The 567082-nt window shown below is 38.3% G+C and overlaps 6 protein-coding genes across 17 annotated transcripts; 2 read left to right on the top strand and 4 right to left on the bottom strand.

Annotated features, from left to right (window-relative positions):
- Positions 1 to 724: 724 nt before the first annotated feature.
- FAM184B (family with sequence similarity 184 member B) lies at positions 725 to 124781 on the bottom strand. Its single transcript, XM_081244132.1, has 18 exons — positions 124557 to 124781; positions 78235 to 78987; positions 77338 to 77473; positions 76067 to 76206; positions 75299 to 75502; positions 66314 to 66424; positions 64396 to 64503; positions 48807 to 48913; positions 36008 to 36137; positions 35009 to 35200; positions 27938 to 28091; positions 24359 to 24522; positions 21365 to 21543; positions 11380 to 11526; positions 9157 to 9274; positions 7298 to 7402; positions 6265 to 6464; positions 725 to 4147 (listed from the first exon to the last, which is right to left on the bottom strand). Exons 1-18 carry the CDS (start codon positions 124701 to 124703, stop codon positions 4054 to 4056), a joined length of 3189 nt encoding a protein of 1062 aa, XP_081100258.1. The 5' UTR covers positions 124704 to 124781; the 3' UTR covers positions 725 to 4053.
- Positions 14362 to 19530, top strand: LOC308622593 (THO complex subunit 2-like). Its single transcript, XM_081244114.1, has one exon. It carries the CDS (start codon positions 14467 to 14469, stop codon positions 19306 to 19308), a length of 4842 nt encoding a protein of 1613 aa, XP_081100240.1. The 5' UTR covers positions 14362 to 14466; the 3' UTR covers positions 19309 to 19530.
- A 17142-nt stretch (positions 124782 to 141923) lies between the features above and the next one.
- Positions 141924 to 153792, bottom strand: DCAF16 (DDB1 and CUL4 associated factor 16). Of its 2 annotated transcripts, none has more exons than XM_081225424.1 (2): positions 153710 to 153792; positions 141924 to 145055 (listed from the first exon to the last, which is right to left on the bottom strand). In XM_081225424.1, the coding sequence occupies exon 2, from the start codon at positions 144412 to 144414 to the stop codon at positions 143764 to 143766; it is 651 nt and encodes a 216-aa protein (XP_081081550.1). In that variant the 5' UTR covers positions 144415 to 145055; positions 153710 to 153792; the 3' UTR covers positions 141924 to 143763. The 2 variants fall into 2 exon arrangements, with proteins under 2 accessions (XP_081081550.1, XP_081081549.1); XM_081225423.1 differs by having other exon boundaries at positions 141924 to 145040.
- A 250-nt stretch (positions 153793 to 154042) lies between these two features.
- Positions 154043 to 193045, top strand: NCAPG (non-SMC condensin I complex subunit G). The gene is made up of 21 exons (XM_081225412.1): positions 154043 to 154275; positions 155214 to 155417; positions 155933 to 156161; positions 157924 to 158069; positions 158352 to 158436; positions 159455 to 159644; positions 160096 to 160245; positions 163820 to 163960; positions 164568 to 164691; positions 165896 to 165985; positions 166313 to 166492; positions 168942 to 169052; positions 171688 to 171807; positions 177390 to 177617; positions 185676 to 185857; positions 186145 to 186319; positions 188573 to 188734; positions 188966 to 189104; positions 189493 to 189576; positions 191784 to 191859; positions 192824 to 193045. The coding sequence occupies exons 1-21, from the start codon at positions 154165 to 154167 to the stop codon at positions 192921 to 192923; spliced, it is 3027 nt and encodes a 1008-aa protein (XP_081081538.1). The 5' UTR covers positions 154043 to 154164; the 3' UTR covers positions 192924 to 193045.
- A 2189-nt stretch (positions 193046 to 195234) lies between these two features.
- Positions 195235 to 377665, bottom strand: LCORL (ligand dependent nuclear receptor corepressor like). 11 transcript variants are annotated; one of them, XM_081245498.1, is made up of 8 exons: positions 377367 to 377665; positions 319374 to 319439; positions 307547 to 307626; positions 306518 to 306647; positions 250560 to 250811; positions 226259 to 226352; positions 213478 to 218288; positions 195370 to 195504 (listed from the first exon to the last, which is right to left on the bottom strand). In XM_081245498.1, the coding sequence occupies exons 1-8, from the start codon at positions 377527 to 377529 to the stop codon at positions 195491 to 195493; spliced, it is 5610 nt and encodes a 1869-aa protein (XP_081101624.1). In that variant the 5' UTR covers positions 377530 to 377665; the 3' UTR covers positions 195370 to 195490. The 11 variants fall into 11 exon arrangements, with proteins under 11 accessions (XP_081101633.1, XP_081101624.1, XP_081101628.1 ...); XM_081245502.1 differs by having other exon boundaries at positions 377371 to 377449; XM_081245505.1 differs by having other exon boundaries at positions 195385 to 195504; positions 215267 to 218288.
- On the bottom strand, positions 269928 to 270752 carry LOC308624618 (GTP-binding nuclear protein Ran-like). The gene has a single exon (XM_081248035.1). It carries the CDS (start codon positions 270747 to 270749, stop codon positions 270108 to 270110), a length of 642 nt encoding a protein of 213 aa, XP_081104161.1. The 5' UTR covers positions 270750 to 270752; the 3' UTR covers positions 269928 to 270107.
- Positions 377666 to 567082: the final 189417 nt, after the last annotated feature.

The following is a 567082-nucleotide window of genomic DNA, read 5'->3' as shown; positions in this document are numbered from 1 at the left end:
CTGTGCTTGTGATGGCTCCCAGCTGCTTCACTGTGACACTTCATCATCATCTTTATTTGAACTCATTCTCTTATTCTCTAACACATCTCCCTTTTTCTCTTTACTCTTTTCCCCAACCTCTAAATGTTGACGTTCCTGAGGGTTTGGTCCTGGGCCACTGGAGGCCACGAAGGAGCCCTGCTTAGTTATCTCAAAGGCCATGCTCTTTCCTGGGTGTGACCAGGCACAGTGGGGATACTGGATCTGTGTCATTTCTGCCCAACACAGACCCCTCTAATGGGCAGTCCCTGCTCTGGAGATCTTCAGCCTGGCCGAGGCTTTTTCTCCGAACTCTGCTGCTGTCTAAGCCTCTTCCCCAAATCTTCCTTGGCTCTCTATACAGGTGTCAACTCTCCATCAAAATCTGAAGGCCCTTCCTGCCTCCCGCTGCTTCTCCTTTATTCAACACAGGTGTTTCCCCTGAGAAGGGCGGAAACCTGCCCCTGACATGGGACGCCGACCCAGCACTGCTTGGCCATGTTATTCTCCTACGGGACAGAAGCAGTCTCAGGATACCAGCCTCCTAGATAAAGCTGCTCTGAGACCATAGTAAAGCAAGACAAACCAAAACCACTTCACAACTTTGTCTAAGCACAGGAAAAAAAACCAAGGTCACTGTGCCACCCCCCAAATACCAAACATTCTCCTGGCTAAAAAATAAGTGACTGCTTTCTCTCTCTCTCTCTTTTTAACCATTTACAGCTTTATCTCTGGTCTGCCCTTCCTATAGATAAGATTTATTAAGACGCCCAGTCATAGAGTTGCCCCTGCTTTCTGACAGCATCCAATCTAGAATGAATCCCTGCTTCTTTAGACCCTCCTGGAAATCACCCAACCAATGCCAAAATCTTAGAGTAGGTTCTTTCTAACACCCTCTTTTCTGAGGCCCCACCATTCTTCATGATGGACATTCTCCCTGTGTCCAACAAGTAGTAAAGCCAACTCATCCAACTATAGGTGGGTTTCTGGTGTTCTGTTCCTCCAGCTGTGCCGGGGTATGCCTCCTGGAGGGCCCAACTGACACACTGCCACGGACGTGGCCTGAGAGAGCAGGCAAGAGGGTGGGGTTGGGGACTGGCTGGCTTACTGTCCAACTGGCAAGGAAGACCCATCCTGAGGGTATGTGAGGTACAGTCACTGGCTCAAGAGGGTGGCCCAGTTATTGAAGATCGCACCAGTGGTGCCCTGGGCAAGTGTCCCAGTGGAAGGGATCTTTGTCAGTGCACGGATTCGAACATTTGGAAGCTAAGGGGGAATACTGCATATAAGAACGGTGGAGTTGGCAGGTTATCAATACACTGTCTCGACTCTCAGCAAAGAGACAATGACAAAATAACTGTTTAATGCTCAGAGGCCACTGTGAGTGCCCAGAGCATGTTTGGTTATCTCCTGCAGGGGGAGAACAGACAGATGAGGAGCTAGTAGGAGGTAGCAGATCAAAACCAGTATTGCATCTGGGGGGTAATGGTGGAGATTAGTGCTATCCTGAGAAATCTAAAGGATGCTAAGAAGCTGGTCCCTATCATAACTCCATTTACTTCCCCAGCCTTGCCCTTGCAGAATCCAGAGAGAGGCTAGAGAATGAGTATATACCAAGTAGCCTCAGTTGCAACTGCTGTGTTGGATGTTGCACTGATGCAGAGCAGGAGTAAGGACTCAGGTATGTGGTGTGCAGCCGCTGATTGGGTGAATTCATTCTTTTCTCCCCCAATTAAGAAACAGTTCGCCACAATGTTCCTTTCCAGTTTTGCTCCAGGAATATGTTAATTCCTCTTCTCTGTCATAATATATATGCCTAAAGAGATTTATCGTCAAATCCTGTTGTTTCTCCCTCCTAAATCAGTTCTGAATCAGTTCATTTCTCTTCATGTCTGCTGTTACCTCCAAGCCATCCCCATTCATCTCTAGACCACTCTGCTCTTGAGAGATGGATGGAACCAGATTATGCAAGAGAAAACAATAATGTTTTATCGCTCAAATTTCCTTGTCAATATTATCTAGGGTACAGAGAGATAGAATTTCATTCACTGCTGGTGAAGGTGTAAATTGCTAGAAACTTTCTGGTAATTTGGTAGTATCACACAAAAAGCCTAGGCATATCCTTTGATGCTTTACTTCAATACTCAAGGAATATGTCCTAAAGAAAAAGCATGCCAAGCTTTACTTAACAGACACAATTGTTGGCATGTAACCTAGAAATTTAACATGATCTTTCACTTGCCTGCAGCAAGAAAGGAGTCAAGACAGATGTGGGGTCTCAGTCAAATTCTATCCCTGTAGCATGTGTTATGCTGAGTTAAAGGACAGTAGTATAAAGTGCAGTCTCCTGTTAGTCATCAGGAGTTGCACAGTAGTGGGAAAATATTTCAACAAACAAAAGTAGAACTACCTGTATGTAGTCTTTAAAACACAAACATTATCCTACAATGCTCACCCTAAGCAGGTAACAAAACTAAAAAATACTTGATACTGAAAAATAATATGGCATGTTACATGGATAGTAACAAATATTTGCATTTAAAAATTTATGTTATTGGGCCATGTGTTTTGATTAGGTAGTAAATTTACTTTTAAATTGTGAGTCTGAGTTTTAATTACATTTCTCTCAAAATGACATAAGTGCGTGAGCAGCTACATTTTATTTATTTTAATTAATTTTAACATCTGTATTGGAGTATAATTGCTTTACAATGGTGTGTTAGTTTCTGCTTTATAACAAAGTGAATCAGCTATACATATACATATATCCCCATATCCCCTCCCTCTTGTATCTCCCTCCCTCCCACCCTCCCTATCCCACTCCTCAAGGTGGTCACAGAGCACCGCAGCTACGTTTTATTGAAGATGATCTGACTGAGGTTAATGTGAGCTTCCTATATCCAAGTTCAGCCTTCATCTAATTTCACCTTTCTTTGGAAAATCAATACAAGTCACAACTCTTTTTATTGCCCAGTTGTTTTATAAAGTTTTATTCAAAGAGTAAAGGTTTGATGGTGCATAGGATAGACAACTGTTTATGGGCCACTTGCTGGGCCAGCACCAAAGGATTGAGAACATATTTTGACCACTAAAAGTTGTACTGACTTTTGTCAAATTGCACCACTCCATCAGAGGGTCAGGCAGCTCAGCGTGGGCTGACAGCGAGGTCAGCATTGTGAATGGCCATTCCCAGTTCCCTTTAATCTGCTGAGCATCCATGCAACGGGGAAGCAATGCACCATGAGGCAAGACTAGAGGTTCAGTAGATCTTTCAGTTCAAAGAATAATCTAGAAACCAGCACAAATGACCAAGTTGATGCTACAGTCATTGAAGTTGAGATGTATGACGGGGTGAGGCTCAGTTATTCACAGAAAAATCCTGGCAAGGCTTAATTCCAATTCATGATTAGTATCATTACCCATATTTTGCTTAAACTTAAAAAAGCCCCTTTGAGGTAGGTGTTATGCCCTCTATAATCTTCTTCATGTCCTGGACCTAGGAAGTCAAAATATTTGATCCAAGTATGCCAAGATGTAGTCCATTCCTAGTAGTTTTGTTTTCTTTGGTTTTTTAAAATTGACTTTCCTGGTTATTTTGAGCTTTGTTTTATTCCTCTACCTATTGAGGTTACGTGTGTATTTTGGAATTATATCATTTACATAGAAACACTTCTCAAGTGAAAATGACCAGCATCCTAGGAAAATGAGACCACTTTAAAAGTAGACCATGGAAATCACAAAGTCTGATATTCCACAATGCAAATTGCAATCTTATGGACACCAGAAATACCATGGGTAGGTCATCAGTAACATTATTTCCCTATGGGCACTTTCTGATAACACTGGCTTGTTTTATCTTAATGTCACAATGAAACAGTATGAAATGTTAATGCAAGAATTTGTTTTAGCTATGTATGTAAATCATATTACAAGCAAGTTATTTGGTTGGTCGGCTTTTTAGTTCATTCCTTCAATCAGATGCTTCAAAAGAAATGTGTTTCAAATATCCACTTTATGATCAGTTTCAGGATCAGTTTAGAAAGAAAAATATTTGGTAAACCATTCCTGGTGGGCTGAGCCCTGCTTCTGCTGGACTTCTTTGGGTTGGGCTGTTTCATCATCTTGTGTCCTAAAAACAAACAAAAGGTTTTCTTAGATGGTTTTGAAAATTATTCAATAAACAACTTAATACTCTACCATCTTTTCAGGGAAAGATAACTGCTTCTTTACTCTTAAAAAGATACTGGAACGTGATGGGCCAATATTAGGGAGCTAGAAACAAGTTGTGAAGGATGGGGATGGAGAGGGAGCATCTAATTCCAGTTTTGAAAACAGAAGGTTCTCCATTGTTTCACTTAACACTAACGAGGCATATTTTGCAACATGTACTCTTTATTTCAGGCACAAATTAAACAATAACCCCCCCCCAAAAAAAAACAGGTAAAAGAAGAAATGGTTAATCAATACAGTATTACACTTTATGGCTTCCTCAAAAGTTATCTGATGTGCTCTGGCATTTCAATGAGGTTGTAAAATTAGCCTAATAAATTGAAAAGGGGAGACGGTAGGTAAGAAAGTACAGTGTATACCTGTCTGAACGGTCTCTAACTGCATTTGTGAAGCTTCTTATAAAACAGTGGGGGGACTGTTTATCACGTCCAGTGATAAAGAACCTGCCTTACAGTGCGGGGGACGCGGGTTTGGTCCCTGGTCAGGGAACTAAGATCCCACATGCTGCGGGGCAACTAATCCTGCGCGCCATAGCTGCTGAGCTCGGCGCCTCAACGACAGCCCACATGCCGCACACTACAGAGCCCATGCGCCCTGGAGCCTGCGCACCAAAACTAGAGAGAGAGGGCTTCCTTGGTGGCGCAGTGGTTGAGAGTCCACCTGCCGATGCAGGGGACACGGGTTCGTGCCCTGGTCCAGGAAGATCCCACATGCTGAGGAACGGCTGGGCCGTGGGCCATGGCCACTGAACCTGCGTGTCCAGAGCCTGTGCTCTGCAATGGGAGAGGCCACAACAGTGAGAGTCCCATGTACTACAAATAAAAAAGAAAAAAAAAAAAAAACTAGAGAGAGAAAACCTGCATGCCACAACTAGAGAGAAGCCTGCGTGCTGCAACAAAAGATCCCGCACGCCTCAACAAGGGTCCAGCGTGCCGCAACTAAGACCTGACGCAGCCAAAAATAAATAAAATAAATCTTTAAAACAAACAGTGGGAACACAGCTTTAAACAGGTGTGTGATAATGAGATGAACTGTGGCCAATCAGGCTGGCTCTGGCAGTTAATAGACTGTGTGCTTGGGGCTCCAGGCCTCAGTGTCCTCAGTTGTGACACAAAGGGCTGGACTCGTTCAGTGACTGACAGGAAGTCCTTCCAGCTCCACACTCATATTTGTCCAAATAGCCTTGGGCGGGCAGGCCTTTGGAAAAGGAACATTTCAGAAGGGGCCCTTTCAGAAATGCAAACTTCAAAGCCCAGAATTAAAGATTTTGCTCTGAAGGGAAGGCTGGACAGGAAGGAATCAATAAACAAAGGGGAAATCAAACATTTCTGGAAGAGAAGCATGCTGCAAGGGCTTCTGGAAAAATAAGGCAATATCAGAGATCATCATGCATGATCAACCAAACCCACAGATTAAGAGGCCTTAAAATTACAAGATTATACAATGAATCTTGAGAAATAACCTTAATAATAATAGTGGAAAATTACTGAATGCTTTTGTGCCAGGTCTTGTGCTAAGCATGTCCTATGGATTAATTCCTTCAGTCTCACATGAGTCTAATGAGGTAGGTGCTGTATTATCTTCATTTTAGAGGTGAGGAAACAGACTCACAGAAGTCAAGTGAGCTACCCAAAGCCAAGCAAGCTAAGAACAAGGAGGACCAGAATTTGAATCCAGACTCAAGGCCAGATGATGAGTCCATCTTCCGTGTGACCCACTCTGAAGTGGTCAGCTAAGTGATACAATGTCCCCTGTCTAATCATCCATTGGACAAAAAAAAAAAAAAAAAAGGTTTTCTGGAATTTGGTATCAGGAATAGTGCCTCTCCTAAAGAATGACCTATTTCCCTTCTCTTACATATCTTCCTTTTTGGCTGGGTTGTAATTTGTCCAAGGCAGGGCTTGTTTCGTTACCCTTTGTATTGGCCGAAATGCTGGGTATTTAACAGGTACCAGAAAGGAATACTAATTTCCCTCCTGACTATGGGAAAATGGAATGATAGCTTTGGCCCCCTACCTTGTGGCAGTTTTTATATCTAGCGATGGGGTGGGTTTATAAGGCTGGCCACAGCTGGGGCCTGGGTCCAAGCTGGGTGACTTAGTTATCGGAGGAGTGTTGATCCTGGAGCTCAGGTCGCCACTCAGAAAGTTCTTAGCATAGGAAGCGAGGTTTGGCACACTGACCACTCGGCTGGGCACTTCCTCCATCTTCTTTTTCTGTTGGTATTAAAGGAAAGGCCTGTTAGTACCACCCAAAGAGGCATTGTTGTAAAAGTAGATAAGGCCTGCCCAACCGAAATTATATGAGCAAGGAGGCAATAACTTACATGTTATTTTTTAAAGCATTTTTTCTTCCAATCCACTTTGTGCTTTAAAAAAACACAGGCTCACAATCTCTTATCCAAAACTTCTGGTGACAAATGTGTTTTTTAATTTAAAATCTTGTTTTAGATTTTAAAAGGCTATATAACATCCCCAGCAGAAGCTGGGCCCACCTTGTCCTCAAACACATTAATATTTCTGGAGTGAAACTTACATTTTGTCACACCAAGAGCGATATATAAAAGTTATAAATGAGCTTACATGAATTCAGCTTGGGTTAGGTTTACTGTCCTATGAGTTACAAAAAAAATACAAATTTTTAAGCACTTTAGGATTTTGTGATAGCAGATGAGAGATTTGGATGTGAATATTCTCACTGTAATAAATTCCAAAAGTTTTATAAAAGGAAAAAAAGTTACAGTGAAGGATTCTTGCTCTTCTCTCTCTCCTTCCTATCACCCAGATATAGCCATTATTAAGAGTGACACGTTTATATACAAAAAGTTTAGAAAATTCAAAAAACTCATAAGAATAAAAAACACATAATCTGCCTAGCCAGATATAAATACTGTTTATTAATAATTTGGACTATTTCCTGGGGGTCTTATTTTCAATGAATATTCCTCTAAATGAATGCCGGACAGTTGATAAATAAGCTGCCATTACCTTTGGGAAAAACAAAGCCATCAGAATTATGTAATGCATTGAAACCAGTAGGACCAATTTACCTTCATGGAAGGGGTCAAATACCCTGGGCGAGGATTGAAAGAGAAGGACCGATTCCGATGGGACACTGCGCTGGGGAATGCTGCGTAGTGAAATCTTCTCTCCTCCTGGAAAAACAATACAACTGAGTCTAAATGAGCCTAACTACCCAGCATACGGAGTTTAATTTGAAGGAAGATGGCTGTGTGAGAGCAGACTACATAGAGGAGGAAAGACCAGGGAAGGGAGGGGAAGTCAGTGGGAATCAAGCTGCCACCCACTGAAGCTTTGAGGAAGCACCTTTATTTCTGGGGCCTTTGTGTCCCTAGCACCCCTTGTGAAGGAAAGGGAGAGCCTTTTTGCAATGCCGTAGGGAAGTCAGAGATCCAGGTACTTTTAGGATCTGAGCAGAATCTACTGCAGAAAGTTATTAGTTAAGACAAAGAAAAAAAACACCCAGGTACAATCACTATATGGCCAATCTTCTTTACCTGTGTCATTCTCCACTTTTTTCTTTCCTGCTGTATTGTTTCTAAAGCAAGTTCCAGTTGTTGCATAATTTCATCTGTAAAAACATTGAGGGCTTCCCTGGTGGCACACTGGTTAAGAATCCGCCTGCCAATGCAGGGGACATGGGTGCGAGCCCTGGTCCGGGAAGATCCCACATGCCGCGGAGCAACTAAGCCCATGCACCACAACTACTGAACCTGTGCTCTAGAGCCCGCGAGCCACAACTACGGAGCCCACGTGCGACAACTGCCGAAGCCCGCAGGCCTAGAGCCCATGCTCCGCAACAAGAGAAGCCACCGCAGTGAGAAGCCCGCGCACCACAACGAAGAGTAGCCCCCGCTCACCGCAACTAGAGAAAGCCCGCGCGCAGCAACGAAGACCCAAAGCAGCCAAACCGCCCCCCCAAAAAAAACATTGATAAGTGTTTCTAAGAGATAAGGACTCTTTTCTAAAAAAAAAACCATAACGACAATACCTTTGTCACACTTGGCAAACAAGCAATTCCTTATTAGTATCATCTAATTTTCAGTTGGTGGTTAAGTTTTCCTCTTCATCTCGACATGAAGCAATGTGACTGGGGAGCAGGAGGGTGCAAGGATGGGTGTGAGATACAAGTGTGCATGTGTACTGTAGGAGGATGTGTCGCTGTGTAAGCTACCATAAGACCATGGATTTTACTCTGAGAAGGACAGGGGGCCACAGGAGGTCCTGAACAGAGCCGTGTTGTGGTCCGAATTACATTTTTATAAGAGTACTCTGGTCGCTGTGAGGTCAACAGAGTGGGGTGAGGCTGGAGTGAGTGGGGAGACCAGTGGACTCTCCATCATGCATGAGAGGCAGCAGGGCCCGGACCTGGTGAAGGTGGTGAAGGTGGTGAAGACAGAGATGGTGGGAAGAGGCTGGACTTCTGATGTGGCTAATTAGCTGACCCACGTGGGCAACGCTGACAGGAGCGAGTGTATCACCCAAAGTCCCCAGAGCTGAATGTAAGCCACTGGGAGCGGGCTTACAGAGAACTTTCAACCAAAGCTTAGAGCACAGGAAGGCTGGGCAAAAGCCTAAAGCAAGGGTTAAAGTGTGAGGAAACATGAGTGTGAGGTGCAAACCATTCTAGATTTTCCCAAATGCTGTGGGTTAAAAAAACCAAACCAATACCAACATCAGGCAGATGGTGTGGGACTTGAGAGTGATTTTTTTTTTTGCCTTCTACTTTCCTGTGTTAATTTTTTTTTAGTGAGCATGTATTTTTTTTTATATGATAGGGGAAAAATAACCAAGGACCTTTTGTAAGGTGGTTTTCGGGTTAGCAGGATTACAGTTTTAGGCACCCATGGAAGTGCTAGGCTAAAGCGAATACCCCGGACAGCCTCACCGTGAGCTGCTTGATGATCTCCTCCCTCTCCTTCAAGCGGGTCTGCAGACGGCCTGTGAGCTGAACGTCCTCTGGCCTCAACTCCCCCTTTCCTGGCTTCTCTCCGGAATCTTTCAGTCTGTTTGGAGCAGGCATGCAGTTAGCCACCATGCTGCAATGACCCAACCACAAGGAGGGAGAAGAGGTGGACGTGATGGGGATGCTGTTATGTTGCTTGGCCTGGCTGGCCACTCTCTGTTCACCAAAGGGGAAACTGAGGCCCAGAGAGCCTGCCCAGGGCCACCCAGTGAGTTGGCTGCAGAACTCCAGGTGGAGCCCAGGACTGCAACTCCCAGTCTGACACTTGTCAGTTCCCCCAGGTTCTATAGGGCCCAGAAACCAAAGGCCTGTGTGTGCACACTGATGCCACATGCAGTGGGGCTTCAAGAACCAGTGAAGTTTGGGAGAAGAGGCCTCAGCCGGAAAACATCTCCACCCACGCCAAGGCCAGCAGGTTATGCCAATACAGATGTGGCTCCCACCCCACCTGCAAGCAGCCAGAGAGCATGGCATTAGCTAGTTCTGCAAAGCAGCGGGGCAGCTGGTACCACCACACTTTCAGTGTGAAGCTGGAGAGAAATAACCTCCGGATGGTGGGGGAGAGAGGGTGAGGGCTGCCGGTGATTTACTGACTGTAGTTGATAAGAGGCCAGGGCTTTGGGGTGAGATGACTTGGGCTCTTATCCCAGCTCTGCTTTTTTCTAGCTATGTAATCTTGGGCATTTTGCCCATGAGACTCGGTTCCTTCTTTAATATGGGCGTGAAACTGGGTGGTTGTGAGGATTCAGTGAGATAATGCATGCCCAGCACGTGCTAAGAACCCATTAGATGGTAGCGGGTAAAGCCTTCCACTCCAGATTTTGGATGATTTGCCTTGTATTGGAGCCAGTGGAGGACAGTTTTTAAGAGCACAAGTTAAGGGTCAGACAGGTGACGTTTAAATTTACTTAGTGCTGCCTGACCTGATCTCCCTGCCACTAACCCCGATCTCCCGTCTCTTCTCCTCTCAGCAGTCAGAAGTGACCCTGTTAAAAGGTATCTCAGACCATGTCAGTCATGCTCAAAGCCTTACAAGGGCTTCCCAGTGCACTCCATCCGAATACACCCAAACCCCTTCCTGCTCAGCGCAGCATCTCCTCCACCCCTCCCAGCTACCTTGCTAACCTCAGTTCCTATCATCACTCTCTCACTCATTCTACTTAAGCCTTCTGGCTGTTTGGTCTTGGGAGGCGGGCCCCAGGGCCCTTGCACTTGCTGTTCTGGCTGCTTGGAATGCTCTTCGTCCAGATGGCTCTCTCATTTTCTCTCCTCTTTATGCTTAAATGTCACCTCCTTGCCCACCCTTGGCACTCTAGACACTTATCCTGTTTTCCTTCTAGTACCTTCAGGTACTTTCATTACCTGATATGAAGTTAAATATTTATTTGCTTATTTCTTTGTCAGAATCCCCATCTAGAATTTGTGAGTGCTATGAGAGCACAGTCTTTGTTTTATTCCCACTGTAACTCCAGAGCCTAAAACAGTGCAAGGCACACAGTAGGCCCTTAACAAATATTTGCTGAATGAATAAATGAATGCTTGCATGAGGGGCCCTTGCTTTCTTAATCAATCCATGGGAACAATGGTTTCCACCCTGAAGAACTGCTGTGAAGATTAAATGAGATGATGCACATTAGAAGGCAGAAATGCTCATAAAAAAGTAGCCCTGATCTTCTTCTGTGTGTGAGGGTCAAACCATGCTCATTCCTCACAGATTCCCAGTACCCTGCACAAGACGGGAATGCGGTCTCATAAAAAGATGGGTGGCCAACCATCCCAGTTTGCCTGGAACTGAGGCGCTTCTGGAACTCGGGACTTCTAGTTTTAAAACTAGGAGAGGGGGCTTCCCTGGTGGCGCAGTGGTTGAGAGTCCGCCTGCCGATGCCGGGGACACGGGTTCGTGCCCCGGGAAGATCCCACATGCCGCGAAGCGGCTGGGCCCGTGAGCCATGGCTGCTGAGCCTGTGCGTCCGGAGCCTGTGCTCCGCAAAGGGAGAGGCCACAACAGTGAGACGCCTGCGTACTGCCAAAAAAAAAAAAAAAAAAAAAAAACTAGCAGAGTCCTGGGGACACTAGGATGAGGTCTCCCTAATAAAATGGTACATCTACTAGTCCCTCCCAACCTGGGGCCAAGTCCTCACTTACTCGGTTTCCAGGGCAGCCAGCCGGGCGTGGAGCTGCGCTTGAGCGCTGCTGAAATCGGCCACCATGGCCTGCATCTCCTTCCGGTGTTCCTGGCGTAGCATCTCCACCTCCCGGGCCCGCTGGGCTTGCTGATCCTTCTCCAGCAGCCTGTGGGGCGGGGTGGAAGCACAGCTAGGCTTGTCCAGGCTCTAGGGACTGAACCTCTAGGGCACTGGAGTTTCTCCCCACTCTGCTGGGTGGCCTGCAGAATCTAAGGTCAGGACACAGTGGGAAGGAGATCCAGGGTCTCTGAGTTGTGGGGTCCAGCTTGTGGAACCTCTTCTCAGTACCTTCCACCCCCAGCATTCCATGAAGGAGAAACCTGAGCACAAAGGGCAGCCTTCTGGGGGAAGGGGTGGAGGACAGCTCAGGAGAGGAGTCCCAGAAAACACTCCTTTCACTTGGGGGAGGTGGGTAGGCCTGGAGGCTGAGATTCTGTATCAGAATTACCGAACGCTGTGGACTCTGAGAGCTGGGAGACCAGCGGTCCAGGGTGAGAAGGCAGGATGGGAGAGGGATTAGGAGAACACTGGTTAGAGCCAGGCTGCCTGTGTCCCGCCGCGGCCTATCACTTCCTAGCTGCATGACTTTGGGCGAGCTGCACTCTGCTCAGTTTCTCCATCTGACAACAGTGGCTACCTTATAGGGTTACTGAAAGGATGAACCACGTTAATCCATGTCCAGAAGAGCCCGTGGCACAAAGCGTATGTTTGACCATCAGCTATCACTTTTCCTAACCTTGGGGTGGGGCACTAAGGGATCCTCAGACCAGCCTCAGGGGGTCTGACACCTTCTGAAAGTACATGCATATTTTTGTGTGATGATATCCTTCTCCAGGAGAGGGACATCGTTTTCCTCACCTGGAGGGGGCTGTAATCGGAAATGGTCAGGAGCCCCTACTCTGGTCCAGTCTCCTTATTCCAGTGTCACATGGTGAGTCTCTAACTGAATTTAAGGTGCTCCACCTTGGCCAGGTGGATTCATGGCTGTTTCTCAGATGAGCCTCAGGCCTACTTTCACTTGAACTTTATGCCGGGGACTGGAACATTCCAACTCTGGGATGAAATGGACAAATGCCTTCAAAGATACAAACTACCAAAGCTCACTCAGGAAGAAACAGATAACTTGAAAAGTCCTATATCTATTAATAAAATTAAAGTTGTAGTTATAAACTTTCCAGCCAGGGGAAAAAAAGGCCATGAATTCAGGACTTGATAAAGGGCTATCCAGCCTGGACAAGGAAATCAGAGTTGCCACCACAATTTACCAAGTGCCAGGGTCAGTACTAAGCATCTTCCTATACATTTCACTGCATTCTACAACAGCCCTGAGAGGGGGTGGTGTTTTCTACCTTTTACAGGTAAGGGCAGGGTCTTGGAGAGATTAGCAGACTCACCCAACGTCACGCAGCTAATTCTTTTTTTTTTTTTTCAGCTTAGAAAGAAATTTATGGGGCTTATTTAACATGATTAAGGTCCAGGAACATTAGTAAAAATATATAAATTAGGCTACATGTAGCCTTGGAGCTCTTCGTGAGAAAACTCCAGAGGAAAACCTAGCAGGGAAGAGCCAATGAAACAGAAAGGGCTCACAGGACACTTGACCCTTATTTCCTGAAGGCACAGCTTTCCCATTCGGATGGCCCGCATCTACGTTACTTCCAACAGAGGCAGTCTGTTCATTTCCAGACATAAATTCAGGTCCAAACGTTAAGAAAATTCTGCAACCAGCATATGCAGCCCGATGCACCTCTTTACAGCATTAGTTGCATATTCTCCAGGGAGTTAAAGGAAAAGTGAGGCTTGGCTGGTCACTCCCAGATGATCTCTGATAATCTCTGAAGTGAGTCCCCCTGGGGCTCAGATAGCCAACAGATTATAACAAGCATCCTCCCCTAATTTAAAGATGAAAACCAGAGTTGGCCAGGCCAAAGGTCTCGCGTCCCACGCATCTGGCTCGAGGTCTGGCCAGCGCCCACTCTGGGCTTGCGGCGCCCGGGGGAACAGGAACAGGCGACTGCATCATCCCTCTCCTGGTGTCCAGCTCACAGCTTGTGTCCTGCTTCCCAGAGATGAGCTTGAGCCAGATTTCCTCAGTAGATGGAAATGCATGCTGCTTCTCATCAGAGCAAAGCCCTGGCCAGTACTTGGTTAGCTGGCCCCGCTCCCAAGTAGCCAAGAAACAAATGGCAGGGCCACCATGCCCATTTCACAGCCACCTCCCCCGGGGGCTGTGGCACTCTGCAGAGAAGCCCGCCACCAGTGAAACACGCGAGGCCCACGACAGAGCCCTGGCCCCAGGGCCAGGCTGTGTGACCACTACCACGCCTCCACTTCTTGGCTCTCTTTGGCACTTACGGGAAATTGGGGTACTTCAATAGGATTTTTTTTCTTTCCAGCTGTCGGTAACAACTGAAAAGGAAGATGATGCTTTCTGACCATCTACCGTTATTTAAGCACTCACCGAGGCTATGACACAAGCAGAATGGAACACACAACATGCCCTACCGTAAGGGTATTTGGTATCCAGTATACTCTCCGCTGTCCTCCTCCAAGGCAAGAGGTCATCACTGCATCCATTTGGCATTCCATTGTACCCAATGCCCACAATCTTGTTTTCTGCATTCACGATGCAGGCTCCGACCTGGGAATTTGGATCTTTGCTCCTCTGTGCCGATAAGAAGGCCACTGCCATGAAATACTCAGGCCATTCCAAATAGTCATCACGTTTTTTACAGGTAAATTCACTCATGCTGGGTCCACGCCGCCCCGCCGCCCACGTGGCAGCTCCTCTCGGACGCCCCAGAGGCCGCCGCGCGCCCTGCGACGCTGACCAAGCGCCGCCGGCCCCGCGCTGCTTCCCCGGCAGCACGTTGGACCGGGAGGGGGCGTCCCCGCGGCCGCCCGCTGCCTCGGCCGCCCCTCCGCTCCCCACGCAGCTAACTCCGAGCACACAGAGGCGGCTCCCGGCATTCCCGTGGGCGGTGCTCCCCTTTGACCCCTCGCTCGCGTGCTACACATCCGGGTTTTTGCTACTAGTGAGGGGAAGATGGCGGACGCAGCTGTCGTGGTTCCCGTAGCGTGGATAAAGAACTGGGAGAAATCAGGGAGAGGTGAATTTTTGCATTTATGCCGGATCCTCAGTGAAAATAAAAGCCATCATAGTTCAACTTATAGAGATTTCCAGCAAGCTCTTTATGAGTTATCATACCATGTCATTAAAGGAAATCTAAAGCATGAACAGGCATCTAATGTTCTTAATGACATTAGTGAATTTTGTGAGGATATGCCCTCCATTCTTGCTGACATATTCTGCATATTAGATACTGAGACAAATTGTTTAGAAGAAAAAAGCAAGAGAGACTCTTTTACACAACTGGTATTAGCATGTTTGTACTTCGTTTCAGACACAGTTCTAAAGGAACGCTTGGATCCAGAAACGTTGGAATCATTAGGGCTTATCAAACAATTACAGCAATTCAATCAAAAGTCAGTTAAAATCAAGACAAAACTCTTTTATAAGCAGCAAAAATTTAATTTGTTAAGAGAAGAAAATGAAGGTTATGCCAAGCTGACTGCTGAACTGGGGCAAGATTTATCTGGAAATATTACTAGTGATTTGATCTTAGAAAGTATCAAATCTTTAATAGGATGCTTTAATCTGGATCCCAATAGAGTTCTGGATGTCATTTTAGAAGTGTTTGAATGCAGGCCAGAACACGATGACTTCTTTATATCTTTATTAGACTCTTACATGAGTATGTGTGAACCGCAAACACTGTGTCATATTCTTGGGTTCAAATTCAAGTTTTACCAGGAACCAAATGGAGAGACTCCTTCATCTTTGTACAGAGTTGCAGCAGTACTTCTACAATTTAATCTTATTGATTTAGATGATCTTTATGTACATCTTCTTCCAGCTGATAATTGCATTATGGATGAACACAAACGAGAAATTGTAGAAGCTAAGCAGATTGTTAGAAAACTGACAATGGTTGTACTGTCTCCTGATAAAATTGACAAAGGAGAGAAAGAAAAGGAAAAAGAAGAGGAGAAAGTGGAGAAGCCACCTGACAACCAAAAACTTGGTTTGTTGGAAGCCTTGTTAAAGATTGGTGATTGGCAGCATGCACAGGAAATTATGGATCAGATGCCTCCATACTATGCAGCTTCACATAAACTAATAGCCCTTGCTATTTGCAAGCTTATTCATATAACTATTGAGCCTCTCTACCGAAGAGTTGGCGTTCCTAAAGGTGCTAAAGGCTCACCTGTTGATGCTTTGCAAAATAAGAGAGCACCAAAACAAGCAGAGAGCTTTGAAGATTTGAGGAGAGACGTCTTCAATATGTTCTGTTACCTTGGTCCTCACCTTTCTCACGATCCCATTTTATTCGCAAAAGTGGTGCGGATAGGCAAGTCATTTATGAAGGAGTTTCAGTCTGATGGAAGCAAACAAGAAGATAAAGAGAAGACGGACGTTATCCTTAGCTGCTTGCTTAGCATTACTGACCAGGTATTACTTCCATCTCTTTCTTTGATGGGCTGCAATGCTTATATGTCTGAGGAACTGTGGGGAATGTTTAAAACATTTCCATATCAGCATAGATATCGTCTGTATGGCCAGTGGAAGAATGAAACTTACAACAGTCATCCACTTCTAGTAAAAGTTAAAGCTCAAACAATAGACAGAGCCAAATATATCATGAAGCGTCTAACCAAGGAAAATGTGAAGCCCTCTGGAAGACAAATTGGGAAGTTGAGCCACAGCAATCCAACCATTTTGTTTGATTATATCTTGTCACAAATACAGAAGTATGATAACTTAATAACACCTGTAGTAGATTCATTGAAATACCTCACTTCATTGAATTATGACGTCTTGGCCTATTGTATCATTGAAGCTTTAGCTAATCCAGAAAAGGAGAGAATGAAACATGATGACACAACCATCTCAAGCTGGCTTCAGAGTCTGGCTAGTTTCTGTGGTGCAGTTTTTCGTAAATATCCAATGGATCTTGCTGGTCTTCTTCAATATGTGGCTAATCAGCTAAAGGCAGGCAAAAGTTGTGACCTGCTTATATTGAAAGAAGTGGTAGAAAAAATGGCAGGAATACAAATTACAGAAGAAATGACAATGGAGCAACTAGAGGCCATGACTGGTGGAGAGCAACTAAAAGCTGAGGGTGGTTACTTTGGCCAGATAAGAAACACTAAAAAATCCTCCCAGAGATTAAAGGATGCACTATTAGACCATGATCTTGCTCTTCCTCTCTGTTTGCTTATGGCTCAGCAGAGGAATGGAGTAATCTTTCAGGAAGGTGGACAGAAACATTTGAAACTTGTGGGAAAGCTCTATGATCAGTGTCATGATACCCTGGTACAGTTTGGTGGGTTTTTAGCATCTAATCTAAGCACAGAGGATTATATAAAGCGAGTGCCTTCAATTGATGTGCTCTGTAATGAATTTCACACACCCCATGATGCAGCATTTTTCCTGTCTAGGCCAATGTATGCACACCATATTTCATCAAAGTATGATGAACTTAAAAAATCAGAGAAGGGAAATAAACAGCAACATAAAGTTCACAAGTACATTACATCATGTGAAATGGTGATGGCTCCTGTCCATGAAGCAGTGGTTTCCTTACATGTTTCCAAAGTCTGGGATGACATCAGCCCTCAATTCTATGCCACATTCTGGTCATTGACAATGTATGACCTTGCAGTTCCACATACCAGCTATGAACGGGAAGTCAATAAACTTAAAGTCCAGATGAAAGCAATTGATGACAATCAGGAAATGTCTCCAAACAAAAAGAAAAAAGAGAAGGAGCAATGTACTGCCCTTCAGGACAAGCTTCTTGAAGAAGAAAAGAAGCAGATGGAACATGTACAGCGAGTGCTACAGAGACTGAAACTGGAAAAGGACAATTGGCTTTTAGCAAAATCTACCAAAAATGAGACCATCACAAAATTTCTACAGCTGTGTATATTTCCTCGATGCATTTTTTCAGCAATTGATGCTGTTTACTGTGCTCGTTTTGTTGAATTGGTACATCAACAGAAAACTCCAAAGTTTTCCACACTTCTTTGCTCTGATCGAGTTTTCTCTGATATAATTTACACAGTTGCAAGCTGTACTGAAAATGAAGCTAGTCGATATGGAAGATTCCTTTGCTGCATGTTAGAGACTGTGACCAGGTGGCACAGTGATAGAGCCACATATGAAAAGGAATGTGGAAATTATCCAGGATTTCTTACTATATTACGGGCAACTGGTTTTGATGGTGGAAATAAAGCCGATCAATTAGACTATGAAAATTTTCGACACGTTGTACATAAATGGCATTACAAACTAACCAAGGCATCGGTACATTGCCTTGAAACAGGCGAATGTACTCACATCAGGAATATCTTGATTGTGCTAACAAAAATACTTCCTTGGTACCCAAAAGTTTTGAATCTGGGTCAGGCTTTGGAAAGAAGAGTGCATAAAATCTGCCAAGAGGAGAAAGAGAAGAGGCCAGATCTATATGCATTGGCTATGGGCTACTCTGGGCAGTTGAAAAGTAGAAAGTCATACATGATACCTGAAAATGAGTTTCATCACAAAGACCCCCCTCCGAGGAATGCAATTGCCAGTATACAAAATGGGCCTTGTAGTAGGCTTTCTTCATCGTCAACAGGAAGTGCACCTAAAAAGGATGAAAGCAGTAACGATGAGACTGATAAATCAAGGGAGAGATCTCAGTGTGGTGTGAAAGCAGTTAATAAAGCTTCTAATGCCACACCAAAAGGGAATTCAAGCAATGGAAATAGTGGCTCTAACAGCAAAGCTGTTAAAGAAAATGACAAAGAAAAAGGGAAAGAGAAAGAACAAGAGAAAAAAGAAAAGACTCCAGCTACTACTCTAGAGGCCCGAGTACTTGGTAAAGATGGTAAAGAAAAACCAAAGGAAGAACGGCCAAGTAAAGATGAAAAAGCAAGAGAGATGAAGGAAAGAACACCTAAGTCTGACAAAGAGAAAGAAAAATTCAAGAAGGAAGGAAAAGCTAAAGATGAGAAATTCAAGACCACTGTCCCCAATGCAGAATCAAAGTCGACTCAAGAAAAGGAAAGAGAGAAAGAGCCATCCAGAGAAAGAGATATAACAAAGGAAATGAAATTAAAGGAAAATGTTAAAGGAGGAGAAAAAACACCAGTTTCTGGGTCCTTGAAGTCACCTGTTCCCCGATCAGATATTGCAGAGGTTGAAAGGGAACTAAAACGTCACAAAATTGATACCTACCCTTCTCCATCACATTGCTCAACAGTACTTCCCAAAGTTCCTCTGGGTTCTGAGAACTATGCCAGCTCACCTGTCATCTCCATTCATTTTCTACAGGACAGTCTCATCGAACTCAAGGAATCTTCAGCAAAGCTCTACATTAGTCATACTCCTCCACCACTGTCCAAGAGTGAGGAGAGAGAAATGGACAAGAAAGATTTGGACAAGTCGAGGGAAAGATCCAGAGAAAGAGAAAAAAAAGATGAAAAGGACAGGAAAGAGCGGAAAAGGGATCCCTCAGACAATGACCGAGAAGTGCCACCGGACTTATTAACCAAGAGGCGGAGAGAGGAACATGGAACAATGGGGGTTTCAAAACACAAAAGTGAGAGTCCGTGTGAGTCTCCTTATCCAAATGAGAAAGACAAGGAAAAAAATAAGTCAAAATCGTCAGGCAAAGAAAAAGGCAGTGACTCATTTAAATCTGAAAAAATGGATAAAATCTCCTCTGGTGGCAAAAAGGAGTCCAGGCATGATAAAGGAAAGATAGAAAAGAAAGAGAAATGGGACAGTTCAGGAGTAAAGGAAGAGAAGAAACAGTCCTCGGACAAGCACAGATAATGAAGACTTTCAATCAAGGGTATGGACAGACCCCTAAGCTGAAGGTCTCCTAGAGGAGGATGCCAAAGCTCCATGCGTCACTCTCAGAATGATATCTCCTATAATTGAGAGCTTCTGGTGCTGTCCATTTAATGGGAATCTGCTTTAAATCAGAAGATGAATACACACCACCATCCTCTTTTTTAAAAAATAAATTTATTTATTTATTTATTTTTGGCTGCATTTGGTCTTCATTTGCTGCACGCAGGCTTTCTCTAATTGCGTGAGCAGGGGCTACTTTCCGTTGCGGTGTGTGGGCTTCTCATTGCAGTGGCTTCTCTTGTTGCAGAACTCAGGCTCTAGGCCCGCAGGCTTCAGTAGTTGTGGCACATGGGCTCAGTAGTTGTGGCTCACGGGCTCTAGAGCGCAGGCTCAGTAGTTGTGGTGCACGGGCTTAGTTGCTCCGCGGCATGTGGGATCTTCCCAGACCAGGGCTCAAACCCGTGTCCCCTGCATTGGCAGGCGGATTCTTAACCACTGTGCCACCAGGGAAGTCCCACACCACCATCCTCTTGATGAGACATTCCAAAGTCACTGATTTTCAGGACATTATTTTCACCTCCAGGCAGTTTCTTGCGGCAAGATTCCTGTGTATACAATGTTTACTCGAGATTTGCCATCCAGAAGCAGCATCTAATGAAAATTTCACTAATTGTTTTAGTTCATCCTTCTTTCTCAGAAAGGAGAGGAAATCGCCTCCTGGAACCAGTTCCTTAATCATGTAGATAGGCTGTATTTGTGTCCGAACTTTGATAAATTTGACAATACTGGGATGATTATATTGCTTGAGGATTTTGGCTTCTTGTAAAAATTTTAATTTCAGTTCCTGGGAAGGATCATCTTCACATGTTTTAACAGCAATAGCAGTTTTATCCTTTAATGTGCCCTTAAATGTGTCATCAGAATTTCCCTTGCCCAGTAATTGTGACATTTTCATGATATGCATTTTTATTCTAATTATGATCATGCTGATACCGTGATTCTCTTTATTGGAACATTGACTGTTTTGGTAGTTAAAAAATTGAGATGAAATTCTCATAAAATATGCCATTTAAAACTGGTTCTTAGTATATCCCTGTGTTGTAACCATCACCAGTAATTCCAGAACATCTCCATCACCCTCGGAAGAGACCCTGCATCTGTTAGCAGTCACCCCCAATTCTCTCCTTCCTGTAGCCTCTGGCAACAACTAATATATTTTCTGTCTCTATGGATTTGCCTCTTTTGGACATTCCATAAAAATGGAATCATGAAATATGTGGCCTTTTGTTATATGTGGCTTCTTTCACTTAGCATCATGTTTTCAAGGTTCATCCATGTTGTAGCATGTATCAGAACTTGTTTCTTTTTATAACTGAATACTATTCCATTGTATGGATGTGTACCACTTTTGTTTATCCATTCATCAGTGATGAACAGGAACAATGATTTTTAAGTATTAAAACTGTAAGTTCAACATTAATGTATCTATAATTATAATTGGTAATGTCAAGGTTATACATGGTGTGAAGAGAATACTGTACAGAAACGATATGTAAATTATTTGTCAGCATATCATGCAAGTGTAATTATTTTCTAAGGCCCTTCTAGCTCTGGTTTTATGAATTATGTGAATGTAGTATCTTCATCAATAAAGTGTAATGCGTTAAGCATTAGATTAAAATTTGAAAAAAAGAAAAAAAGAGCACACAGAACTGTCTTAACTATTCCACTGCACTGACTCCCTAAGGCTAGTTTTGAGGATACTTTTGGCATCGTTAAGTTTGATTCCATAAACTCCCTGATCTGTAGGGAAATAGGGTACCCCTCCCCCCATTTCAGGGCTAATCCTAGGCAGTTTTCAGATCTAGAATTCCTAGACCACTGATCCTTTCCATGGGTCAAAGGAGTAACATCAGTGAAGTGCTGGCGTACTAGGGAGTCCTTTCTTTGGGAAGATGCTGAGGGTGCAACCCAATCTTAGATCCCAGAGGCTCGCCAAGGGGCAGAGGAGAGAAGCCCCGACCCGCAGACCTACCTGCGCTGGTCGCGGAGCTGCAGCGCCTCCTGCCGGTGCTGTTCCACCTCGGCCTGCAGCCGCCGCACTGCTTCCTTGAGCTGCGAGTTCTCCTCCCAGAGGCCGCATCCCTCGCTCGGCTCCTGCTCGGCGGCGCCCTTGCCCGTCGGGGAGCCCGCCTGGCCCGGACCGGCCCCCTCCTAGGGAGAAAGCAGCCAGAAGAGACGTTTGCAGGAGGCACAATGGCAGACAAGGGCCAGAGATGTGCCGCGGCAAAGACCCAGCCTGGAACCCAAATCGGGCTCCTGATTCAGGAGCTCACGTCTAGTCTCTTAAAGTTTCCTGCTTTGAGAGTTGGCCAAATGCGGCCCTCAAAAAGTTTAATAATGCTGGTGAGCCAAGAATGTGGCTTAAATGAAAACAAGCCCAACACTGCACATGTGTGGGGTGGCGGGGCGGGGAAGGGGGGTAGGATGTCTCTGAGTCTCTTCTTGTTAGGACACTAATTCACTAATTACCCCCCAAAGATCTCATTCCCAAATTCCATCTTATTGGCGGTTAGGGCTTCAACATGTGAATTTGGGGCGAAACCACACAGGGCAGAGGAAGGGGAGAGTGAATATTTGCTGAACAATAACAATGTCACATCACCTCACAGGATTCTGATACAGCGGGTCTGGGTACATCCCAGCCCTGTGTCTCTTGAAAAAGCCTCCCAGGTGACTCTAAGGCCACCACAGGTGTAATCCACTGCCCCACTTGCCCTTGCCCGCCCCTTTACCTAGGGTGCCTTCCACACCCAACCATTCCTGCCTTGGTGATGCCTTCTCGACCCCTCAGGGGAGAGGCGACAAGCTATCTCTTCTCTGAGAGCTAGATCCTCTCCGTGGAGAGGTTATAATGAAGTGCACTGATTTGTTGAAATGCTGGTTTCCTCCACCAGACCAGCAGCTGTTCCGGGAAGGAGCCATCTCCTCTTCATCTTCCCAATCCTATAGCACCTAGCACAGTGGCTGGGATTCAGCAGGTGCCAAATGAATGCTTGCTGCGAAATGATGCTTGAATGTCAATGGTTCAGACAGAAATACAAAGACTGATATCCACCATTAAATGGGGTCAGGGTTCATCCCCGATTAGTGAATGTAGCAGTTTTCAAGTCCATGCAAACGGGCCTGAAGGTTTGTGCATCTGTTCCTTCCAAAGACTGAACAGCATTGCACAGGGAGCATGTGCGGCCCAGGCCCTGTACCTCTTGCTTCCAGCCCTGGGGTTTGCATAGTGTGGGATGCCCATGGGTACCACCCGGCACTCACACCTGCATGACCTGAAGAGCCTGGTTAAAGTCCTGTGGGGCCACCCTTGACTAGTGAGAGGGAGAAGCTGCTGGATAAGTGCATCCCCCTCTGTACTTGGCTACGACAGATTTGAGAATTATTTCATGGGGCTCCTCAGAAGATCCCAGTGGATGCAACATCACTTACCTGCAGTGGTGGCCACGCTGGGAATGCATCCTGACGTTGCACCCCCCTTTCACTCCTGCTGCCTGGGGCTGTTCCTTCTTGTAGATATACTTCTTCTCTGTGTGGGACATCACCCAGGGCCTTGCTGTTCCTCCCGGAGGGTTCAGGGCTTCCCTCCAGTGAGGTGTAGGTAGGATTGGATGTGGATGACCAGGTACCGTCTCATCAACCCAGCCCGGGTCTCTATCCATAGCCCTCAGGCAAGCCTGTCATTCATTGCAGAGGGCCCGATATTGGGCCCTCCAGCCACCAGCTGTCACCATCCCACACTTCCCCTATCTCCTTCCACAGGTCCAGGTGGCCCCCACCAGCCTAGAACATTTAATGGATCATATTCTGTTTTCCCTCTGCTAGACTTTACCAACTGAGCTGAACTCATCGTGATACATCATTTGTTAATAATTCTCATTAAACACAGAAATTGTCTTCAGGTTCTCAGTACCAGCAAAATCTGGAATGAACCATCCCCATGTTCCTGCGATCTTCAGCAGGGCTGGGACACCAACCAATCGTGGCCGTCTGCACACCCTGGTGGAGACTCTACTGTGTGCAGAACTGTGTGCTGAGCACTGGGGGTGGGGCTGGGGGATGAGATGAAGCAGACATGGCTTGTTCTCAAAGGATGCCTAGTCCAGGTGAGGAAACAAGGGCATCCATGAAGTGATGGTTCTCCAACAGGACAGGCAGTAGAGGTGGGTGCCAGCTGAGCTATACCAACAGGAAGTGCTCCAGGAGCTCAGAGGGTAGAGAGCTCACGGGTGTGGAGGGGAGGCCCGTAGCACGGCGGGATTGACTGGGCACTGAAGAGGGAGGAAGGGGTCCCAGGCAGGGGCCAGGGCATATGCAAAGGCAGTGAGGCAGGATGCAGAGCCTGCATTTAGAGCAGAGAGGGATATGCAGCCAGTGGGTAAAGACTTCAATGCCAGACTGACCACTGGGAGCTTATTCTCACAGCAGTAGGGAGCCACTGAAGGCTTTACACAGATGCACTTTAGATGAATACCTGAAGCTGTATGTGGTGGGCTGGGGAGAGATGCCTGGGTTGTTAGGAGGTCCCTGTGCTACCCAGCAAGGTAGGAATTGTGGAGGGCAAGGAGGGGGATGATGGGCCGAGTCTGACCAGAAAGTTCAAGGAGAGTCAGCACTGACCTCTGGTGACAAGCTCACCTGTCCTCACAGGAACAGGGAGGTCTAGACAGGGAGTCTGTCTGGGGAGGTGTTCTGAGAAACTCTCTGCAGGTCTACAGGACAGACCCTGTCTGGCACCAACACCCTGAGATCCCACCGCATCTGCCTTTAAAATAACACGCTGCACTTAAAGCTTGTTTTTGCTTTCCAAAGATGGGAGCCTGCAGGCTCATCAAGTGTTCCCCAGGCCTGTGGAAAGAGAGGTTCTTCCCCACTTCAGACAGGGGGTGACCGAGCACCCAGTGCCTCTCCCTGACACTGCTCCAAGAAGGGTGTGGCATGGGCAGGGCAGGGCAGGGGTGCTGACCTCTGCAGTGCTGGCACGGTCCTCGCTGTTCCCTGGACACTGGCTGATGGCCTGTCGCCTGCCCACACTGCCCGGGGCCCTCAGCTCAGCCTGCAGCGCTTCCAAGTCCTTCTGGTGCTCAGAGCAGGCAGCCCGCTGCTCCGCCAGCTCCTGCCTCAGGGCCTCTGCAAAAGGAAGAGCAGTGGAAGGTCAGGAGCACGGTGAGACCAAAGTGTCTTCTGCAGGGACCACAGTCTCTGGGGTGGGCTGGAGTGGGGAGCTGCTGCAGGCACTGGTTCGAGTTCCCCAAACTTACTGATGTATTTCAAGAGAACAGTAACCACAATACCATGTATACAGCACTAAATGTGCGAAACCCTTGAAAACCAGTTAAGCCCTACTACCATCCTATCCACTATTATCCCTCCCATTTTACGAGAGAACAGAGCCTCAGAGAAGCTGAGCAAGTAGCCCAGAGCCACTCTGCTAATAAGCGGTAGAGTCAGGATTCAACACTTCCCATGGTTCTTCTTCCCTTGGGGCCACCTGCTTCGCCATTGCTGGTTAGTTAGGACGGGTGGTGGGTTAGGGTAGGACAGACTGGGTCCAGAGCTGAACCCCGAGGCAACACCTGGCCTCAGCACCAAGTCAGAAAACTGAGAAGAACAGGGAATTAGCAAATGACCCAGTGGCCTCTTCTAGGGGTGCGGGTCTCAAATCGGAAATGTTGACATTTGTGCCAATACTTAAGGAGACAAAACATTCACAGGTCCTACTTCTCATGGATATAAGGTCCCAGCTGGATTGTGAAGGCGGGAGATGGCATATCATCCCAACAGGATCATGATTAAAATCAGAATCATTCAGGAGAAATGTACACACCCTCCTTAACTCAGGGACCAGTGCAGCCAGAAACTCGAATTTCTCCTCTGAGGATGGTAGGTGATTTCTGATAGTGTAACGCTTACCAGCATGATCAAAAGGCAAAGAAAACAATCATTTCAAAAAGAAAATTTTCTGATGGAGTAGACACTATTCAGTGAGCTATTAATAAATTTACTTATTTATTTATTTATTGGCTGCGTTGGGTCTTCGTTGCTGTGCGCGGGCTTTCTCTAGTTGCGGCGAGTGGGGGCTACCCTTTGTTGCCACGTGCGGGCTTCTCATTGCGGTGGCTTCTCATTGCAGAGCATGGGCTCTAGGCGCGCAGGCTGCAGTAGTTGTGGCTCACGGGCCCTAGAGCACAGGCTCAGTAGCTGTGGTGCATGGGCTTAGTTGCTCCGCAGCATGTGGGATCTTCCCGGACCAGGGCTCAAACCCGTGTCCCCTGCACTGGCAGGTGGTTTCTTAACCACTGCGCCACCATGGAAGTCCAAGCTATTAATTTTTAAAGAGAAGATGATTTTCAAGTGCTAGTAAACTTGATACTTTATTTTCTATTATGGACTCCTGAGACCATATTTTAGTTATTGCAAATTACTTTTGAAACATTGTTCCAATAATCCTAGAGGCCATAAGATACCCAGTACAGGCCGTAGTACAAAGCAAGTGCTCAACATATATTTGTAAAACAAATAAATGATGTTTAGTGTGAAAATTAATGATATTGTGAAAGCGTATCAGTTGTAAAAGATTTCCCATAAGCTTACTAAGGTTCTCTGAAAAGGACAGTATTTAAACACATATAAAAGTTTAATGTATTCTGATGCTATTATGTTGAAAACTTTACTTGATCATCTTCCTTCTCCTCTAGGATTTTATTATAGTGATCTCTATAGTTTAAACACAACCCAATTTCTGAAATCCTTTATCACAAAAACATGTGCAATAAAACCCTTTAGCAAAGCAGGAACTACAGACAGTTCATTCATTACCTGCCCCTCTTCTCTCATACTATCCCACCATCCATCCATCCATCCATCCACTCATCCATCCATCTATCCACCCATCCACCCAACCACCTGCCCATCCACCTATTCATCCAGCATGTCTGGGTCCCCACCCCAGTATGTCAGGTAATCTGGTGGACACTCAAACCCTTTGCCCCTCACACACTGACCTATACTGCAGGTCAGGTGTGTCTCTCCAGATGTTGGAATAGGAGTAACCAGGAATTTCTAATATCACCTGTGGTGGTCCGTGCTCCCACCCACCCAAGGCCACCCACAAAGCCTACAATTTGCTATCATCATTACAGAGTCCACAAAGCCCCTTCTTCCTGGGACTTGTGCTGAGCATCCCCGTCTGTCCCCAGGGTCCCTCCTGAATCTTTCATCCAGGTAAGGACCAGGCTGCTGTGGGCTCAGAGGGGCCAGGGAAGGGGCAGCAGGGATGGCTGCTGTGGGGTGTTGAAATCACCAGGGGTGTCCAGCCTGATCTCAATCTGGGGAGTCTCGTTTCTGAGACAGGTGGTACAACCCAGGTTTTATCTTGTATAATGCGTCTCTTTTAGATGCTGCTAACTTTAGCATTTCCCACGCAGTTGCCTCATTCCAGGGTAGCTGCTAACTAGGAAATCTGTGGGACTCTCCCTCTCTCTCTTCTTCCAGAAATGTGCAGAGCTGACGTGCTGACATGCAGTGAACAGGACATACTGTATAATGAAAACTCAGTCAAGCAGCAGGTAGAACTTATTCACTTATGGAGGTAAAGAAAATGCTCTTCCCAGAATTCTCTTAAGGAGAGCCCTGTCTGGGATTGAAGAAATATTTTAAAAGGTCAATATGGTCTTGAATGCTAGGCATGAAATAAGGAGGGCATTGGTCTTGCTCTGAAGAGTGAAAAAGAAGATGAGAGTACAAGAGAAAATGAGGGAGAGAGATGATCTACAAAAATGGAGAAAGGCCCTTAGAGTCAGCCATGCAAAGTTGGAATATTCAACAATAATGACAGTGCACATTTACATAGCATTTATCATGTATCAGGCTCTATTCTTCCCATGTATATACTCACATAATTCTAATAACAGCCCATTGAGGTGGATACTATTATTATTCCCATTTTACAGATGAGCAACTGCGTCACAGAGCAGTTAAGCAACTCGCCTAAGGTCACAGAGCTAGTGAGCACTGGAGTCAGACTTCAAGCCCAGGCAATTTAGCTTTGGAGATCTTTACTGCCTCTGGAAACTTCCAGAATGCTTTGTGTGACAGGTTTTTGCTGTGGAAACTGGTCAGTTTCATGCTGGGGATAACGCGGGGACAGGGAACAGCCAGGAGCCTGGGGGCCTAAGTCCCCAAATTTGCAGAAATCTTCAGAAATGAGCGTTTGAGGTTATCTCATGAAACTCTCACGAAGGCTCAGAGATCTGGCTTATGTTCAGTAATGACGATAATATTATCTGCACTCACTGGGCTCATGCTATATGCTAAGTATTTTATATTTAATATCTCATCAAATCCATACAATGCTTCTATGATGGAAGGACAGGTGTAACTCCACTTTATAGAAAAGGAAAATGAGGCTGAGGGCAACCTGTCCCACATCTCACATCTTGTTGGCGTCAGAGCCAGGAGAGTCACCCTGGCCCTTACCCCTGGGCCCCCTGCTGCCCCTGGTTTCTGCGTGTGAACCCTGCTGGGTGCACAGCTGGCTGTATACCTAGCAACAGCGCCTGCTGAGCCTGCATCCTCTCCAGCTCTCCCTGGAGCTCTTGCTGGGCCTTCTCCTCCAAGGCCTGTAGCTCTAGCCGGTGCGCCTGGTGCTGGATCTGGAGGCTGTGGCTGGATTCCTTCTTCAAGTGCTCCTCTGTGGCCTGTGGGCAAAAGTGGGAGGAAGGAGGCATGGAAGCGGGCACAGAGGGGAGACCTGTCCCTTTTGCCTAGATCCTTCTCTGTGCTGGGGCCCCCGCCCTGAGCACTCACCACTCCCTGATGGAGGGCTTATCAGGCTACAGCGAATGCTCCCCTGCCCATCTGGAATGACAGCGATGGCCTGGCCATAGCAGCCATTTTGTGCTGTGTGAACCTAACCCCTGTTCACAGCTGACTGGACCAAAGTGGACACCTGTTCCAAGCTGGGCCAATCGTTGGGAATTTGGTGTTAGGAGGAAGAGAGCAGGAAAGAGACAGACAGACACACTGGCTATAGGAAAAGCAAGAAAACACGTTCTCCCCTATAGGGCCCTTAGAAGGGACACAGTCCTGCCAACACCTTGATTTTAGGATTTCTGACTTCTGGCTTCCAGAACGGTCAGATAATAAATTTGTGCTGTGTTCAGCCACCAAGTTTGTGGTAATTTTGCTACAGCAGCAGTAAGAAACTAATAGTTTCTCCTTTTTTTTGCAACAGAGAGTTCCAGTATCACATACCACTTTTCAGGTGAGGAAACTGAGGCTGGGAGGGATGAATTAGCTTTCCCAAGGTCACACAGAAAAGATGCAGGATTAGGAGGAAAGAAGCTCAGAAAGGTGAAGTGCCATGACTGAAGACAGGTAATGGCGGGGGCAGGAGTGTGACCCATGGGCGGCGGTGTCCAGGGCCCAAGCCCTACCCGCTCCCTCATGCAGCCCCTGGGAACAATGAGAAATAGGACTGCAGCAAATGCATGAGGCTCCCATTAGGGGTGAGCAGACAAGGCAGCTACCTGAAGACCACAGCGTCTTTGCTTTGCTGCTCCCCAGCAAATGGGGAAAAACGGTCTTATTCCTCTCGTGGGAAACTCAGTCATCCCCTGGTGAGTTTATTTAATAAGACAGAAAAGTCTCGCACTTTTCAAACTCTCTGATACTCTCCTCCTCTTGCACTTGCTGCAAGGTTCAGAGAACTCCAACTGGTGACCTTTTTATCCCTCGGGGAATGTGAATGGAGAGATTGAAGCAAAGGTTTGTAAACGATGGAGACAAACTCTCTCACTCTGACCCGGCATCTTCAGGTCAGCCCTGCCTGCCTTCTGGCTCAGAAGCCCTTGGCAGTGAAGACCATGCAGGGTTTAGCCGCCAGATTTTATATCAAGTCAGACACTCATCCCTGGCAAATTGCTCTAGCCTCTTGTTTGCCTTGCTCTTGTTGTGGCTGGTTTGGGGCCTCCTAAGCGGCCTGACTTCACCCCCAACTCTCCATGTTCCATCCTATATAAAGTCTCCGTCCCCTGTGCTCCCAAAATACCATGCGCGGCCATCTCATGGCTCCAATTTACTGAATTACAGCAACCTGTTTGAGTGGCTGCCTTTCCCCTTAGAGGTGAGCTCCATAAAGGCAGACTGTGTTAATCATCTTCGCATTTCCTGAGCTCAGCACGATGGTAGCTCAAGGTAAATGCTCAATAAATACCTGCAGAATCAATGAGTAAGAAGAGTGGATCTTCTTAAAATTAAGCTCTTCTATGGACTGAATGTTTGTGTCCCCCCACCCCCAAAATTCATAGGTTGAAACCTATTCCCCAATGTGATGGAATTAGGAGGTGGAGCCTCTGGGAGGTGCTTAGGTCGTGACGGTGGAGCCCTCATGAATGGGATTAGTGCCCTTATACAAGAGAGCTCAGAGAGAGCTCCCTTCCTCTTCTGCCATGTAAGGTTATAGTGAGAAGATGGCCATCTATGAGCCAGGACGCAGGCTCTCAACACACCCCAAATCTGTCTGATCTGAGACTTGGACTTCCAGCCTCCAGAACTGTGGGAAATAAATTTCTGTTGTTTATAAGCCACTCAGCCTATGTTATTCTGCTAGAGCAGCCTGAACAGAATAAGACAAGCTCTTATTCAGTCATGTACTGTTCTAAGCACTTTATGTGGATTATCTCTTTTGACGCTCTCAGTGGTCCTGTATGGTACATACTATTAGCCATCATTTTATGAATGAGGAACCTGAGGCACAAGGAAGCCTAAGCTCCCTTTCCTCTTAAGTGGCAGACCCAGGATTTGAACCCAGGCATCCCACTCTTCATCACTATCTTGTGTTAGGAATGACCAGATGTCTGCCATCTCCAACGAGAACTGCAACCTGTCTCTTTTGTCTCATTCTGGAACCATCCCATGCAGACTGGAGCCAGCAATAAAGACCCCGTGAATCTGGTTCCAGGGTGACCAGGGACTGGGGCTTAGAACCGCAGGGTCCCCCCAGTGGGCAGAGCACCCTCCCCCTCTCCCACCACCAGATCCTCCTTCCTCCGATCAGTTGGAGGCCCTGGGACACCTCCCTTGCAGGTGGGCCAGCCCTCTGTGCTTGCTCTGCCTCCTGCAGGGGATTGAGGCCTAAAGCCTGGAGGGGTAAAGCTCAGGCCAACCCAAAGGCCAGCGTGACCCAGCAGCGAGTAACCTGGGAATCTCGGCAGCCTGAGCCCTTATAGATTGCAAGCCAACCTGGAAAAAGATTTAAGAGAATAAAGGAAGAAAAGGAACTCACAAATTTTATAAATTTATTTATTTATTTTTCACTGCATTGGGTCTCCGTTGCTGTGTGTGGGCTTTCTCTAGTTGCGGCGAGTGGGGGTTACTCTTTATTGCCGTGCGCGGACTTCTCATTGCGGAGGCTTCTCTTGTTGAGGAGCACGGGCTCTAGGCACGCGGGCTTCAGTAGTTGTGGCTCACAGGCTCAGAAGTTGTGGCTCGCGGGCTCTAGAGCACAGGCTCAGTAGTTGTGGCGGATGGGCTTAGTTGCTCCGCAGCATGTAGGAACTTCTTGGACCAGGGCTTGAACCCATGTCCCCTGCATTGGCAGGCAGATTAACCACTGCGCCTCCAGGGAAGTCCCAGAACTCACAAATTTTGAACACCTACTAAGTGCCAAGCAGTCCACATTGCATGATCTCATTTCTTTTTTCTTTTCTTTTTTAAAAAAGCCTATTTTATAATTTTATTGGGGCAATACGTGCACATAGTATAAAGAGCCAAATAATATTTTCAAAAAAGGAAAAACAGCACCTCCTAGCCTTCTTTCTTCCTCCTTCTGCATCCTGCCCACTGGAGGCAGCCACTGGCAACTCTTTTAGTTCTTTCTTCTGATATTTACCACCATTAACAAGATAGTACCTTCCTTCTGCTCTATCTTGATTATTTTAGAAATTATGAATTGTCTTCCCATTATGGTGGATAAGGATTTTGGTCTCATACATTCTTCCCCTTCCATTCCTTAGATACAGTTATCTTGCTTTTTTAAATACAGTAAAATATATTCAGTATTTATCCTTCTTGTGAGTAAATACCATTTACTGCTGAGCTAAATGAACTATAATTATTAAAATCTACCTTATACAAAGTTTTGTTTTTCCTTGCATTAATAACTACTGCATTTTTAATTTGCTTAGTTTTCTTTGGAGATTTGGCTAAGTCTTCCTACAACCTCTAAAAGCTTTGTAAAATACTTTCACAACAATCTTTCACATGGCCAAATCGGTCAGAGAAACCATCAGGTCTATTTTTCCTCGGAGGCATCTCTTCTAGAGCCCTCAGTCATCATGCTCCAGTCTAGACTGAGCTGTTCCCTCAGCCAGTGGCATAGCTGGGCTCCTAAAACCTTCCTTCTCCTGTGTTGGATTCTCTGTGGCCTGGATCCCTTTTATTTCCTCTTTCTTGACTTGCTCCCTTGTTTTGGTGGGATATTCTTCAAGGAACTTCCTAAGGAAAAGTGTATGGAAGATGTATAGGTCCAACAGGAGACAGAAACCACACAGTAATTTAAACAAGGGAAACTGAATCTAAAGAACTATTAAGCTCTGATAGGAGAGTAACTATAAAGATGCAAAGAGATCTCTGAAGGGTATCCTGAGGCTGAGGGAGAGCATTCAAGAAAGGGAAAGCTTGGAAGGGGGAGCCCTTCCCCAGCCTGGGATCCAGACCTTGTTGGAGAAGGTGTGGTGGCAGCTCACTGATGGAGGTCACCAGGTTGCCCAGGCCAGAGTCAAGCAGGAGTAACCCTCCACAGCGCTGGTGAGCCACAGATGGGCAGGTACCCAGAGGGGACGGGGGCACCAATGCAGGCATGAGGGCCAGAGGGAACAGTGTTTGCCTTGGGAGGGTTGCAAGAAACAAACTTCTGGGGTGCAGGCAACAGCAGCCAACAGGCAGGAGCCCAGAAAGAGTCAGGGTGTGCAGGTGTGAGGATGGAGTCTGTGGTGTCCACATCGGGAGACCACAGGATGGTAGTCACTGGGCCTGGACCAGGGCTACGAGATCACCGTGAAGTCACTGGGGGAGTATCACCGATGTCCTCACACACCCAGGGCTCTGTTCAACTGTGCAACAGAAGCCAGAAACAGAGCAAAAATGCAACTGCCAGAACCAGGAAGAGAAGCCTCCTTCTTCCTGCAAGGTGCCTCCAGTGCCTTCTACTGACAAAGCTTGACACTGTGCGCTCTGTAAAGGAGGAGAAATGCTTAAAGAATCCAGATCATTATCGCAAGCAGGCATCAAGAGCTGAGAGGCATAAACTGATAACAGAAGGTAAATTTCCTAATATTTCATTTGTCTGATATATTTTTATTCAATTTTCACTCTTGCTAATGGTTTTAATTGAATTTCTCAAAATTGCTTCATGATCTTCTTGCTTCCCTGTTGCTGTTGAGATGTCTGATGACATTTGGATTCAAGTACTTTGAGTCTGGTATCAATTTTCCTCTTTGGGAGCTTTCAGAATTTCTTCTGTTTCCTCGGTGTTCTGAAGTTTCAAGACAAGCCTGGGTCGGGTCTTTTTCATTTCCTTATAGGAATTTCATTCTGTTATTTCTTTGAAAATCTCCTCCCCTCCATGATCTCTTTCTGGAACTCCTATTTGCTAGATATCAGCCTCCTGGATTGTGTTTCTGCACTTCTGGTTCCTTCTCTCCCATCATCCTTTCCTTTGTCTTTCTACTTTGCTGTCTGGAAGGTTTCTTCATTTTCCATATTTCAACTCATTTACTGATTTTTAAGTTTTCTGCTATCCTGTTTTTTATTTTAAAAGAACTCTTTCTTGCTCTAATTGCCCCCTCCTTTGCAAATAACATGTTGTCCTTGTTTCATGGATGCAAATCTAATCTCTTAACTCTGAGGATATCAATCCTCATTGATTTTTTTTTCTGTTGCCTGCATTAGCCATTTCCTCTGAGTTCATTCTTTTCCTCTTGATAATCTTGGATTCCCACTCTCCCATTAGAGACTTCCTCGAAAGTTTAGTAATCTTCTGCTGTCTCTTCATACTTAAGAGTGGGCACTGGAGGATAATCAGAAGCTCCATCTGTACCTGCGGTGGTGCAGCAGGGGGGCATCTATTGGATGGTGAGTTCCTCTGGGGATCTCGGTTCTAGCTGCTTGTTTTCTGGAGCTGAGCAGAGAAAGCATTGCTGGGGGTGTGACAGAGGTGACTGTAGCCCACCTAATGGTTCAGTACACAGATTTTCACCTAAACTTAGTCTCAGATGCAAGCCTCATCCCAGCCTCTGTGACTGGTACTTCCTAATTCAGAGTCTCTCTGGCTTAGTTTACCCAGGGATCGCTGCCCCCCACCCCAATCTCTTGTCCTTAAATAAGACAGAGGTAATTGGCTGGCTGTGCCGGGTAAGCTGGGAACCTGGGCTTCTAGGTGAGTCACACTCTCCACTTCACTCTTGCCTTCTGTTTCCACTGGTGCCTCCAATTCCTGGCTTCTCTGAGTTCCACTGTCAGCTTGATTCTTGTCCTTCTCTGTCTTCAGGCACTTTGGTTTGAGCCTCTCTGCTCTGCAAGGTCATATACTATGTCTCCATTTGTTTCCTGTCCTCATGTATTGTGGTTCAAGGGTACAGATGTCTCCCAGCTTCATCTGAACAGAATATGCTTCTGCTGTGTGTCTTTATTGTTTTTTTAGAGCATTTCCAATAGGAAAGAATTCAGAAGTCTTTATGTTGCCACCTTAAAACCAGAACTCCGTTTTTTCATTTAATCATCTTGACATCTCAAAGAAGTGGGTCTCAATATCCCCAATTTATAGAAGGGGAAATTAAACTTGAGGCTTTAATTCAGTGAGACCCTTGAGTACCTAGCTACTATGAGCTAGGAGAGGATTCAGTAATGGACAGGTAGAGATGGTTCCTGGCTTCAAGGGGCTTCCAGTTTGGTGAATTTGATCATATAAAGAGGGAATTAGCGTGTGAAGCCAGCCCGCTGTGTGAAGCCCGTGGTGACAGTGTGCTATCTGTAGCAGTAAGAGTAAGCGCCCATTTCCTGAGAGAGCAGGGAGGGAAGGCCTTCTGAGAAAGCAGAAGGTAGAGGTGACAGGTGAAAGGTGCCCAAACCTCCCTGCTGATTACACATCGCTGAGGGCCTGACCACCTCCTCATTGCTTTCCAAGCCATTCGGAAGGTCTTTTTCTGCTGAGCTGGTCTTTCTCAATTCTGGGCTGCCCTCCTCTTTTTAGCTGCCAGCCTGAGCCTGACTCCTTAGCACACATCATGCATAACATTGCCCAAGTCATGAAAGAAAGTTGTTCTTACTATATCAAGATCATGAGCAGATGGGGAAAAGCAGTACCAGAAGCTCAAGGGACCTGAGTCTGAATCCTTGCTTTGCCACTTACTAGCTGTGTGACCCTGAGCAAGTTACTGAACCTCTCTGAGCCTCTTTCCTCATCCAGAAAAAGAGAATATGATAATAATGACCTCATAAAATGATTGTGGGGACTGGAGATAATGTACATAAGGCACCTCATAAATCGCCGAGCAGGTGCTTGCACAGCAAGTGCTCGGTAGTAGTCAGTGGACACCATCGTTAGCACCCTTACCTTGACTTCCTGATTTTTGGCCTTCTCAAGCATGCGGAGCGCTCGCTGGTGGGCGGCCTCGAGCTGAGCTTTCGCCACCTGATTCTGCTGGACAGTCTCCTGGAGCTCGCGGTCGGAGAGCTGCTTGAGCGCCCGCAGGTCCTCCCTGTAGTTGCTGGTGCACTGCTCCAGAGCCTGCTGCATCTGCGAGACCTGCCCGCCAGAGCATCCGACCTCAGGCTGTGCCCCTCACCCCGCCTGGGATTTTCTTTAAACATAAAAGCTTTCTGAACATCTCCACAGTCCAGCTGAGCCTCCTCTACCCAAGGGAACTCTGAGGTGGGTAGAAGCTGCAAGCGTAAAGAATCCGGGGACAGCCAGCCCTCCTGGGGGCTCCTCAGCTAGAGCCATGGATGCCAGGGAACAGGGAAGAAGGGCTGGAACGTATGCCACCCAAGAGAAATCAAGAGACCAGAAAACCCTCCAAAGGTCTACACAGCAGCCTCCCTTGCGTACCCCACCCCGCCGTGCCCAAATCTCGCTTTCTTACAGAAGCTTTCCCTGACAACCCTATTTGGCATTATACGCACCCTCTCATCACCAGACAGCCTCCCAATCTCCTTCATCCTGCTCTGCTTTTTCTTTTTCCTGAAGCCCGTAACATGTTCTAATATACTATGTGCTTTGCTTATTTCCTATGCCTAGTATTTTTTGTCTGTATCCACCTCCTCTGCTAAAATACAAGCCCTGTAATGCAGGACTTTTGTCTGGTTTGTTCACTGACGATATCCAAGCACCTAGAAGAGTTCCTGGCTCCTAGCAGGCGCTCATGAGCCATAGCAGGTGTTGAATGAATAAATAAACAGAACCCAGAATCCCACCTCGCCCTGGACCTGGAATACCCTCCCCAGCTTGAACAAGAATCAGGCTCTGCATGCATTTCCAAGGTTGTCTGCAAGACTAAGCAAGAGGTAGGGTCTCACTCAGCATGAGGGTGCATCCCCACCACGGCTGTCCTACCTGGGCTTGCAATCTGGCCTTCTGGCTCTGCCACTCATCCTGCAGTCGCTGGATTTCCGGCGCCTTCTCCTTCGGCAAAGAGCCCAGCGGAGGCTGCAGGTCACTTCCCTCCTTGAGGGGCACTTCGATCCTTTGAAGATATAGAGGCCAAAGTCACAAGAGATCCCAGGCTGGAAATGACTATCACCCTGATAGCATCTCAACCACTCGGGCTGGGAGGAGGGAGCTCCGATGGCGGCTAGTGGAATGAGAGACATCTCACTTGGACTTTAAAAAGCCACTTGACTACAAATTCTCAGTGCTATTGCACTTGGGAAACTGTCAAGATTCAGCTGGAATCATCCGGCATCTGTTTTAGTGGGTGCTTAATAAATGATGATTAATTGTCAGAATGACTGAGAGCTTAGAATTACTTATATGGGGTCCCTGGGGGCTTCAAAAGAAGAGGTCTTTGTGGTCTAATTTCACAGCTTTTCCTGCATATGGAAAAAAATAACAAAACAATGATGCTTTACTTAAATACAGTACTTTACACTTTTCAAAGCACACTCAAAACTTTTACTGGCTGTCCCCAGCTATAGGTAGGAGGATTATAAATAGGCCTTTTTGTGTGTGTAGCAAGAATAAGAAAACGCTGGTTTAAAGCTCCAGTAGTTTCTGCATTCTAGAAGAGATGCTGACAAATATTTTTGGAGGAGACTTTCCTGTACTCAGTTCTGTGCTTTTAAACCAGCTGAGAAATTCAAATGTGATTGGTTGAGATTGTAAAGTTAAGTATTTATCCTGTTTAACAGTGCAAAAGGATGCCACACAGTGGGCATCTCTGCCAAGATTGCTGGGACTCAATGACATTTTGCTTCCTCTGGCAAAGACATCAGGCCAGAGGACCAGAGGTTAGGGAGTTAGGGCCCTGGACTGTGAAGAAAGGCCATGATAAGAAGGACTCTGGCTTGGCAGAGGTGAAAAGGCCCAGCAACATGGACAGAGGGGACCCTTGAAAGGTAGGGCAGGATGCTAAGGGTAGCATAGCAAAGTGGTTAAGAGGATGGACACTAGAGCCAGATTGCCCAGGTTCAAATTCCAGCTCTACTACACTGGTTATGTGACCTTGGCTGAGCTCTTCAAATTGTCTGGGTTTCCTCTTCCATAACATGGGGTTAATAATAGTACCTTTCACACAGATTGTTATAAAGCTTAATAGAGTAAATATCTTAAAAAATGCTTAACACTATGTCTGGCACATAGTTAATAATCACATAAAAAATTAATCCAACATTTAATAAAGTGAGAAGTTTTCTTTCTCTGCATCCTAATTCTCTTAGGTTATCCTCAAACTTTTGGAAGCTATGCTAAACATAACCATATTTAAGGAACAAAAAAGGGGAAATACCTTGGTCTGAGCTCTGGATAGGAGAAGCCAGAGGTGACAGACAGTGAAGCAGTCTAGAGCAAGAATGATAAGTGACACTACCAGGCTGGATGTGTGGAACAGGTAAACCTTCCCTGGGGAGGGGACCAGACTTTCTCCCAGGGCTCAGTTCTTATCTTTAAAAATGTTTTATTGAGGTAAAGTTTACAGTATTGAAATTATGTGTACAATTCAATGAGTTTTGACAAATACACACAACCATAAAAGCAACACCCCAATCAAAATATAGAACATTTTCATTACCCAAAAACTTCCCTGCACCCTGTTCCGGTCAATCCACCATCCACAGGCAGCCAACGCTTTGATTTCCATCACCATAGATTAGTTTTGCCTCATCTTAAGCATCATACAAACAGAATCACGTGGTACTACATAATGTCTCTGGAATTCAACCACATTGTTGCAAATGTCAGTAGTTCACACTTTTGGCTGCTGAGAGGTATTTCATTACATGAATACACCATGATTTGTGTATCCATTTTCCTACTGATAAACAACATTTCAGCTGTTTTTATTTCTGGATTATTATGAATAAAGCTGTTAGAAATATTCTTGTACAAATATTTTTGTGGATATATGTTCCCATTTCTTTTGCTTAAATACCTAGAATTGGAATTGCTGGTAGGTATATGCTTAATTTTTTAGGAAACTATCAAATGGTTTTCCAAAGTGGTTGTACCATTTTACACTCCCAGGAGCAATGCATGAGAGTTCCAGTCACTCTACATCATTGCCAACATTTTGTGCTGTCAGTCTTTTAATTTTAGCCATTCTGATAGGTGGGAAATGGTATTTCCTTTTGGTTTTCAGTTGCACTTCACTGATGACTAATGATGTTGAGTACATATTCATGTGCTTATGGGCCATTCATATACCTTTTTTATGGAAGTGTCTGTTCAAACATTTTGTCCATTTAAAAAATACGCTTGTCGGGCCTCCCTGGTGGCGCAGTGGTTGAGAGTCCGCCTGCCGATGCAGGGGATACGGGTTCGTGCCCCGGTCTGGGAGGATCCCATATGCCGCGGAGCGGCTGGGCCCGTGAGCCATGGCCGCTGGGCCTGCGCATCCGGAGCCTGTGCTCCGCAACGGGAGAGGCCACAACAGTGAGAGGCCCGCATACCGCAAAAAAAAGGAAAAAAAAAAAAAAAAATACGCTTGTCTTTTTATTGTTGATTTATAGGTCTGTGGCTTGTCTATTCATTTTCTCACTGGCATTTTTTTAATGAGCATACATTTTAATTTTGATGAAGACCAATTTATCAATTGTGATGATTAATATTTTCATGTCCTAAGAAATCATGTCCTACCCCAAATTTTCAAAGATATTTTCCTATGTATTATAGTTTTAACTTTATGTTTAGATCTATGGAACATCTCAAATTAATTTTTATGCATGGGTTGAGATAGAGGTTGAGGTTTATTTCTTCTCATATGTTTATCCAGTTCCAACACCATTCGTTGAAAAACTTTTCCTCTCCCTATTAAATTGCCTCAGCACCTTTAAGAAAAACGAATCTACATCTTTGTGCAGGTCTATTTCCAGAACCTTCATTGTTTTTCATTGATCTATTTGTCTGTCTATATACTGATACCATATAGGCTTTATTACTCTAGCTTCATAATGTCTTAAAATCAGGAAAGCCTGAGTCCTCCAGCTATGTTCTTCAAGATTCTTTTATCTAGGTCCTTTGCTTTTCCATATCAGTATTCAGAACAGCTTATTTATTCCTACAAATAGGGCTATTGGGATTTTATATGGGATTGAACTGAGTCTATAGCTCAATTCAGAGTAAATTAAGATCTTAACAACACTGAATATTTCAATCATGATCATTCTGTCTGTAAATAAAGATACTTTTATTCTTCCTTTCTAATTTGTAGCTCTTTTTCTTGCTTTATAGGACTGGCTAGGACCTTCATGACAATGTTAAGTAGTGAAAGCAGAATTTTTGCCTTGTTTCAAATTTTAGGAGGAATGTGTTCAACATTTCACCATTATGCATGTTTACATAGTTTATCATAGATGATCTTTTTCAGGTTGAAGAAATTCTCTTCTAGTCATGGACTGAAGAGTTTTTATCACGAAAGGATGTTAAATTTTGTCGAATGCTTTTGTACATCTATTGATATGATTCTTTTTTTTAATAATAATTTTTTAAATTTTATTTATTTATTTTTATTTTTGGCTGCCTTGGGTCTTTGTTCCTGCACATGGGCTTTTCTCTAGTTGCGGCGAGCAGGGGCTACTCTTTGTTGCGGTTCGCGGGCTTCTCATTGGGTGGCTTCTCTTGTTGCAGAGCACAGGCTCTAGGCGCGTGGGCTTCAGTAGTTTTGGCACTCGGGCTTAGCAGTTGTGGCTCACGGGCTCCAGAGCAGAGGCTCAGTACTTGTGGCGCACGGACTTAGTTGCTCCGTAGCATGTGGGATCTTCCTGGACCAGGGCTCGAACCCGTGTCCCCTGCACTGGCAGGCGGATTCTTAACCACTGTGCCACCAGGGAAGTCCCGATTTGATTCTTTTTTCCCTTTATTTTTTAATGTGATGAATTACATGATTACCATTCACATGTTAAACCAACCACGCATTCCAGGGATAAATTCTACTTGGTCATGATGTATTATTCTTTTTATATATTGCTTGATTTTATTTTCAAACATTTTGTTGAGGATTTTGCATTCATGATGAATATTAGTTTATCTACATTGGTGAATGTTTTAGGTGCCTTGAAAAAAATTTATTCTGTAGTTGTTCAGCACATTGTCTATAGGTATCAATTAGATTAAGTTAGTTAAAAGTATAGTTCAAATCTTCTATGTCCTTACTGATATTAGTCTAATCATTCAATCAAATACTCAGAAAAGGGTGTCAAAATCTCCAAATGTGATTGAGAATTTCTCCCTTTAGTTCTCTCAGTATTTGTTTCATTAGGTAATACAGATTCAGGATTGTTATGTCCTCCAGATGAATTGACCCCTTTACCATTATGAAATATCCCATTTTAATCCCTGGTAATACTGTGATATGAATATAGCTACATTAGCTTCCTTATGTTTCATATTTGCATGGTATGTCTATTCCTACCCTTTTACCTTCAAACCTAACTGTGCCTGTATTAGGGCTGCCATGCAAAATACCACAGACTGGGTTGCTTAAAAAGCAGAAACTCATTTTCTCATACTTCTGAAGGCTTGAAGTCCACGATCAAGGTGTCAGCAGGTTTGGTTTCGCTAAGCCTTCTTCTAAGGCTTCTATTCTTCTGAAGCTTGCAGATAGCTATCTTCCTTCACCTTGTGTCCCCATGTGATTGTCCCTCTGTTGGCATTACCAGTGTGCTAATCTCCTCTTCTTATAAGGACATATTGGGTGAGGGCCAATCTAATGACCCCATTTAACTCAATCATCTATTTAAAGCCCTATCTCTAAATACATTCACATTCTAACATATTGGGGGTTAGGGCCTGAACATATGAATTTGGGGGGCGGGGCACAATTCAGCCAATAACAGTGTCTTTATGCTTAAATATCTCTCTTGAAGACAGCATAGAGTAATGTCTTATCTTTTTATCCTCTCTGGCAATGTCTTTCTTTTTACTGATGTCTTTGTTTCATTTACATAGTAATTATTGAAATGACTGGGTTTAAATCTATATCTTCCTATTTGTTTTCTATTTGCCCAATCCTTTTTCTTATTGTTCCTCTGTTCTTCTTTTTCTATCTTCTTACCTGACAAATATTTTTTAGGATTCCAGTTTAGTTCTTTTATTGGATTTTTTTTAGCTCTTCTTTGTATTCATGTTTAATGTTGCTCTATGGATTATAATTTCTATCCTTAACTTATCACAGCCTACTTAAGAGTTAATATTTCATCTCTTCATATAAAATATAAGTCCCTTACAACACAATAATTCCATTAATCCCTGTTCTTTGTGCTAGTGTGGTTATATATTATTCAACTACACGCATTATGAACTCCATAATACAATGTTTATTATTATTATTATTAAGCTGTTAGATGTCTTTTAAAGAAATTAAGAGAAGGAACAACAGTAGTTTTTTATATTTACCTATACATTTACCATTTCTGATGCTCTTTCTTTTCTCCTATAGATCCAAGTTTAAATTTGGTGTAATTTCCTTTCAGCTTTAATAAATTCCATTGCCGTTTATCATACTGCAGCTTAGCTGGTGAAAAATTCTCTTAGCTTTTATATACCTGAAAATGTTCTATTTCAGTCTCATTTTTGAAGGATATTTTCACTGGATTTAAAATTTGGACTTGACAAGTTTTTTTTTTTTTTCCTTTTGTACTTTAATGATATTGTTCCATAGTTTTCTGGCTTTCAGAAGAAAATAAGGCTAGAAGGCTGATGAGAAGTCAATTGTCATTAGTATTTATGAAATGTCAACTGTCCCCTATATGTAATTTGTCTTTTTAAAAAGGTAATTGCTTTAAGATTTGGGGGGGATATATTTTTTTCAGCAGATTTTCTATGGTGTACCCAGGCATTGTTATCTTTGGATTTACTCTGTGGGGAGTTCACTGAGCTTCTTGAGTATGTAAATTGATATCCCACACCAGTTTGGGGGAATTTTCAGTCATTATTTTTCCAAATATTTTTTCCTCCTCCATTTTCTTTCCCTTTTTTCTCTTGGGCTCCAAATACATGCATATTAGACCATTTCATATTGTCCCACAAGTCAGGAAGAATCTCTTCATTTTAAAAAAATCTTTTTTTCCCCTAATTCTCTGAACAAGACACTTTCTACTGATTTGTCTTCAAGCCACTAACTTTTCTTTCATGGTTTTAATTTGCTGTTAAGCCCATCCAATGAGGTTTTCATTATGGATATTGTACTTTACAGTTTTAGAATTTCCATTTGTTTCAAGATTTTCATTTCTCTGCTGAAATTCCCTATTTGTTCACTCATAATTATAACAATCTTTTCCTTTATGTCCCTGAACATAGCTCATACAACTGTTTTCAAGTCCTTGTCTGCTAATTCCAATATCTAGGTCATTTTAGGCTTTATTGGCTGTTTTTTTTCTTGATTACAGGTCGCACTGTTCTGCTTTCTTCCACGTCTCATAATGTTTTCATCAAATGCTCAATATTGTGGATAATAGAATGTAGGGAGTCTGTACTATGAATTCCTTTCAAAAGTGTTGAGTTTTGTTATGACAGCCAGTTAAATTACTGAAGGCTCTTTCTGATCCTTTTACGCTTGGATTTGTCTTTTGTTAGAGCAGGTATATTTCAACATTGTCCTTTGTTCTAGGGTGTGGCCCTTACCCTATAGGGTATGTTTCTTACTCCTAAAGTGTTACTTTTCTGAGGTCTCAACTAAATGCTCAGAGAGCTCAGAAAGGCTTTTTTATTCTGGCTGAGCTGAGACTCCAATGTCTGCTAGCATTTAATCTCTGGTATCTTCATTTTCCTCAGCACCATGGCAGCAGCACACTTCTAGGCCTCATGGAGTCTCATCTTGTACATGCTCACTCAAGCCCCTGGCAAGGGCCTACAGAAAACTCTCATAGATTTCTGCCCTCTATTCCCCCCACATAGGATCCTCTCTTCTGGTATCCTACCTTACAAAGTCCAGCTGCTTTAGCAGCCCTGAGCCCTGACATCTGCCTGCTCAGCTCAGCTTGCCTCCAATTCTCTGCACTGTGGTTGGCACTGTCCCCAGGGAGAGAGGCAGGAGCAAATGTGGGGTGATTATAGGATTCAACTTATGTTTCCCTTCTGAAGGACATGGTCCTTCTCTGCATATTGTCCTGTTACTCAAAAGAGCTGTCTCATATATTTTGCTCAGTTTATAGTTGTTTACAGAAAACGGGAAAGTCTAGTACCACTTACCCTGTCATGCCTGGAAGTGGAAGTTTCAGTCCTTATAACTGAGTATTAAAGGAGAGAGTGACCTTGGAAAAGTAGAAAAACTGTGGAACTTCATGTGGCACATAAGAACAGCTGCCCTAAGTTGAGATGTAGTTAAAAGCATGAGTTCTGGAGCCAGAGAAACTATCATCTGGATCCTACCATCTACCGGCAGTGTAAGTAGATGGGCAAGTTACTTAACTTCTCTGTTCTTCAGTTTCCCTCATCTTTAAAATGAAGTACTTCAGGGACTTCCCGGGTGGTGCAGTGGTTAAGAATCCGCCTGCCAATGCAGGGGACATGGGTTCGAGCCTTAGTCTGGGAAGATCCCACATGCCATGGAGCAACTAAGCCCGTGTGCCACAACTACTGAGCCTGCGCTCTAGAGCCCGTAAGCCACAACTACTGAGCCCGCATGCCACAACTACTGAAGCCCGCGAGCCTAGAGCCCGTGCTCTGCAATGAGAAGACACTGCAATGAGAAGCCCACGCATCGCAATGAAGAGTAGCCCCAGCTTGCCACAGCTAGAGAAAGCCCGCGCGCAGCAGCAAAGACCCAATGCAGCCATAAATAAATAAATAAATAAATACATTAAAAAAATTAAAATAAAATGAAGTACTTCAATAATGGTGTCTACCTAATGAAGATGAAATGGGTTAATCCAACATTCAGTAAATATTTATTTTCATCATCATCATTATTCTCTGGAACACCACTAATGGGAATTCCCCTCTCTTACTCTATTTTATTGCCCCAAATTCCCTCATACCCTAAAAACCTGATCTTATCCTACCATCTCTCACAAAGTAAGCTATAGCTAACTCTCCTGACTCCCCATGCTCCCTTTGAAGTTGATTGTGACCTGCTACCCACCCCCCACCTTAAATCAACAGCCAATGGAAAAGCCACCTCCCTCTTAGAGCCACCATGCCAAACGTTCCCTGACAAGCATCCTTCAAGGGGTTAACTACCGAATATGCAGCCTCACCCCTTAAAGGAGCCAATGAGTTTGTTCTGTCCTACAGCCTCTAACCTTGGATCTTTCTATTCCTTTCTCATCACTGCTTAGTCCTTACACCCCCACTTAAACCACTGTGGAAGAAGCTTACAGACCCCACACCCTCCTCATTTGGTTCTATAGTTGAGGAACCCCTTTATCAATATAGTTATGTGGGAGAAAAAGACAAGTCTGTTGTAACCACCACTGCTGTTGCTCTGCCCAGCGTCTTCTCCTTGGGGAAGCCTTTCCTCTTTCCATGGTGGCCCTGTTTAGTCCACGGGTTTGGGTGCAGCTAACTTTGCCCTCATCACTAGCTGGCCCCAGGGAAGGGCATGTGACACATACCTGGACAATCAGAGCCAGGCATCTCTTTGGCCAGAAAGACTGGCTCAGAGATGCACATGTGCCCCAAGCTGGGCCCCTTAGAAACCTCTCTGAAATTCCTGCCAGTATTTTCACAGTAAAGATTATTTCTTTCCCTTTGGAATTGTGAGTTTTAAACAGGCCAAGATTTGTGGCTGCCAGTGGTAAGTGACAGTACCAGGATTCAGTCTGGAGGCCTGACTCCAGAGTCTGTGCTTTTTAACTTCTATGGTTCTACACCTCATAGATCCTGAGACAGAATCTGGAGGGACCTGTGGAAGTATTATTAGCTGAAGAGTTCACTGGACTATAGGGTACCTGACACTGCCATTGATATGATATGATTAGGAGTGTAGGCTCTGTTTCCTCAGTGCTCTAAGTGTTTTTGCCCCCTCAAAATTCATATTTTGAAGCCTATTGCCCAATATAATAGTATTAAGAAATGAGGCCTTTGGATTCTTTACAGACCTAGAACAAAAAATCTTAAAATTTGTATGGAGACACAAAAGACCCTGAATAGCCAAAGCGGTCTTGAGGGAAAAGAACGGAGCTGGAGGAATCAGATTCCCTGACTTCAGACTATACTACAAAGCTACAGTAATCAAGACAATATGGTACTGGCACAAAAACAGAAATATAGATCAATGGAACAGGATAGAAAGCCCAGAGATAAACCCATGCACCTATGGTCAACTAATCTATGACAAAGGAGGCAAGGACATTCAATGGAGAAAAGACAGTCTCTTCAATAAGTGGTGCTGGGAAAACTGGACATCTACATGTAAAAGAATGAAATTACAACACTCCCTAACACCATACACACAAATAAACTCGAAATGGATTAGAGACCTAAATGTAAGTCCAGACACTATAAAACTCGTAGAGGAAAACATAGGAAGAACACTCTTTGACATAAATCACAGCAAGATCTTTTTTGATCCACCTCCTAGAGTAATGGAAATAAAAACAAAATAAACAAATGGGACCTAATGAAACTTAAAAGCCTTTGCAAAGCAAACTACAAACAAGACGAAAACACAATCCTCAGAATGGGAGAAAATATTTGCAAATGAATCAATGGACAAAGGATTAATCTCCAAAATATATAAACAGCTTATGCAGCTCAATATTAAAAAAACAAACAACTCAATCCAAAAATGGGCAGAAGACCTAAATAGACATTTCTCCAAAGAAGACATACAGATGGCCAAGAAGCACATGAAAAGCTGCTCAACATCACTAATTATTAGAGAAATGCAAATCAAAACTACCATGAGGTATCACCTCACACCAGTCAGAATGGGCATCATCAGAAAATCTACAAACAATAAATGCTGGAGAGGGTGTGGAGAAAAGGGAACCCTCTTGCACTGCTGGTGGGAATGTAAATTGATACAGCCACTATGGAGAACAGTGTGGAGGTTCCTTAAAAAACTAAAAATAGAATTACCATATGACCCAGCAATCCCACTACTGGGCATACACACACAAAAAGACATAATTCAAAAAGACACGTGCACCCCAGTGTTCATTGCAGCACTATTTACAATAGCCAGGACATGGAAGCAACCTAAGTGTCCATCGACAGATGAGTGGATAAAGAAGATATGGTACATATATACGATGGAATATTACTCAGCCACAAAAAGGAATGAAATTGAGTCATTTGTAGAGACGTGGATGGATCTAGAGACTGTCATACAGAGTGAAGTCAGAAAGAGAAAAACAAATATAGTATATTAATGCATATATGTGGAACCTAGAAAAATGGTACAATTTTTTCAGGGCAGAAATTGAGATACAGATGTACAGAACAAACGTATGGACACCAAGGCAGGAAAGTGGCAGTGGGGGGTGGTGGTGGGATGAATTGGGAGATTGGAATTTACACGTATACACTAATATGTATAAAATGGATAACTAATAAGAACCTGCTGTATAAAATAAATAAATAAAATAAAATTCAATAAATAAATAAATAAATGTGAATACCCATTTAAAAAAAAGAAAAAAAAAGAAATGAGGGCTTTGGAAAGTGATTAGGTCATGAGGGTGAAACCCTCATGAATGGGATTAGTGCCTTTATAAAAGAGACTCTAGACAACTCCCTTGCCCTTCCACCTTGTGAAAACACAGTGAAAAGATGCTTTCTATAAGCTAGAAAGTGAGCCCTCACAAGACACAGAATCTGCCATCACCTTGACCTTCGACTTTCCAGCCTCCAGAACCGTAGAAATAATTTTCTGTTGCTCATAAGCCACTGCTAATCACTCCAAATGGACTATGGCAACCAACTACTTGAGGAGCTGCCAGATGGTAGCATGGCTTCCATGTCATCTGTCAGGACCCCACACAGCCGTTGATTAGTGTGGGGCAGTGGATTATAACTGTGGTGGCCTCAGAATCACCTGGGAAGCTTTCTCAAAAGACATAGGGCTGGGATGTACCCAGACCCACTGTATCAGAATCTTGTGAGGTGGTGTGACAGATCATTATTGTTCAGCAAATATTCACTCTCCCCTTCCTCTGCCTTGTGTGATGCTATGGATTGAATTGTGTCTCCCCAAATTTACATGTTGAAGCTCCAATCACCAATGGTGGTATTGGAAATAAGGCCATGGGAGGTAATTAGGTCAGGCCAGTGGAGCCCTCATGGTGAGATTAGTGTCCTTATAAGAAGAGACACACGGGGCTTCCCTGGTGGCGCAGTGGTTGAGAGTCCGCCTGCCGATGCAGGGGACACGGGTTCGTGCCCCGATCCGGGAGGATCCCACATGCCGCGGAGCGGCTGGGCCCGAGAGCCATGGCCGCTGAGCCTGCGCGTCCGGAGCCTGTGCTCCGCAACGGGAGAGGCCACAACAGTGAGAGGCCCGTATACCGCAAAAAAAAAAAAAAAAAAAAAAAAGAAGAGACACAAGAGAGACCTCCTCCCACACTGTCTGCTGCCTTTCTCTTCACCATGTGAGGACACAAGAAGAAGATGGCCATGTGCAAACCAGGAAGAGAGTTCTCACCAGGAACTGAATGGACCAGCACCTTGATCTTGGACTCCCCAGCCTCCAGGTCTGTGGGAAATAAACTTCTATTGTATGGTATTTTGTTATAGCAGCCCAAGCTAACTAAGACATGTGGCAAGCATATGGTCCTCTGCCTAGGGATATTAGCTTTGGTCATGTGACTTGCTTTGGCCGATGGAATGTGGGTAAAAATGAGAGAATGCAGTTCTGAGTGTAGGCTTTAAGAGGGATTGCATGTTTCCATCAGCTTTTTTGTGTTTCTTCCCTTTACCATGACAACAACATGCCCTGGAGAGGCTAATCCATCAGTCTCAGTCCCAGCATGGGAAGGCATCTGAGCAGACTTAAAACTCTACCCATGGTTTGGGGCAAAGCAATAACAGCTGACTCTCAGTCAGGAGCCAAGCTCATATAAAAATATCAGAGCTTGGCAGAGCCAAGAATAAAGATAGCTGACCTATGAGCTAAAACCACCGATATTTTGGGAATGTTGGTTACAACAGCAAAAGCTGACTAATATAGGTGATAAAGGTGGGAGATTTCCACTCAGTGACTAGGCTCCCTCATCTCCCTTACTTAGTTAAGAACACTTGGAAGAATAGGGAGCAGAGGTTTGGGGACAGTCCAGGTCTGTCTGAATTTGGGGCAGTTTATTAACCGTTTTGAATTTCAGGTTCTTTTTTTTTTTTTTTTTTTTTGGTATGCAGGCCTCTCACTGCTGCGGCCCCTCCCGCTGTGGAGCACAGGCTCCAGACGCGCAGGCCCAGCGGCCACGGCTCACGGGCCCAGCCGATCCACGGTATGCGGGATTCCCCCGGACCAGGGCACGAACCCGCGTCCCCTGCATCGGCAGGAGGACCCCCAACCACTGTGCCACCAGGGAAGCCCCTGAATTTCAGGTTCTTAATATACAAAATGGTCCCTCTGGGTTGTTGTGACAATTAAATAAGATAATTCAGGTAAAGTCCATAGCTGTGCTGGCTGTTCCCTCCCTAAGCATCATGCAGGGGGCTGTGATAAACACATGAGGACAGAATGAATGAATGAATGAATCCTTCCAACTCTGAGTCCTCATTCACTGGAGCCCTCAGAAGCCTGCCTGTCCTCCTGTACCTTTCCTCTCCATCGCTGTTGGTTCCTTCTTCAGCTGCTAACTTATCTTGAAACTCTTCTCCTCTGGGCAGAGTCTGAGAAGGTTCATTCAGCCTCAAGCATGGATCCTAAGGCAAAAACAGTTGCAAGATGAGACGAAGTACAGTTCTCTGAGTCAACCTGGGGTTTATCAAACCAGAAAGTGGAGGAGAAAGAGTCCCCTGCAATCCAGTGGCAGTGCCCAGCTCGCAGGCCTGTGATGATTCAGTGCTGAGCCCCCTGCCTTGCTTAGGAGCAGTGTCAGCCCTTATCCCTGTGTCCTGTTTCCAGTCTACCAAGCATGTCACACAGCTGACGAAATTAAACTGCGGAGAGAGGAAGTAGCTTGTCCACGGTTCCCACCAGTGAGGAGTGGAAATGAAATGCCATCAGGGAATCTGACCCTGCTGTGGGGATCTGAGAATAGTGCCAGCAACAGCCACTGGTCTATAATTGGGAGCAACTGGTATTATTATACCCATTTTACAGGTGGCAGTCTGCTACATCCTATCACACAGGATCAGAAAACATGGAACTTGACCAGAAGCTCTGAGAAATGGGGTATAGTGGGAGGACAATATGGAAACCATGAGGTAATAATGAGGCTTCGGAATTTTCTATGAGGTTGAATTTGTCTGTTATCATTTCCCCTTTCTGCAGAGATAGAAAGGTGAAGACTTTCTTATTTTGATTCTTCTACTTGTTACAGTAACCACTGTCCATGGAAAACAGGGTAAGACAGGCTAGGACAGATTTCTTTGTTGAGAAATCTCATTAAATAATAATAAATTGCAACCTGGGCTTCCTGCTAACTATGTGCCTGGTCTTGAGCCAGTCTTGTCTTTTTTTCTGGACCTGAGCTTCATCAGCTGTAAAACAAAGGGGTTGGTTACATCTGTGGTTTTCAAACTGTGCTCCAGGGACCCTGGGAGATGCCCTCGGGGGTGAGAGGGGCAAAGCCGAGGCTGGAAGATGGGGCCTTCGGCTCCCCTCCCCATTTGACACAGAATGAAACTGCTTTGGTTGCCTTCCACGTACTCTAACGTCTATGAAAGGCCACCAGTGTCAAGGCCAATGATGACCTCCACGTTGCCAAATCCAATGGTCACTCCTCAGGCCTCAGCTAACGGGACCTCTCTGCAGAATTGGAAATATGTGATCACTCCCTCCTCCATGCAGCCCCCTTTCCTGGGTTTCTGCCTCTCTTGCAGCTGCTCCTTTTCGGTCTCCTCTGCTAAAATCTCCTCCTCCCCTGCCCTAGACCTCAGTCCTTGAACTTCTCTTTTCTCTCTCACTCCCTAGTGTCTCATCTAATTCCACGGATACTGATGACAAACAAATTTATCTCTATTTCCAAGTTTCCCCCTAAAGTCTGGACTTGTATGTCCAACTGCCCTCTGGATATCTCTTGGATGCTTAATAAGCTTCTCAAAACTGTCACACGTCCAGAACTGAACTCTTGGTCTCACTTCCTCCAAACGACAAGCTGCTTCCTCCAAACCTGCTACAGGGCCTTTGCACTGGTTGTTCCCGCTGCCTGCAATCATCTACTCTGTGATATTTATGTGCTTCCTCACTTCAGTCACCACCAACAAGAATCCTTCCCTTGTTTAAAGCTTGGGCTCTGGCAGCAGACTGCCTATGATTAAATCCCAGTTCTTCTTATTGATGATGTAACTTTGGGAAAATTACTTAGGTTGTCGTGAGGATTAAATGCATGTAAATGTAAACGAATGTAACATCCTTGGAATAATATTAGCTACACAGTAAGTACTCAAAATAACATTCCCCAGTATTATTCTCTGACTACCCTTCTCTAAAATAACACCCCCTCTCACTTTCTTTTTCCCACCTTGCTGTATGACCTCACTGTTTGTTTTCCGGTGACATTAATTGTCTACTTTTTTATTCTGGTTCCCTCACTGGAAGGTAAGCCCCATGAGGGCAGGGACTCTGCTCTGTTTTACCACTGTTTTCCTGGTTCCAAGGACAGAGTGTGGCACATGGTTACGCTCGGTAAACATGACATAAATAAACCCAAATAACTCACAGGCCACTCTAGGACAGCAGGAGAACCATTTTCTCCCACACTCACCCCGCACTCCCATCATGTCCCCTGGGGGCAACAGCTGGGACTAACTGCACTTCTCGTGAGAAATCTGCAGGGCACGTGGCTGGAAGGTATGGGTGTAGGGATGGCTGTGGCCCAAACTTTGGGTGTTTTCCAGCTCTGCTCAGGAGCCCTTAGTGTCTTCATAATTCTTAAGTTCCGAGAACTTTGTGGTGTCTCTAAATGGGACAAAATCTTGATCCCATGTGATGTTGGACCCCTCCGAAGAATCAGGGTGGAGGGGCATTCGGGAAGTGACTGTCCACCCCTGCCTGGAGGACCTGTCCGGAGTGCCCAGCAGCAGAGCTTGTTAGAAGCTAAGGGGCCATTCTGCCTCCACAGCCATTCTACCTAAGCCCTTGTCTTCCCTTTGTGGGTGATGTGTTCTGAGCCAACGTAGTTAAGTCAGAGCTACGTTTCCCAGGATTCCTTTCCCTGCATATTCTGGGTCAGCTGACTTTGTGCAAGGTCTGGAAGATGAGCACAAAGCAGCAGCCTTTATCTTTCTAAGCCTCTGGATAACTGATGCAGGGCGCCAGGGGTGGCTGGAGCTCACGCACACCGTCACCAATCTGCTGGCTCAGCTTGGTGGACTGGGCAGTTTGGGAGCTCTTAGCTCTTCTGCCTCCTGCTGGACCATCCCTAGGCTTCTCCGTGTCCTGGGCCAAGGGCACGTTTGGCTCTATGATGAAGGATGCCAGACTCTCCCACAGGTCACACGTATCACCAAAGCTGGAGCTTCATCAGCCTCAGAAACTGACACTGTTCCAGCTCAGTTTCAGGGTTGCATTCGCCCTTGGTCTTCCCCATTCTACATCTGTTCTTCTTTCCTTCTGGCTGCCTGCCCTGCTTTAGGCCTACTTTAAGCCCCACACCGGATTCCGGAGCAACAGTTGAACATAAAGTATTTGGCTCCCACAGTTATGTCAGGTTATTTCCCAAAAGGAACTCCATATTCTATATCATTTCTAGTAATTTGTTCCTCTGATCAAACCCTAACTGATGCACACTCTTTAATCTCCAGACCCCACTCATCCTTCAAAGCTCTACTCAACTGTCACTTCCTCCATGAAGCCTTCACAATCTCTTTTGTTGCAATTACACTCTTTCTTCTCAAAGTTCCCATAACAATTATTTTGGTACCATAATTTGTTCACAATATTTACTGGTCATTTACTATGTTCCAGGCACTGTTCCAGGACACAGCAATAAATGAAACAGACAAAAGTTTTTTCCTTTGTATTAGTTATAGAAGTGTTCTCTCTCTCCCATCCTGGAATATAAATGAGGGTAAAAGTAATCCCAGATATAGTTTTCAAATTGTTACAAGTCCTACAGCCAGTAACTAAGAACGTTCAGCATGGCCACTGTCCATTGCCTGAATCCTCTCTCTTCAGTGTTTGTAACTGGACACTGAAGTCTAACTGGTTGACATGTTCTAGGTGCAGGACCCAGTGAGTTTAGTTCATTGCTGTGCACTTTCAAAAATGATGTCACTGACCAGCTTACAACCTCCACATGGACCTGAGGCTGAAAGGACCACCTTTGCCTTGTACTTTCATGTATTTTGGGCATTGAAGTATCTTGGCGCTCTCCAATTCTTATAAAGCCCAGAAGCAAAGATCATAATCTAAGCAAAAGAGCTTTGTGAGACAACTGTTATAAACACATGTTCTGTATAATGTGGGGAAAATTGCACAGTAAATATGGAACAACAACAAAAAATCAGAATAGCATAATACTACACTATAAATACATACATGATGATCAAAGTTAATTAGGTCCAGGTTTCAAAAGGAAAATGGAAGGTTACAAGGAAATTTTAGTAAATAGAAAGCACAAAATATGTGGCCAAAACAATCCAAATGGTACCAGTAATCACAATAAATAAGAATTGGCTCAATTCAACATGAACATCTCTACCCTGGTAAAAGGAATCATTCACTAAAAAGCTCTAATAATGAAACTGTAGGCACCTAACAACAGAGACTGAAAACATAAGGCAAAATGTACAGAAATGTAGGGAGAAATAAGCAAATTTATAGCGGGAGATTTTAATGCATACCTCTCACAGACTCATATATCAGGTACACAAAATGAGCTAGGATATGAAAGGTTTGAACAAGATTAATAAGCTAATCCTAATAGCTAAAAAAGAATAGTAATCACTGCTAATGTTTATATGATGCTTAGCGTGCACCAGGCCCTCAAGTCTCTGAGGTGTGAATCATTCCATTTTAAAGGTGATGAAACTGAAGCAGGAGAGGATATGTACCTTGCCCTAGGTCATACAGTGAATATATCACAGAACTAGAATTCAAATATATAAACTTTAACAACCAAACTGAGACTACTTCTTTGCTATCACATAGGAAACATTAAAAAAAACTGACCCCACAGCAGGCTACAAAGCAAATCTCAATATAGTCCAGAGTGTTGACATTCTACAGACCATATTATCTAATGACAATGCAATAAAATTAGAAAACAATAAGAAAGTAGGTTTAAAAATGAGACAAACTTCAAAACTCTGGGATGCAGCTAAAGATATATACTTAGAGGGAAATTCATAGCCTTAAACGTATTTATTAGAGAACATTTAAGAAGTTAGAAAAAGGATAACATAATAAACCTAAAGTAACTAGAAGGAAAGAGGTATGAAAGACAAAATTAATGACATAGAAAAAGATAGATCTGACCAACATATCTGAAAGCTGGCTTTTTGAAAAGACACATCAAACTTGTAGTAAGACTGATCAAGGAAAAAGGGAGAAGGAACTTAAAGCAACATGAATAATGGACAAAGATCTCACAACAGTTATTATGGAGATGAAAAAGAAGTTCAAATGTACTCTGAGCCACTGTGAAGACCATGAAAGAGAATGTGCAGGATATAACTTCTGGGCTACCTTATCGACCACTGATATATTTAAAGGCATCCTGGGCAGGAGTCCAGAAACAGGAGAGGATGGAAAATGCTTAAAAAGGCTGATGATGCACTCGGATGCCTACACCAGCTCCCCACTTTATAGCATTCATCCATTTCCATACATTAACTCATGGATGTCTGCAACTCAGTGAGGTGGGCAGGAAAGACACCCCCATCCTTGTGTTATAGAGGGGGATCTAAAATCAGAGAAGTCTAGCGACTTGTCTCAGGTCACACAGCCACTGGAGAACAGCACAGGACTGGACTCCTGGGTCGTCCCACTACCATTCGTGTCATTCCATGTGACTGCACTGGCACTCGGCTATGCTGTTAGCATGATCGCCAGCTGCCAGTGTCAGGGCCTAACTGGGTGAGTTCAAACTGGGTGGTACAAAAATGCTGCTGAGAAGTATCTAAAAAGAGACACTCAAAATCAACCTGAGAGATGAAGGCTGTTTCCCAAATCAACAGGGAGGTAAACTCAGTAATCTTTTCTGTTTTTGCTCAGTTGTTTCCAGCCCCCGTGACACCAGAGACAAGAGCATCCTTCCTCCAAAAAGGGAGATGAATCCTCCCCCTCCCCGCCAGTAACTGAAGGGCCCCGGTGTTCTTCTAAATCATCCTCTGGCCAAGGTTAATTTTTGAAGGTGTTCCTAATCTAACTCAGAATGGCACCCTCAGTTCCATTCATTCAGTTGTCATGTCATGGATCAGTAATGTACAAGGAAGTGTAAACATCTGCTACATTCAGGTATGTTAAGTGCTGGAAGGATAAAGATTAATGAGATACAGTTCTTGATTTCAACAAACTAATGGTTCATCACAGGGGACCAACAGACCATATAAATGGCAAAAACATTCCCTTCCTTCACCAACTCCCTTTCTGTACTTGGTGTTTTGGGTCAAAGTGCATCATTCAAAAGGCGCTGGGATGCCATCTGAATATTTCTCAAATGGACTTGACCATGGAAATGAACAGCTGGCTGAAAGAGCACTTTCAAGCCCACCAATACTCATTTCTCTGAATTCCAAATGGAGCGGACTCTCCAACCTCCCTTTTCTGTTTGTCTGCTTGCGATCCCAGTGAGTTCCTCCCAGGACCAACCCTGAGCCACTCTCGGTGTATCCTGAGTTAATTGCCCCTAATTCACACTCTTGGGTTCCCCATCAGGCATTTCTCAGGCTCTGCCCAGGACTCTCTCCATTGTTAAAGTGTGCACAGAAAAATAAATAACTCTGCTTCTCCTCCAACCATCCACTGCAAAAGCCTCCTCCCAACTCCCCCCAAGCAAATGGCTGTTTATTTTAAACCCACGTTCACATTAGGTCTTCATCTTTCATCTTTTAGGCAATGAACCTCACCTAGATTGTTTCTATTTTAAAGGAATACCCATGCCCAGGAAATCACCTGGAAGGAAATATTGAAAGTCATTCTCAAGTTCATTTGACAATCTTTCAAAGGTAGCATTACGTATGTCTTAAAATAGAACACCTAATGCAATGGGGTTTTGCTGAAATGGTTACAGGGGACTGTAATAGATACTACAAAGTCATCTTACATTTATAGACTCTATAACAGTTTTGAAAAGTGCCTTCATGTGCTTTCTTCTGTTCATTACAAGTCTCTGGAGGGGTGGAGGGCAGGGATTATCACTGCCATGTTACTAATGAGAAGCGGTATTGAATCGTGGTTTGGGCCCTGGTGCTGCTCTTTGGGCCTCAGTCTCCCTATCTGTAAAGCAAGGATAATAATAACACTTGCCTTGGGACTTCCCTGGTGGACCAGTGGCTAAGACTCTGCACTCCCAATGCAGGGGACCCGGGTTTGATCCCTGATCAGGGAACTAGATCCCACTTGCCACAACTAAGAGTTCACATGCTGCAGCGAAGTTCCCGCATGCAAAGATCCCACGTGCCACAACTAAGACCCGGCTCGGCCAAATAAATAAATAAATAAATAAATAAATAAATAAATAACGCTTGCCTCATAGGGTTGTTGTGGGACTGTGTGCTGCGCTACATTATTGGTACTTGATCTATGTTTGCCACTAGGAGTAGTGAGGAAACTGATCTCAGATAATTACATAATATTTACTTCCTGCATTTGAAATGGAGCTCTCCAAGGAGCAGGACTGGGCCTCACTCACCCCGGCATCCAGCCCCGTGCCTTGCATAGTGATAGCACTCATAAATACTTGTTGAGGTGAAATGACTTGACTAATAATGACCACAAATGACTCTCCTTTTTCTTCTGGAGATGGTGCAGTCAGGGATCTATGAAAACTTTGCCCCTTCTCTGCCCCCGGTTCACTGTGACCCAGGCACCAGAAACTTCCAGAAAAAAAAGTTGTCTTTAGAATTACCAACACTGACATGGCTTTCTGGAAACCAGTGAAGAATACTGTGAACCTAAGAGAATCAAGGAGACTAGACATGAGAGACCAGGACAAAAGGCTCAGTGGAGTCTCAGCTGTCTATGATGGGGACAGAGCCATACCCAGGATTGGCAACCCTCCCTCTTCATATTCTGGGAGTGGAGTGAAAAGTCTGCTCTCAGTTGGCCTTATTATTTATATCTCTCTTGACTCACTGAAATGCTTTGGCAGAACAGCAAAGAACAACGTTTGTCGTGTCCCACGTGGGTGCAGGGTTCACCACACTGCAGTGTGCTGCTCACACACCATCTGCATGAGCCTGGACTTTGCACCTCCAGGGCCTCAGCAAAGGTTTGACTCACTTGGCTGGTACAGAGTTGGCTTGCCAAAAATATCTGAATTAAATTATAAATTTTCTCTGATTGACCAAGTTCAGAAAGTTGTGTGACCTGCTGTGTTGGCAAGGCTGTGGGGAAACAGACACTTGCATGTGCTGCCATGGGGGTACACTGACAACCTTGATGGAAGGCAATGCAGCAAATCTATCAAAGTTAAAGCCACTCATACTGCTGGACCCAGCAAATTCTACGATGGTAAGAGTTAGCACCTACTGAGCATTTACATGTGCTGGGTGCTGTTTTCATCACTGCTTATATATTCCTTTAGTCCTCACAAAACCCCTGGGAGGTAGGTACTATCATCAGACCCATTTTACAGGTGAAGAAGCTCAAGCAAAGAGACTTTAAATCAATTGTCCAAGATTCTTTAGCCAGTAAGAAACCAGGCGTCAGGTTCAGGGGACAGCTCGCTTAACCACTATGCTACACTGTATCCCTCTACAGTGTTATCCATTTAATTATTATCTATAGTGAAAAATTAGAAACAAACGAAAAAATTCATCATAAGGGAAAGGGTACATGTATTACAGTTTTTCTGTTCCAGGGAACACGAGACAGTTGCTCTTTTTTTAAAAAAATGAAGTTGATATGGAAATGTACGGCTGTGTTGCAATCACCAAGCTATAAAAATGTAAGTTTAGAAAAAAGCAGAGTGAAGGAGAGAATTCTATCATTTGCAGAAGAAAATAATATATTCATAATGATGCCTGCATATGCACCATATGAAAGGAGATACAAGAAGAGGTAAAACAAAATAAAACAGACAGGGAACTGGGGGAGGGGGCACGCTTTTCACTGTATATCTTTATGCACCTTATGAATTCTGTGCTTTGTAGGTAGGTTATCTTTTTGAAAAGAAAATTCAGTTTAAAAGAACAGACTAGGAGATTGGTTCAAGATGGTGGAGCAGAAGGACGTGTGCTCACTCCCTCTTGCAAGAGCACCAGAATCACAACTAACTGCTGAACAATCATCAACAGTAAGATACTGGAACTCACCAAAAAAGATACCCCACATCCAAAGACAAAGGAGAAGCTGCAATGAGACAGTAGGAAGGGCACCATCACAATAAAATCAAATTGCTTAACCGCTGGGTGGGTGACTCACAAACTGGAGAACAATTATACCACAGAAGTCTGCCCACTGGAGTGAAGGTTCTGAGCCCCATGTCAGGTTTCCCAACCTGGGGATCTGGCAACGGGAGGAGGAATTCCCAGAGAATCAGACTTTGACGGCTAATAGGATTTGATTGCAGGACTTCAACAGGACTGGGGGAAAGAGAGACTCCACTCTTGGAGGGTACACACAAAGTAGTGCGTGCATCAGGACCCAGGGGGAAGGAGCAGTGACCCCATAGGAGACTGAACCAGACCTACCTGCTAGTGTTGGAGAGTCTCCTGCAGAGGCGGGGGGTGGCTGTGGCTCACCGCAGGGACAAGGACACTGGCAGCAGAAGTTCTGGGAAGTACTGATTGGCGTGAGCCCTCCCAGAGTCTGCCATTAGCCCCACCAAAGAGCCCAGGTAGGCTCCAGTGCTGGGTCCCCTCAGGCCAAACAACCAACAGGGAGGGAACTCAGCTCCACTCATCAGCAAACAAGTGGATTAAAGTTTTACTGAGCTCTACCCACCAGAGCAACACCCAGTTCTACCCACCACCAGTCCCTCCCAGCAGGAAGCTTGCACAAGCCTCTTAGATAACCTCATCCACCAGAGGGCAGACAGCAGAAGCAAGAAGAACTACAGTCCTGCAGCCTATGGAACGAAAACCACATTCACAGAAAGATAGACAAAATGAAAAGGCAGAGGACTATGTACCAGATGAAGGAACAAGATAAAACCCCAGAAAAACAATTAAATGAAGCGGAGATAGGCAACCTTCCAGAAAAAGAATTGAGAATAATGATAGTGAAGATGGTCCAGGACCTCGGAAAAAGAATGGAGGCAAAGATCGAGAAGGTGCAAGAAATGTTTAACAAAGACCTAGAAGAATTAAAGAACAAACACCTAGAAGGGTTAAACAAACAGAGATGAACAATACAATAACTGAAATGAAAAATACACTAGAAGGAATCAATAGCAGAATAACTGAGGCAGAAGAATGGATAAGTGATCTGGAAGACAGAATGGTGAAATTCACTGCCACAGAACAGAATAAAGAAAAAAGACAGAAAAGAAATGAAGACAGCCTAAGAGACCTCTGGGACAACATTAAACCTACCAACATTCACATTATAGGGGTCCCAGAAGGAGAAGAGAGAGAGAAGGGACCTGAGAAAATATTTGAAGAGATTACAGTCGAAAACTTCCCTAACATGGGAGAGGAAATAGCCACCTAAGTCCAGGAAGCGCAGAGAGTCCCAGGCAGGATAAACCCAAGGAGAGACACACAGTAATCTAACTGACAAGAATTAAAGACAAAGAAAAATTATTAAAAGCAACAATGGAAAGATGACAAATAACATACAAGGGAACTCCCATAAGGTTAACAGCTGATTTCTTAGCAAAAACTCTACAAGCCAGAAGGAAGTGGCACAATATATTTAAAGTGATGAAAGGGAAGAAACTACAACCAAGATTACTCTACCTGGCAAGGATCTCATTCAGATTTGATGTAGAAATCAAAAGCTTTAGAGACAAGCAAAAGCTAAGAGAATTCAGCACCACCAAACCAGCTCTACAACAAATGCTAAAGGACCTTCTCTAGGCGGGAAACACAAGAGAAGCAAAGGACCTACAAAAACAAACTGAAAACAATTGAGAAAATAGTAATAGGAACATACATATTGATAATTACCTTAAATGTGAATGGATTAAATGCTCCAACCAAAAGACACAGGCTTGCTGAATGGATACAAAAACAAGACCCAAATATATGCTGTCTACAAGAGACCCACTTCAGACCTAGGGACACATACAGACTGAAAGTGAGGGGATGGAAAAAGATATTCCATGCAAATGGAAATCTAAAGAAAGCTGGAGTAGCAATACTCATATCAGATAAAATAGACCTTAAAATAAAGAATGTTACAAGAGACAAGCAAGGACACCACATAATGACCAAGGGATCAATCCAAGAAGAAGATATAACAATTCTAAATATATATGCACCCAACATAGGAGAACCTCAATACATAAGGCAAATGCCAACAGCTATAAAAGAGGAAACTGACAGTAACACAATAATAGTGGGGGACTTTAACACCTCACTTACACCAATGGACGGATCATCCAGACAGAAAATTAATAAGGAAACACAAACTTTAAATGACACAATAGACCAGATATATTTAACTCATATATATGGGACATTCCATCTGCAAACAGCAGATTACACTTACTTCTCAAGTGCACACCGAACATTCTCCACGATAGATCATATCTTGGGTCAACAAATCAAGCCTTGGTAAATTTAAGAAAACTGAAATCATATCAAGCATCTTTTCCGACCACAATGTCATGAGATTAGAAATCAATTACAGGGGAAAAAAACCATAAGAAACTCAAACACATGGAGGCTAAACAATACATTACTAAATAACCAAGAGATCACCAAAGAAATCAAAGAGGAAATCAGAAAATACCTAGAGACTAATGACAACAAAAACACGATGATCCAAAACCTATGGGATGCAGCAAAAGCAGTTTAAGAGGGAAATTTATAGCAACACAAGCCTACCTCAAGAAACAAGAAAAATCTCAAATAAACAATCTAACCTTACACCTAAAGGAACTAGAGAAAGAAGAACAAACAGAACCCAAAGTTAGCAGAAGGAAAGAAATCATAAAGATCAGAGCAGAAATAAATGAAATAGAAACAAAGAAAATAATAGCAAAGATCAATAAAACTAAAAGCTGGTTCTTTGAGAAGATAAACAAAATTGATAAAACTTTAGCCAGACTCATCAAGAAAAAGAGGGAGAGGACTCAAATCAATAAAATTAGAAATGAAAAAGGAGAAGTTACAATGGACACCACAGAAATACAAAGCATCATAAAAGACTACTACAAGCAACTCTATGCCAATAAAATGGACAACCTGGAAGAAATGGACAAATTCTTGGAAAGGTATAACCTTCCAAGATTGAACCAGGAAGAAACAGAAAATATGAACAGACCAATCACAGGTAATGAAATTGAAACTGTGATTAAAAATCTTACAACAAACAGAAGTCCAGGACCAGATGGCTTCACAGGTGAATTCTCTCAGACATTTAGAGAAGAGATAAGAGCCATCCTTCTCAAACTCTTACAAAAAATTGCAAAGGAAGGAACACTTCCAAACACATTCTATGAGGCCACCATCACCCTGATACGAAAAACCGGAAAAAGATACTACAAAAAAAGAAAATTACAGACCAATATTACTGATGAATATAGATGCAAAAATCTTCAACAAAATACTAGCAAACAGAATCCAACAATGCATTAAAAGGATCATACACCATGATCAAGTGGGATTTATCCGAGGGATGCAAGGATTCTTCAATATACGCAAATCAATCAATGTGATACACCATATTAACAAATTGAAGAATAAACACCATGTGATCATCTCAATAGATGCAGAAAAAGCCTTTGACCAAATTCAACACCCATTTATGATAAAAACTCTCCAGAGGGCCTCCCTGGTGGCGCAGTGGTTGGGAGTCCGCCTGCCGATGCAGGGGATACGGGTTCGTGCCCCGGTCTGGGAGGATCCCATATGCCGCGGAGCGGCTGGGCCCGTGAGCCATGGCCGCTGGGCCTGCGCATCCGGAGCCTGTGCTCCGCAACGGGAGAGGCCACGGCAGTGAGAGGCCCGCATACCGCAAAAAAAAAAAAAAAAAAAAAAAAAAAAAAAAAACTCTCCAGAAAGTGGACACAGAGGGAACCTACCTCAACATAATAAAGGCCATATACGGCAAACCCATAGCAAACATCATTCTCAATGGTGAAAAACTGAAACCATTTCCTCTAAGATCAGGAACAAAACAAGGATGTCCACTCTCACCACTATTATTCAACATAGTTTTGGAAGTCCTAGCCACAGCAATCAGAGAAGAAAAAGAAATAAAAGGAATCCAAATTGGAAAAGAAGAAGTAAAACTGTCACTGTTTGCAAATGACATGACATTATATAAAGATAATCCTAAAGATGCCACCAGAAAACTATGAGAGCTCATCAATGAATTTGGTAAAGTTTCAGGATACAAAATTAATACACAGAAATCTCTTGCATTCCTATACACTAACAATGAAAGATCAGAAAGAGAAATTAAGGAAACAATCCCATTCACCACTGCAACAAAAAGAATAAAATACTTAGGAATAAACCTACCTAAGGAGGTAAAAGACCTGTACTCAGAAAACTATAAGACACTGATGAAAGAAATCAAAGATGACACAAACAGATGGAGCGATATACGATGTTCTTGGACTGGAAGAATCAATATTGTGAAAATGACTGTACTACTCAAAAGCAATCTAAAGATTCAATGCAATCACTATCAAATTACCAATGGCATTTTACAGAACCAGAACAAAAAATCTTAAAATTTGTATGGAGACACAAAAGACCCTGAATAGCCAAAGCAATCTTGAGAGGGAAAAAATGGAGCTGGAGGAATCAGACTCCCTGACTTCAGAGTATACTACAAAGTTTCAGTAAACAAGACAATACGGTACTGGCACGAAAACAGAAATATAGATCAATGAAACAAGATAGAAAGCCCAGAGATAAACCCACACATCTATGGTCAACTAATCTATGACAGAGGAGGCAAGGATATACAATGGAGAAAAGACAGTCTCTTCAATAAGTGGTGCTGGAAAAGTGGACAGCTACATGTAAAAGAATGAAATTAGAACACTCCCTAACACCATACACAAAAATAAACTCAAAATAGATCAAAGACCTAAATGTAAGACCAGACACTATAAAACTCTTAGAGAAAAACATAGGAAGAACACTCTTTGACATAAATCACAGCAAGATCTTTTTTGACCCACCTCCCAGAGTAATGGAAATAAAAACAAAAATAAAGAAATGGGACCTAATGAAACTTCAAAGCTTTTGCACAGCAAAGGAAACTATAAACAAGGCGAAAAGATAACCCCCAGAATGGGAGAAAATATTTGCAAACAAATCAGCGGGCAAAGGATTAATCTCCAAAATATATAAACAGCTCACGTAGCTCAATATTAAAGAAACAAACAACCCAATCCAAAAATGGGCAGAAGACCTAAATAGACATTTCTCCAGAGAAGACATACAGATGGCCAAGAGGCACATGAAAAGCTGCTCATCATCACTAATTATTAGAGAACTGCAAGTGAAAACTACAGTGAGGTATCACCTCACACCAGTCAGAATGGGCATCATCAGAAAATCTGCAAACAACAAAAGCTGGAGAGGGTGTGGAGAAAAGGGAACCCTCTTGCACTGTTGGTGGGAATGTAAATTGATACAGCCACTATGGAGAACAGTATGGAGGTTCCTTAAAAAACTAAAAATAGAATTACCATACGACCCAGCAATCCCACTACTGGGCATATACCCAGAGAAAACCATAATTCAAAAAGACACATGCACCCCAATGTTCATTGCAGCTCTATTTACAATAGCCAGGTCATGGAAGCAACCTAAATGCCCATCAACAGAGGAATGGACAAAGAAGTTGTAGTACATATATATAATGGAATATTAGCCATAAAAAGTAACGAAATTGGGTCATTTGTAGAGACGTGGATGGACCTAGAGACTGTCATACAGAGTGAAGTAAGTCAGAAAGAGAAAAACAAATATTGTATATTAACGCATATATGTGGAACCTAGAAAAATGGTACAGGTGAACCGGTTTGCAGGGCAGAAATAGAGACACAGACGTAGAGAACAAACGTATGGACACCAAGGGGGGAAAGCAGAGGGGCAGGGGTGATGGTGGTGGGATGAATCAGGAGATTGGGATTGACGACATATATACACCAATGTGTACAAAATAAAAAACTAATAAGAACCTGCTATATAAAATAAATAAATTAAATTTTTTAAAAAAGAACTATACCTGTAAAGTACATAACAGTTGCCTAATAGAAAACACAGCACCAGATGTTTAATTCTATTACTAACTGTCCACATTGTGTTAAAGCTATTTGTTTATATATATTTCTCCTGTGTAGCATGTAGCTCAGAGGCTAGCACTTGTTATGTATTTCACAGATGACTGCAGAATGAAGGAATAACGTGCATGTTGAATTGAATCAAGTGGAATTGATACTCATCAAGGTTCCTCCTGCAACTCTATGTAGGAGTGGTCTGTACTTCTCTCTAGAACTAATAAGCTCATGGAGGGATCACGGTCTAGACCCAGGAGGGTCGGATGACAGCTGAGTTTCATGGTGAAACAACCCAAGCTTCTCAACATGCACTTGAGGGGGAGTTATGATTACTGTTATGCTTCTTGCTGGGCAGAATCAAAGACCCCACTCTAGTCCAGTGCCCCTTGATCTGCCAGCCAGGCTGCTCTCAGAGAGGGAAAGAAGAGTCACCTGACAAGCCCTGTTCTTTTTCAAACCATGTGGATAATTACTCAGAACTCTGTTTTCGTCGTGGTTTTTGCAGACTGATTTTATAATGATTTTTTATTTTAGGCATTTTGGCAGTTCTATGGGGGGAAATAAAAGAGTCCGTTAATGCCAGCATGTGTCACTGGGGACACCAAAGTGCTGAAAAGAAGAAGAAAAATATCCTTAATTAAAGCAGAAAAAGCTAGAGGTTACCTGGGTCTCTAAAATGTTGCAGTGCTGGCAGTCCAATTCTTGGGGCCGTTCATTGCCTCTTGGGGGACGTACATTATTCTGTTGGATAAATTCTTCCAGCCTTAAAACCTAAAACAGAAGAATAGAAACATTCAGCAATAAAACAAAGTCCTATCACCCAGCTGTGGTCATTAATCTGGGACCCATTCCCTTGGGTCAATCAGTTCTGGGGACTGTGCCCCACTAGACAAATCCCAGACATGCTTCTAGAGAGGCCATTTCTAATTAGCTAGTTGCTTCATCTCTCCAGAAGAAGATGAGCCTGGCAGGTTTACAATATTCCACACTTCTCTTTAAATTATTCACATCCACATAACTATATCAGAGCTGTAGCATGGTTTCCATTAGTTTTCATACCATTCCTGGAAGGCCACCCTATTTCTTTTTTACAAAGTTAGCTGGTAAAGAAAAGGAACAATATTTAAGAATTATACAGATAATATGAGAGAAGAGTGGCTAAATGCTGCTATTAAATTATAAAGGCTTAATTATGATTATTATTAACCAACTAATTGTAGAGTGTCAATTAAACGGTCTGGTTTCCCTGCTCTAGACTTTGAGAAGAACAAGGTCAATAACCACAAAGGAACCTCAGATGTTGCTAAAACTAATGCTCCTCAGGTAGCTCCTCAGGTGTAAAGTGGGGAGGAGAAGGGACAGAGAGCAAGATGGTAAGATCATAAAATATCGTCCCTGCCTTCAAGGAGCTGTCATCTTATGGAGCAGACAGATGCATGTTTACAATCACAACAACATTCAGTAGACACATGTACAATATATAAGAGCATCATTAATGGTGTGTTTGCTCTGTGCCAGGCACAGACCTAAGCATTTTACAGTATTAACTCTTTTAATTCTCCTAACAATTACTATGAGGTAGGTACTACTGCAGAGAACCTACGGCAATAAACTCTGCCCAGGGAATTCCAGCACAGTGTTAAGGGCACTGAAGATGAATAGGAGTCCGTCAGTGACAAGTTCTTCTCCCTAGTAACACTGTCCACAATGCCTTTAAACTTTGAACTTGGTCCCTGGGTGGTTTGGACAAGTGGGCCCAAGAAGAAAACTCCATTGTTCAGCTGGTTTACATCCATTCCTTACCCTGCTCTCCTTGCCTGCCTCCACCAGGGAGGAGGCTGGCCACGTGGCACAGATATTACCAATGGGAGTAGGAGTCAGCTGGGGTCTTCTGCGCATGCTTTTGTTTTCCTGATGAAGTGGGAAGGCCTGGTCATCCCTGCCCCTCCTTCTTTCCTGCTTTAACTTTGGGCATGACAACTGGAACAGTGACAGTCATTCTCACAGCCAAGGGGAATCTGAGCCAACTTCTCCTGCGTGCAGTGCTAGGAACCTACGATGCTTTTGGGGGCCATGAAAATATTTTCATTTCTTTCAGAATCAGAAGAAAAAACTGCAGCCTGAGCATATTCACCTTTATGACAGTGCAGTTACAAATTATAATTTTTAATTCTTTTTGATAAAGAAAAGAGCCCAGGAAGGCAGAAGTATCTAATGCCCAGGACACGGATAATAAAGCCGGGGGGGGGGGAGAGGGCAGGACCAAGATGTTTGCAGATTTTCCAGGCCTGATATCATTTAGCCACAGAATCAACACCAGCAGCCTCCTGCCTCCCTCTTTTATGTGTGACATTAAGTGCCTCTTTGTTAAGCCTCTATAAAGCAGGCTCTCTGTTATCTGCAGCTGAATTTATGCCCCTGAGACAGCCTTCCTGTCAGGATGAAGTCTTTTTCTTCCTTCCAAGGATGCTAAATGTAAGGAGGTCACGGCAGCTTCCCAAGGTTCCTAGCATCTCAGTTCATCAAAAACTCCTGGAGCCCAGAACCATCATTCCAAGAACAGCTTTTATTCGGGACTTACCTCAAGCAGTGAATTCTGGAGCTTCACACTTAGGGCCTCTTTCTCTTCTTGCAGATGCTTTATTTCATTTTCTGATTTCCTCTTCAATTCCTCCAACTGTGCTTCTACTTCCTAAATGATGAATATAAGAGTTAACCACACAAGCCACAAAAACATGGACAGGACACACCCTGCCTTATTCCCAAAGGGGTTCAAAGAAACTCACAGGGGTCATAAACTACTATAAGAAAACATAAAGTAGGGCTTCCCTGGTGGCGCAGTGGTTGAGAGTCCGCCTGCCGATGCAGGGGATGTGGGTTTGTGCCCTGGTCCGGGAAGATCCCACATGCCGCGGAGCGGCTGGGCCCGTGAGCCATGGCCACTGAACCTGCGTGTCCAGAGCCTGTGCTCCACAACGGGAGAGGCCACAACAGTGAGAGGCCCGCATACCGCAAAAAAAACAAACAAACAAACATAAATTAGAAATACATGAGAAAGTCCAAAGAAAACAGGTGCTAAATTCACACCACAAAGTTGAATATATACTGGGGGTGGGGAGGTGGGGGCAGAGTAAACCCCTGGCTTTAAACTTCGTAGTGTCAAATAAGAAAAGAGAATGCTCGTTACTGACAGAATTTCCACGGTTCTATAAATCAAAAAGCCAACTACATCCTCAGTTGCAGGGAAATATCAAAAGCAGAATGAAATTTCTTCTTTGGCCTTCTCAACAGCATCCTTACTTTAGTCAAAATGATGGGATTCATAGGGCTGCTTCCTCCATGGTCCCTCCCCACAGCCTCATAGTCTCAGCACAAAGCAGATCCAGATAAAAGAACATTCTGGAGCCCATGTGAGTGGCGCAGCTGCATTTTAGCTGCGTGATCTTGGGCACATTTCCTAACCTCTCTGTGATTCAATGCATTACTTACATGCTTAGCACAGTTCTAGGTACATAGTAAGGGACTGATAAATGCTAAGTAGTACTATTCTTACAGATGCTTATGCTTTCTGATTTAGCTTAATACCTGGGGAAATTTTTCAAGTGTCTAGAGCAGTGAATGAAATATTCTGTTCCTCGTAGCTGAATTTTAGGTAGATATTAAGTCATTTATTTGTTCAACAAGTATTTACTGAGACCTACAATGTGCTTGGCACTGTTCTTGAAGCTGGGGATAAAAACAGACAATATGCTTACTCACCAGGAGCTCACATTTGCGTGAAAGAGATAGGCAGCAAAGTCAACAGCTATAACGCAGTACATACCATGTTGGATGGTGATAATTGATTACAGACCTTTATGCTCTAACTGGAAGTAGATGGACATATTAGCAGATGACATTTACTGTGTGTACCATTTTCTGGGCGCTTTTCACAGATCATCTCGTTGATCCTTATGAAAACCCTTTGAGCTAGGTAGTATTGTTAAAGTTCGTTATACAGATGAAGAAATGAAGCTTGAAGAGGTTAAATAACTTGCCCAAGGTCATGCAGCCCATAAGCAGAAGAGTCAAGATCCAAACTCAGGAAAGGATGACTGCTTGGCTGTGCTTCTTCCCTGCCTGCATGGGTCCAGTTATACGTGGACATTTTTCAACAGTAAATACTACAGTACTACACAGTCTGTGGTTGGTTGAACCTGTGGATGTTGAGGAACTGCAGATACGAAGGGCCTACTATAAGTTATACTTGGATTAACTCCCACGTTGTTCAAGGGTCAACTGCAGAATGAATGGACTTTATGGCTGATTGAATGTGAGGGATAACAGAGAAATTATGGATTTCTGGATTTCTGACTCCTGGATTTCTAACCTGATCATCTAAAAAGATGCAGCTACTGATCATCTGGATGACACCTTTACACTTTCTATGGGGCCAGCCCCAGGCCAGGCCAGTGGTCCTGGGGTGGTGTTTAGCATTGTCCCTGGGGTCAGTCATTTAAAAGAGAAGAAGAGAGGGCTATGATTAGATTGTAAGGGTCGCATGATGTGGACACTTAGCCCATGTATAGTGTCTTCAGTAAATCCACCAACTCCTTTTGCAGGGCTTGTTGCATTGGAGAGTTCATTTTCTGAAGATGATAGATAAACTTTTTGTTTAAAATAAGTTGGGATAACTTAAGCAACCATCAGAAATAAGGCCGTCCCCTCAGCAGAGATTCTGATTTTTTTTTACTTCATTATTTAGTCCCTTATTCACAGAATCTTTTATTGAACAGAAGTTTTTTTTAACATGCTTATTGGTGCAGACACTCGCTAACTCTGCCAAGGCATGTTCACTGTAACAGCACAGTGGAAACCCCCTGTGAGAAAGATGCTTAGCATAAAGCAGTGGCTATTTCTAATCTTGCACAGCCTAATGTCCTCGGGTATATGTAATCAATCACAGCTTCAGCTGTTACCTTGATAAATGGACCTAAAGGGAAAAAATTTCCCCACAAATTTCCTCAAGTGACCTTGAGGATTTCAACAGGAAGCGTTAACATTCTCTTCTTAACTCGTGGAAAGAGAAAAAACAACTACAAAGACAAGAAGATGAGGAAAAAGAAGGAGATGAATGCTTTCAGATATATAAATTGCTGCATCCCACCCCTGGAAGAAGGCTCCGTGGGCTATTAATTTACAGGATTCACAGAGTACTTTCATAAGCTCTGTTCTCATTTAACTCTCATAATACTTATGGAAAAAGGCTTTATTGCATCCATTTCACATGAAGCAAATCCAATGGCTGGTAAGAGGCAAAAGCAGGACTCCCACCCTTTTTCTGCTTTCTTGTCTAGACTGTCCACAATTACTGGCAGTTTAAGAAAAGACACATAAGGGAGCCACTGTGATGGCAGCCACAGGAAATCACCAAGCAGATTTCAGTTGGCATTTTAAAGGAAAACATGTTAACTTTTTTCAAGAAGAAAAATCACTCTTTGTTATGTATTTATAGTAAAGTTCCTGATGTAGCTGAAAGAGTAAACCAGTACAAAACCTGAAATGTCACTCAGAAGGGGGAGGCAGAAGAGATAATGATCTTAAAATTTCCATACTGTATAAAAACTATAACCTACAGCAAAACATTGCAAATAAACTACACTTCAATTTAAAAATTTGAATACAGAAAAAAACTATAACCTACAGACCAAAGACATCCAATGAATCCCAAACAGAAAAACACAAAGAATATCACACCATGACATATCATAATCAAATTGTGATATGATAAAGAAAAAAGTCTTAAAAGCAATCAGAGGGCCTCCCTGGTGGCGCAGTGGTTGAGAGTCCGCCTGCCGATGCAGGGGATACGGGTTCGTGCCCCGGTCTGGGAGGATCCCATATGCCGCGGAGCGGCTGGGCCCGTGAGCCATGGCCGCTGGGCCTGCGCATCCGGAGCCTGTGCTCCGCAACGGGAGAGGCCACAACAGTGAGAGGCCCGCGTACCACAAAAAAAAAAAAAAAAAAAGCAATCAGAAAACAAAAAGATACACTATGCACAGGGGAGAACAGATGAGAGTAGCTACCAACTTTTCATCTGAAGAAAATACAAACCAAAAATTTTTTAAAGTTGAACAGCATCTTTAAAGTGCTGAAAGAAAAAAAACTGTTAAGCTAGAATTCTATATCCAGCAAAATAACCTTCAAAAATGAAGACAAAATAAAGACATTTTCAGACATATAAACACTGAGAGAATTTGCTGTGAGCAGACTGACACTACAAGAAACATTAAAGGAAGTTCTTCAGGCCAAAAGAAAATGATACCAGATGGGGCGCTTGAATATGCCAAAGGAATGAAGAGGGTAGCAATGGTAAATTAGAAAATATAAAAGACTTTACTTTTCTCATTTAAAAATTCTCTCTAAGAGATAATTGACTATTTAAGGAAATAGAAAAGCTATGTAGAGTTTATAACATATGTAAAGTAAAACATATGACAACAACTTCACAAAGGTTAGGAAAGGCTAAATAAAAATAGTGTGTTGCTTCTCTGTACAAACCTTACAGCAACACAATATGTATGAAGTAACATATTATTTGATGGCAAACAATGATAAAGTCGCATGTTATAAATCCTACAGCAACCATGGCACACCATCCCTTCCCCAAAAGAAGGATATCTAACAAGTCACTAGTGGAGATAAAAAAGGGAATACCAGGGCTTCCCTGGTGGTGCAGTGGTTGAGGGTCTGCCTGCTGATGCAGGGGACGTGGGTTCATGCCCTGGTCCGGGAGGATCCCACATGCCGCGGAGTGGCTGGGCCCATGAGCCATGGCCGCTGAGCCTGCGCGTCTGGAGCCTGTGTTCCACAGCGGGAGAGGCCACAACAGTGAGAGGCCCGCGTACTACAAAAAAAAAAAAAAAAAAAAAAAAAAGGGAATACCAAGAGCTATATATTCAAGTAATCAAAAATAAACAGAAAAACAGGCAAAAAGAAAAAAGATGTGACAAATAGAAAAAAAACCCAACTCAGCAATATGGTAGACTTCATGATAATTACATTGAATGTAAATGGTCTAAATGACCCTCAAAAGTCAGACTGCCAAGCTGAATAGAACAGAAAATCCAGCTATCCTATTTGGGTTGGCCAAAAAGTTCGTTCAGGTTTTGTAACATCTTATTGATCCTGAACGAACTTTTTGGCCAACCCAATACAAAAGCACTTTGACTAGAAAGATACTGGTAGGTTAAAAGTAAAGGAATGAATTAAAATAGACTGTAACAGTAACCACAAAAATGATAGAATGTCCATATTTTTATCAAAGTAGACTTCAGGACAAGGAATATTCCATAATGAGTAAGGGGCCAATTCATTGAGAAGACATAATAAGCCTAAATGTGTATGTACCTCATAAATAAGTTTGAATTTATCTAAAGCAAAAACTGACAGAACTAAAAGGGAAAATATAAAAACTGACAATTTAAATTTGAGATTTCAATACTCCTCTCTCAATAAACAACAGAACAAATAGAGAAAAAATTAGTAAGGAAATAAGATACTTGAACAACACTATCAACCAACTTAACCTAATTATTATTTATGAAACACTCCACTCAAGAGCAGCAGATCCATATTCTTTGCAAGGGCACCTGGACCATTCATCAAGATAGACCATCCCTGGGCCATACAATAATATGAGCTAACTGAAAAGGAAAGAACAGAATCTGTTCTTTGATCACAAGAGAACTAAATTAGAAATCAATAACAAAGAGATATCTGGAAAGGTTCCAAATATTTGGAAAATAAGCAACCTATTTCTAAATAACGAAGAATATTTTTGGAGTTGATAGAAATAAAAAGTTGAAAAGAATTAGACAAAATCATTCACATTCACATTATTACTGAAATTAGAAAGCAGAGGCCTAGAATGGTTTGGGGTGACTTATTTAAGGTGACAACGTGGCTGCTTCCCCAGCACAGCACTTCTTACACCCAGACTTGACAGATGGTTTCAGTGCATGTCTTGTTCCTCCTTCCAGACTGTGAGCTCCCTGTAGGCATGGCTGATTCCTGTATCCCTGCATTGCTCAAAACACCAAGTATGCATTCAATGAATGATAAATAAACCGTAAATGGATACTGGCAGGGTGAAGACCTGAAGGCTGCTCTCCAAGGCCCAGGGCAATGTTTATTCTGTTCTGCTACATAGACAGAGGGCAAAAGTTAGTGGCTTTGGGGTCAAGGTAGCCCTGACTCACACCCAATTCATGTGATACTCAAGTGACTTCATTTCCCAGGTTCCTCATCTGTGAAATGGGAAAACAACCCCTGCCTACAGGGCTGAGGTAAGAATTAAATCATGGAGTGGAGAGCTGTTGCTCCTTTGGCTGCCCACCCTCTGATCCTTCTCTGAATGTTTGGGAAATTCTCCATCTGATACATCAGAGCCATCCTTCCACCACAGAACCAGAAAATGTCAGACTTACCTTCCCAGACTCCCTTGTGATGAGGGCATGGACATGTGATTGAGGCATGTGATGAAGGCATGTGACCAATCAGACACACCCACCCCAGATTCTGAATTGGAAGCCATCGATATGTACAAGCTGGAGTCATAAAGGATCTGGCAGCTGAACTTCCCAGGGGCAGCAGGGGCAGCCATTCTATAGCAGCTCTGACTGATGGAACTTTCCGTGATGATAGAAATGTTCTAAAATATAATGTAGCTAATGTGTAGAAATCCCTCAACACTGTGCTATCCAATCTGGGAGCCACTAGCCACATATGGCAATTGAGCACTTGAAATGTGGCTAGTTCCACTGAGGAACTGAATTTAAAATATTATTTAATTGTAATTGATTTAAATGTAAATAACCACATGTGTCAAGAGGCTACCATATTGGACAGTGTAGTTCTGCAGGCAACATCCAGGGCCCAGTGTCGGTGATGTCAGCTGTGTAAACAGAAGGTCTGGGCTCAGACGTGGCAGCAAGGGTGTCTTCATCACTGAGTAGCTTGCCAAGCCCAGTTCCCTAATTTTCCAGAAAGCTTTTCATTACCCTTTACTAAATTCCTTTCTTACCTAAACCGCCTAGCGTGGGTTTGTGATGCTTGCCACCCAGAATCCTAAGTGATACAAATGAGGTGTAGAACGCAGCAGTGTCTAGAACAGCTCAGTGAGGACTCAATAAATCCTTCCACACTCTTCTAGGAATCAACATGGGCAAGTGCTAATTATAGGACACGTACTCTGCTTTGTCTGTGAAGATTAAGTCGTAATATCATCTAATCCTACAGACAGGAAAGGAAGATAAACTGTTTGGGTGAACTCCAGCCCATCTCCTATGGTGTCTTTTTCAGGTTAAGGTAGCATTCAGGATACACAACATACTTATACTCAAGGGCCCAAAGGAAAAGTGTGCTCTTAGCTCTAGAGGGGAAACTGGTATCTATATTTAGTCCACAAACACCAGATCTGGGATCTCTTCAAGTTTTTACCTTCCTGTAGTCTGCATGGCCTAATTTATATAACTTATATCCTCAGTTTGTAGAAATGACCATAATTTTTTAAAAGAAAATAAAAAACCAGGAGGAAATGCAATTTATTTCTACATGATTCATTTCCCAAATGGATCCATGCCCCTGATTAAAGCTGAAGTGGGATTTCTACACTCAGAGTCAGGATTGGCTGACAGGTTACCAGGGCAACCTGTAGCTCTGGGAGAGCTACTGTCCCTCCCACTGATTGTGGCTCACGATGGAAAACGGGTTCAGCTTTCCTCCAATGAGGATTGGATTTGTGCAACCAGTCACTGCTCATGGGGAGGAAAGTGCTTTCAATACAGCTGCTTCCCGCTCTGCGCAGGGATGGGAAACCACGGCCTCTGGAGTCAGGCTGCCAGGTTTTAATGTAGCTGCACCACTTACAGTCTGTGTGAGTGGATACATAACATCTTTGAGCCTCAGTTTTCTCATCTGTGAAATGGGGGTATGAACACTCATTTTGTAATCCTGTTGGGAGGATTAAATGTGTTCATAAGAATAAAGTGCTTTATAAAGTACAGTGGACACTAAATAATATTATCACACATGATGTCATCTAATGCACATGGTAACTAATCACAGCCACCGTTTACCAAACTTTTGCTACATGTTGTACACTGAGATAAGAGTTTATATATAAAACCATATTTAGGAGCTTCCCTGGTGGCACAGTGGTTAAGAATCCTCCAGCCAATGCAGGGGACATGGGTTCGAGCCCTGGTCCAGGAAGATCCCACATGCCACAGAGCAACTAATCCCATGTGCCACAATTTCTGAGCCTGCACTCTAGAGCCTGCGGGCCACGACTACTGAAGCCCATGCGCCTAGAGCCCGTGCTCCGCAACAAGAGAAGCTACCGCAATGAGAGGCCTGTGCACCACAATGAAGAGTAGCCCCTGCTCGCTGCAACTAGAGAAAGCCCGCGTGCAGCAATGAAGACCCAAAGAAGCCAAAAAGTAAATAAATAAATTAATTAATTAAAAAAACACCATATTTAATTCACGTAACAAGCCCCCAAAGTATTTATCCTTATTCTCAAAATCAGGTTTCAGAAAGATTAAGTGACCTGTCTGTGGTAGTAAAGCCAGTGAAAGAGTCAGGACTTGGACCCAGGACTAGACTTTCTTAAGTTCATTTATTTATCCAACACATATTTATTGAGTATCTACTACTCTTCACCACCACACATTGCATTCCTCGGTGATATATGATTATCTTTCAGTGAAAACTCATAGTGATAATGCAAGTACTTAGATTAGAAAGAAGCCTTCTCATAATAATTAAAGCACCACCTATGCTCACAATAATACTGATATACTTCACTCTTTTCCTAAAGCATTCATATACATATGTTATTTGCTTTCCTCAGCAAACATGAGCGATGATGCTTTGCATTCCCTCTCAGCAGAAAACGCCCCCTTTGGTGGGAAGTTGGAACAGTACTCAAAGGCTGAGAAACTTCTCTCCCACTGGTTAATTAATTACCTTCATCTACCTAGTGCCTCTTACGCCCCAGGCGCTATGATGTGCTTCGTTTTTTCACATATGGATTACCTCATGCAATCCTCGCAGCTACTCTGTGAGGTGCTATTATCACCATCTGTTTTATAAATGAGTAACTTGGGGCCCCCGCAGAGTTTCCCTGTGAGGAGTCCAGGTTAAATAACTTTCTGTGGTCACAGAGCTAGCGGGTAGCAGAGCTGGGATTTGAATCCAGGCAGTCTGCCAGGCCTGCGTGTTCACTTCATGTTTTTCTCTCTGTTTTTGCAGATTAGAGGATTTGAGTTTCCCTACGTTAAACACTCATATGACACAATTCCACCCCATGTCAACAACTCTAGGCCCTATTGTTTCACAGCCCTGGGGTGCCCTGTCTCCTCCTGAAGACTCTGAACTCCCTTTGATCAGAGAACTAGCTGAGATCTATATACAACAGGAGCTCAGTAAATGCTTGAGGAAGGAAAGAAGAAACAAGAGAGGAAAGGAGGGAGGTAGAGGCAAGGAAAAACAAACGGAACGTATCTCTGAAAGGGGATCTCACCTTCTGTAGCCTCTGCCTCTCAGCTTCCACTGATGAGCGAACTAATTGGATTTCCACCATGTGCTTCTTCACCAAGTCTTCTAGGCGCTTCACTAGTTGGTCTTTGAGATGTTTCTTCTCCTCTTCTGTCTGATCTTTGATTTTACGAAGGTCTTCATATTTTTGCTTCATATATTCTGTCTCAATACATGCCTCTTTCTTGGTCTACAAAAAGAAAAAGGGCTTGTAAAACTGCCAGGGTGGGGAGAGGAGGAGATCACCATTTCTCTTTTGTGTAACTTCTACAATGTTGATTACTGATTTCAAAGCATGTATCACAAGGTACAATAAAGTTTATAAAATCACGTTTGATATCTGTAAGAGACTTCACTTTATCTGACATCGGAAAAGGGCTTTTTGGAGTAGTGTATCTATTGTCATAGGATCAGATATTCCAGCCCATACTGTAGCAGTTTCTAAAAAATGTTTTGTTTGTTTTGACTGGGAACATATAGCAGGAATCTTAAGCAAGCTTCCAGTTCCCCAGGAGCTAATGATGAGGAGTTGGGAGAATTCTGCTACATTCTCAGTCTCCTAGCTTGACATGCAATGACATGCAGCTGGCAGGACGTTGGCTGGAACTTCACACCCATGCATGCACCCCTGAAACTATGGGACCTGTTGTTTTCAAGTGGACCTGTCATGGTTTGGGGCGGGCCTCCATCGGAAGCTCATTCCAGCAGAGTCCCCCTGTGACTGCTCCATCACCAGGGCTGGGTCAGACAGTACCTGTGTATCTGTGCCTCCTTTCATGCACGGACACTCCTTGGGAAAGTTCTGATCCTGCTGAGGATGGAGACTGCAGACTTCCAAATCATTCTCTTTCCCTAGGACTTCATTCTCTGAAACCCTCTCTGGCTTCATGTCATCTGCAAGTACAGTGTCAACATCATTGGGAATGCCCTTGGCCTCATGCCTGAGGCCTCTGCAGTTGGGTCGCCATTCTGCTATTCAACTATTTTGCCCTTGACTCCCCTATGTAATCCCTGCTCCATGGCCTTCTGGCCTCAAGCATGGTCCAAGCGGTGATGGTCACCTTTGCCCAAGTAGCATCTTGAGTTCAAACAGTTGTCCGGCTCTCCCTTCTTAAACTAGTCATCTTCACATTTTTTTGATTGTGCTTTCCACAGGTTAAAAAAAATTGAGGACGTTCCTGGATATATGTACATTCAAAGGATTTAAATAAAGAGATTTCAAGTATAAGACAAAAAATAAATATAGTTAGAATTGCTCAGTTTCTTCCCATATGCCCTACTTCTGAGACCACTGCTGTAAACCCTCCACACCCTCTGGTTCCAACTCGTTCTTTCCAGCCCTAGGTGATTTCTTCTTTCCCAGACACCTCACTGCTGCCTGGGCCACACCCATGATAGCAAGGCATGCTGTGGGCTGTAAAGTAGCAGTCCCATAAACTCCCTAGAGGCAGAGCCTATGTTTTGTGCCTTTGTCATATCTGCCAGTGTCAAGCTGATGACACTGTACATATTCAAGAACTTTCTGATGAGGGAGCTCAGTGGAAAGCACTTTGGAGTCAGATAATCTGAGACTCAGACACCACCTCTATCACCAGGTAGCTGGCTGGCCTTGAGCTAGCCACGTAACTTTCTCAGCCTCATGTCTTCATCTGTGACATGGGATACTGACAATACCCAACTCACAAAATTATTGGGGACACCCAATAACATCACTGTGTGAATGATGTTAGAGTATAAAGCGTTGTCTAAGTCTGGGGAAAAGCCAGAGAAATTCAGGCACTATGGTGGATCTGCTGGAGAACTTTCTGGGGGGCCAGACATCCTTTTGCATCATGCCTTTTAAATACCTGACCTGCGGCAGCTCTGGATGTCGGCTCACTTGTGACCTGCATGGATTGGACTTGCCCACCAGGCAGGTCAGATCAAATAGCCCTGCCCTCCACTCTGCTCCCTCAACAGTCTCAAGGCTGCAAGCAGCGTCAGGCCAACCTTTGCTGTGTAAGGAAATTGTTCCGGGCATCTCACCGCTTTTCTGTGTCACATGACACTCCTGCAACATTAGCCTGTCTTTGGCAACAGCCAGCTTCTCCCCAAGTTTTTCTGCAGTGCTTTTCAACTCTGAATTCTCCCGTCGAGCCTCCTTGAGCTGCACATCCAGGTCCTAAACAGACAGAAAGGGTCTCATTTCTCTTGTTACAGTTCTGTGTCGAGACATCCTGTGTACATCAGATCTGAAAAGTGGGTAAGTGCACAGCATATGCCTTTAATCTCTGGAATTCAGTGGCTCGGGGTTCATCAAATCCCTACTCATCCTCTGATTGGCTGTGTGACTTTTGGCAAGTTATTTAACCTTTCTGTAGTGAGGATCAAATGAGATAAAGTGTCTGGGACAGAAAAAAAATGCTCAGGGAGTATGAAGGATACTAGCTGCTGTTACTTTTAGAGATGGGGCTCTGTGAGTCTGTGGGCCTCATGTAACTGACTTGTCAATGGTCTGGCTTTCCACAAATACAAAGCCCCAAGGATGTTAGGAGAGCAAGTTGTTATGGAGTGAGTGGGGGCTTTAGAATTAGGCTGAATTGAGTTCAAACACTTTGTAGCTGTGTGCCCAGCTAGGCCCATCCTTAAGCTTCTCAATTTTAGTTTTATCTTCTCATCTCTAAATTCTAAGTCTCTCAGCTCTCAGAGGACAGGGATCAAGGCCGGCTCACCGTGTGTCTCCTGCCCACAGCCCCGGCCTGGCACATAGTAGGTGTTTCATACCTACTTGCTGAATGAATGTAGCTGAACTTCATGGAGGTAATAATGCTCGCTCTGGCGGAAGTCAAGGGCTTCGCGCAGTGCGTGACACACCGTAGGTGTTCGACACTAGGGGCCATGCTTAGTCTCCCATTTGGAAGGTAGGAAGAGTTCCTGCTTTACCTGAATGCGGTCCTTCAGCTTCTGGGCGTACTTCTTCAGGTCACTTATCTTGCGGCCTCTGTGCTCCAGATCCCCTTCTAGCTTCCGGACCTGGGCCTGCAGGGCCGCCTCCTGCGCCTGGAAGTTCTTCCGGAGGTCGGTCTCCTTCTCCTGCCACTGCCACAGGGCTTCGCTCACCGACTGCTGCATGGCCTGCCGGACGGCCTCGTTCTCCCGCTCGTACGTGGCCTGCAGCTCCTCAGCCTTCCGAGCATAGTCCTTGCTCAGCTGCTGGTTCTCCGCTCGCAGCCGCTCCACTTCCAGCAGGACCTCCCGCATTTCGGGGCCGCAGCCTGGCTCGGCCTGGGGCTCGGGACCCTCCTGGGCGAGCCGGCCCCACCGGGGCGCCTCGTGGCCGCTCAGGTGCCGGAGCCTCTTCTCGTAGTCGGCCTTGAGCTCCAGCATCTCCTTGGAGAGGGTGAGCACCCGCTCGGCGTGCTCGGCCTCCACCCGCAGTTCCCTCTCCTGGGTCTCCAGCCTGCACGCGGCCGACCGGGCCAGCGCCTCCTGCGTCAGCCGCTTCTGCAGCTCCAGGGCGCTCTCCAGGGCCTGGACGCGCTGCCTCAGGGCCTCCTCGCCCGCGCGGCCCTGCGCCTGCAGGAGCCTGGCCTCCGTCTCGGCCACCGCCTTCCGCAGCTCCTGCTGGTGGGCCTCACGCAGAGCCTCCACGCCCGCCTCGGCCTCCTCCTGGCGGGTGTTGAGGGTATAGATCACCTGCGGGAGAATTCGCAGAGCCGGGTTAGTGGGAGGGGCGTGGGTGTCATTGAGGGGCCACGTGACCAGAGAGGGCCGTTAACCCTGGCGGTGACGTAGGCTGATCCCCATGAGCTGAACCTGAGAAGAGGATTTGAGTGGAATTGATTTATTAGAAACTGTCCCCAGGAGAAACCGGTAAGGCGTTCCATTGGGACCTCTGGGAAGCACCATGGGAATCCAGTGCAGGGTCTGAAACAATCTGGGACGCAAAAAGAGCCCCTCAAAACCAAACCAAAACAAAATACAACAAAACACTAGAAAATAGAATCCAGCAATGTAAAAAAAGGATTACACACCATGACCAAGTGGGATTTATCCCAAGAGTGCAAAGTTGATTTAACATCTTAGAATGGGATTAACATATATACACTACTATGTGTAAAATAGTTAGCTAGTGGGAACCTGCCGTATAGCACAGGGAGCTCAGCTCTGTGCTCTCTGACGACCTAGATGGGTGGGATGGGGGCGGGGGGCGGGCAGAGAAGGAGGGAGTCCAAGAGGGAGGGGATATAGGTATACATATAGCTGATTCACTTCACTGTACAGCAGAAACTAACACAACATTGTAAAGCAACTATGCCTCAATTAAAAAAAAAAAGACAGAATAAACAGAAAACCGAAAATAGTAAAGAAAAAAAAATCAATGTGACACACCACGTGAATAACATAAAGGACAAAACCCACAAGATTGTTTCAACAGACACAGGAAAACCATTTGACAAAATCCGATACCTCTTCATAACAAAAACACTGACCAAACTAGAAAGAGAAGGGAACTCCCTCAACCCAATAAAGGGCATCTATGAAAAACCCACAGCTAACATCGTACTCCATGGTGAAAAACTGTTCTCCATAACTGCAGGGCTAGGTGCTGAATACACATTCTCAGAGAATCCTCATGGCAGCCCTGCTAAATTGGTATTTTTCTCCCCATGCTAAGAGTGAAACATTGAGGTTCAGAGAAATTAAGCAACTTTTTCAAGGTCACAAGGGATAAGAAGATTTGAATAACCTGTGCTCACAGCATGGTACTGCACTGTATCTCACCGTCCCACTTGAACATTCATTCATTTACGCATTTACTGAATATCTCAGATGTACCATGTTCTGTGCTGAGCACTAGGAATATGTGCTGATCAATAAGGCAACTGAGGGCTTCCCTGGTGGCGCAGTGGTTGAGAGTCCGCCTGCCGAGGCAGGGGACACGGGTTTGTGCCCCGGTCCGGGAAGATCCCACATGCTGCGGAGTGGCTGGGCCCGTGAGCCATGGCCGCTGAGCCTGCGCGTCCGGAGCCTGTGCTCTGCAACGGGAGTGGCCGCAACAGTGAGAGGCCCGCGTACCGCAAAAAAAATAATAATAAATAAATAAAATAAGGCAACTGACATTGCAACCTCAAAAATATTATAATTCGTCAGGAGAGTCTGACAAGAATATGGTCAGTTTCAACTAAGTGCTATGAGAGGGATCAGCGCCACTTACTAGGGAAACACAGAGGCAGGGTCTAGTAGAAAAGACGACTTCCCAGAAAAAGGGAGCCTTGTCTCCTCATCCTTGGGGGTGACCCGTTTCCTTTTACATGTCATCTTTCATGTGGATAAGAACAATATGACTTCTTTGTGTTGTATCATAGCACTTGGTATGAAGTTGAGCACACAACAGGTTTGTAATAAGTATCTATTACGGTACTGTTGCTGGTCATCAAAGATTCATGCTTTCTTTCCACAGAGTTGCTGCAGAGGAACAGCCACCAAGCAGAGACCACATTTCCTAGTCCCCTTGCATCTAGATGGGACCCTATGACTAGTGATTGCCAATGGAATGTGGCCAGAGGTGGATGTGCGTCATCTCAGGGCCAACGCTGGGGTTAGGGTTAAGGGGAGGGTTAAGAAGGTGGCATGTCCTTTCCCATCTCTTTTTCCAACTGCAAACTTATTGTGGAGTGAAAGATAGAAGGTGCCTGGGTCCTCAGTGACTGAGCAGAAGGCCACCTGCCCACCAGGAGCACTGGCCTTGATCTCTACACGAACAAGAAATAAACTATTGTGTTGAGCCTCTGAAGTCTTGACATTTATTTGTTACAACAGCTATGATCACCCTGGGAGAACTCACAGGACTCAGCATACAGTCATCCTCATGGCTATGATTAATTATAGAGAAAGGATACAAAGCAAAATCAGCAAGCGGAAAACGAGCTTGGCAGTGGTGGAGGTCAGCGGGGAGTCTGGAGGAAACAAGGTGAAAGCTTGCAAGAATCCTCCACAAGTGGAGTCACACAGGACTTGCTTATTTTCCCCAGCAAGGGGGTGTGACAACACATGTGAAATACTGCCTACCAAAGGAGCTCATTGAAGACTTAGCAAGGTTTTTACTGGGGGCTAGTCAGGTAGACAACTTCTTCTCGGCATTACCAAAATTCCAGACTCCCAGAAGGAAAGTAAGTGCTCACATAAATCACATTGTTTGCACAAACAGTTAAGGCCTGCTGAGATATTCTTATTCGTGTGGGTGATGGGAACCCTCTGGGAATCCACGTTCCCAGATGCCAGCCAAGGGTCAATTTTGCAAGCAGACCATTCTAAGATAAGCAGTCTCAGGTGTGCTATATTAACTTTTCTGCAACCTGACACCCCAACTGATAAAAAAGATTGACTTTTATTTTCAGTGGAGTCAAGCTGTGCCAGATCAAATCTTAACATAAATGGGGTTTTCTTACGGTGAAGAACAAAACATCCTTGTAAGGCTTATTCCATGAAATTTGGCATTGGTTATTCCATTGAGGATAAAATAAATGAGTGATGGTGGTGGTGATCTTGAGAACTGCAGTTCCTACATTCACTATACCTGTACAACAGAAAACTTCATTGGAGATCCAGTATATTCTGATGCCACTAAAGCACTTACTGAAGAAAGAACCCAAGCATTGTACCCATTTGAGTGAGAACCATGTCGCCTGGATCAGGGTGTAAAGGACTTCAGCTTTTTCCAGCATTCACTCGTGAGTCTGTGTTGTCTGTGAAAATGCTCCCCATGGGCACATCCTTGAATTAACACAAGATCAGATTTCAGGCTGGAGGTAGCAGAGAGGGTCTCACACTGGGCTCAAGCCTCAAGGCACTTTGGCATGTACACTTTTATTCGTGGTGTCTTGCAATTAAAGTCCCCAAACAATCCCCACCAAAGACCTGCCCAAACTGTTCTCTTAGGCTGAGATCTGGTTACAGAACTTTAGGGTTTCTAGAGGTGCCAGACCCACCATCTCCTGACCCTCCTTAGAAGGTTACTCCAAGGGTATGTAGGCATAACCTGGAAAGTATGATACGTTATTATTCATATCATATTTTAGTCACCATCCTTTTTTATACACATATACATTCATATGCACCATGATTTTTTTTTATTTCATAGATATCTTGGAGATTATGCCATTTCTGTATATAAAGAGATTCCTCATTTTTATTTTTGGCTGCTTCCTATGCCACATCATATGGATGTGCTATGAATTATTTCTCCATTACCTGCTGATAGACATTAAGTTGTTTCTCTGTGGAAGATCATCAATATGTTTACTTCGGTGTTATTAAATAAAATTTTCCTTACTCTTTTTTTCCATTCTTGTTGGTAATCTTGAGGTCCAGTTTTTGCTTATGAATGCAACAAATGAAATTCCAGAGCTTGGTCTTAAAAAACTCATCTTCACAGTTAATATAGAATCTTAGGAAAGAGATGAAAGAGGTGTCTCCTCTCCCAGCCATAGGTGGGGAGAGATGCCATTTTGCATCATAAAACTGATATGAAGAATTTGTATTAGAATTCTTCAGTTCAAAAGCATCAAACTCATTTCCCTGAACAACATGGAGACATGTGTGAATGTTCACAACTGTGCCCGTGGCAAGGGCACTCCTGGCACTACTCTGTTGGGTCATCTTGCCTATTCTCAAGTCAGCGTCATCTTTTTCCACTCCACTTCCTCATTCTCAAAACCTTGATCTCTGAGCTTGCCCTCCTTCTTCCCCTAGCCCAATAGTCTCTTTTTACCTTAACTTCTCTCCTTTAAAGCCACAACCAATCATGTCAACTACCTTCTTATTGACATCTTCAAATCACCTGCCCACCTCATCTTTAGCCTCACATCCTTCATATTATGAACACCAGATCAACCCACCCACCGCAGCTCTTGTCAAATAATACTAACTGGTACTTAAGATTTCCAACCTCATCTGTGCTCTCCACGCGGATACTATTTAATTGAGTTGTCGTAGTAATTCCCTATTCTTTTTTTCCACAAGGGCTAATTCAATTTTCTACCACGTTTCTCGGGGCTATGACCCTAAATGTTGGCCCACTGCTACTCTCCTAGCATAGTTATCTCCTGTTTTTTTGTTTTGTTTTGTTTTGTTTTGTTTGCGGTATGCGGGCCTCTCACTGTTGTGGCCTCTCCCGTTGCGGAGCACAGGCTCCGGATATGCAGGCCCAGCGGCCATGGCTCACGGGCCCAGCCGCTCCGCGGCATGTGGGATCTTCCCAGACCGGGCCACGAACCCGTGTCCCCTGCATCGGCAGGTGGACTCTCAACCACTACGCCACCAGGGAAGCCCCTGTCCTGTTTTTTTTGAAGGAGTAATGATTAAGGGCTTGGACTCCAGAACCAGCCAAACTCAGCTGAAGTCCTAGCTTCACTGTCTCCTAGCTGGTGACCTGGGTCAGGTGATTCAACCCATCTGGAGCTCAGTTTCCTAACAGTAAAATCGGATTAACAATAGCACCAACCTCCTAAGGCTACATTGAGGGCTACATGAGATATTGCATAGAGACACCAGATACCGAATAACTACATAATGAATATTACCTTCTGTCCAGAGAAAAGGACTTGGACTTTTAACTGCAGGCTGGGAAAAAGCCAGAGCATTTGGTCATTCTTGGTATAGTATTGGGGGCAGAAGCAGACTGGTGTGGTTAAAGAGAGAATGGAGGGTGGGGAAGCGGAGATCAAGAACGTGTGCCATTCTTCCCCAAAACCACTGGTGAAGGGAATAGGGATAGAGTAGGCAGATGACTAGATGGGCAAACAGGATCAAAGTAACGTGGAGGGCACTAGAGAAAGGCAGATAAGAAGATTTAGTAGAAAGGAAAAGAAACAGAAGAAATGGTATAACTCAAGATAAATGAGTTTTACTTGGAACAATTGGGGGAAAGCATAAGGAATTTCACCTCCTGTGTAAAGTGTCCTTTAGCTCCCTCCAGATAATAGAAACTTATCCCATTAATCTGTCCTCCAGTGCACTGTGAACCACTTGGTTGTTATGGCCCTTTCATATCATAGTATGGACATTTAGATGCTGGATGTCAAAGTAAAATGTGAGCTTCATAAGCATAGGGACCTCAGCTGATATATTCTTTAGTTCCCCAAGCACTTAGCACAATGGCTGGCCTGATCCAGACTCTCAGTGTGTTTCCTGTTAGACTGAAGGAGAACTTTGTAAGGGGTGGCAAGGGATTGAACGAATAGGATTCCAGAAGAGAGACCTGCAGGAGTAGAGGCCCTGAAGTGGGAGCACACACACATGAAACAGACAAGCATAACAAGTAAAAGACTAGGCTTTGGAGCCTACACTGCCTGAGTGCAGATCCTCTTTGCCATTGTATGGATGCCATACAACATATGGATCCAGATGTTATCTGCTCTCTGTTTGACCTTGGGCATGCCATATAATCTCACTGGGCCTCAGTCTCCCCATTTGTACAATGGGGAGAATAAAGTTCCTGCTTTGTGAGGTTACTGAAGGATTAAATGAGACAGTGCTATATGGCATATCACATAATGCCTGGCTCACCGTAAGCACCTATGGGACCTGGCTGTTCCTATTATGGTTGTCCATAGGGCACTTTAAGCCTGATGGAGATTTCTGTGGCAATGGCACTCCTCTTAGGGAAGGCAGTATAGTAGAACTGGTGGAGTAGGGGTCCTCTGGAGTGAGAGAGACCTAGATTTAACTTCCTGGTAACAGAGATTGCTGGTGGACCCAATATCTGTTTCTCTCCTTTGTCCTTAGAAATAGAACCTTAACTTGTCTGTGGGCACACTGCCACATTCCTCAGCCTCCCTTCTAACTTGGAGCAGCTAAGTGACCAAGTTTTGCCTAGTTGGATATAAGCAGATGTGTCATTATTTCTTCCAAGATGAATCTTCTATTTTCGAGTGTTCATCTTGAACCATGAAGGGGATGCCACAGGCTAAGGTTGGCAGAACAATCAGATAAGAGGAGCCGGGGTCTCTGACACAGTGGAAGACCATGCCAGCCCTGCAGTGATTCCAACAGGATTGCACTGGGTTTTCTGTCATTCACAGACAAACTAGTTCTGTTTGATACATATACTTCTCAATTCTGATCTTTTAAAAATTGCTTAAGTTATTTCACTTCTTAAAGCCTCAGTTTCTTGCCTGTAAAAGAGAGATAACCCAGACCTGGTTTTTTTTGAGGATCAAATAGGATTACATCTTTTAGCTGTTGGCACATAGTAGGTACTTATTAAATGCTTTTTTCCTTCTCTTTTCTCACACTATGCCCTCAAAAAGGAACGTCCCTTGTTTTTTGGAGACACAATCTGCTCTACCTCCCCACCCTACCCCACCCACAGAGTCTGAAATTGTTGAGCAGATTTTGAGCATACCCACCCTTCTCCTGGGCCTGATGACTCACAGGTCACTTGGCAACCTTTCCCCTGCCACCTGCTTGACGTCTTTCAGTCACCACCTACTCAACTGAAACTTCAAAGTGACTGGCCCAAGCCTTATTTGTGAATCTTCTCCCTCAGGAGGAGGCCAACTTCAGAATCCATCAAGGGACATGAATAATTCAGGAGTCAAGAGAAATACTAAGCAAGTTGCAATGTCTTCCCAAGGGTTTTAGAAATTCACTGCTAATGGTGTGAGTTCAGAGAAAATTTCTGCAGCAGGCCTGTTAAGGTCTTAGAGGTTGAGTATTGTAGGTTTAACAGAGCTATAATGAATGGTTTCTGAGCATCAGATCGTAAGGAAAGTTTCCATCAAGTCTGGCAGCAGGAGTCAGAAGTGAAATGGAAAAGGAAAACAGGAAATAATATTTATTGAGTGCCCAGAGTATAACCTTCTCTGGGCCAGGTGATATACATATTATTTGTCAATAAATCTAACAAGTTTACAAAGTGGACATTCTCATGCTTCTTCCTGCTTTACGTTGGGTGGGGTTAATTTAACATCTAGGAATGATAGAGCATGGTGCTTAAAAGGAGGCTTTGGATCCTGCTGGACCTGGGTTCACATTGTAGCTCCACCTCTCTCTAGCTTGAGGGAGTTATTGAACTTCTCTGATTCTGTCACCTCATCTATAACATGGGGAGATCAATGCCTACCTCATAGATTTGTTTGGAGATTAAAATGACATACAGAACCTAAAACCCTTAGCAGCATTCCTAGCACAGAGTAAACACTCGAGAAATTCTGACTGCTATTATTTTTACTATTATTGCCGAAAGACATGTTAAAAATAAATAATAAAATAAATAAAATAATGTTAAAAAGTGCAGATGCTGGGATTGCAACCCAAATCCTTTTGGATCCAAAAATTAAAAGAAATAGAACAATTAGCTTGTTTAGAAAAAACCTGGTGATATTCTTTCATTCAATATTTTTATAGCATCCACTACACGCTCGGCATGGTGCTAGGCACTAGAAAAACAGAACAAATAAGATCATTCTCTTGAGGGGCTTATAGGTTAGCAGAATGTGGTAGATTGTCCTGTTTTTCCTTTTTTTTTTTTTTTCCTTCCTTGCTATAGCCCTTCCAGTCTGTGGACAGCATTTACGTTTCTTTCCTTTTGGGCTTGCCTGTGACTTGCTTTGGCCAATGGAATGAGAGTGAACTTGTTACAAACAGAGGCTTTAAGTGTGTTTATGTGTTTTGGCTTGCTCTGCTTCTAGAAGAGTACATTTAGGGTAGACATGGGTTCCAAAATGAGAGACACGTGGAACAGGCTGGACCCCAACCCAAAGGCTGGAGTTAGCTTGCTCAGCCAAGCCCAGCAGAGAGCATCTGTACAGCAGCCAACCTAAGCAGGAGATAAAGCACTGCTCTTGTAGGCTGCTGAGATTTTTAGGGTTGTTTGTTAAAAAGCATTATCGCAAGAAAACCTGACTAACACATGAAAAGAGAGAGAGAGACAAGTAAGCCAATTAGTACATTTAGTGGTATTTGAGGTGCTTTGCTAGAAATCTTCTAGAGAAAGGCACAAGGGTCACAGGGAAGGATCACATTGCTCCAGTAATTCTCTCCCTTCCTTCCTGCGTCATCATTAATGGATCACTCCCATCAACATATAAGTGTATTATAATTTTTATCATTAACCAAAATCTTTCTTTTGATCCCACATCCCCCACTTTTCTGCATGTCTTTATAGCAAACTCCTCAAATACTTTGTTTATACCCATTGTCACTAATTCCTCACCTCCACTTCTCTCCTGAACCCTCTCCAGTCAGGCTTTCAACCTCACTAATCCACCAAAACAAGTCACTGTTTCACGTGAAATGACCTCCAAGTTGCTAAAGCAACAGAAAATTCTCAATCTATCTGTTTAAATTTTCAGCAGCATTTGAAATAAGAAATCACTTCCTTCTCCTCGAAACTTTGTCTTCACTTGGCTTCCCTCCTACTGACCACTGACCACTCCTTCTCATCTGATTGGCTAGTTCTTCCTCATCTCTCATCCTTCAGATAGGAGGGCCTCAGAACTTGGGCCTCAGACTTTCACATCTCTACAAACACTTTCTTGGGATCTCATTCAATTTCACGACTTTATGTATGCTTTTTCTTTGCTAATGACTGTCAAATGTATGTGTCCAGGCTGGACCTGTCACCTGAATGTCAGATTCATGTCCTGTTGCTTACCAATATCTCCTCTATCTAACATGCACCTCAAATTTAATTCTGGGGATTTTTCCTTCAAAACCTGCTCTTCCCACATTATTTCCCATCTCGCTCCATAGCAACCCCCTTCTTCCAGCTGCTTACTCAAATTTTGGAGTCTATCAATAAATACGTGAAAAGATGCTGAATATCACTAATTATTTGGGAAATGCAAATCAAAACTGCAATGAGAATCACTTTGTTGTACACCTGAAACTAACACAACATTGCTAATCAACTATACTCCAATATAAAATTTAAAATTTTTAAAAATTAAAAAAAACTGCAATGAGATATCACTTCATGCCCATTAGGATGATGATCATCAAAAAACAAAAAATAAGTGTTGATGAGGATGTGGAGAAATTGCAACCCTTGTGCACTTCTAGTGGGAATGTAAAATGGTTCAGCTGCTATGGAAAATGGTATGGTGGCTCCTCAAAAAATTAAACATAGAATTACCATGTGATCCAGCAATTCCATTTCTGGAATTTCAATTCCAATAATTGAAAGCGGGAACTTGAATAGATATTTGTACACCCATGGTCACAGCATTATTTACACTAGCCAAAAGGTAGAAACAACCCAAGTGTCCATTGATAGATAAATGGATAAACAAAATGTGGTATATACCCACAATGATATATTACTCAGCCTTAAAAAGAAAAAAATTCTGACACATGCTACAACATGGATGAACCTTGAAGATCTTAAGCTAAGTGAAATAAGCCAGTCACAAATGGACAAATGTGGTGTATGATCCCACTTGTATAAGGTACCTAGAGTAGCAAAATCCACAGAGATAAAAAGTAGAATGGTGGTTGCCAGGGGATGGGGGGAGGGTGTTCTGGGGAGTCAGTGTTTCATGAGTAGGGAGTTTTAGTTTGGAAAGATGAAAAAGTTCTAGAGACAGATGGTGGTGACAGTTGCACAACAGTGTGAATGTACTTAATGTCATTTAACTGTACACTTAAAAATGGTAAATTTTATGTCATTTATATTTTATCACATTAAAAAAAACAGTTAAAAAATGTTTAGAGCCGTCTATGACTCAAATCTGTCTCTGACATACTAAATCCACTCCATCAGCCAATCCTGAATCTCGCCCCTTCTCACCATCCCATCCTGCCCTTAATCTGAGTCATGAACACCTCTCACTTGGACCATTACAATGGCCTCAACCCTTGTTTCTACATTGCCATCTAAAGTCTGTTAAAAGTCAGTCAAATCATGTCTCCCCACTGCTCAAAACCTTCTGATGACTAACCACGCAGAAAATGTCAGAGCCTATGGCAACCAGAAGGGGTTTACATGTTCTGGCTCCCCAGGCCCTTTCTGAGCTCACCTCATCTGCTTCTCTTTCTCACTCCCTCCACTCCAACCACATGGACGTCCTTGCCATGCCTCAATCATGCCAAGCACACTCACTGGCTCACTGCATCTCCGTGTGTATTGTTGCCTCTTCTGGAGGACCATTCTCCTTTGGGTTTCTACTCATTTGCTACCTTATCAGTGAGACCTGTGCTGATTACCCCCCAAATCATTGCTCTCCCCATAACTTTTCCTGCTTTATTTTTCTCCATGTCACCTTTATCTGACATATCATATATTTTACATGTTGTTTTTTTTTCAATTTGCTTATTGGTCTTCTTCTGTAGAGTATGAGTTATATGCAGGTAGGTTCTTTTGTCTGTTGCATCCACTACTAGATCCCAGAACAGTGCCTGATGTGTGCAAAGGACTCTGTAAATATTTGTTGAATGAATGAAAAATCTCTTTATCCAAGCAGAGAGGCATCAGAGTGCAGAGGAGACTTGAGTTGGGTATGAAAATATGAGCAAATGTCAGCCAGGTGAAGAGAAAGGGGAAGAAAATACAGGTAGGGGGAGTGTCAGGAGCAAGAAGTAGCACAAAGGCATGAAATAGGGGGGACTAGGAGGGGACATGCAAGGGGAGTCCTCCTGGCCAGAGCCTGGTGAGGGGCATTGTCAAGACAGGGAGGACAGCATGACCCAGCACTGGACAAGTGGGCAGGGGGCAGACACTCAAGGGTCCAGCATCCATGTTAAGGAGTTTAGACTTTATCCTGTTTACATAGCACATGGTGATCATGCAGACTCCCATACCTTGCCCTGAGATCCTGATGTGGTACAGCTGGGGCAGGGAGAGGCCAGGACCTACATTTTTAACACTTGGCTGCCCAGGGTTTCAGGCTCTAAAAGCATATGGGTGCATACTTCGAGGAACTGTGGCTTCTGTGCCATGCAGTAAGCTTGTCTTACAAGATTCTACCTCTCTGAAATTACAGGGAATAAAACTCTCCATAATGTTTAATTTTACATGTCAACTTGACTGGGCCACAAGGGGCCCAGATATCTGGTTAATATTATTCTGGGTGTGTCTGTGTTTCTGGATGAGATTAACATTTGAATCTGTCAACTGAGTAAGGCAGATTGCCCTCCCCAGTGTGGGTGGGCCTCATCCAATATCCAGTGGAGGTCTGGTTAGAACAAATCCTGGGTCAGGGAGAATTCACTCTCCGACAGCTTGAGATGGGATGTCAGTCTTCTCTTGCCCTCAGATTAGGATTTACACCATTGGTTCTCCTGGTTCTCAGGCCTTTAGACTCAGACTGGAATTTGCACCACCAGCTCCCATGGGTCTCCAACTTGCAGATGGTAAATTGTGGGACCTTTCTGCTCCATAGTCACATGAGAGACTTTCTCATAAGGAATCTCTTTCTACATATATATCCTATTGGCCCTGTCCCTCTGGAGAATCTTGACTAAGACATTCTCCATTTCCTAAGTTTGGGGACCACTGCCCTGACTTCAGTGTGGAGTCCAAATGCGATGGGGCAGGGAGAAAACTGTGGGAGGCAGGGGGATGAGCTCAGGGTGAGCTGGAATCAGAGCAGGGGAAATGGGAAGGGGTGTGGGTTCAAGAGCGGCCAATTAGCAAGAATGGCGGGGCAGTGACTCACTAGGTGTGGGGTAGGGGAGAGGGAAGAGTCCAGCGGATTCTCCAGCTGGCATGACTGGAGCAGGGCGGGGGGTGTCCATGCCACCCCACCTCAGAAGCATAGCATCCTGGGATGCCAGAACATGGACAGGCCAAGGTCACTGCTTGACTTATGTTCCTGCACATGAGGCAGCTCCAACTCTCCTGGCACCAAGTCAGAACAGAGGACTAGCTAAACCTTAAGAAGGAAGTCCTGAATTTGGGTACTGAAACTCCTGGGAAGAGCAGAGGTCTTGTGATTGCTATTCCTTTCTTTATGGAAATGGGTTAAAATAGGTCCCAAACAAGGCTGGGCTCCTGCAAGCAAATGGGCTTGGAATGGAGGCCAAGACACTCATTTTTTTAAAGAAAATCTCATCATTACCCATCAGAGAGCCATTGCTAGGCACCTAGCTGCACATGGCACTGAGCTGTGAGGCATAAGCTTCTGAGTAATTGAAGCTCAACTGTCTCCCAAACTTGTTTAGACTGAGACTTAGCTGAAAGGTAAGGGCAGTCTCTTCAGAAGGCTCTTACTGAGAGCCCCTCCTCTCACTAGCTGAGGCCAACACTCACAGATACAGGCCCGCCTGCCTTCCAGGGAGTATCACCCTCTGCATAAGATGAGTGGATATATGTATATGTATAACAGATTCACTTTGCTGTACATCTGAAACTAACACAACATTGTAAATCAACTATACTCCAACAAAATTTTTTTTAAAAAGCTTTAAAAAAACCAAAAAACAAAACAAAAACAAACAAAAAAAGATGAGGGACCATCTTTTGAAGCTCCAATGACTTGTTTACAGCTTCTTGGAACACAAAGACTAGGGCTAGCTCCCTTGGTTAGCCAACCTGGTCAATACTTATGCATATGTGTTGCAATACTTCCTTTGTGAACAAAATCAATACAAAAAATTCTTTAAAAAATCAATACAAAGAAATCTTAATACCTCTCACAGGAAATACTTTAACAGAGAAGTACTCCAGGTAGGAGCATCAAAATCTATAACTACAGATACAAACAAAATCATTTGAACTTAATAGCAGAAATGAAGATCTTCAAGCTTACCTGCTTAGATTATGTATTATAAATTTAAATTCTGACAGTGGGCTTTCTGTGAATATCTATATGAACACACATATGAACACACATATCCATTTGTTCCATATAAATGATACCACACTGACAATAACGTGCTAACGTTATCTTTATACAGCACTTTACAGTTTACAAAGCAACTTTACGAGGCAAACCCCACAGCATGAAAGATAGATATATTGAATGCCCATTCTAAAGGAATTCTTATTTTCTCCACTGTTCTCTGTGTTTGGCAGGTTGTGGGGGGGAAATCTCTTTAAACATTTTCCAGTCCATTTATTGTACCTTCTGCATAATCCTCAGATAAACAGTATGTTTCAAGTGACATTTTTTTTTTTTTTTTTTTTTTGCGGTACGCGGGCCTCTCACTGTTGTGGCCTCTCCCGTTGCGGAGCACAGGCTCCGGACGTGCAGGCTCCGTACGCGCAGGCTCAGCGGCCATGGCTCACGAGCCCAGCCGCTCTGCGGCATGTGGGATCTTCCTGGACCAGGGCACGAACCCGAGTCCCCTGCATCGGCAGGCGGACTCTCAACCACTGCGCCACCAGGGAAGCCCAAGTGACATATTCTTGTCCAAACACCTTAACAAAACCCAAAGATCTGTTTATTATACGTGGGTAACTTTTGCAGATTGTCCTCCCAGCCATGGCTGAGTTTCTGTGCTCTGGCATCACGTGGCTTTGAGTACAGCAATAAGAAGTTTTACTCTCAATTTATGGGTGATGGGTACATGTTGCTCCCTTAAACTGCACACCAGAAACAGGAGGGCCACACCAGGTCAAGTTCATAGACCAGACCATCTTTTGTCTCTGACTTGAGCTACCGGGAGCATTTGTGGGAGAGCAGAGCCCTTGCCAGCCCACCATGTCAGGGACCTCACAACGTCAGGAGTAGATTACTTTAAGTTAAAATAAAAAGAATGTAAGAGTGAAGATGCAACATGTTACAATTTTGTTTTAAAATCATACACACACATCAACAAAGAAAAAGATCAAGAATGTATCAAAAACAGGACCAAGGTTATCTCTGGATGGTAATAATGAAAGGTACCAATTTTTCTTCTTTTTTAAACTTTTGTGCATTCCCAATTTTTCTATATGACTGTGCACTTCAATTATACTCAGAAAAAGATCTTTGTTTTTTGGGTTTTTTTAAGGATAGGAATATACCATCAAACTCTTTTGCATCAGTTAATCCACAAATATCTAAACCTGAGACACAAGCCCTGGAAGGAGAAACATCTGACAAGGAAGAGGCAAGTGCTGAGGCCTCCCTCCTGGGGATCTGGCTTTGGTGGCACTGCCTCCTCCCGGCTGGCTGGTCTATTCTGCTCTAAGCAGCTCAGTTATGATAAATGTGTTGTCTTTTCCATTAAGGACCTTCTTTCCATGGGGGAGGAGTTTAAGGTAGTCTTGTTGCTGCTGTGGGTGTAACGAGGCATGCAAGATGCTACCTGAAGCTTCGATAAGGGCGACAGGGAGCTGCAGGCCACAGGTCACGTTGGTTGCAGCCACTCTCTGCTTTCAGAAATAAGCTCTTGAACTCAACCTCGAATAAACTTCTCCTGGGAATGAACGTGCGACAACAGAAAGAGCATTTGGTTTTCATAGAGTTGAGGGCACGCCTGCTCTGTGTACTTCCTAAAAATTTCTGGAATCATTTCTTCCAAAGCACCTTCCTTGTGATTACTCTACTTTAGGGCCCCTTCATCCCTTGCCTCACTAGAGTGTTCCATTTACTGGGTCCAAGGTCATTGCTATGGTTGTTACTATTACCATCATAGAAGAGGTCCAGGGTGAGCAGCTTGTGCTTAGGTTGGGGATGAACTGGAAGATGTATATATCACTTCTCTCAGCACCCATAGGCCTACACTTAATCTCAGAGCCAAAAGGGAGTCAGGGAGATGCAGTCTCTGGCTGGGCTGCCATGTGCTTAGCTAGAATATAGATGGTTCTATTACTAACAGGAAAAACGAGAGACAGGCTGTTTCCCCTGTGCCAGTACCTTAGAAAGTTACAATCTTGCCTTTTACCAAATCTATACCAGCTATGTTATATACAAATGAGGATGCCAAGGCTCAGAGATTTTAAGCAATTTTGCCAATATCCTTCATCCTGTTAGGGCAGAATGGAAACTAGAGCTTGTCCCCTGATTTTCAGTCCAATGTTCTTTTTCTCTAAATTGAGTCTTCGGTTTAAATTGAAAAGGTTACCATAGAATTTCTAAGCTGTGCCAGATAAATACAATGACCTTTAAAAATGATACCAGATTGTGACATTGCTCAAATGTTGAACAGAGATGCAAAAGGAGCCAGTAAAATGTCAAAAAGAAAGATGACTATATTTGTAGAATTTTAAGATTATAAGCAAGATACCACAAAGACCATCTTTTTCATTTCATAAATAAGGCAACTTTGGCCCCAGGAGTCTACTGATTTCTACACCGTCACACAGCTTGTGTGGAAGAGCCACAGTGGGGCCTTTATCTCTTGATTTTCAGTGTTCCTTTCACTGAATCTCAAAGTCCCTCATGAGAGAGAAAATGGGTCTCAGAAGAGCCTGAAGTTGGAACCCATGAGACTCCCAGGAAGCCCCACTTCTCTCTCCTCAGGTGTTATCTACAGAATATGTTACTCTCTTATCTGACTCATATTCAGCTTCAATTCAACAACCTCCATTTACAGAAGCCCTTCCCTTCATCAATCACTGTGCTGGGATGGAGGGATGTGAAGATACAGAAGCCATGATCCCTGCCCCAAGAAACTCACAATTTAGTAACAAATATGTAAAACAACCATGAAGTGATGCAAGATGACATGATGGCAGGATACAGAGTGGTGACTACTTTATTTTCCCAGAAAACATAATATCCCACCCACCATCTGTGAGAGACTCTCACCCCTGGCCAAAAGGACGAGTAGGTATCCTTGGCTGGCTATTGATAGAACCCCATCCTTCTGACCAAGTGACTGGCACAAGCAGGGCGTGGGATCCAAGCCAGACCAAGCAGGATCCTTCCTAGGATTTTATTCAATTGAGGTAGGAGAGAATCTCTCTTGCTTGTCGTGTCTGAGGTTGGAAGGATGTTAATTCAGAGTGATCTATGGCCTTGTTCTCCATCACATGGAAAAAGCCAATTATTGGAAAAGAATGACTCTGCCACACAGACAAATGAAGAGATAGTGGGAGAAAGAGCTAAAGGTACCTGTCTAACAGCAACAAATATCAAGGTCCTTGTATCATAATCATCATCATCATCAACATCATTAGAATTAACACTTTTAGTGCTTACTTTATGCTGGGAACGGTGCCTGTGTAAAATGTGGGCACTTGATATCATCTCATTGAATAATGATAATAGTAATATGAATAAAGTTATAAAGTTATTATTATCCTCCTTTTACAGAAGAGTAAAAGAGGACAAGTAATTTGTCCCACAGCTAGTGGGAGAACTGGGCCATGAACCGAAATTTGTTTGACTCTAAAATCTTAGTTCTGGGACTTCATTGGAGGTTCAGCGGTTAAGACTCCGTGCTTCCAATGCAGGGGGCAAGGGTTCAATCCCTGGTAGGGGAACTAAGATCCCACAAGCCGTACGGTGCAGCCAAAAAATAAAAAATAAAAATCTTAGTTCTTTCTATGGCAACATATAGCCCTGAGCTCGAAAGGCTCTGAATGAAGGCTGGTGGCCTGAATTTCCCTCTGGGGATAGCGTCTTCTCTGTGTGGATTCCTGGTGGGCCTCTCCCCAATCTGATGCCCCTTCCTTGACCACCTTGGGTGGAGGTCCTCCCTGTAGGCAGAGAAATCTCAAGTCTTCTCCCTGAGCTGCCCCAGGGTGAACATCAGACTCTAATTCTACAGTCCCCACCTCTGTTCAGGGTAGAAGACCACCATTTCTGATACCTACACATTTCCACAGTGTTCATTATCCAACAGGTTGTCCTTATTGAGATCTTATTATGTGCCAGGCACCCTTCAAGGTTCTTGGGATGTATCAGGGGACATGATATACAGCGATCGCTGCCTTCATGCAGTTGAATTCTAGTGGCAGGGCAGGGTGAGAGGGGAGGTGGCAGAGAGATCGACATTAACAATAGATATAATAAATGAGTACATTATGGTGAGTTAGAAGTTTGTAAGTACAATGGAAAATGAAAAGGCTGACCAGGAAAAGGGGCATCAGGACTATGGGGAGAGAGGGTATCATTATTTGATACAGGACAGTTCAGGTTAGCCTCGTTGAGACGGTGGCATTTGGGTAAAGATGAGAAGGAGCTGGGAGGTTAGCCAGGCAGACTTCTGGGTGGAGGGTTCTAGGCCAAAGCAAGGGTCCTGAGGCCAGTAGGGGCTGCAGTGGAGTGAGCAAGGGGACAGTAATAGGAGTTAGGCTGGTGAGGTCATGGGGAGCCTGGGTTGTAGAGTCAAGGACTTTGGCTTTTACCCAGGGATGAGAGCCACTGGTGGGTTTGAGCAGGAGAGCAGCCGAGATCTGACTTAAAGGGGATCATTCTGGCTGCTGGGTTAAGAATAAAGTACAGGGGGACCAGGATGGAAGCAGGGAGACAATTAGGAGGCAATCATCTCAGCGAAAATAACGCAGGCATCTCAACACAGTGCGGCCCACAGTGAACTCATCTTCTTCCCCTCACTACCCACCTCCAACCTGCTTCTGGAGGCCATAATGCAGTCCCCTTAAGTCCCCTTAAGTTGGGAACACAGGAGTCCTCTTTGGCCATTTTCTCTTCCTCCTAGGACATGAAGACTGCACAGCCTGACCGACAGGAAGTCCCCACGTCCATCCCTCCTCTCGCTCTCGTCCCACAGGCCCTCATCGTCCGAGCCTTGTCTCTGTGCTGCCCAGCTCCCTGCCCTGCAGGAGTCACTGCACTGAATATAGCTGCTCCCATCACTACCCAGTGGGGCTCCCCACGGCGCCTGGGTAAAATGATGCTCCTTGGCATGACATTCGAGGCTCTGAACAATCCAGTGTCAAATCCTGACACTGCCCCTGGAGAACTCAAGCTCCAGTGACACTGGGTTACACACTGCTTCCTGCACAAGCCACACACTTTCAAACCTTTCTGCTTTTGCTCACTCTTCTCCGTCTGTCTGGAATGCCTTTCCTGCCATTCTCTCCCTGGTGAAATCCTCCTCGACACGAAGTTCTAGATCCAATGTCACCCTGCCTTCCAAGAGCTTCTCCAGGGCCACCACGGGGAACTCATTCATTCAAGAAATATGTACTGAGTCCCGAGGCACTAAGCTGACACTGTGAATTATTCTCGCCTAATACTTCTCTTCTGGTATGAAGACATGGAAAGAGATGTAGATTTTAAAATTTGCATTCCTTTCTTTTCTTAAAGAGGCTAGGGTAAATTTATTACTTCCTTCTCTGTTCCCCCATAGGATCTATCCACACTGCTTTGGAGCCCCTGTGTACTCCTTAGCAGAGACCATTATTTGTGCTGGGAAAGGCAGTCTCATGCATGTAGTCTTTCAGCCCCTGCTGGGCCACATAAGAATGGGCCCCTGGAACCCTTCCTAACCTAGAGTTAAAGAATGCACACAGCCTGTACCGGCCTTATCAGCTTGTATGAGAATATCTTTCCCTGTTTCAGGCTCAGTGTGTACCTTTGTTCTGCTGAAGCGTGTAGGTCGATGGCCCTGCAGCACGTGCCCAACTTTCAGTATTTCAGACCCCAGGAGGGAGGAAGAGGGGTCCTTCCGCTAGTGCACAGTCGCCCTATGTCAGCTGCCCAGGCATCTGCTAGCAGAGGGACCAGTGCACACCACTGGAACTGATTTTTCTTTCTCTTCTCTATGTGAGTAAAGCATTGATCCATTTAATGCTTGACGATGACATGCTTTCCTTGGTGACTCGAATGCCAAGATGCAGTGGGCAGAAGTGTTTGGACTTCTAATCCTGGTGGCCGGCACAGTGATGATCTTTGCTCTCCCTCCATGTAGTTGGGGTTCTCCCCTGGCATTGATAACAAGCACATGATATTCTGCTTGACAGTTTGTTGGTCCCAAGAATCTCAATTTTTAGCTGATATCCTGTTAATTTACTCTATTTTCCAGATGCTCTTGTAGTTTTTTGTGGCCACACGGCTAAGTGTTATTTAATGAAATGTTAGAAGGAGTATTATGTGGGCTTCCAGAAAGCCTCATTCAAGGGGAGGGGATGCACCTATCTTCAGCCCTCTCTTTCCAACAGTGTGGAAAGGAATTGTCATGGCTGGAGCTCTAGCAGTCATCTTGGACCATGAGGAGACATCAAGAATGAAGCTTTGCAGCTGGCAAGGCAGAGCAGAAAGATACAAAAGCCTGGCTCCCTACAGCATGAATCTTCCATCCCAACCTGTGATTGTGTACTTCTGGTCCTCTGTTATGTAAGGGAGTAATACACTTCTCATTTGTTTGGGTTTTTCTGTTATACGTAGCTGAACCTAATCCCAAGTAATTAAAAGCTCATTTATTTTGCTCACTTTTATATCTCCTGTACGTTGCATTGTATCTGGCACAAAATCTGTGCTCATGAGAAATGTCTGATGAATCATAAACAAATGGGTTTGTATTAAATGGCCCACACCTCAAACACAATAAAAATGAATATTATGCATACATACATAAAATATATGTAGTTATTTATATAGTTCAGGGAATATTTTGGGAGTTGCTAGGGATTTTTCACTTTTAAGACCCAGTTGAGCTGTTGTTCACACCCCTCACTTCTTGAAATAACACACATAATCTTGCTTTTGGAAGAGTTCTGAGGTCAGGCTGGCAATATTTCTTTTTTATCACAGCAGTCTTTACTGTCAGCTCCATATGCAAAGCAAGCTGCAAAACCATATGGTCCACTGTCCTGGACTTTTGTAGCTAAAGGGAATAAATGGCCAGCTCACTATTTTTCTTAAAAATATACCCACCACCAATTTCTTTCTTTTTTTTAAATTGAAGTATAGTTGATTTACAATACTGTGTTAGTTTCAGGTGTACAGCAAAGTGACTTGGTTATACATATGTATATATCTGTATTCTTTTAAAATTCTATTCCATTATAGTTTATTATAAGACCCTGGTGGCACAGTGCTTGAGAGTCCGCTGTGCCGATGCAGGGGACATGGGTTCGTGCCCCGGTCGGGGAAGATCCCACATGCCGTGGAGCGGCTGGGCCCGTGAGCCATGGCCGCTGAGCCTGCACGTCTGTAGCCTGTGCTCCTCAACAGGAGAGGCTGCAACAGTGAGAGGCCCGTGTACCGCAAAAGAAAAAAAAAAAAAAAGAATACTTATCTTCCAAAGATAGACGCTTAAATATTTATGGATGAAATACTTCTGAGATTGCTTTAAAATAATACAGAAGTAGGGAGTAGATATGGGTCCAAATGAGGCAAAGTTAGCATATGTTAGTCATTTTTGAAACTGGCCAACTGGGAAACAGTACACTGAAATGTTGTATATATCAATACTTGAAATTTTCATGGCAAAATTTATATAAAATGACAATAAATGTCTTGTTGGGGAGCACATGATTGGTATCGCCAGAATCACATCAAGAAATCCAGCAGTAAGGAATTCTGAGAAATATAATTCTAAGCTTTCCAGTCTCTGCAGCACACATCAGAATCAGGGTTGAAATACGTGTGAGTGAAATGTTCAATGTTGTCCACCCTCAAATCTATAACTCAAACCCTGACCTCTCTCCTAAAGGACCATCAAAAATATCCAACTATTTCCTTGACACCTGACTGGGATGTCTCACAGGACCTCCAAACTCAACACACAAAAACCAGAACAAATGATCTCTCTCCAACTAACCCTCCCCTGCTACTAACCAGCTGTGTGACCTCGGAGAAGCCCCTTAGCTTGCCTAGTCTCTAGTGTGTGAACTGGGAGAATGACTAAATCATCTCCAGGTCATCGCTAGCTCCAGTGGTTAAGAATTCGCCTCTCAGTGCAGGGGACACGGGTTTGAGCCCTGGTCCGGGAAGATCCCACATGCCGCGGAGCAACTGAGCCCTTGCACCACAACTACTGAGCCTAGAACCCGTGAGCCACAACTGCTGAAGCCTGCGCGTGCCTAGAGCCTGCGCTCCGCAACAAGAGAAGCCACCGCAATGAGAAACCCGTGCACCACAACAAAGAGTAGCCCGTGTTGTCCACAACTAGAGAAAGCCCATGGGCAGCAACGAAGACCCAATGCAGCCAAAAATAAATAAATAAATAAATAAATAAATAAATAAAGTAAAAATAAAAAAATAATAAAAGAGAAAGGCCATGATATATAAAAAAAGGGACTTAGCCTATATATTTTTAGAAGCAGCACTATCTCCTGATAATCTTAGCGTCAGTTTAGCCATTAGTGATCATTTATTCAGTATCGGCGACTGCAGTATATTTTACTGAAATTTCAAATAGCCCATAATTGGTTTCAGTATGGGCACATGCATCCTAGAACCAACCAGCCAGAAAGCTGCCTCTCTGTAGCCAAGGAGCTGTCTGTTGTGAAGATCATTTCGAAGGCTGGGTTTTTTGGGGTTTTTTTGGTTTTTGTATCTGTTTCAGAAATGTGACAGGTGCAATTTTTTCCAAGGCAAGAGGAAGAGACGGCTTTGACCTCTAGTGCCTGTTGAAAGCATCTGCAGAGGGTGACTTGTCATTTTTATTGCATAAGTGAGGGTACTCCCACAGTGAAGCGAAAGGGGTGATAAATAAGATTCTCGGGGGCCGTTAAATGGCATTTAGTGGGAGGAGGCGACAGTTGTGCACAGCTCAGGGACCACAACGACACCCTCCTCCTTTCTGTGGCTCCCCACGCTGCCTGCTGGTGGCGCTGCTGGACTTCATTTTCCCTCCGCTCAGATGGTTTACCTGATTTAACGGAGTAAAAAAGCCAAGTAAGCCTAATACAAAGGGGAATAAAAGGTAGTTGGAAAAAGGTGGAGAAAAAGTGGCTCAGCCTCTTTTGGCCAATTCAGAACTTCCCCAGATGTAACAACAATGCATTTAAACTCAGTTTATCTTTTTTAAAAATGAAACTATCAATATTAAGTAATAATACAAGTTCCAGAAGAATATACCCTTTATATAAAAATCTTAAAAAGGAGAAAACCCCAATATTGTTTACTAGTGTTTAGAGAAATGTAGCAAACCCTAAAGAGAAGCAAGAGAATTGACAAATACAAAATTTTGGTCAGTGGTTACCTCTGGGGAGAAGAAATACAGTTAGGGAGGGACACACAGTAATTGATAACGTCTTGTTGCTTTAGCTGAATAGTAAATACATGTGCTTATTTTATCATTATTCTTTGTAACTTCCATATAGGTACTATGCATTTTTATATGTGTGAAATATTTCATAAAACTGCCAAGGTTCCATACCAAGCTCTACCTTCAAAAACATTGCCATGGGGGCTTCCCTGGTGGCGCAGTGGTTGAGAGTCTGCCTGCTAATGCAGGGGACACGGGTTTGAGCCCTGGTCTGGGAAGATCCCACATGCCGCGGAGCAAATGGGCCCGTTAGCCACGGCTGCTGAGCCTGCGCGTCTGGAGCCTGTGCTCTGCAGCAAGAGAGGCCGTGGTAGTGAGAGGCCTGCACACCGCGATGAAGAGTGGCCCCCGCTTGCCACAACTAGAGAAAGCCCTCGCACAGAAACGAAGACCCAACACAACAAAAATAAATAAATTAATTAATGAACTCCTATCTCCAACATCTAAAAAACAAAAACAAAAACAAAAACGTTGCCATGAAATTGGCCAGTGCTGTTCTGTGTCATAGAGAGGAGATAGTTTTAGACACATTGGAAATATGGGAAGGAATGAATGGATTCAGCTGAGTTCTAACACCTTCTGGGGTAAATATACTTGAAATGTGCAGATGACACAGATCTTCTGCAGCACTATGAACTGTTAAGTACCACAACCACCAAGGCACTGGAGGTGATTTACAGAGCAAACTTCTGAAGCTGTGACTAAACTCAGTCCATCTTTCCTCAGAGGCAATATAAGCCTCACATCAGCTTGGGCATCCTATCCTATCCTTTTTTTATTGAAGTATAGTTGATTTACAATATTATATTAGTTTCAAGTGTACAAATAGTGTATTTTAATAGATTATACTCCATTTAAATTTATTATAAGATATTGGCTATATTCCCTGTGCTGTACAATATATCCTTGTAGTTTATTTATTTTATATATAGTAGCTTGTGTCTTTTAATCCCCTACTGCTATCTTGCCCTTCCTCTCTTCCCTCTCCCCACTGAATACTAGTTTGTTCTCTATATCTGTGAGTCTGCTTCTGTTTTGTTATATTCATTTGTTTGTTTTATTTTTTAGATTCCACATATAAGTGATAACATAAAGTATTTGACTTTCTCTGTCTGACTTATTTCACTAAGCATAATACCCTCTAGGTCCACCCATACTGTTGCAAATGTCAGAATTTCATCCTTTTTTATGGCCGAGTAATATTCCCTCTGTGTGTGTGTGTGTGTGTGTGTGTGTGTATACCATATATATATATCATATATATATATATATATACCACACATATAGACCACATCTTCTTTATCCACTCATCTGTTGATGGACACAGGTTGCTTGCATCTTTTCCTGTCCTTGAGATTCAAAGGAAATGTGACTTGAACCTCCAGTAAACATACAGCACCATCGACCTTTTGGGTTTTCAGGGGACTGGCTTTTGTTTCCCTCAGTCCCCTCTAGCTCCACATCCTTGCTTCCACTGGACTCATTCTCTTTAGGGATCAGCTCACTGCCCTGATGTGCTGTCCTGCCTCTGCAGACATTGCCAAGTGGTGGACACTGCCTGGACACCTTTACTTTCCCAAGGACCATCTCTACAGGGGTAGGACTAGCCTGCATCGTTGGGAGGGGTGTCACACTGCACAGCATCATAGCTCAGCAAGCAGCTCAAAGTTGGATACCAGGCATCTAGGTTCTTAAAGTTAAGTCATGAAAATTTTCATCCATTCACTGTTGTGTTTTACATCCATTTACTATGTTATTTAGTTGCCATCTCTACACACCAAGGTGGGCACTCCTTCCAATATTCATCAGGTGAGGAATCTAAGGAATCTGTTAGATAACTTTCTAAGGCTTCAGACAGTCTGTGGCAGGCCCGTGATGTGAATCCAGGCCTGGCTGACTGCATAGCTAGGGCTCTTTCCCCGCATCACATTGTGCCCTGTAAACATCTCAGAATTTCATGACATGCTCAGTTCATAAAGAATTCATATACAAATTCTGAGGAGCCTCTCTTCCCAGGGAGGACAGATGGAGAAGGCAACCAGCAGGAGCAGCGAAGAGGCATGAAAAGCCAACACGAAAACAGATGCCCATCCAGGACCCACAGGGAAAGGGAGGATAGAATTTGGTAGGGATGGTTATCCAGGATCCCTTTTGCAACTAAGTAAACCTCGACTGTACCCCTGACTTGCCCCAGAGATACAAGGAATTTATTTCACTTTCTCTTTGCAGTAACCTTGAGACAGGTAGGTAAGGTGGCTGCTGTGCCTTTTAGATCAGGACAGGGAGTCCTGGGGAAAGTTCAAGGGGTGGCCTAGGCAGTGGTAAGGCTGGAAACAGAACCAAGTCTCCTGATGCTGTTATGGACTAAATTGTGTTCCCTCCCAAATTCCTGTGTTGAAGCCCTAACCCCCAATGTGACTGTATTTGGAGAGAGGGCAATTAAGGAGGTAATTAAGGTTAAATTAGGTCATAAGGGTGGTATCCTAATCTGATAGGACTGGTGTCTTATAAAAAGAGGAAGAGACACCATAGATCTCTTTCTTTCCACATGTGCACAGAGGAAAGGCCATGTGGGGACAGAGTGAGAGGGTGATGTCTACAAGCCAGCAAGAGACCCCTCACCAAAAACCAACACTATCAGCACCTTGATCTTGAACTTCAAGCCTCCAGAACTGTGAGGAGATAAATTTCTGATGTTTAAGTCATGGGGTCTGTGGCATTTTGTTATGTCAGCCCAGGCTGAACTAATACAGAAGCCAACACATGGCTCTCAGCACCAGGCTCTCCCAACCCTGGCCCATCACTCTAAAGACACCCAGGCCACCAATGACTATTCATAATGATATTTTTTTAGGCCTCTTTGCACCAACCACCAGTCAATGCTCCCTCTTGAAGGCTTCTTCTCCCAGATGAAACACCACCTTCACCTGTGTCTCCTGGTACCTCTCAGAAGGCTCTTTCTCAGACTCTCTTTCATGGGCTAGCAATCCCCACGGTTCTGTTTTTGACAGCATTTTCTTACTCGGCAAATTCTCCCTGGGAAAGATGCCAAGAGACCTATTTCCATGAGGATCTTGGACAATCTCCTCCATATCAATGAACAAGTACCCAGCCTAGAATCAGCTCGTACCAAATATTTTCTGAGTGAATGAGTAAGTAAACAAATAAATGGACTATCCCCTAGGAGTTGATAATTCCTAAAACTGCATCTCTAGTTGAGATATCTTTTCTGAGTTCTAGCCCTTCTGTCTTAGTCAGGGACTGCCCACAATAATGCTGCACAACAAACTACCCCCAAAACTCAATGACTTACAACAAGAAGCATTTATTCTCATGTAGGGTAACCATGGTTGGGCTTGACTGAGTGGATCTTCCCTGCATTTCAGGTCTTGTATTGTCTGGGCTTGGCTTGAGGCTGTGAGCTGGATTCAGGTCTGCTTACTAGCACTAGGCTGTAGGGGCAGAGGCCAATCAGCACATGCTTTTCTCATGGTGATCACCAAACTGTACAAGCATATTTAAGGCCTCTGCCTATGTTCACACTCTCTAACATTCCACAGACCAAAGCAAATCTCAAGAAGCCCATCATGGATGGGATGAGGACAGACTCTCTGCTCTTTGGGTAGGGGAGGGCAATAAGAGTGAGTGAATATTTACTGAACAATAATGCAAAATCCAATCTAGCACAAGTAGACAACAAAGGTCCTACAAGACATCTCCTCCTTGAATGTCTTACAAGTTCGTTAAATTTTCTATGTTGTTTGCCAAGAAACTGCCACTCTGCCAATTCCCTCCTTCTGTAGAGTTGAGTCTTCATGTCCATAACCTACTAGCAGGACATCCTGCTGAATTTGGGCAGAACATCCACTTCTGACTCGCAGCTCTTCTAAATTCTGAATCATCCACCTTCTGGAATCCTTCACTGTCCTGGCCCACACAGCTGGCCAGCTCTCCCACTGCAGATATGTGCCTGATTCACTCCTGTGTTTTCTGTGCTTTTTGGACACTGTGTCCCTGGCTACTCTCAACAGGATGCTTATTCCCCAACTCCCACTTGTTCAGCTCTAGTTCTTCCTCTGCCTGTCGACCGCAGCTACCAAGGGCCCACCACGCCCTGTGAATCAGCTTGCCTAAGTTAGCAGGAGGAGACTGGACACTGGACCGTCCTTTCAAGCATTTGCCTTCTATACTGGAAACAAGCTTCTTTTTTTCAGCTCTTCTCTGGGGACAGCACCACATGGACTTGGCTATGAGCCACCTCTCATGGAACTGACATTAGGACCTAGCAAAGGGGAAAGAGGTCAGCGAATAAGTTACTATTAACTTTTGTTTTCTTGGTTTACATTATATTCAGGGTATATGTGCTCACATGCACACACACACACAGACACACACACCCTATACTCAGTTCTGATCTCCTTGCTCATGTTTATTTAGGCTGTCACCATACAATTCGATAGGCTTCCTCAGGACAAATGGGCCCTGCTCCAGGGGCCTAAGGACAGGAATAGCAGGTCTGGACAGACGCACTTTGGCAGCGTGAAGAGGCAAAGCTGTACAGGATGAATGTCACAGTATTTCTGGCTCTTGCTTGCTGAATTAATTTCTCCCTTAAAAGAAAGCTGACCCATTTTTCCAGCCCACAGCCCTAATGGACTCTTATTCAGAGGCCATCCTCCCACATAAAGAACTGTATTGTACGTAATGATAAGCCTTTTAATGGAATTGGCTATTTCTGGGTCTCTCTCTGGGAAACGGCCATTAATGAGCTTGCAAGTGCAAGGAAAAGCAGATGTTTGAGGGGTATGCTTCTCAAGGGCAGAGCACCCTGGGAAGAAAATAGATGAAAACCAGTGACAGCTTCTTTTTCACTTCCTTGAAATTAGTTTGGCTTAACCAAAACTATGATCTAAATAAACTTTGTCTTCAAAATATGAAGCTATCACTCCTCATGCAACCCACCCACCACATCCTATCTACATGATCCTTACTCTACCCACAAATGCTTCTGTAATCCTAATCATAACAAACTCATCAGCAGGCTGCAAAGCTAGACCCAGACACGTGGGTAAACTAGCAGGCTAACCTCTATCATTCCTTCAAACCTGCAATTGGTCAATGCCTATTTAAGAGACTGAATGCAACATGAGGAAAAGGATGGAGCAGAACTGCTGAGGGGAGATTAATCTTTCTTCTACTGTCTGGAGCAATTCAGCTCTAGCCCCAAACCTGCATATTTACTCAGCAATACTGAAGCCTTGAGGTTAACCAGTGGTGTCCTCCTTCACAAAGCATTTTATTGTACTCCTCATTATTTCACAACCTCTTCCAAGTCATGCCTAAACTGGAAACAGCCACTGAGGCACGCACAATACCTCTCTTAAGGGGGGTTTTGCCATTTTGGCATCCTTCTGCATTTCCTGTGATGTGGTGGCACCCAGAGAGCATTAGCATCCCTTATAGATGGGAGATTTGCTGGTGCACCCACCCTTTAATATGTCTCCTACTGTCACCCCCTGTGTCCTGGCTTTAATGGAGGTGCTAAAGATATATTTAAAAGGTATAAGGCAAGGTCCTTGTCATCAAGGGTTTCACAGTTCTAAGTAATTCAGCTCATATCATTAATATTATTGAGAGCAGGACACTATGCTAGAAGCTTCTGGAAGTTCAAATATGAGGAAGGCAAAAGAGAGAGCCCTGATGATCCTAAAGGCTTTCTCCAACTGTAGTCCACAACATCACCTGAGCTTGTTTTTTTTTTGTTTTTTTATTTTTTATTTTTTACAACTTTATTGGAGTATAATTGCTTCACAATGGTCTGTTAGTTTCTGCTTTATAACAAAGTGAATCAGTTATACATATACATCTGTTCCCATATCCCTTCCCTCTTGCGTCTCCCTCCCTCCAACCCTCCCTATCCCACCCCTCCAGGCGGTCACAAAGCACCGATCTGATCTCCCTGTGCTATGTGGCTGCTTCCCACTATGAGCTTGTTTAAAATGCAAATTCTCAGGCCTCACCCATGATCAAATGAACAAGAAATGTTGCAGGTGAGCCTAGCCATTTGTGTTTAATACTAACATTTGAACAGCACTGGCCTCAAGAGCTTCTAGAGAAGCAGAAGAAATAAGACAAACACACAGTCTCTCTGCTACCAGACAAAGCAAGTCCAGGGCCAGGCAACAGACCTGGACATATTATATAGACCAAAGGCCAAGGACCCATTGCAGTGATTTGAGAGTAAGGCTAAAGTCACAGTCACCAGTGGAGCTTTGAAAACGCATAATTGCCTGAGCCCCACCCAAAGGTTTTAATGCACTGGTCTCAATTTTTGTTAAAAATGCTCACTAGTTGATTCTGACAATTATCAGAGGCAAGAACCTCAGTAGGGTCTGAGAAGGAAGAAGCCTTTGGTAATGATGAAGAGGATATTGTGAAAGTTAGCCAATGGACCCAATTCCCATGGCTGCTATAACAAGTCACTACAAACTTGTGGTTTAAACCAACAGAACTTTATCAATTGTGAAAAGCTTTCAGTTTTTTCTCTACTATCAGGGACAAGACAAGGATGCCCACTCTTGCCACTTTTATTCAACATAGGCATTAGCAATTTGGCAAGAAAAAGGAATAAAAGGCATCCAAATAAGAAAGGGAGGAAAAAAACTGTCATTATTTGCAGATGACACGATATTACATATAGAAAACCCTAAAGACTCCATCAAAAAACTGTTAGAACTAATAAATGAATTCAGTATAGTCACAGGATACAAAGTCAATATACAGAAATCTATAGCCTTTCTGTACACTAATAATGAACTAACAGAAACAGAAATTAAGAAAATGATCCCTTTCACAATTTCATCAAAGAGAATAAAATACCTAGGGATAAATTTAACCACAGAGGTGAAAGACTTGTACACTGAAAACTATAAGACATTGACAAAAGAAATTGAAGACGACAAATAAATGGAAAGATATTCCATGTTCATGGATTGAAAGAATTAACATTGTTAAAATTCCAATCTATCCAAAGCAAACTACAGATTCAATGCAATCCCTGTCAAAATTCCAATGGCGTATTGCACAGAACTACAACAAATAATTCTAAAATTTGTATGGAAGCACAAAAGATCTCAAATAGCAAAACAAACTTGAGAAAGAAGAACAAATCTGGAGGTATCACACTCCCTGATTTCAAACTATACTACAAAGCTATAGTAATCAAAACATATGGTACTGTCACAAAAACAGACATACAGATCAATGGAACAGAATTGAGAGCCCATAAATAAATCCACACATATATAGACAATTAATTTACAACAAAGGAGCAAAGAACACATAGTTGAGAAAGGACAGTCTCTTCAATAAATGGTGTTGGGGAAACTGGACAGCCACATGCAAAAGAATGAAACTAGATACTATCTTACACCATACACAAAAATTAAGTCAAAATAGATTAAAGCCTTGAATGTAAGACCTGAAACCATAAAATTCCTAGAAGAAAACATAGGCGATAATCTCATTAACATGGACCTTAGCAATGTTTTTGTGGATGTGACTCTAAAGGCAAGGGAAACAAAAGCAAAAATAAGCAAATGGAACTACATCAAACTAAAGAGCTTCTGCACAGCAAAGGAAACCAACATCAAAATGAAAAGGCAACCTACTGAATGGGAGAAGATAATTGCAAATCATATATCTGATATGGGATTAATATCCAAAATACATAAAGAACTCATACAACTCAACAACAAAAAAACAACCTGGTTTTAAAAATGAGCAGAGGCTCAGAATAGGCATTTTTCCAAAGAAGACATACAGGTAGCCAACAGGCACATGGAAAGATGTTCAACATCACTAATTACTAGGGAAATGCAAATCAAAATCACAATGAGATATCATCTCACACCTGTTAGAATGGCTATTACTGAATAGACAAGAAATAAATATTGGTGAGGATGTGGAGAAAAGGGAACCCACTGTTGGTGGGACTGTAAACTGGTGCAGCCGCTGTGGAAAACAGTATGAGATTCCTCAAAAAATTAAGAACAGAACTACCATATGACCCAGCTATTCCACTTCTGGGTATTTACCTGAAGAACATGAAAATATTAATCTGAAAAGATATATGCACCCCAATGTTCACTGCAACATTGTTTACAATAGCCAAGATATAGAAACAACCTAAGTGTCCATAAATGAATGAATGGATAAAGAAGATGGATACACACACACACACACACACACACACACAGTGGAATACTATTCAGCCATAATAAAGAATGAAATCCTGCCACTTGGGACAACATGGATGGACCTTGAAGGTATTACGTTAAGTGAAATAAGTTAGATGGAGAAAAACAAATACTGTATGATTTCACTCACATGTGCAATCTAAAAAAACAAAAACAAACAAAATAAAACAAAAGCAAACTCATAGGCACAGAGAACAGATTATTGGTTACCAGGGGAAAGAGGGTTGGGGGCGGGTGAAAGGGTGAAGGGGGTCAACTCTATGGTGATGGATGGCAACTACACTTGTGGTGTGATCACTTGGTAGTGTACACAGGTGTTGAATTATAATGCTGTACACCTGAAACCTATTTATTTTTTTTAAACAGAGCTTCATTCTATCACAGTCCTGAAGGTCAGAAGTTCAAAATCAAGGTGAATGCAGGCCACACTCCCTCCTGCCACTTCCAGCTTTTGGTGGCTCCAGGTGTTCCTTGACCTGTGGCTGCATAACTCCAACCCTTACCTCCATTTTCACGTGGCTTTCACCTCTTTTGTGTCTCCTCCTCTTCTGTCTCAAACCTCCCTCTGCCTTTCTCTTCAAAGGACACTTGTCACTGGATTTAGGGCCCACCCAGATAATACAAGATGATCTTATCTCAACATGCTTAATCTTCAGAGATCCTTTTTCCAAATAAAGTAGCATTCACAGGTTCCAGGGATGATATGTATTGCAGGGCTAGTTTCTGGTCTACCTCAGCTACTATCAAGAGAAGACAGCAAGTGCCAAGTACACAATTAGCACAAAGCTGTAAAAGACTGAATAATCTCTTGGGTTTGCATTTTAACAAAACAAGAGCCTGAAGTTCAAGGGGTAAAGCTATATGCTAGCTGGTCAGGATTCAGCAGGCAGGGGCATATCTTTTCAGGAAAATTTTTCTGCCTTAGCAGGCTGGGAACAACAATATTCCTGATGATAACATCAAAGATTCACAAGCAGTTCTTTGTTTCATATTCTGAAGGTTCCACAGCTCAGAGAAAGGCTTCCTCTTGAGATCAGGGACAGATCAGGGAGAATTGCCGGTGTGTTTATTGGTTCTGCTGGGCCCCTGAGCCGTGAGAGAGCTGCTTGTTTCTCTAATGCCTTGAGCAACCTGGGAGCATTTTCCAGGTGTATCCTTTCACCCTGGAGGCTCAGAATATAGTGAGTAACTTCAAATAGGTCAATTAAACAGTCGTAATGTGAGCTGACAGGCTGGGCCTGTTATGATGCCACTAGTTTGAAAGTAATTACACCATTGTCTCTGTAACTATGAGTGTTGCTCCCACGGAACCGTTCCAGTGTTCGGATTATAGGAGAAGAGATTTGTAGTAAGTGCCTTTTAAAATGGCAAGTTTTGTAGTTAACAAGTAAGGGTCTCCGTACATCTTTGTGTATTAGATTTTTTTTTTTTTTTTTGCGGTACGCGGGCCTCTCACTGTTGTGGCCTCTCCCGCTGCGGAGCACAGGCTCCGGACACGCAGGCTCAGCGGCCATGGCTCACGGGCCCAGCCGCTCCGCGGCATGTGGGATCTTCCCAGACTGGGGCACGAACCCGTGTCCCCTGCATCGGCAGGCGGACTCTCAACCACTGCGCCACCAGGGAAGCCCCTATTAGATTTTTTTTTTTTTTTTGTCCGTGCCACACAGCTTGTGGGATCTCATTTCCCCTACCAGGGATTGAACCCAGGCCACGGCAGTGAAAGTGTCGAATCCTAACCACTAGACCACCAGGGAACTCCCTATTAGATTTGTTTTTAACTAATAGATAAATATTTTCCAGGTCGCTTTCTTCCAATTTTCCTGATATTCTTTATGGGAATCTACCTGTAACTAAGGTGAGTTTTGCTCATGGAAATCTGTCTCAAAGAAATAATCTAGCAAGAATGCAGGGATAGAGTCTCAAGAATGTCCATCACAGTACTGATTATAACAATGAGAAACTGGAATCAACCAAAAGTCTACCAATAATAGTCCCTACGTATCTCAGGGAACCTTTCTTGAGCCCTCAGGTTGTTCAATGTTTTCGTACTTCCTACTTGGTAGCATATCAAAATTGTATTTATTTTTGTATAAAAACAGTAGAAGCTCTTTTAACCAGTCTCCATTCAGCAAACACGTGATAACTTAATACGCTTCATCCTTCCTCTGGAAAGCCACCACACTTCTCACACTAATTGTCACTTGTCTGTGCCAGTTTATTTTCTATTATAATTATGTGATTTAACACTACATTAGGTCAGTTATATATGAATGTAAAGAGTACATTGTTGTTCCAATGAAAACTGGACTGAATGTTTTGAAAAGACTCAATAAAGGCAAGTTGCTAGAGAAAAAAAGAAAAAACGTGGTATTCAATTAGCTGTGACAGAGAAGTGAAAAGTTTTAAAGGTTTAGAAGGATTCTGAACTCAGATTGTTCCACGTGTATTTTAGATTCTCATTCTCCACTTTAAAGACGCCCAAATGGTAAAAGGTACATATGCATCATGGGCAGGGTGACCTTACATCCGGTCAGGCCAGGACAGTCCCTGTTTACACCTGTTGTTTCAGCGCACTTTCTGGTTTAGTGCCCCCTTTCATTCTCAGAAGTGTCTCAGTTTGGAAGATAAGTTAAAAGGTCACTAACTATAGCTGTAGTTTATACAAGACAAATAAGGTAAATGTCAATCAGCAGGCCGCCCCAAAGAATTGAAACTGAGCCTCACATGAAATGATTAGTGAATGAGTGTTCACCCACATGTTTTAATTAGAGATCCTCATACTTTTTTTCTGTAAAGCGCCAGGCAGTAATTATTTTAGGCGTCAGTCTCTGTCACAATGATTCAAATCTGCCATTTTAGCACAAAAGCTACCCGAGACAATCTCTAAGTGAACGTGCATGGCTGTGTCCCAATAAAACTTTATTTTGACACTAAAATTGAATTTCATGTACTTTTCATGTGCCACCAAATATTTTTCTTATTTTGTATTTTTTTTCAAAATGTAAAAACCATCCTTGACTCACAAGCCATATAAAAATGGGCAGCGGACTGATTTGGCCTGGGACATGGTTTGCTGACCCTTTTTTTTTTAATTTTGGGTGAAGTAGAAAATAATAGTTTCATTGTTTTGCCAGGCAAAAGGGGCCACAGCAGGCTAATGCCCTCATAACTGTGTGTCCCAACTTGTAGGGTACAGTGAGAAGTTTTATAGTAATGGTTCAAAGAGGGCATGATCAGCTGGTGGACATTCTTCTGATTGGTTGGTGGTGAGGTAAGTGGGAGTCAATATCATCAACCTTCTGGTTCCAAAAAGTCTTGGGTCTACTTGCTTGTGGGCAGCACACAGTTAACTTCTCCCACCTTGTGGAGGTTTTAGTTTCTGCAAAACAGCTCAAAGATATTGTTGTGTGTATCCCTTGATGGGAACCAGGACCCTGCCCCAAGGCTGTACTATTGTTTCTCTTGACTGTTCCTCCCTTGTCTTGCATCCCCTCCCTTCTTTAATTAACAACTGTTTGCACCTGCCCACTGGAACTCAGTGCTGACACCTGTTTTAAGTTAAAAAAGTTATGTATGTTAGGTTTTTTTCTTTTATAGTCTTCATTTTCAATTATTCAAAATGTTCACATGACATTGAATAGGAGGGCTTCTATTGTATTTGAGAGCTTCTTTCTACTTCTCTCTGAAAGGTCCATGAGATAAGAGATTTTACCTGGCACATAAAAGGCACTCAGTAAGTGTGTCATAAATGAAAGAAGTTAAATTATGCAACATTTATGCAATGGACTATTGATACAACCATTAAAAATTGTGTTGAAGGTTTCTAGATTTACTGTGAAGGGGAAAAACCCCAGGTAACACAATAGTTATGTGTGATATAACTCTCTTTTTAAAAATTACATGTCTAGGGGCTTCCCTGGTGGTGCAGTGGTTGAGAGTCCGCCTGCCGATGCAGGGGACACGGGTTCGTGCCCCGGTCCGGGAGGATCCCACATGCCGCGGAGCGGCTGGGCCCGTGAGCCATGGCCACTGAGCCTGCATGTCCGGAGCCTGTGCTCCGCAACAGGAGAGGCCGCAACAGTGAGAGGCCCGCGTACCGCAAAAAAAAAAAAAAAAAAAAAAAAAAAATTACATGTCTATATTTGTATGAGAAATCAGATAGTAGGCTCTGCAAAAAATGGTATTAGTTATTGTATCACTGTAGTTATTATGGGTTTGGGGATACTTTAAAATCTTTTTCTTTTTACTTCTCCGTATTCTTGATTTTTCTAAAATGGTTGTGATTTCTGTGTAGGATTGGTCACCGTTGTTTTTATTTTACCTCGTAATTCTAGTGTTCTGAAGGAATGTGGATCTGACCACATGGAGGCGCCAAGTTTGGTCCAACCCTGTGTCTGTGGTCAGGTGCTGGGAGTGACTAAGTCAGATGTTGGCCTGGGAGGGCTGGGGGATGTCCACTTATTTGTCAGTTATGCCAGTTCTCCATTGCGCTCAGAAAACTAGAAATTAGATGCTAACACCTCCTGAGTTCTGGCCTTGAGAAAGGAGCCTTCCCACTCTCCCATAAGACGACTGTACCTAGGCTGTGTTTGAAATGTGCTATTTCATCCTAGGAGCTGTGGGAGGTCCAGGAAGCATTTTGTTCATTTAGTCCATCAACGAACAATTGCTGGGCACCGATTACTAACCAGGCACTGTTCTTGGCACCAGGGGGCATAGGAGAGAACAGAGCAGACAGAAATTTCTGTCCCCAAGGAACTTCCCTAGTGGGGAAAAGAAGGCCATAAATAGATTAACAGATAGAGGAAAAAAATAGAAACAGTAGATGCAGCTGAGGAAATCTCATGGCCTAGGTGAGCAAGGAGGCCCTCCCTGAAGAGACATCTGAACCAAGCCAGGAGCAGGCTGGAGAGACCACGAGGACAAAGGCTCCAGGTGGCACCAGCCTGGCACATCTGAAAGCCTGAAAGAAGGCCAGTGTGGCCAAGGAGATGACACTGAGAAGTAGACAGCAGCCACCTCAAGTGACCATATTAAAGAATTTACTTTAGGTGAACCAATTTTATTCCAGGTGAAATGAGAAGCCATTTGTGGGTTCTAAACAGAAGAATGGCATGCTCTGGTTTATACTGTATAAGGTAATTCTTGCTGCTGTGAGCGGGGGCAAGGGTAGACCATGAGGAGGCCGCAGCAGGGGTTGGGGGCCAGAGGGGAAGGCGGCTTGGACTAGGGTGGAGGCAGAAATGCAGAAGGGAGGTGGACTGACTCATTGCATTTATGGGGTAACGTCATCAGGACTTGCTTCAGAACTGGATTCAAATAGGAGAAAATTCAGTTTGTTTTAGTTTCTTTTAATGTTAACAGCTTAACTGAGATATAATTCTTGAGACCATACAATTCACCCATTTAAACTGTACAATTCAATGGCTTTCAGTATATTCACAGAGTTGTGTAACTATCACTAGAGTCAACTGAAGAATATTCTCATGACTCAGAGAGAAACCTTGCATCCCTCAGTCACTACCCCCATTGTACTTTCTACCATATTTTATTTATCCAGTCTTCGGTTGATGGACATTTCATTTATTTCCGTTTTTTTGGCTACTATGAATATTGTTGCTCTGAATACTGTGTACAAGTTAATTTCTCTTGGGTTTATACCTAGGCATGGAATTTCTGGCTCATATGATAACTCTCTGTTAATTACTTGAGGAATCGCCAGACTGTTTTCCAAAGCAGCTGCAACATTCTACAGCAGTGTAGGAGGGCATGATTCAATTTCGTTATCACTCTGGCTGCTGTGTGGAGAAAGGACTGGAGCAAGGCCGGGGGGAAGTGCAGAGATCAGAATGGTTACGCAAAAGTAGAGGCATCTTAGTAGGGTTCAAAGACACCCACCTTAAGGTGTACTTCATCCTGTTTTATGGCAAAAAGATTTCTGTGAGATAGCTGTCTGTACACCTTATGCGTCACTTTGTTAAATTAAAAGATTCCAACAGAGAGGGCCCGTTAAAACAGATCTGCAGTTTTCAAATCTAGAATCCTAAAGCAAACGGGTATGGAACTGTTTAAACATCTGTCCCTACACAAGCTCCTGCAGGCAGGAGGGTATTTTCAGAGAAACTAAGGGAGTCAGTGGGTGCAATGAAACTTCCACAACTTCAAGCCGTAAAAACACAGGGCTCAAGTGGCAGCCTGCTGCTGAGGACTCGTGTGGCAGTAAGCATCACTCCTACTGCCTGGGACACTGCCCTGGCCTTTCAGTCCAGAGAAGGCCTGGCTTTGTTCCTAGTTGCCGGTTTTGACAACTGGGCAGTGGTTCTGTCCCTCTGCAATTCTACTAGCTCAGCAAGGGAAGGGAAACCAACATCTATCAGGCTTACAATAGTCTCTCCACCGGGTGAGATGCTCCATTTACATTCCTTAAGTTAGTGAACCCTCACAACAAATCACCAAGGAAGAAAGGACTATTTTTCTCAATTACAGACAAAGCAGGTTGGCCCCTTTGGATTGGAAAGTCAGAAAAGTCTCTCTGAAGAGACAGCATTTTAGCTGATACCAGCCATCCAGGGATGAGGAGTAAGAGTGTTCCAAGAGTAACCCCCAAATTGTTAGCTCTCCAGGTGACCTCATTTTTATTCACGTTTAATTTTCTTTTATATTTATTAGTATAAATAAGAGTAAGAAGCACCCCTCTAGAGCTAAATCAAGTTTAAATTCATTTAAAAGATAACCTGGAGTAGAAATTATAATTCTTTTCCTTAATATTTCTGATTTTATACTCAGGGTCTATTCTCCATAACAGCATTCCCCCTACCCCATCCCTAAACAATCCACTATCTCCCCTCAACATCCAATATGACTGTCCCCACTAATGTGTCTCCATAGACCTCAGTAAGGCTCTGGAACGTGGGGAGACACAGTTCGCTTGGTCTGGTCGTGCTACTGTGCTGGGAGTGGTGACTCTGACCGCCAGAACCTCCCACGGAAGGAAGGAAGGAAGGATCTACAAATAAGTACTACACTGCAACTCAGAGGTCCCCTGCTCTCAGGTGAGGATGCTCTCCCAATGACAGAATTCATTTTTACTATAACACTTTACCAAATTCCTCAAAACGGAATTCATCCTAAGATCTGTGTGGTGGGTCTTTAGGAAAGCCCAATAAACAAAATCCTTCTTCTCCAACGAACTAATTGAAATACAAGACCAAGGCATGAGGCTGTTTTGAGACCAAAATAACACATTACTGAAATAATATTAAAGAATGTAACATACCCACGGGCAGGCTGCATTCCTGATATTTACCCACCTAGTCACAATACTGGACCAGGGCATTTCTTCCTCCCAGAACCGCACCTACCCCTGTAAAATCGACGGCACGGCTGACAGAGCAGAATGTGTGCTTCTATGGGCAGATCACTCCATGAGAAACAAGGGAGAAAAAGGAGAGAGCTCTGCAGACCCAGCTCCGGCCCTCAGCCTCACTGATTAGATCTACATTTCCCCTCACCTGGGAAAGAGCACTAAAGATGATTGAGAGAGGTCACGGAAACTCAAGGATGACCAGGGAAGAAGCCTCACCCTCACACACACACCTAACACTGGGTTCTGGATGCCCTGGTTCTGTCACTACATCCTAATGTGACGTCAGGCAAGAATACTGGCCCTTTCTTGGGTCTCAGATATTAATTCTCTCAATTAGAGATGGTGCTTGTCTCCTTGCCATGCAGAACTGCTGTGCACACAGAGTATGAGTGAATATGTCAAAGGCTTTGCAAAGAACACAAATACTAGGGAATCATAAGGCATTACTAATGTGCAGAAGTTGCAGGCACTTGATTCCACCGTAGCCCTGATAGGGTCTTCCGAGATCCTGGCAGACATCATTTAGGAAGGGTGACGGAGAGGGTCTGTCAGGGCTATCTTACTTCTGTCACTAAGAGGACTGTCATTGCCTCCTGGGTACTTTTCCTCTAACTGCTCCAGATGAGAAGTTGTCCCATGGGTATATGGAGTCATGCTTGTGGGCTGGGCTCCCAAGAGTCAGCCTTCAGTTCAAGGGAGGCTTTATGGAGAGGGAACATGTGCTTTCCCACTCATTTTCATGTTCTAATATAAAAGGGTCTTCGCTAAACTTGTATTTGGGGAGCAAGACACTCCATCCCACCCCGAAAATGGGAATTGGGGAATCTCTGGGTATGAGGGATGCTAAAGTTTCTGGGTATGAGGAAGTGGAGAGACCTACAAAAGGAAAAATCAGCTGGAGATTTCTGGGCAGGTGCAAACGCAGGGACTGGCTGAACGGGCCCAGGGACAGGGCTGGGCAAACATGCCTGATGCTTTCGAGACCAAAGCATCTCACAGACTTTAAGGGGAAATGGATTTGGAACCTCCTGTTCTCCCAATTAACTCCTCTGTGCCCACTCTACTGTTTAAACCTTTAGTTGTTCTAAACTGGTGGTTCTCAACACTGTGTGAACATTAGAGGTCTTAAGGGGCTTTAGAAAATAGCAGTGCCTGTCACCTCTCTCTCCTCTCCTTCTGAGATGGAGCCCGGGGCCTTGTATTCCTTTTGTTTGTTTTTAACTTTTATTTAGAAATAATTTCAAACTTAGGAAAAAACTGCCAGAAAAAGACTAGTACAAAGAACATCACATACCATTTACCTAGATTCACCTATTCTTTTTTTTTTTTTTTTGTGCGGTACGCGGGCCTCTCACTGTCGTGGCCTCTCCCGTTGCAGAGCATAGGCTCCGTACGCGCAGGCTCAGCAGCCATGGCTCACAGGCCCAGCCGCTCTGCGGCATGTGGGATCTTCCCAAACCGGGGCACGAACCCATGTCCCCTGCATCGGCAGGCGGACTCTCAACCACTGCGCCACCAGGGAAGCCCAATTCACCTATTCTTAACATTCTGTCCCATTTGTTTTATCATTTGCTCTCTATTTTTATTTTCTCTATTTTATTTATAAAATAAAATTCTTTGAGAGTAAGACATTACACTCACCTCCTTAAAAATAAGACATAGTTCAAGGTGCATTTTCTTAGAATAGGATATTTTTCTTGCATAACCATGGTATACTTGTCAACGCCAGGAACTTTAACGTTGATACAAATACTTTAATTTTCTCTATCATCGTATTCAATTTGTCAACTGACCCAACCATCTCCTTGTAGTATTTTTACCTCCAGGATACAATCCATTCTAGGATCAGGCATTGCATTTAGTTATCGTCTCACTGGTGTGTTTTTAAAAGTTCTCCAGGTGATTTTAATGTGCATCCTGGACTTTGGACCACCGTGTAAATGAATATTTATTTGCTACACTAACACATAATGAGGGCGTCCCTGGTGGCGCAGTGGTTGAGAATCTGCCTGCCAATGCAGGGGACACGGGCTCGAGCCCTGGTCTGGGAAGATCCCATGTGGCGCAGAGCAACTAAACCTGTGCGCTACAGCTACTGAGCCTGCGCTCTAGAGCCCACGAGCCACAACTGCTGAGCCCACGTGCCTAGAACCCATGCTCTGCAACAAGAGAAGCCACAGCAATGAGAAGCCCGTGCACCACAACGAAGAGTAGTCCCCACTCACTGCAACTAGAGAAAGCCCGTGCGCAGCAACGAAGACCCAACACAGCCAAAAATTAAAAAAAAAAAACCAAAAAACCCACATAATGAGTGTTTACCAGGTGCAAAGGATTGTGAATAAATTAAGGAGATTATTATCTTAAGGGACATACTATATACAAATCAACTATAATATCATATGGATAAGCATGATGAAAGAAATATTAACCAAATCCATAGGCAGAAACTTTAAATTTAACAAGCTTACTGAGGGTCTACTATGTGCCAGACATTGTACAAACTTCTGGAAAAACAGATTAATAAGAAAGAAATAACGAGTATAAAATTAGTGATTAATGAATACATGATTAATTACAAAAGTGAGATTTTTTTCAAAGATTTTTCTTGAGGAAAGTGAGACTTAAAAGATAAGTGGGGGGGCTTCCCTGGTGGCGCAGTGGTTGAGAGTCTGCCTGCCGATGCAGGGGACACGGGTTCATGCCCCGGTCTGGGAAGATCCCACATGCCGCGGAACAGCTGGGCCCGTGAGCCGTGGCCGCGGAGCTTGTGCTCTGCAACGGAGAGGCCACAACAGTGAGAGGCCCGCGTAACGCAAAAAAAAAAAAAAAAGATAAGTAGGATTTAACTTATAGAGATGAAGTCATTTCAGGAGAGGAAATATCAGCGGGAAGTGAGTGCACAGAGGAGGAAAGGGAGAAGTGCACTTCACTGTATTTGAGAACTGGGTGCCTGGGCTGGTACTTGATCCTCCTAGAAAAGTAGGCTGGAAAATGTAAGATGGCACAGTCACTTCAGAAAGTCATTTGGCAGTTTCTTAGAAAGTCAAACATAAATTTATTATACAACCCAACAATCCCATTCCTAGGTATTTACCCAAGAGTAACAAAAATGTGTGCGCGGAATGTAATATTTGTAGCAGCATTATTCATAATAGCCCAGAGTGGAAACAATCCAAATGCCTATTAACTGGTGACTATGATCATCAGAAAATGGTGTATCCATACAATGGGATACTACTGAGTAATAAAAGGGAATGAATGAATGACATATGCTACAACAATTGATGAACCTCAAAAACATGATGCTGAGATTTAGCAACTAAGTGAAAAAAGCCAGATGGAAATACATGTTGTATTGTTTCACTGATATGAAATATCTGGAAAGGATAAATTTATGAAGACAGAAAGTAGATCAGTGGTTGCCTGGCATTGGGGTAGGAACAGGGACTGACTACAAATGGATAGAAAGGATGGTGATAGAAATGTCCTAAAACTGGATTATGGTTATGGTGCAACAACTCTGTAAATTTACTAAAAGATGGTGAATTGTATGTTTAGATGAATTTTATGGTATGTAAATTATACTTCAATAAAGCTATAAAAATTAAGAAGTTATCAAAATCAGACAGAAAGGAAGTAAGAACAGCAATCTTAGAAATGAACAATGTAATTCTAAAACTTAATAGATGGGGCTTCCCTGGTGGCGCAGTGGTTAAGAATCTGCCTGCCAATGCAGGGGACAAAGGTTTGATCCCTGGTCCGGAAAGATCCCACATGCCTCAGAGCAATTAAGCCCGTGCGCCACAACTACTGAGCCTGTGCTCTAGAGCCCACGAGCCACAACTACTGAGCCTGCATGCCACAACTACTGAAGCCCATTCGCCTAGAGTCTGTGCTCTGCAACAAGAGAAGCCACCACAATGAGAAGCTTGCACACCACAACAGAGAGTAGCCCCAGTTCTCCAGAACTAGAGAAAGCCCACATGCAGCAACGAAGACCCAACGCAGACAAAAATAAATAAATAAATAAATAAATTTTAAAAATAAATAAAACTTAATAGATGGGAAAAACTCTGGATTGGACATATTATTTAGAGGATTGGGAAATAGGAAGACAGGATTAAGGAATTCACCAGGATACAATAGACACAAAAAGATTTTTAATAACATTTTAGGATATGGATGGAGAGGCTACCTTAACTCACCTAATGGCAGTTGCAGAAAACTGAATGGAGGCAATGACAGAGAAACAATATCTGAACACAAAATCATTGATAATTTTCCAGAATTAAAGAGAGCACCTAAGTCTTCAACAGAAAGTACATTCACTACCAACTAGAGAGTTCTAATGAAACTGCTAAATGTCAAAATACACATACACAAATGCTACCAATAGAAAAGGCAGATTATCTACAAAGGAATGAAAATTTGATTGGCAGTAGGATTTTTACCAGCAGTAATTAGTATCTGCAGACAATAGAACACTATCAACACTGTGCTATGGGAAAATAGCTGTTCACTAGAAATTTTTTAAAATTTATTTATTTTATCTATTTATTTTTGAGTGTGTTGGGTCTTCATTGCTGTGCGTGGGCTTTCTCTAGTTGCAGCAAGCAGGGGCTACTCTTCATTGGGGTGCATGTGCTTTTCACTGTGGTGGCTTCTCTTGCAGAGCACAGGCTCTAGGTGTGCGGGCTTCAGTAGTTGTGGCATGCACAGTCTCTAGAGCACAGGTTCAGTAGTTGAGGCACATGGACTTAGTTGCTCCACAGCATGTGGGGGGATCTTCCTGGACAAGGGATCGACCCCATGTCCCCTGCATTGGCAGGCGGATTCTTAACCACTGCACCACCACGGAAGTCCCATCACTAGAATTTTATACCCAAGTAAACGACCATCCAACAGTGAGGGAAAAATACAGACATTTTCAAATATACAAAGAATTTCTTATCCCACCAAGACCCCTATGGAAAGAACTATTAAATGATGAACTTCAGCTAGAAGAAAAGTGAACTGAAAGAGAAGGCTGTGGATTCAAGAAAAAAATAGGGAGTAGAAGAATTGGTGAAATGTCAGTAAATTTAATAAACTCAAGTATAAAAACGATTGTAAATTTTAAAAGGTAAAAAACTCTAGACAACAATGACAAGATGGGAAAGGGGAGGGCTGTTAAATGGGTAAAGTATGCAAAGCTCTTTTGTAGGGAGAAAGAATTATGTGATAACTTTGTTAGAAAAACTATAGTTAAATATGTATGTGGAGGGGCTTCCCTGGTGGCGCAGTGGTTGAGAGTCCGCCTGCCGATGCAGGGGACACGGGTTTGTGCCCCGGTCTGGGAAGATCCCACATGCCGCAGAGCGGCTGGGCCCATAAGCCATGGCCGCTGAGCCTGCCTGTCCGGAGCCTGTGCTCTGCAACGGGAGAGGCCACAACAGTGAGAGGCCCGCGTACCACAAAAAAAAAAAGTATGTGGAAAAATAAAAGACAAGGCTGAGAAGAATAGGAATAATGCCAGAAGCCCTCAAACCAGCAGTGGAAAATGAGGGAATATAGATCATTTAACTAATCCAGGATGGTAAATGAAAAACACAAAATATGATGGAAGAATAAGTCCCAATATGTTAGTTATTACAGTAAACGCACATGGATTAAATTCACCTATCAGAGATACAACTAAAATAAAACTTACAGAAAGATTAAATATAAAGAGATGGAAAGTATCACATACAAAAGGTAGCCAAAAGAAAGGTGGCATATCAATATCAATATTAAAAATGTCTAATTTAAACAATTAGCATGAAAAATGGTAAAGAGGGCCCTACATAATAAGAATCAACTGTGATTTCTAATGCAGAATATACTTTGAGAAACACTGCCTACTATGCACTAGGGATCATGGCTGCTTTCTTCACTGCCGTATCCTTCAGGGCTTGGCACATAATAATTGTGCCAAAATATCAATATTAATGGGCGGAATGACTACCATTACCACATTATATTGAAATGATCTGTTTATGCATTTGTCTCATCACAAGGGCAGGGTTTCTATCTTACTCAGTTTTATGCCATCGATATTGAGCACAGCGCCTGGCACACAGTAGGCACTCCATAAGTTCAAACTGAGTTCAGGGTTCATCTCTTCCATAAAGTCTCTCCTAAATGTTCTTACCCATAATGACTTATCCTTTGTTTCTACTTCTATAGCGCTCACAACTTGAAACATCCAATTTAACAACTGATTATAGAGCAGTGTCTTTTAGGTTTCTCTCCAACCTTGTTTCTCCAAAAATATTTTAGGTTCTTTGAAGATGAAGATGCCTTATACTGTGCCCAGCGTCTCAAATCAATACCTTTTGGGGTCGATGTCACTATTTGGATGACTCCAAATTAGATCAGTGGTGCCAAGCAGCACATGCCAAGGCCTCCAAGGAGTATCTCCATTCCCCCCTTTCATCCTTGACTAAAGAGATCACTGTTTGGGTACAGGCTCATTTGCAAAAAATGTGGAGAAGTTAATGGGAGGGATAGGAGAAGGCAGCTAGTGTCCAATTCTAGGTCTCTGTGCTCTCTTCCTTCTGGCAAAATAGTCAGGGAGGAGAATGCCTGTGATCCCACAAAAAAGTGGGTGTGGGAGGTGAGAGGAAGACAGTTGGGGAAGAGAGTATGTCCCATACACAGAACCTGGACCGGACGTTCCACTAGCAGGCATGTTATCAGGAGTAATTATTATGAGATCGAAAGGAAACCCCAAGGCAACTAGCTAAATTCAGGCACTCGGGACCTTGTATAAAAGACAGAGAGGGATGTTGTTTTCCGTCTACACAACAGGCACAGGAGGGGAACCTACCACAAGGAGCTCCTAATTGGGAAGCTGCAGGGGGCTAACAAAGGACAGGGTGTCCATCTTCTTGCTGGTCTTCATAAGGAAGACACTACAGTTCCTGGAGGTTCAATCAGGGCTCTGGGATGAGGTAGGGAGATGGGGGGGGGCTGACCTCCCGAGGTCCTTTGTAATCCAGTAATTAAATGGTGAATCGTTCACTTCCCCATTTATGCTCTGTACCCAGTTTGATAGTAAGTCCCCTGGGCTGCCTTCCAGGTTTACTACGGTGACACGCAAGCTGCTGAATCAAATGTTTAAATAGCCCACATGACCTCCTCCCCGCCTGTAAAGTACGGCAATGAATGAAATCACAACATTCCAGGCACTATCACTTGAGCAGAGCCCTCAAGGAAACACACACACACACACACACACACACACACACACACACACACACACACACACCCCACAGCACGCACTGATTCAACTCGATTCACATTCCCACCCTGGGAGCACAGACCACCTGCTCAGCGCGGAGGTTGTAGGAGTTTCCCTGGCAAGGATCCTTTCTCTCAGCTGCTTTAGGATGGTACCTCCAGAAGGTCACCAAGATTTAGGACCGCTTCCCTTCCGGGTTGGCCTCCGAGGCAAAGTTTCAGCTCGGATGCTGCCTGGGCCTCCCTCGGGCGCGTCCGCACTCCCTCCCCGGCCCGGGGCGCCCCGGACGCGCAGCTGGCCGGCCTGCAGCGCCTCACGTTACCTTGGTGAGCTGGGCGATCTTCTTGCACATTTTCACGTGCATCTCGGGATCACAGTCCATTCTCCAGCCGGCGCCACCTCCGGCATCGGCTTTGGAGCCCGGGCAAGTCCCGGGAGCGTGAATGTTGCTGTTGAGGGCAGAAGCCATCGCTGAAACGCGTCCGGCACTCAAAGCCTCTCGATGGCTCGGCTTCTCGATGCCCACGGTGTGCAGGTGCTTGCGCGCGCGGGCGTGTGAGTGTGTGGGCTTTCTCGGGAGAGGTGGCACTGCAGTCCCGCCGCCCGCGCCACCGCGTGGCTCCCGCGCGCCCACCCTTCCTCCTCCGGCCTTCGCTCTCTTGCTGGCTCTGCGGGCACCCGCACCCTGCGGCGAAGCGCCGAGGACCCGCACGTGCCGCTCGTGATCCGCGCGCAGCTCCCGGGCCCGTGCGGGTTTCGCCTGCAATCAGCTTCAGCGACGAGGAGCCAGTGGCCTTGGAGAGGTTTGCGCCGGCCAGGCGCGGCGCTCTGGGACACGTGGGTGGCGCCGGGCTCCGGACTCAGTGGCGACGGACCCCGCCCGTGGTGGGCATCCCAGGCCAAGGAGGAAGAAGAGCCGGCCTCAGCCTCGGACAGCTGGGGCGTTTGGTGTGGGGAAGGGACCCTGGCGACGTGCTGCTGGCGAATGGATGGCGAGAGACCGGGCACCTTGACGGGTGCACTCAGGCAGCGACTCCGGAGCCTCGGAGCTGGGAGCTGAGGGCTGAGAGGGGGGGCGGAGTGCCGAGAGAGGGGCGGGGAGGGGAAAGCGAGTCGCGGGGACGCAAGGAGGTGCGGGGACCCGGGCATACGTTTTGGGCCCCTGCCTGGGCTGAGGGTGGGAGCCCCCCTTCCCCCATTTTAAGAAGGACCCCGGACATTGCGGGAGAATTGCCGGAGATTACCAAAGGGAAGAAGCCAAAAGGGTTGCCGAGGAGCTGGTGACCGAAATCTGGGACGAGAAAGCGCAGAGTACGTAGTGAGGGAATGTGTAGTGTAAGAAAGCAGAGAAAAAGTCAAAGACGGGTAGAAAGGATGGTGGCAGGCGTGGGAAATGAGGACGCAAAGAGGAATGGAGGAGTAGGCGAGTAATAAATGGAGCTGAAAGTCTGAGCAAACCGATCCCAGGGAAAGTGAAGCGACTCATCCACACACCTGGCCACCGGCCACCCGGAGCCAGAATCCTGTCAAGTCTTTGGATTACGAACTTGTGTGTTTTTCGTTTGTTTGGTGAGTGGAGGGGTTAGCGGGCCAAATATCTTTTTCTTTTTTTTTTCTGTTTTCAAACAGTGGGCTTTGGGGAAAGTGACAACATCCTGATCAGAATTTCCTAAAGTGTGAATAACAGCATCAAAATAATAAGCAATTTGCATGCTTAATATATTTCATTTTACAAACTGCTTTATATCAGAAGTTTTAATAATCTTGAAAAAAATCAAGCAAACCTCAAGGGGTCTCAGAAACCACGATCCCATCCCTCCACACTGCAGGTAACAATACCCATTTTTATAGATGAGGAAATACAACTTGTACCAAGTAAGGCAATTACAAGTAGCAGAGTTGTGTCTGAAACAGATATTCCTATTCTAAATTCCTTACTTTCGCCCCAATACATTATACTTCATAGGCATAGCCAACCTGGGTTTTGGTTCCTAGTTTATCCTCTTAGGTTCCCTCTCCAGGACAACTACCCGCCCCCCGCCCCCCAATTCAATTAGAAAACTGAATGCCTGAATCAGAATCACTGCCAGGACGTTGATGTAGATTCTTGGTCCTATCTTAGATTCTATGAGTCAAAATCTCTGGAGGTGAGGATCCAGAATCCACATTTTAAATGAGCATCCTACTTAATTCCAAATTTAGAGTATTTTCTGCAGGGTATTAATATATAATACATTTTACAGGAATTCAACCACTTTGTAAACTAGAAGAAAATTAGCCTTTTTGATTCAGAACTTTATCAAAAGTTGTTCACCTCTGTGGAAAATCACATCATCAATGGCTTTGTGGATCATATTTGGTTGCTGATACAACACACTTGTATTGTAACTGCCACATTCATGGTGAGTCTACCAATATGTACAAGCATCTGAGTACTACATTATGTCATAAAGTTAATCAAGCCAGAGCATTTCCATACCGAAATGATTTAATTATAATTGCTTTCCTTTTATTTCTCCTTTCTATTACTGTCAAGAAATTATACTGATTTTTAAAATGTGTTTACTAATTTAAAAAATTATCTATGAATTTCAAGATAATAACATGAACATTATAGAAAAGGTGATATTGGGTGTGAACAGGATTGAGAACCACTGCTCTTGATGATCTTATGCACACTAAAGTTTAGTAATACTGCTTTCTAACTCCAAGTTTTAGTTATTTAATTATGATCTTATTAAGTCTGGGGGCCAAAACATTTTCCAGTTGGATATATTATACTTGCAACTTTATAGTGGCAGACAGTGGGGAAAGCAGATTCCCTTATCAGGCTTTGCTGGACTGCAGTTACTGTAATCAAGGTACCACAAGCTGGCCTGTCTTGGAAAGAGTCCTTTGCAGTTTGCTGGGGTTTTCTAGCACCGTGACTAGTAGGTCTTTTCACACTATCAGGAATGAAATAGAGGGCAGAAGAGGACTATGTGCTTTGTCTAATACAGGGCATTTATTAGCCCACTAATGTGGTCTTGGAATTATGCCATGCTCTTTGCACATGTTCTCACCCCCACTAAGGCACTTATTATTCTCATTCTACAGACTAGAAAATTGAAGCTAAGGGAGGCTAAGTACCCAATTTTACACAGCTAGTAAATGGATCTGAGTCTATCCAACTTCAGAGGCTGTTCTTCCCAGAGCACAGTGCTGGCAATCCGAAACTTTTTAAAACTACAATCGATTTGTTTTTTCTTTAGATTATAAACATATAAGCTTCTTTTAGTTACCCCTCTCCTCAATCTCACCTGTAATAATACAAAAAATGGGTATAAGAAGAAAGCAAAACTCATCCCAAGTCCCACACTCAAAGAAAATTGCTGTTAATATTTTGAAGATTCTTCTAGACATCTCTCTGAAAACACCTAGAAAATGTTAAGTACATATATGTATTTTAAAATAAATGAGATACTGTAATGATGTTTTTGAACCCTATTCACTCAATGTTATTTTCCTTTTGCCACTAACAATCTACAATCTAAACAGCCAGTATTCCTTTATATACAACATATTTACCCCACCCATTATTGAACAATTCTTTCATTTTTTTATATTTTAAGCAAAATGTTTCATATATGTTTATAATGTTTGCTGTATTATGAGAATATTCAATTCTGTTCTAAAGGACAGGAAAACCAAAAAGGATATATGAAACTTATGTTGGATAGAATTCTTAAAATGTGTTAAGTACAGAGTGTACTGTAAGACAGGATAAAGATAGAATGGAATATATGTAAAAAGGAGGGAATGAACAAGAGTGTTACTAATAGGTGGAAAAAGATGGAAAGATCAAAGATGTAAGGTAAAGATGATGCCACCTTCAGGCTGACAGCTGTATCATCCCTAAAATGCCATTTGTTGTTGACACTCATTCTGGCCCCGTGAATGTCCTGCCCCAGAAACACAGATAAAAAACATGGCTCTCAGCAGACCGCTAACCAGGTATACTTGCCTTTGCACATTTCTAACAGAGCAAGCACGTATTGACTCTAGGCATCCTCCACCTGCTGGGCCCCTGTTTCAATTTCAACTGTGGTTCTCAAAGCTGCACGTTCAGGGCTTCCCTGGTGGCGCAGTGGTTGAGAGTCCGCCTGCCGATGCAGGGGACACGGGTTCGTGCCCCGGTTTGGGAAGGTCCCACATGCTGCGGAGCGGCTGGGCCCGTGAGCCATGGCCGCTCGGCCTGCGCGTCCGGAGCCTGTGCTCCACAATGGGAGAGGCCATAACAGTGAGAGGCCCGCGTACTGCAAACAAACAAAAAAAACAAATAAAACAAAAAACCCCTGCACGTTCAGAAGGCAAGGCTGCTGCAGCAGACAGGACAACAACACTGCATACCCCAGGATTCAGGTAATGCGGTCCTCCCACCTCCCTGGCACCCTATCCTAAATATCTTAACCTTCACTATACTTTCCAATTGACTTCTGTTTAAAAGTGATTCAGTAAACCATGGGATTTGAGCATCTTAATTTGGGCTGTAAGGATTTGCTGTCCATCCATGACATCTGGGATAGTCTGCCTGGTAGTGTATTTGGAGATTACCATTGCATCAGGAAAACTTCCTACACGACATTATACACGGATCTTTGCACAGATGTGCAAGTATTTCCATAGGAGTAAATACTAGAATAAACTGGTTTCAAAGAGTTTGCAAATTTTAAATCTTAAATTTTAAATCTATTTATATTCTTTATATATTCTATATATCTTTATATATTCTATTCTGGAATAGTTATTCCAAATTATACTCATTAATAGTGCTAAAAAATGTGTGTTTTCCCATGCTAGTGATCTTGAAATATCTTCCAATTTAAAAGGGGAGGAGTGTCTCCCCTACACCATTTGTTTGGTTACTAGTAGGGCTGTTAAAACACCTTTCCACAAATTGATCAGTCATTGGAATTAAACTTTTTGTGCACTCTTTTTGTCAGGCTGTCTTCTACATGTTGAAGTAACTTTCTAGACCCAAGATGGGGCTGCTACTGTGTAGGGTGCCATGTCGGCAAACCAACACCTAGATAACTTCTGTGTCCCTGTAATGCTCTGTGCGACCAGAAACACAGTATATCCAGTCAGCCAATCCCCAAACACCAAGCCAGCTCTGGGCTCTCTACTTAGTTTCTTCTTACTCGAAACAAGGTTGACTAGGTGACCCCAGCCAATCAGATATTTTCTATTTTTCTCTTCCTTGTTCTTTATTCTTTATCCTATAAAGGCTTCCTGCCTTCCACCCCATTTTATTCTACTTCATAAAGTGCTAAAGTTTGTATCACCAAAATTGTCATCTTTAATCATTTTTTAACACTTATTACAAGACCTTTCTTTGCAGGGGCTTTTAGCACTTTACTTATCATACATATTGCAAACATTTCCCCCAGTTAGCAATTTACCTTTCTTATGCTCTATAAATATCTTGAATTTTTACGTAGGTAAATCTGTTTGTCTTTTCTCATATTTTCTGGCTTTTGCATCATCCTTAGAAAGGCCTTCCCCATCCAAGAATAGTTTCTCCTAGCACTTTTATGGTTTCATTTTTCTTAAATGTTTAAATTTTTGATCTATCTGGGATTTATATTGATACATGGAGTGAGGCTGGAATCCAAACTTATGTTTTTCCAGATGGCTAAGCCGTTGTCCAACAGCTTGGATAAATTCATCTTTATCACACTGATCACCTAAGTGTAGCCTTAGGTGATTTCTTCCGTAGTAATTTACTAAGGCAATCTTTTATCCTTTGCTTAGAAATTTTGTTTCCTAATCAGTTAAGCAGCATGGGTAACTCTATTGTTACTGTTACTGCTCATCTAAAAACAAGATCACGTTCTTGAGTATTTCACTTAACTCCTTTACCTGCAAGGTTATTTTCCTTACCCTGCCTTATTTCTACTGATATTTCAGACTAGTTTGCATGTCCCTAAAATATGGTCTCATGGCTTTGCATTTCTGTGTAGCACCTATGTCATATTTTATTTTTAAAAGCTAAACGTTTTTTGGCTTCTGCAGAATTCTGAAAAATGCCAGGTTTTCCCCCTCCTTTTCCAGAAAACATATTTATATATTGTTATTAGGAGTACTTTCTGAAGAGTACTTCATGTTTTTTTTAATTGCCTTGTTTGCCTTCAACTTCCTTAATTTTCATGGTTTACATGGATGTGTTTAAGGCTATATTTGTGTATATACACATGGGTTGGGGTTTCGTCCATTGCATGTGTTGGTTCTATGGACGTATAATCCCCACAAGCTGTGGGAGTGATTGGCCAGGCCTTGTTTTTTTTGTTGTGTTTTTGTTCTTTCGAAGAGGAGAATGCTATTTAGAAAATAAACTGCATTACAAAGCTCTTACCGGCTCATATGAGAGAGCAGACTCCTGCCCTTGAACACACTGGTAAGTTGTATTGTAATGTTTTAAAAGAGTTTTGAGCATTTCTTGCTTTAAAAGAACTTCACGAGGAACATGACACACAGAAGTTCTTTTGGCTTTCCTTTGATGTATGGTGCATATAGCAATAAAGATTTCTTTTGGGCTTCCCTGGTGGCGCAGTAGTTGAGAGTCCACCTGCCGATGCAGGGGACGCGGGTTCGTGCCCCGGTCCGGGAAGATCCCACATGCCGCGGAGCGGCTGGGCCCGTAAGCCATGGCCGCTGAGCCTGCGCGTCCGGAGCCTGTGCTCTGCAACGGGAGAGGCCACAACAGTGAGAGGCCCACGTAACGCAAACAACAACAGCAACAAAATTATCGTGAGCTTGATAAAAATGAATAATTCTGACTCCTTACATCAGAAATTTTGATTCAGGTCTGAGTAAGGCATTTTAAACAATCACTTCAGTGATGCTGTTGTGGATGGTACCAGACCCCAGTTTGAGAATTGCTTTAATGTCCCAAACAAGCCTTAACAGTTCCCTCTATGTCATCCTGCTTTATTAATTGTGTCCTCCTCATCCTCTCTCCTATTCACATCCTATCAGCCTTCATGTCTCAGCTCAGATAGCACTCTGAGGGAGCCCTGACCTGACTACTCCAGTCAGAGATGCTCTCCCTGAGCTCTCATGGCACTTAGTATACAGCAGACGTCTCTAAACTTTGATTCAGCAACCAATCAGCAGAAACTTTTTGAGCATGCATTTCAATAATGTACTTCTTAACCTATGATTGTACTGTACTAATATTTTATATACACTGTAAAATATACCCAAAAGAGAAAGTTAACAGATGAATTAAAGAAAATATGACAAATTATTGTTAATTTGACAAAAATTTTGGTATATATTATTAATATATTGTGATATATTATAGTATTTTAGATGAAGCAATTTAACTGAATATGCTTCAGCATTTTAAAAAATCTTGATTTATCATTTTAGAATATTGTGATTCAGAGGTCTAATTCTAAGTTCAGTTTATTTCAACATTGATTTTAATAGCTGCTATAACTGAAAACATATGAAACCTCACAGGTTCAAGGGATGGATATCATTAAAGTTACTTACTAAATTATGGTTATCAATTTTGCAATCCCATACACCAATTTTCATAAAGGATTTTGCTGAAATTTTGTTGAAATTCAGTAAAGTTATATCTTCCCTGATACCAATAAATTCTCACAAGCTAATCATAAAATGTTGCATTTCTATATGTATTTTTAAATAGGTAATTATTCATATAGTACAATATTCAAGAGTGAAAAAATGAAATGACTTCATTCCACCTCTGTTTCTAGTCACTGGTTCCACTCCTGCAGAAGCAACAAATTCTGTTCCTACATGAGCATAAAAAGCATGTATATATTTAATTTTCTGACACATTTTACACTTACTACCATACTGAAGGAGGAAGGAAGTGGTTTTCCTACACCATATCCCTTCCACATTCCTCAGTCTTATTTTATCAGAATTCCAATAGTAATCACTTAATATGATAACAATGTAAATATGGTTCATGGGCCAAAGTGTGCTCAAAACTACTCCTACTTTCTTATACAATCCTTCTTTGTCTTCTTTTTTAATTCACTAACTGCTAGGGATAGATTTAAGTGTGTGTTGGTTTCAGTATTCAGCAAAAACCTGCTCTTAGGCTTTGGCCTTGCCCTTTGGGAGGCTGAACAGCTGACTACCTCTTTCACTATCATTTTTGGCAACTCTGAAATTGTACCAGATCAATGATAATGGTTCTTTTTTCCAGATGAACATCATACCTATTCAGATTAATAACATCTGTATTATTAACAAGGCAAGTATATTAGTTATGGTAATGTTAATTGCTAAAATAAACAAACCCTACATTTCAGTAGCTTAACACAGTAGAGTTTACTTTTTTGCTCACATGAAAGTCTGAGTTACTTGTCTTTGGACCCCCTTCCCATCTAAAGTGAATCAGCAGTTGGCTATTTCTATCTGTGCTCCAAGATCCTCCAGGACCACATAGTCATCTGCATCCAGCCAGTGAAAGGCAAAAAGAATATAGAGAAGGTATATCCACTTCTAAAATACCTTGGGTCCTGGACTTGACACACCAACTCTGTAGTCATTGGCAAAAACTGATTATAGGAGAGAACTGACTAAGATATAAGGGGGTCTGGAAGTATAATTCCTGGCTGGGTAGCAATTTCTCATAAGAACTCTACACTCTGAAAAGGGGAGCACACAATATGATAGACATAGAATTATCTATTACAGATAATTCAGACTTACTGTTAATATCTGAATATATATTTTCTAGTACAGGTAAACATTTGGGGTATAAATTGAAGTGAAAAATCACACTGAAATGTAAGCTCCATGAAGGCAGAAATTTTTGTCTTTTTTGTTGACTGCTAAAGTGTTAGGGCTTAGAATAGTACTTGGCACTCTGTAGGTGCTCAGTAAATATTTGCTGAATGACCAACTGAATGAATGTATTTTATGTACTGAAATTCTATTAATCAGCTCAAAGATTAATGTGTATGTATTGCAAAAGTAAAGTGCTGCAAATAATTGATTTGAAAACTGTTAATTTTATGTACAGAAAAAGATATTGAGAACATTCTGGTAGCTGAATAACAGGGAAACAGATGAACATGAATATTAGACTAGATAACGTCTAGAAGAATACCTTGAATGTATAAAATGTATAAAACATTTAAATAACAGTACATGGCAGAATAATAGTTTCAATTGTTTATAATTCCAATAGCTGTAGAATTGGTATACTAAAATTCAAAATTTTAAACAAAGAACTAGTATTAGATTTTAGTTAATTTATACCATTTAGATAATTAATTTTCAAGAAAAAGTCCAATTTGGGAATTCTTCAGTCTTTTGAGGAAAACTGAAAAATGGAATGTCAACTCTCCTACCTCAAATTTCATGAAAAGGACAAACTCCAAAGATACATAAACCACATCTATGATAAATGACCTTTAACCTGGATAAAATAAATATAAAGGTTACCAAAAAAATAAAAAGAAGATAGTAATAGAGAAAAATGAGGTAGCTAAAGTATTGTTCTCAGTCATTAAATTTCAAAATGTCAGTTGTAATAAGAATATTTTAATAAAGACAATTCCTCTTCCACCTCATGTCATATACAAAATTAACTTGAGATGGATCACAGACTTAAATGTGAAAGCTAAAACTATAAGGCTTCAAAAAAAACACAACATAGAAGAATATCTTCATAACATTCAGGTTGGCAAAGATTTGTTAAAGCACTAACAATAATAGAAAAACAACCTGATAAACTGGATTTTATAAAAATTTAAAACTTCCACTCATAACATACCATTAAGAAAGTAAAAATAAAAGGCATAGACTGGTAGAAGATACTTGTAACACACATACATATATCTGACAAACAACCTTGTATACAAAATATGTAAAGAACACATCATTAAGAAAAAGCATAATTTACAAGTGGGCAAAAGACTTGAAAAAGCACTTTCAAAAGAGGTATCTGAAAGGACAATAAGCATATGAAAAGGTACTCAATATTGCAAATCATGGAAACGTAAATTAAAGCCACGATGAGATACTACTATACAATAACAGAATCGGTAAAATTAGGGACTGACAATAACAAGTGTTTGTAAGGATGTGAAGCAACTGGAACTTTCATACATTGCTAGTGAGAACGTAAAATGATACAATCACTTTGGAAAGTGTTTGGCAGTTTTACTCTATGACACAGCAGTCTGGCTCATTCCCTAAAGGAATGAGTGCCTACACACACAAAAAACACAGAAGAATGTTTAATTGCAGCTTTATTTGTAATAGCTGCAAATTGTAAAGAACTCAAATGCCATTTAACAGGTAACTGAATAAATGAATTATGGCATATTCATACAATGGGATAGTGTATAGCAATTTAAAAAAATGAACCATGGATACATGCAAACTCCTGGATGAATTGCAGATATTATGTTGATGAAAGAAGCCAAGTGTAAAACAATACATACTGGAGGAGTTCATTTACATAAAGTTGAGAACAAGCAAAATTAATCGATCTTTAGAAGAGATGAGTGGTTATTTCTGGGGGAGGTATAAACAGGGAAAAGGGCACTAGGGAATCAGAAATTTTTTATACTTTAATCTGAGTGTATACATCGTAATATGAGAGTATGCATTACGTGAAAAATCAGGTACACTTAATGATTATTGCACTTTATGTATTTTAGTGTAGGTATGATTATCCCTTACTTAAAAAAAGAAAAAGAAAAAAAAAAAGGCACGTGGACAAATTGTCCTGGCAAGGTTTACTCAATAGATTGGATGACAGAGGAAAAAAAACATCACCACACATAATTATTTGCAGTTAGATCAAAATTTATTAAGTTATATAATATTAATATAAACAAAGTATAGGAAAAGACCTCAATCATAATACATAGAAAAAAAATCTAAAGCATTATATGGGAATAACTATATCCTGATAGCAAAAACAGTACAGAAGATGAAAAATAATATGAAATTTCAGAATATTATTTGTAAAGAAGTAAATAACTCCTTATGCTTTTGAATCTACAGAGGCTAAAATTTAAACAAAAAGCTGGTTGAAATGATTGCTATGTATTATGCATCATTTCTTTAAAAAAATTTGATATTTGCTTAAGCAAGGGGCATAGTTCCTTTTACAAAACAAGTCACTGAACACAAGTTTTTCTGAAAAAGTCTTCTGCAGTGCACATCTTATTGAAGGTGAGCACCTATTGCAATTGTGGTGTATGATGCCTGAAGGAGCAATCTAATCGCTGACAGTACTATAGTTTTCCTATATTTTTAATGTCAAACTTCTAAAATCTGACTACTGAAATTGTAATAGAATGATTACATTTTAAGAAATAAAATTTCAGATATATTTTTGTGACACAGAGACACTCATCCAAAAATTTGTAGTTGGTGTACTTCAAATTGCTTCATTTTATCATTATTCTAGTTACCTTTATACTTATCTTTTAATTGTTTTCCCTTGTCCCAAAATCTGTTTTTTTTTTTTTTTTTTTTTTGCGGTACGCGGGCCTCTCACTGTTGTGGCCTCTCCCATTGCGGAGCACAGGCTCCGGATGCGCAGGCTCAGCGGCCATGGCTCACGGGCCCAGCCACTCTACGGCATGTGGGATATTCCCAGACCGGGGCACGAACCCGTGTCCCCTGCATCGGCAGGCAGACTCTCAACCACTGTGCCACCAGGGAAGCCCATCTGTTGCATTTTTTACACGTTCCATGTACTCACACACTTTGTTCCAAGTTTCCTAGAGACCTGCTTCCTGAAATCCCCACTGTACTTACTTGACACAGCAGTCATCGTGGGACTTTCCTTCTTGGCATTCCTTTGTGAGATCGTATATTTTCAGGATCTCATGTCTTCTTACTTAGATTACTCCTTTGTTTTGGTGAAGCACATCCTCCAGTAGCCTCCTAAAAAAGGGTACATGGTAGGATAAAATTTTGAGACTGTGCCAGCCTAACCTTTATTTTAGCCCCATACTTGGACTGTCTATAATTCTAGAGAGAATACTAGATTGGAAATCATTTTTCCTCTTAGATTTGAAGACCTTGCTTTCATAGTTTTCTACCATCTTCTAGTATTGCTACCAAGGAGTCAAAATGCCATTCTGAAAACATACTTTTATGTAACCCTTGTTTTCCCCCTGTGGAAACTTTTAGGATCTTCTTTAACCCTGGCATCCTGAAATATCAGCCTGTGTGTGTGTGTGTGTGTGTGTGTGTGTGTGTTTTAATTCATTGTACCATGCACTCAGTGGATCCTTTTAATTTAGGAGCCACATGTCTTACATTTTTGGGAGATGTTCTTTAATTTTTTATCCTCACCTCCTTTCTCTGTTCTCTCATGTTGGAGATCTTATTAATCAGATGTTGAATCCCATTCTGATCTTCTAATTTTCTTTTTTCTTTGCTATTTTTCACCTCTGCTTTTTTGTTCTAATTTCTGAAATTTCTTCAGCTTATCTCCCAACACATCTATTTCATATTTAATTTTGGCTCTCCTATTTTTCCAATATTCTTATTATTTTCTGATTGTTCATCTTTTATAGCACCCTGTTCTTAATTTTCATGGATGTAATATATTCTATGTTTCTGAAAATATCATAGCATCTTTGGGAGCTTTATGTTTTCTGCCTCATTTTCAGTTTTTTTTTTTTTTTAGGTACTTTTAATTGTTTTGGTCTTCATCTTTCATTGTTGAAGGTATCTTCAAATGTCTAGTGATCCTTGGCTATCAGCTTATCATGACTTCAAGGGACTGAAAGCCATGTATGAATGTGCAGGGTTGTGAACTCTGGGTTTCACTGTAACAAATAATCAAGTGGCAAACTGTTTTTTAAATTGTCCATCTTTTTAGATGGGCTGGTCAGGGCTGGGGGTAAGCCCAGCTACCAGATTCTGTAGTGAGGTGGTGAAAGGGCACTGAAGGATTATAATGTTCAGAATACTGACCTTCTCTCAATCACCCTGTTTTCAGAATAGCACCTCACTACCACCACCATTCTCCCCCCACCCAGGTCCCAGTTCTGACACATTTGGTTCAATTTCTCTAGAGAATAAGCCTCTATCCTTCTGCTAGAAAAAGGGAAAGCTGCCTGGCTACAAAGGGAGAACAAAAATAAACTTTCAAATAATTCCCTTGTTTTCAAGTTTGCTCCTCAACTTCACTTTCCAGGGTAACTTGTGCCCCCAAATCCTTGACTCTTTGGGGGGTTCTGGAAGGAAAAGATAGGTGTTCCAAATTTGTGGACCTTTTCTGCAATGAAGAGTGGCTGTGAGAACTGTGCTACCTATCAAGTATTAAAAAAAAAAAAAAAGAAAGTAGTGCTACCAAATGTAAAATAGTTAGTGGGAAGCAGCTGCATAGCACAGGGAGATCAGCTCGGTGCTTTGTGTCCACCTAGAGGGGTGGGAGAGGGAGGGTGGGAGAGGGAGGGTGGGAGGGAGGCGCACGAGGGAGGGGATATGGAGATATATGTATACATATAGCTGATTCACTTTGTTATACAGCAGAAACTAACACAACATTGTAAAGCAATTATACTCCAATAAAGATGTGAAAAAAAAACAACAAAAAAGAACAAAAACAAAACAAAACAAGATGTTAAAAAAAAAAGTAGTGCACTTAATCTTTCCCTTCATGGTAAAAGAGAATGAGAAAGTAACTGTTTAAAATACACACAAACAAAAAACAACAACCCCCCAAACTACCTATTAGTGAGACATCATTTTGAAAATTTGTACGTCTGGAAATGTTTTAATGGCTATGTGATAATTTTAGCCAAAGACAATGTGTCTCCTATAAAAGTGCTCATATCTGCAATTGACCATCCTCTTTTATCTCTTAACAACAGTTCTAATCTGGGGTCAACTATGTGTTAGCCTCTCTCTTCCAGTATCAAGTATTCGCAGATAAAAAAACAACATATAATGGAAAGAACCAGAGTGTTCCCTGGGAACAACTACACGACTACAATCCAAATTTAACCAGTGTTACTCACACATTCACAGGGTTGCCAGATAAAATATGGGATGCCAGATAAATTTGAATTTCAGATAATTAATTTTTTTTCCTCCAATAAGTATGGCCCCTATTTCATTGTTTATCTGAAATTCAAATTTACTTGGGCATCCTGTATTTTTATTTGCTAAGTCTGGCAATCCCACACATTTACTTAAACAGTATATCGTAAGTAGAAAGTGACCAACATAGAAAAACTGGGTTTAAAGAAGGAAACTGGGATCTGGACCAAAGCTATTCAAGCCACCAGGAAAGTCTACATTACTACCAGGCAGGTAGCCATGGGCAACCCCATATGCACCCACTTTGCAATGTACAGTGCCTTGGCTGTGGCCAAAATTAGTGCTTTCAATTACTATAGGAACTTGGATTCTCTAGGTAGTGTGGTCAGCCCCTTGTGTCACCAGAGCTCTGCCACTCTATCAAGCCATTTTGGTTGCTCAGGGTTCAATCATAAAACCAATCTAGTGTCTTTTTTGATGGACGATGGCCATCAAAACTCTTGGACAGTTCCAATTATTTGTGCACCTCCCAAACAAAGTTGCCCCAACCAGACCTAGATAATACACACAAAGCAAGATATCAGTTGATGTGTTGGAGTGTCAGGTCTCATAAGCTAACACCATGGATTGAAGGGTAGCATTAAGCATGGGTTTAGTAGTTAACCCAAATATAATAATTTCCCCCCAATAAAATATTACTAGCTCCTTCATTTATAAGCTGCAATATTTTATAAAAATGGCTGTTTCGTCTGGTTTCTGTTGATATCTAGTTTGATACCATACCAGCTCAGTTTCTGTGTATACTAGGAACTCAGTTATAATCTTGTTAGGCTGGCTGGGATCCTGTCTCCTAGGTGAATACTGGTTATGTCCTATGCTAGGGAATACAGCATAACTTTCCAAATGATTTCAGGGATTTTCATATCATGTTTCAGGGTCATCTATTTCTTCCCAGATAAACTGCCCAAATTCCAGACTACTTACTGTTTTATGCTCCAACCCTAAGCTGTCACTAACATTTTTTTGAGCTTGAATTGTTTATTGTTCACTGTACAGTTTTATATACATTATCATGTCTTAAGTGGGTTATTAATAGATTCAAATATTTAAATACTTTGTATTGAATTGGACAAGTCACTTAATTTTTCTCATCTTCAGATTCCTCACTTCTGGAAATTATCTTAAAGTATCTTTCATAGTGTCATTTCAACAGGTGCTATAATATTAAAAAAGAAGAAAATAGAGGAACATTAGTTATGACTTTGGTAAATATTGCCCAGCTGTGGAAGGTCATTTCCAGGTTTATAATGAGCTGCTGTCAATGAGAAATAAGCAATGATCAACCACATGCAGCAGCTGCAGGGGATGAGGGGAGAGGTTCCTCACAAAGGTCTATGCTCAATATGTAGGAAAAAAAAAAAAAGGCAAAAGCCACAGTATTCAGGTTTTAGGAGAAGGTAGAGGACTGGCTTTCACCAATGCCCCGCTTCTGCCTCAGTTTCAATGCTCGTCGCTTACAGGCTTGTTCTCTGATTCAACCCAAGACCTGAAAGTGGTCCTTGAGATGGGGTAAGATATTATTTTTGCATTTATACATAATATTAAGGTTTTTTTTAACCTGAGTGAAGATGTGAGTTGAAAGGATTTTTACATTGTGCCACAAAAGTTTATTTTTGAATATTTTTTAGAAATGAACAAAATTCTCTTGGAATTAAATGGATTACATCTTACGTCACGTGTGGGCTGGAATAAAAGTGATTAAGTTCAGGATTGACATTTTAAATGAAACATGTATATTCCTAGTCCATTTGATAATGGGTCTTCATTGGAGGCTACATTTTAAACTGACTCCACAGTTTAGAAGCAACTATAGTACTGTCTGCCTGTTACATTGTTATTATAAATCATTATTTTAAAATCAAGTATTCTTTTTCCATACCTTATTGAGAAGGGCTGGTCATAGCTCTTACAGCTAAGAGGAGCTGGGTAGATCAGATCACTGTGATACGTTTACCCTCTCCCTTTCCTTAGTCTCATTTCCAAAAATTTTATAGTATATAATCCCACTGCTGCCACCAATACAAAGAGATTAGAAGATTATATACAAGGATCACACTTAAACATGTAGCCGTTAACTAAATTTTGTTCAAAACTGGCAAAGATACACCACAGAGATTTTCCTTTTGATGACGGCAAGTAGACACAGAAGAAATACCTGGTGGTTGGTGTCAGTTAGTGTAGCTCCTTCAATTTTCCTCAGTCCAATGGATACCACTCATTAGTAGAATTTATGTGCCAGCAGCTTGTATAAAGTTGTCTCATGAAGTCTGAGTAGTTATCCAGACTTTCTGGGCTTTTATACAAATACCCCAGTCATATGAGCATAACACTTCTGGTCCTGATCTTTGTCTGCCACTGCCTTGTGAATTTAGTATATACAATTTAAATCTGTGTATAAAATACCTATTTATTTTATGTATTCCCTTAGCTGACTACCTCTTGTGGGGTTTAATTGTTGGAGTGTGCTCTCCATCTGAATTCCCACTACACTTCGATGACTGTCTCATTTTCAAATATTTAAGGGCCAGTGTAAGGAGTAAGCTTAAATTCTGTGACCCTAGCTCACAGTAAATGAGCATCAATGGCCAAATGCCTCGGGGTAATTCACATTGGTTCAATTTATTTTAAAACTGATTTCTTATGTATATCATGATTTAATTTTGCACTCCCAGTGTCTGGATTATAGTAGGCATTCCATAATGTTATTAGATGAATGACTAACTTTCTATTTAAAACTAATGGGCTGCTCCAAAAGATATTGAATTCTCTAACAATGGAGCCAAAAGTAGAAAATCATTTATTATGTAAGAGAATTTATGTTTTCAGTAAGAAAACAACCCAAGTGACTTCTAAAGTCCTAATTGCTTTAAGAATCTACTCTAATATCAAAGCACTGTTTTCACCATAGAGAAAAAGTTTTAGATGGATAGTTGTGATTGAAGTCTCAGCAAAATAATTCCCTAAAGGTGACCTAACATCTGCCCTCCTCCTGCCATGTCTAGATTTCTTCTGTTAGGAAGCTGATGGGCTTAAAAAAACACGTTTATGGTCTTCTGGGCTCAAGGTATCTGGACTGCATCAACAAAAAGAGACTATCCGCACCAAGACAGAATAATACCTTTAAATAACATTGATGTCTGTTGGTTTAGAAATTGTTTCCTCACTCTTTTGATAAATATTTATATAAATAGGGAATAAACTCATCCTTCTTTATCCTAATTATGGGGACTGCATTTAACCAAAGGCCCATGGCGGGAGAGTGTGAAGGTGGTAAATTCACCCCTAACCCTACACCATGGCGCACAAAAAGAAGTAAAGGCTTAAGGCTTATTTAGGTACCTATCATTTTGTGCAACCTGGAATTACTTATACACAAACAAATGGGTTCAAATCTGGGTCTTGACTGCATATCTGACCCTTTCCTCTTCAAGTATGTTTCTTTTCTAGAGCTGCCAAGTCACCTCCTATCAGATATACTGTATCTCTATGGACTCTGTTCAGCACTTGGTGAATGTTGAATATGCCTTAAGCAAAGCAGAATCTATTTCATTCATGAAGAATAAATGACCATACTCTGTTCAGCATGTACAAAGCTGTTGGTTTATTCAGCTGGGAAGCTGGGGAAAGGCTTCCTTTGGGAATGAACAGCAAAAATGCGTTCATGAACAAGGCACTTTTACACACACACACACACACACACATGCACACACACAGAGGCACATATTATGGTTACATAAACAGCAACAGATTTTAATTTTTAGACCCCTCTACCTCTTCCCAACTTCCCCTAAAAAAAAAAAAAAACAGAAACAAAGAAAGAAACAGGTTTTTGTAACATTTTAAAAACCAACTTCATAGAACATCTACATAGGAACAGTTACTGATACATTCAGTTACACTAACATTATATGGTTTCAGTTCAGTAACAAATTTTCCATTAACAAATATTTTTTCCTACCTACTATAATTCCCTCCTTTTTCCTTAAGAGGAGACAACCAAGGTTCAGCAGAAACTACTCATTAGGTTATAAACATTCTCCTCTCTCCTTAAAGTTGCTATACATTTATAGAATTTGTGATTCCATTAATGCTTCAATTTTTTGATGCCACACTGTATACAGCACTTAATTATGGAGAATAGGAAAAAGCAAAACTAAAATAAGGAAGGATATATGATATATCTTTAACAATCTGTTTTCTGATTCCCTTTAGATACCCAGTCAACTAGGATCACACAAAGGTTTCACTCTTTATTGTAGGTGTGTGAGAAGACTTACTGGTCTCATGCATTTTATGTATGTTGATTTCTACGTTTTGACTCATCTAAATAAACACAGCAAGATTCATTTACAAGGGTACATATGCTTTCTATTCAGCCAGAGAAAAAGTCTAAAGCTAGATGTAGAAAAACAATGATGCTAAAAAACTCTTCAACTTTAGACTGTATTAGGCTGAGATTTTCTGCAGTAAAGTTCCTGAAAAGTTTGCAATGGGCGTGGAAAGTGCATGAAGTACTGCTCCAGGGAACATCATACAGATGAAATACTTTAATCCACTAACATAAATCCTCTCTTAATTTTTTCCCATTGGTCTTTGGAATGGGTTTTATTTGCTCTTGACTAAGGTCTGGATGCCAAGATGCAGGAAATATACTGCCTACGGAACAGGTGTCTGTTTAATCCCCAGGTATGATCTTATAAGCCACTTTAGCTAGAGACCGCCTGGTGGGAGCCTATAAAATGTTTATGCTGTAACGGCAGGTTCCATAATAGGTTTGGAGCAGTGTAGGCTACTACTACACTACTGCACTCCCTCCCCCCAAAATAGGAACTCCTAAAGGGTGCCATATGTAGGTCTACCAATATAAAAAGTGGGAGATAAATCCAGATTCCCACCATTTTCTTTTATCTAGTTATTCAATTTAACTCAGCTACCTCCCTAAAAGTGAGTATCAGAGAAAAGTATGCTCAGAAGGGTGTTACTGGGAGTAGCTAACTTACCACTTTCCACAATGGCTATTCTGAAGGTTGGGTGACAAATGGGGTAGTGGCCTCCTTTTCCTTCCCATTAATAATTAGGTATCTAGTTAAGTCCATTAGACAGGCAGAGTAAACTGCGGGGAGAATTAAGTGTGGAGAATAGTCAACTTATCTCTTGTAATAAGGTCCCTTTTGACTAATTCTCTACTGAAGTTCTCATTTTAACCACAGGGTCTTTCAAAGTGAATGCTCACAATGCACATCTTCTGTAGTTGAGTTACAGGACTCTTGGGTATTATATTCAGTACTTGATCGTATTTTGGCATATCAGGACAGTTTGGTTGAGAAGATGTTTGTTAGTTCCTCAACTGTGGGCCGTGTAACTGTATTCCTTTCTCAACTGGCAACACGAGAGATATGAGAAGGAATGGTGGATCTTTATAGTGATGCAGTTAGGAGTTTGTTAACTGCCTTTTGGAAGTCAGTGTAGGAGTAAGTAGTGTTGATGGGTTCAGTGCGGGTTGTTTCCTTAACTGTTTTAGTTAACCAGCCACAGCAACAACCAGAAACACATGAATTAGGAATTTGTTTTAGGTACTCAGGTATGGGAGTGGCTCTACTCAATGTTCGGCTTAACTGTTTGGTGGCAAACTGCAGTGCCCCATTTAGAGTGGCATGATCTCTAGAAAGCCGGCTGGGACTCATAAGGGGCTTTTGAAAAGGTGGGACTCCACAAGAAGCTAGAGGAGGCCATTCAGGAATTGGTTCCAGTTTGGGTACACAATGGGAGCAGTGGGAGAGTCTTAGTCCTATCTCTCGTAGTATATGGACTGGTGTGCTAGCATCCAAGAGTTTAGCATGATACAACCAGGAATTAGGATTTAAAGGTTTCCAAGTTGTAGAATATTTTAAAAGGCACTTAACCTGCCAGGCAAGACTCTCAAGAGGTGTTAGGTTGGGCACCACAGGGTCCTCTTCTTCAGAGGAATCCCACTCTTCCCCAGAACTCTCATTTAGGTAGTTAGCATTTTCTTCTTCCTCACTTTCTGATTCTGATAAGGGGTCAGGAGAGGGATTTCTAGGACCCATTAGAATAGAACAACAGTATAGAAAAAAAGGTACCAGAAAAAGGTAACAATCTAAGCCAGTAAAACACTAACACTGGCAAATAGAAGCAGAAGATGAGAAATCCTTTCAATAGGATTCATTTGTCTGTTTCTCAGTCTGTTACACACACACAGTATGCCTCTGGCTCGCACCACTGTGCAGTTCTTCAAGATTATGTTGTATATTCTTCACTTACAAAGAAGACAGCTCAGTTCTCAGGACCAGTTCAGTGTGTAAAATTTAGTCACTTACCAGTGGCACAGGTCAGAGTCTCTCCTTCAAATCCTGGCTACCCAAGAAGAGAAGGGGTCCTCATCTAGGCAAGCTGATTTTCTTAGCATGGTCTCAACTGGTTGTGAAATTATGAAGAGACACTTTGTGTACTCTTTTGTTGCTGGCAGGGATATTATATCTATTTTGTAATGAAAAGAAACTCAGTGGTCGCCTTCTTTGTCCGCTGGTGCAGCAACTTTTGTGCAGGGGGATGGTGGGACGAGTTGTCAAGGATCTGTCTGGTGTGCACGGATCCGATGTTTTCCATAGGTGGTGCAAATGTCCTTGGGAACTGGTGACTTAGTTGTTGGACTATCTGGAAAGGTAGCCTTAACCTGTGAATGAGAAGACTAGAGACATGATATTAAAGCCTGAAAGCACTGGGTAACATTATTATCCATCTAACTTCACAGACTATCCAAGCACATGATGTTGAGCAAGAAGCCGTATCAGCTTTCCCATCTCTAGCACATAGGTTTAGGCAGAGTTTCCTACTGGGAATGGACCCTACCATGACAAAATTGGGAAGGAGAGCCTGGGGCCACTTTAATCTTTTCTTGGAACATATCTGGGCTAGTTTGTTTTTTATCATGCAGTTCTAGCCCAGGAAATTACTTCTGCAAAAGCAGATCCCTTATGCCCCAAACTCCAAATAGGGAGCTATAAAAGATATCTTTTTTAATCTTTAGAGGTGCTTGTTGGGATTAGTTCTAGGGGACCTGTGCTGGTTGTAGAGTTCTATACGTTAGAACTCTTGCTGGGACCCCAGAGGTTGTGGTCCTATGACCATACTCAACAGATAATGAGGGAAGATGGCAGGTATAAATCTTAATATAGCAGGAGTTACAATGAATACAAACAGCTTAAATTGATAATTAAAAGGCTGACACTCAGACTGGATCAACAAAACAAAACAAGACTTAACAATATGCTGCTAACAAAAGATATTTTAAAGCAAAAAGACCCAAAAAAGGTCAAAGCTAAAAATATGAAAAAATATGTATCAGGTAACTGTGGACCAGAATAAAGCTGGGACAGCAATCTTAATATCCAACAAAAAAGATTTCAAGCCAAAAAAATATAAGGGACAAAGATCGATGATAATACTAGTAAAAGGAAAACAATGAAAGTGATACATTCATCATAAACATCTAAGACCCTAAAAGCACATCCTCAAAATTTCTCTAGTAACAACTAATAGAACTGACAGGGGAATATAAGCAGGGATACAAGCATTCTGAAAAAGTTAAAATATTAATGTACTTTAGATATTATATTATTTAAGTATACAAAACTCTATACCAAACAGAACAGATATTAAGTACACACACACACACACACACACACACAAATAGTTCATGCATTAGGTTATAAAGTATAACTAGATTCCAAAGGGTCAATTTCATTTAGACTAAATTCTCTAACCATAATGCAATAAAAGTAAATATTAAAGGTTAGTTAAAAGTAATCCTGTTAGGAAACTAGCTCATGAATTAATAAAATGGAAATCATAAAAGATATTAGATATAAAACTGAATAATAATATAACCCCACAAGCAAAAATTTGTGGGGTATGGCCAAACCAGTACCTAGAAGAAATTTATAGCTTTGAATACATTGATGAGGAAACAAGGAAGTTTAAATACGCACAAGTTAAGCATTCAATTCAAGACAATGGAAAAGCGCAACAGCAAAATAAGCAGAAAGGAAATAATAAAGGCAGAAATTAAATGGTATCTAAAAGAATAATAGAGTGATAAAACTGAAAGATGGTTTTCTGAAAATATGAATAAGAAAAACAAAACTAGTGAGTTATCAGGAGATTTAAAAATACCCCCCCAAATTAAAAACATAATATATGCTAAAATGTGAAAACCGAGATAAAATGGCTAAATTCTAGAAGAATATAAAATACTAAAATTTGTACAGGAAGAAATAGATAACTTGAATAAAACAGACCAGTATTAAAGAAACTCAAAAGGTAACAACCTCCTATTAAAAACACCAGGTGCAAATGGTTTTATAAGAGAGTTCCACTAAACTTCCAAGGAAATTAATACATATTTTATATAAGTTGTTCCAGAAAAAAGAAAAATAGCATAAAACTACTTTTATGAGGATAATAATATATTAATTCCAAATCTAGAGATGAAGCGAATAAGGCTCATTTCACTTGCAAAAATTTCAAATATTACCTAACAAAATGTAATAGTGTATTACAGAAAAAAAAATGTCATAATTATGTAGAGCTTATCATAGGAAAGCAAGAATATCTCAACTTCATAAAACTTATAAATATAAGTCACTACAGCAATAAAATAGATAGTTTTATTAACTATGGATATTTAACCGTTCTTGGTTCTTGATCAACACCTATTTATGTTTTAAAAAACAAAATGCTCTTACCAAACTAGGAAGAGAAAGTTACTTTCTCAACAAGGTAAAAATTATCTACGAAAAACTTTCAGCAAATATCCTAAATGAGAAACTTCAGATATATTCCCTTTAAAAATGAAATTAGGGAATTCCTTGGTGGTGCAGTCGTTAGGAATCCGCCTCTCAATGCAAGGGACAAGGGTTCTATCCGTGGTCCAGGAAGATCCCACATACCGCGGAGCAACTAAACCCGTGCGCCACGACAACTGAGCCTGCGCTCTAGAGCGTGCTCCACAAGGAAGAATAGCCCCGTTCGCCGCAACTAGAGAAAGCCCGAGCGCAGCAACAAACACCCAACGCAGCCAAAAATTAATTAATTAATTAAAAAAATGAAATTAGATAAAGATGATAAGGACTGATATTGTGTAACAAAGTACTAAAGTCCTAATCAATGTTTTTTTTTAAAAAAGGTGTGAGAACTGGAAAAAAAGATATAAAACTACTAATTTACAGATGATATGGTCATCTAACATTAAAAAAGCCTAACTTATAAACTATTAGAGCTAATAAAAGAGTTCAACAAAGTTCCTGGATCTGAGATTAACCTACGACTATTCATTAATTTATTTATATAGCACTTAAAATTTTCCAGGTACTATTCTAGGAACTGCACAAATGTTAACTCATTTAAAGTTCCCCTAACAATCCTGTAAGAGGTACTTTTATTGTTCCCATTTTATACATGAGGTTTAAGCTACCTGTCCAGGGTCATATATCTACTAAGTGATAGAATCAGGATTTGACCCCAGGCACTCTTAACACCAGCAATACTAACCATGAAATGTATTACATACATCACTTGCACAATAGGGGCAAAAAAAAAACCTATAAAGGATTTAAGAACTAATCAATAATATGCGAGACCTCTATGAAGAAGACTGTAAAATTCTAATGAAGGACATAGATGATTTAAAACAGACAGACATTCCATGCTCTTGGATGGAACAATGAATATTATAAAGAACTTTTTTCCAAATTAATTTATACAATTCCAATATGTTAAGAATAAAATTCCACATATAACTAAACAAACTATTTAAACAGAAGAGTAAAATAAATATCATGGCCTACAGGATATTAACACATATTATTACACGTTACAGAAGTCACAGAAATTAAAATAGGGTGGTTAGTTTAAGAACAAATAGTCCAATGGAACAAAGCTCAGAAACAGAGCCACATAAGACTTAAGAATGTAGTATACAGTAAAGTTGGCACATAAATCAAGGGGGAATGAATGCATTTAGTATATAATAATATTGGTAAAAACTGGCTCATTACATGAAGAAAAATAAAACTGTATACCTATATAATGCCACATACAAAGGAGGACTCATGACAGGTTAAAGACCTAAATGAGAATTGTAAAACTATATAGTTAATAGAATATAATGCAGGAGAATATCTTTGTGACTTAGGGGCAGAGAAGCACTTCTTAAAAAAACATAAAGCACAAGACCAAAATATGATGAATTCAATCACATCAAAATGAATATTTTTGGACTGAACTAAACACATCAAGAACAAAGTTAACTACAAACAACAACAACCAAAAAGGTAGCAATCTCAATAAAGAAATGGACAAAGGACAAAAATATACAATTTACAGAAGAGAAAATCCATAGGCCATTAACTATATGATGTGTAAAGAGATATCACATTATTCTATTATTTTGGTAAAAATTAGAAAGCTGGAAAATGCCAAGTGTTCATGAGGGGACTAAAGGAACTCCCTTAGAAACCAGCACTACTGGTGGGATTACAGACTGGGGTAACCTTTCTGAAGAGCAATCTGGCAGCACTACTTAGTCAAACTATTGCACAACTCATGATGTAGGAATTCCACTCGGGTATATATAGCAGAGAAATTCTCCATAAGACCAACATGTATTCTGGGGAGTCATCTTTGGTGGTAAAGAAATAGAAGCATTCCAGGCTTCCATCACTGGAGGAGTGGACAGGTAACATGTGTTAAAAGCACATTAGAAGTATACATAGCAACACGGATGGACTAAAGGCATAGGTCTAAACGGAAAAAGCAAAACCAAAATATCAAGATCCCACTCATGCCATCACATAGGAATGATTTCCAAAATGAAAGTTAGTAAACATCTCTAGTTTCAAATACATACTGAAGTGGATATGGTCTGGTTTCATGTCAGTACTATTCCTCTAAAAAACATTTCTCTGGCCTCTACTCATTCTTTATCTAATTTAGTTCTCTGCAGTGTCTGGCACGTATTAGGGGCTTAGCAAATTTTTTGGAAAAATTAATGAGAGAATGATGAAGGTCTGCTGTAAGTAACTATACAAGCATGTTTCACTTTTATTCTAGGGAGACAAAAATTCCTAAATTATATTCAGGTGATTTGGTACTATGTTGTACAAAGACAAATGAAATAATTTTTTTAAACAAGATCAACAAAGATAATGCTACTAAAGCAATATAAAGGTCACTGCTTATAACTTCATCTTTAAGAACATGAGTGCAAATACTTTTAAAAGTTTATAATATTATTACCTACTTCAATCTGAAAACAAAAGGAAAATTTAAAACGTACCGTTAAGTATTTTATTGAGACAGGTGTTTACTTTTTAATTAATTAATTAATTAATTAATTTTGGCTGTGTTGGGTCTTTGTTGCTGCGCCCGGGGCTTTCTTTAGTGCGGCGAGTGGGGGCTACTCTTCGTTGTGGTGTGCGGGCTTCTCTTTGTGGTGGCTTCTCTTGTTGCAGAGCACGGGCTCAGTAGTTGTGGCTCCCGGGCTCTAGAGCACAGGCTCAGTAGTTGTGGCGCACGGGCTTAGTTGCTCCCTGGCATGTGTGATCTTCCCGGACCAGGGCTCGAACCTGTGTCCCCTGCATTGGCAGGCGGATTCTTAACCACTGCACCACCAGGGAAGTCCCCAGGGGTTAGCTTTTAATTCTTCTGTCCTCTTATATTTTTACTATTTTCATTTCAACCAGATTCCATTTGCATGATTATTGATTGGCTGGCTATACTCAGTAATTATGTTGCTCAAAGCATTCTTTAAAAGGCTCACTCTACTTTTTCTTGTTAAGCAAACATAAGTCAAAGTTTCTTTGAAGGCATATGTAAATTCTAGAGTGAACCCATCACTGTTACCTCTTTACATTCCATTGAGTAATAATACCCTCATATCAAAAGTGAATTAACCACTTACTCTGTACACTCCCATGCATAATTTACTTTGAAAGAACCATTTTTCTGTAATTTCAGAAATAGCCTTACCATACGAATTAGTTAGTTTGCTTAGTTTAGTTGCTACAATGTGTTCTTTTCCCTATAGCATTAAAAGCAAAAGTCAAGACACAGGTAAGCTAAAGGCAGTGAATTTAAGCTTAATATAGCATCTTTTTTTTTTTTACCAGTTTTATCGAGGTATGATTGACAAATTACATATATTTAACATGTACAGTGTGATGCTTTGATATATGTATTCACTGTGAAATGGTTACCACAATCAAGCTAATTAACATATCCATCACCTCAGTTACTATTTTTTTTTTTGCATGTGATGATAACACTCGAGATCTATTCTCAGCAAATTTCAAGTATACATGATCAACTATAGTCACCATGATGTATATTAGGTCTCCAGAAAGTTTGTATGCTTTGATACCTATTTCCTCCACCTGCTAGCCACTGATAACTCCCATTCTACTCTTTATTACTATGAGTTCAACTTTTTAAGATTCCACATATAAGTGGGATCATACATTATTTGTCTTTCTGTGTCTGGTTTATTTCACATGGCAGAATGTCCTCCAGGTTGACCCATGTTGTTGTAAGTTGCACGATTTCCTTCTTTTTAAAGACTGAATTGTGTATGTATATAAATGTCACATCTTCTTTATTCATTCATTCATTGATGGACACTTAGATTATTTCCATATCTTGGTTACTGTGAATAATGCTGCAATAAACATGGGAATGCAGATATATCTTTGAGATAGTAATTTTATCCTTTGAATATATACCAAGAAGGGGGATTGCTGGATCATATGATAGCTCTATTTTTACTTTTTTGAGGAACCTCCATATTGTTTCCCACCAATGTGTATATAAGGGTCCTCATCCTCACCAACACTTGTTATCTTCTGACTTTTTGATAACAGCCATCCTGACAGGTGTGAAGTGATACCTTATTGTGGTTTTGATTTGCATTTCCCTGATGATTATGATGTTGAGCTCCTTTTCATATACATGTTGGCCATTTGTAGGTGTTCTCTGGAAAAATGTCTATTCAGGTCCTTTGCTCATTTTTAAAGCAGGTTATTATTAATTTTTTTGCTACTGAATTATATGAGTCCTTATATATTTTTGATATTAACATCTTACGGGATATATGGTTGAAAATATTTGCTTCCACTCCAAAGGCTGCCATTTTTGTAATCTAGTATCTTTTTTTTTAACTTTTCAGATAATGTTCCAAAAATACTGAACAAAAACATGTTATTAATCCCCCCTGCCCAAGCTGGTCAAAATATAGTTAGGCTGACCTCTGGTGGCCAGATGCCTCATCCTTCAGTAATGACAAAATGGTATGAAGTCACCTCTCATTTGTGGGTAACCAAATAAAATATGGTAAATGAAATAATATTGTTAGAAACTTCACAGTTAAACAAAGCAACAAAGGTAGCAGGCACCCAAAGCATAAGGAGAGTTGAGCAATTAAAGGCCACAAAATAAGAAAAATTCCTCCAAATATTAGTTTGTTCTTTTAGTTCACCAGTTGATTTTACATGAAAAACAAATGGTATATTCCAGTGGTTCCCAAAGTAAGAATAGTTCTACACTATCTAATACTGTAGTCACTAGCCCCATGTCTATTGAGCAGTTTGAAATGTAGCTAGTGTAAAATAATTCCCAATTCCAAAGACTTAATAGGAAAAAAAAAGAATGTAAGTTATCTCATCAATATAATTTATGTTGAGTACATGCTGAAATGATATTTTGGATAGAGTTGGTTTAAAAATTAATGCCCGTTCTAAGTTTCTTTCACCACAGCTGTCTAGGCATTCTACATTTTAGCTATAGTGAGATTATAAATGTTATCAAATATATTCCATGCACTCTTAAACCTCTATGCTTTCCCTCTAGCTGATTAACCTAAAATACCCACCCCTCTTGCCTTTTCAGAAATTAGACATCTTGATAATTTTGAAATTATGGGCAACCCAACTGCTACCACATTTACTATTTTAACTAGCATTTGAATACCTGCAATGTTTCAGGAATTAGGACTATGAAGAGAATAGATGAATAAATTATGGCATGCTCATACAACAGAATTCTAAAGCAACCTATATGTACCTCAGTTTCCTCTTCTTAAAAAGACAGAAAGAACTTACAAGGGTTGTGCCTAAGGATTAAATGAAGTAAAGTGCTTAGAACAGTGTCTTGGCATATAAGGTGGTGAAATAAAATTCATATTCTGTGGCAAGACAAGAAAAATTTAAAATAAAATTTTTCTCTGCCTGTTTGGGCCTCCTCCCTCCCCTTTAGTGTGTGTTGTGTATCTGCACTAACCAAACCTCCTTAGGAGATAACCTTCCTTCTTAATCTTGTAAGGAGTCAAGATGACCCATGACCTACTACTCCCTTTGTAACTATAGATCTGGATTGTGTAAACTGTCAACAATACGTCATTTGACATATAACCCTTTGTCTCAAAAACATATATTACTATGCTTAGACCTCAAAAGGGCAGGACAGTCCTCAGAGCTTCCTGAAAGATTGTCTCACAGGTTATAACCCTCAGGTTGGCTTGAATAAAATTTTCCATTTCTTTCCTAGAAGAAAGAAATTAATTTTTCCTCGAAAAAGGGTCCAAAAGGTGTTGTTATTGTTATGGAAATATCAATATGAATAAACCTCAAAAATAATACTGAGTGAAAAAAGCAAGTTGCACATAGGATCATTCATATAATGTTAGAACATGAAAACAATACAAGATACTTATTCAGAGATTTATTCATATATCATTAATACATAAAAATTAACAGTAAATTCAGAAAATCCATTGCTGCTGGGGAGGAAAGGTAGTTCAACAGGAAAGAAGGCGTACAGGCTGCTTTGTAATCTGTTTCTTTAGATGTTAATTTTTGTCTCAAATAATTCCATTAAAAAACAGTTTAAAGACTTAGTTCCTGCCGGAAGGCACTCCAAATTTCTTTATCTTACCATTACCCTAAACTCTTTTTCCATTCTGTGTTGAAAACATTGCCGTTATGCACCTCTGTAAACAGGCCTCGAAAGCCGGTACATCTAGAACAAGCTGTACCTAAATTAACCCGGGCCTCTTTTCCTATACTGCCTTCCACGTTTGCAGACTCTCCACCAGACGCGGACCTAAGGCTTAAAAATACTGCGGCCCGCCTCAGTCTGGAGACCTCGGAACATCCTCCTTTTCAGTAGAAACCGGGCCGCCGCCCAGCACTCCCGCACGCCCTAGCTCTCCCTTCTTGACGGATTTCCGAACGAACCCCTCCTCCCCTTCAGCGGGAGCAGGGATTTTTCCCCTCAGCAGATTCCCTTTCTCACCCAAGGAGGATCCGTTCTTCTTCCTCGCCTCACTCCCAGCCGCAAGACACGACTAAGCCTAGCGCCACCAGCTCTGTTCCAACAGTCACTCCGCCGCAAGGCTCGCACTCCGGTGGATACCACGTCCGGTGGCGCCAACTCCTCCTCCTCTTAGAAACGCCACTTCCCACGCGGAAAACGGTTTAAAAGACCGTAAGCGCAAGAGCCCCATCGGTGGGGTTGAAAGGGGTGGACCCATCTCTTCCCACTCTTGCCTCTCTAAACTCTCGCGATAGTCTCGCGTATTTCCTTCTCCCGCGGGAGTTATTTGAACGCTCTGGCGGTTACCACGCCCTCGGCTGTCGGCCGCCTGCTGACCGGAGTCTGAAGCGTACCTGTGGAGTCTCCGACCGTGGTCAGTCGGGCCAGCTGCAGCCGAGCACGGACAGGCTTCGTCACGACCGGGTCCCGGCGCCATGGGGGCGGAGAAGAGGCTGCTGCCGATTAAGGAGGCCTTCCAGCTGGCGCAGAAGCCGCACCAGAACCAGGCGAAGCTGGTGGTGGCGCTGAGCCGCACCTACCACTCGGTAAGCGATGCGGCCCGCGGCACCGGGCCCCCGCCCCTCCCTTCCCCGGCTCGGCCTGGCCTCTCCCAGGGGCTTCCTTCCCGACTCCGCGCACCAAGACTCCAACCTCCTTAATTTTCCCGACCTGGTTCGGAGAAACCCCCCCACCCCCCCGCCTCTTCCCAGCGGCCTCCGGCGCGGACCATTAATCCTCTGGCGGTGAACTTGGAGAAGAGTTTGCGCGTACCGGGGCGACCGGGCATCTAGTGTAGGGCCGCAGCGTGGATCCTGAACGCTGTGCTCCAGCGGCTGTTGTCCCTCAGATCACCGCCCACATTTAATTACGTAAACCTCGCCCCACTGTTAAATTGTATCAAATCACCAATTAGCAAATTAATCGTTAGGACTTGGCTCTTCTTAGTCATGTAAATACTGTTTGTTTCGTTTTTAAATGAAACCTCAAGAAGAATAGGACCATGAATTTCGGGAGAATAAATCATCTTGAGGTCCGAGAAAAATTGTAAGTCAGTATAGGGCTTGAGGATATGAGGTAGGATGTGAAAGTTATATCAAAAGGAAATTGCTGTGTAATATTAAGGGTAATACGGTAAAATGCAAACGCTGTTGTTGATTTTGGGTTGTTCTTGAAGAAGCAGATTTTTACTAAACTGGTACCAAGGCATCATATTGAGAATTCAAGGGTGTTAAAAAAAAAAAAAATCAGAGGAATCCTTTCACTGTCAAAATTCATGTTTGTTTTCTTCCTGGGAGAAATAAATTCTCTGGAGAGAAATTTGTGCAAATTTATTTCCCCTTTGATGGTTTGGATAATTGAGAGTTTACTAAATAATGATTTTAGTTTGTTTGCGTTAGGGCTGGTGTTTTCAGTGTCTTAGAGTAATGTTGAGAAAAAAGGATTTTATGCCTGCAGTTTGTGAAGGGTTTCTTTTCTCTTTCAGGTGGATGACAAAACAGGTTTTTATGAGGAGTTTGTTAATTACCTTAAATATGCTATGGTGGTCTATAAACGAGAACCAGCTGTGGAGAGGATAATAGAATTTGCAGCAAAGTTTGTTACTTCATTTCACCAGTCAGATATGGAAGTTGATGAAGAAGAGGAAGATGGTGGCATTTTAAATTATTTGTTTACTTTTCTATTAAAGGTATACGAAAACTAGAATTTCGAGGGAATATTGTAGAAAATTTTACTATTTTAAAAGGGCCATGGGAGTTTGTATATCTTAGAGAATGAATATCTGGTAATTGAGAAAATGTCTGAACGCATCTGCCTTTTATAGGAAATATTAGAACTGTCATTAAGATTAAAAAGTGAACTTTAAAAAATAACTCCAGCATTAAATTTTTAATGACCATTCTAAACCAGTTCTTACATACATTTGTTTGAAATGGGTTCTCTAGTTCTGAAGTAAAGAGTTCCTCCGAAGAGGAATATGCTCTTATAATTTAGCAGATACTTTAGACTGTGTATTTTGAGATTTAATGTTATGTAATGTGTATTTAGCATGCATATATGGATCAAGGTAGCATTATAGTTTTTCTGCAAGGAATGAATTATTGCTGTAAATTCTTGAATTCTAAATATATAGAATCAAATGGTATGTCATTATTTAGTAATGGTATGTGACTTGGAATAAATTTTGTTTTGCTTCTGTTTTAGTCTCATGAAGCAAACAGCAATGCAGTTAGATTTAGAGTGTGCCAGCTCATAAACAAGCTCTTGGGAAATATGCCAGAAAATGCCCAGATTGATGATGATTTGTTTGATAAAATTAATGAAGCCATGCTTATTAGATTGAAAGATAAAATTCCAAATGTAAGGATACAGTCAGTTCTTGCTCTTTCACGCCTTCAGGATCCCAAAGATGATGAATGCCTGGTGGTTAATGGTATGTATAGCTCCTTAAATCCTTTTTCAGTTTCACTGACTTTGTTAAATTCTCAGCAGATGAATTTTCTTATTATGAAATATTATGGAAGAGCATAGTTTATATATACACACGCACATACATATATGTAAAAATATATGATTAAAAAAAAATACCCAAGTAGCCACCATCCAACCTAAAAAAAAAGTAGAGCATCATCAATACTTCTGAAGCCTGTCTTATGTCCCTTTCTAGTTATATCACTCTCCCTCCGAATTAACAAATATCTTGAATTTTGGGTTCCCTTTTGTTTGTTTGTTTAAACAGTTAACCACATGTATATACTTCTAAATAATGTTTAAGTTTTGCATATCATTTTGTATGTTTTGTGGATCATACTATATTTTTCTGTGCTCTCAACATTATTTCTCATTGTAACATTCATCCATGTTGATATATTACTGATATACTGTTCTATTGTATGAATGTAAGACAATTTTATTGTTTCTAATATTGATGGACCTTCTAGTTGTTTCCAGTTATTTTCCTCTTAAAATACGGCGTCATTGCTATGAACTTCCTTACACAGTACATGGCTTCTGGTGCACAGTTTTTCTAGGATATGTACCTAAGGGTGGACTTGTTGGGATATGTGCATTCAGCTTTATTAGATGAGGTACAAGTGTTCTACAAAACATTTTATCAATTTATTTTTTCAGTAACAGTGCATAAAAGTGTTCATTGAGCCATATCCTCTCTAGTGTTTGGTACTGTCAGATTTTTAAATTTTTGTTAATCAGGTTGTGTGTATCATATGTCATTGTTATGCATCTTTTCATATATTTAGCAGCCAATTTTCTTCTGTATAATGCCTATTAATGTGTTCTGCTCATTTTTCTATTGGTTTGTCTTATTAATTGGAGTTCTTTATATATTCTGAAGGGAAATCCTTGGGTTATATGAATTGTTAGATCTTCCTGCTTTCAATGGATTATTTCACTGTCTTCACTATGTCCTTTGTTGGGCAGAAATTCCTAATGTCAAAATTATCAGTCTCTTCCTGTATGATTTGCACTTTCTATCTTTTATTTAAGAAATCTTTCTCTACCTCTGGGCTCATAAAGATAGTCATATTCCAGTTTTCCATATATGCCTAGGTTTATTTTGGGAACTCTTCTGGTTTGTTTTTCTCTTTGTCCCTGTTACTACCTTTATAATTTTGATAACTGGTGGTAGTTGGTATTTTTTGGTGTTAAGTGAGGGACATAATAATATGTAAAACATATACGTTTAGTAGTCAACATATACTTGATTATAAAGCCTGGGAAAATCTGAGAAGTAGAGGTGAATAAATATTTAAATACAGGAAATGAGTTTTATTCAATGAGTAAAATGAGAAGTTATTTCTTTTTAGGATTCATTAAAAATCAAAATAGTGCTTTATAAAGCCATATCAGTTTAAAATAAACTGGCTTCCATCCTAGACTTGTTTCTAAATCTTAAAGAGTAACAAGGACATAATCTGAATGATGGATTTTCCATGATCTTTAGGGTTATTTGTTTTCAGTTTTAGCCTTCCTGTCCAGTCCATTGACTAATTTCTAATTCTGTCCTTTTTAAGGGACGTTGGCAGAAAAAAATCTTCAGCTAAGATTAAATGTGTAAGACTAAAAAATGACTTTTATCATTTTAAAGATTAAATATCAAAATATGGGTTATCTATGACTATGGCTAACTAAATAATATGTTGTTAGCGTACTAAAATGTATTGCTCTATTTTTAGCATATGCTACTTTGATTGAAAATGATTCAAATCCAGAAGTTAGGCGGGCGGTGTTATCATGTATCGCGCCATCAGCAAAGACTTTGCCAAAAATTGTAGGGCGCACCAAGGATGTGAAAGAGGCTGTCAGAAAGCTGGCTTATCAGGTAAATAAGTCCAATATCTTATGTAGACATGTTCTTAAAAGACAAGAAGGTGTATTCTTAAAATACTTTTGAAAAATATTTGACACAATAATTCAATTGAGATTTTTATGGACGGAGAGTGTAGATAATTTAGGTAGAATCTTATTGCATTAATGTGTTACCAGATATTAATTTTTTTGGAAATTCTGGATAATTTTCTTAGGTGAAGGAGATATTACTAGTTATAAAATACATAAATTATATTGAGTTTAATGGCCATTTTTTTATTATCATCTCTTTAAGGTTTTAGCTGAAAAGGTTCACATGAGAGCTATGTCCATTGCCCAGAGAGTAATGCTCCTTCAACAAGGTCTTAATGACAGATCAGGTAAGTTAGATATCATTATAGACAAAACATTAGTAGATTTTGAGGTTAGATTTAAAAGGTTTAGGAAAGAGTGTCCTAAATTAGGTCAGGTAAGCCTATCATTCCCACAGCCTGTCAAAGTTTATCTACGTGTATTGTATAGAATACATTTTCTAGGGTTAAAGGTCTTGGTACTTAGAAGTAGCACAGTTTGTTTTAATTTTTCTGTGTTTTATGTATGGAGAAACTAGAGCTTAAGGCTATAAAAATAACACCAGAAGTAGGGCAGGATCTCTTTTTCAGCCCTCTTGCTTCCTTTAAAAAAAAATGCTGTCTTATCCCTTTTGTGTATATCCTCCTATGAATGTGTTCTGTGTACCCGAAACAATTAGAAATGGTCAGACCAGTATAGTTTTTCTAGTTTTTTTTTTCCCCCTTTTTCTCTCTGTTATAGCTGGAGAATCGACTTACAGCAATGATATGAAGAATGATATATTTTAAATTTCCAAACCCCATGAGAAGGCTAAGATGGCTTAATTTTGCTGTAGCAAGAAAACCTGAGTTTGAAGGACTAATGACTAGGATGACTTTAAAAACTAAGAATAAGGTTTTTCAGTGATACATGCCTGTATGATTCACTACTGCACATATCAATCATGTAATAAATGAATGAAGTCAGGCAACAAGTAAAATAATAGGTATTATATTTAGTCTAGACTAGTACCTGAAGCCCTGTAAACTCAGGGGAGAAGGAATGCAAAAATATTTTTGTAGGCTGTGGTAGTGGTTGTATATTTGGTTCTGACCTCTTCCATTTTCATGTGAAAGTGAGCATCACAGTGACTTTTCACTTTTTACAATATCATTGTACTTTTAATTTTTTCTTTAGTACACATTGTTTTGCCTCTGGTCCCATTTTTATAGTAAATGTCCCATTTATAGTAAATTGATCTGATAAGAGTTAATTAAAACAGACAAAATATAGGAAATGGAAGCTAGAGGGAGACTTTGTTCACCTGTGTTTCAAATCACTTAACAGATGCTGTGAAACAAGCAGTGCAGAAGCATCTTCTCCAAGGCTGGTTACGTTTCACTGAAGGAAATATATTAGAGTTGCTTCATCGGTTGGATGTGGAAAATTCTTCTGAAGTGGCAGTCTCTGTTCTCAATGCCTTATTTTCAGTGACTCCTCTTAATGAACTTGCAGAAATCTGTAAAAATGATGGCAGGTATGTAAAGTGTTCATTATTTGAAATATAATACTGATGAACCTCTGCAATTAAAATTAGTCCTCTTCCGCATTACTTAAGATTGTATCAGTACCTTTTATCTACACCTCTTTTCTTTAGTCTGGTGGATGTCTTTTTCCTCCTTGTGTAAGAACTCACTACTTTATCATAGACTGCTTTAGCTGCGTTTTTTGTTTTGTTTTGTTACTTTGATTTTTGCATTAGCTTACCATGGAAAGTCCAACAGCATGGATCCCTATTGTGTTTGCCCATTTGATTCTTTTTTTTTCTCTTTTGGTCTAAATATTTTCATTCTCTTTTGTGTGGATAAGTTAATGGCTGCAGTTAAAAGGATGGTGGTTATAAATCAAGTCTGCTTATTCCCATTTTTCTACTCAGTTCAAATTTTTACTGGATATTAAGATATGTTTTGTCTCCCTTTTAAATGAAGGAAATTGATTCCAGCAGATACATTAACTCCTGAAATTGCTTTGTATTGGCGTGTCCTTTGTGAATATTTGAGATCAAAAGGAGATGAAGGTGAAGAATTTTTAGAGCAGATTTTGCCAGAGCCTGTAGTATACGCTGAGTATTTACTGAGGTAAAATTGTTTTCTTTGGTTTGGGATGTACTTGTGTTGTTGTATGTGTTAACTTCCCAGCCCCCTCCCTCAAAGCCATGCTTGATTGAGAATAAGTTGAAAACCATTTTTTTGGATAGGCAAGGATAAATAGGTATACACATTGAGTCTTTCTAAAGAATATCCTGTGCTGGTCAGTATACTGAAAGACCAAATTCAGTATGTTTTGGGACATTTCCTTAAAACTGGTAAGATGTAATGATGAACATTTCTCCATAAAGTTGATAATGATGATGTGTTGCTCTTTGAAATTGGTTGGCAAACTTTTTCTAAGTGCCAGACGGTAAATATTTTAGAGTCTGTGGGCCATGCTGTCTGTCACAACGACTCAGTTCTGCGGTGGTACTGCAAGAGCAGCCACAGAAAATATGTAATGAATAAGTGTGATTGTTTTCTGATCAATCTTTCATCAACTTTTATGGACACTAAAATTTGAATTTCATATGATTTTCACATGTATATATTTTTACACATATATTTACATATATATATATCATTTAAAGATGTAAAAATCTTAGCTTGCAAGCTGTACAAAAACAAGCAGCAGGCTCTATCTGGTGCATGGGCCATAGTTTTCCAACTGACAGGGTTGACCTCTGGCCAGTTTTAGTATTAATTAAAACTGTTACTGTTTGGCTTTTGTTTTTTAAAAAGTTTTTTCAAAATATCTTTTTCTTAAATTATTTAAATTACTCTAGTTTCTACTTAGTTCACTTTAAAGTTATACAAGTAAAATTGTACAAGTAAAACATGAATGCATTCTTGTCAAAATTCAAATACAGAAGTATACAGAATAAAAATGCGGTATTTCCTCTTACTCCTAATTCCTCAATCCCATTAATCTCCTTAGAGTTAACATCTAAACAATTTGGGGTATACACTTTCAACCCTCTTTCTCTACATTCACATACACATATACTAAATGCATGGTTTTTAAAAATATAACACACTATACATATTTTTGGGTTTTTTCAACTACTATCTGAGATCATTATATTGGTACATAATCAGTACAAATCTATCACAATCTTAATAACAGCCTATCACTTCATAGTACGGTGGTAACGTTTAATTTACTCTTCTATTGATGGACATTTAGGGTGTTTTCAGTTTTCACTGATGAAGGTGTTTTAAACTTTCTTTACATTTTTATGTATGTTTGGGATTTTGTAGGGTTGATACCCAGAAGTGGAATTGCTGGGCCAAAGGTTATATTTTTTTTAATAGATATTGGTGTGTAGATTTTTAACTTCATGATTTTGATGCATTTTTTAAAAAGCTTTACGTATAATATGGATTATGGGCCTGAATTCTCTTGGTGTGAAATATAGTGTCCTGCTTTCGTGTATAATGGCCCCACATATAAGTTAGGGATCAAAGCTAAGAACATATTTGAATTTTGTATGCAAAACATTGAATCCATAAATATCTTAAACGTGAGTCAATATGGAGACTTATAGCTTGAGCTCATAGTAACATGAAAAATGTGGGAATCTACTTAGAGTTTTAAGGGTAATTATTTCAGGCTTTAATATTTAACTGGAGTATTCATTATAATGCTGTTTGGGCCATGTTGAAATGTACTCAAAAGGAATGAATTTTGATGCAATGCTTAATAATATATGTTTATATAAAAGTAATAAGTGCTCATAGAAGATTGAAAAAATACAAGAAAATATGAGGAAATGTTAAATATTATATTTAAATAACAGAGGGTGAGCATCTCAAAGACTGGTTCACAGATTGATTAATTCTTAGTTACTGAAAATTAACATATAAAGAGCTTGGTTCCTCTAACTTTAAGAGGTCAGGGATTCTTATATTTCCTTTGTCACTTAATCTGTGAGTTTTGAAATAAATTACTTGGATCAACTTGTTTTTTTCACATATAAAAAGGAAAGCTTTAAAGATCATATTTAATTATTGAAAGAATACTTAAGAAATAGGATGATTTTCTTTTTGGAGCAGTGTCACTAGATTCATTTTCTCAAGAACAGAAACAAAATTAAATGAAAAAATGGTTTCTTGATAATCTCAAATGTATTCTCAGGCATTTTGTAGCAGGAAGAGTTAGCGACTCAGAATGCTGATACAAAATGATTTCCTGTTAATTGAGGTGTTCACATAAAGAGAGAAATCGGGGATGTTAAATGAGCCTATCAAATTTGAGTAAGAAAAAGGGACACTAATAGAATTTAAAGAAAGCTACCTTAAATCTTAGAGAGTTTAAAAAAAGACTTTCTTGAGTGGTCTCTTCATTATAATGACTACCTTTAAAAATGGTTGGAAAGAGACGATTTCATGGTAATTAAAATTGGTAGGTCGATTTTAAGTTGTATTTATGCAGTTCAGGATTTGTAATTATTAATGAAACAACTACTCTTTGGGTATTTTTAAAAATAAATTCAAAGTCTTGATACTATGCGTTGTGCTAAAGCTGGGATGGAGGAGTAGGAGGGATTCAAAGGTGAGTGAAGGTTTCTTAGCTTGTCAGAAATCAGTAACTCTACTGATTTATTGATTTTGATAATTATTAGTTTTGTAGCTTTTGTTTAGTTTCCTGCTAGAATCCAAAGGGTGGCTGATGCCCTTGAAGGTCCTAATATCATTGCCAGAGATTTATGAGCTTTTATTTACTCTTGGCTGTCATTTTATGAGTCAGTTCATTTATTCATCATTATTCTGCAGTGTTTATAACTTGATTTTTGTTGATAATTTAAAATGACATTTTTCATCAGGATTATCATTTCATATATTACTTCCAACCTAAAGGCACCTAGTTGTATAGGTTTAAACTCTTAATTCTACTTAAACTCTTAATTCTGTTTTTAAGTAGCTTTTTTTTGTTCCCACACAAAAAAGGAGACCTTCTGGTAGACTGTTGAATGTTATCTAGGTGAGGGTTGTAAAAGGCTTTAATTTGGGCAGTGATAGTAAAAATAAAAGGGTAGTTGATGGTGCTTGCTTAGTAGCACCTACACTAAAATAAGAACAATATAGAGATTAGTAGGGCCCCTAAGCAAGGATACTACAAATTCATGAAGCTATCTATATTTTTCTGATTTTTTTAAAAAGGTCATTGTATTCATGCATTACTTATGTAATTACTATTTCTACTACTATTCTTTTAAACAAAATAATGGTTAATTAAGGATGATGAGGGAAGACTAGCTCTTTCTGAATAATTGGATTTTTGGAGAAGGGATTTAGAACTTTATAATTGAGAATACTAGTGACATTGAAATAATTAGTTATTTTGAGAGATACAAATATGTACCTTTTGAAATTTTCCCATAGGAAATTTGAATCTTTAATGAAAATATATTTTCCAAATTCTTTTGAATCAAGCCAGTTCACAGAAGTTCATGACAATAACACAGAAGTTACTCTGTAGATCAGGATTAGTATAACATGGTATAAACATATATTTGGACTGATATGAGCAGAAGATGACCTTTTCTGACGTAATGGGGAGCTGTTTAATGTTTAATGTTTCTAAACAGATTCTACATCTTATTAATTGTGCTTGTTTTAGTTATATTCAGAGCATTCCGGTTGTTAATGAAGAACAGAGAGGTGATTTTTCTTATATTGGCAATTTGATGACAAAAGAGTTTATAGGTCAACAGTTGATTCTAATTATCAAGTTTTTGGATACCAATGAAGAAGGAGGAAGGTACATTTAAATGTAAACCCTTGTTCTAATTTGCGCTTCTAATTTTATGTGTTGAAATACAGTCTTGTTACAATATGATTAAATATATTTAACCTAGCTCCCTAAAGTGTTATATGAAGTGTTCTCTTTCCTCTTATATAATATATATGGAGTATGTAAGAGGAAATATATTTATATACTGTCTCTGTTTCTCTTTCTCCTAATTTCTCTCTCTCTATATGAATATATGTATATATATGGAAATATAAGTTTCTAATTCAGTTCCTTCAGAATAAATCAATAAAATTGCAGGTTTTTGCTTAAAATTTTCTATTAGTATTACTAGTCCTCTCTATAATAAATACAGTCTAAAAGGTTTGATTCACTTATGGTATTTTGTCATTTCATCATGTTGATGATTTATGAAAGATTATAAGGCCATTTATAATTTTTTTTTCAGAACGTGAATTTTAGTCTAAAGTCTGTACATATATTTTTGTACCTATTGTGATAAATATAAAAAAGACAAATTAAGTCTGTAATTAAGTCTGCAGAATAGGTGAAATGTTAGAGATACAATGTGTTTCTACTCTTGTACTGAAATTAAAATAGTTCTTTTTGAATGCAGGAAACGACTGCTGGCTATCTTACAGGAGATTCTTACTCTACCCACCACCCCAGTATCCCTAATTTCTTTTCTTGTTGAGAGACTGCTCCACATGATTATAGATGATAATAAGAGAATACAGATTGTAAGTAATTTTCTTCATTCTTGATAGAGATAAAAGGTTTTGGTCAATAACATTGAGGGTTGTCTTATTCTCTTTTTAGTACTTTTGGCTTTATTTGTCTTTAATTGCTTTTGTTTTAGTTTTGTCTCTTTATCAAGTCTTTAAACTTCTTAAAACCAAATCTCTCTCACACACACATTTAAAAAAAATCTCCTTTCTTTTACCATACCTATCATTGTGTTGAATCAGTTTGAAATGGAGCAGGTTAGGGAAGAGGTGACATATAGGCATTGGTTGCTAGAAGGTTTGAGGGCCGACTGAATTTATACATACCTGGGTTCAAATCCCCTTGGACACTTTCTGGATTTGTGGCTTTGCCTGAGTTATTTAATTTAGAATTTTTACTTGTCTGCAAAATAATAATAATAAAATGTATCTTTCACTGTTCAATGAAGCAATGTTCATAAAGTGCTTGGTAAATACAGAAATAAATATTATCTATTATTTTACTATATTCAAGTGTTATTTTCTCTGGGGTAGCCCAAAAAGAGAGGCCTGTATCATTGATTTTCATAAAATTGTATAGTCTTGGAGTTGCGAGTTAATTCAAAGGTTGTCTTTTCCACTCCTTCCTTATATAGATATACATAACATAAATTCTTTCTACAACATCCCCAGTTAGTGGTTATCCAGCACCTGCTTAAGGTACCTTCATTTGTGATGCAGCTTTTTCCTGAATTGGCCAACTCCAATGCCCAGTGGCTCTGAAAGGAAAGTGTTTAATTTGCTGTCATTATTTATGCCTTGTATACCCAAAGGAAGAATAAAAGAGTATTCTAATTTTTTATATTCCACTCCCATTGGAGCTGAACAAAGGAGGGAGTTGAGGATTTTAGGCAGAAAATTTTAGTTTTATGGTGCCTAATATTAGATGCTATTTTCATTTTTTCTGTTTTAAAGCACTATATGAAAGAGAATTTGTCTTCAATGTCTATGTGCCTATTTACCTTCCCATAATCTTAAGAGTTTTTAGTCAGATGTATTGTTTGGTCATTTTTTTTCTAAAATTGTCTAGCGAATAGAATGTGTGCCATTTTTGCTTGTATATTTTGCTCTATTTTTCAAGAGATTGTGGATACAGTTTGGAGTTTTGTTTAACAGTTTGATATCATTTTCTGATATATAACATATATTAAAGCATGTATTCTGAATTATAACGTATCAGGTTACAGAAATTATCTCAGAGATTCGGGCACCCATTGTTACTGTTGGTGTTAATAATGATCCAGCTGTTGCAAGAAAGAACGAACTCAAGGTAACTGTCTTCTAAATTAAAGAAATGCTTGAGTATATTGTAGTTGTGCAAGCCTTTTATTTCTTCTTGTACATTTTCAAAATTGCACAAAGTCAAATTATTGATTAACGATTAAACTATATAAGAGTATCTAAAATGTTATCAGATTATGTCAGTCTGAAAGATTTGTCTATCTCTCTTTCAGGAAGACTACCACTTTTTCTGTATGTACCTGACTGCTTAACTTCTAGGTGGTTGAAATGGTTCTAAATGATACTCTTTAGTTCGCTACAGATTTCACATTAATAGTTTTTGTTTGGTGTTTACACAATTTATATCTTTTCTTAGATGGCTGAAATAAAAGTTAAACTTATTGAGGCAAAAGCAGCTTTGGAAAATTGCATTAACTTACAGGATTTTAATCAAGCATCAGAATTAAAAGAAGAAATAAAAGCATTAGAAGATGCCAAAATAAACCTATTGAAAGAGATAGAGCAACTTGAAATTAAAGAAGTCCACATAGAGAAGGTATAGATACATTTTTCATATTAAATTTCAGCTACTGTTAATCATCTCAACTAAACCTTGTTTTCTTAACTCAGCTGATGGAATATATTCACTTAGGAGGGATTTTTAACAATACCATGAACTAATACAAAAATAATATTTTTCTGCCTGTTCCTTTCTATTTTGGACTTCGAAAGGTTTTAATGAACTTTAATTATTGTATCTAGGACTTTATTTGATTTGCTCCCTTGTCCTGCTAATCCCTAGAATCTGAAGTCTTTCTTCCTTGCCAAGGAAACCTACCTTCCAGTGATTTCCTTCTCTTTGTTTTGTTTTGTTTTGTTTGTCTTGAATGGTTTAGAAAAGGAAAATGCATCTTTCCCTTATTTGTGGAAGACTCATGACCTTTCCACTGCTAGGAAAAGAATTTCTATAGTAACAGTGCCATTATACACATATTTTTTTAAAGTTTAATTACTTTTTTTTTAGAAGAAGCTGAGTAACTTTGTTATTTTAAATGAAATACTGTATAAAATAGATAACTAATAAGAACCTGCTGTATATCACAGGGAACTCTACTCAATACTCTGTAATGGCCTATATGGGAAAAGAATCTTAAAAAAAAAAAAGAGTGGATATATGTATATGTATAACTGATTCACTTTGCTGTACACCTGAAACTAACACAACATTGTAAATCAACTATACTCCAATAAAAATAAAAAAAACAAAGAGATACTAAACATATATCTAATAACATTTAAAGCTTTGTTTCAGCAGTCTTTTTTAATTAACTTAGTTGTATTTGGTACACGAATATTATTTTAATGTAAGGTAGAATGGTATCAATTACTATAGTATTTGCTATTAACTGTAATTCAGGAGGTCTTTTGGGATCTTGCCTTTTTTAGTAAACATCATTTATTACTGTAGTTTTGGTTTGGGAAGTGCTGATTATTCTTACAAAGAGAATGCTGGATAGGGAAGAGTTTACTATACAGGAGAGTTTTGTAAGTTATGTTATGTCCTTGAGCTCTGCAGCCATAGACATCCCTGCTCTAACACCCCACCTTCCCAATGGGTATGCCTGAATTTTATTTTCATAGCTAAGTACCTTATTTCTTTTGTTTGACCAAGTCAGTGGATCATTATAGGCTCTTAAATTTGAGGAGCAAATTTAAAGTGTAAAATGAAAATCTAAACTGAAAAATGATATAAACTGCAGGTCTGAATTAGGAAAATTTTAACTAGGATGATCTATCGTGATTAATATTATCTGTTTAACTTTACTTGCTTTGACCATTTATCTGTTCATTTGTCCTATTTAAGGGTTATAAATCTATTACAGTATAATTACAGTAGAGTATAATAAATGCTATGTTCAGGTAAGTATAGGGGTTTTATGGAGAGGGTGGTATTGGCTTCCCCAAAAGAAATGTTTCAACTTGAGATTTGAATAAAAATAATATAAGCAAGTAGTTACAGGATCCTTTTTTTGTGGTATTCAGAAGTATAAATTCATTTGATTCTCATTATGACCTAACGGAATTGGTACAATTAGCCTTACTTTATAGAAGGCAAGTAACTTGCCTGAAGTTATACAGATAGTAAATGGTAGAGGCAGGATTCAAACCCAGGCAAGTGGCTTTGATTGTGCTTTTAATGCACTCTGTGTCATCTCTCCTCAGTGAGTTGTTAAGGGAATGTTATAGGCAGATGGAATGACGTGTGTGAAGGCCTAGAAGTTAAAGAGTGCCTGTTGTGTTTAAAAACTTCAGGTCCACATGACTAAAGAATTGAGGCGGAGAGAGATAAATCTGGGGGAAGAAATTAAGGGACAATTCATGTAAGGCCTTGTATAAACAATATTTTAAAAATTGTCCCTTACCCAAAGATCACGGTGTACCACGTAAAGATGAGATTTATGTCTTATAAAGATCACTGTTAACTCAGGAAATGAATTGCAGGCAGGCATACTAGTTTGAAGACTGTTACAGTAATGTAGGATTGAGATGAGTGCAGTCTGAACAAGATAATGATGGTGGATATGGAAAGAAGTGATGGATTTGAGAAGTATTTAAGAATTAGTAACAAGGAGAAGAGTGAGTCAAGAATGTATCCTAGGTCTTTTGGTTTGGACAGCTGGGTAGATGGCAGTGAAATTTATGGAGGTAGCACAAAAAGAGGAATTTGGGTAATGATTGGTTAGTTCCCTTTTGGCCATTTTGAGTTTGGGAAGCCTGTGGACCATACAAGAGGAAATGTCTTATGGCAGTTTTATATATGAATCTGAAACTTAGAAAATAGTTGAACCAGCTTATAAATGGTAAATTTTGTGACAGGATAAGGTTGTGCAGGGAATGTGTATAGAGACAACATGTCTTGGACAAAAAGCCTCGAGAAAGTAAACACTTAAGGGATGGGCAGAATATATTTTCACTAATGCTGAATATTTTGTGTTTCATTTTAGAATGATGCTGAAACACTACAGAAGTGTCTTATTTTGTGCTATGAACTGTTGAAACAGATGTGCACTTCAACAGGTATAGGTGCAACCATGAATGGCATCATTGAATCTTTGGTATGTTGGTGCACTTTGAGGCTTTATTTTAGCTCACGCCTTCATCATTTTATAAGTAATATGTTCCTTGGGGTTCGAAAGAATGAAAAGACGATTTTAAACATCTGATAAATATAAATGGTAAAAAAGAAAAAATAATACAGTGGCTGCTTCATATTGTGAGGATTAGATTAAGATAATGCATGTAAAGGACCTGGTATATAAGTTATAATTATTCCTTTAGAAAGTTTGAAAAAATTATTTTATGTTGGAAAGAGATGCAGAATATCTTCATTTTTTGAATAGTAAGAGGAAATACTGAGATACATAAGGAATATTTAAGAACCAGAATCTTGCTGTGTAGAAAGACTGAGAAGGTTACATTGTAAGCCCTGTGAAAGGAATTTGTTTATTATTATATATTTTAGGACTTTACTAAAGTAACCCTTCATAGGTAATCTCCATTTTACTGACTAGAGGGATATAAATACCACAAGCCTTTAGAACCACATTGTCTGATAGAAATATAATGCAAACCACATGTAACTTTAAATTTTCTAGTAGCCACATTTAAAAATTCAAAAGAAATGTGAAATTCTAATATACATTAATTTAAATATATTTTAATATATTTAACCCAGTATACTCCAAATATTATAATTTCATCATTTAATCAATATTTTATTGAGATATTTTATATTCTGTTCTTCATACTAAGTCTTAAAGCACATGTCAATCTGGACTAGTCATATTTCAAGTGTTCAGTAGCCACATGTGGTTAGTGGTGATAGTATGCAGCTTTAGAGTATTCTTTTTTTTTTTTTTTTTGTGGTACGTGGGCCTCTCACTGTTGTGGCCTCTCCCGTTGTGGAGCACAGGCTCCGGACGTGCAGGCTCAGCAGCCGTGGCTCATGGACCCAGCCGCTCCGCGGCATGTGGGATCCTCCCGGACTGGGGCATGAACCCGTGTCCCCTGCATCGGCAGGTGGACTCTCAACCACTGCGCCACCAGGGAAGTCCCTAGAGTATTCTTTTTAATAGTGCTACTTATCCAAAGCAAATTTTGAATGTATCCAACCTCTTCCAGGATTCTCCCCAAATTGTTTTTACTTGGGATTAGTGAAAAACAGCCAATGAATGTGATCTAAAATCAAGTTCTTGGATTGTCATGAGTTTCTAAATGTAGTAAAGAAGACCAATTATTGTTTATAACAGTCCAGAGCTGATTAAAACTAGATCTGTTAAACCGTTAGAATTTAGTTTTATTTTTAACAAAGCAGATGTCTCTAGTGAAAAGTGATACTTTTAAAGTTCTGCTTGTATACTTTATGTCTGGTTCTATTGCAAGAGAATCATAAATGATGGTATAATTAACTGCACAATTGAAGTAGTAAATATGAAGACTTACATATATATGTGGGGAAACACAATATTGAGGGAAGAAAGAACACAAAATTGAATGGTCATAATGATTTTAAGTATATAAAAACAATCTGTCTAAAGATTGAAAGAGACTATAGAGAGATGTAAATGAGTAAGGTATTTAAATATAGGAGTTATAATATTTTAATGAAATTACTGTGCTTTAAATAAAAATCATATATTAAGTGAACAAATATTTATTGAACATCTGTACACCCAGTGCTGGGGATAGAGTGTACATGGTGTACAGAACACGTGTAGACTGCCCTTTTGGATCTTCTGGTCAAGTGAGGGGGGGCATCAATCAAATAAACAAGTGAAAGCTTATGCCATTGATAATTGCTATGAAGAAGAGCTTTATGGTCATATGTGAATTTATGATAATGAGATTTCATCTGTTTATGGAAGGTGACCTTGAAATGATGTTTGAGTAGACATTAACTATGTGAAAAAGAGGGAAGAATGATCTAGACCTACTCTCTTCAGTATGGTAGCCACCAGCCACAGGTGGATATTAAAAACCTGTGGCTATTAAATCTAGTCCAAATATATATATATATTTATACATATTTATAAATGTAAAAGTACATTGGGTTTCAAACCCTTAGTACAGACAACAGAGATTATCTCAATTTTTTATAAACATGAAAAAAGCCACAGCTAAAAAACAAATCTCAATTTTTTAATATTGATTACATGTTGTATTGATATTTTGTCTATATTGAGTAAAATAAAATGTATTAAAATTAGTTTCATCTTTTTCTTTTCACTTTAGTGTGGCTACTAAAAAATTTTAAATGACGTACTTGGCTTGCATTATATTTCTAGTGGACAGCACTGAATGGGAGGCATTGAAATCAGCTCAATTGAATAAACAGAGAGCAAGAGATAGCATAGTATAAGGTGATACTGGAAAAGACTAACAATGAGGTGTATCATATATTATGTTAAGGGGTTTTATCTTTTCTATGAGCATTGGGAAGCCATTGAGTCAGTTTTGGCAGGTGGAGGAAAGGTATCTCATGATCAGACTGTATTTTGCTTTGACTGTATTCTTCTGTTTTACTGATTTAATATTTACCTTTTTTAAACCAAAAGTTGACTTTTTTGGATTAATAGACTACATGGAAATGAAGTAGGTCTGTGAAATCATACAGAAATTTGCATTTTTTAAATATACTATTGTAAATTTCTTATCCTAGTCAAAATTATTTTAATTTCTAATTCATTTTAGATTCTTCCTGGAATAATAAGTGTTCATCCTACAGTAAGAAATCTGGCTGTTTTGTGCTTGGGATGCTGTGGACTACAGAATCAGGATTTTGCAAGTAAACACTTTGTATTACTATTGCAGGTAGGTTTTATCTTGTGATTAAAATCTTGATTATACTTCTTGAGATAAATACTCAATCTGTGGTGATTTTGCTAGTATTATTAAGTTTAATCAGTTCCAGGGCTTGTTGATGATGATGACGATGATTATGGATGACTTTTAAGGGCTCAGTTTTTATGTTTTGATTTTTTTGTTATTAAAACTTTTTGGTAGAAGAAAGATGAAATGTCAATTATTTAAGGTATTTAAAAAATTAATCATATAGCAGATATTTATTGAGTGCATATTATATGCCCAGCATTATTATAGACTTTAGAAAAAAATAAGATAGGTAATGAAACACATGATAAAAGTTGCTGTCCTAATGGAGCTTACATTTTAGAAGAGGAAATACACAATGAAAAATAAACAATATGTAGTATGTCAGATGGAAAAAATAAAACAGAGAAGGGGAATGAGGACTGGAAATAGGGAAAGGGAGCAGTTTGGTTTAGAAAGACCTCACTAATAAGTCAAAATTTGGGCTGTTACCAGAGGGAAGTGAGAATGAACCATGTAGATCTGGGTAAGAGGTTTCCAAAGAGAGGGAAGAGCAGGGGAAGGGGTCCATCAGTAGGACTTTGCTTCACATATTAAAGGAGCGGGAGCTCGTATGGCTAGGCCAGATTGAGCAAAGGGGAGAATAGTAGGAGAAATGATTTGCAGGTAGCTGATCATCCATGTCTTCTAGGGATTTCTAGTCTGTAAAGATGTAGCCTTCACAGTGAATGAGCTGGGAAGGAATTGGTAGTTTTTATTTTCTTTTTTTAAAAAAAATTTATCTATTTATTCATTTGGTTGTGTCGGGTCTTAGTAGCGGCATGTGGGATCTTTTGTTGTGGCGTGGGCTCTTCATTGCAGCATGCAGCCTTCTCTCTAGTTGTGGTGTGCGGGCTTTGGAGCACATGGGCTCTCTAGTTGTGGCCTGAGGGCTCTAGAGCACACAGGCTTAGCTGCCCCACGGCATGTGGGATCTTAGTTCCCCAACCAGGGATCAAACCTGCATCCCCTGCATTAGAAGGTGGATTCTTAACCACTAGACCACCAGGGAAGTCCCAGAATTGGAAGATTTTGAGTAGGGGATTTTTATGCTGTGACTGGATTTAGTGTTGGTTAGACCATGGGTTGGTTGGCAAACCTTTTCTCTAAAGGTCTAGAGAGTAAATATTGTAGACTTTGCAGGCCACATGGTCTGTCTCAACTACTGCTTTGCTGTGGTAGTATGAAAGCATCCATAGATGATACATAATTGAATAAGCATAGTTGTAGATCAGTAAAACTTGTATTTATGGACACTGATACTTAAATTTCTTATAATTTTAGCATATAATGAGATATTATTTTTTAACCATTGAAAAATGTACAATTATTCCTAACTTGGAGGCTGTATAAAAACAGGCAACAAACTGGAATTGGCCCACGAGTCATAGTTTGCAGATCCCTAATAGTAACTATAGGGATACAGTATGGAAGGAAGGATATTCATAAGGAAGCTATTGCAATAATCCAGGAAAGAGGTGATGATGACCTGGACCAGTGTTGTGATTACTGGGGTCATGAGAAGTGATGGTAATTTAAGTTTGAAGACAGTGTCTATAGAATTTGCTGATATATTTGATGTGGCATGTGAGAGAAAGAAGTGGAAGAAAACAGGATTTTGGCCAGAATAACTGGAAAGATGGAATTGCCCTTTCCTGTGATGGGGAAAACAGAATAACAGGTTTTATGGCAGGTAGGTGAGGTAAGGAGTTCAGTTTTGGACATGGTAAGTTTGAAGTTTGAGGTACAGTGGATATATTGAATAGGCATTTTTATGTGGGTTTAGAGACAGGAGAGAGGCCGAGGCTGGGGAGAGGAATCTGGAAGTCTTTATTCTATAATAGTATCCAATGCCTAGAAACTGGATGTTACCTGACAAATGAGTATAGTTTGAGAGAAGATCTCAACTTTATAGTTCCCTAGGGCTCAGGCAACATTTAAGGTAAGAGAGATGAAGAGGAACCAGTACAGACCAAGGTGAAGTAGATAGTTAGGGGAGAGTGTGATGTCCTAGAAGGCAAGTGAAGATGGTATTTTAGAGAGGCCAGGGTGACCCAACTGTCTAATGCTGGTGACAGGTTGATAAGGATTCATAGTTGACCATTTTTGGCAAGTAAGGAAGTGTTTGGTGACTTTCATGTGCCCTAGTTTATGCACAGGGCAAAGCCTATTGGAGTGGTCCAAAGAGGATTATGGGAGAGGAATTGGAGACAGCCAGTGTAGACTACTCTTTCAAGATTTTATTTTGTTAGGAGTAATGAAGAAATGGAGTGGTAGCAAGAGAGGATATGGGGTAAAAATAGTTTTTGGTTTGGTTTGAATTATTTTGGGATGGAGAAAATTACAGCCTGTTTGAATCCTAATGAGAATGACCCATTTGAAAGGAAAAAACTGAATATAGGGAAGAGAGGGCAGCTGCTAGAGTGCTACTGAGTAGACAAGAGGGGATTAAGTCTAGTGTATCAGTGGAATGCATTTGACTTTTTAACTCCTTTGGACATCTGTTTTTAACATTTGGGCCTCGCTTTATTTGGAAAATATACTTCCCTCCACCTCCCCATGTAAAAAGACAGTGTGATTCATGTAGCCTCTTGGTGTTGTCAAATGTAATGGGATAAAAAAAGCTGCAAGGAATTTTAGTGCAAATTGCTTGCCGACAGGTGAATGGGAGTGCTTTGCATGTTCAACTTGAAAATAACACATGACAACATGGATTATCATTTTTATGAAGATTATATTAAAATACTCAACCAACAGTTGAATTTTCCCCCAACATAAAATCCTTATCTTGAAGCATCCTTTAATGTTGCATATGACATTGCCAAGAAAAAGAAAACATACAATTAGGGAGAACTTGGGGAAGTCATGTGTTCTGGAAATGGTCAAACTGTTTGTGACTTGTATCAAAGGAAGAAAATTAAAACCATACTTTTGTCAAAAGGCAGTCCTCAGAAATTTTGTTTTGTTGTAATTTCCTTTTTTGGAGTACTTGACATCTAATCAGTTCATTTAATGTACAAAGATTAAATTCATGACAGTGCTTGTTTATATTTATCATCCCATGCTTGTTATCAGAGAAAAATTTCTATTATTGTGAGATCCTTTTGGAAACTTAGAATGTCAAGTATTATCTTTAAAATGGTGTACAGTTTCTTTTCAAACAAACTGGAAGAAAAATCTCGGTACTTTGTCCAGATGAATCATTTATAGTGCTTGGCCATACATCTGGTTTTGCTCCAAGATGAATGAATGAATCTCCCTGTGTTATACAAAGTCATTACTACTTATATCAGCAGGGACTGGCATCAGTGATTCTGGTAGTAATTCTAAAGGGAGTCTTGTTTACTATTGTGAAATCTATTGGCTTTATAGCTGCCCAGGAAATAAAATACTACATTTTCAAAGAGGTTTTGCTAAGAAATTAAACCAGTAAGTTCTCTATTTCAATTTCCTGGCTTTCTAGAGGATGGGCCATTAAGTGCTAGATTGACCTCTGGTCATTACTTTTTATTTAAGTGGAAGAAAAATCTTACTAGGACATTTGATGGTGAAGCGTTCATTTGTCTAGCTTATTAAGTATTGCACTTTTTACTCTAAAAATGAGGTAAAATGTTCATTAAGATGCCCTATATACCATTATGAGTACTTCTGAAAAATTGTATTGAGAAGTTGTTGTTTTCAAGTAGAGGAGATTAGAGTTAGACAACTATATAAAATTTCTAGTACTGCAGCAAAAGAAATACCATAGAACTCTTTGCAAAGACACATAAATTCACTTGACTTTTAAAGATGAAATGTGGATTTTGATCCTTTTAATTTTGGCTGACATAACATCAATAATAAGTGTTTTGGTCATTTCAGACAGAAGAAATGTAATATGAATTTAATGCTTACAAGTGTCCTGGAGCATTAGGAAGTTATTTAATACTAACTCATACCCCATTTGACGGAGCTATAGGAGCCTTGATACTGTTTGCTACTATATAATTTTCTGTAGTGAAAAAGAATTGTCAAAATCAAGTTCATGTGAAAAATAAATGAATGTTTCTTATCAAGACCATTCCATAATTTTACCTTAATTTCAAATCAAAACAGTTAATAGCAGCCTTGTCATAGAATTAAAATTTTTAAAAATTAAAGTTTACCTTTTTTAACTTTAAACAACTTTGATCTCTGAACTTTTTTCAGGGACTAGCTAGTAATGTTTGCCTGAAAAAAATAACCAGGTATAATTTTTTGTACATTAAAAATGTGAATGATACCAGATACAAATGCAGTAAAATAAATTGTATGTGGAATTTTGCCTATATTTTGAATGCTATTCTGAGGTGGGCTTTTATTAGGTACTCAAAGGGGTTTGCAATCAAAAGAATTTAACCACTGAATAGCTTCAATTATTTATCTTTATAAAGGTATTTTCAGAGCTATCATTGGAAGATTTTAGATTAAGGGAAAAGAGCAGTATTATGGGGGAGTAAGAAATCCGTTTTTTTTAAATCAAGTTTTAGTAATAGAAATTGACTTAAGAAATATATCCACACTTGTTAGAAAGGCAGGAGAGGGAAATTACTTCATTTAGAAATCTTTCTTAAATAAATATCCAATATTGAGAGCTATTGCTAGCCAGTGAGGGACTGAGAAGGACAAGGAAAACCAAGATGCCGTTGAGAGTAGCATGTTTAGAATTTGTAGAGAATAGTCATGACAGTACGTTCTTATACATAAGCATTTGGCTTTGGCAGATTTGCAAGTCTTGCCATAAGAAAATATGTAATAGATGTGTCTTGAAATTTCCTTAGAAGTTTTGTAATTTTGAGCCATTCTTCTCGATTCATTCATTTGACCAACTTGTGGGTGATTTTTCTTCATTCTGTGGCCTAAACTGTATAGCCAAGTAGCTTATCAGTGACCAAAATTTAAGTGCATTAAAAAATATAGTAAATCTTTTCGTAGTAGAAATATTCAGCTCTATTTTTTTCATGGCTTTGAAATTTGGTATGTAAGAATTTGGTTTTCTTAAGTCAGGATAGACTCATAAAAGCTGCTGGGTTTTATGGTTCACTTCCTTTTATAAAGAAGTCCAGTTCAATGAAAACTGAATTCACTATTAATGAAATCTGAATTTACTGAGCTAATAAGAGAAAAATTTTAAGTTTTAAAAAATATTTATATAGGGCTTCCCTGGTGGCGCAGTGGTTGAGAGTCCGCCTGCCGATGCAGGGGACACGGGTTCGTGTCCCGGTGTGGGAGGATCCCACATGCCGCGGAGCGGCTAGGCCCGTGAGCCATGGCCGCTGAGCCTGCGCGTCCGGAGCCTGTGCTCCACAACGGGAGAGGCCACAGCAGTGAGAGGCCCGCGTACCGCAAAAAAAAAAAAAAAAAAAAAATATATATATATATATATATTTATATAGACTTGACACTGTTGAAATTAGATTAATAATAAGATATATGTTAATTTTATGTTGCATAATCAGAATAAAAATATGCCTGATTTGCTTTTGGTGGGGGATGTTTCGATTTAGGTTTTGCAAATTGATGATGTGACAATAAAAATAAGTGCTTTAAAGGCAGTCTTTGACCAACTGATGGCATTTGGATTTCAACCATTTAAAACGAAAAAAATCAAAGCTATTCAAAGTGAAGGTGCAGAAGTAAACACTAATGAAGAGCAAGAGTCAAAAGAATCTGAAGAAGAGGCTGATACAGCCAAGAATGTTCTGAAACTACTTTCTGATTTTTTAGATAGTGAGGTAAGAAATAATCATAGCCCTATTATTGTGAAAGGTAATTGTCAGCATATATATGTTTATCCTCTTTGTATTTTTTAGGCTGAAGTTTAAACTTGGCTAACTTTGTTTTTAAATTTGCCTTTTGAATATTATAATTAAATCCTACTTTCACTTCTAATATACCTAATTTCTCACTATCAAATTACATTGTATAGAGAATTGAAGTGTAAACAAAAATGAAATGACTATTGGGGGGGTTATTTTTTCATCTTTTTTCTCTGTCTTTGTGATCTGTGACTTACAAGTTGCCTCCCCAAGGGTCTTAAGAAATAATTTAAAATAATCTTACATCGGGTGGGTGGAAGTTCTAAGATATGATATGGGATTAGATCTCTTTCCTTAGGGTACTCATGAACTACATTTCTATAGCATATGTAAACATTTAAATCATAAAATTTTTATATTTTTTTGTTGAGGTGAAATTGACATTACATTAACAATTTTAGAGTGAACAATTCATTGACATTTAGTACATTAAAAATATAGTGCAACCACTGCCTCTAATTTTTAAAATATTTTCATTATCCCAAAAGGAAGCTACCCATTAAGCAGTCGCTCCCTATTTCCCCTACCACCAGCCCCTAACAACCACCAATTTGCATTTTGTCTCTATGGATGTAACTCTTCTGGATATTTCCTATAAATAGAATCAGAAAATGTGTGGCTATGTGTCTGCTTTCTTTCAATTAGCTTGTTTTTAAGACTGTTGTGACTTATATCACAAGCATTCTTATGGCAGAATAATATTCCATTTTATGTATATACCAGAATTTGTTTAGCCATTCATCCATTGAAAGATACTTGGGCTGTTTCTACCTTTTGGCTATTGTGAATAGTGCTGCTGTGAAGATGTATTTGTCTGAGTAGCTATTTTCAATTCTTTTGGGTATATTTCTAGAAGTGGGGTTACTAGGTCATATATTAAACCCTTTTTGTTGTTGTTTTTAGGATTTTACCCCTGATCCCTATCCCAACTAGTTAATTAATACATCCTCACATATTTATCTTTTTTGTTTTGTTTTGTTTTTTTGAGTGAGAACATTTAAGTTCTCTCAGCAAATTTCAGTAATACAGTAGTGTTATCAGCTAGTCACCATGTTTTACATTTGGTCTCTAGAACTTATTCTTTTTTTTCTTTTCTTTTCTTTTTTTTTTTTTTTGGGTATAATAGGAAGTGTACCCTTTTCCATATTTCACCCACCCACCAGTCTGTGGCAACCATTTTTTCTCTTCTGTTTCTGTGAGTTTGACTTTTAAAAAGATTCTGCATATAAGTCATATCATGCAGTATTTGTCTGTCTTTGTCAGGCTGTTTCACTTAGCATAATGTTCTCAGGGTCTACCCCTGTTGTTGCAAATGGCAGGATTTCCTTCTTTTTATGGCTGAATAATATTGCACTGTATATCTCACATCTTCTTTATTCATTCATCGATGGACACGTGGGTTGTTTCCATATCTTAGTTCTTGTAAATAATGCTACAATGAACATGGGCATGCAGATATCTCTTTGAGATTCTATTTTCATTTCCTTTGGATATATACCCCAAAATTGGATTGTGTTTTTAATTTTTTGAGGAACTTCATTCTGCCTTCCAAAATGACTATACCAGTTTACATTCCCACCAACACTGCACTAAGGTTCCCTTTTCTCCACATCCTTACCAACACTTTTCTCATGTCTTTCTGATAAAGCCATTCTAACAGTGTGAGGTGATATCTCATTGTAGTTTTTATTTGCGTTTCCCTGATGATTAGTGATGTGAGCAACTTTTCATGTATCTGTCAGCCATTTGTATGTCTTCTTTGGAAAAATGTTTATCAATTCCTCTGACCATTTTTTAATCAAATTATTTGCTTTTTGCTATTGTGTTATATGAATTCTTTATATATAATTTTGGATATTAATCCCTTATCAGATATATAATTTGCAAATATTTTCTCCCATTCCATAGGTTGCTTTTTCATTTTGTTGATAGTTTCCTTGCTGTGCAGAAGGTTTTCAGTTTGATATAGTCCCATGTGTTTATTTTTGCTTTTGTTACCTATGTTAAGGAGCTTACTATCCTGTTTTTTGTAGGCGTTTCATGATTTCATGTGGTAATTTCTTTAACTTTTTGAGGACCTGCCAAACTGTTTTCCATAGCAGCTGAACTATTTTACATTCCCACCAACAAAGAACAGGGTTCCTCCTTATCAACACTTGTTATTTTAAAATAATTTTGTTTTATTAATAAGAAAAATTGTTATTAAATATTTTAGCCATCTCGTTTTGAATTGCCTTTCCCTAATAACTAATGATGAGTATCTACATGTGCTTTTTGGCTATTTGTATACCTTGTTTGGAGAAATATCTATTCAAATCCTTTGCTCATTTTTAAATTGGGGTGTCCTTCGGAATTCTTTATATATTCTGGGTAGTAGATCCTTATCAGATAAGTGATATGCAAATATTTTCTCCTATAGGTTGTCTTTTCAGTTTCTTAATAATGTCCTTAGATTTTTAAAAAGTTTTAAATTTTGATGAAGACTAATTTATCTTTCCTTTTGCTGCTTGTGCTTTTGGTGTTATATCTAAGAATACATTGCCGAATCAAAAGTCATGAAAATTTATCTCTGTGTTTTCTTCTAAAAGTTTTACTCCTTTAGCTTTTAATTTAGGTGAATTGGTGCATTTTCAGCTAATATTTGTACATGGTGTGAGGTAGAGGTCCAACTTCACTGGTTTGCCTGTGGACATCCAGTTGTCTCAGCACCATTAGTTGAAGAGACTGTTCTTTTCCTATTGAATTGTTTTAGCACCATTGTGGAGGGTGAGAGAATCAATTGATCATAGGAATATGGGTTTATTTCTAGACTCTCAATTCTTTTCCATTGTTTGTGTCCACCCTTGTGCCAGTACCTGACTGTTTTGATTCATGTAACTTCATAGTAAGTTTTGAAATCAGGAAGTTGAGTTTTCCAACTCTGGTTCTTTATTTTCAGTATTGTCTTGGCTATTTGGGGTATCTTGCAGTCCTTATGATTTTGAGGATTGGCTTTTCCATTTCTGGAAAAAAGTCTATTGGAATTTTGATAGGGATTGCATTGAATATGTAGATTGCATTGGGCAGTATTGCCATCTTAATATTATGTTTTCCAATCCATGAACTCGAATATCTTTACATTTATTTAGGTCATTTTTAATTTCTTTCAGAAATGGTATATAGTTTTCAGGGTACATGTTTTTTACTTCTTTGATTAAATTTATTCCTATATATTTGGTTGCTATTGTAAATGGAATTTTCTTAATTTCCTTTTTTGGATTGTTCATTCTTGTTGTATAGAAATTCAACTGTTTTGTGTGTGGATTTGATTTTGTATCCTGCAACTTGGCTGCATTCATTTGTTAGCTCTTGTACAATAGTTTCCATGTGTGTGTGTGTGTGTGTGTGTGTTGTGTGTGTGTGTATTCTTTGGGATTTTTTCTATAAGACCAAGTCATTGTGAAGAGACAGTTTTAATTCTTCCTTTGCAATTTGAATGTCTTTTATTTGTTTTTCTTGCCTAATTTCTCTGGCTAGAACTTGCTGTACAATCTTGAATAGCAGTGGTTAAAGCAGGCATCCTTGTCTTGTTTCTGATCTTAGGGGGAAGTTTTCAGTCTTTAACTATTGAGTATGATGTAGATTCTTCATAAATGCCCTTTATCATTTTGAAAAAGTTCTCTTCTGTTTTTATTTGAGTTTTTTTCCAGTCATAAAAACATGTTTAATTTTGTCAGATGTTTTTTCTACATCAATTGAAATGATTATGTGATTATTTATTTATTTATTTATTTATTTTTTGTGGTACGTGGGCCTCTCACGGTTGTGGCCTCTCCTGTTGAGGAGCACAGGCTCCGGACGTGCAGGCTCAGCGGCCATGGCTCACGGGCCTAGCCACTCCGTGGCATGTGGGATCTTCCCAGACCGGGGCATGAACCCGTGTCCCCTGCATCGGCAGGTGGACTCTCAACCATTGCACCACCAGGGAAGCCCATGATTTTTTTTTTTTAATTGCTGTGGTACATTACATTGCTTGATTTTCTCATGTTGAACCACCCTTGCATTCCTTGGATAAATCCCACTTGGTTATGGTGTATAATCTTTTTAATATGTTGTTGGATTCCATTTGCTAGTAATTTATTAAAGATTTTTACATCTGTATTCATAAGGGAAATTGGTCTGTAGTTTCCTTTATTGGTCTTTGTCTGCCTTTGGCATCAGTGTAATACTGACCTCATAAACTGAGATAAGATTTGTTTTCTCCTCTTCTATTATCTTGGAAGACTTGGAGAAAGATTGGTGTCAAGTCTTTAAATATTTGGTAGAATTTACTAGTGAACACATCTGGTCTTGGACTTTTCTTTTGGAGAGGTTTCTGATTGACTTATTCAATCTGTTTATTGTTATAGGTCTGTTCAGGTTTTCTATTTCTTCTTGAGTCTATTTTTGTAATTTGTGTGTTTCTAGGAAGTGGTTCATTTCATCTAGGTTGTTTAATTTGTTGATATTCAGTTCTTATTATTTGTTTATAATCCTTTTTATTTCTGTAAGGTCAGTTGTAATGTCCCTGCTTTTATTTCTGATTTTAGTTATTTGCATCTTCTTTTTTTCTTTGTTAGTCTAACTAAAGGTTTTTCAATTGTGTTCATCTTTTCAAAGAACCAACTTCTGGTTTCGTTGATTCTCCACACCCCACCCCTGATTTTCTATCTCTTTTTTAGTTCTTTAAAGTGTAAAGTTATCGATTTGAGATTTTTTTTTAAGGTAGACATTTACTGCTATAAATTTCCCTCTGAACACTGTTTTTGATGCACACCATAAGTTTTTGTTTGTTGCATTTTCATTTTTATTCATCTAATTATTTTCTCTCTTTTTTTTTTGGCTGCGTTGGGTCTTTGTTGTTGTGCTCAGGCTTTCTCTAGCTGCAGCGAGCGGGGGCTACTTTTCGTTGCAGTACATGGGCTTCTCATTGTGGTGGCTTCTCTTGTGAGCTTGGGCTCTAGGCATGCAGGCTTCAGTAGTTGTGGCTTGCAGGCTCAGTAGTTGTGGCTCGTGGGCCCTAGAGCACAGCCTCAGTAGTTGTGGCGCACAGGCTTAGTTGCTCTGTGGCATGTGGGATCTTCCCAGACCAGGGCTCGAACCCATGTCCCCAGCATTGACAGGCGGATTCTTAACCACTGCACCACCAGGGAAGCCCCCATCTAATTATTTTCTAATGTCCATTTTGATGACTTCTTTGACCTTTGGTGTGTAAGAAGAGTGTATTGTTTAATTTACAGACTTGTGAATTTTACAGTTTTCATCTCTTGTTGCTTTTCAGGTGTATTCCATTGTAGTTGGAGAAGATATTTTGTATAATGTCATTCTTTATGAATTTATTAAGACTTGTTTTGGGCCTAATATAGCCTCTGTTCTTGAGAATGTTCCATGTGCACCTGAAGAATGTGTAGTCTGCTATTTTTGGGTGGAGTGTCCTATATGTTTGGTAGGTCTAGTTCGTTTATGGTGGTGTTCAAGTCCTCTATTTCCTTATTGGTCTGTCTAGTTGTTCTATCTATTACAGAAAGTGGAGTATTGAAGTCTTCAGTTATTATTTATAGAGCTATCTATTTCTCCCTGCAATTCTGTCAGTGTATGTTCATATATTTTGGGGCTCTGTTGTTTGTTGTGTATATGTTTATAATTATCTTTTTGATGAATTGACCTTTTTTAAATCAATATTTAATGTCTTTTGTATATTGTAACAGTTTTTGACTTCACATTTGGACTGCAAAATGGTGGAAATAAGTCCTTCCTTATCAGTATTTTCTTTTTTTTTCTTTTATCTTTATTGGAGTATAATTGTATCAGTATTTTCTTAAATTTTGAGTTATTAGCCAAGTGATAGACTAACTTCTCGTTGGCAGTTGTCTAGTGCTGTGGGCTTGCTGACATTGCATAGATGGAAAACTATTGCACATGAAAACTGTTTGACAGTAGATGAATGAATTTTGTTTTTGGTTTTTGTTTTGTTTTGTTTTTTTGCGGTATGCGGGCCTCTCACTGTTGTGGCCTCTCCCGTTGCGGAGCACAGGCTCCGATGCACAGGCTCAGTGGCTATGGCTCACGGGCCTAGCCGCTCCGCGGCATGTGGGATCTTCCCAGACCAGGGCACGAACCCGTGTCCCCTGCATCGGCAGGAGGACTCTCAACCACTGTGCCACCAGGGAAGCCCCTGTTTTTGTTTTTTCAAATAGTGCAGGTACATTAATCTTTTTCTGGTTAAACTAGATTCTGTGGCTTTGATTTTATTTTTGTCATAACCACTAAAAAATCTTGACTTCCTTGACTGTCTGCTGGGCCATAAATAATAGTTTTTCACATGCTTTAAAGACTTGCAGTCCTGTCCCAATTAAAATTCCCATATTAGAAATTTTAAAAAAGACAGAGGGCATGCAGCCTTTGGAGTTGGAGACTTAAAGATTTGTGTTCTGGTAATGTCTGTGAATCTTCAATAAGGTATTTACTGTCTCTGTCCTGTTTCCTAATCTTTAAAATGGGAATAATGATGCTTATTCAGTGGGATAATTCTTTAATTTAGTCAGCAAATATTTGAGAGCTATTTATGTTTCAGTCATTATATGCCCTTGAGAGTACAATGCTGAGTGGAACAAAGTCTCTGCCCTCATGCTTGTTGTGAGCCCTAAATGAGTTTGTATGTGGAAAGCACATGCCAGTACCCTGGCACTTATTAATCTTATCAACCTCTACATTATTCTTCTTATTTTTGAGTTTTGAAAATTTTCTGAAATAGTTCTTGTATCTGCTCATTCCTCTGTTTTTCTTCCTGTCCCCTCTAGTTTAGACTTGTCTTTCATTCCCAGATTATGGCCTGTCTAGATAATTTTCCTGAAATCTCATTTAAATCTTATCTCCCTACCCTTTCAAAAATCTTCAACCATATTTCTTTACCTAATTTTCAAGGTCTCTCTAATCTGATCACTGAGCAAACTTATTTTCCATCAATAATAATAATCACCGACATTTGTTGAGGATTTACTGTGTAGATAGCACTCCTTAGAGCTTTACATGTATTATTTCTTTGTGTTTTTTGATAAGTAGTTTTATTAGCCCTTTTTTTGTATATGAAAAAAGTGAGGCACAAAGAAATTAAGTAATATGCACAGGATTGGATCATGCAGCTAGGAAGTGTCAGAGGCTTGAATTTAATTCAGGATCAATAACCAATATTTTTAATTACTACTCTTTTATACCTGTACCTCCATTTGAATACCACTACATCTTTTCCATTTTCTTCTCTAGGTTTGTTTTGGTTTCTCTTTCTAAGAATGCCTTTTTCTACTTGTACACCTTCTATTCACATTTTACCTATTATTCACACACATTGCCACACCCACCTCTGGAGCTTTCATTTATAGGCACTTTCTCTGATGGCAGAGACCATTACTGAAGGTTTCCTATATCTTACCACCATGATAAGTGTTTAATACATATTGTTGATTTCTGGTTTCACAATATTATAAGATCTTTTGGTTCTTCTAAATAATTTAAAAGGAATTGAAGTTTTCATAGCTAGACTAATAATTTGTCACATAGCCTTAACCTAAAAGGAAAAAACAAAATCTTTTTATGTGCCTTTAAAATAATTCATAATGGGCTTCCCTGGTGGCGCAGTGGTTGAGAGTCCGCCTGCCGATGCAGGGGACACGCGTTCGTGCCCCGGTCCGGGAGAATCCCACATGCCGCGGAGCGGCTGGGCCCGTGAGCCATGGCTGCTGGGCCTGCGTGTCCGGAGCCTGTGCTCCGCAACGGGAGAGGCCACAGCAGTGAGAGGTCCGCATATCGCAAAAAAAAAAAAAAAAAAAAAAAAAATTCATAATAACAGGAATGATTTTGGATAGTTTATATAAAAGTACTTATTTTAGGCTACAATGTAAGGCTTAAAAAGGAAATACAAATAAAAAATTTCTTTTAAATGAAAGTCATTTTTAATAGGTGTCTGAACTCAGGACAGGAGCTGCAGAAGGACTAGCCAAGCTGATGTTCTCTGGGCTTTTGGTCAGCAGCAGGATTCTTTCTCGTCTTGTCTTGTTATGGTACAATCCTGTGACTGAAGAGGATGTTCGACTTCGACATTGCCTAGGCGTGTTCTTCCCAATGTTTGCTTATGCAAGCAGGTATTTAGTCATATCGATAAATCAAAATCTAACTTGAAGTTAAATTCAGGCTCCCTTTGAGTCATGTCTATAGTATTTTGTTGTCAATGTTCTTTTTCTTCAGTGGTAAGTGAGGAAATGAGAAGAACTTACTTAGACTCTATCTACCTGAATTATTTGGCTCTTTCCTAGATGAATATGTACTGTATCTTGGTGGGGTGCATTTAATATATAATGTTGTTGTTGCTGCTTTATAAAGAATCATATGTTTTTTCTTTGCCAACATACCTCAAATTGTTTTTCAATAGGACTAACCAGGAATGTTTTGAAGAAGCCTTTCTTCCAACTCTACAAACACTGGCCAATGCCCCTGCATCTTCTCCTTTAGCTGAAATAGACATCACTAATGTTGCTGAGTTACTTGTAGATTTGACAAGACCAAGTGGATTAAATCCTCAGGACAAGAATTCGCAAGATTATCAGGTAGGTGAGCATGTTAGCCTGTGGATGGTCTAGGGATGGTAACTAGCATGCTTTGGTAAAATAATCCCTCTCATAGATTCTTTGAAATAGTGAGAAGTTACATATAGATCTTAAGATTTCTAGTTTATATGGTAGCACATAACACAAAGCAAGAAAAAGATCTTTTGCAACTATGTGGGTGGACCTAGAGGGTATTGTGCTTTGTGAAGTAAGTCAGAGAAAGACAAATACTCTGTTATCACTTATATGCAGACTCTAAAAAGTAAAACAAATGAATGAATATAACAAAACAAACATACAGTTATAGAGGACAAACTAGTGGTTACTAGTAGGGAAGGGGAGGGGAGAGGGACAAGATAGAGATAGGGGATTAAGAGACATAAACTACTATGTATAAAATAAACTACAAGGATTATTGTACAGCACAGGGAAATGTAGCCATTATTTTATAATAATTTGAAATGGAGTATAATATATAAAAATATTGAATCACTCTCTTGTGCACCTGAAACCAATATAATATTGTAGATCAACTATAATTTAAAAAAATCTTTTGGGAAATGGGGAGATAATCATATAAAAGTAGAAGTAATCATTGCTAACATTTTTGCTACTGAAAAGAAGTTACCGAAAATTCATCATCCTTACTACCCCCTCCCCACCTAGTTCTGACTGTTAATCATTCTGTATAATGACCTGTTATGTAGGACTCATTGAGTCCTCAATTATTGGCTTACCTGCTCTGTTTCTGATACAAGGAAGGAGAATTCAAAGAATGAAACTCACCTCAAGCTTAGTTTTGTTTGTAATTCGAAGAAGATATAGTAAGTGCATACTCTCCCACAAATTACATGTAAGCTGGTTTTTAACCCTTTAATATCATTTGATCAAACATTCACCATATTGAAAATTAATGTGTTAATTATTTCAGATGCCAGCTGATTAAGTTGAAAATATTGGTCTTCTGTTTTGTTACTTAGTGACTGCATACTTCATTTGAGTTACTATGTTACATGTTATTGGAAAGAAGATTGCAATGGATATTAAGGCAAAATATAGTAAGGGTCAGTGATATAGCTACTAAGTGCTTTAGCACTTTAGAAGATGGCAAGTTTCATGTGGTATGGGTGATGAGTACAGCATTACTAGTTTTAAATCTCACTGAGTAAAATTCACTTAGGCCTTGTTGGGATTTGGGGAGTGGTTTGGATAGAGAGAAAAGACTTTTAGTAAAGGTGATTAAATGTAGCTGGTAGTACAAGTCATGTTGGGGAACTGTGGAAAAAATCTGTCAGCTAAGGATCCCGAATAGGCCTGTTAGGGAAGAACATTAGGATAGGGAATTTGGAGTTGACTCTATTTGCAGGGTGTATAATGAAAGGGTATAATGAAAGGGTTAATGGGATGACAGTTACTTATTAGGAAGATTAATTTGGTGGTCAGTTTCATTAAGTGAGGTGAATTGGTAAGAGGAATAGGGAGAGAATATTAATAAAGAGAGCAGTTAAAAGTTGATATAATTAGGAGATAAAAGCTTACAGAAAAAGAATAATAGAAAGTAGTAGTAGAAAGTAGACAGAAAAAAGTAGTAGAAATTGACATAGAAAAAAAATTGCGGGTAGAAAAGTCTAGAAGAAAGAACTTTGTGTGAGTCAAGGGAGATGGAGGAATCCAAGATAACCCTGAGGTCCTAAGTGTGGGTGACAGAAGACCTCAAAGAAGCTGTTGACATTAGGGTGTACTCTCATGATCAGCATCTTGAAGGAGTGAGGGAAATAGATTGGGCAGAGGAAGAAGTTGAACTGTCATACAGTCTTAAGGTCCCAGCTGATCTCACAGAAGTTCCAGAATTGGGATAGTTCTTTGCTTTGTCCAGAATTGAAACAAGGCTGGGCTGTTATACCTGTACATCTACCAGTTACTGAATGTGGACTAACCCTTGCGGGGAAGGTGTGACCTTAGGCAGAGCCCATTGTCTTCAGCTTGGATCAGTTTTGCACCTGGGAACTTTGAGCCTCCATAACTCGTGGTAGCCTGGAGAATGAATGGTCAGTAGTAAAGCAGATGGATCTGGGCCCTGTACCACAGCATCCACTTTACAAGAAGGGGAGCTCACATGGGGAGGACTATGATAATTTTGTTTTAGACATTTTGGGATTATGTCAAGATAATTAGTTGGAAATGATAGATGTGTCAGACTGTATTGTAATCATACCATTTCAATTGACAAGAATTTTTCTCTTGATTTTCCAGGCCTTAACAGTTCATGACAATCTGGCTATAAAAATTTGCAATGAGATCCTAACATGTCCATATTCACCAGAAATTCGGGTCTATACGAAAGCCTTGAGTTCTTTAGAACTCACTAGCAGTCTTGCTAAAGATCTTCTGGTTCTACTGAATGAGATTCTGGAGGTAAGTAGTTTCTAGTTACTCTTAATGTGTATAAATTTTTATCAAAGTAGAATTTACATGATTCTATTAATTTATGCATACAGTAGTATGCTGTGACTTTGCTCATTTGAAGTAAATATTTCCTTCATAAATTTAATAGAATTTTTAGAATGTTTTATTAACTTTATCAGTATATAGCATTTTTGAAAGAAGATTAGAAAATGTTGCATTAAAAAAAGTTTTCTGTTACAGCAAGTAAAAGATAGAATGTGTGTGAGAGCTTTGGAGAAAATCAAGGTTCAGTTAGAAAAAGGAAATAAAGAACATGGTGACCAAGTTGTAGCGGCACAGGATGACAACACAACTACAACTGTTTTTCAAAGTGAAGATGGTAATGACATACTAACCTATTTATAAGATTCTGTCCTTTTCATCTTTACTGAGATACATTGTTTTCCTCCTCTAACATACATGTGATTGTATGTCAGAAATGGAAGAAAAGATTTTCTAATTAAATCCCCTTAGGAAAGTGTATTACTGATAAGTGTTTACTGTATAGTTTTTTTGTGTATATTTCTCACCATATGACCATGCATACTTTGTTCCTAAGAGTTTTACTTGCTTATTTTCCAGTGTTCACATTTTTTTGGAACACTTATTTATGATAAATTTTCAATAGCTGCTATTGGGACTGGTTGTCATTGATTTGATCATTTAAAGTATTTCATGAGGCTACTTTTAATTTAGTTAATTAATAATTGTATTATTTCCTTTAATAGAAAACAACAAAGAAGTATATATAACTCCTGTCAAGGATGTAAAAGCAACCCGAATGAAATCCACTCAGCAAAAGACCAACAGAGGTAATATATGGATTGACTAGCTTTTTTAAAAAAATAAATTTATTTATTTATTTATTTTTGGTTGCATTAGGTTCTTCGTTGCTGCGCATGGGCTTTCTCCAGTTGCAGCGAGTGGGGGCTTCTCTTGTTGCGGAGCACAGGCTTGAGGCACGTGGGCTTCAGCAGTTGTGCGTGGGCTCAGTAGTTGTGGTGTGCGGGCTCTAGAGTGCAGGCTCAGTAGTTGTGGCGCACGGGCTTAGTTGCTCTGCGGCATGTGGGGTCTTCCCGGACCAGGGATTGAACCCATGTTCCTTGCATTGGCAGGCGGATTCTTTTTTTTTAAATTAATTTATTTATTTTTGGCTACATTGGGTCTTCATTGCTGTGTGCAGGGTTCTCTCTAGTTGCGTCGAGCGGGGGCTACTTTTCGTTGCAGTGTGCGGGGTTCTCATTGTGGTGTCTTCTCTTGTTGCAGAGCATGGGCTCTAGGCACGCGGGCTTCAGTAGTTGTGGCTTGCGGGCTCTAGAGCGCAGGCTCAGTAGTTGTGGCACACGGGCTTAGTTGCTCCATGGCATGTGGGATATTCCTGGACCAGGGCTCGAACCCATGTCGCCCACATTGGTGGGCAGATTCTTAACCCCTGCGCCACCAGGGAAGTCCCCTGGATTGACTAACCTTATAATAAAACTTTTCAGTTTTGCTATCCAGTGAAATACTTTGTTTCCTTAGATAGGTATAAAGATTATTCATTGTCTTCAGTATCCTTAACTTTCTTTTTGATTTGTTTTAGATGATATTAGGTTTTGCTTTGTGTCTAAAAGACATCGGTGTTGCTTCAAGTGCTTTTGATTGAAAGAAATATGATGCAAAAGATCATACTGCAAAGGACTATTTGGGTTAAATTAAGATTTTTATTATCAAATGATGAACGATGATTTTATATTTATATTATCAGTTGTTTGTGGTCTGTCCTTTATATGATTAAGCATTTTTGTCCCTTTTATCCTCCTAGTATTTTTCTGGGCTTCTGTTTTCCATTTTATTTCATATTTTCCCAACATAATTTATTTTCAAAGGGATATCCAACAATAGGGGATTTGCTGGAATAAAGTAAATGTTGATTATTAAGGGATCACTTAGAAAAAAAAGTGTGAAATTCAAGGTCTTTTAAATCTTTTATTATTTTCTTATTACAAAAGCAATGCATGCTTATTACAGAAGAAACAGAAAATACATCCAAGCAAATTAATCAAAAGAATGCTAATAATTCCACCTATGAACCAACCATTATTTTAATCCTTGAGGCCCTTTTCTGTGTAGATTTAATTTTTTTCTAAATGGAAAAAAATAATATTGTTTTGTAGCCAATCAGTTATTTAAATGCTAATTGCTGGCTAATTGTTCCACATTAGTCCCATATTGTTGGATGTTTTCTTGGGGATAACTACATTAGAAGTTTACAAGCAAATATGTACAGTTGGAAGAAAACAGAAACAAAAAGTCTCACTTGAATAAGTAGGGTATATAAATTTCAACCGAATGATCATACTGAATAATTTGGTTTTGATCAGATTGCTTTTAGTCAGGTACAAGAACTACACCTCTTTTTTTTTAATAGCTCAAACTTCATTTATATATGCTGTTTTATTATCATAAATGAGCATCACAGGCCACTTCGCTGCTTAACCTTGTGAATTTCTAGCTAGTAGAATTTTTGTAACCCCCCAGCATATAAAGGGCTTTAATTTTTATACTGAAATGTTTTAGAACACACATTTGACCATGTATATGTTTGAATATTTTACAGTAAACCATATTGTACTGATTAAAGTTCTATTTGTTTAGGATCTGTTTTATGGGCTTAACCTCTCTTTTTAACCTTAATTTTCATTAGGTTCTCCATATACCTTGTGCTATGAGGTACTTTCTTTATATAACATTTTTCACATGCTTCTTTCCCCCAAATAAATTTAACAAAATTTGCCACCTATAACTCAGTTTCCATCTTTTCCCTTGCCTATTGAGTTTACAAAAGAAATTAGTAAAATTTTGATCTTGCTGGGGTTCCTTTTCTCCATGGTGTTGCTAATTTGTATCAAGGTGGCTGGGAACTAGGAGGAAAGGGTGTTGAAGAGGGAAAAATAAAGGATTTGGGTAGCCCAGAAAACAGGTTAAAAATGATCAATTGATAATAGATTTTGATAATGAATTATATACTGTCTTTAAGGACGGAGAAAAGTGATAGCTTCAGCTAGAACGAACAGGAGACGTCAGACTGTTGAGGCTGAGGCTGACTCTGAAAGGTATGCCATGCACATCTAGAATATGTAAAGAGGTTTATCTTCATTTAAAAAAAATATTTGTCTAGAAGTAAAAAAAAAAAATTGTAGTTTGCTTATACTGTGATTATTTAACAAGATAATCCATGAAAATTTACAGCTTTTTAGATTATGTATCTAAGAGCATTTGACTTCCTCTGGCTTGTGTGCTTTTCCTGTTCATTGACATGGCTTTTAGTACTAGGTAGTTATCTTTATGTTCTTTCAAATTGTATTTCCATGTATTCCTTTAATTATAAGATCATGTATGTATGACTTTTCTAAACTTGAATTAGCAAACTATTGAGATTCAGATTTGGGTTCTCTACATTTATAATGATAGAATAATTCTGCCTATACTTTGGATGATATTAGTGATATACTGTTTATTTTTGGTTTCTGCCAATAAGCCATTGTTGGAAGCTGTTTACAGCTGTCTTGCATTCATTCATTCATAGGTAAAATGTATATATTTTCATTTTATAACTTTAGATCAAGTTTTAATTAAATTTAAACTATCTTTTGGGGAAACTTGCTGTTTACAGTGTTTTAGGAATGTATTGCCTAAATAAACAGAACTTATTTTTTCACTACTTGAGTTTCCTAAAAAAACTCTTGGGCAGTTGTTATGGTTCCTGTTTAATTACAAGCTTCATTATAGAAGTTTGGGTTTTTGTTTTTTGCTTTTTTCTGTATAATACCAGGTTCCATGTAGATATAAAAAAAAATTAGTTAGGTTTTCCATGGTTCACTTTGCTGGATAGCCAATCGGTGTTTTTTGGTTTTGAAATTTCAGTTTTAAGCTTAACGGAATCAGGATATCAATCACACACGGATAGAATCAGGATATCAATCACACATGGATAGAATGACAGAAACAAAGTTTTATTTATAAATAAACTGGTTTTAAAGCTTGTATTTAAATTGGTGTATTTCAACATCTGTTTAGTGATCATGAAGTTCCAGAGCCAGAATCAGAAATGAAGATGAGACTACCAAGACGAGCAAAGACAGCAGCACTAGAAAAAAGTAAACTTAACCTTGCATAATTTCTCAGTGAAGATAAAAATTAGAAGATATGATGGAGGTGGAGTCCTTTGAAAAATGTCCTTTAAAATTATGTTCATTTCTTTGCTTTAATAAAGTTACCCTTGTATGAAAATTAGAAGAAGTCTGATTCTTGTAGAACTTTCTGCTGTGTGATTCCACATTACTTTAGCCTGTATTGAAGCAGTGAGACAGCGTCCATCAGTGTGCTCCACAGACCATCTGCATCAGTCATGGATTTAATCAGAATCTAACGTGGGCCCAGGAACCTGCTTTTTAACAGCCTTTCCAGGTGATGCTTATGAGTTCTCACATTTAAAATCATGGCATTATAGACAACTTTTAAATGTAACTAGCTGGTAGCTTGCATTTGAAAAGTTTGACTTATAATGTGGCAGATCCAACATAGATAAAAACACCTCAGAACACATTTTAAAAATGACATCTTAAGGGCAAATGAAGTGCCACAAACTGGCTAGAGAGGAGCTTACTTCCAGGAAAGACTAGTATAATGAACCAAAGTCCCCAGCATCCAAGTTCAACAGTTATCATTTTGATAATTTTGTGATTCCTACACTTAAAAATATTTTGATAATGCTACATGCATGAGTAATTTTTTTCCTAGAATGTTTGCATATGAGAGCCCAAGTTTGCTTATGTTACGATGGTTCCTGGGTTAGGGAAATGTTCACATATACATATTAATCATGGAGTTCTCTATGTTTTTGGCATAACAAAATATTTATTGTGGGTAATAAAAAATACTAGTAGGAAAAGAATGTGACAGGAAGTCCACTATATACTAATGTATGAATGAGCACTATTTCTTCACTGTAAATTTATTTTCTGAATTGGCACTTGCCTGACTTAAGAAACTTACACCATGTCATATCAGTCCTCTTTCTTTCTGTAACTCCCAACTAAACACCTTTTACTCCTCTGATAATCATCTCTATTATTCAGAATAGAAATACCTTAACATTGGATCTAATACATTGGTTTTAATAATAATTGTGCTTTTTTTAGGTTTATTTACCAGAGGCCATTTATTTAAGGTGACATTCTAAGATGGAGCTAAAGTAAGAATGCTGTGCTTTTTTGAGCCAAATTGCTACATTACATATGTATATGTGCTTTATAAAACTTAGAAATATAAAAGGAGTCTGAAGGTTACAAAGAATGCTTATTAAGAAAAAGGAAAAGGCAGATATGGTGGTGATATAAAACAATGAAAAATAGATGATTGTTTCTCATTCTGTTGGCTCTGTGTCTTTTCCTGTGCTTCAAATTCCTTATGTAAGCCTTTTTGTTAAATCCCTGTCTTTTTAAAAATAATTTGGGGGTTGGGGTAGGCTGGGAGAAATAAGGACTTAGAAGGTACACAAAATGTGCCATAAGTAAAAGTCTTTAGAAACACAATAAACTAAATCCCATTTAACCCATAGCTAGGCAATCCAAAGGGAAGGGTGTTCTTACATACTTTACATGGACCACCGTATCAAAGCTTTCCTTCTTAGCCATGGGAAAAATTAAGCATCAGACTTTGAGTATTCTTACTATTCAAGTTTTGGACACAATCACATAAGCCAATCACAAAAGCTATGCTTTTGTACTACTAAAGAGGTAAGGAATATTATCCTCATTTTAAGACATCCCTTAACACTTTAAAATAAATGGCTAAAATACAGTAAAATCAATGGATATAAATCCATTTACCATTTTTCATTCAAAATGGATAACTTACAAAAACCAAACAGTATTCTTATCTGCAAGAGGCACAGATTTGCTCAAGAGTCAACATGCAATTGTGCCATTGCTCTTAAAACCCAGACTTTATAGGTTTAAAAGTACAGAGAAATAACTGATCAGTTCAAATTCTCCTTATGAATGGAAACATGCTACTTGATGATAAACTATGATCAATTTTTCTATACATATATAACTTTGAAAGAGATATACTTCTAAGAGATACCTTTGCCTTTTACCAATTTGCTTCGAGGTAGTTGGTATCCACCTGTTATTACAACTGTTCATGGGTCAGGTAATCACAAATCTTTCTTTACAGTACTAGCCTTCTAATTCTCACAATGCATTATATATTAAGACATTGTGCACGGAAATAAAACTGGGGACAATTATATATTTAAACTTAGGGAGTAAAAAATTCACAAAATACCATTAAAAAGAGAAACTTCAAAAATCCATTTGTACTGCAAAATTCCACAATGGCCTGGTGTAAAACGTAAAAAAACATACAAAGAATATAATCAAAATGATTAATGCTAATGATTTAATATATAGACAAATCACGACTAGAAATATTTCAAAATCAATCGATAAATGCTTATCAGCAGGAAGAATGTTGACGTACAAAATAAGGATAGTGCAAGAAGAACTGCAATCTATTTCTCTTCACTTTTGAGATTTTGGTTATGAACTGTACAGCTCGCTAGAGATGCTGCTGTCAAATTCAGATTCCATTCAATGGGACGATTAAGGCACATCTTAATGGGGCTCAAAGGGCAACTTGCTGTATTCCCATCAGACAAATTCACTTTCTCATCAGTTTTCACTTGTAGCATGCTGGAAAAAAAAAGTGTAAAGCACTTTAGTTTTTACTTTAATTTCAAAGAAACCATCAACCTTCTAAAAGAAAATTCAGTAGTTTTATTGTTCAGATCTCTCAACAATAGAGATTGATTGATTGTTGGGGTTTTTTTAGCTCCTGTCTCCTTAATGAACTGAATTCAACACAGGTAATTGAGAGGTCACTCAGATACCACTGGACAAAAATAGCATATACGGATTTCATCAGTATACATCAGAAAGGATATTTAACCTACTGAGCTTGGCCGGATTCAACCCTTCTTTTAACTTTTCCTTTAACCTACCAGGATCACAGCCACTTTGAGATGAGAAGAAATTAACCTTTGTTGAATGCCTACCATATTCTAGGCACATTCGCATGCATTATCTCATTTCATAACCACCAAGCAAGGTTGGTATACTGTAAGCTCATAAGAAACGATAAAAGTGAGTCACAAAGAGTTCCAGTACAAATAAAGTCGAGTCATGGGCTGGACCTGGAATACAGTCTTTGCTCTTTCCCTTATGCCTGTCTACTAGCTCTCTGATGAGAATCTTCTCTAAAATCACAGAATTGAGAGTCCAAAGGATAGCTAGCCATTCCACATGTGTAATATTAAAGTCAATTCACATCTTCCAATGTGAATCCTTACGTTTAGAAATGATTTCATAGCTTGCTATACATTAGCTCATTTGACACAACTGATTAGTTCAGTTCGACTACATCATTCCTAAGCTTTCTTCAACCGCAGGTCAATGATCCTTCCCACTCGTAAAGAGGAAGCTGAGTTGTGTAGCATTTTAGTGGCTTATTAGAGTTGGTAAATGGCAGCAGCATCCAGACTTCGGTAGCATTTTCCTGATCTCCTTACAACTTCAAACACCTGACTCACTTGCCATTCAATAAGCCAGAGGTTTAACCTGTTAAACCATATTTTAACAGCCATCATATTTTCACTGAGTTGAGTTCTCCCCGAACAGTCCCAGTTCCACCGAATGACATGGTTTCAATTTTTATAAATAGATAATGAAACAAAATGACAGTTTAAAAGATTATTCATCAAAAATAGTAAATCATCATAAAAAAAAATCCAAAACCTAGAGATATGATCAATAACAGTAATGTTTTTCCTTCCTCCAAGGACTGCTAGTCTTCATATTTTTCTTTGTATTTTCAAAACAAGAAAGTCTGATGTATGACTCTTTGAGGAACTCTAAAGCAAGCTATAAAAATACAATGATATTAATTGAGGTAGCTTGGTAGGTAAGTATATCAGGCATCAAACTCCAAAATAAGAAAACAATGGCATGGAGCAACAAATCATAGTCCCCAAAACGATTTATTTTTCTGTTTTCTGTTTGCTATTTGATTGGCAAAGGTGTATTCATCAGAGAATACTACTCAATAACTACACTATTGTTCTTTGCAATACTTTAAAGACTTTTAAGGTTACTTTTCTAGAGTGTACTCCAAATTTGGGAACACAAACGCCAGGGATGCACAAAAGTATACACATGCACGGGAAGAAAACAGTCAAGAAAAAGAACTAAATGTTAGTACCAATATACAGATTGACATGTTTAATTCATAAATATATACCTACAAAAAAAACTAGCTGGTGTTTGAAGTTTCGGCACTACTGATCTTGAAGTGCTAGAACCAGAGGCATTAGAAACAGCAGAGCTAGAAGTGACCTTTCTAGTCCCCACTTCCCCGCTTTTTTTTTTTTTTAAGAGATGATAGGGAAACTAAGATATAGGAAAATAGAAAAATAAACTGCTCTTTTTCAAAGTGTTCTAACCAGATGTATGAGGACCAATATAAGAATCTCGATCTCTAATTATAATCCAGTACTTACCAGAGCACTTTTCAATTCCATCTTCTCTACCAGTCAAATTATTTAACATTTATTGAATACCCATCAGAAAGCACTTTGGGATACAAAGATGAAGATATAGTCCACGCTTTCAAAAAATTTGCAGTCTATAGGAATTTTTAACAAATATACCTTTATATTTGGGAATTAAAATTTTGACTAGTTAGGTTTAATGTTAGAAATTTGTTATAGAATCATATACATTTGTACCAAGTGAAAGATTAATAAATGCTCAACTTTTCTTGATGTATTTTTTAAACGATTTTTTTAATGTTTTAAAACTAGGTAATACATTTGCAAAATTAAAAATAGATCAATAACTACAAAATGTTATACAATGAAGTCTCTCACTGCTCCTAGCCCCTCTTCCAGGAGCAACTACTGTTGCCTATTTCTTGTGTATTATTCCAGATAGTCTCTCTGCATTGATATTTATGTATATATGTCTGTTTCAAATATCTCCTTTCCCCCTACACAATTCTGAATACTGTTCTGTATCTTGCTTATATATTTTGGAGATTGTTCTATATTTGTACAATGAATATATGATTCTTTTAACAGCTACATAGAACTCCATTCTATGGCTATGTCATAATTGACTTAGCCAGTCTTCAACTGATAAACTTTTGGGCTATTCCAATCTTTTGCTTAAAAATATCAATGTATTGAATATTCTTATATGTGTCTCTTTAAATATATGTGAAAGTACATCTTCAGGACTGATGTCTAGGATTGGCATGTCTGGGTCAACAGGTGCTTTAAAACTTTTGATAGATATTACCAAAATTCCCTTCACAGACTGTACCTTTTTACACTCTGACCAATGATATATGAAAATGTCTTCCCTCACACTCTTATAACAATGTATAATAAAATTTAGGAAAGCTTAAAAAATTGTATGCCCTTGCTTAATTTGCATTTCTCTTCTCAGTAAAGTTAAACTTATTTTCATATCTTGAAGACATTTGTATTTCCTTTTCTGTGTTGCCAGTTGAGACGATGACTTTTCTCGTATTGCCAGGCAGTTAAGAATTAATCCTGTGTTCTGTGTGATTTACAATCCCACCCCTCCCCACCCTGCCTAGTTTATTTGTTGTTTGTATCTGCTTACAGTGAGTTTGTCATGAATCCATTTAAAATTTTATATCATCAAATATATGTCTTTTATTTCATGGCTTCTCTGTTTTACATCATGATTAAAAAGCTTAAGGAGCAGCATTTGAATCATCTGATAAAGTGGCTTTATATGTCCATATCCAGGATTCTAATGAAAGCCCAGCAATAGTGTATCCAGTGGTACTCTTGAGAGTAAAGAATTGGGGAAAAGAATGTAAGGACCCAGGTTCCAGTTCTGACAATATTAATGATCAGCCTTATGACCTTGGATATGTAACCTTAGCCTCCTTCAGCCTCACTTTCCTCATCTGTAGAAAAAAAAAAAGTAAATGACATCTTCCCTGCTTACATGTTTCTGATGATCTAATGAGGGTCAGTTAACATGCTTTAATAAGCATATGGAGCTATAAACAAATGCAAACGCACATACTTTGGTGAAAGGGGGAAGAAGCTGGAGAGAGGTACTTATCCGAAGTAAGGCCCCTTCTATCTCTGTCTCTACCATCCAGGAACCCAGATGGCAAGTGAGGCTGAATAAGGGCAAAGGGTGCCTGCAATGATTATGGCAGACAGCTCAGCCTATTTTCAATACTTCAGTAATTTCACTCACCCGAAGAAAAAGCCCCTCTCCACCATTTGAATGAAAGTTTATAGAATATGTGCATTTGGAAAGTACAAAAGATAAAAATCATTTGTGAGTTATGAAAATCCAAACAATTATCATCTGTGATTTAAAGTAATGATACTGATAATTCTAACAAAAATAATTTTTAATATATACAACTTACAATTTAAACTTGTTTTACTTATTACTGGAGATATGTGATAGTTCATTTCTGTCATACAGACAATAAACTTAAAGTGAGCCACACTGCAGGAAACAAATTTTAATGTGATCAAGACAGGTCCGAAAATAGCATTTGTAGAGCAGTTGCTATATGCCAGGCACTATGCTAAAAGCCTTTTTTACATTACCTGATTAAGTTCTAACAATCATCCACTGAGGCTCAAAGAAGTAAAATGACTGACCCAAGGTCACACAACTGAGTCTTCAGGGCCTATGATCTATTTACACTATCCTGCACACTGACTCTTGGTTTGTGATTCTGTCATGATTCTCCCTTCGTGTTAATATCCATTTATCTATTTCTTTAGAATATTTAACATACACCACATGTCTGGTGTACGGCCATAACCTTATCCAGGAGACCTATATGTTTAGAGCATGAATTTTCTTTATGTTTAAATAAAGAGGGGGCTGCCAGTCATATCTTTTAATTTCTCAGTGTGAAAAAAGAAAAAACGTTAGGGCAGAGACTGACAAGAGGGCTACCATAAAACTATTCTTTAGGTTAAGGGTTTCAGGGAACAGAAGTTTATCTTCTCAAAGAGAGAAAGAACTCAGCTGTATGCATGGATAAACAATTGTGATATAGGATTTGGAATTTGAATAGTTGCTATAATGTCCCTGAAACCATCAAATTTGAACTTACTTAACGCCAGTGGGTGACTGGTTTAATTTCCTTTGGAAATAATTAACTGAATTAATTACTGTTAATTCAGTAAAAAGTTTACTGAATAGTTGTAGCTCAGCACTGTCTTTGACCCTGATCTCTCTACAAATCTGTCCAAATATCATGATACGGTTGTCAATTTGCAAAACTAGAGCAGAGAACCTTCCTGAAGTAGACAAGTGTATTCCCATGTTTTGGATGTAATAAGAAGTTATAAAAATGAAGTCACTGGTCTACTGGACCCTAAATGTGATGGTTCTTAGGTTCTAGGAGGCCAGTATAGAGGACCATGCCACAGAGCAAAATCTTTCAGTTCTATATGGAGCTGGCATGTGTTCATCAGCCAGGTCCGCTGTTAAGTAAAGTTAAATCTTTAACCAGTACCTACCTAATATGTTAGGAATATAAAAGACTGAGATGGTATCTGTCATCAAGTGTTTTGCAGCTTGGTAAGGAGACAGTGGGGAAAAAGTATTCATAAATTACTAGAATTAAAAGCAGTAAAAAATAAAAGGAGTAGCTAAGGACAAAGGGATTACAGAGAAGGGAAAGATGAATCCCAGAAGTGGGGAGATGAGGGGGAAAAACATTTGAAATAGGTCTTTAGGGATGAGGATTTTAGGAAAGTGGGACAGAGGGAGACTTTAGAGCCTGAGTTCTGATCCTGAATCAAATCACTCACCTGCTGAGTGTACACTCCTTAGCCTCTAAGCTTCAATTTAACTGGATAGTGAAGAAAGAATACCACATCTTAAGGGTAATGTGATTATTAAATGAGTTGATGTAAATAAAGCACCTGGCATAGAGAATGCATGTAATATGCCCAGCTGGACACATAGTAAGGAGTCAATAAATGTGAGTTAGTACTAATAACAAAAATCAAAATAAAAAATTACATGTGTGGGAATAAAGTATGGCAGATATGTGTATGATTTGTTTCTACAATGTTCACCATACTAGTTTGTTCCTATAATTTGTATAGTCAGATAATAATATGACAGTTTAATTTTGAATCTCTGGGCTTAAAGGGGATCAAATGTAAAAAAGCCATACAATGTAGCCAGGTAAACATGGTCCACTAGTGAACCATGAGGTCTAACATGACCAAATAGATCGTTTCTCTTGTTGGCAAACTCTCTAAGAGTTAGGTTGTACAGGTTTTTTGGTTTTTTTAAAAGACTTAATTTATCTCAAGAGTAAAATTTCCCTTTGGTAAGATACTGATGAATTTAAAGGCTTTGATAGAATGTTAAGGGGGAGATTTTAAGTCAGCCATTTTTTCTGACTTGCTTTTGATTATTTGATGTGGTTACTGGAGGAGCAGAAGAACCTGGTGGTTAAGAGCAAGACTTGGAAATCTGAGAGTCTCGGATTAGAGTCCTAGATTTTCAATTTACTGCAACCAATTTTAGGAAAATTACTTTTTCAATAAAAGATTAGCATGTATACAGATTGCCAACAAACACATGAAAGGATGCTCAACATCACTAATCATTAGAGAAATGCAAATCAAAAGTACAATGAGGTATCACCTCACACCAGTCAGAATGGCCATCATCAAAAAATCTACAAACACTAAATTCTGGAGAGGGTGTGGAGAAAAGGGACTACTCTTGCACTGCTGGTCAGAATGTAAATTGATACAGCCACTATGGAGAACAGTATGGAGGTTCCTTAAAAAACTAAAAACAGAACTACCGTACGACCCAGCAATCCCACTACTGGGCATATACCCTGAGAAACCCACAATTCCGAAAGAGTCACGTACCACAATGTTCATTGCAGCTCTATTTACAATAGCCAGGACACGGAAGCAACCTAAGTGCCCATCGACAGATGAATGGATAAAGAAGATGTGGCACATATATACAACGGAATATTACTCAGCCATAAAAAGAAACGAAACTGAGTTATTTGTAGTGAGGTGGATGGACCTAGAGTCTGTCATATAGCGTGAAGCAAGTCAGAAAGAGAAAAAGAAATACTATATGCTAACACATATATATGGAATCTAAAAAAAAATAGAAGAACCTAGGGGCAAGACAGGTATAAAGATGCAGATGTAGAGAATGGCCTTGAGGACATGGGGAGGGGGAAGGGTAAGCTGGGACAAAGTCAGAGAGTGGCATGGACATATATACACTACCAAACATAAAATAGATAGCTAGTGGGAAGCAGCCGCATAGCACAGGGAGATCAGCTTGCTGCTTTGTGACCACCTAGAGGGGTGGGATAGGGAGGGTGGGAGGGAGACGCAAGAGGGAGAAGATATGGGGATATATGTATATGTATAGCTGATTCACTTTGTTATAAAGCAGAAAGTAACACACCATTGTAAAGCAATTATACTCCAATAAAGATATTAAAAAAGAAGATTAGCACATGGTGCATAGTATGTGCTTAATTAGTAAGTGCTACCATGATTATTAGAGAGCAAATGGTAATCAAGAATTCAAAAGAAAACATTTAGAATTGAATCATTTCTACTGAGAACTGAGATAATCTACCTGAATTTTTAGTTGAATGGAATGAAGGAGATTGCAGTCAGATCAAAGGTACAAAACAAATTCTCTCCAGGAATCAATGAACAGTTTGCACTGCTATGTGACTTAGAAGTGATTCTTGGCCTTGTAGGGATCCCTGAATTTGTTAGTGAACTTGTATATTAAATTAGTACAACACAACTGTGCCTAAAGCAATACTGTATTCAAATATTCAGTAACTACATGTGATTCACATACCTTTATAAAAATAAAATAGAAAACTTCAGTACTAAATTAATATGAAAGTAAAAGCAATTAGCAAGTTGTTTATCTAAAATAATGCCAACTAACTGTAAAAGATCGCAGAACCTGGCATAACTTAAAACAAATGTTTTTGAACCCTGTTCCCATAGGCCTTCTCAGGAACTTATCAATGATCATCATCAATGATTCCGACCCCCTTTTTTTAAAAAAAATATACCATCTGTGGCAGATTAATTCCATTAATAGCCTCAGTTCTTCACCCATCACTATATGCACTCTCTCTGCCCTGTCGTTTTACCATGTCCTCTCATTCTGCCTCACCTATGTGATTTGCTCTAGCTAATGGGATATTAGCAAATATGATGCAAGCTGAAGTTGAGAAATTGGGCAATTATGCTCACTTTTACACCTCTGTTTTTGCCCTGAGAACATGCCTGGGCTGGTTTACTGGATGGCAATGAGAGACACAGGGGGAAGCTGCTATGGGGCAGGGCGAAGCTGTCCACTTGACAGCCAGCTAACCCCAAAATACTCGATGGAGCCCAGCCAATATCCAAAGAACTTCCAGGCTTATTTGCCAATCACTGATTCATGAGTGAAATAAGTGCTTATTTACTTTAAGCTAATGAGTTTTGGGGTGGTGTGTAATGTAGCATTGCTGTGGCAATAGATAAATAATAGACCATCTCTTCTCAATTGGATCCTCACCATGATGTTTAAACAAGTGTGAGGTCTCTCATTCCTTAAAAAACAAGGCTTCACTCAATCTTTTACCTTCCTGAGGTTAATATTTTTAGAGTTAGATTACTTTACTAAGTTGTCCTATACTTGCTCCCACCATTTTCGATACCTCTCATTCTTTAACCTACTTCAATCTAGCTTCCAGGCCTTTTACTCCATGAGGGCAGCACTAAAGTCACCAATGACATAAGTCTAATGAACGATCTTTAGTTTTCTACTTTTTTGCCTTCCTAACAACATTCAACACTGTTGCCCATTTCTTCTGCTATGGACTGGATTGTGTCAGCCCCTCTCTCCCCCATGCCCCTCCTATCTCCCTGCCTCAGATTTATATATTAAGAGATATAGGGCTTTTAGGAAGTAATTAAGGTGAAATGAAGTCACAGGGTGGGGCCATAATCCAATAGGATTGATGTCCCTATAAGACAAGAAGGAGATACCAGAGAACAGGAAAATGGCCTGCAAGCCAGGAAGAGAGCTCTCACCAGCATCAGAACCCTCCAGATCTTGGACTTCCCAGCCTCCAGAACTGTGAGGCAATAAATTTCTGTTGTTTAAGTCATGCAGTCCATGTTATTTTGTTATGGCAGCCTGAGCAGAGTAAGATACCCTCTTCTTGAGACTCACTTTTTTTGGCTTTTGAGACAAAAAACAATACTGGCTTTCCTTTGCCTCTTCCTGTCACTTCAAGGCAACCCACTCTACCTGCAGAGTACATACTGGCATTTCTCAAGGTTGAGTACCAGGCTTTCTTTTCTTCTCCTATACTCTCCCTTAGCTCTCATCCATACTCAGTTTCAGTCATGAATGATATCCTAGATATCTCAATTTTCCTGAGTACTCAACCTAAAGCAGCTCTCCCTAAAAACTCCTTATGTCATTTAATTTCATTAACACAGAATTTACCAGTGCCTTCTGTTTTCTATTTTATTTTTCTCCCCCTCCCAAAAAAATACAAGCTTGATGACAGTAGAAATCCCTGCTGGTCTTGTTCAGTATATTATTTTCAGCACCTAGCATATAGAAACTGGATAAATATTTGTTAAAAAAATAAATCTGGGATATTTGTTTCTGGCCATGATGAAGTAACAAAATGAATTTGCCCTCTCACTTTAAACAACTTAAAAACCCCCCCACAAAATATATGAAATAATGTTTTTAAGATAATGGATGACAGGAAGTATAGGATGACAATGATTCCTGACAAAAGGGAAGCAAAAGGTGGTAAGTCCTAAAATTTGCTCTGGCTTACTGCTTGGAGAGTTGCCAGACTGCAGTATAGGGGGAACCCAAATAGAGCTTGGAAATCTTCCCGAGAAAGGAAGACAGAGTTTGGAGGTGAAGGAGTCCCAGGTGACTAGAATGTGTGGAGCAGAATACAGGAAAGAGAGCTGCAGAGAAAGCTAGTTCCAGAGCTCCTTGCAAGTCTGTAGATAAATACTGATCAATACATGAATGTTTCCCAAGGCTGTGAAATAGACCACTGAAAAGGACCAGCTGGAAAATACCTAGAGGCCATACAGGACTGGATATAATTGGTGTTCCCACCAAAAAGAATGGAAAGACCTCCTAGCCCCTGGGGCATTAAGTAGAGTCCTCAGACAGGTGTTGGTATTACCTGACTAGTGGGGTAAAATTAGCCACTGAGAGGACGTGAACATGGTTTTTGAGAACCTGCATGGTCTAGCCTTCACTTGCTCCTCAATCTTCACCACACCTGACATCATGCTCCTCCTTTCCGTCTTGACTCAAGACACACCAGTCATGTCTTATCCTTCTTACCCGCCAGGAATACCAAGCCTCATACTTTTTTCACATTCAGTTCTTCCTGGACGATCACTCCTCCCCTCCCCATTCTCTGCCACTTGGCCTAGTTGGTTCCTACTCATTCTTCCTACTCACTCTCACTCAGCTCAGTGGTCATTTCCTCAGAGAAGTCTTCCTTCACCTCCTTGACTTGATTAGATCTCCCTATAAGGAATTCTCATAGTACCACCTACGAATTAAGAAGTTGTAAGATTTGTGTAACTGTTTTCTCAATGTCTGCCTCTCCAAACAAACTTGACCGTGAATGGAGTGACATCTGGTTTTGTCCCCCCATCATATTCCATACGTCTAGCATACTGCCTGGCACACAGGAGACAAACATTTTTGAAAGAATTAATGGGTCTATAGATACTGGCTTCTAAAATGTAGCCTTCTGTATGTTTATATAACACAGAGACAAAGAAGCAAACAAATGAATTTTCCAGGTTGCCTAGAACTGGAATTGAGGGGGAGAAAAAAGAAGCCAAGGTCTTGCTTAAAATTAAACAAAAACAAGGAAGAAAAAACCTGGCAGGATGAAATCATTCAGACACCTACTCTGCCTTTTATTTTTCTGTAATTAAACAAAAGGTGAATTCAGTAGGCTTTATATTATGATAATCACAGGACACTCAGCTCCCCTACAAAGAAAACTATTTACTGCCCAGGAAAAATGAGGAGAAAAACATGGTAGCCATGAAAGCTGAACTAAAAATTTTGAATTACTAAGTGAAGAAATAGAGAAGGAAAAAAGGGGTAAGAAAAGGGGAGAAGGGAACACTCGACGAAGGAATTTAAGGTGTGAAGCACTGAAATCAATCTCTTTCTAACAGGTGGTAGCATCTGGTTAAGGAAGAGAAGGGTGACCCTTGAACTTACCTCAGATAGACAAAGCAGGTCTGGAGGCTGCAGGGAGAGAATAAAGGTTTACAAAACAATAAAACTGGCATTGATGGCTCCCCCAGCACCACTCTGCTGGATAAAGACAGGTCTTGTTCCATAGAGAAAAACAAAATAACACAACTACACGTCAGAAATGTATTGTGTGCGAGGTGGGACTGGACAACAGGGAGTGAGTATGGATGGGTGTTGGAATGAACTGGATATAATAATCTTAATTTACTAAAAAAATACAATAATTTTTTTTTCTAGTCACACCTTATTAAAATTCTGATATTAACAGGGGTCAGCAAACTTTTTCTGCAAAGGGCCAGATAATATATTAGGTTTTGTGGGCTTTATAATCTCTGTTGCAACTACTCAATTCAGCTTCTGTGGCATAAAAACAGCAATAGACAAACACATAAGTGAATGAGCATGGCAATGTTCCAATAAAACTACTTACAGACGTCCCAAGTTAGAAAGTTAATTTTGTTTGAAAATAGTGCTGTACTCCGTATCCATTAAAAGGGAGAATCAGGGCTTCCCTGGGGGCGCAGTGGTTGAGAGTCCGCCTGCTGATGCAGGGGACACAGTTTCGTGCCCCGGTCCGGGAGGATCCCATGTGCCGCGGAGCGGCTAGGCCTGTGAGCCATGGTCGCTGGGCCTGCGCGTCTGGAGCCTGTGCTCCGCAACGGGAGAGGCCACAGCAGTGAGAGGCCCGCGTACCGCAAAAAAAATAAAAAGGGAGAATCAAACAAATTATCTTTCTATAACTTATACTAATTATGTTGCCAAAGTGAAAAAACAACTTGAAATATTTTTTGATAAGTTCCCTGAGTTCCTTTGTAACTCTAGTATCTAACAATGCATGGTAGATCAAAAGAAAAATATACAATATTTGTTGAATAAATTGAATACTTTTCTTGAAAGATATGGGGCAATTAGTAAAGCAGAATGTCCGTAACGGCTGACAAAGCAATGGGATATAAGATATGCAAGAAAAATTCTAAGAAAAAAAATAAAGACAAGGAATTACTAAAGTAGCTCTTTCATATTTTAATATAGTATTATGGCAATAATACTATATTAAAACTCTTTAAAACCTGACATTCTTCTCTTTACTCAGTTCCTATGAAAATCACAATGATGGGGAAAATAACCAATTGTAAACAGAATGGATTTTTATTAAAATTTTTTGATTTCATTAGAATACTTTAAATAATTGGGTCACAGTTCTAATATTTTTACTGATGGCACTGGCAAGTAAAATGGTAATATGAAGCCCATGTAATACAGAACAGGTCAATGTATTTATTATTTCTTACATTAAAATATCTGTCTTTGTTTCATCCAGTTCTGACCAAATTAAGAGTGTGGATAAATTAAGACTTGAGGAGACACTGATCTCGTATGTTTTCTTAAACTCATAAGATACTTTCTCATGGTCTGTAATACAGAGAGGAAAGCCACCTGAACTGACTGCTACCACAGCTCTTCCTTTCTTAACTCATTATGAAATAAAATCTAATATACAAAAATGAAACTAATTATACAAAATAGGCTGATCCACCATGCATTGTTAGACATTAGAGTTACAAAGGAACTGAGAGAACTTACCAAAAAATATTTCAAGTTGTTTTTTCACTTTGGCAACATAATTAGTATAAGCTGAAGAAAGATAATTTGTTTGATTCTCCCTATTAATGGATATGGAGTACACCAGTATTTTCAAACAAAATTAACTTTCTAACTTGGGGCATCTGTAAGCAGTTTTATTGGAACATTGCCATGCTCATTCACTTATGTGTTTGTCTATTGCTGTTTTTATGCCACAGAAGCTGAATTGAGTAGTTGCAACAGAGATTATAAAGCCCACAAAGCCTAAAATATTAATTATGTGTCTTCTTTCAATGGCGAATCTTAGTAAAGCACTTACAATTTAATTTTGATTACTCTAACAATTTATGTACAACAAGAACAAATCTAGTACATAGATTAACTTACATTTTTACAGTCATTGCTTTCTTTCTGGGAACATCACAGTAAGTACAGAGAAAGCCTAGCAGGAAACTATGTAGAGCAGTGTTTCCTAATTATGTTGCCCAAACTGTGTTCTGTGGGATACAAAATTTGGAGAATGCGGTTTAACATGCTAATGGGGCACTGCGACTCAATAAGCGCAGGAAAGAGAAGGGAGCATTTCCCAACGTTATTAGACCACAGAACACTCTGCACACAGAACATCTTGGTGGACTAGCATTTCCTGGAATACACCTTTGGAATGCTTGCATAGCAAACTAGATTAAGGTGACTAAATCATCTGGAAACGTTTTTCTATCAGAATGAAATTCAGAAAACCATCTACTCTATGCTTTACAGTTTTTCCATTAGAAGATAATTATTATGCTGAATAACAGCACATGAAGTAACTCTAATTCTAAATTTTATTTTTAAATGCTAAAGGATACTCTGTGCCGAGGGTTGCCTCAACCATACAAATTTAAAAGAATATCTTGAGTTAGGATTCAAAAAAAATATGGTAAAATGTTCATTAGCAGGACCAGAGAAGTATGCACGGTTAGTATCAGTTTTAGGTAGTTAAAGGAGTAATCACCAATCAGTTATATACCTGAGTGAAAACCAGAATTCTGAACAGAAAGAATATATATATATATTCAGTCGTTTTTGAGGATAGACCACAAAACAGGAGAAGCTGACAAACTGAACTTTTTTCAATCCAATCCAAAGTGTCAACTTGAGTTCTGAATTTTTAAGGGAAAATTTAACGTTTTAGGAAAATAGTAGCTTTAAGTACACACTAGGTTATTCTAGTTTGAAATTTCCTCGGAGGTGTCCAAAGTCCATTTATTACATCCAGATATGTATCAATTAGGAAAAGGCACACCTTTGCTTTAGGAATTCAAGACACTGACATTGAAGAGGTCTATATTATTATTTTCAATAGTCACACACAATTTTAGGCCATTATCACCTCTGAAACCATCTCTTACAATTGGCCCTTCACACACCCCATTCTGCCCTCCCCTCAAATCTACACTGTGTGCAGCTATTAGAAAAACACTCCTTAGAATTACACTTTGATCACATAGTTTATCACAATTCACAGAATGAATTCTTGGTTTGATCTCTTTTCTTCCTGTTACGCCCACTTGGTGAACCTAATTACTCTTAAGTATAAGGGCCCACCTTTCTCCAAGCTTACATTCTGGCAACTGAGATAAAATCACAAAGCTGTTCAATCCTGTTATTTTTTGAGACAGTATTTCAAACATTATCCACAGAGCTCAATGCCCACCATGCTACTCTTAGATTACCTCTTGATTCATAGAAAATAGACTCTACTACCCTCAATATTCTGCCCATAAACTTATAAACTGCTTTGCATCCTCATATATTATACCCACTATTCTCATGTTTTAAGAGAGAAATGACTCCTCCGGCCAAAAGCAATCTCTCTAATGATGCCCCAAGATATCCCATAATCAAGTCAGGGGCTTCACACCATTTCTCCTACTTGCCATCTCATTTTTCTATCTTCAATCTTTTTTTCCACCGGCTTCTTCCCATTGGCATCTAAACATCCAACTGGGCTTCCTTTCACTATTTCCCTATTTTCTCTCCAATCATAGCCATTTACATTTTTCTGTGCTAATTTTCTTCATTTCCTCTTCCTGCATTTAGTCAATCATAACATTTCTGGCTCTATTAGTCCCCCCAAACTGCTCTCTCCCAAATCTCTAAAATAACCTCTTGTGCTATGTTCAATGGAACATTTCAAGGCCTAACTGACCTCTTAATAACATTTTACACTGTTGTTTTCTCCCTTCTTAAAACATATTTCCTTTCACCATGCTCTGCTGGCTTTCCTCTTACCTCCTGACTACTCATCAGTCTCCTTTTACACATATCTTTTCCTTTCTCCATATCTTTGGGGATCCGAGACCCTATGTTCTTCATATTTTACACTGAACAGTCTCTTCCACTCTCATGGCTTCAATTATTTGCTGGCCCCAAAATCTGTATCTCCAGCTCAGACCCCTCTCCTGAGCAAAAATCCCATATTAACTAATTCCTTCCTAAACATCTTTTCTTGGATACCCCACTAGATACCTCAAATTTCTTATGTCTAAAACTGAACACCTTGAGTGCTCTCTTATATCTCAGTGAATATTACAATCACCTACCCAGATGTTGAAGCCGAAAACCTGGATGTTATCCTTTATTCCTCTCTTCTCTAAGACAGGTTGATTCTACTTCATGGATCTCTCTCAAATATATTGATTCTCCCCCATTACTGCCACTATTAGGGCTCAAGATATTTTTTTTTTCATCAACTGATGCTGACCTCACAATTTGGGCTATGCTTCCATCAGTAGCTTTATCTTTTGCCATTTTTCCATCTACCCCCTGCCCCATCCTTAATTCCTATTTTGTGTCTCAGCTATATGAACTAAATTAATCAGTGCTCCAGACAAGCCTGCTCTCTTCTGTCACCCAAATTTTCCCCATGCAATTTGCTTCTGCCTGAAATACTCTCTGGACTTCTAATACTTTGTCATCCTTCAAATTTCAGCTTAAAAGTAGGAATCCTTGCCTAGTTCTCTGAACCTGGGTTCAATTTCCCTGTTACGTGCTCCTACAGTCAATCTCTCCCATCACAGCACTCAGCTTTCTACCAGAATTGCCTATTCACTATCCCCCATGAGAGGATAAGCTCCTTGAGAGTACAAACCATGACTTTCACCATTCTATCCTCTTAAAACATATAATATCCCACTTAAAACATAAAATACACTCTATATATTGAATAAATAAGCGATATAGATCTTGTTTTCTCACTTAGATGGAAAAAGAACTTTTTGAACCTTTTCCGGTGCCTAAGAGCATATCGTAGGCATTCAAAAAGTATTTGTTGAAACAAGAATAGAATAGAATTGCATTTCTTCTTCTTCCTTTCCATGTCTACAGTTGATATATAGCAGTACAAATGTAGTCAAGTATAACTTTTAAAACTTCTGTGTACTAAACTATATCTGGACAGTTAATCTTGAAATGTTTAAAAACAAGACATTTATGGTAGAAGCAAAACTCTTTATCAACAGAAATATTCCATTAATTCATTATATACCTAGAAAAGTCCTGTTGTTAAAAGTCTATCTCAGGGAGGGAGACGCAAAAGGGAGGGGATATGGAAACATATGTATATGTATAACTGATTAAATTTGTTATAAAAAAAGTCTATCTCAAATTTCCAGTCACTAAGTACTCTATGAAGAAGAATAACACATATAAAACTAATAATGAATTTTAGTGTCATTTCCAAAAAGGCAAAAAGAAGTATGGAATATCAAGAATAATGAGAAAAAAACAACACCTTAAGAAACATTTAGAAATCAGATAATATAACAAATATTGCTATAAATACAACCTTATAAAAATAATGTCCCTGTTGATTGAGTGGAAAAAAAAAGAATGTAAAAAATAAAGAAGGAAAGTTATCAGTAAAAGATAAATAAAACTTTAAGCAGAACAGGAACTACTACTAGTAATTTTTAAAATGAGAAAAGGTAAAAAACAACTATTAATATGATATTAAAAATTTTTTAAATGTCACAAGGATTTGAAATTAATTTGAAAAGTAATAATTAGGCATCTTCCATCTTATTTTTCTAGGCTGATCTCATATTTATAGTGAGGTGAAGAATCATATTAAAATAAATTTACACTTATACCTTAGAAAGATACAATGGTTAAGAAGCTGGAAGGAACAAAATACAGTTCTGTTGAAAAATGACAATGTAAACTACCTTAAGTATGAAATGAGGATGGTATAAAGAATTAAAAATGAAACACTACACTTTATTCTCCATTCATGGCAGTCTTTTAAAAATATGTGTGAATATTTTTAGGTGAATTATAAGTTCTTTTAAAAAAATAACTATCAGATTTCTTCCCTCTTTTTCCCTGACATACTATTTGTTGTAATATTATTTTTAGTTATCCTTAGTGCAAGAAACAAAGGGCATTACTTTTAGATTTGACTCATCTTTCATAATGGAGACTTTAATTTGACCACTTTTAAAATTTTAATCACTGAATGTTAGTTAAAATTTTAAAATCACTGCATGTTAGATATACTGAAATAAGTATTATAAAGTTATTCAGTTAAGTAATTGAATTTTGGGGGTCATAATAATCTTCTAACCTATTAAAACTTGAGTTTAATTACTGATTTTAATATTTTAATTTAAGACCCGAGAGTGTTTTTTTAGCTTTTAAAAAAGTTTTTTTAAAAGGTAATAAAAATAAAGCTGCCAATACCTTCTGGACCCCACAAAAGACTCCCCTAAAATACACAATGTAACAATGCAACCATATGATAAAATATCCTTAAATTTCCAAATGTAACCCGGCACTCTTTCACGTCAGGGAAGTAATCAACAAGCACTACCACACTCTTACTTATCCTAAATTGTCTAGCACCTATCAATAAGCAGAGCTTGAACTCACTATGATGGCAACTACAGTGTTTACACCCAATTTTTGCTAGGTTCTAGGGGTAACACCTGTATACGACTTTCTTCCTTGCTAGGCTATGGATTATCTCCGTAAAGAAATCCTTTATATCCATGGAATCTAGTTCAATATCAGATATGAAAAAACTATTCAACAAGTTGCTGATTTATTGGAAAAAAAATCTTGTTCCTTGACACTCTTTAAATAAATAAAATCTTAAAGTGGTTCCCAAAGTAGTACCAAAGGGTCTAACAACTTAATGGTGAATGTGAGACTGATACCCTAGGATTATTACATATGTTATAGTCTTTATCAATTTAGCCATGAGATAGTTTTTACTTCCTTCCAGATGGTCTCAAATCAAGACAATAAATGTATATTAGCCTGTAGTGTAGTAGTTAATTTTTAGATAGTTACTTGGACATATTTATTTGTCTATTTTCTATATTTTACATCAGAACTATCAGAAGCAAAAGCAGGTAACGTTTACATTAATATTTTTAGAAGCTTTCTATGTCTCAAATATACTTTAATTTGCTTGAAATCCTGGACACATTTAGATGTGGGGAAGTGCACTGGGACATTTAGCAGCACCTAATTTCATGAGTTTCATACTAGGTGCCAAGAAATTAGATTGTCCAAATTTTTTGGAAATAAAACTAAATCAGCTGTTCTTTTTCTACCCATTATCTCATACTTTACTCAAGGCACCTACAATGAAACTTTAAAATTAAGTAGAGAAAAACTTACCTAGTTGGGATTTTGAATAATAGTTTGCCATTTGTCCACTGTTGCAAGACTGCCGTTTATGTCTTTTTGTTGACATTTCTGTGGTCTTCCATGGTGGTCTTTTTCTTTTGTTCAATTTGCTAAGAACTTCAGAACTATCAGAAGGATGCTTGTCATAGTTAACACATTTATTTAATTTACTATTGTCAAGTTGGCTAGGAAATTTATTGCTTGAAGGACTATTTGCTTTAGCATTTTCTATTTCTTTGGATTGCTTTTTAAAAGAATTTTGCCTAGCAGAATGGGATCTTAAGGTAATGTGCTTTGATTCTTCTATGTGAGTTTGATGATTACTTCCACTGTTAACAGATTCAGGAGAGTAAATGATTGTATTTAACTTAAAAGTATCTCTGTGTTCAAGATAGTTGATCTTCCTCAAAAATATTCTACAATCTTTTAAGGTTTTTGACCTCCAATTATTTGGACATACACTTCCTAGTCTTGGGCCCTTTTCAAAATCTTTTTGGCTGCAGTTTGTTCCATTCTCCTTTGCTTCTGACTTAAATTTATTCTCTAAACTACCATGTGTTTTGAAGTCAGACATTGCCACCCTCTGCTGCAAAAAGTCATCCCTGACCTTAGGTGGCAAAATAAATTGATTATCTACTGTGTTTTTTCCTTGGCGTGGGATGTCAGCATTTGTTCCTCCCTCAGTCTTACTCAAAAATTGGTTCTGACAAAAAAATCTTAAGTTCCTCCTTTTAGAGATCCAAGCACCTGTTCCATGGCTGTGCAGCTTTCCCTCTCTTCTCCACCTTTCATGTCGCAACCTCTTAAACTCAGTTCTTTTTAACCTAGTTAGTGTTAAATTACTTTTCACATTTAAGAGTGGAGAGCTAACCATTTTATGCAGTATATGCAACTTCCCTGCTGATTTTGAAGGAGAAGATAGTGCAAATTTTTTAAAGTGCTTTCTGAAGGGGCTGGTATTAAAATCAGAATATTTGGTCCCTAATTTAATTCCTCTGGTATTTATTACTTCCAAAGGGTTTCGTGCATTTGCTTTTCTAACTAGTGAAAGAGACTGTGTTTCTGTTGTTTGCATAAACCAGGTACAGAGTTCATTCAAATCATACTTTTTCCGAAAAAGCATTTTTACAGGTGAAACTTCAAGTTCTAAAAAACAGGTGTCCAAAGGGCTTGCTATTTTGAAGTTATCGTTTTCAATGTGTTCTCTTTTTTTATGAACACAATTTTCAGCTTCATCTCCACTCACGGACACCCAAGCATTTGTTATTTGCTCAAATCTATTGTTTAATTCCTCTAATAAGGAATCGTTTGAAGTAGAAGCAGCCCACCACCTGAGCAAAGGGTTTGATGAAATTATAGGGTCCAAGGATACTTCAGAAATGGGTATTAACTTATCTTCCAAACGCTTTTTTGCATTCCTTGAATTTCTAGCTCCTGGTGTACCTCTGGAAGCTATTTTAATCCTTGACTGCTTATGTTTGTCCTTCTGACTTTTACCTTTCTGCAAATGGAGTTTACATGATTTATGGAGCAGAGCATTTCTATAAATAAGTGAACCAGAAGATGCTAATGAATGTAAGAAATGCAGAGATGGTTTTCGATCCCTAATAGAATGTCTCAAAGGTATAGTAGCAACCATACTTTTTGATCCATTCTTAAATTCGTCAGCTTCAGTGTGCCTTGTATCCACGGTGCACTGGTGATCATATTTTACTTCAGGCAGATTTTTTTCTAATATATTCTCTTGTTCTAAAGGAGGTAAGCAGCTGCTAATACTTACTTCTCTCTCCTGAGGTGAAATTCTATTAATAGTCACAGATATGCCAGAGATTTTCACTTTTGCAGGTCTACCAGGCTTCCTAATTATTGCCAAAGACTTCTGATTTGGTCGAATAATGTTCTTGGAGTGTTGAGGTATCACAGACTTGTTCTTGATAGGTCTAACATATTCAAAGCCAGACCCCAAGGTCTCAGTTTCAGTAGTCAGACTTGAAATAGCACTTATTCTTTCACCCGAGTCTATTTCATATTCTCTAATATTTCTGAGACTATTATATTCTGTTGGAAAATCAGCAACATTATTATTTAAAGACATACCATTGCTTATGTTTACACTTCCTTCAGAAACATGCCTTTTAGTTCTTCTTGACCTTCCATAAATAACAGTTATTATAATACTCTTCTTATATATACCTTCTTTTACTTCTGATATGAGAGATTCTGGGCTTTTCTTTTCAGCACTAAAGGACTCATTTTGGCAAATGGTGATGTCCGTTTGGTCAGTTTTAGGTTTTGGTGGTCTTCCAATTGGTCGCTTAATCTGTTTCACAACCTGGGGACCTATTTTTTTAGGTCTACCTGGTTTTCTTTTAAAAGATGAATCAATAGCACTGCTTGAATATTCCTTAGGTTCCTCTTGTGGCTTATCACTATTCATATCATCTGTAAACACTGAAGAGGATTCTGCAGTTTCTTTTGCACAATTAAATTTGTTTAGTTCTTTTTGGAGACCGTCACTATCATTAAGATTAGAACTATAATTTTCAAAGTTAGCATTTGGGATATTCTCATTTGTTTCTTTTTTTTTTTCATTTACTTGATGAGTTGGTCGTTCTTCTGAAGGAAGATAGTGATCTGATTTGGAGTTATCAACTGAAGTTAAAGTATATTTGACTCCTTCACTGCTTTTAACCTCAGATAGAAACATGAGTTTGATAGGACTAGAATAGTTGGCAAAAGAAGAGCTTTCAATGGCTTCATATTTTGTTGGTACATTTTCAACACTGGAAATCAAGCTACCTGTATTTAAAACAGATGACTTTTTCTGGTTATCAAGTCTTTTGTTATTCAAATCTATTGTAGGTATATGATTGCTTTTAATATTGGTGGATGCCACTATGGATTTTGATAAACTCTGCTCTTTGCATGTCATTCTACTTACAGTAAGAGTCATATTTCTACCAGCATGTTGATCTTTACCATCAATTTCTATCAATTTCTTGGATGCTTTATATCCTTCCGATAATGACTGATTATTCCAAGACTTTTTGGCCATATTTATTGTATCTTCCAAACGTTCCACAACAACTTGTAAATTAGAATTCATTGCAATTTTGTTTAAATCTATATTGTGTGAGCTTTCAATCTGAATATTTTTGACTGGATCTTTTTTTTTTGTAGAGTCACAAACTTTTTTGGCCTTAGGTGATTTTTTGAAAATATAATTATTTGTTACATATATAGAATACCACCCTGGAGGTACAATATTTCGTTTAGTTCTGCTCAAAAGTCCAGGGACATCACTTTTCAAAGGAGTTTGAATATTCTCTAATTTTGGATTCTCTTTATGATTTTGCAAAAAATTTTTTCCAGCCACAGATTTCTCCTGTGATCTTCTTATGCTCCTTTTCTCAGAAGTTGTTTTAAAGCTTTCTGAAAATGCATCAAAAGCCAAGTTAGTTTCTAAATTAAGAGGTAGTTGCAATGACTGTAATCCATAATCTGGTGAAAATGTTTCTGCATGATTATTATCTTGAAGGCTTTTAGAATTTTGTAAAGAAGGCCCTTGGCAATGATAGAATTCTTCTTTGTCCGCTGAAAATAGTTCATCATGGCACACAAATTTCCTTGGATTTTTTTCAGTGTATTTTTTTCTTATAAAGTTTTCATCAAGACTAGCAAGTTCTCTTTTTATCCGTAAAGACTGCCTTCTAAATATGGATGAATCAGGAGAGTTGCGCATTGCAAGTAAGGTTTCTTGACGCTTTCGAAATCTTGTCTGAATAATTTTATTTTCTACCTTTTTATCATGTTGACTCAGTAATTCCATAAAACTGTAATCACTGGCCTTTGCATTATGCAAGAGAGAGGTTATTAAATCTCTCAATTTTATATCATTATCTCTATTACAATCACTGCTAGATAATTTTATAAGGTTTGTCATATCTATCGTTTCTATTGATTTTAACTTTTCATTGATACGATCCATTAAATCTTGAAAAATTACAGTAGTTTCACCTTTTTCTTGATTTGTAGTACAATTATTGCTGTCTTCCAAGAGCAAACAATCAGAGTTACTGGATTTTTTAGTTTTATGCATTTTACCTTCATGATCATCTTTGTCACTGCTTATTTCTGCTGGTGTCAGAGATGGAGGCTGGTTAATGTTTGTTTCAAGTCTGTTATTTTCTAAGGCTGAAAGCTCTGAGATGACATCTTTCAATTTTTCAAACCCTTCAGTCTGTACAGGTGATAATGGTGGGGGTGAGGGACTTCGAGATCTACAAACGTCTTTAAGACTTACTGAAACATCACATATTTCCCTTGATGAAAGAGGAGTCTGAAAGGCTGATTTTGTGGAATGAATGTTTGGTAACAGTCCAGAACAACACCTGTGAGAATTATAACTGCTTGCAATTCCTCTATTCACTGTCTTAATGTGTTCAATAGTTACAGTTTGGCAAGATAAACAATGTATATCTTTAATACAGACTGGCAGAGGCACAAAACCAGGGCTTTGTCTTTCATTGTGTAAATACCCTCTTTCTGCCAGCCTATATTCACAACTACAGAATAGCCCATCTAAGTCATCTTCAATAAGGGGATTTTGAGATTCTGAAGACACAGAATATGATGTATTACAACAGCAAAGAGAAGCAGCATTCTGCTCTTGTACTAGAAATTTCAACATAGCCAAAACTTGTTGCTGGTGATGTATGCACAAAGATTCCACAACTTTGCTTAATGCTGATTTTCCTTTTTCCATTTTAGTAGCTTCCTCTGATTTTGCATCAACAGTTGAACTAAAAATAAAAATCAAACAAAAATGAATTACAGCAAAAATACTAATATCGTAAGGAATTTTAATTTTAACAGAGTTTGAACAAAAGATATTTTGGTATTGCTGGACTCCTAACTCCTATGGAGAGCTGCAATAGTGACATCTTCATTATTGTTTAGCAAAAATAAAATGAAGCACTGGTGATAATTAATTTCCTATGACATAATATGAGTCAAAGCAAAGCCCTATGTTTTGTGATATAAAAGCTGCTGTTGATGATAGATATGATTATATTTAGAGATTGTTAATGTTTAGTGCTTTGGGTATATTAAGAATATTTAATGGAAAGTGCTTCAGAAGGAGTTAAAAATTTTAAAGTAGACATTTTATAAATTATTTTGATGGTTATCAGTCCATATTAGTGCAAATAAGAAAAATAAGTGTAGGAGAAAATCTTTCTTATCTTTATTTAAAATAGATATTTTTCAAGGTAGTGAAAATAAAATTATGAAAAAAAGTTTTGCATAGTCACAATCAAGGGATTTAGATTTCATATAAATAACAGAATGTCTTTTCTAAGATTAAACTGCAGGCCTTTTAACCTAATAAGAAAATAAAAATTGAAGCTATTTAAAAATGAAATCTATTTTTAATTGATTTTAGATACTAAATTAATTACATCAAAACTAAAGGCATTACTTACCTAATTATTTAATTTCAAATGCTGGAAAATGTCCCACTGCAAAAACTAACATACATCTAATGTTAACTAAAACCCAGGATTACTTAGCAACCAATGTAGAGGTCTACAAAAGGCTTTTTAATCCAATACCAGCAGCAAGAAGAATAAAATATATTAAAAGAATTCTGTTTCAGAAAAGTATCTATTTAAATTAAACATATCACCAAACTCTGTACATGAAAATAGCCTCCCACTTGTGATTTCTTATATTTGTTGTTAGTTCCTGACTTGTAGAAATTTTATTAGGGTTGGAGTTGAAATATGCTGATTATAAATTGCTATAGAAGATTGTATTTTGTTTAAATAAAGGGTTATTATGTTCATGAATATTAAAACTTAAAGAATTTTTCTTTTAAAATGAAAAGTGAGATTTATTTTTTAAATTTTCCTCCCTAAAACTGGCTTACCCTGTTTCACAGATAAGTATGCAATATTTTATCTACATTTTATAAAAATTACAGTGAGTAACAAAAACAACAAAGCAAATGTTTCTAATTTGATCTAATTTGATCAAAATTTTTCTAGAAAAAAGGTATCTTTACTAGATTCAACCAATGTTTCACTACTACAACTAGCATGTGATTTGACATAAAGTGGCTATCAAAGAGATAGGAGATACGAAATTACAGTAAAACTTTTTAAGCCCACTGACACCTCTAGACAGATGAAGATAGGACGTGACCTCAGTATCCTTTCTTTTCTGAAAATAATTTTTTGTAAATGTTTTCATGGTTGGGAGTGTAAAATAATTGAACTGACTCTGAAGATTCACTACTGGATAATTCAAGAAACCTATGTAGAGAACAGAGGCAGGAGTAAATGTTAACTATCAAATAAGAAGATATAAGTGATACTATACTCTTTCCCAGCAAATTAAAAGTTATAATTTTCACATAAGCAAAAGAAAACCCCACAAGTTCTGATAGACACATTTCCAACAGGTTTCTTTAAAAGTTATGTTATGGCCTATTAAACATATCTGTGACTAAATAAAGAGATTTTACATGTTTCTCAGAAAAATACATTGCACTACATTTTAAAGATTAACATGCTTTTGTAACAGTTCTTGGAATGCTCAAATGATTTTTTTCTGTTAGTAAAGTCTAGAGTAGAAATAATAAAAATTCATGACTAGTGTTAACTATTCTGAAAACCACTGATTTTTATAGCTCTCTTTTGACTTTCCAAGGAAGTCTATACTTATTATTTTTAATAATGGAACTTCAAAAATCTCAAAAATACCACAGTGGCCAGTAATTTCTATCTAATGTCTTATGAAGAACAGCTTTAAAAAGTTACTAATTAGATATTCAGGTATTAAGATTATATATATATATATATATATATATATATATCAGATATTAGATAACTAAGTTCTTAAATTATAAAGCTCCACAATATGCTTATTTGCCTTCAATTTTTTTCTTTTCCATATTTCTTATATGTTAGAATCTCAAAGAAAAACCTAATATATAAGTAAATAGTTGAATACACATAAGCCTCCAATCTAGAATTTATTCTCAATTGATTCTAAAATTGTATGTTTCACAGCTCCCTTGTTTTTCATGCTAAAATTTTTTTCTAACCTTTTCCTGTTTGATTTATATATAAAAAAAATTCTGTTTTTTTTGTAAGTTTCTATCCATTTTGCCATTACAAGTTTTGTTGTTGAAACAGCTGTCTTTGGAGAAAGTTAATTTCTAATATTAATATTAATAAAACTGCTTCCTAGAGTGAATCAAAGAAGCCAGTGTAGTCAGTTTTTTCTTTTCTTTTCTTTTTTTTCCTTTTACTGAATGAGTAAATCAATCACACACCAACAGTGTTGTAAATTTAAGTGCAAAAGCATTGAAGTGCTTTACTACAAATTACAACCTAGAAACACGTTAACTGAACAATTAAAATTCATACAATCAGATTTAGATATATAACAACACAAAGTAGAAACAGAATTACAGTACATTTACAACACAAGACAGATACATGAATTCATTAGAAAATATTGTAATAAATAATTCATGAATTATAGTGCAATTGATTTATGCATAAATATAACTAATTGCCTAACAATCAGTTTATATTAACAAAATCTGTCAAAATCAAGGCAGCCACAGAGTTTTACTAAATTACTGCGACAATGGAAATACTGCAATTAAAAAACAAATACAAGTATTTGTACTGTAAACAACTAAAAAAATCGGTCTCACTAAAGTTAGTATACAATTTAATATAAAATTGTCATTAGCTACCAGAAATGGTTTAAACAACTTTACTGAGCAGTAGTTTTCTAAAAACAGAGGCACTGTTTTTTCTTTTCCTTTTTTTTTTTTTTAAATATAAAATACTTGAGGAACATTCAAATAAGTAGAAAGCACATAAGGGCTGCTTTCACCTTCATTAAAAGTCTGCTGAAACTGGATTTTTCAGAAAATTGTCAGTTAATAAGTAGTAACTGGTAACTAAATTTATAAAGTACTTTGAAAGTTTAACATAAAGAACATCTTAACAGAATCACTGGGGAGAAGGGGAACCCATAAATTTCCCTGCCTTTCCTAGTTTGTAAAATCAAAAGTTAACTCAATAATTAGAAACATTTTGTTTCTTTTAAAAGTTATGGGTTGATCATTACCTATAAACTATCAAAAAATATTTAATTTACTATTTCTGACCAAAAATAAATAATACAAGTACTAAAATGCTGCAAATTAACTATAATATTACCTATAAAACTACTGATCACTGTGAAGTCAATAGCAAAATGATCCCTGATTTTATGAATCCTGTAAAGTTTTTGGTCAGGTCATCTTTTAAATGATATAAAAGTGTTCTGTAAGTATCCCTTTACTATAAACTTCTCAATCAATTTATTAATGTAAATATAGTGTGAGGAATAAAAAAGCTCAATACAATATAAATATTATGTAATGCATTCAAGCCCCCAAATTCTTGCAAGTAAAATTCTGTATAAAGAGGTCAATAAAATTGTGTTGAAACATTTACTTTAACTTTGTTTTTCAATGGGGGGGGGAAGGGGAAATATATTAAATAATCCAAGTTCTGGCCCTCACAAAATATGGCTTAATTCTTTAAAAAGAAAGATGACCCTGACATCTGCTGTTTTGCAATCTATTATGTATACTTTCTTAGTGGGGAAAAAAAAAGCAAGAGGATTCATACCCTAGTATGCAGGTAACATTAATAGCTGAAGAGGGTTCAGTATGGATCTAAGAGACCAAATAACTACTCAGTTGTGTAGTTTCCCACTCTTCAGTTTCCTTAAAGATATGTAAGCAGTTTTAAAATGTAATAGCTGAAAATTTCTTTAGTATTACATGTATATGTGATTACTAGATACACACAAACACAAGTGTAAAAACACATGTATTTGACAAGGTGCACTTATTTTTTAAATTCAGCTTTAAGTATTCCTTTTGGACTTAGGAAAACTGGCTTAGAAAAAATAATCAGAACCTGAATTTTAATAGAGAAAAGGGGCACTCGAAGAATTTTGAATTTATGAAGCAAATCCCCATTCTTTCTATGGAGGCACATGCTTTATAACATTTTACCACTAAAACTGCATACTTCATAAATCCAACATGGATACTCTGAACCACATTTTGAAACTGCTATATAAAATTACTGGTCTCTCTTATGAGTCTAGTAAAAGTTAAAATGCACTGCCCAGCTTCTAACTACCCAATTAGTAGAGAGTTTACATTACTGAAAGTTCAAAACAGCTTCAGTGTTAAATATCTGTAAATCTATTCAAGACCCTGAACAAACTGCAAATTTGGTTATTAGCAAAATGATAATGTATCGCCCACCAAAATGAAATCTGTAATTCATTTTGATAAACTGAAAATGTTTTGAAATGTCACAGCAGCAAATATATTAAAGTTACACTGAGGTTTTTCAATAGTAGGAGTGTGTCACAATCCTTAAAATTTAAAGTAGTCATAACATCAACTAACCAGCACATTTTAAACCAAAATTATCATTCTCAAGCTTTTTCTGTGCACATTATAAACATGCTCTAAGTTGCATTCCAACTTTCTTTTCTAACCTTACACATTAGCTTATTTTTCAAATGAAAAACAAAATTAAATTATTTTAATAATTAAATTTAAATTACTTTTTGTTCTTAGTATTCCATCTTACATTAAAGGACTCTATAGCTGCTGGGGTTAACTATGTGTCAGTTTTTTTTAAAGTATATACCTCATAAACCCCAACTTCCTGCTAAATCAACTATTAAATGATAAATATTAAATTTCATTATACATATCATTTAAGGTTTTCTTTTCTATTCCTGGTGGATGCACTTGAGTGCATTTCATATTTCATAGAATGCACTGTAGTGTACTAATACTGTATATATTAATTTTTATTAGTGTGGAGATAGCTGTCTGTTTAAACTTTGATTGGTTGTTTGATATACTTACAACAAATGTAAGTATGCTATGCAAAAATGTTTACAAACTATTAATATATTTCCATTATAAGATGGTTCAACTGAATGGCTGGAGTGGTCTTTCACCAATAAAAATGTTTCACTTGACAATTACTTGTTTTCCCACAACGCTTTATGCTATTGACTACTAAAGAAAACCTGAATCTTTTTCACTTATTTATACAAGGATTAAATACAAACTATCAGAATTAAGTAAGCAACTATATAGTTCTGTCCACAGTGAAAACCCTGAATAAAACTTTTTTTTCAAAAGGCATGTAAGTGGTTTTTGAACTGTAAAATTTCATGTCTCCTGTCAGAGTGAGCATCTGTAATTCCCACATGTGTGTATACAGACACACAAATACACACCTGTGCACATACACACACGCAAACACGCATACACACACACACACGCACATACACACATTTTCCTAACAAGTAATCTACACAGGCTTGCCGCTGTTTTTGCAGCTGCCAGTCCCTGAATCTGTCATATTATATAACCCAGTGTCTGGTAATCGGAGTTTCTTCTTCGGAGGAGTCTTCAGTGTTCCAGATCTTTCTTTTACCTTGTATTCTAAAGTGCTGTGAGGTACCCCATAAATTCCTTGTGCTTTGGAAACACTCATTTTCCCACTCATTACCATTGCAATAGCCTCTTCCATTATTTCATGATCATATTGCCGGTAACGGCCACGTTTTTTCCTGGGCTGCTTATTATCTTTTCGATCCAACCCATCTTCAGTATTTTCAGAGGTTCCATCAACTGTTCCATTTTTAGAATTAAGACACAAAGGAGAGAGGTCCCCATGTAGAAAATAAGAGTCAACACTTGAGTGAGTTACGGGCCCAGAACACTCTATTTTGTTCTGTTTAGGGAGTATATTTTTCAGTTTTTGGAGAGCTGATCCTTCCAGGACTGGAGAGGTTTTGGAAACTTGATACATAACATCCAGCAGACCAGGACCATCAGGTTGTGGTTTTGAAACAGAACTTACTCGTAGCTGAGGAATTTTTAACTGTACAGTAGGATGTGTTTCATATTGTAGGCTTTCATTTTTTTCTTTAAATTGAGTAACCATTTTCTGTAGAGTTAACTGATGGAGGTAACTGGAAGCTGTTGGGAATTTTAATTCTGAGGTTTCAAGTAGATTGAGTTTACTTTTTTCTGTGCGCTCTGCTTGAGCTCTCGCCCACAAGGCTACTTTTTGCAGCACTGCACAAGTTTCTTTACTGTCTTTATATGAGTAACTATCATTGAAATCTCGAGTTTTGTTTTTAAAAGATGCAGGCTTCCCTGCTGGTAAGGCTTCTAAGTGGAGAAGTAAAGTTTTTTGAGGTATGCCATAAAGTATGCCTGCTTTATTTATGTCCAGTGCTCCAGACTGAATGTCTTTCAAAGCTTTTGAGAGCAAACCATCTGCAAACTCAGCACTTCTTTCCACATAGTCCTCTCTGTTTCTGTGTAGTCTCCTGGATGGATGGAATGAAACGATGGTAAACTGATGCATGAGAGACTCTCACACAGCTATGGAAAGGGAGGGTCCACTCCTTTATTATACTCCTTGCTTAGGTAACATCACTGCTTATGACTCTTTTAAGTCTGTGAGATGTAGTAGTTGCTCCTTATCAAAGCAAACGCTATAGTCCTGGTAGGACAATGTGTCAATCATACGGTGGCCTCAACGGGCAGACCTTCCAAGAACATAAAATCCTAGCTCAGTATTTGTAAAAATATTCTCATGATGTTGCTAGTCCTCTGACAGATGCTTGCAGAGCAACACTTATAATTTTTTTACAATTAGAGTTCCATTATATAAAATACCCAAATCCTAAAGGAGTTTTTGTTAGTAGAAAAGTGACGTTACCGCTAAACAAGTAATAAAAGAGTCAACCCCTTTAAAGGAAATTTGTAGCACCAAGAATATTTCCAAACACAAATACCCCATATTTCCACAAGACTAATTTTTCTCTAGATAAAAACTTAAAATCTGAAACAAGTAGATAAGTTATATTTGGGTAAAATACTTTTAGATTTTATAGATGTTATTTCTATTTCGAATGTATCACTATAACTTTTAAAGTTTCTTAAACAGAAAGCTCACTATACCTCATGACTCAAAAAGCTATTACAGCCTTAGTTGAAACAGATTACACTCTACATCTGAGATTTAAATGTTACTAAAAAGTTTCCTATGCAGTTTGTTAATGGGAAGATGCAAAAGTTACCAAAAAAAAAAAAAATCCAAAAATCCAACAGAACAGCATTTCACTATTAACTATTTAATTAATTTAACAGCAGCTTTTAAAGCATGAAAGGATTTTTTGTGGTGATTACTAGATAAAGTAGTCTGCCACCACACCTAGAACACAATGAAAAAAATCTAAATACTGTTAAGTTAGTTATAAGAATTAGTAAGCATAATACTTTTAAAACTGGTTGTTTAAAAAAATTAAATAGTGAAATTACATATTTTCCTTAAAATTGCCTCCTAAATATTGAATTTAAAATTCTCTTTACTCGTCCTGCTTCTTAGTTTGTATTCTATGATTAATTTGGTAGTTCATTTTAGTAACATGAACTAAAGTTTGGTGATTGTTCTGATAACTTTTCTTTAACAGAAAGAATAAAAAAGAAAGAGAAAGGACAAATGAAAGGTATGAGAGACACACACTTATGAGTGACAAAAATTCTGGAAGAAAACTATATATGTCAATCTATTCAGAGTAGTATTAAGAGTTCTCTCCATAATTTTATATTAATATTAAATTATATTTCCTAGATATTGCTTACCCAGCCATTGAATTTTCAGAAGAAGGATCACATATGGATGACTCTTCAGATTTTATGCTGGTTTTCTTTGTAGAGAGATCTAACACTCCATCCCCTATAATTTTTGCAAGAGAAAAAACTTTATATTTGTGACAGGTAATCCTTAACATTTTAACATTTCATATTTTGATGATCTACTAATTCATGACCTAAAAATTAACACTTGTATTTGACACATGGCCATCACCAACTCATCTTGTGGTTTTAGCAACAATACATGACTGGGAAGGCACTACATAGGAAAAAAGAACAGAGAAGGAGCTGGCACTGCCAAGTGATATGAAGAAACAAAGAGACTAGATATAAAATGTTTAAAATCCACCCTTGGTCACCTTTTCCACTGTTCTGCAGTGAACAGCCATTGACTGCTCATTCAATAGAAACATGACTGCTTCCTATTCAAGGCTGCCCAGATGATGCTTTGGCAAAGTAGGAATACGTTGAACAAAACAGAAAGCATAGAAAATATGATGATGAAGAAGAAAGCAATAATTAGCATTTACTAGGATAGTAATATGTGGAACACATACTTTAGGTAATCTGTGACTCTATGTACAACCAATCTATTTTTTAGAACTCAGCATAAAATTTTCCTGTTTTAAATAACTGAAATGTACAACAGTTGAATCACTGCCTATGTAATGTATTGTGGTTATATCTGTGATTGGATGAAGACACAATATAACATTTTAGGAAAAGTAAACTGTTAGGAAACAACTGCATATGTATTTGTTACTAACATGTAGTTATTTTTATTACTATTATAATGTTGAATTTACATAGATGAAGCTTCAATGATTCAGATATGTTGTTAATCTGATAAACTTCAAAATAAAAAAGAATAAACTATGAATTTAAAACACAGCAATACATACTGGGAATATATCTCTACAGATAGCTAAAAAATTGAAAATTAAAGCTACAAGAAATAATTTTAAGAAAACCCATGTTTAAAAAATATACTAAAAAATTCAACTAGGTTTAAAAATTTAATTATGTGCAAAGCACTGTTTCAGGAACTTGGAGACCAGCAGTAAAAAAAAGGTATACAAAGTACCTATCCTCCTGGTGCTTGTGATCTAGTTAGGTAATTCATACACCACCACCACTGACAACAACCATATTTCAGGTTGATGATCAGTGCTACTTAGGAAAAATAAAGCAGAGTGAGCTGACAGAGTAATGAGGGTAGGACTAAGGCAGCTGCTATTTTATCAGGTATTATCAGTAAAGGCCTCTTGGGCTTGAACAGAGTCCTGAACAAAGTGACAGTACCAACCAAGCAGATTATCTTGGGGTAAGCTTGTAGAAGGATCAGTTTGTGCAAAGGCTATGATATGGAATCATATCTGGAATGTTTAAGGAACAGCAAAGAGGCCAGGGTGACTAGAGTGGAGTAAGAAGACTGTGAGAGATGAAATCAGAAATCAGGCAGATCACATAGGGCCTTGTAGGCCATGGTAAGAAATTTTATTTTGAAAGATAAGAAACCACTGGAGGATTCTAAGCATAAATCTGGCACAATTTTAATTTATGTTTTTAAAGGATCAATCTGCTGTGGGGAGAATGGACTGCAAGGGGCTAAGGGGGGAACAGGGACACCTGTTGGGAAAGTGCTATGCTATTTCTCACCTCTAGGCTTTCACACTTTCAGTTAGTTTCCTCTGCCTAGAAGTCTCTTAATCCTCTCCTTCTATCCCCACACTCATCCTAATAGTCACCAAATCTTACTCATTATTCAGTCATTCATGACACAACTTGAACTTGGTTGTCATTATTCTAGGTTCCTATACTTGCAACACTTACCTAGAGTATTTAGCATTTAGCAGGCTATATTCTAGTTGCTTATTGACTTATTAGTGTTAGCCACCAGACTATAAGCTATGTGAAGGCAGAGATCATGTCTATTTTATTTACTGATGTATCCCCACTGCCTACAACAGTGGCTGGCACACAGTAAGTGTTCAATAAATATTTGCTGGAAAGAATTGAGAGGAACTAGAAGGAATTCAGTTATTGCTAGAGGTTAGAATGCCTAGATTGAAAGGGTAAAAAGGGAGACTGGACAAATAAAGTACATGGTATATACTACCTTAAAAAATTATTAAATGAAGTGTCTCGCCCCAGTTTATCCATTCAGCCCAATCTTAGGCTTAGTCAACAACTTATCTCAACCATCACACTTCCTGTATATCTAAACCACTTGCAGTTCCTCAAACATGCTATGTGGTGTCAGGTCTCTCAAACTGCAGTGCATGGTTCCCTCTGCCTAGAATGCTCTTTCCACTTTTCAACTTGCCAAACGCCTCATCTTTAAAGATCCAGATCCCCCCACAAGTAGAATCTTAGTGTTCACCTTGTCAACAGCATCCTGTAACACTTACGACACTCTCATGCAATTTTTGATTTACGTATCTTTTTCTTCCACGAGACTGAATTCCTCAAGGTCAGGAATCCTGACTTACTCATTTGTGTTTCATAAACAAAAGTAGAGTGCTATAACCTACTAAAATAGAGAAATGAATGTTGTCTTCTCCTTTACTATCTCATTTCTCTTCTTCAGCACTTAAAATTTTACTATCTTAAGGTCTTATAAGACCATCTTCAAAAAAGTCATTACTACCTAATCCATATTCAGATTTATCACTGAATTCACTCGTTTTGATTCTGCTCGTTTTATGTAGTTTATAGCATATAAAATACACTCTTCATAAGTGTGTTATTCCTTGTCAATGTTACAGAATAAATTAATGAATTTCTCCAGTTCTAAATTTTAGACTTTTGATATGGTCGATTTCAGGTTAACTACTCCACAAACCATAAATAAGGAGGTGCAGAGAACTCCTTCTCTCTCTCCTTTATATTAACTATGAAAACTAGGCTGTAGCTCCCTAGCTAGGACAGTAAAGGTATTCTTGTCCTTTTTGGACCACTCCTTGATTGCTGGTTTGATAGCTAATTTCAGTCTTGAGGATGAGCTAGACTTAAGCCCTGCTCCATCTTTAAAAGAACTATGGTTTAAAAGAAGTTTAAAAGGACTTCTTCTTTAGGAACTCTAAACAGTGGCCCAGGTGAGAAATGCTTTTATCTTTTTTCCATAACCCATTCTCCATACTTAGGCTGCCCATGTTATATATAAAAAATCTCACTTTTTGTTAGTGGTTTTGTCACCTATATTAAAGTATTTTGCTGGTATCATGATTCTTTTTTCCATCATAAAGGCTGTGGCTCAAGAGCTAGAAAAATCATAAAGAGTAACCCCTAGGATTATCTGAAATAGAAAAACAAAAACAGTAAGAGAAGGGGAGAAATAACTTGGGAACTAGGATTAAGAAAAAGAAAATATCAGAAATGGCAAAAAAGGGCATTTTCTTGCCTCTGCTGCTGATTTGCACCTATCAGCATCACTTCTTCACAATGGAGATATCACATAACTAGATTGTTTTGTGTGTATACATTTTCAAAGTACTAATAATTAACTTGATGGATAAAAAGTAAGCACCTATCATGCTAAATGCTTCAGGGCAACAGAAAATAAGTAGAAGACAGAAAGAGAGACTGAAATTTATTTACCATTCACCTATTGGTAGGTACTTAGGCTGTTTTAGGTTTTCACTATTACAAACAATTCTGAAGCAAAAATCCTTCTAAATGTTTTCTTGTGTTTACGTATAAGAATTTTTCTAAGATGCACACCTAGGAGTGTAAGTGCTGGACAGAAGGGTATACATTTTGAACTTCTGTAGATATTACTAAAATTTTTTCCATAACCTTGACAACACTTGGTGTTGTTGAGATTTTTAATTTTTGCTAATCCGATGAGTAAGAAGAGCAAGTTGCAGGAGTAAATGAACATGAATGCTGGTATGCATTTACGTGAATCTCTAAAGCACATAAAACTATTTTGCTTAGAGATGCATAAATAGGTATTGTCAGAGGTTGCTTTCAAGGATAAACAAAAGGATGTGATAGTTCCTCAAGAGAAAACATATTAGAAGAAAATATGATCAAATAACACATTTATTCGTTCTGGGTGACAGGAACATGTTTATGACACTGCATTTTGCTGTATATAAGAAAATTTTCCAAATAATAAAAACAGATTGTTTCCATTTACTGGTTGTAGACCGAGCATTAACAACACAATTTAATTATCTCTCAGCAAACACTAGTGCAAAAGATATAGAATTAAAGAGAGGCTGATGTAATCTACCAACAAGGTCAGGTAATTGTCTACATGACACTACCAGATAACTTTAAAAATGGACTGGTGTTTGGAAAATTGAAACCATGACCAAATTAAGCAATTTCTTGAGTATCAACATTTTATTGGGTTAATTTTTTTGAGAATTTGCATTCCAAAACCAAGATTTGGATTTCTGTTTACAAATTATTCTCAGCTCTGTATTCTCCTGCAAATTCCTGATGAAGAATCTATTAAAAGCAGACAAATACAACCCTCATAATACAGAATTGTCTTTCACTCCTCCAAAGACACCATTCTTGCTCATCTCTTACCTGCCTCTGTCCATTCTTCAAAGTATGCTCTGTGCTCTCTTGGCCTGGCTAACTTTAACACATCCTTCCGGATCATTCCCTCAAAGAAGGTTTTCCTAATTTTTCCCCAGCCTTCTTTCATATTCCCATAGCACCCTTCATATTCTTCTATACTGTATTTATGATGTGTTATTATAATTTGCCTAGTTTAGCACCTGAAGCCCAATAGTACTGTGAGGATTTAGTAACTATGTTTACAATCTATTTACGATTTATATCCAATTAAGTATACTTATTTAGCTGATTTTCTCACAAGACTCACTTCTAAGCAAGGGCCTGAAAGCAACAGTAACTCAATAAAGACCAATTCACTGACTCATCAACAACTTGCTCAATTCTGTCACACCAATCCTAAGCATATAGCACTGCATACAGCAGACCCTGACTGACAAAATAATCATGAACTCAATGAACTTTGTTCAGCTAGTGAGAAAATGACAGCACAGTCAAAAAGTTGATATCTATATGGGAGAGAAGTTAGCTTCACACAAAGAGAAACTCCAGTTCAGTTAAAGAGGCCGAGAATGATTTTTAATCATCAATTTCTATATTCGTTAGGCTCTAATAACAGATTTTTCTTTAGGAATGTCAAGTTGATGATCACTAACCACTAAATTAAATATGAATATTAAAAACATATTTATTAACTCCTCACAATACTATTGGTCTCCGGTTGCTATACAAGACAAATTCATCAAGCTCAGTCCATACCTGAGTATGAACATGAGTTAAAAGACCTTCAAAAACACATTACTTATCATCAATATTAAAGATGTAAATATCAGTAAGATTCAGTACATGAAGGCAAGTGAATTTTAATGACAAAATATCACATACATTTTATGTTGTTTGGACAAGGGGAAAATATTCCAAATTAAATTTCATAATAACACTAATCACTAGCAATAAAACTTTCATCCAAATCAATGCAATATAACATTTCATGATGTTTGATGCAAACCTATGTTAATAGTTTTAATAAATACCTTAATACTATTTCTACTTTGTCTTTGATCACCTCTTATCTCTCTCCTTATATGGGTCTTCCTGTCTTTCTTTTAGCCCCTCAATGTATTGTTCTAGTCAGCCTTCAGCTCTTGTTTTTCCCTACTGTACTCTCTAGAAGATTCCCCTGATTTCAAATATTAATCATTTATATTTAACTGATTCTAGAAAACAGAGCTTATATAAAAATCTAAATATATAAAACCATAACATTTTTATAGTGTGCAGAACACCACTCTAAGAGCATTATATGTCTTAACCCCACTTAGGGCTCACACGACCCAATATATAAATAGGTTTTATTTATTTGCAATTTTTAATGATAAAACTGAAGCAAAAGAGGTTTTAATTATCTTGCCCAAGATAACTGTAAGTAGTGAAATGCCATTCAAACTCAGGCAGTTATTCCAGACTCTGTATTCAACTACAATTCTAATCTGTGTAATGTTTTAAAAAGTCAAGTTACAATGTTGGTAATGGCGCAATAAATTTGCCACCATCACACATTACCAGTTTAGGAACAAATGCTTTTCTAAATAATCTAGTAATATGCTATCAAAAATCTTAAAAATGTTCACACTACTCTAGGCATCTATCTTAAGAAAATAGTATTTAACATTTAAGTGGTTTTATATACAAAGATATACCAAAGATTTCAATATTACTGATAAGTACAAATATATATAAAATACACACTTAATATAATCTCGCTAATTTTCTGCTTTCCCCAAGTTTGCCATAATGAGCATATATTTATGAAGAAACCCCGCAAACTTATTAACAAAATAATACCGAAGTGTAAAAGCAATCACTTGGGTTTATCCAAATTTTATTTCAAAATTGTTTTTGTTACTTGTTTAACCACTGAGTTAAAGTTTCAGGGTCATGGAGGAAATAATATAATATCAGAGTAGCACATCAATTAAGCTTTAACATTGGTTTTTCCTTCCTTCATTTGCCTTCTTCTGCATATCAAACACTTTTTTAAAGGGAAGAATTATTGCTTTCTCAATGTGTTTTTATTTAGTGCATACATAGCTGAAATCCCATAGAATTCACTCACCTACTATTTACTAATAATGACAAGGGACAAAATAAATCAGAGTGAAGTGCTTACAGTAAATTTAGGATGTAAAAATTAATAATACTAAATTTAATTAGGAAATATTACTGGTAAAATTAAACAAGGTTTCAGCACTTCCACCATATGCCATTTTAGAATTTCATTGCAGTTATTTTTTTTTCTTCAGTTATTCCTACAAATACTGAGCTAAAGCAAAGTTTCAAAAGGCTTCAAGTCAATACCTTGAAAAATATTTTAAAAAACACACTCTCTTTTTTATCCCATGTATTGTACTGTGTATTATGTAAGTTTAAGTTTCAACCAAACATTTAAAATGTGGGATGTATACTTATTACAACATCATATTGGAAGACTTTAGATTTGCTAGCCCTTAACATGCTCATCTAAAATTGATTTATGAGTTTTAAAAATCTTTTTATTAAAATACAACATTCATAACAAGAATGAACCTAACTACACAATTTAATGAATTTTCACAAACTGAACATTTCGATGTAAATAGCATGTAGATCACCACCATCAACCCAGAAGCCCCCCATCGTCCCCCATCGTATCTCCTCTGGTCCTAACTTACACCTACCTCCACTATCTTGACTTCTAACAGCTTTATGCATGCTGTTTTATGCAGCAATTTCACGTCTAGGAATATGTCCTAAGGTAAAAATTAAGACTGACTGCAAAATACCAGCTCGAGCATGTTCACTAATATACCTGAAGATACAGAATTAAGTATAATGTGATCCTTCCAGAAAATTGAACACTATTCAGCTAAGTAGATCAATTTAAGTATTAAAATGGATCTGCAGAGAAACAGTAACATATGGATATTTAAAAAATACAACTTATAGATGATTATATAATGAATGATTTGTGAGAATGAGCTCTGGGAGGAGAGAGTGAGTGTGTGTAAGTGTGTGTGTTGAGTATGTTTTTCCAGAAAATGATTTGGAAGGATTGAAAACCGAAGCAGTTACCTCTGGGTGGATAAATAAAAGATCAATGCATAGCTTTACAGTTCATTCATTTGATTAATATTTATTGCATGGTTATAATATGCCAGTCATTTTTCTAAATGGCACAAAGGAAACAGTAGGGAGCAAAACAGAAAATGTTCCTGCTCTCATGTAATTTACATTCTAGTAGAACAAAGCAAAGTCAATAAAATATTAATTTCACAAGGTGGTAAGGCCTTACAATGAAAATAAAACACAGTGACAGAACAGAATAATAACAATGGCAGGTGGGAAGAGGTTACTATGTTGGAATAAATGATCATTTAAAGCCTCTGGGAAGATGACTTGCTCTTTCTTAAAAAAGAAATTTAATTGAGATACCTTTCAAAAATGCAAAAATATAGAATGATTCCTTCTATCCACTCTTCAGTTTATACAATTACCTAAATTTTTGCTACACTTTCTCTATTTATCTCTATCTACTTAAGTATTTTAAAGTTAATTCCAGCTGTCACATCATTTCTATATTCTTATGCATCTTTAAACATATGAACATTTTTGTACATAACTATAAAAATTCCTTGTTATCACCTAATACGTAGTTTGTACTGAATTTCCTCTAGTGAGTCCAAAATGTCTTTTTACAGTTTGTATGTTCAAATTAGGAGCTAATTTGTCTGTGTTATTCTTGATGGCTATGTCTCTTAAAATGTATAGCAGCCCTTTCCCTCACTGTTTAAAATAATGACACTGACTTTTTGAAGAGGCCAGGTCATCAGTTCTACTAGAGAATGTCTGACACTATGGTTTGTTCTTTTTGCTCTCCTATGGTGTCATTTACTTTGCTCTAAAGCAAATGGTTCTCAAACTTTTGGTTCTCACGATCTCTTCACTCTTACAAATTACTGTGGACCTCAAAGAACTTTTGTTTAGGTGAGTTATAATATTTACCATATTATAAATTAAACTAATTAAAAACTTTAAATATTTGTAATTGATAACTCTATAAATGTTAATGTTTATAAAAACATTTTAATGAAAAATAACTGTCAAAATAAAGTGAGAACTTTAAAAAATAATTTTGCAAATCTTTTAAATGCCTAGCTTCTATTAAGCTTCTTGTTTAATAGGAGACAGCTGGATTCTCATATATGCTTCTGTATTCAATGTGTTCAGAAATCATACATCAGCCTCTGACTGACTGCACTACACACTTGTGAGAGAATGAGAGTGAAAAGGGCAAATAATATGTTATTATTAGTTTTGACCTGGTGTATCCCCTGGAAGAGTTTCAGAGACACTGAGGGCTTCCTGGACCACACTTGAGAACCATTGACCTAAAAAATCGCTTAGATTCATGTTCAACGTCTCTGGCAGGAATACTTCACAAGTGATGTATAAAGTCTGTTTCTAATGATGCTTAAGTGATCAGTGTATTCTGATGACAACAGCCTGACCTCTCCATTGTAACGTTCCCCAAGCAACCTCTCCTCTAATAGTTTTATCTTCTGATAATGTTTGATTCAGTTATCTTACTAAGCATTGCAAAATAAAAATATTTAAAGTCTGTCATGTCTGCCATATTTATTAACTGAAATTCTTCTTTAAGAATCTTCCTCAAAAGACTATTTGGTTGTCCTGAAATACAATTTGTAAAAGCAAAGCAAAATAAATGCTTTAACTCTTTCCTCTAATTGCTCATTTTCAAAGTAAGGAGTTGGTATGCTATGCTTCTCCAGTGTAGACTAATGACTTTGAGGGGCACCTTTTTTGGGGGAGGATTATCATGAACTAATGGATTTTAAAACATTCAACATGTTTCAGTTGAAACTGTTCTTCCTTCTGATGCTTAAATGTTCTCTTATTTGGCCAATGGGGAACCCTTAATGTTGCCTCCTGCATTTGGTTGACAAATTAGTCTTTGGCACGTCCTTGCTTGCTGGCACAAGATGTTCCAGGCTCATCCTGTACATTTCCTGATCCAGACCTGGATTCCAAGGAAGCCTATTTCCCTTTAAGGGAAAATAATGTTTAGAAGACCACAATCTTGGTCTAAATTCAATGCCACTGAGCTGTCGTGTTATTGCTTTTAGAATATTTCAGTGGTCAGACTAAGAAATGCACATTTTTGAAAAGAAAAAAAAATCATGAGTTTGCAGTGACATTTCCAATCTACACATATGTAATATTACAGGGTGCTTACTTTGATTTTACACTTGTCTGTTTCTTCTCTTACCCTGAAAATCTTGGTTTCCCAAAACAATGTTAACCTGATTATATATTTGATTTATCCTAGAGATCCAAAATAACAAACAATGGCAATATTATTACTAATATTACTAAAAGAAGTTTAGAATTTCTTTGAAGCACTCTTTTGTCCTTAGAATATATTCCACCAAGAATGTATAGTCAAAATACTGGGTAAAGTCACCTGACATCATTCTTTTCTTAGTGTTAATATATTACTAACTTGATGCAGCTATGCTCATTTGTTACATTCTTTTTCAAATTTTAGGGATTGCTTTAACTTTAAAAAAATGCTTATTCTTTGGGATCTGAACATTTATATAAAACTACATAACAAGGTCCATTCACAACACTTCTATCCTGCCTCCTCAGCCTCATTTACTTCATTCCCTGATAGGTTTTATCTTTCCTGCTTTGTTTATACAAAAAGAGAACATATATATACTGTTCTGCATCTTGCTTTTATCTCCTAAAACTTGAAAATGTCACTAAAAAGGGATCTTTCTCACCCTTTTTATTCAAATGCTCGGTTTTCCACTGTGTGGATGTACAATAATTTAGTTAACCATTTGGGTTACTTCTAATCCCTTGCTATGTAAGTAATGTTGCCCAATGAATAACCTTGAGTGTATACCATTGATATTTGTGTAAGTGTAATTATAGGCTCAATTCCTTGAAGTGAGATTTCTGGCTCAAAGAGTAAATGCATATATAATTTTAACATGTATTGTCAATTCCCCTCCATAAGGATTCTACCAGTTTGTATTCCCCTAGTAATGAGAATTACTAGAGAGTGCTTGTTTCTTCACAGTCTCACCAGAAAGATTATGTTGTTAAACTTGAATTCTTATCAGTCTGATAGGTGTGAACCATATATGACTGTATTTCCTATGAGTTTATAAGTGTGTTTCCCTACGTTTAAAGTCTTTTAAAACCTCTTCTTCTATGAATTGACAGTAAAACAATGCTCATTTTTCTATCACTGGTATATCTTTCACTTCTCAATTTTTGAAACTCTTAATGCATCAGAATATTAGTCCTTTATTTTGTAATATAAATTATAAATATTTTTTTCATAGACTACTGTTTCTCTTTTGATTTTTCTGATGGTGTTTTCTTCTTTATCACCCAGAAGTTATTTTTATACACTGGAATTTATTATTGTCTTATTGTTAAGCTGATATTCTAGCTAAGATATAAATGATGAAGAGGGCCAAGCCAGAGAAAGAAGAAGATCTAAAGGCAGAATAATCCAGGAAAGCCATCAGCAAGAGTGAAGGTTCAGAGATGAAGTAAGCTTAGAATGTGTCCAAAACAGACAGATAGTGTGACTTGCACATACTAAGCCAGGAAGAGAGGAAAAGGAGTTAAGTCCAGAGGGGTAGACAGGGACAAGGTCTTAGCAAAGCCATGTAGGTCATGGAAAGAAAACTTAAATTTTGTTCTTCATGTAATAGAAAACTAAGAGGAAGATTTAAATATAGAGTAATATCAGCTTTACTTTATTCAAGCTGTTATTTTGAACCCCATTTTGGCACACTGATAACTTCAAAGTTAAGGTACATATTATGAAAGCTGTATTTGGAGGGAAAATACATGAAAAAAATTATAAGGGCAATAAAAGCTCAGTGAATTATCACCTGGAAACCATGTGGTGATAGAGTGGCTAATTTTATATCAAACTATAACAAATATTCAGGAAAAATGTAATGGCTATAAAGAAATTGATTTCTTTTTCTTTTTATACTTCGTACAGCTAATTAGGTTAGTCAAGTGACAGTTACATGGTAAATAACATTTATTTATGGAATTTCTGAACTTAAACTGCATGGCTTTTTGTGATATTCTTTACAAAACAGAAAAGAGAAAAATCCAGCTTAAATATACCATAACAATTATATTTCTTGACACTCTATAATCTGACTTTAGGGAAAAGCTTTGACTAGTCTCTTGATTTTTAAGTGACTGAGACAATCTTCATACAGTTCCTCAAACATACCTGATTTGCTCCTGCCTTCTTTGATTTCTGATATTTTTTTCTCTGTTTCTGATATTTCTTCTGCCTGGAATGCCCTGCCCTCAGATCTTCATGTGGAGGACCTTCTTCTCATTATTCAATTCTCTGTTCAAACTCACTTCTTCTGGGAGGCTTTCCTGACCACCTTACCTAAAATAATCCTCTCAAATCACTCTTGATATCTTGCTTATTGATTCTTTTTGTAAAATTAGGGGCACGCTGACAGGCATATTTCAAAACAGTAACAAATAACTTCTGGAAATGGAAAAATAATAACAAATTAGAACCTCAAGACAAAGGTTAAACAGTGATTAGAATAGCTCAAGAGGGAATCAGTGAATTGGAGATAGTTCTAAATTAAGTAATCAGGATATAACACAAAGGGACAAAGAAGTGGAAGATATGAAAGAGAAGATAAGAGATATGAAGGATAGAATGAGAGGATACAAAATATGTCTCAGTAAATTTTGACAAGAGAAAAAATGGGAGCTGTATTACATTGAAAAGATAATGGCTGAAAAAATCACAATTGATAAAAGAAATTTGTCCTCGGTTTTAGAAATGATAGGACTTCCAAGCAGAATGAAGAAAAGAAATCTACACCCGGGACTTCCCTGGTGGCACAGTAGTTAAGAATCTGCCTACTAATGCAGGGGACATGGGTATGAGCCCGGGTCTGGGAAGATCCCACATGCCGCGGAGAAACTAAGCCCATGCGCCACAATTACTGAGCCTGCACTCTAGAGCCCACGAGCCACAACTACTAAGCCCATGTGCCACAACTACTGAAGCCCATGCACCTAGAGCCTGTGCTCTGCAAAAAGAGAATCCACCATGATGAGAAGCCCGTGCACCGCAATGAAGAGTAGCCCCCACCCACCGCAACTAGAGAAAGCCCTCATGCAGCAATGAAGACCCAATACAGCCAATAAATAAATAAATAAAAGGAAAAAAATAATAAAGAAATCTATACCCAAACATATCCAGGACAACCTGCAAAAAAGCATAAACAAAACACAGAGAGAAAAGTGAGAGAGACATGCTAATAAAAAAAGTGTGTAAAGATTGCCTACAAAGAAAAGACTATTTGTTGGGTGGTTATAGCAAAAATAGAAGCCAAGACACTATCATGGTAGAAGTGCTAAGAAAATAATAATAGTCAGCTTAGACTTGTGTACCCAGAAAAAAAACTCTTTGAAGATCAAGGTTAAAAAAAAAAAGAATAAGAAACTGGAAAAATAATCCCAAAGGTTTACTACCCGTAGACCTTTATTAAAAGGATCTCTGGAGCCTGTGCAGCCTGCCACTGCCAACATCCCGTGATCCAGGGACAACTTCCCCAGGAGAACACAGGGCACGCCTCAGGCTGTTGCAACTTCACCCTGGCCTCTGCAGCCCCAGACTCACCCCGCATTCCATACCCCTCCCTCTCCCCAGCCTGAGTGAGCCAGAGCCCCCTAATCAGCTGCTACTTTAACCCCGTCCTGTCTGAGCAAAGAACAGACGCCCTCAGGTGACCTACAAGCAGCGGAGGGGCCAAATCCAAAGCTGGGCCCGGGGAGCTGTGCCAACAAAGAAGAGAAAGGGAAATAAAATGGACAACCTGGAAGAAATGGACAAATTCTTAGAAAAGCACAACCTTCCAAGACTGAACCATGAAGAAATAGAAAATATAAACAGACAAATCACAAGCACTGAAATTGAGACTGTGATTAAAAATTTTCCAACAAACAAAAGCCCAGGACCACATGGCTTCACAGGTGAATGCTATCAAACATTTAGAGAAGAGCTAATACCTATCCTTCTTAAACACTTCCAAAACATAGCAGAGGGAGCAACACTCCTAAACTCATTCTAAGAGGCCACCATCACCCTGATACAAAACCAAAGATGTCACAAAGAAAGAAAACGACAGGTCAATATCACTGATGAACATAGATGCAAAAATTCTCAACAAAACACTAGCAAACAGAATCCAACAGCATATTAAAAGGATCATACACCATGATCAAGTGGGGTTTATCCCAGGAATGCAAGGATTCTTCAATATACACAAATCAATCAATGTGATACACCATATTAACAAACTGAAGAATAAAAACCATATGATCATCTCAAGAGATGCAGAAAAATCTTTTGACAAAATTCAACACGCATTTATGATAAAAACCCTGCAGAAAGTAGGCATAGAGGGAACTTTCCTCAACATAATAAAGGCCATATATGAAAAACCTACAGCCAACATCGTTCTCAATGGTGAGAAACTGAAAAGCATTTCCTCTAAACTCAGGAACAGGACAAGGTTGTCCACTCTCACCACTATTATTCAACATAGCTTTGGAAGATTTAGCCAAGGAAATCAGAGAAGAAAAAGAAATAAAAGGAACCCAAACTGGAAAAGAAGAAGTAAAGCTGTCACTATCTGCAGATGACATGATACTATATACATAGAGAATCCTAAAGATGCTATCAGAAAACTACTACAGCTAATCAGTGAACCTGGTAAAGTAGCAGGATACAAAATTAATGCACAGAAATCTCTGGCATTCCTATACACTAATGATGAAAAATCTGAAAGAGAACTTAAGGAATCACTCCCATTTACCACTGCAACAAAAAGAAAAAAATATCTAGAAATAAACCTACCTAAGGAGACAAAAGAACTATATGCAGAAAACTGTAAGACACTGATGAAAGAAATTAAAGATGATACACAGATGGAGAGATGTACCATGTTCTTGGATTGGAAGAATCACACTGTGAAAATGACTCTACTACCCAAAGCAATCTACAGATTCAGTGCAATCCCTATCAAACTACCAATGGCATTTTTCACAGAACTAGAACAAAAAATTTCACAATCTATATGGAAACATAAAAGACCCTGAATAGCCAAAGCAATCTTGAGAAAGAAAAACGGAGCTGGAGGAATCAGGCTCCTGGACTTCAAACTGTACTACAAAGCTACATTAATCAAGACAGTATGGTACTGGCACAAAAACAGAAATATAGATCAATGGAACAGGACAGAAAGCCCAGAGATAAACCCACGCACAAATAGTCACCTTATTTTTTATTTTTTTATTTTTGCAGTACGTGGGCCTCTCACTGTTGTGGCCTCTCCCATTGCGGAGCACAGGCTCCGGACGCGCAGGCTCAGCGGCCATGGCTCATGGGCCCAGCTGCTCCGCGGCATGTGGGATCTTCCCGGACCGGGGCACGAACCCGTGTCCCCTGCATCGGCAGGCAGACTCTCAACCACTGTGCCACCAGAGAAGCCCGGTCACCTTATTTTAGATAAAGGAGGCAAAAACATACAATGGAGAAAAGACAGCCTCTTCAATAAGTGGTGCTGGGAAAACTGGACAGCTACATGTAAAAGAACGAAATTAGAAAACTCCCTAACACCATACACAAAAATAAACTCAAAATGGATTAAAGAGCTAAATGTAAGGCCAGACTCTATAAAACTCTTAGAGGAAAACATAGGCAGAACACTCTATGACATAAATCACAGCAAGATCCTTTCAACCTACCTCCTAGAGAAATGGAAATAAAAACAAAAATAAACAAATGGGACCTAATGAAAGTCAAAAGCTTTTGCACAGCAAAGGAAACCATAAACAAGATGAGAAGACAACCCTCAGAATGGGAGAAAATATCTGCAAATGAAGCAACTGACAAAGGATTAATCTCCAAAATATACAAGTAGCTCATGCAGCTCAATATCAAAAAAAATCCCAATCCAAAAATGGGCAGAAGACCTAAATAGACAGTTCTCCAAAGAAGATATATAGATTGCCAACAAACACATGAAAGGATGCTCCACATCACTAATCATTAGAGAAATGCAAATCAAAACTACAATGAGGTATCAACTCACACTGGTCAGAATGGCCATCATCAAAAAATCTACAAACGATAAATGCTGGAGAGGGTGTGGAGTAAAGGGAACCCTCCTACACTGTTGCTGGGAATGTAAACTGATACAGTCACTACGGAGAACAGTATGGAGGTTCCTTAAAAAACTAAAAATAGAACTACCATACGACCAAGCAATCCCACTACTGGGCATATACGCTGAGAAAACCGTAAGTCAAAAAGAGTCATGTACCACAATGTTCATTGCAGCACTATTTACAATAGCCAGGACATGGAAACAACCTAAGTGTCCATCGACAGATGAATGGATAAAGAAGATGTGCCACATATATACAATGGAATAGTACTCAGCCATAAAGAGAAACGAAACTGAGTTATTTGTAGTGAGGTGGATGGAACTAGAGTCTGTCATACAGAGTCAAGTAAGTCAGAAAGAGAGAAACAAATACCGTATGCTAACACATATATATGGAATCTAAAATAAATAAATAAATAAATAAATAAATAAATAAATAAATAAATAAATGGTTCTGAAGAACCTAGGTGCAGGACAGGAATAAAGACACAGACATAGAGAATGGACCTGAGGACACGGGGAGGGGGAAGGGTAAGCTGGGATGAAGTGAGAGAGTGGCATGGACATATATACACTACCAAATGTAAAACAGATAGGTAGTGGGAAGCAGCTGCACAGCACAGGCAGATGGGCTTGGTGCTCTGTGACCACCTAGAGTGGTGGGATAGGGAGGGTGGGAGGGAGACACAGGAGGGAGGAGATATGGGGATATATGCATATGTATAGCTCATTCACTTTGTTATAAAGCAGAAACTAACACACCATTGTAAAGCAATTATACTCCAATAATGATGTTAAAAAAAAAAGGAATCTCTGATTCCAGAAGACACTTCAAGACATAAGAACAAATAATGAGCAAAGGAAAAAGGTAATCATGTACGCAAATCTAAACAAAACTTGATTATATAAAATAGTTACAATGTTTTAATTGTGATATCATAAAAAGAGAACAGAAGTGGGCTTCCCTGGTGGTGCAGTGGTTGAGAGTCCGCCTGCCGATGCAGGGGACACGGGTTCGTGCCCCGGTCCATGAAGATCCCACATGCCGCGAAGCGGCTGGGCCCGTGAGCCATGGCCACTGAGCCTGCGCGTCCAGAGCCTGTGCTCCGCAATGGGAGAGGCTGCAGAAGTGAGAGGCCCGCGTACCGATTAAAAAAAAAAAAAAAAGAGAGAGAACAAAAGCATTAATAAAACGGCTGTCGTGTCAGGGCAGGTAAGAAGTTAAAATATTCCTTACAGGACTTCCTTGGTGGTACAGTGGATAAGAATCTGCCTGCCAATGCAGGGGACACGGGTTCGATCCCTGGTCCGGGAAGATCCCACATGCCATGGAGCAATTAAGCCCGTGCGTCACAACTACTGAGCCTGCGCTCTAAAGCCCGAGTGCCACAACTACTGAGCCTGTGCGCCTAGAGCCTGTGCTCGGCAACGAGAGAAGCCACTGCAATGAGAAGCCCACGCAACGCTACTAAGAGTAGCCCCTGCTTGCCGCAACTAGAGAAAGCCTGTATGCAGCAATGAAGACCCAACGCAGTCAAAAAAAAAAAAAAAAAAGAAAAGAAAAGAAAAGAAAAATTCCTTACATTAACTGCTGAGTTAACTGAGCATTAAAAAATTTCTAGGGAAACCACTAACAGAAGAGCAGTAGAGTATATAACTTCAAAATTAGCAAAGAAAAAATGCAATCTAAAAGAAAATAACAAAGGAGGGAAAAAAGCTTAACAAATGGGACAAACAGAAAGCACAAAATAAGATGGTGGAAACAATTACAAGGGTGATGAGGCTACAAAAGAATACAGGATGCTATGGGAAAATATGAGACCGAAACTCAATTTTGGCGGTAATTAGTAAGAATGCATGTGTTATGTCTGTGTGCATCCAATTTAGGAGGTGTGGGGGAGGTTTTCTTAGAGAAGTGATGTTTAAATGGAGACCTGAAGAAAAACCAAGTAAAATTTATTTAGAAAAAATTGGTGTGCGTAGGGGGTAGAGTGGCTTCTACAGAGTGGCAAAAGCATGTACAAATGTTCTGAAGCCAGAGTATATGACATTCAAGAAACAGAGAAAAACAATATGAAGACTAAAGAAAGGTGCAAGATGAGACTGAATAGATAGGTAAGATCTGGATCTTGGTGAGTTTAGGATTTTAGACTTTATCCTAAGGACAATTCAAAGCCATTAAAGTGTGTGTGTGTCTGTGTGTGTGTGTTTTAAGTGTTTTTAAGCAGATGAGTGATATGGCTTTGATTTGGAATTTTTAAAAACCACCTGTTTCGTCTATCCCTAGAGTTAGAGAAGGTTAGATCAGAAGGGACATGAATCATTTAGATATGTTTTATTCTTCAGGTTTACTAAAATATGGTATCTTCTCAAGCATGGAACATAACATTTTCTTCCATATGTCTTCAGCCTTGGAAAACAAAAGTTCAGCATAGAAAAACAAGATGGATAATTTTATTGCCTTCATTAGTAGATATGGAAATATCTTCTAAATTGAAATTAAAAAAAAAAACAAAACTATTCAGTATTTTCCTAACAGAGTAACAACAAACTTCATTTATAAACAGCATGGTTTATAATATGTGATATCATAAAATGATACATTGCTCTTTTAATTATAGTTTAACATCTCAGCTGACAGAGTCACCTACCTTAATCTCAGCCAAGAAACCAGACTAGAATGGCAGCAGCAACAACAAAGGATACTTAGTAACAATTAAACATATCACTGAAATTTATATATTTCATTCAATGAAATATAAAATTTACCTGAAGCCTAGTTTATATTAGTCTCATACATAATTTATTTTTTTAAAAATCTTATTCAATCTAGGAGACATGATTTCCAAAGTTTAGCCTACTGATAGCAATGTGAAATAATAATTTCTAAAAAGTATTTTTAACTTAATCTGTTGCCAGTTAGCTTAAGGGAGAATAATTCTAAAAATGTCAAGTCATTACAGGTCAGTGCAATAATTAATGTTCATCATGACACAATGTTCCATATGTTGTTTAAGAAAGTATAAAGATATTTCAGGATAATTTCCATCCAATATGTTTAAAATAAGAAATTTCACTGCTAAAAAACCATAAATCCAATGATCAAGTATCAATTCTTAGTTTAGTTGTCAATAGCATTTGAAAATAGTAAAGATTTTTAATCCAGTAAATCCAATATGTCATATATCATACACGCCCTGGGGATACAAAACTGAATACACAGGTTTCTGCTCCCAAAGGTTGATTACAGTGGGGAGATAAACACGGAAACAATTACAATGAAGTGAGAAATTTACTATAATGAAAATTCTACCAGAATATTCACTGGACCTCATGGTAGACACCACCACCAACAAGGCCAATAAAGTTCTGCTCTTTCATCTCTGCCCACATTTGATCTTGTTTTGTACAGAACTGGTAAATTCTTCATGGTTGTCATGATAATGATAAAGGTCCGTAAGTTGCAAATTTCTTCCTGTACTTTGGAATTCAGGAGAAGCTTTTACTTTGGGCCCAGATTAAAATTGTAAAAAAAATTTTTTTGGTTATGCTAATGTTATTTCTACCTGTTTTTTAAGCTACTGCTCCAGGACAAAAGAATTCATAACTTACTTTCTCCCAGTTTCTGAGGCTCAGAGTATTTATACAAATCTGCAGAAATGAAAGTGCACAAAGAAATCTCCCTAATATTTGAAATACCTGGTTAGAAGGTACAATGGAGAGGCAAATAGGAATGTATCTCTCAGGGCAACAATATTTTAAGTCAGTCTACAGTTTGTGGAACAGAGGACAAGGAAAATGAGAAGTATGGAAACTGATTTATGAAGAACAATTAGAGAAGCTATATAAAGATTAGCATGGAAAATAGAGGTTTAGACAGACAAAATAGTTTCAACAAATATTTACAGCACTAATAATAAGTAAAAGGAATAAAATTTCTCATATTGTTGCAGATGGAAAAGAAACCCCAAAACCCTAAAGATTAGCATGGGAAAGAGAAGTCTGGACATACAATAATTTCTACAAATATTTACAGTACTATTGAGTAAAATAATTATTGCAGATGGAAGAAATATAAAATGAAGGGTGGATGTTTCAGAGATAGGAGCTTAATTGTCAGAGCTGTCAAACAACGATTTTTTGCATGTACTTACTGTCAGTCAGAGGTTGAATTACCATCTTTTTTATGACAGAATAAAAGAACCCTATATTGGGATGAAAGCTGAGCAGGATATTCTTTTGAGCACCTTTTACTTGGCTTATTTGGTTATTCTGTAATCTTCTGATAACTGTTTTTGCCTATTTTTCTAAGGTGTCATGTTTTCCTCATTGGCTGTAGTTCTGTTTGATTAGCTGAATGGTTGTACATCAGTTATAAATACTGTCTCCAAATTTGAGGCTTGAATTTTCACTCTCTTCACAGTGACGTTTATAACACTTAAGTTTTACATTTTAGTACAAATTTACACCATTATTGCATGGATTGTTATTTCTGCATCTTAAGAAATTCTTCCTTATTTTAAATTCATTAAGATATAATCCTTTATCTTTTCTAACTTTTAGTTTTGCTTTTAACATTTAGCCCTTTAACCCAACTAAAATTACTTTTGTGAGTGGTGTAAGGTAGGGGATCCATTTTTTCCCCCTCCAAGTGGGTAACCAATTGCCCTGGAACTGTTTACTGAACAGGTCATCATCCTGGTGATTTATAATGACATCTCTTCTGGGCTTGCTAATCTGTCCTAGTGATTTGTATATGGCCCATAGCACCCTGTTTAAATTATTATACAAAGTCTTGATATGTTTTAGAGAAGTCCCTCACCACCTTGACTTGGTAATTCTTGGCTCTTTTAAGTTTTACTCATAAATTTTATGATTGGCAAGTCATTTTTCACAGTAAACCCTATCAGAATTTTGACTAGAATGACACTGAATTATTAAGTACATTAAAGATGAACTGCTATCTTTTAGAGTCTCCCCATTCATTTAAAATATAATCACTCATTTTGGGAGTCTTCTTTTATAACCTTCAATAAAGTTTTATAATGTTCTCCATAAGGTCTTAGCTTATTAGCTTCATTCTTAGGTGTTTTAATGTTTTTCTTGCTTTTGTTGCTATTGTAGATGATTTTTTAAAAACTGGATTTTCTAATTGGATGTTATCATACTAATCTCGTGAGTAGTACCTTTTCTGAATTATTTCATCAGTTCTAAAACTTTACATAGATATTCTTTCATATTTTCTATATACACAATCATACTGTTTGTAAGTAACCACAATTTTGCTCATTCTTTCCTTATAACCTATTACTTATTATTGCTTACTTTCATATTTCTTCTTTTCTCATCACGTTACATGAGTCAAGACGTCATAAAATGTTGAAAATTTTTGTCATGTCCATTACTTCAAATCATTTGGTTATGATGTCCCTCATAGCAGAAGTACTCATCTATTCTTGGGGTGATAAGCATTTTTTATAATAAATGTGTCAGCTTTTGTAAATTTTTTCTGTATCTATTAGGATGATATGGTTGTTTTTTTTTTGTAATGTGTAAAGTCATAAAGGTGTCTCAAATGCAGAATAATCTGTGCTTCCCCACAGATGATTTATAATGTTTTTATAATTCACTATATTCAATTTGCCAACATTTTGTTTAGAATTTTTGTACCTAGGTTTGTAAATAAGACTAGCTTGCGAATTTTCTTTCTTTTGCTATCTGTGCCTTGTTTTGATAAAGATTATATCAATATTTCTCTCTTTTCTATTCTTTAAAATAGTCTGTAAAAGATAGAATTATCTGCTGCCTTAAGGTTATATAAAGTTACCTGTAAAACCATTTGGGATTAATAATTTTATAGATTTATAGGTCAGACAATCCATAAATTATCTACATTATTTATGGCTAGATTATCTACTGGATTTACAGATTACAGCATCTAATTAGAATAAAATAAATCACAAAATGAACAAATGACTTAAACGAGTATTGTTGCAAAATTACAGAGTGAGAATAATGTGAAAAAAGTAAGACTAGCAAATAATAGACAAACAAAGGCAGAACTAATCCTGCTACTACTAGTATGAGCATTTTATTAATTATACTATAAGGTATGAACAGTGAAGTCAGTCCAAAAGTTTTTTTAGTTCTTAAGAAACGATCTGAAATAAGGATTTATACCTTGTATTATTACTAATGAAACGCTCCAAAGTCTACATTGTGTAATAAGATACTGGGGGTGAAGTCACCATGATTAGCAAGACATTTAAAAATTGTTTATAACATCTTTATTTCAACCTTAAAAATTTTAATTTGTGGAAATATTAGTACATATAACGTATTGGTGTGTATAGATACACACATACATGTGCTACATTAAAAAAAATTTGGTATGCAAGTAGACAAAGTTAGAGCTTACCAATCTATACCACAGCAGAATAGTTTTATAAAAGAAAATCTGATTTGTTACTCTCTGCTTAAAGAAACCTAGCAGCTTTCTACGGCCCTAAGAAAAGTCAAAATCCTTAATATTTCCTACATGGCTTTCTCACAATCTTACCCCTACCTATTTCTTTAGCCTAATCTATTACCATTCTCTCCCTTGCTTTATACACTACAAGTCACACTAAACTAAATGACTTTTCAGCCTCAGAATGTACACATACATATTTGCGCACTTTGCCTAGAATATCAAAATAATTTAAATAAGTAACTACATTACTTATTCTCTATATATACTTGGGTCTGCCTTATTACTTAAATTCATAGAATCACAGAATGTAAGGACTGGAAATTTACTTTTAAAATGTCATCTATTCCAACCACTCATCTGATGCTTTTGAATGCCTCTAATGATAAGGCAACAGGGAATCTTTTCCCCTTTCCCCTTTAAAAAAATGTCTGATATTTAGAAATATTCTTTCTTATATGGACCTGAAATCTGTTTCCACCTAACTTCTAGGTAATGATCCTAATTCTACTCATTGGGCCATTCAGAGAAAGTTCAGTTCTACTTTAGTGGAAGAGCCATACAAATATTTACAGATAACTACTATGTTACTTCCAAGCCTTCTCTTCTGTGGTGGTAGGGAACAGGAGGTAGAGAGTAGGGAGAGACTAATGTCTGAGTATCTTTTATGAGTTGGTTACTTTATATTTAACTTTCACATTGTTCCAATGAGTTTGTTATTATTATTGCCAAGTAACAAATGAGGAAATTAAAGCTCTGATAGGTAAAGTTAACTATTCATGTAACTTAAGTAGCAGAGCTGGGATTTCAACCACAAGTCTGTCACAGATACCAAAGCCTATGTTTTAGTCTCTTTAGAACACTGAACTGCCTCCCACAAAGGAGAAGAGATATAAGAGGGTATGAAACAAGGAAAAGCAAGACAAACAAAAATGCTAAAAATCCCATGCTTTCTAACTTCCAAAATTCAATGTATTGATATATTTTTGTCCTTAAGACATATCAAAATCATCTTCAACATTTCTTTCTCTGTCTTATAACCTACCTAATTATCTCAAATTTCTCAGACCTTACTACATAAATAAACTCATACAACCTACAATTAGGGAAGCAAAAAAAGAAAAGTATTTCCATATTTCAACCTCTCTCAATTTTAATGTCTTACACAGTGAAAAGATTATCTTCTTTAAACACTGACTAGTGTACTCTTCTTTACAGTCTCCAACACCACACTGCCTTCTGCAATCAAACTTAATCCTGACATTTTTTCTGGCTTTGAAGCCTGACAACACTATCCTTGACTTGTATTAACAAAAGCTACTTGTTCTCTCTTCTCCAGGCAAACACTTGTTTGGCATCCTCCACAAGAATTTTAAGGTCTTCCTTCTTTTCCTCTGAGAATCACAACTCTTCCTTCAATTAACAGTTAGATAAGACCAATACAGCCTCATCATTCATGCTTCTTATGAAAAATGTATCTCCATATAGTTAATTATACTTATCCCATGAATTAACTTTTCTCTTTCCCTAGTTACATCATAAACAATTGAATACAAATCAACTATTTCTTTTTATCTTTCACCTAAGTGCAAAAAACTGAACAGCAAGTGCTTAATGAATGTTCTCAGCTGTACATTACAAAAATACATTTTTATCATATATATCTTTTTATTTATACACTTTCCTTTTAGGTTGCTTGCTAGAATTCTCTCACCATACACTTTACTGTGAAAAAACATTGAGAGAAACTCTCACTTCCAGTTTTATAAACAAAGTCAAATGTAATACAAAAGCTCTAATTCAGCACTTCTCTCTAGTCCATACTACATAGGTTAATTACAAGTAATATTACTTCTGAAGTAAATTCCTCTGTGAATATAAGATTATATATATTTAAGAATACTAAAAACATAAAATTTATGTCATACACACACTTACACGCACATACCACACATATACACACAAATCTTACCTTGCTGAGTATTTTGTTCTTGCATTCGATTCACAGTGAGGTCTAAGGGGCCTTCCTGCTCTTCCTGAAGGGAGTTTTCTGCTGGATTCATTTGGATACTCTTACATATTAGACTTGGTCCAATTGAACCATTTCTATTCTCTTGAATTTTACCACTTTTTGAAATATACTCAATTGCAAACTGACGTATCATCTTTTTCATTAATTCCTGAGCAACTAGGGGAATGTTAGGATCACAGTTCTGAGGAAGATCTAGGGAAGAAATAAATATAATAAGAATTAAAAAAGAGAAGGCAAAATACCTATGTTTAAATTGATCTTAATTACAAATTAATGATTTCACAAGTCTCAGATTCAGTCCATAATTGCGAATGGTTTCTAGGACTTAGCAATAAAAACCTTGTTGGTTTAATTAGTATTATGAGAATGTATCAACCCCAAACTTGGCATTTTTAATTGTTTCTTAAAAATAAATATTTTTGGTCCCAAACTAAAATATAAACAACTAGACATAAAAACAGACAGCTTATTTTCAGAGTTTTAATTCAAATGTATTCTACAAGATACTAAGACACTTAGTATGTGAACATAAATTGTATATATAAGTAACCAAGCAAGTTTTAACCTAATAGAGTAGGTATACACATTAACTATTAAAGAAAATATCTAAACTCTGTAACTATTTATTACCATTAATTCTTCAATTCTGTCAAATGTGCACTTCATATATAGCCTAAATGTCATCATCAAGGATTTTTTTCTTTTTCAACTTTTCATATTGAGAAATTTCAATCAGAAAGAAAAAAATAAAGAACACTACAATGACACAGACAGCCTCTACCAAGATTCAAGAATTGAATTGTTAGCATTCTGCCACATTCACCTTCTTTTTACTTTTATTGGTTTTCAGAACTACTGGAAAGTAAATTGCAGAATTATGAGATTTCACTCTTAAATATTTCAGTGCCCATCTACTAAGATTCCCCTATAAAAACCGCAGTACCACTATTGAGGGTCTTAATCAGTCCTTGGTCCCAAAACATGTTGGTCAGCTACAACCAAAATAAAGGACAGCAGTCATATACAATTCTGCTCGAAACCTGTACAAGAGGTAAAAACAATTGAATGATTTTATAAGAGGTGTGGAATAAAGACAGACCACTTATAAACACAGTATATAATAAGTAATAAAGAGTTTTAATATTGGATGGTGGTGGCTTTTTTCACACACACACTACTGGCCTCACCCCAATCCTTTTATTTACTCTGCTCCTTCAGAGGCAGAATGGTTGGTGAACTAGGAAGGATGACTAAGTGTATTTGGTTAGGCTCCATACTTCTTCCTCTTAGAAGTGGGCCTACTTCTAGAGATAATGGGTTGGCCAAAAAGTTTGTTTGGGTTTTTCTGTAAGATGTTATGGAAAAACCCAAATGAACTTTTTGGCCAAACCAACATGCTCCTCTGCTCCTTAAATGCCTCAACTCTTACCCAGGCAGATCACTGCTGTGTGAACAGGCCTGCCCTGATCCTGGGCTGTCTGAGACTGAAGGGTTGAGTCTCCTTAGCTTTGGGGTTCAGTATTAGCTGGAGCAGTTGTCTAAGAGATCTGAAGGCAAGTCCTCCAACTAGCATCTACTTTTATAGATCCATGATTCTAAAATGCAAGAAGATTAGAAAACATACTATTTAAAGGTGAGGAAAGGCAACAAAACTACCTCCACCATGACCACCACCATATCTGGTAGCAAAATGTGACCTCAGCCAACATCAATCTGTTTATGGTGCTGCAGAAATATTAATATATTTGATCACAGGGTGCTGTTTTGGACCTGCTGGAGATGTTACATAATAAACATCTCGATTACATTAGCTCTTTCAAAACAAAGAACGTTGAATTCTGAAAAAACATTTGAGAAGGGATTATGGGCCTATAAAAAAAGTAACATTTTAGTCCTCACATTTATTCTTTGTTTAGAGCCCAGTAGGGAAGACAGGCACTATTTGTTTCTGAGTACTAGATAAAAAGACTTGGCTATCCAGTTGAGCACTGAGCAACATGCATTTGAACTGTGGGGGTACACACAGACATGGATTTTTTCCAATAAATACATACTACGGTACTGCACAGTCCATGGTTGGTCAGTCTGCAGATGTGGAACCCCGAGTATGGAGGGCCCGCTGCAAAGTTAGACTCATTTTTCACTGTGCAGAGGGTCAGTGCTCCTAACCTCCACGTTGTCCAAGGGTCAACTGTATATATCACATGCCCGTAGCTCATTTATTTTATAACTGGAGGTCTGTACCTCTTAATTTCCCCCTTCACCTATTTCACCCCCCAACACCCCTCCCCTCTGGCAACCCCATACTTGTTCTTTGTAACTATGAGTCTGTTTTAGCTTAGTTTGTTTTTGTTTTGTTTCTTAGAGTCCACATATAAATGAGAACATACAACACAAGGAATATGGTCAATAATACTGTATTAACTTTGTATGAGGACAGTTGCTTACTAGACTTATTATGATCATTTCATCTTGCATGCAAATGTGAATCACTCCACAGTATACCTGAAACTAAAATAATATTGTATGTCAACTATATTTTAATGAAAAAAGAAAGACTTAGCTATAGATTGAAATCTTAGCCATCTTCCTGAATTCAGGCTAGTTACATACCCCTCTGTGTTTTAGTTTCTCTGTTCATAAAAATGGAAATGATAATAGAACCTTGGAAGTCATAATAAGTGTTGCTCATAGGATATTTTAAAGTTATATGAGATTGTAGATAAAATACTGAACTCCTGTACTTGTCATTTTAATAGCTGACATTTAGTCCACTGTTATCTTAGGTTATAGTGAAAATAACAAGAGAAACAAAAAGATGAAGGCTGAGCAGTTATATTTTAAGTAAATCATAAAATGTTAAATAAGTAAAAATATTAACTAACTAGGTTAATATGTAAAATTATTAACCAGCTGGGAAAACACAAAGGACATAATTTCTAAGCCCACGTGATATACTGTGCTCTAGAATAGATAATATTAGCACATGTAACCCAAGTAAACTGATTTGTAACAAAACGAGAAATTTCCATGTTACACATAAGGATTCCCAATTTATACCATTTCTTGATTATTACTTCCAGGAATCCTTGAAGGCATCTGTGAACACTCTTTTCCATCTTTTTTCAAACTTAATCTTGCTTTGAATTATGTGTTAAAAGGAGATACTGATTTACTTCTAGGTATTTTGGTTAATTATCCTGTAATGTATTGGCTAATATCACTTTATAAATTCAAAATAATTATATTTATCAAAAAACAACAGAAATATGATCAGACATATCATGTGACTAGGGCTATTCTTCAGAGTTGAGTTTAGAGCTAAGTTTAAAGCAGAATAGATAATGCTACTTTATTCTATTCAACTACTCAGTTTTTGTTTGTTTATATTGGGAATAAGTCTATGTGTGAGACCAAGGACTTGGCAAAAAACAAAAAAACAAACAAACAAGATAAAAAAGAGGAAGAGACAAAGAAAATTCTGCTCAGCTGCTGATAAGTGAGTCTTCTAGAATACTTGTGCAAATTATCATAACTATAAAAAAATTGAGTTAACTAAAGATCTAGGCCAGGGATATAAACTCAGATGGTTTCACAATTCAGGCAACTAACAAACACTGGGCTAGAAGAGAAAATATGTTGCCAAATGGAAATGGTATGCTCCCAAGAAGACAGAAATAATTTATTTTTGCCCTATCTCTTCATTTTCCAAATTTAACTAATTCAAGAGTTTAGCAAGTTGTTTGTGGTAGCCAGTTTCAAGATGGTCCTTAATGATTCCCACTCCCACCTCCTGGTTTCCAGTGTTGTGTAGTCTCTTCCACATTGTATCAAGGGTGGAATGTGTGATTTAATAATAACATACTGCAGAAGTGTATGTCACTTCCAAGATTAGGTTATAAAAGAATATGGTTTCTACCCTGGATACTCTGAACACTGGTGTTCGCTGTGACCCCCACCCACACTATTCTGTCCCCTTGCTCTCTCATCACTCACTCTGGAGAAAGCTGTACTGTGAGCGGCACTGAGGAGGCTCACAAGGAGAGGAACTGAAGTCTCCTGCAAACAGCCAAATGACTGAACTGGGAAGAAGATGCTCAAGACCAATCAACTCCCAAATGACTGAAAAGGAAAACAACACAGCAAAAGTTATGTGATGAAGCTAAAGCAGTGCTTAGAGACCAATTTATAGCAATAAACACATATATTAAAAAAAATTCAACCCAATAACCTAACCTTCCTCCTTAAGAGAAAACAAATCAAAAATTAAACCCAAAGCAAGCACAGAGAAAAAAATAAATAAAAAGGGCAGAAAAAAATAAAATAGAGCATAGAAAGAAAACAGAGAAGAGCAGTAAAACCAAAAGTTGGTTCTTTGAAAAGATCAAAAATTTGACCAAGAATAAAAACCAGAATAGACTTGTTTGTAAAATCAGAAATGAAGGAAGCAATATCACCATTAATATTAAAGGTAATCAAGAAATACTACAAAAAAAAGAAAAAAGCTATACATCAACACATTAGGTATCCTACATGAAATGGCCAAATTCCTAGAAAGACACAAACTATCAAACTCACTCAAGAAGTAACAGTAAAACCTGGACTTGCAAGTAAAAAGACTGAATTAGTAACCAAAAATCTTGCCACAAAGAAAAGCCCAGGGAGACAGATTTACTGGTGAATTCTATTAGACATTTAAAGAGGAATTAAAACCAATCCTTCACAAACTCCAAAACAAGAGATGAGGAAGGAACACTTCCCAACACATTCTATGAGGGCAATATTAGCCTGATACCAAAACTGGACAAAGAAATCACATGAAAAGAAAACTACTAAACGAAATGAAAACTATCCATTATGAATAGACAAAAATCCAGTTGACTCTTGAGCTACATGGGTTAGAGCTGTGCGGATCCACTTATATGTGGATTTCTTCAATAGTAAATACTACAGTACTACATAATCTGTGACTGGTTGAATCTGTGGATGTGGAAATGCAAATACAGAGGGCTGACCATAAGTCATAAACAGATTTTCAACTGCATGAAGGGCCAGCCCCTATCCACCACATTGTTCAAGGGCCAACTCTCCAAGCACACAGAAACAGGCAACACATAAAAAGGATTATACAACAAGACAAGGTTGTCCACGCTCACCACTATTATTCAACATAGTTTTGGAAGTTTTAGCCACAGCAATCAAAGTAGAAAAAGAAATAAAAGGAATCCAAATCGGAAAAGAAGTAAAGCGGTCACTGTTTGTAGATGACATGATACGATACATAGAGAATCCTAAAGATGCTATCAGAAAACTACTAGAGCTAATCAATGAATTTGGTAAAGTAGCAGGGTACAAAATTAATGCACAGAAACAAAATTAATGCAAAGAAATTTCTGGCATTCCTACACACTAATGATGAAAAATCTGAAAGAGAAATTAAGGAAACACTCCCATTTACCACTGAAACAAAAAGAATAAAATACCTAGGAATAAACTTACCTAAGGAGACAAAAGACCTGTATGCAGAAAACTGTAAGACACTGATGAAAGAAATTAAAGATGAGACAAACAGATGGAGAGATATACCATGTTCTTGGATTGGAAGAATCAACACTGTGAAAATGACTCTACTCCCCAAAGCCATCTACAGATTCAATGCAATCCCTACCAAACTACCACTGGCATTTTTCACAGAACTAGAACAAAAAATTTCACAATTTTTATGGAAACACAAAAGACCCCAAATAGCCAAAGCAGTCTTGAGAAAGATGGAGCTGGTGGAATCAAGCTCCCTGACTTCAGACTATACTACAAAGCTACAGTAACCAAGACAGTATGGTACTGGCACAAAAACAGAAATATAGATCAATGGAACAGGATAGAAAGCCCAGAGGTAAACCCATGAACCTATGGTCACCTTATCTTTGATAAAGGAGGCAAGAATATACAGTGGAGAAAAGACAGCCTCTTCAATAAGTGGTGCTGGGAAAACTGGACAGCTACATGTAAAAGAATGAAATTAGAACACTCCCCAACACCATATACAAAAATAAACTCAAAATGAATTAAAGAGCTAAATGTAAGGCCAGACACTATCAAACTCTTAGAGGAAAACATAGGCAGAACACTCCATGACATAAATCACAGCAAGATCCCTTTTCACCCACCTCCTAGAGAAATGGAAATAAAAACAAAAATAAACAAATGGGACCTAATGAAACTTAAAAGCTTTTGCACAGCAAAGGAAACCGTAAACAAGATGAAAAGACAACCCTCAGAATGGGAGAAAATATTTGCAAATGAAGCAACTGACAAAGGATTAATCTCCAAAATTTACAAGCAGCTTGTGCAGCTCAATATCAAAAAGACAAACAACCCAATCCAAAAATGGGCAGAAGACCTAAATAGATATTTCTCCAAAGAAGATATACAGATTGCCAACAAGCACATGAACGGATGCTCCACATCACTAATCATTAGAGAAATGCAAATCAAAACTGCAATGACATAACATCCCACACCAGTCAGAACGGTCATCATCAAAAAATCTAGAAACAATACTGAAGAGGGTGTGGAGAAAAGGGAACACTCTTGCATTGTTGGTGGGAATGTAAATTGATACAACCACTTTGGAGAACAGTATGGAGGTTCCTTAAAAACCTAAAAATAGAACTACCATACGACCCAGCAATCTTACTACTGGGTATGTACCCTGAGAAAACCATAATTCAAAAAGAGTTATGTACCAATATGTTCATTGTAGCTCTATTTACAATAGCCAGGACATGGAAACAACCTAAGTGTCCATCGACAAATGAATGGATAAAGAAAATGTGGCATATATACACAATGGAGTATTACTCAGCCATAAAAAGAAACTAAACTGAGTTATTTGTAGCAAGACAGATGGACCCAGAGTCTGTCACACAGAGTGAAGTAAGTCAGAAAGAGAAAAATAAATACCGTATGCTAACACATTACGTGGAGTCTGAAAAGAAAAAAAAAAATGTTCCTGAAGAACCTAGGGGCAGGACAGGAATAAAGACGAAGATGTAGAGAATGGACTTGAGGACACCGGGAGGGGGAAGGGTAAGCTGGGATGAACTGAGAGAGTGGCATGGACATATATACACTACCAAATGTAAAATAGATAGCTAGTGGGAAGCAGCTGCATAGCACAGGGAGATCAGCTCGGTGCTTTGTGACCATCTAGAGGGGTAGGATAGGGAGGGTGGGAGAGAGATGCAAGAGGGAGGAGATATGGGGTTATATGTATATGTATAGCTGATTCACTTTGTTATAAAGCAGAAACTAACACACCATTGTAAAGCAATTATACTACAAAAAAGATGTTAAAAAAAAGGATTATACATCAAGACCAAGAATACAAGGTTAGTTCAACATATGAAAACCAATCAGACAATGTAATATAACGTATTAATAAAGAACAAATGCCACATAATAATCTCCATAGATGTAGAAAAGCACTTGATACCTTTTCATGATAAAAACAATGTACAAACTAGGAATAGAAGGAAACTACCTTAATCTACGAAAGAGTATCTATGAAAAATCTACAGATAACATCACACTTAATGGTGAAGATTGAAAGTTTCCCCCATGATATCAGAACAAGAGAAGGACATATGCTCTCACTACTTCTATTCAACATGTACTGGAGGTTCTAGCCAGTGCAATTAGGCAGGAAAAAGAAATAAAAGTAATTTGGACTGAAAAAGTAGAAGTAAAACTCTCTTTATAGATAACATAATATTGTATATACAAATTTGTAAGCAATCCACACATAAAAAATTTTAGAACTAGTACGTTCACCAAGGTTACAGGATGCCATATCAATATATAAAAATCAATTTTACTTCTATACAATGGCACTAAACAATTCTAAGAGGAAATAATTAAGAAAATAATTCCATTTACAACAGTATTACGACTTACAGGAATACAACAGTAATACAGTAATACAACAGTATTACGACTTACAGGAATAAGTTTGACAAATCATAAATAAACAGAAATACATCCTGTGTTCATGAACTGGAAAACTTAATATTGTTAACATGATAATAACTCCCCAAATTGATCAACAAATTCAACACAATCCCTATCAAAACCCTAGCTGGCATTTTTGTATAAACTGACAAGCTGATTCTAAAAAGCATATTGAAATGCAAAGGATCCAGAATAGCCAAAATAATCTTGAAAAAGAACTAAACTGGAGGATTAGCAATTCCTGATTTCAAAACTTACTATAAAGTATAATAATCAAGCCTAGGTGTTAATTTCCTAAGGACAGACATACAGATCAATAGAGTAGAATTGAGCCCCAAGAGAAACCATTAATCTATTTTTGATAAGAGTACCAAGACAATTCAGTGGGGGAAATCATTGTCTTTTCAACAAACTGTGCTAGGACAACTGGATATTTACATGCAAAATAATGAAACTGGACCTCCACCTCATACCATATAGAATAATTAACTCAATGCATCAATGACCTAAATATAGGAGTTAAAACTATAAAAATCTGAAAGAAAACATAAGTGTAAATCTTCATGACCTTAGATTAAGGCAGTGATTCCTTAGATTTGACACTAAAACACAAGCAACAAGAGAAAAAAATAGATATAATGAACTTGATTAAAATTTAAAACTTTTGTACATCAAAGGACACTAAGTGAAGAGAGTCCACAGAATAGGAGTAAATATTTACAAATCACATGTCTGATAAGGGTCTACTGTCCAAGTATATAAAGAACTCTTATAACCCAACAATAAAAAGACAAATGCCCAAATAAAAAAACAGCAAATGATTTGAGTAGACATTTCTCCAAAGAAGATATTATTATTGACCAGTAAACACATGACAAGATGATTAACATCATTAGTCTTTAGGGAAATGCAAATCAAAAGCACAATGAGATACCATTTCACACCATGAAGGAGAATTATAATAAAAAATGCAGATAACATGTGTGAGTGAGAATGTGGAGAAATTTGAGTCCTCATACATGGTGGGTGGGAATGCAAAATGGTGCAGTCATTTTGGAAAATAATTTTGAAAACACATTAAAAAATGTAAACATAGCATTACCATATGACCCACCAAATTCCACCCCTAGGTATATAACTAAGAAAACCGAAAACATATGTTCAATCAAAAGTATGTATGAATGTTCACAGCAGCATTATTCACAACAGCCAAAAAGTAGAAACAACCCAAATGAATGTCAACTGGTGAATGTATAAATAAAATGTGGTTTATCCATACAATAATTATTCAATCATAAAAAGAAATGAACTGATGCATGTTACAACAAGAATGAACCTCAAAACATGCTAAATGAAGGCTGCACATAGTGCAATTTCATTTATATGAAATGTTTAAAACAGGCAAATCTACAAAGAGAGAAATCTATTAGATTAGTGGTTGCCAGAGCTTGGAGAAGAGTAAAAGAATGATGAGTGAGTGTTCATCTAGTAATGGGTTTCTTTTTTAGGGTGAAGAAAATGTTCTGGAATCAGATAGCAGTGACGGTTCCAAAACTTTGTTAATGAGTGTATTAAAAACCACTGAATTTTATACTTTAAAAAAGTGAATTTTATAGTATGTGAATTATATCTCAATTAAAAAAATAGGAAGAAAGGATAAATTAGAAAGTGGAACTTAGAGCCCAGAGGGCAGATTCAAGAGCCATAAAGAATTTTTCCTTAAGATCTAATCAAATAACTTCCAACATTTGCCCAGCTGGATTTCAGGATTGCTATGGAACAGTGACCCCTGCATGCACCCCATTTCGCTATTTTTGAACAAGAGTGTTTACAGTGGTTATCCTATGCCTGTCCTAACATTGTACGTTGGGTGTGTGTGGGCAAGTAATTTGCCTTTTTACTTTTAAAGGTCTACAGATCAAGAGAAACTATATTTGAAGTGCTATACCAAAGGAACTACACTCAAGGAACTTCATTTGTATCTGAAACTGAACTAGATAACAAGAGTGTGGTCTCTGAGATGATGCTGTAGTAAGATAAGACTTTTGGAGGTCTTGGGCAGGGGTGAGTGTATTTTACACATGGGAGAGATGTGAATCACCAGAACCAACTGATTCCAACTTCCTTGTATTCACTCCTTTGTTTAGTATTCTTCCACACTCATAGGTAGCATATAATGCTACTATTTACCTAGAGAGAGAGTTGCTCTTAGGACCAATTTAAGAATATCTGTGTAGGCTGTCTCAATTATGAGACTGTCAAAGTGGATAATGTTGGTCACTAATCCAACAAAAATTTTAAAGACCAGGATGATGGTATTTTTCTTATCTTCTCTTTCTCCAAAATCCATTTCCCTTCTCTCCATGTTTGATATGTATTAACAATTAATACTTATATAGCACTTTATTTAACATGAAGAACTCTGACACATACTGGTATCATTTAATGACAAATATCATATCAGTGCAGATAATGATATAACGAAAAGTAAGAAGGAAAGCAAAGTTCTACAGAACCACTTATGGTGTACAGTTCTTGCCCTTGCCTTCTATTCTTCCCCAAATATTTTTTTCTAAAAATTTCAATCTACAGAGAAGTTGAAGAGTACAATGTACTTCGACAAAATTTTACCTCTAGATTCAACAACTATTGACATTTTGCGTCATTGGATTTACATATAAACTCACACACACAGGTTATTTATGGGTGAAGCATTTGAAAGTTGCAGATATCATGAAGCTTTAACTCTACTTGAGAAATAAAGAACATTATGATACATAACTATAATGCCATCATCCCTTTCAAAAAATTTAACACAAAAAATATAGTCCCCAACTTTCCTCATTATCTCCTTTACAGCTTTTTCCTCCCCAATCTCAGGTTGCAATCCAGGATTACACATTGTATTTTTTTTAACATCTTTATTGGAGTATAATTGCTTTACAATGGCATGTTAGCTTCTGCTTCATAACAAAGTGAATCAGTTATACATATACATATGTCCCCAGATCTCTTCCCTCTGGCGTCTCGCTCCCCCCACCCTCTCTATCCCACCCCTCTAGGTGGTCACAAACCACCTAGCTGATCTCCCTGTGCTATGTGGCTGCTTCCCACTAGCTATCTATTTTACTTTTCCCAGCTTACCCTTCCCCCTCCCCGTATCCTCAAGTCCATTCTCTAGTAGGTCTGCATCTTTATTCTCGTCTTGCCCCTAGGTTCTTCATGACCTTTTTTTTTTTTTGATTCCATATATATGTGTTAGCATACGGTATTTATTTTTCACTTTCTGACTTACTTCACTCTGTGTGACAGACTCTAGGTCCACCCACCTCACTACAAAAAACTCAATTTCATTTCTTTTTATGGTGGAGTAATATTCCATTGTATGTATGTGCCACATCTTCTTTATCCATTCATCTGTTGATGGACACTTAGGTTGCTTCCATGTCCTGGCTATTGTAAACAGAGCTGCAATGAACACTTTGGTACATGACTCTTTTTGAATTATGGTTTTCTCAGGGTATATGCCCAGTAGTGGGATTGCTGAGTCATATGGTAGTTCTATTTTTAGGTTTTTAAGGAACCTTCATACTGTTCTCCATAGTGGATGGATCAATTTGCATTCCCACCAACAGTGCAAGAGTGTTCCCTTTTCTCCACTCCCTCTTGAGCATTTATTGTTTGTAGATTTTTTTTTTTTTTTTTTTTTTTTTTTTTTTTTTGCGGTACGCGGGCCTCTCACTGTTGTGGCCTCTCCCGTTGCGGGGCACAGGCTCCGGACACGCAGGCTCAGCGGCCATGGCTCACGGGCCCAGCCGCTCCATGGCATGTGGGATCCTCCTGGACCGGGGCACGAACCCGTGTCCCCTGCATTGGCAGGCGGACTCTCAACCACTGCGCCACCAGGGAAGCCCTGTTTGTAGATTTTTTGATGATGGCCATTCTGACCGGTGTGAGATGATATCTCATTGCAGTTTTGATTTGCATTTCCCTAATGATTAATGATGTTGAGCATTCTTTCATGTGTTTGTTGGCAATCTGTATATCTTCTTTGGAGAAATATCTATTTAGGTCTTCTGCCCATTTTTGGATTGGATTGTTTGTTTTTTGATATTGAGCTGTATGAGCTGCTTGTAAATTTTGGAGATTAATCCTTTGTCAGTTGCTTCATTTGCAAATATTTTCTCCCATTCTGAGGGTCGTCTTTTCATCTTGTTTGCGGTTTCCTTTGCTGTGCAAAAGCTTTTAAGTTTCATTAGGTCTCATTTATTTTTGTTTTTATTTCCATTTCTCTAGGAGGTGGGTCAAAAAGGATCTTGCTGTGATTTATGTCATAGAGTGTTCTGCCTATGTTTTCCTCTAAGAGTTTGATAGTGTCTGGCCTTACATTTAGGTCTTTGATCCATTTTGAGTTTATTTTTGTGTATGGTGTTAGGGCGTGTTCTAATTTCATTCTTTTACAGGTAGTTGTCCAGTTTTCCCAGCACCACTTATTGAAGAGGCTGTCTTTTCTCCACTGTATATTCTTGCCTCCTTTATCAAAGATAAGGTGACCATATGTGTGTGGGTTTATCTCTGAGCCCTCTGTCCTGTTCCATTGATCTATCTTTCTGTTTTTGTGCCAGTACCACACTGTCTTGATTACTGTAGCTTTGTAGTATAGTCTGAAGTCAGGGAGCCTGATTCCTCCAGCTCTGTTTTTCTTTCTCAAGATTGCTTGGGCTATTCGGGGTCTTTTGTGTTTCCATAAAAATTGTGAAACTTTTGGTTCTAGTTCTGTGAAAAATGCCAGTGGTAGTTTGATAGGGATTGCATTGAATCTGTAGATTGCCCTGGGTAGTATAGTCATTTTCACAATGTTGATTCTTCCAATCCAAAAACATGGTATATCTCTCCATCTGTTGGTATCATCTTTAATTTCTTTCATCGGTGTCTTATAGTTTTCTGCATACAGGTCTTTTGTCTCCTTAGGTAGGTTTATTCCTAGATATTTTATTCTTTTTGCTGCAATGGTAAATGGGAGTGTTTTTTAAATTTCACTTTCAGAGTTTTCATCATTAGTGTTTAGGAATGCTAGAGATTTCTGTGCATTAATTTTGTATCCTGCTACTTTACCAAATTCATTGATTAGCTCTAGCAGTTTCCTGGTAGCATCTTTAGGATTCTCTATGTAGAGTATCGTGTCATCTGCAAACAGTGACAGCTTTACTTCTTCTTTTCCGATTTGGATTCCTTTTGTTTCTTTTTCTTCTCTGATTGCTGTGGCTAAGACTTCCAAAACTATGTTGAATAACAATGGTGAGATACACATTGTATTTGATTGTCATGTCTCCCTAGTCCTTCCTCCTGCTTTTTTTTTCTTTTTTTAAAATTTCCATGCCATGTATCTTGTAGCATGTCCCTAAATTTGGATTAGGTTGCTTATGATTTAGGTTCAGGTTAATAATTTTTGACAGGAATAGTACATCAGTGATATGCCGTTTGGTTTATCATACCAGTTGATCCCAGTATTCGTGATGTTGTTGATCACTAGCTGTAAGGTGGTATCCAACAGATATTTCCATTTTAGAGTTACCTTTTCTCCTTTGTAATTAGTAATCTATGGAGTAATACTTTAATGTGATTATCCTCTTCCCCAACAATCTTGTACTTACCCAATGTTTTCAGTATCTATTGATAATTCTTGCCAGAATCAACTGGTACACTACTGGTTACAAAAAATTAATTTTCTTAATTCCATTATTCATTTTCCATTTTTCTATAATATTCTTTAAAAAAAAGAAATGCCTTCTCTTCTGTGACCCTTACCTTTTATTTTTTGTTATTATCACTATGCACTCATAGACTGTCTCTTGTTATTCAATGTGTTATCTATGACTTCATTATTCATTTTAATGCACAAATTATTCCAAATTTGCCCAGTGGAAATCCCTTCATGCTGGTCCTTATATCCTTTTGATATACCTTCTGTTTTTGAGGACTTCCTTTTTTTTTCTGTCCATGCCTACTTCTACTTTTCCTGTCCCTGACTTGGAATCAACCAATATTCCAAATACCCTATTTTTCCTACTTGTGGTAGGAACTGGTATTTAGGCATCAAGGTCTGATAAGTGTGGTCATTGCTACTATGGTGTCATTGTTTCTAAAATCTTACAGTAGGAAAAGTTAATAAATGCTAACTATATACATATTTAAATCATGAGTTCATACTGGGACCTCTATTACCATGGAGTTCTTCCTTTTCTTCCCCCGTTCCATATTTTTATTCCCTTCTCTTACAGTAAAAACTCACAAAATTACTAAACCAATACAACTATTGGAAAATGTTTATCCTTAAAATAACCCCACTGAGAGTACAGAGCACTATATTAGTTATTTGAATTAATTTTTCCTGTGTTTTGTATTATTGATATGATATAGTTAGGTTTATTTGCTTTTTTTGTTTGACCCAATCACAGGGCTTCCTCCCCCATCCTTGTTGATTTAATTTTATTTAAAAAATGCACAAAATTAACATGTCTCAAAACTCAAAACTATACAAGACTCAAAGAAGGTTCACTTATTTTATTTTCCACTACTCCCAAAATAACCAAATTTTATTAGTTTCTGATTTATGCTTTTGTGGTATTTTGTATAAAAATAAGAAAATAGATTCATATATTCTTTCCTCTTCTTTCTTAAAAGTTAACACAGTATATATCCCATTTTCTTCCTCTTGCTTTTTTCACTTAAAAGTATATACCAAGTTAATCCTTCTTATCAGTTCATAGAGATGTTCTTAAAAAAATTTTTTTAACTGAAGTACAGTTGATGTACAATATTAAATAATTTTCAGGTGTACAACAGTGATTTACAATTTTTAAAGATTATATTCCATTTATCGTTACTATAAAATACTGGCTATATTCCTTGTATTGTACAATACATCCTTGCAGCTTATTTATTTTATACACAATAGTTTGTACCTCTTAATCCCCAACCCCTATCTTGCTCCTCCCCCCTTCCCTCTCCACACTGATAACCACTAGTTTGTTCTCTATATCTGTGAGTCTGTTTTTTGTTATATTCACTAGTTTACTTTTTTAGATTTCACATTTAGAAGATATCATACAGTATTTGTTTTTCTCTAACTTATTTCATAAGCATTATACCCTCCAAGTCCATCCATGTTGTTGCAAATTTCATTCTTTTTTATGGTTTTGTATTCCATTGTACATATATGCAATATCTTCTTTATCCATTCATCTGTTGATGGACATTTAGGTCACTTTATTCTATTCTACAGCTCCATGGTAAGCCATTGTTTCTACCACGTGGTCAACCTGTCTCCTATGGGTGGGCATGTGATTTCAAACATTTTGCTATTATAAATAATGCTGCAATAAATAATTTTGTGCATTTCTATTCTCATGTTGTTAAACAAGTACCAACAGGTAAATTCTAAAATGTGGGATTATTGAATCAAAGGGTAAATACATATGTAGTTTTAATAGATATTGCTTAATACTTCTTTGTCAGGACTGTACATTTTGTACTTACCACTGCAATTAATAAAAGTGACTGCTACCTCATAGGTACCCTAACTGAGTGCTGTCAGGCTTTTGAATTTTTGCTAATCTAATAGAAGAGAAATGGTAACTCAGTATTGTTTTAATTTGTAGCTTTAGTATAAATTTAAGGGTCATTTAAATATCTTATTTTTCTGTGTGTAACACTCTGCTAACACCTTTTGTTCATTTTTCTATTAAGTGGTTGGTCCTATTTTTTCCCTTATTAATTAATTAATTAATTCCTTATATACTAGGAGATTAACTATTGTAATATACAATGCAAGTATGTTTTCCCAGTTTGCCTTTGTCTTTTAACTTTGACTATGGGATTTTCTTGCTAGACAAATTTCTATTTAATATAAATAAACCCTTTAAATGTAGTCAATATTCTATTTTATTGCATCTGGACTTTAAGTCATACAGAAAGCCTTTGCCCCCTATTCCAGGTTACAACAGAATTCACTCATATTATCTCCTAGTATGTACATGGTTACATTATTTTGTGTTATATTGAAATCTCTTACCCAATTTGAAATTTATTCCAGTGTATATGAGATATGGATCTAATTTTACCTTTTTCTGATTAGTTTTCCAATTATCCTAAAATCAGTTATTATCCTAAAATCAGTCCATCATTTTCCCTGTGATTTGAAACGCCACCTACATCATGTATCTATTTCCCTGGGTGTGTGGGTCTATTTCTCAATGAGTTTGTTTGCCCATTCAGGTAACAGTACTGCCATTTTAATTAGAGAGGTTTTAATAACTGGAAGAGCCAGTACTAGATCTTTTTAAAAACCTATTCTTGCATATCTGTATTTCCATATGGTAGCTCCAAAGGGGTGGATGAGATTTCCTAAAGGAATCATTACATTTATATATTTATTTAGGGAAACCAAAATTGCTTGTTTGTTTATTCCGAAGTATTTGTCTTTTTTTAACTACTGTAAATAGAATTATATCATCTGACTATGTGTACATGAAAGACACTATTGCTTTAAATTTTGACATTGTACTGATTTTTTTTTTTTTTTTTTTGCGGCATTGGGTCTTTATTGCTGTGTGCGGGCTTTCTCTAGTTGCGGGGAGTGGGGGCTACTATTCATTGTGGTGTGCAGACTTCTCATTACAGTGGCTTCTCTTGTTGCAGAGCAGTGGCTCTAGGTGCATGGGCTTCAGTAGTTGCAGCACGTGGGCTCAGTAGTTGCAGCACGCGGGCTCAGTAGTTGCAATATGCAGGCCCTGAAGTGCACGGGCTTCAGTAGTTGCGGCACGTGGGCTCAGTATTTGCGACATGTAGGCCCTAAAGTGCAGGGGCTTCAGTAGTTGTGGCACATGGGCTCAGTAGTTGCAGCACACGGGCTCTGGGGCATGTGGGCTTCAGTAGTTGTGGCTCAAGAGCTCTAGAATGCAGACTCATTAGTTCTGGTGCATGGCCTTAGTTGTTCTGCGGCATGTGGGATCTTCCCGGACCAAGGATTGAACCCGTGTCACCTGCACTGGCACACGGGTTCTTTTTTTTTTTTTAATATAAATTTATTTATTTTTAGCTGCATTGGGTCTTCTTCGCAGTGCGCGGGCTTCTCATTGCAGTGGCTTCTCCTGTTGCGGAGCACAGGCTCTAGGCGTGCGGGCTTCAGTAGTTGTGGCTCACGGGCTCTAGAGTGCAGGCTCAGTATTTGTGGTGCACGGGCTTAGTTGCTCCACGGCATGTGGGATCTTCCTGGACGAGGGATCAAACCCATGTCCCCTGCATTGGCAGGCAGATTCTTAACCACTGCGCCACCAGGGAAATCCCTGTGCTAAATTCCTTTACTGTTTGAGTTAGTTTTATTATCAATGTTCTTGGTGTTCTAATATCATTTGCAAACAGAACTAGTTGTATTTCTTCTTCCAATTCTTATGAGTCTAAAACAGTTTTCTCTTATCTAATTGCACAAACCCAAACCTCCAACAAGATGCTGAATAGTGGAGACACACGACAATCCTATCTTGTTCCAGTTTTAGTAGGAATGCTGTCAGTAGTTTCCACATTTTAAGCTGTATTTTAAAAACAGGAGTATATGTGTTTTATCAGGTTGAAGATACATGCATAAATTCCTTTTTTTTACCAAATATATTTAGCAGGAACATGCTGAATTTTTCCAAAGACCTTTCGAACATCAGTAGAGATGAAGTACACTTTTTGTTCTTCCTTAGAGTAACAGGTGATTTATGTTAATGGATTTCCTAAGACAGAACCATTGATCAATGGAACACTTGATCAATGATGTATTATTTTACTACAACACTGTAGAATTTTGATATTTTTGTATTGATATAAATGAGATTATTCTGTAGTCGTGTGTGTATGTGTGTGAACTATATGAGATTTTTATCTAGATCAACATCATAGTCATTTAAAAAATAATTTGGGAACTTACTTTTTATGTTCTGAAAGATTTTAGGAAACATAGAGATTAGCTGATCTTAGAAATTTTGGTAAAATATAACTTTTAAACCTCCCAGCTTGGTGTTTTTGTTGGTTTCTTGATACATTTTTCTATTGCTTAAAAAAAAACACATAAAAACGAATAACTTGTTTAAGTCTTCTAGCTCTTTGGAGACAATTTTGGTAAACTGGATTTTCCTATTAATTTTATCCATTTCACCTAAGTTGTAAAAAACAGAATCTATGACTTTTTAAATTTTCTGCTTCAATGATTATTTCCCCCTTATCATGTCTTCTACATCTCTGCTTTCTCCCTCTGTGCTAACCTCTCCCCTGTTCCCTGGCCAATTGGTTAACTAGTACTTTATCTATTTCATGGCCTTTTCCAAAGAAAAAACTTCTTTTTCTATTTATTTTTTAGTCTTAATGTTTTTCTGTCTTCCACCTTAATAATTTTTGCTTTTATCTTTATTATTTCCTTCCTTGTTCATTATTCTGATTTACTTTGAGTTTTTTTTTTTTTTTTCAGAAGTGCCTTGTGGCTTGTGGGATCTTAGTTCCCTGACCAGGGATTGAACCCGTGGCTCCCTGCAGTGGAAGCAGAGTCCTAATCACTGGACTGCCAGGGAATTCCTATTTTGTGATTTTTTTCCCTAGCTTTTTTTGATGGGAATTTAACTTATTCTCATTCTGTAGTTTTTACTGATAAAAATATTAAAGGCCAAATCTTTTCCTAATCACTGTTTTAATTATATCCCCTAGATTCTTACATGTATTTTTTCATTATTAGTATATTTTAAAGAGATCCTATACTTTTTTTCTTCCCTTTCACACTAAAGTTGTTTAAAAGAATGTTTACATTGTAGGTGCATAGGACTTAATTTTTTGCTATTGTTACTCATTTCTATCTTTATGGCATTATGATTTTAAAAAAGCTTTTTGTTGGTATTGTTTCTACTTTATGAACTTCTCAGGATTTCTTTTTGACTTTGTATATAAAATTTTTGTGAATGTTCTATGTACACTTGAGAAAAAAGAATAGTTTATATTACCTGAGGATAGAGTTATACCCATGAACTACCCCTTACTATTATTTTAGGGTTTCTACTATATATCCTTACTTATTTTATTTATTTATTTTATTTGAAATACAACTTTATTCTGATTCTAACTGAAAAGAAATGGGAATGACCGTAACAAACAAGATTCCACCACTGAATACTGTGATGTGACTGTAGCAGTCTTATATTTGAAACTCAAGGAGGAAACAATTGTGTTCCAAAACACCTAAATATGCAGGTCCAAAAAAAATGAAGGTTTTTCTTTTTTAACTGCCACATTCACTCCGAAGCTCATTCATCTCCTTCAGCATCCCAAAGATTAAGCACATGTTCTGCTTAGCTATGTAATAAAGTGGCAAACATGCTGCACCACTGACATCACAGGACAGTTGCCTATAAAACTAGACTTCTGACGCTGGGCTCCAGCTTCACTTTCTCACAGGTCATCATCTTCATCCGGGAGGGCAGTTGTCTGAGTAGCCTCTAGATCGTGCTCATACTGCGCTGCCAACGCTGGGTCCATGACCACCTCTGGCAGGGCGAGAGCAGGCATGGCGATGAACTCCAAGTTAGAGTCTCCGATCAGTTTTCTAGCAAGCCAGAGGAAGGGCTTTGCAAAGCTGTAGTTACTTTTGGCAGAAATGTCATAGTACTGAAGATTCTTCTTTCGGTGTAAGACAATTGACTTTGCCTTAACCCTTCTGTTCTTAATACCCACTTTGTTGCCACACAACACGATGGGGATGTTCTCACACACTCGTACCAGACCTCTATGCACGTTCTTGTAAGTAACTCTCGATGTTACATCAAACATTATAATGGCACACTGAGCTTGGATATAATAGCCATCTCTCAGTCCACCAAATTTCTCCTGACCAGCTGTATCCCATACATTGAACTGAATAGGTCCTCTGCTGGTATGGAACACAAGGGGATGGACCTCAACACCCAAGGTAGCTACATACTTCTTCTCAAATTCACCAGTCGGATGACGTTTCACAAATGTAGTTTTACCAGTACCACCATCACCAACCAATACAAGTTTGAACTGAACTTGGGGTTCTCCTTGGGCAGTCATTGTTATGTTACTCCTCCCGGCTGCCTTCCACTGCCACCGCCGGGACGTCCTGATCCCCGGCCCCGCGGCCCCCACCTTGGCCTCCTCCTTACTTATTTTAGATGCACTTTACCGATCTAGGACTGAAAGTAACATGTTAATACTCCTGAGGTGTTTGTCCTTTACTCTGAATTCTCTCAAGTTTCTGCTTTATGAAGTTCACTGCTATATTATTTGACACAGATATTAATAAATATTATTTATGAGTTAAGGCCCTTAACAAAGTTTTTTGTCCTCAAGACAACCAATGTAATTTGGTATGCAAGAGAAATATTTTGAGTATTTCACATTTAATTGTACAGACTATTTTTTAAAATGTCTAACCCAAGGGTTAAATTTTCATAAATTAAAACGATTTTATTCCTTCATCAAGGGCATTCTTAAGTGTAACAGCCCTTTTTTTTACTACAATGTGTTTGGTGCTGAAGAACACAAGGACTACTAGGTATAGTTTAGTGCCACTGGTTTGACTCATGCTAGGGTACCAGTAATTTTAATCAACATTGCTCTTGCACCATCAGTTTTAAGGTCAACACAGCAAAAGTGGCAAGTAACATCTTAGAATCATATTTTATAAAGTTTTGACCTCGCAGATTCCTTCAATGAGTCTTAGAGACCCAAGAGTTCCATGTACAACACTTGGAGAACCACCAAACTTAGTATATTTTTAACCCATAATAAATAGTACACTGGAAGGCAATATAGAAGAATGGTTGGAAATACATCATTGTAGTCAGATACACCTGGAATCAAATTTCAGCTCTGCTGATTACAAGCTGTATAATGTTGTGTAAGTTACTTTATAAGCCATAATTTATCTGTAAAGCAGTTTTACTAATAGTGTCTAAAGGAGTTGCTTCAAGGATTAAATGAACTAATGTATAGAGAGTGCTTACCCAGTGCTTATCACATATTCCTCAAAAAGCAGTAGCCTAATTACATAATTTTTATATAAGGCAACTATTTTCTAACAATCCCTATCAGGAGAAAAAAATCAAAGACAATAATTTGGGAAATCTCCCTAGACCAAAAACTTTAAAAATGAGCAAAATACTTGAAGCATTAAATTCCTAGAATTTTAGGATGTAAAATTTCAGATACCAGCGAATTTTGACATTTTCACTTTAATAGCCTTTTTTAAAAAATTGACTTTTTAACTTTATCTTTTCTATTTTATCTTTGCCTATTATTTCACAAGTTTTGTTGATATCTTCTGTGTCTGCCTTTCTCCTAATTATTTAGGGTCACTTTATTTTATTTTTTATTTTATTTATTTTTGGCTGCGTTGGGTCTTCATTGCTGCGCGTGGGCTTTCTCTAGTTGCGGTGAGCAGGAGTTGTTACTCTTTGATGCGGTGTACAGGCTTCTTATTGTGGTGGCTTCTCTTGTTGTGGAGCACGGGCTCTAGGTGCGTGGGCTTCAGTAGTTGCAGCACACGGGCTCAGTAGTTGTGGTTCGTGGGCTCTAGAGCGCAGGCTCAGTAGTTGTGGCACACGGGCTTAGTTACTCCGCAGAATGTGGGATCTTCCCAGACCAGGGCACGAACCCGCGTCCCCTGCACTGGCAGGTGGATTCTTAACCACTGCACCACCAGGGAAGTCCCTTAGGGTTACTTAAAAAAAAAAAAACTCCTTCACTTAGATGCTCCGCTGACTTATTAAATTTCAAATCTTTTTCTTAATATAAAAATTTAAGGCTATAAATCTCCTCCTACCAAATCCTATAAGGCTTATATAAGAGCTTTAAAATGTATTTTTAATATTATTTAGTGCCAAATATATTCTGATAGCCATTAGGATTCCTTCTTTATCCCATAAATTACTTAAAAATATCATAATATTTCCATATGCATAAACTTATTCCATTAAAGTTATCTTTTTTGTTACTGATTGCCATCTTAACTGAACTGTATCAAGAAATATGGTCTGTGTGATATCAGTTTTTACTTGTTGATAACTTCTTGGGCTTCCCTGGTGGCGCAGTGGTTGGGGGTCCGCCTGCCGATGCAGGGGACGTGGGTTTGTGCCCCAGTCCGGGAGGATCCCACGTGCCACGGAGCAGCTGGGCCTGTGAGCCATGGCCGCTGAGCCTGCACGTCCGGATCCTGTGCTCCACAACGGGAGAGGCCACAGCAGTGAGAGGCCCGAGTAACGCAAAGGGAAAAAAAAGTTTAAGATAACTTTTTAATGGCACAAAATGCAGTCAGTTTTTATAAAACTTTGAGTATACTTGAAAAAATGTTTACAAGGTTTCGAAATTTGCAATGATTAGGTTTGGGGCTCTATGTATGTCCATTACCTCAAACTTATTAACTATGTTGTTCAAATCTTCTTTCTTCTCATTAACACTAGGTCTGTTGGACTTAACAAGATCTTAAACTCCCTATGATGTTCTCCTTGTACTTTTGATAATTTTTGCATCATATTTTCAGGCTGTGTTATTCTGACACACATATTCACAATTGTCATGGTTTTCTGGTGAAACAGTACCTTTTATCATAATATAAAAATCCAATTAATTTTTAATACTTCTCTCTGTCTTTATAAGTCATTATGTTTGATGTTATACATTGTTATGCATATTTGGTCAGGCTTTTACTACTGTGTATTCTTTTATAAAGAACATATAGGTGGATTTGAATTTTTAATCTATCTAATAATCGATGTCTTAATTGGAGAACTCGTACTACATCTATTTAAATAACTAGTATTTCTATTTATTCCTTTTTTTTTTTTTTTTTTTTCGGTACGCGGGCCTCACTACTGTGGCCTCTCCCGCCGTGGAGCAGAGGCTCCAGATGTGCAGGCCCAGCGGCCACGACCCACGGGCCCAGCCGCTCTGTGGCATGCGGGATCCTCCCAGACCGGGGCACGAACCCGTGTCCCCTTCATCGGCAGGCAGACTCCCAACCACTGCACCACCAGGGAAGCCCTAGTATTTCTATTTATTCCTATTTTTTGCTTTTATAGGTCCTAATTTTTCTTTTGAAAAAAATTTTCCATGTATTTTCCCTCTTCTACTGGTTTGAAACTAGTATCTCTAGAGCTATTCTTTCATTACTTAGCCCCCAAAATTTCAGATGCATTATTTTTCCTTGTCAAGGAAAGTCTGAAGTTAATAAATATACTTGCTCTATTAAAAAGGGCTGTACAGTGCTTTAATTCCACTCATACCACTCTAGATTTACATTCTCTTGTTTTCAGGTATTAACGGGATTTATTAATCCCACAAGTAGCTATTATTTTTATTATCTTATGCAATCAGTTTTTCTTTAGATTTACTTCAATGTTTACCAATTCGTACTTTCATTCCTCCTTACATTTCAGACTTTCTTTTCAAGATTGTTTTAGTTTTTCCTCAAGTATAACCCTCAAAGGGTTTTTTGGTTTTGGTTTTGTTTTAAGTCTATTGGAGGTAAAGTTTCTGTTTTCCGTTTTTTTGGGTTTTTTTGTGGTATGCAGGCCTCTCACTGTTGTGGACTCTCCCGTTGCAGAGCACAGGCTCCGGATGTGCAGGCTCAGCGGCCATGGCTCACAGGCCTAGCCGCTCCGTGGCATGTGGGATCTTCCCGGACTGGGCACAAACCCATGTCCCATGCATTGGCAGGTGGACTCTCAACCACTGCGCCACCAGGGAAGCCCCCGTTTTCCATTTTTTTAACCTGCAAACAAATTTGTTTCTTGAAAGAGCTTTTACCAGATCCTAAGCTGATAGTCAGTTTCTTTTGTAGGAGTCCATTTCTGCTTAGAAAGCAGCTGTCAGTCTGTTATTCAACTGTAAGTAATCAGTCCTGTACTTCTGGCTGTTATCAACATTTTCTCTTGCTCTGCAGTCTTCAACTAAGTCTGATGTGAATTTATTTTCATTCATCCTGTTAGGTAACACTAGGATCCCTGAATATGATTCATGTCTTTCATAAATTCTAGAAAATTCTCCGGTAGTATCTCTTTAAATATTGCCTCTCTTAAATTCTATTTATAATCCCCACCTTAAATTCTGATTAGGGCTCCCCTGGTGGCGCAGTGGCTGAGAGTCCGCCTGCCAATGCAGGGGACACGGGTTCGTGCCCCAGTCCGGGAAGATCCCACATGCCGCGGAGCGGCTGGGCCCCTGAGCCATGGCCGCTGAGTCTGCGCATCCGGAGCTCTGCAATGGATTTTTTTATTTTATTTTTTATACATGTTGGGTAGTTTATGATAGTCTCTAGCTTTTACTCATGCTTTTAATTTTAAACTTCATATTTCTTTAAATAGATTAAGACATACCCTTTTTATATTCTTATCTTTTAATTACAAAATCCAGTCTTTGAAGGTTGGTTCTGATTCTTTATTATTTCTGCCAACAATTGTAAACTGTTTGCTTATGTGTTTTATGATTTATTTTATTTTGGGGGGAATGAATTCATTTTTTAAAGAACTATATTTGGGACTATTTTGAAAACAAAGATGATTAAAAAATTTTTTTATTGTGGTAAAATACACATAACATAAAATTTACCATCTTAACCATTTTAAGTGTATAGTTTAGTTCAGTGGTATTATATACATTTATAATGTTGTACAACCTTCACCACAATCCATCTCCATAATTTTTCATCTTATAAAACTGAAACTATACCCGTTAAACAATAATCTCTCATCCCCCTCCACTCACAGCAACCGCAATTCTACTTTCTGTCTCTATGATTTTGACTACTCCAACTACCTCATATATAAGTGGAATCACACAGTATTTGTCATTTTGTGACTGGTTTATTTCACTTAGTGTAATATCCTCCTCAAGGTTCCACCATGTTGAAGTATATGTCAGAATTTTCCCCCTTTTAAGGGTGACTATTATTCCATTGTATATATACACTACATTTTGCTTATCCATTCTTCTGTCCATGGACAACTGGGTTGCTTCCAATGCAAGATGATTTTAAATTAAATTCTAGATTTTTGAATTAGTTTGAATTCAGATTCTTAAACCCTGTGGCAATTAGTCAATGGCTAAAAATTACCAGGGGAGATTTTCTCCTTTTGGATACAGGTATATATTCTTGCTCTCTATTTTAAGTTTTGATTTTTAATCTAGGATTTTTCATTGTTTCTTTAATGAGAGTTTCATATTTCTAATCATCTATATTTCCAGAATCAAGAAACCAAATCTTCCTTGGTTATAAAGTTCCTTGTCATTTCAAAAATAAATACTTCTTTAACAATTCATTTAAAAAACAAGTTATTCATATGCCTTACATTTAAAAGATATAATTCACGTAAACATACAGAATTATCTCTTTAGATAGTTTAAATATACTAAGGTGATTTATGTTATCTACCTTTAATAACCTTTGAAGCTTAATGATGTAGTGAGGCATGTAAACTTCCTAGGGGAACATTCTGAGCAGCTCTAACCCTGCGGAAAAATTTTAAGTCTAAATGTAGAATAATAAGCAAAAGAGCAAATTATTTTTCAATGTTGTCATATCTCATGACAATTCCTGGAGATTTAGTGTTGAGTTCTCATAGTAAAGGGTAGAGTTAGTTAAATCCCCACAGTAAAACTCTCCTTGGGGCCGAGTTACTCATCCTGACAAAAAGCACTCTTTGCTATCTTTTTGATATGCCTCTATGTTTCAACATTAAGTAAGATCTGAAAAGCCTATGGGAACCATAAAGTAAAAATCAGATTAAGGGGAAAAAATCTATGATATGCTTTCAGAATCTTTCCTTCCTTAAGAAAACTAAAAAGCAGATGATATTAGAGAACTTTCAGAATAAAGAATCCAGTATATATAGTCTATGCCTTCTTAAAAACTAAGATCACCTGTTTCTTTGAAAACGTCGTTAAAATTGATAACCTCTAACCAGGATGCCAAGAAAGAGTGGCAAGACAAGTTACAAAAACAGAAATGAAAAAAAAAGCCATCACAATTGATCTCATGAGTATTAAAAGGATGATAAATAAACATTATGAACAACTTCATACCCACAAATATGATAACTTACACGAAACAGACCAATTATTTGAAAGACACAATCTGGCAAAACACACACAAAGAAATACATAACATGGGTAAGCTTATATCTGTTAAAAATGAATGAATAATCACCTTTCAAAGCAGAAAGCACCAACCCAGATGGTTTCACTGGTGAATTCTATCAAGTATTAGGGAAGAAATTACACCAATACCCTACCATCTCTTCCAGAGAATAGAAGAGGTGGGAGTACTTACCAATTCATTCTAAGGTCAGCATTATAGTAATACAAAAGAAAGATAAAGCTACAGAGCAATATCTCTCATGAAAATAAATTTAAAAATCTTGCTAAATACTAGCAAATCGAATCCAACAATGTACAAATGGAATTATACACAATGACCAAGTGGAATTTATTTCAGGTATACAAAGCAGATTCAACATTTGAAAACCAATTAATGTAATCGACTACATCAACAGGCTAAGAAGAAAAATCATATGATCACCTCAACTGATGCAGAAAAAGCATCTGACAAAACCTAACACTCATTCATAATAAAAACTCAGCAAACCAGGAACAGAGAACTTCTTCAACTTGATAAATAACATCTACAAAAACCTACAACTAACATCATACTTAATGGTGAAAAACTAGATATCTTTCCCCCTAAGATCAGGAACAAGGTAAGGATGCCCCCTCTTATCACACCTATTCAGCACCATAATGGAAGCTCTAGGTAACATAATAAAAAGCTCTAGGTAACAAGAAAAAACAACAAGACGTATACATTCGGGGAATAAAGAAATAAAACTGTTCACAGATAACATGATTGTCTATATGAAAGAATCAACAAAAAAATTCCTGGATATGAATACAGTGAGAAGTTTGACAAAGAGTTACAAGATATAAAGAAGAACCAAACAGAGGTGAAAAATACAATTTAACTGAAATGAAAATTACACTACTAGAAGAAAACAACAGTACATTAATGATACAAAGGAACAGATTAGTGAGCTGGAAGACAAAAGCAGTGGAAATCACTGAAGCTGAACCGAAGAAAGAAAAGAAATGAGGGCAGTTTAAAAGACCCCTGGCACAACATCAAGTGTACGTACAGTCCCACTAGAGGGGTCCCAGATGAGAGAGAAAAAGGGGCAGAAGACATAATAACTAAAAAATTCATTAATATGGGAAAGGTCCAGGAAGCACAGAGAGTCCCATACAGGATCAACCCAAAGAGGACCACACCAAGACACATTGTAATTATAATGGCAAAAATTAAAAATAAAGAGAGAATATTAAAAGCAGCAAGGGAAAAGCAACAAATTATATAAGGGAACATTCATTCAGCTACCAGCTGACTTTTCAGCAGAAACTCTACAGGCCAGAAGGGAGTGGCATGATATATTTAGAGTAATGAAAGGGAAAAACCTACAACCAAGAATACTCTACACAGCAAGGCTTTCATTCATATTTGATGGAGAGATTAAAAGTTTTAGAGACAAACAAAAGCTAAGAGTTCAGCTTCACCAAATCAGCTTTATAAGAAATGTTAAAGGCACTTCTCTAAGTGAAAAAGAGGCCACAGCTGGAAACATGAAAATTATGAAAGGAAAATCTCACTAGTAAACGCAAATATACAGTAAAAGTAGTAAATCAACCATGTACAAAGCTAGTAGGAAGGTTAAAAGACAAAAATCATCTATACCCCTAATTAGTAATTAAGGGTACACGAACAGAAAGATGTAAAATATGATTCAACAACTAACCATGGGGGGAGGGGAGTAAAAATACTGGGGTATTAAAAATGAGTTTGAAATTAAGAGATCAGCAACTTAAATAATACACACACACACACACACACACACACACACCCCTACCTCATGGTAATCACAAATCAAAATAGATACACAGACGAAAAAGAGAAAGGAATCCAAACATAACACTAAAGACAGTCATCACATCACAAAGAAGAGAAAAAAAGGAACAAAAAAGAACTATAAAACCAACCCCAAAACAGCTAACAAAATGGCAATAAATACATACTTATCAATAATTACTTGACACACACTGACTGAAAGTGCGAGGATGGAAAAAGGTATTCCATGAAAACAGAAATCAAAAGAAAGCTGGAGCAGCAATAATTTTATCAGACAAAATAGATTTTAAAACAAAGACTGTGCAAGAGACAAAGAAGGATATCACACAATAATCAATGGATCAATCCAAGAAGAAGATATAACAATTATAAACATATATGCACCCAACAGAGGAACAACTAAATACATAAAGCAAATATTAACAGTCATAAAGGGAGAAATTGACAGTAACACAATAACAGTAGGGACTTTAACACCCCACTTACATCAATGGACAGATCATCCAGACAGAGAATCAACAAGGAAACTGGCCTTAAATGACACATTAGATCAAGTGAACTTAACAGATATATATATAGAACTTCCCATCCAAAAGCAACAATATATACTCTTTTCAAGTGCACATGGCACATTCTGCAGGATAGATCACATGCTAGGCCACAAAACCAACCTTGGTAAACATAAGAAAACTGAAATCATATCAAACATCTTTTCCAACCACAATGCTATGACACTAGAAATCAACTACAAGAAAAAAACTGCAAGAAACACAAACATGTGGAAGCTAAACAATGTGCTAGTAAACAACCAATGAATCACTGAAGAAATCAAAGAACAACAAAAAATACATAGAGACAAATGAAAATGAAAACACAATGATCCAAAATCTATGGGATGCAGCAAAAGCAATTCTAAGAGGGAAGTAAGTGATACAAGTGTAACTCAGGAACCAAGAAAAAAAAATCTCAAATAACAATCTAACCTCACATCTAAAGGAACCAGAAAAAGGAGAACAAACAAATCCTATAAACAGAAGACAAGAAATCATAAAGATGAGAGCAGAAATAAATGAAATAGAAACTTAAAAAACAATAGAAAAGATCAATGAAAATAAGAGCAGGTTCTTTGAAAAAATAAACAAAATTGATAAACCTTTACTCAGACACATAAGAAAAAAGGAGAGCAGGCCCAAATCAATAAAATTGGAGCTGAAAAAGGAGAAGTAACAACCAACACCACAGAAGTACAAAGGATCATAACAGATTCCTTTGAAAAACTATATGCCAGTAAAATGGACAACCTAGAAGAAATGGACAAACTCATAGAAATGTACAATCTCCCTATACCGAACCAGGAAGAAACAGAAAATATGAACAGACCAGTAATGAAATTGGATCAGTAATAAAAAAAAACTTCCAACAATGCTGTTCATAGCAGCAACAATGCTGTTTAATAGCCAAGATTTGGAAGTCGCCCAAGTGTCCACCAACAGATGAGTGGATAAATAAGATGTGGTATATATACATAATGGAATACACTCAGCCATAAAAGAAGAATGAAATTTTGCTACTTCCAACAATGTGGATGGACCTGGAAGGTATTATGCTTAGCGAAATGAGACAGAGAAAGAGAAATACTGTATGTTATTACTTATATGTCGAATCTAAAAAATAAAACAAATGAATGAATATAACAAATCAGAAACAGACTCACAGATATAGAGAACAAACTAGTGATTATTAATGGGGAGAGGGAAGGGGGTGGGGCAGGGTAGGGATTAAGAGGTACAAACTACTATGTATGAAATAAATAAGCTACAATGATATATTGTTCAATGTAGGGAATATAGCCAATATGTTTTAAGTTGAAATGGAGTATAATCTATAAAAATTTTGCATCTTTATGTTGTATAACTGAAACTAATACAGTATTATAAATCAACTACACCTCAATAAAAATAAAAGAAAAAAGTCTATGAGGGTGAACATAAGATTATTCTCATTTTAACTTATTGATTTGAGGAATCAAGCCAATAATAAGGTTACTAGGTCATGGATTATTATTTAGATTATTATTCTTTCAGTATACTTTTGGATTCAATAGATTAATACAGCATTTAGAACTGTTGTCCATATATTCATTAGAGGATGATAATTTTTCAGATTTTGAACCAGTTACTTTTATTCTGAAAATGCACTGACAATGTTCATATTATTCTGTACTCTAAAAAAAAAAATTACATATAACATTGTTTGGAAAAATTAAAAAACAAAAAATCCTGGAACTAATAATAGCAAGGTTGCAGGATACAAGGTGAATATACAAAAGTCAATTATCTTCCTATACACCACCAATGAACAAGTGGAATTTGAAACATAATGCAATTTACATCAGCACCCTTTTAATGAAGTACTTAGGTATAAAGCTAAGAAAATATATACAAGATCTATATAAGGAAAACCACAAACAGATGAAAGAAATCAAAGAACTGAATAAATGGAGAGACATCCCATGCTCACAGATAGAAACTCAAATTGTTAAGATGTCAGTTCTCCCCAACTTTATAGATTCAATGTAATCCTAATCAAAATCCCACAATACTTTGTGGGTATTAACAAACTGATTCTTAAGTTTATATAGAAAGGCGAAGGACACAGATTAGCCAACACAATAGCAAAAAAGAGCCAAATTGGAGAACTACCAACCTCAAGACTTATTATAAAGCTACAGTAATCAAGACAGTATGATAATGAGCTCAAACAGACAAATAGATCAGTGAAACAGAATAGAGCGCCCAGAAATAGACCCACACAAACAAGAGTCAACTGATCTTTGATAAAGCAGCAAAAGTAATCAAATGGAGAAAGGTCTGTCTCTAAGAAATGATGGTGGAACAACCAAACAACCACATGCAAAGAAAGAATCTAGACAAAGACCTTGTATTTTTCACAAAAATGAACTCAAAATAGGTCACACACCTAAATGTAAAACACAGAACTATAAAACCACAAGAAGACAACATAGGAAAAACTCTTGGTGTCTTTGGGTTTGGCAAAGACTTTTTAGATAAAACAACAAAAGCATGATGCATGAAAAAATTTGATAAAGTAGACTTTTAAAATTAAAAGTTTTTAATCTGTGAAAGACTCAACTTAAGAGAATGGAAAGACAAGCCACAGACTGAAAGAAAATATTTATAAAACACTTACCTGATAAAGGGCTTTTATGTCCAAAATATATAAACTCAACAATGAGAAAATGAAAAACGGATTAAAAAATGGGCAAAAGATCTGAACAGATTATCTCACCCAAGAAGATATGCAGATAGCAAATAAGTATATAAAAAGAACTGTAAATTAAAGAACTGTAAATTAAAACAATAAAAAGATACCACCACACACCTATTAGAATGTCTAAATTCCAAAACACTGACAACAGCAAATGCTGGTGAGGATGTGGAGCAAAAGGAATTCTCATTCATTCCAGATGGAAATGCAAATTGGTATAGCCACACTGGAAGATAGTTTGGCAGTTTCTTAACAAAGCTAAAGTCTTACCACAGGATCCAGGAATTGCACTCCTAGGTATTTACCCAAATGAGCTGAAAACTTATGTCTGCATATAAACTAGTGAATGTTTATAGCAGCTTTATTTATAATTGCTAAAAATTGGAAGCAAACAAAATGTCCTTCAACAGGTTAATAGATAAACAAAACTGTGGTATATCCACAGCATGGAACATCATTCAGTAATAAAAAGAAATGAGCTATCTACCAAGCTACGAAAAGACAAAGAGGAACTTTAAATGCACATTACTAAGTGAAAGAAGCCAATCTAAAAAGGCTATATACTGTATGATTCCAACTATATATGACATTCTGGAAAAGGCAAAACTATGGAGACAGTGTTTGACACAAGTTGGGGCATGGGGTAGAAGGATGAATAAGTGGAGTACAGAGGATTTTCACAGTAGTGAAACTACTGTGTATAACACTGTAATGGTGGACACATGAAATTGTACATTTATTAAAACCCACACAACTGTACAGCATACAAAAAGTGAACCTAATGTAAACTATGGGCCTTATTTAATAATAATTTATCAACACTGATTCATCAATTGTAACAAATGTACAACCAGCAATGAAGGATGCTGATAATAGGAGAAACTGAGTGGGGAAAGTATATGGACACACTCTGTACTTTCTGTTCAACTTTTCTGTAAACCCAAAACTGCTCTAAAAAATGAAGTTTAGGGCCTCCCTGGTGGCGCAGTGGTTGAGAGTCCGCCTGCCGATGCAGGGGATACGGGTTCGTGCCCCGGTCTGGGAGGATCCCATATGCCGCGGAGCGGCTGGGCCCGTGAGCCATGGCCGCTGGGCCTGCGCGTCCGGAGCCTGTGCTCCGCAACGGGAGAGGCCACAACAGTGAGAGGCCCGCATACCGCAAAAAGAAAAAAAAAAAAAAAAAAAAAAAAAAAAAAAAAAAAATGAAGTTTATTAATTTACCAAACAAAACAAAAAATTGGATTAAGTAAAAAATCCATTTGATTTCACGTACTTTTCTTCCTGCAAAAAAACTATTCAGTAGGTGGCACCAGAGACCCTTTAAAATAAGGAATTATAGCCGTACTATTCATAATGCTTAGTTTTGATGTTGATACATACGTTGAGATTGTATTTATTCACTAATGAATAATATGATTGATGCTCTTGAAAAAATGCGTTATAGACAACTAAATTTAGATGCAAATTTTATTATTCCGTAAGTAGGTAAATAATCATGAAAATCTAGGAATGGAGATCTGATGAATTATGGAACAACAGTAATCTTATGCTATGGGTAAATAAAAAAGGTGCTATATTAAGCCATTCAAAAACCAAATTCCAATGCACATTTTGACAACTACATAGCACATCCATTTGACACTTCTAGACTACTGGTGAGCAAGCACCTCATTAATAAATTGTTTTTCTCCACAGACTAAAAGCAGTCACCAAATGTGGCATCAAGGCATTTTAAAATTCATTTTCTCTTCAAGCTGGGACAGAAAAAGTATTATGCCTTTCTAAAATGCAGACAATGAAACATGTTAACTACCCACCAAGCAACTATTGCCTGTCCACCCACTGGGATTCAATCTAACATACTCAATACGCAGTTTTACAGAGAACAAATGAAGTAGACCTGACTTATAAAAAATAATCTCTTCCCCATCTTCTTAATTTATATCACTTTAAAGTGATCTTATTCAGATGCTCAGGAATTATGTATTTTACCCATTAATGGAGACCGAATACCATATACTGCCACTTTGGTGGAGATAGGAGAGAAGGGGTAGAAGAAAGGAGGGAATCAAAGAGGTATCTGGAGAGAAGAGTAAAACATATTCTTATTTTTCCAAATTTAGAATTCAATTCTCGAAAAGAAATGATCAACAAGGCAGCATGTGGCTGAAATATAAAAACAAGTATATTAACCTTTAATTATCATTATAGAGTTCTGTACAATAGAGAATTGTTATTTAACATTTGTTTCCAATAAAAAATACTATTCAGTGCCCTAAAACGAATTAATCCACATTTTAGAACACAGTTTAGCTGTAGTTGCAGAACAACAGAAATGGAGTGGAATTAAGTCTAGGAACACAGTAATTGAAAACGAATCTTGGAAGCTAATCCCCCGAAAGTCTACTACGCATGACTAGGTAATACAAAAACATGGCCACTGATGAATCTCTGATTTGTCCATAAATACATGTATTAATCTTAATTTGTAAGAGTAAACTATGGTCACTTACACCTTGGGAAACACTGGACGATATATAGCACAGTGATTTCCAATCTTTCATAATTTAATTTCCTATTTACTTTAATTAAAAGACATGCCATAAGAGGTAAGTTGTTTTGTCTGGCAAATTTTATGAAGAAAAAGTAATATCAATTTGAACCAAATATAAAGAAAATTTTTTTTGTTTGGTTTACAGTCTTATTGAAAGTAAATATTTGACTTTTTTCTGGCTTTTTAAAATGTCAAAAATAGCTTCTGTACTTTTTACCAACTTTGAGGACTACTGGACTTCAGGATCTACCAGGTGAGACAAAATCTAATCCAACCTCATAATTTTACAGAAAAGGTAGCAAAAATTTTACATTATTTTGTAATCTTTCATAATCCATTACATAAATTTTATAATAGCTCATAATTTACATATAGGGTTAAGAATTTATAAAATGACACATACTGTATGCCCTTTTAATCCCCCTGAACAATTTAGGGTATTCATCCTCCTTTTACACTAGGTCTCCATTCCCTGCACCTATTCCTCAGTGCCAAACTAACATTGTTCTGGGATAATATTCTAATCATTTTAAAGTTTTCAGACAAATTTTGCCAACACTCTATTGCAACTGTTTCTAGCATGCTATAATACATCGCCACTGCTAGATATATTTCAACAAAACAAGCTCTAGCATCCATACTGTACAAACAATTGGAAAAAATATTTTTAAATAGGGGTCTATTAATAAAGAAATGTTGGGACTTCCCTGGTGGTCCAGTGGGTAAGACTCCACGCTCTCAATGCAGGGGGCCCAGGTTCGATCCCTGGTCTGGGAAATAGATCCTGCATGCTGCAACTAAGAGTTCGCATGCCACAACTAAGAAGCCCACATGTTGGAACGAAGATCCCACATGCCACAACTAAGACCTAGCCAATAAATAAATAAATATTTTTAAATAAATAAATAAATAAATAAATAAATAAATAAATGTTATCTTCTGCAATCACTGAACTATATTACCAGGAGAAGAAAATTCCTCAATATAAAGAGTAGTATTAATATATCTAACTTTTTAAAGCATTTGTAAGAAAAGAATGTAAGAAGAACATGGGCTAACTGAATCTCTCAAATTTAAAACACCTGATTTTCATTAATAATTTCATCCTTGCTTTACTGAAAATCTCTTGTGATTGAGGCAATAAATGGAAAACCTTACAGACTTGGATTTCTTCTCCTTTTCCTCATCATTCTCTAGAGAAAGATATGAGCAAGTATGACACTTAGCACACCAGAGGCCAAATGGCAGCACACTCTCCTGCCTCCACAATTAAGAGGTACAGCTAAACCATATAAAAAGAAAATTCCTAAGTCATTATATTAACTATCAATTTATCAACTGATAAGACTAGTTACATTTTTCTCAAAAAGAGGAACTAAACCATGTAGAAGTGGAACAAAGTCTGCTCTGTCTAGTTTTACCTAGCATATAAGCAGCCAGGAGAGTCATTTGACCTGGGCCTCACATTTTCAAATTTGCTACATATTTATGATTTTAGTATCATCTTCAAGTGAGGTTATATACTTACATGTGGCATGACTAAAAAAAAAAAAAAAGGCCTACAACTTCAAATTTCCATCCCTCTACTGGACTTCCTGGATATTACAAATTAATACCTTTTGTAGATCTAATAATGATCTTGTAAATACAATTTTATTTCATGTTTTAAATGTGTTTAAAACTTAACCTGTTAGACAAAAAATTTAAAATATACAACAGTTTGTAAAGCCCACTTCAAAAAAGTAAAGTTGCCAAGCCTCTTTCAAGTTTTCAGAGATCCCCTTTTAATATTTGTAGTTTTCTTCATCTTGGCTTAGTTTCATCTTATGTGTCTAGTTAATTTAGCTACCACATGGAGGATATCAAAACTATGTCTTCTACCTCACAAGGCTGAACAAATTAGGAGGTATAAAGGCACTTCAACAAGGTTAAATCCCTATTCAACAAACACAAAACATTACTAATCATCTTATAAAAGACTTGTATCCAGAATTTATAAAGAATACATAAATCAACAGTAGACAGTAAACAACCCTACTAAAAATGGGCAAACGAATTGAACAGATCTCTAAAAAAGATCTACAAACTGCCTATGAGAACTTGAAAAAGCACTCAACATTATTAGTTATGAGGAAAATACAATTTAAAACAAAATGAGATACCATTTCACACCTACCAGAATAGCTAGTAACAAAGATGGATAACAGTAGTTACTGACAGGGATCTGGAGCAACTAGAACTCTCATGCATTTCTAATGAGTCTGTGAAATGATAAATTTGGGAGAATGATCTGTCAGTTTCTAATATATTTTAAATATACATTGATGCTATGACCCAGCAATTCTACTCTTATGGATTTTCCCAAGAGAAATGAAACAGATGTCCAAAAGGCATAAGAATGTTCATAGCAGCCTTATTAATAATCCCTAGTGACTTATTAATAATCGCTTTCAGAGGAGGTTGTAAGAAAGAACAAAGAATCAAAAGTGATTCTTATATTTTAATACTGAGTGAGTGGGAAGGTGTCAATGGCACTAATTAATGGGGAACATAAGAAAATGAACAGGCTTAAAAAGGGAAATAAGTTTAGATTCACTGAGCTTAAAATTCTTCCATAATATATATGTGGAGATGTCTAGAAAACAGCATGGAACTTGGAGACTGTGGCTCATCAAAACAGAGGTTAAGAGTGGAAGCCAGGAGAGTAGATGAGGTTTTTTTGGGGGGGCACAGTCAAGGAAATACATGTATGTACATAAATATACATATGAATGTATATATAACTCTAAGGACACAGTCCTTAAGGTATAACATTCTGGGGACAGCATGAAGATCAAATAGTAAAGGAGGCAGACAGGATTCTTAACGTTTTTTGTGCAAGAATTCCTTTGGCAGTGTGGTGAAGACTATGGTGGTCTCCTTCTCAGAATCATGTTTTAAATGCACAAATTTGTAGGATTACAAAAGAAACCAACTATACTGAAATACAATTTAAAAAAATTTTAAGTTGAGATATAGTAATAGATTGCTTTTTCTTAATGCATTAAAATATAAGATCTAGTAGTAAGTCTAATATCTACCATAATTTCAAAGTAGTGAGAATATAAACAATAATTATGTGATATGAAAATATCTATGATTTTTATTGCTAGAACAGGTATTATTAATACTACTTTTGTTAGTTATCAGCATTTATATTTGAAGGAAATCTTAAACTTCAGCTAGGGGTTAGTGAAAATAAAGACATCATTTTTTTCCCCCATTCAAGTTCATGAACCCATGAAATCCTGTCCATGAACTTTTTGGGGAATATCCCCGGTTAAGAACAGTTGAACTGGGCTTCCCTGGTGGCACAGTGGTTGAGAGTCCGCCTGCCGATGCAGGGGGCACAGGTTCATGCCCCGGTCCGGGAAGATCCCATATGCCGCGGAGCGGCTGGGCCCGTAAGCCATGGCCGCTGGACCTGCGCGTCCGGAGCCTGTGCTCCGCAACGGGAGAGGCCACAACAGTCAGAGGCCCGCGTACAGCAAAAAAAAAAAAAAAAAAAAAAAAAAAGAACAGTTGAACTAGAAAGTAAAATTAAAGAGACATAAAAACTTGATAAAACAGTATCATGGAAATTACAGCAGCAAAACAGCATATGTTAATTTTAAACTGCAATGATAAAATACTATATCCCCTGCTTCATTTCTTACAATTGGCAAGTAGAACAAGATACAAAGGCCAGAGAACAGCATGTTAAGCAAAGTAAGGTGGAAAAGATTCAGAGGTTTCTGAATATTTTCAGAGAAAGAAAAGAAATCACAACTGTATTTAAACTAATTTTTAAAAATTTATCCCCATTAGGAATCACTTGATAACCACCATAACCACAGACTGCCAATACTATGATCATTCTATGTCTCACACATTCCACTCCCAACCTGCTTCATCCAGCCTCTACTTCTTATATGATCTACTGATATACTCTGCCATGCAAGCCAGGGTCAGAACAGATGAATAATAATGGCACAAGTCCTTCAGTTGGCCTAACTGCTACCCTAGAGATACAAAACAATTCATTATACTGAACAGGAGGGGTAAACCATTTTCCCCTTAGAGAGACGCAGTCAGGCAAGTTACGCTAGATACATTATCTCAATGCTTATGTCTCTCTACACAATAGTCTGTGTTGTAGTGAAAATTTGACTAGAAATTATTTGGAATGCTGAGTCATCTCCCATGACAAACTATCTTTTTTTCTGCCTCCTCAGCAGCTATGGCACTTGCTATTAAGTACTATCAATCTCTGACCCAACAAAGTAGTTGTTTAGACAATGCCTTATTCCTATCAAAGTCACCATCAACAGAGCTTAGAAGTTACTGTCCAGAGGCTATTATTACAGGGGAATTATGGCTGAGTGTACCACAGTGTTTGTAGAACATACCCACTTGTAGATATACTACCCACTATAACCAATGTGGCACTCAGAGAGATACGAACATCTCCAGAGAAGATTTTAGGTCTGCCAAAGCTGGGGCATTCCTGAGAACAAACAGAAAACAAAATAAAGGTGTTAAAAACCAGACTCCCTACCAAAGAAAATCTAATACTTTAACAATATAGCAAAGCCCAAATAAGGCTGTAAAAATTCTATTCTAAATGAGTTAAGTTTGATAAGGACTACAGCAGGATCAAGATCATGGAGAATATCGTCTTGCTACAGTAACAGGCAAAAAGGTAAACTGAGGAATGAGGGCTTAATATTCAACTCGTAAGGCTAATACTATTATTGCTCTGTCTTGCCTACTGAATATGAGCCATAAAAGCTCCTCCCAAGTGTTGCTTTCTTACTTTATTACTTTTAATTTTAAATGGAAAGAGTGTCTAAACAAAATGCTAATAAATTACTAATAACAAGCATTAAATTTTTTTTATCTAGAAAATAACAGGATAGCTACAGAGGCACAGAGCTATCTTTTAACTAAAGATCTCCCTTCATTGTTATAACTAAAGTTATTAAAAATCATTTACCAAGACTCTAAAATAACTATGATATTTGCTCAGGGTAATAAAAGAGACACTAAGGGAAAATACATAGTTTCTGCTCTCTATGAGTTAGCAATCTAGTATGGAAGGATAAAATGTAAAGATTGTATATTTCTTAGAGGAGTATCTTGAGGCTCATTTGGTCTTCAATTTCAACATTCCTGAGTAGGGTACACGAGGTTTAAGTCAACAAGAGAATCAAGAGCACATGAATTACTCTCTCTATTCTATCTCTACTGTATCCTATTATTAACATGCCAGTGTCCTCCTTGAGACTAAGCACTATATCTTACTCATTTACCTACTCAGGGATCTACTATGGTACCACAACAAGGTAACTCAATAAATTTCATAAATGATGCTTCACACTTCAAAGGGAATAAAGGGCAGCATTAACAGCTGAGCAATAAGTTAACCTTTTTTGATTTCGGTTTTCTTTTTCTTTTTTTTTTACAGGACATAGAAAAACAAGAATGAGAAGACATCCCTTTACTCTCTCACACTTTACACAAAAGGTTTCTGAACAGTCACTGAAAGGAATTATTAGAGAAAAATGATTTTTTTTCTGCAAGTCTTATGAGCTAGTTGGTTCAAAGGCAGAAAAGAATGCAGACTTAGACACTGCTTATGCTGCTTTCACTTTGGTTTACTATGTCACTACTGAACACTCACTGCAAAGGATAAATATAAAATCAAGGATCAAATGAGTGGACATGGACTTCCTGAAGCTTCTTTTTATCCCACAGATTTGACTGTCTCAACTGCCCATGTAAAATGAGGAATCTGCCAGATGAGAGGAACATGGAGAACACATAACCATAGGATCTCTGCCTTTTATAACATTTTAGGGTATTTTTTGGGGGGGGGAGCTAAGGGATAGCTGCACCCCAGTTATACTTCCAAGTTTCATTTCTTAAAGCCTACCTGAGGCCTTACCTAAAGTCACGGTCTACCACAGCTTAATGCAGCTATTTAATCCTTTTGCCCCTCCTTACCCTTCCTGCTTCTCCTGTTTTATTGCCTCTTTAAAGCCATGATCTGACCATGGTATTTGTGAATCTCCTAGCCTTGTTAAAGCCAAAGTCCAACTCCCCTGTGACTACAACTTTCCCTGTTAGGCTTTTTAGCAATTAAATGTTCTTTCTAAGTTCAGCTCATCAATTTTGGACTTTGGAATAATCAGTCTCTAAAGTATGCCTTTAGAGCAGAGTTCTTCAAATTCTGTTGGATATTCACTCATCAACTAACAAAACTGAGAATGCTGCACGTTAAAAATAGGTGTATTTTTCATTTTTATTATCTATTTTTATTTTATCTGTTGTATCTATTTTTATTATCTATTTCATTTGTATTATCTATTTTTCAGACTTAATTCAGATAAAACTACATAGTAGAATATGTATATCCATTTAACTGGCCATATAAACTATAATATATCACAACACTCAGAATGCAAAAACCAAAGAATAAGGGCTCCATTATCAATCCCTCTTTGTCCAAGGGACCGAACTCTCACTCTTCTCCCAAAACACTAGGTCTCCTTTATATGACAAGGGACTTCTGATATAAAGCCCAAGTAAGGGTGCCACTGTTAGTCCATCTGTCAAAGATTAGTAACGGCTAATTTATTTATTTTTATTATGTTTTAAAAAATATTTTAAATTTTAAAGTAATTTTAGACTACAGAAAAGTTTCAAACGCAGTACAAAGATTTCCTGTATTTTCTTTTCCCAGTTTTTTCTTAATGTTAACTTCCTATATAACCAATTATCAAAACCCAGAAATTAACATCAGTACAATACTATTAACTAAACTGTAGATTTTATTTGGAATTTAACCGTTTTCCCACTAATGTCCTTTTTCTGTTCTAAAATCCAATCCAGGATCTCACATTGCATTTAATTGTCATGTTTCTCCTTAGTCTCATCCAATCAATGAAAGTTCCTCAGTCTGTCCTTTCATTAGATATTAGATGATATTAGATGATATTAGACATTTTGGATGAGTACCAAACAGTTATTTGGGAGAATGTTCCTCAGTATATCTGATGCTTTCTCATGATTAGTTCAAAGTCATGCATTTTGGGCGAGAATACTACAGAAGTGATGTGCATTTCTCAGTGCACCATATCAGTGTACCAATAAGACTGGATATTTGTTACTACTGGTGATGCTACCCTGGATCACTTGGTTAAGTTGGTGTCTGCTCAGTTTCTCGACTGCAGAGCTACTCTTCCTCCTTTGTAATTAATATACTGGGGAAGATACTTTTAGAATATGCACATACTCTGATTCTCATCAAACTTTTGCCCACTGATTTAAGCACTCATTGCTGGATGTAATAATTGTGACTGTGGTGTTCTAAAGGTGATTTTCATTTCTTGCATTCCTTCTACATTTTAAAATTGGAATTCTTCTGTAAGATAGAGCTGTCCCTTCTTCCTTATTTATTTATTTACATCAATATGAAAAAATGGATATTGATTTTATTCTATGGGTTATCTTATTTATTTTTTTGCTCATATTGTTCCAGCTTTGGCCATCAGCAGTTCTTTCAGGTTGGCACCTGCGTCCTACCAATCTACCTTTTTTTGAGACTTCCTTACTTTCTGGAACCACAAAGTGCTCCAAATTCATTTTATACTTTCCCAGCCCCAGCCACGGAAGCAACCACTTCTCCAAGGAGCCTTGGTTCCCTTTATTGGAGAAGTCTTATTTTATCAAGGATGTACATCAATGTAAATAGAATTCCTGCACTCCAGTGGATCACCTTACTTAATCCCTGACTACATGCACACGTGATTTTGGACAGCACCATTTTACAGCACTGGCTCCATGATGGTAATTTTGTTTTTCTTTTTTTTTTGGTCTAACAAAATATTCAACAACAATGAAGGAATGTTCTCTATTAATAGTCTAAAACATTTTCAGGGTTAACAAGGATTAAGTTAAAGAAATGCATGTAACGGGAAGAATCACAGACTTGTCAATATTATCCATAGTTTTATCTCTATAGCCTTCTAGACACATGTAAGGCCTGCAACTCTGGAACTCCAGTAACTCCAACAAACGACAATGCCAAAGGTACATAAACATACCCTAATCTAGGTAGGCAGTGACCATTACTCCACCAAAGAGTGAGTGCTTCTTTTACAAACAAACCTCAACAACATCAACCAGTACTGCCAGAACAATAAGTGTGCTTTTTAGAAAAACAAAAATGGATAAAAACTCCCATGAAAAAAATTGCCATCATTTAACATGAGCTCACAGATGGTTTTGTAGAACTCTAGAGTATTCTAAGTTGAAAAATGAAGTATGTGCAAAGTAAATCAGGAGCCACTAGGCCATAACATACCCAAAAGGCTTTGGAGTTCAACTAATACCAGAATATTAGAGCATATGATCAGACTCACTAGAATATTTGGCTAGTATCATGGTTCCAGTTGCTCATTAGAAACACTGGTAGCCTAACTTAGTGTACTTAAGACAGAAGCAACCCTGAGGCAGGTCACTTTAACATGTTGCTGGCTTAAATAAAAAATAAATTTTCTTAAATACATATAAAAGTATTTAAACATTTCTAGTTACTATAATGTATACTCTTCACTACCCATATCTAAAGAAGCAAAAAGTAATCTAAAATAATAAATAGCTCCCAAATAATCTATATTTTGCTTTAGAAAATGTGTGTTTCATTACACAAATATATTCATACAAGATTTTCACTCTGTTATTAGTTAATATTTTAAAATTAGCTTTGGTTCTCTGATTAATCAGAACATGAAGGGAATATGAAAAATGGCTAGCAGGATTAGCTAACTTTTCAAACTATCCATGCTGAAATTTTACTTCAAAGTGTCTCACATGATTATTGAAGGGTGACTGGTGTATATGCCTGTATAATAATTTTTTTCAAATATTCCTTTACCTTTGTTTCACTTCCTTAATGCTACATCGACTAACAATATATCAACACACTTTAGCAAAAATTTTCCCATTTTATCAACTAAGAAACCAAAGCAAAAAAGTGACTTTTTATTTTTATAAAATAAACACAAAGAACGTTATAATTTGTATTCTGTTTACCTGACAATTCTACTCCTCCAAAGTACCCGAAGAGTACTATTGATATATTTACTGCTGACAGTTCTGAAGTATTACTACTCACTTTTGAGACTGTATGATGCCTTACACTCTGATATTAGTTATTAATTCATGGGCTCCTGAGGACAATCTTCTTAATGATTACAAGACTTAACTTGAGAACTAAACCCTATGTGATCTTCCTTTTTTGATTTAGTGTGATTCCAAGTAACTGAGGATAATGATAATAACAGTAGCAGCAGTTTTAGATTACTGAGTACTTACATTATCTCTTCTTCCCACCCCTCCCCAACTTTATTGAGGTATAATTGGTACACAAGAAAAACTGCACATAAATAATGTATACAATTTGGTCAGTTTGGATGCATTATCTCTTCTAATCATCACAATAATCCTCTTAAAAGTGCCACAATTATTCCCATTATATAGAAATGGAAACTAGTCTTAAGGAGGTTAAAAAGTTTGCCTAAGGTCATGCAAGGCTGAGTAAGTAGTAGAACCAGGACTAGAACCCAGGTCTAATCCAAAATCTGACCTCTTAACTACTATGACATACTATGAGTAGAGCAAGTCATTTATATGCTGGTACATAGATTTCTCGTACACTCAAAAGCAAAAAAAAAATCGTGTAATCCACCATAGGGCTACTCTTCACTGGATGCCTAGTATACATATGGCACTAAGCTGCATGTTTCATTTATATTATATTGATCTTCAAAATAATATCACCAAGTTAAGTATCTTGCCCAATATCACAGCTTTTTAATTAAAAAACAAACAAACAAAACAGCAAGCAACCCATCTAGGTTTGACTCCATAGCCCATATTCTTTTTTCCACCAGAAGCTACTACTGAACACACAGCATATCTATCAAACTAAAATCTAAACTAGTACCTTTTGTTTTAATAAAACTATTTTTTGGTGGGTGAGGGTAGACAACAGAGTATAAGCACCCACAATTATTATGCCTCTTGCGCATATGAGAAAACTAAGTCACATAAAAGGGTAAGTAGTTTATCAGAACTATATAACTAATGTATGGGCAAGATTTGAATCCATATATGTTTCATGGTAAAACTTATGCTTTGCCCTTTCTACTGAAGATAGAAACATTTTAGACGACTTCACTCAAAACACTTTAAGGGGAAAAACACATAGAACAGTCCGAGCAGTCTGTGAATATAATGGACAACTAGCCAACAGCAAATAGTTAACTGTAACTGACAGTTCATAATTACATGTAAATTTAAAATGGTGAGATGGTAATTTATAAAACTAATTTATCACATTTCACAAGTACAGTATTTGATCAAACCCTCTGCTAGAATCCTAGACTCCTTATATCTTTATAAGAGAAATTCAGAAAGAATTAATCAGCCACTGAGGTTCCAAAGTGCCAGAAAGAATAAGTAATTATTCAAAAGAGAATTATAACTATATCATATTAAATGAGATAGAGAGGAGAGTTCATGTGTTAGAGCATATTTAACAAAGTGCTATTTCTACAAAAATTGCACTAAAAAAAGATCTTTATGTGAGATTAAGAAACTGAAAATACAGACTCAAAATTATGGCAAGACAGAACTTCAACCTTTTATTAAAAAGTTGAGGTGGTAGATTGATTCAGTGGCTGGCTTATAACTCAGGTGTTTTTTACACTATAGTTTATCATCCACAAAACCACAGTATATGAAGAAAATTGTCTGGAAAAAAACAAAACAAAACAGCTGACTAGTAACATACCTCTCCCTCTCCCTTATTATTTCAGTTCAGGACACATGAACTATTTCAGTCTTTAGCTAATGTTCTTGGCCATTAAGTTTTCTTTCTTTCCTCAAAAGGTCCTGATCTTGAGATTCTAATACCACCCAATTCAGTATATTGGGCTGTCTTAAATTTGCAGGCAGACTACAATCAGGTTTAAAGTTTTACAGCTAAAATACCAAGAGGAAACATACTTTCAAGAATTCTGGATTAGAGTTTTTAGAAGTATTATTTACAACGACAATGAAAACTTTCTATATGCATGCTTTAAAACTACATCTTAAAAAGAAACTAAGCAAAAGAATAGTCACAGTAGTTTTTACTCTAAAGTCATCTAACAACCTGCTGTTTTTAGGTATATAATAAGACATAACCACTGTTTTAAAAGCATACAAACTAGGGCTTCCCTGGTGGTGCAGTGGTTGAGAGTCCGCCTGCCGATGCAGGGGACACGGGTTCGTGCCCCGGTCCGGGAGGATCCCACATGCTGTGGAGCGGCTGGGCCCGTGAGCCATGGCTGCTGAGGCTGCGCGTCTGGAGCCTGTGCTCCGCAACGGGAGAGGCCACAACAGTGAGAGGCCCGCAAACTAACAAATACTGTGGTTTAATTTAAAAAATTTAAAATAACACGAAGAAATTGAAACTTAGTGACAAAATTTAAAAAGAAAACATCAGAGAAAAGCAGACCTCTAAGAAATGTAGGCTTTCCAAGACGTTTTTAAAAAACACAAACGCTTATTTTCACAGCATCGAACAAACACACACAACTTGCGGCAGGAGGACTGAATGAAACATATAAACCATCAGTTCTCATTAAAAAAACAAACAAAAATACCCCTCATCTTAGAAACATAGTATTTCATAGAGCAAAATTTTAAGACACCTTAATATATAGCAACTGAGAGCAGGAACCTGTTTTTGCCTTGTTTTTTGAGCAGGCTTCTCCTGTGTTTCCTTGGCCCCTTGCCAACACCCCTGAACCACACTGCTGTATGGTACCCTAAAATTTGTTCAGCAGCTGAGCCATGTTATTCCACCACACACACATGTAGGCAGTGTTCTCACTTTAACCCTAAAATGCATAATTATATATAAATTGAGCAGCAAATACATATTACATGTATATTACATGTTGAAGAGTATCTTCTATGATTTTGATTTACATCTTTGACCAAAACTCTATTCAAAAAACTAAGAAATGTTTATAAGGAATTGGAAAGATAAAAATTATTAAGATAGTCTTTGCCTCCAAGGAGTTCAAAATCTACTAAAATCAATACTCTTAGAGGGATATGATGGAATAATACTTAAAATTGACAAAGAAGGTAGAAATCGTTTCACAGAATCAAAATTATCCTTAAAAATCTCTTAAATAGCCCACCAGTACAGTGTATACTTATGGTCTGCAGTCTCATACATCATATGTATTATGAAACACACATTTTTTAACATGAGAATCATGCTCTATTTGCAGAGATGCTTTAAAGGTGTGTAGAAACTGAGAGCTATTAAAAAAACAGAATATTTGCTTATCTCCCATCTCATGGCCCCTATGGGGGGACCAAGGGACGCCACAGGTATTCTGACAAAGTAGAACAGTGGACAGATATCCACATGACACAGACTTTTATTTTTCACACTTGGCATGAAATATCTGCTGTGGGATGCTGATGCATTTGACACTTCTAGAAGTAGGACTTATGAAAGTGTTTTGATAAAAAGATACTCTCAGTCAATCAGGCTTGGGAAAAAGTATCACAATAAACAATGAATGGAGTATGAACAAACCTAGCATATTCTTCTGTTAACTTCAAGGAGTTAAAAGAAATGTTGACTGTAAAGCAAAAAGTCTTACATCTTGCTAAGGAGGCTGGGTTTAATGAAGTGGACCATGGAAATGTAAACTGTTAACATCACACAGTGAAGAGTTTATTAGAAAATCCTTCAACTTGATGCTCATCATTTGTCAGGCAAAGATAAAGGAGTCACAAATACTTGACACCAAATCTTTAAAAAAAATTTTAGATCATGCAGATAAAATGTTTGTTCACACAAGTCAGTCTGATCATGATATGAGAAGACTCCACACATTAAAGGGTGACCAGGAGCTGAAAAACTACAAGTGACGGGAACTTAAATAGTTCATCCATTTTTAAAAGAAGTTTTTAAAAAAATCCCAGTGCCTGTTCTGTAGCTTCAGCTGATGGTTCAGATAAACTAGTTCCACGGATTCAGACACGGATGAACCTTAGGCATTTAATTCACCTGTTCAATACTTCACCAGCTCACTCTGACTTAATACTACTCATCACCAAACAGCAACAGGAACTAAGCCTCCATTTCTTTTATTACCATCAAACTTCATGCAGGCAACTCTTTAATCCATTAAACATTTTAAAAACGCTTTTCTGGGCTTCCCTGGTGGCGCAGTGGTTGAGAGTCCGCCTGCCGATGCAGGGGACGCCGGTTCGTGCCCTGGTCCGGAGGATCCCACGTGCCGCGGAGCGGTTGGGCCTGTGGGCCATGGCCGCTGGGCCTGCGCGTCCGGAGCCTGTGCTCCGCAGCAGGAGAGGCCACAGCAGTGAGAGGCCCGCGTACCGCAAAAAAAAAAAAAAAAAAAATGCTTTTTTGATTATTTTACTAAGTACTATTAATAATCATTAACTATCTTACATTATTTAATCAGTTGTTTACATTATAGTACATGTTGCTTGGTCAAGTTATTTAACTGTTACTTCTTTGTATGTAAGTAAAGGAACAGAGTTAAATAATCTCCAAATCCCCTATCTGCTTTTAAATGCTATAATTTTAGCTTGGTCTTAAAAGGAAAATAATCTGGGGCTTCCCTGGTGGCACAGTGGTTGGGAGTCCGCCTGCCGATGCAGGGGACGCGGGTTCGTGCCCTGGTCCGGGAGGATCCCACATGCCGCGGAGCGGCTGGGCCCGTGAGCCGTGGCCGCTGGGCCTGCGCGTCCGGAGCCTGTGCTCCGCAACGGGGGAGGCCACAACAGTGAGAGGCCTGCATATCGCAAAAAAAAAAAAAAAGGAAAATAATCTGTAAAACTGAGGAATGGGAGTGGCGATCACCTCCTACATGCCTGATCTATAATTTTTCAAAACTGATATTAGCTTTAACTCCTGAAATGTATTTCCCCCAGGTTATCTGTAGTTTGAGTTTGATACCCTATTTTTTTCTTTTTAGCATTTGCTCAAATGTTATTTGACTACCCTTTATAAGACTGCAATTCCCACCTCTACCCTGGCATTCCCTAAGCTCCTTTCCCTGCTTTGCCTCCACAGCACCTACATATATATTTATATCCAGCATGTGTGTAAGGTGTGTGTGTCTGTGTGTGCGCGTGCACACATTCACATTCAACCACAAACAGAATTTACTTGCTTACTGTCTGCTTCCCCTCACTAGTACACAGAAGACAGGGATGTTTTCTGCCTTTTTTCCACTAGTATGGTACCTGGCATATAGAAGGAAACTTAGTGGAACTTTGTTGAATGAATTAACTTCTCTAACCATGGATGAGAAATATGTTTTATAAAGGCCAACATGCTAGTCTTGCTCTGGGGAAAGTCATACTCAGGGAAAGAAAGAAGTAAATTAGCAGGATTTTATGAAAGAACACATAGGTGATGACACAGCTGGTGAATTCATGAGTTACTCAAGAAAATCAGAAAAATATTCTAAAAAGATTTTTAAATGATAAATTAATATGAAACAGTTAAATAGCACGTAGTAACTGTCTATTACTTCCACAAAAAAAGTGCTTTTTCCAATTCGGTACTCATTATTTTGAATAGCATATATAGATTACTACATTCATTCACATACAGGCTAATTTCACTACCTGCTGTATTAGAGACAGAGCACAGGGAAGAAATACTACCCAGGGACAGATGGTAATTCAAAAAATAGGGCCCCAAATAGAACTATATCTCTTCTGAGAATTAGGTCTTCCCTCTCACCTAACAGACTACACTTTCTCAACTGAATTAGAATATGCAAAGAAATAATTTAGACAAACTTCTGAAGAATTATATAAAGATAAATGAAAGAACCACTGCTTCTCCAAAATTTAAAGTATGTCCTCAAAATGTTATCAGAGTTGTGTAAAACCATTGAAAGAATAATTCAATGACTAAACATTTCTGAAAGGAATTTAGAATCATTTATATTTTCATTATTTGGGCTGATTCCTAGAACATCTTAGAATATTGGAACTTTCTTATCACATGCAAGGACTCATTAAAAACTTTGCTAAAAGATCTAGCATACTCCAGCTATAAGTAACATTTTTAAAAAACTGGATAGACAATCATGATTTTAAAGCATTACTGTTGATCTTTAAAATATTCCTCTTCTACATGCACTCAATTAAGTTATTGAGTTTTAACTGTACCGGGTATAATTCTAGGTGCTGAGGAGATATAGCAAAATAGACAAAATCCCTGTCTTATTGTTCTTATATTCTAGAAGTGGCAGCTAACAAACAGATATTAAAAGAGGAGGCAGGAAAACAAACAAACAGACAAATGAAAAGGAGAATGATGGGAAAGAGACTGACTGAAAGAATTATCATAAATGGGATGGTTGGGGCAATGAGTGGTCAGGCCAGGGTAATGTTTGGTAATATGAAGGAGTGCAATGCTCAGGTGCAAAACAAGGATACCAGACAGAGGTAACAGCAACAGCAAGTAGGAAGACCCTGAGATGGGAATAAGGTTAGCACATCTGAGGGAAAGCAAAAAGCCAGAGTCTGCAGAAGAATAAACAATAAGAGATGTGGCTAAAGAGGAGGCAGAAGTAGGACATGTAGATTGAATTTTTGATAGATTTTACTCTCAGTGACATGCAAAGCCATTGGAAGCTTTTGGGCAGAGGAATAATGTCCTGGTTTAGGCTTCAGAAATATCATTTTGCCTTCTGTGTAGAAAAAATGAATTGGTAGAGAAGAGAAAAGTAGAAGAGACACCAGTTAGGAGGCTCTTTAAGTAGTATATGCCAGAGATGAAGTGCCTTGGATTAGGATGGCAGCTATGGAAATGGTTTGAAGGTAGAACCAATGGGAGTTGATGATAGGTTGAATGTGGGTATAGAGGATACTGAGGAATCAAGAAAAGCTCCTAGCTTGGGGGCTGACCAACTGGGGTCAAGGGTGATACTTTTTACTAAGATAGGAAAGGCTGAGGCAGGGGAAGGTTTGGGGAGAGTAAAATCATGTGTTCTGTTTTAGATAGGTCATTCTGAGATGCCTATTGAATATTCTACTGAAGAATACCAAGTGGACAGATATAAGAGAATAAAACTAGAGAAAAGATTAGGATTAGATATAATCCTATAATATTCAGGTGTCATCAACACATACATCGTAATTAAACCCACTGGATGAAATGATGCCATCAAGTAAGAGAAGGCATACTGAGAAGAAAAGACAACTGAGGACTAACTCCTAGGCTCTTCAATATTTAAAGGTAAAAAAAAGACAAAAAGCAGCAAGGAGCATGTGAAAGAAGTAATCTGCAAGACGGGGGAAAAATTAAAAGAATATGATTTCCTAGAAACCAGGATTAAGGAAGTGATCATCCCTATCAAATGATGTTGAAAAGCTGAATAAGGTGAGAACTGATAACTTTCCTCTGAATAGTACAAGATGGAATTACCAATGAAACTGATAAAACAATTTCAGTGGAGTAGTAGAAAAGAAAGTCTAATTGGGATGGGTTGAAAAGAAAAGGGGAGTTGAGAAGTGAAGGTGGTAAAAGTACAGAAAATAAATATCTACTACGTGTCAGATGCTTGAGATATCTCAGCAGGCAAAAATACAAAAATCTAATTCTTCATAGTGCTTATATTCTAGCAAAAGGAATAAGACAATGAACAATAAAAATAAAAGAAATAAGTAAATTATATAATATGTTAGAAGGTGATTGTGCTACAAAAAGGAAGCATAATTTTTTGTTGTGAACTTTTGAGGAGAAGGATATAAAATAACCACCTGTAACAGAGGAAAGGGACTAGGTGAGACTTAGAAAGTCAGCATAATACAGTGTTTTATTTTAGTCAAGTTCAGCTGTTCCAGGGTAAGTGTGTAAGATATTGAGAATAGGGTTAAAACACAGAGAAGGCTCTGACAAGCAAATATGACAAAGGAAAAGAGAAGCAAGGGAATTAAATTTTTACAGAAAGATGATTACAGCGATTGAGCACAGTATCTGAGCTGAGTAAGGAGAGACGTGAAGTCGTAAGACAATAACAGTGAGAAGTGGTATGGTCAATAGATTGGGGGTTGCAAGGAGGTTAAAAAAAAATACTGGGATGACTACTGAAATAAAATGATAGTAGAAATAGGGATGGTTGAAATTATATTTGTGAGGTGGCAAAGGTCTAGGGATGATCATGGGAAAGGTGGTTGGAGTGGGATGGAGGAAAAGATCATTGGAAATGAAGAGGTCAAGTAACTGAGAGGCCAGAATGTAGAACGTAACAGCTACATAGAACTTGAAGTCACCAAGAACTAAGATGGGAGGAAGAAAGTGAAAAGGCTGGTAGAAGTGTGCAACATGATAATATGGATGGAATATTTAGATATTCCAAACAAGCTCAGGGTTTGGAGTGAGGATGGCAAATAAATGATTGGAAAGCAGCTATAAAGATCTCAGAAGTTGCTTGTTAATTTTATCACCCCCGTATTACATAAAGCAAGGAATTAAAAACATCCAGCAAGGGAAAGGTCTACAAAAGCATCTTTAATGAATATATAGGTTTCACTTAATGCAATAAAGTAAAGGGAACATTAAAAGAAAAGACTGAGGATATAGGGGATTGCTGATGAAAGACCACAAGTTCCAGAAGACACAGTGGAAAAAACTGGGGTGCTTGTAAAGGTGTAAATGACTGGGTCAAATTAGAGATTAAAAAAGACAAAAGGAGATAAGAATCCACGTGACGATGAATGAATGACCTGATAGTCGGCCTTTAATTCCTGCTATGGATGGTGTTGCAGGCAGAAAGGTGATTTTAACAGAAATGCTTAAAATCTTAAATACAGTTATAATTTTAAGTGTGTTCTTAGAATTTTATTCATATCCTCTACATGGCAAAATAAGAAAAATCTTTTCAAGAACACCTCTGGATTGTGGCTCATAATGGTATGTGGATTATTTTATGACACTAACATACAGTTCCCTGAGAGTTCTAAAAAGGCAGCCCACATATAAAGAGAAAGTCAGTGTATGACCACGTGTTACCACAAAGGCACATTTGTATAAGAAACGCTTAGGGCCTGAATGAATCAGGTCAAGTTTACATAGTCACTCAAGGATACCTGCATTTAGAGAAAAGCAATCTAAAAGATTAACACTCCTGTTTCTAAGAAGTCAAATGTTTTAGTATCAGTCATAATCCAATTAATTAATAAGCAGTATTAATATTTATTTCATGCAATATTATAGAGCTTAAAAATTAAAAGTTTAAAAGGAAAAGGATCTGTGTTCAAAAAAGGCATGAAAAACTTTATATAAAACCTAGCTAACAATTAATTTAAGGGGGAAAGGTTGGTTAATAGCAGCTTTCAACTATGTATCAAGAAGGTCTTCGAAAAGAAAAGGCCAGAATAGTAGTTACATGAATGCTCAATGTGTGTGGGGGGTAAAAGATAAAGTAGGAAAAACATTATATTTTGATGAAGGAAGGCTTTATTTTGTTATATACACTTAGCAGTATGATTCATTCAGCTACAATGTGCATACTATCTGTCCAATTTAGTCAAACAGCCTTCTTTAACTGAAACATAAAAGATGAGATATCTTCCTGAATCGTAAGCCAGTGATTTAAACTGCTTCAGGCGATCAGAGGATGTGAAGCCAAAGTCAAAATAGTTTAGTTCATATCCTATGGGGACATCTTCAGAAAAGGCATTTTATATCTATATGCCTATGTTTACCCACATTTCAAAACAAATAAACTGACTGATATTCAGGCTATACACAGTAATAATCTTAAGTACAAAGTAGGAAAAGATAAACAATATATACACACTAAATAATTTTCTTCTTCAAATAAAACAAATAAGTACTAATACCACTGAATATGTAGAGAAACTGGAAGATATATGGACAGTTTATCTTAGTACTCATTCATTCATTCATTCAAAAATATTTATTGAAGTTCTAAGATGTGACAAGGACTATTCCAGATACTGAGGATTCTGCAATTAACAAAACAGAAGCCCCTACTATCATGGAGGTTTCATTCTACTCTAGCACTCTAGACAATTGTCTAGGTTAACCTCTAGAAGGAACTCAATTTTGAAACATTTCTAAAGTAAAGAATATACAAAATTAGTTAAAAGTTCACCTCTGCACTAAAATATCCACTCCCCTGACTGTACTTACTCAACCCTACAAGAGTATTTTTGACTGGCTTCTAATTATAAGGGATAGTCCAAACTATATTTAGATTAAGTAATAAGTTTTATCCAATTATTAAATACTATAAGGGAACTAATCACTAAAGCTGTTCATGTTCATATAAAGCAAAGATGGAATGCTCTGTATGTCTCATAGGTCCTCTCTAGCCTGCTTAATTCAATTAAAATAATCCTAATTCTAGGCTGCTAAGTAGTAGAGAACAGGAACGATTTTCTACTTAATACTTAGAATCTAAGTGTTCCTCACATAGAACATCTTTGACCTTTTTAAATTTCTTCCAAGGATTCAAACGTTCACAACACAAAACTTCTCTGAGCTTCATTATCTCTGTCTGTTAAAATGATAACAAGAGTACCTATCTCTTAACAGTGTTTTGGGATTAAATGAGGTAAATCACAAAACGGGCTTAGTGTTCAATCATAATTGATGACATCAACCATCTTAATTATCCTAAGTGTGAGTTCTCAATAATAGCAGTTTACATCATCAACTTCCATAAAACTATAGTTAAGAAAGATAATAAACAAGCTACAATAGGGATATTAAAAGATTTCTCTATGTTTTGGCAAGATGATCACATGCTTATGCTCCTCAAACTAAGCAGATTTAAAGTATCAGTAATACTAATGTTATTAATATGCAGCATTCCTAAAAATGACCGAGTTGGAGAAATTTTCAGGAATCAAATAAAAACTTCACTAACAAGATGCTTTATTAGCATTTTATTTGCTTCTGAAGACTCAGAAGTATTTCCTATCTTTAAAAACACAGTTTTTGCCTTTTATTTCAAAGTAAAGTTAAAAGAACTTATTAAATAAATAAACAAATATACAAACAAAGGAGTTAAGACCATTTAAAAGATACTGTTATTATCTTCTAGTCTCATCCTGGTCAGACCATATTGGAAATCTCGAAAATGATTTCATTCAAAGAAATTAAAAACAAACAATAGAAACAAACCCAAGTAAACAAGTAGAAAAGTCCTTGTGTTTAATTAAATCTGGAAAGTGATGATGGACTACAAATAAAGAAATTAACAAAGACAAAAATACTGAAGACCTGAAGTAAAGCAAAAATACTACTAATAAGAATCTTTCATTTAAAAACTCTGTGATCCTTCAAAGATCTTGAAGAAAACCAAAAAAATCCCCAAATGGAGAGGTCACTAAATATCCATGAACACTCACCCAACCATTGGTAGGAGACCTCTTGGAGACCCAGATGCTTGAATCAGCTGAAATAGTACCAAGTTTTTACTGATTACTCTTAACAGGGCAATGGAGCACAGGCTAACTCCATACTATCAAATACTAAAAGTCATTATTATTGATTAATTTCTACCTACTACCATTACAAATTATTCAAAGGAGGAGGCGACTGAGTAAGTTCTAAGGTGAGTGAAACTTACTGCATGCATGTGTGTAAATGCATACATTTTCTCCAGCTCTCTTCGTGATGTAAGTCTGATAACATAATTCTTATAAATGTAAATGTACAGGCAGAATAAAATTTTCTAAGTTAATATAAAATTCTTAAAGAAATCATGTAAATAATTTTTATATTGGTTCATAAAGAAAATTTTAAGAAAACAATTTGTTTTTTAAAGATACTGCAAAATTTCTCAATTCTAAGTACTTTGGTAACACACAGGAAAAGATTTTCAGTCCCCTGCACTTAAAAAAATATATAGTTCTTAACTTTAGGCCTTTTAATATACTAATGGTTCTTCTCATCAGAGGATTTTCATATTTCAACACATAAAAGAACTTGTAACAGTTAAGACTAAACAAAAGCTTCCTTTCTCAAAGGTGAGGACTATATTCAACATTATAGATTAAAACCTGTAAGTTATCTATTTAACAGAAAATATCTGATGTTACCTAATTCAAAAGAGGAGTAAAAGCACTATCAATACTTAGATGAAAATACAATAATGTTCTCCTCAATCTCAGGAAGCTGGGAGGTACAGTGATCCTCCCACCACCACCCTTCATTCCCCCGCACCATGACTTATTCCAAAGGTCTATGTGATAAAAATTAAGACACTCTACTACTGCGCAAATGGCCAAGAACAAAAAATGGAGGGGTCTATATTTCTGTATTTTTCTCAAGTAACTTAAGATATAAAAATAACTTCTGCCTGATACATGTGTATCAAGCAAGAAAACAAGTGAAAACAGCCCTCATTTGGATTAAATGTTTAGATAGACAGGAAGCAAAGAACAACACTGACATTGTAATGTCAAGTAAGCACATTCAAGCTATCAAAGAAACACTGAAATCTCAAGCCAGCAAATATACTACCAACCTGGCTGATAAATGATTTAACTGTTACATTTCTAAAAACAGCTTTGCAATATATTATATCTATCACTTATTGAATACGAAAGAACTTTTGAAGTCAGAAACAAAATAAGGAAGACCAGAAGTATATAAAATTTTCTTCTGCCTATTGTAGATTAAGAAAATAAAGTCAGGGAGAGATTTGAGAATAGAATGGTGAAAAGGAAAGCCTAATAGAAGACTAGCTCTACAGTGATTGCAGATCCTAATGTCCCTAAGAATATGAAGAAAAACTAAGGACAAAGAAGGAAATAATCAAGAATGGAGTAGAGACTGACATATTAAAAACTTGTGTGAGAGAAAAATTCAAACATTTTAGATGTCTATTGCAAATTTTAAATGACAAAGTGTATCAATATTACCTTTCTTTCGAAAGAGTGCATTTAGGTAATTTTCTGCTTGGCATTCAATCTTTTCAGTGTTGGACTGGCCCTGAGATGATAGTTCCTCTGTTGGTGTCGACTGTGAAGAATCAAGAGATGGTATACAATCCTAAAATTAGAAGAAAACAACATTAAAAAAATCACTTTTTATTTAAACATGGGACTCCATTTAAAATGGCAAAAAAATTCTCTAAATGTTTATTTTTTTATCTTTTAAATATATCAAATTATATACAGAACATAAAATTTGAGAAAGGAGTCAGGAAAAAAGAAATTTATCTTTGACAGAGGGACAAACTAGCCTTATTCCTTAGCAAAACTATTGTCAAAAAGGGGGTGGGGGGCAGGTAAAATATATTGTTAAATAAATTCACTATATAGCATGCCAGTAATCAGAGTTTTAAGAACAAAGCAGATATGTTTATCCACTAATCTGACCAAAATGGGTGCAAGTTCTCAAATTCCCATTTCTTCTCAGCCCTTCCCACAACAGTACATAAAGAATTAGGACTTCCCACCATGCAAGAAGATGCTGCTTGTCTAGTTTATGCCCTGTTTACAGTAGAAACTAATAATTAATCATTTCACAGGAGATAATTATGATATCCAAAAGACTTCATGAGAAAGTAAAAGGCTAAAACGTAGTACTACATTATCCTCCAACCACTGATTCCTAAGAAATCAGACTACAGGGTGGTCTCAGACCAAACTAGGCTCACCCGTGTCTACCTAAATACAAAACAGATCTGAACTGAACTTTATGAGTCAAAGAGCTTTAAGAAAGAAATGTGAAATAAGCAAAAAAGATGAGAATGTTGGGATTTTTACCTGCAAGTTAAGCTAAATGTTAGACTTCTAACGTAAGACTTTAAAATATTCTTCTCATTACCAAAATCAAGTATTTAAATTTCACTGTAAGTCACAAATTTTCAGAACAAATTAAGTTTAAAAAATTGTGTTACAATTGTGCAATTAGTTTAGAAATAATTTCACAGCACTAAAACTTACACTGACTGCTTCTCTCTGTAGGTTACAAAATGAACATTTTTCATCCATAGACCAGTCAGTCAGCTCTTCTGGTTCACAGTCTTCAAAAGAGGGAAAAATATTGATTAAATACACTAACTTTATTAAAACAAATAAAATTACCACTCGCCACAGCAATGGCTCATATAAAAAAGCTAGCTACCAATGTGAGGGGAAAAGGCCCCCCCAAAATTAAACTGGTGACATCTAGAAAGAAATACGGAGAGTAATTTTGCACTATTATCGGACAAAGTAGCAAGAACAATGAGCTGGCTATAAATTAATTTTCCAACAATAGAATTTTAAGTATCATCTAGCCTTCTGAAAGATTCAATTTATCACTGTCTATTAATTTTTATTTTCACTATGAAAGAAGTCAGAAAAAACAGGGAGATACGGGGATAAAGGAATAAATTTTGCACATCATGAAAGACAACATAAAACAGAGAAATGGAACAAAGCACCAGAAAAGCCTACAGATTTGAGAATATGGAATGCTATCCAAGAAAAAAGTAGAAATCCACTGCTAAGAAGTCAGATCAGATTTTCATTACGTGCTAAAGGCTTTGTTGCAAGAGTTAGAGCAAAAAGCAAGTAAACAAGTTATATTATTCAATACCAAACATGGATTTTTTCCACAAGAATGTTCCTTATAATTCAACTGTTGTAATATATTAGCGAGTTCATGGAAAACATTTTCTAATGAAGGAATTTTATGAAGATATAATAATATTGCCATCCTAACTGTACTTGGTTTAGACAGTGATTTTTCAAACTTACTCCTTGCAACAGAAATTCCCTCCAATTTCTTTTCCCAAATAAATTCATACACAGAACCTCAAATACATAAACCATTATCATCTGAGGCAGCTACATTGGAACTAATTTGAAAAGCACTGGTATACCACAGTAATTTCTCTTATACTTTTGAAATACATAATGAAATTGAATACATGTTTTCTGCTAAACTACACAGGAAATAAACTCATCCTTCTGGAATGATAATGAATAAATACTACTTAGGTTTAGCCCCTGGGATGCTCTTGCATTAATCCAGATATATAGGTCAGAATAGAAGATAATATAATTTGCTGGAATATAAAGAGTATAGTGATAGCTTCCTTTGATTTTGGCAGTGCTCCAGAAATATTCCTTTTATTTATTTAAGCTTGGAAAGAGGAGGGAATGGGAATATAAGATCCAGTATGGAGTAATGGAAAGATGACTGGATTTGAAGTCTCCAAAAATCTGGAATGGAACTTATTATTTGTAGCCTTGCCAAGCCACAAAGGTTTTGTTTTAATTTCCACACCTGTAAAATAAGGATCCCATCACCTAACTTATTTGTGATCAAATTTTAAAAATATGAAAATACTTTATAAACTACAAAACATCATGCAGAGGTGAATTATTAACGAGGTAGAGTCGCTAGTCATTATTTTTTAAATCCTGTACTATCACACATATATTTAATAAGGTTAGCTTGCCGAAGACAAATTTTAATTGAATATCTGCTTAAGAAAACTGATCACTTTTTGTAAACAACCTGACAAATGAAAAGGTTTACATAACCTATACAGTTAAAAACCCAGAATTGTAGTTATGCAGGTTCATAATTTTCTCCAACCTTTCACCCAGTCAGTACAACAGAAGCATAGATTCACACTCTTGAATATAGGACTGTGCAGTGTCTCTTACAGAGAGCGAGGCACAGCTTTCTGACCAATGAAATTAATATAGAAGAACTGACAGTATACCATTCTAAGCAGAGGCTTTTAAAGGCATGGCAAATTTCCCCAGTTCTCTTGAATTTCCACCATCCAACATCAGAAGAACTTGGCCCGTAAAGCCATTAATCCTTCAGTCTGGAACATGGAGTCATGAGGAGATGTTATCCCCATCCACAGCCTAGATTCCAGTGAATAAGGTCACCCATAAACATGCAACAGATTTTGGAGCTGTTTGTTATGTAGCATTACTGTAGCAAAAACTTGACTCATATGCCAAGCATAACATAATTTTGATAGATCAAGGAAATCTTACTGCTTTTAAAAATTATGGCCTCATGAATAGGGACTATGAAAGGAATCCAGCATTGGGATTTTTGAAAAATAGCTGGTAGGTCTGGAAAAGGTATTTCTGAAAAATCATTGAAAGGTTTCATTAAGTTTCAGTGATAAATATATTGACTCAAGGGACAACAACTTTGGGTTAATTAAGACAATTACCAGTTGTAAAATAAAATTGGGCATGCTGAGATTATCCTCATTTATTTTAGTTATTTTAGGTGAAGTTCTTCAAGGAAATTCAATTAAAATAAATGCCTACATAGTTAAACAAATGGCAGTGAATAATCAATGATTACATAAATGCCATTAAATGTTACTGGGTTCAGAAATCTATGAATTTACTTAAAAATATTTAGTAATTATTCTTTATATAGCAACTTTTAATTTTCAGTCCAAATAAATGATGATGGTATACATTTTTTTATATATAGGAAAAGCGATTTTGAAAAATCACCTGGAGGCCAGACTTCTCCCTCTGTCCAGGTTGTCCTTTCAGGTCAAAAAAATTAAATAAGCACTACAACAAAACACATTCATTTTATCTCTCAAACAAAATTTGACAATGATTCAGATATTCATCTCTAAAATAAGCTGTCTCTCATTTTGAAACTTTAATACATGAAGGTATAAGCTCAAAAAGGGTCAAAATATGTACCTTATACAACTAGCCTTATTAATAAAAGGCAATGTCATATATGAAACTGATAGTAAATGAATGATAAAAATCAACCTTTCTGCCATATATACATATTCTTGTGGTCAAAGTCTGGCTCCAATCATTCACCTGATTTATCTGGGAAAGATAACAGTCTTTGAAATTAGAGAGCCTTGTAGTGAACCTTGGTCTTTCCACATACTATTGATAGATGTGGCCTTGGGCAAGTCACTTTCTCTGAGCTTCAATTTCCTCACTGTACAATGAGGATAATAATAATTGCATCTTAAGGCTGTAGTAAAAATTAAATAAGAACATACGCAAAACACAGAAGTCCAGTAGATGTTACTTTCATTTTTTTTAACTAATCACACTTCTTTTAAATGTTTTTATTCTCTTCAGTACCCTCAAGCCATAGAAAATAAATTTGGAGTTCCTAAAGTTCAATGAAAAGTGAAAAAGAATACTGAAACTAGATTTTTCATTAAGGTCATAAAAAACTGATTATAACTTTGTTAAAAGATACATAACAGTAGGCAATATAATTAAAAAATAATTTTTCATTATGAAACTACATATTAACTATATTGAAAGTACAAAGGAGAAAAGAAAAACTATTCATAATCCCATCATCCAGAGATAACGATTAATAGTTTGCAATATCTCCTTCCAGTTTATATTCTATACCTTTTAAAAAATAATGATAAACCTCTAGCCTGGCTAACGAAGGAAAAAAAGAGAAAATATCAGAAATGAAAGATGGGCCATCACTACTGATCCTATGAACATTAAAAGAGTAACAAAGGAATATTATGGACAACATTAGTTTCCCACAGATTTGGATAAAATGGACAAATTTCTTGAAAGACACAATCTACCAAATCTCACACACAAAAAAATATGTAACCTCAATAGGCATTTATCAAAGAAATTAAATCAATAATTAATAGCCTTCCAAAACAGAAAGCACCAGCCCAAATGGTTTCTCTATAATCTGTTCCAGAAAACAGAAGCAAAGGAAATATTTCCTAACTCATTCTTGACTCCAAAACCTGTCTGAACAGACACCTCACCCAAGACGATATGCAGATAGTAAACAGGCATATGAAAAGGTGCTCAACATTACATGCCATCAGAGAAATGCAAATTACGACAAGATACCACTACACATCTATTAAAATGGTTAAAGTCCAGAACACCGACAACATGAAATGCTGGTGAGGATGTAGAGCAAAAGGAACCTAAATTCACTGCTGGTGGGAACACAAAATAGTACAGCCGCTCTTGAAGATAGCCTGCTTCTTACAAAGCTAAACAGAGTCTTTCCTTTCCAAAGGATCCAGCAATGGTGCTCCTAGGTATTTAACCAAATGAGTTGAAAATGTATGTTCACACAAAAACTTGCACACATATGTTTATAGCAGGTTTATTCATAATTGCCAAACCTAGGAAGTGACCAGGTCTTTCAAATAGGTGAACAAACTGTAGTCCAACCATATAAGACAGTTTTACTGTTTTATTGAACTTTGCTTTACTGCACTGTGCAGATATTGCATTTTTTTTACAAATTGAAGGGCTGTGGCAACACTGTGCTGAGCAAGTCTATCAATGCCATTTTTCCAACAGAGTTTATTCACTTTGTGTCTCTGTGTCACATTTTGGTAATTCTCACAACATTTCAAACTTTTTCATTATTATATTTGCTATGGTGATCTGTGATCAGTGATCTTTGACATTACTATTATAACTGCTTTGGGGTCCAAGAAGTGTGCCGATATAAGTTGTCAAACTTAATCAATCAATGTTCTATGTGTGTTCTTTTTTTTATTGAAGTAGAGTTGATTTACAATGTTGTGTCAATTTCTGCTGTACAGCAAAGTGGTTCAGTTATACGTATTTATATTCTTTTTAAGATTCTTTTCCATTATGGTTTATCACAAGATACTGAATATAGTTCCCTGGGCTATACAATAGGACCTTGTTGTTTATCCATTCTATATATAGTGGTTTGCATCTGCTAACCCCAAACTCCCAATCCATCCCTCCCCCGCCCACTCCCTCTTGGCAACCACAAGTCTGTTCCCTATGTCTGTGAGTCTGTTTCTATTTCATAGATAAGTTCATTTGTGTCATATTTTAGATTCCACATATAAGTGATATCATATGGTATTTGTCTTTCTCTTTCTGACTTCACTTAGTATGATAATCTCTAAGTCAGTCCATCCATGTTGCTGCAAATAGTATTATTTCATTCCTTTTTATGGTTGAGTAATATTCCATTGTGTATATATACCACATCTTCTTTATCCATTTATCTGTCAATGGACATTTAGGTTGCTTCCATGTCTTGGCTATTGTGCATAGTGCTGGTATGAACATTAGGGACGCATGTGCCTTTTTGAATTATAGTTTTGTCTGGATGTATGCCGAGGAGTAGGACTGCAGAATCATATGGCAACTCTATTTTTAGTTTTTAGAGGAACCTCCATACTGTTTTCCATAGTGGCTGTACCAACTTACATCCCCAGCAACAGTACAGGAAGGTTCCCCTTTCTCCACACCCTCTCCAGCCATTTGTTAATTGTAGACTTTTTAATAATGGCCATTCTGACCAGTCTGAGGTGGTGCATAATTATAGTTTTGATTTGTATTTCTCTAATAATTAGTGATGCTGAGCATCTTATCATGTGCCTGTTGGCCATCTGTACGTCTTCTTTGGAGAAATATCTATTTAGGTGTTCTACCCAGTTTTCAACTGGGTTTTTTGTTTTTTTGTTGTTGAGTTATATGTTTGTGTATTGTGGAAATTAAGCCCTTGTCAGTCACATCATTTGCGAATATTTTCTCCCACTCTGTAAGTCGTCTTTTCATTTTGCTTATGGTTCCCTTTGCTGTACAAAAGCTTTTAAGTTTGATTAGGTCTCATTTGCTTATTTTTGCTTTTATTCCTATTGTCTTGGGAGACTGACCTAAGAAAACACTGGTAGGATTTAAGTCAGAGAATGTTTTGCCTATATTCTCTTCTAGGAATTTTATGGTGTCATTTCTCATATTTAAGTATTTAAGCCATTTTGAGTTATTTTTGTGTATGGTGTGAGGACGTGTTCTAACTTCATTAATTTGCATGCGGCTGTCCAACGTTCCCAGTACCACTTGCTGAAGAGACAGTCTTTTTTCCATTGTATATTCTTTGTGTGTGTGTTCTGACTGCTCCACCAACTGGCCTGTCCCCAGCATCTCTCCCTCTTGCTGGGCCTCCCTATTCCCTGAAACACAATATTGAAATTAGGCCAATTAATAACCCTACAGTGGCCTCTAAGTGTTCAAGTGAAAGGAGTAGCAGCAAGTCTCTTGCTTTAAATCAAAAGCTAGAAATGATTAAGCTTAGTGAGGAAAGCATATCAAAAGCTGAGAAAGGCTGAAAGCTAGGCCACTTGTGCCAAACAGTCAAGCTGTGAATGCAAAGGAAAAGTTCTTAAAGGAAATTAAAAGTGAACATATGAATGATAAGAAAGTTTTAGTGGTCTGGATAGCCAGCCACAACATTCCCTTAAGCCACAGCCTAATCCAGAGTAAGGCCCTAATTCTCTTCAATTCAGTGAAAGCTGAGAGAGATGAAGAAGCTGCAGGAGAAAAGTTTGGAGCTAGCAGAGATTGGTTCATGACATTTAAGGAGGGAAGCCATCTCCATAACATAAAAGTGCAAGGTAAAGCAACAGTGCTGATGTAGAAGCTGCAGCAAGTTATCCAGAAGATCTACCTAAGATAATCAATGAAGATGGCCACACTAAACAACAGATTTAAAATTTAGACAAATCAGCCTCATATTGGAAGAAGATGCCATCTGGGACTTCCATAGCTAAAGAGGAGAAGTCAATGACTGGCTTCAGAGCTTCAAAGGACAGACTGACTCTCTTGTTAGGGGCTAATGCAGCTGATAACTTGAAGTTGAAGCCAATGCTCATTTACCATTCCAAAAGTCCTCATTTACCACATTACCTGTGCTCTATAAATGAGACAACAAAGCCTAGATGACAGCACATCTGTTGACAACATGGTTTACTGAATATTTTAAGCTCACTGTTGAGACCTACTGCTCAGAAAAAAAAAAAAAATTCCTTTCAAAATGTGAATGTGACTGCTCGTTGATAGTGCACCTGATCACCTAAGAGCTCTCATGGAGATGTACAACAAGATTCATGTTGTTTTCATGCCTGCCAACACAACATCCACTCTGCAGCCCACTGACCAGGAATCATTAAGAAAAACATTTCATAAGGTTACAGTTGCCATACATAGTGATTCCTCTGATGGATCTGGGCAAAGTAAACTGAAAACCTTCTGGAAAGGATTCACCATTCTAGATGCCATGAAGAACATCCATGATTCATGGGAAGATGTCAAAATACCAACATTAACAGGAGTTTTGAAGCAGCTGATTCCAACCCTCATGGATGACTTTGAAGGGCTCCGGACTTCAGTGGAGGAGGTAACTGCAGATGTGATGGAAATAGCAAGAGAACTGGAATTAGAAGTGGAGCCTGAAAATGTGACTGAATCATTACAAACTCATGATAAAACTTCAAAGGATGAGGAGCTGCTTCTTATGGATGAGCAAAGAAAGTGGTTTCCTGAGATGGAATCTACTCCTGGTAAGATGCTGGGAAGATTGTTGAAATGACAACAAAGGATTTAGAATATCACATAAAATTAGTTGATAAAGCAGTGGCAGGTTTTGAGAGGACTGACTCCAACTGTGAAAGAAGTTCTACTGTGGGTAATATGCTATCAAATAGCACTGAATGCTACAAATTGTTTGTGAAAGGAAGAGTCAATCAGTGTGGCAGACTTCATTGTTGTCTTATTTTAAGAAATCACCACAGCCATCCTAACCTTCAGCAACCAACACCCTGATGAGTCAGCAGCCATAAACATCAATGCAAGACCCTCCACCAGCAAAACAATTACAACTTGCCAAAGGCTCAAGTGATGGTTAGCATTTTTTAGCAATAAAGCCTTTTTTAACTAAGGTACATACATTGTTTTTTAGCATAATGCTATTATTGCACACTTAATAGACTATGGTATAGTGTAAACATAACTGTAGAAACCAAAAAATTTATATGCACTGGGAAACCAAAAATTCATGTGACTCACTCTATTGCGTTATTCTCTTTATTGCAGTGTTCTGGAACTGAACCGCAATACCTCTGAGCTATGCCTGTACACTTGGATAAGTCTCTGTGTACACATTGAGGAAAGCTAATATAACTTATATAACTAACTATAAAATAGTATTCGATTCTCTGGTTTTAATATAAATAATCATCAATTCATTTTAGAAAGCTACTCATTTTTTAATTAATACTAGGGTATGGGTTCCTAGTAGGAAGAGATACTACCTATTCATTTTTCTTTCCTCATTGCTCATCACAGTTCCTAACACAAAATAAGCATTCAAAATATGTCATCCAATAAATCTTATTAAAAAGTAGTTTTGTTTGCTCCATCATCATAGTGTTAACAGTTGGGGGAAAAAAAGGATATTAAGCCAAAAATATTAAATGTTGGTCAGTGGTATAAGTCAGGAATTAGCAAACCTTTACTATAATATAAACAGCCAGAGCGCAAATATTTTAGGTTTTGCAGGATATATGGTCTCTGTCACAACCATTCAACTCTACTGTTGAAGGACAAAAGTAGCCATAGACAATATGTCAACAAATGAGAGGGGCTGTTTCCAATAAAACTGTACTAATCGGGCATTAAATATGGACTTCATATAGTTTTCACAGGCCACAAAATATTATATCTTCTTTTGATTTTTTTCAACTATTTAAAAACATAAAAACCATTCTTAGCTCACAGGCCATTCAAAAACAGTCAGTGAGCTGGATTTGGCCACAATGCGATCACTTGCATACCTCTGATATAATTTCTCTTTGAAATGTGGACAGAGCTAGGGAAAAACCAATAAGGATATATCAGCCACTTTACACCTGCCTACTGTATTCTTTTCATATTTTGTAAATATCCATAGTCAGGGCAAGTAAATCAGACGATCGTACAAATGAAAGAAACTGGTTCCCCAATAAGACATGAGAAAGGATTGACTAAAGCAGAAAACAAGAGTGAATTTCTGCTTAAAAGTCATGTGACAGCAGGAAAAGTGAATTCTGGGTTGGTAGAAGAGAGGCATAGAGTATGGGGAACTTTTCAGGGAGTACATAAAAATTGATGACATTCAAAGTTTCTTTGGAGACTTTACTCCAAAAAGAAATAATAGTTATGTTTTCCTCAAAAGGACAAAAAGTCCCAAGAACAGATCAAAGGAGACAGAAAGCTTTTGTTTCCAACAAATTAAAAATTAGCAACACTCAAAAGCTTTCGAAACCATTCAATCTGGAGGTGACTCTGAATAGATTTCAAGAATTAAAATATAAACTTCTCAAAACACTAATACAGATGATAAAAAGCCTTAAAATTAAAAACACACTGTATGCCAGAGTTGACTTTCAAGGTAGCACTATGAAGTTTAGAGTACATTTTTCCACAGAAACAGTAGCAGATTGGCAATGCAGTCTATTTAACTTAAATGTTTTATAAAATAAAAATACTATGCATTTAATTTTATAATAAAAATAATTTAGAGTAATATACAAGGATCCCTTGGCTAGCCAATTCATCTAGTTCCTGAGTTTTGGAAAGTGAGTAACAAGGGTTCAGATTTCCAATGATTTATCTAAAAACATACACTCACCTATGTGACTCCTGCATACAGATTTGTATAATGAGAAATACCTACCCCTGGTAGTCCTAACATCTAAATATTAAACCATTTTAAACAATGATAACAACAAAGAATGCACATTTATTTAAGAAGAGGATAAGAAAAAAGCTGGAGATGTCTATAATGGATAGCTTCTACATGCCTTTTCAAAGGCTCTACACTTTGATAGCTCTGTTGTAACCTTCCTTCAAAATGTATGGCTGTCTTTATCTTTGCACAGATACAGATTTATTACTACAATTAATATTATCCCTCTTAAGCCTGAAACTTTGATTAGAAACCTTTTTTTTTTAATTCAAAAAAGCAAAGAAAAGGAGGAAGAAGTTACCTAAGAAACCTGGAGAAAAGTTAGAACATTTGGGGTGAAAAAGGGCAACATCAGTATGTGCCTACGTGTGAGAAGAAGATTGAGTTCCAAAGCTTAGCTAATTTTGTAAATCCTCCCACCAAAAAAAGCACAAAAGAGGATATAAGGTACAAGATCTATCAGAATTAAAAGAATAAATGGAATGAGGTATAAGCAACAGGGTATTAAATTAATTACCATAGATCTACAATGTAATACTGTGCTGCCATTAAGAATGATGATCCAGAACTTTATATACCCAAATGATACACTAGTGAACAAAATCAGTAGTCACAAAAAACTATATACACTGTATATACAGTATGTACTACTTTAATAAAAGAATAAATACATCTAAACATATATTTTAAATTTATATAAAAATGGTGAAGGTTATCTGTGGGTTGTGGAACTAGGAGTAATTTTTTTCTTTCTGATTTATTTGTATTCTCTCATTTTCAAAAATGAACATGTGTTACTTGTATGCTAAGGAAATACTAGTCTAAATATAAAATACAAGAATTTATTTCATTAGGACATTCTGCCCTTTATGTAATAAACTAATTTCCGAAGACATAAATATATGCACACATAACTATATATATAAATAAATGACAGTGAGGGAAGCAAGACGCTTAGAGTTACAAGTTGCAACTTGGGTTATCAGAAGGCAATTAAGTATAATGCTGACTTCTGATCTGAATGAGGACAACAGGTTTAAAAAGAAAGGTTGAAGAAATATCAAGCACAGGTTAAATTCTTGTTTCTTCGGATTTTTCCTTTCTTCATTTACATGCTCAGAAAAATAGGTGAAAGTACAATTAGTAGTGTTTATAAATATATCAGGTAAAAATATTTAATGCAGTGTTAAATGATGATAAAACGAGAAATGAGTATAGTTAAGAGATAAAAGAAAAAGCTCTTAGCCATAAGAATGATAATACACTAGAATAAGGCACGTTTTGGAGTCTCCATCCTAAAAGTCATGTTCTGCATGGATATCATTCATCTGACTGAACACGGGTGGTTGGTACAAATGACCTTTCATAGATACCAGCTCTATGGTTCATAACTCAATTATCCTGCTCAACATTAATTAAAAAAAAAAGAATAAGTAGAAAACTTTTGATTGCCTCAACTCAAAAGATTTATTTATACAAGATACCTTGGGTCTTTGTAGAATGGAAAGTACCAGAGAAAAATAGAAGCTAACAGAGTTATTAGCATATAAAACTGAACAGGTACGAGATTCAGAAATAATTGTACCAAAATCAAGGTAGAAAATTTATACTTGCACTGCCCATTTTGTGAATGACCTGTACTATAAAATTTCAAATGTCTACAAAAATGTTCTCTCGTAGTGCTCTACATTTCCAAGCAAGTAATAAAAAACTAAACTATATTACAGCAATTACAGCATAGATCAAAATCTTCCACCAGGATTTATGCTAGAGTGTTTGGAAGAGGAGGCTATAAGAAATAACAAATAGTATTAAAACTCTGAACACACATGGCAGGGTATCTCAGAATGACAATCTGAGTTTCAGGCTGCCTATATCATAAGCAACAGGAGATATTTATTTAACTGAACCCTTTTAAGTCCTCTTTAAGAATAAGTCAGGGCACATAATGTTTAAAATAACAAAAATTAAATTTTACCATTAAGCCAAAAACAAGCTTTGTTTTCTACTTTGATCAATGTACTAAAAGTTTTTAAAAGATTATATAATAATGTAATAATAGAAATTTTGTTTTAAATTTTGTAATTATCATTATTACATTATATAATAGAAATAATATTTAGATCATTTTATTTACTTATTTAAAAATATTTTCCAATTAAATGAGATCACAAATTCATTTTAATACGAAGTTAGTATAGAACAACCATTTTTCATTTGTAAAATGGACAGATTAAAATTTTTAAATAAAATTTAAAGAAACATTACCTTCAAATAAACTGAGGTCTCTTCGTAGCCGTGGTCCATAAAGCCCTTCTAAAATACTCTCAAAACCTGTGTTATTAAAGAGAGAAAAGTATATTAACTACTAAAAAAGCTTAATTTTACAATAATCAAAAACCATAAATTCTATATGAATCAGATAATTATATATTTAACATACTATGAGGTGTCATTTTTTCCTTTAGATGAATTAAGTTGAACTAGGCAATATATACAACACAGCAAGAAGTCACACAATGACTACCAGGAATTACATGATTGTAAAAAAAAAAATGTAAATATTCAAATGTAAATATTCACTTCTAAAACAATGTAAACACCTTTGTCATTTAGAAATAGTCCCAGGTTAAAATAATGAGCAGATTTGTTTTGCAATGATTTGTAGAGATGAAAAGAATAATTAGAAGAGACATGTATTACAATACTGTTTATACTGGTTACAAAAAATGTTAACTTTAAAAAAAGTAGCATCTTTAACCTCAATTTTAAAAACGAGTAAATAAGTGTCAATGGGGAGAAATTTTTGCTGTGAAAAGTATGATATATAAAATTTAAACCTACTTGTAAAAATTAAAACACAACAATTTTGCCTTGTTTTAAGGAAAAAAATTACTGAAAATCTTATTAAGTTAACAAGACTCCAGTTCATGAACTCAGAGTATCCTACTTTGTGGATAAACTAATATTAAGATTTTACAATTTTCTTATTGAAGTCTGCATCATATTCAGTATTAAGCAAGTTACTGATAAACTACAAGGCATCCTGGAAAATGACCAAGATGGCAAAATAAATGGAAAACCAAGAAAAGGAACTAATTTAGGGATGCTTAAATTATGAAGGAAAAAAACTAAAGGAAGCATGATAGACCTGAAAAATAAAAGACAGATTTTCTCAGTAATATTTATAAACTGTAAAACAGGAGAAATACTTCTGTAGAAATGTTTTATAAATCATAAACTGCTTTTAAAAACATTAAAAAACCTCTATACTCAAGATGCATGTTAAAATCAATGGTGTGTCAGTCGAAAAGTGACTTTTTATTTAGTAGAACATGAAGAAATGATGCATCTTACAACTGATGATGTCTTAAATCTGACAAAGTAAGGTAGCTCTCATGGTACTTGGTAAATATGTACTTCAAAAAATCTTTGTGAAATGATTCAGTACTAGTTCCCATGAGTGGAAATTTCAGGCAGAAGAGTGAATGAACTCCCACCAGAGGATGCTTTCAAGAATGCTACAGAAAAGACTTACTATTAGATAAAGACTCAGACTGAACAAGCGTCAAATCTGTATTACCAAGATATTCTATTTTGATGTGATCAATTTACTCCAAAAATAATATTGCAAACAACTATTTTAGGATGTTATTCTGTGGTATTTTGGACAAAATGTATAGCGCCCCCCACCCCGGGGTAAGCATACTGAATTTAAACAGTGTATATTTCCTAGATTTAAGCCTGAAAAGAAAGCAAACAGGGACTTACATTTTTCTACTGGGTTCCTCAACTGTTCACTAGATAAGACCAAGGTCTTACATACAGCCTGTTGAGATTTATTCATATTGCAGTGTTGGTGCTATTGTAAATGATATCCTTAGTTAAAAGTTTTGTTTCTTGTAGGCTTATAGAAACACAATTGATGTTTGTATATTGACTTTGTTATCTAACAACATCGCTAAACTTTGTAATCATAATAATTTATCTGGAAATGCTCTACATATACAAATATATCATCTATAGATAATGGTAGTTTTGTTCCTTTCTAATCCTTATTGCTTTCTTTTTTCTTGCTCTTGCCTTATTGGATTAGCTAGGACCTCAATTATGATGTTGAAAATTGGTGGTCAGAGTGAGCATCCTTGACATACCCAATCTAAATGGGAACACATTCCAAGTTTCATCATTAAATATGTTTGCTGTATTCTTTAAGAGAAATACTGCTTATCACATTAAGGAAGTTCATCCTATGTTTAGCTTGTTAGGGGAATTTTCCTGCCATGCAAAGATATTGAATTTTACCAAATCAATCAGTTTATTTATATTTGATTTACAAAATTGCATTTCAGGTATACAACACAGTAATTCAATATTTTTATAGACTATACTCCATACAAAGCTATTATTAAATATTGACTATATTTCCTGTGCTGTAGATTACAACCTTGTAGCTTATTTCATACCTAGTAGTTTGTAAATCTCAATCCCCTTCACACATTTTGCCCATCCTCCCACCCATCTTCCCTCTGGTAACTACTAGTTTGTTCTCTATAAGTCTGTTTCTGTTTTGTTGTATTCATTTATTTTATTTTTTAGATTTCATTTATAAGTGAAAACATACAGTACTTGTCTTTCTCTGTCTGACTTACTTCACGAAGCATAATACCTTCCAGGTACATCCACATTGTCACAAACGGCAACATTTCTTTCTTTCTTTTTTTTTTAAGGCTGAGTACCAAATTTATTTTGAATTTATTGAAATAACTATGTCATTTTTCTTTCTTAAATCTCTGAATATAGTGATACAGTGAATTACATTGAATATTAAACCAAACCTCTTCCATTCCTGGGAAAACCATGTCATTTTTCTTTCTTAAATCTCTGAATATAGTGATAGTGATACAGTGAATTACACTGAATATTAAACCAAACCTCTTCCATTCCTGGGAAAACCCAACATTATCATGAGACATATTTGCTGGGTTCCTTATCTTGATTAGTCCTTTCAAATTTCGGCATCTATGTTCACTAATGAGACTGGTCTGTAAATTTCCTTTGTACTTGATCAAGTTTTTATATCAATGTTATGCTACCCTCATAAAATGAGTGGCAATGTCCTTTGCTTTTCTATTCTCTGGGAAAATATTAGGAAATGTAGGATGCCTTGCTTGAACATTTTAAAAGAACATGCCAGGGATGCCAAATGGAAATAAAGTCTTTCTGAAGTGCCTATTACTGATCAAATTTATTTAACTGTTAAAGGATTATTCATGTATTCTATTTCTTATGTTAGTCACAGTTTTCTGGGAACTTGCCCATTTCAACTATATTTTCTAATTTATTTGCATAAAACATTTCCTTGTATGTTTTTATCTATCTAATGTCAACAATATCAGCAGTCATGTCCTTTTTGCTTTTCATTCCATACTTCAGTTATTTATGATTTCTCTTTTTTCTCAGTCGAGCCATTTAAAGTTTCTCTCCCTCTCTTTTTTCTTAGATTTAAAAAGAATTCTTTTTTGATTCCTTGATCTTCTCTATTGTATGTCTGTTTTCTTATCCATTAATTCCTGTCCCTGCTTTTATTTCTTCCTGCCGTCTATTTTATTCTGCTCTTATTTTTTCTTCCTGAAATGGAAGAGCTCATTAACTTTCAGCCTGTCTTTTCTTCTTTTCTGTCTTCATTTAAAGTTACTGATTGCCATCTAATAAGCTGCATTCCAGTCATATTTTCTCATCATTCAGTCGAAATATTCCCTAGTTTTCATTATGTCTTCTTTTCAGGTTCACAGTTTTCAGAAGTGTAGTTCTTAATTTCCAAATATATATGGATAGTCTATCCTTTTAATAGATTTCTAACTTAATCACACTGTAGTAAAAGAAAATACCCAACATGATTTCAATCTTGAAATTTTCTGAGACTGTCTTTATGGTCAATACACAATTTTTGAAAATTCTCTGCATATGCTTGGAAAGAGTAGTAGATACTCTGAAATTGCTGGATGCAATTTTACAGTTTTGGTTTTTCAATGCCTGTTTTTTCTATCAATTGTTGAGAAAAGTAAGCAAAATCTTCTAGGAAATTGTGGCTTTGTCTATTTCTCTTTTTTACTTCTTTGAAATTTTGCTTTATATGTTTTTGAAGCTACGTTATTAAGTGCTTATAATTTTATAATTGTTATATCATCCTGGTGAATAGAACTTCATATAATTACAAAGTGAACCTTTTTATTTCTAGCAATGATTTTTGCATTCGACTCTATGGTCTTTTGTTACACCCCTATAAAACACTTTTTGTTATTGTTTCCATAATGTCTTTTTCAATTATTTCTTTACAACCTTTCTGTATTATTAAATAATATGGAATTTCTTTTTCTAAAACACTACAACATTTTGTCAAAATTTAGTAATTTAAATTTAAGAGTTTATATTTGGGTTTAAATTCCTTATCTGTTTTTGTTCTATTTGTATCAAGCTTCTATTTTTCGCCTTTCTTGCAAACTTTGGAATTCACTGAATATTTAATGTTTAATTTTGTTTTTCCTCTTTCAATATGATAATTATGCCCTCTATTTCTATTCTTTTTGAGGTTATCCCAGAAATTAGGATATAGGTCTAACATTAATCAAAATCTTTACCCATCCTTCTAGGACTTAGACCTCCTTCCTATTTATGCTATTGCTCTATATACTTCACTAAACACTATGTTGTTTTATGTTTGCACACATATTTACCACTGTCTCTGCTCTTCATTACTTATATCTCAGAGCATTCATCTAGGAATACTTTGCTTCTGCCTGAAGTACCTCCTTTAGTGAATACGTGTTGCTGTTAACACCCTTCCTAAGACTCTGATCAAAAGTACTTAAGTTGTTCTCATAATATACTTCATGCTGCCCTCTCTCTCTCTCCTATATTTTACATTTCTTTCTCTTTCCTTAACTGCATTTAATTTCTTCTACCACATATATTCCACTTCACAAATTCCCTCTATTGCACAATCAGCTGACAAACACATCCTCTGATTTTTTTAAGTCAATTTTATAGAGATAAAATTGTCATATAATACTATGTACCCATTTAAAAAATAAAGTTCAATAAATTTTGACAAATGAATATTTTCATTTAACTAAGAACATAATCAAGCACAGAATATTTCTGTCAACTCAAATAGTATGTTTGTGCCATATGAGTATATTTCCTGGAACAACCCAAAGCCCAAAGAAACACTAATCTATTTTCTGTCATTATAAATTAGACTTATCTTTTCTATAGTTGCATATAAATGGAATCAGAGCATATATTGTTTTGTGTCTAGCTTCTTTTGCTCAGCCACCTGTTAATGAGATTTATCCATGCTGTTGCATGTATCAACAGTGCTTTTAACTTCTGAGGTGTATTCCCTTATATGGATATAGGGCAAGTTGTTTATTAAGTCTCATGTTGATGGACATTTGAGTTGTTTAAAAGTCTTTGTGAATATATGTTACCATTTCTCTTGAATAAATAAGAGTGTTATTGCTGGGCTGAGTAGTAAGATTGTTCTGGTTTGTCGTTAATATTTTAAGGAATTGTACAGCGGTTCTGCAAAATGGCTGTACTCTTTTACATTCCCACCAGTAAAATATGAGAGATTCAGTTGCACCACATCCTTACCAACATATAGCACTGTCAATCTTTCTAACTTTAGCCACTGTAAGGAACATGTATGGGTATTGTAATTTGCAATTTCTTGATGACTAATGATTTTAAGCATCCTTTCTATTGAAATGTCCATTTTGTTATGGTAACAGGGTTATGCTATGCAATTTATATCTTATAAGTTATAGTATTTATTTGCATAAAGTTGTTCAAAAGATTTCCTACTACCCTTTTAATGTCTATACAATCTGCAGTGATATCCCTCTTTCATTCTCAATATCAGTTTAATTATCTCCTCTACTTTTTTATTGATCTCTCTGGCCAAAGTTTTAGCAATTTTATTGATCTTTTCAAAATACCACTTGTGGTTTCAATAATTTTTTTGTTCATCCTTTTCTATGGTTTTTATATCTGTCCTACCTTTATTATATTCTTCCTTATGATTATTTTTGTTTCATTTGCACTTATTATGTGACCTTTGCCCTTTTCTAGTAAAAGCATTTAAAGCTATAAATTTCTCCCTATTCACTACTTTAGCTCCATCTCATAAATTCTGATAAATTGTCTTTTCATTTTTATTCAGTTCAACATGTTTGTAATTTTCCTTATGATGCATTGTTATGCGCCCAGGTTATAAATGTGTTTATCTTCCAAATATTTGGGAATTTTCCAGAAGTCTGTTACTGAATCCCAACTGAATTCCTTGTGATCATAAAACATGCTTTGTTAGATTACAATCACCTTAAATTTATTGAGATTTGATTTACAGGTGGCACATGATGTACTATGTTGGTGAATATTCCATGTACACTTGAAAAGAATGTGTATTTGCAGTTATTGGGTGGAGTGTACTATAAATGTCATTTAGGCCTAGCTGACAAAGTGTTAAGTCTTCTATATTTCTATTGGTTTTCTGTCTTATCTTTCTCCTTTAAGTTCTGTCAGTTTTTGCTTCATGTATTTTGAATTTATGATATTAGGTGCATATATACTTTTTATATTGTCTCCTTTGTGAATTGATTTCATCATCATTAAAAAATGTTCCCCTTTATCCCTGTTCTAAAGTCTTATCCTTTGGCCTGAAGTCTACTGTGTCTGATGTTACATCAGACACAGCAACTTTCTTATGATTAGCATTTTATTTTTTTATACAGTTGACCTCTGACGAACGTGGGTTTGAACTCACACGTGGGATTCACTCACACGTGGATTTTTTCCAATAGTTAATACTATAGTGCTACACGATCTGAGGGTGGTTAAACCCACAGATGCAGACCACAGATATAGAGGAACCACAAATATGGAAGGCCGACTACAAGTTATATAGGCAGATTTTCAACTGTGTGGAGGGATGACATCCCTAACCCGCTTGTTGTTCAAGGGTCAACTATATATCTTTTTCCATCCTTTAATTTTTAACGTATGTCTTTATATTTACATTGAGTTTCTTGTGGGAAACATAGAGTTGATATTTCAATACAGTGTAAATATCTGCTTTTTAATTGAAGTGTTTAGATGATTAATATCTAATGTAGTTATCAATACGGTTGGGTTTATATCTGCCAACTTGTTATTTGTTTTCTATTTATTCCATCTGTTATATGTTACTTCCCCCAACTCTCACCTCCCGCAATATTCTTTTGGATTGAATAAGGATTTTTTTAATACTCTATTTTATTTCCACTATTTGCTATTATTAGCTCGACCTCCTTTTAGTTTTTTAGTGCTTGCTACTATAGGATTTATAATGTTCATTTTAACTTTTCAGTCTACCTTCAAATATTATAATATGACTTAATAGACAATGTTAGGAGCAGTATATATCCATGCTCCACCCCCATTCTCGGTGCCACGGTTATATATTTTACATCCACGTCTGTTATAAATCCCACCATACATTACTTTTACTTTAAAAGATAAATTATTTTAAAGAAATTTTAAACAGGAGAATGTCTCTCCTACATTTATGCACATATTTACAATCTCTATAATCTTTTTTTCCTTTGTGTAGACCTTATGTCTAAAGAACTTCCTTCAATATTTATTGTACTAAAAGTTTGCTAGCAATGAATTCTTTCAGCTATTGTTTTTCTGGAAAAAAAATCATTCTGTCTTCACTTAAAAAAAAACATTTTGTTAGGTACAGAATTCTAGGTTGACAGCTTTTGATGCCAGCACTTTAAAGATATCCTTCCATTGTCTAATGGTTTGCAAAGTTCCTGACTGTCTGCAGTCCTTCTCATCTTCGTTCCTCTGTAGTAATGTGCCTTTTTTTCCGGCTGCTTTCAAAATTTCCTCTTTATCACTGACTTTGCGCAATTTGATTATTATGTGCGCTGGGTGGCTTTCTATGTGTATATTCTACTTGGGATAAATAAGTTGAGCTACCTGGATCTGTGCAGGGTTATAGTTGTTATCAAATTTGGAAAACTCATGGCAATTATTTCTCCCAATATTTTTTGTATGGCCTCCTTTTGTTCTGGATTCCAATTCAGTATTGTTAGACCACTTGATATTGTTCCAAAAATCACTAATGCACAGTTTACTTTTTTCCCTAGTTCTTTTTCTACCTGTTCTGTATTTTGGGTATTTTCTGTTGCTATGTTTCAATTCACTGATCTTTTCTTCTGCAGTGCCTAGTTTGCAATAGGAAACCAGATATTTAAAATATATAATTTGAAGAGTTCTGACATATGCATATGCCCATAAAACCATTACCCCAATCAAAAAAACTAACACTTGCAACACTTCCAAACACACGCTCACTTTTTAAAAAAATAAGTTTATTTATATACATATTTGGCTGCGTTGGGTCTTCATTCCTACATGCAGGCTTTCTCTAGTTGCGGTGAGTAGGGTCTACTCTTTGTTGCAGCACGTGGGCTTCTCATTGTGGTGGCTTCTCTTGTTGCAGAGCATGGGTTCTAGGCACGCGGGCTTCAGTAGTTGTGGCACACAGGCTCAGCAGTTGTGGCTTGCGGGCTCTAGAGTACAGGCTCAGTAGTTGTGGTGCATGGGCTTAGTTACTCCATGGCATGTGGGATCTTCCCGGATCAGGGCTCGAACCCGTGTCCCCTGCATTGGCAGGTGGATTCTTAACCACTGTGCCACCAGGGAAGCCTCCTGCTCACTTGTTTTTAATCCATCTATCCCTCTACTCAGAACCCTAGGCAAACACTATAGATTAGTTTACATTTTCTAGAATTTTACAAAAATAGAAACTTACAGTACAGACTCCATTTTTTTTTTTTTTTTGCCTGACCCGTTTCACTCAGCAGAATGATTTTGAGTTTTATCCATACTGTCACCTGTATCATTACTCTGTTATTTTATTTTCTAGTATACTCTATCGTATGGAATTATCCAGTCAGATGTCTGTGGATATTTTCATTTTTCTTGTATATATAATTAATAGTGAAATGGTTGGGTTATATGGTAGGTTTATGTTTACCTTTTTCAAATTAATTTATTTTTTAAATTGAAGTACAGTTGATTTACAGTGTTGTGTTAATTTCTGCTGTACAGCAAAGTGTCTCCATTATACAGATATATACATTCTTCTTTATATTCTTTTCCATTATCGTTTATTCCAGGATATTGAATATATAGTTCCCTGTGCTATACAGTAGGACCTTGTTGTTTATCCATTCTATATGTAATCATTTGCATCTACTAACCCCAAACTCCCAGTCCATCCCTCCCCCACCACCCTACCCCTTGGCAACCCCAAGTTGTTTAGCTTTTTAAGAAATCAAAATGTTTTCATAAGTTATTATATCATTTTATGCAAAAATCCTTAACAAAATATTAGTAAGCCAAATCCAACAACACATGAAAAAGATCATACACCACAATCAAGTGGGATTCATCCCAGGGCCACAGGGATGGCTCAACATATGCAAATCAGTCAGTGTGACAGACCACCTCAATAAGAGACAAAAACCACATGATCATCTCAAGAGATGCAGGAAAACCATTTGATAAAATTCAACATCTATTCATGATAAAAACTCTTACCAAAGTGGGTGTAGAGGGAACATATCTCAACATATTGAAAGCTATTTATGACAAACCCACAGGCAACATAATACTCAATGGCGAAAAGCTGAAAGCCTTCCCACTAAAATCTGGAACAAGACAAGGATGCTCACTCTTCTCACCACTTCTATTCAACACAGTATTGGAAGTCCTAGCCACAGCAATCAGACAAGAAAAAGAAATAAAAGGTATCCAAATTTTAAGGGGTAAAATTGTCATTATATGCAGATGACATTATACTATATATAGAAAACCCTAAAGACTCCACATAAAAACTACTAGAACTGATAAAGGAATTCAGCAAGGTAGCAGGATACAAGATTAACATACAGAAATCTGTTGCATTTCTTTACACTAATAATGAAATATCAGAAAGGGAAAGTAAAAAAAAATCCCTTTTAAAATCACATAAAAAAATAAAGTACTTAGGAATAAACCTGATCAAAGAGGTGAAACACTTATATGCTGAAAACTATAAAGTACTGATAAAGGAAACTAAAGATTCAAGGAAATGGAAAGATATCCCATGCTTTGGGATTAGAAGAATTAGAATAGTTTAAACGGCCATACTACCTATCCAAAACAACCTACAGATTTAATGTGATCCCTACCGAATTATGCATGATATTTTTCACAGATTTAAAACAAAGAATCCTAAAATTTATATGGAACCATAAAAGACCCAGAATTGCCAAAGCAATTCTGAGGCAAAAGGACAGAGCTTGGAGGCATAACCCTCCCAGACTTCATACAATGCTACAAAGCTACAGTAATCAAAACAGCATGGTACTGGCACAAAACAGACATATAGGTCAATGGAACAGAATAGACAGCCCAGAAATAAAACCATACACCTGTGGTCAATTAATCTTCGACAAAGGAGGCAAGAATATACAATGGAGAAAAGACAGTCTCTTCAGCAAGGGGTGCTGGGAACGCAGGACAGCTGCATGTAAATCAGTGAAGTTAGAACACTCCCTCACACCATACACAAAAATAAACCCCAAATGGTTTGCAGAGTTAAATGTTAAGACATGACACCATAAACCTCCTAGAAGAGAACATAGGCAAAACATTTCTGACGTTAAGTTATAGCAGTGTTTTTCTTAGGTCATTCTCCCAAGGCAACAGAAAAATAAAAAGCAAAAATAAACAAATGGGACCTAGAAAAAAACCTTATAAGCTTTTTTGCACAGCAAAGAAAACCATAAAATGAAAAGACAACTTATGGAGTGGGAGAAAATATTTGCAAATGATGAGACCAACAAGGGCTTAATTTCCAAAATATAAATACAGCTCAGGGCTTCCCCGGTGGTGCAGTGGTTAAGAATCCACCTGCCAATGCAGGGGACACAGGTTCGAGCCCTGGTCCGGGAAGATCCCACATGCCGTGAAGCAACTAAGCCCATGCATCACAACTACTGAGCTTGTGAGCCACAACTACTGAGCCTGTGTGCCACAGCTACTGAAGCCCACGCGCCTATAGCCCGTGCTCCACAAAAAGAGAAGCCATCGCAATGAGAAGCCCACGCACCTCAACGAAGAGTAGCCCCCACTCACTGCAACTACAGAAAGCTCACGCGCAACAACAAAGACTCAATACAACCTTAAATAAATAAATAGATAGACAGATAGATAGACTCAACTCAAGGGCTACTTAAATAAAAACAAAAACAAAAAAATAGCTCATACAACTCAATTACAAAAAAACAAACAACCCAATCAAAAACTGGGCAGAAGAACTAAATAGACATTTCTCCAATGAAGATATGCAGATGGCCAACAGGCATATGAAAAGATGCTCAACATCACTAATTATTAGAGAACTGCAAATCAAAACTACCCTGAGGTATCACCTCATACCAGTCAGAATGGTCATTACCAAAAAGTCTACAAATAAATGCTGGAGAGAGTGTGAAGAAAAGGAAACCTTCCTACACTGTTGGTGGGAATGTAAGTTGGTACAACCACTACGGAAAACAGTATGGAGGTTCCTTAAAAAACTAAACATAGAGCTACCATATGATCAGCAATCCCACTCCTGGGCATATATCCAGAAAAGATGAAAACTCTAATTCGAAAAGATACACGCACCACTATGTTTATTGTAGCACTATTCACAATAGCCAAGGCATGGAAGCAACCTAAGTATCCATTAACAGATGAATGGATAAAGAAGATGCATATATATGCAGTGGAATGTCACTCAGCCATAAAAAGAATGAAATATTGCCATTTGCAGCACATGGATGGATCTAGAGTTTATCACACTAAGTCAATTAAGTCATACAAGGGAAAGACAAATATCCTATGATATCACTCATATACAGAACCTAAAAAATAATACAAATGAACTATTTACAAAACAGAAACAGATTCACAAACATAGGAAACAAATTTATGGTTACCAAAGGGGAAAGGGGGGGAGGGATAAATTAGGAGTTTGGGATTAGCAGATACAAACTACTATATATTAAATAAACAACAAGGTCCTACTGTATAGCACAGGGAACTATGTTCAACATCTTGTAATAAACTATAATGGAAAAGAATATGAAAAACAACATATATGTATAACTGAATCATTTTGCTATACACCAGAAACTAATACAATGTTGTAAATTAACTATACTTCAATTCAAAAAAAGTTATTGTATCGTTTTACATTCTCACCAGCCATGTACAAATGTTACATTATGGCTTCTCAACCCCAACATCACTTGGTATGGTCTACTGTGTGTTTTTCTTTTGTTTACTTTTTTTTTTCTTTTCAACCATTCAAATGACTTAAAACCTTTCTAATGTCATGATATCTCATTGTGATTTTTATTTGCATTTCTCTAATGATTAGTGATGTTGATCATCTTTTCACATGCTTACTGCCATTCATATGTCTCTATTAAAATATTTTGCAAAATTTTTAATTGGGTTGTTTGACCTCTTATCATTGAGTGGTAAGAGCGTTTTTGTTTGTTTTTAAATATATTCTGGATACTATCCTTTTGTCTGATATATATGTTGTCGCTGTTTCCTCCCAGCTTCTGGCCTTCCTTTCTGTTTTCTTAATGGTGTCTTCCAAGGAATAAAAGTTAATTTTGATGAAGATCAATTCATCCATTTTTTTCCTTTACGGTTGTTGTTTTTGTGCTCTAAGAAACTTTCTCTACACCAAGGCTGCAAAGCTCTTCTCTGAAAACTTTTAGAAATTTAAGTTTTACATTTAGGGCTATGGTCCATTTTGATTATTTTTTGTGAATGGTGTGATAGAGCTGATGTTCTTCTTTTCTATATTGATATCTATTTGACCCAGCACCATTTGTTGAACCATTTCTTTCCTTTTTAAATTCTCCATTTTCCTCTTCATTATGTTCATGCTATCCTTTTAATTCTTGAGTATACTTAGGAAATTTTAATAGTTTTCACATCCTTATCTACTAATTCTATTATCTGTTAATTCTGGTTCTAATTCTATTGACTGATATTTTTCCTGATTATGAGCTAAATTTTCCTGCTTTTTTGCATGTCAAGTAATTTTATTCGGATGCCAGACATTATGAATTTTTATATTGTGAGTCCTTTTTTTTTTCCCCTTGAAGAGTGTCACATTTCATTCATTCAGGAAGTTAACTTACTTGAAGATCATTTTGAGGCTTTGAAAAAGGCTTTAAGGAAAGAAGCAGAAAAGCCGTTCCACTACTACCTTTAGTTTTCTTGGATCTCCACTGAATACCTCTTGTATTCCATGACTGTACTTATTCCGGTTGGTGGGAAACTAAATGGTTCCCAGCCCTGTGTAAGTTCTGAAAATTGTTCAAATTATAGCTCACTGGCACTTGTCCTTTCCTAAAGGTGTTATTTATCAGGGCTTGTAGAATGTCATCCTACATATGCATGAAGTGGTTTTCAGCCAGATTCAAGGGTACCCTATGCTGGTTTCTTGAGCTCTTTCTCCATGTAGCTCTCTCCTTTCCAGTATTATGCTCCACAAGTTCCAGCCACTCACATACACCACCCTAAAGGCTGACTGACCTTTGTCTTCTCCAGTCAGTGAGACCACTTTTTGGGCCAATCCTACCTATGCTACAGTCTGGAAACTACCTCCGGGCAAAAAGCTGGAGTGATCATTAGTTTCCTTTTCCTCAGGGACCACAGTTCTGTGCTGCCTGTTTTCCAATGTCTGAAACAAATTTCTTTTAAATATACAGTCCAGTTTCCTAGCTGTCTATAGTGGAGGATAAGTCCAAACCCTCTTACTTCCTCATGGTCAGAGGTGGAAGTCCATTCTCTGACTTGCTGATTTCAGTAATTTTAATTAAACAAGTTTTATAATGTTCTTTTTCAAATATTTAACATCTTATTTACAGTTCCCCATTTCTTGCAGATATTTAGGTCTGTCACTTCTTTAAATATGGTAAGCACAGTGATTTAAAAAATTAGTATCTGATCATATAGTGTACATATATGTATATATATATATGTATATATATATGTAGTCTTTTATGGGTTGGTTCTGCTGTCTGATGGGTCTTGCTCATCCTGCCTTGTTTCTTTGTGCACTTAATTCAGTACTTACTGGCTTTTACCATCAAAAGATTAAAAATTCCCTAAGGCCTAGGATGGATGTGCCCTCCTCCAGAGATGCTTATCATTTGTTTCCAGAAAGCATCTAAGGGCACCGTCAGCTAGAAACCACCTTGTGGTAAACAGAATAATTAATGGCTCCACAGAGAAATCCATGTTCCAATACCCAGTACCCATGAATAAATTATGTTACATAGCAGAGAGGAATTAAGATTGCAAATGTTATTAAGGTTCCTAATCACTCACCTTAAAATGAGATTAACATGGTGGACACAGTGTAATCACAAGGATCTTTAAACTTGGAGGAAGGAGGCAGAACAATCAGAATGAAAGACGGCATTATGAGAATGACTCAACTGATCACTGCTGGCTTTGAAGATGGAAGGGGACCACAAGGCATGGAATGCTGGCAACCTTTAAAAGTTAGAAAATGCAAGAAAATGGATTCTGCCCCTAAAGCCTTCACAAGGAAACACAGCCCTGCCAACAGCATGATTTTAGCCCACCGAAGCCCATCTCAGGTTTCTGACCTCCAGAACTGTAAGATAAATTAATGTTGTCTTGAACCACAGAATCTGTGTTAATGTATTACAACAGCGATAGAAAACTAATATACACTTGTCTTAGTCCATTCAGGCTGTTGTAACAAAATACCAGAGACTGGGTGGCTTATAAACAGCAAACATTTATTCCTCACAGTCCTGGAGGCTGAAAGTCCAAGATCAGGGTGCAAGCACAGTCAGATTCTGGTAAAGGCTCTCTTCCAGATTACAGAATGCCAACTTCTCCCTGTGTCCTCACACAGTGGAAGGGGCAAGCTAGCTCTCTGGGGCCTCCTTTATAAGGGCAGTAATCCCAATCATGAGGGCTCCACCCTTAGGACCTAATCACTTCCTGAAGGTCCCACCTCCTAATACCATCACTTTGGCCCTTAGGTTTTCCACCTAGGAATTCTGGAGAGACACAAAACATTCAGACCACAGCAACACTTCAACCAATTTCATGGCCTGAAGTTCCTTGATTGACTCAGGGTACAGGTCTGTTAGAAGGCCAGTCTGTGACAAGTTCAATCTCAGATATTTTCCTTCCTTTACGTTTTCCTTTTCCTGCTTTGATCATCAGGCAACCTCCTGGGTCTGCAGGGAAAAAAGATGATATAGGTCTGGTTGCATTTACCCTGAAGGCAAGGTCCTCTAAAGTCCCAGCTTAATTTGGATAGGAATATAAGGATATCTACCTTGAACAAGTTACAGGACTTGAATTCTGATCCTCTTGGCTAGTCAGCCAGGAAAGAACAAATAAAACAAATGACTTCACGCTTAAGCAGTTTTTTACCTCTTATTTTCTTCTTACTTCTAACATTAGCCTGGGTATTCCCAACTATCTTTTCAGCTCTTAAAAAAATTTTTTTTAACCTAGCATTTTCCATTGTTTTCAGCAGAAGGATTGATCTAGATAACTTAGATCACCCTTACCAAAAGCCAAAATTCCTAGTTCATTTTGTTTGACTATAGAGTTCATTTATATAAGTACATGCAGTTTATCCATTTCTCTGCTGAGAACTGTGTGACTTTTCACTTTTTTTGTTATTACAAACAGAACTGCATTAAAAATCTTCATAAATGTGTGATCCTGTCCAAGTGTTAGAGTTTTCTGGGGTAGAAATCTATAAGTGGAAGAATCACTTGGCTCTCAAGTATGAACATTTTCAACTTTACTAGATACTGCACTATATGGTTGAATCATCCTACAGTTCTAACAGTAATGTTAAAGAGTTCCTGTTTCCCACAAATACTCGCCAAAACTTGGTATCACCAGGCTTTATATTTGTCACACATGTGAAAATAAAATCACTTATTTTAATTTGCAGTTACCTAATTATTACTAAAATTTAGCGTATTTTGAAATGTTGTATTTTCACATTGCCCTTTTGCCACTTTTCAACTGAACCACTGGCTTTTCAAAAATTCAGTCAGTTTTAGTATTCTGGGTAATAATTAGCAATTTCATGAACTGTACCCTTCCCCACCCCCCCAGTTATGGCTTGATTTTTCATTTTGTTCTCTTATACCAGAAGTTTTGCAGGGGGCTTTTTGAGGTATAGCTGATTTTAATATTTTTTTCAGAGGTTTTGTTTTGGGGGGGGGTTGTTTTGTTGTAATGTAGCATAAACAAACTTTTTTTTGTATCTTGTATTATGGTTTGTACATTTTTTCTTGTATAAGAAAAAAATTTTTAAGTCATAGGTAATTATTCTATGTGTATGTATACAATTTTGAAGTTTTGCTTTACAAATGTAGTTCTTTAATCTATCAGAATTCATTTTTATGAAGAGTCTAATATAGAAATCTAATTTTATCCCAAGCGCCATTCCATCTCAGTTGATTAGTAAGGCTATCTTTATGTCCTAAGCAATCCCAAAATGCAAGTCTGGATTTTTTTTTATTAATACTTTACTGAGATATAATTTCCTACCATAAAATTCACTCATTGTAAGTATACAATTCAATGATTTTAATATATATACAAAGATGCACAATCATCACCACAATCTAATTTTAGAACATTCCATCACCTCCAAAAGAACCCTTCTGCCCATCTAGTCTCCTCATTCCTACAACCAACCCCAGGTACTGATTAATCCACTTTCTGTCTCTATAAATTTGCCTTTTCTGGATATTTCAAATAAATAAAATCATGTAATATGTGCACTTTTCTGTCTGGCTTCTTTCACTGAGTATAATGTCTGATGTTCATCTATGTTGTAGCACATATTAGTACTTCACCACATTTGTATATCCATTTGACAGCTGATGGAACTTTGGGTTGTTTCTACTTTTTGTCTTATTGTCAATAATGCTGCTATGGGCATTTGTGGACGTATATTATCATTTCTATTGGGTAAGTACACATAGAAATGAAATCTTTGGGTCATATAGTATTTTTATGTTTAAGATTTTAGGAAACTGCCAAACTGTCTTCCAAAGTAGCTAGACCATTTTATATTCCCACTAGCAATTTCTCCACAGTTTACCAACACTTGTCTTTTCAATTACAGCCATTTTAGTGAGTATGAAGTGATATCTCATTTTCCTAGTGATTAATGATATTGAACATCTTATTATGTGCTACTGGTAATTCAAGTATGTTCTTCAGTGAAATGTCTATTCAAATCCTTTGCTTATTTTTTAGTTGGGGTCATTTGTCTTCTCATTATTGAGCTATAAAAGTTCATATGGATATAGGTCCCTTATCAGATATATGATCTATCTGCAAATATTTTCTACAAGTCTGTGCGTTGTCTTTTCACATTCTTGATGATGTCTTTTGAAGCACAAAGGTTTGTAACTTTGATTAAGCCCAACTTATCAACCGTTTTTTGTGGATCTGTTTTTAGGCTCTCCATTCATTGATCTGTTTGTCTACTCCTAAGTGCATACCACAATGTGTTAAAGATTACTATTTTATAATTTGAAAAAATATTCTTAATACCATTCAATGATTTTCTTAACAAAGGTCAAACATATCATTTATTGGAGTTATTCTTGCTTATAGTTCTTATGGCCAACTAAAAATGTTAACTTCTAAAAAAAACTTGTTTCTTTTTGGTATACATGGATGTGGCCAATTTATATCCAGTAAACTTGCTAAACTCTTCTAGTAGTTTTAATAACATATCTATAGATTCTCTTACATTTTTATACACAAACACCTGTGGAAAACCACAACTGTATTTTCTCTTTCAAATCACTGTGCTTCCCCCCCACCTCCTTAATTTAATTGTTTTGGCTAAGGCCTCCAGTTAATGTTAAACAGAACTGGTAATACCCTAAAATACATACACAAGAAATAGGTGAGAATGACAGCACACTTCACATCCAAAACTATGCAATCTAGAAGATAACAGAATGATACCTTTAAAGTGTTGAAAGAAACTATCAACCCAGAATTCTATATTCAACAAAAGCACCTTTCAAAGATGAAGGTGAAATAAAGACATTTCAGACAGACAAAAACTGAAAGACTAATTATGAGAAGATCTGCACTACAAGAAATGTGAAAGGAAATTCTTCAGGCAGAAGAAAATGTTACCACCCAAACATCTGGATTTATGGAAAGAAGTTAAGATTCCCCCAAAATGGTTAAGATGAAAGGAAATATAAAAGAAAATTTCCCATTTTGAGGGATCTAATCAAACTTGAAAGCTTTTGCACAGCCAAACACAATCAAAATGAAAGGACAACCTACAGAGTGGGAGAAAATATTTGCAAATGATGTGACCGACAAGGGCTTTATTTCCAAGATATAAAAACAACTCATACAACTTAATAATAAAAATACAAACAAGCCAATCAAAAAATGGGCAGAAGACCTAAACAGACAATTCTCCAAAGAAGACATACAAATGGCCAACACAACCTGGAAAGCTGTGCATGCTGCATCTTGACAGGTACTTTAGCACCCTCAGAAGTCAATTTTTCTAGGCTGATTCAGTGAGGTACATAAATATATTGTTTTGTTTTTGTTTATAGTTCCAAGTCAACTGATTTTCCTGATTAGTGATGAGATAGAGGAATGCTGAGATAAAAAGAATTTTGCTAGGAAATAGATCTAGTAAAGACACTAATATTTCCATAACCCAAACTCCAACAAACAAACAAACAAACAAACAAGGAAAACAGTATGGAGGATCCTTAAAAAACTAAAAATAGAGGTACCATATGATCCAGCAATCCCACTCTTGGGTATGTACCCAGAAAAGATGAAAACTCTAATTTGAAAAGATACATGCACCCACCTCAATGTTCACAGCAGCACTATTTACAACAGCTAAAGTGTCCATCAACAGATGAAAGGATAAAGAAGATGTGGTATACACACACACACACAGAGACACACACACAGACACACACACACAGAGGAATATTACTCAGCAATAAAAAAGAATGAAACATTGCCATTTGCAGCACATGGATGGACCTAGAGACTATCATAAATAAGTCAGACACAGAACGACAAATACCACATGGTATCACTCATGTGGAATCTAATAAATAATACAAATGAATTTATTTACAAAACAGAAACAGACTCAAAGACATTGAAAACAAAGGTATGGTAAGGGGGAAGAGGGAAGGATAAATTAGAAGTATGGGATTAACAGATACACACTACTATATATAAAATAAACAACAAGGATTTACTGCATAGGAAAGGGAACTATATTCAACATCTTGTAATAATCTATAATGGAAAATAATCTGAATATATACTTACATATATATACATATATATATATATACATACATATATCTGAATTACTTTGCTGTACACCTGAAACTAACACAATATTGTAAACCTACTATACTTCAATTACAAAAAAAAAAAGAGAGACATTTTCCCAGTTTTAACTGCTCTAAAAGATAACTGACTAAAGTAAAAGTAGTAGTAATAGTGGTTAATAGCATATGTAAAATTTTTGCAAATAATATATTTAATGAAGAATTTAAATCCAGAAACTCAAGAAAACAAACCACTCAAAAAAAGGGCGAGGATAACAGATTTGAACAGACACATCACAGAAAACAAATGGATGGCAAATTAGCATACAAAAAGGTACTCCACATCATTTATCATTGATATGCAAATTAAAATCCCAACAAAATATTACACACCTATTTGAATGGCTAAAAAGAAACTGCTAATACCACATGCTTCTAAGGATGCACAACAACTGGATTTCTCATAAATTATAGGAAGGAATGCCAAATGGCACAACTTTGGAAAACAATTTGATAATTTCTAACAAGCTATACACACATCACCACGTGATCCAACAATCCCACTCTTATTTAACCAATAGAATGAAAACTACATTTATACAAATACCTGTACACAAGTGTTTGTAGAGTTTCATTCACAATTACCCAATGTCCTTCAACTGTTGAATGCATAAACAGTGATACAAGAGACTACTACACAGCAAAAGGAATAAACTATTGATACATGCAACAACATGGATATATCTGAAATGCATACTGTTAAGTGAAGGAAGCCAGACTCAAAAGTACATACTGTATGATTCCATTCATATAACACTATAGGGTCAAAATCAGATCAATGGTTGTTAGTGCTTGGGTATGGGTAAGGAGATGACTACCAAAGAGTAAAAAAGAACTTTTGGGGATGGTCAAACTGTTCTATATCTTGAATGCTGAGGAGTTGGTTATCCAACTGTTAGTGTGTGAGAACTCACAGAACTATACTTTGTAAATTATACCTCAATAAACCTCACCAATGAGACTTCCCTGGCAGTCCAGTGGTTAGGACTCTGCACTTCCACTGAAAAGGGGCACAGGTTTGATCCCTGGTCAGGGTATTAAGATCCCGTAAGCCATGTGGCGCAGCCCAAAAAAAACCTTGCCCAAAATTTTAAATACGGCATAACATGATTTTTGAAGCAGAGAAAAGTGAAAGTCATTATTGAGAACTATATGAACTGTGAAGTTTAGGCAACTTGATAGGTTATCCTTATAAAAAATAAAGTCAACATAAATGACGTCAGGGTTGAGAGTAAAGATGGAAGAATGAAAATTAGATGGCACAGTCATCAATGAGTGTGGAAAGGTAACAGCTTTCTGCACGCTCATGGCATACTAAAAATCTCATGATCTTCAAAAATAAAGACCCTTTTGAACCAAAGTAGAACAATGATTTAAAAGCAAAAGTATGATACAAGTACACATAGAAAAACTATTTTCAAAAAAAGCTTTTGAGACTAAAAGGATGAGAAGGCAAATATAAGGACGATGTGATATGTTCATATGAATGAGATTTTATAGGAGAGCTCATGAGATGAATCTAATCCCTCCCCGATAGGTGAAATCAATGTCTATATGTATAGTCAACCCTCTGTTCTGGTCAGGTGTTCTTAACCTGTCTCAACTCTATTCATCAAACACTCTATTCATTCCTTTTTCGTTTCCTCTATAGGCCTCTACTTGTTCTTCTCCATTCCACCTTTTGTCTACTAAAGCCCAGGTCTTCTAAGAAAGCATCCCTAATTAAACCATTCCTCATTAATATCTGTTTGTCTTTAAATGCCTGTTGTATATTTTTTGTGCCACACAATTTAAATATCTAAGCTATATCAACGAAGCCTTTCCAAACCCAAGTGTAACTAAACTCAACTGAATTCAGGAAACTGAGGTTCTGGTAGTTATACCTTTTAAATTTGAATATGAGTTCAGAAATATCTTGAGAAATCTACTGTTCCATAAGCCATAAAGAGGCATTCTAATATTTGGCATCTAAACCTATCCCATGATAGCCTCATATTTCTAGATAGATTAACAAAACCCAAAGCAAACAGAAACCAAAACAAAAAACCCACCTCTCTTTAGAAGATGCATCCAGATCTTTGGTTTGGAAAATACAGTCGCCAAATCTACTACAAATAAGAAGAAGAACGAGTCTTTTTTCCCTTTCCTAGAACAAAAGACAAGCCCTGGGCAAAAATTTGAAGTCTTCTCCCCCCTCACCCAAAAACTCACATTTTCCTTTCTTAAGTTCTCTTTGGCTCACTAATACCATTTCTGAAGGTCTAAAATTATGCTGAAATGAATCTTTCCTCATCTTGGTCAAACAGAGATATATCTGAACTAATGATTACAGAAGTGAAATATACCAAGTGATGGTGAGATATGGGGAGTAGTGGGTAACTAAAGTAGAGCAGCAGTAAAACTTGCTGACGATAAGCAACAATATTATAAACTTGAGTGAGGGTAGGTACCCATACTGATGCTTTCTGCACTCCCCACTCTGCTTATAATAATGCTAATTACTAAAGTTGACGTGATACTTACAAATTTAATACTGTATTTTTGTAATGAAAATACATCTGCTACAATGCTTTTCTATTCTTAAATTTACCTTCAGACAAATTCTTGAGTTGCTAGATTCAATTCTGTGTTTTAAAATCTAATTAGATGTATGTAATTATCATTCAAGTAGCAAATGTGAAAAACTGTGACCTATGTAACATACAAACTATCTTTTCCTAAGGTCACAATTATTTAATGAAGTGCTTCTTCAGTAAGTACTCAGATGATAAATCTATTTAAGTGTATATTTACTTCCATGGTGGCAAATCCATACCACACTCAGTATAAAACTATATTGACTAAAACTATAATTTATACAAAATTTCAGTACTTTGTATCTGCTGGAATTCTTCTTTCAAACACTGACTCCTGAACTTAAATGCAATAAACATTAAGGCAAAAGGCAAGAATTCAGACTTTGGAGTTGGAAGAGACAAGAAAAGGTGGTATCTGGGAAGGTTTTCCAGAAATCAGGACATCCAAACTGAGTCTTAATGGAAGACTGAGAATTAGCGAGGCAAAACAAGGAAGGGCACATTACACATTTAGCAAAGGAGAGCAGCATGCGTAAAGAGATAGGGGAAAAAAAGCTTAATATGCTTAAATGTAGCACTACCCAACAGAACTCTGTGTAATGATAGAAATGTTCTGTACTTGGGCTCTCCAGTACAGGTGATGAAGAACTGATTTTTAAATTTTAAGTTTCAACTAACTTAAGCAGCATGTCTAGAAGCTGAAAAAGTATGGTAAAAGAAAGAAGGGCAATATAAAAGGCTGGAGAGATGCACACGACAGGGATCCGGAAGAGCCTAGCACATTTTGCCAAGTAGTTAATATTTACCCTTAGAGCCAGAATGAGCTATGGTAGGCATTTAAGTAGTCAAGAGACAGGATTAGCTTTGCATTCAGAAAAGATCACTCACGCAGGAAGTGGCACACAGACACATTAAGGGGAAAGATGAATAAAGCTAGAATGGTTAGAAAACCAGCAGAAATACAGCAGAGAGCAAACAAGAACATAAATTTAGGCAGAAGTATACCTAAGAAAAAGAGAATGGCTTTAAGCCATATAATACAATTAAATGGAAAAAAAAATTAAATGGTGATATAGTTTCATTATATTCAGGTGGGAGTGAGAGGGGTAAAGATTTCTGGCTTGACACATAGCACAGGGAGATCAGCTGGGTGCTTTGTGACCTCTTAGAAGGGTGGGATACGGAGGGTGGGAGGGAGACGCAAGAGGGAAGAGATATGGGGATATATGCATACGTATTAGCTGATTCACTTTGTTATAAAGCAGAAACTAATACACCACTGTAAAGCAATTATACTCCAATAAAGATGTTAAAAAAATATTAGTGATCGTAAGATTAATGAAACTGTAAGATTTATCTAGTTCTTGTGTAAAAATAGTCCAGTGCCATTGGCTATGCATACTCTTCTTGATTTTTACTGTAGATTTGTTAGCATGTAAACACATATTTTTCTGGAATAAATAAGACTATGTTCTTCATCCCTGTAAGAACTCAGAGTAAATTCTCACATGGCTAATTTAAAGGCTTTCCATCAAACTCAGCACCATGAATAGGATGGTAGTGCTAACCAGCAGGACAGTTACTTCCATGGATGATGCTATAAAGAGATATTCATGGTTTCAAAAGAAATCACCTCTAGTTCATAAGTCAGGGAACATATTATGACATACAGGACGTGGGGGAGAAAGTAAACAAAGAGATTTATTAAAGCATTAATTGTGATAAAGATGCAATTTCCAAAGGTAAATTGATTTTGCATATATATTGAGTTTTCCATACTTTTCATACATATGATAGTCTAGTAGAATATTCTCTATGGTATTTCCACATCATACATTTAGAAAATATTTTTGTGGGGAAAAACTTTTATATTTGAATAAAGATCTGTTTTACTAACAACAACAACAAAAAAGATGTTAAAAAAAGATTTCTGGCTTGAGAAATTGAGAAACATTCACTGAGACAGAAAATCCATGAAATTTTTTTTTTTTGTCTTATATGACTGGTAGATATAAAAGGAGTTCACTTTTGGATATGCTAACTTGGCTATGGGCATCAATTAAAACAAAAACATCTGGAGGTAGAAACACAGACTCAGAGATCATCAGTACACAGATGGAAGATGGAGTCTCATTTTCTAATTAATTAAAACAAGTTTTCATCAAGTATCAGAATCAAAATATTTTTAAACTACCATTTAAAAGTTTTTTTCTATTTTAGTTGCTAATATTGTAATGACATAATTGTTTTTACTACAAATGTTCAGTATTTCAGTACATAATTGAAGAAAAGTTAGTATGTCTCCTGGTATCATGCTACCCACAAGCCCCCACCCCAAGCCTGCCAACACTCAAACCCTAAAAAAAGCCACACTGTATCCCAACTCAGGCATTCACATAAAGTTGTTCCTTCAGCCTACAGTGCATTCCAACCCCCATTCTTACTCCTAAAACATGTCTAGATAACTCCTACTCATTCTTAAAATCTTGGTTTTAAAAATCACTGAAATCCTAAAATTCCTAGAAGAAAACATAGAGGAAAAGCTCCTTTATACTGGTCTTGGTGATAATTTTTTTAGACATAATGCCAAAAGTACAAACAACAAATGTAAAAATAAACATGCGGGATACATCAAACTAAGAAGCTTCTGCACAGAAACCAACAATGAATAGGCAACCTATAAAAATATTTGCAAACAATGCATCTGATAAAAAGTTAACATCCAAAATATATAGAGACTCACACAACTCAATGGCAAAAAACAATCTGATTAAAAAATGAACAGAGGAACTGAACAGACATTTCTCCAAAGAAGATATACAAACAGCTACAGGTTCATGAAAAGATGCTCAACATCACTAATCACCAGGGAAACGTAAATCAAAAGCACAATGATATCACCTCATGCCTGTTAGGATGGCTGTTAAACTCCCACCAACACCCTTGAGTACTGTTGGTGGGAATGTAAATTGGTGCAGCCACTATGGAAAACAGTATGGGAGGTCCTCAAAAAATTAAAAATAGAACTAACACATGATCCAGAAATTCCACTTCTGGGTATATATCCGAAGGAAACAAAATCACTATCTCAAAGAAATATCTGCACCCATGTGTTCATCGCAGCAATATTTACAATAGCCAAGTGTACTAAGGAAACAATCTAAGTGTCCATTAGTGGATGAACGGATAAAGAAGATGTGATGTGTATCAACAATGGAATATTATTCAGGCATAAGAAAGAAGGAAATTCTGCCATTTGCAACAACATGGATGAATCTAAGGACATTATGCTAAGCGAAGTTAGCCAGACAAAAACAAGTACTGTATGATCTCACTTATATGTGGAATCTGGAAAAAAAAAAAAAAGTCAAACTCAGTGGTGGTTACCAGGGACTGGAGTGTTAGGGGAGATGGAGCAATGCTAGTCAGAGTATTAAGCCTTCTGCTATAAGACAAATAAGCTCTGGGAATCTAATGTACGGCATGCTGACTAGAGTTAGTAATATTGTGTTGTGTACTTGAAATTTGCTAAGAAAGCAGATTTTAAGCTTTCTCATCACACACACACCAAAGAAGTTAACTATGTGAGGTGACAGACATGTTAGTTAACCTGATTGTGGTAATCACTGCACAAAGTATACATATGTCAAATCATCACATTGTATACTTTAAATATATACAATTTTATTTGTCAATTATACCTCAAAAAAGCTGGGGAAAAAGAATCACTGCCTAAAATTAAAGCTTCATATAATCTAATCTAGCTTTAGACTAGGTTAGACCCATTGTTACATGCTTTATATTATATAATACCCCCTTTGGAGCACCTATCACAATTCTGGTTAGTCATGTATAATTTTTTAATGTCTCTTCCCAACTAATCAATTATTCATTTAACAAATATTTGTATGTCTACCAGGTGTTCTAGAAGCTGGGGATGTATCAGTGAGAAGAAGAGACAAGAATTCTGCTCTCAAACGTGGGAAAGAAGAGTGATAGAGAAAAAAATCACATAAATAAATCTTTGATATTTTTATTTGATAAATGCCACAAAATTGTATAAGCTCCAAAAAAGGAAGGGACAATGTCATCTTGCTTGCTATGACAGTCCTAGCATCTGGCCCATGTAAGGCATTCAAATATTTGTTGAATACCTGTTTGAGAGAAAAATTTCACTGAGACCAAAGACATTCATTCTCAAAACAATTTTTAAAACACAGCCCAATCTGTAAATTAAAATCTTAATAATTATCTTTCCCCCATCAAGTATCTTTCTGAAATTCACAACCATTTATTTATTTACATCCTACCTTGTTCTAAGACGAACCCATATTTGTATCTTGCTTAGTTTAGTGCTTTTTCTATTTCTTGGATGCTACAACACTTTAGCTTCAATGTAACCACTGCCTCTTTCTTAAGTAGTTTCTTGACTGTGTTCTTTCTGTAAGCATATGTCAAATATACATTCTACTCTGACTTAAGGACTGCGGTGCCTCTATTAATAAAAGTGTCTCTATTACAAGACCCTGAAGTCTCCCTAATCCCCAAACATGAGGATATAAATGCAACTACTGGTATCTTCTGGTATTAAGGATGCTGCTAAACACCCTACAATGCACAGGACAACTCCCCACAATAAAAATTTTTCCAGCCCCAAAATAGAGCCAAGGCTGATTTGAAACTCAGCATTAAAGGAACTGAGTTCAACATGTCTGAATAGACACTAGCAGAGAAAAACTCAAAGAATACCTTAATTATCCACCTCTTTCTCTAATTTACATTTATGCAACAAATGGAAACCAAACTAGTCATAAGGAATTACTGAGGAATAAGCACATATATAAGACAGTTACCCTGTTCAAGACTTAAACATAGTTGATTTGACACCAGAATAATTATTTTACTGTATTTTGATGCTTCTTAGTTATTGATGGGAAAAATAGTCTCATCCTCTCATTAAGAGCTATTAGCATTCCCTGATTTTTATACCTAGTATGAATCTGTTTTGTCCTCTCATAAAATATAGAATGATAATAGATATGGAGTCAAGATCCATGCTGGAGTCTCAAATTTCCCACCATACCAGCCATGTGATCTTGGACATATGACATAACCTCTCTGAATCACTAATCCTTCTTCTATAAGACTTGGAGTATCATCAACAATTCATATGTTGAAGATTCAATTATTGTTTTCAAACATTTAATAAAACACATATATTCCAGGTAGAAAGTTAATTTGTATGGAATTTCCTAATAAAATGTAATAACTCAATAAATAAATGCTAAACTTTACCAGAAACTAGAAATACACAATTCAGGTATCTGAACTAGATTTTACTCCTACCTGAGTACACAGGCAAAAATTCAGGGAACACATTCTGACCAGGCTGTGTCCATATTATTTCCCTTTACCTCTTACTAAGTTTGTAAGTTACTCTTATAAAGTTATAATACTAGAATATTCATATATTATAGCACTGATAATGTCTCATTTCAAGCAAACCTAATAGGTAAAACAACTAGGTCTACATAAAAATGAAAAGAAAATATGGGATGACAATATGCTTTAGGAAGAAACGATAATTTAAAGAGAAGGTTTGCTGGGCATTTAAAACAGACACAACTGTGCAATTTTTATGAAAGACACCTAGTACATAAAGCATATCTGTCTCTTACACTGAAATAACTTATAGAAAGTAGACTATGAAGTCTTTGTAGAAGACTGACAGCAAGAGAAAAATACATACCTCCAGGATGGAGGAAAAGGAATGGGACTGGTAAAAGATAGATGAGAATTTCAACTTCATCTGTCATGTTTTATTTCTTAAGATAGAAGGTACTTGAATATATACTGTATTACTCTGAAAAATTTTTGGAGGTCTGATACAGTTCATAAGTTGAAAAAAGTTTTATGGTTTCAAACAGTAAATGTGTTACATTAAAGATTCACCTCTACTGAACATTATTCATAGCAGTACAGAAAATGTGAAGTTTACTGGAATGTCTCTGATTACCAAGGCTCTTATAATGGATATTGAAATCACTGTTCTATTCAACTTTCACCATTTAAAAGAACAGCCAACTATACTAATTCTCCTTAAAACTCTTCAATGGGTCTCTATTGATGAATTATAAATATTCTAGGATAGCATATACGGCCTTCCCTGATCTAGCCCCTGCCTATTCGCCAACCTCATTTTATACAACTCCATTATAATTAATATGCCACTTACAAGAAACAACTAACTTTTTACGTTATTTACAAATCTGAGCTTTTGCACCTGTTGTCTATCTGAAATGCTTTTTCCCCATCTTTGTTCATCTATCAAGTGTCCTGTCTTCCAAACTAACCTAAAACATTTTCTTCCAACTTTATAACTAGCTGAGTAATTAATCATATTAAGCAGCAGTTTGTTCACATGCAAAATAAAAGGTCTCTGGGACTTCCCTGGTGGCAGGGGACACAGGTTTGAGCCCCGGTCCAGGAAGATCCCACATGCCGCGGAGTAACTAAGTCCGTGCGCCACAACTACTGAGCCTGTGCTCTAGAGCCCGCAAGCCACAACTAATGAGCCTACGCATCGCAACCACTGAAGCCCACGCACCTAGAGCCCACGCTCCGCAACAAGAGAAGCCACCGCAATGAGAAGCCTGCACACTGCAACAGAGTAGTCCCGCTCGCTACAACTAGAGAAAGTCCGCGCACAGCAACAAAGACCCAACACAGCCAAAAATAAATAAATAAAATAAGTTTATAAACAAATAAATAAAATAAAAGGTCTGGCATACAACAAATACTGTCCAAATGGTATCACAAAGACTTTTCCAACCTTACTTGTCAGAATTCACTGTTACCAGCACCACATTCTCCCAAGTACGTTCACATCCTAACTTGAGACTTTTTTTTTTTGATTGAGAAAGGTAGCTAGAATGTTTAACAACTTGACAACAGGGACAACATTACTGCCTTTCTATTAACCCTAGGATCTATCACAGTGATTCACCTAATAAATGTAGTTGAATTCGCCTAAAATGCAGCTGACAGAGGATTTGGCTGAAGAGAGAGAGGGACCATCTACACTTAGTAACACAATGATTTTTCAAGAAAGAAGTAGAGAGTTTTTAAATAATAAGAAAGATTACTACTGTAAAAATGAGCATTTGTAGCAAATACAGTGTTTTAGAGAAGACTAAAACAGGTGATAAAGTCTTCATAGAGTCAACATTTTTGTTACACTCCTAATAAACACCTGCCTTAAGGTCATAGTTTAATGGGGAAGAAAAACAAAAAGCAGACAAGCTCAATAAACATTACATAGAATCCCTGTGATGAGCAAGAAAAGAGTGCTAAAGCCAAACAGAAAGTGAGAGAAATAAGATGGTAGAAGGTATTTAATTTGGGGGGTTGGGTGTTAGTAATGGCATGGTGGTTAAAGCAAAGATCAAAATTTTGATTTCTGAGAAGACAAATTCAAGATGAAAAAGTCTAAAAATGAAAAAGAAAACACTTACAAATTAAGGAAATAATACTCAAGTATAAATTAAGTACAAGGTAAGTAAGTTGCAAAATAATCAGCTTTTAAGGCACAAGAAACTTAGAAGCAAAATATACTATAAACTCTGGCTTATCTCAATGACTTAACTCTATCTGAATTCAGTGACTTAATTCTGTAAAAAGAAATAGTTTTCAAAGACACAAGGGGATGAGGGTATCAGAGAGTCTATGTTCCTTGAAATCTCAACTCACTTTTGATACAGTGTATCATTCATAAAATTACTGTCATAGCTCCAAATGTCTTTTGGCTATGTCCAAAACAACACAAACTTCAAAGGGCAAATAATATCATTCGCCACAAATAAGGTTATTAAATGTGTCACAAATTATAAAGAAAATTTCCAAAGATACTTTGCAGGACAGCTGTATGGTAGAACGGAAGCAGGAAACGGAGTACGTAAATACAGGACAAATTTAAAAATTTCAATATAACTTGATAATAATCAATTTTAAGGTAAATCTATATATTTAACTGAAGAGAATAAAACAAAGGCAGAGAATAAGTATATTACCCAATTTCCATTAAATTTATGCTTGTTTATTTTTTAGCAATGCAGGGTAAATGTAATGAAAAAAACTTCATTCACTCGACAATTATTTAAGGACTCAGTGGGTGCCAAGAAAGGGAAGGAAAAAACATGTTTTTTCCTTTACCCATACCCCCCCACACACACACACACTTTTTACTTAGTGGGAAATACAGCATAAATGTTATATGACAGAGAAAGGAGAGAGTGATTATCAGTGCATACACAAGGGTACCAAATACAAACTTGGAAAGGCTAAGAAAAGCTGAAAAAATGAAGTCTAATTAGCTAAAATGCGACAGAAAAATAATCCAGGAGTTGAATCAAAATTAAATACGTATAATATATAAGAATGTCAACTGTATTGTCTGTAATAATGTAAACTGGAAAGAGACCAAAATCCTTCAAAACAGAATAGATGAATAAGTTATCACATATATACATATTAGAATATTATTAGAGCAATGAAAATGAATAATCTACGGGAGACTACATGAAGGAATCTCACAACCATAATATGTTAAAGAAGCTATACACAAAGAATAAATGCTATATAATTCTATTTAAACAAAGTTTCCCAAAATAGGCAAAAAATAATTTATGATGTTAAGAAGTCAGAATACTATTCACGTTTGACGGGGGAGAGATTAGTGACTGGGAGGGATTATCAGGTGACTTCTGGGGGGGTTCTATTTCTTAATCTGGTGGTGGTTACAAGAGTATGTTCACTTTGTTCCCTTAAGTGTAAGTTTATAATCCATATACTTTTCCCTATGTAGTTATACTTTTTAAAAATGTTTACAAAAAGAAGAAATGGATAGCAGCTACTGGTAATCCAGAAGGGGAAAAAAATGCAAAAGCCCAAAGACACAGTTCTTGATGATCCAAAAAGGGTTTAGCATGGCTCCTCTGTAAAATGCTAACTATGATACCTATACTCAGGGTTACTATAGGATTAAAGGACAGAATATGAGTAAAGCACATATCTGGCACAAATATTTATAGGTGTTTAATAAATGTTAGCTGTTATTATTACTATACTACTATTACTGTGCTACTGATGAGGCTCCTTGATGGTAGTGCTCAAGGTAGAATGACAAACAAAAAGGCTAAAAGAAGAGAGGCAGCAGGTGATGGGCTTTTCTAAAATATATTATGAATTTAGACTTTATCCCAAGGTGGTGGGGAAGCAATGAAGAATTTTACACAGATGGTAATATGATCACATTTGAGTTTAGGAAATTTGTCAAAGGAAAGAAAATGTGAAGCTTAAAAAAGGATGTTAAGAAGAGGTTATCAGCAAATCATACAGAGAGGTCCAGTAAAGAGAAAGAAGGAAAAAAAGCGCTGACTTGAAAATCAATACCTAACAACTTTGAGAGAATAGCTTATGATGTTCTAAAGGTTACAAAGTTAATAAGTGATACTTAGAATTAAAGGTACTCTAAATTCATAATTTATTACAAAAATCTCAATTTAATACTTTTTATATAATTGTAACTTTAAGCACACAAATGTCAACAGGACATTCTCTTCAACTATTCATTAAAATTAAACTAAAAATACTTTTTAAAAAAGTCTCTTGGGGGCTTCCCTGGTGGCGCAGTGGTTAAGAATCCGTCTGCCAATGCAGAGGACACGAGTTCAAGCCCTGGTCTGGGAAGATCCCACATGCTGCAGAGCAACTGAGCCTGTGCGCCACAACTACTGAGCCTGTGCTCTAGAGCCCGTGAGCCACAACTACTGAGCCCATGTGCCACAACTACTGAAGCCCGGGCACCTAGAGCCCATGCTCCGCTACAAGACAAGCCCCTGTAATGAGAAGCCCACGCACCGCAACGAAAAGTAACCCCGGGGCCTCCCTGGTGGCGCAGTGGTTGAGAGTCCGCCTGCCGATGCAGGGGATACGGGTTCGTGCCCCGGTCTGGGAGGATCCCATATGCCGCGGAGCGGCTGGGCCCGTGAGCCATGGCCGCTGGGCCTGCGCATCCGGAGCCTGTGCTCCGCAGCGGGAGAGGCCACAACAGTGAGAGGCCCGCATACCGCAAAAAGAAAAAAAAAAAAAAAAAAAAAAAAAAGTAACCCCGGCTTGCCACAACTAGAGAAAGCCCGCGCAGAGCAACGAAGACCAATGCAGCCAAAAATAAATAAAATAAATAAAAAAATTTTTAAAAGTCTCCTAGAATCATCACAATTGTTATTACTAATGATAAATTATACATATATGTGTATAGATGGATACCTATATATACTTCTGTCTCTATATATCTCTATCCATATCTCTTAAAATTCAGACTTTCCAAGTCATAAATTAATTTGATGTGGATCTGAATAAACACCAAGACCAAATTCTAAGTACCAAATTATCATGAGTGCTAGCAAATATTGTAAAACTAATGTGAAAACATTTTTAGTGAGTTATTGTTATTTCAGCAACAACCAAATAAGAGGAATGCTCTGAGACACTTTGACACATTAGCTATATCTCTGTTGATTCAATGGCTCTACAAGATGAAAAACAATGAACTGCTCTTCAACATACACAATGAATCTATTAATAAGCAGTACCTTCTTTGATTTGCTTGATGAACATAAAATGTCAGATAGATCCAAGACATAAGCAGCAATGGTTTATTGGTTTTACAGCCATTCAAAAAGCAGAACAAAAAGATGGGAGGGGGAAGGGAGGGGAGGAGCAGGGAGGGGAAGGGAGGAAAGGGAAGAAAAGAGTAAGCTTCTGGGGTCCAGAGCTCAACTTTTCTGGCTCATAAACAAACCATAAAGAACCAAAAATAGTTTATATTAAGCCTAAAAGCAAGCAGTAAAATATCATAAATGTCATGATGTTTTTCACAATTCTAGCATAAATCCACAACTACCACAAAAAACGTGTAATCTGGCTATGTTCACATTAGAACATGGAATGGATTGATTGCTGCATTCAGACAACCAACATATAAAATGCTTTGTTTAATAAAAATTCTACTATTAAAAATTAGTCCAGAACCTACAACACTATTGTTAAAGCTGGGTCACAGAAATATGGAGATTCATTATGCTTTCTTCTTCTTTTTTTGTATATTTAAAATTTCCCATAATGATTTTTATAAATTATGACCAAGCTTTCAAATATTCTCCTGGGAAAGCTACTTTTGATTTCCCCAGAGAAAGTAATCAGTGTTTGCAGAGGACTGGTATAAAACATAACTGCAACAGTAAATTCACTGAATAGAATGTGGAAAGTGGCATTCCTGTGAACTTCACCACTTAAAAGCAAACTAACAAAAATGTCAATTGACACCCAATTAAATATCAGAATAAGGATTAATTCCTTAGTGGGGGAAAAACATTCACAGTCTGGCTTCAAGTCAATTTTTGTACTCTCATGCTTCCTGCCACATTGCAACTCTTGGGCATGCTTTAATAATTTTCCAAAAAACAGTATCTCAGACTTCCATGCTTTTGCCTCTGGTGCAAAAGGAAGTCATTGTTGGGTTGAGAATAGAGCAAAAACTTCATCAGATTGTTGTTGTAGGACACAAGATTAAACTAAAAAGAATCAGAGCAGAAGAGGGGAAACTATTAAGAATCTGTGCAGTAGTCCAGGCAAAAAAGTAAGGTTTACTTAGACTGGAGTGGAAATGGAGGGAAAAGAATGGACTTAAGATATATTTGGCTGAGTAATGTTCCATTGTATATATGTACCACATCTTCTTTACCCATTCGTCGGTCGATGGGCATTTAGGTTGCTTCCATAACCTGGCTATTGTAAATAGTGCTGCAGTGAACATTGGGGTGCATGTGTCCTTTTGAATTATGGTTTTCTCTGGGTATATGTCCAATAGTGGGATTGCTGGGTCATATGATAATTCTATTTTTAGTTTTTTAAGGAACCTCCATACTGTTCTCCATAGTGGCTGTATCAATTTACACTCCCACCAGCAGTGCAAGAGGGTTCCCTTTCCTCCACACCCTCTCCAGCATTTGCTGTTTGTAGATTTTCTGGTGATGCCCATTCTAACCACTGTGAGGTGATACCTCATTGTAGGTTTTTTTTTCTATAAATGTATTTATTTCTTTGTTTTTATTTTTGGCTGTGTTGGGTCGTCATTTCTGCACGTGGGCTTTCACTAGTTGCGGTGAGCAGGGGCTACTTTTTCGTTGCAGTGCACGGGCTTCTCATTGCAGTGGCTTCTCTTGTTGCGGAGCACGGGCTCTAGGCACTCAGGCTTCAGTAGTTGTGGCATGTGGGCTCAGTAGTTGTGGCTCACGGGCTCTTGAGTGCAGGCTCAGTAGTTGTGGCACACGGGCTTAGTTGCTCTGCGGCATGTGGGATCTTCCCGGGCCAGGGTTGAAACCCGTGTCCCTTGCATTGGCAGGCAGATTCTTAACCACTGTGCCACCAGGGAAGCCCCCTCATTGTAGTTTTGATTTGCATTTCGCTAATAATTAGTGAGGTTGAGCAGCTTTTCATGTGCCTCTTGGCCATCTGTTGGAACGAAACTGGGTCATTTGTAGAGACATGGATGGACCTATAGACTGTCATACAGAGTGAAGTAAGTCAGAAAGAGAAAAACAAATATCTTACATTAACGCATATATATGGAATCTAGAAAAATGGTACAGATGAACCGGTTTGCAAGGCATAAATAGAGACACAGATGTAGAGAACAAACGTATGGACACCAAGGGGGGGAAAGTGGGAGGGTGGGTGGTGGTGGGATGAATCAGGAGATTGGGATTGACATATATACACTAATATGTATAAAATAGATAACGAATAAGAACCTGCTGTATAAAAATAAACAAAATAAAATTCAAATAAAAAAATATATTTGGAAGCATAATAAATAATAATCAGTGAACTGGGTATAGGAGAGGAGATGGACAGTAAGTGAAAGATGACTTCCAGGTCTGTGACTTGTGAAACTAGGTATAATGAGATGAAGAAAACCAGAGGAACAGATTTGGTATTTGGTAGAGGGAGATCAAGAGTTCAGTTTTAGATATGTTATATTTAGGGTACCTGAAAGACATACAAGTGGAGAGAGATCAAGTAAATCAAATATTGAGATAGGCTAATAAATGGGAGGAGACAGAGAAAATGAGGGTCACAAGGAAACGTTTAGGGTTTTGTTTAAAGAAGTAATCATTATATGTCAAAGCTATGGAAGTCTAAAACCTACAGTGAACCATGTTACATTCACTCTACTAACTTCAACACAATTTGTGAAAACTGACTTCAGGTAGTCTTTCCAAATTACTTATAATAATTATAAAGTTATTCACATACTAAACAAAAAAATACAACATAAAATTACGAAGTCTATCTAGGCTGTATTTTCCTGACAGATAATAAGGGATAAAATTTGTGGGCGGGGGGGCGGAGAGGGAAACAAAACACCACACATGATAATAATCAAGGTCCAAAGCTTCCCCTGACCTACAAATGTTAAGAATTCAAGAATGCAGAGGTGCCACATCATTCCTGCAGCAAAATTTCTGAGTTAAGAAAGCTCAGAATTTATACTCTACTATATTCCACTGTATGATTGGTTTCCTTAGCGGTCTTGCTGTACATATTCTTGCAACAACTGGCTTACAGCAAACTAGCACACCCTAATGGTTGATCCTAGATATTGATATGCCTATATATTGACACTACTATCTCAAATATGAAAACCGCTCTATGTCCTATCCTGGATAATGGTCCCACAATCCAACAGGCCTCTTAAACAGAAGCCTGGAAATGATTCTCTACTTTCTCCTTTTTCTGTATGCCCACAGCTCATCTACGACTAAAATCTGTTGATTGTAATGACATATCTCTTGAATTCTTCCCCCTCCTCCATTTCTACCACTACTCTTATTTCAGAGCCTCATAATTTCTTGGTTGGGCTATCCTGACATTCCCGATTGATTTGCCTGTCCTATTCTCCTATTACTCTACTGGCCAAGTAATCTTATAAAACCACAAATTAAATTATGTCACTCCCATGCTTTAAAATCCTTCAATGGTTTTCCACTACCTGTGAGTTACTTAACTTCCCTATCTGTAAAGTAGGGATGATAAAAATAGTTTCTACTTATGTGACTGTTTTGAAAATCAAATGAATTCTAGTGTAATTAAGCACTTAATGCCTAATGAACAGTAAAATGAAATAATTTAAAATAATAATAATTATTGTTATAGTCTGCTTAGATGTTTCTCCATGATTCAGCTTCTATTTCTCTTTTCTCTTCTCATGTCCCACAGTCATTCCTGGACCCATACAAAGAAATCTGATCACTTTTTTCTATACCACAACTTTAATACTGTATGTGCTTCTATTATACCATTTACCATACTTCAGAGTAGGAGAGGCTTGTCTTCACTACAAGACGATGCTTCACAAAGACAATCTAATGCATCTGAGTCACCTAGCACAATGCCTGGCCCATAAATATTTACTGAAAAAATTATGAAGAGAAAAGAGATGTATGAAAGGATTATAGCAGATGGCCATGCTTCCTTCCACACTGAAAATCCCATTATTCTTGATTTAAAAAAAAAAAGAGTAATTTCAGAATAGGTCTAAAGAATGAGAGAGTCAGAAAAAACTCACTGTGACAGAGGATGAAAGCATCTATGGGTTCAGACTGAGGAGAAGAATGAAGATAAATTAGTTAACTAAGATAACTTAGGTAGTAAGCTAATCTGTAGTCATATAGGGAAATTTTACTTCATTTATGAGTTGTACATATCTGTGCTAGAATAGAAATATTAAAAGGTCAAATAATAAGGCAAAGGAGAAAAAACAGGTAAAGATTAAGCTGATGCCATAATATTAGTGTTAAAAAAAAAAAAAAAACCCAACACATATTTTACCAGGGCACTACTTTCCTATACGACGCTAAATGGGTAAAGGGGAGCATAGGCAAAGGATAGCTAAAATGAAACAATAAATTGTCATCAGCTATTTCTATTTGATCACTTGCCATTCTTGGGAAAAGTTCAAAAGAGTTGGAAAGGGGATGGCCATCATTCTTGGAATTGGGATAGAGTGTTAACTGTATATCTTTACATCAAGACTAAAACTTGGGCTTCCCTGGTGTCGCAGTGGTTGAGAACCTGCCTGCCAATGCAGGGGACACAGGTTCGAGCCCTGGTCTGGGAAGGTCCCACATGCCGCAGAGCAACTAAGCCCGTGCGCCACAACTACTGAGCCTGCGCTCTAGAGCCCGCGAGCCACAACTACTGAGCCTGTGCGCTGCAACTACTGAAGCCTGCGCGCCTAGAGCCCATGCTCCTCAACAAGAGAAGCCACCGCAATGAGAAGCCCGTGCACCGCAACGAAGGGTAGCCCCCGCTCGTTGCCAACTAGAGAGAGCCCACATGCAGCAACGAAGTCCCAATGCAGCCAAAAATAAATAAATAAATTTATATTTTTAAAAAAAGACTAAAACTTAACACTGACAATCTATGCTGGGGAAATCCCTTGCCCCACTAACTCTATGTTCTTACCTCCCCCCGTTCCCAATGTTAAGACCAAGAAAGAAATTTGGGGATATTATTCCCTGACTAACCCATCTCAAGGGAACACTTAACTCTAATATGTGCATTCAAATACAGAAGCCCCTGGTTCTCTCTTATTCCAGGGCCAGGAACAAAAGGCCAAGGAGGTCTAGACCCAGAATACTTCTCCCTACTCCTGAATTCAAAGTTCTGAAATAAAACAGAGAACAGCTCTGGTACTAAAGTTTTAAATGCAACTAACTGATCAGAAAGCAGGAAGGATCAGACTTGCTAATTTTTAAACTAGGTTTCACCAAAAGAGTAATATAGCCTTATACGTTAATTCTATCTTCATATTTTCTAGATGAAAAGTCTTGGGCAAGTCAGCTTCTCTAAGCCTTGGTTTTTTCATCTGTAAAATGAAGATAAAAATTGTACTATTTCACATGTAAAAATTAAATGTGATTAATACAAATAAAAGCTTATTAGCACAGTGTCTAACACACGATGGTAAGCATTCAATAGACATTAGCTATCATTATTTCAAAGGGCAATTCTTAGTGTTGAAAAGTGTCAGTTTATATATTACCAACTATGAGATTTTAAGAGCTGAAAGTGATTAATTCAAGAGAATGTAATATTTAGACTAATGACATTGCTTTTATGTATTTATTTTTACTTTATATCAATGTTAAATTTACAGAAAATGTTTTAAGTATGGTAAGAACTTTTACTTTTCTAGCTATTTGAGAGTAAATAGCCTTACATGATAACCCGTCACCCCTGAATTCTTTAATAAGGGTTTCCTACAAAGGCATTCTCTTACAAATATGACCATTAAAATCAGGAAATTAACAATGAAGCATCATGCTCACTGCTATTGGGGTGTCACTGCTCCTAGGTGCCTTCTCAGTGAACAGTTTAGGGCATACGTATATATTTCTATATTCTACATCTATATATAAGAAAAATCATGAATTCACATACCAATATCTCTTTTCCAATCCAACACTACAGAAAGCATTCTAGTTTTTTCCACTTCCATAATGGTAACTCCCTTCTCAGACAGTGACAGGCTGGCTCCCATTATCCTTAAGGTTATTTATTTGACTAGTCTCCCATATGTTACCAGCCTCCCATTGTGGCTGCTTCCCCATCCCCACATGGACGCTCTCTTTACCCCTCTCTGCCCCAACGCCCATATACTTCCTCCATGGGTATAACCTCCCCTATTCCTCGTGCCTGGCACTCCTCCTACAAGAATATCCTCCTCATCTTGCTTAGGCACTAACATCCTATATTGAGCTGATCCTCCACTGGAATGTCCTCCTCTCCCCACCCTCAGGTTCTGATCTTGCACTGGGATGCCTCCAACCATGGACTCCCACCATATCCAACTTGAGGCTGAATACACCCAAACCAGGCTACCCTCCTACACAGATGACTTCTGCTGCCACCCCTGGTAGCCATCACCTCCTAGTAGATGCCCTCTTATCCCTCTTACTCTGTACCAGGCTACTCACCTTCACAAATACCGATCTGACCCTGCTTGGCTCCAACACCTTACACTAGTGTGCCCCTCCTATTCAGACTGCTCCTCATACCTCCAGCTCTATCAACCCACATGGGGACCCTCCTCAACCCTGCCAGGCTCTGACATACCCACTCCTTCAAGAGGACATGCCCCCTCCCCCCATATACCCTAACCAGTGTGGACACTTTGTTTGGTCCCACCTAATGGTTTCAGTACTGAAACGTTCCGAAAGGAAAGACAAAGGGAATAAGGAAGAACAACTGATGACATCTAAAAAAAGAAATAAAAAAGAGAGATACCAGTGAATAAACTGCATAAGCACCCATAATCCAAGCTAATTAAAAGGCTAATCTATTTGTCAAAGTATCTGCTTTTTCCACTTAAAGAAACAGTGGTCAATTCTTTTATATTAATTCCTTCTAAATTTAAAAAGTCAATTGAGAGGACCCCGGAGGAAGATGGCGGAAGAGTAAGACGCGGAGATCACCTTCCTCCCCACAGATACATCAGAAATCCATCTACACGTGGAACAACTCCTACAGAACACCTACTGAACGCTGACAGAAGACCTCAGACCCCCCCAAAGGCAAGAAACTCCCCACATACCTGGATAGGGCAAAAGAAAAAAAGAATAAACAGAGACAATGGGATAGGGACGGGACCTGCACCAGTGGGAGGGAGCCGTGAAGGAGGAAAGGTTTCCACACACTACACGCCCCTTCGTGGGCGGAGACTGCAGGTGGCGGAGGGGGAAAGCTTCGGAGTAGCGGAGGAGAGCACAGCAACAGGGGTGTGGAGGGCAAAGCGGAGAGATTCCGGCACAGAGGATCGGTGCCCTCAGGCACACACCAGCCCGAGAGGCTTGTCTGCTTGGCCGAGGGGGCGGGCGGGGCTGGGAGCTGAGGCTCGGGTATCGGCTTTCAGTCGGAGCGCAGGGAGAGGACTGGGGCTGGCGGCAGGAAGAGAGCCTGAAGGGGTTAGTGCACCACGGCTAGCCCGGAGGGAGTCCGGGGAAAGGGTCTGGAGCTGCCGAAGAGGCAAGAGACTTTTTTCCGTTTTGTTTCCTGGTGCGCGAGGAGAGGGCATTAAGAGGGCTGCTTGGGGAAGCGCCGGAGACAGGCACGGACCTCGGAGACGGGCGTGGGACGCTGGGGCTGCTGCTGCTGCCGCCGCGGGGCCTGTGTGCGAGCGCGGGTCACTGTCCGCCCCGCCTTCTGGGGGGCCTGTGCACCCCGCCACTGCCGGGGTCCCGGGACCCGGGGACTGCTTTCCCGGGAAAGCGCACGGAGCGCCTCGGGCTGCTGCAACGTCACGCCGGCCTCTGCCGCCGCAGGCCCGCCCCACACTGCGCGCCCCTCCCTCCCCTCTGCCTGAGTGAGCCAGAGCCCCCGAATCAGCGGCTCCTTTAAACCCGTCCTGTCTGAGCGAAGAACTGACGCCCTCCAGCGACCTACGCGCAAAGGCGGGGCCGGGTCCAAGGCTGAGACCCGGGAGCTGTGAGAGCAGAGACAGGGAAATCTCTCTGTGCAGCCTCGGAGGCAGCGGATTAAAGCTCCACGGCCCATTTGATGTGCCCTGCGTCTGTGGAGTGCATAAATGGACAGCGAATCATCCCAAATTGAGGAAGTGGACTTTGAGGACAAGATTTAAGACTTTCCCCCCTTTTCCTCTTTTTACAACGAATTATCCCAAATTAAGGAGGTGGACTTAGAGAGCAAGATTTCAGACTTCTCGCCCTTTTCCTCGTTTTACAACGAATTATCCCAAATTGAGGAGGTGGACTTGGAGAGCAAGATTTTTGATTTTTCCCCCTGCTCTCTTTTTGTGAATGTGTATGCGTAATCTTCTGTGTAAGATTCTCTCTGTATAGCTTTGCTTCCACCATATGTCCCAGGGTTCTATCTGTCCGTTTTTTTTCAATAATTACTTTTTAATTTTAATAACGCTACTATATTTCATACTTTATTCTATTTTACTTTACCTGCTCTTTCTTTTTTTCCTACCTTCCCTTCCTCCCTCCCTCCCTCTGCTCCTCCTTTCCTTCTTTCTTTTTCTTTCCTCCCTCCCTCCCTCCCACCCTTCTTCTTTCCACTTTCTTTTTCTTTCCTTCCTCCCTCCCTCACTCCTGTCTTTCTTTCTTTCTTTCTTTCCTTCCTCCCTCCCTCCTTTCTTCCATTCACTCTTCCTTTTGCTTTCATTCCTCCCTCCCTCCCTCCTTTCTTTCCTTCTTTCTTTCCATCCTTCCTCCCTCCCTCCCTCCTTTCTTTCTTTCTTTCTTTCTTCCTTCCTTTTCTTCCCTTCTTCCTTTCTTTCCCTCTCTCTTTCTTTCTTCTACTAATTCTTTCTTTCTACTTTTTCTCCCTGTTATTCTGAGCCGGGTGGATGAAAGGCTCTTGGTGCTGCAGCCAGGAGTCAATGCTGTGCCTCTGAAGTGGGACAGCCAACTTCAGGACACGGGTCCACAAGAGACCTCCCAGCTCCACATAATATCAAGCAGCGAAAATCTCCCAGAGATCTCCATCTCAACACCAGCACCCAGCTTCAGTCAACGACCAGCAAGCTACAGTGCTGTTCACCCTATGCCAAGCAACTAGCAAGACAGGAACACAACGCCACCCATTAGCAGAGAGGCTACCTAAAAACATAATAAGGCCACAGGCACCCCAAAACACACCACCAGACGTGGACCTGTCCACCAGAAAGACAAGATCGAGCCTCAACCACCAGAACACAGGCATTAGTCCCCCCCACCAGGAAGCCTACACAACCTACTGAAACAACCTTAGCCACTGGGGACAGACACCAAAAACAACGGGAACTACGAATCTGCAGCCTGCACAAAGGAGACCCCAAACACAGTAACATAAGCAAAATGAGAAGACAGAAAAACACACAGCAGGTGAAGGAGCAAGATAAAAACCTACCAGACCTAACAAATGAAGAGGTAATAGGCAGTCTACCTGAAAAAAAATTCAGAATAATGATAGTAAAGCTGATCCAAGATTCTATTTCCAAGATCCAAAATCTTATAAATAGAATAGACAAAATGCAAGAAACAGTTAACAAGGACCTAGAAGAACTAAAGATGAATCAAGCATCGATTAAAAACACAATAAATGAAATGAAAAATACTCTAGATGGGATCAATAGCAGAATAACTGAGGCAGAAGAACGGATAAGTGAGGTGGAAGGTAAAATAGTGGAAATAACTGCTGCAGAACAAAATAAAGAAAAAAGAATGAAAAGAACAGAGGACAGTCTCAGAGACCTCTGGGACAACATTAAACACACCAACATTCGAATTATAGGGGTTCCAGAAGAAGAAGAGAAAAAGAAAGGGACGGAGAAAATATTTGAAGAGATTAGAGTTGAAAACTTCCCTAATATGGGAAAGGAAATAGTTAATCAAGTCCAGGAGGCACAGAGAGTCCCATACAGAATAAATCCAAGGAGAAATACGCCAAGACACATATTAATCAAACTGTCAAAAATTAAACACAAAGAAATCATATTAAAAGCAGCAAGGGAAAAACAACAAATAACACACAAGGGAATCCCCATCAGGTTAACAGCTGATCTCTCAGCAGAAACTCTACAAGCCAGAAGGGAGTGGCAGGACATAATTAAAGTGATGAAGGAGAGAAACCTGCAACCAAGATTACTCTACCCTGCAAGGATCTCATTCAGATTTGATGGAGAAATTAAAACCTTTACAGATAAGCAAAAGCTGAGAGAGTTCAGCACCACCAAACCAGCTTTACAACAAATGCTAAAGGAACTCCTCTAGGCAAGAAACACAGCAGAAGGAATATACCTACAATAACGAACCCAAAGCAATTAAGGAAATGGGAATAGGAACATACATATCGATAATTACCTTAAATGTAAATGGACTAAATGCTCCCACCAAAAGACACAGATTGGCTGAATGGATAGAAAAACAAGACCCATATATATGCTGTCTACAAGAGACCCACTTCAGACCTAGAGACACATACAGACTGAAAGTAAGGGGATGGAAAAAGATATTCCATGCAAATGGAAATCAAAAGAAAGCTGGAGTAGCAATTCTTATATCAGACAAAATAGACTTTAAAATAAAGACTATTAGAAGAGACAACGAAGGACACTACATAACGATAAAGGGATCGATCCAAGAAGAAGATATAACAATTGTAAATATTTATGCACCCAACATAGGAGCACCTCAATACATAAGGCAAATACTAACAGCCATAAAAGGGGAAATCGACAGTAACACAATCATAGTAGGGGACTTTAACACCCCACTTTCACCAATGGACAGATCATCCAAAATGAAAATAAATAAGGAAACACAAGCTTTAAATGATACATTAAACAAGATGGACTTAGTTGATATTTATAGGACATTCCATCCAAAAACAACAGAATACACATTTTCCCAAGTGCTCATGGAACATTCTCCAGGATAGATCATATCTTGGGTCACAAATCAAGCCTTGGTAAATTTAAGAAAATTGAAATTGTATCAAGTATCTTTTCTGACCACAATGCTATGAGACTAGATATCAATTACAGGAAAAGAGCTGTAAAAAATACAAACACATGGAGGCTAAACAATACACTACTTAATAACGAAGTGATCACTGAAGAAATCAAAGACGAAATAAAAAAATACCTAGAAACAAATGACAATGGAGACACGACGACCCAAAACCTATGGGACGCAGCAAAAGCAGTTCTAAGGGGGAAGTTTATAGCAATACAATCCCACCTTAAGAAACAGGAAACATCTCGAGTAAACAACCTGACCCTGCACCTAAAGCAATTAGAGAAAGAAGAACAAAAAACCCCAAAGTTAGCAGAAGGAAAGAAATCATAAAGCTCAGATCAGAAATAAATGAAAAAGAAATGAAGGAAACAATAGCAAAGATCAACCAAACTAAAAGCTGGTTCTTTGAGAAGATAAACAAAATTGACAAACCATTAGCCAGACTCATCAAGAAAAGAAGGGAGAAGACTCAAATCAATAGAATTAGAAATGAAAAAGGAGAAGTAACAACTGACACTGCAGAAATACAAAAGATCATGAGAGATTACTACAAGCAACTCTATGCCAATAAAATGGACAACCTGGAAGAAATGGACAAATTCTTAGAAATGCAGAATGTTCTGAGACTGAACCAGGAAGAAATAGAAAATATGAATAGACCAATCACAAGCACTGAAATTGAAACTGTGATTAAAAATCTTCCAACAAACAAAAGCCCAGGACCAGATGGCTTCACAGGCGAATTCTATCAAACATTTAGAGAAGAGCTAACACCCATCCTTCTCAAACTCTTCCAAACAATATCAGAGGAAGGAACACTCCCAAACTCATTCTACGAGGCCACCATCACCTTGATACCAAAACCAGGCAAGGATGTCACAAAGAAAGAAAAATACAGGCCAATATCACTGATGAACATAGATGCAAAAATTCTCAACAAAATACTAGCAAACAGAATCCAACAGCACATTAAAAGGATCATACACCATGATCAAGTGGGGTTTATTCCAGGAATGCAAGGATTCTTCCTTATACGCAAATCAATCAATGTGATACACCATATTAACAAGTTGAAGGAGAAAAACCATATGATCATCTCAATAGATGCAGAGAAAGCTTTCGACAAAATTCAACACCCATTTATGATAAAAAACCCTGCAGAAAGTAGGCATAGAGGGAACTTTCCTCAACATAATAAAGGCCATATATGACAAACCCACAGCCAACATTGTCCTCAATGGTGAAAAACTGAAATCATTTCCACTAAGATCAGGAACAAGACAAGGCTGCCCACTCTCACCACTCTTATTCAACCTAGTTTTGGAAGTTTTAGCCACAGCAATCACAGAAGAAAAGGAAATAAAAGGAATCCAAATTGGAAAAGAAGAAGTAAAGCTGTCACTGTTTGCAGATGACATGATACTATACATAGAGAATCCTAAAGATGCTACCAGAAAACTACTAGAGCTAATCAATGAATTTGGTAAAGTAGCAGGATACAAAATTAATGCACAGAAATCTCTGGCATTCCTGTACACTAATGATGAAAAATCTGAAAATGAAATCAAGAAAACACTCCCACTTACCATTGCAACAAAAAGAATAAAATATCTAGGAATAAACCTACCTAAGGAGACAAAAGACCTGTATGCAGAAAATTATAAGACACTGATGAAAGAAATTAAAGATGATACAAATAGATGGAGAGATATACCATGCTCCTGGATTGGAAGAATCAATATTGTGAAAATGACTATACTACCCAAAGCAATCTACAGATTCAATGCAATCCCTATCAAACTACCACTGGCATTTTTCACAGAACTAGAACAAAAAATTTCAAAATTTGTTTGGAAAAACAAAAGACCCCGAATAGCCAAAGCAGTCTTGAGAACAAAAAATGGAGCTGGAGGAATCAGGCTCCCTGACTTCAGACTATACTACAAAGCTACAGTAATCAAGACAGTGTGGTACTGGCATAAAAACAGAAAGATAGATCAATGGAACAGGATAGAAAGCCCAGAGATAAACCCACGCACATATGGTCAACTTATCTTTGATAAAGGAGGTAGGAATGTACAGTGGAGAAAGGACAGCCTCTTCAATAAGTGGTGCTGGGAAAACTGGACAGGGACATGTAAAAGTATGAGATTAGATCATTCCCTAACACCATACACAAAAATAAGCTCAAAATGGATTAAAGACCTAAATGTAAGGCCACAAACTATCAAACTCTTAGAGGAAAACATAGGCAGAACACTCTATGACATAAATCACAGCAAGATCCTTTTGGACCCACCTCCTAGAGAAATGGAAATAAAAACAAAGATAAACAAATGGGACCTAATGAAACTTCAAAGCTTTTGCACAGCAAAGGAAACCATAAACAAGACCAAAAGACAACCCTCAGAATGGGAGAAAATATTTGCAAATGAAGCAACTGACAAAGGATTAATCTCCAAAATTTATAAACAGCTCATGCAGCTCAATAGCAAAAAAACAAACAACCCAATCCAAAAATGGGCAGAAGACTTAAATAGGCATTTCTCCAAAGAAGATATACAGACTGCCAACAAACACATGAAAGAATGCTCAACATCATTAATCATTAGAGAAATGCAAATCAAAACTACAATGAGATATCATCTCACACCAGTCAGAATGGCCATCATCAAGAAATCTAGAAACAATAAATGCTGGAGAGGGTGTGGAGAAAAGGGAACACTCTTGCACTGCTGGTGGGAATGTGAATTGGTACAGCCACTACGGAGAACAGTATGGAGGTTCCTTAAAAAACTAAAAATAGAACTACCATATGACCCAGCAATCCCACTACTAGGCATATACCCTGAGAAAACCATAATTCAAAAAGAGACATGTACCAAAATGTTCATTGCAGCTCTATTCACAATAGCCCGGAGCTGGAAACAACCTAAGTGTCCATCATCGGATGAATGGATAAAGAAGATGTGGCACATATATACAATGGAATATTACTCAGCCATAAAAAGAAACGAAACTGAGCTATTTGTAATGAGGTGGATAGACCTAGAGTCTGTCATACAGAGTGAAGTAAGTCAGAAAGAGAAAGACAAATACCGTATGCTAACACATATATATGGAATTTAAAAAGAAAATGTCATGAAGAACCTAGGGGTAAAACAGGAATAAAGACACAGACCTACTTGAGAATGGACTTGAGGATATGGGGAGGGGGAAGTGTAAGCTGTGACAAAGCGAAAGAGAGGCATGGACATGTATACACTACCACACGTGAGGTAGATAGATAGTGGGAAGCAGCCGCAGAGCACGGGGAGATCAGCTCGGTGCTTTGTGACCACCTGGAGGGGTGGGATGGGGAGGGTGGGAGGGAGGGAGATGCATGAGGGAAGGGATGTGGGAACGGATGTATATGTATGACTGATTCACTTTGTTATAAAGCAGAAACTAATAATAAAAATAAATAAATAAATAAATAAATAAAGGGGGAATTAAAAAAGGAAAAATAAAAATTAAAATTAAAATTAAAAAAATGCACAATAACCAGGGCTGAAGAGATTGCAGTGAGATGAGGCCTCTCATTTACTGAGGCTAGAAGTGTCCATTGTATTGCTGCACCAAAGATTCAGTTCACACAGTAGACGTTAAAACTTGTTAATGTTGATGCTTGTGCTTCTAGTAAGTTATGTAATATTACATATATACGTAATGTGTGTAGTAACACAAAATTTAAAATAAAAATATGATTTTGTTTAAAAAAAATAAAAAATAAAAATAAAAATAAAAATAAAAAGTCAATTGAAAATTGCTAAAGAAGGAAGTCTTGTCTTTCTTTTCTAGGCAAACATGCATTTAAGTATCTTACATAGGCCTGTAGAAAAATCTAGTTCATCAAAAACACAAGACTACCAATTTTATTTTGAGAGTTTAAAAAATATGAGTGTTTCAAACACTAGAATTAAATATTTAAAAAAATATTTAGCATATGTAAGTTTGAGTTGTTTTCAGTAAAATGCCAATTGTATTGTTTCCAGTACACTTATGCCCAGATACAACTCTGCAAAAATTAGCCTTTATTGTTACAGGAGTAACACCTTTTCCTTGCTCCCTGTTTCCATGAGGAAGGATGCGTCATAAGCACAATCTGAGCCTCTCTTCACTCCTACGGAAGCGAAGTGACTGATCTGATTGGTGATTTTGTAAAGAATAGTTGGGTAGACCCTTGGGAGTAGCTATCGGGAGAACATACTCACAGAGAGCTCATACTCCGCTCTGCTTCCCTAGTATGCCTAGCACTGGGTGGATAAATTGGCTTATGCCAGAACACTTGACTCCTTCACCAATCTATTTCTCTAGCCTGTCCTCTATTAGTAATAAAAGTAATATTCTGCTTCCATCTTTCTCCTTGTTTTAATTTTCAAGTTGTTCAGAACCCAAGCAAAAAAGAAGGGTGCCATCTGAGAGTACTTCAGTAATCCAATATCTTAATTAATTTATTGAAGTGGAGATTGCTCATTTTCCCAGTTTTGACTTAAAAGGGCTGCTTTAATTTGAGCTTCTTAAAACTATTAGAAATAAAAAAACCCTCGAACCTGAACCAACAGCAGATGTTCAAAATGAAAATAAGCCGACTTATCTGATCACGCTTATTACCCATTAAAAAAAAAACTTCAAAGGCTTATAATTTCCTCCTTATAGATGCCATAATTTATACTTTCAGTCCTACTTCCTACTCCCACCCTATACTCCAGTGACACTAGAGTGCTGAGTATTTTCATAATATACATTACTTAGACTTCTATACCTTTGTTTACACTATCCTTCAACCTGTTCCTTCCAACCTACTTTTCTGCTGGATCATTTAACTTAGGGATCAGCAAACCATGGCCAGTAGACCAAATCTGCCTATTTTTGTAAATAATTTTGTTATTGGAACACAGCCATGTTCATTCATTTATAGATTGCTTTTGTGCTACAACAGCAGAGTTGAGTACTTGCAATAAAGACCATATGGCCCACAGAGCCTAAAATATTTACGTCCAGCCCTTTACAAAAAAAGTCTGCCAACCCCAGGTTTCAGTCAATCCTTTGAAGCCTAGTCATTTCAGATTCTTCAAATCAAAATTAATTGCTGTCTCCTAAGCCTTTCCATTATATTATGCCATCTCTAATACTTAACATCCCTGATAACTGTGAGCTCTTTAAAAGCAAAGAATTCCTAGTGTAGGAATTAGCTTTTTTACCCGACTCACAGTTCCCACCTCTCCTAATTCTTATCACGTTTTTAGGGGAAGTATTCTGGAAGAAGCTTCTGCCCTTTTCTCTACACCTTATTCATCCTACCAAAGGAGAGAGGAATAACTAGTATTGGCAACATGCTGATAGTTGCTCCTAGTGGAATGGATTAATGTTTTAAAGGTCATTTTTCATGCATGTTCAAGCCTACCGTTCATTCTGCCTAGATGGTCCTACCTACCTATAAGCAAACCACATGGGGTAGAGCTTCCTTGTATTTTAGAAGAGGCCTGCAGCTCTAGCTGCTCTGTCTTTGATAGGTTGGTAAGTTCAATTCAGGATGATATTGTCTTAATTCTGGCCTCAGCTACAAGCCAGGTTCTTCAATACAACCTTACCATCTAAAAAGCTAACATTTTGATCCCTGATTCCTAAGCCTATTTCCAGTTCAGAACCTGGTTAAGGAAGAAACATAGAATTACACTCCCATCAACTAGCACACAGTAGGACTCAAGATATTTGATGACTGACTGACAACAGTAAATTAACTGGAAAAAATCCATCTTTTAAACTGTGTAACACCCTAATGTCACAAACCATATCTTACTTGATGAACTTAATTAGGAAAATATGTTTTGAAGGGAAAACGAAACAATTTTAGAGTTCACATTCAGTGATTCAAACCAAGCCCATCCTATTTATCTAATTTATCTCTCAATATTTTGTTGCTATCAAGTCTCAGTTAATTAACATATAAAGTAATCATGGATATTATCAATTCAAAAAAGTATTCTCCATCTTATTATCCATGTCTAAAACAAACATCCCTAGATCCCACACCCTTCCAATTACTGCTCTATACATCTGTTCTTCCTCAAAATGTAGCTTCTCAAATGGTTTCTCCTCTTCCATGCATCTTAAATACTTTCTAACCTATTACAATATAGCTTTCATCCCTACCACTCTGATGAAATTCATCCGGTCAAGGTCACTAAGAACTTCCATGCTGCCAAAAACAATGCACATTTTCCTGTTTAACGGTACTTGACATCTCATCAACATATAACAATCCCTCCTTATTTTAACACTCTTCTCTTAGATTTAGTAATACCATCTCTCCTGGTTTTCCGACATAGCCAATGGCCTTACTTTTCAGTGTGAAAGTCCAGTGGCTTTCCTTTGAGGCTCCTCTTCCTCCATCCAAGGAATGCTAAGATTCCTTAAGACATGGTACTGAGTACTCCTCTCTTGTTATACTATCCTTTACCCTTAGGTGGTCTCATCCATTTCAAGGATTTAAATATCATCTTTATGCTGGTAATTCCTTAATTTATATTTTTAGCCCAGAAACCACTACTATATAAGTATTATAGCACCTTTCATAAAAATAAAAGATAGTGAACATTTAAGGACAGCTATAAATCTATTATCCGTAGATTTCCATCTATGAAAAGTGAAATGACTCGTGCCTAAGGTTATAATAGAGGCTAAAAAGGAACTATGTTCTTTCAATTCTTAATCCTTTTTACCATTTGTGAAGACTTAGCCCCTTGTCCCTAAACTGTTTACTAAATAGTTTATTATTTAAATATGAAGACTACTGGACAAAGTTTTTTCCCTACATGCACACCTTACACACAGGCATCAGAAAAGAACTGGCCAAACTGAATTAACAGAGAAAGTCTCAAACTAGTTTTTCAAGAAATATTTTAGAAAAGACTCTAGGATACAAGTGAATTTTAAAGGAGACTGAGGATGCAGGCAGGGTAGCTGTTATGATTAATAAGATACTCAAGAATTTGCAGCAATGTGCACAAAACAGAAGTAAAGGCAGATGAAAGTGGTTGGGCTGTCTAAAGAAGAAACCAGGCAAATGAGCAGGGAAGAAGCCTGGTGGACTGTGATCAACTAACTGGATATGGTTAGGAGCTTTTATTTGATGAAAAAACACAAATGGGAGATACTACTGCTTTGTAAAGTACAAAATCAAAGTAGCTATTCCAAATAATGATTTAATATAGGTTATAAGCTAGACTGAAGGACAGTAAAATCAATGATGCAGATACTGATATAAACTAGAGTCTTACCTAAATCGGCCCAAGTGCTTAACACTTCATCAGAAAAACTGAATCCAAGAGACATTGTAAAGAAAATAATAATAACTTGGTAATAGATCAAGGTAAAGAGAAAAGAAAAACAAAGAAGCAAAATAAGTAAGCAGGGTTGCTGCCAATTAATGGGAAAACTATATAAAAGGAAAGGAGATATAGAAAAGTGATTCTTCATTGTAAGTTGTTTTCTAGAAAACATAAAAATCCTCAAAACAAATTTTTATTTAGCTTTATTAAGAGCAAAGTGCCATTCTTCAAATACAAATATGGCATTGTTACCTTAATTAGTTTCCTAATGGTAGCAGTAGGTTGGTCTGGGCCTAGTTACAGCCTCTTATCTATATTCTGTGGTGAATAAAATATACACACACACACCCAAAAAAGAAGGAGTATTATCAAAAAAGAAAAAGATAGAAGCTCTAAACCTCAATACGTATGATACTATAATTGAAAAACTGGATTTACCAAGAAGGAAGAAAAAATTGCATATCCAAAAATCTACATGCCTCTGTTGCTCCTCCCAAGACTGCACAGTGGTAGAAGAATTAAACACCAGGATTGAAAGATAAACCAGGGGAGCATGGAGGATATATAATAGCTACTTCTGGTGACATAACAGGAACTTATCACAGTACCCAGCCAAACAGGGAGGGATACACACATGTAACCAGCCAAGGGAAGTAGCGTGGACAGGAAGAGACAGCACCACACAGAAAGGAGAATACATGTGATATGCTCAGACCAGCATACAGCCTGTTTCTAACATATGCAAATACACAAAATCCATATACTGCTTGAACCCAAGGATGGCAGAACTTCCAAGTATACAATAATCCAAGAGTACACAGAATTTCAAATTTTACTTGCAAAATTCACAATGTGCCTATTTTACAGAGAAATTTGTATATGTGTCTTTACCACCCAACTCCTCATGATCATCAGATTCCCTTTGCCTGATACATATTATTAGATAGTGCTTTAATTCACATCTTTTTTTAATGGATAAAAAATTTGCTAGTGCCTGAAAAGACAGTTGTGCAAAGTTTTTGGGTAGTTGACCCATTCATACCAGTTCTCAGCAAATCCAGATTTCTAAGTAAATCTACTCTCCAGAATTTACATAGCAATAGTGACAAGATGAGGTAGAAGTTGGTGGAAAAATAAAAGAGTAGGAGGCAAGAAGCAGCCGGAAAGAAGTGTCAAGTTGATTATCTAGAACTTTATTTACCTGGACTATCCCATCTTTAAGTGTTATAGCTCTATGAAGTGCTCCCGTAACTTCTTCAGAGGTTAAAAAATAGGGGAAGAGAATATCCTCTGCCCCTGATACTGCTGATTATCAGTGGGGCAGGTAGTTTGGAAAAGTCTACTCTGCAAACACCTGCAGAGTGTAGAACTCTAAGACAGTGATGTGGTTAACAGGAAGAGTACAGAGAGTAGGTACCAACAAACAGTAGGTTCAAGATGATATAATATGATACAGGTTTTTTTTAATGAATTTAATCGAATTTCTTGTATTCAGCTACTACAAAGCCAAAACATTCCTTGCAACGTAGGACGGCATCAAATGTCTTTTGCTTTCTTATACATAAAAAGCGAAGATCAAGCTAAGCGATTATACTGTGATTCTTAAACTCCATGACTCTATGGCTCAAGAATAGCCTAGAATATAGATCTTTCAAGGCCTTACTATCTTTTTCTCTAACATGCCTCATGATGTCTTCATTGTTCATCAGCATTCCCACCAGAAAGAATCTACTGGCAAAAACATAAAGCTCAAAGCTTTTAATAACCTGTATAAATAATAATAACAGCAAATGTTTATGGAATGTTTTCTATATGGCAGACACATATTAACATATATCAACACAATTAATTTTCGAACAACCTCATTATCTTCAATTTACAGGTAAGAAACTGAAGTACAGAGAGGTTAAGTAACTTGTCCAACCTGGTAGGTGGTAACAGCTAGAGAGCTAGAGTTCAAACACAGGTAGTCTAGCTTCAGTGCCTATATTCCCATTCACTATATTACGTTATTCAAATAAAAGATTTGGGGAATAAAAGATTTGGGGAAAGCTATCAGTTTGGTTAGTATCAACAGATTTGAAATAAGTGGTACCAAGGTAATCAAGCCTTGGCTGGAGTCACTACACTGTAAAACTGTGCTGTCCAATGTGGTAGCCATTTGCCACATGAGGCTACTAAGCACCTGAAATGTAGCTAGTCCAAACTGAGATATGCTATAATAACTGATTTCAAAGACTTAATGTTTTAAAAAGAATGTAAACTAACTCAACAATTTTATATGGATTAATGTTAAAATATTTTTAATATATTGGGCTAAATCAAACATGCTTTTTTAATGTGGCTACTAGAAAATTTTAAATAATATATTTGGCACCCATTTTATTTCTACTGGACAACAATGGTATGTTGGAGTTTATAAAATGATTCTAATCAAATCTCCATTGTTTTATTGTTGTAATCGTAGGCAAATCAGTTACACTGGTTACAATGATCATTAACTTCTGTATCAGAAAAACAGGGCTTAAAAACAGTCCTGACACCTCTTGTTCAGATTTTGGTATCTAAATCTATTTTCCACTAAAAAGAGTGGAGGGCTCCTTGGAAAAATGGCTGATGTCAGGGCTGGGACGTGTGAAGTACAAGATGAACCTGGAATATCTTGTTTGGGCAGGAAGGAAGTGCTCAAAAATAATCATTGGGCAGGGAGGGGTTGGGGAGACATGTGATTTGTCAAAAAACACTGAACAGCTTGATGAGGCTCCCACTGGCCAGACCTGGGACAATTTGGAAATCAAAATAATGACAGTAATGGATTTAACCACTGAATAAAATAAGAACCTATGAGTTCATACGGATGAAAATAACTAACAAAATAAATAAAGGAGAAGATGGGATAGACTGCTTTATGACAGAATATCAACTACTAGTTACAGAATGATGAAGCTAGAAAAATCATGAATGGATGTTAAAACTTGTGGGTAAAGTTTTGATGAGACTATGTAAATATCCTGTTCCTCAAAAGTATTTTCCCACAAATTACATATTAATTACAAAAGGACAAATAGTAACTTTCAGGGAGAAATATGGAAAATACCACATTAACCAAATTTTCAAAGCTACCATCACCAACACTGGGGCAAAACAACATTATGAATCTCAAGATATGATGTATTAAGAAGGACAGAACATCTCTTCAGAGGTATTCCTGCCAAAAATGCATAACCAATCTAATCATGAGGAAACAACAGACAAATTCAAATTGAGGGACATTCTACAAAATAACTCTCCTGTACTTTTCAAAAAATGTCAAGGTCAAGAAATACAAGAAAGGCTGAGAAAGTGTTTCAGATTTAAAGAGACTAAAAAGAGATATGACAACCAAATGCAATGTATGATCCTAGCTGGGGGGAAAAGCTTATAAAGTAAAATGGATAAAATCTGAATATGGATTATGAATTCAATAATAGTATCATTAATAGTATGTCAATGTTATATTTCCTGGTTTTAATAACTATACTGTAGTCAGGTAAGCCAATGTCCTTGGCTTTAGGAAATATAACTGAAGAATTTAGGTGTAAAGAGGCATCATGTCTCCAAATTACCCTCAAATGGTTCAGAAAAAAAAAAAAGATATAGATATAAGACAAGAATGATAAAGCAAATACTGCAAAATGTAATACAATTGGTGAATGTGGGTAAGGGTATAGAGGAGTTCCTGGTACTATTCTTCCAACTTTTCTTGTAAGTTCGAAATTATATCAAAATTAAAAGTTAAAACAAAACAGAAAACTTAATCCCCAGATCAAATATCCTAATAGACTACACAAGTCCTGATAATGTTTAAAAATATACTAAAGCATTTCCTTTATCCTGGACTTGACTTTGCTTTAAATTATATGATTTATCAGATACTAATTATATATTCCATATATAATTCCATAAGATCCAGGACTCTATCTGTTATCACTCAACATGCTGAGTACTAGGATACTATTTATTATATCCAATAAACACTCAAACATTTGTTAGATGAACATATTCAAAAGTATAGCACAGTACAGGATGATTACAGAGAAAAATCAAATTGTAAAAAGCACCACATTGTAAATAAAGCTATTAATTGGGACACACAGCTTACAGGACAACTCTTCAATTATAAAAAAAGAAAAACCAGGATTAAATCACAGAGTAGCCATAAACCTAACCTAAAGAGATGAGTTCCACAAATAGAGAAAGGTAAATATAATTTTCCGTATCAAGAGTTAAACATCTTAGCTAACTACAAGCAGTCATGGCAAGGAAAATGAACTTTTTGCTCATAAAATGAGAATATTTATATATGTTATTTAAAAAATGAATGAGATTACTTTAAAGATTTAGGTTAAAAACTGAGATTTTAAAACTTCACTACTGGCTCAATACTAATTTGCTGTAAGGCCCTGAGAAACTGCTTACAATTTCCATATTTCATTTAAAAATAAGACTTGTGGATCATTTTCTTCCCCAAAGGCAGAAAGAATATTTTATAAAAATAATTTCAACCAATAAGAGCAATGAATATTCAATACAGAAGTACATATACACATATATAGTCACACACATACACACATGCAAAGTAAAAAGAATACAGCTTTTTTCAAATATATTTACAAAGTAATAGCAAAAGGTAACTTAAAATAGTTACACAAAATACATTTAATCCCAATTCATACTGTGAGTAGGTGCTTCACATATAGACTACTGAAAAAAACCCAATCAACTAGTGTATATCCTGCTTAAGAGAGTTTTATTGTTTATTTAAAAAACAACCATGATAAAAACAAACTATGAGATGGATCTTCCTAGGTCTCCCGACTAGGACTGGGACTGTGGGAAATAATTCTCAAATGTAGTTAGAGCTCAGGAAAAAATTTTCTTTCAAATACCATACAAGTGTATACTACATTAAAAATGTAATATAAAGACTGCATATTAGACACACAGCATTAACACAATCTTCAATGTCTTCCAATCCTACTTGAATATCCAAGTAGGTAAGACAGAAAGTATCCTATTTCCCTTTTTCCATCATATCCAATTAATTTTGTGTTTAATTAAAATTCGACTATTTTTCAAAAGCACATATATTTTTGTGAGACAAAGCCGTACTTAATGCATCTAAACAAGCAAGATGAGAAAAAAGAAAAAGCCAAGGTATTCTAAAATATAAAAATTGTCCAAAGACACCATCAAATAACTGTGCCTCGGCAAAACTTAACACAATAGTATCTCGAGCCAGTGTTACAATGCTATCATCCTGCTTGATTCTAACTGAACGAACTCAACAATTTTCAAACAGGTTGTCAGTGGAAGAGATCTTTACATAAGCAATTATAAAAACAGGGTCCATTTTGTATTCGGGAGGCACCAGCAACCCTTGGCTTAAAATTTTTATATAAGAATACCGTGAGGGTTTTTTTACACTTTTTAAAAAGAGATAAAATCACTTATGAATACCTGACTAAAGCTATTTCCTAGAACATATTCTTAGATAAGAACAAAACATATTTTAAAGGGTAAAACAGTGAATTGCTTGAACATAACTTAAATGCCCCTACTCAGAGCAAACTTCCTTCTCGTACGTTTTCCTATATCCACCGTACTCTGAGGTGCACATTTCTGATTTGAAGTTGTACTAGTTTATCCTACCACGATCTCCTTTTCACTAGTGAAAAACAAGAAAGATCTTCAGGCGCTAACCAAACAAATCTGAGGGGGCTTGGGGAAAAGGGGCGCGAGGTGGCGCAAGAACAGATGGAAACAGGGTAAGAGAGTTGTTTTCTTAGGGCACTAAGGTTACTCCTCAACTCCGAATGCCAAGATTTAACTGCCAGTCGAGAAAGCTGCTGCCACTATCCACTCCTTAGACAATGCAACCTTCCCTCTACCTCTTCTCCTACTTTCCCACCCATCAACCCTTTCCAAAACAAACACAACACACCTCATCCCATAAACCGCGTTATCCCCTCGGCGCCCACTCGGTGTTATCCAACCTGCTGGATAACAGCTCCACGCACACGTCTTACTCAAACAAAACAGCGACAGCGGCAAGGTGGGGAGGTCCCACCACCTCCCGCCACCCCTGAGCAACCCGCAGAATGACAGCCCGGAGCCCAGAAGTTTGAAGCAGAAAGATTCCGATCCAACCAAAAGGGAAGACGGAATTGCAGAACGGGGATGGGAGTTGGGGAGGGCGATGTGCGTGTCTGTGCAAGGAAGGGTCCATCACATGACAGTAAAAGAGGACCCGAGTCTTCGGGGCGTCAGCGAGGAGAACGGGGGGGTTTCCGTCGCCATGGCAACACCCCCCCCTCCGTCCAGACTTCCAAAGAGGGAGGAAGAACTTCAAATCCCAACCGTCAGCGCTCGAGCGGCTCCTTCTTAAAGGAGTACACACGGCGCCGCCGCCGCCGAGCGCGAGAGGGCAGAGTTGGGCGCCCCCGCCCCTCGGGCGACGCCCCCGCCGCCCCTCGCCCCCAGCCGGCTCACCCGCGGCCCCCGCCCCGCGAGCTCCCGGGGGTCGTTCAGGTCCCCGTCCCCGGGAACCCGGTCGCGTCGGCCCGCCCGGACCCCGGCGGCAGAAGGGGGTGTGTGTGCGCCTGGCGGGGGCGCGGACCAGCCCGCCTTCCTCCCGCCGGCTCCTCTCCGGCCGGGCGCCGACCCACCGGCCCGCTTCCTCCCTCTTGACAGGGTGGACGGCGAGCGGCCAGGGGCGCCGAGGAGTTTCGGGGAGAGCGCAAGCGAGCCGTTTCCTCGGGGGCTCGGCGAGCGGGTCCGAACTAACAGTTCCCGGGGAGCCAAAGAGCTGAGGAGGGAAAAGGAGCGCGGACCGCGCCGGGCAAGGAGCCCCCAGACAAAAGGCGAGCGCCGGATCCGCCGCGCCGCCGCCGCTCCCATCTCGCTCCCCCAATGAACTGACCCGAACGGGAGATTCAACTAAACCCCTCTGCCACAAACTCCTCGGGCTGCGGCAGCCGTCGCCGCGCGGAGCCGGGGCCCCGGCCCGTGTCTCTCTTACCTACACAGTGCATGAGGCGGTGGCGCCAAGAGTCGAGTTCCCGCCGGAATCCTCTCCTCTCCGCCGCGCACCGAGGGCTCCGGCACTGAGCGGCGGCGGCGGCGGCGGCGGCGGCAGCAGCGGCGGCGGCGGCAGCGGCCATTCTCTCTCTTCCCTTGTCCATCTGCGTCCCGCGTCACGCGCCCTCATTTACATACGAGCGGCGCAGGCACGAGGCAGGGGCGCGAGCCCTCGGCGCGAGCCCCGGAGCGCGCGCCCCCCGGAGGGGGGTTGATTGACACGTGTCACACTACCTTCCCTCTGCCCTTCCCTCCCCCTCCCACCGCTCCCTCTGGGAGAGGCGGGGAGGGAGCGTGAGGAGAAGGAAGCAACCTGCCGCTTCCGCTGACCCCGCCTCCCCATCTATTCCCCTCTCTCCCCTCCCCCCGGAGTTTACTCAAGCGAGCCCTACCGCTCCCGCCGCCCGCGAAAACCCTGAGCAGGAGCCAGAGGCTCGGAGCCCCGCCAGGAACCGGCATGCTAATGGAGCGGACTAGCAACGCTTCCTTTCTGTCTTCGCGACGCGACTCCGGACTCCCGGAGACTTCACTTCCCAGGTCTCCTTGCGCTGGGGCCCTGAAGCGGAGCTTGCTGCCGCGGTGCGGTGCATGCCGGTTCTTGTAGTCCACCAGGGATGGGCACGTTTCCGTACCCTTCGCACACTTGGGCTTGCAGCCTGGCCTTCGGCGTCTCAGCTCTGTTGCGGCTTGTGGGTTTAGCGCTCAGAACAGTGCGCTGCGCGCGTTGCGGGGTCAGACCCAGCCACCTTAACTTCCTTAGGATCCACGATAGAAAGGCGGTGGAAGCCGCTAGAGTTGTCGGTATCTTGAAGGTTCGGGCTGCGCTTTGTGCTTTAAGTGCTGTAAACTTTTGGGGGTCACTGTGATCTCGTCGCTGCTGGGAAGGAGCAAGCCGGTCATTCGGCTGCATCCGAAATAACTGCCAAACGTCCAGAGAAAGAACCCACAGTAACTTCAGTTTCCAGGGCGATGACATCTCGGAAAGCGAGAATATTTGTAAAGATTAGGGGAAAATTGCGGGGCTTTTCACCGGAAATCGGTTACGGGGGGCTTGGATGTGACTGGGTGAAAACTCCAAAAGGGGGCACTTTTATGCTCCGCAAAAAGTAAACTCCTGGAGGACAGCGACCCATTGAGTCTTGTGTACTGTGTCGTCTTTCACTTGGCTAACCCTAGTACAGTGCGCAGCACGGGATTTAGCACTTAAATGTTGTGGAATGAGTTCTGCGCTGAGCTAGAGAAAATATTTCTTCAGAGAGAGAGAAAGCTTTTGATTAGATATAAACTCCAATGACATTTTTAACTTTTGCACCACAGTGATTGTGCATACATTTCTGTATACGTGCAGGGGGCCGAACCGAAGCTATGACACACACAGTTTGCTGAGAAGTACTGTGGATTACTGGGAATTTATGCACAAGTCTGTGGGAAATATGTTTGAATTCTTCTTGGAAACTTCTGTGAATTCTGAATTCAGTTCCATCCTCCCTGTTTTGTGGCTTATCCTTCCTTATCCACCTCCACCTTTTTTTTTTTTTTTTTTTTTGCTTCCTAGGAAAAAGTAGTCCTTGCTCATTGTTACCTCCTCAATACTGAATAAGTAGTTTTAAATTTTCGAAAATTAAAAAAAAATGAAGTTTGAAATCTCATAATCATCTTTTTTAGAATGGACACAATTGGAGAAGCAAGTGAAATCACTAGTGAAGGTGCTTTTGGAGTTACCAGTGGATGGTTTCAGTTGTGGATTCTACTCGTGTTGTAATTGCTAAGATGATCAACCTCTGTAGCTTTCCTATCTCAGTACTCTACATTGGTTAGGATGGGCTAGGTTATGGTGCAGTAACAAAGCATCCAAGAGTTTTAGTGGCTTAAAAACAACAAAAAAAGTTATTTCCTGCTCATCTGTATGTTCATCTCTGGTAGAAGGAGGGGAGAGGGTGGGGAGAGCATCACTCCATGAGATTCTCATCAAGCAACCAAATGGCTTAGGGAGGCTCCAACCAATCTCTGGAACTTCCTCACTTACATGATAGGCAAAAGAAAGATGAATGGCAAACAGGTTCTTTCTGAAAGGGATACAAGTCAATTTCACTCACATTTCATTGACAAAAGCAAATCATATGGGCATGCTATCTTCAAGGGAGCAGGAAAGTGTAATCCTACCATTTGCCCAGAAGAAAAATTAACCCAAATTTACTGGTGAACAGCACTAGGGATTACTACGACCCATCCTTCTAGTCACCAATATACATATCACTCTCCTTACACTACAATATACATTCATTCCTATCACAAGTGAAACAATCCAAAAGTTCTATTCAGTAACGGCATTAATCTCAAAGTCCAGCATCTCTGGGTGATGCTTGGTAGTCCCTGTATTAGAACAGGAGAAAAACTTCTGTTGTTATAAAGATCTGAAAAGACAAAATATCTATACTCCCTGGTTACACACACACACAGAGAGAGACACGTGCGCTCAACAAACAAACACTGGTGGGACAGGAACAGAACAACCGTGGTAAACATTTCTGTTTAGAAAGGGGAAGAATGGGAGGCATGCGTGAATAGCTTTAGCAAATATTATACCACAGCTAGCGTGGACTGCAAACTTTCCAGCCTCTAACAACACTTTCCTCGCCACCACCCACTGAGTTTCTAAGTCATAGCTAAATATTTTAGATTTTCTATCATAACTGTACTTCCTTCTGGGTACCAAATTCTATGTTAGTCAGAATGGGCTCGGTTATGCTCCAGTAACAGAAACCCAAAATCTCAGAGGTTTAATACAGAGATTTATCTCTTACTTAAACTATATGTTCTCCAAAACTCAGTACTGTGGGGGTGAGGAAGAACTGTTCTATGTCCACTCAGGGACCCACATTTACGGGGCCCCACCATCTGAAAGTTCTGCCGTCAGCATGACAAGAGAAAGAAGATGCCAAAGCACAGTCCAGCTCTTAAAGACCTGCCAGAAGTGAAATATTTCACTGGGTGAAGCAAATCATATGGCTATGCCTAACTTCAAAGGAGTGATATATCAGATAGCTTTGAGGACATAACAAACCACCTCAGAACTTAAAAGCTTATAACATCAACTATTTATTTAGTTCATGATTCTGTGGAATAGCAATTTGTGTTAGGCTCAGCCAGACAGTTCTTCTGGCCTGGGCTGAGCTCACTCAGGTGTTTGTGAATAGCTGCCTGTCAACAAGGCAGCCCTGTTTCTGAGGGTGAGCCGTCAGCTGGGACAACAGAGCAATCAATCCAGGTGTCCCTCATCATCAGGAGGCTAGCCTTGGCTTGCTCACATGGTGGCAGTCACAGGGTTCAAAAAGAGCAAGCCCCAATGCACAAGCACTTTTTATTTTTTAACATCTTTATTGAAGTATAATTGCTTTACAATGGTGTGTTAGTTTCTGCTGTATAACAAAGTGAATCAACTATACATATACATATATCCCCATATCTCTTCCCTCTTGCATCTCCCTCCCTCCCACCTATCCTGCCCCTCTAGGTGGACACAAAGCACCTAGCTGATCTCCCTGTGCTATGGGGCTGCTTCCCACTAGCTACCTATTTTACATTTGGTAGTGTATATATGTCCATGCCACTCTCTCACTTCGTCCCAGCTTACCCTTTTCCCTCCGCATGTCCTCAAGTCCATTCTCTATGTCTGCGTCTTTATTTCTGTCCTGCCCCTAGGTTCTTCAGAACTATTTTTTTTTTAGATTCCATATATATGTGTTGGCATACGGTATTTGTTTTTCTCTTTCTGACTTACTTCACTCTGTATGACAGTTTCTAGGTCCATCCACTCACTACAAATAACTCAATTTCGTTTCTTTTTATGGCTGAGTAACATTCCATTGTATATATGTGCCACATCTTCTTTAGCCAGTTATCTGTTGATGGACATTTAGGTTGCTTCCATGTCCTGGCTATTGTAAATAGAGCTGCAATTAAAGCGTTTTTTAAGTTTCGGCTTGGGTTACATTTGCTCCAGGCCCATTGGCTAAAGCAAATCATATGGCCAAGCCCAGTGACAATATGGGGAAATAGATCCTACCTCTTAACAGGAAGAGCTGCAAGACACATTGCAAAGGGGTATGGAAAGAGGGAAAGAAATAATTTGTGCCCACTTTTCAACCTACTGCATGAGGAAAGTGCAATGCTACCACGTTCCCACAAAGCAGGGGAAATAGAAGTATTAACGAACAGAACTAATGAATATCATATCTATAGAATTTCTGGGAGAAGGGGAAGATCATGGCCAGATACAATGAAATACACAAATAGAGTTAACTTTGGAATTCAGCTTGACTTTGAAGAGCAAAGACTTTTCCATGGCAAGTATCACAGAGTATGTTGTAATAATCCAAAAACTCGATGTTCGTGTGAGCTCAGTGAACATAATGATAGAAGTCTGGCTGATTCACCTTTGTATTTTCAACATCTAGCACTGTTCTAGGCACTTAGTTGATGCCTAATGTTTATTGATTGATTTGACAAATGTTAGGGATATCTATAAAGACAAGTATAGAGAGGGGGTCATATCCAAGATTGCCTCCTGCACTGAAAACCTAGTTATTCACAAAGGAGTTTTAACATAACAACAGATATATGATAAGAAAATGTTAATGTTCTTTGGAAAGATGTTTTTGTTCTGTTGTCTTTTTCCAATATATATTGTATCATTGGTTTATTGCTGTGTAAAAAGTCTATAACTTAGTAGCTTAAAAGAACAACCATTTGTTATCACTCAAAGGTCTATGGGTCAAATGGGCAGTTCTGCTCAGTTGGTGAGGCTCTGCTGGTTTTGACTGGGATTTCTAATGCTGGAAGCTGCTTGATCTAGTATGGCCTCACTCTGGTCTGGAGTTTGGCTCCCTGTTTGCTAGGTAAAAGGAATGACTGAGCCATGCATCTCATTATCCAGAGACTAGCTAGAGCTTATGTATTTAGTGACAGCATATAAAGCATATAAAGAGGGTAAGCACTAATGTGTAAGTGCTTTTCAAGTCTTTGCTTGCATTTGTTTGCTTGCTACTCTCCTATTAAACAAGGCCACTCATACGATCAAGCCCAAAATCTGAGAGGGAGAATACTAACTAATGGCATGGATACAGAAAGGTATCACTAAATTAGGGTCATTACTTCAATCAAACCACCATAAATATCCATCCAAGTTCACTATTATCCACTAAAGCTTATAAGCACCTCTATAGAGTATCAAGTATACATATAAACAGCTGGGAAAATTACATTTCTTGATTTATGAGATCATTTGGCAGTCAATTCCCAATCTGGGGTACATTTTAGGAGAATATGATATAAACATACAAATAAATTGGAGTAGTTTGAAATACACATGTTTCCATAGTAAAGAAATATAAAATCACAGAAGTACATGACAAGAGATGTTTTTTTGAGATACTAACCAAAAATGAAAGCTATTCTTTTACTTTGCCACAAAAATAAACAACCCGGTATACTAATAAGATTGTAAAATACCTATTCAATTATGAATTATCAACATGTAACATAAAAATAATATACATTTTATAATTTAATAAAATATAAACATTTTTGTATGAATTAGATATTTGGAAGTATAAGGTATAGCCATTAGATGCCTTAATTAACTATAAATCATATTTCTGAGAAGCCATTTTTTGAGTAACTTTATTAGCTGCCTTAAAAATATCACACTTTACTATATTTCCATTAGTTCTGAGCCATAATGCACTGCACTGATCAGAGATATAAAAATCAAAGACAAATTTGATCAACCAATTATTAGGACATGGAACATAGCCCCTTCCAGAAAATTTCTAATCAGCCACATAATCATATTATGCTAAATTTTATGCAAACATCTTAGATTCATCCATGTTTATGAGCCAAAGATTTTTCAGTACTTTTTTTTCTTGTGGGAGTTTGGACTCTAAGGACACCGTTACCTCAGATATACATGCTGATGCATTTAATTTCAATACTGTAGTTAAATAATTAGCTAAATAGATGAGCGATTTTGTCTTCTTGATACATTTCCAAATATTATCAACATCTTTTTTGTACATTTTATAGGGAACAATTATAAGATTTCAAAGGAGGGAATAAAAATTGAAGAAGCAGAAATATAATGATGATGCACTTCATTTCTTCTACTGTAATGTCTATTTCCTATTCCCAGGCTGTCCTTAGTGTACATAAAAATGGACATGATAGTTGATTCAATATGGTCACTCATCTCAGGGGCATATCTTAGATTTTTGTTCTCCATGTTCTTTGTTTAGTTCAACCATTGGATATTTTTAAATACATTTTTAAAACATTACTATTATACCCTGTAGCCTCTTCATATTAAACATCTTATAGTTGGATACAATTTTCCCTGTATTAGGAAGACTCAGGCCCTAAACTGTCAGGATAACCAATTCTGAAATTAGGGTGAGCATGTTTTTTTTTCTTTTTTTCTTACAAAATCATACATTTTTGAGCTTGGCATCTGAATTGAATAAATTTACCATCTATTTTCTCTTACATCCAGGTGGATGTTAATAGGATCTGATCTATCACTACTCTTTTTGTGTGCACTTGAAATTACTTCTGCAGTCTAACTCATTATTATCACTTTCATTTTCATCCTTTTAATAAAATTTCAATGTATTATATGCTTAATGATGGCAATTTAATCCAATTTAATCCAATTGCATAGTTCAGTATCAAAGTTAAATAAAAATGTCATCTACAGCACCTAGTCTATTACAGTTTAGGAAGAGTACGTGTTGTCTAGGTCAATCCCCTACTTTTTCAGATAGGGATACTGAGGCCCAGACAGAATAAACAATTTATGTAGGTTACACAGCTTACAAGCAGTAGTACCCAAACTAAAGATCAGATCTCCTGATTCCTAATATTGAATTTTTTTGCTATAATAATAGCCATGATTTGTTGAGCATGTACATATGTTATTAATTCATTTAACCTTTCCCATAACCCTATGCAATAAGTACTGATATTAATATCCACATATCACGAGAAGGAATTATGAATTGGCCCAGAGAAGTTAACTTGTCCAACTTCACTCAGCTAGTTAGTGATAGAACTGGAATTTGAATCTGTCTTTCCAAATTTAATGACTGCTTTACACTGGGAAGCAGAAAAGAAGTTAATAATGTTGCCTTGTTAAAAGTCAGAAATTGAGGAACCCGGACTTGATATGATTTTCATGAGGGGCTCCTCATTATTTGAGTGAAGATAGTGACACAAACACAAAAGTACGGTCCCCCAGTATTTAATATATCATTCAGCCAAACTGGAGTTTTTGCCGCCCACTTTCTGATATTTCCATGCTGTCTACTGTCATGGAGCTCGTCTAATACTCCTTTCTGTGCTCTTAAAGCATGTTTTTTATACTTTTTCTCATGGGTTTTTATCATATTCTTCCATATATTATAGTTATTTGTGGATGTATCTTTTTATTCCACTCTATCACCTTGTTGATTTTGAAGTCAAGGCCTGGGTATTCATTTCTTTATACCTGTATTCTACACTTTGCTGGTACCAAAGAGACTTTTGTTAAGTTGAAATAAAAGGGTAACAAATTGGGATTTTTAAAAGAAAACATGAAAGATATAGGACTTTTTTCAGTCCCACCAACATTCTCAAGACCTACTCATAAATCCAAACTTATTTTTCACCCCTGATGTCAAGACAATGACAAAAGGAGGTGGCATGTTTGCATTTTACAGAGGTTTATTTCAAACCCAGAAATAATCATTTGGCCTTTCAGTGTGTTGAAATTCCTCATACAAAATAAACCACAATGTCTTCTATGAATAAAGCAAATCACTTTACCTACTAAAATGTCTTAGGGAGCAGAAATAACGAACAATTTATGAATTTGAAAAATCTTTTCCATGCTGATGACAATAGCTAGGATTGAGTCCTCAGTTTCAAATATAGAAAATATTTATGTATTTTGATATAAAAATAGTACAAAATACTAAAATTTCATGGTAAACAGGTCCAGCAATAAAGCTCTGAAGTAAAATCCAGTGGACTGAAGAAGTTTATCTTAAAATATTACCATAAAGAAGGTTTATTTAACCAGAGAAATATGGTAGTAGTGCATATTAATATCCACCTAGAGAATAGATGTGAAATAAAGATAGAAAAGAAAGAAGCAATTAAATTATACTGTGATTTACCCTTATAAAGAAGAGATATGAATTAACATATGAAGTTGATAAAACTTTAGTACCTTTTAACTTAGCAGTCAATATGTCAAAATTATATAACATTTGATGATTTAAATTATAATTAATAATCACTTATGCAACAGTAGAAGGTAAAAAATAGTCTAATATGATTCTATTGTAGACTTTCAAATTTAATAGGTAAAAATCACCTGATCTTATTAATATACACTGAAGTTATTAAGCTCTAAACCAGAAACTTGAAAGAAAAAGAAATCTAAATATAAAACTCAGAAACTCTTTTGAATACCATTGGTCTCCCCCAGTCTCTGTTTCTCCATTGTTCTCAGGAAATAGGAGAATCGCAAGACAGAAGGTAGAAGTAAGAAGGTGGCTAAAAAGCCTGGGAATTGGTTGAAAGATTGTGTAAGGAGTGCTGAGAATTACCTCCTCCTCTAGACTCCTTCTTGACATGTATGTGCAGCCAGGCCTTTTTATCCCAACTCCTAGAAGAGATTGGACATTCACTCTTTGGAGAAATTGGACTAGAGAGATTATGGATGTGAGGACGCCAAGTTTAGTAGAGGGAGGGGCTAAAGTTGCAGACTGAACACAGATTACTAAGTAAAAGTTTGCTAAGTTTCCCCCCAACTTGCTCCTAGAACACCCATAACCAGAGTTACACCTTTTAGCAGGAAATTGGAGCTCTTTCTCAAGAGAAACTCAAAAGTCTCACAAAAAGAATTGTAGATGCTGACGTTTGAATATCTTCGTAATGAAAAGCTTATCTTCTGCTTGATCACACTTCAGTAAAACCCAGCAGTCATAAGGCTCACCCATTTACACAGAGCATCCAAAAAATGTTTAAGGGTTTCACTCATAAATGTGCATTGACAGCTAAGAGTCCTTAGACATTTGAGGCAAAAATCCAAAAGAGAGAGACCAAAACAAGCGGATAAAAGGAATTCAAAATAAAACAGAGACAATGCAGGGAATACAAGAAAGCTTCCAAGTAATTATAATTAGCATCCTCAAAGAGATAAGAGAAGATATTGCATTATTAAAACAAGAATTACTTTGAAACAAGATGCTGTGGGAACAGAGAACAACAAGGAATCAAGAAAGAGTTCTTGGGGGCCTCCCTGGTGGCGCAGTGGTTGAGAGTCCGCCTGCGGATGCAGGGGATACGGGTTCGTGCCCCGGTCTGGGAGGATCCCATATGCCGCGGAGCGGCTGGGCCCGTGAGCCATGGCCACTGGGCCTGCGCGTCCGGAGCCTGTGCTCCGCAACGGGAGAGGCCACGACAGTGAGAGGCCCGCATACCGCAAAAAGAAAAAAAAAAAAAAAAGAGTTCTTGGAAATTAAAAATATTTCAGATGAAATTAAGACAAAATTCCATAGAAGTATTGAGAGGTGAAGATGGAAAATTTCTTAAAGGTAGCATCAAAAAACCAAAAAAATGTAGAGACAGACAGTAGAAGATGTGAAAATTTCAAGATCAGTCTGGGAAGTCTAACATCTGACCAACCTGAGTTCAAGAAAGAGCCTATAGACAAACTGAGAGGAGGGTATTATCAAAGAAATAATAAAAGTTCCCAGAACTGAGGGAAATGAGCCTCTAGATTAAATGGCTTCATTCCAAGACAAATAATTATGAGATCTCACGATCTCAGAAATAATGAGACAATTCTATAAACTTCTAGAGAGAAAATGTAGACCATGTACAATGAATAAGGAATCGGAATAGTATCACACTTCTCAGCAAATAACAATGGACAGCCTCTTCAAAATTGTAACTAAAAATTATCTCCTATCTAGAATTCTAAAATCTGTCAAACTATCAGTCAGTTATGTGAATAAGGTAGGTATGGCTTGCAAGGTCTCAAAGCATTTACTTCCCATGTATTCCTTTGCAGGATGCTACTGGGGGGTGTGATTTCTTATAATTAAGGAGATAAGTAATCATAGATACAGGGAATCCGACATAAAAAAGAGGTCAAAGGAATTCCTAAAGTGAGGAAGGACAGTTATAAATGAGAGCTGGCAGAAGACCCCAAAAGGAAGTCCAAATGCAGGATGGATTTGCTTTTGGATGTAGGATGATGGAGAGATCCAAGAAAGAATTTCCTGGGACAAAATGGAGCAGAAATTGTATAACTGGTTTGACTTGTGGAAAAATAAAAATTGGAAGGATGTTGGGGAGAGCAAAAAGAACTAGTAATAGGCACATAAGTAACTTAGAAAATGAAAGATCCTCAATGTATGTGACTTTGAATTTTTATCTTTGCTTCTCCAGTGTCTATGATAGTGCCTGGCATGGAAGAGGATCTCAGTGAGTGCTTACTGTATGGATAGATGGATGGATGAATGAATGGATGAATTAATAATGTAATAATAATTATAATAGTAATAATAATAATAAAGTAATAATGACTTTGTGCCTTCTTCCACCTGACAGTTCCTTGAACATAGACAAACATCTGTGAATGTTTATTGAATTTTGTTAATGCATATTGTTTATTTAATCATTTCTTAATCCCTTTAGTCAGATTTCTTAGTTCTGAAAAACAAATTAAACTTAAATTTGTTTGATTAAAGTAGGCTATTTATTAAGATTCTGAAAAATTCCAGGTGGTACCTTTAGTCACAGAATGAATCCAGGTACTCAAAAATAATCTGTTTCTCTCCGTCTTTTACTATTGCTTTCTTCTTTGTTGTTTCCGTTCTTAGGTCATATCTCCCAATGTGCTTGGCCAAGGTAACCACTAGTAGTTACAGCTTAATCCCCCAGATTAGCAACACTTCTTTTTTATTAGTTACTCCAAAATACACAGCTTATTCAAAGTTGACCAACTTTTATCGACTTCTTGAGCCAATTATCGCAGCTAGGGGAATAGAATATTCTGATTAGTTAGGCCTGGGTCACATGACCAACTCTAGAACCATGGGTCAGCCTCATCCAAACCACATGGACTCAAAATCAGGGAGAGAGAGTTCCTCAAAGGTCACTATTACCAGAAAAAGGGAATGTAGATATCCAGACAGGCAAAACCAAATAGCTACTTTATTGAAAAAAATTCACCTACTTTACCCTGACCTCTATTACAGAGATGAATATTCCTCCAAACAAGCCTTTCAAAACAGAAAATAGCATTTGAGATTGCTTGTTAAATATGACTTTGTATCTCTTTATATCTCATCTTTGACCTTTCTAACTTCTTGGCATGTAAATTGTAGACCAGCTCTGTTCAATAGAAACATGATGTGAGACATAAATGTAAGCCACATGTACAATTTTAAATTTTCTAGTGGCCATAGTTAAAAAGTAAAAGTCATTTAAAAATATATTTTATTTAGTCCAATGCATCTAAAACATTACCACTTCAACATATAATCAATATAAAAGTTTTAATGAGATATTTTACATTCTTTTTTCTGTACTCTTTGAAATTCTATGTGTATTTTACACTTGCAGCACATTTCAATTCAGATTAGCTACATGTGGATGAAGGCTACCATTTTGGACAAAGCATTTCTGGACTGTTAAAGCTTTTATATTCTATCAAGTAAAGTCTTTATTCTTTCCCTCCACCAACCAATTTCCTCTCTTAAAAACCATCTCTTTCCATTCTAATCATCTTTCTCCCTCCAATCAAATAGTACAATGCATCAAATTGGACAATGTTAATGAGGTCACAGTCTTATGATTTTGAAAAGGGAATAAAAAGAAGTGTTCACATATTTTCTACTTTTCAGGAATGAGAACTGAAATAAAATGGCAAATCACCTTGGTGCTTTCATTCAGCATGAGTTAAAGCAATGTGAAACAGATGATCACATCTTGATGACAATTACGGTACTACTTGGCAGGAAGAAGTGAAGAAGAAATTTGTCCTGGTACTATTAAATAGCTGCCCAGATAGGTTCTACAAGGAATAGAAAGAGTGAGAAGAATCAAATTACCCACATGCAGCTAATGAAATAGTTGCATCATGTTGTTGGGGGAATCTCAATTGCTAAGATAGAATGTCTGTTAGCACACCTTTATTCCTCAAAGAAGTCTGATTTGCACATACTCACTTTTGAGGATAAATCTTCAGATGTGCTTTTTTGTATGTTTAAAAAGCAGGCTCTTTTTTCTACTATGAATCCCTTGATCCAAGGGTTTATTTTGGCACCTTGAGGATTATGTAAAACTTATTGCCGAAGCAGCATTTTCTTTTAAAGCATCGGTTTCCAAGCACTCTCTGAGAAAGATAAAAAAGAAAAGAAAATAAAAAGCCCTCCAAAATGTCAACTACTTTGGGATGGATTTTACATGATTTTCTCAGTTCAAACAAAACTGTAGTATATATAAAAAATGTGACAGAATTTTATTTTGCAAATTTAGTATGATTAGAATTTACATGCAGTTATAAAATACTGTTCATTTTTCACAGAAATATCTTAAACAACTTGCATTTGTATACACTGGGTGATTTAATTTAAAAATATCAACACTTAAGATATATACCTTATCATAAAATATATCTTTTAGTCAGAAATCAATACCCCACACATAAAAATTCAATAAACATTTTGGACATCTAATGCTTTTCAAGTGCAACTCTAGGCTCTGGGCTTCAAGGATAAGTCACAGAATTTGCTCTCATGATCATGACATATATCTATAGTGTTTGTTGCACACTATTTGTAGACCTTCCTTTTAGAAATCAGATCTTAATTTTCCCCTGAAGACGATTCCCTCTCCTATCCTCAGTTTATCTGCGTCTTATGGAATTGATACTACTCCTGACTGCAGACTAGAGCAGGTGAGTCAGGACTGGCCAATCAGCACACTGTATTACCCTGTATAGTGATTGGCTCAAGGATAGACACATTACCTAGTCAGGGCCAATGAAACACAGTGAACTCTGGGAGAGACCTTTGTTCTTTTCCACTAAATGTGCTACAACCATTTTGCAACTAAATACATGGTGTTTGAGAATGAAGCCACCACCAAAGAACAGAGCTCACAAAAGGAGAGAAGAAAACCAAGTCCTGTAATGAGCTCTGTCTAAAGCCAATAACCTTGGACAAAAAGATATTATAAGCCTAAAGGCAGCTACAGCATGATGAAAGGGGAAACAGTTCATTTTGAGAGGACATAAAATGACAATAATAGAGTGATCAGAGAAGAGACTAGGAAGGCAAGGGACAGATCGCGGAAGATCACATCCTCCAAGTTAACGACAATCACACAGAGGATGGCAGGATCACTGACACATTTTAAACAGGAGAGTGACATGGTCATATTTATTTTGTAAAAATCATTTAAAAAGTGCTTTATTTAAGCAAGCACTTAATGAATTTGAACAAAACCTGCAGTAAGAAGTAGATTATGTGGGGACACATTTTAACAAGTATTAGATTGTGAACTCATGGAAGACAAAGTCATTTTCATCATATCAAGTTCAATCTCTGATCTATTGTATTGAATCTATGAAATTACTGATATTTGAGTGTGTCTAACTTATAAAAAAAGCAATTACATATGGTTCAATCCAATAGAAGTATATTATATTTTTATATGATAATGGCCAGAAAAGAGCATTTCTAGCTTTTTTTTCTCCCATATAGTTGATTTCGTCGATTTAGAATCAGTTTTTTTTAGGGGACTTTTTTTTTTTTTTTTTGCGGTACGCGGGCCTCTCACTGTTGTGGCCTCTCCCCGTTGCGGAGCACAGGCTCCGGACGCGCAGGCTCAGCGGCCATGGCTCACGGGCCCAGCCGCTCCGCGGCATGTGCGATCTTCCCGCACCGGGGCATGAACCCGTATCCCCTGCATCAGCAGGCAGACTCTCAACCACTGCACCACCAGGGAAGCCCTAGGAGACGTTTTTATTTGAGACAGAACCCTCTAGAGGTATTGCAGGATGGGTTGGAGGGTAGTAGAGGCAAGGAAAACATTAAAAAGACTTTACCATAGTCCATTCAAGAGCTAATAAGCTCTGGAAACAAGGCAGTGGTGGGGCGAAGGCAAAGAAGAAATGAAATGTTTATTTATTTATTTATTGAAGCTAAATTTTTTTGGAATCAAACTAATATGTACATGTGATTTAAGAATAAACTAGTATTGAGTGGCTTTTAATGAAAAAAACAAGTCCGCCCTGCCCTTCCTCATTTCCAGTCCAGTTCTCCACAGCTAACTACTTTCAACTTTTTAACTGTTTATGTTAATAGTTTCTCCTGTGGTCAGTCAGGACCTCCATATTCAATTGTACCCTGTACAACTTGCACAGCTGTACATGGCAGCTCTCAAATAGCTCCATATCTCTAAATAGTATGTGTTTACCACTAGTTCTTGACTTCAATTTTTGACATTATCAAACTATTTTCCCTTCTTCCTACCTTTCAATATAGTTATATCACTATTTGAATACACGTTTTTAAACACATGGGTGCTTGTTATAGGCAGAAAGATGTTCTCCGAAAATTCATATGTTGAAGCCCTAACCCACACAACTTCAGACGGTGACAGCATTTGGAGACAGGGCCCTGAAAGAGGTGATTAAGTTAAAATGACCCCATGAGGTCAGTCCCTAATTCAATCTCACCGGTGTGCTTATAAGAAGAGGAAATTTGGACACAAAGAGACACCAGGAATGTGTACACAGAGAAAAGATCATGTGAGGACCCAGTGAGAGGGCAGCTATCCTCAAGGCAAGGAGAGAGGGCTCAGAATGAGATCAACTCTGCTGACACCTTGATCTTAGACTTCCAGCCTCCAGAAATATAAGAAAACAAATCTGTTGTCTAAGCCACCCAGTCTGTAGTATTTTGCCAGGGCAGTCCTAGCAAACTAATACAGTGATTAAAATTTTTTTAAATCTAATATACTTTTATTCATCAACCGTAGCCAATGTATTTGATTCTCCATTTCTCCAGATGAAGGTTTTTAGCACCCTTACCTTTCCATTTGTTCTTTCTTTCCCTTTCAGTTTTCACTTTTCATCATCTACATTTTGCATCATTTGATAACATTTATAATGTACTCTGCAACCATATTTAAATGTATGCTTTATCTATAGGTTGATCCTAAAAATTGGTCATCAGTAAATGTTGTCTACATGTTATGACTATGTTCACTGAATAGCCAAGCAGTTTAATTTTTATTTTCCGAAGTGCTTTTCTCTCTCCCTCCCTCAATTTGATGAGCCTGTGGGTTTTCTGGGTTCGGGTAGGCTTAGCTCCAAGTTGCAGGTTGGGTTCATGTGCACGTGCCTCATTCTGGGATCCATGGCTACTTGGGGCACGCTCTTGTCATGAAGATGACAGATAGGCACAAGGGCAAGCAAGACAACATGAAACATTTAAAGCCTCTCCTTATATCACATTGGCTAATATTCCATTCATCAAATCGAATCACACAGTCAAGTCCAAAGTCAATGGAGGAGATGGTATATTCTGCACACAATGAACCATGGCAAGATTGTGGGAAAGGGAAGGATGAATTGTTAGCCAATCATACTATCTACCACAGGTACCAATGGCTATCGAAAACCACTATACTTTTCCCTAAATTATTTGCTTAATTCCTTTAGAGAGGAAACCTACTTTTTTTGTTTTCTCAAGCAAATACCTGACTTTTGTTAAAGATTACTTACATTTAAGAAAAAAGCCCATGTAATAGAATAATAAAGCAATAGTATCTAGTAATGCCTTATATGAAGCAAGCACTCAGTAAATATTTGAATGAATAAGCAAATGAATGAATAAAAAGAAACTAGTTTTTTAAAAGGGAGCACTCAGATCAGAAGGTTTTAAAAATATTTCTTTTTTTTCTTCCAGATAATTGAGACAGTTTCAGGGTTATACATGAAAATGTACCTTATCTGTCCTGTATTTTTCGTTCTCCTGTTAACTGAAGTTGTTCAGTGAATATATTTAATTTTCATCCTTAAAATACATACAAGGTTAATTTAAAATTGTTTGTTGCATTAAAAATATATACCATGAAGGATAATTTACTTGAAAAATTTAGGATTTCATAGTATAGCTGCTTTAGAATTTAAATGGAAAATATTTCATATTGGTAAGTTTCTAAAAACAAATCTTTATCAACTATCTCACTTTAAAAGAAAGAGGACTGGCCTGAAATGTATGAAAGAATTCAGCCACAGAGGTGACTTTTTCCAGTCTTTGTGGGACTACATCTAGCGTAAATTTAAGCCGGGATTTGCAAACATTCTTAAATTAGAAAGTATTTTCACAATGATTTTCTTTTCTAAACAGTTTTAAAATAATTATTATTAAGTAGTAAATTTTGTTTAAAAAATTTATTTAATTAAGCTCTTTGGCAAAGATTAAAAATAAAAAAACCATTTGGGCCAGCACCATGGATTCCATTCATGAAATGAGGCCAACTGAACAGCTGCTTTGGTAACCTTGGTTTGATTTCTCTCTGAAAATGGTGAATTTGGTAATTGAGTAACCTCTGTAATGTTAATGGAATGCAAGTTTGTACTGGGAGTAGAATATCTATTCTAAAGTGCATGGTTTGGCTCTACCATCCTTTTTATTTATTTTAAAACTTTGCTCTGTCTGCAGACAGAAGACTATTATTGGAGACTATTAATGAGATCTATATTCACATCTTGGTCTGAATATACCTCATTGTCCCCTTGGTCATTAATATCTTTGTATTTCAACCAGTTATTTTTCCTCTCAGAGTGCATATGATAGAGATGTGGAAGATCATACAGACAGGTGAAGGAAGTTTCTGTTGTCATGGAATGTTTCAGGTTTAGAAAGCTTCTATTCTTGAGAGTTTAGATCTCAGGAATAAGCTTACTATTCATAGCTTGCCAAAGCATGTTTGTGACAGCTATTAGTGTCTAATCTCTGGATTTATTTTGAAAAGGTAGGTCTATGGAGTAAGCAGCAAGGGAACTTTGCATGAAGTCAAATTTCTAAGCTTAAAAAAATTATTCCACATCTGTGATTTTTTTGTACAAGCTCAGGTGCCAAATCAGCTATCGCTGGTTGTGTAAAGACAACATCCTTAAATTCTCTACAGCTTCTGCCTCAGAAGAATAGACTTCCAGCTAGCGAGGGATAAAAAAGGATGAAACAGGGAAAAGTACCTGCTATGTTGACAGTAGGCAGGGTATTTATTTGGGGGGGGGGCGGGGGCGGTGTCCTGTGTTTAATCAGCCTCATCTGACAAAGTGAAAAGATACTAGGGATGTATATTGGTTTCCTAGGGCTGTTGTAAAAAGCACCACAAACTGGGTGGCTCGAAACAATATAAATGTATTATCACACAGTTCCGGAGGCCAGGAGTCAGAAATCAAGGTGCTGACAGGGCCGTTCTTTCTGTGAAACCTGTAGGAGAATTTTCCCTTGCCTCTTCCCAGCTTCTGGTGGTTTGTTGGACATCTTTGGAGATTCTTGCTTGCAGCTGCATCACTCCAATCTCTGCCTTTATTGTCACATGGTGTTCTCCCTGTGTGTCTCTGTCTTCACATGGCTGCCTTATAAGGACACCAGTCATTTTGGATTACGGGCCCACTCTACTGCAGTACGACTTCACTTTAACTTAACTATTTACATCTGCAATGAACCTAGTTCCAAATATGGTCACATTCTGAAGTAATTGAGGGTTAGGACTTCAGCATATTTTTTTTGTGGGGAACACAAATCAACCCATAACAGAATATAAAACAGAGAGAGAACTCAAGCTCTGAAGTGAGTCTAGTCAGAAAAGGACCTCTGTTAGCCTGTAATGGAGACTGTGTGAATTAGGAAAGGTGGTCCCTCTGGGTGGATGCAGTCACCATGCCAGGGCTCACAGCTGGAGAGGGAGCACAAGCTGGATTTCAGCCCCCTTTATCCCCTCAGCATAGTGTCTTTATGCAGTGCACAAACAGCCCAAACTAACAGTGGTCCTGAGACTGGAAGTAGATAATGATAACGTGTGGGCAGTAATAATGTTGGCAAGAACAAGTTGATGGAAATGGAGTATTTTGATGGAGATGGAGCAGAGTAGGGAGGGTGGATGGCATTCATTGTCTCATTTCACCAGTATTTACTGAGTATCTACTACATACTAAGTGCTCTGATGGTGCCTGATATACAGCACAGAACAGAATGGAGTAGTCCTCTTCTCTGTCCTTAAGAATTTACATTATCTGTCTAGTGTAGACAAATAATGAATAAGTTGACAGCAAGCACTAAATCGTGGAAAGTGTTCTGAAAGAAATAAACAGAATATAATGAGAGAAGAAAATAGGGAAATAGATAACTTTTTTTGGATGGAGTGATCAGGAAACATCACCTTAAAGTGATATTTAAATATAGACCTAATGGTTAAGACTTAGGGGTGACAATTCATTAAAGCTGCACCTAATATATACTACCAAATGTAAAATAGATATCTAGTGGGAAGTAGCCGCATAGTACAGGGAGATCAGCTCGGTGCTTTGTGACCACCTAGAGGGTTGGGATAGGGAGGGTGGGAGAGAGATGCAAGAGGGAGGAGATATGGGGATATATGTATAAGTATAGCTGATTCACTTTGTTATACAGCAGAAACTAACACACCATTGTAAAGCAATTATACTCCAATAAAGCTGTTAAAAAAAACCAAAAGCTGGATCTAGTGGGGTGGGACATAAAAGATACCTAACCTAAAAATTCTTTGGCTCATTGATTTAGATCTTTGTATCTTTTTCAATTTAGCTTTTTAATACTACTTTTCTATAATTAATAGAATTCATTATTTTGTTGAGAGTTTTTAGTACTCTCCCATTGGAAATAATTTCATAAGTACAATACAATTTAATTTTTTCAGTTCAAAATTTGCAGTAATTGTGAAATGTACATATTATTATACAAGAATTTTATTTCCTCAGAGAACTGGAGCCATCCAGGTTTCCTATGAGGCCTACTGATTCTCCCAGAACAGGGATCAGTTGCCAAAATCTCTGGAAGCAAAACTGAAGATGGATTTGTGCTTGAAATGTTCAAACAAAGTTCCCCACATCTTGGGCATCCAGACTGGTCTCAGTCATTCTAGGCAGGATATTGGGTACCAAAATAGTTAAAATGAAATTGCATTTTCTGATCACCACTTCCTTCCAGTTCTGTATCATTACATTTGAGGTTCAAGATGCAACAAGGAAAATAGACTTCTTTTAAAATAGGCAGGGTGAACTAGCTACAAGCTTTTCATATTCAGATGTTTTTTCTGTGCTCAACTACTACTTGCAAAAAAAATTGGATTTGAAGTATCAGTGATACAAAAATAAGGAATAAACTTTGGTTGTTTATGGCCAAAGGGAATTATATGGCTGAGAAACGCATACGGTACTCTAAGTGGGTCCTTCCCACTATGTAGACTTCACTTGGTGTCACTTCCCCAGACCCCTGGGAATCACTGAGTACTCTGTCATCCCAATCACTCTCCTGTTTTCTTTTCTTCATAGCACTTATCAATATCTAAAGTCACTACATTATTTATTTGCTTATTGCCTGATTTCATATAGTAAAACTCCAGCTAGACCTTGTCTTCTTCAGAGCTGTATCCATAGTACTTAGAACATAGCACACAGTAAATGCTCAATAAATATTTGAGAATGATTGTAAGAATGAATGAAATTCAGGAATAGAGAAACATTCCTACTGACAAGAGCACTAAAAACTTATTTACTCAAAGGTGGTCAAATGTTTTTAACATTAAATGATTCTTCTACAAAAGCTATTTTATCATGTAAGTCACTTATATTTAACTAATTCATTAAAAATATTGTTGGGTACAAATTCACACGACTAAACCATTAAGGAGACCATGACTCTACTTCTCCTGAGTTCAAACTATAATTTATAGGTTGTTTATTCATGAGGGTAGAAATTCCTTCTAACATTCAGTTGGCACTCCTTTGTAGTATGTATCACATTGCTTTGCACATTGCACATAATAAGAATAGTAATAGTAAAAATAAGAATGGCTAATACTTATTGAGCACTTACTACATGACACTGTTTTAAGTGTTTTTATAGATATTTTATGTATATCTCAGAATAACCCTATAACTTTCTCACAGTTACACAATAAGTGACAGAACCAGAATTTGAACCAAGGAAATCTAATTTCTGAACCTATCTTCTTAATCTCAATCATATACTAACTCTACAGTGAAAAGTTGTTACTGTAAAACAGTTAAGCCAATTATTTAAAATATGAGTATTCAGTGAGTGTTCTTCAAATCCTCACTTTTGTAAAGTTATGTATCTTTGAAAGACTTTTGGTTGTTAAAATTTTTTTAAAAGATTAAGATATGTCATCAAATGAAAGATCGTGATCAAAGCTCAGAAGGCAGTTCTACAGTAATTATCTACAGTAATTATCTCAAAAATATCATAATCGAAGACTGATTAGAAAGAGATATAGTTTCTTTACTTAGAGTTTATTTGCAAGTAGCAGAAACCCACACAAAACAGCTTAACGTAGGGGGCAATTCATTTGAAGTAAACAAGGATACCCTGGAGAAATCCAAGTACAAGAAATAGTACTGTGTTTTGTAAATCTAGGAGTGGGATTTAACAAGTAATCAAAATCTACTTTCTCTCTCTCTTTCTCCCTCTGGAGCCACAAAGTCCATGTAATTTTCATATCTGCATCATTAATTATCATTCTCCCTTCCTCTGATGGGGAGGAGGGGAGAAGATGGCTGATCAAAAAATGACGTTTCAGCCCTTATACTCAAGCTCAGCACCTGCAGATAACTGAAGTGTATTCTTTATCTCAGGTTCTCAATTACAAATTCCCAGTGGAGAGAGCTCAGTAGTCCAACTTATCTCAGTGTCTATTTGACTGTCGTTGGGCAACAGAGCTGACCCAGTACAGGGGCTCAATACCTTGGGTGAAGTGGTATGGGTTTGGGAGAAGTCCTCAGAGGAGGAGAGCAGGAACTGGGCATATGTCCCAGAGGTGTTTTCTATAACTTTCAAGATGACAACCTTGAGGGAGATGGTCACTTATTTAAAAGTATAAGTTCTTGAGTGTTTGCTTTAGAAAGTGAGTTTAATTTCTTTATAGTCCCCTGACCTTTACAATTTGCAGAATTTTGACAGATGGAATGGCAAGTGATGGAAGGACTACTTTAGTGTGGAATTCAGGAAAGGCCTCTCTGATGAGAAAATATTTAAGCTGAAACCAAAATAATAGTTGGTTTATGTATTAAACAGACACTTTGACCTTATGTTAGATCCTGTTTAATATGATTTACAAATATTAACAGTTAGTTTGCACTGGCTTTCTTTTACCAGCAATGGGAAGAGTTCAGATTAATACATATGTCAATTGTTCTCAAATACAGTTCCAATCAAATTTCCAGTTTTGTCAAATTTAATTTCCAAAGTCTATAAAATATGTAATTACAATAAAAATTCCAAAGGAATTATTTATTTCACTTTATTTTTATTTTTTTTAAATTTGGGGTAACATGAAATATAAAACGAGCCAAAAATATGGAAAAGAACAAGTAATGGGGGGAAACTCGCCATGTAAAATATTAAAATACACTAGAAATATTATAATTAAAAATTATTGCATGGGGATGCCATAAGAATAGGTAAACTAATCAACATTAAAGTATAAATAACCTGGAAATGGGATCTTGGCATATATATATATATATATATATATATATATATATATATATATGACCATATATAATATGATGAAGGTGGCATAAAAGACTAACTGGCAAGGGGAGGAATTATGAAATCAATTAAGCTTGATAACTAGCTAAAAGTGATAAGCAGAATTCTAACATGACTCCCAAGATTTGTGGCCTCTGATGCAAACACATACTCTCCTAGTTATTCAGTCAAGTACTAATGTAGGTATTTCTGTGAAGGGGTTTTGCAGATGTAACTAAGGTCCCAAATCATTTAGCCTTAAAAATAGGGAGAGGATCCTGATGGGCCTGACCTTATCAGATGAGCCCTTAAAAGGGATAAGCTCCTTCTGGAAGGAGATTTGAAGTGTGAGAAGGATTCCACGTGAGAAAGAGTCTCCCTTGCTGACTTTGAATATGTGGGAAGCCTCCAGGAGCTAAGACCCCTGACAGACAATATGGACTTCAGTCCTACAACCACAAGGGCTGCAATTCAGCCAATAATCTGAATGAGCTTGGAAGCAGATTCTTCACCATACTATCCAGCAAGAAAGACAGCTCAGCCAAAACCTTGATTTCAGCTCTGCGAGACCTTGTGCAGAGAACTCAGTCACATGATCGGACTTCTGGCCTACAGGACTGTGAGCTAATAGATTGATGTTGTTTTAGGCTGCTCAGTTTGTGGTAATGTGTTATACATCAATACAAAACTAATATATTAACTTTGGGGTGGGGGGAGTAAACATAGAGAAACACCTCTTTGTAATACATCACAATAAACCCCATAAGTACTAATGCTTTCCATGAAAGGAATGAAACCATAATACAAACCTATCTCATCAAAAATGTGACATATTCCTTAATTTTTTATTATGTAATATTAGGTGCAAAAAAAGGATGCATGCACTATATATGTAAGATTTGATGCATAATCCCAGAATGAACACCTTTGAGCCTACCATTCAATTTAAAAATAGAATATTACCAATGCTGTTGAAGCTATCTGTGTTCTTTTAGGATTCTTCCCTTCTTTTTCTGGGCCTCCCCTTCTCTATTCCAACCAGATAAACTCTATCTGGAAATTTATGTTTATCTTTCCTTTGCTTGTATTTGTATTAGCAATAAATTTAATATATGTATGTATCTTTAGATAGCATATTGTTCAGTTTCACTTGTTTATGAGCTTTATAAAAAATTGTACTCAACGTAGCCCTTTATGGTCTGCCTTTTTTCCACTCAAGGTTATGTTTTTAACATTTATACCTTGTTGTATATAGTATTGGTTCATTCAATTTTACTGCTATATAATGACCCAATGTATCAACATATTATAATTTATCCAACCTCCTGTTATTGGACATTTTTGTTATATTCATTATTTTTGCTATTAGAAGCAACACTTCCATGACTATTCTTTAACATGTTTCCTGGTTTCTCTAAGATGTATACTTACTTATGAGTTAAATTGTTGGATTTTAGGTATGGGCATTCTCAACTTTACAGGTTAATGCCAAATTCTTTTCTAAAGTAATTGTATCAAACTGTAATCTCACTAGCAGCAGTCTTGTCAATATTTATTATTGTTATATTTCCTAATTTCTGCCAATCTAGTGGCTATATTATGTGCTTCATTGTGTCTTAGTTTACATATCTATGTTATTAATGGAATTGAGGGCATTTTCATGTTTATTGGGCTGTTAGCTTTCTTTTGTAATGTAATTATTGTCCACATCTTTTGGGCATTTTCCTACTGAGTTATCTGACTTCTTCTTATTGATTCACAGAAGTTTTTGGTGTATTCTGGAAACTAATTCTTTGTCAGTTTTTTGTGTTGCAGTTTCTCTCAATAGTTTCTGGTTTGTCTTTTCATTTTCTTTATGGTATCTTTTGATGAAAAGAAGTTCTTAATCTTATTATAATAGAATTTATAAGTCTTTTCCTTAATAGTTTGTATCTCATTTAAGGAATAATTTGCTATCCCAAGACAATAGTATACTCTCCTAGATTTTGTTCTGAAAGTTTTAAAGTTGCCATCACATTTTGTTTGCAATGCATTAGAATTTGATTTTTATATATGACATAAGGTATGGTTTCAGTTTATTTTTATTTTTTCCATGTGGATAATTAGTTGTTTCAGCATTGTTAAAAAAACATTGATTTTCTTCTAATTACCTCTAGAGTAGTCTCTGCCAGATATCAAGATGCCATAAATACATAATTCTCTTTTTTGGCACTGCAATTGGTCAATTTCTTTATCTCTGAGCTTATAAGACACTATCTTTTTTTTTTTTTTTGCGGTACACGGGCCTCTCACTGTTGTGGCCTCTCCCGTTGCGGAGCACAGGCTCTGGACGCGCAGGCTCAGCGGCCATGGCTCACGGGCCCAGCCGCTCCACGGCATGTGGGATCCTCCCGGACCGGGGCACGAACCCATGTCCCCTGCATCGGCAGGCGGATTCTTAACCACTGCGCCACCAGGGAAGCCCCCGACACTATCTTAATTAAAATAAATTCATAATAAATCTTTGATATTTGATAGGGCAATTTCCCACATTTTATTTTATTTTCCAGGTTGTTTAGGTCTTTGTTTGGCCATATAAACTTTAGAATCAGCTTGTTAACTTCCTAGAAGAAATCTGTTGGGATTTAGAAAAAACTTTTTTCACAAAAAATTACAAGTGTACATAAAAATAAGGAGAATGGTATAATGATTCATTATTTTTTGAGAGAAAATTAGTTTTGTAAGGGAGTATGGGGGTTTAATCCAGAAAGATGGTGTATTAGTTTGCTAGGGTTGTCAAAATAAAGTACCACAAACTTGGGTGGCTTAAACAATAGAAATATATTGCCACAAAGTTCTCTGGAGGCTAGGTGTCTGAGATCAAGGTGTTTGCAGGGTTGGTTTCTTCTGAAGGAAGTTGGCTCCATGCCTTTCTCCTAGCTTCTGTTTGCTGGCAATCTTTGGCATTCATTGTAGATGGCAGTCCCTGTGTCTTTATATGGTTTGCCCTCTGTACATGTCTCTCTTCACATGAGGTTCTTTTTATAAGGACAATCTTAGATTAGGGGACTACCTTACTCCAGTATAAACTCATCTTAACTAGTTACATCACAATGACCCTACTGCCAAATAAGGTCACATTCTGAGGTACTGGGAGGTGGTTAGGACTTCAACATATAAATTTTCGGGGGGACACAATTCAACCCATAATGGATAGTTTGAGGTCACAGTGTGGAAGGTCTTGGAGAGCATTTGAAAGGGTTTCATATTTGTCCTGTGGGAAGCTTTTGAAAGTTTTTGAACAGAGTAGTGCTTTGATTAAAAGATATTTCTGAAAAACTGATTTGACAGCAGTGTTTTATCAGAGTTATGGTTAAAACATAACATAAGCTCAAAAATAAATTTTTTGGGGGGCAATATATGGGAATTCACAGATGGGAAATAGAGGATCAGACTTGGAAAAACATAGGACCAAATATACTCTAAGGGTCAAGTTAGAATGGTCAGATTGTTAAATCTGACCATTTTCAGTCTTTGTGTTACATCTGGTCAATATTGTTATTCTAAGAGGCAGTATGTGATGATTTACCTTGGGTCATAGATCTGCTATTAGGTTTGTAGGCCAAGTCACCTTGATTAACAGTCCAGATGCAGTGGAGGAGAGGTAGTTATCCAAAAGAAAATTGTAGCACTGTAACTAAAGAGCAAATGTCTACAACAAATGTGTAAGGGAAGAACCTAGAGGCAGGGAGCCAGTGAAAAGATCATTTCAAAAGCACAATATGAGGTGATGAGATAATGGACCAGGGTGAAGGAGGTACTATAAGGGAAATTTGATGGTACCCCAAAACTGATTGATAATGAGGTGGGGTTTGCACAGAGTGATTTGAGGGTGATGATAAAAGCAGTGTGGTCAAGAGGGCAAGCTGGTTTTACCGGAAGGTGTAGAAACACTTCTACTTTTTGGTTGTGTAGCATCTAAACATTCTTCATATTTTGGAAAGATTCCAAAACAAGAAGGTAGAGTCCTACCTTCTACCATGGGAGACAAAAGTATGTGTTCAGGAGCAGATAATCTCCCTCCAATCTTCTTCATACAGTAGCTGAAGTGTAGGTGATGTCACCTAGGCTGGACACAACAGATACACCCATGTGGAGCTTTAGTTCTTGTGGGAGTGATGGAAGAGGGTAGTGGATGGTCAGAGGTTATTTTTTGTGTGTGGCAGAGTTGTGAATCCAGTAGCATAAGAGTACTTGTTTAGTGGTGATGACATCCTCAGCAGCCTGTGACTGCGGTGGGGTGTGGCTGTGTCTTGGTTTCTGTTTATTTTCGAGGCTGGTTTTCCAGCCCTCCCATCAATCCTGTGAGCTAGCCTCTATAGACTTCCAAACAATTCATTTCTCCTTAAGTGGAGAGTTTGTTCCTTTTGTTTGGAAAGATGGATGATGATGTACAGAGGCCACCGCAGGGTCGACAGTGACTGGCATTTTAGTCATGATGAGTGAAAGCAAAGAGCGTGACAGTCACACAGAAATGTTCAGAGTCAGCTGGATAAGGGCAAGCAGTGCATTCAAGGAGTCAGTAGTGGAGGTAGTTTGTTGGTATCTACCTAAATGTGGTTAAGACTGTTATGACAGTGGATGAATTTGCTGGGGAGAGAGAGTAAGAAGAGAGAGAATGCCTAGGGCTAATCTTCGGACTATATCACAGTGAGAGAACAGAAGAAAAAAATAAACAACAGCAATCACAGAGGTGGGCAGAAAGACAATACAGTTCAATCAGGTACATCAAGGAAGCGGAGAAGTTCCAGGAGAAGCTGAAGAGTCAAATGGGCCATGAAGTGTTCAAAGAAAAGGGGCAATAAGTGTTCAAAGAGAATGAGAACTAAGTATAATTTATTCAGTTTGTCATGGGTAGCATTTAAAAAATTATGGATATCGAAGCAAAATATAACCTATGTGGTGCTAACACTCATTTGAATGTGGCAGGTCCTGTGATAAGCACTGTGTATTATTGTACGGGAAATAGATGATATTATTTTCTGCCTTATGTACGTAAAGAAACTGAAACTTAGTGAAATGAAGTAATATGCCTGTGTTCACATGGCCAATAAGTTGCAGATCTGGGATAGAAACAGGTTTGTAGGATTCCAGCGGCCATGCTCTTAACCACTCCACTGTAGTTAGTTCACAAGCATGGCAATACAAATGTATTTTAATATACAACTTAAAGCTGAGTTTGCCAGTCCTGTTAAACTTCTTGCTACAACCCAGCAATGTCTCATCCCCTTTCCTGTTGATTCATTTGCACCTTGTACCATTTTATAGTTTCATTCTATTGGATCTTTGCCACTTATATATGCAATCACATATGGCCCAATTTTTAAAATGAACTGTGGTTATGTGTGTAATCTTTGGATTTGAATGATTCTTAGCACCAGAAAGTATACTGAACTTTTGTAAAACATAGAAGCCTCTCCTCTCATAGTTTGGTTGTTTTGACTTAAGAAAAACAAATGTACATTATCTTCAATAGTTTCCTTAAAATTCACCAGAACATTGATAAAAATCATGTATGCAATGATTTACATGAATGTATATATATATGTAAATATATCTAAAATATATCTTTATCTTTAATACAACATTTTAATTTTAGCCTACAAAGAGGAAAACATTCTGAAGTCATCACTTCCCTTGCCTTTTTCCTCTCTCTCCCTTTCGTTTTCACATCATAATTTGTTATGGACCTAATAGGGTGTAACTCTTGGCTGTGTCACTTATTAAGTATTTGGCCCTAGGCCAGATATTCAACCACTCCAAGTCTCCATTTTCTCACCTGGAAGTGAAGACTATAATGGTACCTACTTTTCTGGGTTCCTGTGAGGACTCAGATACATTGTATAGAGCTAAGAATAGTGCCAGACACAGGTTCTCTCAATCTCAGTGCAGTGGGCAGGAAAACTTGCTTGCTGGTCTTAGCATGTAGTTGGTTTAGAGCATTCAAATGTCTGTTCCCATCTCTTCTTCCCACCAATTGCCTTCTCTGCTTCATCTTTCCATGTTTTCCACTTTTCATGAAAATATGATTTAAAAGTATTCTTATGTGGCCCTTCTGACTAACCTTACAAATATGATAATTTCATTCACTCAAGTGTTTTCTCAGCTTGTAAGTCATTTGTTTCTCACCATTGCACCATTTTACAGGTCCTTTGTATATCAAGTTATATGTATTTTCAAATTATTTTTCCCACTCCTAATTTTTTGTGTGTGTTGTTGTTATGATGTTGTAGAGGATGTGTTGGGAGACTTAAGTGACAATTCATGCCCTGATACTAACTATCTGTGTTGCTTTGAACAAATCCTTTATGTTGTCTGGGTCTCATTTTTAACTTCTGGAAAATAGGGATTGGGCTAAGAATCAAAGCTAACATTGAGTGTTTTCTGTGTGCTAGACACTTTTCCATAAGTTTTATGATAACCTATGAAGTAAGCTCTGTGGTTATGTCCATTTTACATGAGACAGCTGGGGCTTACACTGTTAACTAATTTGTTTCACCTGAGCCAGGTCTGTTTAACATTTGAGTTTGCACTTTAATATCTATAATGATTCTAGAAGGTAATGGACCTCTTGGAATCTAGACTGACATTCTGTTCAGTTTTTTGTTTGTGTAATTTTTTATATATAATTTTTGCACAAAGCAGGGCCAATAGTCTTGATTACCTATCCAGTTGAAAATGAAAAGTGTTTAGGACTGCTTTGAGAAACTGTAGCTAACCAAACTTTGGGTAAGTTAAAAAAAAAAAACCCTTATACATGCATTATCAACATTTTTGAAAGAATAAAACTCATTTAAAAAATATTTTGTTTCAGAAAGCTTTTAAAAATATAAAACTCAGACTTTTGAATTCAAATTCTTAGGGGATTCTTATTTCTTTCTATGGTTGTAGAACGAGGTCCCAGAGTAATGTATAAGATTTTTGTTGTTGTTGTTCTTAACCTTTAAGAATTTATGTTGACTTTGGAATAAATAGTTGTATTTTTATCTCAAAAATCTGATAAAGATAGTAAATTGGTGTTTACACAGTTTGAGGAAAATAGACCATTAGAGAAGCCAGAGCTAGACCATCTCCTGAGCTGGTTAATTCTCCCATAATGTTAGGAAACTGAACAAATTTTAAAAGGTTCTAAGTTCTCTACTGCCTGCTTGAATTCCTCTTTCTAATGGGAATTATTCAGACCTCTGGAAAAGAGTATGAGTCTTTTTAGGGCTAGCCAAGATTCTAGAGAATTAAAACAAAATATTATCTAACCTTCAGAGCAAAATAGGTTTTCTTTTGTTTGATTTACCATACCTATCAACATTTCCTAGAATGTGATCCATAAAACACGATTTCTTTGAAAAAAGGATTCTGTGTTCAGATATATTTGGGTAACTCTGGGTGAAACAAAACTGAAAAAAATGTTTTAAATTGTAGTTCTTCTCAGAGTATTTAGTATTGGAAATGCATTAAATTTTTTGACTGACAAATACTCGTTAAACACCTTCCAGGGCCAGACACTGTAGTAGCATTTGGGGCATAGTAGACGCATTATTCCTGCCTTTAATGAAGTAAGGGCTGGTGAGACTCTCTTGTCATTCTGCAAGCAAATGTAAGGTATGTAGTTTCTCTTACTTTTTAGACCACAGGAATCTTTTCTTCCTTCCTTCTCTATAGTGGAGCACTTCTGGAGACTATCAGAGGAACATGCTTTGAGAAAACGTAGGACTACACTTACTAATAGATTCCCTTTATATGAATTTTTTTAGTGTTTTCCCTGAGAAGTCCAGATGTTAGAGAACAAGGCCAGGATGGAAGCAATGAAGTAGACCCAACTGATGACTTTACACACCTAGGTTACCTAAGTGCACCCAGCCACGGTGAGGTCAGCACTGGGAACATAGGGACAAGACGGGACACAAGTACTTTGAAGTAGTGAAGTTTTTCAATGATTTAATATCAACAGAGATGCTGATGGACAGCATTTATATTTGGAACTTTTCAAAATATCAATTATCAGTTTGAATTCTAACCAGAGGGTGCATTATGTTTTTTTTCTTCCTGGTGGTGTGGAGATGAAACCAGGAGATTTTGTTGTGCTCAGAGGATTAAAGAACTCTGGGTATCTTCTTTGTGGAGAAGAACCAAGGAGGCAAAGGTTTGAGATGGTGAGAGCAAAGGTGGTGGGTGAGAGAAGAACATGAATCAGGAACACAAGTTGCGGACCTGAAGTTATTTCCAACCAGTACTATAAACTAGTCACTTTGCAGAAGTGTTGAGGGTTCTGTGGACAGCAGGTCTTACACTTATATGTACGATTTTACATATAAATATGTAAGACCTGCTGTCCATGGAACACTCAACACTGTTCTACAAAGTGACTAGTTTATAGTACTGAGATGGTATCAGGAAAGGACAAGGCTTTTGATGTTAGATAGATCTGGATTTGAACCTGAGCTTCTTCATTTCTTATTGGGTGCCTGTGACATAATTATTATGCTCTCAACTATGTGCAAAAGTTCTGTGAAGGTTACAAAGATGGAACAAACAGGAACTTTGTCCTCAAAGAGCTAGTGATTTGAATAGGAGATAAGGCATGTACTTTTACCTATGATATAAGGTAGAAAATGAATAAGGATCATAGAGACTATGCGGCACTATTCAACCTTATATTTTCAGTTTACAATTTCATTCCTTTGAAACAATAAGGGCCTTTCATTTGCATCTGAAGACTGTATCACAGTGAATCTAATTTCTTAAGAAAGAATACTTTGTTGCCAAATGCACCAAAATCACACATATTTTTACTATGCCTGTTTCTAGCAAGTTTTGCTTTTATTTGTTACAATTAGGCACTAAACAGATAACGCTATTTCTACTCATAAACAATTTGAATAATTTGTACAGTACTTTCTAAGCTTCAACCTGCTTTCACATCTATTTTCTTATTTGTTCCTTGTAATAATTAGATGAGGTAGGAAACGTACTAGCACTTCTTTTCAACAGATGAAGAAACTGAGGCTCAAGATCATTCAGTGATTTACCCAAGTTCAGCAAATGAGGTAAAGTTGGAAATAAAACCACAGTTAATTGTTTCCAATTCCTGTGTTCTTTCTTGCAGATTGTGGTTTGCCAGCTTTTGGACTTCAGAATCTTAAAAAGGCCTCAAATTTATTCCAAGAGATTAGTGAATCCAAATATATACCCAAAATTAACTATAGTCTAAAGAAATACATTCTCACACATATATTCTCCGTGCAGTTAAGATGTTATTATGACAAATATAATGTAATCTCAGGTAAAAATGTAATTAATTCATACTTTTTTTGTTGTTTTGCATTTTCTTCAACTATCATAACCAGTGTCCATTTATTATTATTATTATTATTAACACGGAAAAGGAATCCTTGATGCCTACTCCTCTAGAAGGAAAATCATCAACTATTTAAAATAAAATGCAAATCAATCAATTGAAAACAACACTGCAGAGGAAGCTTTTTTCTTTCTTGTCTTTCTTCCTTCCTTCCTCCCTCCCTCCCTCCCTTCCTTCCTTCCTTCCTTCTTTCCTTCCTTCCTTCCTTCCTTCCTTCCTTCTTGCCTTCTTGCTGGTCAATGCTTTGGAAGCCTGTGGTTTCTTTGTAGTCCAAAGTGCTATTTTTAGTCTGCACCCAAAGTCCTGGAATTCTCATACTGACACAGATGGCCATATTTTCCTCTTGACCAAACTATTGATGAGACAGGATACAGAAGTCTGTTTCTACCTTTATTTTTGTAATTGCTCTTAACATCTTATGAGATATTCTTAGAATATTTGATTAGGTGATCCAGAAAACAAAAAATTTACCCTATAATTTTATACCAGATTAAACTAAAAACTGGTTCTGCTACTGTGACATGAAATGATAAAATCTTTCTATTTAAGTCCTCAATTAAAAGAAGCAGCTTTTTAAATGAGATTTAAAAAAAAACCTGCTATTTTAGGCCTGTAAAAGAACAATGGCAGACCATATGGAAGAAAATCACACAAGAGCGACTTCCCTGGTGGTGCAGTGGTTGGGAGTCCACCTGCCAATGCAGGGGACATGGGTTCGAGCCCTGGTCTGGGAAGATCCCACATTCTGCAGAGCAACTAAGCCCGTGTGCCACAACTACGGAAGCCCATGCACCTAGAGCCTGTGCTCTACAACAAGAGAAGCCACCGCAATGAGAAGCCCGTGCACCGCAATGAAGAGCAGCCCCTGCTTGCCACAACTAGAGAAAGCCTGCGCTGAGCAAAGAAGACCCAATGCAGAGAAAAATAAATAAATTTAAAAAACATAAAAAAGAAAATCACACAAGAGAATGGTGAAATAAGAAGGAGAATCATATCAGCCCCCTCTTTCTATCCCCCTCTCCATTTGTCCCTCATTGCTAGAACACTTTTGATGGTGAAAGAAAATGCTATTAATAATTATGCTGTTGTATATTGGACAGTCTGCCCCTGGAAACTGGGAATCAAGATCTTTTTACTTATCACAGCAGAACCAAACATAAGAATCAGCTTCAGTAAGGTATGTTTTAAAACATTTGAAAAATTTTAGAATTCCTTTCCCACTCTCTCACACTTGAACTTCGACGCCCTGTATTAGCAAAGTGGTATGCATGCTTAGCTGCTTTATTGTTCAAAGACAGCAGAATAAAATTCCTTTTAAAATATGTTAGAGTGGGGCTTCCCTGGTGGCGCAGTGGTTGAGAGTCCGCCTGCCGATGCTAGGGGACACGGGTTCGAGCCCTGGTCTGGGAAGATCCCACATGCCGCGGAGCGGTTAGGCCCGTGAGCCATGGCCGCTGAGTCTGCGCTTCCGGAGCCTGTGCTCCGCAACGGGAAAGGCCACAACAGTGAAAAAAAAAAAATGTTAGAGTGGTACTCCCATTAATCCTTGTGTTTTAGTTTCATAAGTCTTAGTGCTACAGATAAGTGGTTGACAAAACCAAGTCTTGCCAAATATGCAAATAACAGAATAATTTAAATATTTCTACCTAAAAATGAGTGTGCTCTATTTTTAAGGAAGTAAAAAGGAAATTCAGTTCAAAAAGATATTTTTCTAAGAATTAATATGGATATAAATTTTCAAATTGTTTAACATCTTTCCCCATTTTTCTTCATTAAGTTCACCATTTCTTGTAGTCTGCTTTTTTCCATTAATTTAATTTGTTTGCGTGTTGCCACTTCCTACTGGTTAATTATTGGCTAATTTATTTTAAAAAGATGAAAATCATTGACTATTCTAAAGATTAAAAAGCAGACTTCTCCCCCACTAAAGTAGATGATGTGCTGAGACTCTTACAAAAATTCCAAAAGGAAATAATTCCAAGAAAATAATTTATAATAATAATAATAATAATAATTATTATTATTATTATTATTTGTGGTATGCGGGCCTCTCAGTGCCGCAGCCTCTCCCCGCCGCGGAGCACAGGCTCTGGACGTGCAGGTCCAGCGGTCATGGCCCACGGGCCCAGCCGCTCCGCGGAACGTGGGATCCCCCCAGACCGGGGCACGAACCCGCATCCCCTGCATCGGCAGGCGGACTCCCAACCACTGCGCCACCAGGGAAGCCCTATAATTATTTTTAAATAAAGAAAAAACACAATGTGATTTAATACCCAGAAAAGATGGCTGACATAATCACATAAATATTCTGACCATCTTTTCAGGAATTTAAGGAGACCAGTACTGGTAGATTACGTTTAGAACCTTTTTGATATTGCAAGGAGAGGGAAGGCAGTTGGTAAATTTTAAAGAATATAGTTGGAAAATTTTGTTCAGGCTTTTAGATGGTTTAAGTTGTCTTTTATTTATGCAAAATTATATACTTTTAAAAAATTTGTGCTCTGCTTGCAAACAATTTTTCAGTCAACTCTCATTATTCATGGTGTTTATTTCTATCATGTCACTATGAATACTGAATTAGTGAATACTGAAGTTCCACTCCTTGGCAAAATACAGAGTTAAGTTCCTGTGAATCTCTGGTCACAACATTTTTTTTTTAACATCTTTATTGGAGTGTAATTGCTTTACAATGGTGTATTAGTTTCTGCTTTATAACAAAGTGAATCAGTACTACATATATATATGTTCCCATATCTCTTCCCTGGTGCGTCACCCTCCCAGCCACCTTTCCTATCCCACCCCTCTAGGTGGTCACAAAGCACTGAGCTGATCTCCCTGTGCTATGCGGCTGCTCCCCACTAGCTATCTATTTTACGTTTGGTAGTGTATATATGTCCATGCCACTCTCTCGCTTTGTCCGAGCTACACTTCCCGCTCCCCATATCCTCAAGTCCATTCTCTAGTAGGTCTGTGTCTTAATTCCCGTCTTGCCCTTAGGTGCTTCATGACCAATTTTTTTTCTTAGATTCCATATATGTGTTAGCCTATGGCATTTGTTTTTCTCTTCCTGGCTTACTTCACTTTGTATGACAGAATCTAGGTCCATCCACCTCACTACAAAAAACTCAATTTTGTTTCTTTTTATGGCTGAGTAATATTCTATTGTATATATGTGCCACGTCTTCTTTATCCATTCATCTGTCAATGGACACTTAGGTTGCTTCCATGTCCTGGCTATTGTAGATACAGCTGCAATGAACATTTTGGTACATGTCTCTTTTTGAATTATGGTTTTCTCAGGGTATATGTCCAGTAGTGGGATTGCTCGGTCATATGGTAGTTCAATTTTTAGGTTTTTAAGGAACCTCCATACTGTTCTCCATAGTGGCTGTATAAATTTACATTCCCACCAGCAGTGCAAGAGAGTTCCCTTTCCTCCACACCCTCTCCAGCATTTATTGTTTGTGGATTTTTTGATGATGGCCATTCTGACTGGTGTGACATGATATCTCATTGTAGTTTTGATTTACATTTCTCTAATGATTAATGATGTTGAGCATTCTTTCATGTGTTTGTTGGCAATCTGTATATCTTCTTTGGAGAAATGTCTATTTAGGTCTTCTGCCCATTATTGGATTGGGTTGTTTGTTTTTTGATATTGAGCTGCATGAGCTGCTTGTAAATTTTGGAGATTAATCCTTTGTCAGTTGCTTTCATTTGCAAATATTTTCTCCCAATCTGAGGGTTGTCTTTTTGTCTTGTTTACGGTTTCCTTTGCTGTGCAAAAGCTTTTAAGTTTCATTAGGTCCAATTTGTTTATTTTTGTTTTTATTTCCATTTCCCTAGGAGGTGGGTCAAAAAGGATCTTGCTGTAATTTATGTCATAGAGTGTTCTGCCTATGTTTTCCTCTAAGAGTTTGATAGTTTCTGGCCTTACATTTAGGTCTTTAATCCATTTTGAGCTTATTTTTGTGTATGGTGTTAGGGAGTGTTGGGTAGTAGAGTCATTTTCACAGTGTTGATTCTTCCAATCCAAGAACATGGTATATCTCTCCATCTATTTGTATCATCTTTAATTTCTTTCATCAGTGTCTTATAGTTTTCTGCATACAGGTCTTTTGTCTCCTTAGGTAGGTTTATTCCTAGATATTTTATTCTTTTTGTTGCAATGGTAAATGGGAGTGTTTTCTTAATTTCACTTTCAGATTTTTCATCATTAATGTACAAGAATGCCAGAGATTTCTGTGCATTAATTTTGTATCCTGCTACTTTACCAAATTCACTGATTAGTTCTAGTAGTTTTCTGGTAGCATCTTTAGGATTCTCTATGTACAGTATCATGTCATCTGGAAACAGTGACAGCTTTACTTCTTCTTTTCCAATTTGGATTCCTTTTATTTCTTTTTCTTCTCTGATAGCTGTGGCTAAAACTTCCAAAACTATGTTGAATAAGCATGGTGAGAGTGAGCAACATTGTCTTGTTCCTGATCTTAGTGGAAATGCTTTCAGTTTTTCACCATTGAGAATGATGTTGGCTGTGGGTTTGTCATATATGGCCTTTATTATGTTGAGAAAAGTTCCCTCTATGCCTACTTTCTGGAGGGTTTTTATCATAATTGTTTGTTTAATTTTGTCAAAAGCTTTCTCTGCATCTATTGAGATGATCATATGGTTTTTATTCTTAAATTTGTTAATATGGTGTATCACATTGATTGATTTGCGTATATTGAAGAATCCTTGCATTCCTGGGATAAACCCCAATTGATCATGGTGTATGATCATTTTAATGTGCTGTTGGATTCTGTTTGCTAGTATTTTGTTGAGGATTTTTGCATCTATGTTCATCAGTGATATTGGCCTGTAGTTTTCTTTCTTTGTGACATCCTTGTCTGGTTTTGGTATCAAGGTGATGGTGGCCTCATAGAATGAGTTTGGGAGTGTTCCTCCCTCTGCTATATTTTGGGAGAGTTTGAGAAGGATAGGTGTTAGCTCTTCTCTAAATGTTTGATAGAATTCGCCTGTGAAGCCATCTGGTCCTGGGCTTTTGTTTGTTGGAAGATTTTTAATCACAGTTTCAATTTCAGTGCTTGTGGTTGGTCTGTTCATATTTTCGATTTCTTCCTGGTTCAGTCTCAGAACATTCTGCATTTCTAAGAATTTGTCCATTTCTTCCAGGTTGTCCATTTTATTGTCATAGAGTTGCGTGTAGTAATCTCTCATAATCCTTTGTATTTCTGCAGTGTCAGTTGTTACTTCTCATTTTTCATTTCTAATTCTATTGATATGAGTCTTCTTCCTTTTTTTCTTGATGAGTCTGGCTAAAAGTTTATCAATTTTGTTTATCTTCTCAAAGAACCAGCTTTTACTTTTATTGATCTTTGCTATCGCTTCCTTCATTTCTTTTTCATTTATTTCTGCTCTGATCTTTATGATTTCTTTCCTTCTGCTAATTTTGGTTTTTTTTGTTCTACTTTCTCTAATTGCTTTAGGTGTAAGGTTAGGTTGTTTATTTGAGATGTTTCTTGTTTCTTAAGGTAGGATTGTATTGCTAGAAACTTCCCTCTTAGAACTGCTTTTGCTGCATCCCATAGGTTTTGGGTCATCATGTTTTCATTGTCATTTGTTTCTAGGTATTTTTTGATTTCCTATTTGATTTCTTCAGTGATCTCGTTTATTAAGTAGTGTATTGTTTAACCTCCATGTGTTTGTATTTTTTACAGATCTTTTCCTGTAATTGATATCTAGTCTCGTAGCATTGTGGTCAGAAAAGATACTTGATAAGATTTCAATTTTCTTAAATTTACCAAGGCTTGATTTGTGACCCAAGATATGATCTATCCTGGAGAATGTTCCATGTGCACTTGAGCAAAATGTGTATTCTGTTGTTTTTGGATGGAATGTCCTATAAATATCAATTAAGTCCATCTTGTTTAATGTATCATTTAAAGCTTGTGTTTCCTTATTTATTTTCATTTTGGATGCGCTGTCCATTGGTGAAAATGGGGTGATAAAGTCCACTACTATGACTGTTTTACTGTTGATTTCCCCTTTTTATGGCTGTTATTATTTGCCTTATGTATTGAGGTGCTCCTATGTTGGCTGCATAAATATTTATATTTGTTATAGCTTCTTCTTGGATCGATCCCTTGATCATCATGTAGTGCCCTTCTTTGTCTCTTGTAATAGTCTTTATTTTAAAATCTGTTTTGTCTGATATGAGAATTGCTACTCCAGCTTTCTTTTCATTTCCATTTGCATGGAATATGCTTTTCCATCCCCTCACTTTCAGTCTGTATGTGTCCCTAGGTCTGAAAACGGGTCTTGTTTTTGTATCCATTCAGCCAGTCTATGTCTTTTGGTTGGAGCATTTAATCCATTTACATTTAAGGTAATTCTCAATATGTATGTTCCTATTACCATTTTCTTGATTGTTTTGGGTTTGTTATTGTAGGTCTTTTCCTTCTCTTGTGTTTCCTGCCTAGAGAAGTTCCTTTAGCATTTGTTGTAAAGCTGGTTTGGTGGTGCTGAATTTTCTTAGCTTTTGCTTGTCTGTAAAGGTTTTAATTTCTCCATCAAATCTGAATGAGATCCTTCCTGTGTAGAGTAATCTTGGCTGTAGGTTTTCCTCCTTCATCACTTTTAATATGTCCTGCCACTCCCTTCTGGCTTGCAGAGTTTCTGCTGAAAGATCAGCTGTTAACCTTATGGGGATTCCCTTATGTGTTACTTGTTGTTTTTCCCTTGCTGCTTTTAATATTTTTCCTTTGTATTTAATTTATGATAGTTTTATTAGCATGTGTCTTGGTGTGTTTCTCCTTGCATTTATCCTGTATGGGACTCTGTGCTTCCTGGACTTGACTGACTATTTCCTTTCCCATATTAGGGAAGTTTTCAACTATAACCTCTTCAAATATTTTCTCATTCCCTTTCCTTTTCTCTTCTTCTTCTGGGACCCCTATAATACGAATGTTGGTGTGTTTTACGTTGTCCCAGAGGGCTCTGAGACTGTCCTCAATTCTCTTCATTGTTTTTTCTTTATTCTGCTCTGCAGTAGTTATTTCCACTATTTTATCTTCCAGGTCACTTATCCGTTCTTCTGCCTCAGTTATTCTGCTCTTGATCCCTTCTAGAGAATTTTTAATTTCATTTATTGTGTTTTTCATCACTGTTTGTTTGCTTTTTAGTTCTTCTAGGTCCTTGTCAAACGTTTCTTGTATTTTCTCCATTCTATTTCCAATATTTTGGATCATCTTTATTATCATTTTTCTGAATTCTTTTTCATGTAGACTGCCTATTTCCTTTGTTAGGTCTGGTGAGTTTTTGCCTTGCTCCTTCATCTGCTGTTTGTTTTCCTGTATTCTCATTTTGCTTAACTTACTGTGTTTGGGGTCTCATTTTTTCAGGCTGCAGGTTCATAGTTCTTGTTGTTTCTGGTGTCTGTCCCCAGTGGCTAAGGTTGGTTCAGTGGGTTGTGTAGGCTTCCTGGTGGAGGGGAGTAGTGCCTGTATTCTGGTGGATGAGGCTGGATCTTGTCTTTCTGGTGGGCAGGTCCACGTCTGGTGGTGTGTTTTGGGGTGTCTGTGGCTTTATTATAATTTTAGGCAGCCTCTCTGCTAATGGATGGGGTTGTGTTCCTGTCTTGCTAGTTGTTTGGCATAGTGTGTCCTGCACTGTAGCTTGCAGGTCGTTGAGTGAAGCTGGGTCTTGGCGTTGAGATGGAGGTCTCTGGGAGATTTTTCTGTTTGATATTACGTGGAGCTGGGAGGTCTCTTGTGGACCAGTGCCCTGAACTTGGCTCTCCCACCTCAGAGGCACAGCCCTGATGCCTGGCTGCAGCATCAAGTGCCTGTCACCCACACGGCTCAGAATAAAAGGGAGAAAAAAAGAAAGAAGATAAGATAAATTAAAATAAAGTAAAATAAAATAAAGTTATTAAAATAAAAAAAATTATTAAGAATTTTTTTTTTTTTTTTTTTCTGTATGCGGGCCTCTCACTGTTGCATCCTCTCCAGTTGTGGAGCACAGGCTCTGGACGCGCAGGCTCAGCAGCCATGTCACATGGGCCCAGCCGCTCCGTGGCATGTGGGATCTTCCCAGACTGGGGCATGAACCCGTGTCCCCTGCATCGGCAGGCAGACTCTCAACAACTGTGCCACCAGGGAAGCCCAAGAAAAAATTTTTAAAAAGTAAAAGAAAAACAAAAAACAGACAGACAGAACCCTTGGACAAATGGTAAAAGCAAAGCTATACAGACAAAATCACGCACAGAAGCATACACATGCACACTCACCAAAAGAGAAAAAGGGGGGAAAAATTTCTTTGCTCTCAAAGTCCACCTCCTCAATTTGGGATGATTCGTTGTCTATTCAGGGATTCCACAGATGCAGGGAACATCAAGTTGATTGTGGAGATTTAATCCGCTGCTCCTGAGGCTGCGGGGACAGTTTTCCCTTTCTCCTCTTTGTTCACACAGCTCCCAGGGTTCAGCTTTGGATTTGGACCCGCCTCTGCGTGTAGGTCGCCTGAGGGCGTCTGTTCTCTTAGACAGGACGGGGTTAAAGGAGCAGCTGCTTCGGGGACTCTGGCTCACTCAGGCCGGGGGGAGGGAGGGGTACGGATGCGGGGCAAGCCTGCGGCGGCAGAGTCCAGCATGACGTTGCACCAGCCTGAGGCGCGCCGTGCGTTCTCCTGATGAAGTTGTCCCTGGATCCCGGGATCCTGGCAGTGGCGGGCTGCACAGGTTCCCGGGCGGGGAGGTGTGGATAGTGACCTGTGGTCGCACACTGGCTTCTTGGTGGCGGCAGCAGCATCCTTAGCGTCCCATGCCCGTCTCTGGGGTCCGCACTTTTAGCCGCAGCTCGTGCCCGTCTCTGGAGCTCCTTTAAGCAGCGCTCTGAATCCCCTCTCCTCGCGCACCAGGAAACAAAGAGGTAAGAAAAAGTCTCTTGCCTCTTCGGCAGCTCCAGACTTTTTCCCGGACTCCCAGCTAGCTGTGGCGCACTAGCCCCCTTCAGGCTGTGTTCAGGCAGCCAACCCCTGTCCTCTCCCTGGGACCCAACCGAAGCCCGAGCCTCAGCTCCCAGCCCCCGCCTGCCCCAGCGGGTGAGCAGACAAGCCTCTCGGATTGGTGAGTGCCGGGTGGCACAGATCCTCTGTGTGGGAATCTCTCTGCTTTGCCCTCCGCACCCCTGTTGCTGTGCTCTCCTCCATGGCTCCGAGCCTCCCCCACTCTGCCACCCGCAGTGTCCGCCCGTGAAGGGCCTTCCTAGTGTGTGGAAACCTTTCCTCCTTCACAGCTCCCTCCCAGATGTGCAGGTCCTATCCATATTCTGTCTCTGTTTTTTCTTTTTTTTCTTTTTTGCCCTACTCTGGTACATGGGGAGTTTCTTGCCTTTTGGGAGGTCTGAGGTCTTCTGCCAGCATTCAGTAGGTGTTCTGTAGGAGCTGTTCCACATGTAGATGTATTTCTGATGTATCTGTGGAGAGGAAGGTGATCTCTGCGTCTTACTCTTCCGCCATCTTGAAGCTCCTCCTCAGGTCACAGCATTTTTATCAACTGATCAATATATAACCTTGTTTTTATAGGTGTTTCATTTTTAAAAAAAATTTATTGGAGTATAGTTGCTTTACAATGGTGTGTTCGTTTCTGCTGTACAGCAAAGTGAATCAGCTATACATATATATATATTCCCTCTGTTTTGGATTTCCTTCCCATTTAGGTCACCACTGAGCAATGAGTAGAGCACCCTGTGCTATACAGTAGGTTCTCGTTAGTTATCTGTTTTATACATAGTAGTGCATATATGTCAATCCCAATCTCCCAGTTCATCCCACCATCTCCTTCCCCCTTGCGATCCATATGCTTGTTCTCTATGTCTGTGTCCCTATTTCTACTTTGCAAATAAGTTCATCTGTATCATTTTTCTATATTCCAAATACAAGCAATATCATATGATGTTTGTTTTTCTCTCTCTGACTTACTTCACTCTGTATGACAGTCTCTAGGTCCATTCACATCTCTGCAAATGGCACAACTTCATTCCTTTGTATGGCTGAGTAATATTCCATTGTACATATGTACCACATCTTCTTTATCCATTCCTCTGTGGATGGACATTTAGGTGGCTTCCATGTCCTGGCTATTGTAAATAGTGCTGCAATGAACATCAGGGTGCAAGTATCTTTTTTTTTTTTAACATTTTTATTGGAGTATAATTGCTGTACAATGGTGTGTCAGTTTCTGCTTTATAAAAAAGTGAATCAGTTATGCATATACATATGTCCCCATATCTCTTCCCTCTTGCATCTCGCCCCCTCCCATTCTCCCTATCCCACCCTTCTAGCTGGTCACAAAGCACCGAGCTGATCTCCCTGTGCTATGCAACTGCTTCCCGCTAGCTACCTATTTTGCATTTGGTAGTGTATATATGTCCATGCCACTCTCTCACTTTGTCCCAGCTTACACTTCCCCCTACCTATGTCCACAAGTCCATTCTCTAGTAGGTCTGTGTCTTTATTCCCGTCTTGCCCCTAGGTTCTCATGACCATTTTTTTTCTTAGTTTCCATATATATGTGATAACATACAGTATTTGTTTTTCTCTTCCTGACTTACTTCACTCTGTATGACAGACTCTAGGTCCATCCACCTCACTACAAATAACTCAATTTTGTTTCTTTTTATGGCTTGGTAATATTCCACTGTATATATGTGCCACGTCTTCTTTATCCATTCATCTGTCGATGGACACTTAGGTTGCTTCCATGTCCTGGCTACTATAATTAGAGCTGCAATGAACATTGTGGTACATGACTCTTTTTGAATTATGGTTTTCTCAGGGTATATGCCCAGTAATGGGATTGCTAGGTCACATTGTAGTTCTATTTTTAGTTTTTTGAGGAACCTCCATACTGTTTTCCATAGTGGCTGTATCAATTTACATTCCCACCAACAGTGTTAGAGGGTTCCCTTTTCTCCACACCCTTTCCAGCATTTATTGTTTGTAGATTTTTTTGATGATGGCCATTCTGACCTATGTGAGGTATACCTCACTGTAGTTTTGATTTGCATTTCTCTAATAATTAGTTATGTAGAGCATCTTTTCATGTGCCTCTTGGCCATCTATATGTCTTTGGAGAAATGTTTATTTAGGTCTCCTGCCCATTTTTTGATTGAGTTGTTTGTTTTTTTGATATTGAGCTGCACGAGCTATTTGTATATTTTGGAGATTAATTCCTTGTCAGTTGCTTCATTTGTAAATATTTTCTCCCATTCTGAGGGTTGTCTTTTCGTCTTGTTTATGGTTTCCTTAGTGTTTCTGTTTAAATACATTATTTAATATATGTTGCTGATTCATTAACACTGAACTCATGCCCAGTGGCACTATAACTCATGTCTGAACCAAGCTTATCTAACACACATATTTTCTCCGCAAGGTATGTCATAGCCTTCTTGTGCTTAGGAACACTAGAAAGCACTACACCATTATGCTTGGGGACCACTTTAAACAGCAAAATCTCCTTCCTACTCCCAAAAAAGGGCACAAAAATGAGAAAAAAATGTGATACTAAATAGATCATGAAATACTGACAGTTGTTTACCGTATGAAAGCTGATATAAGAAGGCAGAGAGTCTCCTTGTTTGACCTCAGCGGGAACGTGCACATAGGGAGACTCAATTTTTTCCAATCTGTGCAAGCTTACAAAAGTGCTATGTGTATGGGTTAGTGAGGAGGCAAATGCAGGACACACAATGATGAGAATGGACTGTATGCTGCTCACCTTTGTGTCATGGGTAACTACAATGTTGCCTGGCATGTAGTAGGAGCTCAGAACATACATTGAATAAGTGGAAATAGTGTCCCTTAATTTTTCCTTTTTTTTGAATTTTATTTAATTTATTTTTTTTATACAGCAGGTTCTTATTAGTCATCCATTTTATACACATCAGTGTATACATGTCAATTCCAATCTCCCAATTCATCACAGCACCCCCCCCCCCCACCAAGCCCCACTTTCCCCCCTTGGTGTCCATACGTTTGTTCTCTACATCTGTGTCTCTATTTCTGCCCTGCAAACTGGTTCACCTGTACCATTTTTCTAGGTTCCACATATATGCGTTACTATATGATATTTCTTTTTCTATTTCTGACTTATTTCACTCTGTATGCCAGTCTCTAGGTCCATCCACGTCTCTACAAATGACCCAATTTCGTTCCTTCTTATGGCTGAGTAATATTCCATTGTATATATGTACCAAATCTTCTTTATACATTCGTCGGTTGATGGGCATTTAGGTTGCTTCCCTGACCTGGCTATTGTAAATAATGCTGCAGTGAACATTGGGGTACATGTGTCATTTTGAACTATGGTTTTCTCTGGGTATATGCCCAGTAGTGGGATTGCTGGGTCATATGGTAATCCTATTTTTAGTTTTTTAAGGAACCTCCATACTGTTCTCCATAGTGACTGTATCAATTCACATTCCCATCAACAGTGCAAGAGTGTTCCCTTTCCTCCACACCCTCTCCAGCATTTGTTGTTTGCAGATTTTCTGATGATGCCCATTCTAACTGGTGTGAGGTGATACCTCATTGTACTTTTGATTTGCATTTCTCTAATAATTAGTGATGCTGAGCAGATTTTCATGCACTTCTTGGCTATTTGTATGTCTTCTTTGGAGAAATGTCTATTTAGGTATTCTGCCCATTTTTGGATTAGGTTGTTTGTTTTTTTAATATTGAGCTGCATGAGCTGTTTATATATTTTGGAGATTAATCCTTTGTCTATTCATTCATTTGCAAATATTTTCTCCTAATCTGAGGGTTGTCTTTTCATCTTGTTTATGGTTTCCTTTGCTGTGCAAAAGCTTTTAAGTTTCATTAGGTCCCATTTGTTTATTTTTGGTTTTATTTCCATTACTCTAGGAGGTGGGTCAAGAAAGATCTTGCTGTGATTTATGTCAAAGAGTGTTCTTCCTATGTTTTCCTCTAAGAGTTTTATAGTGTCCGGTCTTACATTTAGGTCTCTAATCTATTTTGAGTTTAATTTGTGTATGGTATTAGGGAGTGTTCTAATTTCATTCTTTTATATGTAGCTGTCCAGTTTTCCCAGCACCACTTATGGAAGAGACTGTTTTTCTCTACTGTATATCCATGTCTCCTTTGTCATAGATTAGTTGACCATAGGTGCATGGGTTTATCTCTGGGCTTTCTATCTTGTTCCATTGATCTATATTTCTGTTTTTGTGCCAGTACCATATTGTCTTGATTACTGTAGCTTTATAGTATAGCCTGAAGTCAGGGAGTCTGATTCCTCCAGCTCCGCTTTTTTCCCTCAAGACTGCTTTGGCTACTCGGGGTCTTTTGTGTCTCCATACGAATTTTAAGATTTTTTCTTCTGGTTCTGTAAAAAATGCCATTGGTCATTTGATAGGGATTGCATTGAATCTGTAGATTGCTTTGGGTAGTATAGTCATTTTCATAATATTGATTCTTCCAATCCAAGGACATGGTATATCTCTCCATCTGTTGGTATCATCTTTAATTTCTTTCATCAACATCCTAAAGTTTTCTGCATACAGTTCTTTTGTCTCCCTAGGTGGGTTTATTCCTAGGTATTTTATTCTTTTTGTTGCAGTGGTAAATGGGAGTGTTTCCTTAATTTCTCTTTCAGGTTTTTCATCATTAGTGTATAGGAATGCAAGAGATTTCTGTGCATTAATTTTGTATCCTGCAACTTTACCAAATTCATTGATTAGCTCCAGTAGTATTCTGGTGGCATCTTTAGGATTCTCTATGTATAGTGTCATGTCATCTGCAAACAGTGACAGTTTTACTTCTTCTTTTCCAATTTGTATCTTTTATTTCTTTTTCTTCTCTGATTGCCGTGGCTAGGACTTCCAAAACTATGTTGAAAAATAGTGGTTCAAAACTACGGACAAGAGTGGATATGCTTGTCTTCTTCCTGATCTTAGAGGAAATCCTTTCAGTTTTTCACCATTGAGAATGATGTTTGCTGTGGGTTTGTCATATATGGCCTTTATTATGTTGAGGTAGGTTCCCTCTATGCCCACTTTCTGGAGAATTTTTATCATAAATTGGTGTTGAATTTTGTCAAAGTCTTTTTCTGTATCTATTGAGGTGATCATATGGTTTTTATTCTTCAGTTTGTTAATATGGTGTATCACATCGATTGATTTGTGTATATTGAAGAATCCTTGCATCCCTGGGATAAATCCCACTTGATCATGGTGTATGATCCTTTTAATGTGTTGTTGGGTTCTGTTTGCTAGCATTTTGTTGAGGATTTTTGCATCTATATTCGTCAGTGATATTGATCTGTAATTTTCTTTTTTGTGGTATCTGTGTCTGGTTTTGGTATCAGGGTGATTGTGGCCTCGTAGAATGAGTTTGAGAGTGTTCCTTCCTCCACAAATTTTTGGAAGAGTTTGACAAGGATGGGTGTTAGTTCTTCTCTAAATGTTTGATAGAATTCACCTGTGAAGCCATCTGGTCCTGGACTTTTGTTTGATGGAAGATTTTTCATCACAGTTTCATTACTTGTGATTGGTCTGTTCATATTTTCTATATCTTCCTGGTTCAGTCTTGGAAGGCTATACCTTTGTAAGAATTTGTCCATTTCTTCCAGGTTGTCCATTTTATTGGCATAAAGTTGCTTGTAGTAGTCTCTTAGGATGCTTTGTATTTCTGCAGTATCTGTTGAAACTTCTCCTTTTTCATTTCTAATTTTATTGATTTGAGTCCTCTCCCTCTTTTTCTTGATGAGTCTGGCTAAAGGTTTATAAATTTTGTTTATCTTCTCAAAGAACCAGCTTTTAGTTTTGTTGATCTTTGCTATTGTTTTCTTTGTTTCTATTTCATTTATTTCTGCTCTGATCTTTATGATTTCTTTCCTTCTGCTAACTTTGGGTTTTGTTTGTTCTTCTTTGTCTAGTTCCTTTAGGTGTAAGGTTAGATTGTTTATTTGAGATTTTTCTTGTTTCTTGAGGTAGGCTTTTATAGCTATAAACTTCCTCCTTAGAACTGCTTTTGCTGCATTCCATAGGTTTTGGATTGTTGTGTATTCATTGTCATTTGTCTCTAGGTATTTTTTGATTTCCTCTTTGATTTCTGCAGTGATCTCTTGGTTATTTAGTAATGTATTGTTTAGCCTCTATATGTTTGTGTGTTTTACGTTTTTTTCCCCTGTATTTGATTTCTAATCTCATAACGTTGTGGTCAGAAAAAATGCTTGATATGATTTCCATTTTCTTAAATTTACTGAGGCTTGATTTGTGACCATGATGTGATCTATCCTTCAGAATGTTCTGTGTGCACTTGAGAAGAAAGTGTAATCTGTTGGTTTTGGATGGAATGTCCTGTAAATATCAATTAAATCTATGTGGTCTATTGTGTCATTTAAAGCTTGTGTTTCCTCATTAATTTTCTGTTTGGATGATCTGTCCATTTGTGTTAAGTGGGATGTTAAAGTCCCCCACTATTATTGTGTTACTGTCAGTTTCCTATTTTATAGCTGTTAGCAGTTGCCTTATGTATTGAGGTGCTCCTATGTTGGGTGCATATGTATTTATAATTGTTATATCTTCTTCTTGGATTGATCCTGTGATCATTATGTAGTGTCCTTCCTTGTCTCTTGTAACATTCTTTATTTTAAAGTCTATTTTATCTGATATGAGTATTGTTACTCCAGCTTTCTTTTGATTTCCATTTACATGGAATATCCTTTTCCGTCCCCTCACTTTCAGTCTGTATGTGTCCCTAGGTCTGAAGTGGGTCTCTTGTAGACAGCATATATATGGGTCTTGTTTTTGTATCCATTCAGCAAGGCTGTGTCTTTTGGCTGGAACATTTAATCCTTTCACGTTAAGGTAATTATCGATATGTATGATCCTATTACCATTTTCTCAATTGTTTTGGGTTTTTTTTTTTGTAGATCCTTTTCTTCTCTTGTGTTTCCCACTTAAAGAAGTTCCTTTAGCATTTGTTTTAGAGCTGGTTTGGGGGTGGTGAATTCTCTTAGCTTTTGCTTGTCTCTAAAGCTTTTGACTTCTCCATCAAATCTGCATGAGATCCTTGCCATGTAGAGTAATCTTGGTTCTAGGTTCTTCCCTTTCATCACTTTAAGTATATCATGCCACTCTCTTGTGGCTTGTAGAATTTCTGCTGAGAAATCAGCTGTTAAGCTTATGTTATTTGTTGTTTTTCCCTTGCTGCTTTCAATAAGTTTTCTTTGTCTTTAATTTTTGCCAATTTGATTACTATGTGTCTCAGTGTATTTTTCCTTGGTTTTATCCTGTATGGAGTCTCTGCACTTCCTGGACTTGGGTGACTATTTCCTTTCCCATGTTAGGGAAGTTTTTCACTATAATCTCTTCAAATATTTTCTCGGGTCCTTTCTCTCTCTCTTCTCCTTCTGGGACCCCTATAATGCAAACGTTGTTGCGTTTAATGTTGTCCCAGAGGTCTCTTAGGCTGTCTTCATTTCTTTTCATTGTTTTTTCTTTATTCTGTTACGCAGCAGTGAATTCCACCATTCTGTCTTCTAGGTCACTTATCTGTTCTTCTGCTTCAGTTATTTTGCTACTGATTCCTTTTAGTGTAGTTTTCATTTCAGTTATTGTATTGTTCATCTCTGTTTGTTTGTTCTTTAATTCTTCTAGATATTTGTTAAACATTTTTTGCACCTTCTCGATCTTTGCCTCCATTCTTTTTCCGAGGCCCTGGATCATCTTCACTCTCATTATTCTGAATTCTTTTTCAGGAAGGTTGCCTATCTCCACTTCATTTAGTTGTTTTTCTGGGGTTTTATCTTGTTCCTTCATCTGGTACATAGCCTTCTGCCTTTTCATCTTGTCTATCTTTCTGTGAATGTGGTTTTTGTTCCACAGGCTGCAGGACTGTAGTTCTTTTTCCTTCTGCCCTCTGCCCTCTGCCCTCTTGTGGATGAGGCTATCTAAGAGACTTGTGCAAGTTTTCTGATTTGAGGGACTGGTGGTGGATAGAGCTGGCTGTTGCTCTGGTGGGTAGAGCTCAGTAAAACTTTAATCTGCTTGACAGCTGATGGGTGGGTGGGGCTGGGGCCCCTCCCTGTTGGTTGTTTGGTCTGAGGCAACCCAACACTGGAGCTTACCTGGGCTCTGTGGTAGGGCTAATGGCGGACTCTCGGAGGGCTCACGCCAAAGAGTACTTCCCAGAACTTCTGCTGCCAGTGCCTTTGTCCTCACGGTGAGACAGAGCCAACCTCCGCCTCTGCAGGAGACCCTCCAACACTAGCAGGTAGGTCTGATTCAGTCTCCTATGGGGTCGCTGCTCCTTCCCCTGGGTCCTGATGCACACATTACTTTGTGTGTGCCCTCCAAGAGTGGAGTCTCTGTTTCCCCCAGTCCTGTCATAGTCCTGCAATCAAATCCCACTAACCTTCAAAGTCTGAATTTCTAGGAATTCCTCTTCCCATTGATGGACCCTAGATTTGGAAGCCCGACATGGGGCTCAGAACCTTCACTCCAGTGGGTGGACTTCTGTGGTATAAGTGTTCTCCAGTTTGTGAGTCACCCACCCAGCAGTTATGGGATTTGATTTTATTGTGATTGCACCCCTCCTACCATCTCATTGTGGCTTCTCCTTTGTCTTTGGATGTGGGTTATCTTTTTTGGTAAGTTTCAGTGTCTTCCTGTCAATGACTGTTCAGCAGTTAGTTGTGATTCTGGTGTTCTTGCAAGAGGGAGTGAAGGCACGTCCTTCTACTCCACCATCTTGAACCAATCCTAGTGTCCCTTAATTTTTAAATGTATCCCAGTTGTATTGTCTTACTCTGTTTTATGCTCTTAAGAAGTTTGTGGTATACTAATTTTGTAATGGTGAACATTTTAGAATAATATGAACACTTGTATGTGGAGGCTATGTTTCCTCTTTGAACTTAGAAAATCTCTGGCATCTAAAATTGATAAAAATTCTGATGCCAGTCTAAATCTCAGTTCTTTGTAGTGTATCTGTTAATTCCTCCTCTCTGTGCCCCATTTGGAAGATGTTAGGATTTTTTTCTTTTCCTTGAAAAAATGAAACTTCGTGTGTATTTGGACTTTTTGAATTGGAACATTTATATCTTTCTGTAGTTCTGGGAAATTTTCTACTTTTATTTCATTTGTTATATCTTTTCCTCTATTCTCTCTATGATGACAGAAATCCTATTAAATGAATTATAAACATCTGAATCTAGATGACATATTTCTTTACGTTTCTTTTATATATTTAACACATTGTCCTTTCATATTGTGTTCTGGAAGCGTAAGTTGACATAAATTTCTAACTCAAATATTTATCTTCAGTCATGTCCATTATGCTCTTCAGTCCATGTGTCACATTTTAGCAAAAAACTTACATGTATATTCATATAGAGTTAATTTTTATATATGGTGTAAGGGGTAGGGTACAAACTCATTCTTTTGCAGGTGGATATCAAGTTGCTCAAGCATCATTTGTTAAAAGGATTATTCTTTCCCCATTGAATTGTCTTGGCACCCTTATTGAAAATCAGTTTACCATAAATGCATGGGTTTCTTTCTGGACTGTCAACTTTATTCCATTGATCTATATGTCTAGTCTTATGTCATATCACACTGTCTCAATTATTGTAGATTTGTATTGAGTTTTAGCATCAGCAAGGTCTCCAGCTTTGTTCCTTTTCAAGATTGATTTGGCTTTTCTGGGTCCCTTGCGTTTCCCTATGAATTTAGAATCAACTTGTCAATTTCTGCAAAAATGACAGCTGTGATTTTGATAGGAATTGTATTTGAATCTGTAGATCAATGTAGCATGTATTGAAATGTTAGCAATACCAAGCCTTCCAAATCCATGAATGTGGGATGTCTTTCCATTTGTTTAGATCTTCTTTAATTGCTTTCAATGATATTTTATAGCTTTTAGTATATAAGTTTTACACTCCATTTGTTAAATTTATTTTAAGTATTTTACTTGTTTGAATGCTATTATAAATGAGATTATTTTCTTAGTTTCATTTTTGGATTGTTCATTGCTAGTACACAGAAATGTAAGTGACTTTTATATACTAATCTTTTATCCTGGCAATCTTGCTGAACTTGTTTATTAGTTCTAATAGCTTGTGTGTGTGCATGTGTATTCCTTAGGACTTTCTACACACAAGACCATATCATCCATGAAGAGAGATAATTTCACTTCTTTTTTTCCAACCTGGGTACCCTTTTTTATTTTTCTTGCTCAATGTCCTTGGCTAGACCCTCCAGTACAATGTTGACTGTAAGTGGGAAGAGTGGAATCTTTGTTTTAATCCTCATCTCAGGGAGAAAGACATTCCATCTTTCACCATTAAATATGATGTTAACTCTAGTTTTTTATTTTGTAGAATTTCTTTATCAGCTCGAGGAAGTTTCTCTCTATTTCTAGTCTGTTGAGTGTTTTATCATGACTGAGCATCAGGTTTTGGCAAATGCTTTTTCCACATCTATTGAGATGATGTGACTGACTCCCATTAAAAACTTTGGACTTCAAGGCTTGGGTGAGCTTCCCTGATTGACAGTACTTAGTACACGTTATCACAGTCATTGTAGGGAGAGTCCACATGACTCCAATAGGAAGACGGCTGGAAGCTTCTGCCTTGTCTCTCTTGGAACCTGCCCTTTGTACCTTTTTCCATTCCAGATTTTAATTGGTGTCCTTTCTCTGTAATAAACTGTAATCATGAGTATAACTTTCCTGAGTTCTGTGAGTCTCTCTAGTGAATCATGAACTTCAAGGTAGTTTTGGAGACCCTTAGCACAAGCTGATTTGAAATCTTTGTCTAGTAAGTCCAATGTTCAGACCTTCTCAGGGACAGTTTCTACTAACTGTCCCCCCCCATCCTGTGTGGCCATACTTTCCCATTTCTTTTCATGTCTCATAATTTTTGTAGAAAATTGAATATTTTAAATAATATTATGTGGTTATTATGGAAACCAGATTTCCCCCACTTCCTCATGGCTTGTTGTCATTGTTTATGTTTGTTATCATGACAGTTTGTTTGCCTAGTGATTTTCCTCAACTAATTTTGTAAAGTCAGTATTTTTTGTCATGTGTGGCCACTGAAGTCTCTGGTCAGTTGGCTTAGTGGCCAGCTAATAATTAGACAGGGATCTCCTTGAATGCTTTGAAGCAATAATTCTCCCAGCCTCTGCCAAAGGGTTCTGGGTGCATGCTTGGCACTATTCACATTCTGCTAGTTACAGCTCTGCCTTACCCTTCACTTCCTGCCTGTGCAGAGCCTTAAGTTTGGTCAGAGGTTGGAGACAAGAGCTTTCCCAGGTCTTTCCTGAGAATGCACTTTGCCACGTAGATTCCCAGGAATATGTTGGTGCTTTCTCAAAGCCTTCTGTGGACATCTAATTACTCAAAAAAAAAAAATTTAGTCAGCCCTTTGTTTGCCCCAGCTGTTAATCTTAACTCAGGCAGCTGTGATGTTAAATCATAGCCACTGGTATTTTTCAATAAATGCCCCATGGAAAAGGCTGTTCACAATGATTGAGTTCTAAGTCAGGTCAAATAAAGACAAGTCCTATGAGTGGGAATTTCCAGGTGTTTAAAAATTATACCTGAGATTTAACTCATAGAGATGTGACTGAGTGATGACATGGAGAGGCCAAGGTCATTAAAAAGGGACATCCAACACCATTCAGGACCACAGGATAAATACCAGGTTTGGCTAGGCAGAAGCACAAATGAGGGGAAGGCCTAGTTAAGAACACTTCTTGGGGTTTCTATGGGAAAGGCAAAGCAGAGCAAAATAAGCAGTTTAGGATTGGCCGGTTTAAGTAATTCTGATGGGCTTTGGGTTCTAGTTGCCTGAATACTGGCCCTACAGTGATTTATGGAAGGGGAATTACTGGCTTGGTGTGTGAGTGTCAGATAAGAAGGTGGGTGGGGGCACAACCTTGGATCTGCTCATGAAAGGTGAGTTTCAGGCAGGCTGACTTGTAGGACAGGTAAACATGTGGCTGATAGTTTGGCCCTGTGATTAATGGATGCCAAATAGACATACAGAATCTAAGAACATAGTTAGAACACCAGGGTACTGCCAGACAGGCCAAATAATGATGGTTCTCTTGTAATGGAGATTTTGGGGGGGATTCTAGGCATGTTCTGTACCTTCCATTGACTGTAGACTGCTGTTTTTCATAAGTATAGTTCCATGGCTGTTGGTTTTTACAGCTACTATGGAGCTGGGGAAAGGGGATGTATATAGGGCAAATTAAAACACCCCGAAACTCACTGTTCTTACTGAGAATCAGCCTTTTTTCTTTAATAAACACTCTTTACTGTTTCCTATGCATGAAACATTATCTCCCCAGGTATCCCCATGGCTTAATCCCTTATTTCATTCAGGCTTCTGATCTAATTTTACCTTATCAGACTATCCTATAAAAAATAGCCTGCTTCTCTGTTCCTTTATACTGCTTTTTCTTTATGAATCATTACTATCTTAATGTATTCATTCATTTCTTTCTGAACTACAATATGAATGCCATAAAAGCAAAAACTTTGTCTTGTGCACTGCTCTATCTTCAGAGCCTAGAACAGTGTTTGGCACATAGTAGGTACTTAATAAATGTTTGTTAAATAAATAATTTTGTGAATGCATATCTGACATAAAACAGGCAATCTCTTATTTTAGTCTACCATCTTACTTGACAAAATATATCTGGACCCTAACTTCCTATTGAAGTTTGAGGAGCTAATATGGAGTATGAAAAAAATAACGCTTCAAAATGTAGATGTTTAAACTTAGTTTTTACAAATCATATTTTGTCTAAGAACTGCTGGCAGTGGACGAAGCTCTCATTCTATCACAGGGTTGACTTTTTGATCTGCCAGAAACATTAAATAAGATAAATGAGTGTATAATCAGTTTTTGAGTGCCCATTGTATTGTGTTTTATAATGCTAGTTAATCATTGCTACATGTTAAACAGAGATTACTAACCCCAATTTTCAAAGGAGGAAGCTGAGGCCAAAGAAGATGAGTCATTTCAACAATGGTGCAATGAAATAAGTCACAGTCTGAATTCAAACCCAGGTCTTCAAACTCTAAGTGCAGTGCTTTCTCCATAGGTTGATTCATTAATTTTAAACATGTTTATTGAGTAGCTACTATGCTCCAGGTTCTGTTTTTTTTTGTTGTAGGGTACGTAGTGGTGAATAAAACAGAAGAAAACATCTTCATGCTTTATTATATTCTAGTGGTGGTGGCAAGAGAGAAAAATTACAACAAATTGACAAGTAAAAACTATATGAGATGCCTGATTAGATGGTGACAAGTGCTAAGGAGAAAATGAAGCAGAAAAGGAGATATGGCATTCTGTATGGGGTGTTGACAGTGGTGGACTTAATATTTTAAATAAAGTGCTTCGGGAAGACTTCACTGAGAAGGTGACATCCAATCTGCAATCATCTGGGAGAAGAGCATCCTTAGCAGGAGGAAGAAGTGTAAAAGCTCTGAGGCTCCTGTGTGCTTGTGTACGTGAAGAAAAGCAAGAACCTGGTGTGTCTGGCATGGAATGACCATGGTGGAGAGTGGTAGGGGATCAATGTCAAGCAGGTAAAGGGGAGGGAATTCAACAGCTTGGATTTTGTAGGACTTTGGTTTTTACTGTGAAGTAAATAGGATGCTGTTGGACAGTTTTGATCAGGGAAGTGATGTGATAATTTATGTTTTAAAATGATCTTGGGATTTATGTTTATTGAACAGATTTGGCTTGAAAGACCAAAAGTTTAGCGTTATCCATCTTCAGTTTGAGATGCCTGACATATCGAGTGGAAATATTGAGCAGACAATTGGATACAGAGTTTGGAATCCAAGGGAGAGGTCTGAGTGGTGATACAAATTTGGAAATTGTCAGCAGATTGATGGTATTACATTTGCAAATGTATTACCAAGTAATACATTTGTATGAAAACACCTAGGGAATGAGGGAAGATGGGGAAGAGGTACAAAGATTGAAATCTGGGGCTCCAACGTTAGGAACCAGCAAAGGAGCCTGAGAGGAGCATCTTGTGAGGTAGAAAGACAACCAGGAGAATGAGGTTGTCCAAGAAGCCAAGAGAAGCAAATGCTGAAAGGAGGGAATAGTCAATTATGTAAAATGGTTCAGAACTGGAGTGTGCAGAAGGGAGAGAAGAGAGAGAAATACTTGTGTATATGTCCTTCTGTTTCAACTAAGAAAGTTTTCTTCCTCCCCACATCCTCTGTAAGTCCGGCCATGTGATGATGTAAGGTGATGGACTGGGTTGGGCGCCATGGTTGACTTGTTTTTGGTATGTGTAATCCCCCTGTCCCTCCTCTGCCCGGATTACTGATGATCCTGGCGAGGAACATTTCCATGGGGATGTGTGCATTTGCTATGTCTGGCTTGTAGACAAGTAAATATAAATGCTGCTTTATCAATTTACAGTACAATTGCTTAGTGGCCAAAAGCAGAGTTGGAAGCCTGCCTCCAACTGTCTTCAGGATAGAGGCCAATCTCCTTAACATGCCATATCAGCCTTCATCAGATGTCTTTATCCCACTTCTCCACCTCCACCACCTTACCCCACCCCTCCTTCCTACACCATAAAATGCCTATGCTCCATTCACGCTGGACTTCTGCTCACCTCTAGATGCACTGTGCTCTTCTATGCCTCTGCCTTTACCCATGCTATTCCTTATGCTTGCAATGCCCTACCCTGCTTTTGTGCTCAGGAAGCACTGCTGGTCCTTGGAAACCCAGTTCATGTGAAATTTCCACTGTGAAGTCTTCCTGATCCTTAGGCTGGAGCACTCATTCCTTTCTCTGCTCCCCCGTCTCCTGTTGAATTTACATATTGCATTGAAATTGTTTATATGTCTGACATTTCTCAAAGGATTTTCAAGGTTCTTACTTATCTCAGTATCCCCTACTTTGCCTGGCACAGAGCAGTTACTTAATGATAATAATAGTGACTTTAAAAAAACTATATAGGATGCTTGTCTTTGCGCTAAGTGCTTTTGCATGTATTTTCTCTTTTATCCTCATAACAACTTTCTGAGGTAAGGTTTATTATTTTCCATGTCATAGTTGAAGAAACTGAGGTTCACAATGGTTATGAAATTGCCACTAGATTTCAAATAGGTTATATAAACTAGATTTCAAATCCAGTTGATTGCAGGGTTTGAGTACTTAATTTCTGTTCTGTACACTTAAAGGAGAAAGGAATAGAAGTTGTTTTTTCCCCCCCTAGGGTCCAAAACTCCCATATTTTTGTCTTTCATTAATTTCTAAGTGAATGTGCCTTGCATTTACCATCATTCTAAATGGTTATGTGGCATCCTTTCCCCTTTCGCATGTATTACAATAGTCCTGTTTGTTTATCCAGGAAGTGTTCAATAGTGATTTGTACCCTGGGCACACCCAGACAGGCAGCTATAGCCCTGCCCGAGTCCAGGCAAAGGCTCTGAGTAGTTAGGTGTGTTGGGGTGGGAGGGGGGTGAATCAGTGAGTAAGCTGGACTATTATATTGCACAAGTCCTAGAGGAATTACTCTCATTGTGATCTCATGTGTGTGTTTTTCTGTTTGTTTGTTTGGCTGCACTACACGGTATGCGGGATCTTATTTCCCTGACCAGGGATCGAACCTGCGCCCCTTGCAGTGGAAGCAGGGAGTATTAACAACTGGACTGCCAGGGAAGTCTGTGATCTCATGTGAGTCGTGCACTGAAGGCAGATGGTAGAAAGAGATGGGTGAGTTTGATGGTCAGTTGTATGTGTCAACTTGGCTAGGCTGTGATTCCCAGTTAATCAAACACTCATGTGGGTGTTGCTGTGAATGTATTTTGTAGATCTGTTTAACATCTACAGTCAGTTGACTCTAAGTAAGAGGAGATTATCCTGAAAAATCTGGGTGGGCCAGATCCAATAAGTTGAAAGGCTTTGCGAACAGAGCTGAGGTTTCCCTGAGGAAGAAGAAATTCCACCTGCTGACTGCAATGTCAAGCTCCTACAAGAGTTTCCAGCCTGTCCTTCCTTCCAGCCTGCCCTAAGGATTTCAGACTTGCCTGGCCAGCCTCTACAACTGTGTAAGCCAATTCCTTGCAATAAATCCCTCCCTCTCTCTCTCTCTTTCTCTCTTTCCTTTTATCTCTATCTCTGTCTATCTCCCATTTCTTTACATATATATCCTACTGGTTCTGTTTTCGCTGGTGGAACCCTGACTGATTACAGTGAGCAAATCAAAATGTGTCTCTAAGAGAAGTTAGAGAGAATAAGCAAGAGAAGAATATAATATTATATTAGATAATATGAAGAATGGTCAACGAGTGGAATTGGAGGATTAATTGTCATCCTTTAAGACTGCTTGGATGTTTCCTCATCTAGTCCACCATCCTTTGCCTCATAACCTGGGCAGTTATTCTTCTTCTGTCTTGCTTATTGCCTCCTAGCATGGTATTGAAGTTGCATACTGACATGTTTGTGATTCCCCCACCCTCCTTCTCCATCCCCTGGTATGTGAGTTTTGAGACTCAGGGTATAATTCTTTATCCCGGGCACATAGCTTAGTTCTTGACTCATATTAGGGGTGAGTAAACGTTTGTTGATAAGTGAATGAGAGTTCACAGCTTAAGGTGCTCAAAGATGCCCCACCCAGGCCATTCTATGGGCCAGGGAGGGCTTTCTGGAGGAAGCAGCCACTGAGAACCAGCAGAAGGGAAACCCTGGCCAGTTTTTATGGCTCTTGTTTCCCTCTACCCATTTGTTGGTGTCTTCAGGAGCACACAATTTTCTGGACCCCCTTCTCTGTAATGTGGTCCTATTAACATATTTACAGCACCCCTAGGAGACGGCAGTCAGTGCCTCTCACTTGGTACTGCTGCATTGAAACACCCACTGGCCACTTTACACACACTGGCACTCTCACAAGCGTATCTTGATATCTTGAGGGGCTTGTGGATATTTTCATCTTCACTAGAGACATTCCTTGTGCTCCTTTTATCCTTCTCCATGCTGGCACCAGAGTTTGAACCATTTCCAGAGGACACAGATGTGCTGGATGGTGTACTCTCTTTGCAAGATGAGATGTAAGGACCTTTCCCTGCAGGAAAAAGAGAGCAGAGGTTCTTTTGGAGGGAGAGCACCCACCCTAGGGATGCTCTGAGGGGCCAGGTGTTGACTTTCTCCTGCAGTTGGACTTTTCCCTCTGACAGTCTAGAAGTGTGACTTACCTCCTGGTAACGATAGGGAATAGAAGACATGAAACCCTTTCTTCCTTCCTTCTCTCAAGGATCTGCTTCTTTTGAACTTATTTTTTGTGTGTGTCTGCTTCTCATCTCTTCTTTGTTGGAAGCAAAAGGAAACAGGAACTTCAGGCTTATTTATTGAATAAAAAATTGTTGAAAAAACTAAAATTGATAATAAAGATGAAAATATAATTGGAGAAATGGCTAATTCTAGGACTGGGGCAGGAAATAATATAAGATGAACCTGGTGAATCTTGTAGAGCCCCCAAATAAGGAAGGTCTGAACAAATGAACAAAAAAACAAAAAAAGAACTAAAACCCAAACCTACATTGATTTGTATTATGTCAAAGGGGCACAGGAGTCAATTGAAAGAGATGCCAATGCCAAAGCTGGAAAGTTTTGGACAACAAAATAAACAAAGTAGTATTGGATTATAACCCAAAGTATAAAATAAATATCTGTAAGTCCACACTGATATAGATAAATGATTGAATAAATAGGTAAATGGGGGAGAAGAGACAAATCTCCCATGCAGAAGACATCCAAATAAGTTGTGCAGATACTCCACCTTCGTGGAGGGGGGCATAACCCCTCACTTCTTAAGTGTGGACTGTATACGTTTGTTTCCTTGAAAAATGCATACAGTACAGAAAGGGGAAAAAAGAGTAACTTTATAGTGGATAAACCTGACAAACACTACTTTAGCCAGGTGACCAAGGTCAACTTCAAAATAATTAGTTCTGTTGATTGTATGTACCCCTTATAAGACTGTGGTAAAAATGACCCTTTACCTCTGTGATCTTCCTCCCCCAAACCCATAATCCCAAACTGGACAAGAGAAAAACATCAAATTCCAGTAGAGGGCATCCTACAACACACCTGACCAGCACTCCTTAAAACTGTCAAGGTTATTAAAAACAAGGAAAATAGATAACTAATAAGGACCTACTGTATAGCACAGGGAACTCTACTCAATACTCTGTAATGGCCTATATGGGAAAAGAAGCTAAAAAAGAGTGGATATATGTATATGTATAACTGACTCACTTTGCTGTACAGCAGAGATTAACACATCATTGTAAATCAGTTATACTCCAATAAAAACAAACAACAACAACAACAAGGAAAGTGAGAAACTGTCATAGTCAAGATGAGCCTAAAGGAACATGATGACTAAGTGTAATGAGTGTGGTAGCCTTGTGGGATCCTCTAACAGAAAAAGGACATTAGGTAAAAACTAAAAAAAATGTTAATAAATCCTGGACTTTATTTAATAATAATGTATCAATATTCGTTTATTAATTGTAACAAATGTACCATACTCATGTAAGATGTTAATAATAGGGTATACTGGGTGAGGGGAAGGTATATGGGAACACTCTGTACTATTTGCTCAGTTTCTCTGTAAATCTAAAACCTTTCTAAAAGAAATCTATTTAAAAAAAAACCTTAGGAGAAGAAGAGGGAAAAAAGCATAAGGGCCTGCTCTGGTGGTATAGGTGTGTAGAATTAAGTGCATGCACACACACATACACAGACCAACACTTTACGACAATCTGCTGAAATAAAGGCTAAGATATTGCATAGTAATTATGATATGTCACCTACCTCTTACCTGACACATTGTCCTATTAAGTCATTGGCTACTGGAGCTTGGTTATTGATTCTCATGGCCATGATCTCTTGGAGAGAGAGGAAAGGGGTGCTGTGCCTACTTGGAATGCTTTCCTATCTTCTTGAAATCTTCCTGTTGTTTAAAGTTCTATTTATTCTGGTTAAGATAGTATGAAGAAAGAGTATATAGAGAGTAAGTAGCTCAAAGCCTGAATGCTTAGGATCTCCTAACCCTTACTCTTCAAATTCACAATCTCCTTGTATGAAGAGGAGAGGAGGTACTCTGTTGGAGGAGAATATCACTTCATATGAAGTTTAATAATCCCTCTTGACATGTTCTATTCGGTTTGATCCAGCAATGGTTCCAAACCCTAAGAATGTTAAATCAAATTACTGGAAACAACAGAAGTTTGACAAAATGGTCCAAAAAAAAATGAAAAAACAAACAAACAAAATGAAAGGGGACATTTTGGGACTTTAGTTTTAGGGTCAGCTGGGTCTACATTGAGAATTAAGAGGAACGGAAGGGCTGTTGAAGAATTTACCAGAAAACAGATAAATAGTTTATATGGACACATATTTTTGATACCAAAGTCAGGACACAGGGCTGGCAAATATGAGAGAGTTTATGGGACAAAGAGATGAACACTTTCAGCTGAGGGTGCCTTGGGAAATCCGGGTCACAGAGTCAATGAAAAGTGAAGAGGTTAGGAAATGGCAAAGTCAGACAACTAAGTAAAGGGGAAATAAGCTGTTGATCCTACAAGCCGTGCTTATCTTTTGTGATTGATGTGCATAACTTCCAAACCAATATCCTTTCTTTTTTCAAATTAACTGAACTCCTATTTTATTGTATGGAAATATGCCTAGCTACAAAAGGCATTTCTCAGCCTCCCTTTCAGCTATGAGTAGCCATGTGACGCAGTTCTGGACAATGAGATGTAAGCAGAAATTCCTGGGAGGGGCTTCTGAGAAATTCTTTGAAAGGAGCAGAATTAGCTGCTCTTTGTCCTTTCCCTCTTTGCAACTGAAACACTGACTCAAAATTTGATATGAAGGAACAGTCTTGGCACAAGGCGGCAGCATGAGAAGGGAAGACACCTGCAAAGGAAGAGTGAAGACGAGGGAAAAATTAGAAAGAACTTAGATCCTTGAGGGCATCAGAGTGTTACCATTCATTCTTCGACACCCAAACTCTGGACTCATTTTATATGACAAAAATGAAGCTTCTGAATGGTTTAGGTTGCTATTTTTATGGTTTTCTTTCCAGCTGACCCCAACTTTAACATAGACCTCTTAATGAGAGCTGTTTTTTTGCATATTACCAAATTCTTCTATGCAATGTCTGAGAGCAGGAACTGTCACCACTAATAGGATCTCTACTCTACCCCATTCAGAATATAAATCTTCCTGAGTAGACATCAAATGAAGTTGGTGTTGTCATTTGGTTTCTGTCCTACTGAAAATGACAGCCCGGTGGCTAAGAGACCATACTGCGGACATAACGTGTAACAACCACTTAGTCGCCATCAGCTTGTGTAATCTCTGGCAGCTCTCTTAAACTTTTGGTACCTCTGTTTCCTCATAAACTAAATGGGGTTAACAATACCTATCTCATAGGACCGTTCTGAAAATTGAATGAGATACGTTGTGTATAAAATTTAGCATGGTTCCTGGCTCATAAATACTTAGCAGTAAATGGTGGTTATCATTTCAATTTGGTTTTTTCTAAAGCTTTGCAAATTGTAAAGAGTTATACAAGTATATTATTCTTCCGATTATAACTGGGCCAGTTATTAAGCTATTGCCTTTCAGCTCCAAACCATCTTTCTAGGTTCAGCTCAGCAATGTTGGGGCTAGGACTCTGCAAACCACATCCAGCTTTGCCGCCAGTTCCCTTTTCCTCTTCCATCAGGGGGCACTAGAGGGAGATGGCCAGGCTGGAGGAGGAAGCCACGCTCCTTCCCGTCTGCTTTCTGTTGGCTTCTGAGCTCTTCCTGTTCCTATGAGCTGCGCTCCAGCAGTGCTTTTCCATCCCGCGGCGGCAGTTCCTTCCTGAAGTCAGAATTGAATCCAGTTTGCAGTTCCTCTGACACTTTCAAATACTGTGCTTCATTTCAGTCACTGGCACCAGTCACACCCCCTTTTTGTTTATATATTTATGTATGCATGCATTTATTTATTTTTCACACTTCTCCATCAGATTTATTTATTTATTTTTGAAAGGAATGGATTTTGAGAAGAAAAAACATGGGAAATAGATGAAAATTACAAATGTAGGCTGCTTTGCTAATTGTTTTATAACCACAAGAAATTAGAATGCCCTGTTCAAAACAAGACGATGAAATCTCAAAGATCGAGGTGTTCCTTTAGGCGAGGATAAGATTTCAGTCTCTGGTATTTGGAATTTAGGCTGCAGTCCTTGCTTTTGGATAGATCACTGGGTGTGTGGTACAGTCCATGTTTCTAACCAGATCTGAACGGAAGAATGGCCACTTGGCTCAGGTAGGAGTAGATCAAGTGTTTAGTTACAGGGGTCGCGTAAGTACCAAAGTTCCTTCTGTGATGCTGTGCCGGGTTGGCTTGTACTTGTCAAATGTCCTTCTCAGTGTTATATTTCTCCAACACCTGGGTAGCACACTCCACCAAGCCCGTTGCATCTCCTCCGACATATCTTCATTTTTGATCACGGCCTTTCGGGTACACGTGGTTACCACAGAGCAGAAGCTGCCTCACCCTGCGGGGCCCCTTCTCCAGGCTACTAAGTTTCAGTAATTCCAGCTTCTTTGTTCCTCAGCCCTAGGGATGTTAGCGGTTTCCTGCAGTTGCTACCTCTGTGCCAGAGCCAGCCCATATTGGCTCGCAGAGTCTATTGTGAAATTTTCAGGAATTTTGCAAGTGAGATGGTAAACTGCTGGTAGCTGGAAATCTGCCATGCTGGGAGTATTTACACCATGAAAATTGGCAAATGCTACAAATCAGATTTCCCCAACCAGAGATCTGGTTGTAAGCACTTAGCAGCCCACCACAAATTAGAGTTCTCCTTTTACTCCTTCAGTTACCTAGTTAATTACTTTGTATCTAGTTAAGAATACTTTATATTCATTTCTCTCTATTCAGTTAACTGGTGTGGTTTCTGTATCCTGGATTGACCCTGAATGATACATTACCTTGTAGAGTTGTGCCTCTATCAAACCCAGTTGTACTCCAGGAAAACTGGTGTGTGTAGTTTTGTTCTGTTTTGACAAATATCTTCTGTAAAAATCACCTAACACCTAGAATTTTATAAATAATCAATTAACATGAGTTGTGTCACTAACATTAGTTAACATCAATAACCTGAGTTGCTGCTGGTTCAGAGACTCCAGTAGTCATGTGGAAAGCTATCCTGCCTGTTTTAGGATACAGTTTGTAATTCTTTTTTCTGTATAGGAGGGAAGGAGATATAGCCAATAACCACATTTTGCTCAGCAAGGAGGATGGCACGTTTCTTGAAAAAACCAAATAAATAAAATCCTGTTCTCAACATGTTAGGCTAAAAGGAAAAACATTTCCTATACTGGCACTTGTAATGATTGGGTCAGATTTCTAAAAAGCAAGGTATATTCGATATCTCTGATTCCTTAAGATATATGCTCGGCTCTTGATAACTATATACTTTCTGTTAAGGTTTTCAAGCTCCATTTTAACTGCATAATTTTGCTTATTCAACTTGGAACAACCTTCCGTTGGCTCTCCAAAGCTTTGATCTTCCTCAACATGTGTATGAGACTCCACAAAGTTATATTCTGGAAAAAGATGCCAACTTTCCAACATAATTTCAAAATAACTTGTAAGAAAAAGCAAACTTTTCACACAAATCCTATATTTAAAGATGCCTCCCTTCCAATAACATTCATTAAGCGACCATCTGTTTGCCTTTGATTATCATCTGGACCACTAATAAGCGAGTTTAATCTGAACAGTGTTATTTGCACGCTACTTCTAAATTTAGTGCCTTTCAAAGAAGTCAGCAAGGCTGGTCTCCAGGAAATATTACCTTTGATGTAACATCTGGTTTTCAGGGAATTTCTATGTAGTGCCCAACCGGGGGGTGGACCAAAGAGCAAAGAGAAATCAAGTGACTTGCCCAGAGCCACGTAATGAGTTAATGACTTAACTTGGGTGACCTGCAGTTTCTATCTGTGGCTAAAAGTCCTAGCCTGCTGTTTTCTATTCTGTATGTTATGTAGATACTGAACATGTAGACATAGCTATTCCCTTCCCTGCATTCACGAATGGATAAATGTGTGTATCCGTAAGACTGGTTATAGATTTACTGATATTTATTTGCATCTTTCTATTTGGTGTTTCCTCTCTATATTTTGAGAAGAAAGGAAAATTCCTTGCATTATCCTCCCCTTTAGTAAAAAAAAATTATTGGAAGTAACAGTGAATTGTTATTGACTGCAAAATCTTCTCTAGAAGTGAACTGACCTTTTTCCTTGCAAGGGAAGTGGAAGGTTAAACTGTATGGACAACTCACTTGATTTGAGGGAAACTGAAAGACATCATCACAGGCATCATCAACATTCAACCTTTCTCCCTTCTCTTTTGTCTTCTCTATTTTTCTCTCCTTTCTCCTTCCCTGGGCTGGAGATCACAGAGCTGTCAACACCTTAAATGCATGATTATAAAGAAAGTTCAAGGTTATGATGCTTTATTATAAAAGCAATTCTTTTTGTTACTTTACTGGGTCAATATGTTTTATAATCGATATGTGATTTTAATATCCTTATACTAATTATAGCATAATATATTCAATCTAATTAGTGCTTATAGCTTTAAAGGTATTTTCACATTTATGGTTTATTTTAATCTTCTCAGGTTTATATTATAAAACAGTTTGTATTTTATGTATGCTTAGAATTGTTTTTCCATAACCTAAAGGACCACTCCAATTTTTGTACAGCAAAGCATAACTTAATATCTTATAAATTAAAAAAATTAAAATTTTAATCTGACAAATTGGGGTTGAAGTCTCAGCTCTACTGGCTATGTGACCGTGGGCAACTCACTAGATCTTTCTAACCTTCAATGTCCTCATGTGAAATACCTATCTCATAACACTGAGAGAATGAAATGAGATTATGTGTAAAGCTGTTAGCACAATGCTCTGATATACATTAAAAGTTCAGGAAATAGTCGTCAATTTTCTTTCTTGTTCTTTTTTTTTTTTTTCTATAAAGTACATTAGTCTCCTGTGCTTGTTTTTGCCTGACTCTTAGAGATTTTATGAAAATCACAATCACATAGCGGAGTGAGAGAAGATCTTGGGAAACTGAGAAACCTGGATTAGAAGATTAAATGAAATGGTGTGTTTGCGACTTTTGCGTTTGGCTGGACAAGATCCATTCCCTTTGCTTTGGGTAATGCCACACTGGTTCCCTTTAAGGGAGTTCCTTTTGCTTTTTTTTTGTGGAGTCTCAGGAGTACAGTCAGAGAAGTGACAGGCCTTGCCTTAGCCAAGGGCTGAGCATGAGACCTAAGCCATTGCAATTGCACCATCTCTTTTTTTAGGACTTTGATCCTGGTGAAATAATGCAAGGGCAGGAAAATTGTTAAAGTCACTTGGGACCTTGAAGCGACTACCCATCAGAGAGGTCATAGTACGCTGAGTGGCTAAGAGCAAGACTCAGGAGCCAGATAGCCTGCGTTCAAATCCCTTACTAGCTAAATGACCATAGCTAGGGCGAGTTACTTAACCTCTTTCTTAAAAAAAACTTATGAATTGTTTATTTCTGGAATTTTTCTTTTAATGTTTTTGTTTTTTTTAATTTTATATTGGCATATAGTTGATTAACAGTAATGTGTTAATTTTAGGTCTACAGCAAAGTGATTCAGTTACATATATACTTGTATCTATTCTTTTTCGAATTCTTTTCCCATTTAGGTTATTACAGAATATTGAGCAGTTCCCTGTGCTGTACAATAGGTCCTTGTTATACTTAACCTCTTTATGCCAAGTTTCTTTATCTCTACAATGGAGTCATTAATAGTACCTAACTCATAGGGTTGTTATGAGAATTAAATAAGTTAGACTATCTAAAGGGTATAGGATATGCCTAGTACCGATTAAATACAGTATACATTATAACTGCAACTTCTAATACTGGAACTATTATTACTCTGTTCTTGCCTTGAGACATCCAGACCTACCTTCCTTCCTGTTCTTCCCTGATCCTGGTTCTCCAGCCTTCCCTTTGATTCTGAGGGAGCTACCCTAAATCCCTTTAATAAACTTCTTTACTGCCTAAAGTAGCCAGAGCTGGTCTCTGTTCCTTGCAACCATATGATCTTAAGTAATAAGAATGGTACTGAGAAACCATGACATCCCATCTCCTCTTTTTATAGATTTTTAATATAGATTAGAAGACTAAATGAAATTCCTTGGGTGAGCTCACTTAGCACATAAATAGCAGTATTTGGATTAGTGTCTGGCTATACTGACAACTACTTGTGGACTTTGTCTAGTGGACCAAGATTATGCTTAATTTGTCCTTATTCTTTTCTTTCTTTATAACAACCCCACCCCAGATCCTTAGTTTTTACTGAAACTTGGCTAATTTCTTTTACACATTATTTTTAAATACAGTCATCACCTCTGTCATTTAATTGTTTTTTTACACTCGACTTGACAGACCAAGGCATATACAACTTGGGTTTCACTGCTAATATTTAGGGACTCAATTAGGACTCGAAAGACAGTTGATCCTTTCCCCATACTCCTCTCCACTAGTCATACTCCTGTCTTTTTATTTTGAAAAGTCTTATTGGTTGATTCATTCATTTGTTGCTTCATTCACTCATATATTCATTTAATCAGTTGACACTTACTGAGCATCTATAATGTGCTAGGAACTGTTCTAGGTCCTGGAGATATGGCAATGAACAAAGCATAGTCCTTTACTGCAAGGAGCTTATATACCCAGTGGGTTTAGGAATACATAAATATAATTATAATAGTATGTTATACAATGATAAAAACTATCAAGGGTAAGGGGATGGAGAGGGGAGGTTCTTATTTCATATAGGGTATTGAGGAAGCAACATTTGAACACAGAATTGAATGAAGTGAAGATGGGAACCCTGGGAATATCTGTGGGAGGAACATTCACTGAGATGGGCATATACTTGGGATGTTTGAGAAATAACAAAGAGGTCAGTATGGCTAGAGGACAGCAAATAAGAAGAAAGGTAAGATCTGAGGGGTAGCAGGGGCAGGTCATGTAGGGCTTTGAATTCATAGCAAGAACTCTGGATTTTTTTCCAAGTGTACAGGTAATAGTGATGTCTTGGAGCCCATGAGATCAGACTGTTAGCATTTCTTCCCAACCTGTATTTGGTGATTTCACACAGGTTATTAAACGTTGTCAAGCATAATACTGGATGGGACGCTCTTGGATTGTTAAGAGGAGGAGAGTGGCACAATCTCATTTATCTTTTAGAAGGATCACTCTGGCTGCTCTATGGAGAAAAATTTGTAAGAGGCCAAGAGTTGCTGCAAGGAGACCAGTTAGGAGTCTACTGCTATAGTCCTGGGAGTGTTGATGGTGGCTCAGAGTTTGGGAGTAGTGGTAGGTTATGCAGGAAATAGCAGAATGTAGGATATATTTTAGAGATAGAGTGACAGTAGAAGCTGACGAATTAAATGAAGGTGTGAGTGAAAGAGAGGAGTCAATAGTGACTCCAAATTTGGGTTCTGAGCAAATGGCTTAATAGAGGTACTGATTCCTGAGATGGGGAAGCCTGGGGAAGTGATAGATTGGGGTAGGAACTTATATCCAAAAGTTGTAGCATGGATCTGTTTCCAGAGTAGAAAAAACCCAAGGAAGAGTAAGCATTGTTAAAAGACTGTACAAAAAGGAGGTTGAAACTAGGAAGCTGTCAGTTGTCCAGCTTATTGTTGGGAATGAAGAATTGTAACTGAAATCCTTGAGGGCATGTATTAGGCTATTAGACAAAGAGTCAGTTCTTAGGTATAAATAGGTTTCTACCTACCATTAAAAATATACCTCTTGCATAAAGACCTTGGACAAACATATATACAGAAAAACACTTAATTAATTATTACCTTTCTAAGCTTCAGCCAGATTCTCTTAATGCCTAAAGAAATTATTAATTATAAAGTTTTACTGAACAATTCACCCTGACTCATTTGGGCCACACTATTACAGTGGTGAAAGAATAGAATAGTGGTTAAGAGAACAGGTGCTGGAGCTCAAATGCCTGGGTTCATATCGCAACTCTGTCCATTCCCAGCTGTGTGACTGGGTGAATTGAGGGAGCAGTCTCTATCTGCAACTTTTGGGTCTCTCGGCAGAGGGGAAATACACATGGCTAACCATGTGTTAATTCTTAAAACTTCTTTTCAAAGGTGACAAACGTGACTTACATTCCATTGGCCAAAGGCAGTTATATGGTCAAGCCTGACCTCAACAGGTTAGGGGTATTTAATCTTCTCAAAGAGAGGGCAACACAAATCACAAGACCAAGACTGATTTCAGCCTCCTTCAGAGATTAACAGCGAATACTTTGAGCAACAATACAGGCTACTTGAGGGTAGTATAGGTACAGGATAATATAATACATGGACCTCATCTTTAGCATCAAATGACTTATGACCTTAAAGCTCTGGTTCCATGTTTATTATTACTGATGGCATCAAGATTCTTTTCAAAAATGAAAAATTCTCATTAACACCTAGAAGGAACAGACCAGAGAATCATATTCCTGGCAGCTAATTAGAAGAGAATGGCTTTCCAATCTCAGGACATTAGATTGTGCTATAATAGTAAATTTCTTTGGAGGGCCCGTGTTTCTGTGGGTTTAGGGCCTGGATTTTAGAGTGGGTAGCTGCTGCTTGGATGTCTACCCTGGCGGCCCCACAGGCATGGTATAACAATTCTGCCACTCATCCCATCCCCTGGGTCTCATCGTTTTTTTGTGAAACAAAGTAGACCACTTGTCATCCCCTTGACTGACTCACAGTCATGTTGTGAGGATTAATGAGTTAAAGTTTGTAAAATGTCTTCAGCTACTGAAAGGTGATAAATAGAAGGCATAATTTTTGGTATTTTCCCATCTTTATTTAGACTTGAAAGGCCTTTCTAGTCACTTTTGAGATTCTGACATAATCCAGCTACTGTGGTGAATTTCTTTGTTTTACCTCTCTTCTGTTTGACATTTTCCTACCCTCATCCCATCACAGTGACTTTAAAGAAAGAATGTCAAGCTTAACCTTTTACATCTCCATCTGTTGAGATTTTTGGCTTGTCTTATTGTTATTTTGTGTATTTTATTCTACCATTTACAAGACGGTGCTCTCAGACCTATGCTATTAGCTAAGTAACACAGAGGTATAAAGGGCAAACTGTAGTCACATGTTTATTCTATATAGTGCCTGGTAAGTTTATAGGGTGGCTCAGTGATTAACCAACATCATTCACAACCACAGGCTTTCAGGGAGTGAGCTCTCAATTGGGAAGTCACATTACTAATTTAAAACAGAGTTCAAAACAAATGTTTATTATTAACATAGTCAACACATTACCATATAGGTACTCTCCATCCCTGGCTTTGAGCAGATATCATAGAGAGAGAAGAGAGTTGAGAGAGGAATATTCTGTGTACAGGTTGTCATTACAGGGGTGTCATTTAAGTTTGCACTATTGTGTTCACTGTGATTTTGCCTGTGGGATACAGAAATTAACTGTAACGCTTCTCTAGTCAGGCAAATTGGGTTTCTCTCAAGAACATGCATATAGATGGCTTCCATTTTCACATTTTTTTGCTTATTGCTTCTGTAAGGGCAGACCTCTCTGCAGATTCGTGTTTCACCTTTAAAACTTGTTTCTGCGAAACTGACTTGCATTAGACTAACTTCAGTCATGAGTTATTTGGCTTTCCTTTAGCACTAATGGAGGTATCATACCATACAGTAGATAATGCCATTAAAACCCTAGTTTATGTAAAACCCTATTATTATAGTAAAGTCCAAGAGTTACATGTAAAATATGAATCAGAAAATCAAGGGTTCAAGTTTTGGCTTATTCCTATATCCAGTCAACAGACATTTATAAATTGCTTTTCAGAAGTCAGACGTTATGTTTGGTGCTGGGTGCATTCTGCCCCTTGACCAGGGAGTTCCTTTGGGCAAATCACTGGGGCTTTTAAGCCTCAGTTTCCTATCTGTAAAATGGGAATAATACACTTTATCTTGTTAAGAGGACCTGTTTTAATTTTCTTTTGGTTGCAAGCTCCAGAGTCCCATTATTCCTGTGCCTTTAACCCAGCAATGCACTAACTCAGTACTAATAGGATGAGGCCTCAAAATTAAATCCTTGAAATCTTTTGCTTCTTACCCACTTTGGTCCTTGACTTAAATTGTTGTCCTGCATTTACTGTGCTCCTGATCTTTCTGTGTCATCTAACGTTGTTGGTTGTAAGTAAAATCCTTGGCATAGGTTTAAGATTTGGCCTCTTGAGTTGACACTTGGCTTTTTCTCTCCATCACTTGTGATAACCTTGGTGTACTACACAGGCTGATCAAAGCTTGTCTGATCCTGACATCCAATCTTGCAGTTGACCTGCTGAATTTTTGACTTGGTTGAGCCTGCTCTGGTCTGTTTTAAGGAGATATTTCATAGATATGGTCTCAGCCTCATTGAGAGGAGACCAGAAAGTGTTAGCATGGTCATCAGGGCTCTGTTTGGACGGGGTTCAGGTGGGACCCCGGGTCTAGTGAAAGAACTGGAGTCTTATTCAGAACCTGCAGCAGAGCCAGTTGTATGGTTATTCCCCAAAGTGTTAAGATGATGCCATGGCTTGGTGAGCTTATGAGAGTCTAGGGATTATTTTAGTACAATGGATACGAAACCCATAGGGCAAATCTACTGTCTCTGTTTGTTGTTGCATCTTAGAGGGAATGGATCAGAAAATAAGTGGCTGTTAGCCTACAGGTTGGAGTGTTCAAGTTCACTGCAGAGAGGGACCAGGAAAGGCAGGTATTAACATTTTGTAAACTATACAAATGTGGGTGCCATCATTACCAACACTATGTGGCAAAAAGCAGGTACTGAACAGGTATTGGCTCAATAATATCCATTGCTTTTATTGCTTAGTTTTTTTAAATTGATTTTTTGGTTAGTGACTCATATGTTTATTAGGAAATGTTCTTATGTCTACTATTCATTCTTATTTCAAAGCCTTATTTTTTCTCTCCAGAGAGATCTGGCAAAGCTGTCTAGTGCTGGTGGTATGGTAGCTAGTACCATGAAAGAGCTAGTTCATGTAAAGCCCTAGGAACAGGGAGGATCAAGAAGTTCCATGTAAATTTTTTTTTAACTTGGATATAAGTTACCTTTAAAATTTGAATCGGAAAGTTGGGGGTTCAAGTTTGGGCTTATTTCTATATCCAATCAACGAACATTTATAGAGGGCTTATTAGGTGTGGTACTATCTACCATACCACCCAGTACTATCTAGACTCCTGATTCACAGCAGTTTATTCAGTATATGGTGATTCAGTATAGGAGTGGGAGAAGTCGTGGATTCCTTTTATGAGCCATCTTTATATAATACAAATAATATTAATATAGTACAAATAATAGACTGGCCATGGCTTAGGCCTTCCTGGGAGAAAGTAATTTAATATATGTTAATTTCTACCTCACAAGCATTTTTTGAGAGTTAGAGATTAAATGTGTAGTTGTAACTCTGTTTCCTAAGGCTGACTAACTGCTTTTGTTCCTTGGCTGGAAGACTTGTTTAAAAGCCGAACAATATTAATGGCAATGTATATCATTAATCATTACTCTAGCTTTGATTAAGCAAGTATTCTAAATTGTTCAATGCATTATTCTATTTATGCTTCTAAAATCCTCTGTGATTGATCTTGGGCAAACTAACTACCTTCTCTGAATCATAATTTCTTTCCCTATGCTGTGAAAATGGTCATGGTTACCCTTCAGGATTATTATGAGGGCTAAATGAAACCATGCAGTCCTTGAACAGGTATTTACTGAGTGCCTCCTAGGTGTCAGGCACTGAGATATCTCCTAAGTATACAATAATGAAGCAAATTTTGACATTGTCCCTGCCCTCTTGGAGATTACAGTCTAGGGAGGGAAACAGACATTAAATAATACAGATTGTTATTTAATTACAGTTGTGATAAGTGCTACCAAGGACCAGGGTACTATGAGAGAGAATTTCATTGAAACTGACCGAGAATGTGGAGTCAGGGAAGGAAGTTTCTCTTGGGAAGAAGTGTAAGACCTAAGGATGAGTAAAGAGAGGTGGGGAGACCCACAGAAGAACATTTCAGGAAGAGGAAATATAACTTGCTGTGAGAGGAGTTTGGCACCTTAGTGCTGTGGTGGGATTTCAGTGGGCAAGAGTGAAAGGGATGCCTGTGAGCTTGGGGAATTGTTACGGATCTGATGGTGTAGGGCTATGTAGGCTGTGTTGAATTCTGAATCTATCATAAGGATTATAGAAACCATTGAAACACTTTAAGTAGATTTGAATTACATTTACTTTTTATTTGACTCTGATAGCACTGTGGAGAAAAGTGTAGAAGGAATCCAGAGTGGATGCAGGGAAACCATTTGGAGGCTACAGTAGCTGTCCAGGTAAGAAATGCTGGTGCTTTGGGCCTAGGGAGGTGTCCGTGGAGACGGGGAGAAGGGATGCCCTGGTTATGGTAGGATAGGGAGAGAGGGGTTAAGGATAGTGCCCAGGTTTCCTGGTATGAGTCACTGAGTGAAAGGTGTTAGTGGTGTCTTTATTGAGAGAAGAGACACTGAAGGAGGAAAAGGTTTGGAGTAGACAGAGAATACTAAGTTCATTTTCAGACATGTTAAGTTGAAGGTGGCTGTGAGACATCCAGGTGAAGACCCTAGGTACACAGACAGTATATTGATATATAGGTTTAGAGCCCAGAAAAGACGTCCGTATGGAGAACAGATTTTCTGAAATCTGTTGACATACAGATATACAATGTTGATATACAATGTTGTGTGAGTTTCACATGTAAGGAGAACACATTTGTGTCTTCGTTGCTGCGCATGGGCTTTCTCTAGTTGTGGCGAGCAGGGGCTACTCTTTGTTGTGGTGCACAGGCTTCTCATTACGGTGGCTTCTCTTGTTGCGGAGCACGGGCTCTAGGTGCGTGGGCTTCAGTAGTTGTGGCACGGGGGCTCAGTAGTTGTGGCGCATGGGCTTTGTTGCTCCGCAGCATGTGAAATCTTCCCAGACCAGGGCTCAAACTCATGTCCCCTGGATTCTTAACCACTGAGCCACCAGGGAAGCCCCAGGAGAACAGATTTTGATGTAGGAAGGATGGCAATTAAAGTCATGGAAAAGAGGAGGTGGCTTAGGGAAAAGGCATAGAGTAAGAAGAGAAACCCTAGACCTAGACTGTAAGGACCTAGGGCTAGGCTGTAAGGAATATCAATATTTAAAGGTTACATAGAGTAGGAAGGACAGGCCAAAGAGGCTGAGCTAGAATGGGAAAAAAGACAACAGGGAAATTAAGAGTGTGCTATCACAGCACCAAAGTAAAGGCAATTTTTAAGAAAAAAGGCATAAATGGGCCCATGCATATTTTTGGAATTGTGGAAAATTTTTTTTAGAATTGGACTGTTGTGGTGATTCCACGATTCCATAAATTTACTAAAAAGAATTGAGTTTTACATTTAAAATGGATGCATTTTATGGTAAGTAAATTAAACCTCAATATGCTGTGAAGAAAAAAAAAAAGAAAGAAAGCATGGTAGCCATGCTGACAGTCAAAGAGGGATTGAGACAGATAAAGACTAAGAAATATATATATTTTTTCCATCGAGATGAGGCCTTCATTAGAAAGATGGAAGAAAGGTGGAAGGGTGTTTGGAAGGAGTCGAGAACTGAATGGATGGTGAAGAGTGGAGTCAGTGAGTGCTGGCAACTTTGTAGACACTAAAGTGCTTTGAAAACTATAAATCACATTATGTTGTACTGAGATTTTTTTTTCTAAAATATAACAAGCTCTTTCCCTGGAACAGTGATTTCTAAAGTGGAGTACAAGAGGAAATATTAGACCTTGCAGATATTAATTTCATCTAAATAAGAGAAATTAGCTTTACTAATTTTTTTTTTTTTTTTTTTTTTTTTGCGGTAGGCGGGCCTCTCACTGTTGTGGCCTCTCCCCTTGCAGAGCACAGGCTCCGGATGCGCAGGCTCAGCAGCCATGGCTCACGGGCCTAGCCGCTCTGCGGCATGTGGGATCTTCCCAGACCGGGGCACGAACCCGTGTCCCCTGCATCGGCAGGCGGACTCTCAACCACTGCGCCACCAGGGAAGCCCACTAATTTTTAACATGCTGATTGACAGTGGTGTTCTCCCTTGGTCCACACTGGCTTTTTCATAAATGGTATTTATGGTGCTGGGGGAAAATGTGAGGGTCTCACAAAGTAGAGAGTGGACAGTGGTACTGACCTGGGCGCTAACTTGTTTACTTATAGTGAAATGTGGTATATTCCATTTTGTGTCTGGGTAAGAAGTTTCACATTATCAGGCTGTGATGAAGCAAACTTTCAAAAAATGGACAAGTTTCTTAAAAGTGTTCCTGTAATTAAACCATATTATCAAAGAGAATTTTAATTATTTAACTACAAAGAACAAGAAAATGCTCCCTCCCCTTCTAGTACAAGCTGTCTCTTTGCAATAACAAAATAATGATTTAATCCGACCAGAAGTTGGCCAAAACACTTGAAACAGTTACAATGAATTGATATATGAATCTCATCTACTGTTGTTAATAAACTTTGTCCTGTTTGTTTTCTATCGTGTATATTGTGCCTTTGCAAGCTACATTTTCCAGCTGTAAAGCAGCTATAAATCCATTAAAGCCAAATATTGAAATAAACTGGATTTAGAAGCAACCTTTAAATTGCTGTGTCGCAGAGTGTGAAGCCAAGGATTTTAGAAAAACCAAGCATAACCAATGCAGCTCTTGCATCAGAATTAATATTAATTATTTTTCTGATGTAGTAAAAAATACTTAGCATTTGTTTATGCTGTCCCTGAGATACTACTGTTTACCATCTTGGTCAGTCCAGGGCAGAGATTGTAAAGAAGGTAAAGTCTGTTTTTAATATTCACCTCCTCAGTTCTTGACAGAGCCTTTTTCCTCTAATCTAACCTTCTTCCTTAGCACTTCCTAATCCATTCCTGAGGTTGGTTCTGCTTATTTCACTGGGCAGCTATGGTAGCTGTAGGTGACACCGGCAATTCTCAGGCATCCCTAAAGCAAGCGTTCTCCTACCCTACCTGGGAGGGTGTAAATTGACAGTACATACAAAAATCTTTAAAACTCTACATATCCACTGCCTTAAAAATTCCCCTTTTAGGGATTTATCATAAGGACATTTTCATAGTAGTTTATAGGGTTAGCTTTAAAGATGCCACATTGCTGATAATACAGAAAAGTCAGAAACTATTTAAATGCCCAAGATATAGAGTTAAATTATGGTACTTCCATACAGTGGATATTAACCAGCCATTGGGGATGATGTTGCAGAAGAACATTTTGTGACCAAGCTATTTGTGATATATAACATTTAGTGAAAAATGTAGGATATAGAAATATATATTTGATTCCATTATTAGAAAAAAATTAATATGAATAGAAAAAAGACTGGAAGGATATGCATGAAAACATTAAGAATCATTACCTTTTGGTTAGGGTATTACAGATGATTTTTAATTTCTCCTTTGTGCTTATAGATCCCCTATATTTTCTAGAAGGAACATAACATGTATTATAAGTTTCAATAAGTTACTGAAAAAAATAATTGTCCGATCCCTCTTTTTCCCCATCTCTCCCAAAGGAAAGTCAAGATTAGGAAATCAGAGTTTCCAATGAGACCATTATTGACTGCAAATGGCCAGGATCGCTGACGTTCAAATATAACCCAGAACTACTTTTCAGTGCAGAGGGAAGGGCAATGAGCACAGAAGCATCAGCCACAGTTACTGAGCATCAATCTGTGCTGATCATCCATCTAGGCTCTTGGAAAACAGCAACAAATGATATGATGTCCTTGGCCTTAGGAATTTTATGTTCTAGTGAGCTAAGGCAGTCAGTTAATAAAAAACAAGTACATGACGGGTGTAACAAAGTCTACGGAAAAAATTTAGCAGGTTAAGAAGATTGAGCATGTTGTGTGTGTGTGTGTGTGTGTGTGTATGTGTGTATACTTGTGGGCTACATTAGACAGGGAAATAAAGAAGGCAGCTCTGGTAAGGTTATATCTGAGCAGAGACCTCAAAGAAATGGGGTGTGGACCCATGTGGTTACCTGGTTATCTAGGCTGAGGAAATGGTCAGTGGAGAGGTTCTGAGGCAGAAATGTGCTTGTCGGGTTTGAGGAATCGAAGGGAGGTCAGCAGTGCTGGAGGGTGAGCAAGGGTGAAGAGAATCAGGGTGCTAGATCAGAGGGGCAGGCAGAGGTCAGAGAGTCTTGTGGGTCATAGGAAGGGCTTTGGATTTTATTCAGACATGAGACACCATTGGAGCACTTTGAGCAGGGGAATGATGTGATGTGATTTAAGTTGTAAAATGATCACCCTGACTGCTGTGGGGATAACAGACTGTGAGGTTGCCAGGGTGGATATGAAGAGTCTAGTTAGAACACTAGTGTAATTGTTCAATCAAAAGATGATAGTGGATTACCATGTGATCCAGGAATTCCACTTTTAGTCATATACCCAAAAGAATAGAAAGGAGGTCTCAAACTTGTAAACCAAGGTTCATAGCAGCATTTTTCACAATAGCCAAAAGGCTGAAACAACTCAAATGTCCATCAACAGATGAACAGATAGGCAAAATGTGGTATAGACGTACAATGGAATATTATTCAGCCTTAAAAAGGAAAAGGAAAATTTGATACATGTTACGACATGGATAAACCTTTAAAAAATGCTAAGTGAAATGAGCCAGACATAAAATGACAAATATTGTATGATTTCACTTATATGAAATACCTAGGAGAATCAGATTCATAGAGAGTGAAAGTGGAATAGAGGTTATCAGGGGCTGGTGGGGGGAAATGGGAAATGGGGAGTTACTGTTTAATGGGTTTGGGATGAGGTAAATGTTTTGGAAATAGGTAGTGGTGATGGTTGTACAACATTATGAATGTACTTAATTCCACAGAATCATATGCTTAAAAATAGTTGACATGGCAAATTTTATGTCTATTTTACCAAATTAAAAAGGTGATAGTGGCTTGAACTAAGAGGCTATAGAGGAAGTGGTAGGAGGTGTTGGATTTTGGATATATTTTGAATTTTAGCCAGTAAGATTCTCTGATGGTTTGGATTTTTATGTGGGAGAGCAAGAAAAGAATTAGTGATAATACCAGCTTTGTGGACCTGAGCAGCTGGAAGCATGGAGTTGCCATTTCTTGAGATGCAGGAGACTGTGGCAGGAGAAGGTAAGGGAATCAAGGAGAAGGTTTCAGATGTGCTAATTCTGAGATGCTTGTAAGACAGCCAAGCGAAGATGGTGTGTTATCCGGTGCTAATCACTGGTCCATCCAGCTAGGCCTTCCATTTGGAAATCCATGAAGACCTTGTCACAGGGAGTCTGTTATTTAAAATATATCAATTATCTAACAATGGAATACTACTCAACCATAAAAAATAGTGAAATTCTGCCATTTGCAGCAACATGGATGGACTTGGAGGACATTACAGGCAGCGAGATAAGTCAGACAGAAAGACAAATATTGTATAATATCACTTACATGTGGAATCTGAAAAATACAACAAACTAGTGAACATAACAAAAAAAGAAGCAGACTCACAGATATAGAGAACAAACTAGAGGTTATGGGCAGGTGGGGAGAGGCAATGTAGGGGTGGGGGAGTGAGAGGCACAAACTACTGGGAGTAAGGTAGGCTCAAGAATGCATTGTTCAACATGGGAAAGTAGCCAGTATTCTGTAATAACTGTAAATTTACTTAATGTAAACTTTGTAATAAACTTTAAAAATTCTATAAAAATTTAAAACATTTAAAAATCAGTTATCTGTTGGATTTTATTTGAATATGTCACATGAAACAAATAGGTAAACAGATTGATGGATAGATAAATAAATACGTGACTAAAATACAGCAAGCCAGCTTTTCAGGACAACTGAAAAAGAGATGCGGTATTCTGGTGATTATCCTTAATGCAGAATTTGTGGCTGTGTAATCTGGGGCTAATTGAACTGTTGAAATCAGTATATTGTGTTCATTATCTTTTACCATGAGGTGGCCTTAATTCAGTTGGTGCTTCAGATAAAGTTTAATGGAAGAAACTCAGAATCACCTTGATCTTCCTTACCTGACAAATTAGGGTAATATAGAACTCCAATCTAACCTGAGCTCAAAGTTGTTAAATACTTTAAATTTCATCTGTGTTTTGTGTTGGAAAATAATTTTAATATTAAAGGACAGCTGTAGACTGCTAATGACTTGAATACAGTTTGACTGTTTTCATGAAGTGCTCTGTGGGATGTCAGAATATTTAATTCAGGATGTTAAAAACATCCCAAAATGTCACAATAATTATATCACAGCAGGCAATTAAAACACTGGAAAATGCCAACTGACTAAGAGTGTTCCTTGTTATTCAGGAAACTATTAAGAACCTGACATATAAAGTAAAAAACCCTGGTTATAATTTTCTATTTCAATAGACAATTTCATCATCATATATGAAATTGACACTTGATACAGTAAGGGTCACGTTAAAAATGCAGCCCAAGGCAGAGCTAAGGAAGAGATAGATCTCTACTTGATCTTTAACTTTATAATATCTGTGTTCACGCATTATAAAAAAAGGTTGTTTGGTTTTATGTATCATACCATATGTGCTGCAATACCCTCCATACAATGGTTGTGTTAATTAAATCATATGTTGGCAGCCTTAATTGATCTGATTTTGCCACCCTAAATTACAGGCAATAGAATTACTTCCTCGTTTTTCAAATTGTAATTTTGTAAATCCTAATGGATTAACAATGTAATGCTGAAGACCAGGGCCAAAATTTGCTTAATCCCTGAGGATTAGAGTGTCATTCTCAGTGGGGATCTTAAGCACTGACTACCATGAGCTGGAAGGGAATATACTCAGACAGGGTGAGGTACAGAAAACAGAGTGTATTAAAGTCCCAAGAGTTTAAATGCATTTACAAGCAGGTTATCTTGAGTATAAGTGAACAGTTTGCCTGTGCAACTGTAACATTTGGAAGGACAGTGTTTACGAACAAAGAACCTACAGTTAACCTGAAGCTGCATTTTGGGGAGCTATGTACAAGCTTAAAATGGGTCACCTGAAGGGTTACACATTATCTTTAACCACTACACTTATGAAGGACTTGTTAAGATATGCAGTTGGCATGGTAGCATTCATAGAGAGCAGGATTTATTACAAACAACATTTATTTTTGATTTGGGGAAATATTATGGAAAACAATTGCCCTGCCTTAAAGAAATGTATATAATTAAATGAGGTAATGTCATAAAGCACCAGCAAGAAGAGTTGCTTAAAACAGTTTAGTTCTTTCCTTCCATTGTGAAAACAGACATCAACACAAAGTAATATGGTGTAGAGGTGGCATTTGGGCAGAGCATTAAAGGATAAATAGACTGGGTGGAAGAGGAAGACAATGTCTTGGCATAATGTCCAAACTTGGGGGCAGATTTCAGTGTTTACACAATTTGGGGGACCTCATTAGGGAAAACAACACAAGATTGTCAACGCAAAACTTAGGAACAAAGTGAATATTTAAGAATGAGGAAAGAAAACACAACAAAGTGTACATTTAAAAAATCTGACAAATACCACAAATATTCTAAAATTGAGAAAAACAATATTTTATTTTTATTAATTATCCAACTACTGTACCACTGGAATACTTTTTTTCCTTCATTTTTCAGATGCATGTGTTTTGATCATGTTTTTATAAGACAGCAGTTTTGTAAAATCTTCTATGAAGAGTGTAGGTTGATAATTCAATCTTTTCTTTAAAATGGTAAAAAATTGATGTTTTACATTATTGATTTTTTAGAAAAGTTTTCTTTTTAGAATAGCTTCACAACTCATTATTAATATGCCATGTAACTGTTTAAGACTATTGTGAAATTTGGGGAAACCCCTATTAAATTTCTTCCAAACATGAGTTGTAAGATTTTAGGGCATTTCAAATTTTCTAATGATTAATCTTCAGTGACTAATCTTCAGAACCAGTAGAGTTGATGACACACATTAAGCAGTTAGTTGTTGATGCCCCCTCTGCAGTGGAGTATTAAGAGTTAACTGTCATTTTTGTTGACTTAAGTATTTTATTTCAAATTAGCAAGAATTTTAAGTCTTTTGCCAACGTGTTCATATGATTCATTCCTCTGCACTAATTGGATTATCAAAATATCCAGGTGCTTATTTGTTACTTCTATTCAGAATTTATTTCCTCCTCTTAATTAATCATTTCGTTTGGTATGATCGGAAAGCTTATTGTTACAATTTGCTTTCCAATGTTAGAGTAATTTTTATTGATTTCATTTCTAATCTCTATTGCATCTATGCTACATTTCATTATTTTAATCTGTAATTTATCAGCTATTTAAAAAATAATTTAAAAGTGATAAAAGAAGATACCTGTCACAGGCACTCATGTTAGGAGTCTTTAATTCCTAACTTGTTTTATGGATATGTCTTCCGAATGGCAATAAAAACTATGTATTTGAACTTTATCAAATATGCCATTCTCATTAAAAGAAGGAAAAAGCCTCTCTTATGCTGAGATGGCTTGCAATAATTTCATCATATCTGGAAATGAATTTCACCATATCTGGAAATGGTTGTGAACAGTAAACCCAAACTAATTTATAGTCAACCCTACCTTCCATAGCTAGATGCCCCCCAAGTGCCATAGCCACTTCAGTGCCAACTGACACCACAGGAAGTTTAATGGAGGGGAAGTCAGAATGGAATAGACAGCTGTCTTTACCAATTTCAGTGAAAAGTGTTTTTCCTATGCAAAATTTTCCAAAACTGTGACTATATGAACCCCTTGCTAGGACCCCTCCCAGGACCTTGGAATTGTTCCATGGGAGTAGAGGGCTTCATTAGCTTTAAGGTGATTCTGCCTTTGTCCGAACGTCTTAATATAGCTATTTATGATTTAGCTTCTGCTAACTTCTCCAACTCAGTCTCTCACCACTTTTCCCCCTTGCTTTCTCTGTCTGAGCCTTATTCAGTTCCTTTCAGCTCCTTAAATCTGCCATGCTCTCCCTTACTCCAGGGCGTTCACTAGTACTATTCTTTGTCTGGCTAAACATTCGTCCTCCACATGTCACTTTAGAAGTCACTTAGTTTTCCCTGACTACCCAAATCTGTGATAAATGTCTCCTGTATTTGCTCTCATGGACAGTATATCAATAATTGTAATAACAACCAGTAATTAATAATTCTATGCTACAATGTAGTAAGAACAATAATTAAAAATCTGTATCATGTCCAATTATTTAGTGTGTACTTGCATTCTTACCTGTATCCACCATTAGAGGTAAGTTCTGTGAGGGAAAAGACCATTTCTTTCTTCTTCTGCATTGTAACTCCATTTTCAGGCACAGTTCTTAGAACATTCAATAAATATTTATTGAAATGAGGGAGGCAGAGTATTCTGGGCTAAGGGAAAGGTATCAACAGAAACAGAAGCTTAAAAGATAATATAGAAAGGTGGTTGGGAGTATAAGCTCTGGACCAAGATGGCTGGTGTTTAAATCCCAGGCCCATTAGCTGCTTGACTGTGGGCATGCTTCTTAATATTTCTGTGCCTCAGTTTCCTTACCTGTGAAATGAGGATAAAAGTAGGACATACCTCATATGGTTTCTAAAAATTAAATAGTTCAAAACATGTGAAGTGCTTAGAACAGTGTCTGATACATATTAAGCCCCCAATAAATGTTAGTTATTATTAAAATTCATAGCTTAATCCCAGTAAAAAATGTTTACTTATTTTAGACTAATCACCCTTCAGCTTTCTCATCAACCTGACATTTACAAGACACGAGATCAGTTTTGAGCAAACTCCTCATTTTAGAGAGGAGGACATTAGTGCACAAAAGCCAGCTGGGCAGTGCCAGGATTAGAACCCAGTATCTGCCAGATCAAGCTGATGACAGTGGTGAGTTTAGAACCAGAGACTTGGTGATGCGTGGCTTGGAGATATATAGATATATGGAGTTAAGGTAGTTGAACTGCTTTCTGAAGGTGGTGGTTGTGTTTTACTGCTGCAGGAGCTGTGCCCACTTCAAGGATTCCATGCTACTCCTTACATGTACCAGTCTGGTTATTAAGACTCTGGAAGAGCCACAAAAAAGGTCACAGTAGACTTCTGACTTGTAATCCAGTCCATACTAGCTTTATTTGGATGTCAGAGAGGCTGGTGCAATGGATGGAAAGTCAGCAAGAAGACTGGATTCTGGCTCTCAGTCTTCAAGTCAAAAAGCTGCATTGATATACCCTCCTTAAGTGTATCTTCACTTTACTACTACGAGCTGAGACCCTCCAAACAGGACGAGGCAGTGTCTCTGTGGAATTCAACACAGAGGCATGTGGAATTCCAGGAGACTGAGTATCTCAGAGTTTAGAGCTTGTGTGCTTAGAGGGACACTACATATACAGAGTTAGAAAGAAGCAATTTTTTCTAAATGTCTGGGTTAGGTGGCTAGCTTTAAAATGCATCCTAATGTACTGTGACTATTTCTTATGTCCTGTAAGATGTTGCTCAGCCAAATAGCAGAACTATTCGTAAATAATTCTGCTAGGATGACTGCTTATCACTTCTGCTCAAAGTAAGTAATAGGACCTTAACTACATAGATTTGGTCCACTGTATTCTGCTATTTCTCTTTAACAATAACTTGTTATTGTTAAAGGGCCTGAGTTAAAGGGCCACCTTTAACTCAGGTCTTTGAAAGACAAAAGACTGGTTGAGAAACGGACAGAAAGGAATAAACTATGCTTATTTTACTAAGCTCATAAATATACTCAGAACACTGCAAATAGTACAAAGATAAGATAGATATAGATAGATAGATGACAGATAGATAGAAAGATAGATAGACAGATAGATAGATAGATGATAGATCAGTCAGACCAGGATGGGTCTGGGTCTGTTTTTAACTTATCTTCAGAGTACTTGTTGGCATGCTGTGCCTTTGGTAGAAGGGGTAATGCAGTGCCTTTTATTTCATCCCAGATCTGCTCATTGAAGTCAAGTATATTTTAAAAAATAATTAATAAACACTCACTATGTGATGGAAGCTGTGCTATGCTAATTATTGTGTAGGTAAGGAGAACTAAGGTGTGGTTCTTGTTTTCAAGCAGCTTTCTTTTTTTTTTTTTTTTTGCAGTACACGGGCCTCTCACTGTTGTGGCCTCCCCCGTTGCAGAGCACAGGCTCCGGATGCGCAGGCTCAGCGGCCATGGCTCACGGGCCTAGCCACTCCGCGGCATGTGGGATCTTCCCGGACCGGGGCATGAACCCGTGTCCCCTGCATCGGCAGGCGGACTCTCAACCACTGCACCACCAGGGGAGCCCAAGCAGCTTTCTTTTGAAGGGGGTTGGTGGAGATCCTGTGACCTCACCCAGGTAGGAATTATTTCTTGGAGTTATTTTTTGTGTGTGTTGTGCTGTTTTGTTTTGAAATTGTCCTTTTATTTCTATGTTGGTGTCTCCACTAGATTAATTGTTTCTTGGCATCAGGATGTTTTTCCTCACTCTAGAGCAATGCCAGTTGGTTAGAGTTCAATTTTTCATCATCAATTAGAATTAACTACTACTACTACTACTACTACTACATATTTATTGCATTAGTTATTTCTGTTCTGACTTGCTATTGTACAAATCTAAGCAATGCCGGAAATGACAAAGTGAATAAATGCTCTAAATAATGCCTTTTGCCTGTGACTGCTGAGGTGGGAAGAAGATTATAGTCCACTCTGGTTTGGAGCAGGAAAAAAAATATATACTCAAGGCTGGGTGTTGCCCAGAAGACTACTCCCTGCCACTCTAAAGTCCTTTTCTTTGGGAATGTTTCCTGACTTCTACAAGCCATTACATTCCCTCCGAAATAGACAACATTTAGAATTAAGATCTGTACTTCATGAAAAAGTGCAGTGCTCTTAGGCTTCTCCTGTTTTAAAGTCTCACGTAGTCTCTATACAAGTTACACCCAAGTAAAGGTGTGTGAAGGCCGATTCATGACTATAAAGACTAGGTCATTAATTTGGTTTGCTTACTATCTAAAGTATCTTTGCAAAATTCCCACATTTATACCATAAGGCTGTGTGTGTACATATGTGCATATTTAAATCTTATGTTTTTCTTGTATGTTAATAGCTTTTATCATATATGGAGAGAGCTTATATATCTTTCTCTTCTAATCTTCAAATCTGCCCAGTGATATAGCTGAGCTGTGTGAGATGACTTCCCAATTATAGATTAGGAAACTAAAACTCAAATAATAGACTTTCCTAGATAGCATGAAGTAAGGAGCAGAAATCAGACTAATTAGGTATTTGTCTCTCTAGAATCCCTTCCCCTGTCTTTTGGCAATAATTTTCAAGTTTCACTGGGGAGCCACCTTCCCCATCTTCTGTCTGTGTGGACTGGGTGGGACTCCACCCATAGTTTCAGGGCTGTATCTTATCCTGAAGGCCTAAGACAATGGCATTTCTGTGGTCTGGCCCCAGTAATGAGATGAATTCAGAGTAAGCAGGTGACTGACCTGGGTTCATTGGGAGGAATCCTAGACTTTGGGGAGAGATGTGGGAAATGGATCCTCTTTTCCTCTCAGCTTGGTGTTGGAAGAGGGTGGAACTAGAGTTGCTTGCCACTACATAGAGTCTTGGAAGAAATCCAAGAGAGCAGAAGGCAATGCCAGATAAGGAGGAAAAAGAAACTATGTGCTGGTAATATTGACGTAGGTAAGCACCTACATCAGGCCACACCTCAAAGTCTACCTTACCTTTGGACTTTTAGTTCAGTGAATAACCTTTTTCTGCTCAAGCTTGTTTGGGTTGGGTGTTTAGTCCTAACGGGTGTAACTTTGTAGGTGAATAAGTCACAGTTCCAATTTTCAAGGACCACAGTTTCCCAATGTAGAAAACGAAGATGCTTTTCTAGGTTGTTATGACTCTGAAGTCATGATTCCATCTTGATTCTCTAAGGGTCATCTCAACAGCATGCTGAGAGCACTGCATGTTCTTTGGTGTCTGACAATTTGAGTTTGCTCTTGCGAGTGGTGTTTCTTTCCCTCTGTCAAATAGTTGATTTTCCCAAGGCTAACAGAGTCTAGAAAAGATTTACTGGGGGAGACCTTCAAGAAAGCAGAGGAATAAGACGTGGAGATCACCTTCCTCCCCACAAATACATCAAAAATACAACTATGTGTGGAACAACTCCTACAGAACACCTACTGAATTCTGGCAGAAGACCTCAGACCTCCCAAAAGGCAAGAAACTCCCCCACATACCTGGCTAGGGCAAAAGAAAAAAGAAAAAAGAGAGACAAAGTAATAGGGACGGGACCTGCACCTCTAGGAGGGAGCTGTGAAGGAGGAAAGGTTTCCACACACTAGGAAGCCCCTTCCCTGGAGGAGACGGGGGTGTGGGGGGGGGAAGCTTCGGAGCCGTGGAGGAGAACGCAGCCACAGGGGCGCGGAGGGCAAAGCTGAGAGATTCCCGCACAGAAGATCGGTGCAGATGAGCACTCACCTGCCCAAGAGGCTTGTCTGCTCGCCCGCGGGGACGGGCGGGGGCTGGGAGCTGAGGCTCGGGCTTCGGAGGTCAGATCCCAGGGAGAGGACTGGGGTTGGCTGCCTGAGCACAGCCTGAAGGGGGCTAGTGCGCCACAGCGAGCTGGAAGGGAGTCCAGGAAAAAGTCTGGAACTGCCTAAGAGGCAAGAGACCATTGTTTCAGGGTACCGAGGAGAAGGGATTCCTTCCTTGCGGGCCCACAGAAGACAGAGCACTGCCTAAGCGAGCTCCAGAGATGGGCGTGAGCCACGGCTATCAGCTGGGATCCCAGAGACAGGCATGAAACGCTAACGCTGCTGCTGCAGCCACCAAGAATCCTGTGTGCAAGCACAGGTCACTCTCCATACCCCATGGGAGTCTTGCAGCACACCACTGCCAGGGTCCCGAGATCCAGGGACAACTTCCCCGGGAGAACACACAGCGTGCCTCAGGCTGCTGCAATGTCACGCTGGCCTCTGCCGCCGCAGGCTCGCCCCGCATTCCAATTATGACTACCGTACTCCTCCCTTTCCTGGCCTGAGTGAGCAAGGGAGCCCTAATCAGCCACTGCTTTTACCCCCTCCTCTCTGGGCAGGGAACAGACACCTGAGGTTGACCTACATGCAGAGGCAGGGCCAAAACCAAAGCTGAACCCCAGGAGCTGGGCGAACAAAGAAGAGAAAGGGAAGTTTCTCCATGCAGCCTCAGGAGCAGTGGATTAAATCTCCACAATCAACTTGATGTACCCTGCATTTGTGGAATACCTGAATAGACAACGAATGTTCCCAAAACTGAGGCAGTGGACTTTGGGAGCAACTGTAGACTTGGGGTTTACTTTCTGTGACTGATTTGTTTCTAAGGAGACAAAAGACCTGTATGCAGAAAATTATAAGACACTGATGAAAGAAATTAAAGATGATACAAACAGATAGAGAGATATACCATGTTCTTGGATTGGAAGAATCAACATTGTGAAAATGACTCTACTACCCAAAGCAATCTACAGATTCAATGCAATCCCTATCAAACTACCACTGGCATTTTTCACAGAACTAGAACAAAAAATTTCACAATTTGTATGGAAACACAAAAGACCCGAAATAGCCAAAGCAATCTTGAGAAAGAAAAATGGAGCTGGAGGAATCAGGCTCCCTGACTTCAGACCTTACTACAAAGCTACAGTAATCAAGACAGTGTGGTACTGGCACAAAAACAGCAATGTAGATCAATGGAACAGGATAGAAAGCCCAGAGATAAACCCATGCACATATGGTCACCTTATCTTTGTTAGAGGAGGCCAGAATATACAATGGAGAAAAGACATCCTCTTCAATAAGTGGTGCTGGGAAAACTGGACAGCTGCATGTAATAGAATGAAATTAGAACACTCCTTAACACCATACACAAAAATAAACTCAGAATGGATTAAAGACCTAAATATAAGGCCAAACACCACAAAACTCTTAGAGGAAAGCATAGGCAGAACACTCTGTGATATAAATCACAGCAAGATCTTTCTTGATCCACCTCCTAGAGTAATGGAAATAAAAACAAAAATAAACAAATGGGACCTAATGAAACTTAAAAGCTTTTTGCACAGCAAAGGAAACCATAAACAGGACAAAAAGACAACCCTCAGAATGGTAGAAAATATTTGCAAATGAAGCAACTGACAAAGGATTAATCTCCAAAATATACAAGCAGCTCATGCACCTCAATATCCAAAAAAAAAAACCAACCCAATCCAAAAATGGGTGGAAGACCTAAATAGATATTTCTCCAAAGAAGATATACAGATTGCCAACAAACACATGAAAGGATGCTCAACATCACTAGTCATTAGAGAAATGCAAATCAAAACCACAGTGAGGTATTACCTTACACTGGTCAGAATGGCCATCATCAAAAATCTACAAACGATAAATGCTCGAGAGGGTGTGGAGAAAAGGGAACCCTCTTGCCCTGTTGGTGGGAATGTAAATTGATACAGCCACTATGGAAAACAATATGGAGGTTCCTTAAAAAACTAAAAATAGAACTACCATATGACCCAGCAATCCCACTACTGGGCATATACCCAGAGAAAACCATAATTCCAAAAGAGACATACCACAATATTCATTGCAACACAGTTTACAATAACCAAGACATGGAAGCAACCTAAGTGTCCACTGACAGATGAATGGATAAGGAAGATGTGGCACATATATACAATGGAATATTACTCAGCCATAAAAAGGAATGAAACTGAGTTATTTGTAGTGAGGTGGGTGGACCTAGAGACTGTCATACAGAGTGAAGTAAGTCAGAAAGAGAAAAACAAATACTGTATGCTTACACATATTTATGGAATCTAAAAAAATAAGGTTCTGATGAACCTAGGGGCAGGACAGGAATAAAGTTGCAGACGTAGAGAATGGACTTGAGGACATGGGGAAGGGGAAGGGTAAGCTGGGTTGAACTGAGAGAGTAACATTGACATATATACAGTACCAAATGTAAAATAGATAGCTAGTGGGAAGCAGCCACATAGCACAGGGAGATCAGCTCGGTGCTTTGTGACCATCTAGAGGGGTGGAGAGGGAGGCTGTGAGGGAGGCGCAAGAGTTAGGGGCTATCGGCATATATGTATATGTATAGCTGATTCACTTTGTTATACAGCAGAAACTAACACACCATTGTAAAGCAATTATACTCCAATAAAGATGTTAAATAAAAAGATATATTGTAACTCAAGATTTTGATTCAGAAATGGCTAGGGTGTTAGCCTTTAAAATATTAATAAAAACACTGAAGAACTTAATCAAAAGTTGATACTAGCTAAACAATATCCAGTCTGACAGAAATCTATGTGCTCAACCCAGGTGATATTTTGGCATTAAATAATTGGTGTTCTTAGTATATAAACAGGGTAAATTCCTTCCACGATGTTAAATGTGGTCCCAAAAATTTAGTCATGAAAATTGTGGTGCTTTGTTGTTGCAATGTTAAACAAAAATCATATACATTGAAAAAATATTATTCCAGTTGTTCAGAGGAAGAAAGAAAGACATGTTTTTCATTTATTAGATGTATAAGAAATAGACCGTCTATTGCAATCAAAATGTGCATCATACACTAAACTGGAAAACACCTGAACTGCGGGAAGAGACACTTGTAACACTGCCTCTACTCATAGAAGTGAACTAACCCTTCAAAGTTGCCACAATTTCCTGGTGAGGATGCTAAATGGAAGATAGGAGCAAATTGCCAGTTGCTTTATGACCATGTTTGTTGCATGATGAAGTTTTACTGTATTTGATAAAATGGCATGAATATCCTATTAAAATCCGCATGACAAATTAAATGTTTGGGGGTTTCTAGAAAGTGATTACTTATGGTTCCCTGAACACACTAGGGGTTTTTGTATTTTCATGCTTTTGCATATGCAGTTCCCCCAAACTGAAATGCCATTCCTTGCTTTCTCCACCAAAGGAGTCCCTGCATGCCTTTCAAGACAGTTCAAGCATTTTGTTTTTCTTGGGCTCCTCCTCTAGGCATTTGATTGCTCTGAACTTTGGTCCATGATTCCACCACTGTACCTTATTTCTGTTTTTTAAATTGTGGAATCAGTCAAAATCTATTGCACTAATTTCTCTGCTCCCTGTCTCTGCCACTGGACTTTGGGGACCTTGGATTCAAAGACACGCCTTACCTTGTAAGTGCCCAATACATATTTGCTGAATGAAAAGAAAACATTAGTGGTCCTCATTTGAGTAAACCTTCTAACCATAATTATAATGGCTATTCATTTTGAATACCTAATAAGGGCCAGGCAATTTATATACACTGTAATTTATTGTAGTTTAATCTTTAACCCTGCAAAGTGTGTATTATCCCTCTCCCCACTTTGTAGATGAGAAAACTGAGGCTCTAAGAGGTTAAGAGGGTTTCCCAAGAAGTCACTAGTACGTAGTAGTGTAGGGATTCACAGTCTGTGCTCCTTACTCCACATAGTATTTCCAACTTTGTTTGAAATAGTTATTTAAAAAAATTTCTAAAATCCTTCCTTTTAAACATTCTTTGAATACTCCCCTGAGGGCTCTGTTTCCTGCTAGATTCGTGCTACCTGCTTCCGTCTGCAAAATCAAATAAGCCACTTTATGCAGCTCCTTCCTCAGGAAATCTGGAAAACGGAGCTGTTCTTTCTAGGAACACTGACAATCCATCTCCATTTACTGGCCTGGCTTATGATTTTCAGTTTAACCCATTGTGACTCCTGTTCCCTGGGTTGGGGTTGTTTGCATAATAAGTCTAAAAAAGTTGTTATTCCCAGCAAACAGAATCAGGAAGTGGAAGCAGATTTTAGGAAAGAAGTTATTTCAGGAACTGAAGGCAAACAAACATTTTGATTAAAATGATCTAATTCCAATTCTTTGCTTTGCTCTGCCAGTGTAGATCTGGTCCACACCTGTTATACTCTGCAGTGCACTTTACCCCAGTGACTGCTAAACGCTGGTTTGTGAATTCAACCTGCTTAAGGTTTTGATGAGGTTTTCATCAGTCTGAAGAGAAATCAGAAACAAAGAGGTGCTATTATATGTGCATCTGAATATATATATATGTACATATGCACAACATACACACAATCATAGGTTCCCTTTTGGGTAATGATTGTTTTTCATTCTGAGGTTATTTCTTTCTACCTACTTTTAGAATAAAATATTCTTTTTCTTGATATATTAGGGTATGAATAGAGGGTAGATAGTTTTCTTAATGCTTCAACCTTCATGACAAAATAAAAATATCTTAAAGAGTCCCATTTCCCTTGATTTCTTAAAATTTAATTTTTAATTTTTTAATTTGAATTTTTTAAATATAGCAGGTTCTTATTAGTTATCTATTTTATACATATTAGTATATATATATCAATCCCAATCTCCCAATTCATCCCACTACCACCCCTCCTTGATTTTTTTTTTTTTTAACAAATTTTACAGGACCACAAAATTCCAGAGTGCTGGAACCACGTCTCACTTCCTTTATCCTTTGTGGGGTTTTTTTTGGCAATAAATAACAAATCTACTCCCAAAGATGGAAGGCTAATGTTTTCAAAATGGTTTCCTCCTCTGGACTCTGGTCTCACCTGTTGTCTTTACCCTTCACTGCCCATTAGACTATGATGCCTTGCATAGTGAGTATAGATTTATGTCCTAGCTAGTAAAATAGATTGTAACCATACCTATCCGAGGTAGGAAGCTTCACTTTCTTTCCATGTACTGCCAGAATCCACACATAACAGATGCCCAGATGTTTTAAAATATGTTTAATGTCAGGACGTTTGGGGAAGCTGCTGGAAATTAATAAGATAATAATGACAATAGATTAAAATGAATATTTATTAAGTGCTTTCTATACATTAGGCACTATTTAAGTATTCCAATTATGTGCCTTATTTAATCCTCTCAACAGCCAAAAGAGATAGGTTTTATTATAATTGCCTTCATTTTACAGGAAATGGAGATAGCAAAAGATTAAGTAACCTGTTTAGAGTCACATGGCTTTACTTGGCAGTGGTAGGATTTGAACCCAGATGGGTTTAGCTTGAGAGCTCAACATCCTAATCACCACACCATGGGGCCTCCTGCAAGAACAGTGCTGGCAGCTGCATTTAGAGAAGAATGATAGCAGCAGCAGCAGCAGTAATTGCAACAACTAGAACAACTAGATGATCCCAGGGCTTTGTGTCTGCTAAGGGATTTATGTGTAGTATTTCATGCTCACAACAACCCTATGCAATCTAGGCTCCTGTTATCCCATTTTACAGATGAGGAAGCTGAGGCACAGAGGTCTTGAGTGACTTGCCCAAGACTGAGAAGTGGCTGAACCTGAACTCAAGCGTAGGTTTTTCTGACTCTAAACCCCATGGGCTATGATGGTGTACTTGGATGAGCTCAGGATTGGGGGCAGGAAAATTCCATCTCCAGCCTCTCCAGTAGCTGAGCAACCATGGCCATGACACTGGGCTCTCTGAGATTGTTTTGTCATCTATAAGGAGGAGGATATGTGTGTAAGATGCTTAATAAAGAGTAATTGCTGCTTAAATATAATTTATTTATATATGTGGCAGATGTTTTTTACATTTCCTGATCTTCTGAGCATCTCTGGAGATTCAGAACACTCACTGCCTTTCCTCTTTCCTTCACTTGCTAGCTTCCCATACCAGCAGATGCTTCAGAAAACTTTGAGTCCCTGTTTCTGAGTAGCTATAGGGAATGTATTTCGAGTTCCCAATCTCCTCTAGCCACAGAAAGAAAATCAAGGCTGACAAGAACCATGCTCATTAGGTGCTCAGTTTTATCCAGCCACAAAGATATTAGAAAAGATATTTATAGTTGACCTTTCAAGATTAATAATTCCCGTGAAAGAGAAACTGTAGTATTCAACACAACTAAAAAGAAAATCCTGAGTATTGAGGAAATAATTATTTTACTGTTTGTAGTACAGTTTGTTACTTTTATTAAAAATTTAATAAAATGAATATGCATAGCTATCACACTTAAAAGACACTAATAATGTAAAGTTCAGTTTGCTTCTTAAAATGGGTTGTGACATTCTTAAGACTTTTAATTATTTTGATATTTTCTTAAAAATATATGCATTAATCTTGTTATTTGAGAAAGTAAAATTCCATAACAATTAGTTAATAAGAAACTCAAGAATGGATCTTTTAGGCACATTAAAAAACAAATGCTAAAGCATTCATGATTTTAAATGTTAGGAAATAAGAATTAATAGGAGTTAACATGTTCCTTTTTCTTAACTTTTGATCTTCCTTTATTCTTTCTTCTGACTCCACATTAGACTGACAACTAATCTCATGTTTAGGCATCATATGTCTGGTGAAGATTTTCCTGTTTTATCTTATTGTTTGGAAAAGGCAAGAATTAGGAGAATCCATTTTATCTCCAAATAAATGTATTCTCATTGAGGCAACTTCAGTTGAAACTCCTTATACCATAAGTAATTAAATGCTCTGTGCTTTGAACATTAACTATGCTGTACCCTGGGTGGAAAAAGCCCCCCAGTTTTTCTAAATAGGAGCAACTTGAGTTTTTGAGATGGGGAGCGAGAGGGTGAAGGCACTGAGAACACAGTATACGTTAACATTGTGGGAATATTTACTTTAGTACTTGATGCTTCTGGTTTGTTGTTTTTAGTGCAAATAAAAAATTGTTATGAGTTAGTCTGAAAAACATTTAAAAATAATTTTGTAAACATAAAAGCATTTCCTGAATAGTAACACCTCATCCTTTCTTTTTGAAATTGTAAACTAAAAAGGATTTTAAAAAGATTTTTATAAAATAATGACCATTAACCCATCAAATAACAACCATTTTTATTAAGCATTTTCCTTTAAAGTCTTTGTTCACGTATTATAAGAATTTTCAATTTTAGATTATTTAAAAAATTTGAAATTACGTTACATTTACTTCATTATTATCATTATTAAAGTCTACATAGTACCTTGATTTGGTTAGTCACTACTTATTTAACCACTTCCTTGTTTTTTATAATTAGGTTTTTGTTCATTCACTTTACTTTCCTAGAAATGGCAACTATACATTCTAGGTTTTCTAAATGTTTTGTTCCATTATCCCTATAATTTTCTTTGTATTTGTGTATCCTGCTTTTTGCTTTAAAAAATATGGTCTTGATAATCATCATTAATAATACAATAAGCCAAAATATGCCTACAGAATTTTTTCCTATGGTGAGTTATTTGTTTAGAACAAATTTTCATTTCTCTGCTTGAGCAAATATTTTTGCCATATTCTATGAAGTCTTATTAATTATTTATAACCCAGCCTAAATATCTTTTTGCTGAGGTTTTCACTGATATTCTCTAGCAGTGTCTGTCAGTCTATCCTTTATACATTACTTCTTTGTGTCAGAGAGTACCTTGTAGTACAATTATGTTTAATTAAAACAATTTACTGCTCCTGTTCCACTGTGCATTTGTTGAAGACAGGCCCTGAGTGTAGTTTGTACATCATCCCAAATTCATAGAACAGTTTTAGACAAATTCAATGTTGATTAAATAAATGATTGAATTAAATAAAAGGGCTTACCAGGGCCTAGACGAGTGGAAGAAGAAATAAAATGCTGCAGTGGAGGAGTTCAGGGATAAGAAAGACCATTGGGGACTGGAGTAGGAGATGGCAGGAAACCTACTTCTATTGAGCTTGTTATGTACTAGGTACTGTGCCAGGTGCTTTACATACCTTATATCATTTAACCCTGAGAACAGCTCTGAAGTCAGTTCTGTTGCTCTCATACTGCAGATACAAAAAATTAATGTTCATTGAGTGATTACTAACTTTCACTCTGGAGCTGGAGGAGAAACAAAAGGGACATTTCACTGAAGTTCAAAAGAAGGGATGGACAGGCAGATTCTGCAAAGGCACATGCACAAACACAGATAGGAGTTATCAGCTAGTGTTACAGGTGATGGAGGAGTCCAACCTGGCTAACATGGAGAGCTTGAACGGGGTTGGGAGACTGGTAATCTGTGTTCATGGTATCACATACTATAAGAATCATTAAGCCGTTAAGGTCACACTGACAGAGTAGAGGGGTTAAGGTTCTGGTGAAGGGTGTGTCTGCATAAATAATGGTTACAACTAGACTAGGTAACCTGGGCAACTCCTGATACCAAAGGCAGGTCATATTCTCACTACGGCTCTGTTACCAGATGATTAAGGCTGAGCCCATAGGAATTAATTTACATTGCAGAGAGCCTTTGGAAATGCTCAGTTGAAAGTTTTAATGAAGCAAAAGAGATAGTTGAACTAAGAAAAATAGTTCAAGATAGAAAGAAGGCTCTGATACTTGAAAGATTATATGAAAAATCAAAATGCATTATTTAAAAGGGAAAAAAGGATTAGCAAAAGTTGGTATTTAATTTTCTTCTTTCTTTTCCACAGGACACTTGTAAAATGAAATACAACATTTAGGCATAGGTGGTGTCTTAGTCTGTTTAGCCTGCTATGACAAAAATATCATAGACTGTGTGGCTTATAAACAACAGAAGTTTATTTCTGTTGCATTGGCAGATCATTGCATTGGCAGATTTGGTGTCTAATGAGGCTCCTGGTTCAGAGACAGCTACCTTCTGGCTATATCCTCATGTGGCAGAAGGGGCATGAAAACTCTCTGAGGACTCTTTTTTAACAATTTCTTGAGTACTTCCTATTTTATTTATTTATTGATTGATTTTGTTTATTTTATTTTTGGTTGCACTGGGTCTTCGTTGCTGCACTGTGCGTGGGCTTTCTTTAGTTGTAGCGAGTGGAGGCTACTCTTTGTTGTGGTGCAGGGGCTTCTCATTGTGGTGGCTTCTCTTGTTGTGAAGCATGGGCTCTAGGTACATGGGCTTCAGTAGTTGTGGCACGCGGGCTCAGTAGTTGTGGCTCGCGGGCTCTAAAGCACAGGCTCAGTGGTTGTGGTGCACGCGGCATGTGGGATCTTCCCGGACCAGGGCTCTAACCCGTGTCCCCTACATTGGCAGGGAGATTCTTAACCACTGTGTCACCAGGGAAGCCCTGGGGGCCTCTTTTATAAGGGGACTAATCCCGTTCATGAGGTCTCTGTCCTGATGACCTCTTCACCTCCCACAAGCCCCTCCTTCAAATACCATCACTTTGGGATATGAATTTTGAGGGAACACAAATATTCAGCCTATAGCAGGTGGTTATGGGCATCTTTTTTGTCAGTGCTTTATCTTTGTGTTTTGGGTCCTCACCACCACCACCATCACCAAGTCATCATGTTGTACACCTCCTGATGTACAATGCTGGACACGTTTGGGTACACTAATAGACATAAGGCCCAATTCCTGTTCTTGAAGAGGAAATGGGATGTGTAGGGAAGACAGTAAAGGAACTAACATTTATTTAGCACTTTCTATGTGCCATCCATTTATATCAAGTATATACCATGAGGAAAGACTGAAAAATACTGCTATCTTGACAGCTGGCATTGCCAAAGAGTTATTTTAGGAAGAGAAGAGTCATTGTTTAAAAAACTTTGTTAGACTATTTTGGTGGTGGAAAGTGAGGCTTGGTGACCTGGTATGAAGAACACTGTGCTGTAAGGAGATGGCAAAAGTGGAAATTAAATATTTTGGGAGGAGGGAAACAGAGTCAGGTATGGTGCCCCACATTGCTTGCTTCTGGAATGAAATATAGCTGAGTTTGATTGGCTTAATCCTGGCTCCATGCTAATATTTGCTTATACTCAAACTTCCTAAGCAAGGAGGGCTAGGAAAGGGAGTTTTGAGTTCTAGCTTAGAGAGGTAAGAGTCATAATTTAGGGCATTCTTCAAACATGTGAAAACTGTTCAGAAGATGCTGGGAGAGCCAAAATATTATGGGCCCACTATAAATAGAAATCCTCTTTTGAATCTATTTCCATCTCTCCTTTCTTGATTACAGAGACCCATGAAAAATAGTGCCTAGGGTCACTGTGTACAGAAGTACTAGCTGTGTACTGCATGACTCCTCAGGGTGTGCCATTCATGAAGACTCTGATGTGAATGGTTCCTTTAGAGTCATGCAACTTGGAAGCCCTAAAAGTGTCCCTTGCATTTACAATGCTAATTAATATGAAAAGGCATTATGGAATGGTTACTGTGATTCAGATACCATCCTGCTGCAGGGCAATGGAATTGTCCAGAGCATGGACTTTGAGGCCTTGGCTTTCAATTTCACTTCTGCCACTTATCAGTTGTGTGGCCATGGACAAGTTATCTAAACTCTCAGAATCTTACTTTCTTCGTCTGTAAAATGGAATTACCGATATTTACCTCAACGTGTTGTTATGTAAGCTTGGTCCAGGATGAGCATGTGGAAAATGGTAGCTATAATTATGATTTACAAGCATTATCTCATTTAATTCCCATTACAGTCTTATAATTTAGTTCTAATTCATGGGGAAACTGAGGTTCAGAGGACATAAGACTTATGCAAGATAAGATATCTGTAGGGTGGCAGAGCATGAATTCACACTCGTATTTGGGAACCTGTGCTCATTCTATACTGACAACTTGGTTTTTACCTATTTCCAAGGATAAATCTTCAATCCAAAGTCCTTTCCTCCGATCCTCTCTTGCCACGTCCAACATAAATATTAATGCATCTACCATCTGCCATTATGTAAAAGCACTTGGTCAAATCTCTTTTAGCAAATGAAGTAAAATTGCCTTTTGTTTGGTTTAGTGTATGTGTGTGTATTATGCTTTCTTGTGACTATCCAGTCTGTTTTTGAAGTGGAGTCTTGGTTACCTAGGGAACTGGAATACAGTACTGGTAAATGTTTTTATTTTTAATGAGATGCAAGTTCAAAGTGGCTAGAATTGTTGGCTGAATTTCAAATGGTAACCTCTGTATTGACTGGAAAGTAACACAATTTTACTTTTTTTACATAAAAATAAAATTAAAGGTGGGAGAAAATTAAAGGAGTTGATGAGAGTTGGTGAAAAATGAGAATCTTTAAGTTGCAGACATTCTGCTTGCAGTTCAAAGTTAGCTAATTAATATCTTTATTTTAGACTGTATAATTTGCACAGTTTTTTTTACTTTGGGAAAAGTTTTATATATTTTGAATGGGAATAAGTTTCACATGCCATGTTATAGGAGCTATGTAGGCATTAATGGTTTTAAGTTCCTTTCTGGTATGGTATTATATAACATCTATGGGATCTTGCTTCTCGCTATACTTTTGTTTCTTTTTAAAGAAGCCTGGGCTTAGTTCACAAAATAACTTAGTTCACAAAACTCTTACAACACATGAACTATCATTATAAAAATAAGTGAAATTAAAAATGAAGTAAAAATTACCCCGAGTCCCTTTCTCTGCCTCAGGGACTACAACTTGTAAAGACAAGGTGATGGCAGAGAGATCCAACCTGAAGTGACAGAGGATTTGGGGAACTAAAGGCATAAATCAAAACAATGTTTGTTTAAGAAATCTGAGGCCCCTCTGCCAAAGAGCGTACCACGAGTGCCAGCCTGGAGGTCTGGAGGATGGAAATATAAGGACTTAGAATGAAAAGTTTTGAGCCAGGTAATGACTCAAAAGTTATGAGCCTGAATTGCAATTGAATGAGGGGTAAGTTAGATGCTGTTTGTGTTTTACTTTAGTGGTGGCAGGTGATCAAAACTTGGATTGGTCAGCCTACGTTAAGAGGCCACTGTTGGGGCAAACAAGTCCTCACAGAGTGTGTATGTCAGTTTTGCCATATTTTCTCTTCATCTTTTATATTAATCAGGATTAAGTTTGGCCACGAGGGACTGTCTTCATCTGGCTTCCTAAAAGCAGAGCCTGAGAATATGGAGCCAAGGGGAGGTATGTACAACAGTCCAGGGCTGAGGCTGGAGTTGAGAGTGAAGTGTATAACTACCGATGTGTTAATTTAATGGGTCTGGGCAGAGAGATAATCAGTTATGTGGTAGGAATCAGAGACTCCAAAATAGAGCAAGCAGGATGGGAAAAAAAGGCAGGAGGTGCTGGCTGTAACCACAGACATTTCCTAAAGTGCTTGTTGCTGGTCTGTTAGAGCTAGAGAAGATGTTCTTACAGGCACTCATCCATTTAGACGAATTGGACTTTGAAGGGTAGATAGGTTCAGATGGAGTGATGTAGGGGAGGGTAGTTCAGTGGACATGTGCTCAAGATGAGCCAATATGGGAGGATTGGTTGAAATATTTCATAGATCTCTTGAACCCATTCCCCTTAGCTGTGTGACATCAACATTATGCCATTTAAGATTTACTTTTGGAGTACATCTGGGCCTTTTCAGTTGAGCCATACTGAGACAAGAAAGCCAGCTGTTGCTGATGCCATGAGTTAGTTGGGTAGTCATTGTTCTAAAGTGCCTCCTTTACACTCATAATAATATTATTCCATGACTGGTGTTGAGATAGCAAAACAAAGTGGCTTTGGCCTGTCCTATAAAGACATTCAGACTGAAAAGATGAAGAACTTTCCAGGAAGTTCACTGAAAGGCAAAATATTTTCAACCTGAAGTGGGCAGTGGCAGTTCACCAACTGAGCAAGCGCAGAAGAAAGAAAAAGTGTGCAAAGGTCAGCAGTTAGAGGAGACGGGCAAGGCAACCTTCTAAGAACTAGTCATCAGAGCAGGAAAGTGAGTAATGCAATAAAGAGGCACAGAATAAGCATAACGGGGGAGTGTGAGTCTGCCACAGCCCACAAAGAGGACTGAAGGGGACGAGGACAGAAGAGAGAGGCAGCAGTCAGACACCGACCAGCCATGCCCAGAGGGAGTGCGTGTGGACCAGCCCATAGTGGGAGGGGGAACTGGTGGTCAAAACTAAGGACACAGGTGGTTCCTGTGTGTATAACAAGTATTTTATCTTGTTTGAGGTTAACAAAATCATTTAGTCTGTATAATGTGTTATTATCAAGCATGTTCCTTTCTAAAAATTACTAGCTCCAGTAGAGAATACAAACAGGTTAGCGAAATGCTTCAATTTGGGTGGTGAACAGCCACCTGTTCCCTGGATTCATGCCCAGACTGGACAGTTTCTCCTAATTCTAGTATACCTATATCCTTATTTTCTGATAGGAAAAAAAAGGGCTTTGGGTACTTACTTGTATATTTGAAATAAGAGATCTTTCATGTAATGGAGTTTTGTATAAGTGTAGACAAGCTGCCTACTCTCAAAAACACTTCACTTTCCAAGTGCAGAAAGGTGTAAATTTAATGAAAAATTTCTACAAATAAATCACTCCAAATACACTCGCTGATCTATGAATATGCAGTGCTGTCAAGAACAAATAGAAATGGACTAAAATGTTTATATGGACCTGTAAATTCTTCACATTTGAAAAATATGACCAAGGACATTAAAATATTCATAGAGGCCCCTTTTCAAAAGAATTGACTTAAGACTTTTTCTGCCTGCAACAGACTGTATTTAATTGTTAGGAGGAGGACTAGAAAAATCGATTTGTTTGTCCCTCACAACAGAGCGAAGGCTAATGCTCTGCTGGAGGGCAGCGCACTTTTAAGCCCGTTCTGAGCAAATTGCTGGTACATTATAAATCTTCTGGAGGCGCTGAATTATAAGATTTAAAAGAGCAGGCATGCATAGTTGTCAAGTAAATTGTTTATAATATAGTTATAGTTACATATGGTGCTATTTGATAATCTAAAAAGCATGGCATGGAAGCATAAAAATGCATCTTTGAATAAGATGCCAAGGAGAGAAAACCTTGACATTACTGGCTTTAATATTTCTGTTTTTTTCACTATTTCTGAGTGACCCTGGAAATCCACAGAATGTAATCCTTTGACATTCTGCTGAGGCACATGTAGCGTGGAGCTTATTTTAGTCACAGAATTTACATTGATGACTTTGTAAATTCTTTTTTTTCTGTCCCTATAGAATCTTTATAAATTGGCAGGAGGTCAGTTGAAAAATTTCACTAATAGTTACTGCATTTTTACAGGAGTAATTGTATGCTGTAATGACATTTTTAAATACTTCTCATGGATGTTAATGGTTGTCATATGAATAAAGGTAGTGTTAGAAACATGTTTCCCTGTATGATAGGAATTCTGAGAGGGAACAGAACCTGATAACTATGAATTGTTAGTGCACACATGTGGGTGGTCCAGGAGTGGCGATAAAGAAGTTATGTACAGCTATAGCTGTTCTCTGCTTTTGCTTTTATGTTTAATTCTTAAAGAAGAAAAATTATTTCAAGGAGATAGGAAGGTCAAAAATATAGGTCAAGTTCAAAGAGCAAGGCAAGGACTGAGAGCAGTTAGTAGCCCAGAGAGTAAGAGCATGGAGGACAAGGACCGAAGAATGGGCAGAGGTTCTCTGTAGCAAATACAAGCAGGTAAAAGAAGGAGGAAGACAGCGGGTTGGTCATACTGCCTGGAATAGAAATCTCTAGTTTTCTTAATAGGTGGCTGTCCAATCTCTTTTTTGAATCGTGCCTTAGAGATGGGACATTCTATTTCGGGGGTGTTCTAACTTTCTAAAAGTTATCTATTATATATTGAACACAAATCTTCAGTTTCATTTTATCCCTTGGTATTAGATAATTTCCAGATACTTCACAATTCTTCCTTTTAATAAATATTTACTGAGGACCTGCTATGTGTAGGCACTGTTATTGGTGCTAGATATACAGTGTTAACAGGACAGTCAAGGTCTGAAGAACGGAGCTTACATTTTAGTGAGGGCAGACAAAACTATGCGAGTAGTGAACACAAATAAATCAAAGTGACAAGTATTGTGCAGAGAATTAAATAGGGTGACATCCTATGGAGTGACTGGGAGGCCAAACGAGACTTCCCTGCAAGGTAACTAGCAAGCTATGCAAAGATTGGAGGGGTCAGGTCTAGCCAGCGTTTAACTCTAGGGAACGGCATGCAAAAGACAAAACGTGCTCAAGGACTTCAGTGTGTGTTAGAGGAGCTTAACTAAGGCTTTTGTGGCAAAGTATAGTGTATGAGGAAAAGAGTAGCCCAAGACGTGGGTGGAAAGGAAAGCAAGGGGCAGATCACCCAGGACTTTGTGAGCTGGGAAAGAAGTTGGTTTTTATTTTAATTGTGATTGGAAAGTCATTAGAAGTTTTCGACAGGCAAAGGGACCATGTTATGTACATTATAAAAGGACCACTCTGGCTGCTGGGTTGAGAATAGATGGTGGGGAAGCCACAGCAGAATAAAGGCGATACCAGGGGGCTATAGTGATAGTTCTGGTGATGGTGGCTTGGAGTGGGATGGTAGTGATGGGAGGGAGCGAAATTAGCATATTAGAAATACGTTTTGGAGGACTTGATGGATAGATTGGATATTGAATGTAAGGAAAGACAGGAGTCAAGGAAGACGTTTAAGTCTTTGGCTTGCACAATGGATGATGTTTCTGTTCCTTAAAGGGGCACACATATTGTCGTTTGTTTCTCTGTGTTAAAATATTCCAAGCGATATGGTTTACAAATGTATTTGACATATCAGATGAAGGGTAATTAAAAAGGAAGATGTTTACCATTATAGAGTTTATTCTATTTTTGTTAGAGTCCAAAAACATACACCTATCCTAAATTTATTTAACTAAAATTTTAAACACATTTTAGAATCTAAAGTAGCTGTTAAAGGGCTTCCCTGGTGGCACAGTGGTTGAGAGTCCACCTACCAGTGCAGGGGACACGGGTTCGTGCCCCGGTCTGCGAGGATCCCACGTGCCACGGAGCAGCTGGGCCCGTGAGCCATGGCCGCTGAGCCTGCGCGTCCGGAGCCTGTGCTCCGCAACGGGAGAGGCCACAACAGTGAGAGGCCCGCATACCACAAAAATAAATAAATAAATAAAGTAGCTGTTAGAGACAAGATGTTTATAGAATGCATTAGTATTTTCTTGATATTGTGACCTCATAGGCAGTGTTTAACAAAGAAAAAAATTACACATTTTAAAAGTTATATAATAATGTAAAAATTATGAAAAAATAAGTGGCAAAAGAAAAACATCTTGGGAAAATACTTCGATAGATAAAACTGATAAGAGATTAATATTCTTAATTTCTAATGATTCTTACAAGTCCAAAAAAACTCCTGTGGCTCCTCGGGCGCATGCGTGCGCATGGCATTCTGGGAAGGCGTCCGCCCGGAAGCCGTCTTATTCGGCTCCTCTTCCGAAGAGCCGTTTCGGCCCGCGTGAAGGCCCGAGGTGGTGGTGGAGGTGTCACCGGCGTTTACTTTGGCCGGTCCCGGGGCTGGTGGGAGCAGCCGCCCGAGAAAAGCACCATGATTTTGACCGCAGAATTTTTGGATGAGTTAATCGGCTGGGACCGAAATCTCGCCCCGGCAAGAAGCGCAGCATCGCACGGTGGAACCACCAGAGGGTTTGTAAGTATTACTTCTGTGGTTATTGTCCTGCGGAATTGTTCTTTTAAAAAAAACAAAGAAATCCTGACAAACTCCTTATTAGGAATATGAGCACAGAACGTGAAAAGGCAGTTCGCAAAAGGTCAACAGCACGAGAGAAAGTTCAATCACACCAGTAATCAAATCATTCAGTAATTAAAATAATAATGAGAAAATATTATAGTGGATAAGAGCACAAACTCTGGAACCGGAATTCCTGAGTTTGAAGACCTAGCTCTAACACTTACTAACTGGCTAACTTCGGGCAAGTAACTTAATCCATATTTGCTTGAGTTACCTTACCTGTAAGATGGGGTCATAGTAGTGTCTATCTCAAGGTTGTTTTGCATAGTAAATGGGTGTTAATAGAGGTATATTGCTTAGAACAGTTCCTAGGATGCAGTAATGGCTCTGTGAGGTTTTAGAAGTTCTTCTCCTTATTAATGTCTTGTTATAACCTTGTGTCTAATTATTGTTAAATATTGATAAAATGACAATACTTAATATTGGCTAGGTGGGGAAAATGGGTGTTTTCATACACTGTAGATGAGACTATAAGTTGGTCCATTATTTTTGGAAAGAAGTTTTCCAATATGTCTCAAAAGTCTAAAAATAAATAACGTCTTTACTAAAGAAATTCTACTTTTGGGAACTCAGTCAATGGTCTCTGAAATTATGTGTTCATACTTATAATGGTAAAAAATTAGAAACAGGTAAAGAAGTGATTTGAATATATACATTTAATTTCACTCACTCAACTTCATTAAAACTACAATAAAAAGGTTATATTTTATTTAGGTAAAATTCACACATACAGAAATATATATATTTTAAAGTGTATAATTTGATGAGTTTTGAGAAATTATATATTACCTGTGCTACCAATCTCTAAATCAAAAACATTCCCATTCCCCTGGAAAGTTCTTTTATGCCCAATTCCAGTCAATTCCCACCTCCATAGGCTATACTTTTCACATTTCTTTCACCATAGATTAGTTTTGCTTGTTCTTGGAATTCATATAAATGGAATCATGCAGTATGGATTCTTTTGTGTCTGGCTTCTTTCATTCACTATAATTCGGAAAAACCTGTTCATATTGTTATACTAACATTTACTCTTTATTCTTATACCCTCTGTTTCTTCATTGCTGAATAGTGTTCCATTTTTTGACTATACTAGAATTTATTTCCCTATTGGTGATGTTTTTGTTGTTTTTGACTATCATGAGTAATGTTATGAACTCTTCTGTGCAAGACTTTTTGTGGTCATGGTTGTCATTTCTCTTGGGTAAATTCTTAGGAATCAGAGTGCTGGGTCATAGCATAAGTGTATGTTTAATGTTATAATAAGCTGCTAAACACTTCTGTAAAGTGATTGTACGATTTTATACTTTCACCAGCATGTATGTTGTCTAATGTGCATTGCTCCATTTCTTTGCTAACGTTTGGTATTGTCAGTTTTTAAATTTAAGCCATTCTATTCGGTGTGAAGGGGTATCTAACTGTAGTTGTATTTTTCATTTCCCTGCTGACTGGTGATGCTGAGTACCTTTTCATGTGCTAATTGGCCATTTACACATCTTCTTTAGTGAAGTATTTATTCAGGACTTTTGCCCAAGGTTGTAAAGTTACTCTCCAGAATTTTTTTCTGGTAAGCCTTATGGTTTTAGAGTACAGGTATACCTCATTTTATTGCATTTCAATTTGTTGCACTTTGCAGATTTTGCATTTTTTACAAATTGAAGGTTTGTGGCAATACTTCATTGAGTAAGTCTATCAGCATCATTTTTCCAACAGCATTTGCTCATTTCCTGTCTCTGTGTCACATTTTGGTAATTCTCATGAAATTTCAAACTTTTTTATTATTGTTATATTTGTTATAGTGATCTGTGATCAGTGATCTTCAATGTTACTATTGTAATTGTTTTGGGGCATCATAAACTACACCCATGGAAGATGGCAAATTTAGTGTATAAATGTGTATGTTCTGACAGCTCCACTCACTGCCATTTGCCTGTCTCTCCCCTTCTCCTTGGGCATCTCCTGCAGTGGTCTGGAACTGAACCTGCAGTATCTCTGAGGTGTACCTATATACATTTAGGTTTATCATCTGTTTCAAATTAATTTTTGTGTATGATGTGAGATAGAGGTTGAGGTTCATATTTTCCTTAGTTTTTCCTAGTTGTTTCAGCTCAATTTATTGAAAAGACTTTTCTTTCCCCATTGTTATCTTGGTGTCTTTATTGAAATTCAGTGAAATGTACATGTACAGTTCTTTTCTAAACTCTACATTATGTTACGTTAATCTCTTTATCCATTCTTATACTAAAGCTACAGTCTCGGTTACTGCAACTTTATAATAAGTCTTGAAATCAGTTTTGTGAATGGTCCACAGTTTCTTCTTTAAAATTGTGCTGACTATTCTAGATCCTTTGAATTTGTGTATAAATTTTATTAAAATTTTTTTTTTATTTTTAAAATTTTTATGGGAATATAGCTGCTTTACAATGTTGTGTTAGTTTCTACTGCACAGCAAAGTGAATCAGCTATACGTGTACATATATCCCCTCTTTTTTGGATTTCCTTCTCATTTAGGTCACCACAGAGCACGGGGTAGAGTTCCCTGAGCTATATAGTAGGTTTTCATTAGTTATCTATTTTATACACAGTATCAATAGTGTATATATGTCAATCCCAATCCCCCAATTCATCCCACCCCCTTTACCCTTTGGTATCCATACGTTTGTTCTCTATGTCTGTGGCGCTATTTCTGCTTTGTAAATAAGATCGTGTATACCAATTTTTTCAGATTCCACATATATATGTTAATATACAGTATTTAGTTTTCTCTTTCTGACTTACTTCACTATGTATGACAGTCTCCAGGTCCATCCATGTCTCTACAATTAACTCCTCTCCAATTTAACTCCTTTTTATGGTTGAGTAATATTCCATTGTATTGTATATATGTACCACATCTTCTTTTTCCATTCCTCTGTTGATGGACATTTTAGGTTGTTTCCATGTCCTGGCTATTGTAAATAGCACTGCAGTGAGCATTGGGATGCATGTGTCTTTTTGAATTATGATTTTCTCTGGGTATATGCCCAGTAGTGGGATTGCTGGGTCCCATGGTACTTCTATTTTTAGTTTTTTAAGGAACCTCCATACTGTTTTCCATGGTGGCTGTATCAATTTACATTCCACCAACAGTGAAAGAGGGTTCTCTTTTCTCCACACCCTTTCCAGCATTTATTGTTTGTAGATTTTGTGATGATGGCCATTCTGACCAGTGTGAGGTGATACCTCATTGTAGTTTTAATTTGTCTTACTCTAATGATTAGAGATGTTGAGAATCTTTTCATGTGTTTGTTGGCAATATGTGTATCTTCTTTGGAGAAATGTCTAGTTAGGTCTTCTGCCCATTTTTGGATTGGGTTGTTTGTTTTTCTGATATTGAGCTGCATGAGCTGTTTGTATATTTAGGGGATTAATCCTTTGTCAGTTGATTTCATTTGCAAATATTTTCTCCCATTCTGAGGGTAGTCTTTTGGTCTTGTTTATGGTTTCCTTTGCTGTGCAAAAGCTTTTAAGTTTCATTAGGTCCAATTTGTTTATTTTTGTTTTTATTCTCATTACTCTAGGAGGTGGGCCAAAAAAGATTTTGCTGCAATTTATGTCATAGAGTGTTCTGCCTATGTTTTCCCCTAAGAGTTTGATAGTGTCTGGCCTTACATTTAGGTCTTTAATCCATTTTGAGTGTATTTTTGCATATGGTGTTAGGTAGTATTCTAATTTCATTCTTTTACATGTAGCTGTCCAGTTTTCCCAGCACCACTTATTGAAGAGGCTGTCTTTGCTCCACTGTATATTTTGGCCTCCTTTGTCTAGATTAGGTGACCATAAGTGTGTGGGTTTATCTCTGGGCTTTCTATCCTGTTCCACTGATCTGTATTTCTCTTTTTGTGCCAGTACCATACTGTCTTGATTACAGTAGCTTTGTAGTATAGTCTGAAGTCAGGGAGACTGATTCCTCCAGCTCCGTTTTTTTTTCTCAAGATTTCTTTTGCTATTTGAGGTCTTCTGTGTATCCATGCAAATTGTAAAATTTTTTGTTCTAGTTCTGTGAAAAATGCCATTGGTAGTTTGATAGGGATTGCATTGAATCTGTAGATTGCTTTGGGTAGTATAGTCATTTTCACAATGTTGATTCTTCCAGTCCAAGAACATGGTATATCTCTTTACCTGTTTGTGTTGTCTTTGATTTCTTTCATCAGTGTCTTATAGTTTTCTGTGTACAGGTCTTTTACCTCCTTAAGTAGGTTTATTCCTAGGTATTTTATTCTTTTTGTTGCAGTGGTAAATGAGATTGTTTCCTTAATTTCTCTTTCTGATCTTTCATTGTTAGTGTATAGGAATGCAAGAGATTTCTGTGTATTAATTTTGTATCCTGTGACTTTACCAAATTCATTGTTTAGCTCTAGTAGTTTTCTGGGCCTGCTGTGTACTCTTGATTCATAAAAGGTTGCTTGAGTGGACACTAAGCTGGATACAGTACCTGATCTCCTGCTTGTTTTTAATTAGGAATCAGGTAATATTGAAGTGTGATCATAGATTATAAAGAATTAAATTATTTTGCAAGCTTTTGCTATTCTATAGTCAAAATAAATCTGGTTTTTAGCCCTTTGTTTCTGGATAGAATAGTTTCTTTGTTGTAGAATAATTTATTAATCTGGAGTTGGTTTGTATTAAAACTGTTCTAATGTGATTATTACTGTCTAGAGAGGAGGGTAAGATAGTGAGATAAGGATATGTTGAGATATAAATAAGTTGAAGAAAAAAAATAAGTTGAAGGATAATATGTGATAGTGAAGTGAAAAGGATATTTGGTTGAATTTTAAAAACATGTTAAATGACTTGAGGCATTATTCAGATTAAGAAAACCAGGTAGGTTTAAGAAGTTCAGAGAGCAAAAGCTTCTAATTACAGAAATATATCTACTGAAATAATGCTAATTTTTAAATAAATTAGGGTGCAAAGAAAGGGACTGCCTTGGTTTTAGCTTCACAGATAAATTAGCAGATATAGTAATTGATTAGTTTGACACTTATTAACTCATTCTTTTTTTAGAAAATAAACTTATTTATTTTATTTATTTATTTTTGGCTGCTTGGGTCTTTGTTGCTGTGCGTAGGCTTTCTCTCTAGCTGTGGTGAGCAGGGGCTACTCTTTGTTGCAGTGTGCAGGCTTTTCATTGTGGTGGCTTCTCTTGTTGCAGAGCATGGGCTCTAGGTGCATGGGCTTCAGTAGTTGTGGCACGTGGGCTCAGTAGTTGTGGCTCGTGGGCTCTAGAGCGCCAGCTCAGTAGTTGTGACCCACAGGCTTAGTTGCTCCTTGGCATGTGGGATCTTCTGGGACCAGGGCTCAACCTGTGTCCCCTGCATTGGCAGGTGGATTGTTAACCACTGTGCCACCAGGGAAGTCCCTCATTCACTCATTCTTAACCAATCAGGTTGACATATTCTTTAGTCATATTTATGTTTAGTTTTTAGTTTTTAAATGGAAATAATCCATTCACCATACAACTGAGACAATATAAGTGCCCAGTCCCTGCAACTGTCCTCCATTCCCATCTTTCAGACTCAGGCATGCCACCCTCTTGCTTTGTCTGGCTCTTTAATATTTGGATTAATATACTCAGGCTGTCCTTTTTTGATACTTTGTTTAGACTTCCTAGCATATTGGGCTACCCTGTTGGACCGTTTAAAATGTATATTTATTCATTTAATTTTGGTTATTGCAAAAAGAAATGAGAAAATAGGTAGAAGTGTAAAGAATGATACAAGGACCAATTGTAACCCCAGCTATGTAAAATAATTACCAATGTCAAATAATTACTAATATTTTACTGTATTTCATCAAATCTAAGACACCATTGACTAGAACTTCCAGTATTTTACCACTGTGAAAGGAGAAATGCTGTCACACTATGACATACTACTTTCTTTCCTATTAAAAAGTTTATGCTTGTTGGAAAAATTCTTTTAGACTTGTTTAGATATAGACTTCTATTATGGACGGCTTTACAGCATATCTCAAAAAGAAAATATAAGAAAAACAAGTTGCTTAAAGTAGTTCTAAAACCTCTTCACATTTAGAGTCCAACAGTTCCATGTCACTTTTTGATTCAGAGTTGTCTATGTCTGTGTTTTTCCTAATGGTTTTATCCTCTGTGCTATCAAAAACATTGATGATGCAATTTGCTTAAAAGAGAGTTCTCCAAGAGAACTTGCAAAGAGATGTCTCCAAGATTTTCATCCAACCTCATCTACTTACCCCTTCTTTTTAGTATTGAAACTGTCTTCTCACCAGTTTGAGGTGAGCACATGGTGGCCCAGTTAGAGACATTTCTGAGACTCCCTGGTAGTTTAGTGCTATGGCCTGAATGTCTGTGTCCCTCCAAAATTCATGTTGAAATCCTGACCCCCAAGGTGATGGTGTTAGTAGGTGAGGCCTTTGGTAGGTGATTAGGTCATGATGGTGGAACTCTCTTGAATGGGATTATTGCCCGTATAAAAGAGATCCCCACAGAACTCCCTAACCCTTCTGCCATGTGAGGACACAAGGAGAATTCTCTGCAAACAAGAAGAGGGGCTTCATTCCACCATGTGGGTCCTACCATCTTGGACTTCCAGTATCCAGAACTGCGAGAAATAAATTTCTAACATTTGTAAGCTATCCAGTCTGTGGTATTTTGTTATAGCAGCCTGAGCTGACTAAGAAACTTGTTATGACCATGTTCTGACTAGTAGGATAAGAGAAGTGGTGTGTGCAACTTCTAGTTCAAATCCTTAAAAGGAAGCTGCTTACCTTCCACTTTCTTTTTCACCCTCTCCTTGGGATGAAAAGCAGACATGGTGATAGTGAGTCAGCTTTAATCATGTAGAAGAAGATACCCTGGGGATAGTGGAACAACTAGATAGAAAGATCTGGATTTTTAGATTAATGTGTAGAGTAGAGCTGCCTACCTGCAAAGTGTGAACAGCAGCTCTCATGGAAGGGAAAAATAAACCTTCCATCTTGTTTAAACGTGTTATTGTCAGAGCAGCCAAATTAATGTTCATGTTATATATACTGTTTTTTAAATTCCTTTTAAAATTTACTATCATATTGAAAAATACTTTTATTTATTATTAGAATTTTTAACGGCTAATATTCAAGGTACAGATATGTTATTATTTATATAACTAAACTCCTATCATTGGGCATTTAGGTTGTTCCAGTTTTTCTCTATTGTTAATAATAGTGGAATGAACATTCTACTGCTATAAATCTTACGGTAAACACACACACACGTGTATGTATATGTGTATATGTGCACACACAGACATCTCTGATTGTTTCCCTAAAATAAATTCCTATAAATAGAATTACTTGGTCAAAGGCCTTTCACATTTTTAAGATTCATTATCAAATTGACTGCCAGTATTTCTGCATTAATTTACCCTACCACTATAGATTGTACCATTAATTTACCCTACCACCATTCTCTCTCTATATATACATATTCTCTACATTTGTAAAAATGTTTTTGAGGTATAATTTGCACAGAATAAGTCTATGGATCTTAAGTGCTCAGTTCCATAAGTTTTAATATCATGTAACTGCCATACGCAAAAAAGGTATAGAACATTTCCATTACCTAGAAAGTTATATTGTGCCCCTTTCCTTAATCCCTATCTTGCAGAGGCAAGTACTGTTTTGACTTCTAATTTTGCCTGTTTTTGAACTTGATATAGATGGAATCATACAGTAGGTATTCTTTTGTTTCTAGCTTCTTTGCTTTCATTTTTGAGATTCATCCATGTTGTTACAAATATCAGTAGTGTTCTGTTGTATGATGTTGCTACATTGAAAAAAAATATGCTCGCCAGTTGATAAATATTTGTGTTTTTTCCAGGTTTGGGTAAAGAATATGACTTTTTGTGAATGTATGTTTTTCATTTAGTTTGTCTTGAGTAAATACCTAAAGTGGGATTGCTGGGTCATAAGGTAGATGCGTATTTAACTTTTAAGGAAATTGACATGTAGCTCTCAAAAGTGGTTGTACAACTTTATGCTTCCACCAGCAGCAATGTGTGAGAGTTCTAGATGCTTGTTTTCCTGGCAAACAATTGTATTGTCAGTCTTTTAGATTTTAGCCATTCACGTGGCTATGAGAATGTTAACTTTTGTTTTCCTTTTGACTAAGGATGTTGAGCTCCTTTGTATATGCTTATTGGCTATTCATTTATCTTCTGTAAAGGATTTGTTCATGTCTTTTGTCCATTTTTACAAATTGAGTTTTCTTTTTTTTTTTTTTTTTTTTGCGGTACGCGGGCCTCTCCCTGTTGTGGCCTCTCCCGTTGCGGAGCACAGGCTCTGGATGCGCAGGCTCAGCGGCCATGGCTTACGGGCCCAGCCGCTCCACGGCATATGAGATCCTCCCGGACCGGGGCACGAACCCGCATACCCTGCATCGGCAGGCGGACTCTCAACCACTGTGCCACCAGGGAGGCCCTGAGTTTTCTTTTAATTATTGATTTATAGGAGTTCTTTATATGTTTTGGACACAAATTCTTTATCAGATATATGTGTTGTGAATTTTATTTTCTAGAGTGTAATTTTATAAGCAGAAATTTTAATTAGGAAAAAATATATCAATTTTTTTCTTTTGTACTTAGTTGTTTCTTGTGTATTCTGTGAAATTTTTACCTACTACAAGGTTACAAAGACATTATCCTATGTTTTCTTCTAGGCTCTCTGGTTCTGATTTTTCCAATACAGTTTATGATTGGTCTCAAGTTAACTCTGTTATTGGAATGAGGTAGGTTTCAGGTTCAGTTATTTTCTGTTTTTTGCCAATATGATAAGTATATATGATAAGTATATATTTTATTATTGTTCTATGCCCTAATGAACTCTTGACTTTGAATATTTTCCCAAGTTTCCATGTTCCTACAATTTTGAGTAAGAGCTATTCCAGTAGCCAACCCTGAAGGGCTAACTTTTTGACTTCAGTAAAAAAATCTTATTTTTTTTTTGAGAGATGTGAAATTACCTTAGCAGGACTGATCTAGTGACATCTTTGTCAGTCAAGATTAGAAAATACCCAGAATAATTATTGGCAACCATCAGTCTACTTTAAATTAGTTAGGATTTAGACTGATTTATGAAACATTAAGATGGCCATATTTCTATGATGTTGCTCAACTGGAAGAGGTTGAATTGTTCAACATGGGTTAACACATAGGAAATGACTAATTATACCAAATACTTAGAATAGTATAATAACTGTTATATCAGTAAAACATGAGCTCTGCTTCCTAGGGAAATAAAAGAAACTGGTTTTAAATATGTTTGATATAAAAGAGAACAGAGAATACATTTCAAGGAAGCAGCTTATGCTGATAAGTTAAATCAAATTGCTTTGGTGATTTTGCCCTTAGATTTTATGACCTACAGAAAAAAATAGGAGCCATGAACCTGATGTCGAAATTTGAGTTCCTCAGAGAAGGGTAAGTCTCAGCCCCACTGAGTTTTTCAGGGATTATCCTACACATAGATAGATGGGCTAGAGCTCTAAGGAGAGTAGAACATTCACATTCATTTTGGAGGGTTAATGTCTGAGAAAATTGACTAGCTAAACAGCTATAATAATTCCAATAGAGAGTACATTTACATTTTCTAATAATACAATTCATGTAATTCTTTATGTCCCATAAATCTTTTCCACAGACTTCCACATATTTGGCTTCCATAAACTCCATTACAACTATAAATTGAGCTCAAATCTTCCCTTCTGCTGATACTTTTCTATTAGTTAACCTCTTCCCATGACCTCTACTAGTGATGTTGTGTCATTTGAACTTAGAACCCTAAATAATTTTTATTCCATTCTCTCCATCTTCTTTTCTGACAAATGATAAGGCTTATTATTTAATTATCTAAAAATATTTCTCGCACATATTCTATTATTATAGTTTGTCTTTTGTAACTCCCCACATCTTAATTTCTTATTTTCTATTTGGTGACTAAAAAATAAGGCCAGACTCAATACAAAGGCAAGTAATTGCCACAGGAGAGCATTGTCATAATTTCCCCCAAGGAACTCCATCTTGTTAACTGTTTAAAATTGCTGAGAACATTTTTCTTAAGGGATTTAGCATTTATTTTTTCCAATACTTTTATGCTGCTAAAAAACTATTTTATATATTGAGTGAGTTCCAGTAATATCTTTGACAGCAGTTCTGTCAAAACACTTGAAAAGTATGTTCACTCATCGTGGAAATTTTGAAAGCCTCTGTCCCTTCAAAAATGTATGTTTTGCTTTGGAAGCTACGCAAAACAGCTTAAATTTTGCAACAGCATTGGGAGCAATCCTCAGAGAAAGCATTTTAGTTTTCTAATTAAAAAATACAGGACAGTGTTACAGGAACCAGTCTAGAAAACATCACTTTATCTAAAACAATTCTAATAACACCTTCTAGAAGGTTCTCTGCAACAGCAAAGATTTATTTTTCAGCATTGCCTTAACAATGTATCAGCAGCTTAAAGAATTGCAGTGCCATGAATGCAAGGCGTTGAAGATCCAAATCCTCTGAGTTGATCCTTTCTGACAGAGGAGAAAGGCCAATAAGCCAACCCCAAATGGTATAATCAGGAGAAGTGCATAATTAAAAGCCATCTGCATGTCTTGTGTGCCCCTTTCTGTATGTGAAATAGGGCCAGCACTATGTGAGTACTTAAAAGCTCCTTTCAAAAAATTTAAAATCCTTATTGAGAAGTTATCCTACAGTGCAGAGAATAAGACAAACCAAAGTATTCATGACCAGCCCCTCCCACTTCTTATTTTCTTACAATATGTGTGAGTGATTTACAACCAAATTAACATAATGCCATACCACCAACACTAGAAATGTTTATTGTAGATTTAAAAATATTCTATGTTTAATGAAAAGAAGTTAAGTCGTGGGAGCTAAGAAAATAACGTTGTTGTGCGTCTCCATCAAGATTACAGTCCAGAGTTCATTCTGGATTCCAGTGGAGGCTGTGCTCTACTCCCACAAACAAATGCTAGTTACTAAGCCCTCAGATTCAGAAGTTTTATTTTTTCTTCTTTAGGATGAACTTTCTAAGTAGGAATTTAATATGTTTTCTTTAGTAGAAATTAATTGGTAAAGGAGCCTATTCAGTAGTTCTTGTAAGAGGATTGAGTCATAACTAGGTGATGCTCCTTTTAATCCCATTTAATTTTAGAAGATTTGTTCATCCTACACAGATCATCAGTACCATCCAAGAACACATTTTCTTTCTGTGGTTCTATGGTTTAGGATGTTATATAAGGGAAATCTGAATTGTTATAGAGGGGAAATTGGTCTTCATGCCCTTATAAATCCCTTCTTTTTTCTTATTGGAATTTTTGAATTTTATTTTATTTATTTTTTTATACAGCAGGTTCCTGTTAGTCATCCATTTTGTACACATTAGTGTATACATGTCAATCCCAATCTCCCAATTCATCACACCACGACCATCACCACCCACCTGCTTTCCCCCCTTGGTGTCCATACATTTGTCCTCTACATCTCTGTCTCAATTTCTGCCCTGCAAACCAGTTCATCTGTACCATTTTTCTAGGTTCCACATATAAGCATTAATATAAGATATTTATTTTTCTCTTTCTGACTTACTTCACTCTGTATGACAGTCTCTAGATCCATCCACGTCTCAACAAATGACCCAATTTCGTTCCTTTTTATGGCTGAGTAATATTCCATTGTATATATGTACCACATCTTTATCCATTCCTCTGTCGATGGGCATTTAGGTTGCTTCCATGACCTGGCTATTGTAAATAGTGCTGCAGTGAATATTGGGGTGCATGGTCTTTTTGAATTATGGTTTTCTCTGGGTATATGCCCAGTTGTGAGATTGCTGGATCATATGGTATTTCTACTTTTAGTTTTTTAAGGAAACTCTATACTGTTCTCCATAATGGCTGTATCAATTTACATTCACACCAACAGTGCAAGAGGGTTCCCCTTTCTCCACACCCTCTCCAATATTTGTTGTTTGTAGATTTTCTGAGGATGCCCATTCTAACTGGTGTGAGGTGATACCTCATTGTAGTTTTGATTTGCATTTCTCTAATAATTAGTGATGTTGAGCAGCTTTTCATGTGCTTCTTGGCGATCAGTATGTGTTCTTTGGAGAAATGTCTATTTAGGTCTGCCCATTTTTGGATTGGGTTGTTTGTTTTTTTAATATTGAGCTGCATGAGCTGTTTATATATTTTGGAGATTAATGCTTTGTCCATTGATTCGTTTGCAAACATTTTCTCCCAATCTGAGGGTTGTCTTTTGGTCTTGTTTATGGTTTCCTTTGCTGTGCAAAAGCTTTAAATTTCATTAGGTCCCATTCGTTTATTTTTGTTTTTATTTCCATTACTCTAGGAGGTGGGTCAAAAAAGATCTTGCTGTGAGTTATGTCAAAGAGTGTTCTTCCTATGTTTTCTCCAAGAGTTTTATAGTGTGTGGTCTTACATTTAGGTCTCTAATCCATTTTGAGTGTATTTGTGTGTATGATGTTAGGGAGTGTTCTAATTTCATTCTTTCACATGTAGCTGTCCAGTTTTCCTGGCACCACTTATTGAAGAGACTGTCTTTTCTCCATTGCATATCCTTGCCTCCTTTGTCATAGATTGGCTAACCGTAGGTGGGTGGGTTTTACTTCTGGGCTTTCTCTCCTGTTCCATTGATCTATATTTCTGTTTTTGTGCCAGTACCATATTGTCTTGATTACTGTAGCTTTATAGCATAGTCTGAAGTCAAGGAGTCTGATTCCTCCAGCTCTGCTTTTTTCCCTCAAGACTGCTTTGGCTATTCAGGGTCTTTTGTGTCTCCATACAAATTTTAAGATTTTTTGTTCTAGTTCTCTGAATTCTCTGAAAAATGCCATTGGTAGTTTGATAGGGATTGCATTGAATCTGTAGATTGCTTTGGGTAGTCATTTTCACATTATTGGTTCTTCCAATCCAAGAACATGGTATGTCTCTCCATCTGTTGGTGTCATCTTTAATTTCTTTCATCAGTGTATTATAGTTTTCTGCATACAGGTCTTTTGTCTCCCTAGGTAGGTTTATTCCTAGATATTTTATTCTTTTTGTTGCAGTGGCAAATGGGAGTGTTTCCTTAATTTCTCTTTCAGAGTTTTCATCATTAGTATATAGGAATGCAAGAGATTTCTGTGCATTAATTTTGTATCCTGAAACTTTACCAGATTCATTGATTAGGTCTAGTAGTTTTCTGGTGGCATCTTTAGGATTCTCTATGTATAGTATCATGTCATCTGCAAACAGTGACAGTTTTACTTCTTCTTTACCAATTTGGATTCCTTTTATTTCTTTTTCTTCTCCGATGCCATAGCGAGGACTTCCAAAACTATGCTGAATAATAGTGGTGAGAGTGGACATCCTTGTCTTTTTCCTGATCTTAAAGGAAATGCTTTCAGGTTTTCACTGTTGAGTATGATGTTAGATGTGGTTTGTCATATATGGCCTTTATTACGTTGAGGTAGGTTTCCTCCTTGCCCACTTTCTGGAGAGTTTTTATCATAAATTGGTGTTGAATTTTGTCAAAGTCTTTTTCTGTATCTATTGAGATGATCATATGGTTTTTATTCTTCAATTTGTTAATATGGTGTATCACATTGATTGATTTGTGTATACTGAAGAATCCTTGCCTCCCTGGGATAAATCCCACTTGATCATGGTGTATGATCCTTTTACTGTGTTGTTGGATTCTGTTTGCTAGTACTTTGTTGAGGATTTTTGCATCTATATTCATCAGTGATATTGGTCTGTAATTTTCTTTTTTTGTAGTATCTCTGTCTGGTTTTGGTTTCAGGGTGATGATGGCCTCATAGAATGTGTTTGGGAGTGTTCCTTCCTCTGCAATTTTTTGGAAGAGTTTGAGAAGGATGGGTGTTAGCTCTTCTCTAAATGTTTGATAGAATTCGCCTGTGAAGCCATCTGGTCCTGGATTTGTGTTTGTTGGAAGATTTTTAATCACAGTTTCAATTTCATGACTTGTGATTGGTCTGTTCATATTTTCTATTTCTTCCTGGTTCAGTCTTGGAAGGTTATACCTTTCTAAGAATTTGCCCATTTCTTCCAGGTTGTCCGTTTTATTGGCATAGAGTTTCTTGTAGTAGTCTCTTAGGATGCTTTGTATTTCTGCAGTGTCTTTTGTAATTTCTCCATTTCATTTCTAATTGTATTGATTTGAGTCCTCTCCCTCTTTTTTCTGATGAATCTGGCTGATGGTTTATCAATTTTGTTTATCTTCTCAAAGATCCAGCTTTTAGTTTTATTGATCTTTGCTATTGTTTTCTTTGTTTCTATTTCATTTATTTCTGCTCTGATCTTTATGATTTCTTTCCTTCTGCTGCCTTTGGGTTTTCTTTATTCTTCTTTCTCTAGTTCCTTTAGGTGTAAGGTTAGGTTTTATATTTTTGAATTTTCTTGTATCTTGAGATAGGCTTGTATAGCTATAAACTTCCCTCTTAGAACTGCTTTTGCTGCATCCCATAGGTTTTGGATCGTCATGTTTTCATTGTCAATTGTCTTCAGGTATTTTTTGATTTCTTCTTTGATTTCTTCACTAAATGATCTCTTGGTCATTTAGTAACGTATTGTTTAGCTTCCATGCCTTTGTGTTTTTAATTTTTTTCCCTGTAATTGATTTCTAATCTCATAGCGCTGTGGCCAGAAAAGATGCTTGATATGATTTCAATTTTCTTAAATTTACTGAGGCTTGATTTGTGACCCAAAATGTAATCTATCCAGAGAATGTTCCGTGCGCACTTGAGAAGAAACTGTAATCTGCTGTTTTTGGATGGAATATCTTATAAATATCAATTAAATCTATCTGGTCTATTGTGTCATTTAAAGCTTTTGTCCCCTTATTTATCTTCATTTTGGATGATCTGTCCATCGGTGTAAGTGAGGTGTTAAAGTCCCCCACTATTATTGTGTTACTGTGATTTCCTCTTTTATAGTTGTTAGCAGTTGCCTTATGTATTGAGATGCTCCTGTGTTAGGTGCATGTATATTTATAATTGGATTGATTCCTTGATCATTATGTAGTGTCTTTATTTTAAAATCCATTTTATCTGATATGAGTATTGCTACTCCAGCTTTGTTTTGATTTCCACTTGCGTGGAATATCTTTTTCCATACCCTCACTCTTAGTCTGTATGTGTCCCTAGGTCTGAAATGGGTCTCTTGTAGACAGCATATATATGGGTCTTATTTTTGTATCCATTCAGCAAGCCTGTGTCTTTTGGTTGGAGCATTTAATCCATTCACATTTAAGGTAATTATCGATATGTATGTTCCTATGACCATTTTCTTAATTGTTTTGCCTGTGTTTTTGTAGGTCCTTTTCTTCTCTTGTGTTTCCTACTTAGAGAATTTCCTTTAGCATTTGTTATAGAGCTGGTTTGGTGGTGCTGAATTCTCTTAGCTTTTGCTTTTCTGTAAAGCTTTTGATTTCTCCATTGCATCTGAATGAGATCCTTCCTGGGTGGAGTAATCTTGGTTGTAGGTTCTTCCCTTTCATCACTTTAGGTATATCATGCCACTCCCTTCTGGCTTGTAGAGTTTCTGCTGAGAAATCAGCTGTTAACCTTATGGGAGTTCCCTTGTATCTTATCTGTCATTTTTCCCTTGCTGCTTTCAATAATTTTTCTTTGTCTTTAAATTTTGCCAATTTGATTATTATGTATCTCGGCATGTATCTCCTTGGGTTTATCCTGTATGGGACTCTCTGCACTTCCTGGACTTGGGTGGTTATTTCCTGTCCCATTTTAGGGAAGTTTTCTACTGTAATCTCTTCAAATTTTTTCTCAGGTCCTTTCTCTCTCTCTTCTCCTTCTAGGACCCCAATAATGTGAATGTTGGTGTGTTTAATGTTGTGCCAGAGGTCTCTTAAGCTGTCTTCATTTCTTTTCATTCTTTTCTGTTTATTCTGTTCCATGACAGTGAATTCCACCATTCTGTCTTCCAGGTCACTTATCCGTTCTTCTGCCTCAGTTATTCTTCTATTGATTCCTTCTAGTGTATTTTTCATTTCAGTTGTTGTATTGTTAATCTCTGTTTGTTTGTTCTTTAATTCCTCTAGATCTTTGTTAAACATTTCTTGCGTCCTCTAGATCTTTGCCTCCATTATTTTTCTGAGGTCCTGGATCACTTCACTATCAGTATTCTGAATTCTTTTTCTGGAAGGTTGCCTATCTCCACTTCATTTAGTTGTTTTTCTGTGGTTTTATCTTGTTCCTTCATCTGGTACATAGCCCTCTGGCTCTTCATCTTGTCTATCCTTCTGTGAATGTGGTTTTTGTTCCACAGGCTGCAGGATTGTAGTTCTTCTTGCTTCTGCTGTCTGCTCTGTGGTGGATGAGGCTATCTAAGAGGCTTGTGCAAGTTTCCTGATGGGAGGGACTGGTGGTGGGTAGATCTGGCTGTTGCTCTGGTGGGCAGAGCTCAGTAAAACTTTAATCTGCTTGACAGCTGATGGGTGGGGCTGGGTTCCCTCCCTGTTGGTTTTTTGCCTGAGGAACCCAACACTAGAGCCTGCAGGCTCTTTGGTGGTGCTAATGGAGGACTCTGGGAGGGCTCACACCAATCAGTACTTCCCAGAACTTCTGCTGCCAGTGTCCTTGTTCTCATGGTGAGCCACAGCCATCCCCCGCCTCTGCAGGAGACCTTCCACCACAAACAGGTAGGTGTGGTTCAGTCTCCCCTGGGGTCACTGCTCCTTCCCCTGGGTCCCGATGCGTACACTACTTTGGGTGTGCCCTCCAAGAGTGGAGTCTCTGTTTTCCCCATTCCTGTCAGAGTCCTGCAATCAAATCCTGCTAGCCTTCAAAGTCTGATTCTCTAGGAATTCCTTCTCCCCTTGCTGTACCCCCAGGTTGGGAAACCTGACGTGGGGCTGAGAACCTTCACTCCACTGGGTGGACTTCTGTGGTATAGGTGTTCTCCAGTTTGTGAGTCACCTACTGAGCAGTTATGGGATTTGATTTTATTGTGACTGTGCCACTGTTACTGTCTCATTTTGGCTTCTCCTTTGTCTTTGGATGTGGGTTATCTTTTTTGGTGAGTTCCAGTGTCTTCCTGTCGATGATTGTTTAGCAGTTATTTGTGATTCTGGTGTTCTTGCAAGAGGGAGTGAAGGCACGTCCTTCTTCTCTGCCACCTTGGTTCAGGCTCCTAAATCCCTTTTAACTCTTAGATTCCATAAGTTTATGAGTTTCGGTTTTAGACTGCTGTATATCAACAGTCAGTGAAAATATGTAGGGTTATTATGTAAATTGATGTAAGAATATTCAAAGATCAGAATTTTTAATATGTTTATACTTAAAAAATTGTTTTAAATGATTTTGCTTCCTACATATCACATGTATAGAATTTATATCATTACTGTTTACTCTGTTTTTCTCATTACTCATAATTCTTTCTTTTGAGATTTCAAGCCTACCTTCTTCTCAGAGCTTCAATTTAATACTTCTTTCCAAATGTAACTGGTATGTTCAAGTTGGAGTATAGTAATTGATATTCCCAAATGCAACAATTCTGAATTCCCAGAGGTGTGTATATTAGCAGAAAGAATCTCCAGTCTTTCTTTGGAGACTCTCTATTGATATGCCCTTTAATCCCCACGGGCTTAGTGGAGCCTAACTGGTCATTTCTGGTTGTTTTTTAATCACTCACAAATGCAGCCAGAACTCAGTCTGTTTGATTCTTTTGAGGTCAGAGGACTTGGTAATCTCATAATGTCATCCTTTGTCTGTGTGTCTCTTATTGTTTTTACCACAAAACCCCAAATCTTCACAGAACCACCTGGTTTCTCTGGGGTTTTACATGGCCAAGAGATTCACTAGTCAAAGTGGGCCAGGCCTCTCTGGGGCTCAGAGTCTTTGTCCAGTTGGTTTTAGCTCTAGACAGAGGAAGATGTCTTTCTGTCTTCTAGTTTGCAGATGCTGTTTTCTGATTTAGGATTAATATTTTCACAGGATGATTGAGAGGGAAGATGTATTCCCTGCAGGGTAGTTCTCATCTCCCACCTTGGGGGTAGAAGTGTGGTCTGGCTGTATCTGACAAGACAATTAGTAACCAACCTGATGTGAATATCAGTGTTGTATGGTCATTTTCACCATCAACTTCTTTTTTTTACCTTCAGAATTTTTTTTTTTAATTGAAGTACAGTTGATGTACAATATTATATAAGTTACAGGTGTACAGCGTAGTGATTCACAATTTTTAAAGGTTATACTCCATTTATAGTTATTGTAAAATATTGGCTATATTCACCATGTTGTACAATATATCCTTGTAGCTTATTTTATACCTAACAGTCTGTACTCTTAATCCCCTACACCTGTATTACTCCTCTCCCCTCCCCTCCTCTCTCCCCACCTGTAACACTAGTTTGTTCTCTATATCTGTGAGTCTGCTTCTTTTTTGTTATATTCACTAGTTGTATTTTTTTTTTTTTTTTTTTTTTGTGGTGCACGGGCCTCTCACTGCTGTGGCCTCTCCCATTGTGGAGCACAGGCTCCGACGCGCAGGCTCAGTGGCCATGGCTCACGGGCCCAGCCACTCCACGGCATGTGGGATCTTCCCGGACCGGGGCACGAACCCGCGTCCCCTGCATCGGCAGGCGGACTCTCAACCACTGCGCCACCAGGGAAGCCCTAGTTGTATTTTTTAGATTCCACATATAAGTGATTTCATGCAGTATTCACCTCTCTCTGTATGACTTATTTCACTTAGTGTAATGCCCTCTAAACCCATCCATGTTGCTGCAAATGTCAAAATTTCATTCCTTTTTATGGCTGAGTAGTATTTCTTTGTGTGTGTGTGTGTGTGTGTGTGTGTAGGTATATATATATGTATATTTATATATCATATACCACGTCTTTATCCATTCATCCACTAATGGATATTTAGGTTGCTTCTGTATCTCGGCAACCGTAAATAATGCTGCTATGAACACTGGGGTGCATGTATCTTTTTGAATTTCACTGTCAACTTTTTAAGCCTAGACAGTCTAATGAAGGGACTTACTGAGTTCACATTTACATGGAATTTATTGGGAAGGAAGTGCAAGTGTGTTAAATTCTCTTTTTTTCCCCCAATTTTTAAAAATGTAGAAAGACTACACTTTCTAATTTTTAAAAATTCCCGTTCCCCCAATGTTTATACCTTCATAATAATTCCTAATTCTAGCACACTGTCTTATTTAACAGTGGTTTTTTAAATGGCACTTAGGAGAGAACAATCATAGGCTTCAAACTTCTTCAGCAAAGTTTTGTGGTTCTGTTTACCAAAATGATATATAGGTGGTATCACACACATTTCATTAATTCCATAAGTATTTATTTCATATTTACAATGTGTCATCACAGTTATGGATTCTCTGGAGACTATGGAAAGTATGAGACAATGCTGAATAAAATTGTTTATATTTGAAAGCCTGGGAGAAAAGTGGTCATTATAATTAGTCACAATCAAGAATCAAGAGTTATAATAATAATAATATGAAGCAAATGGTTTATTAAAGAAATTGCTTTAAAAGAAGTATAATCATATTCTATGGAAATATAGATGAAATTCACAATTATTTCAAAAGCTACCAAAATTAGTATGACAAAAATTTGAACACTCTTGCTTATACAAGTAAATTTAAGAGGTAAATTTCTCAGAGAATTTCTGCTTTCTCCCTGGCTATGGAAATACATTGCTGCCTTGCCTTATTTTTTTATTTCTCCCAAGCTGTAAGATAAAAACAAGCCTTTTATCAAAAGAACTGGAAATGTTTAGATGCAGTGGTTGAAACTGGTGAAGTGAGGTCTGTGGATTCATTGTTTAAGTGGTGTTTTACATAATTGGAAGATACGGTTTTAAGGTTGTTGGTACTGAAGTAAAGTTTTATTGCTAAATTTCATTTGCATCTGTAACTACAGACACTAAAGGGTTAACTCTTTTATTTCAAAAGTGGATGTTCGTTGCTTTTTAAAATCATGTTTTGAAACTTATAAGAAATTAGAGATTTTTGACTTAATGTTGTCACCAGAAATGACAGGGAACTAACATTTTCTTAAGTCACATACTACTTTATGCTAGACACTTTCCATGCATTCTTTCATTTAATTTTACAACTGTAGGGGGAAGCTGCTGTACCCTTCCATCCATATACCCAACAAATGTTTATTAAATGTTTACTATGTACTAACCATAATGATGGCAATAATAATAACAATAAGGTGTGCCTTGTAAGTAAAGGGAGAAGTGTGGTGTGCCCATGATTTAAGTAATTGGAAGGAGAGTGCTGGTTCTGGACTTAACACATCAATGATGCTAAAATCCTTCCATATCCCAATCCCCCCGGAACTGTTGTAGGAGGCAGCAGTGAAGTCGATTATCGGGAATTTGGTTGGACTTTCCCAGGATGCCTGGGTTTAGTGTCTATACTGTATGGACAGCCAGCATCAGGGAAGAGGTACCTTTGCATGGGCTGATGATATTCTCTGACCATTTTAAATGGGATTTTTGCTGTGGACAGAGAAAGCAGCACTTGTAAGGGAGGGAATGTCTAGAAGGAGTGTGAACTGTGATTCACAGGGTGGGATTTGAGATGTACTAATTTGAATATTAAAAGAGTGACGTTGCTGTGTGCCCCAGAGTAATACATTTGGACGAATGGGTTATGTACATATAAAGAAAGTGAAGCTTTGAAAGTCCTACAGTTAAGAAGCAAAGACCCTGGGATTCAAACCCAGGTTTGTGCAACCTCCTTGGGCAACTTTTTAAACCACTTGTAGACACTTACTTGAGATGCTTTCCTTAAAATTTGTCTTTGCTACTGCATGAAAAGAATCTGTATAAAGTGGAACACTTTTCGTAATAGCAAAATGCTTTAGTAAATAGAAAGTCATTCCAAGTTGTACTCTGACTCTGTCCTTTGTTCAAATGTACTATTCACATAGCCAGAGACAGAGTGTCTCTATGACTTAATTATGATGAGTATAATAATTGAAAGTAGGTGGTTATATTATGCCAGAGGAGATAATTAAATAGAGAATTGCACTATTAGCTGGGCTTTTAGTAGCATGCATTATCCTTATGAAAGATGATGTTATGATTCCATTGTACATTGCTCAGGCAAAAAATATTTACAGAGTCAACACTTCAGAACAGAGGGCATTAAGAAGTACATTAGATATAGAAGGCATCCCAGAGATATAATTAAAATACTTCGGAAATTTTATAAGTATAAATACAGGACATTGACTTCCTTTTCGACCAGTAGTTTTATTGTCAGTAGGACTGGCAATTCTTCTTGCACCTACGGTTTCAGTAGAAATAAATTAATCATCAAAGTGGATACAATAGTAGCATAGGCAGCTTAGTTGTAAATCTTACCCATTTTTTTCTTGGAAATCATAAGGAGAATAGAAACAAAACAAAAATTTTTTCTCTAGAAAACAGAATTCACAAACTCTAGGTTACATTTAATTATGGCCCAAGCAAATGAAATCAACATCAACTTCATGGGAATGATGGGGCTCTGGGGGCTGAAGGTAGGATGAAGAATTTGGGAACATAGAAGGGATTAGCAGTGGTGGATATTAGAAATCAAAAACCAATATCTACTCCCAAAAGGAGCAGACCCATCTCTGAATGGGAAGTGCTGTGAACTGGACTGAGACAGAACAGGGTGTAATTGCTAAGGAAGGTGGGTAAAGAAGTTGCAGAAAGCATCTGGGGAAATCAAGAGGTCACTGACATGTCTCAGAAAACTCCAGGTACCAAAAGGGAGTGAACAAACAGTTTGGAAGGCAAGAGGTATGTCCCCTTGGTATCAGTGATAAGCAAAGGATCCAAGGGAAATTAGAGTTGGGGGTAAAAGCTATTCTGAACCAGGTTAGGTGCTTAAGTGTCAAAGGAGCTGTGGATTGTATTTTAAATAGTCTACTACTTTAGCAATACCAGTGAGAACTTTTGAACAAAGAAACCTAGAAAACTATTCACTGGGTCTTGTTAATTCTGGTCTAGGAAAATTCAACTCATTTAAATATACATAACAAAAATGGATTAAAGACAGCATCCAAACACAAAAACAATAAGAAAACTGTGCAAAAGAGCACCAAAACTCCCCTATATAGAAAGAAAGCTCATTGGAAAATGTTGCATGAAGCAAATGAAAATTATAACCAACATTTTAATGTGAATTAAAAAAATTAATGTAGCAATTACAGCTCTCAGTTAATACCATAAATGAGAGATATAAGAAACCAGGAAAAGCTGAACAGTCAACAGAAGGTGTCAGCCAGACTGTTGGAGGAGTTGAAGCAGAAAGTGGTAGATTTCAGAAAAGAGAAAGAAGAAAAAGAAAATAAATAATTTAGAAGTGAAGACTAAATTTCAAAGTGTAAAACAGAGAACAGATATATTAGGAAGCACAGTAAGTGACATAGAAGAAAGAAATGAGAAAAAACAAGCAAATGAAATATAAATAAGGACATACAATGATTAGAGAGAAAAAGCTAGGTATAGAATAAAGACAAAGGAGATCCAACATGTTTACAATTGGAATTTCCAAAGGGGGGGGAACCCAAACGGTATAATAGAGCAATTATATAAATATGTAATTTATAAAATCTCTCCTGAAAAAAAGAAAATAGGAAGTTACATATTGAAAAGCATTTTAGTCTGCATATCAGAATCCTAAGCCATGCTCAGAAGTTAACTTATAGCCTTACATACTTAGTACAATAAAAAAACCCATAAAATTATGACACAAAAGATAGAAAAAGAACAGAACAAACCAAATGAAAGTCAAAGGAAAGGATTAATGAAGAAAAAGGCAGAATGGAAGGAGTTAGAGAACGTAACAAAAAAATAAAATAAAAATCTAGTGATTTGAAAAAAACTGATTTGATAAATGATGAGATAATCTAATTAAGAGAAAAGGAAGAAAGTACATGTATACAAGAAAAATGACATGAAGGGAAAACAAAACAAAAAGAGGAAATTTGGAGATTAATCCTTTGTCTGTTGTTTCATTTGCAAATATTTTCTGCCATTCTGAGGGTTGTCTTTCTGTCTTGTTTATGGTTTCCTTTGCTGTGCAAAAGCTTTTAAGTTTAATTGAGTCCCATTTGTTTATTTTTGTTTTTATTTCCATTACTCTAGGAGGTGGGTCAAATAAGATCTTGCTGTGGTTTATGTCAAAGAGTATTTTTCCTGTGTTTTCCTCTAAGAGTTTTATAGTGTCTGGTCTTATATTTAAGTCTTTAATCCATTTGGAGTTTATTTTTGTGTAAATGCTGGAAAGGGTGTGGTGAAAAGGGAACCCTCCTGCACTGTTGGTGGGAATGTAAATTGATACAACCACTATGGAAAGCAGTATGGAGGTTCCTTAAAAAACTTAAAATAGAACTACCATATGACCCAGCAGTCCCACTACTGGGCATATACCCTGAGAAAACCATAATTCAAAAAGAGTCCTGTACCACAATGTTCATTGCAGCTCTATTTACAATAGCCAGGACATGGAAGCAACCTAAGCGTCCATCGACAGATGAATGGATAAAGAAGATGTGGCACATATATACAATGGAATATTACTCAGCCATAAAAAGAAATGAAACTGAGTTATTTGTAGTGAGGTGGATGGACCTAGAGTCTGTTATACAGAGTGAAGTAAGTCAGAAGGAGAAAAACAAATACCATATGCTAATACATATATATGGAATCTAAAAAAGAAAAAAGTTCTGAAGAACCTTGGGGCAGCAGGAATAAAGATGCAGATGTAGAGAATGGCCTTGAGGACATGGGGAGGGGGAAGGGTAAGCTGGGATGAAGTGAGAGAGTGGTGTGGACACATATATACTACCAAATGTAAAATAGATAGCTAGTGGGAAGCAGCCCCATAGCACAGGGAGATAAGCTCGGTGCTTTGTGTCCACCTAGAGGGGTGGGATAGCGAGTGTGGGAGGGAGACACAAGAGGAAAGAGATATGGGGATATTTGTATATGCCTCTGAGGTCTAAATCCATCCTTCTAAATGTTCTTCTCTGAAGCTGGGGCTGGGCCTTTGAGAACTGCAGTTCACAGGGTCCTTTGCCTGCTGCCTTCTGCAGGTAGGGAGCACTGAGAAAGGTGAAAGTCAGGAGCTGTAGAGAATGGGCTTTCTTTTGATTTGTTGATGTTTCTGTTTGTCACCCATCCTTCTGCTTCTAAGGGGATCCCTGGAAACAGCTTCATCATGCCCCTGAGGTCAGAGCCTCCATTCTGCTGGGCTCTTCCTTCAAGGTCCTGGGTTCTTGTAATTCCACTCTCTTCCCCTTTGTTGCTCCACCCCTAAGAGTGGTACCAGTCTCTTACAGTTGTCTCTCGCTTTGCCTCGGTGTTCCCTTCTTACTCCTTCAGCTTTTCAATACCTGTGTAATCATTTTCTTGCATTGAATTCCATCTATCGAAATATAGTGTCCCCCTACCTGCTGACTTAACATCTCTTGCTATGGTTTCCTCAGATATAAAATGGAGATGATGATGATGATGTAATAATGATGATAATAATGACACTTAGCTCATTGGGTTGTTGTGAAGATTAAATGTATTAATATGTGTAGGTTCTTAGAATAAGGTCTGGCAAAGAGTAAACCCTATGTTAAATTATTGCCATTATCAAAAAGATTTACCTCCCACCCTACAAAAAGCACAGCACTTGGCCTAGGCAGATTTGTAAAAACCTTTTCTGAAAACTTTGAAGTGCAGATACTTTCTTTGTTATTTCATCTATTCTAGAGCATGGAGAAAGAAGGAAAACTTCCAAATCAATTCTTGTGATGTAAGTATGACATTGATGACAAAGCTTAAGAAAAATTTTACAGAAAAGGAAATTGTAAAACTATCTGACTTTACAAATAAAAATGGAAAATACTAAATAAGGCATTAGCAAAGAAAACTTGGTAACTCATTAAAGAATAGTACAACATAATGAAATCAGAAATGAGAAGGCTTAATATTAGGAAATTTAGTAATGTACTTTATTATATTAATAGGTTAAATAGGTGTAACTTAATGTTGGAGGCCCTAGGGTTCACTCTGTGGTCCTCCTTTCCTCTCTGTCTGCATTCACTCCCTTGGTGACACCAAGTTATCCTGACTTCATGTGTCATCCATGACCTGTTTTTGTACAACTCTCAAGAATGATTTTTCATTTTTAAAGGGTTGTAAAAAACCAACCAGCCAACCAACCAACCAAATAAACAAACAAAAAAAACCCCCAAAAGATAGAATGATATCTCATAAAGTCTAAAATGTTCACTATCTAGCGTTTTAAAGAAAAGATTTGCTTCTCAGATACAAAAAATGGCTTTTGGAATAGACTGAGTTCTAAAAGATTTTAAATTTAAGTACAGTGCACATTCAGAAAAGTGCACATGCCCTAGGTGTACTACTCCACCAATTTCATAAACTGACCTACCTGTGTAACCAGCACCCAGATCAAGAAACAGAATATTCCTTAGTTCCCAGAAACCACCTTGTAATGGGAATGACCTGGGCTTCTGTTCCTGCAAATGCATATCCTCATTTTTAATCCATTGCAATCTTAAGAATACAATTTTAAAATTTGTCTTCTATATTCTTACTTCTCCCACTCTTTAAAAAATTTCCTTCTCACCAGAAAGGAAAATACCTTAATTTTATTGTTATCTTGCCCTATTTCTTTTTAACAACTCGAAATCTTTAGTAGAAATCAAAACTACATTAAGCCAAACAACATGAAACTAATGCAACAGCATCGTGTAGGATGGCAGTATATTTTTTTCTCTAAACAGAACATAACACTGAGAAATAACATAGTACTTCACTTTAAATAGATTAGGGAGAATGACGCTTTGTGTCTTCAAGGTAGCGTATACACAATCTAATGCCAAGGTTGCTATGGAAACTATTGAATGATAGAAAAAACAGTTGCATAAAATCTGTATAATTCATGGATTTCTGAGAATTTTCAAATCTAAGTTTATAAACACACAGAACTTCTTACCCAATGGGGCGTTTACCTATTTGGTAAACATCTTTTTTTTTTGTTTATATGTGCTGAAATACTTCTGATATTGATTGAATTACTCTGAAAGACCTGCCTGGATTATCAAAATTCTGTTTTGAAGGCTTAAATTTGTGAAATATACTTGTTTTTAATAAAAGTATACATGCATACACATTCTTCACTTATTTAAAGAATCAATAAAGAACCATAAACAATTTAAGTTATTAAATAAAGGCACTGTTCAGCCTTTTAGAAATTTAACAGGGATGAGTGATCTGTGGGAAAAGAAAACTGATAATCTAGAAAATAATACATTACAAAGCCTAATTTTTTACTCCAAAGTGGTTCTGAACCAATTTTAGAAAAGATGGTGGGAATCTATGTCAACAGGCATTTATTTAAGCCTTCTTTGTTTTTAGCATTCTTCTAGTTACTGGGGATACAGCAGAAAACAAGACCGTTCTCATGAGGCTTACATTCTAGCAGTGGTAGATGCTAAACAAACGAAAATATTAGCTAGTGATGAGTGCTACAATGACAATCAGATAGAGGGGCTATTTATTTTACTAGTGGGTAAAGGGAAGTCCTCATCAAGGGGATTACCTTTGATCTAAAACCTAAATGGCAAGGAGGCAGGTGGGTGGAGATTTGCGGAAGCAACACCCAAGTAGAGGAAAAGTTGAGGCAGACTCTAGGACACAGATGAGTTTATTTCTCTCTCCTAAGAAATGCAAGCTGCTTTTATTACCTAGTACCCATGTCCAAGAGAAATTTAGAGATTGCTGTGTTGTTTGACATTGGAGTGACATTAAAAGGGAAGAAAAGTTTGCCTTTTTTGTTGACTACCTTCTCTGCAGTCATGACCTTGATGCTTCAAAGTGATCTCCGTGCTATCAGACAGAAACAGAAGATTCAGCAGCAGTGTTCTGGCTCAGCATGCTCTCTTTTCCTTATGTACATTTTTTCTTTTTCCTTTCCTGCCTCCTTCTTGCTGACCGTCTTCCCTTCTTTCTACCCTTCCTTTCTCCTTTCTTCCCTCCCTATCTTTCTTCCTTTATTCCACAAACATCTGTGAAATTCCCAGGGTGTGTGTACATGACAAAGGCACAATAAAAGAAGTTTCATGGGAACAGATTCATCAGTTGGAGTTCACCGAGAACAGGTGGTCTCCATCCAAGGAATTCAAACGCACAGCTTGCTTCAGCTTTGGCTGATTTTCTGAGGCAGAATTTAAAAGTTCCAGATTCCCAAACTTCAAAACACAATAGCCTCTTCTGTTTGTTTCACTTATTATAGCAAATGTCTCTCATTTGTGAGATCAACATTTTTGGCATGAGCATTTTGAGGTGGGAGTGTGGGGGAAAGTGTTATGCCAACAGTCAGGGGGAAAGGAAACTTTGTTCTCTATGCATGAAAATAATGACTAATTCCTTTACATGAGGGTTGGTCTTTGGGATATTGGTTTTGAAAACTTAACTCATTGGTGGGGGGAAAAAACAACAGGCATGAAAATGAAGCCATAAAATAGTGAAAAGTGGACTCTGTGCTAAGGGTGAGCATTAATACAGTAGAATTGTTCTATTGTAGTGTGTAGTACATCCAGACAGGAATATATTTTGGAGCCTTTTATACCATTTTTATAAGTGGATTAGGCAGAATTACTTACCTGTTTTACCCACACTGGACTTCAAAATTTTGAATGCAATTTTTAATGGAGTCAACATCATTTGGATATTGTTATTACTATTTTTATTGTTTTAATTAACACTCTCTGAGGAGGTTCTTTCACTAGAAACTTTATGAAGATAATTAAAGGGTTGCTAGTGAATCCACACTAGCAAATGAGAACTATGTACAGTTTATTAACTATACATGTAAGACCTAATCATAATTACATTTTAAGTACATTATAAATAATAACTAGGTAGAACTTCATGTCTCTTCTCACTAAGAGCTAGTGCAGCCCTTGGCCTTGCATTGCCAAGGGAAAGGTCCCTGTTGTGGGCTGACTGGGATTCTCCCTTCCTTTAGTCTCCATTGATCCACATCCCATAGCAGTTGGTCATGGAAAAGCTGCTTCATTGGATGTGATGGCTAATGTTATGTGTCAACTTGACTGGGCTAAAGGATTCCCAGATAGCTGGTAAAATATCATATCTGAGTGTGTCGGTAGGACGTTTCCGAGATCAGCATTTGATTCAGAAGACAAGAAGATCTATCCTCACAAATGTGGGTGGGCATCATCCAATCTGTTGGGGGCCTGAATGGAACAGAAAAGTGAGAAAGGGTGACGTCTCTCTCTTCTTGAGCTGGGAAGTCTTATCTTCTCCTACCCTCAGACAATAGAGCTCCTGGTTCTTGGGCTTAGGGACTCCAGGACTTATGCTATTGGCTCCCCTGGTTCTCTTCTGAATTGGACGGAATTATACCACTGGTTTTCTTGGTTCTGTAGCTTGCAAACAGCAGATTGTGGGACTTCTCAATTTCTGTTTCTTCAGTTTTTTGGTGTTTAAGTTCTGCTATGGTCTGAATGTTTCTGTTACCCCAAAATCTGTGTATTGAAATTCTAACCTCCAAGGTAATTGTATTAGGAAATGGGGTCTTTGGGAGGTGATTAGAACATGAGGGCAGAGCCCTCCTGAATGGGGTTAGTGCCCTTATAAAAGGGACCCAAAGAGCTGTCTCACCCTCTTTCCATGGTGTGAGGATACAGTGAGAAGTCTGCAGACTACAAAGAAGGTTCTTACCAGAATCTGACCATGCTGGCATCTTGATCTTGGACTTCCAGCCTCCAGAATGTGAGAAATGAATTTCTGTTGTTTGTAAGTCTCTCAGTCTTTGGTATTTTGTTATAGCAGCCTGAACAAACTAAGACAATTTCTAACCACAGTTTTTAATTGCTTTTCTTCAATGTTCTTTTCAAAACATCAGCTGCTCAGGGCTGCTGTTGTATGGCTCTGTGTTTTCAGCAGCATCTCTCTTCTCTCCTCCGGGTCCCTCTAGACTTGGGCACTGGGGGGCAGGGGGCGGGAAGGGGGCTGTTAATCAATACTGACTTTTTTTGTGTGTGAAGCAACTTCTTGACTGGATCAGAACTAATAAACAATTCCCCTTTTCCATGACTGTCTATGAACCGTATTGTCCTCCCTAATGCTACTGACAAATGCCCCTTTGGCTCAAGTTCTCACCTAGAGGCTCTGATCTCTGTCTAGCTACTTACCTACTTACCCACCTACCTCAATCATCCCACTCTCCATGCTCTAGATACACTGGACTTTTTTTAGTTTCTGGACCCACCATATTCTCTTCTTGTCTCAGCTCTGTCTTAGATGCTATTCCTACTGCTTTTTTGCTGTGATCAGCCCTTTTCCCTCTCCCAGCACGCTCTCTCTTCTTTTGCTAGCTGATTGCTACTCATTTCTCAGATCTCTGTTAAATGCCTCTACTGCAGAGATAATGTCCTTGACCATGTAGTCTACGTTGGACTTCCTCACAGTACATTCTCTGCATTAGGGTGATGCTAACTAAGTTAACTTCCTAATTTCAGTGGTTTTACACAGCTTATTTGTTATTCATTATAATAACTTCCTAGGACTGATGTAACAAAGTACCAGAAGCGGGATGGCTTAAAACAACAGAAAATTGTTGTCTCACAAGTCTGGAGCCTAGAAGTCTGAAATCAAGGTGTCAGATATTCTCTCTGATGGCTTTAAGGGAAAATTCTTTCTTAGTGTTTTCTAGCCTCTGGTATTTGCTGGTAATCCTTGGTGTTCCTTGACTTGTAGATGCATCACTCCAGCTACATGGCTGTTTTCTTCTAGTGTGTCTTCACATTGTCTTTCCTCTGTGTGTGTCTGTCTCTGTGACCAAATTTCTCCCTTTTTTAAGGACACCAGTCATATTGGATTAGGACCCACTATAATGACCTCATTTTAAATTGATTACCTCTGTAAAGACCCTATCCCCAAATAAGGCCACATTCTGAGATATTGGGAGTTATGACCTCAATATAATTCAACCCAGAATACTCACATAATAGATGGTTTTGGTCAGTGAGCAGCTTTCCTATCCATGATGATTTAGGAATTAGACTCCTCTTACTTTATGGCTCTACTGTCCCTCAGACTTTGACATCATCTGTGTGGAGCTGATGAAAGAAGGAAGAGAGTGTGGAGAAGGCACAATACCTCATTCCAATGCTGGTGCAGAGGTGGTGCACATCCCTTCTCCTCATACACCATTGTGCAGGCTTTGTCCCAAGACTCTACTTAGACATAAGAGGGGAATGGAAAATGTAGTCTGCTGAGTGTGGTTTCTTAAGTCATCTGTGGTGAAGAGCTGGTACTTTTATTTACAGTCCATCACAGACCAATGTTTTATAAAGTATAATAAAATGTATTATATTGAAAAATGAATTTAAAACATATAGTATAAGATCTTTTTGTTACTAAAATTTAGCAGACATAAAATTCCTTTAACAAAATTCTGTAAGTTTCCAAACACTTAAACTCCCAATTTTTGTCTCATCATGGACCAGTAACAAATAGTTTGCAGATGGGCACTAGGTCATGGCCCACACTTTGAGTAGCACTGCCTTACACAGTGGATGAGAGTGGTTTTAGTCAGCTCTGGCTGCTAAAACAAAAATACCACAGACTGGGTGTATTAAACAGCAGACATTTATTTCTCTCAGTTCAGGAGGCTGGGAAGTTCAACATTAAGGTGCTGGCAGGTTTGGCTTGGTGAGGGTCCTCTTCCTGGCTTGCAGACAGCCACCTTCTCATTGTATCCTCATATGCTAAAGGGAAAGTGAGCTTTGGTCTCTTCCTCTTCTTGTACAGACACTAATCTGATCTTAGGGGCTCTACTCTCATGACCTCATGTAAACCTGATTATCTCCCAAAGGCTCCACCTCCAAACACCATCCCATTGGGGGTTAGGGCTTCAATATGAATTTTGCGGGGACACAAGTCATAATAAATTTTTCGTATAGATGACTTTCTCTGCCTCACTCTTATAACTTCTGGTACTTACCTCACCCCTGCCTTCACCCTTTATTATACTATAATTATTGTTTGGCATTTGTCTTTTCTGCTCATCCTCTGGACTTCAAGCTCTATGGGGGCAGAGACCACATTTCTCTTATTTACATTTGGGTCCTCAGCATTCATTTGAGTGCTTGTCATAAAGCTGGAGATTGATAAATACTTGTCAAAATTCTGTTTCTGGTCTGTACCTGGAATCTCTAAAAAATATGTTTACCTAATATTTATGACATTAATTCACTTAACAGAAGTTTTGTTATTTTCTTCTGACTTTTAAATGTTTTCCTCATGCCTTGTTTATCACTCATACTCTAAGTCCATATATAGTGCAGGAAAGAAGGATTTCCTTGAAACCATGGGCCTAATAAAATGATTAGTGGTCAGACTGGGTAACCGGCCTGGATTAGGGCAACAAGAGTGTCAATAGTTGTAAGAATTCTGACTGCACATAGGGAGAATAATTTATGAGCAAAATAAAAACATTTTGTTAAAGAAGTAATTACTGAGAAAGAGAAGGCCCAGCTAGTAACCACAACCAATGAGAACTCTTTTAGGAAGATAGAAAAAGAAAATTATAGATAATGGATGCTGGTAACATGTAGCCATAGAGAATGGAATGTTGCTGAGTTCTGTACAGAATAAATTTAGTGAGTATTCTAAATGCCAAACTCAGAAGAGGCCCCAGTAGTCAAGCAAGAATCTAATAAAAGACTTGAGCAGGATTATATGCAATATTTTCCTCCAGCAGCTGGAAATTTTATTGTCCTATAGGAAAGAGCTTGGGTGGACTTTTTCCTAATTTTGTATCTGAGTCTTTCTCAAGAGTCTAGTTGCTCCATACAGAAAGACATGAATGCTTAGCATGTATACATTAAATAAAAATAGCTAACATTTGTTGAGAGGTTACTTATGTCAGGTACTGAACTACGTACTTGATATGCATTGTTCATTGAACCCTCGCAGCAGCTCTACTTGGTAGATTTTATGACTTTTCTCCATGCCATGGGTAAGAGAACTGAATCTGTAAAAAGTTAAGTGATTTGCCAGAGTCCCAGAGCTTATAAGTGGAGGGGTATGTACCCAGTTGTTAATAAGTTCTTATTTTAATACCAAATTCAATCATCCAAAGTCAGTCTTTCCCCCAGGGACAAATCACCATAGATGTCTTTTAGTTTTAGAAAGAATGGCATCTTCTGTAAGCATATTTTTTCTTACTGAAACTCTTTATGTTATGTTATATTACATTATGTTGTAATACCATATTTATTAATTTTTGGTGACAAAGATTTTCTTAACTGAAACTGAATATGGCATCACACCGAATTTTCAGAGCTCATATAATTCAGAGAGAAACAAGATAATACATGGGGATTTAGATTAACAATACTAGGATTTGATAGGCAACCCACTGCTTTCATATATTACTCTCTGGAGAAGCTCTTGAGGTATGGAGAAGAATGTTAAACTCTAGTGACAAGACAGTAAACCAGCAAAATAATATGTTAACAGAATGTTTATTGAAGGTGCCATTCTGATGGAATAAAAGTTATTGCTTCAAAAAGGGAGATGATGGCAACTTGCAGTGACTCAGTTTCTTTCCAGCAGTTAAAATGTGTTTTAAACTCATAAGTTTCCATATTATTTGAGTTTCCTGCTTAGCCATCTCATTTAGTATGATATGGCTTCCCTTTCCTTCTTTAAAATTGACAGGCAACTCAGGTTGTGTGTTCCTTCCCTTCCTTTTCCTTTGTATCCTCTGGTTTGTGACAGATGTGTGCCCTATTAGTGCGGCAGGCATCCTGGGAAGGGAGCCTGGAAGGCACCTTGCTTGGCTTATTGTCTGGGATACAGTAAATCATGATACAATATGCTGTGTACTCTCAAAGTACTAAGTATAATGTGCTGTGGACACACAGTGGGAGAATTAGTTGTTTTTATATGGATGAGGGGAGGCTGGACAGAGGATGAAAATTCAAGCTGAATTTCTGAATGCACCAGACTAGCAGCTCCATGAAGGCAAAGCTTAGATCTATTTGTTTACCACTATTACTGAGAGCTTATGGCTATTATTGAAACATAACAAGCACTAAAGAAATATTTGCTGAATGAATGAGTAGGTGGATAAATGACTGAGAAACCACTGTGGCATAGCCAAAAAATGTGAGGACTGTGGAGGTGAAATACTTTAGTTTGTTTCCTTCCCAAGTGTGCTCCTGACCAGCTGTGTGGTCTTGAAGTCATCTACCCTGAGTGTGAAAATGGAGAAAGTAAAGGGAATGTTCAGAAATCATTGTGAATATTAAATGAAGTAAAATATATCAAAATACAAAAAATAGGCCATTAATACATTTTAGGGTTTTTAAAAATACTGAATTTATAAAGATTTATTTAATAATATACCTTTAGACATTCACCATTTTTACAATGGCTCTTATTTTCTTAGAGTTAATTTCCAAATCATTTTAAGAAATCTTTGGAACACAAATAAACTTAGTTACCACCCATTGTTGTATAGTAAGCAGTATATAAAAAATATAAAATATTTCCTCTCATAAGGACAAATATCCTTCTATTTTTGGCTCTACATAGGCAATTCTGATACATATAAAAAATGTTCAGTCATTTTCTAAATGCAGATATTTATATTTCCTCTTTAATGGACTGTATTTATTTGAGAGGATATATTCAGAAGAGTCTAATATTACAATATCTGAAAATAGGTTTTTAGAGACACAAAGAGCTGTCACAAGTTATTCATCCTTTCCCATGGTTCAAGACCTAATGTCCATGAAATTTCTCTCTTTCTAAACCCTGAGACCCAGTGTATCATTTTCTAGCAGTGTTAATAAAACATAATTTGACAAACCAACTTAAGTAAAAAAGGAGTTCCATGCTTTACTCTCATTTCTAAAAAATGTTAAAAGGATTCAGACATACAGTGCCGTACGCAGTATTTTAACATGGCTCCTGAGATTCCCACTCTCTGGTTTACATGTTTTATGTAATCCCTTTCCCTTTGACTGTAGATGAGACCAGTGAATATTAGGTTACTAATCAGTTGACTTTGAGTTAATCAACGGGGATTATCCTGGATGGGAATGACCTAATCAGATGAACTTTTAGAAGAAGTGGCCTGGAAGAAAGCAAATTTACCTATGTTGTGAACTGACTATAAGACATAAGGCAAGAACTATGTACAACTTCTAGACACTGAGCGTGGTCCCCAGCCACCAATAGCTAGCAAGAAAATATGGCCTCTTTCAGTCCCATAACCATAAGGAATTGAATTCAGGCAACACTGAATGAGTGAATGTGCTTGGTAAAGAACCCCGTGCTCCAAATGAGTACTGCAGCACAGCTGACACCTTGACTGCAGCTTTGTGAGATGCTGAACAGAAGGTCCAGTTAAGTTGTGCCTGGACTTTTGGGTTCTGCTTTTTTGTGGGATCAAGTGTGGGGTGCCTACAGTTTTGCAGGTTCACTGTTAATTGGTGAATTTAAAACACAGAAGTGAGAATTAAAGTGCAGGAAGGGAAAAGCAGGGTCACTCGAGTGGTCAGTTACCTAAGTCACCCAGGGTTTCCAAAAGGGGAACTTCATGGGTGGGGTGGCCTGGTTCTCTGTCTAGTTGTGTAGCTCTCAATGTGTTTATTAGAGATGAATTTGAAATGGATGCCTCGGCAATCAAAAGCTTAATGTTTGGCACTTACATTACAATCAAAAAAGCTAATTGTTAGGCACTTACACTACAAATTGTCATTGGCATTGTTGCTTTAGTTGTCTGTTCTATCCACTAGACTGTGATTCCTGGAAGATGAGGATTGGCTTAATATTTCTCTGAATCCCCAGTTCCTGGAATAGGTCCTAATATACAAAAGATACCCAGTAGATGTTTGCTGAACAAATGAATGAAGATGATGTCTGATGATTGCGGGAACTTAGAATGGAATGATAGGAAGTTAGTCTAAACACAGAACTGAGAATCAGGAGTTGGAAAGAAACTTGAAGAGATTATTTTCAGAGCTCTCACTGGTTACATAGTTGATTAGTGACTTATCCAGAATATGAATAATGTTGGCTGACTCCTAGTCTCTACTTTTACCACAATAATGTAGCTGCAACTATATCTGAGACAGGAGATGTTTAGGAAGGACATCTTAAGGAGAGGCAACAGATGAGCAGGAGACTACAGAATAGGAGTGTTTTTGTATGTATGAGGATTTGTGTGTATACTTGTGATATTGTGATTTATAATAATAGACATTTGGTTTTCCTCTTGGTTCCTGGCACAGAGCTTCTAAAACTCACGGAATTTCCTGTAAGGGCAATAGCCCTTTTTTGTTCATAACAAGTCCCTTTCAGCCACACCTGAGTTTATATTAATGAGGTGATTTTTGGAAAGCCCTTAAGGATAGGGGCTGGTTGCTAGGGGAACCAACCCTGTGATTGGAGAGTTGGAACTTTCAGCCCCACCCCTTAACTTCAGGGGAGGGGAAAGAGGCTGGAGGTTGATTTAATCACAAAATGACCAATGATTTAATCAATCATGACTATATAATGAAGCCTCTATAAAAATCTCTGAAGTATGGGGTTCAGAGAGCTTTTGGTGCTGGGAGGGTGTCGCACTAGGAGAGGGCATGGAGGCTCTGTGCCACTTTCCTCATACCTTGTGCTACCCATCTACATATCCTTTTATTTTCTTTTAGCTATTTTTAATTGAAGTATAGTTAATATACAATGTTATGTTAGTTTCAGGTATACAGCAAAGTGATTCTCATATGTATATACATATATATATATATATTCTTTCTCAGATTCTTTTCCATTATAGGTTATTACAAGATATTGAATATAACTCCCTGTGCTACACAGCAGGTCCTTGGTCCTTGTTGTTTATCTGTTTTATATATAATAGTGTGTATATGTTAATCTCAAACTCCTAATTAATTTTTCTGCCCACCCCCCCATCCCCTTTGGTAACTGTAAGTTTGTTTCCTATGTCTGTTGAGTCTATTTCTGTTTTTTAAATAAGTTCATTTGTATCATTGTTTTAGATTCCACATATAAGTGATATCATACAGTATTTGTCTTTCTCTGTCTGACTTACTTCACTTAGCATGATAATTTCTAGGTCTGTCCAAGTTGCTGCAAATGGCATTATTTCATTCTTTCTTATGGCTGAGTAGTATTCCATTGTGTGTGTACGTGTATATATATATGTGTACACACACACACACCACATCTTCTTTATCTGTTCATCTGTCTGTGGATATTTAGTTTAATTTCATGTCTTAGCTATTGTAAATAGTGCTGCTATGAATATTGGGGTGCATGTATCTTTTTTTTTTTTTTTTTTGCGGTACGTGGGCCTCTCACTGTTGTGTCCTCTCCCGTTGTGGAGCACAGGCTCTGGACGCACAGGCTCAGCGGCCATGGCTCATGGGCCTAGCCGCTCCGTGGCATGTGGGATCTTCCCAGAGCAGGGCACGAACCTGTGTCCCCTGCATCAGCAGGTGGACTCTCAACCACTGCGCCACCAGGGAAGCCCACATGTATCTTTTTGAATTATAGTTTTCTTTGGATATATGCCCATGAGTGGGATTGCAGGATCGTACGGTAACTCTATTTTTAATTTTTTAGGGAACCTCCATACTGTTCTCCAAAGTGGCTGTTCCAATCTACAGTCCCACAAACAGTATAGGAGGGTTCTTGCCAATGAAATATCAGAAAGAGAAATTAAGGAAAAAATTCCATTTATCATTGCATCAAAAAGAATAAAATACCTGGGAATAAACCTACTCAGGAGGCAAAGGACCTGTACTCTGAAAAAGTACAGAAAGAAATTGAAGATGATGCAAACAGATGGAAAAATACTCTGTGTTCTTGGATTGGAACAATCAATATTGTCAAAATGAAAGTACTCCCCAAGCTAATCTACAGATTCAGTGCAATCCCTATCAAATTACCAATGGCATTTTTCACAGAACTAAGGCAAATAATTTTAAAATCTGTATGGAAACACAAAAGACCCTGAATAGTCAGAGCAATCTTGAGAAAGAAAAACGGAGCTGGAAGAATCAGGCTCCCTGACTTCAGACTGTAGTACAAAGCTACAGTAATCAAAATAGTATGGTACTGGCACAAAAACAGACATATAAATCAATGGAACAGGGTAGAAAGCCCAGAAATAAACCCATCCAATTATGGTCAATTAATCTGCAACAAAGGAGGCCAGAATATACAATGGAGAAAAGACAGTCTCTTCAATAAGTGGTGCTGGGAAAACTGGACAGCTACATGCAAAAGAATAAAATTAGAACATTCCCTAATATCATATACAAAAATAAACTCAAAATAGATTAAAGACCTAAGTGTAAGACCAGACACTACAATACTCCTAGAGGAAAACATAGGCAGAACACTCCTTGACATAAATTGCAGCAATATTTTTTTGGATCCGTCTCTTAGAGTAATGGAAATAAAAACAAAAATAAACAAATGGGACCTAATCAAACTTAAAAGCTTTTGCACAGCAAAGGAAACCATAAGCAAAATGAACCTATGGAATGGGAGAAAATATTTGCAAATGATGCTAGGGATTAGTTTCCAAAATATACAAACAGCTCATACAGCTTCATATAAAAAAACAAACAACCAAATCAAAAAATGGGCAGAAGACCTAAATAGACATTTCTCCAAAGAAGACATCTAGATGGCCAACAGGCACATGAAAAGATGCTCAATATTGCTTATTATTAGAGAAGTGCAAATCAAAATACAATGAGGTACATCTCACACAGTCAGAATGGCCATTATTAAGAAGTCTACAAATAATAAATGCTGGAGAGGGTATGGGGAAAAAGGAACCCTTTTATATATCCTTTTACAGCAAATCAGGAATCTAGTAAGTAAACAATTTTCCTGAGTTATGTGAGCCATTCTAGTGAGTTATGAAACCTGAGAGTTATGAGACCTGATTAGGGGGTTGTGAGAAACTCTAATTTGTAGCTAGTGGGTCATAAGCCCAGGTGACAACCTGTACTTGCGACTAGTTCTGAAATGAGGGGACGGTCTTGTGGGACTTAGCCCTTACCCTTTGGGGTCTGACACTATCTCCAGGTAGGGTCAGAATTGAATAGAACTATAGGATACCCAGCTCGTGTCAGAGAATTGCTTGGAATGGGAAAATCCCCCAGACATCTGGTGTCAGAAGTATTGGGAGTAGAGTGTGGAAAAAGAATTTTTCCTTTCAGTACCCATACACAGGCTTTGGTAGGACACATTAATAGCCCTAATTCTTCCCTTCTCCATGTATCCATGTGCATTGTTATGTGACTTTGCAGTTTATTCCACTAAAGAGGCAGAGTATATTTCCCTACTCTTTTGGGTTCAGACCCATGCTTCTGCCAATGGAATGTTAACAGGCATGACATGACCAAAGGTGTGAAAAAAGCCTGCATGATTGAGCTTGCTCCTGTTACCAGGAGCAGGATGATAGACAAGTGGAGCAGAGACAGTTTGCTAGAGTTGAGCCCAGTGTAGGGTCTGCTGGTCCCCTGACAACCTTCAGATGTGTAAATGAGCCCAGGTGGGAGCAGTAAAATTGCCCAGCTGAGCCCAGTATAAATCAATTTACCCACAGCCATGAGATAGATAAATCCTTATTGTATGCTGCTGAGATTGTTATACAGCACTATTGTAACCATAATGAACTGATAGGGGATTATTGCTAGAAATAGGTAATATAGATGATGGGGGAGTGATGTCAGTAAGGTTTTCTTGAAAAGGAATTATGGGAATTGGGGATTGCATTTCAGTGGGAGGGCAAAGCCAGTGAAATGCCATGTTTGCATGTTAGACTTGTAGTGGTGTCCTCATGACACACATTTAAGTTTTAGATGGCAATATTTGATTCTAAGAATGATTAAATTATTTTCATTTTACAAAGACCAAAGAGTCATGAAACAGCACATTTTCTGAAGTTGTTATGAGGACTAGATACGGATGAAAGAAATAAGATAAATATGTATCTCACTCTTTAATTATTGCTGTATAGTTGAAAAATTAGATGAAAATCCACTTTATTAGAAGATAGAGAGCTCAGAGTTATTTGTACTATTTGCACAATAAAGGGCATTTGCTTTATGGGGAGAGATACCACTTTACTTCATCAACACATTTGCCTGTATAGAGAACCCACCATTGCCAAAAATACACTACTGACTTTAAATTATGGCAGGAAAGTGAAATGGTCTTGACTAAGAATTTTTCAAGTTCCTCTTGATTTAAAACAAGACGCTCAGTACTAGGCAGACTCTCTTCTCTCCCTTTCCTTCTTCAGCTGAGTCCTCTGCCTCAGTCATCCTTAGATTTCTTCTTTCACTTCTTTGTCTCTGGTTAGGAATTTACTTCTTTCAGCTTTAGTATTATCACATTCTTATGCCTTTAATTCATAACTCTTCCCACATCTCTCTTGTTTCAAGACATATACCAAGTTTAGGTGGGTAAGGACAAGGATCCCCAATTACCTGAGAAGACACCATGCTGCTATAGCAAGGAAACCCCAATCTATAAAGGCTCAAATAAGACACAAGTTTATTTCTCTCTCACTGAATATTCCAGAGGGAAGGAGTAGGAAGGTGACTCTGACTCACAAGGTCAGCCAGGAATACAGGAATCAGGTCACTTTAATCATGTTGCCCTGCTTTTGACTAGGGTGTTGTCCACATCTGCATTTTTGATGCTTGTAATTTTATGGCCACATTTATGTTCCAGTCTTCAGGAAGAGGAAAAGAGAGAAGTAGAGGGCAGTGATTCCCATTTAAGGAAGTGATGTAAAAGCTGCACACGTTACCCCTGTGTACATTCCTCTGGTGAGAACCTAGTCACTTGGCCGTATTTTTTATTTAAAAAAATTTAATATTTTATATTGGTGCATAGTTGATTTACAATGTTGTGTTAGTTTCAGGTGTACAGCAAAGTGATGCAGTTACACATATGCATATATCTATTCTTTTTCAGGATCTTTTCCCATATAGGTTATTACAGAGTATTGAGTAGAGTTCCCTGTGTTATACAGTAGGTCCTTGTTGATTATCTATTTTATATATAGTAGTGGTTTTTTTTTAAAACATATTTATTGGAGTAAAACTGCTTTACAATGGTGCATTAGTTTCTGCTTTACAACAAAGTGAATCAGTTATACATATACATATGTTCCCATATCTCTTCCCTCTTGCGTCTCCCTCCCTCCCACCCTCCCTATCCCACCCCTCTAGGTGGTCGCAAACCACCTAGCTGATCTCCCTGTGCCATGCGGCTGCTTTCCACTAGCTATCCACTGTACGTTTGGTAGTGTATATATGTCCATGCCACTCTCTCACTTCGTCACAGCTTCCCCTTCCCCTTCCCCATATCCTCAAGTCCATGCTCTTGTAGGTCTGTGTCTTTATTCCCGTCCTACCCCTAGGCTCTTCGTGACATTTTTTTTCTTAGATTCCATATATATGTGTTAGCATACCATATTTGTTTTTCTCCTTCTGACTTACTTCACTCTGTATGACAGACTCTAGGTCCATCCACCTCACTACAAATAACTCAATTTCGTTTCTTTTTTATGGCTGAGTAATATTCCATTTTATATATGTGACACATCTGCTTTATCCATTCATCTGTTGATGGACACTTAGGTTGCTTCCATGTCCTGGCTATTGTAAATAGAGCTGCAATGAACATTTTGGTACATGACTCTTTTTGAATTATGGTTTTCTCAGGGTATATGTCCAGTAGTGGGATTGCTGGGTCGTATGGTAGTTCTATTTTAAGTTTTTTAAGGAACCTCCATACTGTTCTCTATAGTGGCTGTATCAATTTACATTCCCACCAACAGTGCAAGAGGGTTCCCTTTTCTCCACACCCTCTCCAGCATTTATTGTTTGTAGATATTTTGATGATGGCCATTCTGACCGGTGTGAGATGATATCTCATTGTAGTTTGATTTGCATTTCTCTAATGATTAATGATGTTGAGCATTCTTTCATGTGTTTGTTGGCAGTCTGTATATCTTCTTTGGAGAAATGTCTATTTAGATCTTCTGCCCATTTTTGGATTGGGTTGTTTGTTTTTTTGTTATTGAGCTGCATGAGCTGCTTGTAAATTTTGGAGATTAGTCCTTTGTCAGTTGCTTCATTTGCAAATATTTTCTCCCATTCTGAGGGTTGTCTTTTCATCTTGGTTATGGTTTCCTTTGCTGTGCAAAAGCTTTTAAGTTTCATTAGGTCCCATTTGTTTATTTTTGTTTTTATTTCCATTTCTCTAGGAGGTGGGTCAAAAAGGATCTTGCTGTGATTTATGTCATAGAGTGTCCTGACTATGTTTTCCTCTGGGAGTTTTATAGTGTATGGCCTTACATTTAGGTCTTTAATCCATTTTGAGTTTATTTTTGTGTATGGTGTTCTAATTTCATACTTTTACATGTAGCTGTCCAGTTTTCCCAGCACCACTTATTGAAGAGGCTGTCTTTTCTCCACTGTATATTCTTGCCTCCTTTATCAAAGATAAGGTGACCATATATGCATGGGTTTATTTCTGGGTTTTCTATCCTGTTCCATTGATCTATATTTCTGTTTTTGTGCCAGTACCGTACTGTCTTGATTACTGTAGCTTTGTAGTATAGTCTGAAGTCAGGGAGCCTGATTCCTCCAGCTCTGTTTTTCTTTCTCAAGATTGCTTTGGCTATTCGGGGTCTTTTGTGTTTCCATACAAATTGTGAATTTTTTTGTTCTAGTTCTGTGAAAAATGCCAGTGGTAGTTTGATAGGGATTGCTCTCAATCTGTTGATTGCTTTGGGTAGTATAGTCATTTTCACAATGTTGATTCTTCCAATCCAAGAGCATGGTATATCTCTCCATCTGTTTGTATCATCTTTAATTTCTTTCATCAGTGTCTTACAATTTTCTGCATACAAGTCTTTTGTCTCTTTAGGTAGGTTTATTCCTAGATATTTTATTCTTTTTATTGCAGTTGTAAATGGGAGTGTTTTCTTAATTTCACTTTCAGAGTTTTCATCATTAGTGTATAAGAATGCCAGAGATATCTGTGCATTAATTTTGTATCCTGCTATTTACCAAATTCATTGATAAGCACTAGTAGTTTTCTGGTAGCATCTTTAGGATTCTCTATGTATAGTATTATGTCATCTGCAAACAGTGACAGCTTTACTTCTTCTTTTCCGATTTGGATTCCTTTTATTTCTTTTTCTTCTCTGGTTGCTGTGGTTAGAATTTCCAAAACTATGTTGAATAAGAGTGGTGAGAGTGGGCAACCTTGTCTTGTTCCTGATCTTAGTGGAAATGGTTTCAGTTTTTCACCATTGAGGACCAAGTTGGCTGTGGGTTTGTCATATTTGGTCTTTATTATGTTGAGGAAAGTTCCCTCTCTGCCTACTTTCTGGAGGGCTTTTATCATAAATGGGTGTTGAATTTTGTCGAAAGCTTTCTCTGCATCTATTGAGATGATCGTATGGTTTTTCTCCTTCAGTTGGTTAATATCGTGTTTCATGTTGATTGATTTGCATATACTGAAGAATCCTTGCATTCGTGGAATAAACCCCACTTGTTCATGGTGTATGATCCTTTTAATGTGCTGTTGGATTCTGTTTGCTAGTATTTTGTTGAGGATTTTTGCATCTGTGTTCATCAGTGATATTGGCCTATAGTTTTCTTTCTTTGTGACATCTTGGGTTTTGGTATCAGGGTGATGGTGGCCTCATAGAATGAGTTTGGGAGTGTTCATCCCTCTGCTATATTTTGGAAGATTTTGAGAAGGATAGGTGTTAGCTCCTCTCTAAATGTTAGAATTCGCCTTTGAAGCTATCTGGTCCTGGGCTTTTGTTTGTTGGAAGATTTTATATCACAGTTTCAATTTCAGTGCTTGTGATTGGTCTGTTCATATTTTCTATTTCTTCCTGGTTCAGTCTTGGCAGGTTGTGCATTTCTAAGAATGTGTCCATTTCTTCCAGGTTGTCCATTTTATTGGCATAGAGTTGCTTGTAGTAATCTCTCATGATATTTTGTATTTCTGCAGTGTCAGTTCTCACTTCTCCTTTTTCATTTCTAATTCTATTGATTTGAGTCTTCTCCCTTTTTTTCTTGATGAGTCTGGCTAAAGGTTTATCACTTTTGTTTATCTTCTCAAAGAACCAGCTTTTAGTTTTATTGATGCTTGCTATTGTTTCCTTCATTTCTTTTTCATTTATTTCTGATCTGATCTTTATGATTTCTTTCCTTCTGCTAAATTTGGGGTGTTTTTGTTCTTCTTTCTCTAATTGCTTTAGGTGCCAGGTTAACTTGTTTATTTGAAATGTATCCTGTTTCTTAAGGTAGGACTGTATTGTTATAACTTCCCTCTTAGAACTGCTTTTGCTGCATCCCATAGGTTTTGTGTCGTCGTGTCTCCATTGTCGTTTGTTTCTAGGTATTTTTTGATTTCCTCTTTGTTTTCTTCAGTGATCACTTCGTTATTAAGTAGTGTATTGTTTAGCCTCCATGTGTTTGTATTTTTTACAGATCTTTTCCTGTAATTGATATCTAGTCTCATAGCGTTGTGGTCGGAAAAGATACTTGATACAATTTCAATTTTCTTAAATTTACCAAGGCTTAATTTGTGACCCAAGATATGATCTTTCCTGGAGAATGTTCCATGAGCACTTGAGAAAAATGTGTATTCTGTTGTTTTTGGATGGAATGTCCTATAAATATCAATTAAGCCATCTTGTTTAATGTATCAGTTAAAGCTTGTGTTTCCTTATTTATTTTCATTTTGGATGATCTGTCTGTTGGTGAAAGTGGGGTGTTAAAGTCCCCTACCATGAATGTGTTACTGTCAATTTATCCTTTTATGGCTGTTAGTATTTGCCTTATGTATTTGTAAGTGCTCCTATGTTGGGTGCATAAATATTTACAATTGTTATATCTTCTTGGATCGATCCTTTGATCATTATGTAGTGTCCTTCTTTGTCTCTTGTAATAGTCTTTATTTTAAAGTCTATTTTGTCTGATATGAGAATTGCTACTCCAGCTTTCTTTTGGTTTCCATTTGCATGGAATATCTTTTTCCATCCCCTTAGTTTCAGTCTGTATGTGTCTCTAGGTCTGAAGTGGGTCTCTTGTAGACAGCATATGTATGGGTCTTGTTTTTGTATGCATTCAGCCAGTCTATGTCTTTTGGTGGGAGCATTTAATCCGTTTACATTTAAAGTAATTATCAATATGCATGTTCGTAGTCCCATTTACTTAATTGTTTTGGGTTTGTTATTGTAGGTCTTTTCCTTCTCTTGTGTTTCTTGCCTAGAGAAGTTCCTTTAACGTTTGTTGTAAAGCTGGTTTGGTGGTGCTGAACTCTCTCAGCTTTTGCTTCTCTGTAAAGGTTTTAATTTCTCCATTGAATCTGAATGAGATCCTTGCTGGGTAGAGTAATCTTGGTTGTAGGTTTTTCTCCTTCATCACTTTAAATATGTCCTGCCACTCCTTTCTGGCTTGTAGAGTTTTCTGCTGAAAGATCAGCTGTTAACCTTTTGGGGATTCCCTTGTGTGTTATTTGTTGTTCTTCCCTTGCTGCTTTTAATATGTTTTCTTTGTATTTAATTTTTGATAGTTTGATTAATATGTGTGTTGGCATGTTTCTCCTTGGATTTATCCTGTATGGGACTCTCTGTGCTTCCTGGACTTGATTAACTATTTCCTTTCCCATATTAGGGAAGTTTTCAACTATAATCTCTTCAAATATTTTCTCAGTCCCTTTTTCTCTTCTTCTGGAACCCCTATAACTCGAATGTTGGTGGGTTTGATGTTGTCCCAGAGGTCTCTGAGACTGTCCTCAGTTCTTTTCATTCTTTTTTCTTTATTCTGCTCTGCAGTAGTTATTTCCACTATTTTATCTTCCAGGTCACTTATCCGTTCTTCTGCCTCGGTTATTCTGCTATTGATCCCATCTAGAGTATTTTTAATTTCATTTATTGTGTTGTTCATCGTTGCTTGTTTCATCTTTAGTTCTTCTATGTTCTTGTTAAATGTTTCTTGCATTTTCTCTATTCTATTTCCAAGATTTTGGATCATCTTTACTATCATTATTCTGAATTCTTTTTCAGGTAGACTGCCTATTTCCTCTTCATTTGTTAGGTCTGGTTGGTTTTTACCTTGCTCCTTCATCTGCTGTGTGTTTTTCTGTCTTCTCATTTTGCTTATCTTACTGTGTTTGGGGTATCCTTTTCACAGGTTGCAGGTTCGTAGTTCCCGTTGTTTTTGGTGTCTGTCCCCAGTGGCTAAAGTTGGTTCAGTGGGTTGTGTAGGCTTCCTGGTGGAGGGGAGTAGTGCCTGTATTCTGGTGGATGAGGCTGGATCTTGTCTTTCTGGTGGGCAGGTCCACGTCTGGTGGTGTGTTTTGGGGTGTCTGTGGACTTATGATTTTAGGCAGCCTCTCTGCTAATGAGTGGGGTTGTGTTCCTGTCTTGCTAGTTGTTTGGCATAGGGTGTCCAGCACTGTAGCTTGCTGGTCGTTGAGTGAAGCTGGGTGCTGGTGTTGAGATGGAGATCTATGCCGTTTGATATTACATGGAGCTGGGAGGTCTCTTGTGGACCAGTGTTCTGAATTTGGCTCTCCCACCTCAGAGGCAAAGCACTGACTCCTGGCTGCACCCTGGCTGCAGCACCAAGAGCCTTTTATCCACACGGCTCAGAATAAAAGGGAGAAAAAGAAGAAAGTGATAGAGAGAGAGAGAGAGAGAGAGAGAGAGAGGGAGAGAGAGAGAAAGGAAGGAAAAGAAAGAAAAAAGAAAGAAAGAAGGAAAGAAAGAAAGGGAGAGAAAGAAAGGAAGGGAGAGAGAAAAGAAAGGATAAAATAAAATAAAGTAAGATAAAATAAAATGAAGTTATTAAAATAAAAAATAATTATTTAGAAAAAAAATTTTTTAAATAAAAACAAAACAAAACAAACAAACAAAATGGACGGATAAAACCCTAGGACAAATGGTGAAAGCAAAGCTATACAGACAACATCTCACACAGAAGCATACACATACACACTCACAGAAGGAGGAAAAGAGGAAAAAATAATAAATCTTGCTCTCAAAGTCCACCTCCTCAATTTGGGATGATTCGTTGTCTATTCATGTATTCCGCAGATGCAGGGTACATCAGGTTGATTGTGGAGCTTTAATCCGCTGCTTCTGAGGCTGCTGGGAGAGATTTCCCTTTCTCTTTGTTCACACAGCTCCCGGGGCTCAGCTTTGGATTTGGCCTTGCCTCTGCGTGTAGGTCACTGGAGGGCGTGTGTTCTTCGCTCAGACAGGATGGGGTTAAAGGAGCAGCTGCTTCGGGGACTCTGGCTCACTCAGGCCGTGGGGAGGGATGGGTGCGCATTCGGGGTAAGCCTGCGGCAGCAGAGGCCAGCGGGACGTTGCACCAGACTGAAGCGTGCCGTGTGTTCTCCCGGGAAGTTGTCTCTGGATCCCGGGACCCTGGCAGTGGTGGGCTGTACAGGCTCCCCGGAAGGGAGGTGTGGATAGTGACCTGTGCTCGCACACAGGCTTCTTGATGGCGGCAGCAGCAGCCTTAGCGTCTCATGCCCGTCTCTGGCGTCCGTGCTGTTAGCTGCGGCTCGCGCCCGTCTCTGGAGCTCCTTTAAGCAGCGCTCTTAATCCCCTCTCCTCACGCACTAGGAAACAGAGAGGGAAGAAAAAGTCTCTTGCCTCTTCTGCAGGTCCAGACTTTGTCCCGGACTCCCTCCCGGCTAGCTGTGGTGCACTAACCCCTTCAGGCTGTGTTCACGCCACCAAACCCAGTCCTCTCCCTGCACTCCGACCGAAGCCCAAGCCTCAGCTCCCAGCCGCCCCCTTCCTGGCAGGTGAGAGACAAGCCTCTCGGGCTGGTGAGTGCTGGTCGGCACCGATCCTCTGTGCGGGAATCTTTCCGCTTTGCCCTCCGCACCCCTGTTGCTGCGCTCTCCTCTGCGGCTCCGAAGCTTCCCCGCTCCGCCACCTGCAGTCTCCGCCTGTGAAGGGGCTTCTAGTGTGTGGAAACCTTTCCTCCTCCACGGCTCCCTCCCACTGGTGCAGGTTCTGTCCCTATTCTTTGTCTTTGTTTATTTTTTCTTTTGCCCTACCCAGGTACGTGGGGAGTTTCTTGCCTTTTGGGAGGTCTGAGGTCTTCTCCCAGTGTTCAGTAGGTGTCCTGTAGGAGTTGTTCCATGTGTAGATGTATTAATGGTGTATCTGTGGGGAGTAAGGTGATCTCTGCGTCTTACTCTTCCGCCATCTTCCCGATTCCTCCAATTTTTTTCTTTTATTGACTGTGATAACAAATGGATATCCAATTGTTTCAGCACCATTTGTTGAAAAGAATATCCTTTCTCCTCTGAACTGAATTTGCATCTGTGTTGAAAATGGGTTTTCTATGTATGTGTGGGTCTATTTCTTTATTCTGTTCCATTGTTCTTTTTGTCTATCTTTATGTCAGTACCACAGTCTCTTAGTTACTGTAGCTTTATGATATGTCATGAAATCAAACAGTGTTAGTTCTCCACCTTTGTGTTTCTTTGTCAAAGTTCTTCTAACTATTGTAGGTCATTTTGCATTTTTACATGAATTTTAAAAGTACCTTGTCAAATTTCTACAAAACAAAAGCCTGTTTGGATTTTGATTGTGATTACATTGAATCTATAGATCAGTTTAGAAAAAATTAATATGTTAACAAAATGGAGTCTTCTGTTCCATGAACATGATATGTCTTTCCATTTATTTATACCTCATTCAATTTCTATAAGCAATGTTTTGTAATTTCTAGTGTATGTTTTTCATGTATTTTGTCACATTTATCTCTAAATATTTTATGTATTTTAATGTTGCTGTAAATTGTTTTACAATTTTAATTTCTAATTGTTCATTGCTACTGTTTAGAAATATACTTGTTTTAATATATTTATCTTGTATCGTACAACCTTGCTAAACTCATTGATTGATTATAGCAGCTTTTTGTAGATTTTATTGGATGGACCCTCTACATAAATGATTATGTTGTCTGAAAATAAAAGCATTTTAATTCTTTCTTTCTATTCTACATGTTTTAAAATTTTAAATATTGCTTTATTTCACTGTCTGGAACCTTGAATAAAAGGTTGAATAGAAGTGGGGAGGGCAGATATCTTGCTTTGTTACTGATCTTACAGAGAAAGTATTCAGTCTTTTCTCATTAAGTATGATGTTAGTTGTAGTGTTTTTGTGGATGTTCTTTATCAGGTTGAGGAAGCCCCCTTTTATTCCTATTTTTCTGATAGGTTTTATCAGGAATCGATATTGAATTTGGTTAAATGCTTCTTCTGCATTTGTTAGAATGGTAATGTGGCTTTTACTTTTTAGTTTGTTAATATGTTTAGCTTGTTAACAAACCTTGCATTCCTGTGATGATTCCCACTTTTATATATAGAAATTTATTTTGTATGTCATTAGGTCATGATATGTTACCCTTTTCATATATTGTTGGATTTGAGTTTCTAATTTACTTAATAGCTTTATTGAAATATAATTTGCATACCATAAAGCTTACTTATTTAAAGTGTAAAATGTAATGGTTTTAATTATAGTACAGATTTGTACAACAATCATGATAATCTGATTTTTTCATGACCCCCAAAAGAAACCCTGGTCCTATTAGCAGTCTCTCCCAGGCAACCCTTCCACCCAGCACTAGACAATCACTAATCTATGTCTTATAGATTTGCCTATTCTGGACATTTCATATATGGAATCATATAATATGTGGTCTTTTGTGTCTGGCTCCTTACACTTTGCATTAAGGTTCAACTGTTTTTTAACATGTATCACTAATAAATTCCTTTTTATTGCCAAATAACAGTCTGTTGTATACATATATCACATTTATTTATCTAGTCAAATGATGAGAATTTGGATTGTTTCCACTTTTTGGTTATTATGATTAATGCTGCTGTAAACATTTGTGTATACATTTTTGTGTGGACACATGTTTTATTTCTTTTGAGTAGATACCTGGGAGTAGAATTGTTGTGTCATATGGTAACTCTATGTTTAATATTTTGGGAAACTGCAAACTGTTTTCCAAAGCAGCTCCCCCATTTTAAATTCCCACTTGTAATGTATGAAGGTTTGATTTGATAAAATTTGTTCAGAATTTATTCATCTATGTACATTAGAGGTTATCTATCATTTGTTTTCTTGCAGTGTCCTTCTCTGGTTTTGTTACCAGGGTAATGGTGGCTTTATTGACTTAAGAAGTAGTCTCTCCTCAGTTTTCTGGAAGAGTTTGTGCAGGTTGGTATTATTTGTTCCTTAAATGTTTGGTAGAATTCATCAAAGAAGCCATCTAAACCTGGAGTTTTCTTTGTGGGAAGGTCTTTAATTATAAATTCATTTTCTTTAATAGATATATGGCTATTCAGATTATCTGTTTCTTCTTATGTGAACTTTGTTAATTTATGTCTTTCAAGGGATTTGTCCATTTCATTTAATTTGAATTTATTGGCACATACTTGTTCCATCTCAAAGAACAAGTATTTGTTGTCACTAATTATCTCTGATCTTTATTATTATTTTTTTCTTCCACTAACTCTGAGTTTAATTTGTTCTTATTTTCCTAGTTCTTTAATATTCAAAGCTTTTTTTAAAAAAAATTTGAGATCTTTCTTCTTCTTTAAGGTAGGCATTTAATGCTACATACCCCTTCCTAAGTATTGCTTTAGTTGCATCACCCAAACTTTAATGTGTTCTCATTTTTATTGAGTTCAGTTCAAACACTTACTAATCTCCCTTTTGAAATCTTCTTTGGTCCATGGGTTATTAGGTTGTTTACATTTCAAATATTTAGACATCTTCCAGAAGGGTTTTTGTTCTTGAGTTCTAATACAATCCCACTGTGGTTAGAGAACATACTTTTAAATTTATTGGAAACATTTTAATGACCCAGAATATGACATATGCTGGTAAATATTCTGTGTGCGTTAGAAAAAAGTGTTTATTTTTCTGTTGTCCTGTGGAGTGTTCTATGAATGTTAATTAAATTAAGTTTGTTAAATGCATTGCTCAAATCTTCTATGCTTTACTGATTTTCTGTTTAGTCATTCTATTGATTATTTCTATGGACTGAATTGTGTCCTCCACAAATTTATATGTTGAAGTCCTAACCCCCAGTGTGATGGTATTTGGAGATGGGGCTTTGGGGGGTAATTAGGTTACTGGTTCTACCAGTGTGGGAGGAAACCCCAAAATGGATTCAGCTGCTGCTCCAGGAAGGCATTGCCAGAGGTGAGGAAGCATTTCTAAGTTGCTGTTCACCTAGGAATAGGGAACAGACAGGATGTCAATAGGAAGGAAATAAGAATGAGCAATTGCCACCTCCCTCCTCCAGCCTTGCATTCTCCCTCTAGTGTACCCCAGAGCAGAAGTTTGGTTGCAGTTCCAGTCCCAACATCATGGAGTAAGTATAGCAGGGTGGGTTTGGAACTGAGAATCAAGAGCTTAATAATTAATTAGTTAGCTAGATTGGAATCAAAATGGCAGAGTAGAAGGACATGTTCTCACTCCCTCTTGTGAGAGCACCAGGATCGCAACTAGCTGCTGGACAGTCATCGACAGGAGGACACTGGAAGTCGCCAAAAAAGATAGCCCATGTCCAAGGACAAAGGAGAAGCCACAGTGAGACGGTAGGAGGGGTGCAATCACAGTAAAATCAAGACCCATAACTGCTGGGTGGGTGACTCACAGACTGGAGAACACTTATACCACAGAAGTTCACCCACTGGAGTGAAGGTTCTGAGCCCCACGTCAGGCTTCCCAACCTGGGAGTCTGGTAACGGGAGGAGGAATTCCTAGAGAATCAGACTTTGAAGCCTACTGGGATTTGATTGTAGAACTTTGACAGAACTGGGGGAAACAGAGACTTCACTCTTGGAGGTCACACACAAAGTGGTGTGTGCATCGGGACCCAGGGGAAGGAGTAGTACCCCAAAGGAGACTGAACCAGACCAACTTGCTAGTGTTGGAGGGTCTCCTGAGGAGGCAGGAGGTGGCTGTGGCTCACCATGGGGACAAGGACACTGGCAGCAGAAGTTCTGGGAAGTACGCCTTGGTGTGAGCCCTCCCAGAGTCTGCCATTAGCCCCACCAAAGAGCCCAGGTAGGTTCCAGTGTTGGGTTGCCCCAGGCCAAACAACCAACAGGGAGGGAACCCAGCCCCACCCATCAGCAATGAAGCAGATTAAAGTTTTACTGAGCTCCAACCACCAGAGCAACAGCTTTACCCACCACCAGTCCCTTCCATCAGGAAACTTGCATAAGCCTCTTAGATAGCCTCATCTACCAGAAGGCAGACAGCAGAAGCAAGAACTACAATCCTGCAGCCTATGGAACAAAAACCACATTCACAGAAAGATAGACAAGATGAAAAGGCAGAGGGCTATGTACCAGATGAAGGAACAAGATAAAACCACAGAAAAATAACTAAATGAAGTGGAGATAGGCAACCTTCCAGTAAAAGAGTTAAGAATAAAGATAGTGAAGATGATCCAGGACCTCAGGAAAAGAATGGAGGCAAAGATCAAGAAGATGCAAGAAATGTTTAACAAAGAATTAGAGGAATTAAAGAACAAACAAACAGAGATTAACAATACAATAACTGAATTGAAAACTACACTAGAAGGAATCAATAGCAGAATAACCGAGGCAGAAGAACAGATAAGTGACCTGGAAGACAGAATGGTGGAATTCACTGCTGCGGAACAGAATAAAGAAAAAAGAATGAAAAGAAATGAAGACAGCCTAAGAGACCTCTGGGACAACATTAAACACAATAACATTCACATTATGGGCGTCCCAGAAGGAGAAGAGAGAGAGAAAGGACCTGAGAAAATATTTGAAGAGATTATAGTTGAAAACTTCCCAAAATGGGAAAGCTAATAGCCACCCAAGTCCAGCAAGCACAGGGAGTCCCATACAGGATAAACCCAAGGAGAAACATGCCGAGACATATAGTAATCAAATTGGCAAAAATTAAAGACAAAGAAAAATTATTAAAAGAAGCAAGGGAAAAATGACAAATAACATACAAGGGAACTCCCATAAGGTTAACAGCTGATTTCTCAGCAGAAACTCTACAAGCCAGAAGGAAGTGGCATGATATACTTAAAGTGATGAAAGGGAAGAACCTACCACCAAGATTACTCTACCCAGCAAGGATCTCATTCAGATTTGATGGAGAAATCAAAAGCTTTACAGAAAAGCAAAAGCTAAGAGAATTCAGCACCACCAAACCAGCTCTGCAACAAATGCTAAAGGAACTTCTTTAAGTGGGAAACACAAGAGAAGAAAAGGACCTACAAAAACAAACCCAAAACAATTAAGAAAATGGTAATAGGAACATATATATCGATAATACCCTAAAAGTGAATGGATTAAATGCTCCAACCAAAAGACACAGGCTTGCTGAATGGATACAAAAACAAAACCCATATATATGCTGTCTACAAGAAACCCACTTCGGACCTAGGGACACATTCAGGTTGAAAGTGAGGGGATGGAAAAAGATATTCCATGCAAATGGAAATAAAAAGAAAGCTGCTGTAGCAATACTCATGTCAGATAAAATAGACTTTCAAATAAAGAATGTTACAAGAGACAAGGAAGGGCACTACATAATGATCAGGGGATCAATCCAAGAAGAAGCTGTAACAATTATATATGCACCCAACATAGGAGCACCTCAATGCATAAGGCAACTGCTATAAGCTATAAAAGAGGAAATCAACAGTAACACAATAATAGTGGGGGATATTAACACCTCACTCACACCAATGGACAGATCATCCAAAATGAAAATAAATAAGGAAACAGAAGCTTTAAATGACATAATAGACAGATAGATTTAATTGATATTTATAGGACATTCCATCCAAAAACAGCACGTTACACTTTCTTCTCAAGTGCGCACGGAACATTCTCCAGGATAGATCACATCTTGGGTCACAAATCAAGCTTCAGTAAATTTAAGAAAATTGAAATCATATGAAGCATCTTTTCTGACTAGAACACTATGAGATTAGAAATAAGTTACAGGGAAAAAAACGTAAAAAGACAAACACATGGAGGCTAATAGAATACGTTACTAAATAACCAAGAGATCACTGAAGAAATCAGAGGAATCAAAAAATACCTAGAGACAAATGGCAATGGAGACATGACAACCCAAAACCTATGGGATGCAGCAAAAGCAGTTCTAAGAGGGAAGTTTATAGCTATACAAGCCTACCTCAGGAAACAAGAAAAATCTCAAATAAACAATCTAACCTTATACCTAAAGGAACTAGAGAAAGAAGAACAAACAAAACCCAAAGTTAGCAGAAGGAAAGAAATCATAAAGATCAGAGCAGAAATAAATGAAATAGAAACAAAGAAAACAGTAGCAAAGATCAATAAAACTAAAGGCTGGTTCTTTGAGATGATAAACAAAATTGGTAAACCATTAGCCAGACTCATCAAGAAAAAGAGTGAGAGGACTCAAATCAATAAAATTAGAAATGAAAAAAGAGAAGTTACAACAGACACTGCAGAAATACAAAGCATCCTAAGAGACTACTACAAAAAACTCTATGCCAATAAAATGGGCAACCTGGAAGAAATGGTCAAATTCTTAGAAAGGTATAACCTTGCAAGATTGAACCAGGAAGAAATAGAAAATATGAACAGAGCAATCACAAGTAATGAAATTGAAACTGTGATTAAAAATCTTCCAACAAACAAAAGTCCAGGACCAGATGGCTTCACAGGTGAATTCTATCAAACATTTAGAGAAGAACTAACACCCATCCTTCTCAGATTCTTCCAAAAAGTTGCAGAGGAAAGAACAGTCCCAATGTTATTCTATGAGGCCACCATCACCCTGATACCAAAGCCAGACAAAGATACTATAAAAAAAGAAAATTACAGACCAATATCACTGATGAATATAGATGCAAAACTCCTCAACAAAATATTAGCAAACAGAATCCAACAACACATTAAAAGGATCATACAGCATCACCAAGTGGGATTTATCCCAGGGATGCAAGGATTCTTCAATATGTGCATATCAATCAATGTGATGCACCATATTAACAAATTGAAGAATAAAAAGCATATGATCATCTCAATAGATGTGGAAAAAGCTTTTGACAAAATTCAACATTCATTTATGATAAAAACTCTCCAGAAAGTGGGCATAGAGGGAACCTACCTCAACATAATAAAGGCCATATATGACAAACCCACAGCCAATATCATACTCAACAGTGAAAAACTGAAAACATTTCCTCTAAGATCAGGAACAAGACAAGGATGTTCACTCTCACCACTGTTATTCAACATAGTTTTGGAAGTCCTAGCCATAGCACTCAGAGAAGAAAAAGAAATAACAGGAGTCCATATTGGAAAAGAAGAAGTAAAACTGTCACTGTTTGCTGATGACATGATACTATACATAGAGAATCCTAAAGATGCCACCAGAAAACTACTAGAGCTAATCAAATGAATTTGGTAAAGTTGCAGGATACAAAATTAATGCACAGAAGTCTCTTGCACTCCTATACACTAATGATGAAAAATCATGAAAGAGAATTTAAGGAAACACTCCCATTTACCATTGCAACAAAAAGAATAAAATACCTAGGAGTAAACCTACCTAGGGAGACAAAAGACCTGTATGTAGAAAACTATAAGACACTGATGAAAGAAGTTAAAGATGGTACCAACAGATGGAGAGATATACCATGTTCTTGGACTGGAAGAATCAATATTGTGAAAATCACTATACTACCCAAAGCAATCTACAGATTCAATGCAATCCCTATCAAATGACCAATGGCCTTTTTTACAGAACTAGAACAAAAGATCTTAAAATTTGTATGGAGACACAAAAGACCCCGAATAGCCAAAGCAGTCTTGAGGGAAATAAATGGAGCTGGAAGAATCAGCCTCCCTGACTTCAGACTATACTATAAAGCTACAGTAATCAAGACAATATGGTACTGGCACAAAAACAGAAAGATAGATCAATGGAACAGGACAGAAAGCCCAGAGAGAAACCCACACACCTATGGTCAACTAATCAATGACAAAGGAGGCAAGGATATACAATGGAGAAAAGACACTCTCTTCAATAAGTGGTGCTGGGAAAACCGGACAGCTACATGTAAAAGAATGAAATTAGAACACTCCCTAACACCATACACACAAACTCAAAATGGATTAGAGACCTAAATGTAGGACTGGACACTATAAAACTCTTAGAGGAAAACGTAAGAACACTCTTTGACATAAATCACAGCAAGATCTTTTTTGATCCACCTCCTAGAGTAATGGAAATAAAACCAAAAATAAACAAATGGGACCTAATGAAACTTAAAAGCTTTTGCACAGCAAAGGAAACCATAAACAAGACCAAAAGACAACCCTCAGAATGGGAGAAAATATTTGCAAATGAATCAACGGACAAAGGATTAATCTCCAAAATATATAAACATCTCATGCAGCTTAATATTAAAAAACAACCCAATCAAAAGTGGGCAGAATACCTAAATAGACATTTCTCCAAAGAAGACATACAGATGGCCAAGAAGCACATGAAAAGCTTCTCAACATCACTAATTATTCGAGAAATGCAAAACAAAACTACAGTGAGGTATCACCTCACACCAGTTAGAATGGGCATCCTCAGAAAATCTACAAACAACAAATGCTAGAGAGGATGTGGAGAAAAGGGAACCCTCTTGCACTATTGGTGGGAATGTAAATTGATACAGCCACTATGGAGAACAGTATGGAGGTTCTTTAAAAAACTAAAAATAGAATTACCATATGAGCCAGCAATCTCATTACTGGGCATATACCCAGAGAAAGCCATAATTCAAAAAGACACATGCACTCCAATATTCATTGCAGCACTATTTACAATAGCCAGGTCATGGAAGCAACCTAAATGCCCATCGACAGGCAAATGGATAAAGAAGATGTGGTACATATATAGAATGGAATATTACTCAGCCATAAAAAGGAATGAATATGGGTCATTTTTTGAGACGTGAATGGATCTAGAGACTGTCATACAGAGTGAAGTATGTCAGAAAGAGGAAAAGAAATATCGTATATTAATGCACATATGTGGAACCTAGAAAAATGGTATAGGTGAACTGGTTTCCAGGGCAGAAATAGAGACACAGATGTAGAGAACAAACGTATGGACACCAAGGGGGGAAAAGCGCCAGGGGTGGGTGGTGGGGGTGGGATGAATTGGGAGATTGGGATTGACATGTATACACTGATGTGGATAAAATGGATGACTAATGAGAACCTGCTGTATAAAAAAAATATATTGTTCAAGTCACCCAATGAAATAAATAAATAAATAAAAAGAAATAAAAAGAAAAAATCAATTAATTAATGCACACCTTACATATGTGGCAAGCAGTGTGCTAAGCTTTGCAGGATGGACAAGGGTGGAGAGGCTAATGCTTGCCTTCAAGGAGCTTTCAACTTCATAGGGCAGATAAAGCATATGCATCAATAGCTGTAACAAAATTAAGATGAGATATTGCTGTTCTAGGAGTATGAAAACAAAATCCCATGGGTCGTCAGAGGGAGGATGAATCACTTTGAGATGGGGTTTGGAGAAACTTCTTTGGGAGAAGTTGTATTTCAACTGGTGATCACTTAACTCTTCTTTCAAGAGTCCTCTGAAAGACGTACTCTTTTCGGGAAGGCTTCCCCAATTCCCAAGACAAATGGATGTTTCTTAACCTTGTGTTTCCATAAAAGCCATACCTAACACTTTTTGAATACTTAATATGGGTCAGACATGCATTGGCTTAAGCTCCAAGAAGGTATTACTGCTTGATCTTCACAGTAACCCTATGAAGTTGATCCTATTATCCCCCATCAAGGAGGAAGCAGAGTATAAATAACTTGCTTTATTGATAGTAAAAGTGCCCCAGATTCTGATAGTAAAAGTGTTCTAGATTCTGATCTAAGTGATCTGACTCCAGAACTTGTGCACTGACCTATCACATCTTACTGCTTTTCCAATAAAGTCTATTTACATTTTCATTAAAGAACTTTACTATATGGTTATTATTTATATGTAGACCTGTCTCCTTTGGGTTAGTTTTGTAAGGTATTCAATTTTGCAAACAGTCTTCAGCCCAGTGTTTGGTCCTAGTAGTTCCTCAATGAATATTTTCTGAGTGAATGAATATGGTTGCTTTCATAGTACTTGGCACTGTAGGAGGGAAATTACATAAGGGTTCCACCTAGGAGACTCAAAAATCAGGGGAGTGTATGTTACACACATTCCACAACCAGGATGACAGAAATCATTAAATATGTACAACAGAGGGAATTTAATGCAGAGAATTGGTTACACAGGTTTTGGAGGGGCTAGAAAGTCAAAGGATAATGTGGCAGCCTTTAGATTAGCAATGGCAGGAAGCCCTTACTGGGTAGAAGGGACACACAGAGGAGGTAGAGACTGAAAATCATGTCAGACGTGTGCAGAGGAGACCTTGCTGCTGGACATGCAGCCTGAGGCAGAGAGGGAGGGTGATGTCTACCCTGCTTCTCTTTTTTACCACCTTCTAATCCCTTTCCATTACCTTGTACTGGCTTTCACAGGTGTCTGGAAGTAGCCTGCAAGAGTCAATGTCCATGTAATACAGAGCAGAGTGTGGGTTAGGACTAGATCTGAGGCCAAACAAATCCAGGAGTGGTGCACATAGTGAGTTTTGGCATCGGCAGAATGTGGATTGAAGAATGTGGTAGACTGTAAAAATGATCTCTCAAGAGGTACAGTCTTTCTCTCCTCTCGACTTGAATCTGGGCTGATTTTGAGCCTGGGTTTGACCAGTGGAGAGTAGTAAATGGAATGCAAGCAGACGACCCAAAACGGTATGCACATTAGGACTTATCCTCTCTTGCGGTGCATAGAGCTCGAGGCTGCCAGGTGAATGAGCCTAAGCTAGCCTCTGGATAATGGGAAGCTGCATGGATGAGAGCCCAGATCCCCCAGCCAGCCCCCAACTGCCCCAACAGCTGACCCAGTAGCCAACTGCAGACACATCAGTGAGGCCTAGCTGAAATCAGTTATGCTCAACCCAAATCTCTGACCTACAATTTATGAACTAAATAAATGATTGTTGCTTTGAGCCACTAAGTTTTGGGGTAGTTTGTTATGCAGCAAAGCTAACTGATAGATAAGCCCAGTCCTTCTACTTACATAGCTATATGACTTTGTGCAAATTGCTTCATCTTGAAGCCTCATTTTCTTCCTTTGTGACATGGGATAATGACAACACATATCACCGGACAATTGGGAAGATTTAATGAAAAATGCATGTAAAATGGAGACACGATGCTGGGCGCATCGTGAGTGCTCAGTAATCTGCAGCTTTTATGAGGATGATTTCAGGCCTTTCCAGCCTGTCTGCTTTGTCTAATTGTTGACTCTATGTGGGAAAACGATGAGGAGGTTATTGCTTAACAGGGCACAGCTCGACACAAATGTTTTATTAAGAAGCTGTCTTAATTTCCTGCTGGCATGAGGCAAAGAAGAGGGCAGATATTTTGTTAATTAAAAATTTAAAAGTACATAATTCTCTCTTTGGCATAAGTGTGTATGTAAGTCTGGAAAGCTAAATCTCTGAAACAGGATATTCACAAAGGTGTGTCTTGAATAGTAATTGTGATTCACGCAAAATGTATATTTGTGTTAGAGATGTTGTGGATAAGATTATGTCAAAAAGCACAGGATACTAAATTGCTGAAACTCATTAATTCACATAACATCGATGTGCATTGCCATATTCCAGATGCTTGATTGCAATTCTTTAATATAATGAGTTGCCAATTCCTTTTCTCTAGAGAAGGATTGACAGATTGTAATGCAATCTGTTGGTGTTCTTTGACGGTGATTCTCAGTCACTGCCACCACTGCTAAGGAGCTGGAATCCTAAACACAGAGGCTTTGCTGAGGGAACTGTGTGTCAGTGCTGGGTGTTGCAGCCATTCCCACTGGTATTAGGAAATATAAACTATCAGCTAAAGAGTGAGATTTGAGGAGCTTCAAAAAAGGAGAAGAAACTGGCTAAGAATGTCACACAGAGGAGCCAACAATTAAATTACAGTGTGTGTTTTATAGAACAAGGTGTCTTCACAGGAGACAAAGGAAAGCTGCTAAAAATGAATTATAGGGAGATTAAAAGACCATAAAACCTCGAGTTTTTTGAAGCTTGTATCTTTCAGTCTTGGGGCAGAGATGAGGCTGGGGAGAAGAGGTTTGGTGTGGTTAGGAAGGTAAGATTGCCTTTGAGATGTGTAAGAAAGATCTCAAGGGAGGAATAAGCTCTCAAGTCATAATGCTATTGATTTCTGGTTAGCAAATCTAGTTGCTTTCAGTTGATTTTTAGAATTTATTTACTCACATTATAAACTAGTACATGTTCATAGCCAGAAGTATGGCACATTGGTTAAGATCCGGAGTCAGCCTGCCTGTTCTCAAATCCTTTACAATTGTGGGATTTGGAGAAAGTTCACCTCTTTAAGCCTTATGTATATAACAGGGATATGGATTTACTTCATATGCTTCCTTTGAGGATAAAATGAGATAAAGCATGGAAAGTGCTTAGAACAGTGCCTGCCAAATAGTAAGCACCCTGCAGGTATTAGTTATTGGAGAAAATTTGGAAATGACAGCAAAGATAATAAATAAGAAAAAATATCACCTAGCACCAGAAACAATTACCATTAATATTTTGATGTATTTTCTTTTGAAATCCATGTCTTTTTAAAAGGATATTGGTAACTCATACAAACTCAGAGAAGACTGGCATCTCTATTACTTAGGAGAATTTCTTTAGGGAGAAAATGAAAAATGAGATCAGCTAATTCAAATGAAAACAATTTGTATATTATAGCAGGTAGGGCTTTAAGAGAAGGCTATAAATTCAGAAGATTCATTGGGAATGAAAAATAGTTTTTATAAGCTCATAGAAAAGCTGGATTTGGACGTCTACCATATTGCAGAATGTGAAGAGTTTGATAATATCCAGTGTGGGTGAGAGTGTGGGGAAAAGATGTCTTTAAACACTGCTTTTGAGAGTGCAAATTGATATAGCCCTGTGGGAGGACTCTTTGGCAATGTCTAATTACATTTTTGAATGTACATACTCTTAAGACCCAGCAATATCATGCTTGAATCTCTTCAAAACAGGGCATGCCCAAGAATATTCATAAAGATTAGAAACAATCTAAATGTCTATCAAAAAGTGAGTAGAAATGATAAGTAATGAATTTCCATGTTATGGAATACTGTGCAGAAATTAGAAATAGTGAGGTATATCTACATATAATGATCTCATAAGAATATATAACATATTAAGGGACAAAGGCCAACTGCAGAATAGTACATATGCTAACATTTATGTTAGAAATAAAAAGAAAATTATAAATTTCTATGAGTAGATGATGTGAAATTGATTAGAAAACAACAAGAACAACAACTGAAAAGTGTTTGCCTGAAAACAAACTGATAGTCCTTGCCCTCAAGTCAGGGAGGGGTGGAGGTAGGGAATAGGAACTCAGAGAGGGCTTCACTTTGTCTGTGTTGTATTATTTACAAGGAGAAGGCAGTCAAGTATTTCTTCTTGGTATCATTATTAATAAGTTGAAAAGATTAAAAATTTAAACAAACGTCAGTGTAAATTTATAGGATTTTTAAGGGGGGAAATGGCACTTTTGATTGTTAGGACTTATTTTCAGAGAAAAGTCTAATGTTGTAAAAAGCATTATAAAACATTCAGCACAATTTGGCAAGTTTATTTATGAATAAACAGAAAAGCACCGAAATGTAAGATTGATGTTTTTCAGTTCTTTTTCAGACATTCTACTCTATCTTCATTAAGAAGTTTATTTATTTCTTTAAAAAATTTTTAAAGGGTCAGAATTCCTGGCTTTCTTAAATTTTTTGCAGGCAGAAAATTTTCAAGATTTTAATAACAGTTATTTGGAGGTTGAGCATGTGGTGAGCTCTTCCTTGAGAAGAAGTACAAGGGACACATGGGTACTTTCCAGCTGGGCTGTTGCCTTGCTCATCTGGTTTGCCAATTTCTTTCAGGAATTTCTAGGAATCCACTAGGGTACACTTATATATTGCCAAATGATTATCACTATAGCATTAGATAACACCTGTATCATGTCACATAATTACCATTTCTTTTTTGTGGTGAGGAATTTGAGATCTAGTCTCTTAGCAATTTTCAAGTATACAGTATGGTATTATTAACTGTAATCACTATGGTATACACTAGATCCCCAGAACTTGATCATCTTACAACTGAAAGTTTTGTACTCTTTGACCAACATCTCCCTTTTCCCCTACCCCACAGCCCCTGGTAACCACCATTCCAGTCTCTGTTTCAATGAGTTGGACTTTTTTAGATGCCACATATGATTGCTATCATACAGTATTTGTCTTTTCTTCGTCTGACTTATTTCACTTAGCATAATGCTCAAGTTTCATACATGTGTGGCAAATGGCAGGATGTCCCTCGTTCTCATGGCTGAATAATATTCCATTGTGTGTGTGTACACACACACGCACACACACGTGTGTATGCACACACACACACCCCATCTTCTTTATCCATTCATCAGTTGATGGACACTTAGGTTGTTTCCATATCTTGGCTATTTTGAATAATGCTGCAAAGAACATGGGAGCGGATCTTTTTGAGATCCTGATTTCATTTCTTTTGGATATATATTCAGAGGTAGAATTGCTGGATCACATGATAGTCCTATTTTTTAATTTTTGAGGAAATGTAGACCAGTGGTTCTTTTTTTTTGTATTTTATTTTATTTATATTTCATACAGCAGGTTCTTATTAGTTATCTATTTTGTACATATTAGTGTATATATGTCACCACCACCACCACCACCCACACTTTCCCCCCTTGGTGACCATACGTTTGTTCTCTACATCTGTGTCTCTATTTCTGCCCTGCAAATCGGTTCATCTGTACCATTTATCTAGGTTCCACATACATGCGTTAATATACGATATTTGTTTTTCTCTTTCTGACTTCACTCTGTATGACAGTCTCTAGGTCCATCCACATCTCTACAAATGACCCAATTTCGTTCCTTTTTATGGCTGAGTAATATTTCATTGTATATATGTACCAAATCTTCTTTATCCATTTGTCTGTCATTGGGCATTTAGTTTGCTTCCATGACGTGGCTATTGTAAATAGTGCTGCAATGAACATTGGGGTGCATGTGTCTTTTTGAATTATGGCTTTCTCTGGGTATATGCCCAGTAGTGGGATTGCTGGGTCATATGGTAATTCTATTTTTAGTTTTTTAAGGAACCTCCATACTGTTCTCCATAGTGGCTGTATCAATTTACATTCCCACCAACAGTCCAATAGGGTTCCCTTTTCTCCACACCCTGTCTAGCATTTGTTGTTTGTAGATTCTCTGAGGATGCCCATTCTAACTGCTGTGAAGTGATACCTCACTGTAGTTTTGATTTGCATTTCTCTAATAATTAGTGATGTTGAGCAGCTTTTCATGTGCTTCTTGGCCATCTGTATGTCTTCTTTGGAGAAATGTCTATTTAGGTCTTCTGCCCACTTTTGGATTAGGTTGTTTGTTTTTTTAATATTGAGCTGCATGAGCTGTTTATATATTTTGGAGATTAATCCTTTGTCCATTGATTTGTTTGCAAATAATTTCTCTCATTCTGAGGGTAGTCTTTTCTTCTCGTTTAAAGTTTCCTTTGCTGTGCAAAAGCTTTTAAGTTTTATTAGGTCCCATTTGTTTATTTTTGTTTTTATTTCCATTACTCTAGGAGGTGGGTCAAAAAAAGATCTTGCTGTGATTTATGTCAAAGAGTGTTCTTCCTAGGTTTTCCTCTAAGAGTTTTATAGTGTCTGGTCTTATATTTAGGTCTCTAATCCATTTTGAGTTTATTTTTGTGTATGGTGTTATGGAGTGTTCTAATTTCATTCTTTTACATGTAGCTGTCCAGTTTTCCCAGCACCACTTATTGAAGAGACTGTCTTTTCTCCGTTGTATATCCTTGCTTTCTTTGTTATAGATTAGTTGATCACAGGTGCTTGGGTTTCTCTCTGGGCTTTCTATCCTGTTCCATTGATCTATCTTTCTGTTTTTGTGCCAGTACCATATTGTCTTGATTACTGTAGTTTTGTAGTATAGTGTGAAGTCAGGGAGTCTGATCCCTCCAGCTCTGTTTTTTTCCCTCAAGACTGCTTTGGCTATTCGGGGTCTTTTGTGTCTCCATACAAATTTTTATATTTTTTGTTCTAGTTCTATAAAAAATGCCATTGTTAATTTGATAGGGGTTGCACTGAATCTGTAGATTGCTCTGGGTAGTAGAGTCATTTTCACAATATTGATTCTTCCAATCCAAGAACATAGACCAGTGGTTCGTAAAGTGTGCTCCCCAAAAGAACATCTACACCACCTGGAACTGTATAAGAAATGCAAATTCTCAGTCCCCTCCTCAAAGCTGACTTAGATGCACACTGAAGTATGAAAACCATTGTCATAGATAGTAAACCCTTTGAAGGTAGGAGCCATTGCATTGCCTGGACCCTTGCTTAGGCCTTAGGATATGATAGGTGCTACATTTATTTAGTGAATGAGCAAGTTTGGGAGGTGTGGGTATAGCAGGAGAGGTATTTGTAAGGTACAGAGGTCAATGTGGTGAACAACCAACCGTAGGGGTACTGAAGAGCACCTGCTCATTGGGAGGTAAACAAAAAGCAGGGCAGTAAGCTCTCTGTTTTCATCAAATGTATAGTCTACCTGGGAGGGAAAAAATAAATATATGTGGAATATTCAGAGGCCAGTAAAGGTACTGATTTTCTTGTTTCTGACGTTAAGTTTAGAAAAATAGGAGTTTTTGATCAGCTGAATCTGAATCATTCATTCTTTGGCCTATTTACTAATTGTAGATTTGTAGACTATTATATATTGCTTCTAGGAAGCCAATAAAGGTTAAATAAAATTAACATATTTTAAAACACCAATTTGACTACCATTATCCAGCTTCAAGTTTTTTGCAACTATATGCCCATTTTAACAGTAATTTTGAGCATTAAAATTTAAAACTACAAACTTCCCTTCAATTACTCCTTTGTTCATTTTTTCACAAGTATATTTAAGAATTTATCATGTGTCAGGCAAATAATAATTTTCCAAATGTGAATAATAGTCCTCAAAGTGCTGAATTTAAAAAATGTGAATGCTGTGTAATAAAATCCTTCTTTGCCTCAAGTGAAATTGCTCACTCATACAGTCAGTCCCATTATGTAGTGAAGATTTGGTGGTTATTTAATAAATTTAAATCATAAGGTCAAGTGGGATAGCTGATGCTGCAGATTTGATTTCTTGGATCAAAGGATCTGATTTTGCTATCCACAAAGATCAAATAAATGGAGAACTGCCAGATATCTACTTCATTTTGTGTTGGGTAGACACAGCCAGAGATGGGCAAGAAAGCTGAGTTTTAAAAGGCAGGATTATTTCAAAGACAGGAATAGTACTGGAGAAATGAATGCAGTCTCATGTGGAAAGGCACTGATTATACAAGGCCAGGAGGAACTGGGGAGACCAACTGTCTGAGATTCTGAGATGGTTAAGGGGCCTGCTGCGAAGTGGCATGGAGGACACCTGCCAAATGGTTAGACTTTGGGAAAAAGTCCTCCATCACTCCGTCATAAAATGTCTGTTCTATGCTGTTGAAACCTGCAGATTCAGTATTAGACAAGGTGAGTAGATTAAAGTGAATATTCTGTGATCTCAGCTTTGACACTTTTTAGTTGTCATCTAGTTAGTGTTTGGGAATCCTGGCCTTGGATTTTACTAGGTATGGAGAATCCAGGACCATTTTTAGGAGGAGAGATGGGACAGAAACCCCAGATTATTCAGGATTCCAGACTGTGATCTCCTTCAGTGTAGGGTTTATGTCCAGCTCACCTCTGCATCCAGGGGCCTGGCCTGAATGCAGCTTGGTGAGGGTCACTAAATTTGTTGGATGCCTGCATCTCTTGTTTCATTATTGCTCTTCAGATAAAGGCCCTTCCTGAGAGAGCTCTCCACACAGCTGGAAAGACCAAGATAATCTGAGAAAAGGTGCTTGTTTCTACAGAGATATTTTCATCTTGAAAAATCAGAGCAGAAATAAATGAAATAGAAATGAAAAAAGAATAGCAAAGATCAGTAAAACTAAAAACTGGTTCTTTGAGAAGTTATACAAAATTGATAAAACTTTTGCCAGACTCATCAAGAAAAAAAGTGAGAGGACTCAAATCAATAAAATTAGAAATGAAAAAGAAGCTACAACTGATACTGCAGAAATACAAAGGATCATAAGAGACTACTACAAGCAACTATATGCCAATAAAATGGACAACCTGGAAGAAATGGATACATTCTTAGAAAGGTACAACCTTCCAAGACTGAACCAGGAAAAAATAGAAAATACGAACAGACCAATCACAAGTAATTAAATTGAAACTGTGATTAAAAACCTTCCAACAAACAAAAGTCCAGGACCAGATGGCTTCACAGGCGAATTCTATCAAACATTTAGAGAAGAGCTAACACCTATCCTTCTCAGACTCCTCCAAAAAATTGCAGAGGGAGGAATACTCTTAAACTCATTCTACGAGGCCACCATCACCCTGATACCAAAACCAGACAAAGATATCACAAAAAAAGAAAATTACAGGCCAGTATCACTGATGAATAGAGATGCAAAAATTCTCAACAAAATACCAGCAAACAGAATCCAACAGCACATTACAAGGATCATACACCATGATCAAGTGGGACTTATTCCAGGGATGCAAAGATTGTTCAATATACGCAAATCAATCAATGTGATACACCATATTAACAAATTGAAGAATAAAAATCATCTTTAAAATTTAATAACATACCCCTGATCATTGGAGCAATAGATTTTAAAGACTTTTAAAGAGTTTTTTGTTTGTTTTTTTAAAAATAAATATAGCTTATTGCAAGGTGCACACTGATTTAATATCAAAGTCATAAGATATATATTTTTTAATTTTAAGAAAAATTATGGAAAATCAGATTATATTATATAAGCTCCACTCCCCCCACCCCCCTTCAAATACCCTGATGCCAACTTGGAGTGTGGTGTCGGGAGGAGAAGGTCTGAAAGACTGGAAATTGTTTTGAATCATCCAAGAAGGCACTAAGATATCCAAATAAAATATCACATCTCTGTCTTTCTCCTTTTCTTTCTCTTTGTCTCTCTTTCTCTCTCTCTCTCTCTCTCTCTCTCTCTCACACACACACACACACACACACACACACACACACACACACACACACACACACACACACAAGCACAATCTTTAAATGATAGGATGGGGGAACCTGGCCTGTGCTCCTTGGATGGGCTTGAGTCACTTAAGTAGGAAGTTTGTCTTCACCTTTTTCAGCTCTAACTCCCTATCTTTTTCTCTACCCTTTTCCCTCTCAGAAAGACCAGACTATTGAGGTATGAGGCTGTAGAAGGGGCATAAATGTCCCACAGTAGAGTATACTGTGCAGTCTCAGTATAGGTAGCTTAAAAGAATTGCCTGTTCTTTCTCTTATCCTTCTTCTGCATATCCTTTTTCAAGACTCAGCTCATATGTCACCTCTCCTAGAAACCTTTACTCCCTTAGGCAGAATTTCCCCTCTGGGCACATTGTATTATAATGATGTGTCTTCATGTCTATCTTCACGACTCTATATGAGTCTGTAAAGACATCACTTTTTGATTTACTGTTTCATCTCCAGTGACAAGTGTCTGACCTATAGAAAGTGTTCAATATGTTCAATGACTAAATTACTCATACCTTGAAGTATCTGCATTGGGAACTGTGACTCTTCAAGCTTTGACTCTGAAAGGGGCATTCCAACCACAGGATGAAAGATCCATGGCATGTTAAGATCTTGCCATTATTCCTGGAATATGTCTTGAGCCCAACAGCTGAATGGAGATCAGTCTAGTTTAAAGAGCTCCAAAAGCTTTGAACAACTGCTCCAAAAGAGACTACTAAAAGTGACTCTAACATACTGAGTGCAGAGGAAAGATTGCTTCTGGCTACTGCCCCATTATCTTGGGGTAGTTGAGTGAGTAAGAAATCTAATGACATATTTACACAGTGCTTTATAATTTATGAGTCTTTTCTCTAGGTGATTTCACTTGATACTCATAAAAACTGTGAAGTAGGTATAGATTTTTATTTTAGAGATGTAAAAACTTAAGGTCAGAGATGGTAAATGACTTGCCTAGGTCACAGAGACTAGTGCTTTCTTCATTCCTCTTAAGCTCTGAAGAGATGCCATCTTGTTATCTGTCTGAGCAGAGCCACCATATTTCTCCTGTGGTAAATAATAAGAGCTAACAGTGATCAAGTTGTTATTTTGTGCCAGATGCTGGGTTAAGCACTATGCACTGATTTACTTAAAACTTATGAAATGCATTATTACTATCCCCATTTCATAGACATGGAAACCAAGGCAAAGAGATGTTAATCAATTCCATGATCACATATCTGCTAAGTAGCGGTGCTGGATTGAGAATTCAGGCAGTCTGACTTCAGAGAATACATGCTTAACCACTAATACATTGTTTTGCGTTAGTACAGGTTCTGAAATTAGACCATCAAGGCTAAAATAATGGCTGCTACTCTTGTTAACGGTAGCCTTGGCCAAGAAACATGGCCTCTCCAAGCCTCAGTTTTCTGACTTATAAAATGAGATTAAAAGTAAAGCTAGGAATAAAAGAATGAAATATGCTACAGTGTCTGGTACATAGTAAATGCTCCACAAATGTTAGTTGTTATTTTGGTAGGAGATATTCTGTTATCCACCTCTAGATGACTTCATGGTAGGCAGTCATAGGAAGTCATTGCTAGAACTTTGAGAGTTTGATTAATGAAATCAGAACATAACAGATGAGAACAGAGCCATGTAATTCACTTCAAAAGAGACAACGACTCCCAGGCTACCAAAATCTGATCATAGTTTAACCAATAGGATGCCAGAATATGAGGATGGAAGAGCAAAGCTCAGCAAGGAAAGACCAAAAAAAAAAAAAGAGAAAGGTTTTGAGATGCAACATTTGTGTGTATGCATCCAATACTGTCCACAGGAGAGGATGACCTTGCCTGGCTATGATCCTATCTGGGTGCTTGAAGGGTATATCAATTCAAGATTAAATATGACTGCATAAAATAGGAATAGGACTTCCATGGATTAACCTGGTGGAGGATTTATTTTTCTCTCATATTAAGTTTGGTGATAGATCATCTGGGGCTGCTACCACCAGAGACCCTGGCTTCTTCCATGTTTCTGCTCTGCCATTCTCCACTGTCATCCTCATGGTAACATGGCTGCTCTTCCTCTGTCCTCTCATCTGTATTCAGTTAGGAAGAAGAAGGCAGAAGGCATAAGAAAGGAGGAATGGCATCTACATTTGGAAAGGAAAATTCTCCCAAAAATTCCAAGCAGACTTCTGCTTATATATCATTGACCAAAACTGTGTCACTAGGAGCTATTAAAAAGGAAAAAAACATGGCAAATAGATATCGAGTAAGCGATTTTGTCCTCCTAGACCCACTCTCCAATCTTCTCTGTCCCTTCAGCCCTGGAAGCTGACCTATATGGATTATATCAAGTTCCTGGAATTTTGGCTTCCAGTTTGGTTTGGCCAGTGGGAGCCCAGGCAGGAGGCTGGAGGGAATGAAGAGAAGGGGGTCAGGGTATATTTATTTCCTCAGTTGCCTTCTTAAGAAATTACCCAGAGGTATCTGTGTCCTTGACCAAAGATCACAGCTCCTCTAAAATGGCCCTCTATACAAACTTATTTTCTGGGTCCCAGTGGCCATTCCCTCCTCCATGTCTTTAGGCTTATTGTGTTGTAACAGCCCCAGGATCATGCACTTTCCCTACATCATGTCCACACATTTGTAAATAACACTTTTATTAAACCCTGTTTAAATCATCCTAATTTGCACGTGTGCCATTATCTTCCTGATGGAAACTGACTGAGAATACTCATCAGTGTCTGCCTCCTCGGGGCATATTACTATGGTAGGAAGGAGTGCATTAAAGCCTTATGATGAATGCCATCATTTATTTAGCCAATATTTATTGAGCATCAATGTACCAAGACACAATGCTAGATAAAAATCTAATTCCTTGCCCTCACGTAGCTCACAGTTATTTAAATCTTTACATCACTCGACTCACTCCTCTTGCTTAGTCTCCAAGCTTGTCAAGTCGATACTAAATTGCAGTTTGGCTTTCTGTGTAGCATTCCCACAGGGATAAAATTCACTTTTCATGCTATTTCAAGATCCAGTTGACTATTAATGATATTCTTTGTGAAAATGAAGATGTATAGAATAGTGCCAGATAGCATGGATTTTGGAGTCAGGCAGATTAACATTCAAAGCTCACCCGATGTATAACTTTGGACAAGTTATATAATCTCCATGGCCCTGAGTCGTTTGTCTTATACATGGGGCTAAATTGCATTTATGTCCTCTGACTGCTGTAAAGACAGAAGGAGATCATGTCCACAAAGTTCTTAGCTCAGCGTCTGGTTCACTAAAGAAATGGCAGCTATTCTAGTTTATACATTACTTTCTTGTGAGTGTGTTTAGTACAAGCTGTTCTTAAATGAATGGTCATCTCTTGAGAGAATGACTGTTGAGTTTCTTACATGCAAAATTTAGGAACAGTCCCTGGTCTGTAGTGACTTCACCCAGAAAATATTACCAAGGAGGGCTCTCTCTGGGCAGCTTGCAAGTTAGTCTCAGTCCTTTACTTGAGGATACGATCCACATTGACAAGAAAGTCCCAGTCCTCGGGAGTCCGGGCTCTGGACCAGTCAGGCACTCTGGTTCCAGCGGTGAGAAGTAGAATATCCAGGGTGAGGACAGGTTGGCAGGACCAGCAGAAGGTCTAGGGCCAGACAGTCTACAGGCAGGGGGCTATTTGAGTTCAGGTGAGGCAGGAAATGAGGAGCGTAGATGAACTCTATCCAGGGCATGGGAACTCAAAGGTTTAGGAAAAATGCAGCTGGGCAAGAGACACCAAAGTGGAATCCTGATGACCTGCTCTCTGCAATCTTTTATGTTTTCTGTCCTGGCATAGGCAGGCATGTTTAAATATGTGTGATTTTAGCCAGAGGAACAGAATTGAGAAGGTATGGTTAGAGTCTGATCAAAGCAGGGAGAGAAGGTTTGGGAATTCCAGAATTTCTCCCACTAAGATCTTGATTGGTTAAGACTCTGTTTTGAAAGAATCTAGAAAGAGTTTCTTCCTGTTTGGCTATTGAATTCATGTAATAAAAAAGCTGGAAATAATTCTAAGAGTCTCTCATCATTAGGAATCCCCAGAATAAACAGCATTATACTACTACTCTCTTATGTGGTTCTGATTATACATTGTTTTTAACTTAATGATACCTTATGATTCCATAGCACATTACAGTTTTCAAAATGTTTTTACTTGGATGATCTAATTTAATCCTCATAGTAATAATGTGAGGTGGTTGTTATTATCTATTATTATCACTCTGTTGTAGATTCAGCTCAGCTCAATTCCATGGAACATTTATTGAGCACCTACTTTGTGCCTGGCACTCTGCTAGGTGTTGGGATATAACGCCCTTCACACATAAGTGAAGACTTTCAGAGCTTGCTATAGCAAAGGAGTCAGCACCATCACTTGTGTTTGGCAGAACTAAAAGGCAAGCAGAGGAGTGGGAAAGTTTTACAGTGAAAACAGAGGAAGGTTTCAGCTATGCCCTGATTGGAGGCTGCTGTCATGGGGAACTGGAGATGAGCTATCTACATGCAGGGCAACCTGTGTTATCGATTGGTGGAGCATAATTGACTTTTTCTAGTTGGTCCTAAGTTGGAAGTGGGGCCAAAACTTAGGGAAGCTGCCAGTTAATGATCAAGTTCTTACTATTGTGGGCGGATTGCTACAGAGGTTGTGGTTTAATGTTTTTGGGCTGATTGCTACGGAACTTGTCTATCAGTGTACTGTTGCTATCAATGGTCTGTTTGCATATTCAGTCTCTCAACAGTATGGGTGACAAACACATAACAACATGAGAGTATGAATTTGGGAGTCAGACAGATGAACATTCAAATGAACTCCATAGATGTGTAACCTGGCGCAAATTATGTCATCTCTGTGGACCTGAGTAGCCTTACCTGAGGCTACTCATCTTCCTGAGGGGATGAAGAAACAGGGGCAACCAGATCTTTAACCAACTCTCCTGGAGTCATGAAAAGTGGGATGAAGAACTGGAGTTTAACCTGGGTTTTCCAACTCTGTTCAGTGCTCTTCCTGGTTACGACTTTTGGAGTTTATCATTCACTTTGGGGAAGAGGTAAGCACAGATCTTTCTTTTAGTACAGTAGCAGTGCACTTCTAAGCATGAGTAAACATTTCCCCTTGAATCTTTTATCTGTGTAGCTGTAGATGGTGATCAGTGAACACCTTCTTTATTTGCACTAAAAATTTGACAAGAGAAGACTGGTACAATAGCAAAGATGCTGTAGAGCCCAGAATCAGGTCTCCAATTTACCAGTTCTTGGCTTCCTTTTGGGGGCTCTGCGACTGTTTTCTGTTCTCCTGGGGATTCTCACCATTATGTGCTAACCTCCCAGACAGATTCTCATTTCCTTTTTTTTTTTTAATGTCTGTTTCACCTCATACTCCATACCCCTGCTCCCTCAGCCATCCTTGGAAAGGTTGACAACTGTGCTGACCACTCTTCCAATATTATGGCTTCACACTTTCTATTGTCATTCTTTTTTTTTCAATGTGCAAAATTTACTAGGCAATAACTAGGTTTCAGGGACTGTTCTAGGTGTGGGGAATACAGAGGGAAAAAGACAGTAAAAGTACCTGCCCTTGTAGTGCTAACACGTCTAGTGGGGAAGCAGACAAGACACAGATGAGTAAACAAATAAGTATGTCAGATAGTGATAAGTGCTAAAGCCGGTCAAAGGAGGTAGAGTATGATGTGTGTGCATATAGTCGCTGCAGCTGCTTTTTAGGTAAGGTGGTCAAAGAAGGTCTCTCCAAGGAGGTGACCTTTAAGCCGAAGCTGAAATGGAGAGAGGGCATGAACTAAGGAAGTTCTAGAGGGATATCATTCCAGGTAGCAAGAATAGCAAGTGCCATATCCTAGAGGCACTGGTGTATCTGAGGGATAGCAAGAAGTCCTGTCAGGCTAGACTGGGGTTAGTGAAGGAACTTGCGCAGCTATAGTGTACTAACTACATTTTTAACTTGCGGAATAAATGTCAGTAAAGGCAGAGGGAAAATATTTGTTTGCTACTTCCATTGGTTAAAGGAAACATATACAACATGCCCATTTTCTTTCTTTTTTTTTTTTTTTGTGGTACGTGGGCCTCTCACTGTTGTGGCCTCTCCCGTTGTGGAGCACAGACTCCGGACACGCAGGCTTAGCAGCCATGACTCAGGGGCCTTAGCCGCTCCGCGGCATGTGGGACCTTCCCGGACCGGGACACAAACCCGTGTCCCCTGCATCGGCAGGCAGACTCTCAACCACTGCGCCACCAGGGAAGCCCCCATTTTCTTTTTTAGTATCAAGTCTGTATGTGACTCTCTAGCCCATTGCTGTCCCTTTCTGTCAGGGATATCATGATGTGTTTTTGCCTTAACAAGCTTTGAGGAGAGTCATCTTTTATTCTTGTTTTACTGTGTTGTGTTTTTCCGTCTAATCCTTGGCCTTGCCTTGAACTTGCATAATGCTCATGTACAATATATTCAATAGAGAAAGAGTGAGGGGCACAGGGAGGAATATGACATGAGTGTGGGACGTGCAGTAGACACTATTGGTTTGCCTGCCCACCACCTCTTCTTCCTTCTCCTTCTAATAGCACTATCCTCCCCTTTCACCTGAGAAATGCTCTTTACTCCACATCAACTATGGAGTTTGAATAAGAGCTGCCATCTTTTTATGGAAGTTCCCCCACCCCTCCGCACCCACCTTCAATTTCACAATGCTGCATTGACTTTTCAGCACAGTTGATGATCTCAGGATGGACAGTTGACTTAAGCTGAGCAAAAGGAGAATTTTCATCGATATTTTTGGGCTAGAGCTTGAGAATAGGACTTATATCCTCTTGGATGGCAAAAACCTACAGATGAGTGGGTGGGGGGGGGTGCTGAGATCTGCTGGTAGCTATGTTCTTTGACTTGTGGTGGTTCCTGGTCAGAGAGAATGAAGCAGACACATCAACACAACAGCAAAGATGAGTGGGTGTGGTGGCATTTTATCTCCGGTCCCATTCCAGGTTCTCTGTGTCCTGGATGAGTGCTTATTCTTCCCTTAGTTATCTGAAACTTCAAATACACTTCTCTTGTAAATTTAAGAAGATTTGAGTTGCTACTTTCAATGGAGAGAATTGTGAAAAATACATTTAAAAATATGCCATTATATTTTACATTCAAAATTGTGGTTATAAGTGATCCTATAAGTACTTGATGCAATTCTTACAGTCAACTAGAGCAGTGCTTCTCAAACTTTAAAGGGCACACAACTCAGCAGGGAATCTTCTGAAAATGTGGATTCTGATTTGGTAGGTCAGTGTGTGTTCAGGGAGTCTGCATTTCCAGTGAGCTCCCAGGGGATGCTGCAGGTTTGAGGACCACAATTTGAGAAACACGGGACTAGACAGCATATGTAAAGCTTCTAGCCCACTGGGCTGGTGGTCATAGATGTCAGCTATTAAATACATACCTATTGAGCTGAGTGAAAACTTTCAGATCCACATTGTTCTATTGAGGTTGGATAATTAAATGATGCTGAAAATTGGGAAAGCAGTTTAATACAAGGCATTATGAGGTTTACTCACCAGAAAAACACAGTCCTATTTTTTTTAGGATTTGAAAATGTGAATAACACATTAAAAAAATCCTTTGACAGACTGAGACCCAGTCTTTTAGAGACATTGCATGGTGGAGTGGAAAGAATGATTCTTCCTGAAGCCACACAGCCTGGGGCTGGAAATATGTTTTGTTCATTTCCAACTTTGTGTTGGAAAGTCTTAGTTCTTTCATTCATGTGTAGTAGGTAATTTTATGGTCAAGTGTGTAAATATAAAATTTTGTTTCTCTAATAACTGAACAAGTGTATCTTTTTGGCCTCTCTGTTCCCCTTAGAGCAGAAAATTCAATCTTACCAAATCTTAGTAAACTCAAACACATTTCCCTTAGTCCCTTCGGATAAACTTTACTCCGTTCAAGATTTCTCCACCTCATTTATTTTTCTTTTCTCTTCAGGGATGTCTCAGTTCTGGAGGGCTCATGTGTGGTCCAGGTATTGGTGGGAGGCAGCCTTTACTTCTCATCCTTGGTCTTTCTCATTTCTGTATTGGTATCTGAAGCTCCTGTATTTATACATTTGTTCCTTGTCAGTCTCTTTCTAGATCTTATCTGCTGCTAAATCTTCTATAGCCCCCTGTCTCCGGGTCCTTGCAGACCATTTTGCATCCTTCTTGTCCATTGGACAACCTCCCTAGGTCAACTGACCAATTCTCAGGCACTTCTGAATCCCTCTTGGGGTCATGGGAAACATAGAAACTCTCAAGTTTCTCAAGAATGCACCTTATCCATCTTTAGTGCAATTATTCAACAAATACCAAGTGTCTCCTATGTAACAAGCACAGTTCTGGACACTGGCACCAATATTCTTTACCCTAACATAGTGTTTAGCTTACAATAGATGTTTAATAAAAGTTTATTGAACAAATGGATATTTCTTAAAATGAAAAACTGTAGAAATGGAAATACTTGGATAGATACATGTTTCTCAAAATAACAACCAGTCATTCATGAAAATAAGTAGAAATGTTTCAGACTATTTTATTTAATACAGTCTAATCTCTCCAAGGGTGGAGTGGAATTGTCCTTTGGTATCATAACAGGGCACTGAGATGCACCTTTAGACTATATTTGATGTTCTAAAGATGTGAGACTATAGGCAGAATGTTCCATAGTACTCAATTGTGGTATCATTGATTTACCTAATTGGATTCTTGATTTACTTAAACCTTGACCTGTTTTTTAAAGTGTCACTAATTCCATTACTTGGTTATTCAAGAATGTGATAGTTCCTTACTACAGCTCATTTCCTGCCCCATCTCCCCTACCTGGGCTGTTCAATTTCTGTGTGTGCATTTTGTGATTTAGCAGCATTACTGATGGTCAGTATATATGGAACGTGTCTAATTGTGTTGGTCTGATGTTTCTGTCCTTCAGTGTTTTGGGGTCTTGGAGGCTTTTGTGTGGGGGGAGGATTGGAGCTACTTAAATGTTCTTTTCCTAAACATAGCCGTTCAACTCTACTTTGGCTTGATAGTAGATCCTTGATTTTAGAGTATGTGATGATTTAGGAAGAGGGCTTCATTTGGAAGGGACTTAGAGATTGCCTCTGCTCAGCAAACACCTAAACCTCCATGGGGTTTTATCAGCTTTCCCTGGGCCTTGGCTGGAGGTGGGCAGAAGGATTCGTTAGGTAGCCATTACCTACAATCAAGTCTTATTCCTTCTAAGTGTCTCCCCTCCACTAGCTTTTTGTAATTTAACGTTGTTTTATTGAGAGGAAAAAAGGTTTACACAATGTAATTTATTCTTTTCTTTTCCGAGGTTGATGTTATCAACTTTCTTTTTATAAGTTTTCTAAGCCAGTAGCTTTTTAAAGTTCAAACCCCATTTTCTTTCTTTAAAGTCTAGCTTAGATAACTTTAGCTTTCAAAACTATTTTCTAAGCTCTGAATTACAAAAAAAAAAAAACCAAAACAACAGTCCATTCAGAGACTCATTTGCCTTCCTGGCTCATATTTATATTTCCTCTCCCTGCAAAGTGATGAAATCCCTCATTCAAAAGCTGGTGGATCACAGGGCAACAGGAATACTGAGGGAAAGAGAAACCTCATTCGCGCTCCCAGAATTTTATCCCTTCATCTGTAAGAGGGGGGAAGGCTCATGAGATAGCCAGACATGGAACAGGAATGACTTTCTTCAACAGGAACATTGGTATCTCTTGGGCTCCCAGAGATGTACCACACAGCGTGGAGAGCAAAAGATTAAAGGCAGCAGATAGACACATAAGTGGACTACCAATTTTACTTGTATTGTTTTTGGTGCTTTTCTGTCATTAGGTGTGTGCAGGGAATGCCTTCCAGAAGCGCTGGGTTTAAGGAATTGTTCTAAACTGCTTGGTTGTGTATTAAGACTTAATTCTCCCCTTTCTCTCGAATAAAATCTTCAATCTTTATCAAATGGCTAGAGCCCAGTGTGTCTGGAGAGGGAGCTGGCCGTGCTACAAGAATTCATGTTTCCATCCTCCTAAGTCCCATCTGTGCCCTGGATGTCACCTGGAGAGACTGTTTTTGGAAGAGTAGATCAGGGACAGGCCAAGGACAAAACGTGGATGAGTCGATCAGGAGCCTTCACTAAGGGGGCAAGGCTTCTTCCTTGCCTTCTTGCATTGTTCCCTATAGTGGGGGTTGTTTATTTTAACATCCCTTTCCTGTGCTCTTACAGGCTGCTTTCTGACATTGTGAAAGCTTCCTGAGACCTTTAGAAATTCTGCATGTTTACCTATCTCTGAGCCCTTTTGAGGTAGAATACTGAGATATTTGCTTCTCTCCCCAGGATTAAATTTATAATTTGAAGGTTATTTCTAATGAACCAAGGCTGAGAAGAAACAGGAAAAATTTTTTTCATGGAGTTCCCCTCCCCCACTCAACGTAAACACACACACACACACACACACACACACACACATGCTGCAAATGGGAAAAGTGTTCGAAATAGAGGCAGACTAATTATCCAGGTTGGAATAGGGCCAGGATATTGGTCATCGGATTCTCTCTCTTCCCCAGTTTCTTTTCCTCTCCCTTCTGTCATCTTTCCTCAACCATCAGGTGGGTGGGTGGGTTGCTGGCTGGCTGTTGGTTGGCAAACAGAAATAGTTTAGGAGCAAGTGTTCTTGGGGTATGTTCACTGAAGGATGAACCAGAGCAACAAAGAGTGATTTTTTCTCTCCACATTCAGCCAATTTACATACAAGGAGAGCAGGTGGGGAGATGTAATTTGTAAAAGACTGTAGACACAGAGATTTAAATCTGAAGATGTGACAGATTTTCCACAGTGAAGAAATAGGAGTGTGATGGGAAGTGTTTTACCTGAAGAGCAGTAAGGAAGGGATGTACATATCCGTCACAGCAGACAATAAGTTACTCCATTCTGAGGAGTGCACGAATGAATGTGGGTGCCTTGAAAGAGAATGGATTCCAATGTGAATTGGACAAGAGGGTAATTAAAAGCCATGAAACTGAAGACACCAGAAGTCGAGCAACTTAAATGGGCCGGGTATGTTTAATGAACTAGCCTTTTCCTGGTTTGTGATGTGTCCTTAAGTTAGCAACATCGCATTGTTTGTACAAGGAGACTGTGCTCACAGATTAATTCAGTCATCAAAGATACACCCAAAGAGTGCTACAGTTTGTAATCTGGATTTCAAAGGTGCAGACTGTCGATGTTCAGTTTAAGAGGATTTGTTTAATAAGCAGGGATTTGTCTTGCAACAAGCCTCTCTGGGCCACCTACGGAAGAAAGCAAGCTGAACTCCACAGACTTGCCTTTGAAACACTCTAGCAACTTCTTTTGGGCTACATGATCCTTTTGCTCTGACCAGGCTGGTCTCCTCACCACCAAAAGCACCTGTTTGCCTGATTCCGGGCAGTGTATCTTGGCTGATGCTCTTTCCTTCACCTAAAAAGCTTTTTTCTTCTCCTTGGTCCATCTGGGCACATACTTTTTCTTTGGGTCTCTCCCCTTTGGGTGCAAATCCTACAAAACACCTTCATTCTGTGATGACAGAACCTCCTGCTTGGGAGGGAGGAATCTCAAATATTATCTACTGGAATCAGTATTCATTGCACAGTGTGCTGAGAAGGACACAGCCTTTAGAGCATGAGCTCCACTTGGTAACAGTTGCTATACACTTTAGGCCCTGCATTAAGTAATCATATTTATTTCTCATAGAAATACACTAGGAGAAAAGTGAAGCACCGAAAGACTAAATAACTTGTCAGGGCTATACACTGAGTAATTAGTTGATTTGGAATTATAACCAAAATCTCTCTGACTCCCATGCCCAGTGCATACTGTGCATACTACAATCTCCCTGGCATGGGCAAGTTATTTGCATTTCCACTGCCTTCCATCTATCATTTGTGGGTAAAGATGAGAGATTATGTACATTCAACACCTAGTACAATGCCTGACAATATTAATGCTTCCTACATGGTAATTAGGTTATTGTTAATAATCAGGTGATTGTTGCACCCCTTGCTATTTAGAGTTTGGTCTGTGGATCAGAGCATCATCTCTATGTGGGAGCTTGTTAGAAATGCAGGATCTTGGACTTCAGACCTCCTGAATCAGAATCTGCAGTTTGATAAGATCCCCAGGTGATCTGTATACAATTTAAAGTTTGAGAAACACTCCACTACCCTCACACTTGCATACCCACAGAGAATGAAACTTGTTACCTTTTTTCTTTTTCTTTACTCTTTATTTAGAAATATTTCCACACTTCCAAAAATATAACAAGAATAACAAAGAACTTGTTCCTTTTAGTGGAGAATGGTATTTAGAAATTAAGATCCATGTGCCAGGTGTGCTCAGAACCACAGGATTCCTTCCAGCTTTCCCACTTTTCATATTTGTAATTCCTTTTTCTGATGGTTGAAAACCTGGGATATCCATTGTCCCCAATATGTTTATGTATTTCCCTGTTGTTCCCTTTGTATGTAACCAAAACCAATTTCCTGCTCTGCCCATCTTCCCATTTGACAGTCTTCCTGGTATGGGTCCTGACCCCCACCAGCTTACCACTAGTCCTAGTGGCTTATTTGTTATTCCCTGAGGCAGCTCCTGCTAGCCCAGAATAGCTCCTACCACGAGAAGTTTCTTTCTTATTTTGAACTAAAGTCATATTCTTGTTGCTTCCTCTCCTCTCTTTTCCTTCTTGGGAATACGAAGTGTAAGTGTGCTCAGATGTAGTGTGATGTGGTTGGAAAGGGCATGGCCTGGAGTATGAGACATTGTTCTACACTTGCTTCCTGTGAGAACTGTTCACGTTATGTGACCTCTCCTTGCCTCAGTTTTTTCATTTGCAAAACTGGGGACAACATACCTACTTACAGGTAATTGAGGACCAAATGAGACAAGAATATAAATGGCTTAGCAGAGTGCCTCGTCCATATTAAAGGCAAAATGACATGAGCTCCTTCCTCCATTCATTCCCTCCCTCTGTCTCTTCCTCCCTCCTTTCCTTTCTTTCTTTCCTCTTTCCTTTAGTAAAACATTTGCTAAGTCTCTAAGCTGTGTTGCACCGTAGTAAACAAAATAGACTTCTTCTATTTTCTGGTTTCTTCTCCCGCAGAGCTTACAGGATAGAGGTAAATAGGTATATTTAAAAAATTACCTAAAAATGCAATTAGAGGTTGTAACAAGTATACGCTCTAGGTACTGGGATACAGAAGTAAGCTAGATAGAGAAGGGCCCCACTTTTACGGAGGTTATATTCTAGGGGACAAGAGAAAAAATAAACAAGAAACAAGTAAGTAAACTCATAAGATAATATCAGATAATGGTGAGTACTGTGAAGAAGCACAAGCAGAATGATGTAATTATGATGGGACAAGGGGAGCCTCTTTGGACTGCATGGTCATGGAAGGCTTCTCTGAGGAGGTGGCCTTTGGATTGAGCCCCAAGAAGCAAGGAGTCAACTACATGAAGATATGAGGAAGAATGTCCTAGGAAAATGGAGTGGCTGGACAGAATGAATTCGTGTGTTTGAGGGGCAGAAGGAAGGCCCATGTGACCGGAGCTCAGTGAGTGAGGGGTGGGTGGTGTGAGATGGGGCTAGAAAGGGAGGTCCAGTGGGTCACACAGAGCCTTGGAGGTCACAGTGGGCTGTTCTGTGCCGTATCACTATAGACAAGAAGTTCACTCTTTGGAGGACCCTGTCTGTAAAAGGGGGACACTAATATTCTCCAGGCTGACTTCATGAGGTTTGTTGTGAATATAAGTCAAGGAGAAATATAAGAATTTTATAAAGCTCGATGTGATTGTTGTTGTCTAGTAGGCATTCTGTGGAACTCTTGGTGAATGGAGAAACAAAAGAATAAGATAACAAAGATGCAAAAGACAGCCAACTATGCTGTCTGTCTTTGTCATTCCTAAAAGGAAGGATCAAGAGGCACTTGGAAAAGGGCTGCAAATTTGAGATCACAATAGAAAAAGCTTTTTTAGTGGAGACACGATGAATTTTTAGAATGTGTTTTCAGGGAGGCAGGTAGATAGCATTTAAATGGCCTGACAAAAACACTTTCTTAAAAATACACAAGTAAAAAGGTTAACAATTTGAATCTATCTTGACATTTCCTATTGTCAGCCCCAGGGCTATTTTCTTCCTTCCTTAGGATCATCGCTTTCACATATACTTGAGATTGTTATTTCCTGGGCTGGACCACCCACCATGGAGTGGAGGCTCAGCATGCATGTAAATAAGAGTAGTTATTGGGCAGCATCCACACCGCCTTTGCATTTCTCTCCTTTACTTTTCACCTCCTCATCCCATGTTTTTGTAACCTGGTCATCATGTGAATCATGGTGGTCTCATCCCATATTATTATGGTCTGGTGGTCATGTGGACCACTGTGGTCTTGGACTGAAGCCCATCCTTATATTTGCCATAAAAACACTTGCCAAATTGAATAGATCCTGTGTTTGATAGACAACTATATTGCTCTCCAAGGGGCTTGGAAACCAGCATATCCAGTGATCTTGATGAGTTGGATGGTTTTAGGGAAAACCAGGAAGAAGGCAAGGGATGTCCTTTATGATTTTGTCCCCTGCCCCCCCCCCTTTTTTTTTAAACCAGTGCAATGCTGGATATTTTCCTTCCTCCTGATACCCTCTCCATTCTCTTTTTCCCTGTTCTCCACCTTGGGAGACTGACGTACATGGGCTATATCAGCAAGGCTGCTTTTGGCTTCTAGTTGGGCTGACTAATTGGCCCCTGGCAGGAGATGAGAGGGCAAGAGGGGAGTGAGGTTGGGATATTTTACCTTCCATGTAAGATCTCTTTAGACTGAGTGTGCCTAGGGTGGAAGGTCACTGACTCTCATGAGGGAATTAACCCTGGGGCTAAACTTATATGACTTCTTCCTTCTGAAGATTCTGGTGATCATACCCTTCCCTGGTCTCTTTGGGCATAGGAGTGCTAATAGCTCAGTTGCCATGATGAGCTCCAGCTTACTGGATTATCCCTTACGGTTACCACACAGCCACACTTTGTAAACAGCTGCTTTGTTAGATAAACCTTTTTCAAATCATCCTATTGTGAATGTCCTATCTGTGTGAGATCCTGACTAGTACAGGTACTGTAGGTGTTGGCTGACAAACCCTGTAAGCATGGCCTGTGCTTAGAGGCAACACAGTATAGTAGAAAGAGCTTTGAGTTCAACTGGACAGTGTTTGAGTTCAGTTTTGTTACTTCCACATTTGTAACTGTGGGCAAAGTTTATAATGTCTCAAAGTTTATAATGTTTATAGTTGAGGTCCTCAGTTATAAAGATAAGAAAATAATACCTTTTTTTAGAGTTGTTTTGATGTTTGTGTAAAATGTCTGCTCACAGTAGAGCCTCAGTCCCTATTTTCACAAATATTCTTTCATGTAAGAAAAAAGGCCGAATGAGATTAGGAGAGGGACAGGCAAGCTGGTAAAAAGTTGAGTTAGGCCAAGCCCTGAAACTTTCTTCATCCAGTCCCAGCATTTGTTTCTGTCCCAGCAGACCCCTCTTCGGAAAGGGAAACTGAGAGAGGGTGTGTTTCTCTCCAAGTCAGTGACACTCTGGTTCTCACTGGAGAAGTCCTTCTCAAACAGCTGAGCAGAACAGGGCTCAGCCAACCCCAATACTGTCACCCAGATAGGGAGAGCCTGAGGCTCGCAGTGCTCAGCAAAGGGTGGCAATGATGATAGGGTGACTGGGCTCAGCAAATGGAGACAATGGCAGGAGAATGATTGTGTCCAAATATGTCTCCTCGACTAGGAATCGTGTTGAACTTTCATCCAGCCGCCCCTCAGATACCACTCTCGCTGTTTTTTTTGCCAGGCTGTCCCTTACCCTGCTGTCATTTTTTGTCCCACAGAAGATGTACTCTCCATGGTAATCAAGAGTCTGCTTTTTAAGAGCAGGGTCAAGGGAAACTTGGAGTAGGGAGGGGCCATGATAGGTCCCTCCCATATTAATCTCTATGTGCAAATCCATTCCAAATCAACACACAATTTAAGAAAAAACTGAAATCTTATACAAATTCAAGACACGTTTTCTGACACCACTTGAGTGTGCTCCCTCTAAGTGCTTCCCACAGGGAAACTCTGGACCCCTCACTGCTGCTCTCCACTCTTCCTCAACGCTACCCTGAGGCCCGCCCTCTGACACCAGTGCCCACCCAGGGCATCCCCTGGGCTCCCTAATTTAAACACAATCACACATTTAAATAGCTTAGTCCTGAGTGTCTGATACAGAGCTTATATTTCATTTCTCTCTTTCCTGCAAGCTTCTAGAAAGCTGTACACAACCGGATTCATGTTGGGAGCTTTGGAGTCATCTAGCCGTCTTCTCCTTTCCTCTTTACTGGCTAAGATGACTTCTCCTCACTCAAAATGATTTGCAGACCCTCCAAAAACAGCTATTTTATACTTTTCCACCTCCCCAGCAAACACTTTTTTGTCCTGCATAATGATTAGTATTCACATGTATGGGCACACATTGATTCATCACTTACAGTTAATAAAGGTATTTCAAGCACCTAATATATCAGGTTCTGTTTTAGACACTGGGAGCTATAGCAGTCAATGAAGCAGATAGGGCCTTAGCCTTTAAGAGCTCCTATTCCCAGATATTATCTCTCCCCCAAATCCCCAGGTAGCAGCAAAGCAAAGCAAAGCAAAAAAAAACAACAAAATAAAAACACAGAGAAGTATCAGCCTTTTTTTGATGATGGGGAAGGGAACCCAATAATTGCAAGTGATGGCTGGAGTGTAAAGATTAAATGCTCAGATCCTGGAGCAAGACTACCTGGGTTCATAATGAGGATCCATCACTTACTAGCTGTGTGACCTTAGGCAAATTATAATACTTAACCCTTCTGTGCTTCTGTTTTCGAATCTGCAAAATGGAGGTATCTACAGCACCTATAAGGAGTTGTGAGGATTTATGGTGCCAGCATGTAGAAGCCGTCCATAAAGCTTGTAACTGAAGCCCAAGAACAAAGATTCCATGGCTAATGGCCAATACTACCTTCCAAGCATAGTTGTAAACACCTTATATGTACTGAAGCTCTCACAACAACCTTATAAATCAGGACTAGTATTACTATGCTTATTTTAGTGAAGAAATGAAAACACATAAAGGTGAGATTACTTGTCTGAGATCACACAGCTAACATGTGCCCAAGTTGGGCCTTGAACTTGGGCCATGTGGGTCCAGAGTCTCCTCTCCTCTTCATTACACTATGCAGTTAAGATGCTGGGCATTAGCTCAGTTAAGACAGGCTTTGGATTATTTGTACCTTTTCATTTTTCAATCAGGAAACACCAGAAGGCGAATTAGTGATCATGGCCTTAGCATTTTCGATTGTGATCTCCCTAAGACCTTTCCCCTTTCCTTCCAGAGCAGACATATTGGGACTCCTACTGAGGGTTTCAAAGGCTCTGGGATCCATGTTGGGTGAAGAAAGAAAATTGGACTGACTCAAATGAACATGCATAGCATGCATGCATGAGCATGCATCTTACTGGTTTTTCTATCTTATGTTTCCCTCTGGGATAATTTAAAATCTTTATGCTGGTACCTCTTCATCATTAGTGTGAATTTGTGAGGTCTGGGATATGTAGCTCTGTCCCTCTCTCCTCCCCTGGAGAGAGGGACAGAACTGCATATGGGCAAAGTCACTTTCATCTCATATTGTGGGGACATTCTCCTTATTTCTGCCACATTCACAGGCCTTCAGTAATCTGTTGCCCTTCAATGGGCCTTCGCATTTCCTGTTACCTCCAAAAGTATCTTTCCTTGGAGGTAAAGTGACATAGCTGAGTGCGTTATACATGAAAGTGAGGGTGCTCCATTGGCTTATGTTACAGCTTTATGGTATTTTTCATATTATATATTCACTTAATATAGTCTGATTTGTGTACTTTCTGACTGCCACCGTGGATTCTGCAAATATCTTTATTGGGCTGTTCTTAACAATGCCTAGATCTACTTCCTGTGAGGTGGCAATTAATTTAGATTTATCAGTATATGGGAGCATTCTACAGTCTCGTCTCCAAAGTTCTCCTATCAAAATAGGAATGTGGAAGATTAACACATTTAATTAATAATAGACAAGATACTCATTTGTTCCTAAGGCCATCTACTCAAAAGGGAGATAAGCATTTTACAAGATATAATTCTAATTATGGGATGAGTTTTAGTGGTATTTCTCTATAATGTATATAAGCATGGTGTGACAATTTGAGATGGTACTATTCCATAAAGCAATTCCATAAGGATGTGTTATGAATGAATCAGTGTCTATCTTTCTCTTCGTCTCTCAGTCACACACGTAATGCATATACATAAGGTCAGACATACCTTGTTATAATACACAAGAGTACCTACACTTGCACTTGTACATGCACTCATAGAATGCTATTGACCCATACTCAGTAGGGTGGGTGAGTTTTCCTACCCCTGCTGATAAATCTTTACTGATTTATCCATGCTATTGTCCCCCGTAGCTGTGATTACCTTTCTCTGTACTGTGTTTCCTTCTTCTCTCTTCGTATAGCGATCCTTTCCTTCCTAAAGCCCAGATCAAATCCCACCTTTTCCACAAAGCCTGCCCTGATTAGTCCAGCTCACTTTGTTTTCTACCTTGTTTCTATTCATATAGGATTCATGGTCAGTAACATACAATCTGAGATTACAGTTATTATCTAATTGCTTTGGGTGAATTATGTTGCCCCAGTAAGACTAGGGACCCTTGAGGAACCCTGATGAGACATATCCAACTGTGCCTCGAATAGTGTAGGTTTTCAAAAATTTTAGTTGCTTCCAAAGTGAAATATTAAAATCTTTTTTTTTTTTTTTTGTGGTACCCGGGCCTCTCACTGTTGTGGCCTCTCCTGTTGCGGAGCACAGGCTCCGGATGCGCAGGCCCAGCGGCCATGGCTCACGGGCCCAGCCGCTCCGCGGCATGTGGGATCTTCCCGGACTGGGGCACGAACCCGTGTCCCCTGCATTGGCAGGCGGACTCTCAACCACTGCACCACCAGGGAAGCCCTAAAATCTTTTGTATTCTTCATAAACATGTAATACAATATTGGAGCAGTAATTGACATCAGTAAATTTCTTTGTGTAATGCATATATAGGTAAACACAATAGCCTGTGTTAAAATAGCAGGTTTTAAAAAATCAAAGCATGTTTAGCGTGAGATAATTGTTTTTTTGTAGAACAGGAAGTTTTTCATCAATGTAGTCTTCATGAAGTTACATGTGCAGGAGTAGCCTTTGAGGCTGTTTAGAAAAAAATTTGTTTCTGAGGAGCTCTTAGAAAGTTGGCTTGAAGTCAACATCGCTTCTGGGTTATCCTCAGCAGGCAGAAACTGATGAATGCAAAGGGCTGGATGCCGCAAGGGCTGGGAAGCCGAGTGTAAAGGAGAGCATGTGGATTTCTGCCTTAATGTGAAGACTGTCTTCCTCAGTGGCTCGAGTAGTGCCTGGCCCCAGTCGGTACTCAGTAAATATTCATTGGATTAATTTAGATATACTTCTTGAATACTGATGTCAAGCAAGTTTTGTGATTTCTTAGTCTGTTGATCACAAATATTCATGCCAGACAGTATTTCTGGAAGGAATTACATCAGCATAATGCAAAGCCCAAGACAGTCTTTGGATAACCAGCTGGCTACATTTTTGGTGTTAAGCACTGACATGCCCTATAGATTATTTTAGGGGGCCAAATGATTTACTTTCCCAGTTTCAATACCAGTTAAGAACTTGATTAAAATGTGCCAGAATCAGGACCTGTCTCTCCCTATCAGTTGGTGATTCCTGTTTATTGCTTACATAATTTACCATTTTGCCTAGAGAAAAGACTTCGAATGTGGGGAAGCTTGTAACAGGTGTAGTGTATGTTCTTGTTTTTCCTAGTAGCAGATGGTGCTGAAAGAAGATCATCTCTGTGGGACCATTACAGGATAATGCAGAGGAATAAATAAGCACAATGATAGGTCTCAGCAAAGGCAGCCTGGTCTCAGGTCTGGTCCCACATTTGGAAATGGTACAAGTACTATGAGCAGGTTTATCTATAAGCTCAGAAAGGCTTATTTAAAACTCTAGCTCTTTCCTTTTTATTTTCCTTTGTATAACATTTCCTCCCACAAATCAAACCACCCTGCTTCTCACTTGAATTATAGGTAGTGTATTAAAAAAGATCTAAATAAAGTGAAGTTCTTTGAACAGTGCTTTGTACTGCAAAGGAAGAGGTGATTTGCCTTGGAGTTCCTCCCCAGCTCCCAACAACTTCTGTTTGTATTTTAATGGATTTGATGGGTCCTGGTCTTTGATCTTGGCCTCTTAAAAACCAAAGGAGCAAAGGAAGGTTAATTCCAGCAATTCTATCATAATGCACCTCTGCTACTCTGCATGATGGACACTGCACTAATATAATTTAGCCTGGTAGTGGACTGAGGATATAATTATCTTCTCTTGTACAAACATAATTTTCATCTTTCCTGGAAAAAACGAGCCCCCTTAATATAAATTATATATATATATAATATGTATATATATATGTATACACACACATATGTCTTTTCAGCAGATACACTCTTATATTTCTCGTATTTAAAAACATTTAAATTTGACAATGCCAGGGCAGTATTTCAGCAGGACCTAGGCTCATCTTTTCCCTCTCCTTGTTTAAATTTTATTCCTTAATATCCCAGCCTCAGCAATATTTGAAGAATATTGTTCCCTTGGCCTGATGCAATTTTTTCCACATGATGTATTCTTAGCCTGGCCCTTATCTTCCCTTCACTTGCTGACACTACTGTTTAGTCCATTTGGGGCTAAAATGCACTGAAAGTAAATACGTACTATTTTAACATTCTGC

Source organism: Mesoplodon bidens (assembly GCF_964165515.1).
Source record: "Mesoplodon bidens genome assembly, chromosome: 1".
Classification (NCBI taxonomy): domain Eukaryota; kingdom Metazoa; phylum Chordata; class Mammalia; order Artiodactyla; family Ziphiidae; genus Mesoplodon; species Mesoplodon bidens.
The sequence above is the reverse complement of the archived record's forward strand: the minus strand, read 5'-3'. Positions and strand labels throughout refer to the sequence as shown.

Coding starts and splice junctions, on each gene's coding strand:
- DCAF16 (XM_081225424.1), bottom strand. CDS start 144,414: ATGGGTCCTAGAAATCCCTCTCCTGACCCCTTATCAGAATCAGAAAGT.
- NCAPG (XM_081225412.1), top strand. CDS start 154,165: ATGGGGGCGGAGAAGAGGCTGCTGCCGATTAAGGAGGCCTTCCAGCTG. Junction 155,418..155,932: donor TGTTTACTTTTCTATTAAAG/GTATACGAAAAC, acceptor CTTCTGTTTTAG/TCTCATGAAGCAAACAGCAA. Junction 186,320..188,572: donor AGAATTCGCAAGATTATCAG/GTAGGTGAGCAT, acceptor TTGATTTTCCAG/GCCTTAACAGTTCATGACAA.
- LOC308624618 (XM_081248035.1), bottom strand. CDS start 270,749: ATGACTGCCCAAGGAGAACCCCAAGTTCAGTTCAAACTTGTATTGGTT.
- LCORL (XM_081245498.1), bottom strand. CDS start 377,529: ATGGACAAGGGAAGAGAGAGAATGGCCGCTGCCGCCGCCGCCGCTGCT. Junction 319,440..377,366: donor CCGCCTCATGCACTGTGTAG/GTAAGAGAGACA, acceptor TTAATAACACAG/GTTTTGAGAGTATTTTAGAA. Junction 307,627..319,373: donor AGACCTCAGTTTATTTGAAG/GTAATGTTTCTT, acceptor CCTCTTTTGAAG/ACTGTGAACCAGAAGAGCTG.
- FAM184B (XM_081244132.1), bottom strand. CDS start 124,703: ATGGCTTCTGCCCTCAACAGCAACATTCACGCTCCCGGGACTTGCCCG. Junction 78,988..124,556: donor AGATCGCCCAGCTCACCAAG/GTAACGTGAGGC, acceptor ATTCTCCCGCAG/GTGATCTATACCCTCAACAC. Junction 77,474..78,234: donor AGCTGAAGGACCGCATTCAG/GTAAAGCAGGAA, acceptor CTGTCTGTTTAG/GACCTGGATGTGCAGCTCAA.
- LOC308622593 (XM_081244114.1), top strand. CDS start 14,467: ATGGCGGACGCAGCTGTCGTGGTTCCCGTAGCGTGGATAAAGAACTGG.